The 480976-nt window shown below is 39.3% G+C and overlaps 1 protein-coding gene and 1 pseudogene across 1 annotated transcript; both read left to right on the top strand.

The window, feature by feature from the left end:
• The first annotated feature begins 20365 nt into the window (after positions 1 to 20365).
• LOC116873627 lies at positions 20366 to 20488 on the top strand (annotated as a pseudogene).
• Positions 20489 to 102577: 82089 nt separating this feature from the next.
• Positions 102578 to 376392, top strand: SUCLG2 (succinate-CoA ligase GDP-forming subunit beta). The gene is made up of 11 exons (XM_032867349.1): positions 102578 to 102769; positions 152951 to 153092; positions 236611 to 236710; positions 237619 to 237709; positions 242286 to 242438; positions 244007 to 244096; positions 253375 to 253471; positions 266658 to 266819; positions 269043 to 269185; positions 355610 to 355730; positions 375312 to 376392. The coding sequence occupies exons 1-11, from the start codon at positions 102686 to 102688 to the stop codon at positions 375425 to 375427; spliced, it is 1299 nt and encodes a 432-aa protein (XP_032723240.1). The 5' UTR covers positions 102578 to 102685; the 3' UTR covers positions 375428 to 376392.
• Positions 376393 to 480976: the final 104584 nt, after the last annotated feature.

The following is a 480976-nucleotide window of genomic DNA, read 5'->3' as shown; positions in this document are numbered from 1 at the left end:
TATGTCTTCATTGGAGAAGTGTCTGTTCATATCTTCTGCCCATTTTTTTGATATGATTATCTGTTTTGTGTGTGTTGAGTTTGAGGAGTTCTTTATAGATCCTGGATATTAATCTTTTGTCTGTACTGTCATTTGCAAATATCTTCTCCCATTCCATGGGTTGCCTCTTTGTTTTCTTGACTCTTTCCTTTGCTGTGCAGAAGCTTTTGATTTTGATGAAGTCCCAAAAGTTCATCTTTGCTTTTGTTTCCTTTGCCTTTGGAGACATATCTTGAAAGAAGTTGCTGTGGCTGATATCGAAGAGGTGACTGCCTATGTTCTCCTCTAGGATTCTGATGGATTCCTGTCTCACGTTGAGGTCTTTTATCCATTTTGAGTTTATCTTTGTGTGCGGTGTAAGAGAATGGCCGAGTTTCATTCTTCAGTTTTCCCAGCACCTTTTATTGAAGAGACTGTCTTTTTTCCACTGTATATTTTTTCCTGTTTTGTCGAAGATTAACTGACCATAGAGTTGAGGATCCATATCTGGGCTCTCTATTCTGTTCCACTGGTCTATGTGTCTGTTTTTATGCCAGTACCATGCTGTCTTGGCTTTTAAATAATAAGTACTTCCTAAAATCCAATTGACTATTTATTTAGTCTGTCACTAAAGAAAATAGCTAAAATGATAAAAGATCATGGTGTAAGTGTCCATGCTGGATCTGTAGGCAGTGTTTAGATGGAACGCCAGAAAAAAGTTATGGAAAATAATGTGAATTAAGCTAGTAATGTGTCTTTGAAAAGGGAGTATGTTGATTTGGAGCCTCTCATTTGTATGTACCCCATTACTCTACTGACAGTAAACATGCTCTTTTTAAGGCACCTAAAAGTCTGAATTCTTGAGAAGCTGTCCTCCAGAATCAATGTTGGTTTTGTCTCCCACCCCTTCATAGACAGTCTTTCTTTGAAATCAATTCCTCTTTGGGGCTAATTGTTTCAAAGCCATGACTTCATTTCCAGGTTAAGTACATGTCTGTACCTCTCTAAGAATGGAAAGAAGAATACTAAACAGAAAGAAAAGAAAATCATCTTGTGAGAACTCTTCTCAATTTATTGAAAAATGTCTAGAATACTAAGGTATTTCCAAAGGCAAATCTTTAGTGAGACAGATGCATAACAATATCCACAGGCTGAAGGGTCTTTCTTAGAAAAGCATCCTGTAGCTACTTTAACAAGAGTACTGGGTATGATCTATAATTCATGCAAGCATATTGAAGCTTTCTGCTGCCATCCAAGAAAGATGGTTTTCAAAGCTACAGAGTGCAATAATCAATATTCCTTGTAGAGAGTTCCATACATCTCATACAGATTTTACACTGGAGATCATTTCAATCCTGAAGTCCTCAAGAACACAATGTGATATTTTCAAAAAACACAGATTTATGCTACATGGTTTTTCTGCAGGCTTGGAGAACAGCCATTAGATATCACGCTGAGGATGTATTTCTAGTTTCCCTCATCAACATTACCGTGGTCACTACCAAATAAATGGGTGTCTAAATGCTTCAAGAACTTCATTTTTGTGTTCAATGTGTTTTTCAGTGGTAAAATGAGTTTGATGATCAGAGTATACTCTTGGTGGAAAGCAAAAGGACCATGAGAATAATTCAAACATTTCTTTTAAAGTATGGGACTTAGGAAATGAGATCAACTTCTGCTGAATTATTTTGCAGGCCAAAACAGGTGAGCTTCCTAAAGGGGTTAAACTATTTGCCACTATCAGAAAGTGATAATGGCATAGTCAACCAGTAGTAGGTAGTCATTGTAAGTTCTGAGTAATATTACAGTGCATTTGAATGTCGTCAAAAAATAATAGTAATAATTAAAGCCATTTTTCAATGGAGCAGTCTATGTAATTTAATCTTTAATCAAATTCAGTTATAGGAAATTCTCCAACAATAGTAATCTTCAAGTAGCCACCTACCTCCAATACTTCTCTCCTTTCTTTTATGAATTCTGCCAAATGGCATCAGTCTCCTGCACAGCTACCACTTAACATGGCATAAAATTCATTCCCAAAATAGTGCCAGTAACTGGAGAGAGAAGATGCCCACTGTAAAACTGAGGAAAACTTTATAACCTAGGGCTACACTGCCACAAAGTACACATGAAAGAATGTTTGTTGAATAATGAAAAATATCAATAAATGAACAAACCAATCAACAGATGAATTAACTAATGAGTAAGTGAATTTTCCTCTGACTGTTTTGTTTTTCTCTTTTTTTTTAAATTCCAAGACTACAGGTTTTTTGAAATAAGCTTTTTATTATAGAATAGATTTAGATATAAAGAAAAGCTACAAAGATGGTATAGCCATTTCCATGTATTTCATATCCTTCCTCTATTGCTAATATCTTACATAAGGATGGTACATTTGTCACAATTAATGAACCAATACTGATGTGTTATTATTGACTAAATACCATACTTCATTCAGATTTCCTTAGTTTTTACTTAGTATCCTTTTTCCGTTCTAGGATTTCATCTCAGATGTCACATTCCATGAAATTATTGTATCTCTTTAGGCTCCTTTTGGTTGGGATAATTTCTCTTGAAATACTCCTTGAGTATTTCAAGGAGCACTGGTTAGGTATTTTGTAGACTGTTCCTCCAAAGGGTTTTGTCTGAAGATTTTCTCATGATTAGACTGGGGCTATCAGTTTTTGGAATACCACAAAGGTAAAAAACTATTCCCCTCACATTATACCAAAAGTACATGCCAGCGACAAGTCTTATTATTGGTGACGTCAAGCTTGATCACTTGGCTAAGGTAGTGCTTTTCTACTGTAGAATTACTTTCCTTTTTTCCACACTGCCCTCTTTGGAATGAAATCATTGTGCATGGCCCACACTTAAGAAGTGATGAGTTATGATCTACTTCCCCGAGTACAAATTATCTATATAAAATATTTAGAGTCTTCTGCAGAGAAGATTTATCTATTCCCTCCAATTTATTTATTTATTCAATCATTAACTTATATCAGTATAGACCCATGATATTTGTTTTGTACTTTGGGTTATAATCTGGTATTACTTTATTTTGTTGTGGAAATTGTTCGTTGTTGGCCATTGGGAACTCTTAATTGATTTCCGATCCCTTTGACATACCTTTATCATTGTGCGTTTCTTCTTTCTTTCTTTCTTTCTTTTTTTTTTTTTTTTTTAAGGCACGCACTTCCTTCCTGATTCTACAAAATACTCCAAGCTTATCTCATTTATTTCCAATCCCTGCCCTTGAATCAGCCATTTTCCAAAAAATCCTTGTTCTTTTGTTTGGAGAATGATATTAGAAACCAAAATCTTGGCACTAGGTTCTAAAGGAGTTTTTATTGTTACTAATTTATGCGTTTGTTCATAGGATATTGATAATATTTCCTCTGGTGGTCACCATATGTAACTTTTGGCAAATTATCCGAAAAGTGGGAATAATTCCTACTTCATAAAGAGTCACTAGCCAGCACATGGTATAAAAACAAAGCAAACAATAACTCTGTATTACTATCAATTGTCTAGAAATGAAGCAAATAATGTTTGTTTCCCAGTTTATTTTAATTTTCTAGAGGACTTGTTTTTGTTTTGTTGTACTTTCATTACCTATTCAGGCCAACCTGGATAGCTCAGTTGGTTAAGCATTGGCCTTCAGTTCAGGTCATGATCCCAGAGACCTGGGAGAGAGGCCCGCGTTTGGTTCCTCGCTCAGCAAGGAGCCCACTTCTCCCTCTGCCTGCTGCTCCCTGTGCTTGTGCTCTCCCTCTCTCTGACAAATAAATAAAATCTTTGATGTATTTTAATTACCTACTCAAATAGACAAGCTAGAGGTTTCAATTCTAGGCCTAGCTCTGTTATTAAAAAGAATCTAATCAAATCATCTAATGTCCCCTTTTCTATAATGGGAATAACACTGTTTGCTTAATCTAATGCCATAGGATTAGTCTGTAGGTAAACTAATGTTTATACAAATGTATAGGTGACAGCATTACTATCCTTTTGGTCAGTATTATTAACCTCTGACTCTTTTGTTGCTCTTTGTCACTTCATTTTCTTCTCATTCCTTCAACAAGTATTAATGATGCCATCTTGAATCCTTCCCTTAATATAAATTCGAATGATACCAGGTTTAGGACCTAAATTTAGATGTGACAATTGCATTCAAATTTTATTACAATGAATCCAAATTAGGCAACTGTTTTAGATGCTTAAAATGTAATTAACATTTTTCTAATTTGCCCACAGATAGTATTTTAAGCTGATGAGCCCTCTTGGTTCCTTCTTGAGAAACTTTAATTAAACCAAGTATAACTAAGCCTACTGAGTTACCAGGTGATAATGAATATGGAAGGATAGATGTTTGACACAGCAAGGGATGACAGGACAGTGTAGCACCTCAAATATTCCCTTGTATCAAATTATTGATATAAAGCACTTGACTATGATCCTAAGAGGCAAGACCATCCACTGTCTAGACATGATCAGATATCAAAATCAACAGGTTTTGCAATCTGATCATCTTGTTTCCCTTTACCAAGGTAAAGGCAAGGCAAGGCACCTCACCATGCCTGATAAACTACAGATAGTAGCAGTATAAACACAGGAGTGAAGTTGATCACCTTAGAATGCATCAACCCTAAAAGACTGATATAATTTTTTACTGGCCTGTGTTGGAGAATATGGGTAAGGAAGAGTGAGTATTTATCTCTAAATCCTTTGTGCCTCACTTCTTCTAGGATACCAGTCATATCCCATATGAAAACCCACTCCAACTGATCTTAAGACTTAATGGCAACATGTTGAAAAGAGAACTTAACTAGGTTCCTATGCTTGATGTGTTAAAAGTCACTGTTATCTCACTATTTACTTTTATAAACAGAAAATTCAAGTTTAAGTATCTGTCGGCACTCACTAATTTTTTTTTATGATTGGTATAAAATCTACTGGCAAGTCAGCAAAGTGGTTAATAAAATATTTCCTGTGTATAATCTAATCTCTTAGACCTTCAGTATATCTAAATTCTAAAAAGCCAAATATATTAATAATCCTGTGATGGATGTAGTCTTATTTATCAATGAATGTTTATTTTAGATTTGCCATTTTAACTGATTTGTCAGTTTCTATTTCTTCCCATTCTCTAGCTACCTTTTTTTTTTTTTTTAGTTGCCAATGGACTCCTCTATCAGCATGAACTTGAAGGATGAATTAATAACAAGGCTGTGCAGATAGAGAAAACCTTCAAAATCTACACATACATGTGTTACCTGGAGATGAAGGTAGATTTTAGAAGAGAGTGGAAAAGATATTTTTTCCCACTATTTATAAGTGTTTTGCTTGATTTACATCTTGCTGCTAATAGCATGAAAGAAAGGAAGAATTTGAGAGTATCTGACAAGATCAGGCAACTCCCTGAAAAATCTTAAGGCTAGAAGTTCCATTGCCTGCTCCATTAGAAATGCATTGCTTTCTTCATGTGAGCTTCTGAAGGATCATTAAGAACCAACCTGAGGGTCATCAGAGACACTGGTAGACAAGGGAACAAGGAGCAACAAAGCAGTGCATTCTAATGCAAATTACTTTAAAAGGCAAATAGAGAATATAGAAAATGCAGGGAAATCATTCTTGCAGTCCATCTTAAATTAAATATCCCTTCCTCTCTGACTTTCCCATTTTAGCAGAAAAAGGGACCTGGGCTGGCACTCTATGCTTGTGCCTGATGAAGCTGTAGTTAATAATAAAAATCTACCTAGGAAAGTCAGAAGAATTCTTAGCGATCATTCAACCAAATCATCATGTCTGGTCCTTTACATTCATTGAATAGCAAAGGGACTATTGCTCTGGTGTCAAAACAATGTTTCAGCCAAGACACATTCTATTATAAGCCAGTTTTAAATGATGATGTCTCAATTCAAACACACATTTCCAAAATGTACTGGCATATCTATATTTCCTCAAAAAGAATATACATTTGGAATATATAAAAAGCTCTTATAAATCAATAAGAAAAAAGATAACACATTAGAGAAATGGGCAAAAGATTTGAATACTTCATCGGGGAAGATATTGAAATGGTCAATAAACATTAATTAAAGGTGCCCAACTTCATGAGGCATCTGGGAAATGTAAGTTAAAACCACAATGCAATATTACACCACCCCGAGAGAATAATAAAAATGAGTAGGATGGAAAACACTCGTGCTGACAAGAAAGCGGAGTAATCAGGATTCTCACACAGGGCTAGAAGAACATCCATTTAGGACAACCATTTGGCAGTTTCTAATAAAGCCTAACATAGGCATTTTCTATAAGCCAGTGGTTTCATTGCAACGTACATTTGCAGTAGAAATGTGTGCAAATGTTCACTGAAAGTCATGTTCAAAGATATTCATGGCATCACTATTCATGATAGACAAAAAACTGGAAATGTCCACCCACCACAGACTGGATAAATAAGTTGTGCTAATATTCACACAATTTAAAATTATACAGCAATGCAAATGAATAATCTAAATCTATACACAACAGCAGCTTGGAGAAATCTCATAAGCAGAATGTTGGATAAAAGAAATCAGATGAGAAAGAGTACATAGTATCTGATTACATTTCTACAAAGCACTAAAAAAGGAAAAACTATGTATGTTGTTAAAATTCCAGACAGTGATTACCTCTGGGGACTAACTGAAAGTAGGCAACAGAGAGAGGGTTGGGAGAGCTGTGAACTTTGGTTTCCTGACCTTGCTCCTGGTTACATGGTTGTGTCCATTTCTTTAAAAATATCAACAAGGACAGGCCTGGAGGATGCTATGCTGAGTGAAATAAGTCAAGCAGAGAAAGTCAGTTATCATATAGTTTCACTTACTTGTGGAGCATAAGGAATAACACGGAGGACATTAGGAGAAGAAAAGGAAAAGTGAATTGGGGGAAATCAGAGGGGGAGATGAACCATGAGAGACTGTGGAGTGAGAAAAAAAACTGAGGGTTTTGGGTGGGGGTGGTTTGGGAGATCCTGGTGGTGGATATTAAGGAGGGCACAAATTGCATGGAGCACTGGGTGTGGCGAATAAACAATGAATCTTGGAACACTGAAAAAATAAAATTTAAAAAAAATTCATCAATCCGTGCACTTATGATTTATGAATATATATAATACAACAACTGGCTCTTTTTATTAAGGTATAAATGACATGTATCATGTACCATTATGTTATTTTCAGGTGTACAACTTAATGATTTGATACGTGTATATACTGTGAAATGATCACCATATCCATTACTCTACAGATTACAGAATTTTTTTCTTGTGACAAGAGCTTTTGAGATCTACTATTTTAGCAACTTTTAAATACACAATATAATGTTGTTAACTACAGTTGACATGTTGTATATTGCATTCCCACAAATTATTTATTCTATAATTGGAAGTTTGTAGCTTTTGGCCCCTTTCACCCATTTCACTCATCTCTGACAACCACCAGCAACAATTGGCTCTTAGAACTGAAATACCCAGGGTTAACCCTCAAGAATCGTTCCATACAGGTACCCAAATTATGCCATTAGTGATTTTCTCTCTCTCCCCTGCTGTCTTTTTCACTGGTTATTTTCTTCGACAGGCTCTTCCTATATGGTATCAGAATGTGCACTAACAGCCCAGGCTTACACGCTCTCCAGTTAGATAAGAAGCAAAAAGAGAGCTCCTCTGCTCTTTCCCACTGTGAAGATCAAGAAATTGAGTCTTACTGGATCAAAGTGAGATGTGCATGCATTCCTGCACAAAGCAATATGAGCAGGGTGTTGAAACATAGTGGAAGACTAGAACTGGGTCATATGCCCATCTCATCATCTCTCAATTCTTGACTGCACTCACTTACATAGTTCTCACTGTGGGTGTTATAATCTTGTTACAATCAGATAGATTTTGGCTAGGCTGGATTTATCTTGAAGATCTCCTCCTTATATATCTGTGAGGAAAGACTTGGATAATTAGGTCCCCGTGAGCATCTCCTTCTACTTCTATATAGACTTTCTTCATGACATTTCCTGGATGGTGGCTTCAGGGTGTCTAGAAATGGTGGCTTGAAGTGTGAGATGCCAAAAAAAGATATACAGGTAGCAAATAAGTATATGAAAATTAAATGATACATATATGTGTTCCATGTCATATGTCATGAAGAAAATACAAATTAAAACAATAATGAAATATACTACCCATGTATTAGAATGGGCAAAATCCAGAACACTGACAATTACACATGCTGGCAAAGATTTGGAGCAATAGGAACTTTCATTTTTGCTGGTGAGAATGTAAAATGGCACAGCCACTTTGAAAGACAGTTTAGTAGTTTCTCTCAAAACTAGACATGGTATGATCCAACAATCATGGTCCATATACACTATGGAGTATTATGCCTCCATCAGAAAGGATGAATACCCAATCATGGTCATTGGTATTTACTTAAATAGCCTGAAAGCTATGTCTACATAAATACTTGCACACAAATGTTTATAACAGCTTTGTTCATAATTGCCCAAACTTATGCTTAGTAAGTGAATGTATAAACTTTGGTATGTCTAGAAGTAGAATATTATATAGCACTAAAAAGAAATGAGCCATTAAGCCATAAAAAGACATTAAATAACCTTAAATAGGTATTACTAATGAAAGAAACCAATATGAAAAGTTACATAATGTTTAACTCCAACTATATGACATTCTGGGAGGAGAAAAAAAAACTAGAGATGGTAAAAAGATCAGTGTTTGCCAGAATTTGGGAGGAGGAAGGGAGGAAAAGGTGAAGCATAGAGGATTTTCTGGACAGTGAAAATATTTTGTATGATACACAATGGTGGATACATGTTACCACACATTTATCCAAATCCACAGAATGTACAACAACAAAAGGGAACTCCAATGTAAACTATGGATTTTGAGTGATAAAGACATGTCAATATAGGTTCATCAGTTATAATAGATGTCCCACTCTGGTGGAGGATTTTGACAATGAGGAAGGATCTAGTTGTGTGGGGATTGAGGATATATGGGAAATCTCTGTATCTTCTGTTCAATTTTGCTCTGAACTTAAAACTTCTTTTTTGAAATATTTACTTGATAAGAGAGAAAGTTAAGCAGAAGCCATATCATCTTTTATAGCCTAACCCACAAATTGGCAAATTACAGCCTGTGGATCAAATCTGACCCTCCACCTAATTTTATAACATTTCATCACAACACAGCCAAGCCCATTTGTGCTCCATGTTCCAGAGACAAAGCTGTTTAGCTGACAGAGACAATATGGGTATGACCTGAAAAGCCAAGAATATTTACTATCTGGCTCTTTATAGATTAAGTTGGCTGACCTCTGATCTGGTCTCAAATGTAACACAGTGTCATTTCTGTTGCATTCTATTCACTAGAGGTCAACCTCTAAGGCCTGCCCATGCTTGGGCAGGTTATCTTTGTGGGTATCTTCTAAAGCACCCAGGGGTGGAGCCACTCAATACATATGCATTGAGAACACAATGAGGGTGCTGTTGGCTCAAGAAAGGTACAAGGATGCTGAGCTGACCCAAGCAGAGAACCCACTCTAGGTGAGAGAGTATGTTCCTAAGTCTCTGGACAGGTTAACTGAGTTGAGAAGATTCTGATGGTGCATTCTTTTTCCAACTTAGTTAACACCAGTGCCCACACCAGGGTGGTAAGAAGAGAACTTGTTCCTCTCCAAAATTATACCTATTGCTCAGAGGCACTTATGTTGAAGTCATTCTGACAACCTTTACAATGCTCTAATTGAACTGCCTGGGAACAGAAGAATTGCTTCTTGCTACCGGAAAATAGTGGGGGGAATTACAAAAATGGCATATCAGAAAAAATGCAACATATTCTCAGGCTTTTGAAATGTCAGACTTCTGGGCACCAATTTATCTGACTTACATTACAGGGCTACAAATAGTCAACAACTCTTATTTGGCCATTTTTCACAATAAAAATACATTTCTACGTGCTATTTTAGCTCAATAATGATTGTATAGATCTATTTATTTTGCATTAAGTGTGTATATGTTGTGGGGAGGGGCTGCTTCCCTAAGTAATACCTTGCCTTTGGCAATGTTGGGCAACGTAGGAGAATGTATCATACTAATCTGATTGGATCACTTGCTTAGTGAGAAGAATGTAATCTGAATTTTAGCAAAATACAGAGCATTCAAAATTCACATGAAAAAATAAGTAGTCTCTGAGTTCCTTCTGGAACAGAAATATCTCACCATCATCTCTTCAGCTCTAGGGTAATGGAGAAAGCTGAGAGCCGTTACCATAATCTTGAAGAGATTTCTTTTGATTATATTATGCCCAGAGAGGCAGCTTACAAGGTGTGTTGGAAATGGTGGAGAGTCTTCTACTGCAGGAGAACAGTTGACTGACCATATTTCCTACGTTAGAAGATGCATATGTAGGATCCTCTGAGAGAAATACTGGACAGCAGAACTTTATGAAACAAAGAGAGATGTTGATAGAAATGGTATTTTTATCACCTATATTTCAAGTGTTGGTGTGAAGAGAAGATCTTTTTTAACTACTTTCTTAAAACAAGCTCTTTATCTAATGAGAGATTCAGATACATGTACCACTCAGAAAGGAAGCACAGTGTGATAAGAACCTATCAGAGAGTAGATGCTCAACAAATACAAGCCCCTAACATTTATTTAGGGCTTATACATAGCAAGCAACATGTTGGATACACTACCCACATTCAGTCCTCACAATACTTTTATCAATTATATAAGCTATTCTACTTATTTTAGAGGCAAGGAAATTAAGGCTTCATAAAGCCAGGTAAATTGTTCAAGGTTACATGAATTTGATTTCAAAACCTGGTTCTGAACTAAGGAAGTCTGATTCCAGAGCTTGTTTATCTTAACTACTGTGTGTTACAACCAATGAATGGTTGGATGAATCTTCAACAGTCTCTTTCTAAATGATGGATAACATTTATTGAGGACTTTCCTAGTGTCAGCCATGAAATGTTGATATCCTCACAAGGAACCTATCAAACTTAGGAGTAGTTATTATTCCCTTATTTTACAGGTAATGGAATTGAAATTCAGAGAGGTTAAATCATTTTTCTGAAGTCATACAATCTAGAACTGTTTGAATCTATAGGTGGACATGGACAGTCCTCTAAAGCTACAGAGCTAAACAGAGCAAGATCTGGCATGATCTTATCTGCATTTAAAGAGATAACCAGGGCAGCAGTGTGGATGAGAATGAAACTTAAAACAGAGAAAAAAATTAGGAGGCTGTTTACATTTAGATAAGAGAGGTTGTAGAAATGATCTAAGGCAGGGCTTCTCAACCTTGGTACTATTAACATCTTGGGCTGGATAATTCTTTGTTGTGGGAGCCTGGGTGTTTTAGGATATTTAACAACACCCCTGGTCTCTACTCAATAGATGTCAGTAGTATCCCCCTTCAAGCTATTACCACAACCAAAGTCCCCACACATTGCCAAATGTCTCCCTGGAGGACAAACTGTCCCTCATTGAAAACCAGTGAGTTAAGACACTGATGGGTAAACAGAAAATGGGATATTTCAGAAATATGATCAACAAGACTAAGTGATCAAAAGGTAGAAGTGCTCAAACATGTGTCCAGATGTGTAATATCATCATGGTAATAGTCAAATCAGTACTAAGCTCAAGGGTTCAGAGCTCAGGGTCTGGATTTCATAGTCTTGGGTTTGAAACCCAGCTGTGCCACCTACTGCTGGGTGAACTTGGGCAAATTACTTACACTCTCTAGGTTTTAAACAGAAGAATCTAAGCAAATTTCATAACTGAAAAGCAGTTAATACTCAAAATATATAAAGAATTCATATAACAACCCAATTAAAAAATGGGCAGAGGATCTGAACAGATATGTTCCCGAAGAACACTTACCAATGGCCAACAGACACATGAAAAGATGTTCAACATCGCTAATATTTAGGAAAATGCAAACCAAAACCACAATGAGATAACATCTCATACTGGCTAGATTAGTTATCATCAAAAAGACAAGAAATAAGTTTTGGCAAAGATGTGGAGAAAAGAGAACTTATGTATACTGCTGGTAAATTGGTGCAGACACAATGGAAAACAATACAGAGATTCATCAAAAAGTTAAAATAGAACTATCATACTATCCAGCTATTCTATACTTGGGTATTTATCTCGAGAACAAGAAAACACTAATTTGGAAAGATATATGCACCCCTATATTCATAGCAGCATTATTTACATTAGCCAAGCTATGTAAATTATCTAAATGCCTATCTATGGATGAACAGATAAAGCAGAAATGGTATAGGAACACAATGGAATAGTATGCAGCCATAAAAAGAACAAACCTTGTCATTTGTGACTATGGATAGGCACTGAGGCTACTATGTTAAGTGAAATAAATCAGAAGGAGAAAAACACAAGCAGTATGACTTCATTTGTATGTGGAATCTGAACAAAACAAGTGAACAAGCAAAACAATGGCAAATTTATAGACATAAAGAACAGATTGGTGGATAGCAGAAGGGAAGGGGATGGGAGACGGTGAAATGTGTGCTAGATGGTAACTCAATTTTTCAGGCGGTCATTTTGTAATGAATAAAGATGTTGGATTATAATGTTGTATATCTGAAACTTATATAATGTTATATGCCAATTTTATCTCAAAAAATAAATATTAGTCATAGATAACTGATATATGATTGAGGATAGATAGATAGAATGAATATCCAAGTAATATTTACTTCAAAAAGTTGTTGGGAAGATTGAAACAGGATACCATGAATGAAGGGCTTAGCAGACTTTCTGGATCTTAGTAAGTGCTCAATAAATGTTATTACTAGCCAGTAATAGAAATATAGGGAAGCTTCTTTAACCCCAGTTTGTGAAATTCATTGTTTGAGAGTTTAGTGAGTGGGCCCTATGAACTCTATAAACAATTTTACAATATATGATGTATTTACCAACTCATTAAAGTTAAATTGAAAAGAGAATATGGAACTGAATATTTGGTTTGATGCTAATTTGAATGTCTGGTATATATGTATGTATTCATGTGTGTGATTCTGTGTTCCTAGGTGTATTTGTATGTGTACATGTATACATATACTAACTAGGTAATCAGAATCACACCAAAATATTAATACCAGTTAATCCAAATTAGATGGTAAGATTATGGGTTAATTTAATTTTTTCTATTTTTCTTTTATCTTTTACTTTTTCTATAATGAATAACTACAACTTTTGTAAATAGGGCACAAAAGTAAGTTGTCTAAAATGTCTTCCCTTAAGATATATTGATTAAGAGGTTACAGGTACCCTGTACCAGGCACTGTGCTAGAAACTGAGAATATAATAATTAGAACTTCCCACATACACAGACATACACATACATATACACAGGAATAACAAAAACCTCAGTAAACCAAATGTGCCTACCAGAAAGCTAGAATTTGAAAAAAACAAGTTCAAATATAACAGTGATACTCCAAAAGCAATGAAGATGGTGGCTTTTGTCAAACATCCTAATTATGTTCTTAAGTCTGATAGAAGATCCAAAGGAATTTTCTAATTTTCCTATTTTGCAAGTGGTTCAGTAGAAAACGCCATCGTCCTTTTGTGTTTAAAATTTTGCTTCCCTTATTCAGTAATTCCTATCCTCAGGGAATATAATGCAATTTTGCAATGTCCAAACCAGCCTTGAGTCTGATTAGTAGGGATAGCTCCCATGAAAACTATAATTTTCCACAGAGAGACTGATTTCAGTAACAATGGCTTTCTTTAGACAGTGTGTAAGGGGTTTTCTATTTAGAAATAAAAATCCTTGCCTCCCTGCACATTTAGGGAAATTCAAAACAGTATGCTTTTTTCTGAGTTGCCAAGGATTAATGAAAACAACAATTTGGGCCTCAGGAAAATTCTTCAACATTCTATTTAAGATCGGAGTGCCTGTGTTCCATTCGTGTCACAAGATTCTGGCTTAAAGTTGCCACTCTCAGTTTCAGCTGGTGTCTGGGTGGAAAGTAATGGAGATGATCAATTAAGGGTATGCACTCTACCTTCTGTATCCTTTTTAATTAAGTATGTACTGAAATGATGGACGTTATAGAGTTGACAGCATAGCCACTCTATGTCTGCCCCTCGTCATTCTTCCTCACTGCCGTTTTTCTAGAATTAGGCTTCGTGTTCTGTCATCTCAAATATCTTAATACTTTACTGATCTTGAACGTGTTTAGCCATAGGTGGAAAGCAGTAAGATAAAACTTTATAGCCAATAAAGTCCTTTATATCTAAATTTTACTGCACATTTTATATTTTGTTTAACAACACATGGCTCCTTGAGACTCTGAAGCTTCCTCAGTTCCAGTTTGTTTGTTTTCTTTTATTCCTGGAGAGTTGTTTCCATTATCAGGATAGAAAGAATTTCTGATAATTGGCCGGACTGGCTGAACTTTTATGGGGCAGGTGCTTCTTTCTCCAAAAGTGTTAAGACAACCTCAATGCTGAGAAAAATGGCCTACTTTCATCTTTGCTCCCAAAATATGTACATTTTCCATTATTCAGAGTGACCATGGACTCTCAATCTTTCTCAATATGGTGAAGATTTTATTCCATTTCAACCAAGTCAGGAAAACAGTCAACTGATAAAACTGAAGGACGCCCACTGACTCTTGGAGTAGTTGATATGTATTTCCAGCAACAGATTTTCTTGTTAGCTATAGTCTGTGAAAGTGTTACTTTATAACAGTGACCAAACTATTTTCTGTAGTGAAAAATCTTTTAAGTAACACAGTCTTCATTACTTCATTTGCCAAGTTGGCATGGGTGGCCCCAGAAATAATGGAAGAATTTTTAATATGAGGTAAAATGTTAAAGTAGTTTTTATTTTTCCCCGATTGAATGAAATGACTGGCTTAGGGTCTTGGCTGCTGTTGTTGTGTGTGGGAATGAAAAACAAAAAACAAAACAAAACAAAACAAAACAAAAAAAAAAGCTCTAGATTTTCCAGATAGGTTGCAGAAAGAATTGACATCCCAAAAGAGTATAATGTAATGGAAACACCTTTGTACTGGCTTTACTTCTCACTTCTGATACTCTTATTCAGAAGGCCACAAAAGCCAAGCTATTCAGTTACCCCATTACCTTTATAGAATGGATAGAATTTCATTTCTGAGGACTTTCCTTACTCTGATTTTCTATATAAAATTTTCTCAATAAAATACATTAACCTGATTTGACCCCAACCATACCATTATCAAAATGTCATTTACCGTTCTCTCATTCATATCTCCTACTCAGATTTATTAAACAAGCAATACTCATTTAGACCTTGATGTCCTGACTTTGTCTTCACCACGAATATTTCCTCACAGGGTATATTTCAGGATATTCTTGGGAGAAAGGGTTAAGGAGAATGTCTACTGGCATACAGAAATAAACCACTGATCTCCTTGGTCTTACTGAGCTCTTGACCTATTTTCTTGCCTGAATAGCGAGGAAAGAAATTCAAAAGCCTTTAACCCTCTTCATACTTAGAAACAGAATCTAAAAATATCACATCTGATAGAAGATCCTTACCACCTCTTCTTATCTCCAAGGATGAGCTCACTGAGTCTTAGAATGAGAGCAGTGTTAGAGGGGTCACCATTTCTAGATGCTAACTTCAGATTTGCAGAACTCTTGGGCAATTGCTGACAGATGCTGCATCTTCTATGGGGCTATCTTAAGAACTGAAATGGATCAGAAAGAAGGGACTTTAGTTCTTGGATTTTTTAAATGACTGGTTTCTCCAGAAAACCTTGTGGTCAGGAAGAACATTCCATTGTCTGCCTTTCTTGGATTCGATTTAAATGTATTTTTTTTCCAGTCTGTCTTCTACGGAGATGAAAATGTCTCATGTACCCCTATGAACAGCCTTTTTTCCCCTTGAATATGGTTGTTAGGGTGCCCTTCAACTATCATTACTGTAAGCCATGTATCCTCTGTGATAAACATAATTAAAAACTGCTCCAGGGTCTTCTTAAAGTAATGTGAGATTTTTACATTTTTATGCCTGGTGTGGGTGATGTTAAAGTAAGTGGTACTGGGATGGGAAGGCAGGAGGGATGTCAAAAGAGACCCTCCATCCTTAGCCCTCCCTTGATGGAAATGACAGCCTTATTTGTTTTGTTAACCAGTGCATAATTAAAAGTCAATATTCAAGATCATAATAAAAATCTGTATAACTACTCATGTTATGAGACTGAGGCTTAGAAGGAAAATCCATTAAAACACAGCCATGTGTAATTTACAAGAAATCAGTAATAAAATGTTTGCTCTCGACATTATCTGCAAAATGGTCTGTATATTACCAGAATAAATCCATATTACTTGGAGGCTGCAGATAAACATCCATAGGCAAAGTTCACATTGAGGTTATCTGCCTCATGCTCTGAAATGGGGAGTGCTATTTAGAGGAGATAAATTGTGGTTTACTTCTCCAAGTCTCAAGTACATCGTGCAGAAATGAGTTTAGTTCCTGGGAGGGTATCTGTCATATCCAAATAGGATAGAATGCCATTGCAGGGTTGTGCCCATTGCAAAAAGGCTATAGCTTTTTGTTCTCAGTGGGAAACAAAAGGAAGACTGCTAACAATTAAAAGCCCTGATACATCTTCTGTTTATGGAAAAAAAGAAAAAAGAAAAGGTAGTGGGAAGATACTTGGTGTTTTGAAAAACACTGACTCAATAAACAGTAGAATGATATCTTATTTAAAGTCTCCAGTGAATTCACTGCCCATGTATGCAGAACCTTTCATGAGGTTGTACCTTGATTTCTGAAGTTAGACTATTTTTTTTTTTAAGATTTTCTTTATTTATTTGAGAGAGATCACAAGTAGGCAGAGAGGCAGGCAGCGAGAGCGGGGAGGAAGCAGTCTCCTCACTGAGCAGAAAGCCAGACGTGGGGCTCGATCCCAGGACCCTGGGATCATGACCTGAGCCGAAGGCAGAGGCTTTAACCCACTGAGCCACCCAGGTGCCCCATGAAGTTAGACTATTTTTATGCATAGGAAAAATCTAATAGTGATAGGATGGAACCCTCAAACACCATAGCAGAGTTTTTATGAGCAGTCTGACTATCTCTCAAGGCAAGAAATTGGGCACCGTCTTTGGATAATGCTCAATTTCCCCACATTAAGTAATGATTGTTATTTCATGCCATTTAAATCAGACTCTATAAAGTGGTGGTAGGGAAAGGGGTGAGAACATTCTGTCTCCTTATTGTCGTTTTGTCTCCTTTCCCAATCCTTTGTTACTTTTCTGCATCAGCAGAAGGGGCTTCTCATCTTGTCTGGTGATTCCTACTAACATCTGTGATAAAACTCCTGGTTTAGAACTCTGGGCTTTGCTTTCGATATAGAAATGAAAGCTCTGAAATTTACAAATCCCCTATCTTTCTCAGTACATTTGACTTTCAGGAACTATTGTCACTCTAGGGCAGTGGTTTTCAAAGAGTGGTCTGAAAATCAGCAGCATCAACATCTCCTGGGAGGTTATTAGAAATGCAGATTCTGGGGGCCTACCCAACATTATTGAGCCAAAAACTCTGAATGTGTTTCTCTAATAAGGCCCAGTACTCTCTCTCTTAGCAATCCTTCAATTGCTTCTGATGCTTACTAAAGTTGGATAACCATTGCTGTGTGGAATCCAGAATATTCTCTCTGAAGTTAAGAGCCCAGCAATGATGTCTTTGTTCTGTATGTACCTGTCCCTTCCCCTAAGGCAACAAATGCTATGGATTACATGGGTGGGGAACCACAGGGCAAGATTTACTTAAATCAGTAAAGGAACATCAATCCTTTTACATTCATCCTGTCCTGAAACACACACACAACAAAAAGATTGTGGCAAATCTATTGGGTCTCCATTTTCATAAAGATTTCTTGTTCCCACAAACCTACATCTCATTCTTTTTCAATGACACCAGAAACATAGTTATTCCAAAGTCATCTGCTGCTCTAGACCAATTTGACATTATTGGAATTAGAGAAATAATATATTGCATAGCACAGCTAATATAAAACTGGCATTCTGATAACATAAATCTATAAACTGGAGCCCAATGAACTCACTAGAACCATGTTAATGAATAATCATGGTGAGGACCTCAAGACTTGGAAGTGCTTCTGAATCGTGAAAAACAAATATATCAAGCTACACTGACTCTAAATTTAAGTAATAAGTGTATTCTTTTATCCTCTCTATTTGATAGTTCATCTCCATGAGTGTTGTTCAGGCCAACATAACTGATGTTTACTGGCAACTCTCTGAGTCCATATTTTTGATTCAGCAGAAAGCTCCCTGTCCAAACATGGATATAAGTCTTGGGGACTGGAGGGCAGGGATATCACTAGGAGAAAGAGAGAACAGAGAGCTAAGGTCTGAGCTCTCAGACTGTGCCTGGGACACTAGAGCAAACACAAGAGCACCACAAGGTGTTTCATATTTGTAAAAGAAACACAGAGACCCTCGAGATCTGTATTTGTAGCTGTGGTAGTTCATGGCTTCAGCATTAACTTCAGCTCCTTCTGATGACACCCTGCCTTTGCAAAGTTGAGTTTCAGCAGCTGCTCTGGTACAAAGCCAGTGCCAGGCAAAACTCACCATGGAACAGGAAATAAGGGTGGCGGTGTTCTATTAGGCACTAAGGTTTCAGAAGTGGCGTAGTACTGAACGGCACACCCATCTATCAGTAAATAACCGTGGTTATTTAAAAATGAAGTAAATAATTTTTTTTTCAGTGTCCATGTATTTTTTCAAACAGCTATTAGTTGTTTCAAACAGCTACATAAATATGTTATACATTCGAAATTGTTTGGACCTAACTACTTAATTAAATTCTTGGGCATTTTTTTTTTACCTAGAGTTTCCATTAACCACTTTGTGAGTCTCTGGGTTAAGGGGGCTCTCCTTGTTTAGAACCCTACAGAATAAGATACTCACCACAGAGGTGGTAGGAGCCAAAGTCTGTCCAGCTTACAGACAAGGTCAAGAATGCAGGGCACAGCACTCATGAATCCTTCCTTGGCCCAAAGCTTGTACTCTCAGAATAGCAACTGTTTTTCTCTGATATCAAACGAATTTTTCTACATCAATCTCCCCATCAGACTATAGATTCCTGAGACTCATCTTTATTTATTTCCATATTTTCCCACCAAAACATCTATGCCACGTCCTGAGATCTTCCCTTGGAATCAAGCAACATATAGATTCAGATTGAGGACACACTTTCAACTGCTTACTTAGCAATTTCAGAATCCCTCAGATTTCAGCAGGGCTCGTCATTGTGATGAAGATTCATGCTACTTCCCATGAGCATGTTTAGCTGATCAGATGTCAAAAGTCAAGTTTCCTTTAAACATAAGTGTTGGGGACCCATGGCCTGGCTGGTCCCATCTTTCAGAATCCTGTATCTGTGTATACTTATTGAATGAATGGATCAATGGATCAATGAAGTCTCTCTAAAAAGTTGAAATGTAGTTTAACATTCCAGCTATCAGTCTTATAAGTCTGGAAACCAAAGGTAGCACACAAGGGTGACCAATACACTGTTTTTCTGAACCCCTAGGAAGTTCTCTTCCAAGAATTACATTCTTTAAAGGGCTTCTCCAAAACCATCAGCTCGAAGATTGTGCCTATTTTAAGAGTCATTAAAATCTTATTATCTGTTTGGAAACAAGATTTTCTGATAAATTCACTGAACATGAGACTACCCTCCTAATCTCCCCCTATGCTCACCAGGAAGGGAAGTGAGTTCTCTTTAAGGCATGTTTATACCTAGGTCATCTATCCAAATAAATACAATTGCCCCAGTTCACATTAAATGATCATAGCTGCTCTAACTTTGCTCCAGGAAAATACCTGGTATTGGAACAGAGAAGGAAGACTAAGTTAATCAAATGATCCCATGCAATTAAAGTTCATTGATGCATCTGCTAGATTTCTTAGCAGTATGTGTTTGCAAATGAATTGTATTCCAATGGTTCCTTTGTAAATTATGGGTGGAACAAGAAATTCATTTTTCCATTAAAAAAATACTTATGACAAGTGGTTATGTTTCTAGCCTAGGCTCCCAAACTTACCTACCCAGTAACTTTGCTAGAACAGAGTATATTCACAATGGGTTAATATTGCTTCAATGTACATGGCTAAACAAAGTAGAAGAAATAAAACTGAATAATAATACCTTTTTTAAAAAATGTGTCTTGAAGGCTCATGCCCTGAAAAAAAGATAGTTTTTAAACAAAAGGGGTGTGTGTGCGTGTGTGTGTTCACTTCAGCAGCACATATACCAAAATTGGAATGGTACAGAGAACATTAACATGGCCCATGGGCAAGGATGACACACAATTTCCTAAAACAAAAGGGAGGTGACAGATGAAAATTTTATGAAGATTCTAAAGTAGATTTGGAGATAAATCTGAATCTTTAGGATCCTATCCACAACTTAGAAGAGTTACTTAAACCAGGGATCACAAGGAAAGTTTTGGTATTCATGGCATTAATTCTCCCTGACCTCATTCTCTACTCATATTATGACCTCCTTCATGGGCAACAGATATATTTGATCTACCCTCATGGCATATTTTCCTTCTTTTGTTGGTGATAGCATCTCAATATACTTTTCGGGCAAATATTCCTACCCTTCTCTCAATTTATGTAGTTTATATAGAACTGACTCCGTTTCTGGGGCTTAAGAAATGTAACCAGGAATTTAGCCAGGCTGAGAGTTCCAGTCCCTAACTGATCGTTTGGTCCAGAGATGAGCACACCACCTTAGGTGTTCCAGTCAGAAAATGTGTTTAACTCTTATCAGGACTATTGGGAGAAAAGACCTTAATTCCCCTAGAGTGTCTAAGCTTTTAAGATGCAAGCCTGGTGCTGTTTAGAAAAATAAATAAATTAATTAATTAGTTAATTAATTTTAAAAATGGATTTTAAAAGTCAAGCCTACTTGGAAATTAAGCCAACACAGGAAGGCAGAGCCAAGTGATATACAAAGATAAATTCCTGACCACAACTTTTAAACACATGTGCCTCTAACCTATTTCTTGAATACATCAGCCAGTGATTTTTCCTGTTTCAGATATTTTTCAGTTGGCTTTCTGTAACTTTCAAGAAAAGAGTTGGTTTATTTTATAACAAATGTCAACTACTAGTGTATGTTTTAGACTACTTCTGTGGCAATACTAAGGAAGACACATGCAACCTCTTTTCAGATTCTGACACCAGGTGAGTGTCTAGAATTATCTAGAAGATTCTAGATAATTCTAAGGGAATTTGAATTACAGGACACAAGTTATTTTATCATATTTTGTTCATCTATGTGTCACTTTCCTTTTCTTGATTTGGGTTAATTCTTACCATTGATCACCGATCATTAGTGACATTCTATTCCTCCCTTCTCTGTCCCCAGGGAGATTATAGAAATTTAACAAAAAGAGAAAGAGGGAATTTTAGAAATGTAATGAAGATAGAAATATTTTTTGTTAGATAATAGAAGTTCTTTTCCTCTGTTTCACTATTAATATCCATGTCTTAACAAAACCACTTAAGTTTCTTTAGGTTATTCTTCCCATATTTGTGAATAAGCAACTGTGATTCTGGGACTTCTGAAGTAATTGGAGGTGGAAGGTAAAAAGACGGTTGATCAAGGCTAAACAAAGGCATAGGGAGAGCTAAAAAAGGGATTTCCTGCGATGTGATAAACTGAGGTGAGAGCAGCAGAAGACTGAAAAAATGGGCATGCCTTGGACATAATCCCAGTCAAAGGAAAGAAGTGGTTGAGAATAGACAGTCAAACAATTCCCTGAGGGAGGCCTCTGGCAGCGGCCCCAGACAGGGGCTAATAGTTCAGGCTTTGCAGACCTATAAGGAGTTGCCTGATGACTGAAGGCTGTAAAGTTAACTTTTCCTGCATGCTCTCAAGAAGTCTATGCTTAATAAATCTGGTCATTTATGTGACTCCTATAGTAAAACCCGGATGAGGAAACACTTAACATTTTATAACAAGGAAGGGGGAGGGAAAGAGAGAGATTTTATGACACAGGATTTTTTTTTTTTCTCTGAAAATGAACATAACTCTGGTTAATACAAGCAAGAATTTTCAACTTACTAGAGTAATTAGTCGACATTTGGTTATAAAATAAACCAATTTTAAAGTGCCGATTTCTGCTTTTTCTATAGCTACTTAATGTCCACAGAAAGGTTTTAATTCCAAATGGAATGGACTGCTGTTAGTATGTTAACAAGCTATTTAAGATATAAAATCTGCATAATACGCACAGATTTAAATGCAACAGTATAAAGCCACCTTGAATTGTATGTATTATATATTTGTCAACATATTCCTTTTGGGAGACTGTGATGCTAACTTTATTGTCAAAGGTCACTTGATACATGTTCTAGGGGGCTTTCCTGACTAGGTGATGAACACATGAAAAGAAAATTTGTGTCTGTCTTGTGTCTACTCTAAAAAAACCAAAATGTGCATTATAATGAATTAGAAGTCATTAGCAATTAAAATGACAGAGTTCAAAAGACTTCCATGACAAGAAAAATGGAGTAAAAATCCTTTTTCTTATTCTTCCTACTAAGTATAACTAAAAACTCTGTGCATTACATACAGAGGAAACACAAGGAAATTCTGAAAGGGGGAGAGGAGACAGATGACCTGGGGGCCTTGGGACCCAAGGAACACACAGTGATAAGTTTCCTGGATTTGTTTGGTTTGGGTATTTTCAAGTATATATATATATATATATATATATATATATATATATATATATATATGTTGTTTTACTTCATATATTCTAGACAGAAGAAATCAGCAATCCAGAAATTCTAATAGGCACAGACAAAAGAAATTCCAACTAAATTCTAATCTCTCCAGCCAAAGGCCCAGAAAAAGGGCAGCCTAGCAAGACAGAGACCTTTCAGAAAATAACTGTTCTACTCCAGCCACACACCACAAAAACAAAATGGCCCCTTCCCAGGCTGTAACAGAAAAGGTTGATGGGGGAACCTAGATGTCACCTCTGCCACACTGAACAAAGCACCCCAAACACTCTGCTAAAGTAGTAACAATAGGCAGAGCAGGTAGCCAAGATTTCATCCCCACAAGAACAGTAACAAGCCTCCCCATTCTACACTAAAAGACTAGTGGGGAGCAGGAATTCCCATTTTGCCTGGTAGTGTCAGGGAAAGCCAACTAACACAGAAGGCTTAAATAAGATTCTGAAATACTCAAAAATTTATAAAACCCCAAATGTCCATGTTTTAATAAAAAAACATGCATCATACTAAGAACCAGAAATATTGTGAATTTAATAAAAAAGATCAATAAATGCCAGCACAAGTCTGACATAGAAGTAAGCATCACATGAAAAAATGTTTAAAGCAACCACCATAAAAATGCTTTGATGAGCAAGTAAGAATACACTTAAAACAAGTGTGGGGGGGGGACATACTGTTACAGCAAAGGAATAAAAAGTCTTTCTGAAGAAATAGAAGATATAAGAAAAACAAAATGGAAATTTTAAACCTGAATACAATAACAACAAATGGAATTTTAAACCTAAAATAAAATAACTAAAATTTAAAAGCTCTGTGAAGGGGCTGAAAATCAGAATGGAGAAACCAGATGAAAAAATATTGAACTTGAAAATAAAACAATATAAATTATCCAACCTTAACAGGAAGAAAGTAAACTTAAAATATAAATAAACAGAGCCTCAGGAATCCATGGGCTAGATCCAACAAAAGATCTAGCCATTGGATCATGTCATATGAGTCCCAGAAGGATAGGAAAAAGATGCAGGACTAAAAAAATTCTTGAGAAAATAATGGTTCAATTCTTCCTGATTTGGCAAAAGACACAAACATATAGACTCAAAAATCTAAGTGAATCCCAAACAGCATAAACTAAAAAATATCCACACTAAATGTATTAGTTGGCTGAGGCTGTCACAACAGAAGAAAACATAGCACACTGGGTGGCTTAAACAACAGAAATTAATTTTCTCATAGTTCTGGATGTTAGAAGTCTAAGATCAAAGTCTCACCAAATGAATATCTGGTGAGGACTTTCCTCCTGGCCTATAGATGACTATTTTCTCACCCCATCCTCATATGGCTTTTCCTCTGTACATGCACGGAGAGAGATGGAGAGAGAGAAAGAGAGAGAGATCTGGTATTTCTTTCTCATAAGAATACCAGTCCTATTCAATCAGGAATTCACCCTTATAACCCCATTTAACATTATTTACCTCCTTAAAGTCCCCGTCTCCAAATGCAGTTACACTGGACATTAGGGTTTCAACATATGAATTTGGGAGAGACACAATTCACTCCATAATACCAGAACAAATAGTGGTCAAACTTCGTAAAAGTAAACACAAAGAAAATATCTTGAATGCAGTGAGGGAAATGACAACTAGTAGAAAACAATTTGGATGATAATGAATTTCTCACCGACAACACTGGAAACCAGAAGGAATTTCCACATTCTTCAAGGACTTAAAAAAAAAGAAAAGAAAGAAATGCCAAGCCAGAACCTTCTATCCAGAGAAATCATCCTTCATAAATTAAGGAGAAATAGACATTTCTCTAATAAAGGAAAACTAAGAAAAGTTTTCCCTAGTAGTCCTACTCTAAAATAATGACTAAAGGAAGTTTTCTAAACAGAAAGGAAATAATAAAAGAAGAAATTTTGAAATATCAGGAAAGAACATGGTAAGCCAAAATACGGATAAATGTAACAGACTTTCCTTCTCCTCCTCAATTCTCTAATTTATATTTGATGGGATTGAAACCAAAATTATAATGCCTTTGGATGTGATTTTAAATGTATGAACAGGAAATAATTAAGCAATTATATTATACATGAGGGAAAATAAAAGAATAGAAAGTAAAACAAATTTTCTATACTTCACTCAAACTAGCAAAATGATGATTCAATAAACTGTGATATGTCATGTATATATAATGGAATAATTAGAGTAACTACTAAAAATGTTATACAAAGAGATAAACTCAAAAACCGTATAGATGAAAGAAAATTCAATTCTAGAAAATGTACAAATAGAAAGGCAGAAAAAAAAAAACAGAAACAAAAACAAAAAACCAGAGATAACAAGCAGCAAACGAAAATAAAATGACAGGTTTAAGCACTAACATAACAATAATTTCATTCAACATAAATGGTCTAGATATACCAATTAAAAGATAGAAATTACACTGTGTACAAGAAACTCACTTTAAATTTAACACTGCAGACAGACTGAAATTAATGTTATGGAAAAATATATACCCTGGAAATATTAATTAGAAGAATGATAATTACTTGCAGAAAAATGAAATTGAGCATGATTACTCACACCAGTCACAAGAAACTACTCAAATGGATTAAGATGTAAATGTAAGAGCTGAAACTATAGAAGTCTTAGAAAAAAAAAAAACCTAAGTGTATATCTTCATGACTTTAGATTGTATAGTGGTTTCTTAGATATGACACTTAAGGAACACACAATTAAACAAGAAAACATATTTGGAATTCACCAAAATTAAAAACTTCAGTGCTTCAAAAGTCAGTATCAAGAAAATGAAAAGGCCACCCACAGAATGGAAGAATTTAATCTGAAAATCACATATCTGATAATACCAACAAATAAGAGAGAAGGCACAAATTCCCAATAGCAGGAACAAAACAGGGGATAGCCTACAGACCCTGCAGACAACAAAAGCAAAATAAGAGAACATTATGAACAACTCTGCACACATAAATTTGACAATTTGTATGAAATGGACCAAGTCTTCAAAGAAAAAAAAAAAAACAAAAACCACACAATCTGCCACAGCACACTCAGCATGAAATAGACAATTTGAATAAATAGAATAGCCCTATAGCTGTTGAAGAAACTCAATTCATAATTTTTAAAAGCCCAGAAAAGAAATCTCCAGGCCCAGACTGTTTCACTGATGAATTCTATCAAATGTTTAAAGAAGAAGTAACACCGACTATATACAATGTCTTCCAGAAAATGGAAGAGAAGGGAACAATTCCCAATGCACCAGGATACCAAGCTATGCTGAGTGAAAAAGTCAATTCCAAAAGGGTTACATGCTATATAATGCCATCTGTGTAACATCCTAGAAATGACAAAATTATAGAAATAGAGAGCAGTTATTGTTTGCCAGGCATTAGGGAAGTAATACAGGCTGGAGGGAGGTTGGTATGTCTATAAAAGGGTGAGAGGAAGAAACTTGTGGTCATGCAAATGTTTTGTTTTTGATTGTATCAATATCAATATCCTGGCTGTGACATTGTACTATACCTTTGCAATATTTTGTGTTTGGGAGAAACTGGGTAAAAGATATGCGATATTTCTTACAACAGCTTGTGAATCTACCTACATTTTGAAATAGTCACAATTGTCTCAAATTAAAAGTTTAACTTAAAAAGACTCTTCATTGGTGTGAATGCAGCCATCTGCTGACAATGATAGGAGTGTCTACAAAATGCTTAGCTCTAGTTAAAAATGAAATACAGGATAACGTAAAACTAAATATACATATCTATCTGTGAATTAAATCCTGATGGTTCAGGGTATATTTTCAGCACAGATTTGAAATATTTGGAGCCATACCTTTTCAGTCGAACTAGCACTTACAATGATTTCATTATTCAATTAGACCACCCCCTCTCTTCCTTTGTTAAATTATTAGAAACTATGCCTGTCCTCTAAATCACCTGTCATAAAAATATATGCATAATATATATTATCTGATTTTCCTGTAATTAGAACAACGATAACAAGGCTGTTCCTTTGACATAAACCTCAAAATTACACACCCTGGTAATAAGTCAGATGGGTTGATTGATGAGCCCTTGCAAGCTGGATCACCTGGGGAATGACAGCAGCTTTCTCAAATATCCCCACTGCCTGATTCCTGGAAACAGGAATAGGGAGAAGCCAGGTTAGGAGGGAAGCCACATTTCCCTCCACCCCACGCTGTCTTGGTTTCCTAAGTATGCCTCACCTCTGACCACCAGCAAGCCTCCTTCTAACACTGAAACTCTGGTAGCAGCAATACTAGCTAGTATCTTCTGAGTACTTATTATGTGGTAGGCACTGTGCTAAACATATATTTAATGTTCATAAGAGCTTTATGTGTCAGGTGTTATTATTATCTCTAATTTACAAATGAAAGAGGAAGGAAGAAAAAGAGAAAGAAACCCAAAGCTAAGATAGGTTGAATAAATGTCCCAAAGTCATATAGTCTCAGAGTAAAATGGGATGTTAAACTAAGAACAGTCTGAATTTAAAGCTTAAGCCTTTAGCCATTACTCTGGTGGTTCTCAAATTTTGCTACACACTAGAATTGATGATGATTTTTTCTTTTTCAATCTTGATGCCAGGCTATACTCCACACAGTGGAGTCAAAATGTCTGGAGCAGAAGCCAGCTTCAGTCTTTTTAAAAAGATCTTTAGGTAATTTCAATGTGCAGCTGATTTTAGAACCAGGGCACTAAGATCTTGCCTTTTAATTACAACTCTGGCTGCCCAGGTACCTACCATGACCAACCTTCATTCAGAAAGCACTGTCTCTCTCTATTCCATGTCCAAATTTCTAAATACATCTTGTCCCAGTGTATTCATCCTCAATCTGGCCCCTAAAACCTGGTTAGAATTTCTGGATTATTCAGGAGTCCCTTAAACACTAGAATTTAAGTTAATGAAGGCCCAACACCTTTCCCCTTTCCACTTTTTCCCTTTCCTCACGCTGAGACTTTGATGCCTGAGCCCCAGAGCAATATGGGAATAGAGACATTTGGGGGCCTGAAGCTTTTCTGAAACCAATTTAATAAGAGATTAAGTAATAACACACCTGGGTAGATGTGAGACCCATTCATGGAAAAAAGAATATAACAAATTAGAAAACATGAACAAGGTCCCCAGCATACAAGCCATTGCCTTCCTTGTAAAGGCTCTCAGTGTCAGTTATGTATCAGTTCATATTGATACATATTCAGCTGCCTGTGTTGGCAGACGACTCTGCAGTTAAGGAAAACAAGGTCCAGAAAGTAGAAAAAGCAAGGCCACCCAGCTAGTAAGGAGTAATGACCAGCTCTTATGAGGACTAATGGGTTAGTACATGGCAAAGTTACTTACATAGTACCTGCTCTGTACATACGTATCCGTGGATAGTCAAACCAATGTCACTGGAGTTATTAGTTTCTTTTTCCTTGTTCAACATGTACATAGACATTGCAAAGTCATGGGGACAGATGGGTAATTGATGAGCATAAATGTTGGTAGACAGAGTAAACAGACGTAAAGATGAAAAGAGCTTATAAATTCCACAAACTCAAAAGCAAACAACCAAAGTGTGTATGGACCAAGTAAGTTGAATATTTGGAAGAGATGGAATTTAGCTACTATGCTGTCTAAATCCAAATTTAAGACCAAAGTCAGCCAAGAAACATGCAGAACCCAAACGCATTCTGACTGTTCTTACCTGCCTCTCACCCCAACCAGAAATAGTCAAATTCCTTAGTTTGTTCAAAGTGGTGAGGAGAAACTGATTGTCTTGAAATCTTTCAGCACAATATTGGCAACTGTCCCTTATACAAAGTATGCTACAAGGCATATACTGTCTGTGTTTGTACTCCAGTTTTCCTTGTCACAGCTTGTGACCACATGTCCCTTTGTAAGTTTCTCAAAAGAACACCCTCGACATGTTTTTTCTTTTATTTAAGCAATGATAAAGTTCTGAAAAAGTGTCCACCTCCCAAGACCTGCATTTCCGTGGGCAGAGGAGAAAGCTGTCCCCTGCAAGTATCCAGTCTGTGGATGGTGTACAGGGCAATCACAGACAGTGGGAGGGGTCAAGTCTCACTGCAATGCTGCTGTGAAGCCAAGCCTGGCAAACTCTGTGTCTGAAGCAGGGCCCAACCCGACACCTGCTTTTCTCAAGCAGACTTGAGACTTCACAGACAAATAAACTTCAGAGACTAGGCTGATGTAGAAATTTCAAGACTCTTCAAGGCACTAACCCAGTGTGCTCATCAAGGAAGCAGTCATCCCTTCAACTGTCCCTCATAGGGTAGTTACTATCTACTTCAAATATGGCCAGTTGCTACAGAGCAGAATGAAGAAAAGCTTGTCATGAACATAATAGATGATGCATCTCTCTCGAGTCTCATTATCACTCTAGAATATAATTAGTGAAGTTAACCAACAGTTGAGCCAATAAATCTGCTTCCTTTGAAATAAGTGGAAATTTCAGGTGAAAGTATACTCCTGCATCCTGAAAAGTGAAACCAATATGTATTAGTTATCCATTGCTGCATAACAACTTTCCCCTGAATATAGTAAACGAGACTGGCAAATATCCATTATCTCATGGCTTCTGAAGGTCAGGAATCTGGGCACAGACACCTCCATCTGAGGGTCTCTCACAGGCTAAAGTAAGCTCACACCTTAATTGGGGAAGGATCCATGGTCAAGTTCATGCACACTGCTGGCAGGACTCCTGTCCTTTATACCTATTGGCTGGAGTCATCACTTCCTAACCACACAGGCTTCTCCTTGGGGTTTTTTGTAACACATCAGGTTGTTTCCCCCAGAGCAAGGGCTGCAAGAGGGAGTGAGAGAATGAGTAGCAGTATGAACATCATGGGGTTTGGTAACCTAATCTCAGAGGTGACAACCTACCATTTTTCTTCTATTCTGTTCCTTGGAAGCCATTAAGTCCAGACAACACTCAAAGGGAGAGAATTATATATGGGCATGAATAGTAATAGGCAGAAATCATTGGGGTCATCTTAGAGGTCACCTTTCACACAACATATTCCTTCTTCCCAAGCTAAACAATACTGACCCTATGTTCTTTCCTGACCCCATGTTAAACAATTCTGGGATAGGCATACTTTTCCTACATTAAAAAAATACTAAAAACAACAACAAAAAAAAACTAAGAACAACTATTAGAGGCTTGCTCCAGGAAACACTTATTCCTGGAAGATAAGAGTGTAAAAACCAAGATAATTTACTTAGAGAGACTATCATCTTGCTCATTAAGGCTGTTCAAGACCCTCAATTCACTGTGCCCATTCATCCAAAGCATCATCCCTTCTGCCCTGTCACAATTGAGATTCACCTTAAAATCACCTGTCCCGTATACTAAAACTCTATACATGTCCTTCCTGCCACTTTATAGTTTCAGACAATACAAAGACTTTGCAAATGTGAAATTCTCTTCTACTGCAGTCGTTTTGATAATAGCTTTGCACAATCAACAGATTTTTCTGTGGATCTTTTCAGAGGTCAAGATTTGATGATCTCAAGTATAATTTTTCATTATCAATGAAATCTTGACCTGCTGTCACTATAGAATGACAAATTATTTTAGTCAAACACCCCCCTGAAATATAAGGAAAATAAAATTATAATTAACCTTCTCAAGAAAAGATACTGTACATTGCTACACATTCAACTAAATGCGTATACTATTTACTACTTATACTATCATCTTATTTAAAAGTATACATTGGGGACACCTGGGAGGCTCAGTGGGTTAAAGCCTCTGCTTTCGGCTCAGGTCATGATCCCAGGGTTCTGGGATCCAGCCCTACATAGGGCCCTCTGCTCAGTGGGGAGCCTGCTTCCCCCTCTCTCTCTGCCTGCTTCTCTGCCTACTTGTGATCTCTGTCTGTCAAAAAAAAAAAAAAAAAAAAAAAATCTTTAAAAAAAATAAAAGTAGGGGCAGCCTGGGTGGCTCAGTGGGTTAAAGCCTCTGCTTTCAGCTCAGGTCATGATCCCAGGGCCCTGGGATCAAGCCCCACATTAGGCTCTCTGCTCAGCAGGGAGCCTGCTTCCCCGCCTCCCCCCCCCCGCCCCCGCCCCACCTGCTTCTCTGCCTACTTGTGATCTCTGTCAAATAAATAAATAAATAATCTTAAAAAAAAAAAGTATACATTGAATTAAATTTATGGATTTCAAAAGATCCAAATTAATGTCCACACTTTCTTCACATCATTCTGGTTTTTGTTTGTTTGTTTGTTTTTTATAGTTGGATGTGACTTTATTTTTTTCATTTTATTTTTATTTTTTTTATCATTTTTTTAAATTTATTTTCAGCATAACAGTATTCATTGTTTTTGTACCACACCCAGTGCTCCATGCAATCCATGCCCTCTCTAATACCCACCACCTGGTTCCCCCAACCTCCCACCCCCCACCCCTTCAAAACCCTCAGATTGTTTTTCAGAGTCCATAGTCTCTCATTGTTCACCTCCCCTTCTAATTTCCCCCACCTCCCTTCTCCTAACTCCCCATGTCCTCCATGCTATTTGTTATGCTCCACAAATAAGTGAAACCATATGATAATTGACTCTCTCTGCTTGACTTATTTCACTCAGCATAATTTCTTCCAGTCCCGTCCATGTTGCTACAAAAGTTGGGTATTCATCCTTTCTGATGGAGGCATAATACTTCATAGTGTATATGGACCACATCTTCCTTATCCATTCGTCCGCTGAAGGGCATCTTGGTTCTTTCCACAGTTTGGTGACCGTGGCCATTGCTGCTATAAACATTGGGGTACAGATGGCTCTTCTTTTCACTCCATCTGTATTTTTGGGGTAAATACCCAGTAGTGCAATTGCAGGGTCATAGGGAAGTTCTATTTTTAATTTCTTGAGGAATCTCCACACTGTTCTCCAAAGAGGCTGCACCAACTTGCATTCCCACCAACAGTGTAAGAGGGTTCCCCTTTCTCCACATCCCCTCCAACACATGTTGTTTCCTGTCTTGCTAATTTTGGCCATTCTAACTGGTGTAAGGTGATATCTCAATGTGGTTTTAATGTGAATCTCCCTGATGGCTAGTGATGATGAACATTTTTTTCATGTGTCTGATAGCCATTTGTAGTCTTCATTGGAGAAGTGTCTGTTCATATCTTCTGCCCATTTTTTGATATGATTATCTGTTTTGTGTGTGTTGAGCTTGAGGAGTTCTTATTTATTCCAGAGAGAGAGAGAAAGAGGAGGACAGAGAGAAAGGGAGGGAGAATCCATTAGCAGACTCCCCAGTGGGGGCCTCAATCCCAGGACCCTGAGATCATGACTTGAGCTGAAGTGAAGAGTTGGCCCTTAACCCACTGAGCCCCCAGGTGCCCCCATTCTGTTATTTCTTATTCTTTATTGGTGGGTGAGGGCTTTTGCTGCCTTTCCCTACTATCCTTTCAATAGAGAAGGGGTAGAATTGCTAAATTCTCTTTTTTCTACATAGGGAAAAATTTCACTAAATCCATTACTTACAATATCAAATTCTCTCACATTGTAAAAAGTTAACTTAGTGTTTCAATGTTTTTAAGCTGTTATTTAATATATCTTGAATCTTATTTTTTTATGAAAATTAAAGGATCAAGCTCTCTTTTCTGTATCCATTATTGAAAGCAAATAACACTTTGATTCACAGCACTTATCACTATGGTGCTTAGTTAAAATAAAAGTGTTTTGTGAGGTGGGATGTTTTGTTAGCTCATGAAAATTAGTGATGTTACTTATGTGAAAATTATAGCTAATGCTTAGAATTTTAACATGATCATGGCATCCAAAACATAAAATACTCTGGCTTCCTTTGGATTGCATCTTATTTTTAAAATTTGTTTCAGAACATTTACCTTTACTTAGCAAGTTTTCCTCTACCTAATATCTATCCTCACTCTGAGCTGCAGTGTTCACTTGTAATGATGGAGAAAATATTTTTAATATGTAAGAAAGTCATTCTTACACACACTATTTGTCTTCTAATGATGATTAATGATGTTAATTTGATGCTCAATTGAATTTATCAATTTCAAAGTTTCGTTATTGCTTAAATAGCCAAATAAGCCACCATTGTAGAACAGCACCCGTACTATTAAAGTGAATGGGGAATGAAGAAACATTTATCTATAGATGATCAAGCATTCAATAGGTTAAAAAACATACACATTCCAAAGTTTTAACTTTTAAAATGTATATAAACAAACATGAACTTGTTATTTATATCAAATAACATTGAGATACATATGTCAAATAAACATACACAAGAGAAAGATTTCATTATGCTATTGTCAATTTAGACCTTCCTAAGATAATTTGTCTTTCATTTTAGATCAAAACCCTGTCCTTTCAGCACAGAACACAAGCCCATTGAGACTTTGAGACCTAGCCAACACTTTTAATGAAAATCGCTATATTTTTTCAAGTCCTAGGATATTTTAGTCCTAGCATTCTAATGAGTAATTAGTACCACTACCAACCCATTAATCACACATATGGCTGCTTTAATAAGTAATTTTTCTGTGAGTATGGCTTAAAGATTATGATTGAAATGAAAATGCCCCTGCTTTATCAGCTTATTGATATTCTTGCTGAATTGATTCAAGCCCCATGTTTTCATGTATTTGGAACTGGTTTCTCAAAATAAATTATGTCATTTTTCATAAATGCTCATACTCTTTCTAATGTTCAATATCCAATCTGACCAAGTATTACAATGTGAAATATTAAGATCCAGTAAAAAGTCTGGATGTCAACATGTAAGAAGATAAATCATTTTAAAAGTATTTACCTTTATCTTCACAAGGAATCACTTGTTGATTTACAACTGTGTCCCTAGATGCCATGTTATATAGATTTTAAATGCCCGCATGTGTGTAATTCCCTCAACTACAAAAAGCCTGACCCCCTAGCCTTTACTTATCCTGGGTTCCAGCTGAGGAATTTGACGGCCAAAAGATGAGACTTAAGTTTGAAGCCTTATTTATTTCCAAAACTGAGGATCTAGAAGACAAAAACTTCTTTTTTTCCCCTCTGTGTGCTAATATGTATCTATCTGCCTAACCACTACCCCCAGGAGGAGGAGGAACTGATTTGGAAATGAAGGACTTGGCAATTTCTTTCAGGTGCCAACTTCTCAAAAGAATTTTTCTGTGCAGGGGTGCCCGGGTGGCTCAGTTGGTTGAGCATCTGAACTTCAATTTCAGTTCAGGTCATGATCTCAGGGTGGTATCTAGCCCTGTGTTGTCTCTGTGCGGGGCATTGAGCCTGCTTAAGAATCTCTTTCTGGGGGGCGCCTGGGTTAAGCCTCTGCCTTCGGCTCAGGTCATGATCCCAGGGTCCTGGGCTCAAGCCCCGCATTGGGCTCTCTGCTCAGCAGGGAGCCTGCTTCCCTACCCCCACCGCCCCCGCCTACTTCTCTGCCTACTTGTGACCTCTCTCTCCCTGTCAAATAAATAAATAAAATCTTTAAGAAAAAAATAAAGAATCTCTCTCTGGGGGCACCTGGGTGGCTCATTTGGTCAGGCAGCTGCCTTTCCAGTCAAATGCTTTACCCCTGAGTTATACCCCCAAGCAGCTGTCTTTGGCTTAGGTCATGATCTCAGGGTCCTGGGATCCAGCCCCATGTTGGGCTCCCGGCACAGCAGGGAGCCTGCATCTCCCTCTGCTCCTCCCCCATCCTCACTAGTTTTTTCTCTCTCTCAAATAAACACAATCCTAAAAAAAAAAAAAAAAAGATTCTCTCTCTCGCTCGGAACTTCCCCTCCCCATCTTTCTCAACAAAATTTAAAAACTTTTGAAAAAATTTTTTAAAAAAGAATTTGTCTATCCAGATCATGATTCTGAGTCTAAATCACCATTTTTAATCCAATGATTTTAAAATTCATCTTAAAATCCAAAGTAGTAATACAGACTAAAGAAATGAGGCCATCGGAAAATTGCATGAAATGAACAGTAAAATCCTCCCTGGAACATTCCTTTCCCACTCCCTCTCCGTGGCAGGAGTCCTTATTTGTTTTAAAGCTTCCAGACATTTCAATCCATTTTGAAATTTTATACATAAATAAATATATAAAATATATGTGATATTATATGATATAGTATAATACTATTTTATTATATATTATTTCATATATTTTATACATTACATATTATATATATATAAATATATATGCACACACATACATACAGTAATAAAGGATTAGGGAAAAACTTAGTTTCTATTACCAGGAGACAAGATCTGGAATATGTATCAAAACATTAAATAACAATCTTTGTCAAAAATTGGAAGTATGGGTGAGCTTTATCCCTTTCCTAGTATTTAAAATTTTTCTGAAATTAGCATGTGTCACTTGTATTATGAAGTAACGCAAGGTGTGGCATTGGGATGGCACAATTAGTTGAGAGTCAGACTCTTGTTTTCAGCTCAGGGATTGTGGGATCTAGGGGTTGTGGGATCAAGCCCCATGTCCAGCTCTGTGCTCAGTGGGGAGTCTGCTTGAGATTATCTCTCTCCCTCTTCCTTTGCACTTCCCCACCCCTTCTCAAACAAATAAATCTTTTTTTAAAAAGAGAGATCGATAATTACTAAACTTTGTGGTTTTCTTAAATTTATTTTAGTTTTGTAAACTAAACTTAAAAAGAATGTGGACAATATTGAATGAAAACCTTATGTCCAGGCGTGCCTGGGTGGCTCCGTCAAGTGTCTGCCTTCAAGTTAGGTCATGACCCCAGGACCAAGCCCCGAATCAGGCTCCCTGCTCAGTGGGAAGCCTGCTTTCCCCTCTCCCACTCCCCCTGTTTCTGTTCCCATTCTCTCTCTGTGTCCTCTCTGTCAAACAAATACATAAACATCTTTAAAAAAAAAAGAAAAAGGAAGAAAACCCTATGTCTGAAGGTTGCCCCTAGGTAGGTGGAATTACATTCTATTTCTTTATTTATTTTTAAGATTTTATTTATTTATTTATTTATTTGAGAGAGAGAAAGCAAGAGATAGAGCACAAGCAGGGGGAGAGGCAGAGGGAGAGGGACAAGCAGGGACAAGCAGTCTCCCTGCTGAGCAGGGAGCCAGATGCCAGGCTCGATCCCAGGACCCTGAGATCATGACCCAAGCTGAGAGCAGATGCTTAACCAACTGAGCCATGTGATATGACATTTTAAAATATATTCTTTGCTGCTCTGTGAAGTCTTTATAGGAACTCCCTGAACCCAAACCTCACCCTAATAGCGCTCAGAACTGAATATTTATGACACCATGGTTTTTGCTGGTGACGCACACTTCTCTCCATGGAATGCATGTGAAGTTTGTAAAGAGATCACGTGACATGGTTTTGTGCCAGATATTTTCCAAGGGCTTTGGTTTTGCTACCTCATCATTTTGTGTTTATGGGAGGTTTGGGTAAGATGGATAAATCATGTTCCCCACTGGAATCTTCCTTTTCCAATATATTCTTCAGTGAAGAAAAGTAACTTGTAAGCAGTATAGAGCATGCAATCAGTACAATACCAATTTCTTTAGCCCATAGATAACCTGTCCAAATCTGTTCTTGGTCACTGGGAGTTCACAACAAATTCAGGTGTCAAGCGATCATGTTATCCAAAATCAGTTTGGAGGCTGTAGTTTAAATAGTGAAGGAATTGTCATAATATGTATCCAAATCTATTTCTCTCCTGAATTCAAAAAGGAAAGTTCAAAATGTAGTTACATGTTGGATATTATAGCTTAAACAGTCAAGATGAAACTTCAGAAGATTGGGTGATTTTGACTTTCTTCTCTATTCCTTCCTCTATTGTAGAAATTTTCTAAAGTAAACTTGAGTGTTTTGTTATGTTTTATTTCAAGAACTTGAGCAGTGGTTTACATTTCAACATTTCTTTCAAAAGATAAAGATCTAAGTCAATATCGATGTTAATTGCCTAGGCACTGGACTGTTGCTCAGTCAACATAAAAATCGTTACCTAATGTGATACACTTTCTTGATCAAAATAAGCTTTCCAATCCTCTGAATAAGAAAGAAATATTCTAAGAAATGTGTTTTTTAACTGTCCTCAAGCCATTCTGTACAATGCTAAATCAAATATTACCCCAAAAAAATCTTTGAAAGAAAAAAATAATCTGTAGTGAAATAGGAAGTAAAATTATTTTTCTTAACAACTATGTCTTTTAATCAGGTCACTATGAATTCAATAAAATTGATCCACTTTTGCTCTGTCTTGTTGAGATCAGTTCTTCAATTGTAAAATCAATTAAAAATATTTAATGTCTATACTGAAAAGAAATTTTAAAAAATAAATAAATAATTTAAAACATACTTAATGTCCAAATTAAAATCAATATAATTTATCCCACAATCCACACTCATGTTCTTGAAACGATGTACCTAAGATCTTTGGGGAATCCCTGCTCACCCACAGATGTGAGTGTCAAAGTGAAGCTTATCCTAAATACAGCAGTGACATCAAAAACAGTGAAGCATTGATGGAGGGTCTGTGGTTTGTGGGGTATCATAAGCAGCTGCGGAAATGCAAGTGTCTGAGATAAGAATGTACGACATGAATTCTATGTCCCCACAAATTATACTCCTATATAGGTCAAATGGAGTGTTTGCACAATAACATCCTTTGGGGTTGGGGGCAGCTCATTGTCATAATGATCCCATAATGAATGATGTTCCCCTTTCCCAGTCATGTTCCATCGTTACTCCAATCACAAGACCAAGCCTATCTCTCCACTCTCTTAAATTTTGGCTGGACTCAGAGCTTCCTTTCACCAAGAGAACCTGGCGAAATCATGTGTGTTCTGCACCCTTTGTGCGTGTTCTATAGCCTGGGCATCAAGAGACTTTGAAGCTCCTTGCTCTCATCCTTTTAAAACCTTGAGACCATCATGCCTGAAGAAATGAAAAAACAGGAGATAAAATAATAGGTGGAGAGAAGTCCCATCCCAGCCCCAACTACCCACAAACCAAGCAGCTGAATCCAAAACCTAGGGATCCCCTCGGAGGTCAGACAGCTGTGCTTTCTACTTTGGGTAGTTGGTTCTGTGGCAATAAGCAGGTATGGCTTTAACTATTTCTTCATCCAGGAACAATTTGCTGAGGGCACACTCTGAAAAACCAGAGATTGACAACAAACGATCCCCTTTCCCATGGAGTTTACGTTCTAGTGTTTGAAGGTGGAGAAGGGAGAGACTGAAAATTAAAAACAGTGAAGTAAATAATAATTTCCCATGCAGGGAGGTGAGGGGTCCCTGTGATAAAAGCCAAGCAGGAAAAAGGAACGAAGAGGGATTAAGATGGGCAGAGGTGGGAGGAGATGAGCAGAGAAGGTTCGTCTGGTTTGGCGATGTTTAATCAGAAAACTGAATGTTAAGAGAAAAGGAGCCAGGCGAACAACATAAGGGAACAACATACCATGAGTAAATGTAAATGGGGGATCAGGCTAACACGCTTGCAGGGCAGGCGGGCCATGAACGAGGGCTGGATGCCTGAAAAGGAGGTCCGCCAAGCAGGTGCCCGAAAGAGCTTGTAGGACCTGGTGCTCCACAGTAAGAAGGTCGGTTACATTTGAATTTGTGAGGATTTACTTCACTTATAACAGTGATCCAGAAACACATTGCTGTAAATAATTCAAGTGGTGTGGCAATAAACTCTTCCCTCTGCCTGCCTCACGTAAAGCCAGCCTGCTGTAACAGCCATTGTGTCCCTTGATTTAAAAATAAAATCTGGGGGCTCCCAGGTGGCTCAGTCGTTAAGTGTCTGCCTTCAGCTCAGGTCATGATCCCAAGGTCCTGGGATCCAGCCCCGCATCAGGCTCTCTGCTCAGTGGTAAGCCTGCTTCTCCCTCTCCCACTCTCCCTGCTTGCAGTGTCTCTCTTGCTGTCTCTCTCTCTCTCTGTGTCAAATAAATAAATAAAATATTTAAAAAATAAAATGAAATCTGCATCATTATGAGATTTGGAAGCTTTCCATTGCATGGATCCACACTTGAGGAACAAACATTCTCTGCTGTGAATAATATCTTCAAATAGGCTTGTTTATACCCCAGGTATCGCTGATACTGGAGGGAAGTGTAATTTGGATTTGGGTCTTAGAAAAGGAGCTTAGAAAGCAGGTATTAATGGGACAGCTTTGCCACTGAAGATGTTGTCGTGGTCACCTGAACTCAGAAGGAAACTCAGCCAGGCCACAGAGACGTTTTCACTGCTCCTAGTACCATGCAGTGGAAACAGTGGTTGATTTTACAGCTAATAACGCATTAAATTGAATCTCTTAAGCTTTTTATATTGAAAGTAATTGTAAATTGAATTTGCTAAAACAATAACTTAAAGAGACAAGACTTGAATGTTGTCAGAGCAAATCAAATGATGATGTGGAATGGAAAGAACCACGGAAACAAGTGTCTTCGAGGACCTGATCGATCACCCCGAAGCAGCTCCTGTGGACTGTGCTTTGCTTGGCAAGTGGAATCAGCACCCATTGATTATTCCTCATGGAGTCAGGCTCCGTGGCTCTGGCTCCAGGCAGCCTGTCATGTACACTTCAACACTCTGGGTCTTCAAGAAGATAGCTGACCACCGTAGATAGAGAAGACACAACGCATGTATCCTGCCTGGGTTCAGAGGCTGGTGCTGGCCCATTTTCAGGAGGGAAAAAGAAGGAAAGGCAACTGCAACATTTTAAGTTTAGTTTTGAAAAAAAACTTGCAGTTATCAAGATGATGATTGTGTGTGTTTGTGAGGGCTGGCGTGGCAATATACTACAGATGGGGGGACTTAAACAACAGACATGTATTATCTCACAGCTCTGGAGGCTAAAAACCCAAGTCAAGCATCATCAGGGTTGGTTCCCTCTGAGGGTGTGAGGGAGAATCTGCCTCATATGTCTCCCCCAGCTTCTGGTGTGTTGCCTGCCATCCTCGGCATCCTATAGTCTTATAAAAGCATTACCCCCAATCTCTGCCTTCCTTTCACTTGGTGTTCCCCTATGTGGGTATCTGTCTGTAAATATCTTCTTTTTATAAGGACAGTGTCCTTCTCAAATGAGAGCCCACCCTAATGATCTCATTTTAACTTGATTATGTCTTTAAAGAATCTCTTTCTAAAGGAGATCACATTTTGGGGTATTAGGGATTAGGACTCCAACACATGAACTTGGGGGAGAGGGGAGACCATTTAACCTTTAACAGGGATAACCCAGAAGTGTTGGGAATCACTTAAGTATTCTCAATTTAGGCTGTGTGACACAATCTCCTGGGAAGCTTTGAAGGGCAGCTATGCCTGGATCTCACTCTCACTGATTTTGATTTAATTGGCCTGGGTTAGGGCCCAGGCATGCATATCTTAAAGAAGCATCTTGGGTTCTAAAGTGCAAGGAGGATTGAAAACTACTCCTTAAATGCCTCATTCACTACAATGTTTAAGAACAGGGACAACTATCATTTCGCCACATCTATAATAAAATAAATCAATTATTTTAAGCACCGTGAGGGCAAAGACTGTATGCACTGGTCACCAATATATTCTTAGGACTTAACAGTGTCTGCCCTTAGGTGACTGTGCCATAAATATTAATGAAGTGAATAAATTCACTTCAAGTGATATTCACCGAATATCTACTATACATTAATTATTGAAGAAATGTAAGTATGTTTTGGCTAAATGAATGAGTGAATGAAGGAATGAACTCATACCCAACATTCCCTTCTGGTCTACTTATAATAGATCATGATATATGACAATATAGGAATAAGCATTTTCAGTATGCTTAAACAAATCCACTCTAACGAAAATACTTATTTCAAATCAACTAAATACTACATAGCCTGCATTTTGCCTAGAACTTTTTTTTTTTTTTTTGTAGTGGCCCTTATGTAACTAGACCTAAGGGCCATCCTCTTTTACTGAGACTGTAGATACTTAGATAACATCCAATGGACTCATGGTTAACATATCTCAGCATCCTTGCAGAATGTCCAATTGCCACCAATCTATAAGATAGAGATGGGCAGTATACACAGAATCATCGTAAACAATGCCTGTGTTCAAAATAACATCATTCGGATGCCACTACCAGTGGACTAATACAGCCTAAGACATAGACATCAGGACCAATCCTTCACAGACTCAGTCAGAGATTGACTAGAATAAAATGATGAGCAGTCACCTGTTGAACCTGATTAGTGTTCATAAGCAGACCAGAGAGTTTTAGCCCAGTGAAAAATCTTCTTTTGGGACTTCTTCTGTTTCTAGTTTGTCTGCTTCTTCCTTTTAAATAGCTCTAGAGGATTATGGGAAATCTCATTTACTTATTTGTTTATCCATCTATCCACCTAGCATATATTATGCCTGTATGGAAGGTGCAAAAATGGGAACTCTTTGGTAAATAAATTGTAAAACAGACATCCCTCCTCAGGCCTGTTACAGGTGTCTGCCAGGGTACACACCATCTTGAGCTGAATTTTAGCTCACTGACTCTTGGCTAAACATCTCTGTGTAGGGTGCTAATCACCATAAAAAGAAGGCTTGCATCCAGCAAACATCAATGAGGTATCTACTATGTGCTGGGACTGTGCTGGGCTCTGGAGATACAAAAATGAATGAGCTATGGTCCTGTCCCTTGTGGAGTCCACAGTCCACGTGGGCAGACCCAAACTAGATGAATAACCATACGATAAATGCAAACAGGACAGGTAACTGTGGGATATAGCCAGGTCTCAGAGAGGAGGCAATATTAGAAATGGGTCTTAGCGGATGACTTTATCACATACCGAAACAAACAACAAACAACTAACAAAACCAGAAAGTGAATAAAGAATGCCAAATTATAATCACAGTATGATTAGGGGAAAGAAAGCAGTCCTAGAGAGCCAGAGGAAAAAAATGAGTACAATGGGGATAGCTGCAAAATTAGCGTGGAAGGTATGTTGGCACCAGACTACTCAGAATAGCTAGATAACAGATAAAGAAAGAACAATTCATTTAAAGCAGAGCGGGAGGAAGATTTGTGTAACCTGGATAATGTTAGGAAGGAAAGCGGCTTAACAAACCAGCACTCGGGAAAGATGCATTTATTGTTTATCCCTGAAAACAGGAGATTTCTAGCATCATATACCTTCTGCTCTTTTTTTTTGTTTTTTCTTTTTTTTTTTTTAAAGATTTTATTTATTTATTTGACAGAGAGAGAGATCACAAGTAGGCCAAGAGGCAGGCAGAGAGAGAGGGGGAAGCAGTTCCCTGCTGAGCAGAAAGCTCTATGCGGTGCTCGATTCCAGGACCCCGAGATCACGACCCGAGCCGAAAGCAGAGGCTTAACCCACTGAGTCACCCAGGCGCCCCTACCTTCTCCTCTTTAAGCCACATCTTTATGGAGTACTTCTATGAATTACTTGGCTTACCAGATGAATGGATTTCTAAATGTCTCATGCAGAATTTCATTTAAATTTATGTGTTCCCTGAAAGGAAACTGAGGCATCAATCCAGATTGGCCAAGCCATTTCGGTTTTGATGTTTAAATCCAAAGTAAAGAATAATTTTCCAATATTCTCTCTTATGCAAATAAACAAAAACCATGTGGCTTCTTCTACCAACATTGCTGATGAGGTAAGGATGTTATTAATCCTGGGGTATGCACTGCTTTGCCCGGAAGCCAGCAAATATTTTTTAGTAAAGTTGGCATGAACCCCTCTGAGTCTTTGGTTTATGACCATCTTTTTCTTCTCTGTTTGCTCTCCACACAGCAATAAGAGATTGTAGTAATTAAGAAACCCAGTTTATGGTCAGTGTCAATTTGAAATTATGTGGTATCATAACACTTTGTGACTGTCCAGTTTCTGTGAAATTTAACATTAGATCACTTTTTGGTAAAGCTGTCAGTCTACATTCTTTCTCTTTTTTCAGTTGCTTACATTTTCCTAGTGCCTTGGGGCTCTGTAAGCTCCTACTCAGCTAAAATAACATGAAATCTAATTTGAAAAATCCAGTGGAGTTCAACCATAAATTATTCTGTGTTATATTCAAAGGCTAGAGGTTTTGAAATTGATCACATCAGCAACAACTGGCTCTAATTGCATTAGGTTATTTGATAATGTTCTAACATACAATTTGCACAGTGTTGCTTGAAAGATAATCCTTCAGGATGAATGGAAGCATCAGAATCTGAATGTAAAAGGACACTGTCCGATCTGAAACCAGTTACAGTTATACAGAAGACCAAATTAAATGCCTTGTCAAACTACACAATTGACATGTATCAGTACAATTCTGTGGGTGGGGAATTTTGAGCAGTAACAATTTTTCCATAATTCTGCTTTGCCATCTAAAAATATTTTTATAGGGGCGCCTGGGTGGCTCAGTGGGTTGGGTCTTGGCCTTTGGCTCGGGTCACAGTCTCAGAGTCCTGGGATCAAGCCCCGCATCAGGCTCTCTGCTCGGCGGGGAACCTGCTTCCCCCTCTCTCTCTGCCTGCCTCTCTGCATAATTGTGATCTCTCTCTGTCAAATAAATAAATAAAATATTTAAAAAATAAAAATAAAAATAAATAAAAATATTTTTATAGTCTTTTGTGAACTCCTTGAGGGTAAATTAAACAAAGCTTGCCTTTGCGTCTCCACTGGGACTATATCAAGTACATACTAGGTTTTCAAAAAAATATTTAACAAATAAATGAATAATAACAACTTTTTCCTGTATAACAAACTCTGCACAAAATACTTTATGGGAATTTTCTCATTAATTCTTTACAGTCATACCATGAAGTCATTACCATTGTTAATTTTACAGATGATAAACACAGGCTTTGAAAGGTCAAACAACTAGTAAAAGATAAAGAATGGGTCTTGGTAGCTCTAAGCTCACCATTCTTAACTGCTGTGTAATATTAGATCAATGCATAAAAAGTATAAGCAAGTAGTGACTCGTGTGTATGAATCTTTATTTGAGCAGTGTGACCACAGTATGGACGTGGCCATGGGAGCCTATGCAGGAAAACAGTCTAGGAGCTTCTCTTCTACTCACAGTCACTATACTTCTGATACCAGATGTGTGGCAATTTTTCCCACACCAAGCAATCGCTTCTGACTCCAGCAGGGTGTGTCCTACAGTTCAGTTCAATTCAATTCAATACAATTCAATTCTGACACTAACCAGAGTGCAGTCCCTACAGGTTAAGGGCTCAGTCCCACAACACTGCCCTGCCCCCACCTCAGATACCAATCATAAATCCCAAGATGTCTCTTGTATTTCTGAACAACCAGCTATAAATCAGAGGTTCCCATGACCTCCTTCCTGGGTTTGGTTATTTGCTAGAAAAGTTCACAGAACTTGGAAATATTTACTTACTTTTATTGATATATTATGCAAGAAAGGATGTGAAAAACGATACGGATGAATAGCCAGATGCAGAGATACATAGGGTGAGGTCCAGAAGGGTCCTAAACAAGGAGCTTCTGGCCCCATGGAGTTGGCGTGTGCCCCCCCTCCAGCATGTGGTGATGTTTACCAACCCGGACATTCTTTGAACCCAGTACTATTGTGAGTTTTATGGAGAGATTTGTCGTGTAGGCCTGATCAATTCTGACACTAACAAGAGTGCAGACCCTACAGGTTAAGGGTTCAGTCCCACAACACTGCCCTGCCCCCACCTCAGATACCAATCATAAATCCCAGGATGCTTGAGATTCTCTCTTCCACTCCCTCAGCTAAATAAATATATAAATAAAATAAAAATAAATAAATCCTTTTAAAAAATGAACAACCAGGTCTAAACTTAAACCCTGGCTCTGCCATTTACTAGCTGCACGTTTTGGTTTTCTCAATAGCTTCATGATAAACACCATGGATATAGCAATCACATTGGTCATAGTCACCACTACATTTAAAGAGAGTAATAAGTAAGAGTGATAACAATAATAGAAAACAATTTTGATTACCTTCCATCTTCCAGAGGCTGAGCCCAGTAGACAAACATTTACCTCACTTGCTAAAATGCAGTTATTATGCCTATCTTTTGAATGAAGAAATTTAGGCTTAGAGCTCATGTAACTTACCCAAGGTCGTACAGACAGGACTTGACTGAAGTGGGATTTGAATTCAAGCTATCAAATTTGTAAGCTAACTTACCAAAAAAAAAAAAAAAATACAACTAAGAAAGGTGGGTGGGTGATAAAGAAGGGAAGAGGGAGAGGGGATTACTAAAGGGAAATCTCATTAAAATAAAATTGGGAGGCAAGCAAGGAGAGCTCTCATGCCCTACCACTCCCTGTCAATTGCATATCAAACCAGAAGAGATGGCCCTTTCTCAGGATACTACTTGAGGTACTACTTTACTACTCCAGCAAGAGGAAGAAAGGCTGTTCTCTGGCCCTGGCAACAGCCCAGCCAATGAAAGGCAGTCACAACTCAGCCAATGAGAAGCCACTAGACTTCTAACACCCAGTTTTCTTCAATGGACTTTTTCTTTGTAATAACCTCAGGTTCTTTCCTCTATTAAAAAAAATTTTTTTTTAAAGTGTTCTTTTCTTTTGTAAGGTGGCTTGCTTATGATTTTTGCTCTAGTGCCATTGTCCTGCTATTCCCAACTCTTTGTCCAACTCTCTGCTATTCCCAAATTAACCCATTTTTTTTTTGCTAATAAACTAACTAGCAGCTTTATTTCTAAAGTTAAAGGATGAAAGCAAAGAAAAGGGAGGAGAGGAAAGGGGCAACTAGGAAAAGGATGGGAGGAAGTGAATAATGAGAAAAAAAGTAAATGAAAAAAGAATGAAAGGAAAAAAAATCACAGGGTTGTGGTGAGGACTAATTGAGACATAAAAAGCAAGTTCAATGGGCAAGGTACTATGACATCATAGGTCTGATACATATCAGTACTCCTTGGGAATTAAGTGTCAGTATCAATGGATGAACCTACTGTAAATAAGGCAGTATAAAGCAAAGCAAATTAAAAAGAATGACTTGGCCTGTTATTTATTGAAATTACAGGCAAAATGCATTCTCCTAACTCAGAGACACAGCACTGAAATCCTCCTTTGTATGTTGAGCAAAGAGGATGGATGTGCTCTAACAGGGGAAATGTTTCACCCCGCAGCTTCATTCACAAGCACAACATGACAGCAGAGAGGACCTGGCTTGATTCGTGGGCATCAAATAGATCTAAGTGTTTCAATGACAAAAATAGCCAAGGAAGGCAGTTGTTCACTTAGCTTTACCAGGCACTCCATTCCACATCAGACCACTCTGAAATAGCCCTCCCATTTGCTCTCCACCATTCGCCACAAAGAAAAGAAACAATCATGTCTCAAAGAGTCACTTACAGATGCAGTGGGTGGCCCCCGGTGAATAAATATATTTCACATGCAATGATTTGCCACCTACAGCAGAGATTCAACACAGCGGAAATGGGCCATTTGGAAGCACTAAGTGCTAAAAAGGAAGGTAGCCCTACAAGGACATGGGTGGCAGGCTTTATAACCAATGTGCTAAGTAAGATTCCAGAAGCCATCCTGGGACTGTGGGAAGGTACACCCAGGTACCCTAAGTGCCTTGAGACAAAGGGTCTGAAAAATCCATTTTGTTCCTTTAAGCCACAGCTTAAAAGCCACTTCATCAGAAAAGTCTTTCTGATCCTCTGCCTAGGTCAAGTTTTCTGCATAGGCTCTCAGAAGATTCCATTTTTCTGCCTCACACCCCTTGCAAAAATGTTCATTTTTTAACTTTTTGTTCTAATATTTAAAAATACACAAGAATATTCTCCTATAGACATAACCATCACTTTCAGCAATCTAGTAATTACACCATATTTGCTTCACTAACCCCTTTCCTTCTCTTTCTACTTTTATGTTGTTGAAATAAAACCTGGTCATTGTGGTATTTCACTTCTAAATGATTCAATATGTACTTCTTTTAAATGATCAATTTCTGTCATAATCATAGTCTCAGCCTAGGGTCCCCCCAAAAGAAAGCCTAAAACAAAGGCTTGCATGTAACTTGTTATTTTGGGAAGTGAGCCAAAGGAACAATGTGGAACTGAGAAGAGTGGAACCAAGGAAGAGGCAAAGCCAACCCAAGGATGTACCTGTGGGCACCTGGGCTTGACTCTGTCGAGTCCCTCTGAAGAACTGTAGAATCTCATTCCAATGGTGTATTAAGTAACTGAAATGGTGAGTGTTTATCTCCTGACTCCCATGGCTTGGTCAGCGATGCCCACATGAGGTGGATGTTAACACTCTTACACTCCCAGGTTTGTAATGGAATGTTTAAGAATAAGACAGAATGGATGCAGATTAGAGGAGGAAGATGGTAGAGGAGTTGGGGACCCTAGTTTTGTCTGGTCCCTCAAATTCAGCTAGATGGCTGTCAAATCATTTTGAACACCTAAAAACTCAACCAGAGACCTAAGAAAAGAATTGTTGTAATTCTAAAATGGAAAAGTGACCCCTTTTTGCAAGGTAGAAGGTACAGAGAAGTGAATCTGAGGTAGCATATTAGAAGATAAATAGTGGTGGAGGAAGCCTCTGGAAGCTAGCTACTGGAAAGTGATAGAGCAGCAGAGCACAAAATTGGAAGTTCTAGAAATTTGCTCCAGTGGGAGACTGTCCCAGCCTGAAAGACATTTAGGTGGCAAAGTGGGGCAAAATCCTAGGTGTGGTCTTAGGATCCCCAGGGTCACAGAAAAAATGGAGGTGCCTGAGGGCAAAAGAGCTCCCAGGCATCGGACAGGTAAGCTGGCTGTGATCAGCGAGCCCAGGAGTGGGCTTTCAACATGGTGGTGCCATAAACTGTGAACTCCAGCACAATAGTGCAACCACTCTCTGAGCAGTGCCCAATGAGTGATAGAACCCTGGCGAGAACCCCTCCTGCCCCAGGAAAATGACACAGGTGCGTGCTGCAGGAGTCCACAAAGTTCAGAGACTTGAAACAGGGTTGCATGCCTGAATAAAAATGCTTGGCCACAGGCTAGGTGAACACAGAGTGCTGATGGAAACCAGGGAGACAAGAAAAATTGATTGCTCTCTTGTGTTGGATAACTGAACAATGGGGGTGCAAATTTTCAGCTCCGGAGCTGGAGATTGGGGCACAACCATTTTCATTCTCATCCTCCAAAGTGGTAGGGAAAGCCCTAAGGAAACAAAGCCACATAGAGCAATCCTGAGCTGCTTATTTAGCCTGGCCCTGGCAACAGTGGGTGGTGCAGTTCCACCAGGGGGCAGATACACCTGAGAATCAGCACAACTGGCCCATTCCCCAGAAGATCAGCAAGAACTTTGGCTAAAACCAAGTTTACTGATGACACAGAATAGTAAAACTTTAGTGTTAGGAGAAAATACTAGATAAAATTTGGGGTTTTGTTCTCAAGATTCTTTAGTCTATCAGTTTGCAATTTTTTTTTTCATTTTACTTTTTTTCTTTTTCAACTAGTTTCTTATTTTAGCAACTCTTTTTTTAAGTTTTTTAATTTTTATTTTTACATTTATATTTTACATATTTTTCCTTCATTTTAGTTTCCTTCCATTTGATTCCATTTTATTTGTGTGTGTACAAATATATATATATAATACATTATATATATATATATATATATATATATATATAATACATATACATGTTTTTATTTCTTCATAATTTTAGGATCTAATTTCTTCTAACAAACAACCAAAATATACTCAGGTCTTATGTGTTATGTTAACCTCTGTGATAATATTCCCTCTTCTCTCCTCCCCATTTTTTTTTCTTTTTTAGTTTCTGATCTCTTCTGATTTGTTTAATGTATAGTTTGCTGGGGTCATGGTGGTTGCTATTTTTGTATTTTGTTCTCTTGTTCCTCTGTTCTTCTCTGGAGAGAATAACAAGACAGAAAAACTCACCTCAGAAAAGGTAACAAGAGGCACTAACTGCTGGGGAATTAATCAATATGGATATAAGTAACATGTCAGAGATAGAATTTAGAATAATGCTTATAAATATACTAGCTGGGTTTGAAAAAACATAGAAGGCACTAGAGCATCCCTTTCTGGAGAAATTAAAGAACTAAAATCTAAACAGGTCAAAATCAAAAAGGGGATTACTGAGATGCAATAAAGATTGGAGTTTCTAACTGCAAGGATAAATGAGGCAGAAGAGAAATAGTAATATCAATGATAAAAGGATGAAGAATAAAGAACTGAGAAAACTCCTGGATTGTAAGGGGAGAATTCAAAAGATAAGTGACACCCAAAAGTGAAACAATATTAGAATAATTGGGATTGTAGCAGAAGAGGAAAGAGAGAAAGGAGGAAAGAAAATATATTGGAGCAAATTATAGTAGGGTACTTCCCTAATTTGGGGAAGGAAAGAGGCATTCAAGTGCAGGAGGCACAGAGAACCCTCTCAAAATCAATAAAAATAGGTCAACATCTCGACATATAATAGTGAACCTTGCAAATTTCACAGACAAAGAGAAAATTCTGAAAGCAGCTTAGGAAAAGAGGTCCTTAACTTACAGAGGTAGAAACTTAAGTCTGGCAGCAGACCTATTCACAGAGACTTGGCAAGGCAGAAAGAACTGGCATGATATATTCAGGGTGCTAAATGAGAAAGTACACAGCCAATATTTTTTCTAGCAAGGCTGTCATTCAGAATAAAAGGAGAGATAAAGAGCTTCCAGGAGAAACAGAAACTAAGAGAATTTGTGATCACTAAACCAACCCTGTAAGAAATAATAAAGAGGATTTTTTAAGTGGACAGAGAGCCCAAAATTAATACATACTAGAAAGGAACAGAGACAATATACAGAAACAGTGACTTAACAGGTAACACAATGGCACTAAATTCATATCTTTCAATAATTAAATTGAATGTAAATGAGCTAAATACCCCAATAGGGGGTATCAGATTGGATAAAAAAGCAAGACACATTGATATTCTGTCTAAAAGTGACTCATTTTAGACCCAAAGACACCTCTAGATTGAAAGTGAGAGGATGGAAAAATATTTATCGTGATAAAGGTAGTTATCCTTATAACAGACAAATTAGATTTTAAACCAAAGACTTTAATGAGAGATGAAGAAGGTTACTATATCATAATTAAAAGGTCTATCTAACAAGAAGATCTAACAATTGTAGATATTTAGGCCCCTAACACAGAAGTAGCCAATTATATAAAACAATAAGAAAATTAAAGAAACACATTGCTAATAATACAACAATTGTAGGTGACTTTAATATCCCACTCACAACAATGGATAGATCATCTAAGGAGATCAACAAGGAAACAAGTGTTTTGAATGACACACTGAACCAGATCAACTTCACAGATATATTAAGAGCATTCCATCCTAAAGCAACAAAATACACGTTCTTCTATAGTGCACATGGAACATTCTCCAGAATAGATCACAAACAGGATCACAAATCAGGTCTCAACTGGTACCAAAAGATTGAAATTATTCCCTGCACATTTTCAGACCACAATGCTGTAAAACTTGAACTCAATCACAATTAGAAATTTGGAAAGAACACAAATACATGAAGGCTAAAGAGCATCCTATTAAAGAATGAATGGGTCAACCAAGAATTTTAAAAGAATTTTAAAACTGAAGAATTTTAAAAACTCATGGAAGCAAATGAAAATGAAAACACAACTGTTCAAATCCTTTGGGATGCAGCAGAGTCAGTCCTAAGAGAAAGTATATAGCAATACAAGTCTTTCTCAACAAATAAGAAAGGTCTCAAATACACAACCTGGCACCTAAAGGAGCTGGAGAAAGAAGAGAAAATAAAACCTAAACCCAAAAGGAGAAGAGAATTAGTCAAATTAGAGCAGAAATCAATGAAATAGAAACCAAAAGGACAGAACATATCAATGAAACAAAGAGCTGGTTCTTCAAAAGAATTAATGAAATCAATAAACTGCTAGCCAGACTTATCAAAAAGGAAAGAAAAAGAAACCAAAATTAATGAAATCATGAATGGAAGAGGAGAGATCACAACCAACACTGAAGAAATAAAAACAAGTATAAGGGGGCGCCTGAGTGGCTCAGTGGGTTAAAGCCTCTGCCTTCAGCTCAGGTCATGATCTCAGGGTCCTGGGATCGAGCACTGCATCAGGCTCTGCTCAGTGGGGAGCCTGCTTCCTCCTCTCTCTCTGCCTGCCTGTCTACTTGTGATCTCTGTCAAACAAATAAATAAATAAATAAATAAAATCTTTTTTAAAAAAAGTATAAGAATATATATGAGCAGCTATATGCCAACATATTAGGCAATCTAGAAGAAATGGATACATTCCTAGAGACATATAAGTTAACCAAAACTGAAAGAGGAAGAAATAGAAAACCTGAGTAGAACCATAACCAACAAGGAAATTGAATCAGTAATAAAAAATCTCCCAATAAACAAGAGACCACAACCAGATGGCTTCCCAGGGTAATTCTACCAAACATTTAAAGAATTAATACCTATTCTTCTGAAGGTATTTCAAAAAATACAAATGGGAAACAAACAAACAAACAGACTTCCAAACTCTTTCTAGGAGGCAAGCATAATCTTGCTCCCAAAGCCAGACAAAGATCCCACCAAAAAGAAGAATTACAGACCAGTATCCCTAATGAACATAGATGCAAAAATTCTCACCAAAATACTAGCCTATAGGATCCAACAGTACATTAAAAGGATTATTGGGACACCTGGGTGGCTCAGTCAGTTAAGCATCGGCCTTTGGCTCCAGTCAGTCCCAGGGTCCTAGGGATGAGTCTCACATTGGGCTCCTTGCTTAGCAGGGAGCTGACATCCCCCTCAGCCTGCTGCTCCCCCTGCTTGTGTGTGCTCTCTCTCTCTGATAGATAGATAAATAAATAAATAATAGAATAGAATAAGATAAAATAAAATAAAAGGATTATTCACCATGACCAAGCCCACAGCAAATAGCATTCTCAATGTTGAAAAACTGAGAGCTTTTCTCATGGTCAGGAGCACAAGAGAGATGTCCCCTCTCATCACTGTTGTTCCACATAGTACTAGAAGTCCTAGCCTTAGCAATTGGACAACAAGAAGAAATAAAAGTCATCTGAATCAGCAAAGAAGAAGTCAAACTCTCACCATTCACAAATGCCATGGAAAACCCATGCTGTGGAAAACCCAAAGGACTCCACCCCCAAACTGTTAGAACTCATATAGCAATTCAGCAAAATGGCAGGATATAAAATTAATGCACAGAAATCAATTTCATATCTATATACCAACAATGAGACAGAAGAAAGAGAAATTAAAGAATCAACTCCATTTATAATTGCACCAAAAGGGGCGCCTGGGTGGCTCAGTGGGTTAAGCCGCTGCCTTCGGCTCAGGTCATGATCTCAGGGTCCTGGGATCGAGTCCCGCATTGGGCTCTCTGCTCGGCAGGGAGCCTGCTTCCCTCTCTCTCTCTCTCTGCCTGCCTCTCCATCTACTTGTGATCTCTCTCTGTCAAATAAATAAATAAAATTAAAAAAATAATAATAATAATTGCACCAAAAACCATAAGATAATTAAGAATAAACCTAACCAAAGAAGTAAAGGATCTGTACTCTGAAAAATATAGAACACTTATAAAAGAAATTGAGGAAGACACAAAGAAATGGAAAAACTGTCCATGCTCATGGACCGGGAGAACAAATTCTGTTAAAAGTTCTGTGTTTCTCAGAGCAATCTATACATTCAAAGCAACCCGTATCAAAATACCATCAAAACTTTTCATAGAGCTAGAAAAAATAATCCTAAAATTTGTATGGAACCAGAAAAAGCCCTGAGCAGTCAAAAGAAAGTTGAAAAAGAAAACAAAAGCTGGTGGCATCACAATTCCAGACTTCAAGCTATTTTACAAAGCTGTAATCATCAAGACAGTATGGTACGCACCCAAAAACAGACACACACAGAACAATGAAATGATATAGAGAGGCCAGAAATGGACTTTCAACTCTATGGTCAACTAATCTTCAACAAAGCAGGAAAGAATGTCCAAAGGAAAAAAAAACAGTAGTTTCAACAAATGGTATTAGGAAAATTGGGCAGCCACATGCAGAAGAATGAAACTAGACAATTTTTCTTATACCATACACAAAAATAAACACAAAATGGATGAAAAATCTAAATGTGAGAGAGGAATCCTGCCAAATCCTACAGGAGAACACAGGCAGCAAGCTCTTTGACCTTGGCCACAGAAAGTTCTGGTTAGAAACATCTCTCAAGGCAAGGGAAATAAAGGCAAGAATGAACTAGTAGGACTTCATCAAGATAAAAATCTTCTGCACAGTAAAGGAAAAAGTCAACAAAACCAAAAGACAACTGACAGAATAAAAGAAGATATTTGCAAATGTTTTATCAGATAATGGGTTTGTATCCAAAATCTGTAAAGAACTTATCAAACTCAACATCCAGTCAAGAAATAGGCAGGGGGCGCCTGGGGGGCTCAGTGGGTTAAGCCTCTGCCTTTGGCTTAGGTCATGGTCTCAGGGTCCTGAAATTGAGCCCCACATCCAGCTCTCTGCTCAGCGGGGAGCCTGCTTCCCTTCCTCTCTCTCTCTGCCTGCCTCTCTGCCTACTTGTGATCTCTGTCAAATAAATAATAAAATCTTAAAAAAAAAAAAAGAAATAGGCAGAAGACATGAACAGATATTTCTCAAAGAAGACATCCAAATGTCCAACAGACACATGAAAAAATGCTCAGCACCACTAGGCATCAGGGAAATACAAATCAAAACCACAATGAGATACCACATCAAAACAGTCTGGATGGCTAAAATTAACACATCAGGAAACAACAGATATTGGCGAGGATGTGCAGAAAGGGGAACCTTTTTACACTGCTGTGTGGGAATGCAAGCTGGTACAGCCACTCTGGAAAACAGTATGGCGTTTCCTCAGAAACTTAAAAATAGAGCTATCCTACCACTTAGCAATGACACTATGAGGGTTTACCCCAAAGATACAAATATAGTGATCTGAAGGGGCCCCTGCACCCCAATATTTGTAGCAGCAATGTGCACAATTGCCAAACTATGGAAAGAGCTCAGATGTCCATTGACAGATGAATGGATAAAGAAGATACAGTGTATACATATATATATACACACACACAATGGAGTATTACTCAACCATCAAAAAAATGAAATCTGCCATTTGCAGTGAGATGGATGGAACTAGAGGGTATTACACTAAGCAAAAAAAAAAAAGTGAATCAGAGAAAGACAATTATATGATTTCACTCATACGTGGAATTTAAGGAAAAAAAACAGGAGCACAGACAAAGCGAGGGAAAAATAAAATAAGATGTTATCAGAGAGGGAGAAACACCATAAATGACACTTTTTGTTGTTGTTTTTTTTTAAGATTTTATTTATTTATTTGACAGAGACACAGTGAGAGAGGGAACACAAGCAAGGGGAGTGGGATAGGGAGAAACAGGCTCCCCATGGAGCAGGGAGCCTGATGCGGGGCTCGATCCCAGAATCCTGGGACCATGACCTAAGCTCAAGGCAGATGCTTAAGGACTGAGCCACCCAAGCGTTCCCATACATGACTCTTAACCATAGGAAACAAACTGAGGGTTGCTGGAGGGGAGGGAGGTGGGGGGCATGGGGTAACTAAGTGATGGGCATTAAGAAGGGCACGTGATGTGATGAGCACTGGGTGCTCTTTGCAACCGATGAATCACTGAACTCTACCTCTGAGACTAATAATACGCTATTTTAAGACAAGCCTGACACAACTAGAAACGCCATTGCTGCAGCTAATCACATTCATTCTAATGCCATAAGATCGTCGAAAGCCAGTCCAAAATCAGATTCTCCCAAATGACCCAAAGAGGTCTTTTTACAGTTGCTTTGATCTGATAAAGATCCAAACAAGCATCACAAATTATGTCCTTAATTAATTAAGCTTATATTCTTAAATCTCTCTCACTCTAGAACAGTCCTCCTTCACCTTTTCAAATACCATTGATTTACATATGCAAAAACCATATCTGTTGTCCTAAGACAAGATGTTCCACATTTTGGGGTTGCCTCATTAGACAGTCCTTCTATATTATTTCTCTATCCCCAGTATTCTTGTAAATGACCATAAACTTGACAGTCTTCATTAAATTCAAATACCTCTAATGGCAAGAAAACATTCTAAGTGATGCCATGTGCTTCAAAGTGCATCCCAGGTGAAGACACATGCAGTGGAATGAATGGTGGCCCCCCAAAAAGTTATGTCCACCTTTAAATTCCAGAGCCTGTGAATATCACTTTATATGGCCAAAGATGTGATTAATTGAAGAATCTGAAGAAGAACGTACCCTAGGTCACCTGGGTGGACTCTACATGCAAGAGTCTATATATACTTAGGCAGAGGATGTTTGGGGACAGCCCCACAGATTCTAGTGAAGATGGAGCAGAGATTGGAATGCTGTGGCCACTAGCCCAGGAACCCCAGGGCAGCCTCCAGAAGCTGGAAGAGGCCTGGAATGAATTCTTCCCTCGGGTCCCTGGAGGGAGAAGAGCAGTGCTGGATTTCAGACTTCTAGCCTTGAGAATTCCGAGATGGTACATTTTAGGGATGTAGGGATGGAACAGCCTGATGCTCTCATTGCCAAGTTCACCACAAAGATTCCTTTGAATAGTTCCACTCACAGTGTGGCCTGCATTACTTACTATTCAAGGGTAATAGAATGGCGATTTCTAGACTTTCTCATCTTCCTGCTTTATAAAGAGTTCTTTGCAGAGATGGACCTTTCATTAGCATCTTGGGTTCTTTGTGTATTCTAAACTGCCACTCATGCAGGATACACTGAGGATAAATATTTCATTCCTCCCTTTTAATTGCTATACTCCCAAGCATGGAATTGGCCATAATAGTAATTTTTTTTAAGTTTAAAAAAATTTTTTAAGAACATCTTTAGGTTCACAGCCAAATTGAGCAGAAGGTACAGAGATTTCCCTTATTACCATTCCTCCCCTTATTTGCATCATTCTTTAATATCTATCCCCTCCATTAGACTCCAACTCTGTGAACACAGAAAATCTGTCAATCTTCTTCATGGTCAAATCTATAGTGGCTGCCACAGGGAAGGAGCACCCCTAAGGTGTTTTAATAAATTCTTATTATTCCTAAGAGATCCCAGAGCCCCAAGAGGAATGTAGTCTTCCCATCCACCCACTTCTGTCGACCTTTGTCATTGATCACAAAGCAGTGGGATAACTTCAGGTTTTTTGCTTTTTGTTTTGTTTATTTGTTTTATGTGTGTGTGTGTGTGTGTGTGTGTGTGTGTGTGTGTGTGTGTTTTGCCAGCCTTAAAGCAAGGAAACAAAACCCTGTTAGGCAGTATCAGCAAGAACCTGAGAAAAACACCAGACTTTGATGAGAATGGATCTCAGGGCTGCTCAACTGGAATTGTGGCATGATTTTTTTCTCAAAAGAACCAACTTCTAGGATGTGGAGGACAGGGAGCAAGGGACTAATAATCATCTCTTCAAGTGCTTTTATTTATTTTTTTTTTTTTAAGAGAGGGAGAGTGGGGGGAGGGGCAAAGGATGAGGGAGAGAAAGAGGAACTTAAGGGGCTCCATGCCCAGCACAGAGCCCAACACCAGGTTAGATCTCAGGACCCTGTGATCACGACCTGAGCAGAATCAAGAATGGGATGTTTAACAACTGAACCACCCAGGCACCCCTAGCCAAGTGCTTATAAACAATACAATTGAAAACAGCCACCACTATAATGATAACAGTAACAATAATAATCATAATGGCAATAAAACTAAATACACCATACAAATCCCTAGGCTAACTAAATCCACATATTCAGGATCAAGCTCAGGAAGGCACAGAGTTTCAGGGATAGGGGCCTCTCTGAAGCACCCTTTAGTCCAGCATTTGCATACCAAAGCCATGTTACCTAAAGAGTCCTTTCAAATTACTGAATCCTAGAGTTTTGCTCCTGTGTATTCTTATTCAGTGGGTTGGGAGTAAAGTCTGGGATTAAGTATTTTTATGAATCTCTTTTGTTGTAAGTGAACAAAACCAACTCTACCTTACTTAAGGAAAAATAAATATTTTGGACGATTATGATGTGGCTTAAAGAATCAAAGGAAAAGTTGAAAATAGGCCTTTCAGTCCAAAAGAATTGGAACAATTCCAAAGGCCTTGATAGCAACAACTCAAGGGTGATTTCTCCACAAGACTTAGTCAAAACAAATTGGGCCCTACTGTCATCCATGCATGTGTCACTCTGTTGGAGATTAAATTCCAATAGGAAAGCGTGTGACTCCCCTACCTTAGTCACATTCATACTTCTTGGTCAGGGAAGGACAGACCAATTGTCAATTGTCAGTTCCATCAAAATTACGAATAGTAGAGTGGTAATTTATCAAAGACAAGAAACAGGGTACTGGACACCTGGGTGGCTCAGTCAGTTAAACATCTGCCTCCAGCCCAGGTTAAGATCCTGGGGTTCTGATATCCAGCCCCATGTCAGGCTCCCTGAGCCTGCTTCTCCCTTTGCATCTGCCATCCCTCCCCTGCTCATGCTCTCACACTCTCTCTCTGTGTTGAATAAATAAAATCTTAAAAAGACAGAAAGGAAGGAAGGAAGGAAGGAAGGAAGGAAGGAAGGAAGGAAGGAAGGAAGGAAGGAAGGAAGGAAGGAAGGGTGAACTAAGAGCAGAGAAGAAGGCAAGGATACAGGCAGGGAGTAGATGTCCACTTTTAGCTCCCCAAGGTTCAACAGCCAAGTTCAAAAACCAATACCCAGTCAGGTATTTGAACTCTCCCTGTAAAAGACATACCAACATATTTGAACATAACCTCCCCAAGTTGACCCAAAGATCTTTCTTCTTGGAATATACTATCCGTGGCTTTTCCAAAGGACTCTGCCGTCCCTCATGTTCCTGTTGCAAATAGTCTATCTCAACTCACCTGATAGCATCAGCTCTTCTCCCCCCAGCTCAGTCTCCAGGGTCATCCTGGTGTCTTCTTGTTCCTTAAGCTTTCCTGGCACACACTTCTCTAAGTTATTTTGCACTTGCTGATCCCCTGAGTGGAACACACTTCCCCCAGAAACCACACAGTTTGCTCTCCCTTTCCCATCATTTAGCTGTTTCCTTTAACATCACCTGTTGAAAACCAGCTTCATCTCCTTCCCGGGCATGCTCTTCCTGCTTTTTATTTTCTCTACATCACTACCCGACATACTACATGTTTTCTTAACGTACTTATTCAGAGTCTACCTTTCCTCTCTAGAATATAAGCCCCTTGAGGACAGGAAGCTGGTCTGTTTCACTCACTGCTGTATCCCCATACTTATTACAGTGCCTGGTATATTGTGGACAGTCAATGAGTCACTGATGAATAAATGTATAAATAAATATATGAATAAATTGCTTGAAACTCATGTATCAGAATCAGCTGTGCAGTTTGCTTAAAATTCAACTTCTTGTCCATCCCTCCCACCTACTAAACTGGAGTCTCCTGTGGCTGGAGCCTACAGAGATACACTGAGAAGCTTTCCAAGTGCTGCTAATGAAAGCTAGAGTTTAAGGATTGCTGTTTCAGCATTCTCCAAAACCAGTATAAGCTTTCCTCCATGGTACACTCCATCAGATGTTTCAAGACAGCTTTTCTATCTCCTTCCCCTAAAAGCTGAGAATGACTCCTGGCTGAAAGCCAGCAAGGAAACAAAATCCTCCATCCTATAACCACATGGAACTGAATTCTCCCAACGATGTGAATGAGCCTAGAAGGAGATTTCCCACCCCACACCACTCCGTCCCCTCAGAGACTTCAGCTGTGAGGCCAAGCCAACCAACGCCTTGATTCCAACCTTGTGACTCCCTAAGCAGAGTAACCAGCTCAACCCATGGAACTTCTGACTGGGAGCACTTTTGAAAGAGCTATGAGATACTAAATAGATGGTGTCTCAAACCATGAAGTTTGTGGCAATTTGTTACAACAGCAATAGAAAACTAACACAGCAGACGGTCTGGTTTTGGAGGGGCACATCATGGAAGCAGTGTCAGTGAACAGACTTTAAGAAACAATGCTGTAAAGAAATGTACTCATATATTTGCAGTGCTAATCTATCAGAGAGCTTTCAAGAAGGTTAACTGTTTTCCTTCTTTGTACTTTCCCATATTTTCTAAATTATCTGTAATGTACATTTACTACTTCCATAATCATGAAGTCTTATTTTAAGTGAAGATTTATTGTGGGAAACTCTGTAGGACAGAGGTTTACCAAGTTTATTCAATGGATAAATTTTAAGCAAAAAAAATGGAAGAAAACCTCCAGGTTAGAAGAGATTTAAGAGGTATCAGTTGACTACAATTTATAGACCTTACTTAAACCCTGTGTCCAACAAATTACAAAGTAATTAATTCTGTACAGTTTATGTAGTTATATGATATGTTACATATAGTTATATGTATAAATATGTCCTTATCACTTGAAGATAGATATATAAATATTTTATATTTCTATATATAAACATTTATCTTATTTTTATGGAAAAAATACATTGGAAAAATATTTAATGGAGACTGTATGTGCCTCCCAGACATAAAACTCAAGTATTCATTCCCTCTGCTGCTGAGAAGATTGGCTACTTACAGCTCACCCCTCAAACTCCTCTAGAAATTATTCTCTTACCAATCCTATTTCTTTCATTACCCAACAGGTATTGATCCCAAGGGCAGCACCCAGTAAACTTCCCACATACTAATCCCTGTCTCAGAGTCTGCTTACCCAGGAAACCAACCAGCAATGATGTCAATAATAACATGGTATCAGAGGATACCATAAGGGGTTCCAAACAGGACTTTGTGTTTTTCGATAATCTTTGCAGAAATTGATGTAACCAAAACTAGAGACTTGGAACCAAGTTTTTCACCTATTAGACATGATTCACAATGAGCCATTTGTGTTTTTGCTGTACTCTACAATGTTCTTCCAGGACACTGAAGGGGAGTGGGTTGGAGAAGGGCTAATATGGATGTGTGAATAGTATGAGCATATATGCCCAGGCATAGGCAGGCTGCAAGGTGGGCTGATGCACCAGGCAGGAAGGCTTCAGGGGGCACCAGGCAGCTTTCTCAGTGATGGCAGCCTATATTTGTGATATTTGTGATAATGAAGTAGAAAGTGCATTTTCTTCATACATACGTTGAAACAGAGCTGTTTGCTGTATTAGATTACTTAAACTTGTTACTGAGATAATGAGCTCAACTGAGTTAAACTAGAAAGTCATTACATAACGTTATGTTTATCACAGCACTGAACAATGAGATGCCTGTGCCTATGGCAGGTCTGAGGGGAAGGATAAAATGGGTTTCTATTTAGGTTTTGCCCTTCTGACTTCTTTTTCCTACCCTTCAGACAGTTTCTCCATTCCAATCTCCCTCCCATCTTCTTTTATGTCTAACTCAAGAACTGACAAGGTATAGCCCTTGGGACCAGATCCAGCCAGCTCCCCATCTTTCAACGGTCCTCAAACTAAGAATAGTTCTAAAGGATTGCACTTTAAATGCTTGTATAAGTACCTATATAATGGTCTCAATTTTGCCTCTTTGCCTGCAAAGCCTGAAATACTTATGATCTGGTCCTTCAATAAAAAGTTTGTTGGCCCCCTGCTCTAGCTCACAAAGCAGCATTCATGGAGAGGAAAATTGCAAGTGAGTAGTTACTTATATTTGCAATAGATTTTTTCATACATTTGTGAAGGACTTGGGGATACATACTAAATGAGTGTCCAGATGTAATCCAGGTGAAATTTCGTCTTGTGCTGACATCTCAACAAGGCTCTTCCTTCTGAGCAGGTTTGTGTTGGATGTCCTTTTTCAAGATTCATGAGATCCTAATGGTTGTAGAGCAAATTCATCCATTTGACAAATACGTATTGAGTGCTGAGTAAAGATGAGCCAGGCCCTGTGACAGAGGATGGATATGCTTCAATGAATAATATGCATATATCCAGGACCTTGTAGAGATTGTAATACAATCGACCTGTGCACAGTCCATGTGTGTGTAGTCCTCAAATTGAGGTTTGCAAACCAGCAACATGGACATCACCTGGAGACTTGGCAGAAATGCAAATTCTCAGACCCCACACTAGATCCATTGAATCAGAAGTCTGGAGGTGGTGGGGGAAGGACCGAGATGGCAGAGGAGTAGGAACCTAATATCATCTTGTTCCAGGAGTTCAGCTAGATAGTTATCACAGCATTCTGAATACCAACAAACTCAACAGGAGATCAAAGAGAAGAAGAGCAGCAATTCTAGGAACAGAAAATCAACCACTTTCTGGAAGGTAGGATGTACATAGAAGTGAATCAGAAGTGACGGGAAGATAGACCGTGGGGGAGCGGACAGCTCCCAGCAAGGGGTGGAGCAGCAAAGCACAAAATCAGAACTTTTAGAAATCTGTTCCACTGAGGGACGTCTCTCCCGAGGCTAAGCAGGAGGTGGGACCCTCATGGGGTGAGTGTGGTCTCGGGTCCCGCAGGGTCACAGAAAGATTGGGGGTGTCTGTATATGGCAGAGCACCCAGGTATCAGAGCAGAAAAGCCAGCTGCAGAGACAGAGCCAAGGAGTGAGCTCTCAACTCAGGGTTACTTTACACTGATCCGAGGCACTGTCAGACCACTACTCTTCAAGAAGGGACCCCACATGTGGTAGATCCAGGGAGAATCATCTTCTTCTCTGGGAGAAGTGGCGTGGGAGGGCATTGCAGGAATCTGCTGGGTTTGGAGACTCCAAATAAGGCCACCCGCCAAGATAGAAACACCCAGTCACAAGCCGGGTGATCATGGAGTGAGGCCAGAGACCAGGGAGACGGGAGTGATTGAGCACTTTTCTCCAAGGGCACATTGAGGAGTGGGGCCCCGAGCTCTGGCTCCTCCAGCCAGAGATTGGGAGGCAGCCATCTTCATTCCCGTCCTCCAAAGCTCTACAGAAAGCATTCAGGGAACAAAAGCTGCTGAGAGTGAACCCAAGCAGATTATTTAGCCTGGCTCCTGGCAAGGGTAAAGACATTTGAGAATCACAGCAACAGCTCCCCCATCCCAAAGACTAGCAAGAACATCCAGCCAAGACCAGGTTCACCCATCAAGCTAGGGGAAAGTAACACATAGAATTCATGCCTATTTTCCCATTATCCTTTAGTCTTTCAAAGTTAAATTTTTTTAATTATATATTTTTCTTAAGCTATTTTTTACATTTTTCCTCATTCCTACTTTAACCTTTTTAAACTATTTTATCTTATGAATACCTTTATACCTTTTTAAAAATCTTTTAATTTTCATTGTTATAATCAAATTTTTCCCTTCACTGTATTTAACCTTATGTTTTATATACATATAGTTTTTTCTTTATAATTTTTCTTTAAAATTTTCTTTTTCTTTAACATTTTTCTTTAAAATTTTCTTTTTCTTTAAATTTTTTTTTTTTTAATTTTGGGATATAATTTCTTCTAATAGATCAAAATATACCCTAAATCTAGTGCATGGCTTTGTTCTAATCTCCAGCCTGGTCACATTCTTTCCTCTTTTTTTTTCTTTTTTTCAGCCAACTTCTTATCAATTCCTTTTTTAGAATCAATTTTAATTTTCATCTTTACAGTCACATCGCATCCCTTCATGTTTCCCCTTATTTTTGAACATATATGTTTTTCTTTCATTAAAATTTTGGGTGGGAAATTCTTCTAACAGACCACAATACACCAAAAACCAAGTGTATGGCTCTGTTCTATTCACCAATCTAGTCTGTATATATAGTTTTTTTTTTCTTTTTTTTTTTTTTTTTCATCTTTCTTCTCCCCCTGGTTTCAGGTCTCTTCTGATTTAGTTGGTGTATATTTTAAACATTTTTCTGGGATCATTGCTACCCCTTTAGTATTTTCTTCTCTCATTCTCCAGAATAGATCACATCCTGGGTCAAAAATCAGGTCTCTACTGGGACCAAAAGATTGGGATCATTCCCTGCTTATTTTCAGATCACAATGCTCTGAAACTAGAAATCAGTCACAAGAGGAAAGTTGGAATGAACTCAAATACATGAAGCCTAAAGATCATCCTACTGAAGAATGAATGGGTCAACCAGAAAATTAAAGAACAATTTAAAAAGTTCATGGAGGGGCACCTGGGTGGCTCAGTGGGTTAAGCCTCTGCCTTCAGCTCAGGTCATGATCTCACCATCCTGGGATTGAGCCCCACATTGGACTCTCTGCTCAGTGGAGAGCCTGCTTCCCCCTCTCTCTCTGCTTGCCTCTCTGCCTACTTGTGATCTCTCTGTCAATTAAATAAAAATTTTTTTAAATAAATAAATAAATAAAAAGTTCGTGGAAACAAATGAAAATGAAAACACAATTATTCAAAATCTTTGGGATGCAGCAAAACCAGTCCTGAAAGGAAAGTATATAGCAATACAAGCCTTTCTCAAGAAACAAGAAAGTTCTCAAGTACACAACCTAACCCTACACCTAAAGTAGATGGAGAGAGAACAACAAAGAAACCCTCAACCCAGCAGGAGAAGATAAATAATAAAGATCAGAGCAGAAATCAATAAAATAGAAAGCAAAAGACCAGTAGAACATATCAACAAAACTAGTAGCTCGTTCTTCGAAAGAATTAATAAGATTGATAAACTCATGGCCAGACTTATCAAAATAAAAACATAAAGGACCCAAATAAAATCATGAATGAAAGAAGGGAGATCACAACCATCACCAAAGAAACACAAACAATTACAAGAACATATTATGAGCAACTATACACCAACAAATTTGACAAGCTGGAAGAAATGGATGCATTCCTAGAGACATTGAAACTACCCAAACAGAACCAGGAAGAAAGAGAAAACCTGAACAGACCCATAACCAGTAAGGATTGAAGCAGTCATCAAAAATCTCCCAACAAGTAAGAGCCCAGGGCCAGATGGCTTTCCAGGGGAATTCTACCAAACATTTAAAGAAGAAGTAACACCTAATTTCCTGAAACTGTTCCAAAAAAATAGAAATGGAAGGAAAGCATCCAAACTCATTTTATGAGGCCAGCATTACCTTGATCCCAAAACCAGACAAAGACTCCATCAAAAAGGAGAATTATAGACCAATATCCTCGATGAACACAGATGCAAAAATTCTCACCAAAATACTAGCCAGTAGAATCCAACAGTACCTTAAAAGGATTATTCACCACAATGAAGTGGTATTTATGCCTGGGCTGCAAGGTTGGTTCCACAACTACAGATCAATTAATTGATACAATACCTTAATAAATGAAAGAACAAGAACCATATGATACTCTCAGTAGGTGCAGAAAAAGCATTTGACAAAGTACAGCATCCTTTCTTTTTTTTTTAAGATTTTATTTATTTATTTGAGAGAGAGAGAGAATAAGAGAGAGAGAGCATGATATGAGAGAGGTCAGGGAGAAGCAGACTCCCTGCTGAGCAGGTAGCCTGATGTGGGACTTGATCCCGGGATTCCAGGATCATGAGCTGAGCCGAAGGCAGTTGCTCAAACAACTGAGCCACCCAGGCACCCAGTACGTCATTCTTTCTTGATCAAAACTCTTCACAGTGTAGGGATAGAGGGTACATACCTCAATATCATCAAAATCATCTATGAATATCATTCTCAATTGGGAAAAACTGGAAGCTTTTCTCCTAAGGTCAGGAACACGGCAGGGATGTCCACTATCACCTCTGCTATTCAACATAGTACTAGAAGTCTTGGCCTCTGCAATCAGACAACAAAAAGAAATAAAATGCACGTGAATTGGAAAAGAAAAAGTCAATTCTTTGCAAATGGTATGATTCTTTATGTGGAAAACCCAAAAGACTCCACTCCAAAACTGCCAGAACTCATACAGGAATTCAGAAAAGTGTCAGGATAGAAAATCAATGCACAGAAATCAGTTGCATTTCTATAAAGAGTAAGACAGAAGAAAGAGAAATTAAGGAGTCAGTCCCATTTATAATTGCATCAAAAACCATAAGACACCTACATAGGAATAAACCTAACCAAAGAGGCAAAGAATCTGTAATCAGAAAACTATAAGATATTCATGAAAGAAATCGAGGAAGACACAAAGAAATGGAAAAGCTTTCCATGCTCATGGATTGAAAGAACAAATACTGTGAAAATGTCTAAGCTACCTAAAGCAATCTACACATTTAACACAATCCCTATCAAAATACCATCATTTTTTTTTTCAAAGAAATAGAACAAATAATCTTAAAATTTATATGGAACAGAAAAGACCCTGAATAGCCAGAGGAATATTGAGAAAGAAAGCCAATGTTGGTGGCATCACAATTTCAGACTTCAAGTTCTATCACAAGACTGTAATCATCAAGACAGTATGGTACTGGCACAAAAACAGACACAGAGATCAATGGAACAGAGTAGAGAGCCCAAAAATGGACCCTCAACTCTATGGTCAACTAACTTTGACAAAGCAGGAAAGAATATCCAATGGAAAAAAGACAGTCTCTTCAACAAATGGTGCTGGGAAAATTGGATAGCCACATGCAAAAGAATGAAACTGAACCATTTCCTTACACCACACAGGAAAATAGACTCAAAACGGATGAAAGACCTCAATGTGAGACAAGAATTCATCAGAATCCTTGAGGAGAACACAGGCAGCAACCTCTTTGACCTCAGCCACAGCAAGGGAAGCAAGGGCAAAAATGAACTATTGGGACTTCATCAAGATCCAAATCTTTTGCCCAGCAAAGGAAACAGTCAACAAAACCAAAAGACAGCTGACAGAATGGGAGAAGATATTCGCAAATGACCTATCAGATAGAGGGGTAGTATCCAAAATCTATAAAGAACTTATCAAACTCAACACCCAAAGAACAAATAATCCAATCAAGAAATGGGCAGGTGACATGAACAGACATTTCTGCAAAGAAGACATCCAGATGGCCAACAGACACATGAAAAAGTGTTCCACATCACTCGGCATCAGGGAAATACAAATCAAAACCACATTGAGATATCACCTTGCACCAGTCAGAATGGCTAAAATTAACAAGTCAGGAAACAACAGATGTTGGAGAGGATGCAGAGAAAGGGCAACCCTTCTACACTGTTAGTGGAAATGCAAGTTGGTACAACCACTCTGGAAAACAGTATGGAGGTTCCTCAAAGAGTTGAAAATAGAGCTACCCTACAACCCAGCTATCACACCACTGGGACTTACCTAAAGATATAAATATAGTGATCTGAAAGGGCACATGCACCCAAATATTTATAGCAGCAATGTCCACAATAGCCAAGCTATGGAAAAACCTAGATGTCTATCAACAGATGAATGGATACAGAAGATGTGGTGTACACATGCACACACACACACACACACACACACACTCACAAACAATGGAATACTATTCAGCCGTCAAAAGAAATTAATCTTGCCATTTGCAATGAGGTGGTTGGAACTAGAGGCTATTATGCTAAGTGAAATAAGTCAAACAGAGAAAGACAATTATCATATGATCTCTCTGAAATGAGGAATTTGAGAGGCAGGGCAGGGGGTTATGGGGTATAGGGAGAGAAAAACTGAAACAAGATGGGATCGGGAGGGAGACAAACCATAAGAGACTCTTAATCTCACAAAACAAAGTGAGGGTTACTGGTGGCTGGGGGGCTAGGGTAGGGTGGTTGGGTTATGGACACTGGGGAGGGTATGTGTGCTATGAAATGCTTAAGCCTGATGATTCACAGACCTGTACCCCTGGGGCAAATAATACACTATATGTTAATTAAAAAAATAAGAAGTCTGGAGGTGGTAGGTTCCTGCCATCTCAAGTTTGAGAACCACTGAGATAAGCCAGTAAGGTTTGTGCTGGGAAAGAAGTTTCACAAATCAGATTTTAGGAATGCAATAAGTTCTTTACAAAACCCATGTTAGAGGGTACCTTGGGCACCTTATCATTCTCTGTATTTGTACTGAAGTTAAAGGAAATTGATAGTATAAACACACTATACAATGGATAGCTTGTTTAGTATGTGCAGAACACTGAGCTGGGCACTGCACCGAATGTTAAGGAAATAAAGGCTGCTTGTTGCCTTGCTGCCTTCCCAGTAAATAAGAAAGTGAACCTGTGCCATCAACATCATTATATACCAGGGATTGGCAAACATTTTCTGTAAAAGTCCAAATAGTAAATGTTTCAGGTTTTGCAGGTCATGTTGTCTTTGTCATGAGTATTCAACTCTGCCTTTGTAGCACAAAAGCAGTGTAACTATAGATGATATATAAAGAAGTGGACATAGCTATGTTCCAATAAAACTTTATTTACAAAGGGGAGCTTGGGTAGCCAGCCGGGTAAGCATCTGACGCTTGATTTTGCTCAGATTGAGTCCTGTGTCAGACTCCATTTTCAGCAGGGGTCTGTTTGAGATTATCTCTCTCCTTCTCTCTCTGCCCCCCACCCATTTCTCTCTCTCTCTTTCTCAAATAAATAAGTAAATCTAAATAAAAACCTTTATTTATAAAAACAGGCAGCAGAGTTTGCCACACCCTGTTATATATCATCATATACCATATACCATTACATATGATCCCATAAACCATCCTGTATGGTTCCACTATATAGCCCAGCCTGTTCACACTTTTTACACAATTTCTCCCTATAATTTTTTCATATCTGATCAATTAATTTTGATTTTACAAAGCTCTGTTAGTATCCTGTTTGTGCAAAAATTTCTCAAAACAGTAGCCTTCTAGATACAACCTTACTCCAATTCAAATTCTACTTTTTTATTATGACAATAATAATTGTAGTGACACCTTGAAGTTAATATTATTATTTCAGAGATAGGAAATTTAGGCTTAAAGAGATTAAACATATTGCAGAAATTCATACAAATGGTAAGCTTTGGAGCCAAGGCTCAAACTGTTTTTTCTAGCACCAAAGTTCAGACCTTTAATCATTACCAGATACTCCCCCTCACCCCGACCCCTTGCACTGAACAGCCAGTACATGCTTAATGTTTAACCAGAAACTGGGTTCAGGGTGCAAATGAAATATTTTTGTTTGATGGACCAGTTCTCTTCTTGAATCTGTTCTGTGACTCTGATCCCAGTTTTATGTCAATCCTTAAGTTTCAGGATAATCACACTTATATTGTAGATGGACCATAATTCAAAACTGTAAGTACAATGCTAGTTAAATAATTCTATAATAGTAAGCATTCTTTAATGGCCCAATCATTAACATAATATCCTTTGCAACATGGTTCTGAGTCTTTTTTCCAAGGTCTGACTCTCTATGTGACCAATAGTAGGTCTTTCCTCTCTTTGGATATTAATTTTCCTACCTGATACCAAGGGTCTTAGTCTATATATTATCAAGAAGGCTGGCTTTTAATACAGAATTCTAATTCTATAACAATATGACAGTCTTCCTCCAATTATTCCACTATTAAGGAGATAATCCCATGTGTTTTTCCATGGTTACAGAATGCACACTTCCTCTGTCCATACATATGTTAAACCAATTGTGAAACTTTGTAGCATTTATCACCTAACAATAAAGCAAAGAATCATTGCAAAACATGGAGCAGAAATTAATACAGCTGGCCATCATCATTTCTAAAAAAAAAAATCTTAAAGCCAAAAATTATAATATTTTCAGGGAGTTCACATGCAATATTCTGAAAATGGGAAGAGAAAATAAAGATTGATAAATAAAGTGTGTTGCATCTGAGAATGCAAGCAGATCTGTACAGATGGGAACATCAGTGAACAAGCAACCATATGTGTGTTTTCAGGTCAGATGGAGAGCCACTGAAAATAGATCAGAAAGCACCAAAGCGCCGACAGGCTCGCTTTGAGAGGGGAATTTAAACTCAACCTCCACAGAGGTAGAAAAAGCCTCCCCATCATCTTATTTCCCTAATAAGAGTGACAGATTGATCATTCAGAAAACAAGAGCAGCCCAGTCACAGAGGAGAAACACGGCTTATGACAATGAACCCAGAAAGGGGGTCGAGGCTTCTCTGAAGATTCATCAGGTCAAGCAATACCTGCTTCAGATGAATTTGTTTACCATTCAAAGTGAAATGAAAAGTGAGCACTTTTTTCATGCAGCTGCATTCATTTAATTTAAAGGATAGTGTTGTTTCTTAGATTCTGCCCTGCCTTATAGTTGCAAAATTTCCTTCTTCTAAAAGAAATGATGAAAGTTACTGATGGTTGGCTTGGCATTCTTCTTCTTTGCCTTCACTTAACAATATAAAAATTTGCCAGCTTTCTTTTGGCTCCATCAAAACAAAATTTGCAATTTCTTTAGTTCATGAAATCTGAAGACCATGGGACCTGGCTTGTGGGGCACTAGGATACTGTCGTTTTGTAGATCCTCACAATAGGTTCATTGATGAGAGACTATTTGGTTGATATGCTTTACATTTGTTATTTATGGTTGTTCCCCAAATCCAGCAAGACATATACTGTCATTTCTTAAACATTTTATTTATTTATTCATTTATTTATTATTTCAAGAGTACAGTTTAGTAATTCATCATTTACATATAACACCCAGTGCTCATCATAACAAGCACCCTCCTTAATACCCTTCCCCCATTTAGCCCATCCCCCACCCACCTCCTTTCATCAACCCTCAATTTGTTCTCTATTGTTGAGTCTCTTACAGTTGCTTCCCTCTTTTTTTCCCCCTTCCCTTATGTTTATCGGTTTTGTTTCTGAAATTCCACATTTGAATGAAATCATTTGGGTATTTGTCTTTCTCTGACTTATTTCACTTAGCATAATACTCTCTGGCTCCATCCGTGTCCTTGAAAATGGCAAGAATTCATTCTTTTTATGGCTTAGTAATATTCCATTATACACACACACACACACACACATACCACTTCTTCTTTGTCTGTTCATCAGTTGATGGACATTTGGGCTCTTTTCCATAGTTTGGCTATTGTTGACAATGCTGCTATAAACATCAGAGTGCATGTACCCCTTCAGATCTTTGGTTTTGTATCCTTTGGTTAAATACATGTTAGTGCAATTGCTGGGTCGTAGGGTATTTTTAACTTTTTGAGAAATCTCTATACTGTTTTCCAGAGTGGCTACAAGTTTACATTCCCACCAACAGTGTAGAAGGGTTCCCCTTTCTCCACATCTTCACCAACATCTGTTGTTTCCTGTGTAGTTCATTTTAGCCATTCTAACAGGTGTGAGGTGGTATTTTATTTTGGTTTTGATTTGTATTTCCTTGATGATGAGTGATGTTGAGCATCTTTTCATGTGTCTGTTAGCCATCTGGATGTCTTCTTTGGAAAAATGTCTATTCATGTCTTCTGTCCATTTCTTAACTGGGTCATTTGTTTTCTGGGTATTGAATTTGATAAGTTCTTTATAGATTTTGGATACTAACCCTTCATCAGGTATCATTTGCAAATATCTTCTCCCATTCTGCAGGCTTTCAGTTTTGTTGATTGTTTCCTTTGCCGTGCAGAAGCTTTTTATTGTGATGAATTACCAATAGCTTTTGTTTCCCTGGCCTCCAGAGACATGCCTAATAAGTTATTATAGCCAAGGTTGAAGAGGTTACTGCCTGTGTTCTCCTCTAGGATTTTTATGGTTTCCTGTCTCACGTTTAGATTTTTCACCATTTTGAATTTATTTTTGCATATGGTATAAGAAAATGGTTCACTTTCATTCTTCTGCACATGTATTGTCATTTGTAATTTAAAAACAAGGATGCTGAAGTTCAAAAAAGCACAAGATTGAATGACTATTAAAATGACTTTCTCACTTCATATGTCATCAGGGAAATGCAATTTAAAACAACAATGTGATACTACTCTACACCCTGAAAACACCAAATGCTGATGAGGATGTGGAGCCCCAGGAACTCTTTTACATTGTTAATGGAAATGCAAAATGATACCAGCTCTTTGGGCAACTGTTTGGTGGTTCATTCTCTAACCGAACATACTCTCGCCATACAATCTAGCAGTCACCCTTCTTGATATTTATCCAAAGGAGTTGAAAATTAATGTCTGTACAAAAACACACAGTGATGTTTATAGCATCTTTTTTTATATAATTGCCAAAACTGGAAGTAACCAAGATATCCTTCACTACCTGAAATGGATAATAAACTGTGACACATCCAGACAATGGAATATTATACTGTGTGATAAAAGCAAAACAAAATGAAAACAAAAACAAAACCTTGATCTATCAAGCCATGAACAACAACAACAAAAATTACAATAAAGAACATGGAGGGCGCCTGAGTGGCTCAGTAGGTTAAAGCCTCTGCCTTCAGCTCAGGTCATGATCTCAGGGTCCTGGGATGGAGCCCCGCATCAGGCTCTCTGCTCAGCAGGAAGCCTGCTTCCTCCGCTCTCCCTGCCTGCCTCTCTGCCTATTTGTAATCTCTGTCTATCAAATAAATAAATAAAATCTTTAAAAAAAAAAGAAAAAGAACATGGAGGAACTTTAAATGCATAGCACTAAGTAAAAGAAGCCAAGGCTTTGTCCGAAAAGGCTACACACTGTAGGATTCTAACTACGTTCTGGAAAAAGCAAAACTATGGAAACAGTAAAAAAGAGCCGTGGTTATCAGCATCTGGAAGGGAGAGGTTGGTAGGAGGATGAATAGGGAAAGCACAGAGGATATTCAGGGCAGTAAAACTACCTTGTATAATACCGTAAGGATGCATATATATCATTATACCTTTGTCCAAACCCACATAGTGTCCAACACCAAGAATGATCCCTGATATAAACTATGGACTCTGGATGATTCTGATGTGCCAATGTAGGCTCACCAAATGTAACAAATCTATCATTCTGGTGGGGGATATTGATCATGGGAGAGGCTGTACACATGTGGGGACAGGAGTATATGGGAAATCTCAGTGTTTTCTCCTCAATTTTGCTCTGAATTAAACTGCTCTAAGAAAATAAACCACTAATATGTTTAAATGGTCAACCCTAACACCTCTGTCCTCTCTCACAGGAAATGCAGCATCTGATACCTAACCACAAATAACAGAAATCTCAGTGGTGTACTACTGAAAATTGGCAAAACCCATCCTTGCCTTCAAAGAAATACAAACAGCAATCAACAGATAGATGCTCGTCCTCACCCACCACCTCCATGACTCAATGTGAAAGTTTCCCCCCCAACAGCAAAGAAGATGTAAGTGATTTGAAATGTTTATGTCTCTTAGCGTGGTGTAATCTATCAGAATGCTCCATAGCATTTTGAATATATTCCATTTTGGAAGAGTTGGAAAAACAGTTGGTAGCATTTTATGAATTTCGTTTTAATTTTAGGGGGGGGACATTTGAGTTCTGCAATCAAGAAGAGGTTTGGCTGTGATGAACTGATGTAATTCACAATTTAAACTCATTTGAGGAAAATAACAGCAGTCACATTTGCCAGAGAGGCAAGTGGAATAAACAACAATGGAGAGTGGGGGTGGGGGTACAGCTTGTTGACAGTATTATGCATTAGGAATTAAAAGAGCAAGGCAAGCATCCAGGGGCAATCATTTGACATTTTATGAAATATAATAAAGATTTTTTAAGCAGTATTTTCAAAAGGATTCATTCAAGAAACTTTAATAATGGCAGCCTGTGTACAGTACAACCTCTTGATGATGGAGTATTGAAGGAAGGAAATACTTCATTTTGAATGTGTTTTGTTTGTTTGTTTTTCTTTTTTAAAACATTTAAAAATGTATCTTCACCCTCTTTATGCATTTCTCCCACCATCCACCCCTTTCCTCTGGCAACTACCAATCTGTTCTCTGCTTTCTAGGAGTTTGGTTTCTGTTTTTGTTTTGTTTTGTTTGTTTTGTTTTATTTCCAGATTCCACTTAGAAGAGAGATGATATAGTTCTCTTTGACTGGCTTATTTCCTTTAGCAAAATATCTTCAAATTCCATGTTGTTGCCTATGGCAAGATTTCATTCTTTTTTATGGCTGAACAATATTCCATTGTTTATATATACAGTATTTTCTTTATACACTCATCCATTGATGGATGCTTTGGTTGTTTCCATATCTTGGCTATTATAAATAATTCTGCAATGAACAGAGGGGTGCATTTATCTTTTAGAGTTATATTTTCATTTTATTTGGATAAATACCCAGAAGTTGGAAGAGCCGGATCACATGGTATTTCCATTTTTAATTTTTTGAGGAACCTCCATACTGCAGCTATGGCGGCTGCACCAGCTGACATTCCCACCAATGGTGCACCAGGGTTTCCTTTTCCCCACATCCAGGCTGACACTTGTTACTTCTTATTTTTTTGATACTAGCCATTATGAGTAGTGATACCTCATTGTGGTTGTGATTTGCTTTTCCCTGATGATTAATGGTGTTGAGCATCTTTTCATGTGTCTGTTAGTCACCTGTATGTCTTCTTTGGGAAAATATCTGTTCAGAGCTGCCCATTTTTTGTCAGATTTTTTGTTTTTTGCTATTGTGTTATGTAAGTTCTTTATTGTTTTTGGATATTAGCCCCTCATAAGATATATGATTTGCAAATATCATCTTCCATTCAGCAGATTGCCTTTTCATTTTGTTGATGGTTTCCTTTGCTCTACAGAAGCTTTTCAGTAGTATTCAGTTTCGCTTATTTATTTTTCCCTTTGTTGCTTCTGCTTTTGGTGTCCAATTCAAAAAAAAATTTACCAAGACCTAAGTCAGGGAGATTACTACTGCTTTCTTCTGGGAGTTTTATAATTTCAGGTCTTGCATTTAAATCCTCAATCTATTTTGAGTTAATATTTGTGTATAATTTAAGATAGTGGTCCACATTTTTTCTTTTGCTATTTTCCTTCATTGTTCTCTTGCTCTCTTATACTTTGTGGTTTAATGACTTTCTTTAGTAGTATACTTATACTCCTTACTCTTTTTTCTTGTTTGTGCATTTGCTATAGGTTTTTGTTTTGTGGTTACCATGAAGCTTACTTATACCAATTTATATCTCTAATAGCTTATTTTCATTTGTAACTTACATTTGACCCAATCGGAAAGCTCAACATTTTTACTTCCCATCCCATGCTTTGTGCTTTGTATTTTTGATGTCACATTTTGCTTGGATGCCCATTGTTTTCGTAATTATTTGTGCCACTTTGGCCTTTTAATTTTCATTCAATTTTATAAGAGATTAATTTACTGCCTTTACTATATATTTACCTTTCCAAGAACATTTATTCTTTCATGTATTTTCTTGTTACCAATTATCAGGCTTTCTTTTCTGCTTAAGGAAGACCCTTTAACATTTCTTGTAAGAATTATTTAGGGGTGATGAATTTCTTCACCTTTTGCTTCTCTGGAAAATTATCTCTCCTCTGATTTTGAATGATAACGTTGCCAGGTATTCTTGGTTTGGAGTTTTCCTTTAAGCACTTTGAATATATCATGCCACTTTTTCCTGGCTTATAAAGTTTCTTCCAGAAAATCTGCTGATAGTCTAATGGAGGGTTCCCTTGTACATAACAAGCAATTTGTCTCTGAATTAAGAGTTTTCGTTTTCTCTCCTTGCCTTTAACTTTTGACATTTTAATAATTATGTGTCCTATTTATATATACAGTGAAATGAGCACAAGTTTTTTTCTTTTTTTGTGATAAGAATTTTTAACATCTACTCTTTTAGCAATTTTCAAATATGCAATACAGTGCTATTAATTATAGGTACTCTGTTTTTCATTACAGCCCCAAGACTTATTTTATAAATCAAAGTTTACACCTTTTGACCACTCCATTTCAATACTGGTATAGAATAGAATGGAAGGCAATTCTTTTTATTTGTTTTGTTGTAATGTAGTATAATGTGATATATATATATATATATATATTCTTTCCTTACTTTTTATTCTTCAACTCTTTCTCATGATTTAAATTTTTAGAGTCAGCATTAAATAACAATTGGCAGATATCTTCTCAAAAAAATTATAATGTCTCTTTGTGTGGGTCTCTTTAATTTCATTTTATTTGGAACTCTCTGGGATTCATGGATGTGAATGTCTGTTTCCTTTCCCAGATCAAGAAGTTTTCTTCCATTATATCTACAAACAAGATTTCTGACCTCCCCCCTTCTCCTTCTGGGATCCCTATAATGTGAACATTAAACTGTTTGAGCTTGTTCCATAAGCCCCTTAAGCTATTACCTTTTCAAAAAAATTTTTTTTCCTTTTGCTACTCTGATTGGCTGAGATCCAGTGTTTTGTTTTCAAGTCAACAGATTCCTTCTTCTGCTTCATCTAGTCTGATGTTGAACCATTCCAATATATTTTTAAGTTGGTTTATTGTATTCTTTAACTCTGTGACTTCTACTTGGTATTTTCTTTTAAAAAAAAATTATTTATTTATTTGAGAGAGAGATAACAAGAAAGAGAAGGAATGGGGAGGAGAGAGAGAAGCAGGCTTCCCAAGAACACGGAGCTTGACACCGGCTTGAACCCAGAACGCTGGGAACAGGACCTGAACTGAAGGCAAACACTTAACCAACTGAGCCACCCAGGGGCTCCTACTTGGTACTTTCTTATATTTTCCATCTCTTTGTTGAAGTTATTACTATGTTCAACCATTCTTCTTCCCAGTTCAGTGAGCACCTTTATGACTATTATTTTGAAATCTTTATCAGATAAATTACTTATCTACATTCCATTAAGATTTTTTTTTCCAAAATTTTTTTCTTTTTCTTTCATTTGGAACATCATACTCCATTTCTTCATTTTGCTTGACTTTCTATAGGTCTCAATACAATAGATAAAACAACCACCTCTCCCAGTTTCGAAGGAGTGGCTTTGCATACAAGATGACCCTTGTCATTTAACCCTGCCCCACACATGGTCATCTCTCAAATCTTTGTGCTTGTCCAAATGGCCTATTATATTCTTAATAGCTTCCAGTAATTGAGGAAGGGCCAAGATCTGTTAGTGTCCCTCAGAGAAGGATCTTACCCCTTAGATTCAGACTTTTTGGAAGCCAGACCCTGAGGTAGCAACTTGAAGAAGTATGCAAATATATCCACTCCTGTAGGGCCACAGATATAAGTTCCATTGGTCAGGTGATCTGGCAGTGTCCCTTGGGCAGTGGTTACAAAAACTGGGACACCAGACAGGTATATACTCTCCTTTTGGGGAGAAACTGGAGAGCTGGAGAAAAGCAAAGGATGAGTGCCAAGATGGACAATGCCAGTCTACATCCCTGGAGAGTGTTGAGTAAGGCTCTTAGATATGTGTGTTAAATTGGATGCCTGACCTTCTGCTGGGACTTTAGTATAAGTAGGTAAGCTTCCTTCACTTTAAGTCTCGGTGCAATCTGCTACCTCCGAGCTGGGTCCTTGGGAGGGCAAGTCCAAGAGTGTGGACCCTTTGTGAGTTCTCTCCCAGACTGCTATAGTCCTGTAAGTCTTAAGACACAAACTCTGTTTGTTTCCAAAGTTAGATGTTTGGGGGATCATCTCCCAAGCACAGGTCCTAAAAGCTGAGGTTCCCCATGTGGAATTCAAATCCTTTGCTCCTTGGAGAGGAGCTCCCAGTTTTGAGTTTTCTCTGTACTATGGGTTGCTGTACTCAGATCTATAACAGTGAACTTGTGTCCCAGCTTCTCCTACCTACTGCAGTGTGGTTTTCTACTCACTGGCCCAATGAATATTCATCACTCAGCCAGGTTTAGGTTTTCTTAAAAGGACATTGTCCCATTTGTAGCTGTAGACTCAGTGTATCTGTGCAAGGAGGTGAATTCAGGATCTTCCTATGTCATTATGTTGAGTTGGAACCCTTTGAGAGGCATGAAATGTGAGTAACAAGTAATCCTACAGGAGATCCCTTCATTCCATCCTTTTGCAGGAGAAAAGTCAGAATTCTCATGGCTTAAGATTTTAAATCCTGGGAAAATTATGAATGGCTGGGCTTATTGGTTGAGTCACTCTGGGTCCTCAGAACTAATATTTATCTACTGAGTAAACTTGTATGGACAATTCTATTTCCTTATTTTTCAAGAAAGCCTGTCTCCCTGTGGGGCTTACTGCAACATTCTGTCTCTGAAAAATCCTGTAGCATTGAAAGAGAAGGAGACAGTAACAAAACATGATTTCCTTCCATGTCTTTGGGCCATGAGAAGGAAGACACAATCAAGTTTCATGTCCCATGATATGGACTCTAATATGGCTCAGGGCTTGAAGATTTTCATTTAATCAATAAATAAATGTGGAGGAATTACTTGATTCAAATATTAAACTGTATTTCCCTTCCTGTGAGGAAGCTGGTTTCCCCCATCTGCAGCTCTTCTGCCATTAAGGTTAGTTGAAGAACCTGAGGAGGACTATCCCAGGGAAAGAGACAGATATCATATAAGACCAGATACTTCCAAGAAGAGAACTGGGAAACCCTTGCAGAGCTAAAAGGAGGAGTCTTCAGGAAAACAAAGGCAAGAATCCAGACCCTTGTGTTTTGCCAGATATAGATAGTATGACAGTTTAGGACACCAAGTCACTGGGTAAAACTCCAGATATAAAAAAATGTCAGCATGAAGGACTTTCACCCCAAATACCAGGAGGAGATGGGAGTTCCCCAAATAAATCATTTCAGGTAAGAACACTGGGAGGGCAAGAATCTAAAACAGCATGTCCAGTAGAAATGTACAGCAATTGAAGTATATTGCCAGCCACATATGGAATTAGCAGTTTTCCAATAGCCACATTAAAAAAAACAAAACACAGAATTAAAATCTTTCGGTCAAGATGGCGAAGAAGTAGCAGGCTGAGACGACATCAGGTAGCAAAGGGATCAGCTAGATAGCTTATCAAAACATTCCGAACACCTACAAATCCAACAGGAGCTCGAAGAGAAGAAGAGCAGCAATTCTAGAAACAGAAAATCGACCACTTTCTGAAAGGTAGGATCTGCGGAGAAGTGAAAACCAAAGCGACGGGAAGATAGACCGCGGGGGGAGGGGCTGGCTCCGGGCAAGCGGCAGAGCAATGGAGCACAAAATTGGACTTTAAGAAGTCTGCTCCACTGAGGGACATCACTCCAGAGGCTAGGCTGGGGTGAAGCCCACGCGGGGACAGCATGTCCTCAGATCCTGCGGGATCACAGAAGGATCGGGGCTGAGTGTCACAGAGCTCACAGGTACTAGAACGGGGAAACCGGCTATAGAGACGGAGCCGAGGAGTGAGCTCTCAACTCGGGGTTACCTTATCGTGATCCATGGCACAGGCCACCGCTCTGTGAGGAGAGAGCCCACAAGATTCGGGGAGACACCCCCCCCCCCGGAAGAGCTCAGGGATCTGCAGGGTTTGCAGACTCCAGGAGGGGCTGTGTGCCAGAGACAGAGATGCTTGGTTACAGGCTGGGTGAGCTCCGAGCGCAGCCGGAGTTCAGGGAGACGGGAGTGATTGAGCGAGCACTTTTCTCCAAGGGCGCACTGAGTGGGGCTTTGAGCTCTGGGCTCCTCCAGGCCGGAGATTGGAGGCCGTCATTTTCATTCCTGTCCTTCGGCACCCTACGGAAAGCGTTCAGGGAACAAAAGCTCCCGAAAGTGAAACCGAGCAGATTACTTAGCCTGGCCCCTGGTAAGGGCGGTGCAATTCTGCCTCAGGCAAAGACACTTGAGAATCACTACAACAGGCTCCTCCCCCAGAAGATCAACAAGAAATCCAACCAAGACCAAGTTCACTTACCAAGGAGAACAGCAGAATTCCAGAGGAGGAGAAAGCAAAGCATGGAATTCATGGCTTTCTCTCCATGATTCTTTGTCTTGCAAAGTTAATTATTTTTTTTAATTTTATTTTTTTTCTTCTGCTAAATTTTTAAACCTTTACCCTTGCCTCTTTTAACATTTTTTAACTAGTTTATCTAAACAATACCTTTCATTAAAAAAAAATCTTTTTTGAAACTTCATTATTATAGTCCTATTTTATCCTTCATTATATCTATCTTTATTTTTTGTATACACATATGGTTTTTTCTTCTAAAAAAATTTGGGGTACAACTTCTTCTAATAGATCAAAATACAACCTAAATCTAGCACTGGGCTTTGTTCTAGTCTCCAGCCTGAGCAAATTCTCTCCACTTTCTTTTTCTTTATTCTCCTTACCAACTTATCAACTCCTTTTTTTAGAAATTAAAAAAAATTTCTTTTCATCTTTATAGTCATATTCCATCCCTTCACTGTGTTTACCCTTATATATATTTTTCATTCTTTAAAATTTTGGGAGGTAGTTTCTTCTAAGAGACCAAAATACTCCCAAAATTAAGTGGGTGACCCTGTTCTAATTACCAGTCTAATATATATTTTCTTTTTTATATTTTTTCTTTATTTGTTTTTTTTTTTTAACTTCTTTTTACCCCCTTTCTTCCCCCCATGATTTGGGGTCTCTTCTGATTTGGTTAAAGCACATTTTCCTGGGGTATTTGCCACCCTTTTAGTATTTTATTCTTTTGTTCATATATTCTTATCTGGATAAAATGAAAAGGTGGAAAAAATCACCACCAAAAAACAAACAAACAAACAAGAGGCAGTACCGAAGGCTAGGGACCTAATCAATATGGACATTGGTAATATGTCAGATCTAGAGTTCAGAATGATGATTCTCAAGGTGCTAGCTGGGCTCAAAAAGGCATGGAGGATATTAGAGAAACCCTGTCTGGAGAAATAAAAGCCCTTTCTGGAGAAATAAGAGAACTAAAATCTAACCAAGGTGAAATCAAAAAAGCTATTAATGAGGTGCAGTAAAAAAAATGGAAGCTCTTACTGCTAGGATAAATAAGGCAGAAGAGAGAATAAGTGATATAGAACACAAAATGATGGAGAATAAAGAAGCTGAGCAAAAGAGAGACAACTACTGGACCACAAGGGAAGAATTTGAGAGATAAGTGATACCATAAGATGAAACAACATTAGAATAATTGGGATTCCAGAAGAAGAAGAAAGGGGAGGCAGAAGGTGTATTGGAGTGAATTATAGTACAGAATTTCCCTAATATGGCAAAGGGAACAAGCATCAAAACCCAGGAGGCACAGAGAATCCCCCTCAAAATTAACAAAAATAGGTCCACACCCTGTCATCTACTAATAAAACTTACAAGTCTTAGTGACAAAGAGAAAATCCTGAAAGCAGCTTGGGACGAGAAGTCTGTAAACTATAATGGTAGAAATATTAGATTAGCAACAGACTTATCCACAGAGACCTGGCAGGCCAGAAAGAACTGGCATGATATATTCAGAGCCCTAAATGAGGAAAATATGCAGCCAGGAATGCTATATCCTTCTAGGCTCTCATTGAAAATAGGAGAGATAAAAAGCTTTCAGATAAAAAGAATTTGCAAACACCAAACCAGCCCTACAGGAAATATTGAAAGGGGTCCTCTAAGCAAAAGAGAGCCTAAAAGTAGTAGACCAGAAAGGAACAGAGACAATATAGAGTAACAGTCATCTTACAGGTAGCACAATGGCACTAAATTCATATCTCTCAATAGTTACCCTGAATGTAAATGGGCTAAATGCCCCAATCAAAAGACACAGGGTATCAGAATGCATAAAAAAATAAAACCTATCAATATACTGTCTGCAAGAAATTCATTTTAGACCTGAAGTCACCTCTAGATTTAAACTGAGGAGGTAGAAAACAATTTGGTATGCTAATGGACATCAAAAGAAAGCGGGGGTGGCAATCCTTATATCAAATAAATTCAATTTTAAGCTAAAAACTATAATAAAAGATGAGGAAGGACACTATATCATACTGAAAAGGTGTCCAACAAGAAGAGCTAACAATTTTAAATACCTATGACCCTACCATGGGAACAGCCAACTATATAAACCAATTAATAACAAAATCAAAGAAGCACATCAGAAATAATACAATAATAGTAGGGGACTTTAATATCCTTCTCACTGAAATGGACAGATCATCCAAGCAAAAGATCAGCAAGGAAATAAAGGCCTTAAATGGCACAGTGGACCAAATGGACTTCACAGATATTCAGAACATTCCATCCCAAAATAACAGAACACACATTCTTCTCTAGTGCACGTGGAACATTCTTCAGAATAGATCACATCCTGGGTCACAAATCAGGTCTCTACTGGTACCAAAAGATTGGGATCATTCCCTGCATATTTTCAGACCACAATGCTCTGAAGCTAGAACTCAATCACAGGAGGAAAGTTGGAAAGAACTAAAATACATGGAGGCTAAAGAGCATCCTATTAAAGAATGAATGGGTCAACCAGGAAATTAAAGAAGAATTCAAAAAATTCATGGACTCAAATGATAATGAAAACACAATGGTTCAAAATCTGTGGGATACAGCAAAGGCAGTCTTGAGAGGAAAGTATATAGCAATGCAAGCCTTTCTCAAGAAACAAAAAAGGTCTTAAATACACAACTAACCTTACAACTAAAGGAGCTGGACAAAAAATAGCAGATAGCCTAAACCCAGCAGGAGAAGAGAAATAATAAAGATCAGAGCAGAAATCAATGAAATAGAAAAAAAAAAAAAGCCAATAGAACAGATCAACAAAACTAGGAGCTGTTTCTTTGAAAGAATTAATAAGATTGATAAACCCCTTTATAAAAAGAAAAGAGAAAGGACTAAAAAAATAAAATCATGAATGAAAGAGGAGAAATCACAACCAATACCAAAGAAATACAAACAATTATAAGAACATATTATGAGCAACTATATGCCAGCGAATTGACAATCTGGAAGAAATGGATGCATTTGTAGAGATGTATAAACTACCACAACTGAACCAGGAAGAAACAGAAAACCTGAACAGACCCATAACCAGTAAGGAGGTTGAAGCAGTCATCAAGAATCTCCCAACAAACAAGAGCCCAGGGCCAGACGGCTTCCCAGGGGAATTCTACCCAACATTTAAAGAAGAATTAACACCTATTCTACTGAAACTGTTCCAAAAAATAGAAATGGAAGGAAAATTCCGAAATCTTTTTGTGAGGCCAGCATTACCTTGATCCCCAAATCAGACAAAGACCCCATTAGAAAAAAGAATTACAGACTAATACCTTTGATGAACACAGATGTGAAAATTCTCACCAAAATACTAGCCAATAGGATCCAACAGTGCATTAAAAGGATCATTAACCACGACCAAGTGGGATTTATGCCTTGGCTGCAAGGTTGGTTCAACATCGGCAAATCAATCAATGTGATACAATACATTAATAAAAGAAAGAACAAGAGCCATACAATACTCTCAATAGATGCTGAAAAATCATTTGACAAAGTACAATATCCTTTCTTGATCAAAACTTTTCAAAGTGTAGGGATAAAGGGTACATTCCTCAATTTCATCAAAGCCATCTATGAAAAACCCACAGAGAATATTATTCTCAATGGAGAAAAACTGAGCGCTTTTCCACTAAGGTCAGGAACATGGCAGGGATGTCCATTATCACCACTGCTATTCAACATAGTACTAGAAGTCCTTGCCTTAGCAATTAGACAACAAAAAGAAATTAAAGACATCCAAATCAGCAAAGAAGAAATCAAACTCTCACTCTTTGAAGAGGATATGATACTTTATGTGGAAGACCCAAAAGGATCCACTCCAAAACTGCTAGAACTTGTACAGGAATTCAGTAAAGTGTCAGGATATAAAATCAATGCACAGAAGTCAGTTGCATTTCTATACACCAACAACAAGGCAGAAGAAAGAGAAATTAAGGAGTTGATCCCATTTACAATTGCACCCAAAACAATAAGGTTTATAGGTTTATACCTAGGAATACCTAACCAAAGAGGTAAAGAATCTGTACTCAGAAAACTACAAAGTACTCATGAAAGAAATTGAGGAAGACACAAAGAAATGGAAAAACATTCCATGCTCATGAATTAGAAGAAAAAATATTGTGAATATGTCTATGCTGCCTAAAGCAATCTACACATTTAATGCAAACTCTATCAAAATCCCATCCATTTTTTTCAAAGAAATGGAATAATCCTAAAATATATGAAACCAGAAAGACCCTGAATAGCCAGAGGAATGTCGAGAAAGAAAGCCAAATTTGGTGCCATCACAATTCAAGACTTCAAGTTCTATTACAAGACTGTAATCATCAAGACAGTATGGTTCTGGCACAAAAACAGACACATAGATCAATGGAACAGAATAGAGAGCCCAGAAATAGCCCCTCAACTCTATGGTCAACTAATCTTCAACAAATAGGAAAGAATGTCCAATGGAAAAAAAACAGTCTCTTCAACAAATGGTGTTGGGAAAATTGGACAGCCACATGCAGAAAAATGAAACTGGACCATTTCCTTACACCACACAGGAAAATAGACTGAAAATGAATGAGGGACCTCAATGTGAGACAGGAATCCATCAAAATCCTTGAGGAGAACACAGGCAGCAATCTCTTCTACCTCAGCCACAGCAACTTCTTCCTAGGAACATCGCCAAAGGCAAGGGAAGCAAGGGCAAAAATGAACTATTAGGACTTCATCAAGATCAAAAGTTTTTGCACAACAAAAGAAATAGTTAACAAAACCAAAAAACAGCTGACAGAATGGGAGAAGATATTTGCAAACAACATATCAGATAAAGGGCTATTATCCAAAATCTATAAAGAACTTATCAAACTCAGCACCCAAAGAACAAATAATCCAATCAAGAAATGGGTAGAGGACATGAACAGACATTTCTGCAAAGAAGACATCCAGATGGCCAACAGACACATGAAAAAGTGATCCACATCATTTGGCATCAGGGAAATACAAATCAAAACCACAGTGAGATACTACCTTACACCAGTCAGAATGGCTAAAATTAACAAGTCAGAAAAGGACAGATCCTGGCAAGGATGCGAGGAAGGGGAACGCTCCTACACTGTTGTTAGGAATGCATGCTGGTGCACCCACTCTAGAAAACAGCATGGAGGTTCCTCAAAAAGTTGAAAATAGAGCTACTGTATGACCCAGCAATCGCACTACTAGGTTTTTACCCTAAAGATACATATATAGTGATCGGAAGGGGCATGTGTACCCAAATGTTTATAGCAGCAATGTCCACAATAGCTAAACTATAGAAAGTACCTAGATGCCCATTAACAGATGAATGGATACAGAAATGTGGTATATATATACAATGGAATACTATGCAGTCATCAAAAGAAATGAAATTTTGCCATTTGCAACGACGTGGATGGAACTAGAGGGTATTACGCTTAGTGAAATAAGTCAATCAGAGAGAGACAAATGTCATATTATCTCTTTGATATGAAGAATTTGAGAGGCAGAGTGGGGTGTTGGGAGGTAGGGAAGGAACAAAATGAAATGACATGGGATCAGAAGGGAGACAAACCTTAAGAGACTCTTAATCTCACAAAACAAACTGAGGGTTGCTGGGGGGAGGGGGCTATGGAGAGGGTGCATGGGTTATGGGCATTGGGGGAGGGTATATGATATGGTGAGTGCTGTGAAGTGTGTAAGCCCGACAATTCACAGACCTGTACCCCTGGGGAAAATAATACATTACATGTTAATAAAGTAATTTTAAAAAAAGAACATGAGGGAAAGGGTAACTTGGGGGACATGATTAATCAAATAAATCAATAAAACATGTTACATCTAAATAAAAAAAGATGAATAAGTTGTTAAATTGCCCATGATGCTTAGGGGTGTACCCATAATTTAAAATAAAGACAATAGAATACAACTAGAGACAGAAAAGACAACACTGTGGGAATCCAAGAAACACAGTAATTAATTTTTCCTGGATTCACCTAAGCTGTAAGCTCCATGAGGGCTGGAACCATCTCTGTGTTATTTGCTACTTTTTCAATAGTACCTGATACAGAGCTCAGGAAAACTTGGTTGAGTGAGTGAATGAATGAATGAATGAATGAAAGCTGGTCAGATAGGATCAGCTGTGGAGAAGCCTCATATTTGACACGAGGTTAGAGTTTGGTTTTGAAGAACTAATTGGTCTTTACCTAGGAAGGAAGAATACTCGAGACTAACGGATCTGAACGTCCTAGCAGGTGACTATTTAGGGCATATTCGGTCAATAATATTTGGTATTATGAGGTAGGAGTGTAGATGGGGACAAAAGATGAAATGGTAGATTGGGACCAGGTGATGGTAAATGTGGGAGGGTTTGTTGTTGTTGTTGTTTTAATGAATTGTTTATAGGATTAGTCTATCTTAGCCACCAGCTGATAGCACCAGAGTGTGGTAAAAGTTCCCGCAATGCTAAAACAGACTTCTGCAGCATATTGATCTCCTGTTCTTAAAGCTTTCAGAAAGCAATCAACCATCAGACAGCCAAATGGTGGAAAGTGACAGTATACATTCTTCAGAGTCTACTGTACATTGCTATTGAATTTTCCCCATCTCAGTTAACTTTTTTTTTTCCTGAAAAAAAGTTACCGAGAGAACAATATAAGCAGGGAGTGAAATGAAAATGTGCTGGTTTACATCTCATCCCCAAATAATAGAATGAATTATTTTTAAATGGGGAGAGGAGTAGCAATCTTTGCTTACTGTTATCATTAAGCCTCCCTTTAAGGATTTCTTATCTACTGAAATAATATGAAACACACCATCCAACTGGTGATATTAATGCATAAATCCCAAGAATGCATCTAGAAATGTTTGTGCTATAAAAAAATGGAATGTTCCTGATAATATGGTACTTTATAAATTCAATGTGCATATAGCAGTAGCAAACTTAGAGAGTGGCAATAAACAAAACAAAAAAAAAGTGGGGGAGGGTAGTTTATGAAGCTTATAAAGGCATTTATTCCAGCATTTGGGTAATTGGAAATTTGATTATGACCAGCACAGTTTGGGTCCGTGTTAAAAAGGATATGGTGCCATGTGATGGAAAATAAAACAAAAATTAGAGTCAGATTTTTAAGGCTCCCAGTACTGGCTCTTTTTCTTTCTAAAAAGTGACTTTCCCCTCCAATCTTCTTACTTACACCTGTAAAATGAAGTGATAAAATAGTATGTAATATTGAGTTATTATGACGTCAGATATTAAAGTAGTGCCTAACACATGGTAAGAGCTCAGTAAATATTAGCTATCATTTCATCTTTCATTCATTGAGTGATTATTGAGTATCTATGATGTGCTGAGTTCTAGAAATTCAGAGGTAAAAAACAGTTGACTTGAAAAAGTTCACTGTCCAATCTAACAAACATTTTATAGAAAAGTATGCATCATTACACAGACTTAAGATATATGTTCCATATAGTGTTGGGAATGTTTTTCTCAGTCTCTTCCACAAAGCCCAGGGTTTCTCAACCTCAAGACAGCGGACATTTAGGCTGGATAATTCTTTGTGATGGAGGGCTATCTGAGCACGTAGAATGTTCAGGCACATCTTTGGCCTCTGCACAAGATGCCAGTAGCATCCCCCAGCTGTGATAATAGCTGTGATAATAGATAAATAGCTGTGATAATAGATAAGACATTGCCAAATGTCCCCTGGGAGACAAAATCATCCCTGGTTGAAACCACTGGTGTAGTGGGATGGCAAATGTTCCCCAGTCTTCATAAATTGGCATGGGTAAACTGACAGGACTGAAAATAGGTATTATTTTATCATCTAAGTTAGGGTTTTAAATTCTTATTGGTTAAGGCACTGTTGCCTAAGTCAGCCAGCAGAGTGAAGGTTTTATTTAATTATCAGACCTAACCCTGTATCCTCCAGTTTGGTGGTTTGCCACAGTGTCATCTTAGACATGCACCTCCTCTATGTTTCAAAGGCTTCTTTCCTAGTTCAAGCCCCTTTCATCTCTCATCAGAGTCACTGTATACCTGGAATGACCTCAGAGCCCCTTTTCTCTTTCCACCCAACCTATAGAGGTAAATAGATTCATCTTCCCCAAACACAGCTCTGATTATATATTCTCCTCTTCAAAAGTCTACTCTGGTTCTGGGTGGTAATTTGTTACTATTTGATTGGCAGTGCTAGAGTGGTCACTTCAGTCTGCTTTGCTCAGGATTTCCCCAGTTTTAGTATTTTAGCTCTGAAAGAATGAGAAAACCATCTGCCCTGGCCAGACTAGCAGAACCGGTTATGGGCAACAGGGAGCCTAGACAATGCTTCTGTGAAACTCTGGGATGTACAAAACAGATATGAATCTTGGGCTTAGACTCAGGTGGGTGAAATTTGTCATAACTGTTCTTATAATTTAAAAATAATTTAGCTCAATTTCTGACTGTTCTTTACTTTTTTTTTTTTTAAGATTTTATTTATTGATTTGAGAAAGAGAGAGCAGGAGCAGGGGGAGGGACAAAGGGAAAGGGAGAAGCACACTCCTTGCTCAGCAGGGAGCCTGACTCGAGGCTTGATCCCAGGACCCTGAGCCAAAGGCAGACACTTAGATGATTGAGCCACCCAGGCACCCCAGTCCCTCATTTTTCTAGAAGCAAGAAAACCACTTCAGCCTAAATCATGATGCTCATATTTCCAGGGTGGAGCACAGAGCCAACAGGTTGAGGATAGAAGGGGTTCTCTGGTTTATAGTCATGTGTGGGTACCAAGGAGCTCCTGCTGAGTGCTCCACTGTCCCTGTCCGCCTGACCCCTTTCAGTCCAAAGGCTCTCTCTGCTGCTTCCACATCATGCCTGCCCATGCAGAGCCATTGCCTTGAGGACTTATTACCTCCTTGGCAGCCCAGACAGGAGGAATTCAGGAACCTTCTAAAGCCTCCTTTTGGTGCCTACCCCCAGTCTGGAGGAATCCCACCGATCTTAGGGTGTGGAAAGTGACAGCTGTTAACTCTCCTTTTGCTTCTTTAGCACATTCTAGAATACCTGCACATTTTGTACCTTTTAAATTTTTGCCGCCTTCTTTACCTATTTTTTCCAAGGTTTAGTTAGGTCATAAACAGATAATACTTGGGCTAACTATAGTCCCAGACACGCTTTGTATGGCTTTCACAGTATTTCCATTTGTTTTGGCATCGACCTGAATCCTTTAAAGGAGACATATACCTCATCGTTCCTTGATTTTCCTGCACCCAATCCATTCACCTGTTTGCATCACCTGCCTGGTGCTTCTAGGCAATTTATTCCTCCAACCCCTCACCTCTATGAATGGAAAAGCAAAACAGGCAGTTGAGCACAGAGCAAATCTCTATTTGAATGCAGTGAAATACAGAGGAGAGATAACACAGATTTAGATCTCAAAATACTGCCTTAGCCACATCTCAAAAGAAAAAGCAAAGGCACTACAGTTGGGCTATAGACAGGATATCCAGAGCCCTGACACTCAGCCTCCCAAGTTCAAAAACCACGTGTCTGCTAAATGAATGCCAACCTTAACAATGACATTGGAGACTGCTCATCATACGGCAGCCGTCTCCTTTGTCATTCTGTCTCCCTATCAGGCTCAACAATCAAACTGTGTAACTTGCTCTTCCATACATCTGCTCCACTCACATTGTACTGAGTGATTCAGCTCGTTTGGTCTCCTCCACCCCTGAAATGTTTGTCCTACTATTTCTAGTAGACGCTTAATTATTCTTTGAGTAGGTGCTCAAACATCATTGTCTTATGCTTTCCCAAAAGGTTCTCGTCACCTTTTCAGGTTTATCCTCCTCTCTCAGCCCATTAGCTATAGGAATTCCTCGGGAACTAGGGCTTTTTTTTTATCCCCCTCCCTGGACAAGCTCCTCCATGGTCACAGCTTCGGGGATGACTTTTTTGCAGATGGCCCACGTATGTATCCTTCCTAGCCTAGTAAGGACCACATATTTCACCACCTTTTGGACATCTCCTTTTTGGATATCTCAAAGGCATCTCAAGATCAACATGACTTAACCAGTGACCTTTGTCTACTAAACCTGTGTCCCCTTTTCAGTGATGGCCAACACAAACTAGTCAATTGGTTTGTAATCAGAAACCTAGGAATCATCTAGGATATGCCCCTTTCTCCTTAATTTCATATACAGACCATCACAAGTGGGACTTTTTTACAAGAGAGGGATGTCCTGATCAGGCCCACTCAAAATGGCCTGACTCTTGTACTTCTCATTGTACATTATTGGCATTTTGGATTCCTTCAGTGTATTTGGAAGGTATCACCCTGGGGCAATGATGGTTTAAATTTCTGAAGTAGTCAAGCTGAGAAGGGGAGTGCCTCAAGCTATAATGATTTCCCAGGATAAATGTCACTATATAATGAACTGTCCAAGTAAGCCCACTCATTGCTCTAGGTCCTTCCACCCTCTGTCACTATGAACCCAGCCAGCCACATCAGTCTAGGCTCCCTGGAGAAACAGAACCAACACGATGGTTATATTTATACATTATATTTATAAATATAAATATATATGTATGTATATATATGTATTATGAGGAATTGGTTCACATGATTATGGAGGCTAAGAAGTCCAAGATCTGCAGTTAACCAGTTGGCCATCCAGGAGAACTGGTGGTATAATTCAAGAGCCTGAGAACCAGGAGAACCAATGGTATAAGACCCAGTGTGAGTTCAAATTCAAAGACAGAAGACTAATGTCCCAGCTTGAAGACCATCAAGTAGAGACAGACAATTATTTCTTACTCAGCCCTTTGTTTTATTTAGCCCTTCAGTGGACTGCTTGAAGCCCACCCACGTTGGGGAGGACAATCGGCTCTACTCAGTCTACCAATTCAACTGTTAATCTCATCTAAAACATCTCTGCAGACACACCCAGAAATAATGTTTAACCAAATTCAAATCCCTGTGGCCCAGACAACGTGATGTATAAAATTAACTCTCGCAGAAGATAAACTTTGCCATTTTCCTTTGTACCTGTTGTTATTTCATCAGCTTCAACATTCATCCCATACTAAGTCTCATTCCCTAAAGCGGCACATGTGCCTTCTCTTAATTGGAAAAAAAGTCTGCCGAACATGTTCCTGGCAGCAAATGTTCTATGCTGACACTACTCTTACTCCAAGGGAGAGACAAATGTCATTTAAAATGAAGCATTTTCCTAAAAGTTAATTTTACAAAACACCAGTCTTTTAAATTTATTTTTATTTTCTTTAGAGAGGGAGGAGATGGGGGGTAGGGGAGGGGCAGAGGGAAAGGGAGACAGAGAATCTCAAAGAGACTCCCTCTCTCAGGGTGAAAGCCAGTGCAGGGCTTGATCTCGTGACCCTGAGATTACAACCTGAGCCAAAATCCTGAGTCAGATGCTCAACAGACTGAGGCGCCTAGGCACCCCAACAAAACACCGGTCCAATGAGATACACTGGGAAAAAAGGAAAGAAAAGTGTTTTGACAATTAAGTATTGTTTCTCCGCGTTAGTTTTCAATGCTTCATGACACGTTATCACAAACTTAGCAGCATAAAACAACATCCACAGCTTCTGTGGCTCAGAAATCCAGGCTTCACCTAGTTGGGTTTTCTGCACAGATTCTCACAGGAGCAAAATCACAGTATTGGTTGAGCTGTGTTCTTTTCGGGAACTCAGGCCCTCTTCCAAGGTCACATGGTAATTGCCAGAATTCAGTTCCTTGTGGAGTTTAGATTCAGGCCCTCAGCAACCAGGGAGAGCCCTTTCTATAGGCAATCATACATGTCTGCTTGTTTTTCACGGTCAGCAGGATGACCCCAAACTCTCTTTTAAGGGCTTTCAACTGATTAAGTCAGGCCCACCCAGGAAAATCCCCTCTTTGATTAACACCGAGTCAACTGATTTGGGAATCTTCCTATTTATCATATACTATAGCCTAATTACAGGAGCAGTGGCCCATCAATTTCACAAATCCCACCCTTGCTTAAGGGGAGGAGTTTATATAGGACCCAGGGGTTGTAATCTTGGAGGCAGTCTTAGAATTTTGCCTGCCGTTATCCAGATTGAGTTTGTGAATTAACATGGTGCGGGCTCTGAAAAAATCCTGGAGTGAAGAACTCTGCTAACTGCTGTTCTCCAAATTAATTTGGCCTATATGAAAACCTTATTTTCACATAATACCTGCCATCATTTTTGAAATTTGTTTTCTGGGCCAGCCATGTTTTGGGTTGGCTGGAATGGAAAATCCCTGAGCCATGAAGTTGGATGGTTCAGGATTCCAGTCCCTACCTTGACTCTTCCCAATGGCTCCAGCTTGGGCAACTTCCCTGACCTTGCAAAGCCTTGATGAAATGTCTGGGGTACATTAGAACCTGTTCCTCATGGCTGTTACAATGAAAGTAAGTAACACCTCAGAACATGCCTGGCACATGTTAGAGATCCAGCAAGGTAAAAAAGCACGATTGGGGGCGCCTGGGTGGCTCAGTGGGTTAAAGCCTCTGCCTTCGGCTCAGGTTGTGGTCCCAGGGTCCTGGGATTGAGCCCCGCATCAGGCTCTCTACTCAGCGGGGGGGCCTGCTTGCTCCTCTCTCTCTGCCTGCCTCTCTGCCTACTTGTGATCTCTGTCCGTCAGATAAATAAATAAAATCTTAAAAAAAAAAAAAAGCATGATGGCTTTCTCCCTCTCCTTTTTCATATGAAATTTTAGAAACAATTACAAAAAGGATACTCTATCAATGTTAGAGTTGTATGAAATTTCCAGTTATCAGACATGAAGCTTCAAACATCCTTAGGCTAAAAAAAAAAAAATCTAAAATTAAAATTTTAGAAGAAAAACAGTTCTTTAGTCTATACATGATTATTCATTTGTGTTTTAAACAGTCTTCCATGAATACTGTCAGACCACAGTAAAGCCAGAAATGGATCATGAGCATATGAAGGTAGATTCTGTGTTCTTGTTAACCACCTAAACAACAAAAACATGGAAAATTTGATGTTATTATTTGTCTAATGGGTTAAAATTAATTGAGATGTCTCAAAAATGTTAGTAACACTCATTATATCCAGGAAAGTCGTTTGAAAAGCCTTCAGTCACATAATGTAAAGAATAAACTATTTAGGGGCGCCTGGGTGGCTCAGTGGGTTAAGCCACTGCCTTCGGCTCAGGTCATGGTCTCAGGGTCCTGGGATCAAGCCCCGCATCGGGCTCTCTGCTCAGCAGGGAGCCTGCTTCCTCCTCTCTCTCTGCCTGCCTCTCTGCCTACTTGTGATCTCTCTCTTTCTGTAAAATAAATAAGTAAAATCTTAAAAAAAAAAAAGAATAAAGTATTTAATACCTTTGGAACAAGTGCCAAGTTTTAGAGACAAAATATTTGATGTTTAAACCAACCTGCAGGGCAGTGACTATATGATAAGTCTAAGTAGAATGGATTATAAAGGTACAAAATGACAAAACTTGTGGGTAACATTAAAACATTGTGATAATTGTGTGACCTTTAATAAAGTATTTACCCTAAGCCTCAGTTATAGCCTAAGAAGTGGATAAAGTACTTGAGTCATAGACATATCATAAAGGTACAACAGATAAAAACTTAATGTAATGGTGTTACTTCTCAAGTATAAAGTTAATTGTTGAACAAGTTTAAGCTCTCGTTTGGTCTCAATGTTGTATTGTGCTTTTAAATCCTTGAATGAAAAGTTTGTGTTAAATTCTGAAAAATTCAGACAACTTGGAAGGAAAGTTCATGCTGGACCTCTTATTAAAAGGAAAAGAAAAACAGTATGATTGTATTATTCAGTGTCGTTAGCCATTAACAGAGGGGAGACAAGTGCAGAGAATATATTGCTCATAAAATTCTTTCTAAATGGAATCCTTTGCAGTATATCCCATGAGGCATCTCTAGGTCTTTAGGGACACAGAACAATTTATTGAAACTTCTGTGCAAATTGAAACTCATATTTGGAGCAATGCATTAAGAATCTATAGATCATTTATTCCTGCTCGTCGCTGAAGGAATTGCAGAGATCACTTTTATAATACAAATGTTCCTTCAGTGATTAGAATTCCTTCTCTCTGGCATATGCATGAAAAATAAGAATAAGAATGAGTAAGAAATAGAAGCTGCTCTGATAGATAAATTGCATATATTCAAGAACAAGGAAAACAGTGTGTATGTGTTATCATATTTTAAAAAAATAAAATATATTGGGAACTCCTTGAGTTTTCTTCCTCAATAATGAGAAGCACAGAATGAGAATGTTCACTTATAGTAATTTCATCAGCACACCAGTGAGGCCAGAATGAATGGTAGACAGAACCCAATATGCACTGAACCCAATATGCTGTGTACTTGCTACAGTGGTTGCTGTTACTATACTCTCGTTAATGTCTGCCTTTGTTTGGCTTTCTCTAGTAGCAGCCGTTTAGACAAGGAGTTTAGTGCAGGAAGTTTATTTGGGAAGTGATTCCAGGAAGCACAGATGGAAGTGTTGGAAGTGAGACAGAGAAGAGAAGGAAGACAATAATAGGTGGTTTACTGAGCAGGAGACTGTTACATTAAATGGGGCTCAATCCCACTGAGAAACTGAGAGACTAAGTAGAACACTGTCAGAATTATCCCACCCAAGAGGCGAGGGGGCTGGAGTTTTTAATCCACCAATAATCTGTTAACGGTTGAGGATTGCTTCTAAAGGAATTAACCTTTCTGTACTTTTAGCTTGTCCTGCATACTGGCCAAGCCTGTTCCCAAAGGCAGACAAATGACCTCAGCCAGAGAGAATTGAAGGGATTTCAGCAAGTAGCCTTCTGAGTACAGAGGTGAGTACATTAGGGATAGAGGTGAGGACATAGGGGTTATGGGCAGAACTCCAACAAAATGTGCAGCATTCTTAATAACCTAGACTTTGTTCATCTTCCCTCTGGCTTCTTGTCTGATGAGTTCTTCAGTTCCCACTGCTATATGAGGTTATTATAAGATAGCTAAATCTCTCAAACTGTATTCTTAGGCATCTCCTTGTCTAAAGACTTTGGGTTGGCAAGTTAGAACATATACATTCTGGGTTGAGTGAATTTAAAACTTTGAGCTTGGACATCCAGATTTTGTACAGAGTTGGTTTGGTGGATGCTTTCAAAGAGTTTAAAACTGAACTGGGGAGACTGGACATATACAAGTCCAAGACGTAAATTTATAAATTTAAGGTGCCAGTATGGGCACAGTGTGGACACACTCATCTAGGAAATGAGATGTGAGGGTTTTTTTATGGAGAAACCTGTTGAAATTCCCATTGCGTTTTATCTAGTATCATTTCCCATTTTACTCTGAAATCTCAAGGCATCTGAATAGGGTACATACTTAGGGCTGCCTTGGTTTACATCAGCTGTTCAGCTCAGTAGTGAAATGGACAAATGACTTGGTAGAGTGCAGTAAAATGACCAATCATTGGGCAATCTCTAGGAAGCATCCTACTGAATTACTTTATCTTACTAATTTCAAGAGGAACGAAAGAAGAGAATTAATTATTTCCCAGTTATGGCATAAGGAAAGCATCAAAGCTCAAGGTAAGACTTTTAAGCAAGAGCATAAAATTGGAAAACTTCTCAGTATATACCTTTTACCAATTAAAGTGGATAACAATCAGCTGGTGTCTATTTATGTTCTTAGAAGGGTGGGGAGAGTAGAAAAAACATAGGCTTTGCTGAGAGGAAAAACCTGAGATCTAAGCTCTATTCCTCAGGAACTGATTTATCAGGTAACTTAGTTCATCTCTCTGAGCACAAATGCCTCTTTTGTAAAATGGGCATTAAACCTAACTTATAGAACCAATGAAAGAATATGACATATAAATGTAATATATATGAAATATGAAAGGGCTAGATTTCATCAATAGGTGAATAGATTAACAAATTATATCTTTACAATGGAATGCTTCTCAGCAATAAACGGAATAAACTATTGATGCACAAAACAACATGATTCATCTCAAAATAATTATGCTGGACTAAGAACAAACAGTGCACACTGTAGGGTTCTATTTATGTAAAATTCTAGAAAATACAAAATAATCTATTGTGACAGAAAGCCCATGCGGGATTGCTTGAGGATGGGGAAATCAGGAGAGGCAGCATTGATGGACAAAAAAGGGAAGCTTCTGGGGAGATGGAGATACACATTATCTTGATGGCTGAGATGGTTACATGAGTGTACACATATGTCAAATCTTATCACACTTAAACTTTAAATATGTGCCACTTATTTTATCTACTTATACCTTGATAATTCTGTTAACAAAAATAGTGTTAATGACACAGTAGATTCTCAGTATGTGTAATAATTCCTCTCTACATGTGTGTTTATATGAACTTGACTCAACTTGGTTGGGTTTACTGGGTGATAGACATGAGGGAGGGTGTGTGCTATGGTGAGTGCTGTGAATTGTGTAAGACTGACCTGTACCCCTGAAACAAATAACACATTATCTGTTAATTAAAAAAAAAAAAAAAGAAAAGAAAAACTTGCTTGGGGTTAAGTTTGTTGAGTCCAAATGAGTTGAGACTATACAGAATTGATGGTTATTATTCTGTCTGCTCATCACCACTTTCTTCTTCATGTAACAGGATCTTCCCTTTTTCAGTAAACAGCTTTTACTTGGCTCAAAAACATGGTTCTCCTTGGAGTTGCCAATCACAGAGAAGGAACATTTTGGCCTCTCAGGGATGCATATACTGCTGACATCACCAGTCAAAGCTGTATGCCCAATCTCCAACTTCCCTGGGCTAGGCTGCAAATAGCTGGTTCTTCAGAGGTTTGCAACCTTCTTCAGAGGTGTGCTCTTGGGCTACTAGAGCTGCCTCACCTCTAGGGAGGCAGAGCTTAAAATATCTAGATTATATTCCCTCAGGGCAACCTGTGGTCAATGACTAGTGTGCAGCTCTAAAAACCCTGCTCCCCTCCTTCAAGATGGGAACAAACTCTGGTCCGCGAATATGCTCTAGAGCTCCGTGTGAGATTAGAGGTAGGCCAACACTTCATCTGAAATTAGTTTTGATTGACTGTTTTCCTCTTCTTTCCTCCACTCCCTTAATATTTCCCACTGGGAGAACGTCATTAATAAAACCACTTGTACTTGAACCCAACCTAAAGCAGCATGGCAAGTCTCTTTGTCCCCAGAGATTTGTTCAGGAATGAAGCTAGGATCCCAATGGCCTGTCTCATCAGAATCTTAGATATTTTTAGAATTTGAGCTGAGAGATGAGGACTCTCTTTCAACTAATCAAGAGAGGTTAAGATGTGATACTAGAGCTCCAAGTACCTAAATGCCTCATCTTATTTCAAAAAAAAAAAAAAAAAAAAAAGAAGTGTTTTGAAGGAAGTCAAGCAGAGAGAAATTCAGACCAGTGATGAAGAAAGAGACAGACTCCTCATGATGTTTGGGTCCACGATGCCAGTTATCTTAAAGAATGGGTACTCTTTCCTTTTGGGGTGTTTTATCTTAGCCAATAAATACCATGGGCTTGGCTTCAGTTTCTATCTCTTACAACAAAAGGAATCCTGACTAAGACCCCTGGTACACAGTCAAACCAGGCCTTTCTGCTCTTACTATGTGAAATTAGTCAGATGGACAAGTTAGGATGAATTGGATCAAACAAGTGAATTGCTTTTATCTAATTAGGCAACAGAAAGGACCCCATGTTGAACTTTCAAAATTTTACCTTTCAGAACTGGGGCTCAAATAGGTTTCACGTTTTTTTTTTTTTTCTGTTTTAGAAATACAACTTGTATTTTAACTTATAATCAAATAATTTATAATAAATCCATACTTTCATGTCAGTAGTTTTTAGTAATTTGATCTCATTTCCTTTAGAATACCAAACTCTCCCTTTGAGCTGACTGAGGTTTTCCCCACATCAGGCAATTCTTTCTGACACCAGCTGGGTGTGTCCCACCAATTCAATTCAATCCAATTCAGTTCAATCAATTCAATTCAATTCTGACACTAACCAAAGTGCAGTCCCTACATGTTAAGGGCTCAGTCCCACAACACTGCTCTGCCCCCCACCTCAGATGCCATTTATAAATCCCAGGATGTCACCTCTACTTCTGAACAACCAGCTATAAATCAGAGGGTCCCATGACCTCCTTTCTGAGTTTGGTTATTTGCTAGAACAGCTCACAGAACTCAGGGAAATATTTACTTATATCTTCAATATATTATACAATAAAGGATGTGAAGAAGGATATAGATGAATAGGAAAATACAGAGATACACAGGGTGAGGTGAAGAAGTGACCTGAACATAGGAGCTTCTGGCCCCATGGAGTTGGGGTGTGCCCCTCTCCAGCATGTGGTGATGTTTACCAACCCGGACATTCTTTGAACCCAGGACCACTGGGATTTTTATGAGAAGATTTATCAGGTAGACCTGGTCAATCGTTCACTCAATCTCCAGCACTTCCCCCTCCCCAGAAGATGGGAGGTGGGCTGAAAGTTCCAAGCTTCCAATCATGGCTTAGTCTTTCTGGTGACCTGCCCCCATCTTGAGGCTATCCGGAGCCCACCGAGAGTGGCTTCACTGGAACAAGAGATGCTCCTATAATCCAGGAAATTCCAAGGGTTCTGGAGCTCTGTGCCTGGAATTGGGACAGAGACCAGTATATTTTTTCCATTGTTTTATAGACCCACACATCAAACACCCCCATAACCCACTGATCAGGAAAAGATGCCGCAGGTGGAAATACATGTTATTGAGCCAGAAGAGATTTGGGGCCAGAATCATGCAAAACAGTTGCCATTACTCATGAAATCATCAGGACATTCTGCAACTCTTAATTGTTTCATTCTCTTCTCCTGTCAAAGGCATGAGGAACTCACCTATCCACTCAGGCAAGTAGAAATCATGTGAAATTATGGACCTTTCCCCAGCACATCTCTGTATTATATAATCAAGGTCTTGGAAAAACATTTTTGCTGGGTCAAACTTTCCAGAAAAGAGGCATGTCCTAAGAGCAGTATTAAATTATATTCTATTTTCAAAGTAAAACTGATAGAAATCAAATTCTTGGAGGGCAAAAATATGACCTATGTCATTAATTGGGACACTTTTTAGAATGATTACAGATATAGATATGACAACATACAATTAATTATTGGGAATTCTGAGTCTGCTTTCAAAAAAAATCCTGATTGATAGTTTGGTCTAAAACATTAAAGTAATGAAGAATGCCGTTACCTTGTGATCAAGTGAATTTGTATATTCGGACCCACAAAACAGAGATTTACTTCAGCAGTACTGCCCACATCACAAATCTAAACCAAAGTCAGCCTGCTCTTAGGAGAAATATGTCCCTGTCAGGGAACCTAACACATACCAAACACAGCCCTCCAACTCAACTTTAGCTAGCTTATGTTACCCAAGAAAGTGGGACCTGCTAGCCTTAGAAGAGAATCCCAACCTCCTAGCCAACCAAGGCCAATTCCATGTTGCCTCTGCTAATGCTGTGTAAAACTCACTCTTGTCCTAAACCCTTCCAGAAAAATGTGCTACTGCTTGTGAGGTGCTATATTCCCCTAATTCATGGATTGTTTCCCTTTGAGTAAAGGAAATAAAACTCATTACTAAATTCAGTTTTGTCATTTGGCTTAAAAACAGTCAGATCTAGGGGTGTCTGCATGGCTTAGTCAGTTAGGCATCTGACTCTTAATATTGGCCTGGGTCATGATCTCAGGGTTGTGAGGCTGAGCCCGTTGCTGGGCTCTGCACTAAACCTGGAGACTGCCTGAGATTCTCTCTCCCCCTCTCCCTCTTCCTCCCAGCCCCAAATGAAAATAAATAAATCTTTAAAGAAATTAAACAACCAGGTCTACATTTAAACCCTGGCTCTGCCATTTACTAGCTGCACATTAAGGTTTTCTCAATAGCTTCACGATAAACACCATGGATGTGGCAATCACATTGGTCATAGTCACCACTACATTTAAAGAGAGTAATAAGTAACAGTGATAACCATAAGAGACAACAGTTACCATCACTTTCTATCTGTCAGAGGCAGAGCCCAGTAAGCAAACAAACACTTAACCTTAACCTCACTGTTAAAGTGCAGTTATTATGCCTATCTTATGAATGGACAACTTTAGGCTTACACCTCAAGTAACTTAACTGAGTCACACAGATGGGGCGTGATTGAAGTGGAAAAAAGAAAAGAATGTTGCAATTAAGAGCAGCGTGTGGGAGAGAAAGAAGGGAAGAGGGAGAGAGGATTAATAAAGGGAAATCTCACTAAAATAAAATTGGAAGGCTGGCATGGAGAGCTCTCCTGCCCTACCACTCCCTGTCAATTGCAGGTTAAACCAGAAGTCCTTTCTCAGGATGCCACTTGAGGTACTACTTTACTACTCCAGCAGGAGAAAGAAAGGCTGTTCTCTGGCCCTGGCAACAGCCCAGCCAATGAAAGGCAGTCACAACTCAGCCAATGAGAAGCCACTAGACTTCTTACACCCAGTTCACTTCAATGGATTTTTTGTTTATAATAGCCTCCCAGGTCCTTTCCTCCATGAGTGTTCCTCCCTTTTGTTTGGTGGATTTGCTTATGATTTTTTCTCTAGCTCCATTGTACTGGATTGCAACTCTCAGCTATTCATGAATACCCCCCACCCTGCCTTTTTTTTTGTTGGTAAACTAACTAGCAGTTTTATTTTTAAAGTTAAGGATAAGAACAAAGAAAAGGGAGGGGAAGAGAGGGGCAACCAGGAAGAAGGATGAGAGGGAGGGAATAATGAGGAAAAAATAAATAAATAAAAAAGGAAAGGAAGAGAGAAAACATCACAGGGCTGTGGTGAGTTCTACTTGAGACAGGTAAAACAAGTTCAATGTGCAAGTTATTATCACATGTGTATTAATACACATCAGTACTCCTTGGGAATTGTCAATATCAGTGGCATAACCTACTGTAAATAAGGTAATATAAAACAAAGCAAATTAAAAATAATCACGTGGTCTGTTATTTATTGAAATATTAGGCAAATGCATTCTCCTAACTCAGTCAGGGACACAGCACTGAAATCCTCCTTTGTCTGTTGAGCAAAGAGGATGGATGTGCTCTAACAGGGGAAATGTCACAAGCATATTCTCCTATAGACATGACACTCACTTTCAACGATCCAGTAATTTCACCACATTTGCTTCACTGACCCCTTTCCTTCTCTTTCTGCTTTTCTGTTGTTGAAATAAAACCTGGTCATTGTGGTATTTCACCTTTAAATACCTCAATATGCATGTCTTTTAACTGATCAATTTCTGTCATAATCATAGTCTCAGCTTAGTGTCCCCCCAAAAGGAAAGCCTAAAACAGTGACTTGGGTGTAAGTTGTTATTTTGGAAAATGATCCCAAGAAAAACTGTAGAACTGAGAAGAGTGGAACCAAGGAGGAGGCAAAGCCAATCCAAGGGTGTACCTGTGGGCACCTGGGCTTAATTCTGTCGAGAACTCTCTGAGGAACTATAGAATCTCATTCCAATTGTGTATCAAGTGACTGAAATGGTGAGTGTTTATCCCCTGACTCCCATGCCTTGCTCAGGGATGCCCCATGGGGTGGGTGTTAACACTCTTACATTCCCAGGTGTATGATGGAATTCTTCAGACCCAGCTAGAATGGGTGGAACGTTTCTCACAGGTGTCCTTCAAGAGGCAACAGAGTAGACCAGAAAGTCAGAGATCTGTGGTGCAGTTTAGGGGAGATGCCACAGGGGAGTTGCAGAGTTTCACCTGCACAACTCTGCTCACAACAACAAGGGCTAGAGTGAACACGGAGCTGGGAAGGCCAGAGCCAGGACCTAGGGAAGACATGTCTGACACAACTAGAAACGCCATTGGCACAGCTAATCACATTCATTCTAATGCTGTGAGATCATCTAAAGCCAGGACAAAATCAGATTCTCCCAAATGACCCAAAGAGGTCTTTTTACAGTTGCTTTGATCTGATAAAGATCCAAACAAGCATCATAAATTATGTCCTTAATTAGTTAAGCTTATGTTCTTAAATCTCTCTCACTCTAGAACAGTCCTCCTTCACCTTTTCAAATGCCATTGATTTACACACACAAAAACCATATCTGTTGTCCTAAGACAAAATGTTCCACATTTTGGGGTTGCCTTATTAGAGAGGCCTTCTATATTACTTCTCTATCTCCAGTATTCCTATAAATGACCATAAACTCTACAGTCTTCATTCAATTCAAATACCTTTAGCGGCAAGAAAACATTGTAAGGGATGCCCCGTGCTTCAAAGTGCATGCCAGGTGAAGACACATGCAGTGAAACGAATGGTAGCGTCCCCAAAAAGTTATGCCAGAGCCTATGAATATCACTTTATATGGCCTAAGAAGTGATTAATTGAAGAATCTGAAGAAGAACGTACCCTAGGTTACCTGAGTGGACTCTACATGCAAGAGTTTGGGGAAGTTTGGGGATAGCCCCACAGATTCTAGTGAAGATGGAGCAGAGATTGGAGTGCTGTGGTTACTAGCCCAGGAACCCCAGGGCAGCCTCCAGAAGCTGGAAGAGGCCTGGAATGAATTCTTCCCTCGGGTCCCTGGAGGGAGAAGAGCAGTGCTGGATTTCAGACTTCTAGCCTTGAGAATTCCGAGATGGTAAATTTTAGGGATGTAGGGATGCAACAGCCTGATGCCTTCATTGCCAAGTTCACCACAGACTTTCCTATGAATAGGTGCATTCACTAATGAGTGTGACCCGCATTAATTACTATTTAAGGGTAATGGAGTGGTGATTTCTGGACTCTTTCTCTCCTTCCTGCTTTATAAAGAGTTCTTTGCAGAGATGGACTTTTCATTAGCATTTTGGGTTCTTTGCTTATTTTAAAATGCAACTCATGCAGGAAACACTAATGGTAGATACTTCATTCTCTCCTTTTATTTATTTATTTATTTATTTATTTATTTTTGGATAGATTTTATTTACTTCCTTGAGAGAGAGAGAATGGGCATAGTGGGTAGAGGGGCAGAGGGAGAAGCAGACTTTCTGTTGAACAGGCAGCAGGACCCTGGACTTGATCCCAGCACCCCGGGGAACATGACCTGAGTGGAAGGCATAGGCTTAACTGACTGAGCCACCCAGGGGCCTCACATTCCTCCCTTTTAATTGCTATACTCCCAAGTAAGGAACTGTCCATGATAGCATTTTTTTTTTTAATTTTAATTTTAAGTCTTTAATTTTAAAAGAATAGCTTTAGGTTCACAGCAGAATTCAGCGTAAGGTACAGATTTCCCTTAATACCACCACTCCCCTTCCCCAATACAGTCACACTCAAAGGCCTAGCCTCTCTCACTGGTCATTACCCTCCACTAGAGTGGTGTACTTGTTACAGTGGACACATCAACACATTGTCTATCATATTTGTACATTGACACATCATTATCATTGAAAGTCCTTAGTTTAAATTAAAATTCACTCTAGGTGTTGGATATTCTATAGGTTTGCATGAATATATACTGAGATGTATTCACCATTAGGGTATCATAAAGAGCAGTTTCACTGCCCTAAAAATCCTGTTTTGCTTATTCGTGAGAGTCATTTAAATCCTTATTTGCATCATCGTCAATACCTCTCTGCTTTTCCCACTACACTCTAAACTTTGCGAGCGCAGAAAATCTGTGAACCTTCTTCACCGCCTACTCTGCGGTGCCTGCCACAGGGAAGGAGCACCCCTAACGTGCTTTTAATCAAGTCTTTCGATCCCTAGGAAATCCCAAAGCCCCAAGAAAAATGCAGAGCCAGGGAAACCACTTCGCCTTTCTCTCTGCCCACAAAGAGGGGCGGGGCCGGGCGCAGGGGGACGGGCGCTGGGGCGCAGGGGGGGGGGGACCCCGGGGGGCCCGGTGGGGGCCGGTCGGGCCCGCCCCTCTCCTCCCTCGCGCCTCCTCCCTCTCCGACCTCCGCTGCCCGCGCGCACTGGGCTCCCCCGCGCCGGGTTTCCTGTTTAAGATGGCGTCCCCCGCAGCAGCGCAGGCCCGGAAACTTCTGCGAGACCTGATGCTTCGGACCCCGCTGCTGGCGGCCAGGTCTCAGGTGAGCGCGCCGGGTGGCAGGAGCCCCGCCGCCCTCCTCGCCGCCGCCTCTTCCCTCCTGGCGGCGAGGGCGCGGCGGTGCGGGCGCTGCACCCCTGGAAGCGACGCGCGGAGCGGCGCCCGGGCGCACGGGGGACTCCCTAGTCCCCCCTCGGGTGTGGCTCCGTGGTCCAGGGGGGCGACACTTAGTCCTCACCAGGGCTGTCGTCGGTTTCCCGGGCTCACGTGGAGAGCGCCGGCACGGCACCTGGCGCCCAGTGGCCAGTCAAGAAGTTCCTTGGGCCGGGTTTTGGAGTCCTGAGGTTTTATTATCTGCTTTGTCAGTTGAGCTTTGGGAACGTCTTGACCCTTGAGCGCGTTTGTTAGGCCACGTGATGAATATTCCTAGAAACTAACCCAGCCTGGTTGGTATTAGTTACTCACCTCCCTGAGAACTTTGTACAGGGCGACTGCTTTGGCAGACTTCAGGACGCTTGAGTTGGTGAAATGCGGGGGTCAAGGAGAAAAGTGGGAAATGCGCTCCCTCCTTTCAAGGAGCAGTCCGCCCCGTCACAAGCATGACATGGTATTGGCCCTGTCCACTTTCTTCTCCTTTATGGAGAATGGAAACCTAGGGGAGCCCGGCTGGATGCTGAATAGCTAGCTGTTCGAGCTTGCCTTCCAGTGGATTTTACCTTCTCCAGAACGGTGAGAGTCGAAGTATTCAGAAGCCCTTTGGGGAGTTTTGAGTTGGTGATGACTCTTGGAGAAATCACTCAACTGCTCAATTTTTGATTCTCCGTAAATAACCTCTTTCCCCTTTGAACGAAAGGGCAGTGTGGGGCCCAGCCACAGAGAGCAATGTCCTTGTTCATTTTTCCATTTTTAATGTATGAGAGGCAAATTATCACTCATGCAAATTTAACCAGGATATGCATAGTATAGTTTTTAGAAAAAAATGAAAAGATAGCTACTAATGATTTTTTGAGTTACTCTAAGCTTTGGCTAATTATAACACATGCAAGGTTTTTTTTTTTTCCCCAGCCTTCTCTTTTCATTTCCTGACTTCTCATTTCTCTGTTTTTGTTAATGTAAATTTAAAAGGTGCTAATACGTATTACTGTAATATCCTTAATAGGCACTTGACAGTATGGTGGGATAGCAAAAGGAATGGCAGGTTTGTCTAATTAAAATCACTAATAACTATTGTAATAGAGTAAGGAGAATACCTCCAGGTGATCAAGTCCTATTCATTATTTAAGTGTTACAAAAAAACAAGAACTGTGGCGCTAACTATGAGTGTAGGCTTGAATTGATGAGAAACATGGGGCCCAGGGCAGTGAAAACTCGAGCAAAGCAAGTAATTGTGCAGAGAAACTGAAGTGTTCAGCTGACATGTGATTGGGCTTCCTTGCCTAACCAAGAAATGAAAGCCTGAATACAGCACTCTAGGGAATCTGGTTGGGGATGGATAGCTTTGGTTCACTAAGAAGAATAGGTGAAAGGATCCATTACCTCACCCCATCCAGTAGCCTTGATTTACATTCCTTGTGGCCTACGTGTTATCCCGTAAATACAAGGTTTCAAAGATGAGGATTTTTTTTAAGTTGGGAACAGTAGATAGTGTCCAAGACACTATCTTGCAAGCTGGACATTAGCAAGCATATAGTCCGAACAGCTCATTTCACTGGTGGAAAAAATCGAGGCCTAAAGAAGTTTAATGACTTGTTCAAGGTTTTAGTTTGTGGCAGAGTAGTTTAAGTTCCTATAACACCAGGCTGTTGCTTGGTGAGTATAGGCTTCCTCATGAAAGTGCATTATGTCAGTATTTAGGTTAGTCTGCATGCCAAATAGGAACTATATCACATCCAAGTCCTAGGACTACTGACACACATTCATTATTTCTATTTAAACATCTTAGAATTGACAATAATAGCTGAGCATTGCTCATGACTTGTAAGGAACTCTTCAAATTCTTGGATAGTTCTTAGTATCTACTCCATCTGAGTCTCCTTTGATGTTGTGCCTACCTATTCCCTTGACTGTGCAAACATTATAATGCACATGACCCCCATTCTTTTCCCCACAAAACCTAAAAATCCTAAGTGTCTAGAAATCTGTTGCCATTCTTGACTCAGACCTACTTTGTACTGGACCTTGGGCCAAGCTGTTGTGTGTACAGAGGTAAAAGGTCCTGTTTCTGCTTTAGAGAAGTAACTTTAACCACTCAGAAAGGTACCCCTAGAATGATACTTTACCTACCACCTCCCATAGTTAAGTTTAACATTTGACACTTATTCCCAAGGCTTAATGTCATTGACATATTTTGTTTCCTCTGCTCTTGGCTTCAGTGTTTTGACTTATGACTGATGTTATATTTTTAGAGGGTCCCTTTAGCCACTTATTTTACATATATTTTTTATTCAGTCTATACGGTGAACAGGATTCTTCTAGGTGCTGATATTTAGGGTTAGTGAATAAAGCAGGCAGAGTACATGACCACATCATACTTGATTTTCATAGGGGTGGGGAAGGGTTTGACTTTTCATACACAAACAGTAAGATGATTTCTAGCCAGGGACAAAAGCAAAGAAGAGAATTAAACAGGATCATAGGATGGAGAATGACAAGCTTAGCCAAGAAGATGAGTGTTGATTAGATGGTCAGGGGAAACTCAGTTTGACAAAGTGGGGTTTTTAGTTTTGTTTTGGCCTAATTTTTTTTATTGCAGTATAATGCATGTATTAAAAATGTACATATTATAAGTGAACAGCTTGATGGGTTCTCACAAATTGAACATGCCCAGGTCACCTGAACCAGATAAAAAAAAAAGCTCTTCATTTAGTAGTAACCCAGAGGGCCCCCTCATGCTCCTACTTGTTGCTACCTCCACCCTGGAAAGGGTAACCAGTGTCCAGACTTACACCACCATTCCACTGTCTTGTTCCTTTTTGTATGTTCTGTAAATGGAATTGCACAATTTGGACTCACATTCTTAACATTATGTTTATGAGATCCTGGAGGTGACTTTTGACATTTGAGCTGAGAATTTAGTAATGAAAATTAGCCAGCCAGGTGAAACTCAGGGGAAGAGTGTATAGGGCAGAGAAGACAGCAAGTGCAAAGACCTTGAGGTGGGTGTGAGCTCAGCATGTTCAAGTAGTTAAAGAGGGGAACATGGTGGTCCTAATAGGCATCTGAGGTAGCTAGGGGACAGATCAGGTGGGGAATTGCAGTGTCTGATAAGGAACTTGAAAGAGCCTAGAGTGGTTAAGTGACTTGCCCAAATTATTTGGCTTGTAAAAAATAGTTGGTCTGGATGCTGAAAACAAGGCATTTAATCACTGTACTGTGTACTTCATATTATAGACCTAGGCTGGCTTTGAAACTTTTAGAGAGAATGTTCTGTGAACTCAGCACCCCAGTCAAGATCTAACCCCTGTTAGGGCTCTTTTCACAGATAAAGGACATGTTGCCATGTCCAAACCAGCCAGCTAGGAGAACAGGGTTTTGAGTTACATGGCAGTGTGATACAGCAAGGCACAGCCACAGTGGACACAGGGACTGACACAGATCCCATTGCGTCGGTCATGTCTTAGGGGAAATCTTGGTCGAGGGCACAGAGTTTAAATAGCTAATTATAATTCTAAACCTGGTATTGTTGCCTCTTTTGTACATTTTCCCTCTCATAATGGCAGGGTGAAGTTCACAGAGCTGCTCTGTTATGAGAGGAGCACAGACACTGTGGGAAACACTGCTATCAGGTCCGCACGTGTAGAATCATCGTGTGGTTCTCCGTGAAGCCCAGAGCTGCTGTCCGGGAACTGAGAGAGGAGCGCATAATGTTGGTCGCGTCTGCTTGGACGTGCGCTCCTGCTCTTTTATACTTCAAAATGGATGGCTCCAGTTCAATTTTCTCCTCTTTCAGGAAGTAGGAGGAGAAGATGGATGTGTGGCTTTTAGAAGTGAAGGCCTAAAGGTTCTGGCAAGTCCTTATCAGCCAAATGAGGCTGTGGAGGCTGCGTTGGAAGTTGTGACTCACCTATATGTGCCTTCTTGCCTCAAAGAATTTTTTTTTTAAAGATGAAGTACAGCTGCAATTTCTGCTGTTAGAAAAGGAAATCTATCTTAGATAATTTAGAAGCTAAACTATTGACCTTCTGTGTGGGGAAGACCTTTGAGTGTCCCAAATTGGTTTTGTTTACTGTAAATGAAACTTACCTTTTACTGGCCAGTGATGGAGTGCACACACCCTGAGTAGTGAGAATTTTGCTGCCCCCGTATCCTAGCCCAGTTCTGTAGGCACAATGCCCAGAAAGTCCCTGAGATAATATCTCAGATCTTGGGGAGGAAGAGAGATTATGTAAGTAGCCTCAGATCATTTAGGCTTCAATTCTCTTTACTACTCAGTGTGGAATTGTCACTTGATTTATCGCTTTCTGTTACTTGACGGAAAGGTTTTGCCTGGAGAACTTGGGACACTTGTACACATTTGAGCAAATGGTAAAATCAATATACTAATGAAATTTTGGGAAATAATACTCAAGTTAGTCTGGTGAAGAAGATGGAGGTGGGGAGGGCATTCCCGGTGGAGGGGGCTGCATGCAAAGACAGAGGGCAGAGAGAAGGTGGGGAGATCAGAGGACTCATTGCCCCCAGTCGGGTACCGAGAAGGGAGAGGCAGGTGAGAAACGGAAGGGGAGGGCTGATGGTCATCTTTTAGGCAAATGAGGAAAGAGGATAGGCTGTAGAAAGCCTAGAACTCAGCGTGCATAGAACTCCATAACCAAAAAACTTGCCATTTAGTTCATTTTCTGAGTACTTAGTCTGTGCCCAGTGCTCTTTAGTGTAAGCTCCCTGAGGTTGGAAACTATATTGATTTAGTTCTTCCCTGTAAATTCAGTGCTTAAGAGACTGCTGGACATATAGGTGCACCTCATTGATGAACACTGTGTGACTGAGTGAATGCAGAAAGGAGATGCAGGGGCCTGCCCTCAGGGGCTTAGAGTTTGGTGGCAAAATTGGCATGTAAGCCAGTAATTATACCAGGCGGTGTAGCTGCAATAAAGCTGTGTTGCTGGTCTTCTAAGGCACTACTTCTTCCTGCATCGGGGCACCTGCTGTGCCCTCATTCTGACACGCCATTCACTCTGATCTCAGGTGGTGTTCCCTTCTTCCACTCGCCTTTCCAACTCAGTGTTTAATCTTCAGACCAGGCTTTCTCTCATTATTTTATCTGATTCTCCCTCATGCTGGGGATTATTCTCTGCCCCTTTCTTGCTTTACTTAGTAGTTTATAACACTTTACCTGGCAGTTTACTCTGTGTGTGTGTGTGTGTGTGTGTGTGTGTATTTATTTATGGTCAGTCTTCCTCGCTCTCCTCCAAGTAAAGCTTGTAAGCTCTGTGAGGCCAGAGATTTTCTTACACACCACAGTTTCCCTGGCTGGCTTGACTAAGTATTCAATAAGATTTTATGGTCGCAGTGAGTGGGTGGGGTACTCAGAGAATAGCCAGAGGCAAGTAACAGAAGTGGAGCGATGATGCTGGTAATTGAGTCACGAGAGGAAGGAAGGGGATGTAGAAAGTCTGCTTATGAGAGGGCTTTCATAATAGGACTGTTCATTCCATATGTGCCTGAGACCCGTGCGGAGTGATGGCGCCGCATTATTTCTTTAAGCCTTGCAACATTACTGCAGAGAAGGTTGTACTGTCTTCATGATACATGTAAGGGAACGGGCGTCCACGGGTCACAGAGTCATCTGCTTAAAATCACAGTGCCCGGGAGTCACCTGCCTCATGCTGACAAGCCACTTAGGCTGTTGAAACAGTAAGCTGTACTAAAGGGTCCTCTTGGGGCTGAACCGGCTGGTTGCACTGATGGCTTACGTTTCCTCATCTCTTTGCCCTGAGCGGCAGGCACCTTTGGTTCTTTGGACTCATGCTGACTCAGGTGTACTAATCAGTGCTGCACGGTTGTCCTCTCCAGGCTCTTACCTGACTCTGTCCTCCCCTGCTTTAGAGTCTGGGAAACAGACTAACAGAGGAGGAAAGGGTATGAATTCGGCATTCAGATAGAACTAAGTTGAAATCCTGGGTCTGCCAGGTTCTTGCTTTGCAAGTTATTGAACCTGGCTGAACCTCTATTTATTGTTCTCTGAAAAGGAATAATTTGTATAGATGGTTACAAAGAGTACATTTGACATTATAATGATATAGTTGGCTCACAATGATTAATTTTCTTACAATGAATTTGAAGTTAAATTTACTTTCATTTTTCTTAGGCTTTATTAAGCTAGAAACATTTTCCTTTCTCAGATCTGATAAACATGTATTGTTTGCTGCCATCTCAGGGTTAGGCACCAACTTGGTGTTTCCATATGTTTTATTTCATTTAATCCTTGCAACAACCATATGAGACAGAGGTGATTTTTTTTCCCTTTGCATCTGGGGAACTTGAGGCTCAGAGAATCCAAGGCCAGCCTCCTGGGCTCCAGCTGTTTATTATTGCACAGATGGCATGAAGTGAAGTTCTGTAGAGGCCCAAGGTAGCAATGGGGAAGGTCACATGGGGAGCTCAGTTGCACCCCCTGGATGTGGCTCGTTCTAGAAGTGTTTGCACATGTTGGTGTTGACTTAGTAGTAATGGCTTCTAGACCTCATATGCATCAAAAATTTGGGGTGGGAGGCCACTTAAAGAATAGAACATAGTCAAAACATGTACCAAAGGGCAGACAGATGCATGCTTCACTGTCTGCCCAACAAAGCACTGCCCGGAGGGTTTCAGGAATGCTGGAGAAGCTGTGAAATGGCATTGCCTTTGTAGGTGGGCTTTGGGGAATGCTAATGGAGGATGAACTGGTGTTCTGAGTTCAGACTTTGATCAGGGTGCTGATATCATGGCCAGCTTTTACCTCTTTCTAGAAATGGTTAAAACAACTACAGCACCAGTCATGAAGGCCTACATTCCTCATGTTTAACTCTGAAATTTGTTTTTATTTTAAAATTGGAGTGATTTGATGTAATATATCAATTGTTCCTGGAGACCTGGCAAAGCGTTAGGAGTGGGTCTCTGTAAGTGCGGGACCTGAGTGGGGGTGGGATGTGGGTCTGGAATGTCTTTTCCCATCACTCTGCACTTCTTGTGCTTGATCCGTTTCCATTTGGGACTGTCTGAGTCCCAGAGTTTTGACTCGTGGGCACTGAGGAATTTCAGGAGGGATTTTGAGCTGTCTTGTGGATTTTGAGGTGGGGGAGCAGTTGGAGATGAGGCTGGGGACATCAGGAGGGGCAGGCACCATTCTGCTGGTCCTGGTGGATCTGGTAGTGGAGTTGAGGTTTATTCTTGAGGGCAGTTGGGAGTCACCGAAGAGTTAGATAGTGAGGTGACGGGGCAGTTTTATGCATTAGCACACCCTTTCTGCATAGAGGACGAAGAGGGTTAGAGGAATCCAAGCAAGGTGATTATTTGGGTGACTGTTGAACTGATTCAGTGGCAGTAATGATTATGTCAGGAGATTGGCTAAATCAGGACTGGGATCAGACTGCCTCGGTCTAAGTCTTGCCTTTAACACTGATAATTTTTGTGATCTGTAGCAATAATAATTTTTTTAAAAGATTTTATTTATTTATTTTAGAGAGAAAGAGAGTGTGTGTGCGTGTGCAAACGGGGAGGGGCAGAGGGAGGGGGAGAGAGAGAGAATCTCAGGCAGGTTCTGAACTGAGTGTGGGACCTGACATGTCTCTTGATCCCACAACCCTGAGATCATGACCTGAGCCCAAAGCAGGAGCTGGATGCTTAACTTACTGCACCATCCAAGTGCCCCCGTGATTACATATTTTATTATAAGATTAGCTTTTTCTCATTTCAGTATCTCTGAAAACTAGATTTTTTTTTTGCACACTTGTGATTGACAGGTTTCTTTCTTTCTTTTTTTTTTTTTTTCCTCCTGTGATACATAAAATGGGAGAAGACAGGGGCTTGAACCAAAATTAGGGTGACTACATAATTTATAGTTTATTGCCAAATTGGGATACCTTGAGAGTGAATGTGAGCACTGTGAGTAACTATACTAGGGCAGCAGGTATAACAGAAACCAAGACTGTCTCTGGAAAACTCTAACTGAATTGGACTGAATGTTGATAATGGGGTTAGAAGAGAAAGATGGACATTATTAAGGCAGTAGACTGGACAGGGGCCACCGTTTCTATGCTGGGTCCCCATTGCTGGCTTTTCTTTATCCTGTGCTGAAAGCACAATGGTGATAAAGGCTGTTTACCATCCCTGAGTGGAGAGGGTGTGCGGAACCAGTCTAGTTAAAAAATATCTTGCTTATCTTTGCTCCTAGAACCATGTACTTTGTCCCTGTGCCCAAGTGTTCTCTGAACTCTGTTATGGCCCTGGGAAAGGAACATGTAAATAAAAGAAGAGAACTCAAAAGTCCCTAAATCTGCCTCCCTTACCAAGCACATGTTTCTAAGACTGAGTGTAGTGAGAGTGACACACTTTCCCCAGTCCCAAGCCCCAGGCCTTTTCTGATGTTAATGACATCATGGTCTTGTTGAAATGGTGCAGCGTGGCTTAGTTATTTCCTTCTAAGCTCTCTGGCTTGTGTGGGCGGTTCTGTTGCATCTTGAGTCTGCTTTAGTTAAAGAGACTGGCTTGGACGTATCTCCGGGAAAATAAAAGGTTTATTGAAAGGGAAATGGACTAGAACTCAAGACCAGTCTTCCTTGGTGTTGGCTCTTCTGTGCCTTTTCCACTCATCGTGGTTACATCTCTTTATAACTTCTACCTGCACGTGTTTCTTTAGAATTTTATTTAAATTCAGTTAATTAATATATATTATTAGTTTCAGAGGTAGACTTCAGTGATTCATCACTTGCAAGTAACAGCCAGTGTTCATTACATCATGTGTCCTCCTTAATGCTCATCACCCAGTTACCGCATCCCCACACTCACACCCATCTCCCCTCCAGTAAACCTCCATTTGTTTCCTATAGTTAAGAGCCTCTTATGGTTTGTCTCCCTCTCTGAATTTGTGTAATTTTATTTTTCCCTCCCTACCCCTATGATCCTCTGTTTTGTTTCTTAAATTCCCCATGAGAGAGATCATGTGATAATTGCCTTTCTCTGGTTGACTTATTTTGCCTAGCATAATAACCTTAAGTTCCATCCATGTTGTTGCAAATGGTAAGATTTCATTTTTTGTGGCTGAATAATATTCCATTACACACACACACATACACACACACACACACACCCCACATCTTTATCCATTCATCTGTCTATGGACATCTGGGCTCTTTCCATATTTGGGCTATTGTGAACACTGCTGCTATAAACATTGGGGTACCTGTACATGATTTTGATTGTTCATTCCCATGCCTACTATAGCCCCGTATCTCCCAAACATCACCCAGCTTCTGTCTCCCAGGATGTTATATATCTAATAAGAAAATCTCATTTGTCTAGCTCATCCTTTTCTATTCAGGTTTAGATCACTGGCCAGCTGAAAGAATGACTATTTTGTATACGGTGTCTTCCTCCATCCTACAGCACGTGGCTGAGGTGGGAAGGTCTTAGGAACAGCACCCTGGCTGCCCCAAGTAGCAGAGCTCAGGGTGCAGTGCCGATGAGGAGGCCTGATCTCTATTTAGAGCATCACGATATTTTCCATCCTTCATGAATTGCTGCTAACCCGTCTTGTTTTCTCTAAGATCACATGTTCATGGTTGCTTTTTTCCCTTTTTCACATTTCCAACTTTCTGAAGATTTTCTTACTATTCACCTTTTTGATCTGTGTTGGACTACTTTACCATACTTGAAGGTGATGGCAGTGGGACTTGTTTTAGACTGTTTTCTTATGATTAAAATGAAAAGTATTTTTCAGGAAGAAACTATTAAATGGGAAAGTGGGGTATCATGAGAAGTCAACTCATATATCCAAATAGCCAAACAGAATAGCCAAACAATTTCTAAGATATATATAGACAGCGGGCTTCATACAGGCCCAGAACACTTCCTTAGCTGTGCTTGAAACAATATTCTGAGTTGAAGTACTCAACTTATCTTGGTTTACCTCTACTTTATGCTTCCCAAAGAACGAGCTTCTTACTGGGCAGGGCTTCCTTTAAGCCACCTGCACAGGCTACTTGTTCCCATATCAGTCCCTGGTGCAGTCAGCTGGGACTCAGGGGGCAGGGTTCATTTCATTCAGACCCATGGTCTTGTGAAAATTATTTACATATTTTATTTGTAAGACACACGTTTCTTCACTCACATTTCAACATCTCTGAATTCCAAATATATTTTATACTTGTGTCATAGATTGATTTGCACGTTTTTCCCAGTGGTACATAAAAGTGGTACAAAAATTGTTAGTTGTTAAATTTGATGAAATTACCCTGTGCCTGAGTTTCCTCAACTGCAAAATGGGGAGAGTTACTGTACTCACCTCCTACAGTTGCACTGAGCATTAACTGAACTCATGCACACCATCTTGGCACTGTGCCTTAAATTATCAATAAATATTAGTGATTGGTTTTGGGATTATTATTGCAAACTAGAATCAGAAAGGCTTTATTTTCATAGATCTTTACCTACCATTCCTCTAAATCCCGTAGTGCCTCAAGTTTGCAAGGAAGATGAGCAGTGGAAGCCCAGAGTAGAGAATCAGAAGAGTCAAGGTAGGCAATGATACGAAAGGAGAGAGAGGCTCCTTGTGGTGCCTTGTGTGTGCTCAGGAATAGAGGAATAAAATGAAACCTCTTGGGAAAAGGACTTTCTTGACCTCACCACCGATTGCGAGATTTTTAGCTTTATCAGAAAATACTACTTTTTGCCAGATCAATGGGGATCTCTTCACATTTGTATAATGAAACTCTGGTATCTTTTGCTTATTGCCGTCATCTTCTGATTCTGCTCTCCTAATTGCTATCAAGATGCTGTAGTTAAAACTGCCTGGACTTTGAAGGACTTATTTGGGTTATCTTACCTTTGAAAAGGGGAGGAAAACCACATTCAATATGCACTCTCGTTCCAGCCTTAGGGCTTACGTAGGCCTTAAATAAGTAATATAAAGAAAGCTGAAAGTTATTAATTATTTTTGATTAAGGAGATAAACTATTAATGAGGAGTGTTTCTTTGTTATGATTCACAACTCTTTTTTTTTTTTTTAAAGATTTTATTTATTTATTTGACAGAGAGAGATCACAAGCCGGCAGAGAGAGAGGAGGAAGCAGACTCCCTGCTGAGCAGAGAGCCCGATGCGGGGCTTGATCCCAGGACTCTGAGATCATGACCTGAGCCTAAGGCAGCGGCCTAACCCACTGAGCCATCCAGGCGCCCCAATTCACAGCTCTTTTTTAAAGCGATGTATCATTAAACCTGAAAACTAACAATACTGGGAAAAGAAGAATGAATTTTTCAGTTGTTAACATTTTAATAATTAGCATGAAAAAATAAATGTGCTATTTGGCTAATTAGGAGAGCTAGATAAATTTGAGATAGTGAAGTTATAAACTGGTTACCCTCACTAATTGAAAAATGATGAAGAAAGGGTGAATGACTAAGTGTTGAGTAGTCTCCTTTGAAATGGAAGCAGAAGTCTTATGATTGGTCATTTGGGGTGGCCGAGCCTTAGGATATAGATTCTGACACCAATTCAGATGGGTTTTCTAACACCACCAAGTGATTGTCTAACACCAGTTGAGTGTCCTATAATTCATCTCCATTCTGACACTGTTTACCGGAGATAACCTCAGATACCACATGTTAAGGACTTAGTCCTAAAACTGCTGGCTCCTGGCTCCCTCTGCCAATCTCAAGTCCAGATTGTCTCCTGTGCTTCTGACGAACCATAGATTGGAGGTTCCTTTGGTCCCCCCCACCTCAGGTTCCATCAGTTTCCTAGAGCAGTTACAGAATTTAGAGAAACATTTTACTTCCTAGATTACTACTGGTGTATTACAGGCTGTATCTCAAGAACAGCCGGGTGGGAGAGATGACTAGCGCAAGGTATGTGAGTAGAGGTGAACAGCTTCAATGCACTGAATGCGCCACTGTCCCCCAAACTCCATGTGTTCACCAGATGCAAAGCTCTCAGAAGCCCATAGGTCGGGCATTTTTCTGGAGACCTTATACATAAGCATGATTGATTAAATCTCTGACCGCTGGTGATTGAACTCGGTCTCCAGACCCTCCCACCTCCCCTAAGAGGGATGGGACTGATCACTTGCTTGGTTCCCCTAGCAGCCAGCGCCCATCCTCAGGTGGGGTCCAAGAGTCACTTTGTGCGCATAACAAGAAGACACCTTTATCACTCTCATCACTTAGGATCAGGATTTTTAGGAGCTCCACACCAGGACCATGGATGAAGTCCAAATACGCATTTCTTACTACGAATCACGCTATCACAGGTACTTCTAGGATTGGAGTACCCGATCCAAAACTAGCAGGGCATATTGTGAATGTAATGGATGCTTTCTTTTTTGTCTGGTAAAGGTTGATGGTGAGGCTTTTATGAGTGGTATAAAATTGATTTTATAACTATATTTTATATAAAATATAATTTTAATGTGAGGGAAAACACACAGAGTTAAAGCTTCAGATAGAGATGAGAGAAAATTATTAAGTTTCCTTTTCCATTAAAGGGCCATGTGTGAGTATGACATTTCATTTATCTTAATATTGACAGTATATCAATAATGTTATGTTTACTGCAATCCACAAGTTCCAGTATTTCTTTCTTGAAGATATTTTCTTCTCTGCTACAGGGTGAATCTATTTCCCCACACATACTGCAAAGGCTTTTTTAATAGGTCAGAAAAGAATCCCTTTACTGGAACTTTGAAGTTCTAAATAAGCAATATTGTTGTAATTTAAGTAAAATTAATTATGAATGGAAAGCAGTGTTTTTGTGATTGAATTTAGGATGTTAAGGGAAGTAGCAAAGGAACTGCATTTTTGATTCAAAATTTGACCCTGCAAATGCCTTTTATGTCTCTGAAACCTTGCTTTTTGCTTACCAAGTTTCTAAAGGTCCTAAAAATACAAATGTGTATATATTTTTAAAAATTTTTATTATTTACTTTTTTATTGTGGTAGAATATGCATAACATAAAATTGCCATTTTACCCATTTTGAAGTGTGTGTCTTTGTGGCGTTAAGTGCATTCACCTCAAGTAAGTGCTGTGCAGCCATTGCCACGATCCAACTCCAAGAACTTTTCCATCTTCCCTAACTGGAATTTGGTACCCATTACACACTAGCTCCCCCTTTCCCTCCTCACCAGCCCCCTGCAAACTACCATTCTTTCTGTGTCTGTGAATTTCACCACTCTAGGGTCCTCACGTAAGAGAAATCACACCACGTTTGTCCTTTGTGACTGGCTTAGTCCATTTAGCCTAATGCCCTTAAATCTCATTCATGCAATAGCAAGTGCCAGAATTTCCTTCCTTTTTAAGGCTGGATTATATTCAATTGTATGTATAAACATATGTAACATTTTGTTGCTCCATTCATTCATCCGTGGACACTTAGGTTGCTTTCACCTTCTGGCTATTGTGAATAATGCTGCTATGAGCATGAGCGTACAATGAATATATATTTTATGTTAATGTTCTCCAAAGTAAAAATGTTGTCTGGTGTATATTTCCTGTTTCCCGTGTCTGGTTAAAATGTTTAAGAAATACCTTTACTGTTAATATTCTACTAAATATTCATATTCTTTTATTCTTCCAGTGAGTATTTGTTAAATGCGTAATAGGCACACTTATTAGGCCCCGGAGATGGTGGGTTGGTAGGAAGCTTGGGCCTATGAGGTTGCTGCTGCCTTTAAGGAACGTATATAGGCCAGTGCGGTGGAGACCACTGAGAAATGGGCAGTTTAGGGAGAGGCGCGTGGTGCTCTTGAGAGCTCCACAGGGCTCTCTGGAATGTAGCTGTAGCATTCCCCTGGAACTCACCTACACAGGGGATGTTGATGGTGTCTGTTCCAATAACCTGAAGTTGAGTACATGCCGGAATAGACTCCAGACATTTCCCAAGCACATCTCTTGCGCAAGTCGGGTGTCGTGCCCTTTAGCAGGATTGTCTCATTGAGTTCTTACAGTGACCCTGGGAGGTAGGCGTTCTTACTGCCCTCACCAAGCCTATTTTAAAAAGCAGACTGTTTCAGAGACTTTATACACAGAGCTCTTGTCACAGCTATTGCCCCACACAACTCCTTGGGTTGCCACTCAACATTGTTCTGTTCAGTTGTGCCTGTCACGGGTTGGATGGTGTCCCTCCCAAAAACAAATTTCTCCCTTCATGGCTTAAGCCTCTGTACCTCAGAATGGGATCTTATTTCAAGATAGAATCTTTACAGAGATTATCAAGTTAACTGAAGTTGCTGTGGTGGGCCCCAATCCAGTAAGACTGGTGTCCTTATAAAAAAGGGGAAATTGAGATTCAGAAATGCTGATAGGGAGAACGCTTATCTGAACATGAAGAGATCATGGTGATGCGTCTATGAGCCATGGAATGCCAAAGGAGGCCAAAAAAGCACCAGAAGCGAGGGGAGAGGTATGGAACAGGTTCTCCCTCACAGTCTCAGAGGGAGCCAGCCCTGATGATGCCTTGTTCTCAGAACTTTGAGACAAAACATTTCTTTTAAGCTCCACTGTCTGTGGTGCTTTGTTCTGACAGCCAGAGGTAGTAAATATAATGCCTTTTGGTGTTGTGTGGTATGCAAGTTTCGTGACTCACCTTGAGTTTTTCCACCTGGACCTTTTTGGCATCCCTGAGCTTTCCTAGAGATGCACATCTTTTATAGCTCCTTGGAAAGCCAGCTCATGGACCATGAATACAAGTTGTCTTTCTTTATGCTTCATATGTTTGTTTTTGAACCAAACCTTGTTTCCCACTACATTATTCACCAGTTGCTCGTTTGAGAAGCTCTGACCATTTCTGAAAGTGAGATCAATTTAAAGCAAGAAGAGTTGCAATTGAGAGAAGGATATTCCCGGGAATAGAGTGTAAGCTCTGATACCACCTCCTAAATAGGAATTCTAGAAGCATTTTGAACTGCAGCAAGAAATTGAAATAAACACAGAGCTTTACTTAGATGTGTCAATTCTGGTATTTTTCATGCAGCTTAAGTGGAAAACAAACCTCATTATTTTTTGGTCTCACCCTGCTCTTAACCATTCTCTATTCAGACAGCTCATCCAAGGTTAAACAAAAAAATTGCATTTTAAAACTTAGGTACAGGCCTTTTAAAAACAGTTACATAACTTAATCCAGCTGATTTTGTAATCAGAAGCATAACACCAAGCACTGTTTTTCTTCAGTTCTATAAAGTTGAAATTTAAGAATAATCAGCATGCAATCAAAAGCTGATTATAAGTGAACAATAATGAACATAAAACTGAAATCAATTCTGAGGGTTATAGTGAAAGAAAAAAAGGAGTAATAGCAGTAGTTGAAAAAGGAAAGTAATAAAAAGAGGTTATGCTAATAGGCAAATAGTGGATGAAAATCAGTCAGCAGCAATGCTCCATGGAATTCTCAGAGACTTTGAGGGAGAATAGGAGAAACAGAGATGATAAGAGAGTAAAAATGTATTTACTTGTATAGACTTACTGCCACAGAAGAAATCATCTAGGAAAAGTCCTCGTGAGTTCTAGGAATGAATCACATCTGGTTCTAGATGCTGGCAGGTGGCGTGGAAAGAAAGGGTTCAGTTGTATCCGATCCTAGCCCACTGATCAACGTGTGGCTTCAGGTAAGATACTCAGCTTCTCTGAGATTCAGCTTAAACAGCTCCTTAAACAGTTTTAACACTTACCGTACTTTGGCTACGTACCAGGAATTATGCCACGTGCCGGGTGCATACACAACTTGGGTACTAAAGCAGTGTGTCCCAGGGTGCAGAGAACATCCCATTGGCACTGGCAAGGCTATAGGTGATACAGGGAGGCAGCGTCAGATATCAGCGAATCACTGAGGGAGGAAGTGACTCTTAAATATCTTCAAATTGTTCGGATTTCATCAAGGAGAATTTTCCGTCCGGTGCCAGTGTGCTTTTAAGATCTTCAGCTCAGGAATTTTTGCCTGCACTAGCCAGAGCTGAATCCCTTTTATTTTTAGACTGTATTGGTATTACCTTCTACCCAGGCAAACAACATAGGTAGTTGTTTAAAATAAAGATCCTTAATAAGCTATGTGGTTGGTTAACCACATAAAGCAATTGTATTTTGTAGATATAGCAGGAATTTTGTGTAAGCAGTTGTCATTTGGAAATCTTTGAACTAGAGTCGCCTTTAAATTTCTCTCAGTTTGTGTTTCCTGGTAGGAGATAGTGAGAGAAGGATTCATGTGAAAGTGATTTTTGGGGGGAGGTATTTCCAGGAAAATCTGGAAGGGGATCAGGGAAGTTGAACCACTAGGAGAAGCAGGATAAGGAGGGTGTGCTATTCAGCTGAGACTCAAGGAGGGCAAGTTTGCTTTTATTCAATAGGGCAGACTGGACATGGTGTATGTATGTGGCACCCTGGAGTTTCCCCAGTAGGGGCAAGGGAGTTGGGGTATTTTTACATCCTTATCCCTTCCATCGGGTTATAAATTCCCAGGCACTTGTGGTTCTTCATCCTCAAGAGGAAGTTGGCATCAGAACCCCAAGACAAAGGGCCACGTGAGCTGGCTGCTGGGGGTGGGAGACACAGGAACCATGTGGAGGGATCTGAGGTCCTGTGGGTGGAGTCCTAACCTGCTGCAGGTCTGTTGCAAGTGACAGGTAAGCCACTTGTGAGCCTTGTGCATTGGAGATTTAGTTTAATCCTTCCTGTCTTCGTTCCCTCATCTAGGTTTTAGAATAGCAGTAGGAGGGACACCTGGGTGGCTCAGTGGGTTAAGCCTCTGCCTTCAGCTCGGGTCATGATCTCAGGGTCCTGGAATCGAGTCCCACATCGGGCTCTCTGCTCAGCGGGGAGCCTGCTTCCCTCTCTCTCTGCCTGCCTCTCTGCCTACTTGTGATCTCTGTCTGTCAAATAAATAAATAAAATCTTAAGAAAAGAACGTAGATTTAGAATAGCAGTAGGAAAACTTCAAATTCTTCTATGAAATTCTAGAATGTGAGAATGGTTAGGCCTCTTTGACGTCATCTCTTACATGATAAAGCAACTGAATTGCAGAGAATTTAAACGTGGAAAACCATTTGTGCCGCCTGGGTCATAGCAGGAACTTGAACCCCGATCTTCTGACTCCCATTCCAGGACATTTACAGTTTCGAATTCAGGTGATGTAAATGTGTTTGGGTCTTCAGATATATTTTGTTTTTAATGTAAACTCAGTGGTTTGTCTCTACATGGCCTCGCTTGGCTTTTAAGCTTTTCTGAGTTAGGGACCATTTGAGATTCTGCAAAGAGATATTGAACATTTGGTTTAATATTCCCATGGACTTTGGCCTAATAAATCCTAGCTGAGCTTTTCTATCTATCTGCATTAGAAAGATATTTCTCTCAAAACTTGGTATTTTGGTGAAATGAGTTTAGGTTTTTTTTGTTGTTGTTGTTCAGAGGCTTTCTTCTTACCGGTCTGAAGTGTAATGGACTATGGGAACCTGAAGAGTGTACGATTCAGTGATAGTCTCCCTAACATTTATAGCATGTGTTGATCAAATAAAAGTTGCTGAAATGGGTTCAGGTGGTTGATGATAATAGGTATGTTTCTGTCAGCTTCCTTTCTGTGGTTCTTTTAGGAAAAAAGAATTGATGTTCACGTTTCCTTGGACTGTTTAAAGAATCCCACATAGAGATTGTACTTCTGCTTTAACAGTGATTTATAGAATCTTAGGAGGAATTTTGAAAAGAATTCAGTCCTAACACAGAAGGCAGGACCATTTTGTATGGGCAGTGAAAACTTGTTTATGGTCACTGGGACAGAAATCTGTGGGTTTTCTTTTACACTACGTTATGGCTGTTACATGGACTCAAATTGGTGTTTTAAAGACTATTTGCATTCGCCTCCAGTAACAAATACCATAACGAAGACTACAAAGCAGTAAGTATGGTTTGGTGGGCATAGAACACAGGCTGTGGGTTGTGGGATGGGGGAGATAAGGCGAGGTTGATAAAATGGTATAAACTTTAAGATTTAAACATGAAAAAGGTCTGAGGGTCTAATTATAATATGGTGATTATAGTTGATAACCCATGTATTATATATTTGAAATTTGCTAGGAGATAGAATTTAAATTTTATCACCCCACACCTCAAAAAAAAAAAAAAATGTATGTACGAGAAGAGGTGGAGAGTGATGTGGTAACTCCTTTGATGGGGGGAATCCTTCCACAGTGTTTCCATATAACCCATCATTACATTGTATACTATAAATATCTTAATGGTTTTGTCAGATCTCAGTAAAGCTAGGGAAAACATAAAAATTAAGCAATAAAAGGGTGAACCATACAACAAAGAAAATACAGGCACAAGCACCTGGGTTCTAATCTTGACCCTGACCTTACTAGTTCTTGTGTTCTTAGGCAGGGAACTTAAACTCTCAAAGCTTCATTTTCCACCGGTGTCAGTAGAGGAATCGCAACCGGGCAGGGGCGGGGAGCTGTGTGAAGACCTACGGAGGTAAAGACTGCTGGGCCTACAGGAAGCACTCAAGAAATGGTGGTGATGGTGATGGCGCTTGGAGGACTCGTTTTGCTAGGAATGATAACAATACATTTTGTCTTTTTGTTTAACTGAACATATTCATAATAGATTGTTTTACATATGGGCATGCTGTGAGGGTGGAGTAAATGATATGCTTTCCTCAAATAGCAAGTTGACTAACTTAGGATAAATACCACATACATACAATTTGGCAAGGAAGAATCATTCTGGTGGTATTGTCTCGGGATCATCAAAAGCGTGTCTTAGAGAGTGAACTAGGTACCATAATGCATATGAACAACCTTCAGGTTTCCTCTTCCCTCCACCCTGGGCCTCATTCGCTTTTTTCCTCCTGTGCGTGGACTCAGCATGCAAACACAGGCTCCCGTGTTCGTACTGCTTGACCTAGGAGGTCCCCCTCAAACATTGGACTTACACGTTCATGTATTTTTTCACGTTATGTTTCCTCTGCTGGAAATGGGCTTTTCCCAACATCTCTCCTTACTATCGTCAAGATGTAGCCCAAATGGTACTTCTTATAATGCTTTCTGTGTTTTCTGCTATTATCACTCTCCGACACCCTCCAGCAGCAAGTCTCTTTCGTCTTTTTGCATCTCTAGCATCTAACACATGAAAATTCTATAGGGTGAGTATGTCCAGTTGCTGTTTAGCAAAGGGTTACAGTTAACTGAAGGTGAGGAGTTTGCTGCTTTTGATGGATAATTATTAACTTTAAATATCTCGTGTTGGAGGGGACGCCTGGGTGGCACAGTTGGTTATGCCTCCTACTCTTGGGTTCAGCTTGGGTCGTGATCTCAGAGTCAGGGTCGTGGGATCAAACCTGGCACCAGGTTCTGTGCTCAGCAGGGAGTCTGATTGAGACTCTCTCTCCCTCTCCCTTTGCCCCTCCCACTCATTCTCTTTTTCTCTCTCAAATAAGTAAAAAAATGAATGACATCATCAGAACTTGAAAAGTTGAGGGGCATCTGGATAGCTCAGTCAGTTAAGCCTCTGCCTTCGGCTCAGGTCATGATCTCAGGGTGCTAGGTTTAAGCCCCACATCGGGCTCCCTGCTTGATGGGGAGCCTGCTTCTCTCTCTCCCACTCCCCCTGCTCTCTCTCTCTCTGTCAACTAAATAAAATCTTAAAAAGAAAAAAAAAAGAACTTGAGAAGTTGAAAGAATAATTCTCTTTCTCATTTAATAAAAAAATGCCCATGAATAACATTAAAAATTTGATAGAGAAAAAAAATCAGATACTGCTTGCAAACATTTTCCTCCAGCCTCCCCCAACCCCCACTATGTGAAAAACCAATTACTTCATCTGTTTACCCAAGAAACCCTTTGATAAGTGTGAGTTGGAATAAATTGTAATGGAGAAGTTAAGTGTTGATGGTTTAATATGTGTTCTTGATTTTCAGGCCTGGGAACTTTGTGCCATACCTCTAGCTGGCGCATCTTTACTGTTTACAGCCTGTAGAATGCTTTTCAGTTAGAATTTAGTATACTAAATGGCAGCCTTGCCAATAAAAATGGCCGTAGTTGGAAAGGGTTTTGGTTCTAATGCGAGATCCGCTTCATAGAAGACAGACTATTTGAATCCTTTTTTGGTTCATGTTGTTGTCCTGATCCTAATGTCGTGTTTAGTTTTCGGAGTTTACTTGGTGGCTCCTGATGTTTCCATTTATTTTGTGGTATGAAATGAAAGAACTAATGACTCAGTGAGATAAACTGTCTGAGGGGGTGGCAGAGCCAAAACCTAGTCTTTTTTAAAATATTTCATTTGTTTGGGTGTGAAAACTATTTTAGGGAGAAACCCTTTTGATTTAAAAAAATGTTTCTTATTTTGTCATTATCTGGAAATTTTATGCCTCTTTGCCCACCAAGTCCCGCTTTTCCTGTCACTAATCTAAGTTTTTATTAACTCTCTCAAAATAGGATGTCTTCTAGCTTGACAGGTAGCAATTGGCTTTATACCGAAACTTCAGTTCTGGTGAGAGTTTGAGAACATTTTTTAAAAACTATATTTTGAAGGCATGAAATTGCTGACTTACAATGACTGATAGAAAAGAATAATCTTGGATAAAGCCTATGCATATTAAATATTTTGGATGCCTGGTCTAAACAGGTAATATTATGTCATTTCTAATTTTATATCTGAGCAAGAAAACTTATCTTGTACTTATTATATAAAACTTTGAAACTACAGAAATATATTAGAAGACCTTAAAGATTTCCTGCAATCCCCTGTGCCCTAGAGAACACCATTGTAAATAACAGTGTAAACCATTTCATTATTTGGCATGAGTGCGTTAGGTGTATGTATGCATTTTCTTTTAAACAAAATTAGAATCACGCTAATTAGAAAATTCTGTTTGTTTTTACCCTCCCCCTTGACATCAAATCAAGAATACTAACCTATGCATTAAAATTTTTCGCAGGTATTATTTGTGATGCCAAATACTTTGGAGGAAAAGGAGGCTGCACTCACGTAGATGTCTTAATTTATTTTGTCAATTGCTTATTAGAGGGCATTTATGTTATTTCTGATATTGTACTGTCTTAATGTGCTGAACATTCTTGAGCATAAGGTTTTGTTTACTAATCAAATAAATTTTTGAGATGTTTTTTTGGATTGCCCTCCAGAAAGGCTGAACAAATTTATACTCCCTGTGGTGATTAACAGTAACAAGAATATTAGCAGCGCCTATTTATTGACAATTTTTTGTATATTATATGCCACATCCTACTTTAAGCACTTTGTGTGAATTAACTCTTTTATTCCTCAAAAAACCTAGCCTCCTTTCAGAGATAAAAGAAATCAAGATGCAGTGCGTGAAAATGTGTCATACAGTACCCTGACCTGCATCAAATATGATATAAAAAAAGTTTTCCTGTTTATTAGATGGGAAATAGCTTCTCATTATTTCATATTGAATTTCTCTGATATTACAAAGATTGTACTTTTTTTTTCATCTTCCATAAAGCAAATATTATCTTTCTCTGTCTTAGGAAGAAATTTGATCCTGAAGATGTCCTAAGACAAATTCTGATTCTCACGAGTCAAAAATACAGTTACGGTTAGGGGAGGTGGGTGGTGGGATGGGTTAAATAGGTGATGGGTATTAAGGAGGGCACTTGCTGGGGCACCTGGGTGGCTCAGTCACTTGAGCATCTAACTCTTGATTTTGGCTCAGATCATAATCTCAGGGTTGTGAGACTGAGCCCCAGCTTGGGCTCTATACTCGGTGTAGAGTCTACTTGAGATTCTCTCTCTCTCTCTCCCTCTGCTCCCCACCCCTACCCCTGCTTGCAGCCTCTCTCTCTAAATAAATAAGTAAATAAATAAATAAAAATCTTTAAGGAGGGCACTGTGATGACCACTAGGTGTTGTATGTAAGTGATGAATCACTAAATTCTGTACTTAATATTACAGTGTCTGTTAAATAACTGGAATTTAAATATAAATTTGGAGAAAGAAAAACATATATAGTTAGTGTTAATTTCAGTAGGAAGTTTTTGAGTGCATCACTGACTTCCAAAATTAACACCAGTTTATGCTAAACAGCACTAAATCCTGTTAAAATGGACAATTTCTACACGAGTTGAAATCAACCATCATAACATGGCATACATAACAAGACAGTGTCCTTTTATTATTTACTCTGTAACATGTTTATTATCTATTTTTTTTAGCTTTTTTTAACTTTACATATAGTGCACTTGATATTGGGATTATCAAATATTCATTGTTAGTCAGTGTTTATGTAATGGAAACTTTAATACAAGTCCTGCTCAAGAATACCATAAAGCATACAGAAAAAAAAAATCAATGCAAATGACATATGAGATGACCAGTGTTAGGAACTGTCTACCCACGAGCGCACACAGAACAAATGTACCCATGTAAGTCTGCATGCACGGTGTGTCTTGTTTCTCAGTTTCCAGCAGCACACAAGGCATGAGGTATCCAAAGCATGTCTTGTAAATGCAAATAATGCCATGTATGTCCAACTAGATTTATTAAATGCAACTCCTCATTAAGTTGAATTCTTGTGACATGATGGATGTATCTCATGGTCTTAGTGTCTTATAAATAATTGGGACTAGGGAGGGGGACCGAAGCTCATTATTGCATGCTGTGTTGTTCAGTTAAGCCATTTAATTGAGGTTCACCAATGGAAAGGTTTAGAGCAAAGAGGCCGTGTGATTAGATTTCAGTTTCCAGAAGACCACTTTGGTTACTGGACAGAGTAGAACATGACCAAAAAGTGGAGACAGTGAGGCCAGAGTTAGGACGCTGTTTGGAGTTTCTCTCGAAAGATTCAAGGTGATTCTTAGACTACGTCCATCAGGATCACCTGGGAGGCTTGTTACATGCAGGTTCCTGGGGCCCTTTTGTTATAATCTGTGCCCAAAACCCAGAAATCTGCGTTTTAACAAAATTTTCCATATTAGTGTTTGAGAATCACGGATCTACTGATCTTTAGGATCCATTTTAACTCTGGCATAGGAAAAAGGAACACTTGGGTCTATGAATTTTTGAATGAAGGAAAAGAAATATTTTAATGCCTTCTCATGAGAACTCATTTGAGGGTGTGTTTTTAAAAAACCAGGGAACATTTATCGGATGCTTAATAGGTACCAGGGATTGTCCTAATTGTTTTTGATAATTTTTATTAGTTTCAGAGATAGAATTCAGTGATTAATCAGTTGCATATGACACGCAGTGCTCATTGCATCAAGTTCCCTCCTTAATGCCCATCCCCCAGTTACTCCATACCCCAACCAACTCCCCTCCAGCAACCCCGTTTTTCCCTAGAGCTCAGCATCTCTTATGGTTTGCCTCTCTTTCCATTTTCATCTTATTTTATTTTTCCTTCATTTCCCTTTTGTTCATTTGTTTGTTAAGATAATTTTTTTTCTTAAGCCTTCTACAACTGGACAAGCTCAGTATTAATAACCTAATTCTAGATGAGGCAACTGAAATCCATAGCATCTGAAGTTATTTTAATTTAGGATGCTTTTGGCTATGAATTAAATACTGTGACTCAAACTGGCCTACGTAATGAACTCTTCATCATGGCATATATCGGGGACTCCAGAAGTAGGGTGTGCCCCAGCTTAGGTGATTCAGTGGCTCATGTATGTGATTGAGATTCCAGGATTTTTGCTTCTCTCTGCTATAAAGGCTTTGGTGTTGGTTCCACCTTCACTCTGAGAAGCAAGATGACTAGTATTTCCGAAGAGAGACAACATCTAGAGGAAGAACAGAGATGATCTCTTTTTTGTTATTCTCCTGGGGGAGGAAGTTCTCTCCATAAGCCTTGTCAGGCTTCCTGTCACTTGGCACTTAGGGAAGATTAGGTCATATGCTCACTGCTACAACAGTCCTGGTCAAAGAGGTAGGATTCTCATCTTTGGCTGAGAATGCATAATGGTTTAGAATAGATACCGGGCAGTCACCTAGTGTCTACTACAGCACTGCTCGTGAGTGGTAGAGCTAGGAGTTGAACCTCTCTGTCAGACCCCAAAGTCTTCATGATTTCTCCTATGCCATATGCGATGTCTGTCTTAAATGTCTGTCTGTCTGCTATAAAGGCTTCCACTTTTACCTCTCCTTAATGGTTTCTTGATGGCCAGGAACCCCAAATTGGGTTCAGGTGTCTCCTTGCTGGCTTTCTTTACAGACCTAGCCAGAGCTCCTAGCCATGGTGAAAGGACTACATTTGCATTCAGCGATGTGCTGCTTCACGGCCGTTTGAACAGTGGCACCCTGTCAGCTAGGAGGGGCAGTGTCAAGTGCAACTATATGCTGGAAATGTGGTGATGTGTGTCAGCTTGTAAAGGATGCAGGGGCCAGTTTCTGAACATTTGCAGGGTCAGCTCAGCCAAACAGAGCCCACTCAGTGTCGCGTTTTCTTCTTGATACCCATCACAGCCCTCTGAGGTCTTTATCATCATTATTATTAACCTTGGATCTCATCTTACCAAAGAAGAAACTGAAGCTTAGAGAGATTCAGTAGTTTGCCTAAATTCAACCAATTTGTAAGTGAGAGTCTAGATTTAAACTCAGGACCACGAGTCTTCAAAACAAACATTTTCATCTCAAACTTTTAAAAATTGTGAAATAGCCCAAAATACTGAAAAAAATCCCTACAACGTATGTGTAGTTTCTTATGGACTCATAAAAGGAATATTACTCCTCAGAACCCAAAGAACACGTTGCCAGTACCCCCAGAAAACCCCAGCATCACTTTGTCTGCTGGTAGGTTAATTCTCTGGTACTCATTCAGTGGTGAAACATAGCCTCTTAACTGCCCTGTTTAATTATCCTCCTTAGCACATCATGATGTGGTGCAGGAGAGAGCCGTATGAACCAGAAATCAGAGGTATAGATGCTCCCCTTCTGTAACTGTATCGGGGGCAAGTCACATTTCTTCAGAAAAGACGGGCATAATACCAAATGACTTTTAAAAATCTCTACTACCATTATCTAGGTAAAGAGTTGGTTAACTGGAAAATGAAAATCAGATTGGAGGGCAGGTTTTGCTTGCTTTTCTGTTAATTTGGTAGTATGGTTATAGAAACTTTTAACATTTCCAGTGACAGGCTTCACTCATTTTGAACACCAAGTGTTTTGTTCATTTATGTAAGTCAGTAAATTGCCCTTACACCTTATTGATTAAAATGTCCTAGCTCTTGAAGGACTCACAAGTATAATTTCTCTGAGACAGACTGTACTTTCGTTTTTTAAAATCCACTGTTGAGGTCTGTGCATGATAAAGTGGAACCAAGTGGTTATTAATTTTTCATTGAAATCTTCTGAATAAGTGTTTTCTCCTGCTTGGTTTGAAAAGGAGTCATATTCCTGAATCTAATTAGAGGCAGTTTATGTACTGTGGGCTTTTTAAGATTCAAGGCACTTTTTTATTTTAGTCTGTCTGATATCCCTTTTTAATTTCACTTAAATTTGAATTACTCTAAACATCATCTGGGCCCACTGAAGATACTCAATGTTATTAATAATGATGCTGTTGACAAATCTGTCCCATCTTATTCTTCTCAAATTCCATAACCTTATTCTTGATTCTGGATTATACGTGGGATCATGCTGCCCCTCCCCTCTCTCTTCCTATGGCAGAGATCAATAATCAATCATGACACTCATCCAGTGAGCCCAAACAAGGCCTCTGGGACTTTCTTCATGTAGCCACCAAGCAGCCATTCCCGGTTGGTCTGACTTAGTAGGCTCTTGGCCATCTCTGATCTTGATGTTGGCTGTCTTAGGTCTAGATTTGCATATTTCTCCTTTTGACCTCTTGAATAAGTTACATTATCAGCTGGTTGCTTTTTCTAAATCTCTGCCTCAGACTCCCATTTTCCTACCTATTTGAATGCAAATATTTCCCTTTTTGGGGACCCTCTATAGTACCTCACTTCCAACGGGGTACTCAGACCTCTCCAGCTGTGTACATAGTGTGTGGATCTCACAAAGAATGACTAGACTTCTTCCTTGACCAGTCTTTGTTCATTCCTCTGGAGTTTGTTCTTGGAAGTGACTTTCTGTCTTAAGGTAAGAACTCTTTTACTCATTTAACGATATACTGTCTCTGGAATGAGTGTTTCCTGGCCGTTTGGAATAGAAAAGACATCTCTGCTTGAATCCCTCCTGAATTTGTATCAGGCTGTATTTTCAGCATGACTGTGTGAGCTCGTAACAGACTTAACTTTCCATAGCTAGTGATCATATACTCAAGGCAAAACCATGGAACTCGACTATTTGAAGGCTTTGGAGAGTGAAGGAAAGCATGGAAATCCTGGAAGGCAGTTAAAAGTAGAAGGGACAAATGTACTGAGTTTCCAGTTTTGTTTTGTTTGAGAGCAGGCCATAGTGGGATCTAAAATTCCAACAGAAAAACCTAGTCTTTCTGCTCTGAAGCACCAGAGGACAGGGTTCTGGGTACCCATGGCAGCTGGAAGGTGAGGGGGGTACTCCACAAAGGAGAGAGACAGAGCGATCCTGGACTCGGTGTGTCAAATCAGCCCAAATCAGAAGATATCCTTGGAAGGCTATGTGTAAGAGGCTGACTGCAGGCGGCCTAGCCAAAGTAAAAAAGAACAGAGCTGAGATCGGAGGTGCTGCCCGAGAGACTGAGTCTGAATATATGTCACCCATGAATCATGCTTCACTGAGAACTCAGCTCTTTTCACTTATGTCTGCTCTGTGCAATGTAAATACACGCCTTCCCACTGTTCACTTCCCTGTCTGGATTTCGTATGCTTTGTTCACAGTTGTTGGGTTTAGAAGGCAGGCAAGAGATGTAAAATATTTAGAACCAATGCAAAGCCTCATCCAAGACAAGAGTTTGATAGGAGATTTTAAGGAGAATGGTTCTGCCATAGTTCCTATTTGAACAGAACAATCACCAGTGGGTTGGGAAGGTTCTCCTTATGCGTTCTGACATCATGCTTTCCTCCTGTGCTTGCTGTGCTTGCTTTTCAGAACGGGGTGTTGCGAGCAGCGTTGAATGTTATAATAATCACAGTATTAATAAACATGATAGCTAATATTTTCTGAGCTCTCATATGACAGGCACTGTTCTAAGCATCTTACATGTAACTCATTTTATTCTCATTACTACATGAACTCGTGTTACTACATGAGTTCATGTAGTAACTCATTTCTTATTCTCTTTTATGCTTCCTGGCTTATGGTTGAAGAAATCAAGGCTCAAAGAGATTGAATGCACAGCTCTAAAGTGGTAAAGCCAGGAGCCAAGAGGAGGAGTAAGCCAAGAGTATATAGCATGGTACCTACACCTATGCCCGTTCTCAATAGCTATTGTCTGCATGGAGTTTCAGAAGATTCCTGAGCAAGACAGATGTAAAGAATACCATTTCAGGCTACTAAGTCTTATCAAGTTTACTGGCGTAAACGTGGTAGGGAAAAGGTTAAGAAATACTAATGTAGGCCCAAAGATCGAATCCTAATTTAGTTAAAGGGATAAAATATGAGTGAGTAGTTAGCCTATCCCAGGTGAATAAGATTCTGCTTAGGCCATTGTTTATGGACTCTTGGGGCCAAAATACCGCTGAAATTTTTGTTCATGTTGAGGAGAAAATTATTGAGTTTACTTAATTAGAAAGTGGCAATAAACTTTACTTACAAGAGAATGGTTTATTTTGTTGGGACTAGAATTCTTAAATCTGCTCAGAGTCTTACTGGCGCTTGGCTAGAAGCTTGATGAAGGTCGTGGTCCTAGTCAAGAACTCAAAAGGAAAGAGAAATCACTTCCTGCTCTTGCTTCACAGAACTTTTAATGATACTCTGAGCACTGCAGGGTACTGCTTATACACCACAGGATCTATGTGGTACAAAAGGAAGCCCTTACAGAATTTGGCTTGGGTAATAGAGGGTGTCCAGGCTGGAGATGTGATCTTTCTGCTCTGTTCCATATTGTTCAGACCACATGTGGGAATTTGTCCTCTCCTGAACAGCTTAGTATAAAATGGACGCCTTATTCCAGCAATGGAGTAACTTGAATTGGATTAACAGATAATACAAAGCAGGCAGATAACCTCTGGACAAAATATGCAATATATGACAAAACTTCTAAAATGTTAACATATTTGAGGGTGTTAGAGAGTAACCATAATTAGGTAGAAACTAGAGACAAGTCTGTCCTTGAAGGAAAAGAACTGCACTGAATGAGATCTACATTTATGCAGCTTTTCCTCTGGGAGCCCTTCCCAACCTGCGCCATGCATCAAACAGCTCTCCATTGAAATGCTATTTTTCCTCATTTGCCTAATGAAGTTTGAGCCTTAAAATTGCCAGGAACACTTATTGACACTGATAGGAAGCATTGTTCTTTCATTGATATTTACTAAAGCTAGATATTTTCTTGACATTTCATTATGGGATATTTATTTAATTTCAAGTAGACTTGGGGTCTTACAGTATTTGATAGGTTATAGGACATGAGGAAATCAAATAACAATGAAAGAAACAGGGTATATTAACCGTTAGGGTTTTGATTTAGAACCTGGTTTTTGAAAACGTGCAAAATTCATTTGCTTTTTCTGTGTTTTAAAGGTTTGACCTCTGTGTAAATGACTTTTACTACTGAAACTGATTGCAGTGTATTATAATGTTTTTGAATATTGATATAATAAATATTTAATAGATACATTTTGCTAGTAAGTACTTCATCTAGCATGGAATTAAAGAAGTTTTACCTGAATCAGCCTCTGAAATAGCCAGAAAAACATCATCGTGTCCTTTTGAATAACCTTAGAAACATCTTCTTTTCATTATTAATTTGTTCTTGCTTTTGGTTTCTGGCTTAAGCACATTAATTAAAAACTGCAGTACATGTTCATTCTACCTTCTACACTTGTGGATTCTAGCAAGGAGGGCGATTGAAAAGCAAAATCTTATAAGCACAGATTTGTATTTCAATATGAAGGATCATGAAATATTTTTGTACACATCCGTTAAGTCTGGGAAAAACCAGTAGGGTTCTTTGCTTGGCTGTCTAGGTGACTATGGCGATCTAACAGTTATAATGAAGAAAGCGTTTAGTGAATAACTGTTTTGTGTTAGCTACTGTGATACATGTTTCAAGGGAAAGGCTCTCACTGGTCACAGATGATGACCTGACAGTACAGTGATTAAGACCACAGGGCCTACAAAGTGGGTTTGAGTGCTGGAAGTCTTGGAAAAATGTTTTCATCTCCTCATACTTAAGTTTGCCGCCTATAATCAGGGATAATCCTTTTCCTATCTTGATATTAATGAAATGAAATGAAATGAAATGAAATGAAATGAAATGAAAGCACTGGGATGGAGCTGTCTTCCCTGGTCATCTCTTATGTATGGTTATGGTCACTCTCATACTGGGGCCAGGGCTCAAAAGCAGGTCTCTGTCTCCAGAGTCCTTACAGTATGCTGCCTGGCACATAGTAGGTGCTCAATGTGTATGCTCTGAAGTGCATCTCTGGAGAGTCTTTTCTCTACTTCCTCATTGGGCCATTTGTGGATAATATGCAGCAGAATGCAGAGAGAGAGACTTCTCAGCTTTGGAGTCTTAGAGATAAATGATGGGCAAGTGGGCCGATATCTGTATAATTCTGGAAACACAACTAGTGAACTGTTAGTCCAGGGACGTGCCTGGCCTTGTCTAATATATTTTACTGTCATGAATACCACTGTTATTTATCTGCCATAAAGGCAAGTCAGTGACCCCAGTTTTAGATCGAGGGTCATTTTATCAGTGGTCCTTATATATCTAATCAATGAACTATCATTTAGCAAATACTTATAAAACACCTCTTCCATGCCAGGACTATACAGGCATGGGGATGCATTTGTGAGTGTATCAGGCATGGTTTTCGCCTTGGAGACCATTATAATCTCATGCGAAATGCTAGATATTAACGAATTTTACAAATACATGATTGTGCTTTGGGAGATGCCCTGAGGGCATATGATGGACTATAAGTGAGCACAGTTAGCTTGGGAGGGGAGTGCCAATATGGGTTTTGGTGGGGGTCAGCAAACTTTCTGTACAGAACCATAGTGTAAATATTTTAGGCTTCTGGGCCATACATTTTCTGTTGTAACCACTCCGACATTACAGTGTGAAAGCTGTGCCAGACAAAATGTAGATGGATAATAGGTGTGCCTGTGTTCCAGTAAAACTTTCCTTATAAAAATAGGCAAGTGGGCAAATGTGCCCAGTTACTATAGTTTGCTGACCTCTGATTTAGGGAATCCAGAAAGGTTTTCCAGAGAAAACTATTTATTTGCAAAGGTAATGTATGCCCTTGGTACAAAATTCTAAAAGATACATAAGATATTACAGTAAAAATGACATCTCTCCCACTGTATGCCCTTCCCATGAAGAAAACACCTCTCCCAGTTTTGGGTGAGATGTGTGTACATATGGTTTATTTTATAAAAGTCACACCTATAAATGTGAACAGACTTTTTAAAGACTCTTTATTTGGTAACCTGAGATAGGCAGGTGTTATATGGGAAAAAGCTGGTGCTGCTGCTTCTGGGACTAGGGCTGGTCATTCATTGATGGGAGGGGGCTAGGGAAGTGTACTCATAGTCCTCTTTCTCCATCAGTAAATGGGACACAGTCTTTTCAGCACTTAAAATAGATGAGGATTTGTGAAAATTAGTGTCTACTCCTGAGATAGTCTGATAATAAAAATGATATTAGTGTGAGGAGAAGGAGCACTTCTGGAATTGCCATGGAATGGTTTAGAAAAATGAAATTCACAATCTGGAGCTTCTCATGCTGCTTTAACTTTCGTAATTCAGAGAAGGAACTGTTCTCACGTAAGCCATGTGTGTGTGGCAGTGTGCTGAACATGTGCTGAAAACTTGGATTTGATAGTCCCTGGATGAAATTTCCCATCTTTATTTCCTTTCATGGAATCACAGTCTGACTTAATCCGTGGGCTGTTTTGCATCTTTTCAGTTGGGAAATAAAATAGCATAACCAGCATCTTCCCCTCCCTTCCCTTGTGCCTCTTGAAGTAGACCAGGTCTTCATCCTCTTCTCCCGTGATCTGGACTGATGAGAAGAGGCATTGCTGGCAGGCTGATGACAGTCAGAGAGGCTCATCAAAATCCACAGGTTCTTCTGACTTAAAGCAATGTCTTATTTTATCTACACTGGGAAGCTGCTAAGCTACTGAGGAAGAAATCTCACCTGTGGGACTCTCAAGTGCTGATGTGGGAAGGCATAAGGATGCAGGTTCCTTCTCTGGACTCTCAAGGACTTTTTCCCCATCTCTCAAATATAGGACAGGGATCAGCAAACATTTTCTTATAAGAGCAGATAGTAGATGTTTTATGTTTTGCAGCCATCTGGTCTCTGTTGTGACAGCTCTGTGGTTGTAGTCCCAAACCAGCTACAGACAATGCATACATGGTGAGACAGAATACTAAAGCATTAGCACTGTATAAGTTGATTAAGACTTAGTGTTCTAGGTGCTACGGACTGAGTGTTTATGTTTCCCCCAAAGTCTTATGTTAAAGGCCTAATACCCAGTGTGATGGTATTTGGAGTTGGGCCCCTGGGGGGAAACTAAGTCATGAAGATAAAGCCCTCATGAATGGGATTAGTGGCCTTATAAGTAGAGAGAGGCTCCTTTTCTCAGCAAGAAGGCAGTTGTCTAGAAGCTGGGAAGAGAGTTCTTGCCAGAACCCAACCATGCTGGCAGTCAGGCTCCAGAACTATGAGAAATAAATGTCTTGTTTAAGCCTCCCAATCTGTGGTGGTTTGTTATAACAGCAGGAGTGGATGGAGACACTAGGCAAGTAGGTTTTACCTGGCATTTCAGCTTGTATTGATGGGATCCAGCGAAGCTCCGTGTGATGAGGATTTTGAGGTGAAGGCTATTCTTTGGGTCAGTGAGGGCAGTGGATTAGTGATGTCTGTCATAAGTTCACCTTCAGAGAAGACTGGCACAAGTATTGTACATCTTTCATCCTTGCCCCCAGGAATGCCTCAAGAACAGAGACTGCCATTTATCTTAATATGTCAGATACTTAGAGTAAAATATGTAAAAATTCAAGAAAGGCTTATCAAATGAATGGACATTTAGCTTGACACCTTGCTACAAAACCACATTTAGGCTGTTTATCCCACACAGTCATTGTCATTAAACGCTTGTAACGTTCATGTCGATATCTTTTCATTCTAAGGGTTTTCCAAAGACAGGGAATTGATGGTATTCTGTGTTTCATATTTTTGGCTATCAGTATTTTATCTTTTTAGGTAACAGAGATCACCAATGTCTACATTTTACATTGTTAAAAAAACTCAAGTCAGTCAAGTAAATTTGAAGATCTAATTGGCTTTATTAATTGATCCATGAATTGGGCAGCCTCTCTTCTAGAAAATAGCTGTGTCCTCCTAAGAGATGTCCAAAATGGAATTTATTATGGGAGCGGGGGCAAGACAGTTATAAGCTAAAGAAAAGAAAGGATTGTTTCAGGCAAGATCTCCATCCCTTAGTGGCAAAGGATAGGAGGTCTTTTTTATGCAAAATACCTACCTCATCTTCCTTTGGAGGATGGAGATGGTCCATGTGACAGATTTTATAATTGGTGCTTTTCAGAAAATAATTGATTGACAGGTTAAGACTTACTCTGGAGTAGGTTGAAACTGTAGTTAGGTGTTAGGTATTAAGCCCTGGTTTGGTGACTTGGTCTGGCCCAAGTAATGTCATTTTGGACCTGTGGTTTTCTTTTTGACAACATGATTTTCTCTAGCTCTGTTCTTAATACATTTGTAACTAAGGCCTTTATGTTTCTTACAAATAATATAAGCAATACAGTGCAATTAGAATTCATATTAACACTTTTTTGAAATATGTAGAACAGATAATTAGGAGTGATTTTTCATGTGGCTTCATAAAATTGGTTTCACTTCTTTATAATAAATGGGGCTTTGTGCCTTATATAGTTACAGTACTCTAAATCCTTTCTTAACAAGCACAAGACGCATTTCATGTCTGTATCATAACACTTACCTTTTGTGTCTTTAGGATTGCAGGATATTTTTCTATCACATGACACATGGCACAATAACAAAATATGTATCTGGTCTTTGACACAAAGCCCCCAAACCTTTGGAATTTCCTGAGTGGTAGGAATATCTTTTGTTATTTGAACAAGCCCCTTTACCCACACCTGAGTGTATGCTCTCTAAACACCTTAGGTGGTTTCTGGGGATTGGCTGGGGGAGCTTAGAAGGTTGGAGATTTCAGTCCCCTCCCTCACCCCATCTTTGGGTATGGACGGGGGCCTGGAGATGATGGCATTCAATCAGCAGTGGGCAGTCACGTAGTCAGTCATTCCTGTGTAATGAAACCTCAAATAAAACTCTGAAACAAGGAGATTAGGGGAGCTTCAAGTTTGGTGAACTCATCTCAGTTCTGCCTGGAAGGTGGTGTGTCCAGAGAGGGTAGAGCAGCTATACTTTGCCTTCTCTATCTCTCACATTGGGCTGTTGCTGAATTGTATCTTTGTTAGTAGTAAGTGAAATGCTTTCCTGAGTTCTAGGAGTTATCTTAATGAACTACCAAACTTGAGGAGGGGTTCATGGGCATCTCTGCATTTGTAGTTGGCTGGGAAGAAGTGTGGGTAGGCAAAGAACCTCATTTGCAGCTGTTGTCTGAAGTGGGGGTCATCTTGCGTGGCCAAGCTCTTAAACTGTGAGGTCTGCGCTGATTCTGGGAGTTAGCGACAGAGTTGAGTTGCTGGACATCTAGAGTTGGTGAAGAACGACATATGTTTGGTATTGGGAAACATCATCATGTGCAGCGCATAACTTACTGTAGAGCTCAGTATTTCTTTATACTTGACAGGAAGAATGTTCTTATGCCAAAGCGTCAGTGAACCAGATTATGCTGAGGGGAAATGTTGAGGCTTGGCAAACCCGTGACAGCCTACCTCAGACTTTCTTGTGAAGTGTATCTCTTGTTCCTTCTTTTCTCTTTCCCTCTCAGCCTTTCCCCTGAAGCTGTGTTGTGGGCAACAGTTCACTCTGTCCCCAGACTTGTATTTCTGCTCATCAGAAAGCCCTGTAGTCAACTACCTTCTCTTCTGGGTGAGTTTAGGGACCCTCTGTGGCTGATTGACCACGCCCTTCTGGGTGTCTCATCCATTTGCCCCAAATATCTTATCAAAATATCCCTTCCAGCTGTCATCCTGAGAGACTCTGGGGGTAGGTCTACCTTCGTCCGTGTTGTACGTTCATACATGCATTCATTCAGTAAAAAACTGAAGTGAATACCTACTGCGTGTCTTGCAGTGCTTTAGGTATTGGGCATTCGTCCTTGAAAAAACAAGTGTTTGCTGGATGGAGGTGGTGTCCTAATTCTGTAAGTATATAATATTAGTTACAGGTTAGAATGTATGAAATAGGGAGAAGCATTGACCAAATTGCTCTGTATTCATACATTCCTTTCAACTCCTGTTTTGATCATTTGGATCTAGTCAGAAATAAGGAAACTACACTAGTTATTTTAACAGGGATGATTTAACCTAGAGAGTTGATTAAGGAAGTACTACAAGGGCAAAAAGACTCTTGACTCAAGCGGAGCTTGTAACCACAGGAGTAGCTACCATGCCTGGAAAAAATGGAAACAGTTGGGACTCTGGTAGAGCTTGGAAACATGGAAGGGGGCATCCTGCAGAGTGGGAACCCAGAGCATTAAGGAAGGCAGAGGCACTGCCTGGCTGGTTCCCATGGCTCTGAGGCTGGTTGGGGAATGCTGGAAGAACCTATTAACAGCACCTAACTGCTCTTGGAAGCAACTGCTACTCGTTAGGTCAAAGAGCTGGGGCTGGGACTCTGATGCTAGAACACCAGGCAAACTAGAAGGAGCAGATACTTTCTCTGTCCTCCAGCCTGTTAGACTCTCAGTGGTGCCCCACATTAGTGCAACCTAGTAGGAAGCCAGCTGGCAAGTAATTTGTAGAGTTTCAGCCCACCAAGTGGTGAGCACCTAGAAGAGAGGTTTTGGAGCTGATAAAATAATAATAATAATAATAATAATAATAATAATAGCTTAATAACCAGCACATCGTTAATAGGGCCCAAGTGTGGGAAAACTGTATAAAATATAGTTACATTGATTTTTTTTTTTAATGGTTGGACTTCTCAGGACCTTTAATAAGACGTATATTGAGAAATCTCTAACTAAGGAAAGCAAAGTTATGTATTTTCCAAATATGTGACCATGAACCTTCCTTCTTTAATATCTAGCTCACAAATTTGCTTTCTGATTATATTCCTCCTATTTTTAACACTGCCTCTCCCTTTTTTTCAATGGTCAATTTTAAAGTTTTGAGATTTGTAGTTAATATTTTGGTGGTTATAATGTCTTCTCATATCTCTCTGATTTATTGTACTTCTCAGAGTGGCTTTGTGTTGTATCCTCTGTGAACTTTTTTCTTCAGGTGTTAGTTCTTCTGTTTGCTTCTCTTTGATGATGTCGGTGGGCTCCATTGTTTAAAAATTCTTGATACTGAGCTTAGAGCAGCCCAACATCAGTAACTGTGGGAGAGGTACAAAGGGTGTGGCCACGTGGTAGGTGCCATTTAACTGTGTTTCCCCCAATGTGTCAGAAGTCACCTGGGGCACAGTGTCATCTCTTGGGCCCCCATGCCCCACAGTTACTGTTTATGTCTAGGAGCATACCCTGTGCTACACTGGTCTTCCTAATATTGTGTCAGTGCCTCTTCTGTCCTCTGTGTCTCTAGCTTTCAGGTTTAAAATATAACCAGAGCTATTTCCACCTTTGGTAAAGTCCTATCCTGCGCTCTTTTAGCTGTGGGATTCTACTTCAATCTATTTCTTATTTGCCTGCAGTTCTTCAGGGATTCCTCTCAATTTCTGGTTTGCCAGGCACCCACTGCCTTCTTTATTATTTTCCCCAGTGCTTCCATGAATAATTTGTTTAGATGTATTGTTCCAAACTCGAGTTCTTCCTTTCTGTACCCCTCTCTGCTTGGCACTATGTCTGGCCCTGTGGAGTATGTGATTCTTTGTGTCCAAGTGGATTATTCTTGGGGGTTGATCACAAGGTGTCAGGTTACTTCTTCAGCCTTCAATGTGGCAGCACTTCCTTGGGGGTATTTCCTCTGTCTTGGGAGGGTCTAGTGCCTCAACAGTAGCAGAATCTATAGAGTTGAATTTTTAGATGACTGTCTGCCTTCATTGAAACAAAGAAGAAAGTCCTCAAGAGAGGAGATATTTATCCTTCGGTAGCTATTGGATACTGGCTGGATCTGGCTAGCTGGAAAGTAACGGAACACCATATTTCCACAGTGGTAGCATTTCTTGCCTTGGGGTTGCTTCTTGCTCTCAGACCCCATTGAAAAAGGAAATCTTTTATTTCACTTTCCAACAACTTTGTAAGGTTGTGATGGCTGATACTCTCGTTCAACATGAAGTAAACAAGGTTGAAAGGTCACTTGGCAGAAGTGGCCTAGGCAAAGACAGCCCGAGTCTTCACCTCTCCCTCTTAAGCCCATTTCTCACTATCAGCTCCTGAACCTGTCATCAGGACATTACAGAGCAAATGTCATATTTTGCTCTTTTGTGTCTCATTGTTTTCTGTTAGCTTCTGGTTTGGACCAGTTGTTAATTTGTAGTGTAGGTTCCTAAAAGAAAAACGATGAGGATTAAACATTCTTCAGATTGCTTTGCTTTTATTGAATCTCCCAATTTTGAGAGGATATGCTACGGTTAGAATATTATTTTCTTTGCTGCTTGGATATAAAGTGTCAGATTGTCTGTTTTGCAAGGGTCAGATTGTCCTCTTGTCTGTGTGTGCTTTTTGGATTTTTCTGTCATTACAGTGGACTTTTCAAATGAATGACAGTAATTTCAAAAGTTTTCTGGAGGATAGTGAATGCCATGTACTGTACACTATATATAAATTATCTTTTCAGGGATTATTTTGAAGTTTCATTTTCATGTTACCAAGTTTCCTGAAAGCTTGCCTGAATTTTACTTCTGTGGTTTACTTGCACAGATATAAGTAAGATTTTGTGATTCTCCCCCCCGCCCCCACTCAGGCTAAAGAAAGTCAAATTATTGCCCGAGAAGAGATGACTAATGTGAATTGAAAGATTTGGCGTTCACTTTTCTTTCATAACTAGGCCATTAAATGTAGAGTATTGGGGAGGGCGATTGGATTTAATACTTGAGATTGTAATTTCTTCTGTAAATGGGGATTCTGACAATGGAAATGTGAAAAAAGGGGTACTTTCTATAATGTTGTCACCTTTCTTAATAGAAAATTCTAAGACTAGTTTTTCATAGTGGCAATATTTTATTCATCAACAAGAATGGAATCAATTTCTAAACACAAATAGTGGACTTGGAACCTTGCAGACACCAATTACCATTCTGTACAGCAAACCTTCAAAATGTCAAAGAGACAGTCTCAGGAATTTCTCCAGCAAAGGTCGCTCGTTTACTACTCTCTGAGTCATTTCTTCAGCACGCCAAGGTGACAGGCGAACCCGTGAGACTGAGTTAGCTAGGTCGCTCAAAACTGCCACTATAAAGAAGCGATGAGAAGTCTATTTCTATCAGGTAAATCCCATTAAACTCAAATGTATCCTGAACTATTAAGCGCTATTAGATTGTTAGAAGGAACATGAGTGGGTTGATTGAAATAAAGTCTGCCCCTTGCAAGCTTTCCCTGAATTTATTGGATGGGACTTTTGGGAGTAATTTGAGGAGGCCTAACAAATTGGGAACTGAAGGGGGTGGAGGAAGGAAGGGGGCAGGGCTTTATGAAGGAGCTAGATCTGATGCACTCAGATGTCATATTTGACTCATTGTCATGGCTATGCTGAACACATGTATGACAAAGCCCCATCACATACTTTACATGTATGTTTCCTCCCAGCAATCCTGGAAGGTTAGGTATTCTGTTTTACTAATAGCCATGCTTCACAAGCTCATTCCAGGTTGAGAACTTGAAAAACACCCCTCTAGGTCTTTTCATAACTGATGATGTTTTTACTGAATGTGGTTGAGGAAAAATATGTAGTATTTTCCCTTCTGATCTTCAAAAGTAGTGAGAGTAATATTCTGCTCTGATGCCCATGTAAATGTGTAAAAAAAAATGGCTGGGGTTAGCTGAGCAATTAATGGCTTCAGATTGATCAAGGTTGAGCTCATGGCTGTTCTATTATTATATCTTTTGAATTTGATTTCAGGTTAGCACTATACTTGAGACTATTTTTAGAATCTTAAACCCCCCTTTTGCTACCAGAGAGACACTGATAGCAAGATTCACTTGAGTGAGTTGAAGAAATCATGCGTACACACACACACACACACACACACACACACACACACTTTTGTGGGATGAAACAGTGACCTAATTTTTGGGACATAACTTCCAGAGTTATTCACTTTTGCCATAAGCCAGATTTTTGTGAACATAAAATGGTCATAAAACCAAGGCACTTGGCTGAAGCCTTAGGCAGTCCATAGATGAGAGCCAGTGTCTACCGCTCCTTCCCTGAGCTCATGTGTTCTACAAAGATGCAGTATCAGAGTGCAGGAAGGGCAGTGCCTAAGCACGTGGATGGCAGTGCCTAAGCTTCACACTGGCTTGTTGAAGCAGTGCCAGCTTGGTAGCAGGTGGAGTAACACCTCAAGGCCTCAGGTACTCATCATGAGCTGCTGGTCCGCCATGATCTCAGGGTTCTTCTGGATCTAATTTTCTTACTTTTTCCTAATTAAAATTATGTTTCATACCTTACTTTTTTCATTTTATTGATTAATAAATCCTTCTTTATGGAATTGTATAGTTATCAAATTTATTATACTAAATGTATAATTATTTTTATTTAGAGAAAATGCAGAACGTTGAGATTAATGTCATAGTCATCTGTGTGTCCAGTATGAAGAAGTTTTAAATATTGCCATTTTCTTGTCTTTGCTTAGATCATTTTTAGTAAAACATGTAAAGTCTAATTGATGAAGTTGAAATCTCTTGGTGCCCCTTCCCCAAACCCAGGGCCTTCTCTGACTCTCTCATAGCATTACTATACTAAACTTGACATGTCACCTTCTAAACTTTGGATATGACAACTTGTATATGTAGATGAGGAAAACACTTTTCCCTTTACTTGTCTTAGATTCACTGACTGAGGTCCTGCAGATTAGTCTACTAAGGGACGGAGTAGCTAGAGAAAAACAAACAAGTTTATTAACAGGTACATGTATCCCTGGGAACACTCACCCATCTGTGACTCAAAGGAGTGGACAGAACTTTGGTTGATGTTGCATCTTAATAGAAGAACAGTAAATTTGCAGAGAAGTGCTAAGACAAAGGAAAAGGACTTTGAACTTCTAGGGGCAGCAAATTGTAGGAAGGTAAATCTATGGGGATGCTAATGGAAGATAAGGGTTAGTAAAGTTTGTTATGGTGACTCCTGTGATTAAGTCACTATGGCTTAATAGACTTAAGAGACTATGACTTAGTCTCTGGATTAAGAGTGTAGATTTGTCTCATGATTAAGAATCATCCTGCTTTTTTGGGTGGAGGGAAAAAGGGAGCAGAGACTTTTTCTTGTGTCTGCTTTTCAGTTACCCTCAGCTCAAAATAATTCTGATGCCTGACTGCTTTCCCTCCTCCTTCCATCCCTCTCTCCCTCCCTCCCTCCTGTTCTCCCTCTTACATGATGTTTCTTTAATCCAGGGAGGCCTCGTATTTTCTCCTTGGAAAGAAGCAGCAGATGGGCCAGTGTAGCAAGATGGGGCCAAAGCAGGGCAGTTTGCATGTTGCCCACTGGGATTAATAGTAAATAATGGAAGATGGTTGTAAGATCAAAGACCAAGAAGCTCTTATATAGTGGAATGATGGATGGGACTCTCAAAAATTAAGTGTGATGCAAAGGCCAGTTTGGGCAAAAAATCCAAGGTAAGATTGTTGCTAAAGAAATGTTTCCTTTATAGTTAGCAGGTACATAAAATTCACTGGGTTTATATAACTGTGTCAAGTGTGTGTCAGTGTGTGTGTTTATATCTAATACTAGATTCCCCTTTACCTTAAAGCCCACATCTAATTCATGAGTAGGTTTTGCTTCATCACCAAACTATACCCTGAATCCCTTCATTTCCCTGTTCTACTTCCTCCGCTCTTCTCTGTTATTTAGTTGAGGGTCTGCAAACTAGTCTCAGCCAAAACTGTTTCTGCAAATAAAGCGTTGCTGGAACACAGCCATGCCTATTCTTTTATATATTATTTCTGCCTGCTTTTGCGACAAAGGTGGAGTTGCAGCAGAGACTCTCTGGCCTCAAAGCCAGATTTCCTATTTGACTCTTTCCTCTTTACTCTTTCTGTTCTGCTGTTTATAGAAAAAGCTGGCTGACTCTGGGCTGGTTTAACTGGGCTCTCATAATGAGTTCCCTTCTCTAAACAGAAAACAGTGACTTTTCCAAAATGTGAATTTGATCTTACTCCCCCACTTAAAACTGAGTGAATAACATCTAAACTTTGGGCTGCAGCTTCCACGCCCCTTCACGGTCTGGTCCCTGCTCCCTTTTCTCCGCTCCTCTCTGACCTATTCCCTACTAGCTCCTGCCCCTGCTAACCCTTTCCTGCCTCAGGGCCTTGGACCACACCTGCTAGGTTTCTCCTCGGCTTCTGCACATGCCTCTCTCCATTCTATCTTGAGGTCTTTGCACAGGTGGCCTTTCCTCCCAGGTCATCACACAGTGTGCCCTTTGCCTCAATAATTCCTCGTGTATACGTTATTTCCTCCAGAGCACTTCTCACTCTGTCAGTACATTCTCCACTTCTGTGTTCACGTCTTCCTCTCTGCCTCCCCTCCTAGGACCTGAACTCTGTGACAGCAAAGACCTTGTCTGTGCTGTTGACCAGTAGACCTCATTATATTATGACTACGTTATAAATGCCCAGTAGCAAACTGTTCAAGGGAATGAACAAAGTACAGATTCTGCCGGTTTCCTTAGAAGGAGTTAAATGCATGTATATATTTACTCTAAATTTGTTTTCTTTCTTCATGTAAATTAATCTCGCCCACTTCTGTTCACCGTATAAAATTAAGGTGATTTTCTTCTGCAACATAGTTGAGGTGGCACACACTCCCCTAGGGGATGGGCAGGCATTTTTGAAATGATGCTGTTTAGTATTTTTAGTGCCTTATACATTTGTTTCTGCTGTTGTGTTAATATGCTAATGTTTATCAAGGTTGTATTTTTTTCCCGTCCCCTTCTTTCTTGCTGCTGGCAGAGCAGCAGCACAGAGTTATGGAATGAACTCTCCTTTGGGCATTTGTCCTTACTACAAAGAGTTTTACCTTTCCTTGTTCCTTAAAAAAAACATGCTGCTTTCCTGCTGAACCTAGGATAAAAAGAAGAAGGTGGTATCTTTGAGAATCTTAATTCTTTTGCCTTAGTGAAACCCATCCAGGAAGCTTTCTCTCATTCAGAACTTCCCATTTTCCCCTCCAGCCTCATATTCGGGACAGCTCCGTACCTTTCTGCAGTGAAATCTATACACTGCCACCGGTTTCTTCTCCTGCCCCTGTCATTGCTTAGGGCCCACTTTTGTGGACTGGCAGGAGGGGGCGTTCACTGTTAGTGTTTCACTGAGGAGCAGACTGTGGAGTCAGGCACACCTGCATTTGAAAAATGGCCCTGCCTCTAAGTGTCTCTGTTAGTCTTAGCAGCACTTAGCTTCTCTGAGCCTCACTCTGCCCATCTGTAAAATGGACTTCTGTCAGTTTCTTCCTTGTAGGGTTGTTGTGAGAATTAAATGGGGTAATGCTCGTCAAGTGTATAGTAGAGTTTCTGTAACTTCACGGCACTCCTGCATGTTAGCTAGAATTCAGTTTGGTTTAAAAATAGAAGATTTTGTCAAGAAGCATTAATCCTAATCATGAATGCTATGATCCAGTTTCTGGATGGTCTGAAAGTTGAACTTTCATTTCTTTCCTGGTAGGACAGGAGATATAAATATGTAAATATATATTATTTATATATATTTTAAGGATTTTATTTATTCATTTGACAGACAGAGATCACAAGTAGGCAGAGAAGCAGGCAGAGAGAGAGGAGGAAGGAGGCAGAGAGAGAAGAGGAAGCAGGCTCCCTACTGAGCAGAGAGCCCGATGTGGGGCTCGATCCCAGGACCCTGGGATCATGACCTGAGCTGAAGGCAGAGGCTTTAACCCACTGAGCCACCCAGGTGCCCCTATATATATTTTAACAGATTCTGCCCCCTCATTACTGTGGGGTCCTTAGACAGGCAGGTGTGGTACTATCAGAGACACAGAGCTAGAGAAGCAGAAGTGGCCCAGGCTTCCCATCTAATCCTAGTCTGATCTCTTATAAAGAGAAGTGTAGGGGCACCTGAGTGGCTCAGTGGGTTAGGCCTCTGCCTTCGGCTCAGGTCATGATCTCAAGGTTCTGAGATCGAGCCCCACGTGGGGCTCTCTGCTCGGCGGGGAGCCTGCTTCCCCCTCTCTCTCTCTCTGCCTGCCTCTCTGCCTACTTGTGATCTCTCTCTCTCTCTCTCTCTCTGTGTCAAATAAATAAAATCTTAAAAAAAAAAAAAAAGAGAAGCCTAATTCTTATTTCTCTTCATCAGGAAATGTGACTTTGCTTCTCCAGCCTCCTGTTCTTGTGAAATTGCACATTCCTTCTGTACCAATGTTTCGGGACGGCCCTCCTGCCCCCCATTAGTGCTCTCACTTTGTCAGCTGCCTTGTCTTCCCTCCTTTTAAATGGAACACTGTATTTTTAGGTCGGGAGTATGGTTTTTGTCTGTGGTCCTTCCAAGTCCTTTTTACTGATATGGATTCACAGACTGACCCCTGCCCCTTCGCACCAAAAAAAATAAAGAATAAAAATAAAAAAGAATCGTTTGGAATAATAGAAAGCTCATGGGTTTTTTAGACTGGGATTCAAATCCTGACTCCACTCACCTGGCTGAGTAGCCATAGACGATGCATTTGTTCATCTGTGAGGTGGGAGTGCCCTGGCTCAAATGAGACAGAAAGTCAAGGCACTTAGCACAAATGGCACATTTTAATTAGCTTTGTCTAGGCCTTCCTTTTATAAATTACTGTCCTTTCCCTTTCTGTGGCTGTTGAGTGATTTAAGTATAGAGATTCCACCATTAGAGTTTTAAAAATATTTTTCCAGATGTGTTTAAAGCGAACAGCAGGACACTGTAGGCACTTCTTTATCACTGATGGGATCACCTACTGTTTTTATTTTAGGGATTTTTTAGTGTCTCCATGTTATACTTTCTCTCCCCCTTTGTATTTCTACATTAAATAATGATAGCAGAGGGACGCCTGGTTGGCTCAGTGCTTAAGTGTCTACCTTGGCTCAGCTCATGATCCTGGGGTCCTGGGATCGAACCCTAAATCGGGCTCCCTGCTCCGTGGGAAGCCTGCTTCTCCCTCTCCCACTCCCCTGCTTGTGTTCCCTTTCTTGCTGTCTCTCTCTCTGTCAAATACATATTTGACAGACAGAGATCACATGTAGGCAGACAGGCAGGCAGAGAGAGAGGGGGAAACAGGTTCCCCACTGGGCAGAGCCCGGGGCTGGATCCCAGGACCCTGAGACCATGACCTGAGCCGAAGGCAGAGGCTTTAACCCACTGAGCCACCCAAGCACTCCCTTAAATAAATTCTTAAAAAATAATAACAACAACAGAGAATTCTTTTGAGTACTTATGATCTGTTGAGCACTATTCCAGTAGTTCTGTACGTATTAACTCATTTAATCCTCAGAGCAGCCTGTGAGGAGGGGCCTGTTAGTCTCCTCCTCTTTGTAAATGACCACGGTCTCTGTGCACCTGCTAGAGCATATGAACTCAGCCGCAGGGCACTGAGTAATTGGTGAGTTCATTTCCTTTCTCTGTGCAAAGTGGGGGTAACCTCAAACGGCGAAGGGTCAGGAACATGCCAGTTCTAGATAAAAGGGATGTTGTATTTCCAAGGGTGACTCCAAATTAAGGCCCCCTACTTTAGCCTGAACATACAGTAAACTGTAGCAGAGTGTTGGTACCGAGGTTCCTTCACTTTCTTCCACATCTGACCGCGTTTTTTCCTTTTCCATAGGTTTAGGCTTGTAGCACGGTGTTGCTTTTTTGTGTGTCTTCAGCATGTTGTCTTTCCGAAGGAGGAGTTGATAGAATCACGTTCAGGGTTAAACAGAAAAGCACTATCATTTTTATTATTATTATTAGTGCTGCTATTATTATCATTTTCCTCTTATAAACAGGATTCCTCTGATTCTCTTACATAGGGTGATAGGGAAGTGGCATCTTCATCAAAGACTGTTTTAAGCAAGCAGATCTTTTATTTTGTGGTACCCATATTGAGACACATTGAGTTATATCTGTCTTTGCATGTGCACCAACACGTTTATTTGAAGCCTACTATTTCCTAGGTAACGTGACTAAGGTAGATTTATGGGTGCTAATTTACATACAGAATAACATTGGCAAAAACTAAAATATAACAAACACATACCAACTTTTGGCCTGCCACAGCCCACTGAGCATCTGCCTTCCTTGTCATGCTTGCAAGGAGAAGGGAATATATTTCCCTCTGCGTTTACAGCTAATTCCTTGTTTGTATTCCACGGTTGTCCCTGCAGTTGAGAGTTTGAAATGAGGTTTAAGAGCCTCTTCCTATCTCCCAGCAGGAGTTGGTATTAGGGGTGGTCGTTCTGTGTAACGGAGAATGCAAGCCTTTGCCCTCCCCTGCCTGATTTCACACCACGTTTGGAGAATTCTGCTGCTGAATTCTGAATTCTGAATTCTGAATACTGAAGCGCGGGTTCAAGCCCTTCATTTCCCAGACAAGTTAATAGATGCTCCAGGCTGTGCGCTTGGGTTAAAGCCTGAGTTTGATTACTTCCTCTCAGCGTTGTTTTTGAGTAGATTGATTTTCATTGCACAAATAATAAATTAATGTTTTTCTATGAGAATTGTCTTAAAAATTATAGATTAGGGTAAATCTCCCTTTGACTGCCATCTTTCTGGTCTGCCCTCCTCAAGTTTACTGGCATGAGGTGAACTTCATCTGGACCTTTCCCTGTGCATGCACTTATATCTCTCCCTGTTCTTAAAAGATAGAGAACATTGCTTTGTGTGTGGACACGTGTGTTGGAAATATAAATGTTATTCTATTTTAGATATTGAAAGAAGCTGGCTGTTTTCTTTCAGTAATGTGCCTTGGAGAACAATCAATGTTACGATGTTCATACTTATCAGTCTAGGCTAGTCAATGAGGTGATTACAAGTTCTTCCCAAGATCTCAGAGGTAAACACATGAAAGGTTTATTTCTCATTCGTGCCAGTGTGCGGCTGATGACTCCAAGGCCAAGGCAGCAGTCTGTACAGTAAGTCAATGATGCAGGCTGCTTCATCCCTGGGACTCCACCCTCTCCACACGTGGCTCCCAGGACCTCGCAGCCAGGGAAAAGTGGCCTGGAGGACTGTACATGGTTGCTTGAAAGTTTCGGCACGCTACCTACAAAGGAACTGAGGATGTGGGGGGCCGCGTACTGGGTGCTGTTGTGTTGCCACAGATGTTTTGAATGCTTCCTGTTGTTAGAATACACTGTGGTTTATTCAGCCCATTTCCTATTTGGTAGACCTCTAGGTTACCTTCCGACTTTATCCTGTATTATACACAACACTATGTATGAGATCCCGGTGCATGTCTCTGGTACACAAGTTTCGCTAGGTTAAGCACCCAAAAGGAGATGTTCCAGTTCAGAGCATGTGGTTGTTTTAGTTTTCATCAGTGCTGTCCGTCAGATTGGTTTTGAAGGTGGTCGCCCCGGTGTCCTCTTTGGGGAGCGTGTGGGGAGGTGCGTTCCACCATACCTTCATCAGTGACGTCAGAAACCTTCATTGTTGTTTTAATTTCTATTTTCCCGATCCCTAGTGGGTTTTCAGCTCTTCCTGAGCCTCGACTCTGCTGCCTTCCTGAGTGAAGAAGCACTGCTGTGAGCATCAGGCTGAAGGCAGAAACACCGAGGGGGCGCCGAGAGCCAGTGGGCAGATGTGGCTCACCGAGTCTCCCTTTGGGGGGCGCCCAGCTCAATGACATTTTCTCGACTCCCTCTATTGATTTTTCTCCTCCTGTGCTGCTATTTCAGTAGTCTCTACACCTCTAATTTTAAAACCATGGGGCGAAGGATGATTTCTCGGTCGTGTCATTTTTTCCTATGTAGTTGTCTAATTTTGTGCTTTGAGTTTTCTCATGAATTTTTGCCTGCTTAGTCATTGTCTTTTTATCTCCTGTTTTTCTTTGTCTTGCCCCTCATTTTTCATTCTTTTTCTTCTGCCTGTGCTTCCTTGTTCCCACAGGCCCTTAAATCTTTATGTCATACTTTTAAGTTGTATTTCCCACTTCCCTTCCAAGCTTGGAAGTGCTTGCTCTGGTGAAGAAACATGGGAGGGAAGGGAGCTGTGGAAAGGTCAGCATGAACATCTAGATGGAACTCACCCCAGGTGCCCACCCTCCCCAACTGTTTTGAGAACACGATGCTCTTCCTGATACAGATGCTTTGCCAAAATCTGTATGAAAGGAGGGCAATAGTCTAGTTGTCTTCCTCCCTCTGGCTCACTAGAGGATCCCTAGATAGATTACTTCCCACCTTTAGACCTCAAGTTTTGAAGAGAAGAATACAGTCTCACTTATCCCAGTCTCATTCTTTATCATCAGGGGGCCCCTGGGAGTGTGGGACCAGAATATAAGCACAGGGAACCAACAGTATGACTCAGTAGATCAGTAGTGTGGATTAGAGAAGTTTTGCTGCTTGACAGCTGCCTATGATCTTTGGCCAGTGACTTAACCCTCAGCCTGGGTTTCCGGATTTGTAAGATGGTTTTATTCATCAGGATGCTACAGATAGGCTAGGTTCCGCCACAGTCACAAGTATTCTCCAGAATCTCAGCGGCTGGAAATCCACGAGGGATTATTTTTCATTATATATTCATCGTGAGGGACGTGGGAATGTGTCTGTCTTCACCGTGACCCCTGACTGATAGATCAGCTGCCAACGTAAATGTTCCCATGCCCCATGTCAAGAGAGAGGGAGAACTTAGTGGGGAGGTGTTGGTAATCAAATGTTGGTCCAGATGAGTTGCACACCATGTATATTCATGATTCATTGACCAGAACTAGTTACGCAGCTGTGCCTAACTTCATCTAAGGCAAGGAAGTATCTGGAAGGAGGAAGATTAACTATGGTATTTGTTGGTTTGCCTTAATCATAGCTGCAGAAGAAGTAGTAATATTTCACTTTTCACAGTGATTTTGATTATTAGATAACGTGTGTGCTTAGCAAAATGCCTAGCACATGGCCCGTGCTCCATAACAAGGAGAGGAAACTGTTCTTATTGTTGCCTTTATGATTCAGCGTTGGATACATTTCCAGTGTACTTTACACCATCCACTTACTTAGTAAATTTCTCTTCTCTTTTTCTTCCCCCTGAAAATGCAGAGTAGAATTAACCTTTTCCTCTCTGGATATGCCACAGAGTTTTAGTAAATGCAGTTGAAGTGATGAAGTTTTAGACCTAGCCACAGACCCTGCTCTTCTGAGCTTAGGTTTGACAAAGGTAGATGATTATTCTGTAAAATGATCACTTTGTGGAGTGATAGCTTGGGTGTCTGCAGTGGCTTGGAACTATGTTCACTGTGTTGGTTTTCAATTTAACAGCAACAGACTTTAAGCAGGCTTTCATCTGAGTCAATGCAGAAACGGTCAATATGTATTATATGTCTATAAAGCTGGTCTCTGGATCAATTGCAATTAGTTTGCAGCAGATTGCATTAACATATCCAGAATTAATACAGCGAGTGTTCTAATGAAAAGGAATTGACCAGACCACACTGTTTTTAGTGGCTGTTTTTTGTCTCTCACATGCTCTTTTCAACTGTAGTTTTTTCCTTCTCCTTGTTAATGGCTCTAAGTTGATGAGTCAACATAGACTTAATCTATTGATCCTTTCCCGTCTGCCTTTTAAAAATGGTCCCAGAATATAGTACATATCTAATGTTTAATCTTTTCTTTCTTTAGGAAGCTTTTAGTAAATGCCTTAAACTTTAATTTTTCTTATATGATGTTTTATTAAGACTCTTAAGTCAATGAGTATGTTCATGTGTGAAATTTTGTGTTTTTCAAATTACTAATGTTTATCAAGACCTTAAAAATTCAGAAGTAAGATCAACAAATCATGAAGTTAATAACTCGTACAGTATCTGATGTGAGCATCCCTTGTCTGATAATTTATTTTGACTCAAATGTTATTTATTTCTGAAGAAGAAGTGTAGATAACTTCAACATTTAAAACAGTATTACCAGTATTCAGAATGCTGGAGTAGAGAGATTTCTTTAGGCTCAATTATGTTGAAATTTGAGTTTTTTACGAGTGTGTAGTTTTTTGTTTTTGTTTTTTTTAAGGTCTGAAGAACTTTTACTTTTCTGTTTTTAGAGAAAGTCACTTTCTGGAAATGAAAGATTACCTGTAGCTGGAAACAAAAGGACAAAAGGCAGGGTTTATTCATTTGGCCATCTAACTAGTATTTCTTGAGTATTTTCCATATGCCAAACATCCATCACATTCTTCTTAAAAATACAAAGAAATTGAAGATACACTCTGCCCTTGAGTAAAACCTGGTTTAGTTGTAAGTGTTCTGGAACCTTCTTGGAATGTCCCTGGTCCAGAAGAGATCCATGAGTGCATTGTAGCTTGGAGATTCCAGAAGAAAGTGCCATTTTAAGGACAAATTTGAGGTCCTGAAACCTAATGGTTCCATGTTGTAAAGCCCTGTGGACCTGTTAATGGTCTGTGCGATATTGTCTTGGCCATACACCAAGGCCATTAACAGAAGCCACTAGGAAGTATGTCAAGTGATTTTCCTCCACCAATCTTGTGATTCAGTTTGTGACTGATTTTTTTGGTTTATGCATTAATAGCATTGTTATCTTATCCTCTGTGAGCAGTGTTTGTGTTTTCATCATGACTCATGGTTGAAAATGAGATTAAACTAGATATATTCTTTTTTTTTTTCATCTTTTTCCTTTTAAAAATGGGGTGTATAAGTTTGGGAATACTTTTGATTTTACTGAATAAAATGAGAAGAATTTACTTGTTCACGTTATTATGCTCTTTGATTACTTTCTTTCAGCACAGATTAGAAACTGATAGTTCGTATTGGAAAATCACCTCTACATGATGCTTAAACAGTTACTTTAATACACAAGTTGCAGTTTTTAAGACGTGGTTTAAGTAATGATGATTGTTTTCAGGTTACGATCCTCATATTTGGTGTGTGAGAGAGAGAATATTATTAGAGACATAGTGATTGTGCCTTGAGGAATTAAAAACTAAGAAGTGGATTAATCTGTGGCCCATTGAACCTCAAAGTGTTTAAAAAAAATTCCCAAGATACCTTACAATGATTAATGATGTGCACACAGTTATTAAAATAATGCTCTGACCTTTATTTGGGTGGGAATGGCGGGAGGCATATCCTATATAATAGAGTTCTTAATATTTTTTAAAAATAAACTTTTATTCTTAAATACTTATTGACTCATCTGAAACACCAAAAGAAGTGCAACAGTCCTGTGTGCCCTTCCCCCTCCTGCCCTCATGTTGACATCTTACTTAGTTTTAGTCAATGTCAAATCTAGGATATTAACATAGGCACATTCTTGTTAGCTAGGTAATAGACCCAATTCAGTTCTCATCATTTCTTTAAACCTGTATCCATTTGTTGTGTATGTAGTTTTCCTTAACATTTTTGATTAGGAAAACAATCAAGCATAAATAATTTATTTATTTATTTATTTATTCCCCTTTTAAACAAAACCCGTGTTGCTGATTGTCATTTGAGGGCACCTGTAAGACTGGCTATATGCGTTGACTATTATTTTTCTTATTATTTTTAAGTATTCTTATCTCTCTCTCTCTCAATTTCTCTAGGCAGTTCAATTAACCCCCCGAAGACAGCTGAACCTGCAGGAATACCAGAGCAAGAAGCTCATGTCTGATCATGGAGTTCGAGTTCAAAGATTCATTGTAGCAGACACTGCAAAGGAAGCTCTGGAGGCTGCTAAGAAACTAAGTAAGTTAATTCACAACAGGTAAAATCACACTTGCCCACGTTAGTGACCTCACAGGTAGCAGTGAACCAGTAGGTGCATTTTCTTTGTCATGGGTTATTACTAACGAAGACAGATATGATGGTGGGCTTTTGAGTTGCAAAGGCTAAAAAAAGCCCAATTAGGAAAACTTGATTCTTTTTTACGAGATAGCAGTGTATGAGCTGTCACTCTGGTAATTTTCCTGAATTTTTCTGCCACCCTTTCATCTAGTTTTCTTTATCTGTGGGTTAGTGGCTGGGAGAAATAATGGTGAATGGTGTCAAGTGTCAAAGAGAAGGCCACAGCAGGGGAAAGCAGGAAAGATATTTGGCATCCTTATTGAAGCCTCTAGAACATGGAGAAAGTTCTCTCAGTGACTGGAGGAGAAGGAGGAGAAGCACATGCATTTGGAAGCCAGGCTGGCTTTGTGTCAGGGTTTTGCCCTCCTATTTACCAGCTCTGTAACTTTGTATTAGTGCCTTTTCCTTCTTGTGCCTCAGTTTCCTTATCTAGAAATCAAGGCTAATGTGTTAATCCTCAAGTACTGTCGTGAGCCTTTAAGGGGGACTGTCCATTGGTATGTGGTAGAAAATCCAATTAATTTCCCAACTAGAGATTGAGAAATTAGGAATCTGATTCTGCTATTTTTTCATGAATATTCCTTCTGGTGGTATACAGACTCTCTTTACTGCCAGTCTGGTTTAGCACTGTCCAGTAGAAATAGAACATGAGCCACATAAGTATTTAACAGTTTTCTAGGTCACTTTAAGAGAACTAAAATTAAATGGGTGAAATTAATTTTAGTAATATATTTTGTTTACCCACTCTATCCAAACTGTTACTTCAACATGTAATTAATGTAAAACAGTTATCAGTCAGATAGTGTACATCCGGTTTCTGTCCTACTCTTCAGGACTCTGGTTTGTATTTTACATTTCCGGCCCATCTCATGTCACATTAGACACATTTCAGGAGCTCGATGGATACGTGGGGCTAGTGGCTACCATACTGGACAGCATAGATCTGGACACTAGAAGGATGTACATGTGTATTCTTTGCCTGGAGCCTTGGAGAGCGGTTGCTTCCCACTAGAAATAAAGAATGCAGCATCTGCTAACTGCCCTTGCCAGGCAGCTGTAGCAAAAGTTTGAGAGTGCAAGATAGAGACAGGCTCCATATTTCAATCTCCCAATTTTCTAAACTCTTAAGAGTAAGCAGTTAGGTACTTTAGCTAGTAATTGTTCTTTATCTCCTTTACAGAGTTCCCCCAGATGCTTATATGCCAGATCCTTTCTGTGTTGTGTTGGTTGAAATGCATGTTTATTCTTCCTTTCAACAAATATTTATCTATTGTTAGCCACATGTATTAGGCACCATGGCTATAGCTGTGGAAGATAAGCAAGCCCTCTTTCTTTTTAGAACTTACATTCTAGAAGGAAATTAATTTGTAATTTTCAGATGCTAAATGTAGAAATTGAGAGTGACTTATAGTTTAAGAAATGGAAATTGGTTTCATTTTCAAAGACTATCAAAATTGGTTTTCATGGTGGGAAAAAAAAACAAACAGTAAAATTCAACCTACACCTGGATGAGAGCTCCTCTGTGCAGTGTGGGAATAGACTTAGTAAAGGTTAGTATTCCAGCATTTTTACATGAAAGGATCATTTTTGTTTTATACTCCTGTGGTTTAGGGAATGGGTAATGAGAACAAAGAAATGTAAAGTTCAAGTCAGTCTTTGGTCTTCATTTTCCCCATTATTTCCACAAATGTGCTGACATACTAGTATTCCAGGTCCAAGGGTCCCTAAGGGAATTCTGGAAGCCAACTGATTACTGGCCCCTCCCCACTTAGGCATAGCACAGCACGGAGGGCTTATCTTTCAGATTTTCAAGGGAGATTTGAATTTACTGAGCTAATTGGCTTCTTAGTCACTGGTTTGTTTTATAAGCATTTATTTAGCCACTGCCTTGTGTGGTTGGGCATTGTGTACTGTGTTTGTAAGATGGAATTTTTGCTCTGCAGGATTTAACAAGGTGGCATTTATATGCTGGGGCCCAAGTGAGGGCAGGGAAAGACACAGACAATAAAGCAAGTATTAAATAGAAGTAAAGCTAAAGCTAAAAACGTTAAACTTCTCAAAAAGCCATTTTGGTTCTGCAGCAAGGGTTTTAAGAAAATCAGAGTGGATAAAAGGATTGAGATTAACCCAGTTGTGTCTCTACCTTGGCCCGTGCACACCTGTGATACTCACTGAGGAGGTATGGCCGTGGGAGTGCCTCTCTGATCGTGTTGAGAGCAGAAAGGGAATTTAAAGAACTAACCCAAGTCCCTCATTTCCTGAATGAATGAGTAATCCTCTTACTCAGGAGTTTTGGAGGAAGGAAGGTCTCCTCTGGCTTTTGTTGTATAATAGATTTGATCAGAGGGAATATTTAAAGTATCGGAAGAAGAGATGGTGCCAAGTCTAGTTGGTTAAAAATGAAACGAGTAGATTGTAAATATAAAGGTCACTGATATTGGCTAGAGAGAACAAAACAAGAAGAATCTGGCAAAACTTCGCAGTGTTGACCTGCTTATTGCTACAAGACAGACAAGAACCAATAGTACAAGTTTTACTAAACAGATTTGAGGTTAAGGTTAAAGCTGGATCACATGTTGCCTTGAAAATGGGACATCTGCCCATCATTGATGGTGGTTTTGGAGGGCATTGATGATGATGCCCATCATCATCATTATCAGCATGTGATTCCAAGGGATTCATGGCTATCATGATCCAAATTCATAGACAAATCAGAGACATGTGAGAATCAGTACTTTTTGGACCATGTGTTAAAGAGAGTTTTTTTTTTTTTTTAATGTAAGAAGCTTGTAAATAATTGAAATGCATTTGTTTACCTTTCTACTTTATTCATATTTGGATGTGTTTGAAATATTGAAATACAATGATATATTTAAAATATTTTGAAAGCAATTGTTAGTATTAGTCATGCCTATGATTTCCAGGATTCTCTGTTTATTTGTGTCTGAACCCACATTCCTGATTGCCTGTGGCCACCTGTTGACAGCTGTCTCCACTTCTCCTGGCCCGAATAGAATTTGTCATCTCCCAGTTGCTCCAGACTTTCTCTCCTTATCTCCCCCCTACTTACCCATCTGAGATTCCTCCAGTGATCTTTTTTCCCCCTCTAATTTTCTGTTTGTTTGTTTGTTTTTTAAAGATTTTATTTATTTATTTGACAGACAGAGATCACAAGCAGACATAGAGGCAGGCAGAGAGAGGGGAAGGGAAGCAGGCTCCCCGCTGAGCAGAGAGTCCGATGTGGGGCTTGATTCCAGGACCTTGGGATCATGACCTGAGCCGAAGGCAGAGGCTTTAACCCACTGAACCACACAGATGCCCCTAATTTTCTGTTTTAATTCCAGTTAGTTAATATACAGTGTTATATTACCTTCGGGTGTATGTACAGTGACTCAGCACTTCCGTACATCAGCTGCTGCCCATCACAAGTTCACCCCTTAATCCCACCACCCATTTAGCCCATTCCCCTCTGGTAACCATTAATTTATTCTCTGTCATCAAGAGTCCATTTCTTGACTTGTCTATCTCTTTTTTTCCTCTTTTGCTCACTTGTTTTGTTTCTTAAATTCCACATATGAGTGAGATCATACAGTATTTGTCTTTCTCTAACTTAGTTCGCTTAGCATGATGACACTCTAGCTCCATTCATGTCCTTGCAAATCACAAGATTTCATTCTTTTTTATGGGTGAATAATATTCCATTATATATCTATTATCTATACATCTATATCTACGCACATGCACACACACCCACATCTTTTTTATCCATTCGTCAGTGGATGGGCACTTGGGCTGCTTCCATATCTTAGGTATTGTAAGTAATGCTGCAGTAAACTTAGGAGTGCACGTATCCCTTTGAATTAGTATTTTTGTATTCTTTGGGTAAATACCCAGTACTGCAATTTCTGGACCAACTGGTAGTTCTATTTTTAACTTTTTGAGAAACCTCCATACTGTTTTCCACAGTAGCTGCACCGGTTTGTATTCCCACCCACAGCGCGCAAGGATTCCTTTTTCTCCACATCCTCACCAACACCTGTTGTTTCTTGTATTGTTGGTTTTAGCTACTCTGACAAGTGTGAGGTGATAGCTTGCTGTGGTTTTGATTTGCATTTCCTTGATACTAAGTGATGAAGAGCATCTGGTCTGTATGTCTTCTTTGGAAAAATATGTATTCATGTCTGCCCATTTTTCATTTGGATTATTAGTGTTCTAGTACTGAGTTAAGTTCTTTATATATTTTGGATACTAACCCTTTATTGGATATGTCATTTGCAAGTATCTTCTCCCATTTCATAGGTTGCCTTTTAGTTTTGTTGATTGTTTTCTTCACTGTGTAGAAGCTTTTTATTTTGATGTAGTTCCAAAGGTTTATTTTTGCCTTTGTGTTTCCCTGTCCTCAGAAGTTATATCTAGACGTAGCTATGGCCAGCATCAGAGAAGTTGCTGCCTATGTTCTCTTCTAAGATTTTTATGGTTTTAGGTCTCACATTTAGGTTTTTAATCCATTTTGGATTTATTTTTGTGTATGGTGTAAAATAGTAGTCTAGTTTCATTCTTTTGCATGTTGCTGTCCAGTTTTCCCGACACCATTTGTTGAAGAAGCGATCTTTTTTTCACTGGCTATTCTTTCCTGTTTTGTTATAGATTAACTGACCATCTAGCCGTGGGTTCATTTCTGAGTTTTCTACTCTGTTCTGTTAATCTATGTGTCTGTTTTTGTGCCAGTAGTATACTATTTTGATCACTACAGTTTTGTAATATATCTTGAAGTCTGGAATTGTGATGCCTCCAACTTCGCTATTCTTTTTAAAGATTATTTTGACTATAAGGTGTCTTTTGTGATTTCATACAGATTTTAGAATTGTCAGTTCTGTGAAAAATGTTGTTGGTATTTTGATGGGGATTTCATTAAATGTGTAGATTGCTTTGAATAGTGTAGACTTTTTTTTAAGTATAGACATTTTAACAATATTTATTCTAATCTATGAATGTGGAATATCTTTCCATTTCTTGGTGTTTTCTCCAGTTTCTTTCATCGGTGTTTTATATTTTTCGAGTGTAACTCTTTGACCTCTTTGATTAGGTTTATTCCTAGGTATCTTATTATTGGTGCAACTGTAAATGGGAATGTTTTCTTAACTTCTCTTTCTGCTGCTTCTTTATTGGTGTGTAGAAATGCAACAGATTTCTGTACATCGATATTGTATCCTACAACTTCACTGAATTCGTCTGTCAGTTCTAGTAGTTTTTTGGTGGAGTCTTTTAGGTTTTCTGTATATAGTATCATGTCATCAGCAAATAGTGGAAGTTTTACTTCTTCCTTACTGATTTGGATGCCTTTTATTTCTTTTTGTTGTCTGATTGCTGTGGCTAGGACTTCCAGTGCTATGATGAATAGACGTGGTGACTGTGGAGATCCTTTTCTTATTTCTGACCTTAGGAGAAAAGCTCTCAGTTTTCCCCTATTGATGATAATGATAGATGTGAGTTTTTCATATATGGCCTTTTTTATGTTGAAGTATGGTCCCTCTAAAGCTACTTTGTTGAGGGTTTTTATCATGAATAGATGTTGTAGTTGGTCAGATGCTCTTTCTGCATCTATTTAAATGATTGTATGGTACTTACCCTTTCTCTTGTTGATGTGATATATCATGTTGATTGATTTATGAATATTGGACCGCCCTTGCAGCTCAGGAATAAATCCCACTTGATTGTGGTGACTGACTTTTTAAAATGTATTGTTGAAGTTTGTTTGCTAGTGTATTATTAAGTATTTTTGCAACTGTGTTCATCAAGGATATTAGCCTATGGTTCTCTTTTGTGATGATGTCTATATCTGATTTTGGTATCAGGATAATGCTGGCTTCATAGCATGCATTCTGAAATTTTCTTTCCTTTCCTGTTTTTTAGAATAGTTTGAGAAGAATAAGTATTAACTTTCCTTTAACTCTTTTTGGTAGAATTTGCCTTAAAGCCATCTGGTTCTAGACTTTTGTTCGTTGTTTTTTGTTGTTGTTGTTTTGTTTTGTTTTTTTTTTCGTTACTGATTCAGTTACTTTGCTGGTTATCCATCTGTTCAAATTTTCTGTTTCTTCCCTTTTTTTTCCCCCCCGTAGGTTATATGTTTCTTGGAATTTATCCATTTCTTCTACATTGTCCAGTTTGTTGGCATGTAATTTCCCATAATTTTTTTCTTATAATCCTTAGTATTTCTGTGGTGTTGGTTGCTATTTCTTCTCTTTCATTTGTGGTTTTGTTTGAGTTCTCTCTTTTTTGGGGTTTTTGATGAATCTGACTAAAGGTTTATTAATTTTGTTGATCTTTTCAAAGAACTAGCTGTTTCATCAATCTATTATATTTTTTAGTTTCTATATAATTTATTTCCACTCTTACCATTATCATTTCCTTCCTTCTGCTGATTTGGGGTTTTGTTTGTTGTTCTTTTTCTAGCTCATTTAAGGTATATTGAGATTTTCTTTGCTTCTTGAGGTAGGCCTGTGTTGCTATAAACTTCTTTCTTAGAACTGCTTTTGCTGCATCCTAAAGGTTTTGCACCATTGTGTTTTCATTTTCATTTGTTTCCATGCACTTTTTAATTTTTTTCTTTATTTCCTGGTTGATCCAGTCATTGTTTAGTAGAATGTTATTTAACCTCCATGTATTTGTGGTCTTTCCATATTTTTTCTTGTTGTTGACTTCTAGTTTCACACCATTGTAGTCAGAAAAGATGCATGGTATGACTTCATTCTTGGATTAGTTGAGGCTTGTTTTATGGACTAATGTGTGATCTCGTCTGGGGAATGTCCCATGTGCACTTGACAAGAATGTGTATTCTGCTGTTTTACGATGGAATGTTCTGAATATATCTGTTAAATCCATCCATTCCAGTGTTTCATTCAAAGCCATTGTTTCCTTATTGATTTTCTCTTTGGATGATCTGTCCATTAATGTATGTGAAATGTTAAAATCCCCTACTATTATTACATTATTATCAATTTGATTTTTATGTTTTTATTAACTTAACTATTTGGGTGCTTCTGTGTTGGGTGCATAAATATGCACAGTTGTTATATCTTCTTGTTGGATTTCCCCCTTATTTTTATCTAGTGTCCATCTTTGTCTCTTATTACAGTCTTTATTTTAATGTCTATTTTGTCTGATAAAAGCATTGCTACTCTGGCTTTCTATTGACACCCATTTGCATGATAGATGTTTCTCCATCTGCTCACTTTCAATTTTCAAGTATCTTTAGGTCTAAAATGAGTCTCTTTTAGACAAAATATAAACAAGTCTTGCTTTTTTATCCATTCTGTTACCTACTGTCTTTTCATCAGTGTTCAGTCTATTTACATTCAAAGTAATCAGTGGAAAGGTTTTTTTATGTTATTTTATTATTTGGTGGTTGTTTCTGAAGAATTTCTCTGATCCTTTTTTTTTTTCTCTTTCATCTCTTGCTGATTTTCTTTTGTGATATATTTGGATTTCTTTCTCTTTATTCTTTGCATATTTATTGGTGTTTTTTTGATATATGTTTACTGTTAGGTCTGTATGTAACCCCTTCTGTATATAGCAGTCTAGATTAAGTTGATGGTTGTTTAAGTGTGAACCCATGCGTTATTCCTCTCTTCCCCACATGTTAGGTATATAGTGTCATATTTTTTATCCCTTTATTTTGTGAGTTCCTTGACTGATTCTTTACAGAAGTATTCATTTTTACTGTTTTTGTGTTTCCAGTCTTTATACTGTCACTCTGGTCTCTCCTTTTCACTCAAATAATCCCTTTAGTATTTCTTGTCGGGCTGGCTTTGGTAGTCATAAATTCCTTTAATTTTTGATTGTCTGGGAAACTCTTTATCTCTCCTCGTATTCTGACTGATAGCCTTACTGGATATTCTTGGTTGCATTTTTTTTTTTCCCCTTTTAGCGCTTTGAATGTATCATGACACTTCCTTCTAGCTTAGAAAGTTTTTGGTTGAAAAATCTCCTTGGGTTTCCCTTGTAAGTTAATGTCTTCTTTTTTTATCTTGCTGCTTTTAAAATTTTTTCTATATCAGTGTATTTTGCCAGCTTAATTACAATACGTCCTAGTGTGGGTCTGTTTTGGTTGATTTTGATGGGAGTTCTCTGTGCCTCTTAAGTCTGTGTAACTGTTTCCTTCCCCAGATTAGGGAATTTTTCAGCTATTATTTCTTCAGATCCACTTCTCCATTTTCTCTCTCTTCTTTGGGACTCCTATAATACAAATGTTATTATCTTAAGTGGTATCCCTGAGTTCCCTAAGTCTCTTCTTGTTTTGCATAATTATTTTTTCTCTCTTTTGTTCAGCTTGATTACTTTCCATTACTCTTTGAGGTCACTAATTTTTCCTCTGCTTCCATCCTACTGTTCATTCCATCAAATGTGTTTCTCATTTCACCTTATTTCTGCTGTTATTCCTTATCTCTGTGTTAAGGTCTTATTTATGTCTTCCACTCTTTTCTCAAGTCCAGGGAGCATACTTGTGATCACTACTTTAAATTCTTCATCAGGCCTGTTACAGATCTCTGGCTATGGTCTTGTCCTGTTCTTCTTTTGGGATGGATTTCTCTGTCTTCTTATATCCTCTAAGTCTCTGTGCCTATTTCACTGTATTAAGAAAGTCAGTTACTTCACCTCTTCCTGAGGGTAATGGTCTTGTGAGGATGATATCCATAGTGCCTTGTCATGTAGTGTCCCCTGTTTCTGAGGGTCTAGAGCTTCTGGAAGTTTCTCCAACATGTGCTGTGTGTTCTCTGCTGTTTTGTTCTCGCTGCTTTATTCTCTAGTCCAGTTGTCTGCAGAAACTCTTTTTGCCTGTTGTGGGCAGTGTTTGGTCCTTGGCCTGAATGTGGTAAGTTTTAACTAGGTGTGCTGTGGTCTGCATGTGAAGTGAGACCTGTTGTTGCTGCCACCAGAACCAAGGTTCTTCAAACCTCCTGGGTTGGGAGATTCATTGTGGGCAGGGGTTTGGGACAGTCTTCTTAGGAGGGGGCCTGCTGCACTGGGGAGGGCAGACCAGGAAGGGCGGTTCTGCTAGGATGCAGGGCTATGGGCAGGGGAGCATGGCCAGGACTTGGCGCAAGCAAGGTTAGTAGCAAGTGTTCGCACTGTGCAGTTCCCACAGGTGGCCCTGTGCTTATGCTGAGGAATGGGGGAGGAAGATGGCACCCACCGGCTCCCCTGTTTTCGGAGAGGTCTCTCCACAAATGCTGCCCCTCTGGGACATGCTCCAAGATGAAGAATTAACCTCCCCAATGTGTGCCCCAGGTGCCCTTCAGATCGCTGGTCCCATGCTGTGTGTCTGTGGTCTCTTTGCCTGGCCCCTTCTCCAGGAGCAGCCCCAATGTCCTATGAGCTGTCTCAGAGCCAAGCATGCTGACCTTCAAAATTCTAGGCTTCAAGCCCCACTGGTTGAAAGCACCCATGAAATTTGGGCCCTCTCCCCCTTCAAGCTAATTTCCCAAGGGATCCGCCTTCCCTGTGTGTTCTGCTGTGTGCTAGTCTATTTCTTGCCCCGTCTGCAGCTAAGGCTCCCCTCCACCACAGTGGTCACAGTCTATTTCTCTCCCAGGCAGTGTCTCTGCACGTCCTACCCTCCTCGGTGTGGCCTCTTTTCTGCCTTCAGTTGTGGAGTTTGTTCTGCCGGCCCTCAGATAGATTCTTGTGGTATTTAGGATGATGTAATAATTATCTAGTTGTATTTGTGGATCAACACAAGCCTAGGAACCTCTTCCTTTGACACCATCTTCCGTTCCTTCCCTAAATATTGCCACTGTTAGTATAGTGTTGTTATTTTGCTAAGCAAGGAGATAGGTAGGGGTAAGGTTAAAAACTTGCCGAAGTTGTACAGCTAATAAATGACAAAGATAGGATTTCTACCCAGCCAGATTAGATTTAATCTCCTCCCCAAGCAGTTTCCTCTTTGCTAACTTAATGATGATATTCTTGGGAGATTTTTATGTGTGAGTCAGCATGTTGAAGATGGAAAATGCATATTAATAAAATTAGAAGATTGAATTAAAACTAGATGTGGCAGGTTCTAAGGCACAATTTATAGAAACTGTGTAATCTGCAGATATTTTCTTAATGATTCATTTTGTTGGATCTCTTTGGGCAGTAGAATGTTTTGCCATATAGTTATGGAAAGCTTGTTCATTTGAGCATTTGTTTGAAATGGGTAATTCAAACCTTTTTGTGAAACACAATTCATAATGATAAGATATTGAGTGAGAGTCTCATTTTCTTGCATAGAAAATAGACTTATGTCTGATTGAGAGAGTATATCTGGTTTGGTGAATTAAGTTTTTAATATGTGGATAGTATTCATTTCTGCAGCAGTTTGTATGAACTACCTTTTGTAATCATGTTTTAAGGAAGGCATCGTGCCCCTTGCATAGAATTTTCTCAGAAGTTTTATTAATTACACTTTCACCCCCTATGGATTAGATTTAATGTATATAATCAATAGATAATTAGGAATACCTACTGTATGCATAACCAATCTTTACATTGCCTTTCACTTCTTTTTAGAGATGAATGAAAGAATGTGTCTGTCGTGTAACTTGAAAGCTTGTCTTAATGGAGTAATTGCATATAAGTATAGATGAAACATCTAGGACTACTACCTTTTAGTTTTAGGAATCTGCATAATTAATTATTCCAATCATGTTGTTGTGAGACTCTCAACATTTGATTAAGCAAGAAGATTGTAATGCAAAAACTCATAGTTTTATTTTTTGCCAGGAAAGAAGTTGAAATATGAAGGGGAAAATTAATCTTCTCTGAGCTAATGACATGCATCCTAAAGTGGAGATAAGGAGCTTTTATTGAACTTGGTTAACTTTGGATTGCTTTCAGCTACAGCATGTTTCCATTTGTCAATATGATAACTTATTCTTTGAGTTTTATATAATTACATCCTAAAGCCTGGTGAATTACTTACAGCATTAAGGAATTGTATTTTATATAAAAAGAAAACTGCTGCCCACTGACTACTGATTGACATGTACTATTAATCCTATAGGCAATTAAATACATGGCAAACCTTGATTTTGTGGCTTTGTCATATCACATTATATGGTGAAGATTTTGCAAAAGATCTCATGTCCTTTGTGCTGAGATGATGGTCATGATTGTCTTATAAGGACAGGTGAAGATAACATTGATTTCTGTGTAGTAAATCTTCATTTTACCTTCATATCTGCTGTCCGTTTTTTTTTTAATCTGAAATCAGGACTGCAAAGAAACAAGAGTCATGGCATGTGTGGCCCATCAGAGTTTGAATCAGTGTCTGCTTTCTAGGAGTCATGGTGGTGTCCTCATGAGATAGGTGGTTCCCATGGTGAGATTTGACTGCTAGACCCCTTTGATGCCTTCCTATTTTCTGAGACTAATTCTCCCATCTCCTAGGTGCACCTCCCCAATATATTTTCTGCAGTTTATATCCTACTTATTTCAGTTAATTTTTGTTGCCTTCTGCTAGGAACTCTAACTCATCCAGACAAAAAGTGCTTAGCAGATCCTGAGACATAATAAATGCTCAATAAATATTATTGTCACTCAGAAAATATTCACTTGCTCATGGTCATGTTTACTTATAAATGATCAGTAAAGAAACACTTTAATTGACATTAAAGGCTTTCCTTTACCGTCTTTATGAAGAGAGGAACCCATTCAACAATTTGTAGCTTTTAGTATTATTTTCTATTGTACATATTTTTCCAAAAAGATCCCCTGTTTTATAAAATGTTCCTTTCTTTTCTTCTTGAGTCTGCAAATATACATGGACTTCTCTGGTCATCTCCTTAGAATTTCTCTGTGCTAGAGCATCTTTTCCCTAATTGTCTTGTGATGTTCACTGAGTAGAAGCAGCAGGAGACCTCTAGAGTGCATAAGACAGGTTGTGAGCAGGCAGGCTTTGTGGAAGTGCATATGGTTTCTTCTCAGTTTCCCGAGAAACTAATGAGAATGGCACTTTGAAAGTCAATGCCTCCACTTGAATTTTGTCGGTATAGTCAAGCAAGGATTAATTATTCTCCTCACATATTAACCAGTACACATAATAGTGATGTCATTTAACCTCTGGCCTCTTGCCATATGCCTGGCATCATGCTGAGCCTTCAGTAAGTATGATCTCATGTAATCTTCATTTAAACCAGAGGAAAAGGTTTTCTTTTAGGGACTGTTTCTGAATAGCATCAGATCTCCACACGCCCCTGATTGTGTATCCACGGTAACTGACATAATTTCACTTTCTGTTTTCTCAGTGTGTCGTTAATGGAGTTATTTATTAACTTGTTTCTTAGAGCTACCTCATTGTAAATGAACAAAGAAGTTATGTTGCCACATGTTCTCATTTTCCAGGATTTTCCTGTGAATTATTGTTCCCTGGGGTCTCTCACTCACCCAGTATACAGCTTGGTAGCTCTGAATGTCCAGAGGGTGGTTTATAGTGTCATAAGTGTGGAACAGCTTTGCCTGGGCTAAGTGGGCATAGGAACTAGCTCCGTATAATCTGTCTGTCTAGATATAGTGGCCTTTTTAATGAAATCTTACATGTAAACAGACAAATCTCTTCTGATTATAAAAATAATGTGCTGAATTATTTTGATTTTAAAAAATACAGGCAAGTACAAAGATATAAAAACCTCCTCACACCCTATTATCCAGAGGGAACCTGCCTTAATATTAATATATTTCCCTCCATTTTTCTTATGCACTCATTCATTCATTTAGCCAGCAACATTAATTCCTGTGTACATACACACATAATTGAGAGACAGTGTTTGTTTTAAAGTTTGGAAACATACAGTGCATACAGTTTTGTAATTCTACTTTAAAAATTATACATTATACCATGAACATTACCCAAGTGTTAAGTTTTTGTTTTTCTTTTAAACAAACAAACACTGTTTTAATGGTTGTATGGTAATTCCCAGATTGGCTATGTTATTTCTTATTGTGACTTAGTTGGATTAATTTTTTCTGTTTCGGCATCTTAGGTGATGCTAGCTCCTGTAACCCATAAATTGTCAAATTCCCATTAGTTTTATACAATAAAGGGATTATTTCTTAATCAGGTAGAAGTCCGTCATGGTCTTCTTCGGTTTGCCTCTAAGTGCCGACTCACAGATCGAGCCTCCTGTCATCTGCCCTGCTCTCTTCACCACATGGTTCCCAGACATGACCTGGCGATTGTGTTCGTTCCAGCCACTTAACAGACGAGAAGAGCATGACCAGTTCCATGCCGGGATTTTGCATGGGCCACGTTGCTTCAGCTCCCATTCTTTTGGCTAAATCTCCTCAAGCCATCACAGTGAAGAATGGCAAGAGAGACTGGGAGGTGGAGTCTCAAGGCACACTTAGGAAGAGAGGGGAATGGATTTGGTGATCACATAGGATTCTCTGCAGCATTTAGAATTTGGAGGAAAATTGTCCCTCTGCTTCCTGGCTTAGACTGAGCCTGGCCTGTGCAGTCAGAACAGACCTCTCCCCTCCGGCTCTGTTTTGATTACTTCAGCCATATGGACTTGACTGTAAATTTGAGGATAAGAACACATACTTCAAGGAATGATTCAGATAAAAAAAACATGGAAATGTAGCACATGCCTTCTACAAATGAGGCACTCCCCACTTTCCTTTCTTCTTTTCTTCCTTCATTTTTGGTCCGAATGAGCACATGTTCTGAGGTATAGTAAAAAGAATATAATAACTGTTATTAAAAACATCAACAGTGGATCAAAAATAAAAATGCTCAGTGATTTTGCAATAGTACCCAAGTGTTAAACTATATTTAGTGTACAGCGTGCCAGCTGATTTGAAAATGAATATATTACTCTTGTGCTGTTGGTTGATGGGAGATGGTGGTATATATGAAATCAAAAGTTGTATAATTTTGATAGAAAATGAAAACCATTCTTTTTTTACAGTACAAGAGAATAAATATTACCTAAGGAATTATGCTTTTAAGATGCTACGCTATTCCCTAAGGTGGTTGTTACAGGAGCTGGCAATGTTTAACAGATGTTCATAAATAGTACTAAGGCTCCACTTGAGTTCTCTAGGTTACTTACAAAAAAGTCAGGAAATGAATTGAGAAAGTTTAAAATCTGTATTGCTTGATCTACCTTAGAATGAAAACCAGATGAGCAACAAGCCACCTCAATTATTTTTATTTATTTATTTTTTTTTACTTTTATTCGACATTGAACAAGCTAAGGGATTTGTTGACTCTGCTGTTCTTTCAAATTAAATGTGGGCCAAGTATTAGGATATTTTTTGTCTTCAGGCTTTTATTTGAGGGAATATACCAGTCACTTCATTATGGGGAGAAAGAAGCAGATGGGATGTGGATAACAGGGGAAAAATAACAGTGCTGAAAGTATTTGATATGCAAAACTCAAACTATTCCCAGTCTTCAGGTGCTAGATGTAGCACTGAAAAACAGCTTCACATAAATATATATTTTCTTTATAAATAACCTACACATAAGCATCATAAACATGAGAAAATCCAGATCCCTTCAGGGCTTTCCTCTTGCCCAGAATTCCTTCCTGTGCTTCCCTGTTCAGTGGATTCAGGTGAAACTCATATGGCCACTTGTGTTTGACATGGTCTGTCTTTCCCCCACTGTCCCCTTCTTTGTGCTTGTTTTCTGCTGTGTGGCCATATCACTTTTCCCCTACCTTTGTCTGTGTTCTTTTCTCCACAGAGTTCCTTCTAATTCAGTGATTCCTCTGGAGTTGGTGTTAAGTTCACATCCTAAGCTTGCCCCTTCCTAACTGTGTCCCGGAGGCAGGTGACTTAACCTCTAGAATCCTCTGTTTCCCCATCTGTAAAATGAGTTTATTCATAATACTTGCTTCGTAGGGTAGCTATAAAAGTGAAATAAAGGGGTGCCTGGGTGGCTCAGTTGAATGTCCAACTTTTGATTTCAGCTCGGTCATGATCTCAGTGTTGTGAGATTGATCCCTAAGTTGGGCTCCACGCTTAGGGCTCCTTCTCCCTCTGCCTCTCTCCCTGCTCGTGTTGCCTTCTCAGTCTCACTCAAGTAAATAAATAAATAAAATTGTTTAAAAAAAGAGAGAAAGCAGTGAAATGAAGTCATATATGTATAAAGCTTAGCAGAGTCTCACTAATGGGTAGCTGGGATCATTATCATTATAATTATCACCTGTCCATCTTGGTCCAGTTTAACTGTCGCCTCTCAGTGATATCTTCTGGGAGGCATGTGGTGGTATTTAAGAAGGTGGGCTTGGGAGGAGACAGTGTTGGTTTCAAGCCTTGCTCTACCCCTTACTAGCTACATTTTAAATTTTGTAGGGCTCCATTTCCTCATCTGTGAAATACGGGATGTCAGTGTTATCTTCCCATGGGTTTGATGGGGGGAGTGACCTAGGTCTTACTGTAGTGTCTGGCTCATAAGAAACATGAATAGGTGTTGTCTTCATATACATTTATATATTTGAATTGAGATATACTGGACATAGGACATTTTATTGGTTTCACATAATGGTTCACTATGTGTATATATTGGGATATGATCACCAAATTAAATCTGGTTAGCATCTATCACCAACACATAATTAAGATTTTGTTTTGTTTCGTTTTCTTATGAGGAGAATTTCTAAGATTTACTTCCTACCAACTTTCAAAGATACAGTATAATAACATTAGCTACAGTCAACATGCTCTGCATTATATCTGCAGGATTTATTTATTTGATAACTGGAAATTTGTCCTTTTGACCACCTTTACCCATTTTACCTACCTTGCATCCCTTGCCTCTGACAATCACTGCTCTCTTTTCTGTTTCTATGAGTTCTTTGTTTTGTTTTGTTGTTATTTAGATTCCTCATGTAAGTGAGAACATACAGTATTTGTCTTTCTCTGTCTTGACTTATTTCACTTAGCATAATACCTTTAAAGTCCATCCATTTTATTGCAAATGGCAGCATTTCCTTCTATTTTATGGCTGAATAGTGTTCCTCTGCGTGTGTGTGTGTGTGTGTGTGTGTGTGTGTGTGTGTCTTCTTTATCCATTCATCCATTCAAAGACACTTAAGTTCTTTTTGTATCTTGCCTGTTGTAAGTAGTGCTGCGGCAAATGTGGGGGCGCAGATACCTTTTCAAGTTAGTGTTTTCATTTCCTTCATATAATTACCCAGAAGTGGAATTGATGGACCATATAATAGTTCTACTTTTAGTTTCGTGTGGAACCTCCATACTGTTTTCCTTCATGGCTGCACCAAATTTACATCCCGCCAACAGTTCAGATGTTGTCATATTGCCATGGTTTCTGCTGCTATGGTAAGTGATATGCTCCACACGTCAGTGTGCACAGGGTGGGGGTAGTAGCTATAATTTGACATGTGGGGTCTGTATCCCAGAAGAAACATATTCTTTAAAGGATAGTTGTGGTCCTACCTCTCATAGAATACTTTTCATGTAGGAAATAGATAACATGTATTCCCATAAACCGGGATAGATTCATCTTTTTAAAATTTTCATACATGTCTCTAAGCACAGATGACTATCCCTATTGGTCTGCTTAGGACAGACATAGAGATGTCTGCTATTCCAGAACTGTTATTAATAGTAATACTATATAGAAATCCTAATAGCAGTGCCACTCTCATAACTGTGTCTTTTTAAATAATAAAGTATGTGGTCATGTTACAAAAAGAGTAACTCTAAAGATGACAAATTTGTTTTTTCTGTCCTTTTTTTTTGAGAGAGAGAGTGCACGTATAAGCAGCATGGGGGGCAGAGGGCAGAAGGAGAGGAGAGGAGAATCTTTTTTTTTTTTAAGATTTTATTTATTTATTTGACAGATCACAAGTAGACAGAGAGGCAGGTAGAGAGAGAGAGAGAGAGAGAGAGAGAGAGAGAGAAGCAGGCTCCCTGCTGAGCGGAGAGCCCGATGCGGGACTCGATCCCAGGACCCTGAGATCATGACCTGAGCCGAAGGCAGCTGCTTAACACACTGAGCCACCCAGGCGCCCCGAGGAGAGGAGAATCTTAAGTAGGCTCCACTGTCAGTGTAGAGCCTGATGCAGGGCTTGATCTTACTACCCTGAGATCATGGCCTGAGCCAAAATCAAGAGTGGATGGTTAATGGATTGAGCTACCAAGGCATCCCTAAGGATGACATTTTGAGAACAACTGTCTTTCATATGAAGCCTGTTTAGTAGGACAGAATATGATAGCTATAAGTATTATCCCATTAATTCATGCAGCTATTAAGTGAAGGATGAACAGGTGATGAACGGGCCTTCCTGACACTATTAGAAATGACCACAGGAGTGGGGAGTAAAATGCTTGCATGGGACAAAGTTTGCATCTCTGTTCCAGACCCAGGGCTGTTTCCCATTCATCTTTGCAGTCCTGGTACCCCAAACATATTATGCGTCCCATAAATGGCTACAAATTGGAAAAATCAGTAAGAGAATAGACAGCGCAAGGAACCTTCCATCTAGGGTAACAGTGGCCAAGAGGGACTTCTCTGTTGCCCATACCCTGTAGGGTTGTTTTTGTTTTGTTCTGTTTTTTGTTTTTTTTTTGTTTTAGGTTTTCACCTTAGCCATACATTTATTCATTGTGCCCTTTGTTTTGCTTTTTATTGTATTTATTTGTATTGTTATTTATTGCATGTATTTTATTTTTATTTTTTTTCCACTGCCATTGGGTCATGTCCTTAAGCTCCATCTAGGGAGAGGGCAAAACTTAAGGGAGTAGCAGCCCCATGGGCCATGGCAGAAAGGTGGGAAGTCATGAACAGAGGCATCAGCCAGGTAGTTACTGGTGGGAAAGAGAAGCATGCTGCCTGAGGGGAGTGTAAATGGCTACCTTCCATGATAGCATTCTGTGGACAACCCCTCAAACCGATACTACTTTGAGTAAACCCCAAATTGCTTTTTGCCTTTGCAGGTTATGAAGCTTTTGGGTATTTAATCAGAATTCATCAGACTAAAGAGTTTAGATACTTAGCAACAAAACTCATGAGAATGATGTATAAACCAGAATACCAGTGGGTCCATTTACAAAATGAAATGGTGGGTTGTTGTTGTTGTTTTGTCACTGGAATGTTCATATCTATCATCCTAATTGATGTCTTAGAAGACACATTTGTTTACCGGTACATTCCCTGCCCCCCTTTTCAAGCAGAGGAGCACACTTAAGCAGAGGCTGAGATTTTCCTTTACTCATGCAGTCAGCAGATAGTTACTGGATACATGTATAAGGTGGTGGGAAATACATCAGCTAACATTGTCTTGAGAACATGATGTGTGTTTAATAAATGCTGTTAAGTGCTTTGTCTGTTTTGTCTTGTAGAATCCTCCTAAGACATTTCAGAGGAAAGTCAACATGTAGTTTATAGAAGAATCCTCTAAGAGGTTCAGAGGCAAGCTGGACTCTGAGTCGCACCTTTAGTAGCTCTATCAGTGTGCTTTACAAATTCCAGGAAAAAAAATATAGACTTTCTGAATGATAGAAAATCAGTCAAAGACCTTTACTACTGAGCCCAAAGCCAAGGAATCAGGGCCTCTAGCATCTGTAGCCCTACTCAAGAAGCTGCTTGCCCTCACACAGGGACTCTGATTCATGTCTGCCCATCCTCTTGATTCCTAAAGCTTAGTCCTGACTAAGGCAGGCTCCCTTCCTGCTTGAGACCTGTCTGACATCCTGTCTCTTGGATCTCTTGATTTTGTTAGTCCAGATCTCAAGAGTTCTGGTGTCTTCCCTGCCCCTACCACGAATACCATAAGCAGCACCCATTTGCTAGGTCTTTTGTGTTTCCCATTACAGATATGTTCTCAATATAGAAGCATCCACTTTCATGATTCAGTGCCTTTGAACTTCACAGTGGTTAGAGTTTAAAAGGGGTCTTTTGTAAACTCTGAAGTCCCTGAAGAAGGTGGATTGCTGAAATTTTCCACTTGACCAATACTATGGATTTCTAATGATAGAGACTGATACTTTCATTGTTTCTGTTTTAACTTCTGTGGCTAAAAGGCTTGTAATTTCATAAGACCAAGCAACTTTTTATTTGTTCAGCTTCCTTTGATTTAAGCACAGTAATTTTGGTGCTGGTAATGCAGGACTCTGTTACAGGAGTTTGATATTAAGTACTATTCATTTAGAAAGAGTGGTACATCTAAAAGTCTGGTATAATTCTTTCTGGTTTTGATAAATTTAACATTCGGCTAATGTTTTTTCCCTGTTAAATCCCTTTTCAACTTTTAATTTAAAATGATATCAATGACTGATAAACATCATCTATAGTTCTACTGTCTTATCGGTTTTCACTTTCTGTTTTCAGTAATAAAAATCTTTTACACTTAAAACCAGGAGAGTATCAGATTAACAGATTTTCTGGATCATTGAACACCATTCAATTGATATTCAGCAACTTACTGAGAACATATTTTCCATACGTGAAATTGGCGGGGATACAGAGAAAAAACAAATTAGCAAACAATTTACGGATTGTGAGTTTTGTGACAGAAACAAATGAGTGGTAGTCATGGAAGTCTAAGGGTGGTCCAGAAGTCTTCTTTGAGGGGTGATTTTAAGTTGATATGTAAGAACGGAAGAAACTAGTCATGAGGAGAATGGGGAGTAAGGTGTTCCCAGCAGAGGTGACGGATGGGGGCCAAGATCCTGAGCTGGACAGCTTTGTCAGTTTGGAAAACAGAAAACAGACCAGTGATATTGATGTTTGGAGAAGGACAGTAGGGTAAGATCTGAGATAGCAGATTTTTGTAAGCCTAGGTAAGCAGTTTGGATTTTATTCTAACTGTAATGGAGAACGGCTGAAAGAATTTTATAAAATCCTATCAGTTAAGCATCTAAACAACAGTAGATGTCAAAGCCACTACAAAACGCAGTGAGTTATTTGTTCTTCCTTGAATGTTTGCATTTTGGCTCATTCAGGGCCCCACTGGGTGTGGCTGCAGGCTGCTGGTTGGGTCCAAGTCCACTTCAGGTGTCTCATATCTTCCTTGGACCAGTGGACTAAGTGGGGCATAGCTCCGTAGGGAAATGGCCAACGTGCACAAGAGCAAGCCTAACCGCAGGCAGGTTTCAAGTCTCTGTACATCGTATCTGCTAACCTCAGGCTCGTTGGGACTAAGGGCCTCTAGTGGAAGGAATTGTAAGGGCACATGGCAATGGGTATGCTTCAGGGAAAGGTGAAGAATGGGGAGCATGATTCATTCAACCACCACAATGACCTGCTTTTACCTATTTTATAAAACGTTCACCATAGACTGGAGTGACCAGCCATCTTGGATTGCCTGGGAATGAGAGGGTTCCTGTGATATGGGACTTTCATTGCTATATCAAGAAAACCCAAGGCAAACTGGATTTTCCAAGGACATGGAGTTGTTTCCTATTATAGATTGTCCCGTGGTAAATGGATTAATATAACAGGGCTGCAGAAAGAGGTATGCTGTTCTCATGATCATGCATGTGAGAGAAGATGGCCATTTGCATCATGAGGGTGACAGAGGAGGTAGATAGAAGAGGATGACTTTGAGATAGATTTTGGAGGTAAGAGCTCAAGGGACTTGCTGTTGTTGTGTGGGATGTGGTAGATGAAGAAAGGAGTTGAGGATGTGTTAGACCAATTGGATATGCTGTTTACTGGAGTGTGATTATCTGAATATCCTAGAGAGGAGAATAACAAATTTTAATAATTATTGCAAGAATACTACAATAAACCAGTACTTGCAAATACATTCTGTCTTGTAATCACCCAATATGGTATTTCTCTTTGAAACGCTGCCATAGGAGTCAGCGGAATCAATGTGGAGTTTGCTGTATACAGACCTAATCCTATAATAATGTAAACAGGTTGTATCAGAAAAAACGATTGCCACTAACACAGCCCCCTTCCTAATAGCCAGCATTGGCCACCTCAGCTCACCATAGCACTTTGTTTCTATAGGGAAAACCACTGATACTGGGAAATGCATCCAGTTCTCTTGGTTTTGATTTGTCAAGAGCTGCACCCATCACAGTTTACATTTTACATTTATATAGTAAGTTTCCTAGGTAGTGTCGGGTGACTGTACGTGGTGTGGTGGACACAATATCTGAATAAGATTCAGAAAGTCTGAATTTGAGCAGTGGCTTTCACATTCAGTCATTCCCCCTCCCATTTTAAGGGAGAGAGCATGATGTACACGTGATTATTATATATTGCCAACTCCTTTTCCCCAGCTGTTTCATTTAATATCTTGAATGACAAGGAGGACCTGTTCTCCCCAACTCTTTGGAGATAATGGGTGAATTAACATTGAATTAATACCGGTTTACATGTGGGGAATGCCACTGAATACTTGTGTGACTCTGAGTAACTTGCTTGGCATATTTGAGCTCAGTCCCTTCCTCTGTGAATGGGGAATAATGGGTGTGTTGTGAGAATCTCATAAGAGAATGTCCATGATGGTGTTCTGTGAGGTCCTACCAATGAAGCCCTTTTCCTCCTTCACCAGGACATTCAATTTCCAGGCCTGGATTCCACTGGCTTCATTTTTTTCATCCACAATGCCTTGTATTCTTGTATGTGGTGGTGATAAATGCACATTTGTGGGAGGCATGGCAGATAAAGTGTCAGTTTTCTAATATTGTTCTTGATCCTACCACTTAGCTCTCTCGAGTGTTGGCTGCATTTTTCTTCTAATTTGCTGGTAGGAGATGTTGGACAAGTTACTTAAGCCCTGTCTGCCACAGTTTTCCCTTCTAAAAAGGTACTAATGCTATTTCTTGCATCAGAGATTTGCTGTGAGTGTCCTCATTATGTTAGTTGTGATACTCATTGTGTTAACACAATTAGATAAGTGTGTGGAAATTATAACCACTCAGTGAATTTGAGCTTTCTTAATTATTACTGCTATTAATATTTACATGTAAGTTTTCTGCTGAATTTACATTATTTTTAGTCCTGACTGATGAGCTAAAAATAACTGGTTATTTAGCAAATCGAAAAGTTTATGTTGCGATAAACTTCTAAAGGGCACTTTGATACAGATTTTCATTATTTACTTTTGGCAATTTGTGACTTTTCTAATAGTGGTTAGTGTCCTCCGTTTGATGAGTTTAATGCATTTTGTAAAATGGTTTTGATCCTCTAAAATGCAGCCTTTTTGAACCTTAATGCACTGAAATCTTTTTCTATTTCTCCTTGTCCTGTGTTGCCTAGCTTACTGGCATTCTAGCCAGTTTATTTTTGTGCTTTCTTTAAGTTTTTGAGTCTTTATTTATCCTAGCTTCTTTCTATGTTCTGTTTGTGCTCTTGATTTATTAAATCTATGAGATCATCCTTTCTTTGGGATGGGAGGAAAGGCTTCTGGACAGATAGCCTGGGAGATCTAAAACAGCCCCAGGGGTGTTCTTCATGTTCAGTTCATTCTAGCACCTGATCAGAGATCAATAAGTGCACAACACTCACGTATATAATGTGCTGGAAACAGAGCTGTATTCAGAGGGCTAAATAGTAGAAGAGGCATTTTTCAGCTAGCCTGTCTCTATAGCTATAAATAACTGAATAATTCTAGAAGTTTTGTTTTTTTTTTTTGTTTTTTTTTTTACAGAAAGTTCTCTCTCTCTTTTAATGTCTAAACTCTTAGGCAGGTTGATATCTTTTTCTTTCTGGAAGGATGTGAAATTTTGCAGGTTAGAGAAATAATTTTATGAATATCTAATACGGTGAAAAAAAATGAAATGAAAAGCAAAACTCTGTCTAGCTCCGAAGTTTTTCAAAAACCACAGTAGCTCTGAGATTGACAGTGAAAATTATTATTGTCCTCACTTGCTAGAGTATATAGGGAGGCATGTGGGAAGGAACACAGTACAAATATTTCAAAATTATGATTTCTATAGATTGTTATAGAAGATCTCTTTTGTCCTTTACCTAACATGAGGTGTGGGTAAGATAGGAATTCTCTTTTTCTAGGGAGGAAACAGACTCAGAGAACTCAGTGGACAGGATCAAGAACCCACAAGCCCACCCCCAACATTTGTAGGACAGGGGACGAGAGTACAAATAGAGGCATGCATCCCATGCATGCCAAATACAAAGTTGTTAAATCAAGCTTACAGTCTACCAAATGGACTAAAATGTGTCCACAATAGAATAAAGTGTCTTACCTTGGCAAGGTGATGACCTGGAAGGCCTGATCTAATTTCCTCTTACTGGCATATCACTGCAAGAATGTGCAGCATAGATTACCAACCCCTGGCCTTTGCTGGTGCTGCTGGTGCTACTGCTTCTTTTTTTTTCTTCTTCCTCTTCCTCCTCCTCATCTTCCTCTTCTTTTTCTTCTTCTTCTGTTGTTGTTGTTGTTGTTATTGTTCTTCTTTTAAGATTTTATTTATTTGAGAGAGAACATATGAGGAGGGTGAGGGGCAGGGGGATAAGCAGACTTCCCACTGAGCAGGAAAGCCTGATGCAGGCCTCAATCCCAGGACCCAGAGATCATGAGCTGAAGTCAGACACTTAACTGTCTGAGCCACCCAGGTGCCCTGGCCTGTGCTTCTTCTTGTCACCCCAGCGCCATTCAGTATTGTGAGGTGCCTCATATGCACTCATGTGCAGATCTGTCCATTTCTCCTGCAGATAGCCATCCCTTGGCCAGACCTTCAGCCTGTGAGTGTTCGCAGCACCATATTCTTTCCCTACAAGACTAGATCTCAAGAAGAAGACCACAGTGGGGGACCGTTTAGACAGAAACTTCAACAGAATAGGCTCTGGGCATGTCCTTTTGGCTTCATGACTCCTCACCCCATCCTAAAATTAAGTCTGATTATGAGGCCAGTGGAGGGGTATCCAAGACACAAATTGGGTTCAAATGGATTGTTTGGCCACTTTGATCACATTATTAGTTTGGTGAAAAACGACATTAATTCCTTCATTCAGCGTATATTTGTTATGTGTAGGTACTTGGTGCCAGAGATATAACTAAGAATAAGACATCTCCTGGGAAGAGCTTTAAGTTCTGGTGGGAGGAGAAAGTAAATAAATAAATGTGCAAATATAAAATAATGTCTGAAGGTTATCAGTGCTGTAAAGAAAATAAAGGAGGAGGTAGCTGGCCAGAGATTGAAGGGTGAGATTAAGGTTAGTGGTCAAGGAAGGCTTCCTTCTCTGTGGAAGTGACTTTTGTGATATGAATGCTATACAGCTACAAAGATCTTAGGGGGGAATGTCCCAAGGTCTTTGGGACACATAGGTACCAGCCTTGAGCTTGGTGGCTTCAAAGGACAGAAAAATGACCATGGAGTCTTGTGTAAGTTAGTTGAGGTTGGAGAAAAAGAAGGGTCTAGGAGGCCACTGGGACATTATTGGCTCTCTAAAGGGTTTGCATTTTTTCTGGTAGAATCCTTTGGAAGATATTAAACAGGGGAATGATAGTAAAACTTCCTGATGCAGTTCACTGCCTAACAGTTAACTCAAAGTGGCCTGTCACCATTTTAATTATTTTGCCAATCTTAAATGAATCCCCCTGCCATACAGATCCCCCCCCTCTAATAATAGTTGAATGTCATAGATATATTTTGTGGACATTTTGAAGAATTAAGCATTGGTGCTCCTGGCAAGTATTGTGAAAAAAGTAGCCATATATTTAGCTATCAAATTTCATGTCTTTTGCTAAAAATATAGAACCAAGAGAGCTCGGAGCATAAATACAGGCATGCTCATGGTGTTGGTTATTTCATAACTATTCTTAGGTGCCACATGTCTTCATCTTCATGCGATTTATAGTAATGTAAGTAATGTGTTGGAGACTAACAAATCAAAATCTCATTTCAGATGTGTGACATTAATGTTGTGTTGACTTATTGTTTCATGCGTTAGATTTCTGATAAAATTTCTAAAACACCTTCTTGAAAGGAGTAACAGGAAGAAACAGTTGTGGTATCAGATACTCCTGTGTGTGCACTTGATAAGAGATGGCTAATAGATACTTAATTGCATTATATAGCATATTCGAATGTCCCGATGTAGGAATACCCAGCAATTTTGCTGAATCTTTTGATAGCAAAACTTTGAGAAATAGCTTGATGTTTATTAAGAGAAAACAAACAGACCAATTTTAGTTTTTATTTATTATAATGATATTATTTTACTATAAGAGATGTTTCCTCAGCAATAACCAGATGTGTAACATAGAAGCAGCTGCATGAAATTTTCATTTTTATGCATAATATTGGAAATCTTGGGCAGGGTTTCTTCTATGTTATAGAAAATGAAATGATCTTTTCCTAGCCTGAACAGCTGTGTAAAACAGAATCTCGTGTCTCCAAGTGACCATCTGTTTTTATGGGAGTTGACAGGTAATTTATTAATTTTAAGAGGTTTGTTTTAGTGAAATATTGGCAAATATGCTTGTAGCAGACTTTTAGGTAAGTACTATAAAGCTCTGGAACTTTTAAGGGCCTTCCTAAGTAAAAGTCTGGTGGAATCTTTAAGAATCTTGTTTTCTTGCATGTTTTGAATAGTTAGATAAACATATTTGCCAAAGAACAATAGAATGGGGACTGCCAGCATCACTGGCACATTTCACTGTCATTCATTTTGGTTATGGCCAGATTTAGACATGTTAACTGTTCAGTTAGGAAGGGCTTTGGGGCACTTGGATGTATCTAACTCTTAATTTCAGTTCTGGTCATGATATCGGGGTTGTGAGATTGAGCCCTGCGTTGGGCTTGGCACTGGGTGTAGAGCCTGCTTAAGATTCTCTCTTTCCCTTTCCCTTTGCCCCTTCCCCTCACTCTCTCAAAAAAAAAAAAAAAAAAGGAAGAAGAAAAGGAAACAATGAAGAAAAAAGAAAAGAAAAATAAAGGGCTTTTTTATTTTTTTTTCCCTTCTATTACCATCTCATGTTGTTTCTGTTGTGTTTTTCATGCAAAAATTAAACCTAAAAAAAGTAAGTGGTTAGCTGCTTTTTAAGCTCTGTCGTCCTCCCTTGCATCTGTCACTACTTTGCTAGGGTCCTTTTGGCATCTCCTCAAATCTTGCAAGAGATGTCAGCTCTTTTTCATGTTCATCTGTCACTTTTAAGGTGTCACTGAATTACCCAGGCTGAATGCAAAACGATAAGAAACGCCAAAGTTATTATGCTGACTGCAGACACAATGTGGGAATTCTTTATGATAGGCCCTTATTCATGTCTTCATATTTTATTTATTCCAATGTGCTTAGCAAGCCAGCCTGGCCTTGTTTTTCTCCAGGTAGATCAGACGGCTGGAAACAGTCCTCCCTATTTTCATTTGGGAAGCTTAAATATTTTTAAGATGAGTGATAATACTAGGTGAATAGAGTCGAGCTTCATTAGTCTCCCTCTGCCTCTCAGTCATCAGCTGATGCTAGAAGCCTTAATCATTTTTAGCTCAGTTCCCCAGTCGGCAAGATGAGGTTTATGACATTTTCTTCTCTCCTTCACTGGAATGGCATTAGAAAAATGAAAGCATGTGGTGACTCTTTATTGGATGGCATTTGCTGAATGTGGCTTTTCAGAGTTTGACTTGATTAATTTAAAAACGGTATTAATTACTATCTATACTGCAGCTCTCTGATAGTGATGATGAAGATGATGTTGGTTGTGCTGGTAGAAGAGTTGTAGTAGTAGTAGTTAATGAGAGGCAGCCTAGACTAGTGACTCAGCCTATAGACCCTAGAGCCAAATTGCGTTGGTTCACACCCCTCTCCTGTCATTTACTAGGTGTGTAACTATAAATCTCAGAGTGTTGTAATGTCAAATTTGGGATCTAAACCTGTGCCTATCTCAGCATGTATTCCTAGATTTTATTTATTTATTTGACAGACAGAGATCACAAGTAGGCAGAGAAGCAGGCAGAGAGAGAGGGGGAAGCAGGCTCCCTGCTGAGCAGAGAGCCCGATGCGGGGCTCCATCCCAGGACTCTGAGATCATGACCTGAGCTGAAGGCAGAGGCTTAACCCTCTGAGCCACCCAGGTGCCCCTCAGCATATATTCCTAATCTTCATATTGCATTGCCATCATACAAAAACAAAAAAAAACCCTGAAAATGTTCTAGAGCATTTGAAAAGGTCATCTAAGAGAGCAAATGTAAAAAAAAAAAAAAAAAGAGAGAGAGAGAGAGAGAAATAGGAGAAGAGACACTCTTATCTTCTTTAAAATACTCATTAGAAGTATTTTAAAAAATAGCCCGTTGGGGTCATGGAAATCAGATCAATTGAGGAAGATAGATTAATTGACTGCCTAGGGATTGAGATTGGCATATTGGACTCTGATACAAAGGTTGCTTGTTTCTGATCTCTCAAAATCAATAAATTTCATTAGTAATAGCTCACTTTTCTTTTTAAATAAAGCACTTCATTTGCAAAAAGAGAATTTTATCTCATGCAACTTGTTGAGAAATTGTACAACAGCTTTCTGAGGTTAACCAGTACTGTTTTCTAAATTCTGAAGTTTCAGTTCTGTGACTCTGGTGAAGGATTTGGCCATAGTAAGAAGGAAAGAGCCTGTCCTGATGGTCAGTAGTTACAGCCTCTGAGGACATATTGAGCATTACAAGTAGTATTCTCTATCCTTGTTACAGAAAGAGAGAGAGAGAAGGAAGCCAGATTTTAAAAAGTGGAAATAATGGTTTCTTTTAGAATTACTTTGCAATTTATTTTATTGCACAAGTGGTTCTGATAAAGTGAGGGTGACCTTTTATTAGTTTAGGGTATAGGTTGGTTGATGTTGGCATTATTTTGCAGATGTTGAGGATAATCTATCCTGGAAGTAATTGAAATACGCCAGGACACATACTGTACAGGGGAGCAAGAGTGGCAGCAGAGAGAAAGCATTTCAGCGTGGCATTGATTTGGGCATTCTTGATGTAGTCAGCTATTATATTCCAGCAGCTTATTGGCATCCAGGGGCAGCTGGAGACAGATGATGGAGTAGCTCTGTTCTGAAGAATGTCCTTTGCCCGCTCTCTAAGTATCACAATGCTCAACTTGCACTGATTTTCGGTGTGATCATTTTTCATTATACATTCCTTTGCCCTGTAGGAGAGCAAAGAGAAGTAGAGGGAAGCCGTGAGTGTCCTCATGTTTCTTCCATGGTCAAGACCATGTTGATTCAGAACTGATTTAAGAGAGAGCTGGATCCAAAGTCTCCTTGACAGGCTAACTCCGAGGTTTGGGTTGATAGGATAAATTGAAAGGCCCTGAGGCAGGAATGTGTATAGAGGAATTAGTAAGGTCAGTATGGGAGGAATGGACAAACTGGAAAGAGAGTGCAGTAGGAAATGAAGTCACGTTGAGGTACTGGAATATAGGTCATGTGCGACCTTGTAAGCCATTGGAAGGTCGCTAACTTTCAATTTGCATGAACAGAAGAACTGCTTTACAATGGTTTTGTTCATTTATTTTTAATTTTTTAAACAAGTTTATGAAGTGCTATTTTACATATCATAAAATTCATCCATTTCAAGGGTATAATTCAATGAGTTTTAGTAATAAATGTATCAGGTTATGCAGCCTTCACCCTGGTCTGATTTTAGAATGTCTTCAGCCTCCAATCATATCCTTCATGTCTATTTACTGTTAATCCTGTTCCCATTCCCAGCCATAAAGACCCATTAATTTCCTTTTGTCTGTACAGATTTGCCTTTTCTCTAAATTAAATCATACAATACATGAAGTCTCTTGTTTCTTGCTTCTTTTACTTAGTTTAATGTTTTTGAGATTCATTCATGTCATTGAACATATTAGTGGTTTGTTCTTTGTGTTGCTGAATAGTGTTCCATTATCTGGATATATCACATTTTGTGTATTGACTCACCAGCTAGTGGACATACAGGTTGTTCTGAATTTTTATCTGTTGTGATTAGTGCTACTAGGAACATATATGTGCAAATCTTTGTGTGGAATATATCTTTAATTCTCTTGGATAGTATGGTAGCAGAATTTTGGCCCCATGACCTTCACTCCTAATGTTGCACCTGTGGTTATGTGACATTCCATGGCAAAAGAGACTTTGCAGATATAATTAAGGTTACTAATCAGTTGACCGTAAGATATGGAGAGATGGAGAGTATTCTGGATTAACTTGGTAGATCCAGTGTGATCGCATGAGTCCTTATGAGCAGAAAGGGAAGGTAGAAGAGGAATTCAGAGTGGTATAGCAGAAGTCAGAGAGATTTGAAGCGTGAGAAGGATTTGTCGGACTCTTTTGACTTGAAGATGAAGAGCCATTTGTCGAGGAAATGGAAACCAATCCAGTGGGGTAAGGAACTGAGTTCTGCCAGTAACCAATGAGCTTGGAAGATGACCCTGAACCTCAACAATGTATCTCAGAACTGGCTAATACCTTGATTTTAGCCCAGTGAGCTTCTGAGCAGAGAATCTAGCCACACTGTGCCAGACATCAGCCCTGCAACACTGTGAGATTATTAATGAGTATTGTCTAAACCACTAAATTTGCCAGAATTTGTTACAACAGCAAAAGAAAACTGATAGAGTGGATCACTGGGGTAGAGTTACTAGGTTACATGGTTATTTGAAGAAACTTTGCTGTGGTTTGGAGCAGGGCGATGCCATGATATTTTGAAAGGATCCCCTGGGTGTGCTGAAGGAAGCCTGTTGAAGAGCCAAGGGCAGAAGTCGGGAGAGTTTTCAGGAGACAAGACCAGCAATGACGGCAACTCTGACCAGAGTCACTGTGCCCGAGTTGGAGTCAGGACAAAGATATGGGTGACAGATATGGAGTCAGTTTGGCCTTCTAGGGGTGGCATGGCAGGAAGTAATGGTAGTCACCAGCCCTTGGTGACTGAACATCCCGGGACTACTAGTCAGTCTCAGATAGAGTCTCAGTCTTCAGAGGAGGAGGGAGGGGTACAGGGGACTCAGAGGTAGAGGTAAAAGAAGGGCGCTGTAAGATATTTTCCCTTTCATCATTGCATATAAATAAACACCCCCAATTCACCACTCTGGCATGGTCTAGTTACTGGTGAAGGTAATGGAAGTTTGACAGAAGTTTGACAGACAAAGTGAGGGGATGCAGAAACTTGTCTTACAGGAGAAACATTATGTCTCATGTAAAAGGTGGTTTTGAGGGTGTGGAATGTCATTCACACAAATGTATGTGTGCTGTCTTGATACGCCATGCATGTTGCAAAATATCTGCATTACTTACTGTCAAGTGTTGTGTGCACAGCTTTAAAAGGACATCCTTAGCTTGATTGACCTTGAGAGGCAAGCAGACTCCGTAAGCTGTTTTCCTAATTTGGGTGCTGTAAGTTAATGTTTAATTCTCCAGGTTTTTTTTTTTTTTACATAGACTAAGAGCAATATTTATTTTGCTCTTTTACTATATTTATATATTTATATATATTATATATTTTATTTATTTATTTATTTATTTATTTTCAGTGTAACAGTATTCATTGTTTTTGCACCACACCCAGTGCTCCATGCAATACGTGCCCTCTCATGGTTCACCTCCCCTTCCAGTTTCCCTCAACTCCCTTCTCCTCTCCATCTCCCCATGTCCTCCATGTTATTTGTTATGCTCCACAAATAAGTGAAACCATATGATAATTGACTCTCTCTGCTTGACTTATTTCACTCAGCATAATCTCTTCCAGTCCCATCCATGTTGGTACAAAAGTTGGGTATTCATCCTTTCTGATGGAGGCATAATACTCCATAGTGTATATGGACCACATCTTCCTTATCCATTCGTCTGTTGAAGGGCAACTTGGTTCTTTCCACAGTTTGGCAACCGTGGCCATTGCTGCTATGAACATTGGGGTACAGATGTCCCTTCTTTTCACTACATCTGTATCTTTGAACTGATTACTCACTGTTTCATCATTTCGAGGTCTTAAATGCACGTGTGATGGTTAGCCATATTGGTACAAGCCGTCTTTACCTGACTGAATCCATATGCTTCTTAAATACCTTCGGGTCTTTGCATACACGTTATTCTTCTCTTCCTTTGGTATATTAGTGCTCACCTCGTTCTTAGACTGTACTGCGAGAAACTTCTCTGACCTTCTACATTCAAGTTAGAAGATACTCAAGTTGAGATGCTGCCATTCCAGACATTTTCCTCATTGTATGCTGTTTTATCTTTGTCTTTTTCTCATCTGTCTATTTAACTTGATTTTGAGCTGCAAAAGTTAGGGCTCAGTATTCTCCATTGTATCCCTGGTGCAAAGAACTTGACACAGGGGAGTGCTCAGTAAATATTGGTTATGTTAAAACAAAGAATCACTTTATTGCATGCCCTTCTCTTTTCAAAAAAGTATGGAACATCTAATCTCTTAGAAAATTAAGAGTCCTGGGAAAGTAAGTTTGTGATTGACAGATTTCCTAGTCCTTCTGACAAACAAATGTGGCAGAAGAGAGTACATTGTGTTGACTACAAACATGTGCGTGCCACATCTGATTGTCAAGATCCTTTTCAGCTTAAAGAAAACAGCCATGTACTCAGCACTTTTGGTCCTCTGCCTTATTAATTTGGCTCCATCTTTGGAGTCTGCTTTTGAGAAAAGACTGCCATAGGAAAGTCTTAAGAATGTGTTAAGCAGCATTGGTCGCATGCCTTAGTAAATTCCCTGGATCACTGCGCAGAGATACGTGTGTGAGAAATGTGTGTATCCATAGAGTGACTGGACAGCCAAGTATTTAAAGGATAAAGTTCTCTTCAGAGGAAGGTAACATGGTTGACTATGCAGGGTATCATGAAGGGAGAAAAAACCCTGGATATCAGGAGCACAAACTCAGCCAAATTCATGGGATCTTATTTTCAGAGGGTCTTGCCCGGGCTTCCCGTTTACACACCCATAAGTTCCTGCAAACAATTCAATTTCATTTGACATTTATTGGGTTACACTTGACATTTCCAAGTGCAGTAAATATTTTTTTTTCTTTCTGACAACTCAGTTGTGAAATTATGATTGACACGCTATAATGTTCAACTGGATTGTGTTCGAAACTGACCAAGGATAGGTTTTAGAAGATGAACCAGTTCCAAATTTGGTGACCCACAGATGACATTCTGACCCTGGAAGTCGAGATAATATCAGTAGTTAATCAAGGGATGTCTCTCCACTGGTGGTTTCAGGATTCACTTCAGACTCAGAGCTTTGGCTTTGTCTATGTCTCCTACAGTGCTCTGAGGAGGCATTCAGCAAATACTGGCCAAAAGAATAGCTAAAGCCAATTTGCATGTATTTGTATCTCTCATTATGTTTGCTTTGTTTTGCTTTTAAGATTTTATTTATTTGAGAGAGAGAGAGAGAGAGAGCACAAGCAGGGGGAGGGGCAAAGGGAGAGAGAGAAGCAGACTCCCCACTGAGCAAGGAGCCTGATGCAGGACTTGATCCCAGAACCCTGGGATCATGACCTGAGCAGAAGGCAGACACGCAACCAACCGAGCCACCCAGGCTCCCTATATCTCTCATTATATTTTAATTAATTTATTTAGCCACTTTTGTCCTCAACTTAAAAAAAAAGAGCAGTTAGAATTATCTCATTCACAGATTTCCACTATTGTCAGTCTAGTTTCTGGTCTTCAGATGTGTAAGGGCAAACACATGGCCACAAACTGTGGCTTTGCAATGGACTTACCTATCCATTTTACTTAAGGTGTCGTGATCATCTTTTCTTCCCAGGGACTGGAGAGCTCTTTACCATAAATATATACGAAGTCATTATTAGCTGCACTCTATCTTATTTAACCAGTCCTGTTTTCTTAAACATTAAAGGTGACTGGATTTTTCTAGTATAAACAACCCCGCCATGAACATCCTTAGTCCATGTGTCCTCTTCACTGTGGTGACTAGTCTTGTAAGAGAAGAATTGCTGGTTGCTGAGGGTAGAACTTTTGACCATCTTTTGTGACTTTTGTGACTCTGAGAGGCTGGGTCAGTGTACACTTTTTTTTTAAAGATTTATTTATTTATTGGAGCAAGAAAGAGAACAAGGGGAAGGACAGAGGGAGAAAATCTCAAGCCGACTCCACACTGAGCACTGAGCCTGACACAGGGCTCAACGTGGGGCTCGACCTCATGGCCACGAGATCGTGACCTGAACTGAAACCAAGAGTCGCACACTCGGCTGACTGAGCCGCTCAGGTGCCCCGTATCAGTGTACAGTCTGAATCAAAGTGAAAATCAAATCACTCTTCGTCAGAGCCAACGTGAACTTGTGCCTGTTTACCCACATCTTCTCAGAAGATGTGTATTGTCATTCATGTTGTTTTTATCAGCATGTCTGCTGTTTTTTGGAATGAGTACTCATTCTGATAGAGACGTAGCAAGAAGTTTGTATCATATTATTTGAGACCTAGCTGGATGCTGCCTATTGTAGCTCTTTGTACAGATGAGCTTAGATTATAGGCTCCTTGAAGATACGAATAGCCTCCTTTATATTGTGGGCCAACACACAAATAATGTGCAAAGTTGTACACAGATAGATCTCCAGTGGCTTCTTCTTTGTGAAAGAAATTTCACAATTTGTCTCCTTGAGAATGCCCTCAACCCTCATCTGTGGACATTTTTCCAATGTCTGTATTAAAAAATCAGGAGTTATCACTCCTCTGAGTGATTCTGTTTGCTTCCTCATGCTATTCTGCTATTTTACCCAAATTCCTTGTATATATCAGAGTCCACTATTCTGCTAGATATTTTACCCAAACTCCTTTTATATATCAGAGTCTGCTATTCTGCCAAATATTTTATCCAAATTCCTTTTATATATCAGAGTCTGCTATTCTGCTAGATATTTTATCCAAACTCCTTTTATCAAAGTCTACTCTGTCTTGTAGCCATCTCTTGTCTTTATCCAGTGTATTTTATGCTGTTCTGGAGAATTGATTTTTTTTAATTGTGTTATGTTAGTCACCATACAGTACATCATTAGTTTTTGATGTGGTGTTCCAAGATTCATTGTTTATGAATAACACTCAGTGCTCCATGCAATACGTGCCCTCCTTGATTCTGTATAAAATGTTATTTTCATCTTTAAGGGTCCACGTGTAATTTATTTGCATCGGACATTTATTGACTCTTATTTAAGCAAATGGTACATCTGTCAACATAGTTGAAAACAAAATAAAACATGGATTTAGAAGTGACAATCACAATTTTTGTTCCATTCCTGCTAATTCTGGCATCCTTGTGACTTGGGAAGTCACATTACTGCTTAAAGCTCTTGAATCATACACAATAATAGTTAAATAATCTGTCTACTTCATAAGGTCTGGTGAAGATTGAATGAAATTTCATGAATATAAAAACTCTGAAAAGAACTATAAGGTAAAGAAAAACTTAAAGGCTTTTTTGCCTTCCATGGGGGCCAAATCCAGTAGTGCAGACAACCAAGGGACTGAAGATACAGAGGCAAAGTCAGGTGGGGGACTGAGTTCCAGGCAGAGGTTCATGAAGAAGCACTGTAGGCAATAAGGGACTAAAAGTCAGCAGAAAAAAAATATGGCACAGTGACATTTTGGTCAGGGAAAGAGCTGGGGTCTGTATTGCCTGGCCAGGGGTAGTCTACATAGTTCTCTCTTGGGAAATGGTTGTTTTTTTTTCTGCGGTAGATGGTTTGGGAGCCTTGAGTTGAAGTTGAAGTACATGGCTAGGTTGAGAGCACGAGGCAGTAGAAGGAAAGCTCACTTCTGTCTTTTCCATGCTACTTTATTAGCTTGTGGTGTCTGCCAGCCATCCATGGTAATACTGGGTTTGTAGATACATCGCCTCAGTCTCTGTCTCTTTCTTCACAATGCTCTTGCCTCTCAAATCTCTCTCTGCCTTTCTCTTGTGAAGACAATTGTCACTGGATTTAGGGCTCACTTGCCTAATCCAGGATTATCTCATTTGGAGATACTCAACTTAGTGCCAAGATGCTTTTTCCAAATAACCTGATGTTCCCCAGCTCCTTTTGGGGAGCCATCATTCAACCCTCTATAGACAGTGACTGCAAGTAAAAGAAAATTGTCTGATTATGTACAGATTTGACATTTAAATCTTGGTCTTTAGATTATAAAAATAGTGCTCTTTTCTTATATACCCTGGGGGGCAATCTTCTGCTTTAGATTAGGCCACATCCTAGTGAAAGGAGCCATGGTACTTTCCACTTATCAGATACTGTGTGCTTTTATATTCTTTATTTAATTTAACCCTTAATGGAGCCCTGTAAGGTGGGATTTTCTGCAGATTTCTATAGCACCCATTTTACAGATGAGGAAATAAAGACCTTGGCCCTACACCAAATATCAAATAATTGAAAATAAAATTCGTACATCTGAAACTATTGTAGCTCTATGTGTCAACTATACTCAAATAAACAAAAATAAATAAATTAAAAAAAAAACCCACAAAGTTCTGTTTGGCTGTCTTAGCCAATGAGCTCTACAGAACAAGAGCACAGTGATCCTACTAGAAAAGTCTGGCATATAGTTCAGATTTATGTTTGCAGTGTCTACCTGTGATATGAATGAATTATCATGAACAGGGGGCAAGATGCTCTCTCTGGGCTTCTGCTCAACCACAGTATGCTTTATTATAGGAAGTTTGGTGTTTTTAAAGTCTTGTAATACAGTTGACCCCTGAACTGCCTAGGTTTGAAATGAGTGGGTCTGCTTATACGTGGCTTTTTCCAATAAACATGTACAGTCCTGTAAGTGTATTTTTTCCTCTCTTATGATTTTCTTAAGAATATTTTCTCTCTCTAGCTTATTTTATTATAAGAATACAGTACCTAATACATACAAAATATGTATTAATCAATTGTGTATGTTATCAGAAGGCTTCCAGTCAACAGTATGCTTTTAGAAATTCAGTTTAGGGAGGAGTCAAAGTTTTAGGCACATTTTTGACTATGGAGAGGTTTGGTGCTCCTAATGTTGCTCGAAGGTCTGCTGTGTAGTCATAAGGCATTTGTGGAATTAAATAAGGACTAAATAAAGCAAGGTTGTACAAAATTATAAAATTTCCAATATATTGAGATTTGCCAGAGAATATTCTAGTTTGATGGTTTTCCTTCCCTCCCTTCTTCCTTTCTTTTGCTTTTCTTCCCTTTTTCATTTTTCTGTGTGTGTCTCTCTCTCCCTTCCTTCCTTCCTCCCTTCCCCCCCACCCTTCCTTCCTCCTTCCCTCCCTCCCTTCCTTCCTTCCTCTCTCTCTCTCTCTCTTTCTCTATTATGCTTTCTCTCTTACTGCCCTAGCTTTTCAGTCTTGTGTTATACTGACTGACACCTATGACTTAAATATCTGTAATACATCTACTTTTCTCAGAATGCTAGGCACAATTTTACCTGCTACTCAATGTCATGTGTTCTACTTTTCTTTCTTTCTTTCTTTCTTTCTTTTTTTTTTTTTTTAGTACTAGCATGGTTCTTAAAGATGCATTGCGATCTGGTTGACAGTTGGCATGGTCTCCATTTCCCATACTGTGTTCATATTTTATTTTTCTGCAACAAGATTCTGATTTGTTTGAAAGCCTTGAAGTGCTAGATTAAGGGAATGGCAGCACGGAATAGCACTGTGCTCCCAGAATAGTCTTTCCTCTCAGGGGGGAATGAGCTAGGTCAGAGCCCCTTTTGGAGGTTTCTTGGTTTGTGATTTGACTTCAGTAAGCTTATTTAAATCTGTTTGGAACCCCCCACCCCTGTATTTTGTATTACACACAATGTAAGTGATAAGGGTTTTTTTAATGGTGAGAAATAATACCTGTAGTTCAGTATTAGACTATGATTACTATGTTAGTCTCATCCAATTTCAAGTTTCACTGCAGAAAAACAAAGTTCTATGAGCACTTGGCATTAATTAAATTAGGTGTAGAGAACTTATCCCCACTTAAATTAATGCCACTTGACATTCTAAATTCTTCTACTCTTAATCTCATAATTGCCTCATTTTGCCATGATTTATAAATTGTGAACTTGGACCCTTTATCCTCCTGAAAACTGAATTATAAAAAGATTGGCTAATGAGGAAGTGAAACTATTTTATTTTCAGCTTTATTTTAATATAAATTCTGATATACATATACTAAAATTTATAATTACTCTCTTTTTTTTTTAGAAAATTTTAGGATTTCATGATATAAATTTCAGCCTTTGGAATGAACCACAGTCTAACCAGGGGCTTCTGGACCTTTTTTAGAACCGTAGCCTCCCCTGTGGCTTCCCCATCTTGCAGGAATGGGTGGGCCCCCTCTGTCTTCTCTGAGGCCCAAGCTGAACCACACCAGACCTTCTGAGGGTCAGGCTCCTCTCATCAATTTCTGTTAAGTTCTGACCTGTGAGAAAAAGGAGACAGAAGACAGAGAAAGCCTGCAGCTAAATTCCTGGTGTGCCGTTCCTTCTGTCTTCTCTCTGTCTCCTACCTCATGGACTGTTCCTAGACACAGTGGTCCCTGTGGCCTTTCTGGTGACATCCCTTCTTCCAGGGAAAGTGAACCAGCTGTGCTCTCTCCTGAAGCCCTGGCCACCTTGGCAACACATACTGCTTTGTATTCCTTTCCTTCCTGCAGACATCTCTGCCCCCTCCCTCTCACCCTGGCTTGCCAGAGATTCCACCCTAAAATACAGAATATACTTGGCATATACTTTTACAAAAAATATGCTCTCATTTTTCAGATAAGCCAGTATAAGGCATTTTGAAAACATACATTTTTATCACTATTTTGTCTAAATATTGATTAGATAACTAGATAAAGTCAGCAGACACAAGCTTTTATTCTTAATGAATAAATTTCATCAATTTCTTTACCTACTTTATATGTATATGTACATATATATATATTTAAGTTAAGCTTAAATTATTTATATACATATATAAATTTATATACATATGCGATATATGAAATCTGTATTCCTGTGTGTTGATTATATTATCCAATTTATGCTCTTCATTATGCAATGTATAATCATCTTTTTTTATTTAGAGATTTTATTCATTAGAGAGGGAGAGAGCAGGGGGAGAGGGAGAAGCAGACTCCCCGCTGAGCAGGGACCCCAGCATGGCTCTCAATCCCAGGACCCTGGGATCATGACCTGAGCTGAAAGCAGACACTTATCTGACTGAGCCACCCAGGCACCCTATAATTAATCATCTTAATGAAAAGTAAGCATGTGATTTATTTTTAAGCGGGAGAACTTTAATATGTTATTTTATGACCAGATCAGAGAAATAATCGCACAGAAAAACGAAGATACCAAATAACCCCCTAGCCTTCCTCTACCCCATCCACTCTCACCAAGCTCTCTTCACTTGGTTGTAAGGGTATGCTACTTCTTCAGCTTCCTCCTAAAGTTCTTAAGATTAAGAACTAAAGTGAGTCCCCTTCCCTTTTCTTGGCCTTTAGTTCTTTGGACACATGGAGATTTGATTGTATTACCCAGTAAAATAAAATGGAAAGAGTAAGTGCATGTAAAATATCTAAGATAATGACTGGCTAGACTATACTGTGGCTGGCCCTCTGGCCCGGAGCTGTACCAGAGTCCTGCCATTACTGAAAAGGCAAGATCCAGTTTAGATGGAGGCTCTGATAGAGCTTCTGTGGCTATCAGATTTTTGTCCAGAGCATTAAAGAAAAAACATTCTGTAGGGTTTCCACTGGTCAAACTGCCACTAAGCTTTAAGTGTCTGCATCATAATAACCAGACATCTTTTATTTAGCATTTAGAAGCTATGAAAAGGTAATATTTAAAGCAAATTTTCTTTTCACACGTTATTGCTTTTCTGTCTTCTTTCACTTTATCTGATTCTCCCACAGATGGTGATTCTACTTAAGACTTAACAGAGGTGCTCTCTGAATCCTAACTTTTTTAAGAGCATAGCTTTGTAGTCTTAAAAGTCCTTTTATTTATGATGCTGGCATGATCTTAGATATCTGGAAGTACTACTTATTTATTTTTATGCTCAGCATGGGGTTTTTATGACTCTTCTTTAATTTTCTCATAGAGTTTGTGATTCTCTTCTCAACACCTTATTTTTTATCGCAAGGTGAACTTTATTCTTAACTGCTGTAGGTGCACTTAATTCTTTACCTATGTTATCCACTTGGGTAAGGTCAACCTGCAGAGTTGTTTACATTTGGGTGATCAGTCCAGTTTGAGGTTTGTTTTTTTTTTTTTTTTAAATCACTGTTCTGGTATTGATAGTAGAAGTTCATTTGAACAATTTTGTTACCAATTCTCCATGAGAATTGAAGTGCTCAAGCTATGAATCAAGTGAACGATAGTATTTTCTGTCTTCTCAACTGACTTGCTTTCTCCCCCTAACCCATTTGGCCACAGATGTTTATATTTAGCTGGCAGAGTAGAAATAACTCTCAAGTGAAATTCTCTAAAATCAACAGTTGGGGAAAATGTGATACTCAATAAGGTTCTTTGAGAAGGTTTCTATTTTCCTTGAGATAATCTCCATCTTGCAGAGCAGAGCAGTTTTCTCAAGCAGAGGGTGTTCTTGACATTTTCCCAAACCGTTGCAGCTCCTCAAGATTGCTCTGGGAATTTAAATATGTTTATCTAAATTCATCTATCTATTTGCTATTTAAAGAGAAGAATGTTTCAACACATTTGTGAATGGGAAGTATTTCTTAAAACTGTTCGGTTCTGAATTGGGAAACTTTCCTAAGTCTACCTTTTTTCTGTAAAAATTGTGCAGATTGTTTACTGGCCCATGTGACATGTTACTGTATTTTTGCTTTATGCAAATCATATCATAGCGTAATTTGTCTTTCCCTTCAAAGAGGGTCTCTGGGTTATGAATGAATGACTTTTCTGAAAACTCAATGAAACTGTCCCACAGAGGAGACTTGATCTGTGATTTCTTGGGGAGACCTATGCTGAGGAGTTCTGTCCTCTGTTCACCTCTCTGTTGATTAGGGAGTAATTATGTTTACATAGTTATAGCACATCCACACAAACTTGTGTACAAATAGCAAAGAAACCTGTCTTTTCCATTATATCCAGCCATCTGTGGTTATCTAGAAAGCCAGGATAAAAATGGCTCAGATGTCCATGGAACTGGATATCCAGTTCAGCCGTCTTCATGGATGTGTATTTTATGTGTAGAGAGTGGCATGATGGGAAATGCCCCCTTTTTCTAGTTGAGTTCATTATAGACTAGAGAACAGCTTCCCAGATTCTATCAGATGCTGACTTTGTCATTCATTTTCTTCAGATTTGTCTGGATGAAATTTAGTTTTTATCCTTAAATTCATTATTCATGGCATAATTTTGATAATTTTCTAAGATCTTATACTTCATACTGGGATGCTTCTCATGGATTTCATGGCTGTTTTTCATTTTTATAAATTGTTTTTTAAGCAACTCTATGGAAGAATGTTTTTCACAGCATAGTTTTCTCATTTCAGGTATACAGTTTGATTACTTATAGCAACTTTGTTGAGTTGTGCAACCATCATCATAAGTTTCAGAACATTTTTATCCCTCCACCCCCAGTAAGATCCCCACTGCCATTTATGGTTAATCCTTATTCCCACTCCCATCTGCAGGCAACACCTAATCTACTTTTTGCCTCTAAATTTGCCTCTTCTGGATATTCCATTTACATGAAGTCATATGATATGTGGCCTTTTGTATCTGGCTACTTTTGCTTAGCTTAATGTTTTTGAGGTTCATCCTTGATAGCCTGTGTCAGTAGTTGTTTCTCTATCACTGGATATTGTTCCATTGAATGGGTAATACTACATTTTGTCTGTTCATTCACCAGTTGGCAGACATATAGATTGTTTCCAGTTTGGGGCCATTGTTAATAATGCTGCTGTGTATATTCATGTTTGGGTCTTTGTGTGGATGTATTTTTTCATTTCTCTTGGTTAGTTACCTAGTATGGGAACTTATGAGTCATATGGTAACTGTGTTTAACTTTTTGAGAAACTACCAGACTGTTTCCCAGAGTAATGTACTATTTTACATTTCTATCAGCAGTATAGGAGGTTTCCAATTTCTTTATATCTGCACCAATATTATTTTCTGTCTCTTACAGTATAGTTATTCTAGAAAGTATGGAATGGTAGTTCATTGTGGTTTTCATTTGCATTTTACTACCAACATGATGTTGTGCATCTTTTCATGTACTTACTTATTAGCCATTCATCTAAATTCTTTGGCAAAGTGGTCATATCTTTGACCCATTTTTTGATTGAATTTTGTCTCCTTATTATTGAGTTGTGAGTGTTATTTATAAATTATGGAGCCAAGTCCTTTGCTGGATATGTGTTTTGCAATTTTTTTCTCCCAGACTATTGCTGGTCATTTCATTTTTCTAATGTTGATGTTTGAAGTGCAGAGGTTTAGAATTTTAATGAGGTTCAACTTAACAGCTTTTTTCTTTCTTGAACTGTGTGTTTTGGATGTCATATCTAGGAAGTTTTTACCATACCCAGGTCTCAAAGATTTTCTCCTAAAGACTTTATTATTTTTAGCATTTACATTTAAGTCCATGATCCCCCTTGAGTCTGTTTTAATATACAGTATAAGTTGAAGATCTATGTCCCATCATCTTGTGATTGTTCCTGAGTCATTTTTTTAAAGCAAACTATGCTTCCCCCAGTCAGTTGGCTTGTCAGTTTTTTAAGTATAAGGATTTATTTCTAGATTCTCAATTCTGTCCCATTCATCTGTATGCCTTTATATCAGGAGGTAGGCAGAAAAATAACCCCCCAAATTTGTCCATGCTCTTAAGCCTCAGAACCTGTGACTATCTTGGTTTATATGGCAAAGGGAATTTTGCAGATATGATTATGTGTGAATGCTGAGATGGAGCGCATCCCCGGCCCCTGGGTGGGGTCAGCCTAATCATACAAGTACTTGAAAGTGGAGAATCTTTCCATGGTAAGTCAGAGATACAAGATAAAAAAGGAGGAAATATGCACTTGAATATGATAAGGACTTGACCCACTGTTACTGGCTTTGAAGATGGAGGAAGGCAGTCACCAGCCAAGAAATGTATATGATCTCTGGATGATCTCTAGAACCTGGAAACAACTTTGAGCTGACAGTCAGCAGGAAAACAAGGGTCTCAGTACTACAACTCCAGGAACTGAATTCTGTTAATAATCTAAATGGGAAAGGACACAAATTCAGCCCTACATCCTCCGAAAAGTCACACAGCCCTGCTAGCACCTTGATTTTAGCTCAGCGAAACTGATTAAGTATGAATATTCCTCTATTCCTGGATGTTTTAACCTGGAGTATGTACTCCTGTGCTGCAGAATGAGAAGTAGCTTATTCCTAAGCAGTCGTCAAGCCCACTTTACTGCTCTGGGTTGTATCATTCATTGAAAGTGGGAGAGAACTTTTATTCCTTGTTCAGACTATGGCTGTAAACCACGTTCTATTGTCAAACAATTATGCCCTGCATATATATTGCAAGAACACTCATGTTTTAATTTTGTGCCAGTTCAAGCAAACTGCTTGGTAACACTGCTGTTTATAAGCTGAAGAAAGAACCATTTTAATTATTCATTTATTCATTTATTTGTTCCTCCAGTTGCTGTTACACTTTTCATCCATTTGGCCATCTGTCCATCTGTTCTTCCATCCATCCAAAAGATACAAATTAACACATACAGCATGCCATATGATAGATTTGGGGGCCTAAGAGGGAAAAGTTATGTCCTTTGCATGAAGAATTCATATGGGTGGAAAGTGGTGGAAGACAGATAAAAAAGGAAAAAATTGAACTTTTCTGTTCTCAGATGTAACGTGCATAGACGGTTCTATGACCTGAATGATTTCAGTCATTCATTATGGGCGATTTGTAATCTTTGGGAGATGGGTCATACAGGAGGAATTTGTTTTCCCATGGACTGCTTGGTACTGCCAGCTCTGGATTGTTTGGTTTATTGTCCCTGTCATTGCTTCTATCATAACTCTCATGTGTGATATAAACGTTGTTTCTTGTAGAAAATGGACATGCACAAAAGCTACCATGTGTGGTGATGATAAGGAAAAAGAAAAAAATGCTCAGGGTACAGAAGACAAATGATGCATTGAAAGAAATATTTAATTCGTTGGCAGCTCCAGATTCATGACCTCAAGGAGTCATCTATCTGTTCTGTAACAAATCAAGAAAACTTGATTTGTGAACTTTTTTTACCAGTGTTTCAGCCAGTTCAAAAAAAAAATTTTTTTTTAATGGATTTCATGATGTAAGGAAAATCAAGTGGCAAGTAGTGAATATTCAGCTAGTGCTCATTCAGTCAAGAATTTTTGCTAACTGATTTTAATGTGTGATTTTATTTTTCCCATAAACAATCCTTTGGAATAAATCCTATTATTAGTTTCATTTTAAAAATGAGAAAATTGAGAGCAAAATTTTGAATGGTTTGTCTACCCAGTGTCAAACGAAAGTGGTTTTTGTGGATGTGGCATTTAAACATTGTCCCCTTGGAGTTCAGGGTCCTCTCTCCTCACTGTTGTAGAGATGTCATCTCACATCTGGGTGATCGCTCAGCGATGTTCAAGTATATAATGCTGGGTTTTTTAAACTTCACATTATGTATAATTGGGTCAGATAATTCTTTTTAAAAAATATTTTATTTATTTATTTGACAGAGAGATCACAAGTAGGCAGAGCAGCAGGCAGAGAGAGAAGAGAGGGGGAAGCCGGCTCCCCGCTGAGCAGAGAGCCTGATGTGGGGCAAGATCCCAGGACCCTGAGACCATGACCAGAGCTGAAGGCAGAGGCTTAACCCACTGCGACACCCAGGCGCCCTAGGGTCAGATAATTCTTTGTTGTGGGGCTGTCTGTGCATCATGCCACAGTGAGCAGCCTCCTTGGCCTCTACTCAGTAGATGCTGAGAACAACACTTCATTGAGACAACTAAAAATGTCCAGGCATTGCCAGATATTCTGGGAGGGACAGTATTGCCCTGACTTTAGAACCACTGCGATTACCAGGCAAATTAGGACTGTGTGCTGTGGTGCACTGAGAAGAAAATCATGGTTAAAATGTTTCAGGTAGGTAGAAGAAATATTAGAGATAGTGGTATCTGAGATTGTTTCCCTTCCAGAGTTAGTGTTAGAGGGCTTAGTCTCCAAGACCTTCTTCACTTCTGACATCAGATTGAGTTTTGGGCTTCCCCAAAACCACATATTTTCATGGTTTGCTAAACGGCCTTGCAGAGCTCACTGAAAGCTGTTATCCTCATGGTTATAGTTTATTACAAAGAAAGGATACAGATTAAAATTAGCATAAGGCAGGGCATGGGAGAGTTCCATACATGCAGTTCCTTTGCCCCTTCCCTGTAGAGTCAGGACGTGGGACCTTCCCCACACTGATGTGTGACATTACACACAATATTACCAACAAGAGGGCTCTGTTACATAGGCATGGTTGGTTGGTCGATTGATTGCCCATGTCTTGATCTCAGCTTCTGTGTGTTCCAGAGTCCCCACCCTAAAACACATGGTTGGTCTTTCTGGCATGGCCAGCTCTTTGGGTATGGCTGGGCTCATCCTAACAGCCCTTGCCCTAAACAAAGATGCTCTCTATCAGGAATGATATGATTACTTTTCAGAAGGTGAGGGAAAAGTCCAGACTGTTCTTTGGGCATGACCAAGTTCTTTATTACACGATCCCTGAGAAGAGAGCAGGTGTTCACCTGTAGTTGAAGGAACATGGCATGTATCCTCAGCTAGTAGCAATTCAGGGATAATGTAAATGGCAGGCACATCAAGCTTACTATATGTAATTTTAAATATATATGTGTATATTACATGGCATTGCATATATATCACATATATGTAATATATTACATGATATACACATGTATATATGATACATATACTACATATACATACATATACATGATGCACGTATATGGCATTACATACATATATCATGATATATATAATATATATAAATATAATACAGAAATATTATTCTCACAGTTTTGAGGCTAGAATTCCAAGATCAAGGTGTCAGCAACGTTGATTTCAAACTGAGGCCTCTCTCCTTGGCTTACAGATGGGGACCTTCTCTCTGTGTCCTCACATTCTCTTTTCTCTGTGTCCACCCATCCCTCATGTCTCCCTCTTCTTATCAGGACACCAATTATAATGGATAGGGCTCCACCCTAATTACCTCATTTACTTCATTGGGACTTCAACATATGAATTTGGGGTGGGGGGGGACAAAATTTCAGCAATGACATTCTGTCCTCTAGTCTCCCCCTGTTTCAGTTCATGTCCTTTCTGCGTGCAAACTATACTCATCCCATTCCCAGCAGCCCCACATGTATTGAACCATTCCAGCATCAACTCTGAAATCTTATCTAAATATCTAAATCAGCCACAGGTGAGACTCTAAGTGTGATTCATCTTGAAGCAGTATCCTTTCCACCTGTGAACCTGTGAAACCAGACAAGTTTTCTGTTTCCAAAGTGTAAGGTGGAGACAGGCATAAGACAGAAATTCCCATTCCAAAAGGGAGAAATCAGAATGAGTAAAGAGAGCACATGTTTCAAGGAATTCTAAAACAGATTCTGTTAGGTTTTAAGGCTGAAGAATAATGTTTTTTGTTTTTTTGTTTCAATGGTGCTCTATCCTTTGAGACCACTGGGGTTACGGCCCTTCCTTTTAGGCCCATTGGGGGCAGCATTGTTGCTCTTTCAGTAAATATGATTAGATCTGTATATCCAGAAAGAGAAATATTAAGTCCCTCTTGATCCTCATATTCTTAGCGATTACAGTCAAGTTGGGAAAACAGGGTTCTGTTATTGCAAATAATTTTAACAAACTAGTCTAATAATCAAGGAGTTGTAATAAACAGTAATTCTATGATTGCTAGAGAGATTATGTTCTAAGATTTTAGAAATTTTGATCCAGAATATACTGAGGGACTTTTTGTAATTTTTCTTGGCCTCATATCTTGTGAGAAATTGTTGAATTAATGAATTATAAAAGGAGAGAATTAATGCATTTGCTTTGGTAAGGTTGAGAATTTCAGGATTCCAGATAGGATTGGGGGTCATAAAAGAAAAGCTCAACAGTCCCGTCATCATCCCCAAATAGGTTTCTAATGTAGTTTTAACCTAGGTTTAAGAATGTTTTTCCCAAATAGCTCCCAATTTGTTTGGAAAGCTTTTAATATTTATTTTTAAAAGCTTCCTACTTTTGGAAGAATGAAGCAAGATAACTTGAAAGATTCATAGTTTGTGTTCAGAAAATATTTGTGACTTTTCTTTAAAAAATGAGTCGCTTGTCCACACAAAAACTTGCACACAGATATTTACATAACAAATTCACTCATAATTGCCAAAGCTTGGAAGCAACTGAAACATCCTTTGGTAGGTGAATGGATAAATAAACTGTGGAACATCCAGACAATGGAATATTTTTTAACTAAAAAGAAAGGAGCTGCCAACCCATGAAAAGACATTGAAGAAACAAAAATCCCTATTAGTAAGTGAAAGAAACCAATCTGAAAAGGCTACATACTGTATAATTCCAACCATATGACATTATGGAAAAGGCAAAATTGTGGAGACAGTAGAAAGATCATTGGTTGCCAGGGGCTTGGGGGAGGAGAGGATGAGTAGGCAGAGGACAGAGGATTTTTAGGGGAGCGAAACTATTCTGTGATACCATAATAATGGATACATATCATTATACATTTGTCCAAACCTATAGGATGTACCACACCAAGAGTGATTCGTAATGTAAAGTGTGGAGTTTGGGTGATTATGATGCCACTGTAGGTTCCTCAATTATACCAACGGCACCCTCTGGTGGGGGATGTAAACAATGGTGTAGGCTGTGCGTGGGGATATGGGGTGTATGAGAAATTTTCATACTTACTGCTAAATTTTGCTATGCACTTTAAACTGGTCTCAAAAAATAAAATCTATTTAAAAAAAAAAACAAAAAAAACCAAAAAACAACTCTCTTAAGTTTTCATTAAGACCAGGATGTTGAAAGCCTTTGCTCTCTCACATTTTCGCTCTCATTTGTCTCTTTCTGTGTTGCTATGGAACCTCAGGCTTATGTAGGATCAAAGAATCATATTGCTTTTTAGTCTTTTACTTATTTTTCATCCTTTCCTTACTTTCTACATTAAAATTTATTGATGCTTTTCCTTCAGAGTTAAGAGCCAGCTGGGTCTCACCATTTGGTTGAAACCATACCCCTCAATCTTTCCTCATTTGTGGGATCATTTCAGATTTTCCTTATTCTGTTGACTTTTGTGTAACACAAGTCCCCTTTTCTTTGGCACATTTAAGCCCAACAGTGAATTTTTCTTAAATTGAAAAATGTTCAGTGACTCTAACACCACGGTTCTTTTGCCATTGTTGCCTCCTGCTCTTGAGCAACAAAAGTCACGTAAGACTGGTCTCCATAGTGCCCATGTTTTCTATTTTGGTGGAGTTTTATTTCTACCAGTGCTTCTTGAGAGAGCTTATTAACTCCCATCTTTATTCTTAGCTGAGGTGGCTAATAGGGTGGTCATCACCATCTTTTCTTTTCTCTCTATCTCTTTTTGGGGTTACATGCAATTGAATTAACTTTCCAGAGTGATAGTTCCTGAAAACATTTTCTGAAGAACAAAGAGACAGACTTTCTTTGTATATAAATAAAGAAGATGGTTTATGCTGAATGAATGAAGAACCTTTTAATAAAACATTGCCCCTCCTCTACTTTGGTTCATCTGGGGAAAAAAATCAATTTTATGTTCTTCAGGTGCAAAGAAAGATCAAAAGGAAAAGCTGACAGTCTCAACAGAGACTTTCAACAGAGGGCAAGGTGGGACGTCTGACTTAGGCTCTGTTTCTCTGGTAGACTTTAAGCAGCCTCTATCCAAATGGAATAAACTGGAGAGAGACTCGAGTTTTCTTCTGTGACATTGGAAAGAAGAGTGAACAGAACAAAAAGATTGCCAAAATGTTTCAAATTCACGTTTGTTTTGTTGTCTTGAAATTTTTCACATAAGTATAGTTCTACCCTATTAAAATACAGAATATCTTACCTTTAAAAATATTATATTATTCTCGCGGTGCCTCGGTAGCTCAGTTGTTAAGCGTCTGCCTTTGGCTCTGGTCATGATCCCAGGGTTTCTGGGATCAAGCCTCGCATGGAGCTCCCTGCTCAGTGGGAAGCCTGCTTCTCCCTCTCCCACTCCCCCTACTTCTGTTCCCTCTCTCGCTGTGTCTCTCTTTATCAGAAAAATAAATTTTAAAAAATACTGTGTTATTCTCAATGGGGAAAAACCGAGAGCTTTTCCCCTAAGGTCAGGAACATGGCAGGAATGTCCACTATCACCACTGCTATTCAACATAGTACTAGAAGTCCTAGCCTCAGCCATCAGACGACAAAAATAAATTAAAGGCATCCGAATCAGCAAAGAAGTAGCCAAACTCTCACTCTTTGTAGATGGTATGATTCTTTATGTGGAAAACCCAAAAGATTCCACCCTAAAACTGCTAGAATTCATATAGGAATTCAGTAAACTGTCAGGGTATAAAATCAGTGCACAGAAATTGGTTGTATTTCTATACACCAACAAGACAGAAGAAAGAGAATTTAGTCTATCCCATTTACAATTGCACCCCAAACCATAAGATACCTAGAAATAAATCTAACCAAAGAGGCTAAGAATCTGTTCTCAGAAAACTATAGAATACTCATGAAATAAATTGAGGAAGACACAAAGAAATGGAAGAGCGTTCCTTGCTCATGGATTGGAAGAACAAATATTGTGAAAATGTCTATGGTACCTAGAGCGATCTACACATATAATGCAATCCCTATCAAAATACCATCAATTTTTTCAAAGAAATGGAACAAATAATCTTGAAATTTATATGGAACCAGAAAAAAACCTGAATAACCAGAAGAATGTTGTAAAAGAAAAGCAAAGCTGTTGGCATCACAGTTCTGAACTTCAAGCTCTATTATAAAGCCGTCATCATCAAGACAGTATGGTATTACAAAGATAAACTCAAAATGGACAAAAGACCTCAATGTGAGACAGGAATCCATCAGAATCCTAGAGGAGAATATAGGCAGTAACCTCTTCGATATCAGCCACAGCAACTTCTTTCAAGATATGTCTCCAAAGGCAAAGGAAAGCGAAATGAACTTTTGGGACTTCATCAGAATCAAAAGCTTCTGCACAGCAAAGGAAACAGTCAACAAAACAAAGAGGCAACCCACGGAATGGGAGAAGATATTTGCAAATGACAGTACAGACAAAAGGTTGATATCCAGGATCTATAAAGAACTCCTCAAACTCAACACACACAAAACAGACAATCATACCAAAAAATGGGCAGAAGATATGAACAGACACTTTTCCAACGAAGACATACAAATGGCTATCAGACACATGAAAAAACGTTCATCATCACTAGCCATCAGGGAGATTCAAATTAAAACCACATTGAGATACCACCTTATACCAGCTAGAATGGCCAAAATTAGCAAGACAGGAAACAACATGTGTTGGAGGGGATGTGGAGAAAGGGGAACCCTCTTACACTGTTGGTGGAATGCAAGTTGGTGCAGCCACTTTGGAAAACAGTGTGGAGATTCCTCAAGAAATTAAAAATAGACCTTCCTTATGACCCTGCAATTGCACTACTGGGTATTTACCCCAAAGATACAAATGTAGTGAAAAGAAGGGCCATCTGTACCCCAATGTTTATAGCAGCAATGGCCACAATCGCCAAACTGTGGAAAGAACCAAGATGCCCTTCAATGGACGAATGGATAAGGAAGATGTGGTCCATATACACTATGGAGTATTATGCCTCCATCAGAAAGGATGAATATGCAACTTTTTTAGCAACATGGACGGGACTGGAAGAGATTATGCTGAGTAAAATAAGTCAAGCAGAGAGAATCAATTATCATATGCTTTCACTTATTTGTGGAGCATAACAAATAGCATGAGGTAATGGGGAGATGGAGAGGAGAAGGGAGTTGAGGGAAATTGGAAGGGGAGGTGAACCATGAGAGACTATGGACTCTGAAAAACAATCTGAGGGTTTTGAAGGGACGGGGGGTGGGAGGTTGGGGGAATCAGGTGGTGGGTGTTAGGGAGGGCACAGATTGCATGGAGCACTGGATGTGGTGCAAAAACAATGAATACTGTTACACTGAAAATAAATTTAAAAAATTATATATATATATGTATATATATAAAGACTGTATGGTACTGGCACAAAAACAGACACGTAGATCAATGGAACAGAATAGAAAGCCCAGAATAGACCCTCAACTCTATGGTCAACTAATCTTTGACAAATCAGGACAAAATGTACAATGGAAAAAAGACAGTCTCTTCAACAAATAGTCCTGGGAAAATTGGACAGTCACATGTAGAAGAATGAAACTGGGCCATTTCCTTACACCGCGCACAAAAGTAGACTGAAAATGGATGAAAGACCTCCATGTGAGACAGAAATCCCATCAAAATCCTTGAGGAAAACACAGGCAGCAACCTCTTCCACCTCAGCTGCAGCAACTTCTTTCTAGAAACATCGCCAAAGGCAAGAGAAGCAAGGGCACAAATGAACTATTGGGACTTCATCAAGATCAAAAGCTTTTGCACAGCAAGAGAAACAGTTAACAGAACAAAAACACAACCGACAGAATGGGAGAAGATATTTGCAAACGACATATCAGATAAAGGGCTAGTATCCAAAATCTCTAAAGAACTTATCAAGCTCAACACCCAAAGAACAAATAATCCAATCAAGATTGGGCAGAGGACATGAACAGACATTTCTGCAAAGAAGACATCCAGATGGCCAACAGACACATGAAAAATTGCTCCACATCACTCGGCATCAGAAAATACAAATCAAGAGCACAGTGAGATACCACCTCACACCAGTCAGAATGGCAAAAATTAACAGGTCAGGAAATGACAGATGTTGGAGAGGATGCGGAGAAAGGGGAACACTACTACACTGTTGGTGGGAATGCTAGCTGGTGCAGCCACTCTGGAAAACAGTATGGAGGTTCCTTAAAAGGTTGAAAATAGAGCTACTCTACGACCCAGCAATTGCACTACTGGGTATTTACCCCAAAAATACAAATGTAGTGATCTGAAGGGGCATATGCACCACAGTGCTTATAGTAGCAATGTACACAATAGCCAAACTATGGAAAAAGCCTCGATGTCCATGAACAGATGAATGAATACACACACGCGCACACACTATGGAATATTATGCAGCCATCAAAACCCCTGAAATCTTGCCATTTGCAATGACATGGATGGAACTAGAGGGTATTATGCTAAGCAAAATAAGTCCATCAGAGAAAGACGACTATCATATAATCTCAGTAATAGAAAGAATTTGAGAAACAAGACAGATGATCATAGGGGAAGGAGGGAAAAATGAAGCAAGGTAAAACCAGAAAGGGAGACAAACCATAAGAGACTTAATTTCAGGAAACAAAGTGAGGGTTGCTGGAGGAGAGGGGGTGGGAGGGATAGGGTCTTTAGGTGATGGACATCGGGGAGGGTGTGTGCTATGGTGAGCATTATGAATTGTTTTAGACTGATGAATCACAGACCTGTACCCCTGAAACAAATAATACATTATATGTTAAGACAGGAAAAAAGGAAAGGAAGGAAAAAAAAAAAAGAGAAAAGAAAAAAGAAAAAAAAAAAAAAAAAAAAAAAAAAAAAGAAATAAGAAAACAAAAAAAAAAAAAAGGAAGGAAAGAAAGAGCTTCAGGGGCACCTGGGTGGCTCAGTGGGCTAAGTGTCTGCCTTCAGATCAGGTCATGTCCCAGGGTCCTGGAATCGAGTGCCGCCTGGACTTCAAGCTCCATGGTGGTGGTGGGGGTTTGCTTTTCCATCTCCCTTCTGCCTCTCCCCATGCTTGTGCTCTCTTGCTCTCAAATGAATAAATAAAATCTTAAAGAAAAAAATATTGTGTTAATTTCCAATGGCTTTTTCCCCTCCCTTCAAAAGGAGATTAAACATACTTCATTTATGAAGTGTTAAAAATGTAGTATGGAACACATCCATAATTATAAATGTAACCAGTACTCTATAAAATCCTAGCTTATTAGATATTTTAAATTTCTTAGAAGTTAATTTTATTTGCTATGGAGGAAAACACAATGGCTCCTTTTTACTTCTGGTATTTTTTTTAATGAACGTAATTCAGTCAAAAAATAGAAACTGGAAAGTAGTGGAGGAATTGTTGCTTTGCAAAATTCACTATTAAATCTGTGAAGAAATGTGCTTTTAATTTTTAGAAAAAAGGTGCATTATTTTCAAAATTTCTCTAAGTAATGCATGGTCATAGTAGAAAAAGCTGAAATGAGAAGGAATTATAAGGAAGAAAGTAAAACTCATCTATTTGTTTTGTCCCCAGAGAGATAATAATTTCTTTATAATTTTTAATTTTTTTATTAACATATAATGTATTACTAGCCCCAAGGGTACAGGTCTGTGAATTGCCAGGTTTACACACTTCACAGCACTCACCATACCACATACCCTCCCCAATGTCTATAACCCAACCACCCTCTCCCTCCCCCCCTCCCCCCAGCAACCCTCAGTTTGTTTTGTGAGATTAAGAGTCAGAGAGATAATAATTTATTGATTACCTTTATTTCTCTATGTGCAAGTATTTTCGTGTAGTTTTATTTCACACAATTGAGATCACACTTTATATAATTGTAGTCTGCTGTTTTACATTAACGTGGTATATGAAAATTTTCTCATGTAGTTTAGTATTCCCTCCCAAGTGTAATTGTAATGATTGTATTAAAACCCACCATTTGGACGCCTGGGTGGCTCACTCAGATAAGTCTATGGCTTCAATTCAGGTTATGATTGCCAGGGTCTTAGGATCGAGCCCCATTTTGGACTTCTGGCTCAGTACCCTGCTTCTCTCTCTGCCTTTATTCTTTCCCCCTGCTCATTCTTTCTCTCTCTCTCTCTCTCTCAAATCTTTAAAAAAGAAACAGAAACCATCATTTGATGTATGAGAATTATAACCATTTTTGTCTTGTACGATTTTCTGGTTGACTTTTCTGTACTTATTCTAAGTTTACAACCTGAGAAGTTAAAGGCCAGAGGTTTATGTTTACAAGTCCAAAGATACACTGGAGTTTTCACCAATATCAGAGAAACAGGGTTCACAGAAAAGGCTCCATCAGCTGCCTGATGCCTAAGCATCCCCCTGTAATTGCTTGTCTTTGAATATAAAGTCTTGTCTTCTGTGGACAGGTGTGTGGTTCCTTCCACTGTCCTGCACTCTTGTCTGATTGGGCTGGGTTTGCCACCACGGTGACTGGAATAGAGTGCACCACAGTAAATCAAATAAGTGGAAGGAACGATTTTCAGAGATTGCAGCCTCCTGGGATGGACAAGAGGTTCCAGGCATTTCTAATTTAAGCTGTGAATATGCTCTGTGACGTTGACTGACAGCTGCCTTGTAGCGTTGAGTTCACCCCATGCCACAGATCCATTCAGCTCTATGGAGCAGCTGCAGAGTGCCAGGCATTGGGAAGGGTGTGTGTTGCATCATGAATGAGACATCGTTCGTGCACGCAGGGTGTGAAGGTGACCAGCAACTCTAGTACAATGTGATAAACACGGTAGTAGAAGTATAGGTAAGTTATTGTGGGGACAGACGGGTTACAAACCTACCTGGGGAGTTGGGAAGGCTTCTCAGGGACAGTGGTGTTTCTCACACTGATGGATTATGGAAGCAATTTGTTTGTAGCCAGTGTTAGGTGGTTTGGATTCAGACCAGTGACTAGTGAAAGGTATTACATTTTTAAACACATGGCACATTGGTATTTGAATAACTAATACTGGATTATAGATTTGGGGTAAGACTGAAATCATAAAGTAATTAGTTTTTACACAGAAACCTCCAGGCCATCCTGTAATGCTCCTACACATTTGTTGAAAAAAAAACTTCACTATATTCAGTAGAGTTTTTATTATTCTTCTTCATAAATCAGGAAGGTTTTATCTAGAGTATGTATAGACTACATCAAATAGTTTATGAAATTATTTGTGGAATGACTTTTTCCCTTACTAGACAAAAGTCCAGTGAAAGCGAGGACCCTGTCTGTTTACTTCCATATACCCAGTGTCTAGTGCAGTGCCTGGCACATAGCATATATACATTTAATAATGCATTCATGTCGAAATTCAACTTAAGGTTTAATTGATTTTGTTAGGTGACCAAGAATTGCCCATTACTTTGATTTTCAAATGCCACAGATTGGAAATCTAGTGTCTGTTTCATTATTTTAAAAAATCCAGCAGGAAGAATAAAAGTGCTGTCAGAATACAAGGTACATTTTATTTTCACTGAAAAGGAGAGGTGCTATTCTAAGATTACAAATAACAGTATATGTTTATGTCATCGGCTTTTTATAAAATTACGAGACTTTTCTCATGTTGGAGTACATGGGCTTCAAGCTCCAAGTGTTTTGTGTGGATTCTAAACCAGATAATAATATAGGCAAGCAAAGCTCCCACAAAAGAGTTTTTCCTTTAGGAACCCTTGTCCATTATGGTGAATTTAGAGATTAGATTATGACATTTGGTTTCTGTCCAGTTCCACCATGGTAATGTGTCACCCTGGCTTATTGCCTCCTTTATTTCGATATACTGCTTTGTAAGGTGCTGAAAATCTAAATCAAATTCAAATATGAAATAAAGATTAGAGTGAACACTAGCAGGAAAAAACAAAAACAACGAAATACCCAATATCCAGTGAGCCCTGTAAATCAGCTCAAAGCAGTGTGTATGCTAGGATCTAACACTTGAGATAACAGTGTTCCAGGAGGAAGATAGTTGTCCAACAAAATGAAGACTCCTTACTTCCCACGTGGACAGCCCGCGCCGTTTACAAAAAGAGCGTGTTAGCTTGCTCAGATGATGTTGCAGTCGCAGATGTGCTTAACTTTTCTAGAACAAAAAATGAAAATAATTTTGAAGTTTTTTTTTTTATTCCTCCCCCTGGATTCCTTCTCACATGTAGTAATTAATTGGCAGAAGAAGTCTTCAGAGATATCTAGTACCTTTCTGCTTCAAATGAAGGTCCCTTAAAAACTTCAGTGAGGCTTGGTCAGCTTAACACATATCTTGCCATTTTTCACTGTACAGTATCTTAGTGGTCATTATATAGGGAAATTTATTCATTCATCCCAGTGTGTGGACATACCATATTTACTTAAGCATCTCTGCTGGCCCCACTGTCCTTGTTAAAGGTGCAAAAATATTGCTCTAAGATACCTGAAAATTCAGGGAATGAGGAACAATAGATCATTTTACAGATGACCCAACTGCCTCAAAGTAGAAGAGGAGGCTTGGTTCTCCCTGTGACACAACAATCTGCACTCTTCACAGCAGAATTCCAAAGACTATTCCCTCAGACAGTGATTTCTGACCCAGGCTATAATAAACTATAATAAAAACACATTTAAAATAATGAAGTACAAATTATAAGCATTATAAATTACAAATTTTATTGAATGTGGAGTCTTTTGAATGTAATTAATAAATAATTATTAGTGATCATTAATATCATACTACTTTATTGTGTGTTTATAAAATTGGGAGACTGTTTTGCTAAAGAGGATATAAATTGGGGAAGTTGGGCTCTCAGGGTGTATTTTCCAGGGCAAGCATGCAGGGAAACCACAGGGAGGGCAGATCACACAGAAAGAGTTCACAGTGAAAAAGCGTTCCACTCCTCTGCCTGAGGGAGGGATTTTGCGAAGGCAGTTGGTGGCTTTCAGTGACAGTGGCTCTTCATCCTCTGATTGATCTGTTCCCATTTCTCCCATAAAAAAATTTAAAAAAAAAATTAAAAAGGAATAGAAGCAGGGGTGTAGAAAGAGGGGCCAAAAGTTAGACAGAAACCGGATGTTGGTCTGGCTCGGTCTTTGGGTCTAACTTTGTGATCTGATAGCCTCATTGTTGACTGATAACCTCAAAAGTGGTGGATTGGGTTTTGGAAACTCCTAATGTAGGTATGGTAGCAGACCACCATTAGATTTATTTACACAGTATGTATCATACGTGTATTTATCTGCATTTTTAAACTGATAACATTAGGAGCCCAGAAATCTGGGATGCACGTCCTACTTAGAACTGTTTCATCTGATCCCGGTTCTGAGTATGCCCCACTGAAAAGTGAAACTCAAAGAATTTCTTTTTAGTCAGTTGCATGGAGGGCATGGGAATAATGTGGGGGGAAAAAGAAACTAAGAGGGAATGATTGGACGATGAGTGAATGTTGAGAGGAGAAGAATGTGATCAAATGTTTGTTTTTCCAAGTATTTATTTTCACTGAAATTTTGAAGATGCGTAGAAACATCCAGCTCACTTTTGTTTATATGGTTAGTTAGCAAAACAGGTAGCTTGTTGCAGCTGCTAAGTGTTATGTTTTTCTTTTCTCAGATAAGAAGGAAATATTTTTGTTGTTAAAGATTTTATTTATTTGTTTGAGAGAGAGAGCATGCATGAGTGAGGGGGAAGGCAGAAGGAGAGGGCAAAACAAACACTCTGCTGATCAGGGAGCTCGAAGTGGGGCTTCATTCCAGGACCCCGAGATCATGACCAGAGCCAAAGGCAGATGATCAACTGACTGAGCCACCCAGGCACCCCAAGAGGGGATTTTTTTTTTTTTTTGGTAGTTATTGAGAGCATTAATATTTGCTCAGCATGGAATGCCACATGTAATATTGTCTCAGTATTGATGTTATTTAATCAAAAATTAATGCAACAGAGCAAAAGATATCTAAGAACCCACTTTATTTTCTTGGTGTTCATCGGGGTCCACAAATAGGGGTAAATAACTGCTATGTTTAGTCGTCATTAACTTTTTACCACAGAAAGATAACAGACAAAATGCTTATTACAGTACTTTTGCTAAGTTTGTAGGAGTCGTTAAAACAAGATGCAAATAGCCTCTGGGAATAAGACAGAATGAATATAATGCTAGATGTCTGGGAGGTTGTGGTGCTCCCTCTAGAAAATGAAGTTAGCGATCAAAGGGGATTTTTTTTTTTTTTTTTAATGTTCTCCAAGCATCTGGCAGGGTTAGAAGCTTGACATTCTAGATGAGTTGTGTTAATATTAAGTTGCTGATTTAATGTTTGTTGTGTTTTTTAAATTTTTTAAAATTCATTTTGTAAGTGGGGCTGAGGACGAAGGAAATAAATAGAGCCAGGTTAGGGGTCAGGGGAACTTGTCTGCTTAGTATTATTAATAGGGGTCACTGCCAACTTCAACGTCTCTTGGCTGGGCAAAACAAACAAACAGAGAAATACAGAGGTTTTACTGTCTAGTAACTTGAAAGAAGAGAGGAGTTCGTCATTCTACAGGTATGAAAAAGGAGACCCTGTGTGATGATGCACATGCTGGAGGGATTGGAAGCGTGTGCTAGAAAAATGACTTGAGCTCTCTGCACACTCGGAGAGGCCAAGCTTTCTCTGGGGCGGGGGTTTGTGGTGTGGGGGTACAGGACACTGGTCAATAGGCTGAGCACTGTGCATTGCCCTCGCCACATCGCTGTGAGGAGGGTATTATCATTAGGCTGTTGTCTGGGAGAGTAAATCCAGTTTAGAGAAATCTCTTGCCCAAGGTCACAGAGCTGAGTGGTGGTGGAGTCAGGGCCTGAACTCAGTTCTCTTGTCTTTCACCTTCCTGACATAGAGTGTGTTAGTTTCCTAGGTCTGCTATAACAAAGTAACACCCACTGGGTGGCTTAAAAACAGAAATTGATTGTGTCCCAGTCCTGGAGGCTAGAAATCTGGCATGGGCAAGGTTGGTTCCCTCTTCAGGTGTGTGGGAGACCCTGTGCCCTGCCTCTTTCCTATCTGCTGGTGGTTTGCTGCTCTTCCTTGGCCTGTGCAGCCATCACCCCAGTCCAGTCTTGACATGGGGTTCCTCTGTGTGTGTATCTGAACGTCGCCCTTTTATAAGGACACCATTCATGTTGGATCAGGGCTCACCCTGATCAGAGCTCATCTTAATGATTTACATCTGCCATGATTACTTTCTGAGTTACTGGGGGGTGAGAACTTCAATATATGAGTTTTGGGGGGACACAATTCAACCCATAGTTTTTCTTTTTTGCAACCATAATAGTCTTTTTTCATTTAATTTTTAAAATTTAAATTGAATAATTAACATACAGTGTATTATTAGTTTCAGAGGTAGAGGTTAGTGATTCATCAGTCTAATATAACATCCAGTGCTCATTACATCCTGCGCCCTCCTTAATGCCCATCACCCAGTTACCCCATCCCCCCATCCACCTGCCCTCCAGCAATCTTTAGTTCTTTTCCTATGGTTAAGAGTCTCTTATGGTTTGTCTCCCTCTCTAATACCATTTTGTTTTATTTTCCCTCCCTTCTCCTATGCTCCTGTTTTGTTTTTAAAATTCCACATGTGAGTGAAATCATATGATAAATTTCTTTTTCTGATTGACTTATTTCACTCAACATAGTACCCTCTAGTTCTAACCATGTCGTTGCAAATGGCAAGATTTCATCTTTTTGATGGCTGAGTAATATTCTGGTGTGTGTGTGTGTGTGTGTGTGTGTGTGTGTGTGTATGCACGCACTACATCTTCTTTATCCATTCGTCTGTTGCCATTGGTATTACAGTTTTTATTGATGAAATTTTTGATACTGATTTCACCAAGTTTTACCTCTGACACTTTTTTTTTTTTTTTTTTTACCAAAAAACCCCATGTAGATGACTTGTTCACTCATCCACATGAAAACTTGAAGAGACTTCTGACCTCTTGCTTACCCCTTCATGTTTTTGTCTGCGACTCCTGCCTGGGTATATTAACCGTGGAGGAAACTCACCATGAAATACAACATAATGAGATTAGTCATGTTCTCAGCAAAACAGTCAAGGTGTTCTTTAGAGTAGATCTAGACTGTGATATTATTTGCTCTCACATAAAAACTTGACAAGTTTACCGTTGGAAATTGTGAAAGTCTAATAAAATGGAACATTTTTATTTTCTATCACACTGTTTATCCTGAATTGAGTTTCGGATATGTTTTGCTTTTTTTTTTTTTTTTAACCTTCCAAGTGATGAATCTGCCAAAATTGAACCCTTGGAAATTGACAAACTCAGACCCTATGATGAGTATAAAAGGACTCTCCATTGAGTTAGCACACTAGTCAAACTATCCAGAGGGAGTGGTTCTCCCCCCAGCCCTCCCCAGCCTAAAAGAATCATGTTCAGTCCTTGAAAAACAACTTGATTTCAGTGGGACTGCTTAGTTTTCCTCTTTGCTTGGGCAGATTGTGGTGTTGTTTTAAACACTGCCTTTTGGAAATGGGTCAGTAGAAAAGTTCTAGTACCAGAAATCATCTGTTTCGAAAGGAAGCTACTCTTTTAACCCAGCTCACCGCTATGAACAAGAAAGCCCAGCACTTTCTCGTAGCTGCTCTCAGACATTTCACCAGTTTAACAGCTGTGAGGAAACATGCATGCTAAAAGCCAGGTGGGATCCCAGTCCTCACCGAACCACTGCCAAGCTAGAAGCTGGAGTATCAGGACCAAAATGTGAAAAGTGGGGCATCTTCTTTCTAGAGAGCATCAGATGCTGTTGAATGCTGTTGAAGTTTCAATTTTCTCTGTGGCATTTAAACCGTGTGATTTTTTTTTTTTTCGTAGTGTCAAAGAATAGAAAATTAGTTTTAATTGTTACTTATGAGGCACCATATGGCTACTCTATAATTCTGGCTTCCCATGGAGCTGTATGTTCATATGGAAAATGAAATTAATTGGAAATCACACCCTGAAATCTATTATTAAGTTAATATAGCTAACAGCTTGTGGGGTGTCCTCATACTCAGCATGATGTAATTGCACATAACAAGTAACTATAAACTCATATAGGAGACCAGGAGGAATAAAGAGAGGTCAAAGGGACAGGCTTGGGAAAGGAGTAGCATTAATAATGAATATGGTGGCAAACATTTCAGTCACTCACTGTCCACAAACCCAGGCTGGAGGGAAGCAATTTAATCACATTCAGATGAATTAATCAGAAGTCTTATGAATTTCACAGCCAAGAGACTGATTTTTATTTTGCCAACTAGTGTTGTGGTGTGCGAAGGTCCCTCATGGTAGAATTAGTGACAGTTAATTTAAATCAGAAGTTCTCAACCTTGGATACATCATCAAAACTTGCTGAGGAACTCTTAAAAACTGAATTCTGAATCTGATTCCTGAGGTTTTGATTCATCAGTTGTGGATTTCTAAATTATGAAGAGGCACTACAGGTGATCCTGATAAAGTTCTGCCAGGGACTATGGAAGCCACTGATTTAAGTGACCTATCACACGTGGCTCAATAGCTTTAAATGACGCATTCCACAGTATGTACAGTTTCCCTAATTTGGTTCCCAGTTTTAAAACAGAATAAATTGGGCGCCTGGGTGGCTCAGTTGGTTAAGCAACTGCCTTCGGCTCAGGTCATGATCCCGGACTTCCAGGATCGAGTCCTGCATCGGGCTCCCAGCTCCTTGGGGAGTCTGCTTCTCCCTCTGACCTTCTCCTCTCTCATGCTCTCTCTCACACATTCTCTCTCAAATAAATAAAATAAAATAAAATAGAATAAGTTGGGGCACCTGGGTGGTGCAGTTCCTTAAGCATCCAAGTCTTGGTTTTGGCTCAGGTCAGGATCTCAGGGTCACAATCTCAGGATCATGAGATCAAGCCCCATGTCAGGCTCCAGGCTCAGCATGTGTCTGCTTGAGATTCTCTTCCTCTCCCCCTACTTCTTGTGTTCTCTCTCTCTCAAATAAATAAACCTTTTAGAAAAATACAATAAGTTATAGTAGAAATCTAACCTAAGGTCTGATACTTCATTTGGTAAACCTAGGAATGGTGAACAATTTGATGATATATATGCTTTTTATGAAATTTGTTAGTTTACATGTGTGTCTGCTTTTTCAGTGAGGACACAGGCTGTTTTATTCATCTTGGTGTTCAAAGCACAGAGTGGTAGGATTTAAATAAATGTTCATGGACTCTAAGTTTAATGCAAAAAGAGACAAAAGTGTTCATTTTTGAAACTAATAACCATGTTCTCTTCATTTTAGGCATCAGCCGCAATCTCTGTTCCTCAGGACATGATGTTAGTGACTTCATAATTTGTGATGTTAGTACTTCTTAAAGTGTCCATCCTTCTATTAGGTTATTCAGGACAGAATCCATTGGATTTGGAATTAGGAAGATTTTTTCCCTAGTCTTTATTCATTTTCCCAAAAGTGATAGGTCTGCAAACCTAACTGATACTTGTAAAGGCCATGTCTAGAATTGTAGTTGAGAGACTCATTCATCAGACATTTGGGATAAATACCAGTTCAGGCAGGTCTTTGAGGTAATAGTGGATGGTCTTTGTGCATGCTAGAAAGGTGCCTAAGGCTGTATTTCAGAAACCTGCTCTCACTTCTCTTTCATCTGCTACAGTTTGTGCTTCTCATTCTCCCCACATTTCCTGGGTATTAATGTTTGTTCTCCAGATTTCTTGGGTGTGTTACTTCCATTCTTCTCTTCCTGCTCAATTTCTGCCTCAGGGTAGGATTGTGTGGAGAAACCCTTAAATGCTGTGCCAGTACTATGATGTTGAAAATGCTTTGTTATCTAGCCTAAAATGTGTTAATGTGTGGTGACTCAGACTGGTTTGGACACAAGGCAGGTTGGAAGTCTCATGGATGGACCAGAGGGAAGGAAATGATCTTGTTAAGGTGAACAGCTGGGGCAGAGACAGTGAGAAAGAAGGGTTATGACTGTAGAGTTGAACGAAGCCAAGAAGCACAGGCAGAGGCAGTAGTATGATTTGGGGCCTGATAAGCAGAGACCAGGAGCTCTCTCTTTCTCAGTCATCAGGGCTCCCCTTCTTCCTATTGATCCCTGAGGTGTTTTGTTTTTTTTTTTTTTTTTGATCTAATGCTTTATTTTGAAATAATTTCAAATTATGGAGAATTTAAATTACCATGAGAACAATTCCCAGATCACTTTCACCCAGATTCTCCAGCTGTTAACTGTAGCAAGCCTACAGACCTGGTGCCTCACCATCCTCAACACTGTGGTGTGTATTTACCCCCCAAACAAGGAAACTCTCTCACATTGTCACCATTCAACCCCCTGAGTCAGGAAGCAACTGGTTTGCTTTACAATCTAGTCTACAAAGCCCATTCAGATAACACCAGCTGTCCAGATGAGTGTCTGTTTTTCTGTCCTGAAGCAGGATCCAAGTCAGGGATATATGTTGTGTGCAGTTGTCATTTTCTATCCAATTTCCTCTAGTCCAGAACATTTCTTTCGTCTTTCCCTGTTTTTCAAATCCTGTTTAAAAGCATCTAGGTCTTTCCTTCTATAGATTTTTCTCTGAGCCTGTGCCTATCCAGGATCTTCTCATGGCCAGATTCAGTTCCTGTGTTCTTGGTCAAAATGCCATAACACTAATAGTCAGCTTTCACAGTTGGTCACATTGGGGAGTGCATGATCTGTCCCACCACTGGTCAGGATGGTGTTTGACAGGTTTCTCCACCTTAGATTTGACGTTTTTCCCTAGTAATTGATTAGAATTTTATGGGGAGGTATTCTGCAATTACACCAATATTATGTTCCTCATCTAATTTTTACCCATCAACGTTGACCTTCATTGATGTTGCATGAATCAGGTGTTTCTATGAGCATTTTCTCACCTTCTGTCACAAATATCCTTGTTTCAATTTAATCCTCCCTTGTTCTAGCCCTTGTACCAGCCATTTTTCTAACAATCCATAGTTCTTTCTAGTAGAGATGGTATCTGTTATCCAAGATTTGGTCATGTAATGGTGCTTATTATTGTGAAGGTGTTACTATTTTTAGGCCATCTCAGGAGACAGTTGGGTGTCTATACACACACATATGTATAATACAGGTACACACACATATAGATATACATATAAACATATAAAATAAATGTCCATGCAGTCTTACATATACACATTTACTTATATATAAATATATCAATAACCATTTCTTTGTCTTCAGATCTTACAAAAGCCATTGTGTTTATATCAATACTTCTGATTTCAATCCTAAATCTTAAGAGTTCTTTCTAGCCTCCCACATTTCCATCTGTGGAAATACTTTCTCCTCTGTTGAGAAAACTGACTCTCATTATCCTCTTATATATACACACTTATATTTTATTATATACTTACTTCCTGAATCAGTGTACTATAACCTGTCAATGTGACCGATTTCCCAGTTATGCTGTCTGCGTACCCACCCATATCCCAACATCTTCAGTTTTGGGGTACTGTCAGATTGACATTGATGTGCCTCTGAGAGGCACTTCCCTACTTCCCTCAGCAACCATGTATTGGACTCCAGCAGGCATGCTATGAGTACCCTTTGTTCTCATGTGCTGGGCCTTCTCAGTTTTTCACTAAGTTCATTGCTGCATGGAGGAAACACTGCGTTTCCCAGTTTCCCTCGCAGCTAGTTACAGACTTGTGATTTAGTTATGGCTGATTGTAGCCAGCTTGACCATCAAGTGAAAGTGGTACGTTGAGGGACTTGAAGGTTCTGGAATTAGTAAACAGCGGGTGAAATTTCTAGGACCCATGTGGTGAATCCTAATCAATTGGTAATATTCTGCATACATTTTATAGTTGACATGTCTGTAATGTTTAAGGGAATTTGACACATAAAGGAACACAGTAGACATTGATTCCACTTTATATATTTAATTGTGAGATTGGCATGACTATTGTATGTTTCATGTGGAAAGATAAGTTTTTTGACAAAGATTATCAACAGTGTTGTAATGCCTTCAAAGTTTATTGTATCTTTTATTTTAAATCGCAGGGAACTACCAATGCAGTTTAATACTGGGGGACGTTTTGCATGTTAGGTCAAACCATGGATGTGCTAAAGAAAAGAAAATGGATATATTTGATTTGTAAATTCAGCTGAAAATGTTCAAGAAACATTAAATTTGTAAATGACGCCGATGGCTGAGGGGGATTTTAGTGTGCCCAACGTGAGTTGTTTGGACCTTAATCTAATGCCCCTTCTTGAAAGTGGACGTTAAAATTTTAAACTTCTAAGTAGAATGATATGAATTTCAAGTTGAACTTGAAGGCTTATGGAAAAAAATGGATTTTTATAAATGTGTCACTTAACTAAACTAAGTATGTAACGTAAAACCCTCTGTGGGCTCCTCTTTGCAGCAAAGGGCTGCAGAGGGCTGCCCCTACCTCTCCCAAACACATCGACATGGTGAACATTCCTGTGCTGCGGTGTCCATAGCCAAGGGTCTGCTGTGGACAAGATTGCAGGGCTGGCAGAGCATGAAGGCCAGGCTGATCGCCAGAGCTAATATCTGGGGACACCTTCAGCAGATGAACTGCTGCCCTGGGCAGCAAGATAACATTCACATCCCTCCTCTTGGTTGGGCTGGAAGCTGTAATGGAAAAAGCACTGGCTGGATGTCACACATCCCAACAAGTCACTTGTTGCCTTTTGAACTCCAATGTTTTCAACTGTGAACTGGAGACAATCATTTCTAAATTATGGGCTTATTGGGAGGATTAGAGATACAGACATCAAGTACCCAGTACATTCTTTGTCCCTTAGTTGGGGCTCAAACAGTAGTGGCATTTATTAGAGGAAGATGTGAAGGCTGATGGCTTGTTGAGGAACTGTTTCGGGCCAGGTGAAGGGATGTAAGGCAGAAAGCCCATCGTAGTTCACATTCCTTAGTCATCTCCTGTGTTGCCAGACATTGTGCCAAGTCTCTATGTAGATTGCATCCTTGGATTCTCCCAGTAACTTGTGAGGTATTTACTGTTATCCTCTTGATACTGCAGTGAAAAAATGGAGGTTTAGAGAGGCTGACTTTTAAATTTTTGCACAGCTAGGTAGATAGTTGAGCCTGAGTTTAAATGCAGGAACCCTGATGCTGTTCACTGGACTCCAGACACTCCTGAGTTTTTGTCATATAGACATTCCTGTCTGCAGTAATGGGGCCACAGAGAAGGCAGAGCTGGTATCACCTGTGACTTCACAGAATTCCTCCCTGACTTTGGCAGTCCGTCAGTTTAGATTGCTGTCTTTTTTTTTTTTTTAAACATGTATAGTAAAATTATTGAGGGAATACACTGATGGAGGGGGCTTGATTTTATTTATTTATTTTAAAGATTTTATTTATTTATTTGACAGACAAAGATCACAAGTAGACAGAGAGGCAGGCAGAGAGAGAGGAGGAAGCAGGCTTCCTACTGAGCACAGAGCCCGATGTGGGACTTGATCCCAGGATCTTGAGATCATGACCTGAGCCGAAGGCAGAGGCTTTAACCCACTGAGCCACACAGGCGCCCTGGGGGCTTGGTTTTATTACAAGGTGATCAGGTGTGTTAAGTCACAAAAACATGTGGTTGCTTAGACAGTAAAAGGAGTTGTCCTTAAAGCTAATCCTTGTGAACTACAAGATGGGTGTAGCCTGTCATAGCTTAAAACAGGAGATTGTTGTTAATGCTGCTGTTGGGCCATTATCCTTTCACCATTTTAATTGGCAGCCAGTTCCCCTAGAAGCTGTCATCAGGAATTCTGGTCCAACCTGAAAGTGGATAGTTTGCCTTCTCTCTGACCACTGTTACCTCTCTCTACTCCCAAACTCGTTGACTCTCCCTGCCTCGAATGGCTAAGGGTAACGGACAGTTGTGCTTAGGTGGAACGGGTAGAGCTTCAGCTGTGGCTGGATCCTGTGCTCTGCAGTTTACATTTTCTCATCTGAGACAAGGGACTGACTTCCAGTGTCAGTGTCCTGTTCTCTGGGAGTAGTGTCTCCTGCAGAGGGCTAATGGAAACATTCAGTGAGTTGTGGTATATAAAGTCCTTTAACCGTTCTGGGGACAAAGTCAGTGCTGAATATATGGTATTTTTATTTTTAAATTTTTATTTATTTTTTTATTTTTTTGTTTATTTTCAGCATAACAGTATTTGTTTTTGCACCACACCCAGTGCTCCATGCAATCCGTGCCCTCTCTAATACCCACCACCTGGTTCCCCCAACCTCCCACTCCCTGCCCCTTCAAAACCCTCAGATTGTTTTTCAGAGTCCATAGTCTCTCATGGTTCATCTCCCCTTCCAATTTCCCTCAACTCCCTTCTCCTCTCCATCTCCCCTTGTCCTCCATGCTATTTGTTATGCTCCCCAAATAAGTGAAACCATATGATAATTGACTCTCTCTGCTTGACTTATTTCACTCAGCATAATCTCTTCCAGTCCCGTCCATGTTGCTACAAAAGTTGGTATTCATCCTTTCTGATGGAGGCATAATACTTCATAGTGAATATGGACCACATCTTCCTTATCCATTCGTCTGTTGAGGGCATCGTGGTTCTTTCCACAGTTTGGTGACCGTGGCCATTGCTGCTATAAACATTGGGGTACAGATGGCCCTTCTTTTCACTCCATCTGTATCTTTGGGGTAAATACCCAGTAGTGCAATTGCAGGGTCATAAGGAAGGTCTATTTTTAATTTCTTGAGGAATCTCCACACTGTTTTCCAAAGTGGCTGCACCAACTTGCATTCCCACCAACAGTGTAAGAGGGTTCCCCTTTCTCCACATCCTCTCCAACACATGTTGTTTCCTGTCTTGCTAATTTTGGCCATTCTAACTGGTGTAAGGTGGTATCTCAAAGTGGTTTTAATTTGAATCTCCCTGATGGCTAGTGATGATGAACATTTTTTCATATGTCTGATAGCCATTTGTATGTCTTCATTGGAGAAGTGTCTGTTCATATCTATTTTTTATTTTTTTAAAGATTTTATTTATTTATTTGACAGAGATCACAAGTAAGCAGAGAGAGAGGGAGGAAACAGGCTCCCCTCTGAGCAGGGAGCCTGATGCAGGGCTCGATCCTAGGACCCTGAGATCATGAACTGAGTGGAAGGCAGAGGCTTTAACCCACTGAGCCACCCAGGCACCTCAGTATTTTTAAAACACGTAAAGCAGCCCCAGCCACCATAGTGACAGTCTTAACAGCTGTAAGGGCACTAGAGGACAGATAGCCACATAGCCCAATGTCCATGTCCCAAATGCCAGCCATGCTCAGCATCTAGCTTTCTCTCCAGCTCGCTTTCCCTGTCCTGCAGGCTGCTGCGGGGCTGGAGCAGGCCCAGCATGTGTGTTGGGGGAGGGAGGCATGTGCTGGTACAAGCCTCAGCCTGCCAGTGAGGCCTGAAGCTGAGCAGCTCCAGATGGAGTCAAGGGAAGCTTTCTCTGCCAGGAAACGTGGTGGGTAGTCAGAGCCATTCATGCCAGCCAGCAGACATGGATATATCAAAGGGGAGACAGGCAAAAAGTAAGGAAGCAAGGAGACCTAGGAACTAAACAAAATGCAAACATAACTAAAAATGTGGTATGTGTCTGTGGCAGGCGAATGCTCTCTGGGATCCAGAGATAGTCATTTTACTTACAAAAGTGATTGTGCATCTGGGAGGGGGCAGGGCAGTGCTAAATGTCTCTTGAGTTTGGGCTTCTCTTGAAGGCATCTGACCCTTTTTAATTAATATGAGCTTATCTCTCCTTATCAACCATGAGCACCAGCACGTTTTATTTATCGTGTCTGAATGATTGTGATTGGAACAAATACAAGACGTAGGTATCTTAATGTGTTCTTAACTCTTGCAAAACTCAGTAAGAGTAGATTTATTATTTATTATGAAAATTATTTTGCCCAGTGGATAGCGTATTCATCATTATGATCATCACATGCTGTGAACTTGATATATGAGAAGTAAGTGTTATTATAAGCCAGTGTAAGTAAGGATACTATGAGTAAATTTAAGCCAGGCATTGTGTTAAGTACTTCACATAACTTAACAGTTGTTTTTCTTCATTTAATACTCATACAGCAACTGTGTGAGGCAAGTGCTACTTTTACTTGCTTTATCTCATAGATAAGAAAATTGAGGCTCTCTTCTCTGGCCAGGGACACTCAGCTGGCTAGTAAGGGGCAGAGCCCCAGTCCTTACCCAAAGCTTTCTGACCCATGGCTCATGAACTTATCTGCACTGTAATCATCTCCAACGTGTTGTCTTCTTTAGGCAGGACTTATGAGGGATGGTGTACTTATGTACACGGAAGGAGATGATTTGACACTTCTGCATGTACCTCTTGGAATGTAGGTGCTGGAGGGCACCTCCAGAGGGCGCCGCACCCCCCCTTATGTCACCTTTTGGAAACTTGAGGCACAGTGAGAGGATGAATGTGGCTTGCCTGGACCAGATGCAGCTAATTCTGGCAGGCAGTGATACATGTGACCTCCAGCCTCAAGGAACGGTGAGACTGGCTTTGACCAGAGCGTTAGCTGCAAAATGAAAAGTGGCTGTGTTTTGCCCCACCCTTCACCCTCAGTCACTCTTCCATGCAATGAAGTGGTGGCAAGGCCAGTATAGCTGAATGGCAGTGTCTGTGTACATCTCAGGCACCCTTACAATCTAGTGCATAGTAAGTGCATTTTCAAAATAGCTGTTATTTTCTCCTATTTGTGGAAATAATGCATGTTCCCTGTAGCAGATTTGTAGTCAAAAAGAAGAAGTTAACCATAATCCTCCCCCTTCAATATCGGTAGAATTCATACTTGGTATATTTTGTCCCTCACTTATCCTCAGTATATATATTTTGGGTGTACACATGAACATATATTTATTTGTTTGTTTGTTTGTTTGTTTTAAAGACTCTTTATTTGAGAGAGTGTGTGAAGGAGAGAGAAAGACACCGTGCACAAGCAGGAGGAAAGGTAGAGAGAGAAGCAGACTCCTGGCTGATCAGGGAGCCCAAAATGGGACTTGATCCGAGGATTCTGGAATCATGACCTGAGCTGAAGGCAGACGCTTAACCGACAAAGCCAACTAGGCACCCCACACGAACATATATTTAATGTTACATATTTTGGATTAGAGTGAGCTTCCTCCCCTACCCTGGCCTGACCTAGCAATAATATTGTAATTGTTTTTATCAAGTCAAGTAAACATATATTTTTTTAAAAATCTGGTAATAGTTTTTCTTTGATTATTAAGTGGCATAAGCAGTCATTGTAAGAGGTGCAGGTTTACAGAAGGTGGTAAAAGTCATTTGAGCCTTTACCCCATATAGATAACCACTGTTGATGGGGGCCTTATATTGTTTTAGACTTTCAAGCATTTATATCTGCATTTTCTAAAGTTTGCAAAAGGGTAAGGTACTGTGGTTTGTGACACAGATATGTTTTGTCTTTTATCCTCCAAATACTTACTTACTGGCGGTTTTCTTTCAAAAACCCCACAGGCTTATCAAAAGTCTAGAGTCCCACAACGTTAAGCTTCAGGCAAGTGGCAGCACAGAAAAGCTTTGGGTTAGAGAGGGTTGTTTTCATCATTCCTTCGCTTCACCACAGACCAAGGCTCCCGGCATCATCCTGGCTTTTCAGGAGTGTGCAAGTATCCCCAGGAGAATTAATTTCCCTTTCAAAATGGGATAGCCACACCAAGATCCCGGCAAGGGTGCAAGGGAAACAGCTTTGGTGCGGCTATCACGGATAGTTTTCTCTGAGCTTACAAAGCATCACTGCTGTAAAAATTCATGTAGTAAATTAGCTAGTTGTTTTTAAAAAAAGTTTACATAGGCTCATCGTTTCAAAAAAAAAGTCCGTTTTGAAATCAGTACTTTGCATATAACTAACTGGGACTTAGGAATGCTTTGGGCGAGGTTCTGATTCAGAGATGTTGGTAGGGGAAGGTGATTCCTTTTTCCCACACTGGTGGAATTTGACTAGTCACAGATCTGTGGGGTGCCTGTGATAGGTCAAGCACTGACATTTGTGCTGAGGTGTCTGAATTCAATATGTTTCTGTGTTGAGTTTCAGCAAGAGACTTAGGATCTCCATTGTCCGTGTTCGTCTACTTAGATATTTCATGGCAAAGACACTCGAGGGATATGTTCTCACAAACAGTTATGTATTTCTTTTTTTTTTTTTTAAGATTTTATTTATTTATTTTACAGAGAGAGAGAGATCACAAGTAGGCAGAGAGGCAGGCAGACAGATGGGGGGGAAGCAGGCTCCCTGCTGAGCAGAGAGCCCGATGCGGGGCTCGATCCCAGGACCCTGAGATCACGATCCGAGCCGAAGGCAGCGGCTTAACCCACTGAGCCACCCAGGCGCCCCAGTCATGTATTTCTTGATTGGAATTTGAGTCATACAGATAAATGCATTTGTCAAAAACTTAATGATATACTTCAGATTTGGATATTTCATGCATATAAATTTTCTCTCTCCCCAAAAAGGAACTATAAACAAATATCAAACTTTAGTTACTGATATGTATGCTGAAGAGTTTAAGGGTAACAGTACTGACGTCTGCTACTTTGTAATGCAGCAGAAAAATAGGGTGGGCTTTGATGATAGGGAGGTAGGTGAGAAGGCAAATGCAGTGAGATGTGAACAGTGGTGGAATCCCAAGTGGTGAGGATGTGGGTGTTTACTTGATGGTGTTACGCTTCTTTATGTGATTGGAAATTGTCATATTAAAATGCTAGGAGTTTGTGTGTAACGAGGCTCTGTGTGAAGGGGTTAAGGCACAGTCTCTGGAATTATCTTTTTGGCTTAAAAATTCTGACTCTTCCTCTTGCTAGCTGTGTGAATAACACACAACTGAACCTCAGCTGGGTTGTTTGTTAAATGTAGATAATGAATACACTTAGTGCAAATCTCCTTCCATAATGAATGCCTCACAGACACTGTAAATGTGATTTCACAGAGCTAAGTTAAGTTTATAATTTATGATTATAAATGACCTTACGCTGAGGGCCCACTATGTGCTTGGCACGCTCATTTGGTCATTTTCAGGGGAGTGAGGCGCTCCCATTCTGCATCGTGCTGTGTGTGCTCTTCAGTGGAAACTTCCACACCAGAGTAGGTGTGAGTAGTGTGATTAGCACAACTGAGAGTGGCTTCATTAAAAGTGACAGAACTCCTCCCTGGTACTGTTGATCGTCCTTGGCCCGGCATCTCCTTTGATCTAGAAGGCCCTTCAGAAAACTGGCATCTGCTTTGTTAGACTGTGTAATCCTGAATGATAATTTTCCTCATTTTAAAAGGTATTCCCTTTGTGTAAGGCTAAGCTATCCCCTATTTGGGGCTTATCCCGTTTTTGCTCTATGGACCTGTGTCCTGGGAAATTCTTCTAAGGTAGTAGGCTCTCCCTCCCTCCCCACAGTCAAAATCATGTTTATGCATTATGACAGCCTGTTCCAGCCTCGTGCTGGGAGGCCAAGGGAAAGGGTCAGGAACCTGGGAGAGGCTGCCGCTGGGTCCAAGGACACCAGCAGTGGAGGATGGAAGGACAATATTTCAGTTAATTCGGTGAGTGTGCTGTTTACTTCTGGATGTCTGATATCACGCTGCAGGAAACTAAGGTGGAAAACAGTTAACAACTATGGTGTTGAGTGGGGTATAGAACAAATATTGGCTACATTTTGAAAGGAGAATGAGCTCTCAGTGGGTAGGAGGAATAGACTTAGATACTAGTTTTCCAGCTGCAATAATGAAATGTGCATGAATCTTCACAGTAAATGATTGGTATTTTCAAAGGGTATCCTCCTATTGGATGGCTTGATAGGTCAAGTGTGAAATAGGACTCAATCTCTCTGCCACACCGATACCACTGGAGAACTTAAAAGCTGCCAGAATTTTCTTTGAGTTTTACCAGATGTGGATACTAGCTCTTGGGTATTTTTCTGTGTTGTTCTGGGTGTTGCAATTCCAAAGTCAACTTAAAAAATATTATTATTTTTCCCCAGGAAGTAAATGCATAGCAGTTTATGATTTCCTTAATTTCCTATTTGTAACACTTGGCCTGGCTCCCTCTAGTATGATTTCTTGCTTGAATGAGGCATTTTTTTTTAAGATGCTGAAAGTCCTCGCAAAAGAAAAGAAAAGACTATTCTAGCTTGAATGTTTCAGAGATAATCAGAAAAAATATTGTGAAGACAGTCCCAAGAATATAGGTGTAGGTTTTGTGGTGTGTGAGGTTAGGTTTAGAACAGGTTGATATATCAAGCACTCCAATTCTTGGAGATATAAACATGTAAATCTTATTTGAGTGTAAATCTGAGGAGGAGGTGATGGGAGGTAAAGTTTGAAGTCAGTACTTATCTCTATGATTATTGAATGGACTTGTTGAAAATGAAGACAGTGATCTTAGATATAGTTGAACATGCACTTGAGTATCTTGGATGTATTTACAAAACTAGAAGGACAAGAGGAGGAAGGAAGTGAAGGAAGGAAGGGAAGGAGGGAAGGAGGAAACCAAAGAAAGCTGTCATAGAAAAGGAAAAAGTAAGTATTTTTCCAACCTTCACAACCCTTGAAAGTCAACCAAATATAAACTCTTCCCAGTTCATGGAAATTCCACAGGTTCACCCTCCAGGATGCAATCCAAAGTCTTCTTTGTGTTTAACATTCAAGGAATAGACTTAGACTTTAGACACTATGAATGGATCTGGACAGGCAATAAAAGAACAAGACACTGCAATTTAAAACTCAATGTAATTTGAAAGTGACATAACAAATGAGGCTGGACCTCAGTAGATGTGTGCATCATGGGCAAGGGGTCTGGGATCTCCCATCTCTCTTGGCATAGGTCATTCCTGGTCTCTGTTGAATTCCAGTGGGTCATACACCACTTTACCAATGTAACATGGAAAATAGAAAGTATCTGGGTTCTTTTTTATGGCAACATCACCAAGCCATTGTTTGGAATTCTGTATCTCTGGCATTTGGAATTGTAGCAGATTTTAAGTCTGGAATCTGTGTTTATTTGCAGGTTGGGAGTCAGTGGACATGTCCTTTATTATTGCTGCCGTTAAACAGTGGCATGGTTTGAATCTCATTGACCCCTTGGGAGCTGTTACAGGAGCCGTGTTTCAGAGTTAGCTTACCTGCTTTTGGTGGTTTTTTCTTGTTTGTTTGTTTGTTTGTTTGAAGACCATTATGATTAAATTATGGGCTATCTTAAAAGCACTTAGGGAAAAAAACTAAATTTAACAAAGGCCGTAAGTGTGTTTTTCTATTTATTTTCTGTTCTTGAATATAGGGAAATAAACTGAAGATCTGAAATAACAAATGTGAGTGATTTGCAGTACTGAATCTTGGTGTGCTTTACTGGTTTATTTGAGGTGGTGTTCTCATGATGTCTAATTTAAATAGATAACTAAGAAGCCTAGCAAATATAGATGGAAAAGCAAAGTAACCTTTCTCGGTTGTTGACCCCTTCATGTCTTCACTTCCCAGCCCCGTCTAACTGGAAAACCCATCTCTTCCTTGACCCGGCACCATGTTCCCTTCTCACTACACTGTGTTCTTAACATTTATCACAGTCTTAATATTTATTAGTAATTGTATCTCTTTTCTTCAGGAGGTTTTAAGTTTCTGAAAGGCAGGGACCCTGACTTTTTTTTTTTAATCTGAATTTCTACAGAGTAGATGCTCAGCAGATGTTTGAAAAGGGTAGCACGTTCTTTAGTCACTCTTGGTTTTCTTGCATGACACTTTAGGATGCCATGTTGGTAGATGTGGAGCCGTGTTTCCCAAAGATGTCTTCTGGAGGCTTCTGCATATATAGGCATCCCTGACTCATATGATAGAGTTAAAAAGGCTGATATAGCAGGGAACATTGAAACAATCAAGATATACTACTATGGATAACTGCCTATGTTTGTCTCATATTTTAAGTTCTTATTTTTTATTTGTTTTTAGGACAACATGTGATAATTGGGAAAAAATGTAAATCAGTACTGAAAGGATATAATGCACCACCTATAATACCAGTGCTTAGCCCCTTAAGATAACCTTAGTTAATATTTCAGTGTTCATTTAGATTTCATTGTGACTATATAACTAGTCGCAAATGTATTTGTTTTTTTAAATACTGATCATTAAGGTCTATTTGGAGCATATAGTGTGTGTGGACGTATTCCCTTGTTTACACAAAAGATACATTTAATCATTGTTAATGGACATATAGTATTATATTATTTCCTTATGTGGCTATAAACAGTTTTTTTTTCCAACTCCAGATGTCTACATGCTGATGTATATTTTGGCTCTTTTCAAGTGTTTCACTATTATAATTATGTTGCAGTGAAAGATCCTTATTTTTCTAGTTGATTTTCATAGAAATGGGAATGCTTTACCAATAGAGCATAAAAAACCAATAGGTTTTCTATGAGCACTGGGTAGGTGGACCTCCTAATTGTCTGAGAACATTCTAGGTGCTTTTTAACTGCGGTGACTTTTTCAGTAGTACAGAACAAGTACTCAGCCCTATTTCTTGATTTGCACTGGGCTCAGAGGCCTGCGAGAAAGATGTTGAGTGCACTCCCTGATTGGGAAATCAGACATAGGGGCCTGTGTGATAGATGGGTCTCTACGGAGCAGAGCTGGTTAGTGGAGGGGCTCTGTGAGATAATCTCTGTGAATGAGGAAAGGAGGTGACCCTACAGCTTTGAGGGCATAGAGGTCTTGGGGTTAGGGTGTGGCAGTGCATGACCGTGCCATTGTCCCCTAGAGAATGTGTGCATCTGGCACAGAGGCTGGCCTATAAAGGGAAAAGCTGTGTCACTTGGGGCTCAGCTACTTTTCTTGAACACTTGTGGGAAGCTGAAAGATCTTCCTTGATTGTGGCGAGGGAGAAGCCTAGAGGAAACCAGTGGTACTGTGACCATCGGTGGCAGAATGGTAGCAGATGGCAAACTCCAGACAGTAGCATATGGCACCTCTCACCAAATAGAGGGCCAAGTAGAGGAACTGACATACCAAGACAAATAGGGAAAAGACAAGATTTCTGATCAAGAATGTGGGAGATCTCAGAATACTAGTAATATTTCTATGAAAGAGAAAGAAACATCTTTAAATCTGGGTGTGGCCAATGGTCAGATGACCACTCTCTGAGCAGGGGCCCAGCAGGCGGCAGAACTTCAGCGAGACCCCAAGTTTGGAGACTTGAAGTAGGGTTGAGTGCCTGAGATAAAAATGCTCAGTCACAGGCTGGATGAACACAGAGTGCAGACAGAAACCAGGGAGACAAGAACGATTGACTCCTTTTTCCTGAGGGCACACTGAAGAGCCAAGTGTGTGAGCCTTCAGCTCTGGGGCCGGAGATGGGGTCGCTATCATTTTTTACCCCTATCAGCTCCAGAGCTGCTTTCACTGAACCTGGCCCACTGGCAAGGGGGAGGGGATGCAATTACATCTGGGCAAAGACACCCAAGAATCAGTGCAACAGGCACATTCCCCAGAAGACCAGCAGGAGCTTCCAGCTAAGACCAAGTTTATGGATCACACAGAACTGCAAAAATAGGGGAAGATAATATATAGAATTCATATTTTTTCTCAGGATTTTTAGTCTTTCAATTAAAAATATTTTTTTCCTTTTCAACTAATTTCTTATTTTTACAACTCTTTTTAAAAAATATTTTATTTATTTATTTGACGAAGAGAAAGACAGTGAGAGAGGGAATATAAGCAGGGAAAGTGGGAGAGGGAGAAGCATGCTTCCTGACAAGCTGGGAGCCTGATGTGGGGCCCAATCCCAGGACGCTGGGATCATGACCTGAGCCAAAGGCAGACACTTAACAACTGAGCCACCGAGGCGCCCTTAAAACTCTTTTTTAATTTTCATTTTTATATTTACATTTTATATACACATTTTTTTTTCATTTTTGGCTTCCTTTCATTGTATTTGATTTTATGTTTGTATAAATATAAGTTTTTTCTTTCTTTACAATTTTGGGATCTAGTTTCTTCTAATGAACAGAGCAAAATACACCCAGGATCTAGGGTATTGCTCTCTTCCATTCACTTGTTTGATTATATTCTCTCTTTTTTCTTTCTTTTTTTCCCCCCAGTTTCTGATCTTTTCTGATTTGTTTAGTGTAAACTTGGGGGGGGGGTTGTTGTTACTATTTTTGCACTTTGTTCTCTTGTTCATGTATTCTTCTCTGGACAGAAGACAAGACGAACAAACTCACCCCAAAAAAAGAGAATAAGAGGCAGGACTAACTGCCAGGGACCCAGTCACTATGAACATAAGTAATATGTCAGAACTAGAATTCCTAATAACGATTATAAAGATATTAGCTGAGCTTGAAAGAAGCATGAAGACACTAGAGAATCCCTTTCTGAAGAAAGAAAAGAGCTAAAATCTAATCAGATCAAAATAAAAAAGGCTATTGATGAGATGCAATAAAAAATGGAGGCTCTAAGAAAAACAAAAACAAAGGAGGGATAAAAACTTCCGTTAAAAAAAAAATGGAGGCTCTAACTGCTAGCATAAATGAGGCAGAAGAGAGAATCAATGACATAGAAGACAAGATGATGGAGAATAAATAAACGAAGAAACAGAGATAAACAACTACTGGATCAAGGGGAAATATTTGAGAGATAAGTGATATCATAAAGGGAAAAAATATTAGAATAATTGGGGTCCCAGAGGAAGAGGAAAGAGAGGGGCAGAAGGTATATTTGAGCAAATTATAGATGTAGACTTCCCTAATCTGGGGAGGGAAACAGGCATTCAAGTCTAGGAAACAGAAAACCCCTCTCCAAAACAATAAAAATATGTCAACACCTAGACATATAATAGTGAAGCTTGCAAATTTCAAAGACAAAGAGAAAATACTGAAATCAGGTCCTTAAGCTGCAGAGGTAGAAACATAAGGCTGGCAGCACACCTCTCCACAGAGACCTGGCAGGCCAGAAGGAACTGGCATGATATATTCAGGGTGCTAAATGAGAAAAATATGCAGCCAAGAATACTTAATCCAGCAAGGCTGTCGTTCAGAATAGGAGAGATAAAGAGCTTCCAGGACAAAGAGAAACTAAAAGAATTTGTGATCACTAAACCCGCCCTGCAAGAAATATTAAAAGGGATCCTTTAAACAAACAGAGAGCCCAAAAGTAACATAGACCAGAAAGGAACAGAGACAGTATACAGAAACAGTGACTTTACAGGTAATACGATGGCACTAAATTCATATCTTTCAATAGTTACTTTGAATGTAAATGGGCTAAATGCTCAAATCAAAAGACACAAGTTATCAGATTGGATTTAAAAAGTAATGTCCATTGATAGGATGTCTACAAGAGACTCATTTTATTATTCTTTTTTTTTTTTTTTCAAGATTTTTATTTACTTGAGAGAGATCACACAGAGGGAGAGGGAGAAGCAGACTTCACACTGAGCAGAGAGCCCAATGCTTAATCCTAGGACCCCGAGATCATGACCTGAGCCAAAGGCAGATACTTAACCAACTGAGCCACCCAGACACCCACTAAAATAAATAAATAAACTCTTTTTAAAAAGGAAATACATCTTTTTTTTTAAGATTTTATTTATTATTATTTTTTTTTATAGAGAAAGATAGAGTAAGAGAGGGAACACAGCAAGCAGAGTGGGATAAGGAGAAGCAGACGTCCCACCAAGCAGGGGTCCAGATGCGGGGCTCGATCCCAGGACTCTGGGACCGTGACCTGAGCTGAAGGTAGATGTTTAATCACTGAGCCACCCAGGCACCCAAGCAATACATCTTTTAATTTAATAGCCAACATGTAAGATTGTTTTATTAGTCTTAAACTATAGAAAGAATAAGATATTATAATTGAATTGAGCTTTTCTGAGGAAACTTCTGTCTAGCTTTAAAAATTTTATCATCAATGAAGTCTGTATTAATAGTTATGAAAGCAATTAATAACATCAATGATATGATCAGATGAGTAGGCTAGTTTATCATTACAGATTTTAATGAGAGCTGTAATATAATAATACATATGTAATATTTTTTAAGTATGGCAATATGAAAAGATGATTTGTCAAACTTTAATTTAGAAACTTTTATAGGAACTAAAATTAAAATTATTTCCTTGAAAGCAAAATGTGATGTCTTATGATCACATTATTACCTAAATTGTTCCAGGTGGTATTATCATGCCCCTACAGTCTCCAGATGAAGGAATTACTTTAGATAATATAGAATTAATTGACTATAGTATTTGATAGGAAATTTAAGATTTAAAACTTATATAAAAGCTTTATCGGTGAAGGATTTCTTAATGTAAAATAAGGTCTCCCTGGAGTGCCTGGATGGGTCACTTGGTTAAGCATCTGACTGTTGGCTTCAGCTCAGGTCATGATGGCAGGGTTGTGAGATGGAGCCCCACATGGGGCCCCTTGATGGGTGTGGGGCTCCTTTAAGATGCTCTCTCTCCTCCCTCTCTCTCTGCCCCTCCTCCACTCACTCGCTCTCTCTCTCTCTTTCTCTCTCTCTCAAACAAACAAAAAACTACTAAAATAATGTCTCCCTAAACAACTTCCTAGTTGTTCTTGTCACAAAACCCTTATCTGAGAGATGGCCCTAGTTCCATCTTTTACTTTAAAAATGACTGTTTCAGGTATATGCAATTTAAATCTTTGATGGGTAGCAGTGTGGTGGGGATCCAAGTATCTCTTGGGGATCCAGGTATCAATCAAGGGATGTGACCAATGGTGAAATAGTTTATTCTGACGTCTTGCATACTTGAAGTTCTTTGTTCCAGTGTGGGGCAAGCCCATGTCAGACATGTTGAAAATTGAAATAATTGTTTTAGTTTCAAGGATGCCACTGAGCATATGGAAAGAGTCATTGCAATATTATCTAATTCCCAGTGACCGCATTACAACTTGAGGAAATAGGACTCCATCCACAGGAGATATTACAATAATCAAAGATAGGTAATTCTCCAATTTTAAGTCTGGGTTTTAGGGTCATCATGAGATCACAGAAGTTAACTCATTTCTTTGGGAAATTGGCACTTAGGCCTCTACCTTATCACCCTGTAATTGTATGTCCTTTACAAAGTTTCCTCTTTCTGTAATATCTTCGACTCTTCTTTCTTCACCCTCCTCCTTCTCCTTGCCTTCCAGTAGTAGGTTAATCTGAAATACATTGTAACTTTCTCAATTAAGAATCCTGTCAAACCTCATGAAAGTTGATCACCATGCTGGAAATTATGCCATGCAATTGTGCTGAAAACTGGGTATTTAAATTTTGCTCCGGCGGTGAACCGTGGAATTTGTACTTCCCCCAACAACTCCAATGTTACCGGCTCAAAATAGATGATCACTTTCGTAGCCTCCATCCATACAGTGCTGCATTTACATTTAGGAAGCTGTTACGTTTTTGAAGAGAGCAATGTTGAATTCACTAAACTTGTTTTAAAAAGATAGTTGAAAATAACATTCTTATCGATACTCCTGGTGAACATTTTCAGACATTTTCTAGGTCCTTTTGCATTGTGGTTCTAAACTGTTTCTTATAAGCATTATTTTGTATAAGTATATTTTCTGAATGCCATCTCTAAAAAGCAGAGTGAACTAGTTTTATAAAACTTGTCTGATTAAAAACATTTCATATTTATTCTCTTTAGGTTATGCTTTCCTTAATGAATTTATTTTTTTTCTTTTAGATTTAATAATGCTTCCAAGGGTATTTATTATCCAGCCTGGGACTATTGGGGGACTATRAAAATTGGTATAAAACTGTTACTGTAATTAGAATGACACTTGTGGTAAGGAATGAGAAGAAAACATTTGAGAAAGCATTATTTTAATGTGGCTAATAGAATCAAACAAGAAGATCACAGCATGGGTTTTTTTAGGCTTCCTAAATGGCTACAAATATTGTTCTCCTAAGTGATATGGTAGTCGAGAATCTTACACACTTAGAAGCTTATCAAATATGTTGCTTACAATTCTTCTCCTAAAACGTATGTAAATTACAGTAACTGGTTCCCATCTAACCAAGCGGAATCCTAGTCGTTTGTGAGCACTCTTCATTATCACAAACTCACCAGAAAAGGAAGAAAATAAAGTGAATTCATTGCACATTCAGGCTGCTGCATGTAAGAGTAGTTATGGGCAAGGAATTCAGTGTTATACACACTCAGGTTTTACTAACTTGGACTTGGTAATATGGTTATCAGTATGTAAGTGCACTATCTTTCCATACAAAATCTTTCAGAGTAGCTATTTTTTCTCCCCTCTGTCTCTTTATTAGCTTGTTATCCTAAAGTACGGTTAAATCATCTTGTGTTAGACAAAAATTGGATTTCATGTCAAGGATTTTTTTTTTTTTTTGTAATTTTATTTGGGATTAGGAAGATAATGTGAAAAACAAACAAACAAAAAACAACCTAGAAATTTGTGTATTTGGAGAAATCAGATCTTTAAATAAAATGGGAACTGTGACATTGTGTGAAATCAACTTGATTAATACTGAATGAAAAGACCAGATACTGTTCAGGATTTGGCCACTTAATTTTCAGCCCTTTGAGTAAATAACTGAATTAAATTACTTCATGTGAGTTTCAGTCCAGATGAGAAAAACTTGCTTTTCTTTGGGCTATTGACGTGCTATACTGATTTAGCACTTGAGATCTAACAAGAAGAGATGATTTTAGTGAACTTATTTTTGGCCTGGGTTATAAGATGCAGGAGATGTACCTAGATTGTATATAGTCTTTTCCTTTGTCTTTTGACACTTGTCCCAGTATGGATGCCCAGTCTCCAAGTGGCTGTTCAGTCTACCAGCTTGGTGGCATGGAGTCCTTTGACGCATGGTCAAATGGTGACACATGTAATTGACAACACTTCACTGAGGTTACAACTGTTACTCTGTCTTGATGGTTTGTGCCTAAGGCTGATTTAATTAAGCCTATGTAGTGCCAATTAACAATGCCCAATTAGGTATTCTGTCTGGCTTTCAACTTTTGCCGCTGGAAGGCTCGTAAAGAAAAGCATCTCTTTCTTTTGGATGACAAGCATATGAAAATTGATAATGGCAGTGGAACGCTGGTTACCGTTTTTAAAGAATTTGAAGTGATCACAATTAAAAATTTGAGTAGACAGCAAAAAGTATTTTTTCTACTTGTTGTTTTCAAAAGAGAATTAAGAAATGTCTTCTAAAAAGACAAATTCCAAATGCCATTTTTGGTTTAATTGCTGAAAACAATTAGTGATGATAGCTATCATGTTTTGACTTCTTTTAAATGTGCCAGGCATTGGAGATAAGCACTTTACCTACTGTTTTTTGTTTATTACTCACATCATCCTCCACTGGCGATTACTTCATTATAACCATTTTACGGACAGGCAAAACACTTCTACCTCTCTGAGCCTCGTTCTCTTCTTGTCTATGAAGAAAGTAATGGGCAGAGGTTGGAAAGTTTAGGTCTGTTTAACTCCACAGTCCTTGCTCTTACTGCTGTCCTTACATGCCGTGGCCTAACTACAAAATAAATTAGTTCTACTTGGTTTCTTTCCTCGTGCGTTTTCTTATAATAAGTTGTCGTCATAGCTAGTTCATTACCCACTTAGACTGAGCCAGTTTGTAAGACGTGAGTTTGACGGATGTGGTAATGGTTCATATCTATGGCAGCGGCAAGTGTTGGAGGGCGGCAAGGGCATCAGTAAAGGTGCTCTGCTTGCTTCTGAGGGAAAGTGCACCCTAGTTTCCTGAGTGTAAGCAAATAGAGGAGAAAGGAAGACCAACCAATAAAGACAGTGAATCCTAATAATCTGACTACATCATCTGGAGTGGCTGTCATACCCAGTGCTATCATAATGCCAGATCTTTCTGTAGCTCCCTGTTGCCTTCATGATAAAACCCTCTGTGGCTCCTTCTCTGGGAACCTTTGCTTGCTTGCCTTGAGTAACAAGAACCATAACAGAGATAGCTAAAATGGCCAACACTCATGGAGGAGTCCTCACCTCACGTGAATGGTGGCAGACACAGAAAACTTATTATTATTAATATTACTTATCCATATCTGCCCAAGTGGCAACGATCCTTTTGATTCTTTATAATATAGTAAAGTAATAAAATGAGCTAACTGTGGCAGTAGTCTTTCATTAATCATAAGAGTTTTCAGGCTCTTGAGATAAAGTATTCGCATGTATGATTTAATTCTCAGAGAAGTCCTATAGCTTCTTCACAATGGAGTAAACTGAGTCTCAGAAACATTAAGTAACTTGCCAGTGGTCAACAGTGGGATAAGAGATGGAGGCCTGATGGGAGCCCAGTCTGCAGATTCTGAACCTGCTGTTAAACCAGAAAACTCATACAACCTTATAGAAGATTGACTTAGTTTTCTGCATTTAGATGAAGATGAATGACCGACAGAGAGTTCCAGCTGTGACCAGAAGAAATGTACTATTTGTTTTATGAAACCTGTTGGATTTGAAAGCTGCCTGTTTTTTCTCTTATTTTTCTTTCCATGGATGTGCGAGGGGTAGGCAGCTGTCCTATTTGCTGAAGACCTCATTTCTGTCACTGGACTGCTTCACACATGTAGCTTTTGAGCCAGGCCCATGAAGATATTTGAGCTTACGAGTTGGTTCTCAAAGGTCAAAAGCAGTCACATCCCCCATTCCTTGAGTGTGTCAAGAAGTGAAAATCCCTTGGGCACCTGGGTGGCTCAGTGGGTTAAAGCCTCTGCCTTCGGCTCAGGTCATGATCCCAGGGTCTTGGGAGTGAGTCTCGCATCGGGCTCTCTGCTTAGTGGGGAGCTTGCTTCCCTCTCTTTCTCTGCCTGCCTCTCTGCCTACTTGTGATCTCTGTCTGTCAAATAAATAAATAAAATCTTAAAAAAAAAAAAAAAGAAAGAAAGAAATGAAAATCCCACCTAGGATTTGGGAGTTTTGTTACCCTGCCAACCTTCAGAAATATTACTTGCTTTCAATTTTAATCCATTTCTTTCTCCCTCAACCAGTCCCATCAATATCTAGAACATCCACTCAGAAATCTGTTGGTTTCCAAGAATACAGTTATTAACTACTCCCTTTGCATCTTGTCTTAAACCTCTTCCCCCATGTACTCCAGCCTTCCCTTTGACATCTCAGCTGGCTGACAGGTAGTTAGCTTTTCTGACTGGCAGATTAGTGCCTTTGCCACATGGGAGTGTCACTACACAGTAAAATTAATACCTCTGGCCTGGATTTATTTAGCATCTTCTGACACTCAAAAGATCAAGGGAACATATGCCTTGTTTTCTCTTGGGATGGTTATTAGATTAAACTTGTAGGAAATATTTTAATGTCCTTGATAAAGACTTTGTATTTGGGTGCCCTGTTGTTTTTTTGAAGTTCCTTATGCCTTTATTTTCAAAGTTAGTTTAAGTGAGCTTTTACTGTTTTTGGAAGGTATATGCACTTCAACATTGCTTGTTGCTGAAAAATAAATAAATAAATAAGTAAGTAAGTAAGTAAGTACGTAAGTAAGTAAAATCCACTACCAACTCTGGGTTTTCTTTTTCAGATGCAAAAGAATTTGTTTTAAAAGCCCAGATCTTAGCTGGAGGAAGAGGAAAAGGTGTCTTCAGTAGCGGTTTAAAAGGAGGCGTTCATTTAACAAAAGAGTAAGTCTGGGCATTTTAATTCTGTGTCTTTGGGCTAAGCAGTTATGGGAGATTTTGCTCATGACTGAAGGAAGCACTGAGAAAGATGGTTGGAATGGGGTTGGGAGCAAAAGGTAGCGAAAAAGGAAATGAATTAAAGGTAAGAGGGCTCTGTGGTGCCCATGTGTTCTTTATCTCACAAAAGGATTTTTTCTCTACTAATTGGTGAAAACTCAACACTCCTTCTGTTGTACACAATCAGTGATTCATCATAAATGTTGAAAACAACAACATAAATGCGGCCTCCATAGTGTCACTTTCCTATTCTAGAACCCACAGTAGCTCCCCAGTACCAATGGCTTCAGTTGTCCCTCCTGTATGATATTCCAAGCCTTCGGGTATCAGGGCCCAGCACTGCCCACTTTTCCTTTCCTTTCTGTCACTTATCTTTTCATTATCTATTTTGAATCTCACCCTCTTCCTTTTGCCCCTCAGTGGCCAATACTTCTCACACTCCCCAAGTCAGGTCTTTGTTATTGACCTTATACCTAAATCGGTTATGCATTTCAGCAGTATCTTTCTACTATGAAAGTAACTTATTTTGGGGAGAGAGAATAGCAGAGGGAAGCAAGAATCTCCCTTCCCTCCCCTCCCCTTCCTTCCCCTTTCCCTGCCCCCTTTCCTTCTCTCCTTCTTTTCTCCCCTCCCCTTCCCTCCCCTCCCTTCCCTTCCTTTCTCTTTCCTCCCTCCCCCCCATATGTATTTTGTTCTCAGTGAGCCTCCGGTACAGGGCTAGGCACCTAGTACATGAGCAGAAATCCCTATGGACTTGATGAGTGTGGAGCTGGACATGAGGACATGGCATGCAGTCTGCTTTAAAATAATTTTCAGCATAGACATTGATTTTTTTTCCTTTCTCTCTCTCTCAGCCCTCAAGTTGTGGGACAGCTGGCTAAACAGATGATTGGGTATAATCTAGCAACGAAACAAACTCCAAAAGAAGGTGTGAAAGTTAACAAGGTAATACAAATGCTGTGGGTCACTTTCTATGTATGTGTTAGAAAGAAGAAGAGAAAATCCTATTTCAGTTTTGACAACCTGATGAAGTACTACACTTTGGTGATACACCATTTTATTTTTTAAACCTCCTATGATCTGTTTAGGTTGTGGTATGACTTTGAAGAGAAACGTAGGGGTTCTGTAATAGTACGAGTGTTTATTATCATTAGCATTTAGTAAAAGTAGGTGTGGGTGAGTGATGGAATCGATGGCTTTCCCTTCCAGAACACAGGCCCAGGTTGTTTAAAGCTGAACAGGCTTTGAGTGACAGCTCTTACTCCTCGGTGTGGACATTCTCTGCTCCTCCATAACCCCACCCTCGTCCTGGGAATCAGAGTTAGCTGCTGTGATTGGTTTTCTAAGTGTCGCTTTACCTTACTTTGAGATTAATACCACTGAAATCCACTATTATCACTGCATGTATCATGGGTGAGTGGTCAGCTGGGGTTCCCAAGTGTCTCTAGGGGGCACCTCATGCACATACGCACACACGCAGAACATAAAACCCGAAATCAAGTGGCCCGCCTCGGTCATAAAATCGTGGGTGCAGAGCCAAGGGCAGAACCTAACTCTGCTCCTGTCAGCCTGTCCACCTTATACACCCTCCTGGTACGCAGAGATACCACTGCTGGCTACTTGATTTGCAGGACTCAGTTCAAAAACATACAGGGGCCTTTGTTCAAATTTCAAGTCTGCTCCAGCAAAACATTACACCAAAAGACTAAGATGGGAACTCTTCTGAGCGTTGGCTCCTGTGTGATGACAAGATCCCACACCCCAGTCCTGGCAGGCACGGATGGTTAGAAGACGCTGTCATAACAGTGAATGGGGACCCAGGCTTTTGGGAAGTCTCTCTCTGCTTTATGGACACAGCATCACTGATGATGATCTCCACCATCAGTGTGCCTGCTTGGGGAACCTGAGGCAGTGTATTCTGTTTTCAATTTCTCAGAGTGAAAAGGGTACCAAATTTTCGAGATGACCAAAAAAACAAAAAATTGCCAGTTGGTTCTTAGTGTACCATGGCGGGGGCTCTCTTGGGTCTCTCTTGGTCTGAAAGAGGGAGATGGAAATGCTGGTGGTCATTAGCTCCTTCATTCCGAGAACTTAAAGCTTTTATAAACGTCAAGACAGCATACCAAGGAAATGGGTTGTGGTGATTTCCCTTTCCCACTCCTTCTCAGATGTAAGAACTGTTTTAAAACTCAGTGTTTTGTTTTGACTTTTGTTTGGCCCAACACAGTACTTTTATTTGCCTTTTAAATCTGGTTATGAGTTTTTACCTGTGTTAACTTCTTCAAAATTTGTCCACAGAGGACATGATTAGTGTTTTTGTTTGTAGGAATTCGTTGTTTTATATGGCTATATGAGTTTTTAGATTAGAGTTTGTGGTACTTTTTAAAAAACATATAAAAATACCTAAAGCAGATCACGCTGTATGGTAATGCATAAAATTAGTTTGGAGATAGGTTTCTGAAAGGCTGGTGAGAAGTATATGCTTGTACATTGAGTCATTGCCAGGAAACGGCTATAATGTGTTGTTTTTTTAAGTAGTGTATTGTTTTTTTCCTCTGATTGTAAAAGTAATTCAAACATGTAAAAAATTCCAATCTTACAGAAATATAAAAATTTGAAAACAGAAATTCTTTGGCTTCTCACCCCCTTGAAATAATGGCATATATCATGTCTGTCCTTTTTCTGTGTACAGTTTATGTTACCACATTCCTATAACAATAACTTTGTCTACAACTTTAAGGAACATGGATTTTTTTTTCACTTATGAAATCTTGGACAGTAGATAGAAGTCCCCCCATTATAGAAACTTTAGATTTCTAAGATTGTTTGAGAAGTTGTATAAACACATACCTACATCGTACACTTTGGATATTTTTTTCTGAGTCTGTGCCAATGCACTTCTCTTGTGTTCCCTTGGGTAATAATATGGGAGGTGAGACTGTTCTGCTCACCACGTTCTTCATGATGCAGTACCAGCAAAGGTTACTACTCTACAGCGAGAGAAGTGGAAGAACCGAGTATATTTTTAATCTTTTCTAATCACAGTTCTGTTACAAATAATTTTATGTACTAACACTCATCCACAGATCACAGTTTCAATAGCATGAGACGAAAAACAAAAACCAACCAACGCGGTTCAGTGGTCCAGTAGTTCCCCAAAGCTTCCCATCCTAGAGAACTCCACAAAAAGGTTGTGTTGATGATGTTTGTGTCAGTCACAGATGAAGTCACATTTCTGAAGTGTATCAGCTCAGGTCCTCATGGGATGAGTGTTCATAGAATCCATTTAGATTCTCTCTGCAACAATGCTTAATATATTCTGACTTCCTGGGCCATATGGAGGGCATGGTAATGTCAAAAAACTGATCTCAAGATAATGTATCTTGAATTATCCACTGATAATCATCATTTTCCCGGGACTGTTTTCCTAAAGAGTCATACATTATTTCTACCAAGAAGGAGACTTTGGAGACAGCAGCTGGTCTTTACAAATAGAAATTTGATGGAATGCAGAGCACATCTGTCAACATTTTAGAAGATTAAGAATAGGACTCTTGAATGACATCCTAAAAAGTTACAGTGTTGTGTGGCTTCTCAGAATAACTACTGAAAATCGTTAAATTTCCTTCTCTAGACTAACTCTTATTAGAAAGTGAACAGAAAACAGCATGCTTCTGTGAAAATCCCAACACCGTGTGCCAAGAAGTATTTCTTACATAGTCATGAGTTACCATTTATGACAAAAGAATCAATATGAAGCCTCCTATATTTTATTTTTAACTGGTGATGTGTTTGAAAAGAAGTTCTGTATTCATTACTTCATAACTTTTTAGACCATCATATATTTATCCCATTACATGTGTCTTAAAAATTAGTGGTTTGATGGCATCTGGGTAGTTAATATGTATGCTGTTTAATCTGTGACTTTTTTTGGTGAAATCTTTTACTGAACTACTTTCAGGAAAAGCAATGAAAGTGCTTTTATTATTTTCATTACTAGTAGTGATTAGTTATTAATATTCTTTTTTTTTTAATGATCAAAGACGTCTTTTACCCGGTTTTTTTTTTTTTTTTTTTTTGGAGTGTCAGCTCTCTCTCTCTAGGGCAGTTTGATAGTACTTATCAAAATTGCAAATATGAAGAGTCTTCTAGATACCTTATCTACAGGGATACTAGAACACATAAGCAAAGGTATATATATAAAAATAAACACTGAAGTAGGCTTTTAGAGATATGAAGTCCACATAAGTGACTGTCAGTTGGGACATAATTAAATAAATATTGACATATGAGTACCATCTAGTCACAAATAAGACAGAGGACCTTGGAGAGATCTCCAAGTTGTAGTACTAAGATTAAGAACAAGAGAGGGTCACCTGGGTGGCTCAGTGGGTTAAGCCTCTGCCTTCAGCTCAGGTCATGGTATCAGGGTCCTGGGATCAAGCCCTGCATCGGGCTTTCTGCTCATTGGGTAGCCTGCTTCCCCCTCTCTCTCTGCCTGCCTCTCTGCCTACTTGTGATCTTTCTCTATGTGTCAAATAAATAAAATCTTAAAAAAAAAAAAAGAATAAGAGAAGAGAAAAGAGGCATTCATGTATATATAATATGCTTCCATGTGTAGGATGTCTCCACTACTGTAATGCTTGTAAATGCATGGGAAAGAGATACAAAGTTAACAGTGGTTTTTCCTGGTAGGCCTGCCACACAGTTGCTGAGGCTGTGCTGAGCAAAAGGACAGTGGGCTGAGACAGTGAGCACAGAATGCAATCCTTCCATCCCCTTGCCTCTTGCCCAGGCACGGTCCTGGCATGCACAGGATCATGGCCTCCTAGAGAAAGTTGCTACTTTTTCTGATGATCACATAGGTTCCATATAGGCTCCTGATCACCCTCTCTCCTGATGCCCAAGGGCTGTGTATGTGCAGCATGGGGGTGCTGTCACTATCTTGTGTATATACTTTTGGTACCTTTTGCATTATTTTTGAACAAGCAAATAATATATTTGTAATTTTAAAGAAAGTAGAAATTGAATTAAAAATACAGTGATCCACGAGATAGAGGTATAGAAGCATACATAGGAATGCTTACATAGGAAGCATCAGACGTACTGTGGAAAGTTGGCAACATACTTGGTTTTCCACCAGTGCAATCTGAGAAAAATCAGTGTAGTAAAAATCATGTACGTACAGTTAATGTCTCAAATTAAAATAACAACTGCTTCCCCGGAGTTTTTCTTAAGTGTCAGGGTTTCTCAAGGAAGAAAAAGAGAAGATTAGAGTAGGAAGGTTCCTTGAGGCAAACCGAATACCTGTCACTTGAGCAAGTTAGCAGGATCAATTACGGAGGTGCAGATGGGCATTCTGTACTATGAGGGCAGAACTCTCAAATCTCTGGATGCTAGCTCACTGGGTTTAAAGAGCCTGAAAATGAAGCTCTTTGATTTGTATAGCAAGTTTATATAGATTTCCAGGTGGAACTCAGCTCAATGCTGAATTAATTTGACTTTCTCACTAATATGGCAGGTGATGGTTGCTGAAGCCTTGGACATTTCCAGAGAAACCTACCTGGCCATTCTGATGGACCGGTCCTGCAATGGCCCAGTAATGGTGGGCAGCCCTCAGGGGGGCGTTGATATTGAAGAGGTGGCAGCTTCTAATCCAGAACTTATTTTTAAGGTATGTTAAGATTCCTGGCTATGCTGTGTTCATTGATTATTGTTGCACAAGCTGTTAAAGATTTAATGTGCAGTCTGAGGCTGGTAATAGTACATTCGCTTCTGGGATTTACGGCACGAAGACTTGAATCCTTTTTCTTAACTGAGTGCTTAGTTGAAGTTGGGTAGAATGAAGGTATTCCCTATCCAAGGCCTTCTTCTTTGCTTTTTCCTTCTCTTCATTTATTCATCCTTTCTGCTTTTTCTTCCTTCCTCATTCCTTCTATCCACACAGCCCCAAGAATTAACCAATAGGGGAGGACTGTGAGTTTTCCATTTTTCTGGGTTAACTCTACCCCACTTCATAGTATGCAGGATCCAGAAATTCTCTCCTAGGAGACTGAATGTGAGCTAGAGACTGCTTCCATGTCTCCCAGTACTGCTGATATAAAACGGAGTCCTTCAAAAGTCCAGATTCTATCAGTTTGTTTCAATCCTTTAAATCTTGCCCTTCATTTCTAGCCACAGATCTGGCTGAGGTCAGATCCTAACCAGCCTGCAAGTGTCTCAGTGTCTCTGTGCCTCATTTTCTGAATCACTAAAGTGGAAGTGGGGGTAATTTCCACCCCATAGAATTGTGAGGAAGAATGAGGTTAATGTGTAAAAAGTGCTTCTCAACCTACCTCATTTGTAAGAAGAAGCATCTGTGGTCTTGAGAACTGTAATTCTGTTTTGTTTTTTTTTTAAATTCTGAGTTCTTAATATAAAAAAAATCATGTTAGAAATTTTTACCAGAAAAAAAAGAAAAACAAATTTTTAGCAGAAGGATTCATTATTTCTTTTAGAAAATGATTTTGTTTCCTTTCAAAAAGTGAGAATTTTATTTCCTGAACCTCTTTGTTTAGATCAGGTACTGATATTCTGGTGGCTGGTATTAGGATGTTTTTCACCAATATCACATCTTTAGCTTAACTGCCTTGGAAGTTAAATTGAGACTTTACATGTTGGCTTACCAATAATGCCTAGCCATTTTCAAAATTAATGTGATTTAAACAAGCCAATCCATTTGTGAAGAGAATACATGAGATAGTGTATATGAAGAGCACTTTGTATCTTGGAGAGAATGGCGCTTTGTAGAGCTAAGGTATTATTAATAATTATCCTCATCAATAGACTATTTAAATCATATGGTAATATTTAACCTACATATAACAGGCTCTAAACTTAACAGCAATGTTAGGCAGGAAAACCTTACTTTGGAATCTTTCCAAAAAATGTCATAAAAATTAACTGACTAAATATTCGTCAGTGCCATCTGTATAGTAATTAAAAGTGAAAACTGGCATCCGATTGTCTTGTCAGCATGCCACCCTGAAGAATTATATAGTTTTTGGAAAGGCTGTTTTTTAGATGGTCTGCTAATTAAAACATACCCTATAGGCAGCTGCGGTAGCCCTGCTCAGAGATCTTTGGAAAGGTGCCACACTTTAATTACTCATTTTGCAAATAAATACTAAGCATTTTCTTTCAAGGTTGTGAATCTTTTCATTTGCCTGTCTGAATTTTCGTTCTTTGATTCATTTTTACTAGGAGCAAGTTGACATTATGGAAGGGGTAAAGGACAGCCAAGCTCAGCGGATGGCAGAAAATCTAGGCTTCCTTGGGCCCTTGAAAAACCAGGTACCTGAGTCTGTGGAGGCCACTGTGAATGACTTGTTTCAGAAAACATTTACTACCTTGCTTCCTTTCCTCTGATATCTGTGACTCCCAGGACACAGGATGATTTATTGTTTGACAGCTGTGCCCCCGTTGTTTATGACAAAGAACACTATTTCCCTTGTATGCCAGAACAGGATGCTGCTGAGATGTGTTCCTGTGTATGTGGGTATGTGGGCACGGGTGAGTGTTGCACACAGATACGTGCATTTTGCTGTGTGTGTCAGTCTCACACGCTGTGGGGTTAGTGCAGCCCAGGAATTAGACCAGGCCATGGAGGCTTAGACACACGGGCTTTCGAGTCAGGCAGACCTGAGTTTGAATCGAGCACTGCCTCCCAGCATGCGTGACTCTGCCTATCTAAACATTAGTGTCATCATCTGTGAAACGGGGCATATTGTCAGGATTGAGCACGCTGATGTGGGGAAGTGCTTATTCAGTACTGCAGAAAGGTCAGCTGTTGTTGTTACTAATAATACACATTACTTAACTAATTGCTATTCTTTCATAGCTAATGGGATTTGAGATGAATATTAATGGTCTGAAAGTGATATTTCACTGAAAACAGCTTAAATTATGCCAATTTAATAATTATACCCCTTGGCTTCAAAGACAGAAAAATTGTCCTCAGAGCTGTTGAGTGAGAGAATTTTTCTTGAGGATCATAGTCCTGCATTGCCCTTGGTCCAGCCTACGGAGCCTGATTGTATGTTTACATAAACAAGCTTCTTTGTCTCACAATTAAATCAGAACTTACTGGCTGTTTTTATTTTTATTTATTTATTTTTTTAGTTTTTTACAAGTAAGACGTGCTTTTATTATCGTGCATATTTACAAACTTGCTGGTTTGAATAACTGACATTGGTCCTCCCATCATCATATGAATGACGTCATTTTTCTGAATAGATCTGAGTATTTTTCAAATCTGTTTATACTTATCTCTCACTCCTGCCCTTGACATTTTTTTTAAATTTCTTTTCAGTGTAACAGAGTTTATTGTTTATGCACCACACCCAGTGTTCCATGCAATACATGCCCTCCATAATACCCACCACCAGGCTCCCCCAACCTCCCACCCCCCACCCCTTCAAAACCCTCAGATGGTTTTTCAGAGTCCATAGTGTCTCGTGGTTCATCTCCCCCTCTAATTTCCCTCAACTCCCTTCTCCTCTCCATCTCCCCATGTCCTCCATGTTATTTGTTATGCTCCACAAATAAGTGAAACCATATGATAATTGACTCTCTCTGCTTGACTTATTTCACTCAGCATAATCTCTTCCAGTCCCGTCCATGTTGCTACAAAAGTTGGGTATTCATCCTTTCTGATGGGGGCATAAAATACTCCATTGTATATATGGACCATGTCTTCTTTATCCATTCGTCTATTGAAGGGTATCTTGGTTCTTTCCACAGTTTGGCGACCGTGTTCATTGCTGCTATAAACATTGGGGTACAGATGGCCCTTCTTTTCACTCCATCTGTATCTTTGGGGTAAATACCCAGTAGTGCAATTGCAGGGTCATAGGGAAGCTCTATTTTTAATTTCTTAAGGAATCTCCACACTGTTTTCCAAAGTGGCTACACCAACTTGCCTTCCCACCAACAGTGTAAGAGGGTTCCTCTTTCTCCACATCCTCTCCAACACACGTTGTTTCCTGTCTTGCTAATTTTGGCCATTCTAACTGGTATAAGGTGGTATCTCAAAGTGGTTTTAATTTGAATCTCCCTGATGGCTAGTGATGATGAACATTTTTTTATGTGTCTGATAGCCATTTGTATGTCTTCATTGGAGAAGTGTCTGTTCATGTCTTCTGCCCATTTTTTGACATGATTATCTCTTTTGTGTGTGTTGAGTTTGAGAAGTTCTTTATAGATCCTGGATATCAGCCTTTAGTCTGTACTGTCATTTGCAAATATCTTCTCCCATTCTGTGGGTTGCCTCTTTGTTTTGTTGACTGTTTCCTTTGCTCTGCAGAAGCTTTTGATCTTGATGAAGTCCCAAAAGTTCATTTTCACTTTTGTTTCCTTTGCCTTCGGAGACATATCTTGAAAGAAGTTGCTGTGGCTGATATCGAAGAGGCTACTGCCTATGTTCTCCTCTATGATTCTGATGGATTCCCATCTCACGTTGAGGTCTTTTATCCATTTTGAGTTTATCTTTGTGTATGGTTAAGAGAATGGTTGAGTTTCATTCTTCTACATATAGCTGTCCAATTTTCCCAGCACCATTTATTGAAGAGACTGTCTTTTTTCCACTGTATACGGGCTGTTTTTAACTCCTACATGACTAAGAGAAACCACCTTAGTAACCCTAGGTCCTGTGTGTATGTATATGTGAGAGAGAGCGTGTACGTGTCAGAGTGTGTATGTGTGAGTGTGTATATGTTTCCCTCGGGCTCCAGATGGTTACAGAGCATTTCTTTTAATTTATTTGGGCAACATTCCTCTAAAAGAACAGATTTCAGGGGCATTGGGTGGCTCAGTCATTAAGCATCTGCCTTCGGCTCAGGTCATGATCCCAGGGTCCTGGGATGGAACCCTGCATGGGATCCTGGCTCAGCCGAAAGCCTGCTTCTCCCTCTCCCACTCCCCTTGCTTGTGTTTCCTCTCTTACTATGTCTCTCTCTGTCAAATAAATAAATAAAATCTTAAAAAAATAAAAAGAACAGATTTCACACTCTTCTCTTTCTGTCTTTAGTTTTTCTTTTGATTATTATATCTCTCAAAACTTAAGGGTGGCAATAAGGTAAGTCATACAAGGGTAAAGCAGAGACTTTCACAAATATGTGTGTTTAAATTAGGATAGCACTTACTTGAACCTGGGAGGAAAGACTCCCTTGGAAAGCAAAAAGTTCAAGATGGTAGAAGGGTCGGGAACATCTGGAACCAAAACTTAGTAGGAGAGAGAGCCAAGACTCGGTGGACAGGTAGAGGAACGAACTGTCATTCCCAGACTATCAAGGAGATGCCAAGTTAGTGACCTGCTGAAAGGAGGTTATGGTAGATTCTTGAGGATGGGCTGCAGGGTTGGATTCACCCCCTGAGAATGAGGTCACTAACTAGCTCAGCTGCTCACTGGACATTTATTGTGGGGTGTCTTGTGTAGGGGTGGTGGTCCCCAAGACCACTCTGCCATATGGTCACCATGTTCTAGCCACGCCGCTCTGCAGTCAGCTCCAGAATGTGCCTCATTGCCCCACTCTGCTCCTCCATATGCCTCTGCACATCTCTGTTTCTCTACTTATTTGCATTCATCTTTGCAGATCCTTACCTACACCACAGAAGGGACTTTGTCAGCCTTGCTCGCTGCTGCGTTGGCAGCAAAGTGCTTGGCAGATGCATTAGGTGCCCTAGAAACATTTGTCGTATGCATGAATAAATGCAACAGCACAGCCTGGATGTCCGCTTTGCACAGTCTCCTAGGGAGCTGGTGATGGGCAGCTTTAAGGGCAGGACAAAAAGTCTGCAGTGGGCAAATCCCCCGACACCATGGCTTGACAGCCCCGGAGGTGAACACAACAGAGAATTCTAGAAAAGGCACTAATGGTATTAGGTATCCCTGAAGATACTTTCTTCCCTCTACTGTAGTAAGAGAACTTTAAGAGTTATAGCTCTTAAATGCTTGAATCATGTTTCCTCAGTAGCCCAAACACTCTAGGTTTTAAATGAATTACCTGTGGAAGGACAATGAACATGCAAGTTCTCAGGGCTCATTAGGAACTATAATGTCATTGTATTTTTAACTGAATGTATCGAGGAAAGACATTTTTTCATTCATTTCTTCCCACCCCCCCGGTTTGTCACCCACTACATGAAAGGCTTTAAATCTTCATTTGCTCAGCAAAGTTGGAGCGAGCGCTGCCTGGGTGCTGCTGACTCTGCTGGACCCTGGGAAACAGAGATGATGAGAAATAGCCATTGTTCTCCAGGAGCTCACAGATCAGCGGACAGCTGCTCGCAGCAATTACAGGGAGAGGGAGTGTGAAGGACAGCAAGGATGATCTGTTGTAGGTGTGTTGCAATTTGTTTACCTGGAAGCTGATTATATTTGCACAGTAGAAAGGAGAATATATGTGTGCTGGAGTGGTACATTGGGAACCTCTGCTTTGGGAAGTGTTCTCAAGCCACAGGGGTCAGCGACATGTTCCAGAAAGCCAGTGTCCTGGAAGCAAAGGAAGCTCCCCAGAAGAGAAGACATTTAAATGAACAACAATTACTGATCCTTTGATCAAGAAATGGTATCTTTGAGGCCCCTCAGATTCAGTGTGACCTTGAAAGTCATTTAATTCTCATCAAGGACATGGTTTAGGCATCTGGAGGCAGAGCTCTTATGGATGAACAACTTATAACATGATCATTTTGTAAAGTTATTAATATCTTTCCTGTAACTCATGCCTGTTGTCTGTGAACACAAGATATTCACATTAGACTTAATAAAAACAACAAAAAATACCACCTTGCACAAAAACTACCACGTATGTGTTCCTGACAAAATTCATTTCAGCAAGAATTGGTTGAAAAGACTAAAGCCACAGGGAAGTTGAAAATGACTAAAAATTCACAGATTTCTCAAGTGTGTCTTAGTTGTACTCTATATTATTAATTTCTGAAAACACAGACACCATGAATTGCCAATATGCATCTTTATTTAGTATTTAAGCTGATTAAAAGATTTGATGGGTGCTGTTAATAAATAATTCACTAGTGCGTCTGAGAACGGTTTGTCCCCCTGGTTGGCTTTAAAAACTCTGTGAGTGTTGATGATATTAGTTCCTGGAATAAAACGAAAATATTTCTAAAATTTTTAACCTGCTAAAATGTTTTTGAAGGTACTTGTAAATTTGTCAGGGTTTTGTGCATATGGCTCAAAGGATAGTTGATTTAGGCATCTTAATTTTTTTAAATGCTTAACAAACAACCTTAAAATAACATTAATTGGTGGCAAAAGAAAAGAAAACAAATTTTCTGTATAGTGCGGTTTTGAACTGAGGAAGTAGGTGGCAGTAGGAAGCTGGCTGACTATAAGGTAAACAGCAGAATGTTTTCTTTGACTTGTGTTTAATTTATTTTAAAAATTTGAACATGTTTAGAAAGCTGGGGAGCTAACCTCAGCTTGCCCCAGGGCCTGCCATTTTCTATTATTACACCTGCTCAGACTGACACATTTTCCCTGCATAGCCTTTATAGCCATTCACTGGATGGCCTCTGGAATAAGGCACGTTCAGTCTCCAAGCTGGGCTTGTTCTCCCTTTTAGATGGTACAACACAGGGGCGCCTGGGTGGCTCAGAGGGTTAGAGCCTCTCTGCCTTCGGCTCAGGTCATGATCCCAGAGTCCTGGGATCGAGCTCCGCCTTGGGCTCTCTGTTCAGCGGGGAGCCTGCTTCCTCCTCTCTCTCTGCCTGCCTCTCTGCCTACTTGTGATCTCTGTCAAATAAATAAATAAATAAATAAATAAATTTTAAAAGAAGATTTAAAAAAATAAAAAATAAAAATAAATAGATGGTACAACACCGATTTTATAACACATTTCCCTTAGAGATCTTACAACACAAATCTAATCATGCTTCAGTCCTGCTCAAAAAAGTGTTTGGAGTCTGTCTTTGTATGGTAATAAATAGTTATAACGGTGAATATAAGCCAAATGCTGTGTTAGTGCACAATTAAAATGGCATTCATGTTTAGAAAATTCAGGTCTCATGGTAAGCTTGGTTGATAGAGGCTTCAGTTTTGAAGTGACCCAGGTATCCACTGACAAATGAATAGATAAACCAAGTGTGGTATGTACAATCAGTGGAAGGTTGTTCAGCCTTGAAAAAAAGGGAGGTTCTGACAAGGTGTGGATGAGGCTTGAGGGCAATATGCTAAGTGAAATTAGCCAGTTACAAAAAGATAAGTAAATGCATGATTCCATTTCTATGAGGTCCCTAGACTCATCAGAGGCCTAGTGACAGAATGTAGAATGGTGGCTGTCAGATCAGGGGAGGGGAGCATGGAGAGTTGTTATTTGATGGGTATAGCGTTTCAGCTTTGCAGGATGAAAACATTCTGGAGTTTTTCTGGTGACGCTGTGAATAGATTGGAGACTGCCAAAGTGTACACTTAAAAAAAAGATTGAGATCCTGCATTTCATAGTACGTGTATTTTAAAAAAGAAGAAAATTTTAAAGTAGTTGGGATAATATCTTGTATATGCATGCACCCAGAATTTTTTTTCCCATTTTAGGGTTTCTCCTTACTATTAATCATTGATTGAGCCAATATTTATTGTTGACTCCGTGCAGAGGCTATAGAGGTCCAGTTGGTGCCCCCATGCCCAGGACAGACAGTGTGCCTCTTTCATGTGGCTTACGTTGCAAGCTCATATCGATGGCCTAGAAAATCCCTAAAAATACAAACCTATTTTGCAGTGAGTGACTTATCAGCTTTACACTAGCTCAGATAAAATACATTTGGATAAAAAAAAAAGTAAACATGTAATAAGAGAAATCTTAGAGCATTTGAAAAAATTGGAAAATTGTTTTTCCACTCAGGGTGGGACCAGCCTTCTTAAAGTCTGACCAAAAGCTAGAAGCCGTGAAAGAAAAGAGTGACATTATTATTACCAGATTCCATGTGGCAGAATTAACAGACACACGGATGAAAGGCAAATGGTAAAGGAGAAAAATATTTGCAATTTATATGAGATGAAGAGCTAACTTCGACATGTAAAAACGCTTCTTATAACTCAGTGAAAAAGAAGACTAAAATGGCAACAGAAATGGGCAAAATTCGGAGGAAAGGAAATACAAATGTCTCTTAATAAAGAATATTGAATAAAGCTCAAATTCATTAATAGTACGAGCAGTTCCAATCAAAGATCTATATGAGATACCCACTCTTACCTGGCGTACTGGCAGAGATTGAGATAGCTGATGGTTGTGCATAGAAAAACAATTTCTCTGATACTGAGTTGCGGGCTGGGAAACTAGGAAGAGCTTCTACCAAGAATAATAAAATGATTTTTTATTACTTAAAATTTCCACACTCCTTTTTTGCTCCACTCTGGGTAATTTATCCTACAGATTTTCAATCACATGTATAACGCACATACAGAGACAGAAAAGGCTGCATTTTAAGTAATGTCAAAGGATTGGAAACCAAATGGCTATTGTTTAAGAGACAGGCTGAATGAATTATGATATATTCACATAAGGTATTATGTGGTCACTTATAAGAATAAGATCACTCTATTTGTGTTGCCGATGAAGGCTTTATAAAATCATATAAGTAAAGAAATAGGGGCACCTGGGTGGCTCAGTGGGTTAAAGCCTCTGCCTTCGGCTTGGGTTATGATCTCAGGGTCCTGGGATCGAGCCCTGCATCGGGGGTGGGGGGGTGTCTCTGCTCAGCAGGGAGCCTGCTTCCCCCTCTCTCTGCCTGCCTCTCTGCCTACTTGTGATCTCTGTCAGATGAATAAATAAAATCTTTAAAAAAATCATTTAAGTAAAGAAATAAGGTATAGAACCAAGTTTGTTTTTTTTTTTAAAAGGCAAATGGAGACTATGCCTATACCTGTCATTGAATCAGTGAGTATGATGTGTGTGTGTGTGTGTGTGTGTATGAATGATGGCTGCTGCAGGATGAGCCGCGGGGAGCTGTGTGGCCTGGGAGCCCAGAGAAGGTTTAGAGGGAGACTCTTGCATACCTCTGGATATAATATATCATGGACATATATTATCTAGGCAGAAAAAATCAATATTAAAAAAATATTCAATCTTACCCATTTTTTATGTTTGTCTATCTGTAGAGACCTGGATTCAAACTAGGATTTAGGAAAGTGAAGACAAAAATAAGTGAAGACAACATGAATTTCATTTCCAGGAGTTCTTCAGTCAATACTGGAACAAAGAAAGCTCTCTCAGTGTTCACCACAGTGGGACTTTGTTCTAGGGAATTGGTTAGACGGTGCGAAATTTCAGGGTTGAGAAATTTTGGGGTGGACCGAGAGGCAAGGTAGAGCGAAAGCGTAACAAATTGTTGCTCCCTGCATGCTGGCAAAGCAAAGTGAGGCAGTGGTTACTGCACCATGGGATACAGAAGGTAGAACCCCTGGTGGGTCTCTGGTGGTTGCTAAAGCCAGAGGAGAGGATGCTTCTGCAAGGCAGAAAGAGAGGGGTGGAAGGACCCTAGCTTTTCCCTTTCTCCCACCTCTCATCTCCTACCACTGCTTCCAGTTGGCTGAACTGAGCTGGAAGCCATCCAGCCCAGAAGCCTTGGAAACTCAGTCTACAAGTGTCAGCTCCCCTGATACCCAGAGTAGGGATGGGGAAAAGCCGGATCTGAGGGCAAAGATGCAGGGCTGGAACAATGAGCGAAAATATTGCCAAGGGAGAATGATGGCTAGACCAGAAGGTGGAGCCGAGAATGAAACTCGTGCCCAGCACTGAGCCATGGATGCAGAGCAGTACTGAGTTGCAGCACAGGCTGAGTTCTGTCTAGGTGTGAGCCTTCCAGGGTCCTGTCAAGCCCGCATTCATGATGACTTCCCCTTGCCTCACTTCACACAATGCCAGCATGCTGTGACGGATGCCATTCATAAAAGTTGGTTGAAGAGAATGAGGGAGTGAATTTCAAGCAGCAGGAAAAATGAAGTCAGGGCATAACATCAGGGAGACTCTGGATATTGTTGTTCTTTATGGTTTATGCCTTCAGGACAAACTGTTTAGTTTGAACTGTGCCGTTCCCTAACTCTACCATGTAGGACTTTCATCTTCCTGGCTTGCCGCAGTTTCCATTAGATACTCCATAATTGTCGTTTCCAGATTATAGGTTTGGACTGATGAATGTAATAACTATTTTATTCTAGCATAATAAGGAAAACATGGTCATTATAATCTCTCACAATTGTGTTTACCTTTTACTTAAAGGGAGCTTGTTTGTATTAATGATTGTGGCTCATACTGCAGCGTAGCTCAGCTAATAGGGACATGATGATTTACAAAAAGATTAACATTTTTAGACCAGACTGAAAATATTTTTGTTTTCCTGATAATGGTCTTTCCTGGTGTCTGGAGGAAAGTTGAGCAGTTCCTTCTAATGAATAGCAGTGGAAATTAAAATAATTGTGCTTTTCTCTTTTTCCCTTCAGAAAACCTTCCTGAACGTAAAGACATGACTTGTTATTTTTAAAGTTTCATTAATCCAGCAAAATAAATGTTCCTTTACTGCTTTGGTGTAATTTTATTATACTTGATCCCATTTAGGCTGCAGATCAAATTAAGAAGCTGTACAATCTCTTCCTGAAAATTGATGCAACTCAAGTGGAAGTGAATCCCTTTGGTGAAACCCCAGAAGGACAAGGTAACCAAAAAAAAAAAAAAGGAAAAAACAAACCCACCAGCAATAACAATAATAACAAATGAATATGATTATTTATGCAAACTATTAATTAAATTGGACAAAAGACTGTAGCAGCAGCTTTGCATTCATTTCATTAATTTACTTTCAGCTGTGGTCTCAGACGCTCCCATCCTGCAGTTGAACACGTCAGCCCTGGAGTTGGTTTGCGTCACCATGCCAGGCCTCAGGGGAAGCGCCTTCTTATTTTATTTAGAAACATCCATCCACCGACACTCACTTGTTTTTCCAGGGCCTTTCTTGCTTATACTGAGGTAAAATCCTGGGTAGGAACAGAAGCCTCTGCATTGGAGTGTAATGAATGCACCTGCTTTTAGGGAGCTGAAAATGCTTGAAAGCTGGTATTCGATAAGTTCCTATTAATTTGATAGTAAAAGCTTGTGAATGTATGTGTGTTTGGTGGTAGAGGGTGGGGTATCAGGTGGTTAGGACTGGGATACATGGAATGGAAGTTCCACGGACCTTATCTTTTTTAGCACATTTCACCCCCAGTGTCTTGTATGCTGTCTAGCATGTTGTGGGCCATCAGTGAATACAAATTTACCATTGGGTAAATTGGGTGATCTGCTCTGTGCAAGTACAACCAAGTTGCAGGCCAAGGCGGGCACAGTATGGTGCTTTACAAAGGGGACTGGGTTCAAATTTTGGACCTGCCGTATCCTGGCCTCAGACTTGGGCTAAGCCTTAGAGTTTGGTTTTTGTTTTGTTTTTAATCCAAAAGACTGGTAAAAATGATAACTGTCTTGTAGAGTGAAGTGACTGGTGTTTGTGTATACATTCAGTGTCAGGCACAAAACAGACCAGTCCCTGACATTAATAAGATATAGGTCTTCTTCTCAGGTAATCCAGGAAGAACACCCAACAAAAAAATGTTTAGGACCAGAGGGCTTCCCAGGTGAATCCTATCAAACCTTTAAATAATAGTTAATACCTATTTGTCTCAAACTATTCCAAAAATTAGAAAGGGAAGGAAGGTTTCCAAATTTATTCTGTGAGGCCCAGCACTACCTTGACACAAAAAACAGATGAAGATACCACCAAAAAAAAAAAAAACAAATTACAGGCTAATATCGCTGATGAACATAGATGCAAAAATCCTCAATAAAATACCAGAAAACCGAATTCAATAATATATTAAAAAGATCATTCACCATGATCAGTTGGGATTTATTCCTGGGACAGAAGAGTAGTTCAATATTTGTAAATTAAATAGTATGATACATCACATTAATAAGAGAAAGGATAAAAACCTTAAGATCATTTCAATAGATGCAGAAAAAGTACTTTGTACTTTGACAAAGTACAACATCCATTTATGGTAAAAACCCTCAACAAACTAGGTTTAGAGGGAACATATCTCAACATAATAAGATCATCTCTGAAAAACCCATAGCTAATAGCATACTCAGTGGTGGAAGATTGAGAGCTTTACCTATAAGATCAGGAACAAGACAAGGATGTCCTCTCACCAGTTTTATTCAACAGAGTACTGGAAGTCCTAGCCACAGCAATGAGGCAAAAATAAAGGAAATCCAGATTGGAAGGGAAGAAGTAAAACTTTCACTATTTGCAGATGACATGATAGATACACATAGAAAACCCAAATACGACTCCACCAAAAAATTGCTAGAACTGATAAAGGAATTCAGTAAAGTAGCAGGACATTAAATCAATATAGAGAAATCCATTGCATTCCTTTACACTGATAATGAAATGGCAGAAAGAGAAATTAAGAAAATAATTTTATTTATAATTGCACCAAATAGTAAAATACCTAGGAATGAATTTAACCAACAAGGTGAAAGGTCCTGTACTCAAAAAAAAACTACAAAACATTGGGGCACCTGGGTGGCTCAGTGGATTAAGCCGCTGCCTTCGGCTTAGGTCATGATCTCAGTGTCCTGGGATCAAGCCCCGCATCGGGCTCTCTGCTCATCGGGGAGCCTGCTTCTCCTTCTCTCTCTGCCTGACTCTCTGCCTACTTGTGATCTCTCTCTCTGTCAAAGAAATGAATAAAATCTTAAAAAAAAAAAAAAACCTACAAAACATTGTTGAATGAAGTTGAAGATGATACAAATAAATGGAAAAAGATATTCATTCCATGTTCATGAATTGGGACAACAAATATTGTTAAAATGTCCATATACCCAAAGCAATCTACAGATATAATGCAATTCCTATTAAAATACCAACAGCAATTTCAGGGTCATAGGGAAGTTCTATTTTTAATTTCTTGAGGAATCTCCACACTGTTCTCCAAAGAGGCTGCACCAACTTGCATTCCCACCAACAGTATAAGAGGGTTCCTCTTTCTCCACATCCCCTCCAACACATGTTGTTTCCTGTCTTGCTAATTTTGGCCATTCTAACTGGTGTAAGGTGATATCTCAATGTGGTTTTAATTTGAATCTCCCTGATGGCTAGTGATGATGAACATTTTTTCATGTGTCTGCCCTATGACCCTGCAATTGCACTACTGGGTATTTACCCCAAAGATACAGATGGAGTGAAAAGAAGGGCCATCTGTACCCCAATGTTTATAGCAGCAATGGCCACGGTTGCCAAACTGTGGAAAGAACCAAGATGCCCTTCAACGGACGAATGGATAAGGAAGATGTGGTCCATATACACTATGGAGTATTATGCCTCCATCAGAAAGGATGAATACCCAACTTTTGTAGCAACATGGACAGGACTGGAAGAGATTATGCTGAGTGAAATAAGTCAAGCAGAGAGAGTCAATGTCAATTATCATATGGTTTCACTTATTTGTGGAGCATAACAAATAGCATGGAGGACATGGGGAGTTAGGAGAAGGCATTTGGGGGAAATTGGAAGGGGACGTGAACAATGAGAGACTATGGACTCTGAAAAACAATCTGAAGGGTTTGAAGAGGTGGGGGGGTGGGAGGTTGGGGGAACCAGGTGGTGGGTATTAGAGAGGGCACGGACTGCATGGAGCACTGGGTGTGGTACAAAAACAATGAATACTGTTATGCTGAAAATAAATTAAAAAAAATGATTAAAAAAATACCAACAGCATTTTTCACAGAACTATAACAAATATTCCTAAAATTTGTATGGAGAAACAAAAGTCCTTAAATAGTCAAAACAATCTTGAAAAAGAACAAAACTGGAAGTATCACAATCCCAGATTTCCAGATATAACCCAAAGCTATAATAAATAAAACAATATGGCACTTGCACAAAAATAAATACACAGATCGATGGAACAGAAACCCATGATTATACAGTCAATTTATGACAAAGGAGGTAAGAAAATGCAATGGGAAGACAGTTTCTTCAACAAATGATGTTGGGAAAACCAGATAACTTCTATGCAAAAGAATGAAACTGGACCACAGTCTTACACCTTACACCAAAATAAGCTTGAAATAGGTTAAAAATCTAAATGTGATACCTGAAATCATAAAAATCCTAAAAAAGAGCCCATGAAGTAATTTCTCTGACATTGGCTGTAGCAACATTTTTCTAGATATGTCTCTTGAAGCAAGGGAAACAAAAGCCAAAATAAACTTTGGGACTGCATCAAAATGAAAAGCTTTTATACAGCAAGGGAAACCATCAACAAAACAAAAAGATAACCAATGAATGGGAGAAGATATTTGTAAATGATATATCTGATGAGGGGTTAATATCCAAAATATATAAAGTACTTATACAGCTCAACACCAATTAATAATGGGCAGAAGACATGAATAGACATTTTTCCAAAGAAGACATACAGATGGCCAACAGGCACACGAAAAGATGTTAAACATATTCTTCATCAGGCAAACAAATCAAAACCCCAAGGAGATATCGCTTCATACTTGTTAGAATGGCTAAAATAAAAAACATGAGAAATGTTTGTAAGGATGTGGAAAAAACCCCTGTGCACTCTTGGTGGGAGTGTAAGCTGGTGCAGCCACCATGGAAAACAGCATAGAGGTTATTCAGAATATTAAAAATAGAATTATCATGTGACCCAGGAATTCTATTACTGGATATTTATTTACCCAAAGAAAATGAAAGCACTAATTCAAAAATATATATGCACTCTTACATTCATTGCTCTATTATTCATGATAATCAAGATATATGGAAGCAACCCAAGTACCCATCTATAAATGAGTAGATTAAGAAGTGGTCTGTACACACACACACACACACACACACACACACACTCACACACACACACACACTGTAAAATATGACTCAGTCATAAAAATGAATGAAATCTTACCATTTGCAGCAACATGAATGGATCTAGAGTGTATCATGCTACGTAAAATAAGTCAGACTAAGACAAATACCGTATGATATCACTCATGTGGAATTTAAGATAGAAAACAAATAACAATAAAAAGGGGACAAACAAAATAGACACTTAAATACAGAGGACAAACTAGTGGTTGCCAGAGGGGAGGTCAGTGTATGTGTGTGTATGGGTGGTGATACATGAAATAGGTGAAGGGGATTGAGAGTCTGCTCACTGTGATGAGCACTGAGTAATGTATAGAACTGTCGAGTCACTGTTGTACACCTGAAACTAATATAACACTGTAAGCTATACTGGAAGTACAAAATGGGGACAATAATAATAGTACCTACCTTAGAAGATTGTTCTGAGAATAATTAATGTTCCTACAACAAGGCTTGGCAGATGGTAAGAGGTACAAAAGCATTAGCTATGATTATATAATTACATCTTTTTCTTCTGAAAATCAAATAAGATAATGGACATTGAAAGTAAAAACAAAAAAAAAGGTAAAACTTCATACAAAAATTAAGGCTTTGCTTAAAATTATAATCGTCACCAATTGCACTTGAACTAATGAAAGACAGTCCTGATCTTCTTCCATGAGTCTTGTGGCATTTCTAGTGGAGGCCTCTGTATTTGACTAATAAATTCTCCATTTTCATTTAAAAACAGTTAAATTAGGGGCAACTAGGTGGCTCAGCCTGTTAAGCATCTGCCTTCAGCTCAGGTCATGATCTCAGGGGCCTGGGATCAAGCCCCATGTCAGGCTCCTTACTCACTGGGGAGTCTGCTTCCCCCTCTGCCTGCTGGTGCTCTTGCTCCCTCGCATGAGCGCTCTCAAATGAATAAATTAAAAAAATTAAAAATTTTTTAAAAAAATTCAAACTAGATGATAGCTCTAAAAAAAGGGAGTAATCCAGAAAAGGTATGGATTTCAATCTATTTGTCTATTTTTTGTTTTTTGTTATTTTTTTTAATTTCAGGTTAGGACCGACGAATAGTAATGTTTAGGAAGCCATTGAAAATAATATATTTCATGGTTTGTACAAGTGACCACCAGATAAATATCTGTGGTAGGTTATTTGTAAGCATACTACCTTTTATTCATAAATATTTTAAAAATTCTGTTTGACTATAAAATCATTAGTACTTTATATAGAGAAGAAGTGAAGTGGAAGAAAACTGTTTTGAACTCGTATGACACATACTGTGATAAGCTTTTATATATATTCTTTCCTATTACTTGTAGCAATCCCAAAAAGTGTGGAGTTATTGTCTCCATTTTATAGAGGATTAAAAATTAATGTGACTCTTCCATAGGCATCCCATTACTGGAGCTGGGATTTGAACCTGTGTCTCTCTCAGTGCAGTGTGTGTTGATTTTCATATGCCAAACTGCTATTTTACCTTTTTTCTCTTAAACTAGTAAATTTTTTTTTAACGATTTTATTTATTTATTTGACAGAGATCACAAGTAGGCAGAGAGGCAGGCAGAGAGAGAGGGGGGAAGGGAAGCTGACTCTCCCTGACAAACGGAGAGCCCGACGTGGGGCTCGATCCCAGGACCCTGAGATCATGACCTGAGCTGAAGGCAGAGGCTTTAACCCACTGAGCCACCCAGGCGCCCCGCTAGTAATTTATTTTTATCAGAGTGATCTATACGTAGTTTCCAGCTAAGTAGAAATTAGTCAGAATTCATGCTGCATCGAGTGGCTATTAATTAAATCCAAGAAACAAAAGGGAGGGAAGTTGAGTATAAGTTCTTCAAAGTCATGGTTTGCTTTTCAAACTAGTATTCACAAGTGACCTGATTATTTCATATTTAAAAAGGAAATTCAGCCAAAAAATTGGTTAAAAGTCAGGCTGTAATACTACTTTCATCCAAACCTTTGGTAAATTGTCAGTCACAGACTGCAGTCTGATGCAGACAATAAGGGTGCAAGAAACTTGTCCTAGAATGTATTTGTAAAACCTCATCAAATCAGAAGTTTTCTTTTTAATTATCAAGAGAAAGGAAAATTCTTGAGCTTTTTTGAAGGAATCATCATAAAATACATTCTGTGTGTTCGGTTCATTAAAGCATAAGTCTTATGTGATATTTTTAAGAGCAAAATTATCTTTAGCTATTAATTTGTTCATTGTACCATAAAAGTTCAGCTATTGAATTATAATCACAATTAAATGAGTGTGTTGGTTTATAACTCTAATGAGCAGTTGTCAAATTAAACCCAATTAGGAAATGGTGATTAATGACCAAATGTATAAATTGATCTTCATCATTGTCACAATCCCCTAAAGCAATCCTTTATTTAGAAGCTGTAAAAAAAGTCATTTGTATCCTAACAGTATTAATAATCTTAATATTTATAATGTGAATATTTAAATTTTTTCCATTTAGATCAGTAGGAGCAGAGCATATAACATTTCACATTAAAATTTGATTTAATAATGACTTAATTTAGAAGTTTAAGGAGCTTGGCATCACACTAACCATTTTTACTTTATGGGGGTGCCTGGGTGGCTCAAAGGGTTAAGCCTCTGCCTTCGTCTCAGGTCATGATCCCAGGGTCCTGGGATCGAGCCCCGCATCGGGCTCTCTGTTCAGTGGGAGCCTGCTTGCCTTCCTCTCTCTCTCTCTGCCTGCCTCTCTGCCTACCTGTGATCTCTGTCTGTCAAATAAATAAATAAAATCTTTAAAAAAAATAAACATTTTTACTTTAAACTTCTCTATTGCAAAGCTTCTTTTTAAGAGAGTTTCTTCTGTTTTCCATTGTTTAATGAGGAATATTTTTTTTTTTAAATCCACGTGACTGGTCATATAGTTGCACAACAGATAATACTCAGTTGGATGAAGAACAACGATCTTGATAACATCTATGCTACTTGGTCACCTATGAGAAATTTTTAATATGGCGAAACAAATGCAGCCCCAGAATTATTTTTAACAATGTGATTAATAATTTGATTCAAAGAATATAATTTGGTACTATTGACTGTATGTAATTTAGTAACTGTTAGAATTATAATGGTTGTTAGTGACAAAAACCTAACATCAGTCTAGTTTTTGTTAAGAAGCTTCCAGGTCAGGTAAGGATACTTACTTTCTTCATATAACAGGGAGTGGGCTGGTTTAGGGCATGAAGCCCTGATCTTCTAGCCCGGTTGCCTCTGAATTGTTTTTTTTTGCCGGCCAGGCTTTCTGGAGGGACAGCTAAGATGGCTCCCATTTTTCATCATTCTCCTCCGGCAACCACGCAGCAATCTTTTCAAATGATTCTGATTGGCCCTACTTGGATTCCCTATTTAGGCCAGCCACTGAGCTGGAATCACATGTATAAGAGAAGACAGTTTCTCAGTGGAAAAAGGGATAGAGTCACATGTCTACCAGAATGGTCTACATTTTATTGAAATGAAAATAAGCTGTTAATTAAATAGTCAAAGAGAAATTAACTCTTTTCCTTGCTTGTCCAGTTGTGTTGCCAGAATTAATTCATTAAACGTGTGGCCAAGTTCTCCTTGCTCAGCAGGGATCCTACTTCTCCCTCTCCCACTCCCCTTGCTTGTGCTCAATCTCTCTCTCTTTGTCAAATAAATAAACAAAATCTTAAAAACAAAGACATGTGACCAAGTTAGAAGCAAGGTTTTCTTGGGGTGCCTGGCTAGCTCAGTCGGAAGAGCATGCGACTCTTGATCTCAGTCAGGTTCATGAGTTTGAGTCCCACATGGGGTGCAGAGATTACTTAAATAAATTTTTTTTTAAAAACCTTTAATTAAAGCAGGGTTTTCTTTATCATTATTTATCTACCTATCCGTTCATTCATCTGTTTTATAAGCCGCTGTGAGATTTTATGCTCTATTCCATTTCTTCCCACTTTCAGCCAGACTTGGTGTCTCTAAAATAGTGTTTCTCAATGAGGAGGGTAGATATATCGTCCCCTCAGGGGATGTTTGGCAGTGTCTACTGACTTTTTTTTTTTTTTTTGTATTGAGGTATAACTGACATATGGCATTATATTAGTTTCAGGTACACCGCACAGTGATTGCATGTGATCACAACACTGAGTCTCATTAATATCCATTTTTGTTTATCACAACTGGGTGTGCAGGATGCTACTTGCCTCTTGTGGGTGGAGGCCAGCGATGTTGCTAAACATCCTACAGTACACAGCACACCCCTATCCCCAGTAGATAATGATCTCACCTAACCTACCAGTAGTCCCAAGATTAAGAACTCCTGCTCAGCCCAAATCCATTCACCAAGTTATTGGAATGAAACCCAATTTAAAACAGTGACTACCTGGCCAAGACTCCATGAGAACTAAGGCTGAGTGATCCAAAGTTAACTCGCACATCAGATCCCTCTTGCTTCAGATTAATTTCCCTAAATAGCCACCCTGTTGCTTCGTGTTAGCAAGTGCCCATGTTGTTGGTGGGTGTTTCTCTCTGTTTCTCTCTTTATACACAAGACTCTATTTTCAAGAACATTTTCAGTTCTCTACCTTCACCCGAATCCCCCTCCCGCCTCACATCTATTTTCTCTTTTGCAGCAACTCAAAAAAAGTTCTAAAAAGTATACAACTCTTGGAACATCAATATTTAATGGAAAGTGGGACTAATTTGAAAGTATCAGCATTTTAAGGCCAGCACAGCAAGGTGCATTTCAATAGCATATTATGGTTATTTATCACAAATCAAATGCAGTACATTGCTTGAAGACAGATTATTTTTCAAACTAATTATGACAATCTTATTTCCTGCTGTTTTTATGTTTCTTTTATGTGTGAGTCTCCCCTCTGAAATATATTTTTCTTTTGTTTAATTCTGTAGCACATTCTTCTGTTAAAGCTCTAGGGTCAGAGGCTGCTAACTGCCAGTCAGGTTCTTCATCTAGGTTGGTGAATTAGCAGCTCACAGAATCCCACACCACTAAACAAAAAAACAAAACTCCCTATGAATATAAGTACCGCAGCTGTCTTTGATATTTGTTCAGAAGGAAAATTCATTTGTATAATCTATCAAGCATGTAACAATGTGCTTTTGATGGTGAAAATTGTTTTATAAATATTAATAGGTATGTTTTTTCATCCACTTTGTACACAGAATGCCTTTGTTTAAGGTGAATTTTGTATAGAATTGAGGTTTCATTAATGTGACATTGAATATCTTATGTCTGAACCAAGTTCAGACTCTGAAAAATACATTTTCGTGTAGTTTGTTGTTTTAATAAATGAAAAAGCTAAGGTTTGAGCAAGCAAGTTTATTTTATTGCCCCACTGTTGACATAGCCATCAATCCATTTGTAACACCCTCATTCTAAAAGTGTACTTGGACAGGTCTTACAGGGGGCAATAAGCATATAAGAGTGAATCGATATTCAAGGATTAATCTACTCCTTTTGTGCAAGCTGCAACTTTTTGTTTATTTCGTCCCTTATGCTCTTTTTATTTCATGCCATTAGATGCACTTTCCTAAGTTTCTCTTTCACTGTGACTATTACAACATGAGAAGTGTGACTTAGTAGGAATTGGCTGTCTTTTTTCTGTAAAGGACCATAGAGTCTCAATTATGAGTCATCTCTGCTGTTGCCTTGGGACAGCAGCCATAGAAATATGTAAACGAATGGACGTGGTTGTATTCCAATCCAACCCTATTTAGGAAAATAGACAGCAAGCTGTCCCAAGGACTATACTTTGCCACATCCGGACTGAGATTTTCATTTGGGGCTGTTTTGTACCAATCTTTAGCCACCCGGGCCTTATGGAAAGGTGTGGTGTGATTTGAGGGTCATCAAAGACATATCTTCCACCCTCAACCTTTAGGCTAAAATCTCCTTCTCGACCAGTCACACTGCCTGAAATGCTAACCCTAAAAATCCTTCCCATGGGAAATTCTTACATATTGTGAACTTGGCATTTCACTGAAAATCACAGGTAATCTGTACATCTGTAAACTCCAGGAGGCATTAGTTTAGATTCACTGTAAACAGAAGTCTAGGATTATAAGGGAATGGGACCAAGGACAGGTCATTTGTAGTATAGGACAAGGCTATGGCCTGGGCTGCAGCATTGGGAAGCTGAGTATAATGGCCAGTGTCTGGGGTGGTTTAATGGCCAGTGTCTGGGCTGCCGAGGGCTTTGCACGCAGTCCCCGCTTTGCACACCAACACTACGCGGTAGAAAATACTCTGGCTTTCATTTTATAGACCAGGCCGCTGGGCTTAAGAGAGGTGATGACAGCTACCTGACTCTAAAGTGTCCGAATTGTCGTTCATACCCAGGTGTGTTTGATGCCAGAGTTCACTAAGTGATGAAGTTCAAGGGAAAACATCCGGGTGATACAGCGTTATACACTGAGATACTAAGGCAGGAAAGCACTTTGTATGTTTGGGACTCCTTTGAAAATATTGAGCAGGTGTAACAAATATGTGTCTGAAGGAGTCCCTGTACCTCCTTAAGGTGTTTTACTCTCCCTGGGTTCCACCCGCAGAAAAAGATTAAGGCTTTGAGGGTGACAGTTCAGTTTTGGGTCACCCTTCTTAATTCCTGAGTCCCCTTGCTTCCTACATACATAGTGTCCGTTACTTCCCAAAGCACTAGGATATAACGTACACTGGCCTCGTTATGCCATTTAGTTTTCTTTACAAAGAGGGAACAACGGGCAAGGGGCCATTACAGAGAGGTCATTTATCCCACAAGTCTAATACCTGTAAGTGCACCTTGATTTCCACCGGTAGGCACCCCTTTTATCCTATATTACCATCTCTAAGCTCTGATTTAATTCTCAGGTTTCCCCCAAATAGTGCACTCATTTCTGTCCTCGGCATATACATCATACTGCAGGAAAAAGCGTCTTTTGTAAATCTGGCTTTGCGGAGGGTAGGTGGGGCTGCCTTCTGATCTTCGCATGCATATCTGTTAATTATGTTCTCTCAAGTAGCTTGGAACTGTAGTCTGTGTAAGGGGCAGAGGTCAGCCTGGACCTATTTTGATTTACTAGTTTATTGATCTTGACCAAGAATTCTTTCATTTGAAACTCTTCAGTCAGGAAGTCAATTTTATAGCCTTTGCCCATTTTGAAGGTGTCGGTTACAAGTAGTCTTGCCTGTGAGTAACGGAGAAGCTATAATTACTAATAAATTAATTAAAATTTATTTATAAACCTAGTGAAAGCCAAGAATGAAGTTGCTTTCCTATTGATTATTATACCAGTCATTAACTGCTGACAAAATGCCACTGTAGCAAGCAGAGAACGTTGGCCAATTCCTTTGGTAATTGTAGGATTCCATCATTAAGGTTGCAGTATTCTGGACAGTAAAAAAAACTCATTTGCTCCTTGTGTTCACAGTGTGTGGGTAAAGCGGTTGGACATTTTGTGGCAAGACTAAGGACTTTGGCAGACATTAACTTCTATATAAGATCCTCTCTTGCCAGTCAGTGCTACTTTAAATAATTTGTGGTTTGGATTTTTATTTATGCTAAGTATTCTTAGATGTTAAAATGCCAGTTCTGTATAGATTTGTACCAAAGTGCTTCATTTTTGTGGTAGAGATGCCCTTGTATAAAATCTCTAGAAAGGGTGTGTAACTCTAGGATGTTGTAATGTGACAGTATTTTCTCGTCATTGTAAGCAAATGGGATTAACAGACCACGGTCATTGCTTTTGAATGAATTATTCCAAGTTGCTTCTCTTCGAAGAAGGTGGCTTTCAGCCATGCTGGAGGAGAATGGGTCATTTCTCTAAAGTCTAAGTCAAAGATCCCTGTCTATCAATATCTGAAGTAGAGTAAAAGAAGGTTAGAATGGAATGTCATCATAGACACCTAATCCCCAAAGGGATATAATAAATGGGGTCAGATCCCAGAAACCTGCATATCACCCCTCCTCACTGCAATCTCTCCCTGAGAGTTCATATAGGAGATATCTTGTAAACCAAAGAAAACGCTCTTCTCTCGGTGCATCCGTATCACTCGGTTATTTTCAACTGTGTCCAGTGCTCTTGGCCATTGAGAGAGTGGGAGATTTCTACCTGCACCAGAGATGAGAGACAGTAGTGCTGGTAATGCCTGGCCAACTTCTACCATGTCTCATCTGTCTCAGTCTCTTAGTGTTTTATAACTTAGATCAAAAGAGTCATATCGTGTACACATCAGGCTGATGGTCCTAGTTTGAACTGACCCCAAAGGAAGTATATCAGCCAGTTTAGGGATTGTTTTTTCCATTTTCTAAATAAGAAAGCTGAGACCCAAAGAGGAAGTAGGTTATTATTATTATTTTTTTTTATCAAGTTACAGAATTACTTAAGGATCAAATAAAAAACTATTTGATTCTAACCCGGTATTCTTGGCACTAAATCTTTCAGAAATATTGGTGAGGATACTGATTAAATAGAATTTCTCTTTGTAGCAGAGGACAGTGGGTTTAAGCATTATTATCTAGTTTCTCTTTGCACAAAAGGTAAAAGCGATGATTAGTGGCTATATACTAAAAATAAGAAATGTAATAAAAATGGCAAATCAAAGCTGTATGTAGATGTGGCAGTCTATAGCTTTTATTTATTTTTTTGACAGCTTGTAACTTTTCATGGGTGACCACAACTTATATTATTATTTTATTAAACAGAGACCAACAGGTATAGGTTACTGTGCTCTTTTTTAGAATGTAATGAGAACAGGGACTATGCCCCCATATTTGTCCTTGTAGCCCAAAGCTTAAAATCAAGAAAGCTGTAACAGCTTCTCCTGTCCCTCTCCTGAGAGAAAAACGACAGAATCTTATTTTTCTTTCTTCTGTGCCTGCCAGCCTAGGGAACTAATTTGTATACCCTTAAGAGATATTCATGTTTGTGCCTTTTTTCCCCCTTATTTAGTTGTCTGTTTTGATGCAAAGATAAACTTTGATGACAATGCAGAATTCCGACAAAAGGACATATTTGCCATGGATGACAAATCAGAGAATGAACCCATTGAAAACGAAGCTGCCAAATATGATCTAAAATATATAGGACTGGATGGGAACATTGCCTGCTTTGGTAAGAATGTAGTTCTATCAAAGGCATGATTTGTGGATTTTTGCAGAATTTTAAGTAGTCCCGATTTCTGAACCTTTCTGAAATGGTATTTTCCAGTAGCCAGTGGAAATAAGAGTTTCTGTAGCCCAAAAGTCTTGGGAAACAGTTTCTGAGTTTCTTCCCAATGTTCATTTTGCCCAGTGGTCACTGGTTTAAAGCAGGGTTTCTCAAGTCTGACACTATTGACAATTAGGGTGGGAAAATTCTTTACAATGGGAGGCTGTCCTATACTTTGTGAGGTATTTGGCAGTGTCCCTGATCTTTATGTGCCACTGGGACACCTCCACCCCCCTTTGTTACAACCAGAGATGTCATGAAACACTGGCAAATATCTTCTGGTAAGCAAAATCACCCCAGCTGAGAAATACTATTTTAAAACATCTCAGTCAAATTTTGCTTAATAAAAATAAAAATCCTTGCTGCTCCAATCAGTTTTAATATGCTAGGAACTCTTCTGAAATTTGGTTTTAAGATAAAATTTCTCAGAGGAAGTAGAAGAGAACATATACTTGAATCATTATACTGTAGTTTCAGCTTTTATAATAACCAAATGATAAAATGTTTAATCCATTATCCAGTTTATTAATAAAACAATTGATTTTATCATACTCATCTAAATTTGTGAAAATGGCTTATTCAGCTGAGATAAGAATGAGCCTATAGAGGCAATACAATTTCTGTTATTGTCCACAGCTTATAGAGCTAAGATTTATACACATCTGTGTTTCTGGTGGAACCAATTCATTGCACTGGAAACTGAGGTCTTAATCTTAATGGAATTAAAATAAAAAAGATTTGTAGCTCATTAAACCAACAGGATTATTATATTCAGAATTGAACAGACCTCATCCAGTAGTCTGCTGAGCCATACAATAGAAAATGACATCTAATTACAAGTGATAACCAAAAGCTCTTGCTTTGTATCAGAATAATAACTGTAATGTACCAGATCACTCACATTGTTCTGATCTTGATAAGCTAATGTGCTTTCAATATTTGTAGGCATTTAGAAAGGAGAATGATATAATGGTGTGTTTAGAACAAATTAAATACAGATTCTTTGTAGCGTCTGTGGGAGTATGCATGATTTGACCAAGTTAGCAGCCTCAAAAGCGACGATTAACACATTTCAAATTGTTTTAAGATCGTATATAAACCATTTTTATTGTAGTCACCTGAACTTAATTAAATTAGTCACAGTTCACAGGATTGTCTGGGGAATTCAAGGGTCAGAAAAAGTGAAGTATATTTTACCTTGAGAGTTTCTGCTATGTTCAGGAGGTCTGCTTTTTTTTTTTTTTCCCCTTTCTAACCTGAGGAAAATAATTTCATGTAATTAAGTATAAGAAGCCAAAGAAGTACAACTGGTCAATAAAACTCAGCTCTGGAAAATAAGAATTGCAGTGTTAAAACTCTTTATTTATTTTCTTTTTTTTTTTTCTTTATTTTCTTTAAAAAAAAAAAAAGCCCCTAAGAGTAAGCACATTTCAGTTCTAGTTTTAGTGATCAGGTTACTAGTGAACATTTCTTTTATTAATTTGGAGAAGGAACAGAGGGATAAGAATATTATTTTGATGCTATCCTTTATTCATTTGTTTTCTGAGTTAATCCACATTAACCTATAACACGCGTGGTTGCACTGAGTGTAGAAAAGTATGGAGCCCTATTGAAGTGGGGACCCCCGTGGCTCAACCCCAGAGGAATGCTACATTCAAAAGATCATATTCTCAGCAAGCAAAAAATTAAACAAATTCCATTTTTTACTCGGGTCTCTTGAAGGATATTAAAAGAAGGTAATTCACAGACCCAAGCAACTTCTTACAGTCTTCCTTGGTTCTCTTGAGTTCTGTTGTTTTTTTCCAGAACCCAAAACTCCCTCTTCTACTAGCCCAAATTAATGATGTAAACCCTTCTCCCTTTTATCTGTTTCCCAGATTGGTTTAGCTTCTCAACAAACATACAGTTTGTCTTCATATTCCCAGGTTTTTGTTTTGTTTTGTTTATGCTTCGTGTGCACACTTCCTGATTTGTCCTAAAAGTCCATGAATTTACCTGGTTCCAGGCAGGACAGATTGACCTGGGAGAGACAGGGCTCTCTTTGGTGTCATGGGGGAAGGAAATGGTTCATGCGCCCTTTTGTGTTGCCAAATTCATCCTGTCTTGTGTGCCATTTACATTTCCTAGTGAACGGTGCTGGACTAGCCATGGCTACTTGTGACATTATCTTCCTGAATGGTGGGAAGCCAGCCAACTTCTTGGATCTTGGTGGTGGCGTAAAGGAAGCTCAAGTGTATCAAGCTTTCAAACTGCTGACCGCCGATCCTAAGGTAACCTCTGTCTTTGTAGGGAGATTGCATAATGTTCTGATTTTTCCCAGTCAAGAACTGCCGTTTTCCTGCTCAGTGGTGATAAGCCAACACCTTTATGTCGCAGCTGCAGATGCAAATCCTGCTTTACATCTGCTTGGAGTATACAATGGTTTACCCATTTTAGGTGAAAGCCTTGTAAGTGCCTCCAGATTTTATTTCAGATGCTGTGCTTCCAAAGTGCTTCCAAAGTTCTGAGAGACAGGAGGGAATAAAAAAGGGGAGTGCACCAGACAGTGAAACATTGGTTGGCATGAAACATTATTTGAGTAATGTTTACTGAAGCAATTAGTCCTGCCCTTACGTGACTTAGAGGACCCAGTTTCTGACACCTTCCATAACATGCTGCAAGTGTTATCATACATTTGGAGACAGAAGAAAATTAAAGGATTACAGAACTGTATGTCACTAGAAAGTAATGACCTCACATTCTTCCGTGTGCTTTTTAATTTTCATCGTGTGTAATATGTGCTAGCTAGCATAGAATGTTGCTTTATGAGCCTATAATATAGCTATCACACCCATGCTAGCACATAGTAGGGCTTCAGTAAATTCTTTTCAAGTTCAATACCCATATGCTTTGTTTCAACTGCTGGTACTCACTTGTCTATGACAACAAGGCTTAGATGGACATTTATGACAAGGAGAAGGCTAACATGTTTTGAATGAATTATATATATCATTTACTTCCCTTTACTGTTCTGTGAGGTAGTGTCTGTGCCACCGCCATTTGACTTTAGACTTTGAGAATCATTATCTTGATACTGTTAGAGTATCTGAGACATTCTCTTGGTTTCTTAATATAGCTGAAGACCTGGGAAATGTGAACCATCACTAGGAAAATCATAAATGAAAATGAGACCAGATTTCTTTTTAAAGAAATGTGGTCCAAACTTAATATGGAAGCTTCTCATTAATAAGTGTACCAACAATAGTCTTTTGGTTCACATATATGAAATTTTGTTTTATATTAGTAGTATGCTTGTCTGTTTTCATTATGACTCAGATGGTTGCTCACCTTACATTTTTGCTCACTCTTGTCCTTCTGATTCACAAAATAAGTGGTAGGGTATTATCAGCTGCTAATCTTTAGTTCTCCAGTGCTTTCCAGGAGGAGCAGAGTCATCAAAATCTTAAGTCACCCAGCCATGAAGAAAGTGTTTGCTGTTGGTTTTCTGTTTATATAAGTACCTTGTTCTCATTGGTTAAGTAGGAATTTTATCAATGGCTTCCCAGTCATTAATTTATTTAACCCTTCTTCTTCTTATTTTCTTTTTTTAAAAGATTTTATTTATTTATTTGAAATACAGACAGAGAGAGCAGGAGTGAGAGAAAGGGGCTAGAGAGAGAGGGAAAAACAGACTCCCCACTGAACAGGGAGCCTGATAAGGGCTCCATCCTAGGACCCTGGGGCCATGACCTGGTCCAAAGGCAGATGCTAAACCGGCTAAGCCACCTAGGCGCCCCTTCTTATTTACTAAAGGAAAGAATCATTTTCCTCCCAAAGAGTGTCCTATAAACTGAAATCTCTAAATACCGTGGATATAAGTAACACACAGCTCTTCAGAGAACAGGGCAACTGTGATAAAATACTGAACTTTTAGTGTCTACGGAAATTCGGTGCTAAGAATAATAGAGAGCTATCGAGGGAGTAAATCTACCAGGACAATCATTGCATTTTCTTTGGAATATCTTTTCTTAGCCGCTGATCTGGAATTTTAATTTTGTAAAACTGCAGGAAGGGAAGGAAAAGTCACTTGCAGAGCCATTTTTTTTTTTTTTAAAACAGTCTCTGAAAAATTTTTGATTTTACCCTATGGAATATTTTCAAATGCTTAGAGTATTTAAACTTTTTTGAGATTGCCTGTCATCTTGGATAGAGAAAGATATGTGGGAGTTATTTTATTTTTCTCAAGCTATATCAGGAAAATGAATGCATAGCTCATCTCACTGTAAATTTTCCAAATCTTGAAATTTGGACAGAAAGAAAGCATAGAAATGTAATGGGTATTTTCAATCCTGGCATTGTTTAACAGATTTCAGAGAACAGAGACTTAAAAATACTATAGATGAATTGACTTGATTTTGCAAGAAAACTGGTAGTAGTTCTAGCAGGAATTATTTCAGGTAGAACCCCATTCAGCTGCCCAGAAGTAGAGAATCCCAAAAACCCAAAGCTAATTATTACAGAGGTATTGATTTTCTTGTTAGATGTGAGGATTAGTCAGTTGAATTAACTGAAACCCAAAATTGCAAAAGGCCTGTTGTTAAACTTGAATCAACTGATAGGAACAACTACTTGTTCATCATATGTGTGAACCAATTCTATTGATCAAGTAATAAATGTTATAAATGTTATCATTCAAGAACAATGTTATGGGTTGACCTATATTTATACACATAATATCAACCGTAGAGCTGAAACTTATATTTATTTTGCTTGACTCTTAGCCCAAATGCTGATACGCACTGAGACCTAACACAAATGCCTTTATCACTAATATGTTCCTTATTTGATTGTAATATATGCGAAACAGAGTTCCTCTGCCAAACTGTCTAAAACAAGAATCTTCAAGATAGCTCCCTTATAAAAACAGAATTCACATTAAGTCTTTTTTAATTTTCTTATTTTCAAGTTGGGCTAGAAATGAGAGAAAGGCAAGAGAGTGTGTTCTTCTGGTGATATAATAGATCTGATCTCCATTGTTTTTACCATACAGAATTCTAAGCACTAGCATCCTGTAAATCATAAGGAGTAAAAAACCACGTAAACTAAGAAGTAGAAGTAGGGTATTTGTGGTAATCTGTAAAGAATTTGAACACAGTTAATGGAAAAGCCCTCCGAAGAGTATTATCCTTAAGTTTTTGTCTTCCTGAAAAATGCTTTGGCTTTTATTTCTAATTCTAAACTTAGAATTCCAAAGGTGTAGAAAATGAGTACGAATGACATCTGGAGTATGTAAAACATCTTACACAAATGGATAAAAGGAGAAGATGGTTGACAGGAATCTCAATAGTCACCCCAACTCTTTTGGGCAAAGTAAAACAAATTTGTTGCCCTCTGAAGGCCTGATTTCAGAAACCAGTAGTGCATGATTGACAATCACGAAGTCACTGCTCCTGATGTGTCCATGCTTCTGGTTTAGATCTAACTCAAGAGTCATGTTTCAAAACTCTTTATTTTTTAACTTTTATTTCTTTAAATATTATTATTTTGGGTTGCGATATAATTAACGTATAGTGTTTTTTCAAAGCTCTTTAAATATCCAGGAAGAAATGTTCCACATAAACCCTAAGTACTAGTTCAAAAAGGAATGTGTTCTTAATGGGGCTCTGGTGCCAGACTGCCCAGGTTCCAGTCACATCTTTACCACTTACTGCTTGTGGGACCTTGAGCACGTGATTTTATTTCTATATATCTCAGTTTCCTCATTTATATAAAATGAAATAACAGTACTTATTACCTCAGAGGGCTGCTTCATTTCTTTTTTTATTTTTTTTTAGTATTTGGAGTTCTACATTATTTAAATTTTTAAATTGAGATATAATTGATTATATAACATCTTATAAGTTTGATATGAATAAAGTGTTGATTTGATACATCTTTATGTTGCAGTATGATCACAGTATAGCATTAGTTTCCATCCTGCTCTGTAATTATAGTTTCTTTTTTGTGGTGGGAACATTTAACCAGAGAGTGGCTTATTATATTAAGATACACATATACATTTCCCATTTAAAGGAGGAATAATTTTATATGATGGTATCATTTAAAATTCTTAATAAATTTTTCTTGAAGTATGACCCACATACAGAACAGTATGCAAATCAATAGTATATAGCTTGATGAGTAATAACGAAGTGAACATAGCCATGTAACCGGCAGCTGGGTCACAAAATAGCACATGACCAGTGTTAAGGACTAAATTTTTACATCCCACCAGAATTTGTATGTTGAAATCCTAACCCCCAAAGTGATGATATCAGGAAGTAGGGCCTTTGGCAGATAATTACATCATGAGGGTGGAGCCTCATGAGTGGAAGTAATACCCTTATAAAGGAGACCCCAGATAGCTCCTTCACCCCTTCCTCCATATGAGGTATATCTAGATTATGGCCATTTCTCTACCAGGAAGTGGGCTCTCAAGAGACACTGAATCTGCCAGTGCCTTCCTCTTGGACTTGCAGCCTCTAGAATTGTGAAAAATAACTGTTCGTTGTCATACCACTCTGCCTATGGTAGTTTGTTACAGCAGCCTGAGCAGACTTAGACAACCAGCATCTCGGAAGCAAATAATGCCCTTCAGCTCCATATTTCTCCTTCTTTGCTTTGTCCCCAGAGGTAACATAGCTGTCCCGATTTCTGTCATCAGTTTCTTTTGCCTTAATATACATTTCAGCTTAATATAAACAGGATTGTAGAGCTTTTGTGTTAGCCATCTGTCACTTAACTTTTTTTTTATTAATTATTTTTATTAACATATAATGTATTATTTGCCCAAGGGGTACAGGTCTGTAAATCGTCAGGCTTACACACTTCATAGCACTCACCATTTCACATACGCTACCTGATGTCCATAACCCAACCATCCTCTCCATACCCCCCACCCTCCCAGAAACCCTCAGTTTGTTTTGTGAGATTAAGAGTCTCTTATGCTTTGTCTCCCTCCCCATCCCATCTTGTTTCATTTTTTCCTTCCTTACCCCGCAAACCCCCCACTTTGCCTCTCAAATTCCTCATATCAGGGAGAGCATATGATAAATGTCTTTCTCTGACTGACTTCTTTCGCTCAGCGTAATACCCTCTAGTTCCATCCATGTTGTTGCAAATGGCAAGATTTCATTTCTTTTGATGGCTGCATGGTATTCCATTGTATGTATATACCACATCTTCTTTATCCATTCATCTGTTGATGGACATCTAGGTTATTTCCGTATTTGGCTATTGTGGACATTGCTGCTTTAAACATTCAGGTACATGTGCCCCTTTGGATCACTACATTTGTATCTTTAGTATAAATACCAAGTAGTGCAATTGCTGGGTAGGGTAGCTCTATTTTCAACTTTGTGAGGAACGTCCATGTTGTTTTCCAGAGTGGCTACACCAGCTTGCAGTCCCACCAGCAGTGTAGGAAGGTTCCCCTTTCTCCACATCCTCACCATATTCTGTCGTTTTGTGACTTCTTAATTTTAGCCATTCTGACTGGTATGAGATGGTATCTCACTGTGGTTTTGATTTGTATTTCCCTGATGCCGGTGATGTTGAGCATTTTTTCATGTGTCTGTTGGCCATCTGGATGTGTTCTTTCAAGAAATGTCTGTTCATGTCCTCTGCCCATTTCTTGATTGTATTATTTGTTCTTTGGGTGTTGAGTTTGATAAGTTCTATGTAGATTTTGGATACTAGCCCTTTATCTGATTTGTTATTTGCAAATATCTTCTCCCATTCTGTCAATTGTCTTTTGGTTTTGTTGACTGTTGCCTTTGCTGGGCAAAAGCTTTGGATCTTGATAAAGTCCCAACAGTTCATTTGTGCCCTTGCTTCCTTTGCCTTTGGCAATGTTTCTAGGAAAAAGTTGCTATGGCTGAGGTTGCTGCCTCTGTTCTCCACAAGGATTTGGATGGATTCCTGTCTTACATTGAGGTCTTTCATCCAATTTGAGTCTATTTTTGTGTGTGGTGTAAGGACATGGTCCTTTTTCTGCATGTGGCTGTCCTTTTTACCCAACACCATTTGTTGAAGAGACTGTCTTTTTTTCATTGGACATTCTTTCCTGCTTTGTCAAAGATTAGTTGACCATAGAGTTGAGGGTCTGTCTCTAGGCTTTCTATTCTGTTCCACTGATCTATGTGTCTGTTTTAGTGCCAGTACCATACTGTCTTGATGATGACAGCCTTGTAATAGAGCTTGAAGTCTAGAATTGTGATGCTGCCAACTTTGGCTTTCTTTTTCAACATTCCTCTGGCTATTTGGGGTCTTTTCTGGTTTCACATAAATTTTAGGATTATTTGTTCCATTTCTCTGAAAAAAATTAATGGTATTTTGATGGAGATTGCATTAAATGTGTAGATTGCTTTAGGTAGCATGGACATTTTCACAATATTTGTTCTTCCAATCCATAAGCATGGAAAGCTTTTCCATTTCTTTGTGTCTTCCTCAATTTCTTTCATGAATAATTTAGTTTTCTGAGTACAGATTCTTTGCCTCTGTGGTTAGGTTAATTCCTAGGTATCTTATAGTTTTGAGTGCAATTATAAATGGGATCGATTCCTTAACTTCTCTTTTTTCTGTCTTGTTTGTGTATAGAAATGCAACTGATTTCTGTGCATTGATTTTCTATTGTGTCACTTTACTGATTTCCTGTATGAGTTCTGGCAGTTTTGGAGTGGAGTCTTTTGGGTTTTCCACATAAAGAATCATACCATCTGCAAAGAGTTGACTTTTCTTTGCCAATTCAGATGCTTTTTATTCCTTTTTGTTTTCTGATTGCTGAGGCTAGGACTGCTAGTACTATGTTGAATAACAGTGGTGATAGTGGACATCCCTGCTGTGTTCCCGATCTTAGGAGAAAAGCTCTCTTTTTCTCCATTGAGAATGATATTCATAGATTGCTTTGATGATATTGAGGTATGCACCTTCTATCCCTACACTGTGAAAAGTTTTGATTAAGAAAGGATGCCGTTGGGGCACCTGGGTGGCTCAGTGGGTTAAAACCTCTGCCTTCGGCTCAGGTCATGATCCCAGGGTCCTGGGATCAAGCCCCGGCATCAGGCTCTCTGCTCAGCAGGGAATCTGCTTCCTCCTCTCTCTCTGTCTGCCTCTCTGCCTACTTGTGAACTCCGTCTGTCAAAGAAATAAATTAAAAAAAAAAAAGAAAGAAAGAAAAGAAAAGAAAAAAGAAAGGATGCCGTACTGGGCACCTGGGTGGCTCAGTTGTTTAAGCAACTGTCTTTGGCTCAGGTCATGATCCAGGAATCACGGGATCAAGTCCCACATCAGGCTACCTGCTCAGCAGGGAGTCTGCTTCTCCCTGTCCTCTCTCCTATTATGCTCTCTCTTTCTTTTATTCCCTCTCTCTCTCTCTCAAATAAATAAAATCTTAAAAAAAAAAAAAAAAGAAATGATGCTGTACTTTGTCAACTGCTTTTCCTGCACCTATTGAGAGTATCATATGTTTCTTGTTCTTTCTTTTATTAAGGTATTGTATCACATTGATTGATTTGTGGTTGTTGAACCAACCTTGCAGCCAAGGCATAAATCCCACTTCATCATGGTGAATAATCCTTTTAAGATACTGCTGGATCCTATTGGCTAGTATTTTGGTGAGAATTTTTGCATCCATGTTCATCAAGGATATTGGTCTATATTCTTTTTGATGGGGTCTTTGTCTGGTTTTGGGATCAAGGTAATGCTGGCCTCATAAAATGAGTTTGGATGCTTTCCTTCCATTTCTATTTTTTGGAACAGTTTCAGGAGAATAGGTGTTAATTCTTAAAATATTTGGTAGAATTCTCCTGGAAAGCCATCTGGCCCTGGGCTCTTGTTTGTTGGGAGATTTTTTTAAATATATTTATTTATTTATTTGACAGAGATCACAAGTAGGCAGAGAGGCAGGCTGTGAGAGAGGAGGAAGTAGGCTCCCTGTAGAGCAGAGAGCTGGATGCAGGGATCAATACCAGGACCCTGGGATCATGACCTGAGCTGAAGGCAGAAGCTTTAACCCACTGAGCTACGCAGGCACTCCTGTTGGAAGATTTTTGATGACTGCTTCAATCTCCTTACTGGTTATGGGTCTGTTCAGGTTCTCTATTTCTTCCTGGTTCAGTTTGTATAGTTTCTATGTCTCTAGGAATGCATCCATTTCTTCCAGCTTGTCAAATTTTCTGGTGTATAGTTGTTTATAATATGTTCTTGTAATTGTTTGTATTTCTTTGATGTTGGCTGTGAGCTCTCCTCTTTCATTCATGATTTTATTACTTTGGATCCTTTTTGTTTTTATTTTGATAAGTCTGGCCATGAGTTTATCAATCTTATTAATTCTTTCAAAGAACCAGCTCCAAGTTTCGTTGATGTGTTCTCCTGTTCTTTTGGTTTCTATTTTATTGATTTCTGCTCTCATCTTTATTATTTCTCTTCTCCTGCTGGGTTTAGACTTTATCTGCTGTTCTTTTTCCAGCTCCTTTAGGTATAGGGTTAAGTTGTATACTTGAGACCTTTCTTGTTTCTTGAGAAAAGCTTGTATGGCTATATACTTTCCTCTTAGGATTGCCTTTGCTGTGTCCCACAGATTTTGAACCGTTGTGTTTTCATTATCATTTGTTTCCATGAATTTTTTCAGTTCTTTAATTTCCTGGCTGACCCATTCATTCTTCAGTAGGATGCTCTTTAGCCTCCATGTATTTGAGATCTTTCCAACTTTCCTCTTGTGATTGAGTTCTAGCTTCAGAGCATTGTGGTCTGAAAATATGCAGGGAATGATCTGGATCTTTTGGTACCAGTTGAGACCTGATTTGTGACCCAGGATGTGATCTATTCTGGAGAATGTTCCATGCACACTAGAGAAGAATGTGCATTCTATTGGTTTGGGATGGAATGTTTTGAGTATATCTGTGATGTCCATCTGGTCCAGTGTGCCATTTAAGGCCTTTATTTCCTTCTTGATCTTTTGCTTGGATGATCTGCCCATTTCAGTGACAGGGGTGTTAAAGACCCCTACTATTATTGTATTATTGTTGATGTGTTTCTTTGATTTTATTATTAATTGGTTTATATAGTTGGCTGCTCCCATATTAGGGGCATAGATACTTAAAATCATTAGATCTTCTTGTTGGACAGACCCTTTGAATATGACATAGTGTCCTTCCTCATTTCTTATTATAGTCTTTGGCTTAAAATCTTATTTATCTAATATAATGATTGTTACCTCCAGCTTTCTTTTGATATCCATTAGCATAGTAAATTATTTTCCACCCCCTCACTTTAAATCCAGACGTGTCTTCGGGTCTAAAATGAGTTTTTGCTGACAGTATATTGATGGGTTTTTGTTTTTTATCCATTCTGATACCCTGTGTCTTTTGATTGGGGCATTTAGCCCATTTACATTAAGGGTAACTATTGAAAGAATGTGAATTCAGTGCCATTGTATTGCTTGTAAGGTGACTGTTAGTTTTGTTCTGGTCTCCTACTTTTGGGCTCTCTCTTTGCTTAGAGGACCTCTTTCAGTATTTCCTGTAGGGCTGATAGGATGTTTGCAAATTCTTTTAGTTTTTGTTTGTCCTGGAAGCTTTTTATCTCTCCTTCTATTTTCAGTGATAGCCTAGCTGGATATACTATTCTTGGCTGCATGTTTTTCTCATTTAGTGCTCTGAATATATCATGCCAGTTCTTCTGGCCTGCAGGTCTCTGTGGGTAAGTCTGCTGCCAATCTAACATTTCTACCATTATATGTTACAGACTTCTTGTCCCGAGCTGCTTTCAGGATTTTCTCTTTGTCACTAAGATTGTATGTTTTACTATTAGATGACGGGGTGTGGACCTATTTTTATTAATTTTGAGGGGGGTTCTGTGTGCCTCCTGGATTTTAATGCTTGTTCCCTTTCCCATATTAGGGAAATTCTCTATTATAATTTTCTCCAATATACCTTTTGCCCCCCTCTCTCTTTCTTCTTCTTCTGGAATCCCAATTATTCTAATATTGTTTCGTCTTATAGTATCACTTACCTCTCGAATTCTCCCCTCGTGGTCCAGTAGTTGTCTCTCTTTTGCTCAGCTTCTTTATTCTCCATCATTTGGTCTTTTATATCACTAATTCTCTCTTCTGGCTCATTTATCCTAGCAGGGAGAGCCTCCATTCTTGAATGCACCTCATTAAGTCCTTTTTTGATTTCAACTTGGTTAGATTTGGTTATTTCTCCAGAAAGGGCTTTTCTTCTCTAGACAGGGTTTCTCTAATATCCTCCATGCCTTTTTTGAGCTTAGCTAGCACCTTGAGAATTGTCATTCTGAACTCTAGATCTAACATATTACCAATGTCCATATTGATTAGGTCCCTAGCTGTTGGTATTGCCTCTTGTTCTTTTTTTTTGTGTGTGTGCTGATTTTTTCTGCCTTGTCATTTTATCCAGATAAGAATATATGAATGAGAGACTAAAATACTAAAAGGGCGGCAAATACCCCAGAAAAATGTATGCTAACCAAATCAGAGGAGACCCCAAACCAGGGGAGAAGAAAGTGGGTAGAAAGAATTTAAAAATATATATTAGACTGCTGAATAGAACAGAGCCACCGATTTGATTTTGGGTGTATTTTGGTCTCTAAGAAGAAACTACCTCCCAAAATTTTAAGGAAAGAAAAACATACATATATGTATATATATACACACACACACACAAAAATAAGGGTAAACACGGTGAAGGGATGGAATATGACTGTAAAGATGAAAATTAAAAATTCTAAAAAAGGAATTGATATGATAAGTTTGTTGGAAAAAGAAAGAAGAAATAAAAGGTGAGGGGGTGCAGAGAATGCTCAGACCGGAGATTAGAACAAAGCCTAGTGCTAGATTTAGGGCATATTTTGATCTATTAGAAGAAATTGTATCCAAATTTTTAGAAAAAAAAAAAAAAACAACAACCCTATATGTATACAAAAAATAAGGTTAAATACAATGAAGGATATAATATGACTATAATAATGAAGGTTTAAAAAGTTTTTTTTTTAGAAAAGTATTGTTAAGATGAACTAGTTAAAAAACATTAAAAGAGGAAAGAGGAAAATTTTTTAAAAATTAGAATAAGAAAAAAGAAAATTAAAAATTTATTTAACTTTGTAAGACTAAAGGATCATGAGGAGAAAGCCATGAATTCCATGCATAGCTTTCCCCTATCTCTGGAGTTCCACTGTTCTCCTTGATCGGTAAGCTTGGTCCTGGCTGGATTTTCTTGCTGATCTTCTGGGGGAGGGGCCTGTTATAGTGATTCTCAAATGTCTTTGCCCAAGGCAGAATTGTGCCGCCCTTGCCAGGGGCCTGGCTAAGTAAACTACTCGGGTTCCCTCTCGGGAATTTTTATTCCCTGAATGCTTTCTGTAGAGTTCTTGAGGACGGGAATGAACATGGCAGCCTCCCAAACTCCAGCCCGGAGGAGCCGAGAGCTCAGGGCCCCACTTCTCAGTGCACCTTCAGAGAAAAGGGATCAATCACTCCTGTCTCCTTGGTCTCTGGCCAGGCTCTGGGCTCACCCAGCCTGTGACAGAGCATTTCTATCTCTGACGCATGGCCCCATTTGGAGTCTCCAAACTGAGCAGATTCCTGCCTCCAGCGGAGGAAGGTGTCTCCATGGATCTGCCACTTGTAGGATCCCTGCTCAAAGAGCAGTGGCCCAGCTATGCTGTGGATCATGATTTAAGGTAATCCCGAGCTGAGACGCCCCACCTTGGCTCTGTCTTTGTAGCCATCTTCCCTGTTCTGATACCTAGGAGATCTGCCACACTCAGACACCCCCAATCTTTTGTGACCCCACGGGTCCTGAGACCACACTGTCCCTGCAAGGGTTCCACCCCCGCTTAGCCTCTGGAGCGATGTCCCTCAGTGGAGCAGACTTCTAAAAGTTCTGATTTTGTGCTCTGCTACTCCGTTGCTTGCCGGGAGCTGACCCCTACCCTCCGGTCTATCTTTCCATAATCTCGGATTCACTTCTCCACACGTCCTACCTTTCAGAAAGTTCTTGATTTTCTGTTCCTAGAATTGCTGCTCTTCTTCTCTTTGATCTGTTGAGTTTGTAGGTATTTGGAATGTTTTGATAACTATCTAGCTGAACTCCTGTGACCTGATGTCATTTCAGTCTGCTCCTCCTCCGCCATCTTGAGTATCTCCTCCTAGCCTTGCTTAACTTTGATTTTTAAGATTCATCCACATTTTATGTAGCAATTGTTCACTCATTCTTACTGCTGCATGGTATTCTATTGTGTGACTGCCACAACACTTTATCCTTTCTTGTGGATAGACATTTGTGTTACTCAGTTTTGACTATTACATTGCTATGAACATGTTCTCATACAAGTCCTTTGGAGCGCATTTCAGTGGGGTATATTCTTGGAACTAGGGTTTTTGGGTCATAACATACACACATAATTAGCCTGAATGGATCCTACCAAGAGGTCCTACAAATGTGCCTGTTTACACTCTTGTGAGTATGTATAGGAGTTCCAGTTTCTCCACATCCTTTCCAACACTGGTATAGTCAAGCCTTCCCAGTTTCAGTCATCCTGATCAATGTGTGGTGGTATTCAGTGTGGTCGAGTGCCTTTCTCTCATGACCAATGAAGTTGAATGCCTTTTCATATGTTTATTAGCTATTAGGATATGCTCTTTAAACTTCTGGTACCTTGTCTGTAAAGTAGGCATGAAAGTAACACCCGGAAGCATTGCTTTGAATATCAACAGAGATCATGTATGTGTAAGTACTTGGCAGATATTCCTAAAGCACAATGAAAACTTTTAAAGTACAATTCAAACTTTTATTAAACATTTTATTGTATGTTCCACTTCATTGTCATTTCTAAGGCTTGGATTTATAATTATTGAAAGGGGAGGGATTAGCAGTCATGGAGAGGAAGGGAGGTGTCTGAAAGAGGTTCACTGACATCCGTGTCACTGCGTGTGTTGTTTTGAAGTCGATGAAATGTGTAAGCAATTCAGTGGCTTGCAGTGATTCTATGTTCAGACAAGCAAGAAAACACAACTTAATCAAGGGAGGATTAAATTCATGTGTGCAAGAACCACAGGATATCATCTGGTATAAATTTGAGAAGAGTCCAGCTATTTTGGCTCTGTGGTGTGCTTCAAAAGTCTTTAGAATTTGAGGCTGGAGAAGTAAACCTGCATGCCACATTTTCAGCATGCCAATTCCTTTAATTTGAATAAATATATTTTGGGATTAATATGTACTAAATGCCTCCCACACATATTGTTGTTTATCATACATTTAGAATATATTCAAGCATAAAACACAGGAACCTCTGTTTCACTTATTTACATATTTATGTCAAAAGCTTTCAACAAGACTCATTTTATTACAGTCTACTTGTATTTGCTGAAATACCTTTATTAAATAAAATTTAATAAAATTAAATACGTTTATTAAAATAAAGGGAACCTTTATTTTGTGTGTGGGGCGGATAATAGAACTCTTATAGGGATTGATTTTCAAATATAATGACAAGTCCTTTAAACAACATGAGCATTATTTTTGAAATAACTCCCCTATCCCTGTTCTTACAGGCCTCTTAGAAAAGAAATCTTACTTTCTTATGGAGTTGGCAGGAGTACAAGTCCAGGCAGCCATTCTGTATGATGGTAGGGTACCTGATAGTATAGTCTGAGAGGAATATAAATGATTTAGTGCTTATGAATTGGTAACCTGTCATCTGGTTTCACTCCTGTGTAGGGTAACACTGTATGTGAACTAGAGAATGGAAAGCCAGCTGCCCCGTACTCACTGCTCTTCCTTTCCTTAAAGTACTTTCCCTCTTGTCTTGCATTTCTTTCTCTGATGTCCAGTTGATCCAAATTTCCAAATATGTCTGACTATCCTTGTCCAACATACACTCATTCCATGTTACCTGCCAGCACTTCCCAGTGAGAGCTGGGTCTTGGGAAGGCGTTTGGTTTTGTATCTTACAGAAGATCAGTGTGTCTGATAGCTACCTCATTTTTCATGCATCCCTGGAACACTCTAAATCTATTTTCATGTTCCTTGCTAACATACTCTCAGAAATAAATAAAAAATAAGATTTTTACTCTTTGTTCTGCTTCTCAAAATTCAAATTTAAATTTCTTTGTTTTGTTTCATGGTAAGTAATTTGAAGAATTTTAACAGACTTGGGGATATTTCGGTGAATTTTATCATTAGTCCCAACATGCACAGTAATTGATTATGAATTCCATATGGAGAAGAGTTTATAGACTATTAAAGAGAAATGAACTGCTATTAAAGTATAATATCATATAGATTGGAAATAATATATAATGATTAGAAGAGTTAGTTTTTGTTTTTTTTTCCCCCCTCTTAATGTTATTGCACAGAGAAATGGCATGGTTCTATTCAACAATGAGAAAATAGTGCATTTTCTAACAAGGTGACCAAATAATGATCAGGATTAATGTCAGGTATCTCTGAGTCTTAAGAATTACCGTATAATGGTAGAGTGATCAAACATCTCCAAGTTTTACTATTATTATTTTTGAGGTATTGCTTTTTAATCCAAATAATATCTGGTAGGGGAATCACTAGATGTGGGGAGCAAACTTAGGAAAATTATGCAAGAGAGCAAGGTGAAGAGCCTCTGAGCTGAGAGGGGTCCTGGTTCCTCTACTCTACAGGGCTGAGCTGTAGTCTGGTGGGATGAGCCCCACTGCATTCTGGGAATGGAAGACACTGTGAATTGTCTTTCTTCCTCCCTCTACACTCCCCTCCACCCACTGCCAGAGAATTAGGAACTAGGGATGCTTGTGTTGTTCCTAAATGAACAACATGTCCATGTGGGCTCGCTGAAGAAATCAACTTTTGACTCATAGTGGCTTGCAAAATAAAAAGCATTTTGTCTTTTTTTAGGGTGTTTTATTAAACAGCATCCCCTTTTTCCTAATGATTAAAATAAGGAAACATAAAATATAGAAAAGTACTGAGATAAGTCAAGTTACATTTACATATACTGTTTTAAATGACTATGTAGTGTAGTATTTTTGACAAAACTAGTGTCAAAATGATTGCCACTATTATATAGTCTGCTCTTTCCCACTTTTTACATACCTTTTCCCTGTCCTTGTATACTCCTCTACAACATCTTCAGGAGCCGAATAGTATTCAGTTGTATGAATATGTAAATTTACTTAGCCAGTCCTCTCTTATTTGATATTCAGGGTCTTTCTAAGTTAAAATAATCCTGTCCTGAACCTCTCTGTACTCTTCACATTACATACAGTTCCGATTATTCATATACGATGAATTCCTGTAAGATTGAGGGTGAATATATATGCAGAATTTAAGGTTTCAACGTTTCCTGCCAACTTATCACCACACTAGGTAGAGGTAGAAGAACATAGAAGGCTATCATCAATGGGAAGACTGGCTATTTTGCAGTTTAAAATGATCCATGTAGTGATACAGTGCTGTCTCGTTCACCTAAGTCACAATTCTTGTGATGCACCTCACAGAGAAAATATATATATATGAGATTAGCTTTGTTCAAGAGTGAGTTAGAGTGCAATTCGCCATAAATTCGATAGAAAGGAATTTTTAAAAATAAATTTAGATTTTATTTTTGTGTCAGAGAGAGAGACTGCACAATCAGGGGGAGCAGCAGAGGGAGAGGGAGCCCGAAGCAGGACTCAATCCTAGGACTCTGGAATCATGACCAGAGCCGAAGACAGATTCAGTAGCAATGAATTAACAATATATATTAAATAAGATGTCCTTAAGACGAAACACACAGGGCACCTGGGTGGCTCAGTGTGTTAAAGCCTCTGCCTTCGGCTCAGGTCATGATCCCAGGGTCCTGGGATTGAGCCCTACATCGGGCTCTCTGCTCAGTGGGGAGCCTGCTTCCTCCTCTCTCTCCCTGCCTGCCTCTCTGTCTACTTGTGATGTCTGTCTGTCAAATAAATAAATAAAATCTAAAAAAAAAAAGAGAGAGAAACACACGGAGAACAATATTATGTATTGCTCTTTTGAGGAAAATGTTGTCCCCAGAGGCTTGTAGGAACCTAACCCTGCATTTCCTTGGGAGCAGTGGTTTAGTATTTGCTGACTCAGTGTTCACTATTAAGATTATGGAACGTGACTACTATGGATGAGAATTACCTGAATAATGTTTTGGATAGTTACGGATAGCTCTTCAGAGATTACATGAAAGAGTTACTCCATTTTATCTTTATTAGAAAGGACAGTCAGGAATCCCTAGCCTGAATGTAAAGTGAAAAAAATTCTTTCTTTTCATAATTTCCTTTTATATACTTCCTAAAGGAAAGGATTTTGATTCTTACGAACCTTCAAAATGTGTTGGTAATCGTTTTTTAGACATATTGCCTTTATATTTAAGGATTAGATGAATAAACCTTGAGAAAATTTTAACTTAATTTTCCACTTTTCAGGTAAGAATGATTCCTTACACCTTTAAGTCCCTTTTTTTTGTGCATTTTGAAATTTTTATTTATTTTTTAAAAAAATTAATTTTTTCGACTTTTAGAAATTTACACTTCCTATTAAAAGTATGAGATTAAAAAAAAATCATCCTTAACTTTATTACCGTAACACAGCCACTATTATAATTTTGTTAAATTTCCTTGCAAAAATTATCTATACTTATTGTCTTTATAAGGTATTATTAGAATGCCCTTCCTTTTGATGGCCTTTAAAAAAAAATCTGGTGTTACATGATGCACATCTTCCAGTGTTGTTTTTACTAGCATGTTAATAAAAGGCAGTGTTTTAAAGGTATCTTGTTATTGAGAAAGTTATTTAAAGAAACTCAGCATTTAAAATTAGAAAATGTGTGAACTTTGTTAAGTCTGGTTTGCTGAAGCAGAGTACAGTATAGTAAACAAATAAATGTAATAGTAACAAGTATTAAAAACTTTGTGGTACAAACCAGATTTTTATAACAATAAAAAAAAAAATCACCATAGTCCAGTGCCAAGCCAGAACCACCCCCCCACCCTTTAGTGATTTACACATTTACTACCTCAATGGGCTGCTGATCTGACTTTGTTTTAATTATCTCAGGATTAATGAGTCATTCTTAAATATTTGATACTGTCATGCTGAATTACCCAGATTCCGAAATACCTAAGAATTCCAAATGTGAACTGATGTGCCTCCCTGACAGCTCAGTTCAAGGTCTTCCTGATATCCTCCTAATATATGCGGTTCAATGAGGTGACACTGAGTCCAGAAAGAGACTTAACAGAAGTAGAAGAGTAAACTCACCTTTATTTCCCCTTGTTCTTTCTGGCCAACATTCTTCCTAAGAATCCATAGATTTCTCTATGCATCTTCCTTTGTAAAGAGGAGGAAGCTCAAAACTTGTTAAGAAAGTCTCTTGTTAATCTCTAGCCCGTATCAGATGTCATCCCGGTGATAATTTGTCCCTATCTCCCTCTTCTTTTCTGGGGAATATTTGCAATTTATAGTCCTCACCAATTAATCATCTCTTTCGTTCATACATTTCTCTTTTTAAATCCTGTGAAATTGCCTAGAGATAGGATTTCTTCTTTGCCCTCCCACTTCTTGCTGCTCTTTCATTAAACTTTTCATTTACTCCATATTCTTTAAAAATAGCTTACAGTTTTTCCTTGAGTTTTTTTTCCAGCCCCTTGTTTTGTTCAACTATTATTATAACTTCATTTTTTTCTAGCCACTCTAATGGTTCTAGGAACATAGTGGATTCTCCAAAAATGTCTTTTCGAGCAAACTCATATTGACAGTCTCTTTATTTTCATGTAAATCATACAGTTGAATGTTCTCAGCCAGGAAGAAACACATAGTAAGTTAATGAGTTATCCTTGTGAAACAGTTTCCAGAGCTAGATGCCAGTACTGTGTGTCTGGCAAGCCTCTTATAGCACGGGGCAGCCAGGTAGGGACCATTGTCTAGAGCTGGACTTATTCCCCAGGGTCAGGGAAGCAATGAAGGGAAGGGCCTCTTTGCAGATGCTGGGGTGAGGTCCTGTCCAGCAGCCAGACACAGCAGTACCAGGTGACAGTTCTCTAGAGAGAACTGTGAGTGGGCAGGTCTTACCTGAAAGCAGCATGTGAGTAGAAGATAATGAGTACAAACACAGGGAGGCAATTCTTAAGTAGTATTTAGGGCAATCTGTTAACAGGTTGCCAGTACCACAGTCTCCAGGCTGTAGAGCTGAGGCCAAGCTGCACTCACACAAAGCATCCCACGAGCAAAAGCTTGGTTCTAGGGAGACTGGAGTACCAGGCAGGAAACTAAGGCAGGAACTCAGCCATAGGTACAAGTCAGTGTGTTAACCAGGAGGTTGACAAGTTTCATCCCACAGCAGGAATTGACTTTATGGAGGAGGTGGCTCCCCCCAGCTTGTTGGGGTCAACTCCTCAAAGTCCCCTTTATGAGGTCAGGACTAGTTCTCCAGACCACAGAATGACTCAGCAGGTCAGAATCCCACTCAGCTACATGAACCAGATGATAGTCTATTGTGTTATACATGCCTGTCCAATATCCATACCACTGAGTTGTAGAGCAGTGAGTGAAACAGTCTTGGAGCTTCTCTTTCAGAGGGAGAAGATAGAGAGTTGAATCAATGAGTAAATGAATACATAATATCAAAGAAATTACTCATATACTGGGTGGTGATACTTACAAGGTTGAAAAATAAAATTGAGAGGGAGACCTCAGAATGCCAGAAATTTGTTATTTTGGATAGGTTTGTCCAAGAAGACCTCTCAGAAATATTTGCCTTTGGGAAAGATGCTTTGTGACTGTTAGATGTGGAGTCTGGGTTTGTAGGCGATGACATGAATACTCCCAGTGAGGAGAATCTGTCCAATATCTCCACCCGCTGGACCTGCCCTTCTTTCCTTTCTGTTTACTACTTCTCTACCAAAGTTGTAAGCCGTGTCATTTGTTTTATTATAGACTTAAAAAAAATAGATTTTGTCCACTTGAATAGTTTATGCTGCAACTTTAATTTGGGTGGCAACTGCCTTGCAGTTAGAGGTCCTTTGTGAGTATCGATGGATATTTTATCTCCGTAGCCAGGACCCTCTCCTGGGGATGCTCTGTCTCCACCTTTGAGGTCTTACGAAATGGAGCACTTTGAACACACATATTAGTTAACATTCCCAAGGGGCAGTTGGCACAAGTCCAAGTTAATTATTTTTCTTCCAGCTTATCTGTGAGTTCTTTCATTAATCGTTATCTGTAAGCATTCTGGACACGTCCCTTTTTCTCAATTAGAACTCCAGTAGAATATTTTTGAGCAAACATTTAGGTATCTGCTCTACTACTCAGAGGCCTTAGGATCATAAGTAATGAACAGAAAATCCATTTGGAGCTTTAACCCTTGACCTTCTAGATTTCTCTGGCTTGTTAATCTCAAGTAGTACATTTCTCTGAGTTAGAGATATAAGTGATGTAGAATCTTCAGTTTGTCATTGTAATCCAAGAATGTGGACATTTGGGTAGCAGGTATGAGGGGAAATGCCTAAATTTAGACATTTCTGATATGTTTCTGTTTTATGACCTGTGATTAGTGATTATATTTTGTGAGTGGATCTTCATGTCCATTAAACTGAACAACCAAGTAGTTCATCTAGATATTGACCAAATTCCAACACAGAGGTGTTTGACAATCAAATGAGAAGAGTGAAAGCAGCAAAAGTTAAAAAAAAAAAACAAAAAACCCACGAAAGAAGTGTAAAAAGAAAACCGTTACTGAAAGAATACTGTGATTCTGTTTTTCTATACAGATACAGCCTTAAAAAGCACTACCTGTTGTAAGTTGCACCAATGTATTGAACAATGCAGAATGTCTTAGGTAAGACAACAGGATAGAAATGAGAGCCTCACCATCATCTTAGCTTTCTCCCTGTAGCGGACACAACTGGATATTCCTAGCATCAGTGAATAGTCATCTGATTGTTCCTTGATCACCTACTACATGTCATGTCATGAGCTGATTGAGAAAATAGGAAACCACCTAACATTTGATGTCATTGGTTCCAACAAGGCATCCTTATCAAGTTCTCCTGACTGTCATCATCCCTTTGAAGACTGATTGACACATACAGTCCTTTCTAAGCTTAAAGATGTCCCAGTGTAAAGCACATATTAATATTGACGTCACATCCTAGTCTCTGGGTTCACAGAGAAGAGTCTGTGCAGCCTTATTCCTCAAAATGTACTACCAATGTTGACATCAGCTTGAAGGCTGTTAGAAATGCAGGATCTCAGCCCTACCTCAGATCTGTTGGGTTAGAATTTGTGTTTTCACAGGACCCCCAGATGACTCTATGTGCATTAGAATTTGAGAAGCACTGGTCTGTAGCAGGGGTAGGCATACTGGATTTTACAGCCAAATCTTGTCTTATGCCTGTTTTTATAAATAAAATTTTATAGGAACACAGCTCTGCTCATTCATGTCCTTACTTAGCTGAGTAGTTATGGCAGAGACCTGGTGCCCTGTGATCTACAGTAGGAATGCTCTGTGTGGTATAGGACCAGGGCCAGTTTGTGTAGAAACACCAGCCTGTGGGCTGTTTCAGGTCTGTAGTAAGTACAGAAACAGAATCCGCATCTAAGAATTTGTATTGCAAATTGCCATTGCTATGACAGATAAGTGGAAGATCGATTTTCTAGCCATTCAGATTATTGCATTTTACAAAAACATCAGTCAGTGTCTGTCAGGTCATTTAAGAAAAAATTGTCCTTCACCACAGATAATGTGAGAACCACACTGCTCTGTGAGTTTAGATGAGTGATAATATGTGTAAAAAACAGTATCATAAGAGGATTTGATTGTACATGGTGCATCTGGACTTCATTATGGGCTGTGATAACCACACTGTCGTACTGTTCTTTGCTCATCATGCTTCCCCATGACTCTCTTATTTCTTTGGTGATACTTCTCCTTGTGATCCCCTGTGATCCTGGTGATACATTCTTTTGCTCTGTGTATCCCCAGTTGGATCCTCTCCTCCCTGCTCCTGCCCACAGAGAACCCTTATACCTGTCCCAGGTGTTACACCAGCAACCCAGATGTTGCTCACTGCACCCCTGGCATAAGGTTCCTTTCAGGCGTGGTGTCCTGACGGAGTCCCTCAGTCCAGGTCAGAGGCCTCCCTGCTGTTCTCCTGCTGCCACTCATGACAAAGACCACCTGCCTGTGGGATCATGAACTAAAACCAGGTGGCCCAAGATGCTCTAAGTATTCCTTCCCACCTGGTGACAGCCAGAGTAAGATCCAGGAGCAAAGCTGTGTGATAGAGCTTCCATTCTAGAGTCCAGCTGTCTCTAACTCAGAGCTCCTCCAAGTGCTTGGACAAGTAAGAGTGGTAACACCTGCAACTTTCCTAGAAATGCAGATTCTTCTGCCTGAAACTACTGAATCAAAAACTTTGGCATGGGGCCCAGCAAGCCCTTGGGGTGATTCTCATGTTTGAGAATGTCTGCTGGCCCTCCTCTTCTTCTCTAGCTTCTTCAGCTATCGTCCCAGTGAAGAGAAATTTCAGTTTTTGTTACCCTTTAAGTTAGAATTTGTTTTCTTTCTTTCTTTTTTTTTTTTTTTTAAATATTTTGTGTATTTATTTGACTGAGAGAGAGCACAAGCAGGGAGAGAGGCAGGCAGAGGGAGAGGAAGAAACAGGCTCTCCACCGAGCAAGGAGCCCAATGTAAGACTCGATCCCACAACCCTGGGATCATCACCTGAGCCGAAGGCAGACACTCAACTGCCTGAGCCACTAGAATTTGTTTTCTGTCACTGACAACCCAACAAGTCCTGTGTCACATGCCATGTATATTATTTTCACAGAACTAAGAATTTGCCCCAGCTTACCTTTGTTGAGCCATATAGTCACCTGGGGCTCAACTCTTTTAACTCAGATTTTAATTTCTTTCTCCGTGCACTTGCCATCCCCTTGTGTTTTAAGATTCCCCCACTCCTTATTTCTGGGTCAAAATCTCTCCCTGAAACTCAGAGGGACTTTCTCAGTTCTAAAGTGATTTTTCTACCCAAATGAGAATTAAGGGTAATCTTCTAGTTAATAGGTAACATTCATCAACCAGGTTTATAAATGTTTTTTTTCTGAAGATCAGTTCCCTCACGGAGAATTTTTATTTCCCTTCCCTCTAAAAGTAGAGAACAAAAACAAGTTGTATAATTTTCAAGTGACTTTCTATAAACTTTATGAAATTACCTCTTCTTGAGCTCAGTCACTGAAGTAGATCTAATTCATTTTTGTCTCGATTAAGTTACCATCAGCTGCTTCTTTTCACAAGAGATTTCCTTCCTATTATTGTTCTCTGTGCATTTAATCTCTCTTGGTACTTTTCTTCCCCTCTCTTGATTTGTAAGTGTTTTGCTGTGATCCAATCTCCTGTCTATTCTTGTTACAAAGTACAACCTTCATTTGTTATCTGGGTTCCTTGTGCTATTTGGGGAAAAGGGAAGTGGTCAGATCTTTCGGTATTTGACAAATGTCATGATAATAGAGTGTTTCAAGGTGGAGATGTTGAATCAACTTTTCTGTTTGGTCAAGAAAATTGATTCATAATGATATGTGACATAAGGTCTTCACTGAATTTCTCTTTGGTATACATGAGGAATGAAAAATCACTTCCTTTTTTAAAAAAATAAAATTTAATGTTTCTTTATCTTGATAGCTCTTTGTACAAGCTCTTTCCAGATTATTTTGTGGTCAGAGAATCAGCATATACCTTTCTCCAACTATTAGATCATCTTTATGTCAACCACTACTGAAAACTCGAGATCTGCATGCTTTTCTTTCATATTTTCTGTATCAAACTGAGTCCTCATTGCTGTCTCTTCCACTTTGGGGATTGTATCACGTTCTAGAGTGTTCATGGCTTCCTTAGAGGCTGGGCTAGACAAGACACAGGATGTGAGCTCATTTCCATCCTTCCTTGTAGGTCTTCAATGTATCTCGCTTACTGCAGCCCCTGCATGGTGGTAGCATATCCCAGATATGGGCAAACCTCTAAAAATGTAACTCAGAAGGCAAACAATGTTTATAATCATAATTAACTTTAGCAATCCTTTTGAGTCACCCATACATTTTTGTATCTTTAAGCACCAAAGTCCCAGGAATGCAGTGAGATGCTGATCCTTCTCCGTGGCAGGCCTCACCACCAGGGTCTATAGTCAGAAAATGGCTGAAACATTTTATTGAAGTCTGTCTGGCCCATGACACTGTAAGCTCCTGTAAGGAGGATGGTCTCTGCTGTGTTTGCTGTATCTTCTTACAGAGTGGCAGAAATACAGTGCACAGTGAATAATAAATTTTGTTGAAATTTAAAAAATGAGCTGTGCCAAAGTTAAAGAATAAAATAAATATTAATAACAGCAGCTAACCCTTAACCTAGGCATTAACCATATGCCCAGAACTGGTTTAAGGGCTTTCCAAATGTGAATTCATTTAACACTCAGGCCAAACCTAAGGTAGGTAAAATATCATGTCCATTTTACAGATGAGGAAACTGAGGCAGAAACAGATTAAGTTGCTGCAGGCCTCCCTTGAGTAGTAGAGCAAGGATTCATACCACGGCAGCCTGGCTCTCATCCCACTTCTTAGTAACTAGGTTATCCAGTGCCCTAGGTGCAGAAGGAACTCATTCCCTCTCATCTCCTTCAAGAACTCATGTTCTTTGAATGGACCACCCACCAGATTTTACTCATTAATTTTGATTCTTTCTTCCTCATTTGTTTGTTCTGTCCCTGTGCCCATTTGGCTGGATTTATATAAATTAAATGTGTGTATGATGTGACATCGGTGTATAAGATGAGACTAAATAAAACTCTAGTGGAGGTATGAGGAAAGCGAAGACCAGGGATTTAGAAATTGCTTGGGGTATTTTCATCACTCATGTGGGATCTTTTTTTTTTTTTTTAATTTAAATATACAACTTTCCAGCCAGAGTCGTCATTATACAGTGATTGAGAGAGAGACAGATACAAAGAATGCCTGTTCAAATTCTGTGATTCTCAGAGATTTTTCTGTAATATGCCCCAGGAAGTTAACCTTCCAGACCACGTTTCTAGGCTTATAATTGTATGGACCTTCAAAAGAAAAACAAAATTATTGGGGGACACATGGAGGAAATGCATGTGCGAAGTATGTCCTGGGTGTTGTGAGGACTTGAATGCTGCATGTTCAGGGGGTCACTTAATGTAAAGAGACCACCAGGCCTGTCCTTTCATTGAGGACACATCATAGGATAGACCGCAGAGATTGCAACTTCCCTAAGACCTCCTCCAAGTTGTTGAGCTCCTGCCGCTCCTGGAGGCCTTCCTCTGGGACTCCTCTTTGGGGCTCTACTTTCTGAATTATGTATCCACCTTTATTCCACTTCTGAACCACACAGCTTTTGTTACATGGAGAAGAAACTGGAAGTTTCTCTTGCCATTGTCACCATGATGAGAAAGAAGTCCATTTCTTTCACAAGTGAAAGAACGTGTTCATTGTGGAGGTCTTCATGTCTTGATGAAGTCAACTAGGGTGTATATCATGTTTCTATTTTGCTGATATGAAGTAGTCTTAACGAAATGCCCATGCCACATCAGGGGTAGCCGGGCGTGACTTGGGAGCTTTGGGTAATGTGCTCGGTGACATGCTGTCGATTATATTTCCATATTAGCACTAATGCAAGAGGCATGACTCTTAGGTCTTCCATACTTGTTTTGGGGGTCTGTGGTTGTTGTTGTTCTTGTTTCTTCATTCTCTGGGAGCATATTTTCTCCCTTTCCTCCTCTCATCATTTCAGACTAGGAAAGGAAATTGGCCCTTGCAGCTAGATGTTGTCATGAGCGAGCACTTCTGAGGATGGGGAAGGTGGAGGCTGGTTATGTGTGGGTCATGGGGACCACTCTGTCAGTAGCTAGAAAGAGAGGAAGTCTCACTTGACACCCCTGCATCCCTTCCTAGAATGAGGAGGAATGAGAAGTCTCACTTGACACCGCTGCATCCCACCCAAGCTCTTCCTAGGCCTGGAGGGGCTTTCCTGATGGAGACCCGATATAAGCCTGTAAGAACTGTGGGTGACCAACATGCTTGTATGGGGCATTAAAAAAAAAAAAAGAAAGAAAGAAAAGAAAACAAGAAAAAACAGTAAAAATAAATTAAAGAAGGGCTATATTAAGCCAGTGAAGTATGTGTTTAAATCTGATTTTAAGTGAGGCTTCTTTAAAAAACAGTTTTAAAACTTCATATGCAACAGTTTCTTAGAATTGGGTGAGACCTTCTAAATATGAAAGAAAGCTATATCATAAGACGAGTTAAGTCTGAGCAAATGTAGCAAGATTTGGCATGTTCTTCTGAAAGGGGGCCAAACCCTTTATAGTCACCAAGTAAATCAAGTCTTGTCTCCTCTTTGTCAGCTACTTGATATATCCATGGAAATCCATAGAATGAGACCAGCAAGAACACAGCAAATGAGCTTCCTTCACGGGTGTTATTTTGAAGCATTTGAACACAGCAGTATTCCTCTCTTCAGTGTGCACAACATATAAATTTTAGAAAATTTGAGTGTATTAGTACTTTCCCTGAGTTTGTCATCACTTCTGCTGGGCAGGGTATTCTGAAAACATAAAGGACACAGAAAGAGGCACTGACTTTCCACCTTTTCCCATCACTAAGGACACGCATGACCAGTATCCCCTTTAGAGAAGAGCAGAACAGCCTTCGTAAGTCTGTAGGTGTTTGTCAGTATGAACTCTTGTTCTGTTTACTTTAAGGAAATGTTTTAACTAAACAACTTTCATAGCTTTTTTGCTATATTTGGCAAGCCTTGAGGAGTACAGGGCTGGTAGTGCAGATACTCAGAATTATCTCAAGAAAACAGACTTGTGTCCTTCCCAAACAAAATAAAATGTCTTTTTATTATATCCTCCCTCCCTCCCTCCTTCCTGCCTCTCCCTCTTCCTTCCTTCCTTCCTTCCTTCCTTTCTTCCCTCCTGTCTTTCTTTCTATTTTTAAAGTAGTCTTCATGCCCAGCGTAGAGCCTAATATGGGACTTGAACTCGTGACCCTAAGGTCAAGACCTGAGCTGAGATCAAGAGTCAGACACTTAACTGACTGAGTTACCCAGTTGCTCCCCTCCAAACAAAATGTCTTTTTTAAGTGAAGTTGAGTCAAAACAAAACTCATCCCGAAATAAACTGCATAATGTCTATTCTTAAATGCTTTGCACTTTGTAGTCAAGAGTCTTAATGTTTACCTGGGAACTTGGTACAGAAACCCCCTTTTTTTTTTTTCCCAGTAGCATCTAAAACATATTCTTTTTAATGCTCATTCTTTTTGGAATTATAAATTATATATTACTGATTTTTTTTAAATTTTAGAATTAAGTATCTATGAGATCTATTTTGTTTCCTAAATACTTCAGTTCCATAATTTAATACATGGTTGTTATGGGGGATTTGGCATATAGAAAAAAAGCACACAGAATAAAATGAAGTCATCTATTACTTTTTAGCTCAGAGATAACTATTAAAATTCGGACTCTGTGCTTCCACTGTTTCCTTTTTCTTTCCCTATAAGTACACATACATTTAAAATTAAAATTGGGATCATACTATGTTTTTCCACTTAGCAATATCCTGAAATCATTGTACCACACGATTAAATATTTTTCTGCAACAAGATTTTCAGTGACCATGTCGTGTTTCGTTCTGTGAATACACTTTTGTATTGTTAGTTATTTTGTTATTGTTAAGATATTTAGCTGGCTTCCTTTTGTTGTTCTTGTTGCCACCACAATGTGATCATTTTTTATATTTTTGTTGTATACATTTATTTATAAGTGAAATTGGAACTTGGGTAGCTTTTTCCCCTTTAGAGACATGGGACTATATTAATTTTTTTAAAACTTATACCTATGCATGGAAGCATTTTATTTTTTGCTGTCCCCTAACATTGTCTCTGGTGACCGTTTAGTTAATTGAGCTTGGTTGGCTTCCATCATTCCCTGAACAAAGCATTTTGCTAAATGATCCCAAATGTTAAATAAAACCAATTAGCAAATAGATGCTCAGACATTAACAGATGTCTTCAGAGGGTCTGTATATAATTAAACTAAATAGATCTTACTGTTACAATGACAGTTGGGTAGAAACAAATGATTATCGTCAAGGATGTTTCATTCTAAGACAACCCAGTAAACAGAGTCTGTGATGAAGTATGAAGTCACATAACAATCCAGTATCTTTTGTAATAAATGTGTGGTTATTAGATTTTGGATCTGGTACTAAATATGTGACACTTTGTGGTTGTTATAAAGTTTGCATGCAGCGATTAAGGAAACATGGTCTTTCCCCCAAAATTCCTTTTTTTAATATATGTCTGTAATAAAGCATGAATATGTGAATTTTCTAGACTTACTTTTTCCACATATTGAAGATATAAATATGACTGTGTTAAAATTACCTCAGATTAGAGGCCAAGAAAGAACTTATTTGCTATGTTCTTGTTGGGGTCACTTTATGGATTTTCATGGACAAAGGGGGTTGAGATAAAACCAGATGAGTTTTTCAGTGATAGTATCGGTCTATAATATGACATTAAGTTATTTTCACTCATTATGTATGTCTTGAATGAAGACTGTCAGGCATTCTAAACACATAGAAATTTTTAAAAATATTTTCTTGGTAGTAATTAGGACAATTTTGTGTGTGTGTGTGTGTCTGTATATGTATATAATATGTTTTCAAAATCGTAGCCTCTGGGGAAAAAAGTTCTATGCATCTAATTTTTCTTCATAACTGCTATCAGGAGAAGAAATCACGGATCTGATTTGCTTCATTAAGACATATTTTGTTGCCCAGTGTCTTGGTGGGTTGAGTCCATTTAAAAGATCTGGAGCTCAGATGTGTTTGGTCCCTTCCAGAGGTCCTCCCTGAAGATGACACAGACCAAGGCCCTCCCCTAAAGCTGGCCACATCAGTTTCCTTCTCCTCTACCTCCTCCTCCTCCCTTCTCCTCCACTCCATCTTTTGTATCCTGTTCCAAAAAAGGGAGGACCAGTATATGCCAGACCAGTCAGAGCCATTTATGGAGTAAATACTATATGCTCTGCCTTTCAGTCTGGCTACTTTTGCTGTAACTCCAGAAGAGTGAGGTTTTCTGATTTTGGTGGAAAGGTACCTTAAGGAACTTAGATTGAAAGGGGACAGAGTTGAAGCCTAGGAGAAGGAGGAGCAATTATGATGTTCCAAAGTCTTGAACTTAACTTGGCTAAAGAATTCCTCAACCCTGTCATTCAGCCTGTAAAAGACCCCATTATAGAGGTCACATTGGCTTGTCTTGCTTTGATGGCACGTCTTTCCCTCACTGGCCTTGTGTGACCACCTTAGCGTCCAAGCTGCGGAATTTCAGACTGGGCCAAGTATCATTTTAATATCATTATAATAGCACACTATGTTTTTTTTAAAGATTTTATTTTATTTATTTGAGAGAAAGAGACTGAGGCAGAGAGAGCAAGAGAGAGTGAGCATGAGTGGTGGCAGGGGAGGGGCAGAGGGAGAGGGAGAAACAGGCTCCCCGCTGAGCAGGGAACAGGACACCTGCCTTGATCCCAGGACCCTGGGATCATGACCTGAGCTGAAGGCAAATGCTCAACTGACTGAGCCATCCAGGTGCCCCTGGTACTATGATTCTTAATCATCACTTCTCAAACAATTATTTTTCTTAGAAAATGCACAAAAGCAAGCAAACAAAGCAGGTGAAGACCAGTCATGTCCCAACACTGTAAGCAGCATGTACATTCTCCCAGTTTTTCTTCTCATAGCATTTTAAGTTCCTGTAGTTTCTAGACTCAGGTAGCGAAGTGCTGGTCTCCCTTTTAGTGCAGGCTGTCACCCGCCAGCAGGCCTCCTCATGGCACAGGAAGGGAGTCTCCCAGATGTGCAGCAGCTGTTCTGGGAAAGCAGCTCTCCTGTCTTAGGTGTTCGTTGTGTAGGACGATGATAGTGTGTGGTGCAGTGATGACAGTGCATGTCTGTCCGTCTAAAGGGTGGTCATTGAAAACATGGGCATTTTTGAGAAAAGCATATAAATGGAATAAGAAAATACAGTTACAGACCAGGCAAAAGCAGAAAGCTGGAGCAGAAGCTGAAGTATAAGAAGCTCATTACGTGCTCATTTTTGGCTGACTTGGACCTGAGGAAACCACATGAAATGTGAAAAAATTCATTTAAGTTTCATATTCAAACCATGCCATTTCTTCTCTCATATTTTCTTGAGTTTATTAAATTTAGCCACATTTCACTCCCTGAATTAGGTCAGATTTATGTGTGGACTATACGCTTAAACTCATTTTGCAAATTGTAAAGTTTGAATTGAGAAAGCAAATTCCCTAAATTTCCTGGACACCGTACTCATTTTTAAAAATTTATCATTTTATTTTATTTTATTTAGCTAAGGACCTTACAGCACCGTGACGCCTAAGGTAAAGGCTGAGTTTCCCCTTAGGACAGCCTGCTCTCGAAGGCCTCCTGTTCCCCTGACACCCCGCCATGCCAGCTGCAGCAACCACAAATCTTTGTCGCTCCTCCTTGGCTCCCACGGCGCCCAGAACACATTGGCCACCAGCCACCATGGCTTACCAGGCTCCATGTGAGCCAGTACCTGCCAGCTCTCCAGCCCACCTGGTGCCTTGCTTTATGCATGTGGTTCAGTTGATCACTGATACACTCTCACCTCCTGGAATGTATGAGTGCATTCCTATCCTTTCTCCCCCAAACTCTTTCCCTCCCTTTTTTTTCTTTCTTGTCCTCATTCTTCAGGACTCACCCTGACTGCAGTTATGTGTTCCAAAAACCCCTCAGAAGGTGAGGGTATGTCCATTGTTAGAAGAGCTCAAATTATACTCTCCTAGTTAAATTATGTAGTCCTACAGGTAATTTTGTATTCAGCCCGGTTCCTGTTATCCATTGCTTCCCAACAAACCACCTTCAAGCTTACACAGTGGCTTAAAAAGAGCAGTTCCATGGGGCGCCTGGGTGGCTCAGTGGGTTAAAGCCTCTGCCTTCGGCTCAGGTCATGATCGCAGGGTCCTGGGATCAAGCCCCATATCGGGCTCTCTGCTCAGCAGGGAGCCTGCTTCCGCCTCTCTCTCTCTCTGCCTACCTCCCTGCCTACTTGTGATCTCTGTCAAATAAATAAATTAAAAAAAAGCAGTTCCTTCTTCTCTCCCATGGTTCCGTGGGTTGCCTGGATTCTGCCTCATGGTTCTTGCATGGAGTCTCCCAAGCAGCTGCGGCCACTGGTCACTGGACTGTCTAAGGTAGCTTCCTTCCGTGTCTGGCACTTTATTCCTCCTGGGCCTGTCTCTGTCTCTTTCTCCCCATATCTCTTCTCATCTCTCCTCACAGCTTGGCCTTTCCACAACATGGTGGTCTAGAATGATCCTGTACCATGGCTGACTTCTAGAAGTCTGGGAGTGGAAGCTGCTAGGTCAGGACCAGCTCTGTGTCCACAGAGTTGTTCTCTCTAGAGCTTAACCAGATATGATATGTGCTTTGACCAAACCTTTGCACTTGGTGAGCTATCAGAGGCCCTACCCAGATTCAGTGGGGCTGAGAAACAGATGCCATCTCTTGACATGGGAGTGGCAGAATCACAGTGCAGAAAAGTGTGTGTGGTGGGAGATACTGTGTGACCGTCTTTGCAAACTACCTAACCTCCCCTGCTAGACTATGACCTTCATGAAGTCAGGATTCACATTGACCACTGTATCAGCACATGGTAGGTGCTGAAAACCTATTTTTATGCAAATAAACGAATAACTCCAGGGGAAAGCCTTGGGCAAATATCAGATCAGGCCAGAAATCAAATATAAGGGAGCTCGATCTCTTGCTTTTTCTTAGTTTAAACTCCCATTTCCTACCAGCTCTACCCTATATCTTCTAGAATTTGTTACCATCCGACACGCTTTTGTTTCACACATTTGCCCCTCACACAGCACTCTGCAGAGCAAATGGCATGTCGTGATTTCCCCTCCCATCTGTTTTCCCCAGTGAAGTTCCTCAAGAGAATGTATTCTGTTGTTCAGTATATTTAGCCCAATATTAGACAAGGGAGTATGGTGCTTAGCCCTGGGGCTGTCTACTAGTCAGCCTGAAATGGAATTCCAGCTCTCTCCCTCTTAGTTGTGTGACCTTGGCAAGTGACCTAACTCCTCCAAGTCTCATTTATTTTTTTTCCTGCCAGTGAAATGGGCATATTAATAGAAACAATTCCACACGGTTGTTAGGAGTATTAAATGGAAGCACGTGTTGTTAGTAATTTCACTTCCAAAAACTCTTGGCTTTTATGCTGTGCGGATAAAGTCATCACTCAGCAGATAGTCGTTGAGTGAATAAACATTTTACGATTTTCAAATGCTCCCTTTCAAAGACGTTCTACCCTATACTTGTTCAAGGTAAAATTACAGTGTAAGTTCCCAAAGACCTAATCCTTTTACTAAAACACTATTTGAAAAATCTGTCATCCTGGGCTTTTCCATTTCCTCTTTTTTTCTGTTTATAGGAAGGCAGTAGAACTATTTTTTTCTTCACTGTCACCTGTCAGAGTTGTTCTCTCTAGAGCTTAACCAGGTATGATATGTGCTTTGACCAAACCTTTGCACTTGGTGAGAAAAGTATGAGAAATTGAAAATCTTCATATTCCTGAGTTTTTGAGATTAGAAAAATACATCAGAGTTCTTATTTTGATTGGCAAAGTTTAGATTCTGGCTAGTGTAGCCAGACTTCGATTTCACAGGGTAATTATACAGTGAAGTGTATTTATACCATCTACCTCAGGAGGTAAGAGAAAAACAAAGTTGGGGAGAACATTTTGAAATTCTACAAATGGCCTTGTAGGCCAGGGGTCATTAATTAGAAAGGAAGCTCCTTGTCTCTGAGTTCATTTCGTTGTGAAAGTTCCCTTTCTCAGTTCTTAAAAACACATTAAGTAGTCCTCCTTTTCGGAATTCTGACTTGTGTCTAAAGTTGTAATGGACTTGATTTAATATACTTTTCCCCTAGGAAAAGATACTTACAGATTTATGTTGGAAAGGAGACATCCTGCTACCTCCCCTTCGTAAGCAGTAAAGCACGGTATATCCTTTTATCTTGGGTGTTCAGCCAAATAGTATTTCCTGCCTTACCGTCCATAAGTTTCCTGACTGTAATCAATCCATCCTCTCTCTATCATACTTGCTTGCTTGGTGCCTGAGCCATTGCCATCACCGAGCACCAAAACCTTAGCCTCTCTGCCTTGAGATCATAGCATTTGATCTAAAAGGAGAAAACAAATGAGACATGGGTTTTACCACATAGAAATCGATAGCGGCAAACTTCAAGACCATTTCGTCTTGCCAGATGCCATCTTGATAGTGCTGCCGCTTTCCCGCGTTAGTAATGGCAGAACATCAGATTAAGCTTCCCTCACAGGAGAGCAGTATAAATTGAGAAGTTTATTTTTACTGCCTAAAAGCCACAAAGCCAGTTAGAAACACGGAAGCATCCAGCCATGATCAGATCAGAGTTCTGGAAATTCCTTCAGCTTACCTAGTAAGTTAATGTCCATTTGTGAAGTCCATATGTTTAAAAACTAGATGCAAGAAGCTGGCAAGGATTTGAATTCATTTGTTAAACCAAGTCCTTATGGAAAACTGTAATCTAAGGAGTGTGTTATCAGGGCTACTGGTTGCTGGGAAACAAACTGGTAATTCATAAGGCCGAGTCCTGCTTCTTACTCAGACTATAGTTAGCTGTATAATAGTAGGTCATGTTTTCTCCAACTTGAGCATGTTCCAGAACCAGCTGGAGGGCTTGGAAAATACAGATTGCTGCATGTCCTTCCAGGGCCTTTTTTTTTAGCGGTCACTGCTAAGAAGAAAATAAAACAAGATGAGGTGATAGTAGATAGTAGGTTGGTCAGGGTCTTAGAGACCAACCAGGGCAGGATTAACGTGCTGAGCTTTTCTCTGGGGGAAGTGCCTTTGAAAGGAAATGGCAAAGGACAGGGAGAGGTTGGGGAGCCATTGGCCTGGATCCAGGTGTGACCCTGCATGAGCAAGAGAGGCTAGGAAGGTTGGGTGGGGACATGTCCTGTGCTGATGTGCAGAATAAGGAAGGTTTGTAAGGCTGTCCGGTAGTTCTGGAACCACAGCTGGTGATAGAGAAGACTCAGGTCTCCAGGGAATGGATCTGCCTTAGTGTCGCTCTACACCTAGTCACAGGCTGGGAGCAGACCCTGAGTGTTTTAGTCTTGGCTCTGGTGCAGCCAGTCAGGTGCCCTGTATTTGTAGGTCTCAGCAGCAAGAAAGAAGTTACTTTAGATGGAATGACCACGGATGGGGGGGGCCTCTTGGGGAAGGTGACCTTTAAGCTGAGACCGGAATGATTTAAAGAATTAACCTATGGCAATCTGGGGCTAAGTGGAAAGAGCCCAGAAAGTAAAGTGAGAAAGGTAAGGGCAGGAAATGACTGTTTGATGAGCAGAGCAGTGAGGAGAACTGAGTGAGAGGTGAAAGGTAGTCTGGGGCTGGCGGGGAAGGACTTAAAGGCCAAATTGGGATGTTTGAATATGATTCTGATGAAATGGGAAGCCTCTGAATGACTTTAAGCACCAGGATGATGAAATTGGAGATAAATCTGGGAGTAGGTATTATGGAAAAGGGAGGAAAGTGAACAGAGAGACGGGTTAGGACGCTAGTTAGTACTACTCTAGGCAACAAAAAACTGTCTGCTTTTGAATTACCTCCTTTTTCTCCAAGCCTTGGGGATCCTGAAAATATGTTGGGTAGTCAGCTTATATTTAGGGAATTAACTACAGGTGCCCTGCTTTCTCCACTCCCCGCTCCAATCCCATAATGTATATCAGGCTGTCATTTGGCAAAGTCATCTTCAGAGTTATCCTGGTGGCTCTCACTCTTCATACAACCTGTTTGCCTCCTCTGCATCCCCTTGGCTTTGAACACCGTGCTGTGTAGGCAGCCTCCTGTTCTGAGGCAGCTTTCACAGACCTCAACCGTCACATCCAAACCAGCTGACATATAATGATCCCCCAGTCTCATTTCTCGTTCTGCATCTTGGGTAAGAAGTTACACTCCCAAGGGCAGAACTGAGGCAGAACACTGGGTAATACGTGGAGGCAACTTTTAGAGAAAAATGGACGAGTGGAATTTGGCTAAATTTAATTAAATAAAATAAATTGAATTTAACTATTCTGTAGTGACAGTTGCTATGCCATCCTCCAGCCCAGAGGCCCAGTGTGTAAGAAAGGTGGAAATACATGCTTGGACCGGGAGCCGGAAGCGCGGGTGGTCCAGACTCGTGCTTCGCCCGGAGCATTCTGGTCTGCCCGGGGCTGGAGAGGTCTTTGATGCTGTTTGGATTGCTTGGTGGGTGGGTTTTCTTGAGCCTTTTGATTGTACTTGCAGCAGCCACAGTGAATGCAGAGTAAGTCCTAGCCCTGATGGTTGAGATTTGGAAATAAGCCCCTTGGAATTGGGGATGTCCCCATTTCAGAGAGATGCCAGCTAGAAAAGCGCTACTCCCACAGGTGTAAAATTTCACTCCCGTGACAACTTCTCCCCTTCATCCCGCTATGGATTTCTCTGTTCTTTTGGCAGGTAGGGAGCTCGTGCCGGCCGGGAGAAGTCAGTGTGCACACTTAAAGCTAAGGCCTGATTGCCCTGTCAGTCAGAGTGCTGAGGAACTGGGAACTTCTGAGATTGATGCTTGACAGAATAATTAGAAAAGTGTCACTTTCAGTAACCGTTCGAACAGACTCTAAAGGAATGGGCCTAGGCCGGGTCTCTGCTCTCCAAATTGGAGGTTAAATGTTCAAGAAGACAAAACATAGTGTGTCATTGGAGAAAATTGCCTCAAATGCACAGGAACGGATGGCCCTCTAACTCCTAAACAATGACACCCCATTGTTTGGGCATTTGCAGATGGGTTTTCCTGGCCGCCTGCCAACACTACTGGCTATTTTAATACCTCCCTGAGATTATTTCACAGTGTCAGGTGTTTGCCTCGGAGTGATGTATGCAGACAGCTGGCGAGGCAGCTTTCTCCTTGCCCTTTTCAGAGGGATGACACTTTCTCTCTCTCCATTTCAAGATGGCCCCCACTCCTTGCCTAACCTCAGGGTCCCAGAGCCGGGGTCTTTTCCAGACAGTCCCCATCAGCTTAATCAAGTCAGTATTTTCTGGACCAATAATATTTCAAGTGAAGTGGGATGCTGACATGAGCTTATCAAGAAATGACGGGAAAAAAGTGGCCTATAGGTAAATGAATTGCTTCAAGAAAAGATTAGGAAAAAATTCATGTATGTGTTCTCTTTATTTTATAGGAAAATACAAGTTAGGAAATTAAGCTTTTATAACAAAATATATGGGGATGAGAATTTCTCCTGGGCACTTGGGCGGCTCAGTTGGTTAAGCATCTTCCTTCGGCTCAGGTCATGGATCCCAGGGACCTGGGATCGAGTCCCATATCAGGCTCCCTGCTCAGTGGGGAGTCTGCTTCTTCCTCTGCCTCTGCTGCTCCCCCTGCTTGTGTTCTCACACTCTCTTTCTCTCTTTCTGGTAAATAAATAAATAAAATCTTTAAAAAAAAATAGAGTGAGAGAATTTCTCCTATTTTTACATCCTTTGTGTTACGTGGTTTTCTAAAAAAATAATAATAATACACAAGTTTTGGAGGGAAAGTAATTCTGTCTGTGTGCCCATCTGTATACATACACAGATATTTTTAATACTTCCGGATACCAGAGTTTCTTGGGACACATCTGAGAAATGCTGACTTTGGCCATCATGACCCTGTCTTCCTCTAATAAGCATAGCAGTAGTGGTGGCCGCAATGAGGAGTTAACACTGATGGAATGCATGTGTGTGAAGCAATGTACAGAATACTTTCTATGAGTTAAAGTATCTCTATTTTAAAAATCAGAAAGTTGGGATGCCTGGGTCTTTGTTGTTTGAGTGTCTGCCTTCAGCTCGTGTCAGGATCCCAGCATCCTGCTTATGCTCACACTCTCTCTGACAAATAAATAAATAAAATCTTTTAAAACAAAATCAAATTTTTCAGTGCCGCTCAGCCACTTTGTTAAGTAGACAGTTTTAGAGAGGGATTGTGATTTCATCATTCCCCACCTCTGTTTAATTAAAGCAATAAAAGGGCAGAGACCACAGCAGCACACCTTCGAGCTCACCTCTTAGGACTCGCCTTTTGTGCATCTTATCTCAGTTCTTGATCATGAACTTGAGCTGAGCCCCATTTGCTACAAACTACATTCAAAACTCCTGAGTCAGAGATTCAAAAGCATGTGTCATCTGGCCCCAGAAAACCTTATGTTCTCCTGCTGCTGGCACCGATGTTACCATCTGTACCGAGTACCCTTGTCCCAGAAGGTGCTCCCCCTCCTTCCTGACTTTGTGGACCTGCTTGGAAATCTTCCCAGATGGTGTGAACCGGGGGGTATCCATCAAATCAGTGCTTTCCAACTGGAGATCATGTTGGCTCCCATGGGATGTTTGGCAACATCTGGACACATCATTGTTGATTATCAAGTCGGTGTGCTGCTAGCATTTAGTGGGTAGGGGCCAGGGATGCTGCTGACCATCCTTCAGTGCACAGGACAGGCCCCCATAAGGGTTTTCTGGCCCCAAAATGATAACAGTGCCAAGACTGAGAAATGTTCTACTGGAAGGTCTTTTTTTTTTTTTTTTTAATCTGACTTCTGCATGCCTGAGACATAGTATATGATGAAAACCATATTGAAATGAATACACAAACCCCTTCCTCCTCAGAATGCCACCTTTCTTTGTGCTGCTTCTGTTATAGTTATATGGGAACGTAATTGCATTTCATGTTTTTACTGACCAGAATACCAGAGTCACTTCAATATATAATCTCTACTTCAGATTTCAAACAGATTTATGGAGTTGGCAAAAGGAAATGAGAAATGATCCTGCTTCCCGTGCCTTGTTGGTATTCAGAAACCCTGGGTCTTGGTTTGTGTCAGACTTATGTATAGGATGAGCAGTTTGTTAATGATTTCATTTAGTTGTCTTCCTCTTGGTACTTAGAAGAGAAACGTAAAAATGAGTTTTCATAAAAGCTCATTGAAACAGGGAGGTCCCTGCGTCATTGAATATTCAAGCATGCACATGTAAGGAACAGCTTTCAGCAGGGAAGGTAAGACTCATGACTGACCTGGGTTGGAGAACGTCCTGGGGACATGGGCAGGATGAATCGGAGTCCAGGTTCCTAGTTCAGAGACTTTGGGCAAATTACTGAGCTCTCCCCTCCCAGTCCCATCCATGAATCTGAATGAGGAAAAACCCCAGAGTGTGCTCACCGAAATGTTCACACTGGCTGTATTCGCTCAGATTGGTGGTACACTGGGGGTGATTTTTACTTTCTTCTTTCCTGTATTGTTCGCATTTTCCTTTCCTTTTTCAGACTCACTTAAGCTGGAGAGCCAGAATGAGAAGCTAGATTTTCTAACTCCTTCTCTGGGCCTCGTAAGAGCCAGTGGGTGAAATCAATCAATCAATCAATCAATCAATCATTTTTGCAAACAAAATCCTGTACCGCTGATTCAAATGTGGAGTACATTGTAATTATAATAAACTGAAGCACTCCAGTATTTCAACCTTCGTTTCCTCAACTGTAAAATGGGAGTATTAATGACCCCACCAGGGTGATGATCATTACCAATGTGATTAAGAGGGCTGTGGTGGTATCACACTTCTTTCTCTTTCCAGTGAATTAGAACCTTAGTCACTTCCCATCTCTGAAGTCAGTGGCTTCTCTGGGAAATGGAGTTCTTTAAACCCTAGCAAAGTTGATATAAAGATTGGTTAAAATAAACTATTAGAGCACATGATAAAGAGACTGGTATTCAATGCATGATAGATACTGCTACTAATTTCTGATACCATCATGAATTATTATTGTCGCTTCTGTTGTTACTCTCATCCAATTATTGTGTGAACCAGATAATACCTTTTAAATGGAAGTTCTTCAGATTTAAGATATTATGACCACTGTCATTGTTTTTAGCTATACTTATAACACTGGAAATTATAAGACCTCAATTAGGAATGATTTACACCCAAGATGTTAATTGATACATTAATTGATACTGGGATATCCAGTATAAAATCTGTATTTCTTCTCTAGTAACACAATCTCAACAGAATTCCAGTTCTGTGATATTTCTCAGCATCCCTTTCAGCTAGGTGGGGTCATGTGACTGCTTTCTGATCAGCAAGGGGTTGCCCCAAACTAAGTCGGGGACTTCTGGCTGGGCTGGTTTTAAAAACTTGAAGCAGCTGGGGAGATAGCCTTTTCCTCTTTCCCTGTTCTTTCCTGCTGCCTTTGTAATGGCAGGAGCATCACCACCTCTGGGACTGAGAGGTAACCTCAGTTTGTAGCCTTGCTTGGTGGAGGAAAAAGGGCAAATGGTCTGAGTCCTTAACTGGTACTGACATATAGTCCTGTCCTATGTCCCACTGATCTTCTTTTATGCAAGAGAATAAACACTTGCATGTTCTTGTCCCTCTATTTCTTAGCTCTTGACTAATCCAGTCTTACCACTTAGGGCTTTGGCATACTTCTTCTCATTTACCATGGAGTATTTCCAATACTTTTGACCTTTATGGTAAAATTCTCTTGTAGCATAACAGATAAATAAGTTGACTTGGGGCGCCTGGGTGGCTCAGTGGGTTAAAGCCTCTGCCTTCAGCTCAGGTCATGATCCCGGGGTCCTGGGATCAAGCCCCACATCAGGCTCTCTGCTCAGCAGGGAGCCTGCTTCCCCCTCTCTCTCTGCCTGCCTCTCTGCCTACTTGTGATCTCCATTTGTCAAATAAATAAATAAAATCTTTAAAAAAAAAAAAAAAAGAATAAGTTGACTCAAATTTAAACTGGGCCATTGAGCGAGTCAACAAACAAAAGCCTTCACAGTAAGGGCCAAGACAAGTGTATGTTGTTCCTCGACATGCATTTTAGGCCTATTTCGAAAATGAAATTGTTTTAAAGAAAGGAATGATTGGCATGTGAGGCCTGTCTGCTGCCTGCATTCCATCGGCATAGGGCTCCCAGTCCAGTTGCCTGTCTTGTGGTTGATGTTACCTTAGTGCCAATACAAGTATGTGGTGTGTGCTCTGCTGTTCATATGGGGCTTTTCTAAAGGTGACACCAGAATTACCTTAAAGCCATTGTGATGTTTTCATTCAAACAGATGGTTGTACAGTGAATCGGGTGGGTTTTTCATATGTATTGACTAAAGAGAGGCCATAGTGAGTATGTTTTCAAAGATTGCTTAGTGCTTTTCCCCTCTACTTAAATGGACTCTGTCAAGCAGACCATGTGAGCTTAAGTACAAGAAACAGAGAAAAAGGTAAAAATGTGCTAATATTAACATCCCCTCCTACCAAAACACACATGAAACAGCTGCCCTTTGAATGGTTCACTGGCCACCAAGATCAGGTGCAGGCTGTATTAAGGGTTTTGGGATAATTGACCTTCCATGTGAATAAATTAGAATAGATTTGATTTGATTGACCACATAACAATTCAAATCATAAAAAAAAGCACCTCTTTTTCTTTCTAGGCTATTTTGTATTGGGTCTCAAAGGTGATTAACCATGTGTTTTTCATGTTGGAAGGCTTTCTATACACAAATTAGCAGACTAGGAAGGAGAAGGTAATATTTACATATGCAATTTCTTTTTCAATTAAATGACTTGAAGGACTATATGACAGACTGAGTAGCTTAAAGACATTCTAGAAAGGCAGTGTGTTCTGAGTGTTTTAATATGCATTGACCTTTTCCTTCCAGCCCTCAGTAGGGTTGTTCCTATAATTCTGGTGCCTAGGCACCAGAATTGGTGGGATGTGACATTCTCAGGATGCTTTCTGCACTTCTGACCTTTGTTCAACCAAGGACACATGTGCATGCGTACAGTGTGCCGCTATGAAGACATGCTATGTAAGCAACAAACACAGAGCTACTACTTTAAGTAGAACCATGAAATTTCAAAACTGGAAGGGACCTTAGACGCCCAGTGAGTCTGCTCCCTTTACAGGTGAGGAGACACAGCCCATCAGAGTCTTATCGTAGTCTGTGCTCAGATCGGAAACTGTGCTGCTGGTGTTGCATAACACATAGACCTGTTCTTATGCATGGAGGTCCTAGCCCTGTCTCTGCACTTACTGATTAAATTTTTTATTAATGTTAGATAAACAGGAGAATGATAATTCCTAATATGTATGGTTGTTTTGATTGAAATGAAATGAATGTCTATAAACCACTGTTTCAGTTATTATTGCTGTATAAAAACCATCGTAATACTTCGTGGTTTAAAACAATAGCTATTTTGGACATCTGGGTGGTTCACTTGGTTAAGCGATAACCTTTGACTTAGTTCATAATCCCGGAGTCCTGGGATCGAGTCCCACATCCTGCTCCCTGCTCATTGGGTAGCCTGCTTCTCCCTCTCTTCCCTGCTCCTGCCCTCTCTTACTTTCTCTGTCTCTCTTGCCAACAAAACAAAACAAAACAAAAATTATTTTTATTCTCTCATATTTTTATTCTCTCTCATATTCTCGCCAGTTTGAGCTGCAGTCAGGTGACCCTTTCTTCTACTCTTCTTAGTGTTCACTCTGTGACTGCATTCAGCTGGTGGGTTGATTGGTGTCTCGGTTCAGCTGTGATTGCTGGGGCCACTGGGCTCTTGTTCATACCACGTTGTTTGAGGGCCTCCCCCTCTTCGTGTGGTCTCTCCATGTGGTCCCTTCTCATAGCCTTTCCAACACTCTCTTCTGCTACAGTCGTAGTTCTAAGAATTGCTTTCATTGTTTTGTTGTTACTATTTTAAGTAGGCATCAATAGAAAATATTTCACAAAGAAGTTATAAAAGATAAAATAATTTTATTTCTGAATATCTTAGTTTAAATCAAAACCATCACTATCGACAGCTTCTGGGATAACTGCTGTAAAACTACAGCTGGAAACATTTTTTTTTCAGTAGGGCCTAGAAGATATGCCCTAGTTCAGCAATTCCCCAGGAAATTCCCCATTCCTCTCATTCAGGCAGCCTGGGTTGGGGACAGAGATTGTACATTTCTAATCACCATGACATTGGGAATTACAAAATTGAAATTATTTAAATGAAAAGGTTATTTCTATATATTCTCGCCACTAAAAGTACTTTACAGTTCCCACATATATCACTTTAGAACATCACATTTTGGGAAATAGCAAGAAATTTCATATGTATAGAATTTTCTAGTAACACAATCTCAACAGAATTCCAGTTCTGTGATATTTCTCAACATCCCTTTCAGCTAGGTGGGGTCATGTGACTGCTTTCTGGCCAGCAAGGGGGTACCCCAGACTAAGACAGGGACTTTTGGTTGGGCTGGTTTAAAAAACTTGAAGCAGCTGGGGAGAGAACATTTTCCTCTTTCCCTGTTCTTTCCTGCTGCCTCTGTAATGGCAGGAGCGTCACCACCACTTTTCTCCCACTGTGAGTCCTCACCTGCATTGAGGTGATTTTCATGTTACTGATCTAGAGAGCTACCAGTAGAGCATCCAAAACTAGATGTCATTAGGAGGCACCATTCTATCAAGAGCGAGTCGCTGGATGGTTTTTTGGAGGTTATTCGGGGAATGTTTGGATGTAATGAGCCTTCCCTGTCCATGCAAAGGCTCTTTGTCTCTCTAATTCTAAAAGTTAGATATTCACAATTTTAAATTTTGAAACAATACATAAAGGTATAAAGAAGTAAGAAAAAATCACCTGTAGCCATTCATGTCAGCATTAATATTTGGGTATGTATCATCTCTGAATTTTCGTTTTAATATATTCTCCCCAAACACTTTCTCCTCTCCGGCAAATATGTGCCTTTGCTTTTAAATATTCACAACTGAAAGTCTTCAAGCAAGTTTTAGGCTTAGCTGTTTTGCTTGAGAGAGAAAGATACCATGATCTATTTTTGCTAATATGTTTTAAACGTTGCATTATTTATCGTCTCTCCTTAGAAGCTTGAAATTAAATTTTCTTTCCTTACTGATTTTGATTCTTTCCTGTCTGGCCTTCATTGATTTCACCTCCCTGTGCTTCTAATGAAGCCTGAAATTACCATACTCTTCTTTGAGTTGAGTATGTTTTTCCTGTGCCCTCACATACCATGGGCACTACAGCAACCCTGTTCCTATCATCAGTTACATCTCCTCCTACAATCCATATGCAATTCAGTGTTCCAGAAAAAAACCTTTGCATGAGGGTTTATGCTGGGACTGAGTAGGCAAACACCTTGTTCAGTAACATTTGAGGTGCATTGATTTCCTCTATTGGGGAGCCTATTTTCCTGTGGCTTCTCTGTTATCCCTTCTTTAAGATCTGTCTGTATTGGGGTGCCTGGGTGGCTCAGTGGGTTAAAGCCTCTGCCTTCGGCTCAGGTCATGATCCCAGAGTCATGGGATCGAGCCCCGCATTGGGCTTTCTGCTCGGTGGAGAGTCTGCTTCCCCCCTTCTCTCTCTGCCTGCCTCTCGGCCTAGTTGTGATCTCTGTCTGTCAAATAAATAAATGAAATCTTTAAAAAAAAAAAAAGATCTGTCTGTATTATGACACTTGCATATAATGGACCCTACATTTTTGACCCAGTGAGTTGTTGGTTGATTGGTAATAGGGCATGAGTTTTATGCTTAGATATCACAAAGAAGTGACACTGTGGCCAGATGGATACCAGAAATCCCCCATGTTTACCAGACTTTTGTTCACATCTCACTGGCCAGAAAGCAGTCACATGAATTCAAGTCGAAAAACATCATAAAATTGACATCCTGTTGAGATTCTGCCATTACAGAAGAAACAGGGTATTACTACTTGGTATTCTAGTAGCTCTGCCACATACCAGTGGGTGTCTTGGCAATAAATCATCCCCGATTGAAGACTTATTACTTTCAGTAATAGAAGCATAGCTAAAACTAATAACAGTGGTAATAGCCCCTTAAATTTGAAAAGCCCCAGACAAAACAGTGTTGAGTACCACATATATGCCCAGGGCAGAGGGAGAGATGTATGGTGAGGTCTAGAATGTTGTGATGTTCCAGTGGGATGGGAACACAAGGTAGTGAAATAAAAATGGACAGATCTACCCTTTCAGGTACCCATATTTGAAATCTTTAGTCCTCATCGTCTGCACTTTTTCTGCCACATTCCCTAACAAGACCTCTACCCCATCTGTGTTTTCCTTCACCCTGTACCAGGAACACATTCTAGTGTATTTTGATTACAGTCATTATCCTAACATTGAGAAGCATAACATTGAAATTGTTCAAGTTGGAAAATTAATTTCTTTATACTCTCCCCACCAAAGTATTTTACATTTTTAATATACATCACCTTAGAACAATCCATTTTTAGGAGCAGGAAGAAATGAAAAATGTTCACTTTTCCTCCAATCTGATTCTGGAAAGTAAGCTCCCTTTTTAGTCAGTGGATTTAAACTAGGTTGATTAGGCAGACATGCAAGATACGTATAATGATTTATGTCCCAAATCCTAAGTGTATATCAAGAACAAAATAGTGCTTGACCGGCAGGAGAATGGACCAAATGACTCCTGCTTACTCAAAACATGAGCCAGAGATTTCTGTAGTGTCCTTTTTCTCTTAAATCCACAAAACTCAGTTTCAAGTTATCTGCTCTATGTGCCAGGTACCATTCCAAGTGCTAAAGATATGTAAGTGAGTAAGATATTATCTCCTTACTTCACGAGCTCATAATTTGGTATGTTTCTTTTGCTATTTTTATTCAGTTCTAAGCCAAATTCTTTTAAAATCTTGCAAATGAAAATAAAAATTTGCATCTGCTTAAGCCTAAGTTTTTTGTTTAAGCAATATATTATCAATTCTAAGGCTATTGTCAGTCATCCCTGTAAGATCTGATTTTTTTTTAATAAGTTTTGTGTAAGAACAGTAGGCAGTAATAGACATGCTTACCATATTTGAACCTAAAAGTGTAACCATGACAACCTTGGGAGTTTGCCAAAGTACATTTCAGCATCCTGGGTGTGTCCAGATCTATTTCTACCATTTGCAGTTAGAATTGTGTTTGAACTGGATACTACCATTTGTAACTGATATACATGTAACCAGTGAACACATTTTGGAGAAGCACAGCCTTTTGATGAGGCTAGTGGTTGATAGGAATCCTTTATCAAAGAATATCAAGAGTTTGTCACTACTGAGGATAACAATGTTGAAAGGCTTTTCTTTTCCCCCTGCTTTCTAATTTTTAGCCAGGTGACCAGAAAGATGTGGAGGGAAGCATTGTCACACTCAACATTTTCTTCGCATCATTTCTTTGAAGAAGAAAATGCTCACATAATTCAAGCATTGTAACATTTGAAATCTGGTGTTGCAGTCCTTGCTGATAAGCTGAGAAGTATATCTAAAGAACACAGTGAGGATGAAGGGCAATGCAGAAGAAATATTTGATGGATTTCTAGGCTGTCATCAGTTTAAGGAACTTAAAGGAAAGGGAATAAGAAGGGCTACTGTAGACCTTGATCTCTGCTTCCCTTTGAAAAGGAAGTAATACCAGATGCTTCCTTTAAAACACGTAAGATTACACACTTGTAAGCTGCTACTGTTTTGGCTAGGAGACTCTTAAACATATCCATGAGATCTGCAAAATTAAAATGGTGTTCATGATGTGTAAACAAATCTACTAATTGAACTAGAATTCAAAAATGCAGACCAGAATAGAATTTCAGCTACTGAATGACAATTAGATGAATTTATTAGATGTTATGTCTAATACACAGGAGTCTTGGGTGGGCTGTAGTAGTCTGTACTTGATAGACACTCAATAAGTATTTGAATGCAGGACGGGAAGAGATGAAAAGAGGGAGGGGGGAATTTAGTAAACTTGGTAAGGGACTTGTGATAATTAATTTAGATGCCTAATTGAACATTACCTCTTTTCTACATTAAGAAAGGATTTCATGAACTAATAGAAGAAAAAGTATTTTTTAATCTGTTAAGAGAACTAATTCTTGGCAACCCATTAATCAACACAGAAGCACTTATTTACATAAAATCAATGCACTAATTACAGATCAGTCTCATCTTTGTGAAAGTAGGCCAAAAGATTTAGAAAATATTCAGACAGTTCTAATTCATGGTCATACTTGAAGTGTGTTTGAAGCTTACAACATTTTAAAATATTATGTTAAGAAATATAAAAAATAAAAATACTATAATTTGTGGTATTTATCAATGTATACTTTGTTCACTGCCTAAATTCACAGGAAGGAATGGAGATCTCCTACTAGGCAACATAAAGTAGGGAAATGAACTACAGAGGTTCTTGAACTTGTTTATATCAGAAGCACCTGGGGAAGTTTTTGGTTTTTATGGAGGACGGTGTCTCTAGAGATTCTTTTTTTTATTCTTGTGGAGTAAGATGGAGCAAAGTATCTTTCCAAAGTTCCAAGATAATTCTAATGAGTTGAGAATAACTGGGCTAGACTAAGAGTCCATTAATCTGGCTTCTAAACCAGACAACTGACTTTTTCCCCCCATGACCTTGAACAACTCATTTAGTTACCCTCCTCTTTATCCCTCGGATTCCTCACCCTTTTAGTAACAGAGCTGGAGTATAACAGTAATGTTAAGTATTCAGAAGTTTTATGAGCAGATTGTTAAACTGCTGTTAACCTGAAATTGTCCATGGAGATCTTATTTATACCATGGACATTGGCAAACACTGTAAGTCAGGGCTTACCACAGTCACCGTTCCAGTGAACCAATTTACCACCAGCACACCACAAACTACTCTAGCTTTAAAGTCTTTTGAGACTTTAAGGCTCTATGAATCTATGATCTGTTGCTTAAAAAGTAATCTTATATCATAGACATTCTGAGAGATTTAACCATCATTTACAGTAATTCCATGATGTAATTGTTTCCAGAAATGAAAAGTATAAGGAAAAGAAGGAAAATTTGTATCTATTAGAGTAGACATTCTAATAGAGTATCTTTGTGTTGATTATGTCAAGAACCTGCAGAATTCAAGGATGCCAGAAAGGGGATGCCCACTAGGGAAACATAATAGGAAGGTGCTGATACCTAGCTTAATGTTTTTGAAGTTACTCCCTTATAGATTATTTTGAATCTGCTGGATTTTTGTTTTATCATTCCTTTTTAAGACTGGATGTTAGAAATATTTTCATCTTGGCAACTTAAAGACTTGCTTACCAAAAGATTTAGTATTTCTCTTAGTTTATCAAATAGAAATTTTGACCTTGTAAGTATTGACTCATTTATTTAACTCAGTTATTAAAATATTTGAGTGCTTGTCACTGAGGAGGTGACATTTGAGTTGTGTTTCAACAAATGAGTAAGGCTTGGATAAAAGAGGTGTAGGGAATGTATTAAAGCAGCAGATACCACAGATTGCAAAGCATTCAATCATGAAAGGTGTTGGAAGAAACATACTTGAGCTCCATCAAGGCTGCTGGCACACTGAGACAGGGAGTAGAATTGTTCAGTAATAGAATGTGAGAAATTTCTCTCTGCTGCCATTTGCTTACCTATAAACTGAGAGTAAATTGAAGGCCTTCCTCGTAGAACTGTTCTGGGGAACTCGGAGATAAAGGAAGTTCCTAGGACAGCGCCTAGCATACAGTTAGCACTCAGTAAAAACCAGCTGCCGAAGCTACTGTGAGGCCAAATGGGTATATTAGGGCCAGTCTGCCCTTGGCCATGTATCATGCTGGTCGGCAGGCAAAGTCCTAAAAGTAATGGAGACTGCAAATAGTTTGTTCAGTTCAGTTGTGGACTTGTGTGATGGGGGCTAGTTAGAGATTGGGAGGAAGCTAAAGAAGGGGCTGGATACAGTAACGAGCCTTCCTGGGTGGGTGAAGGAGTTAGGGAATGACTGTCTTATTTTTCAGAACAGGATTTCCAAAATTGTGGGTAGGGACATGTGGTGATTCTTGAGAAAATCAAGGTGGTTAAATAACAGTGGTAAAGCACGATGAGTCCTGGGTAGAGAGATGGTTAGAAGACAGGTGATAAAGGAAATGGACCAAATGCCGCTGGTGGTCTCTGCGCAATCAGGATGTATGTGTTCTCTGTGCGACTTTTTTGACTTCTCTGAATGCTTAAATATGTTCACAGTACTATATTGGAACAAATGAAAATTTTATACACTCTTTATTTCCCTTTGAATTATTGGACATTTCAAGAAAGTCTCCTGACTAAACATGGCTCAGCACTTTGCTTTGGCTTGGAGCCAGTGGCAGGATGTCTCTAGCTAGAATTTAATAAAAATATTGTAATTTTTCTGTTTATTATTTTAAGTCATAGTAATTCATACAACTTTTTTAGTGTTGATAGTGATACCATTCCCCTTTCAAGCAATGTATTTAGGTGTTTTTTTTTTTAATTTTTTTTAATTTTATTTTTTATAAACATGTATTTTTATCCCCAGGGATACAGGTCTATGAATCGCCAGGTTTACACACTTCACAGCACTCACCATAGCATATACCCTCCCCAATGTCCATAACCCCACTCCCCCAACCCCCCTCCCACCATCGTCCTCAGTTTGTTTTGTGAGATTAAGATTCACTTATAGGTTGTCTCCCTTCCAATCCCATCTTGTTTCATTTACTCTTCTCCTACCCCCTTAACCCCCCATGTTGCATCTCCTCTCCCTCATATCAGGGAGATCATATGATAGTTGTCTTTCTCCTACTGACTTATTTCGCTAAGCATGATACCCTCTAGTTCCATCCATGTCGTCACAAATGGCAAGATTTCATTTCTTTTGATGGCTGCGTGGTATTCCATTGTATGTATATACCATATCTTCTTTATCCATTCATCTGTTGATGGACATCTAGATTCTTTCCATAGTTTGGCTATTATAGACATTGCTGCTATAAACATTCGTGTGCACGTGCCCCTTCGGATCACTACGTTTGTATCTTTAGGGTAAATACCCAGCAGTGCAATTGCTGGGTCATAGGGTAGTTCTATTTTCAACATTTTGAGGAACCTCTATGCTGTTTTCCAGAGTGGTTGCACAAGCTTGCAGTCCCACCAACAGTGTATGAGGGTTCCCCTTTCTCCGCATCCTCGCCAGCATCTGTCGTTTCCTGACTTGTTAATTTTAGCCAATCTGACTGGTGCGAGGTGATATCTCATTGTGGTTTTGATTTGTATTTCCCTGATGCCGAGTGATATGGAGCACTTTTTCATGTGTCTGTTGGCCATCTGGATGTCTTCTTTGCAGAAATGTCTGTTCATGTCTTCTGCCCATTTCTTGATTGGATTATTTGTTCTTTGGGTATTGAGTTTGCTAAATTCTTTATAGATATTGGACACTAGCCCTTTATCTGATATGTCATTTGCAAATATCTTCTACCATTCTGTCAGTTGTCTTTTGGTTTTGTGAACTGTTTCCTTTGCTGTGCAAAAGCTTTTGATCTTGATAAAATCCCAATAGTTCATTTTTTGCCCTTGCTTCCCTTGCCTTTGGCGATGTTCCTAGGAAGATGTTGCTGTGTCTGAGGTCGAAGAGGTTGCTGCCTGTGTTCTCCTCAAGGATTTTGATGGATTCCTTTCTCACATTGAGGTCCTTCATCCACTTTGAGTCTATTTTCGTGTGTGGTGTAAGGAGATGGTCCAATTTCATTTTTCTGCATGTGGCTGTCCAATTTTCCCAACACCATTTATTGAAGAGGCTGTCTTTTTTCCATTGGACATTCTTTCCTGCTTTGTCGAAGATTAGTTGACCATAGAGTTGAGGGTCTATTTCTGGACTCTCTATTCTGTTCCATTGATCTATGTGTCTGTTTTTGTGCCAGTACCATGCTGTCTTGATGATGACAGCTTTGTAATAGAGCTTGAAGTCCGGGATTGTGATGCCACCAACTTTGGCTTTCTTTTTCAATATCCCTTTGGCTATTCGAGGTCTTTTCTGGTTCCATATAAATTTTAGGATTATTTGTTCCATTTCTTTGAAAAAAATGGATGGTACTTTGATAAGAATTGCATTAAATGTGTAGATTGCTTTAGGTAGCATAGACATTTTCACAATATTTATTCTTCCAATCCAGGAGCATGGAACATTTTTCCATTTCTTTGTGTCTTCCTCAGTTTCTTTCATGAGTACTTTATAGTTTTCTGTGTATAGATTCTTAGCCTCTTTGGTTAGGTTTATTCCTAGGTATCTTATAGTTTTGGGTGCAATTGTAAATGGGATTGACTCCTTAATTTCTCTTTCTTCTGTCTTATTGTTGGTGTACAGAAATGCAACTGATTTCTGTGCATTGATTTTATATCTTGACACTTTACTGAATTCCTATACAAGTTCTAGCAGTTTTGGAGTGGAGTCTTTTGGGTTTTCCATATATAGTATCATATCATCTGCAAAGAGTGATAGTTTGACTTCTTCTTTGCCGATTTGGATGCCTTTAATTTCCTTTTGTTGTCTGACTGCTGAGGCTAGTACTTCTAGTACTATGTTGAATAGCAGTGGTGATAATGGACATCCCTGCCGTGTTCCTGACCTTAGCGGAAAAGCTTTCAGTTTTTCTCCATTGAGAATGATATTTGTGGTGGGTTTTTCATAGATGGCTTTGATAATATTGAGGTATGTGCCCTCTATCCCTACACTTTGAAGAGTTTTGATCAGGAAGGGATGCTGTACTTTGTCAAATGCTTTTTCAGCATCTATTGAGAGTATCATATGGTTCTTGCTCTTTCTTTTATTAATGTGTTGTATCACATTGATTGATTTGCAGATGTTGAACCAACCTTGCAGCCCTGGTATAAATCCCACTTGGTCGTGGTGAATAATCCTTTTAATGTACTGTTGAATCCTATTGGCTAGTATTTTGGTGAGAATTTTTGCATCTGTGTTCATCAAGGATATTGGTCTGTAGTTCTCTTTTTTGATGGGATCCTTGTCTGGTTTGGGGATCAAGGTGATGCTGGCCTCATAAAATGAGTTTGGAAGTTTTCCTTCCATTTCTATTTTTTGGAACAGTTTCAGGAGAATAGGAATTAGTTCTTCTTTATATGTTTGGTAGAATTCCCCCCGGGAAGCCATCTGGCCCTGGGCTTTTGTTTGTTTGGAGATTTTTTTTTTTTAATATTTTATTTATTTATTTGACAGAGAGAGAGATCACAAGTAAGCAGAGCAGCAGGCAGAGAGAGAGGGGGAAGCAGGCTCCCCGCCGAGAAGAGAGCCCGATGCGGGGCTCAATCCCAGGACCCTGAGATCATGACCTGAGCCGAAGGCAGAGGCCTAACCCACTGAGCCACCCAGTCGCCCCGTTTGGAGATTTTTGATGACTGTTTCAAACTCCTTACTGGTTATGGGTCTGTTCAGGCTTTCTATTTCTTCCTGGTTCAGTTGTGGTTGTTTATATGTCTCTAGGAATGCATCCATTTCTTCCAGATTGTCCAATTTGTTGGCGTAGAGTTGCTCATAGTATGTTCTTATAATTGTCTGTATTTCTTTGGTGTTAGTTGTGATCTCTCCTCTTTGATTCATGATTTTATTTATTTGGGTCCTTTCTCTTTTCTTTTTGATAAGTCTGGCCAGGGGTTTATCACCCTTATTAATTCTTTCAAAGAACCAGCTCCTAGTTTTGTTGATTTGTTCTATTGTTTTTTTGGTTTCTATTTCATTGATTTCTGCTCTGATCTTTATGATTTCTCTTCTCCTGCTTGGTTTAGGGTTTCTTTCTTGTTCTTTCTCCAGCTCCTTTAGGTGTAGGGTTAGGTTGTGTACCTGAGACCTTTCTTATTTCTTGAGAAAGGCTTGTACCGCTATATATTTTCCTCTCAGGACTGCCTTTGTCGTGTCCCACAGATTTTGAACCGTTGTGTTTTCATTATCATTTGTTTCCATGAATTTTTTCAATTCTTCTTTAATTTCCTGGTTGACCCATTCATTCTTTAGAAGGATGCTGTTTAGTCTCCATGTATTTGGGTTCTTTCCAACATTCCTCTTGTGATTGAGTTCTAGCTTCAGAGCATTGTGGTCTGAAAATATGCAGGGAATGATCCCAATCTTTTGATACCATTTGGGACCTGATTTAGGACTGAGGATGTGATCTATTCTGGAGAATGTTCCATGTGCACTAGAGAAGAATGGGTATTCTCTTGCTTTGGGATGAAATGTTCTGAATATATCTGTGATGTCCATCTGGTCCAGTATGTCATTTAAGGCCTTTATTTCCTTGTTGATCTTTTGCTTGGATGATGTGTCCATTTCAGTAAGGGGAGTGTTACCAGGGCCGGGCTGAGTAATCCACTCGGGTTTGCTTTCGGGAACTTTTGTTCCCTGAGCGCTTTCCGTAGAGTTCCGGAGGACGGGAATGAAGATGGCGGCCTCCCAGTCTCCGGCCTGGAGGATCCGAGAGCCCAGGGCCCCACTCCTCAGTGCGCCCTCAGAGAACAGCGCCCAATTACTCCCGTCACCCTGGCCTCTGGCCGCGCTCCGAGCTGACCCAGCCTGCGACCGGTTCAAGGTAACCCCGAGCTTAGAGCTCACTCCTCAGCTCTGTCTCTGTAGCCGGCTTCCCCGTTCTAATACCTGTAAGCTCTGCGACACTCAGACACCCCGATCCTTCTGTGACCCTGCGGGACCTGAGGCCACACTGGCCCCGTGTGGGCTTCACCCCAGTTAAGCCTCTGGAGCGATGTCCCTCAGCGGAACAGACTTTTAAATGTCCTGATTTTGTGCTCCGTTGCTCCGCCGCTTGCTGGGAGCCGGCCCCTCCCCCCGCGGTCTATCTTCCCGTCGCTTTGGATTCACCTCTCCGCCAGTCCTACCTTTCAGAAAGTGGTTGATTTTCTGTTTCTAGAATTGCTGTTCTTCTCTTCAGTCTCCCGTTGGATTTGTAGGTGTTTGCAATCTTTAGATAAGCTATCTAGCTGATCTCCGGCAACCTGAAGTAGTCTCAGCCTGCTACTTCTCTGCCATCTTGACTCAATTCCCCCCAATGTATTTAGGTTTTAAAGTATTCACCAAATAGTAGACAAATGGTGCATGTTGTTGGGAAAAACAAAAAATTGTAGGGGTAGTATGCACAGAGCTAATGTAGGAAAAGGCTGGTTACTGAAGAATTTTAAGTGTCCTAATTTTCCAGAAATTCTGTTACTCATCTTCTGCTCTTTGTATGACAGAATGAACATAGTTTGGGGCTCCTGTGGCCGCACGTGATGGCTGCCTCTCCCCAGTTTCAGATTTTCTTCAAAAGCCCATAAATCTAACTTAAAAGATAGAGTTTTTGCTTGTCTAGTGCTTAAGATAGGGCCCTCTTTACTTGCTTTTGGAAAACACTGACTTATTTCTTGGGGGAGAAAAGCATATGTATATATACCTGTATATGTATATGTTTATATTTACTTATGTATATTTTTTCCTAAAATAAGAAATAGCCACATAAATAGAGTGATTCACCAAGCTAGGTCTAGCTGTGGATTAGATTTTAATCTGTTTGTCACAGTCACTTTTTCTTCATTGAATTTTCTTAATAAAATTTGGAAAATATCGTAAAGTACATCACTTCTACAAAGTAAATATATAATAATGTGTTTCTGTAAAAACAAAAAACAGGAAATATTCACCAAGTTAGGCAGTGTTCTTATATTACTTCCATCTGTCTATTGGAGGATTTTATGTTCATTACTATCTCAATGGAATTTGAGATTTTCTTCACCATTAGAATCAACAGGAACAAATACAGGCAATCAGAAAGAGGAGCTTACCCACTGAATGAGGAAACTTTTTTTACGCATATGCAGGAAGGTGGTATTTTCATGTGCTATTTAAACAATTTAAAAGTAGATTGTTTCCCAGAACCAATTATAGGCAGAATTTAGGTGTATGTTTTTTCAGTACACGCACTGATGTGTTTACCCGCACATCCAGTGTGTGTCCCTCTTAATTTTTCTTTAAATGAATGGTCCATCCTCTGTGTATTCTTCTGTGACTTACATTTTCACCTAATAATAGATCTTAGAGATACTTTTATGTTAAAATACGTGAAATGACTTCATTCTTTTTCAAGACTACATTTTTTTATTTCATAAAGTGAATATTTGATCATTTATTACAAAGCCCTATCTTGATGGATTTTAGTTTTATATAGTTTCTTTAACCAGCGAATATCACTAACTTTATGTGTCTTTATGAAATTATATATTTCTGATAAGTTGTTAGAAATAAAATTGCTAAAAGAATGTATGAATATTTTAACTTCAGCTCCTTTTCTTATATATAATTATTTTTTGTTAACATATAATGCATTATTAGTGCCAGGGGTACAGGTCTGTGAATCACCAGGTTTACACACTTCACAGCACTCACCATAGCACATACCCTCCCCAATGTCCATAACCCAACCTCAGCTCCTTTTTAACACAAATTGTCTCAAGTTTTTTTGAACTTTATTCTGTATTGGCAAATATGTAGACTTGTGATATAGTTTATTAGTGGCCTAATAATAGCGGGAGTTCAGGTTTCCTCTTCAGTTGTCTTACCTATATTTGCTTTGTCTATACCTTGTGTTATAGTCTGTGTTCCTTCCCAGCCCACACACATTCCTTCCCACTACCCTCCCTACATTCAAACCAGAGGCTTTTTTAAAAAATCTTTTCAGTGTTCCAAGATTCATTATTTATGCACCACACCCAGTACTCCATATAATACCTCCTTAATACCTACCACCAGGCTCACCCAATCCCTCACCCCCCTCCCCTCCAGAACCCTCAGTTTGTTTCTCAGAGTCCACAGTCTCTCATTCTTTATCTCCCCCTCCGATTTCCCCCAACTCACTTCTCCTCTCCATCTCCCAGTGTCCTCCATGTTATTTCTTATGTTTATTGATTTTTATAGCTAACTCTATCTGTCCCAGTGCCTTCCATGTGATAATTGCTCAGTGAATATTGGAAAGACTGTGGGAAAAACCCCAATCATACACATTTATAAAATCATACTATTTTTTAAAGATTTATTTATTTGAGAGAGAAAGAGAGCACCTGCACGTGCCAGCATGAACATGAGGAGGGGCAGAAAAGGGAGACAGAAAATCCTCAAACAGACGCCCCACTGAGCACACAGCCAGATATAGGGTTCAATCCCAAAATCCTGAGACCATGACCTGAACAGAAATCAAGAGTCAGACATTAACCAACTGAGCCATGCCGGCACCCCAAAATCATACAATTTTTTAATATTCAAATAATTGTTTTTCTGGAATGACTTGATAACATTTTTCCTCATTGCTGGTATTCAACTTTCTGGTGAACCTTGTATTTAATTGCAGTATCTTATGTACTTTTAGTATTATTGTATTTGGGAAATGAAGTAGAAATCCTTAGAAGGGACTAAGTAAAACAATTTTTTAAAAATTAACTCGGTTTTATAGACCTTGAATTTTAGCATGCTATCCAGTTGAGAGTGATTCTTGTTAACATACACATCTTGAGAATACACATTAAATAAAACTAGTAAACCAAAGTACGATGTATTTTCAATAGCTAATTGCTAGTGATGGTTTTTAAAATTCGTTTGAAGAACTGCCATTAATCTTTAGATTTTAATCAAACATAGGTGATTATTTAAAATTTTGCCTCTTATTAAAAAACCACTAATGAAAATCTGTAATTAATAGATATTCTGGATTTTAAAACTTGCAACTGAAGGGGCACTTGGATGACTTGGTTGTTTAAGCCTCTGCCTTTGGCTCCGATTGGGTCATGATGCCAGGGTCTTGGGATCAAGCCCCCCACCAGGCTCCCTGCTCAGCAGGGAGTCTGCTTCTCCCTCTCCTGCTGCCCCTCCCCCTGCTATGCGCTGGGGTGCACATGTACTCTCTCTCTCTCAAATAAATCTTTAAATCTTAAAAAAAAAAAAAACCCTTACAATTGAAAATATTTAAAATGAGCAGTGATTTTCTTAGCTACATATATATTTCTAAGAAAAGTGAAATGTTCTTTTCATGACCAATATGCTTTCAGTATCTGGCATTGTTTTGCCTAAAAAGACTTGCACATATGTATATACCAGATAGATCTAATTATTATTTATGTATGTGACTCTTCTATTGAGAAGGGGATACACATTTCGGATTTGTATTTTTATTTAGTCTGAATTAAGACTGGGAAATGATTAATTACAGGGCAATATTTCTTGTCAAATTGTGAATAAATATGTTTAGCATTAGTTTAGCTGTTTACAAACAAGAAAACCCATACTGCTTGCCAAGCACTTGATTAAAAAATGTATTCAATTCATCACACAATATCCATTGGAAAGATCTTTACATTTGTATGGGTTGGCATTTAGTAATTAAATCTCTTTAAACATTCTAATTAGGCTGAAGGCCACCCAAAGCCTTTGCTTTCATTTTGAAAAAGCCATAATGGGCATAAAGCTGTTGGGCAGCCATTGCCATTTTCCCAGGTCTTAAATCCAGAGCAGTGCCTTTTAAGCTCCTGGATGTCTCAAACTCACCTGAAAAGCCTGTTTCCAGCTCAGATCATTGAGCCCACCTTCAGGAGAATCCAAGTCAACCGTCTGCTATGCGGCCTTTGGAAGGAGCTCCAGGCCTGTACTCAGGTTGCTGGTCCAAGGATCATGCTTTGGGAACTGCTGGAGTAGGAAATTCTGTTGTGATTTGAAAAAAGACAACCTGACTGATTTTCTCTATTTTTTTTAACCAAATCTTTAAAAAGACACTTCCATTTGACAAATATTCAGATATTTCAGACAAAGGTACAATTAAGTAATAAAATGGCAAAAAGGATTTTTGTATAAGCTTTGGGAGTGAAAACAGAAGCACACCAGAATGGCTTCCCCTTTCTTTCTCTTCTTTTCATTCAGAGCAGAGGAAACCTTCCAGAAGTTATTCTTAGTTCCTTTCATGCCCTGTGCGCCTTCCCTCACAGCAAGTGTATCAAAGTGATTGAAAAACTTGAACCCTGCTCAGCTGTGTCTCCTTGGGCAAATCCCTTTATATGTTGTCACCTCTTATTGCTTTGTGACAAAATACAAATTTACCAACCTAAAATAACACTTATTATGACTTAATTTTCCACGGACTGGAAGTAGGAGCAAATTTGGCTAGGTTGTTCAGACTCAAGGTCTCTTATGAGATTACATACTCTGAAGAATTTGGAACATATGCTTTCAAGCTCATCATGGGGCTATTTCTAGGAGGCTTCAACTCCTTGCCTTGGGGGCCTCTCCATAGGGTTGCTTGTAACAGGGCAAGAGAGCGCAAAAAGAGGCCACAAACAGACTTTTTTTTTTTTCCCCAAGATTTTATTCATTTATTTGCAGAGAGAGAGAGTGAGGGGGCAAGCACAGGCAGGGAGAGCACCGGCAGAGGGAGGAGCAGGCAGAGGGAGAAGCAGACTCTGAGCAAGGAGCCTGATGGGGGATTCAATCCAAAGACACTGGGATCACAACCTGAGCTGAAGGCAGACTCTTAACTGACTGAGCCACCAGGGAGCCCAAGACCACAGTCTTTTTATAACCTAATCTCAGAGGGACATTTATGTTCACTAGAAATGAGTTACAAAGTCCAGCCCACATTTATATAAGTTTCATCTCCTCAAGGGAATGTCAGAGAAGTTTGGGACATATCCTTAAAACCATCATACTACATTAGCATCATTTCCTCATCCATAAAATCGAAAAGTGAGATTTGATGGGAGCTCAATAATGGTTGCAATTAAATTATAATAATCATCATAATTTAATTTCATCATCATCATTTCTTAAGAACTTTATACCCAACCAAAGTGTCTACCATGTGAAACTCTTACCCAAATCTATATTTTATAAATGGTCACTTTTTGTAAAATCCCCCTCCTTTTCTTGAATGAAGGAACTACACCTGATAAAAAACCAGACTTCATACAATTAAAGAAGTTGTAGACTGATATCATTATGATTATGGATAAGAACATCTATAATTTTTATTAAATAGGATTATTTTGATTTCAGTAACAGTTAAAAGAATAAATTGGGTTACCAGGTGCAGTGTGTCTCTCTAACAGAGAAGGATGGTGACTCCATTAGGTACCTTAAAAATCTTCATACCATTTGGCCCTATAACCCATCTCTGCAATTTTGTCTTAAGAAAATAATGCCCTTGGGGCACCTGGGTAGCTCAGTTGGTTAAGCTTCTGCCTTCAGTTCCACTCGCATCATGATCCCAGGGTCCTGAGATCAAACCTCCACATCAGGCTCCCTGTTCAGCAGGGCGTCTGCTTCTTCCTCTGCCTTATACCCCCACCCGCACCCCTGGCTCCTGCTTTCTCTCTCTCTCTCACTTGCTTGCTCATTCTCTCTCTCTCATATAAATAAAATCTTTAAAAAAAATAAAAACATCAAAAAAATGCCCAAATTTTTGATGCAAAAAGATATTGGGGTACCTGGGTAGCTCAGTCAGTTGAGCATCAACTTTTGGTTTCCACTCAGGGTGTGATCTCATGGGTCATGAGATCTAGCCACATGTCTGGCTCCGTGCTCAGCGGGGAGTCTGCTTGAAGATTGTCTCCCTTCTCTCCCTCTGCCCTTCCTCCTATTCACACATGCTCACGTGCTCTCTCAAATTAATTAATTAATTAAATTTTTAAAAAGATGTTTAGTGCAGAATAGTGTTGCTTTTGATGGTCTCCAAGATGGCCTCTCATCATTGATCTTATCTTCTGATATTCATGCTGTTGCGTACTTCCCTCCCACTGCAGCGGGATGGAATCTGGTGATTCACTTCTACCAAAGAGAAATGAAAGATTAGGTTATAAAAAGGCTGTGGCTTCTGTCTTGGTGACTGCTTTTCTCTTTCTTTTAACACACTGTAGATATGATTTTAACTACACCTGACATCAGTCTTCTTTTCACCCCAGAAATATACCAAAAGGAAATATTCAGAGTAATGACACTCTTTGTCTTTGAGTGTTAGGAGTACATGTGATTCAGTCTATTTTTCTTTGTTTTTCTATTTTCTGTCGATATTATGTATTTCTTTACAAGGGAGAAACATGTAGAAAGAACAAGAGAAACGAAAGAAAAACCAAAGGAAAAGGACAAAGTACGTGTAGGTGTTTAATCCCATGTAGCATTTGAGAAGTGTTTGATTATTTAGGAAGAAACACTTGTGAATTTGTGTGCATGTAATTAAATACTTCCAAGGAAAATATTTAATTTAAGACTACATAATATTTAGAATTTATGTAGTGATCATATATCATTATAACAACAAAAGCTGCTAAGTTTTTAACTGGGTGCTTGCAGAGCCAAGGTACCTTGTAAATCTGTAGTAATGTTACTGATGACAATTTAGTAACAATTTAGTATGAGTCCTATAACTTAGTCTGCTAGTTCATTTTCCCCAGATCTGAACTTCAACCAGTGAAGACTTTTAGAGTTGGCCTTATTTGGTGATAGGATTTTTGTAAATGGCAGTCAGTGGTGCTTTGCTGTCTTGTCTTCTGTCTGTTTACCCTCTCTCTTCCAGTCATTTCTATAGTATGTTATGCCTTTCATGATAGTCCATACCATCTCTTGTGGGGCTCTCCTTTGGACTGTGCTCCTGGTCACTGCAGTGTGGATGTCTGGCAAGCGTGACATTAAATTACTTCAGGTTGGTTATGCCCAGACACCTTTTTTCCTGCAAGAACTAAAAACAAAGCAAGATTTTGAGTTTTGTTTTTGTTTTGTTTTGTTTTTTTCTTATTCGGTATTAGCAGCAGCATTGTGTTTGGAAAAATAGGGGTTTTACCCCCACTTTTGAGCCTTTTGTTCTTGAAATTGAGTATACAATTGAGCCGTTGTTCTTAAAATGAAGCACTTTGCTAAGATATGAGTTCACTACATGCATTACTGTGATGCTGGCAACTAACCTTCACTCTTCGCATTTTATTTTCTGAATTGGTCAGACCAAATGGAATAGTCTTCAGAATTCCAAGTTTTCAAAAATATATCTGTGCTAGAACATATGCATCTTTCTGACAGCAAATACAATTTCAGAGGCCACTTCTGGGGGATACCATTTTTCATACACTCATGTTTCAGACAATATTAGTAGAGCTTTGCTTCTAAAATTCAAGAGGAAGAGAACATTAAACTATATTAAATGGTCAGTGTAAATTCCGTTTGGCTGTGTGCATATTTGTTTCTAAGTGAGGTTATTTAATTAAAAAGAACGTATAATGTTCTCTTGTCTGTACTTAGTTTAAAAAAAAAAAACTGATTGATTGCTTTTAGAATCCATTTTCCTTTTTAAAAAAATCACACCATAGAAGAATGTTTCCTTTATTTTGACTAGCCTTTCTGTTCCTATAGCCTTAGAGCCCATATGTGTAGATGTTATAATGGGCTAAAATACTGTGTATTCCTTTAATCTATATGATGATGCATATACATTTTTCCCACTGAGTCTTAAGAGCTGCTTCAATCTGAGCTGTGTAGCAATTTTGCATTTTCATTTTCTCTGACTTAACTGATGTCTATAAATAAAGGCCGAAACTTACTTTAATAATAAAAAACCCATTATCACTGTGTGGTGGAGATAACGTATTATCATTACTACCATTAACAACTGCTGGTGTTAATAATACATATTTTCTGCTTCATCCCAGTGCAACCTGCATTTAAAGTAAAGGACTGAAGCGTGTATATATATATATATATATATATGTATATATTTTAAGCTTATTCTCTTAATGTTTTGTTCAAAAGGAAGATAACTGTTAGAAGATCCTGAAAGCACATTGTTTGGGTTCAAAGACAGTATTACAAGGTAGCAAACTGTGCTCATTCAGGTACACTTATGATTTGCGGAGAATTATAGAGAAGCTGGTCCTCCAGTCTGTTAGCTGTAGGTACACCACCCAGTGGAGGAGAGAGGTTACTGTAGCTCTTCACTCAAGCAAATTTATAGAAATGCAAGTAAGTGACAGAAAAACCATTATAGGGTTGACCTTGACTCTTTTGTATTTCATTTGGAAACACAAGTGAGTCAATCATAGTTTATGTAGTTAACTATTATCAATTAGTTACGATGCACCCACAGCAGATGTGACGCAGGAAGAATGCCTGTTTGAGAAAAGTATAATATATGACCTTGGACTTGACCCAGCCCTTTCTGGATATAGCTCTCTGGCCCATTTATTTGGAATGGAAGAGGAAAAAAGGAAACCTGTACATCTCATCTCGACACATGGCGTGTATGTGCCCATATATGTAAAAATCAATAAGCAAAGAAGGAAATGCACTTTTAAAATGGAGTATTTGCCTTGTATTCACATTTTACCACCATCACCTGCCTCCCCAACCAGTAAAAAATTTCACTGCTGGCTTTCTCCTCCCCACTCAAGTGTTCAAAAATAATTTGGATATCTCCTTATTCGGTACCCTGTACTCAGTTTTGAATTTACTTTAGTTTCATGATTCTGTAATTCAGCAGTTATGACCATCATCCTTTGTGTGTGTGTGTATTTTGTTGCCTTTCAAAGAGATTTTTAACTGATTATTTCATGTGATCAATTTGCATATGTAGCAGTTACTTATACCTTAATGATTTGAGGATTTGAAATCAGCACTCATGAGACCCGTGTCTTTCCATGTACTTTGCAACTTGTGAATATGTAGTGGCATTTGTGGATTTGTTCTTATTGCTCAAGTAGACAGACTTCCCATGGGTGTAGAAAGCTTTCTTCTCTCTTCTTCTTCTTCTCCTCCTCCTTCTCTTCCTCCTCCTCTTCCTCCTCCTCCTCCTTCTTCTTCTTCTTCAAGATTTATTTATTTATTTTAGAGAGAGACTGAGAGAGCACATGCACACAGAGAAGGAGAGGGAGAGTCTCAAGTAGGCTCCTCGCTAAGTGGGGAGCCCAGTGCAGGGCTCAATCCCACGACCCAGACATCATGATCTGAGCCAAAACCAAGAGCTGGATGCTTAACTGAGTGAGCCACCCAGGTTTCCCTAGAAGTCTCCCTTCATGACAGTTTTCTTTTATGAACAAAAGTCAAACTAATTATGAAACCAGCAAGTAGAGAATTAAAAGGTGTGTGTTACAGATTTTTTATATAGCTAGACCTCACTGAGCATCTCACTGCAAATTAGTTCCCTTTTCAATGCTGCACCTCACAATCCCTAACTGATATGAGACCCTAGTTTAGTCTTTAGACTTTAAATTTAATTTATCCAGTCTCTGCAATTATTATTAATTCCCTGAGGAACTATCTGTCCCTCTGGGTGTTCAAGCAGTTTGCTTAATCAACTTACATGTTAAGTTCACTTCACCTCACTCCTTAGTTTCTACCTCACTTCTCAGCTCTTCAGGGAGAAATAGACTTTCTTCCCTACACAGTGCCTAACACAGAAAGGTCATTCGATAACTTCATCTTAGGTCATTGTCTCCTCTCTTCTACACTTAGAAAATATTTTTGCCCTTGGCACCTGTCCTCTACCTCCTCAGCCTTTCACTATTGAACCTCACATCTCCCATCTGGAATTTCTTTTAACTGAATGAAATTTGTCATTTTCACCCAATTTCATCTGCAGATTATATCATAACTGGTCAGTGGAATAAAAGAATAAATTTCAAGTAACATTTCAGCTAAATATTTTTATGAGCTCATCAAGCAAGGGTTTAGGGAAGCTGTATGAATTGGTTTTTCTTGGAGGTCAACTTTAGGATTTTTAACAGTGTTTTATAAAGTGGTTGTCTTTTATAGAAATGCTGTTTTGAACTTTTACTTGAGGAAACGGCTAGAAGCAATTTTCCCCCGGAAGTACAGTGAAATGGACAGACCGTACCCAAACTGTGCTCTTCCTCAGAGTAGAACTGCAGTAGAACCCCAGTGTGACAAGGGACCACCTCAATTTTATTTCTTACCCATTTGAAGATTTAGGAAGCAAACTCAGGAGACATTAGACATCCCTTGTAATTTAATTCAACTCAATAAATGTGCATCAGACTACCGTTCCTTTTCAAACTCTGACTTCGATGTTATGGGAAGGGGCTTCATGGTGGAAGGGCTACAAAAATAACCAAGGTTCCATTTCTGCCCTCAGACAGATTTGAAATAAATAAATCATTTGTGTAGCTGAACATTCACAGCTGACCACCTAGTTCCCTGTTTGCCCATAGTTTTACCACTGTGTATAAGTCTGTGTCTAAAGGTAGGCTTTGGTGATCATAAAATGAGCATTATCACCTTAATGCTGACCTAAGCACTTGGGACTTAGCATTTATAAAAATTATTTGCTGTCCATAAGGAATTCTCAGCCTCCTCTACCATGGAGATAGTTACTTGCTGCTTGTTTATCAAAACAAGTTTAATAAATCAACAGAACAATGACTAGCCACCCAGTACCACCAGATGTAAAAGTAAAGATGCTATTGTCATCTGCAAAGGGTATAGTTGAATAGGTAGTTAGCCCCCCAGGTGGTCTCCCATTGTTAAGTCTGGTCCCTGCTAGAGTACTTTTTGACAGCTGAAAAATGCTATTGAGACAAAGGGAGTTTGAGCTGACCATCCATCATCCCTGCTATTCTTAAGGTCAGTTGCCCTCAACGTGCCACCCAGGGAGAGCAAACTTGGTCTCCAGTGCCCACCCAAGCCACCAATTGCTAACCCCTAAGTGATTATTACTTATTTTTAATTTCAGTTTGAAGGTCTGACTGCATTAGTGTCAGGGATATAATTTTCCCAAAAATATGGTTCTGTCCAATTGCTTCCTGGATAACAATGCACTTCTGAAACCAAGCATTTGTGTCCATGAACAATAAAGAAAGTCTAGGTCTTGAGTTGGTGACCTCGTTTCTATTGTTAACTCTCCTGTCAAGGGCCTCTCCTCCTTGAAGTTATTTTAAAACCCGATCTCACAGCAACGGATTCAGTTTCACATGTGAATTGGTGGGTTACTTCTAAAGGAAAATAATTTTTGCCAGAAAGAGAAGAGCACTGAAAACAAAATGCATATCTGTGATTTAGGTGACTACATCCATTACTAGTCACCAAAGTATTATTTAGAGAAAAATAATCTCATCTTCTCTAATAAAAGACAAAAACTTATTGTTCAGTCTTACTATATTAAGGCCAATAAGCAGGAAGAGATCCTGTTGTAAATTACATCCCTAATGTCATTCTATTTATTTTGATTAATTAAAGCAAGAAAATGATCCTTGTTCAAGTAGACATCTTTTACTACAGATTTTATTTTTATTTACATATTTTTACATAATCTCCCCCACTCGTTACCCAGTTCAAATATTACCTTCTTGCACCAGCACAGTCTAAACAACTTACCGCCCCCATGAACAATTTCAGTGCCCTGCCCTTTGTCTTAATAACACAGTTTTTGTGTTTACATATTTATTCTTTCAATGTTTGATCCCTACTGCTAGAATATAAGCTCCAAGAAGACAAGGATCCTAGTGTATAAACCAGTACCAGTCACATAGTATACATTCAATTTCTGTTGTTCTAGTGTGTGACTGCAGCAACCCAAGAGGCCTGGGTTTTGACTTACTATAGAGATTTTATTTTATTTATTTACATATATATTTTTACCCTTTGACTCACTTCACACATTTCTCCATTCCCCACCCAATTAACTCAAATGAATTGAAGACTTGAACATAAGACATGAAACCATAAACTTCCTAGAAGAAAACATAAGTGGTAAGCTCCTTAATTTAGGTCTTGGTGATGATTTTTTTAATCTGACACCAAAAGCAAAAATAAACGAGTGGGGCTACATCAAAATAAAAAGTTTCTGTATAACAAAGGAAACCATCAAAAAAAGAAAGAAAAGAAAAGTCAGCCTACTGAATGGGAGAAAATGTTTGCAAATCATATATCTGATGAGGGGTTAATATTAAGAATATATAAAGTATTCCTACAACTCAATAGCAAAAACAGCCCCAAACAATACAGTTAGAAAATTAGCAGAGGAACAGACTAGACATTTTTCCAAGGAAGATATACAGATGGCCAACAGGTACATGAAAATATGCTCAACATTGATAATCATATGGGGAATGCAGATGAAACCCATCATGAGATACCACCTCTCCCCTGTTAGAATAGCTATTATCAAAAAGACAAGAAATAGCAAGTGCTGGCCAGGATGTAGAGAAAAGGGAACCTTTGTGCACTGTTGGTGGCAATGTAAATTATGTAAATTGATGGAGCCACCAGGAAGAACAGTATGAAGATTCCCCCCAAAATTAAAAACAGAACTACCATAATATCCACAATTCCACTTCTGGATACTTATCCAAAGAAAACAAAAACAACAATTCAAAAAAATGCATGCACTATTGTGTTCTTTCAAGCATTTTTACAGTGACCAAAATAGGAAAACTATCTAAGTATCCGTTTACAGGTCCATCGCTAGATGAATGGGTAAAGAAACTGTGTGTGTGTGTGTGTGTGTATGTGTGTGTGTGTGTGTAATGGAATGTTACTCAGCCATAAAAATGAATGAAATCTTGCCATTCATGACAGCACGGGTAGAGCTTGAGAGCATTATACCGAGTCTCTGTCAGACAGAGAAAGACAAATGTCGTATGACCTTGCTTAAATGTAGGATCTAAAAACAAACAAACCCAAAATTCTAAACTCACAGATACAGAGAAAAGGTTGGTAATTGCCAGAGGTTGGGACTGTGTGGGTGGGGGTGGGTAACATTGGATGAGGGTGGTCACAAGGTACAGATGTCTAGTTATCAGCATGATGGGATAGGGCAGACAGCACGATGACTATAGTGATATACTGCCTTGCATATTCAAAAGTTGCTGAGAGAGTAGATCTTAAAAGTCTCATCACAAGAAAAAAATTGGAGGACTATGTATGGTGACAATGTTACCTAGACTTATTTTGGTGATTATTTTGTAATATATAAAAATACTGAATCATTATATGTACACCTGAAACTAATACAATGTTATATGTCAATTATACTTTAATCAAATAAGTTCTAATTATAAAGCATTTACTATGACAGTGTCTCTCAATAATGTCAGATTTAATAACCCTTTTTATTACAAATAATATTTAATGCTCCCTTTAAAATAGCCCATTTTATTTTTCTGTTACAGTGGAATAAATCATCCCAAACAGCAGTCAGCCAATCAATCAATCAGTCAATCAATAAAATTAACAGTAAGGAATGTCTTATTATTAAGGAGTCAAGGATTTATACATGAGATGTTTTAATGGTAGAGAAAAGTTTGTTTCCTTAACTATGTTGAATATTCTTTGTAATCTTACTTCAGTATTTTTTTCTCAGCAAATTCCTTTTCTTTGGTAATGCAAAAGTAAATTTCAGATAAGCCCCCATCTATGTTATGAACAAATGGTGTTTGACATGACTTTTAGCTGTTTGTGCACAGAGACTTCATTAGCATTGTGAATAATAATCAGAGCAGTCTTTCAGCCAAGTCCTTTCTTGTGTGTGTATTTGCTGTCAACATTTTTAAAGATTTTATTTTATTTATTTTAGAGAGAGTGTGTGTGGGCTGGTGGGGAGGGGCAGAGGGAGAGGGAGAGGGGAAGCTGACTCCCCGCTGATCTACTGATTGAGGAGGCTGGTTGCTCGGCTCTTCTCAGGATCCAGAGATTATGACCTGCGTGGAAACCATGAGTCAAGAGTCTAACACTTAACAGACTGAGCCACACAGGCGCCCACTCAACTTTTTTTTTTTTTTTAATTGTATAAACCAACCTTCATGATCTTTCACGTAGCACCTATGTGTTGCTTATTTTAATTGAGTCAGTTAGTAAATCTGTTGTGTTCTAGATTACAGGAAGGCAGGATCTTCCTGAACTAGAATTCCTCTCTGACTATACATCAGACTCCTTTTGAGCTTATTGGTAACATTTTGCAGGTTTCAATTTAAGACTAAATTTCTTTTCCTTTAGACTGTATGAAACCGTAGTAGCCTTAACGTTAAGCAGTACCCTGCTGTCTGGTGAGGATTTACTTCATTTTCAAGGTTCCTGATAGTAATTCTGGGGCTGACTAATACACTTAAAACACAAGTGTGAATCAATCCAGGGATCGTCCCTGTATCTTTTTCTGAGTTCCCAGAATGTTGCTCGGGGCAAGAAGGCAATACCAAATAAGAGCAGGAAACGCTTTGCCCAGTAATTAGAAAGACAAGTGAAATTCATGAGTCTATTAGGAAGTCATAGATCGTAGTAATCTTACATGGCATTGGATTTAAAACTAACAGAGCACTTAACCAGGTGTGAAGGGATTACCTGACGAAAAGTGAGGAGGAAAGAGAGGTGATTGGGTGGGCGCAACGAGCATATTCTTGGAGACAGGGGCAGTGTTGGAAGGGTGGAAGAGAAAGACGAAGGAAGGCATTTTAGATGAATGATCAAGGAGGAGATGGTAAAGAGCTTGTTCAAAGTGCTGTAGAGTGATAAGTAAGGTCATCTAGATAAGAAGAGGCAAAGGACGACCGCTGTCACCTTCGTATCTGCTGTTGCACTGAAATGGTGTTTATTTGGAATTTTTCTATCAAGCAATAAGAGCAGTGGCAGAGCTGAGGTGGTGGTGGTGGTGATACTAGCAATGACCAACAGTTACTGAGCTTTCATTATACACCAGCCTCTGGCATTTTTGTTGGGGTGTTTTACCTGCAGGCACTGTTGTTATCATCTACTTCACAACCAGGGAAAGGAGGCTCAGAAGAGGCTCCTAATTTACTCAAGACCAGAGCTAGTATGTTACCCGGAGAGAATTGGAACCCCGGGCAATTTTACACCACAGCCCACATTCTTTTTTTTTTTTTTTTTTTTTAATTTAATTTTTTTTTTTTAAAGATTTTATTTATTCATTTAACAGACAGAGATCACAAGTAGGCAGAGAGGCAGGCAGAGAGAGAGGAGGAAGCAGGCTCCCCAGCAAGCAGAGAGCCCGATGCAGGGCTCGATCCCAGGACCCCGGGATCATGACCTGAGCTGAAGGCAGAGGCTTTAACCCACTGAGCCACCGAGGCGCCCCCACAGCCCACATTCTTAAATACTTTCCTGCTATGTCCCTCTGGCCACTAAACATCGGCAGGGTGGCAGTTCAGAGGCACCATCCTACCTATTCAGTAAGGACATTGATAACTGGAGTCCATCCAAGGAAGGATAATTTGGATGATAAAGACTCCTCGAATCCCTGTGAAGAGAAAAGAGACATCGAGAAGAAGATAACCAAGTTTGTGAGAAAAAGTGATCAATGTAGCTGTCTATCCCACTTTGTTTGCTTCTTCTTTGGTCCCAGTGGGCTGAGTTCCCTCCCCATTATATATTATGAAGATTGGGGAATTACCAGATGAAGTTAGTGGATATGAAGAAGAGGGAATTCTAGTGTGAGGACTTGGGTATTCTCACCAATTCAGCCTAACCTTGAAATCCTTTCTCAGGGTTCACCTGTTAACCATCTTGAAATAAGACCCAGTCAGCCTTGGCAGCCCAGTCCAACAAAACCTAACCTTTTTCAGCCTAATCAGTCTGTCTTCATAGGCAGTAGGCACATCTCCCCCTCCCTCCCATTCTCAGTTCTAGAGACTTCCACCTGGTATCATGGGTGTCCTCATGATCATCATGAACTTCTGACTTTTAACCATCCCTCTTACTGTAGAGAAAGAAGCTTATTCAGTGTCAACACTGCAGATGCTTTATGTGTTAGCTCCCCTCCTTTTAATAAGATGCACAGACAATAAAAACTACATGGTCATCCTGTAGATACCATTCTAAATGAGGCAGTACCTGTTAAATGGGGGGGTTTAGCATTTATTCTTTTTTTTTTCTTAGATTTTATTTATTAATTTTACAGAGATCACAAGTAGGCAGAGAGGCAGGGGTGGAGGGGGGGCAGGCTCCCTGCTGAGCAGAGAGCCGGATGTGGGGCTCGATCCCAGGACCCTGGGATCATGACCTGAGCTGAAGGCAGAGGCTTAACCCACTGAGCCACCCAGGCACCCCTTAGCATTTATTCTTAAGAGATCAGATATTCTTATACCTTTGAAATCTTTTTCTCATTGTCTAGATCAAGGTCACCTCTGGATTACAAAATGAGTAAAGACTGACTATGACTTTCTGGCCACTAGTTTGCTCTATCGCCACATCTCAACACAGTGCTAAACACTTTGCAGGACCTTAGTAGATTTCTGTAGAATGTTCTTTCCTCACATATCCCTGGCATCCTTCATTGCTCTTAAGGCTATTTAAAATCTAAAAAAAAAAAAAAAAAATTTTAAAAAAAAAAAAAAGTTTTGAAGCTTAATTTCTGAGAGTCAGGTGGAGCTGACAGACACTCCTGTGTTGCATGTCCTTGCCTCATTTGAGTAAACTTCTCGCTACCTCGGAGAAATGCACGTACATTTAAGCTGATTAATGTGCAAATCTTCATGGCTTTAATTCTAAGAATTGGAAATGCTTCTTATAGAAATATTCAGCTCCTAAACATAACCCAGAAGAGGATTTTTTTTTTAAAGCCCATTTCAATTATTCTTCAGTCCTATTTGTGCCAAAAGATGCAATTCTGTTCTGACAGTGTCTCTGTACCCTAATTAAACTCTTTCACTTGGCAGTTCTTTTTCTCAATCTTTGTTTATCCATGAAAGCCAAATTTGACATAGATATGTGGTGGTATATGACCAAACATTGACTTTCTGATCCCCATTCTTTTCCATGTTGCTTTATCATCTGTCCTTGTTGTAGCACTAGAAAGTTTGCAGAAATGTGTCACAGTCGATGAGAACCTGGTGCTGGTGGTGGCCACCACGACTGGTGCATATTACCTGAGTATCGTTGAATGCGTTTGTGCAAGAATGCTCCCCTGGGGTTTCCAAATCAGAAGATGCAGTTGAGGCCATGACAGATGAAGAGACGTTTCCAAGGTCCCATACCTATATTGGGGTAGAGTAAAGACCCAAATCTGCCTCCTGACTACTAGTGAAATGTTTTATGTGCTGTTTCTTTGCTTCCTTTTTACTGAAGGAGGATTGTTTGGGGAAATATAAAAAGGCCTCCTTTTAGCATGAGCTTGGCATCACGTTGTACTATAGCAGTGAAGTCTGAGGAACCCTCAAGGTAGCAGAATAATGGGGCTCTGAATGTAGGCCGTGTACGGTGTTGGGTAAGAGTTGGGGCTTTATGATCAAGTAGAGCTCCGTGGAAACTCTAGCTCAGCTGTCAAGCAGCCATAGGACCTTGGGCAATGTAGTGACCTCCAGGCCCTCCAGGGTCAGCACCTGAACTGTGCCGAGGATGAAAGGACCTGATACCTATGATGCACTTAGTGTAACACCCGGCGTGGTGTCGTGCCTTTAACAGAAAGTTAACTTCCATGTTTATCTCAGTGGTGGTGACTGATAAACCCATAGGTGTCTGAAGATAAAACCAGGCTTACCGCAGTGGAACAAGAAGCAGTACGAAGGCTTGTGTCTTATTAATCTCCCGTTGGAACACACATCAGGCCTGCCTATGTATGTGTGGCTATTTCCGTGATGGTTTGGTTTGTACTCTGTCATCCTGCCTACCGGAGGGTTTTTCTGGAAATATAAAAAGAGCCTTTTAGGCATGTAGGTCATGTTGTAGCACGGGAACAGACTGGGTGAAACCTCTGTGACTTGCCCCATGGAATAGCTGAAGGCACAGGGATGCCCTGCCTCTACAGAGGTGGGAGTTAACCAGGAATGGGGACTCCAGCAGAAGAGGTCTGAGACCAAGAGAGATAATCCACTGGAAGCAGGGTTTGGGGGCTTCACATTTCAGCGTCTGCCACCGTCTCCCCCTTCAGGACCCCTTGCTGTACTGTGGGTAGGAACGAAGGGGTCTTGCTGTTAGCTGTTGGCACTAACCATATTTAGATCAGAGGAGGGGAACGCTGACTGTCACATGGAAAAGGAATGCACTTCACTTTTCATTGAAGCAGCTCAGTTTAAAACCTTTTGTAGCAGAATAAAGCTTTTTTAGTGGGACAGACCTGTGTTGAAACCCTAGTACGGCAGCTGATCCTTGCAAGTCGCTTCACAAATCAGTTCTCCTGTCTCTAAAAATAACGTAATAAATAATAAATCATAGGGGTTTGGTAAAGATCAATGAATTTCTTTATGAAATAAACAGTATCTAGCAATAATAGCTAACAATTACTGAGTACTTACCCGGTACAAGGCTTAGTGTTCTACTTGAATTATCATGTTTAACCCTGACACTAACCCTGTCAGATAGGTACTATTGTCCTCATTTTACAGATTAAGAAAGTGAGGCCCACTGAAGTTACCTGATAGTAACTGATAGGACCAGTACTTGGGGGTCAGGGGCCCAAATCAGATTCTCATGAGTGGAATTTTATATTTCCTCAAAGTCAGGATTATGTGTTCTGTATCTTTGTATCTTGCCTCCCCTTTTTGACCTCAGGAAGCATTTTGTTGTACATAGAATGACATCCCTAAATATGAGGATCAAAGAATAATTTTGAAACAATTTTAGCCTTGATAAAGTAATGGGCCACCATGCAAAGAAGGAAACGCCTTGTCTTTGAAAAGGTTCAGGCTATAGCTGGCTGACCTCTCAGGTCCCGTCCAGCTCTAATGGTTCATTTATGATTCATTCATCTCCTCAGTGTGTCCACATTACATAAGGCGCCTTCCTCTGCAGGAGGAGGGGAAAGAGAACATGTCTGTGGGTTATGTGTTAAATTGTTCAGTCTTAAAATTCGATCTCCTACATGAGATCCTACCAGCTATTATTGTCTAAGCTTTATTAAAGAAGCAAATTTTCATTTCTACTCCCATTTTTAGTTTTGAGAAGCTGGTTGAGTTCCTTGTTAAAAGGTATTAGAAGCATGATGTAGCACCATTATTAAGAAATGTATTCTATAGTATGAATGTAGCGCTAGATGAATTTATGTGAATTATTATTCCATGTTTGAGGAGGAACCATTTGGTACTTGTTCTGAATAAAATCGTTTAAGGGAAGGAAATGGCAAATGTACAGTTTTTCTACCCCTCTTCAAAACTCTTGGCATTGTCTGGGCAGCTAGCAAGGGTGATTGCCCTGAAAATAAGATGACGTGGCACTTTCTAGGTATTCTAGATCCTTAATTATTTCTAAAATCATAAAATCATTGCCAAATGAAACATTTATGGAAAAGCTTACAATTACACCAGGTATGTTGAAAATTTATGCTTACATTGTTGAAACATCAAAATTTTATGGTAGTACTATTTTTTTTTTTTTTCTGGAGACAAGAATTCTCTTTTCCCCACTTTCTCATGACTCATCCTTCCTCAACTCATCTTTCTTATCCTTTGAAACTTCTTCAGAGAATCAAAAAAAAAAAGCTTTCTTCATCATTTTTTCCCTCCAATTCACAAGAGCTCCACTTTTAAGTGGAAGAAATAATGTTAGTTTTTCCACAGGGATTGATTATAAATTCCTTCCCTGTGCTGAATTACACTGGCCTCTAGTGGATCCCTGTCACAATTATGTCTCATATTGATCTTGCCTTGATTCATTTACTGTAACACTATACCATATATTTTAATCATTTTTGAGAATCTATATTAAGCAGCACAATGAGAATTATCAAAGTTTTGGAGCAGATTTCATCATGTGACTGATTAAACTTATGTGGATAGTCCCATATTTGTCAGTATTCTTAACAAAACTAGATGATTTTCTAGAATTTTATAAGATGGAATTGTGATGTTAATGCCATAGTCCTCATCTAACACACGTTGTTCTTAAGACATTTATAACAGCTTTTTAGAAAACAACCCAGGGGCGCCTGGGTGGCTCAGTGGGTTAAGCCTCTGCCTTCGGCTCGGGTCATGATCCCAGGGTCCTGGGATCGAGCCCCGCATCGGGCTCTCTGCTCAGCGGCGAGCCTGCTTCCCTTCCTCTCTCTCTCTCTGCCTGCCTCTCTGCCTACTTCTGATCTCTGTCTATCAAATAAATAAATAAAATCTTTAAAAAATAAAAAAAAAAAATAAATAAATAAAAAAAAAAAAAGAAAACAACCCAAATACTCTTTACAGATAAATAAGATATTAATGGGGAAAAATATATTAATAATATAGCAAATTATCTTATATCCATAAAACAAAAAGTAGCTGATACATTCCAAAACAACATTATCACAGTGGAATTTTTTCCTCAGATAAAATTTGAGAAAAATCATCCTTTTAGTAAACATAAATCCATATCACTTCCTCCGACTTGCTTGCAGATCAGTATCTCAATATGACAAAGATGACAGTCTTCATTCTAAAATGCAGTCAGTAAATGGTAAAATTACATCCATATTTACTTGGTGATCTGCCATCAATTGAAGTGTTAAAGATTTTCTATTGAAACAACTCGATTCAGTCATATTTTTAAAACAGCTACTTAAATCATTACTGAAGTGTATTCCAGTGAGCCAACAATCAAACCTCTAATTATTTGATAAACAATGTTGGATATTATTTATAAGGTGGTTCTGCCTCAGGATCTCTCATGAGGCTGCAATAAAAAAGTAGGCTGAGTTTACTGTCATCTGAAGACTTGATTGATTTAGGCAGGGGGATCCCCTTCCAGCATGGCTTGAGTACATGGCCACTGGCAGGAGTCCTGAGTTCCCTGCTATGTAGAATCCTCCCATCGCACTGCTTTAATATCCTTTTGACATTGCCAGAAACCCAGTGCTTGTTGTAACCTGGTCTAAGAAGTTGCTTACTTCCACCATATTCTCTTATTTGAAGTGAAGCACTCGGTCTAGCCCTCACTCAAGAGGAGATAAAGCTCTATATGTTGAAGGAAGGACATTAAGGAATTTGTGGACAGATTTTAAAGCCACCACAGAAGACAATTTTCATGGGACGATTTGGCCTTTTGGGTTATATTGGTTTATGTAGAAAAGATGTTTCAGGCTGTACCCAAGGACTTGAGCCAAGATGTCACGTCACAGTGGGGTGACAGAGGTGCTGTGGGGAAGTAGTGTAGGACAAGGAGTGTGACGTAGTAGCTTTGGCGCCCTGGGGCCCGCCACTCTCCAGATGTGTGACCTCGGGGACACCTCCCAATATCCCTGTGCTGAGTACCAGCTTTAAAAGAGGAAAAACCATCACTTTCCTCATAAGATCATGGTGATGAGTAAGTGATCAGTAAGTCTTCTCTGGGAAATCGAAATCTCTGGTTTTAATCCAGGCCCTCCTGACTCATTGCTTCACCTTCATGGCTCTGCAGGGCATTGAGTTTGCAACCCCTCTCTCCAGTTAGGGGCTGGCACTCTGCAGTTTAGACTCGCAGTATAATCTTCCTTAGGAAGGACTGTCACCTTCATGATACCCCATGCATCTGTCAAGACGGCCCCTGAGAACCACAGCCTAAAACTGAGCAGGATTTTCTATTCACAGACCCAGATGGGCAGAGAGTCTTGTCTTACTGGCTAACTGATTTGAACTTGGGAGGGCAGCTGGATAACATGGTGTGAAAGGAAACTTGACAGGTCACATGTGTGGCGGGAGTGGACATTATGGGAGGTGTCACCTAGTTAAGGCAAACAGAAAATGGGAGTTGACCTGAGCTAGTCCTGAGCAGCTCAGAAGACTATTCCAAGGTTTCTAGAGTAAAAACTTGGACATGATGTTCAGGATGGTCTTAAGAAGAAGCAAAAAGCAGTCACTTCAAGGCATTTACAAAAAGGTATCTGTGACTCCCAGGAGCTTCTACTTTGGTAGAACATGAACAGGCTTTAAATAGATACAAGAGTATCTTAGATTTAGCACATAGGAAAATGCACACTCATGAAATAAACCCATACTGAGGGATATGGGGGGGGAGGGGTGGGCTTCTGCAAACAAAGGGGTTTTTATTTTTGTCCAAGCGTTTCAGGGCATAAAGAGCAAGTACATGTTTAGGGAAGAGAAGAGGAATCTCTAACATGCCAGGAAAGAAAATACTTGTCTGAATTATATGGATTCCAGTAGTCGATGTGTGTGTGGGGCCCTACCAGGGGAAACTCACAACCCAGCAAAGCTATAGAGATCTACATAGTTCAAGAGTTTCTCTTTCCTTGCCTACATTTTTCTTGGTTGTTAAGCCACTCTGTATGTATTCCCTTGGAGTACATTTTAGTGTTGACTATTAACAGCTCAATGACACAGTTTATTGATAAAGCAGAATAATAATAATTCTGAGATAAGTGTGAGGTCACTGCTTACAACCAGGTCAGTGTAGTTTTGTGGAAGTTCAACATCATCTTTTGCTAAGGGCTACAGACCCACATTTTTACTTATTAACCATCTTTTTAGGTTTGTCTTCATGTTACTTTTATTCTTCTTTTAGACAGAATGGGAGGCCACATGGGGATTCAGACTTACCGAGCCTTTCATCATGCTGAAAATAAGGTTTGCAAGTCACCTTCTAGATGGTCCTTCCTTAGTTTTCGTTTGCAGCTAATAAACCAAATGAAGCCATTTCAGTGCTGAGAAGCTCGCTTTCACCTAACAAGCTATCATTTGTCATTTATAATGGACAGGACCCAACATAATAAAGCATTTGGCTTATTTTCTTTTCTTTCTACCTTTACCTTGGGTGTAGATCCAGACAGTTAATGAGCAATAATTTCAGATTCTTAGGTGTTAGCCATCTCCCAAAAAGAACCAAAGAAAGAAATATTTGATAATACTCATTAAAATGGGTTGAGCTGAAAGTGTTCACATTTTTTTTTTTTTGCTTTTATTTCATTATTTAACTCAGGACCGCAGGTATGTTGTAAAGAAAGGAAAACTAAAACAATTAACCTTCCAGTTCTAGAAGGTTCAGATGAATGGACTTTCTCAAATTCATGCTGGGCTGGTGAAAATAGGATGTTGTTACCAATCTCACTAGGAGATGATGATTCATTCAACTCATGGTGTATGGATGAGAATTTATTTGCAAAGAGATGTATGGTGAAGATGTGGGTAGAAAGTACAGGAACCGTAAGAGAAAGTGCAAGAACTAGGAGCTAGCAGTCTGGGACCGCTTATTTCCCTAAACCAAAAGGAGGAGAGAAAGGGGTGGCCACTTCACTAGAATAAAAAAATCTGTAATGAAGACATTCTTTAGATGATCACAGACCTTTTGTGGAAGGACACATGCACTCAAGACGGCCTCATGGGGAGGGACATGGAGGAATGTGAACACCTTGACTTTGCAGTCTGTCTACCCCTGCAGAGGATTCCCAGATATCAGACGGAGAAGGAAGCCCCTTCCTGTGGTCTCTAGGGAAGGTAGAAGGGTAGAGAAGAGTGGGGTGGGTCAGGAGAGGCACAGGGATCTGTAACACAGGTCACAAAGACATCTTTTTGGTGGTTGAGCCTGTGCCTCAGGGGATAGAATATTCGGGAATCCTTTTTGTAAAGAAAGTCTAACAACTTGAGAACAGCACTGAAGTCCAAAAAAGGTTAGCCATGGGTGGGAGAGGATGTGGCCAGCCAGTGATTCAGACCACTTTGAGGAAAAAAGAGTTTTGTTACATTTCCTTCCTAGCAGGTTGGGGGGAGTAATCTGCTCCAGACATGGTATTCTGACATTTGCTGAACCACTAAATAAATGAATCAGACTTCCACACAACAGATGACAGCAAGGTCAGGCAGTGATATCAGTAATTTTAGAATATTGTCTATAGCTCAGGATGGTTTTTGTGACAGTGATATCAGATGCTGTTAGGAGTTGAAAAATGAATTCCATAGATTCCTCTCCTCCTGATCTTAAATACTACAAGGCATCAGTTCTGCCAGGCAATTTAGAGGAACCCTAAATCAAATGGGATGTTGATTTTTATAATTACAGATGTTTTAATGGGTAACTTTCTTGGAGGTTTTGTTGTTTCATTTTGTTTTGCTTGATTGAAACTTTTTGATGCTAAGAAATATTAAATTATATTATCATACTGTATTTGTATTATATTATCTTTAATGATGGTTTTGTGTTTAAGATTCTGGGTGTGAAGTTTGAGGTTGAGGTACTTTTACTGGGATGAACAAAGGGTGGGAATTTAGAAGATAAACTGGAAGCAAGTACTTACAGAAAAAATCTTTGGCAGTAACCTGATTTTCACAAATATATTGGAAAGATCTGTTATGAGAAGAAACATATGTATGTGTTTTTAAAATGTGTTTTATTTTACTCAAAAATGATAACATAATTTTTATGTGAAAATTTTACTTTAAATTTTAGTACATAATAAATAACTTGTAACTTACTAAGATCTTAGTTGGAAACTTATATTTTGACTTTTCCGAGTTATGTATTTATCTATTAGTGGTTTTGATATAAATTTTTGTAAATCCTTTGTTTCTCCAGAAAACTAAATAATCAGATAGTTTAATCTGAACAGATGTATGAAGCATCACAGAATCATTATAGGCCACCTTCATCTTACACTAGACTTACTATTTACAGAAACAGTGGGTTTTGCTATTAACTAAATTTATCTTCATTTCTCTATGGCGTGAAGTGTGAATCTGTGTGGTCCTAAGTTTTGGCTCTGTCTGCTTAGCTAATTTTTTTTAACTGATGTCAGTCATGAATACAGGCAAAGAAATCATCCATGAAAGCATTTTTCCCCCTTTCTTATTGGAACAGTTACCCTGTGAAGACTATTATGTTGCAACAATAGATAGATAGACATCCTGTTTATAGATTAATAAATGGGTCTTCTACCAAGTTGCCAATTTTATGGGTATTCTCTATATTAACTCTAACAAGTGACGATGGAGTATACATATTCATATTCATCAAGATGACATAAATCTGAAATGATTGGACAAAATGTTTCTCAGAAAGAATGTGCCAATAAATATTCTTAATCTTCACCAATGTTGCTCCCATTACAAGTAATATATAAATATTACATTATGAGCAATGAGTATCCTGCCTTGAAAGCAATTATCTGTTAAGGTGGGAAAGCAGTTTTGTAACCAAAATATTTGTTAGCAGTCAATTCTAATAGCTGATTTCTTGAGTGAGAATTATGTCTTTTTTTTTTTTTTAAAGCCTTTTGATGCTTCCTGGTGAACAGGTTAAAAACAAAATCTCCTTGCTCATTTTAATTTTTTTTCTTTTAGTTTCAGATAGCTCTGTGGCCAAATTACACACCATAAAAGTTTTTGCAAGAGCTATTTTGAACACAGGACACTCAAAAAGAACCTTACATTTGCCATTCTAGGTGTCCAAGTGCTTTTTGTAATTTTAACAATGGTTCTGATTCTCAGTTCAAGAGGATATGGGAAATGTCTCTGCAAAGGATAAAAAACACATCTGTGCTGTTCCCTCAAATATATGTATTCTCCAGTCCTTTTACATCCTTGTCTCCTGTGCCTGCTTATAATGCCAACCAATATTTCCATCTTTTAGAATTTTTTTTCCCTTTTCCAGTTTCCTGTTAATAGCTGACTTACCCCAGCCACAGGGCTTACTAGCACGTAGGGAACCATTCGTATTGATAAGGGTCCTTGGACTGGCCTTGGCGTTCATGGTTGGTGTTCTTGATTACAAAAGCCTTCGAGTTTTGCAGACACTTACGTATAAAAATGATCCAAATCGTGACATGATTGGTTTCTTTGGGGAGAAGGACCTTAGGTCCCTGTGCCATTCAGACACTCAATACACCACATCCTGAACTCACTGGAGATCAAATTGCCATCCCTTTGACTTGTAGAAAATGACTAAAATAGGATGTTGCAAGTTCGAACACAGATTGTTTGCTAAAACTCTCAGAAGCTAGAATCCATACTGTTTGATCAGAGAACTTTTTTCATAAAACATTACATAGGCCTAGAGCATCCCAGGACACACACTGGAAAGCTTTCACTTTCTAACAGGCATTCATCTGGGGAGAGAGTATGGCTTTATAATTTCTATGGTGAGGTTTCATTGTGGTTTTTTTTTTAACCTGTTAAAATAACCAGGACGCCTGGGTGGCTCAGGCAGTTAAGCATCTGACTTTTGATTTCGACTCAGGATATGATCTCAGGGTTGTGAGATGGAGCCCCACATCAGGCTCCGTGCTGGGTGTGGAGCCTGCTTGAGATTCTCTCTCCCTCTCCCTCTGCTCCCCCCCCCAAATAAATAAAAAATTAAATTAAACTACCAGTTTTCATTAGGGAAGGTGCCTTTGACCTATCTAGTGCTGAAAGTTGATAATCTTTTTTTTTTGTTTTTATACACTTAAACATACATAATTAATGAAATATAGTGATTATGCTGGATGTGAATTAGGTTTCCTTACTGTCTAATATTTTCTTTGTAAAGGAATGGCAATGTTAACACTAAACCTTTCAGTTCTGATTATCAGAATTTGTGTTATATGACCCCAAGATAAGGAGACAAACATGTAACGTAACACACCCTATTTAACTCTTTCCTCCACTGCCATGGCAGGCATTGTTTATAGCTGGTAAATCCCTCCCACTGAACTAGGTCATGGCCCTAACCTTGTTCTCAACACAGTACCCCAAATAGCCCCACAGAGTTACTGTACCTTCCAATGACCATTCCATCACCTAATACTTAAAATCTGTATCAACAATTGTTTCAAATGATGTAATTTTCCATTAGAATTTTACTGATCCTTATTCGAAATATTTAATATTTCTGTATTCTAACAATAATAACAGGGGCAAAGGGATAAATTTCAGCATGACAGAAACGAGCAAGAAGGCTTATCAGTCTGCAGGGAAGGGTTTGCGGAGACATCTATTTCAGGACAGACTGAGGTTTTGAGGGCCAGGATCCACTCTTACACCATCACCATTACTTTATAATCCCATCTAAGTAGGGACTACAAACCACAGGCTCTGGACTCTTTTACCAGTAAACAGGAAACATTGGGTGGTGCAGAACCAAAACCCTATTGGTCCACAAAACTCTAAAACATATCTTACCTCTGATCCATTTTAATAGGACACTGAGATTTGAAAGCAAGAAATACGTGGGCACCAGAATATAGGACTCAGAAATGTGCCCTTGAAATTTAGAATAGAAGCAAAGTAAAGCTAGGGCTTTTGACTAATCATGGAAGTCATTGGTTATAGAGAGACAGCTAGAGGGAGGAGAAAGATCATGGGCTTTCAAGTCAAGCTGGCTTGGTCCAATTCATGGCTCCATTGCTTCTCAGCTCCGTGCCCTTGAACAAGTTATTTGAAGCTCTGTGAGCCTCAGCTCACTTCCTAGGGGAAGTTTAGTACATAATTGCTAGCACCTAGGAAAACTAACATGCAATGCAAGTTATTCCTCTGTACCATTTTGCTTATTTTAATGAGGAGAAGATTGCAGGATATAACTAGAGAGGGAATTCAGGAAGAAGAGAGTAGATCAAGAACAAATTAGACGCATTTCTCTCTGTTCATTCTGGCTGTCTTAGAGGTCACACCTAATGGAAACGTGGCTCTCCATCCAAATATTGTTCACCCACACGTGCTATTTCCGTGTTACCAGTTTTGGAATAACTAATTACAGAGTTGGAATAAAATGGGTTTATCCGATTGAGTAATTAACAATACCAAAATGTTTGATATGAAGGGTGATGTTTAAGATACTGCCTTTTGATTCTGAGATGATTCAGGCTGGATTGTGTGAATTCATTAAGAAATGAAAGAAATTAAGAGGGCAGAGTAAGAGAGAGAGTTCTTCAAGAAATACTTTTTTTCTCATATCATTCCTAGCAATTTGGAGGGTCATTGCTTAAACCCAGTGAACCTAGTGCTTGAAGTCATACGAAAGAAAATAATTTCAAATTTTAAGAACAAACCAAAAGTAGAAAAGCAAGGCAGTGCAGCTCATCCCCATTGAACTGCTTATTTGTAAGTTTACGACAAAACCCAAGATTGAATTCCTCACCTGAGTCACTTCCTTATTGACTGAATCCATTTAGACTCCCCTCTCATTTAGCTGAGTATTTTTATTAAAGCCAGGTATACAAACATCAATTATCCAAGCTGCATCTAATTTCCTTCACCATTTATTTTCCTTCGTTGGCTGCCAATGGATTAGAAGACATGATTAGAATTCAGCAGGAAAAGAAAAACAACAAAAAAGAGAAAAGCAGTTTAACAAAAACAGATGCTTAACCAAGAACAACAACATTCAGAATTAAAATAACGTGATTAAAAAATGTTCTTATCTCGCCTAATCTAAACATGCTTGCTTGATTTTTCTCAGCATTGCCTACCATAATGGGACCAAGTTAGCATGCTGAATTAGAACAAGCAGAGGCCAAACCCAGTAGTTGCACTGACTGTGCTTAATGTATATACTACAATGTGTTTTAAAAGCAGCACTGTACTTAACCATTTACAATTACAGTTATAGAATGGCTTGCTTATTGGTGAAGTCTTTTTTATTTGCTTCCAGCCAACATTAGGGAGAGAAAAAGAATAAAGAAAAGGCATTCAAGACATCTTATGAACTTGAGCAAGGTACAGACTTTGTTTCAGAGAAATGATATTAAAGTTGGAGGACACATTCATGTAATCAGCCACTACTACAGTGGTGGCAAGAACATGATGCGGCAAAGGAAGAGAACTTAAAATATGAAAAGTTCTATGGAGCGATTTCAAATGATGCAAAGGTGATAGAGTGGTGGTTGCAGTGAACTTGAGGTTAACCATGAACCAAATCATGTCTTTGCCAGGACGTGGCAAACTATGGCTTATGGGCCAAATCTGGCCCACCTGTTCTTGTAAATAAAGTTTTATTGCAACACAGTCACCCTCATTCATTTACATAGTGTCTGTAACAGCTTTCATGCCACAATGGGAGAGTTAGGTAGTTGGGACACAGCCTGGTCCACAAAGCCTAGAATATTTACCAACAATGCCTTAGGAGAATGTGTGCCAGGTCCTGTACGTATAGTATTTATCAGTAGCACCCCTAAAATTGCCTACCTGTTGTGGTGTGGTGAAATGGACGTTGGTTTGAACTGTAACTTCTTAACAGGTAGGAGACCCTAAACTCTGTGAGCCTCCATTAGTTCATAAAATGGAGGTCATTAAACCCATCTTATAAACTAAATGTAATATACTGTGGGTGCTGAATGAATGATAATTCCCTTCCCATCATCCCTGAAGGCTGTGCCTTTTTGAAACCAGAGGCTTCTCAAACTCCTTCTCATGGTGTCTATTCTGTGATGACTCTGTGTCATTTGGCCCCAGCCAGGGTGGTCCATCTCATTTCCCACCACTCCACTTCTCAAGCTCCAGGTACGTGAGACTCTGGGTTTATTCAGTTTCTTTAATCCACCATGTTATTTTCTGTCCCTCTACCTTTGCTTTTGATATCCTCTTTTCCGGAGGTACTTATTCTTCATCCCTCTCTTAATTTCCATAGTCTATTCCTAACTGTCCTTCAGATTTAAGGTTAAAGTCTGCCTATAAGAGGCCCTCCCTGACCACTCCGTGTAACATGGGTGCTGTCCTGTGATCTCAGAGTACCCTCCATTTCCCTCCCCCTGATAACTGTTATTATAGCTTGCAATTTTAGATATAAATATAGAACATTTTTATCTCTTTTTTTCTTCAAATATGTTTTGTCATATTAGCTACTGGCTATACTCAATAGTTAGAAGAGTTCCCAGCAAAGAACAGGCCCTCAAAAGTTTATTTTGAATAAATGACTCACTTTTCATTGAGCAATCTGGAAATATTTGCATCTCATTAAAAGTTCAGGATAGGACGCCGGGGGTGGCTCAGTCGGCTAAGCTAGTCTGCCTTCGGCTCAGGTCATGATCCCAGGGTCCTGGAATCAAGTTCCGAATCACTATCTCTGCTTGGCAGGGAGTCTGCTTCTCCCTCTGCCTGCCGCTCCCCCGCTTGTGCACGCACTCTTTCTCTCAAATAGATAAAATCTTAAAAAAAAAAAAAAAAAGGTAGAAGAAAACTGAATTTTTGATCCTGATGATATGCTGGCTGCATCATTGGTACACGGTTGTCTGTGTCTCTCTGAACTTGCCTTTCTGCATCTTTGAATGGGGTAGGCAGTCCCCACCTCCCATGCTGGCAGCAGAGTCAGCTGAGACGATGAATGGGGAAAACAGCACGGCGCATATTGTAGGTCGTCAGTCGGTTTGCTGGCTCTGAAAGACATCTGACCATAGATGAGGCAGTAGCCCCAGTGATTCTCCAGGTCTTCAGTACCTTCAGGGTCCTTACCTGTAAAGTGGGAAAAATAATCATGCCTACCCCATACACTACTCATTTGTTAAACATGGTAATACATGCAGATAATTAGAACCCTGTCTACCATCTGCTAAATGCCTGGCAAGCATTAGCTGTTGTTGCTTTTAACTGTTACTACTCTTGATTTCTTATGGACACTTTGCCCTCAAAGTACACATTCAAACAGCATTTTATAAATAGGTGCCGAGAACTCCCAATTCCGTACACACATACGCAATGTGCTATCCTTTACCATTATCTGCCTTTGAGGCCAAATCCTAAAGGAGAGTTTGGTCATAGGACTTATCTAAAATTATCCAAAAATATTAGTGTCTGTGTGACTGTAATCTGTCTGGGGTTCCTAATGTACATCAAATACTCCAGAAGATGATGTTGCCAAAAAGGGTTTTAGTAGTGATTCCGTTGGCTGGTTTGTTTATTCAGGGTCAAAAAGAGCTTAATAAATACCGAAGGCGATAGCTTTTCTTCTTTTGAAGTTCATTCTTTACTTTTAATTGTGGACTAAAATCTGAAACCAGAGTATATTTTGCAAAGCCAAACACAGAGAGAGAGACATTTGAAAAACCTGCATTTGGCTTGTCCGATCACTTGCACAGCCTCCCGCGGCCACCGCAGACCTCGCCGTGGGAGTCGCCGTCTGGGGGCTGGGGATCTGGGCAGTGTTTCTGGCCCCGGATCTGCCTTACTGGATGATCTTTAACTTTTCTGGAACTGTAAATAGCAACCCTTGTAATTCTCACCTGAGAATTCGGAAAAGCCTGTTCGGAGAAGCACTTAGGAATCTTCCGGGAAAGTCTCTTGGTACCTAAATAGACCTAACCACTGACTTTTTTTGTTTGTTTGTTTTCCCCAGTGTTCTCGTTGCCAGGAAAACAAAACAAAACAAAAAGACTACTTGAAGTTGCCGTTGGTATTGTCATGGAACAGCAGTTAGTGATTATAATAATGAATGGACACGTGAGGCACACATCGAAAATTGGACATGGTTTATAAATGCTAAATAATAATAATGATGTCACGAGGCTTTCATTTTCAAACCGTCTTAATTTCATTCTCAGTTTGAGATTGTAGATTACAGTCGTTAATTATAGAAATTGGCCCAGAGTGAAACCTTAAATCAGATTTCCACTAAAGTGCATGACTGCAGCAAATTACTTTATAGTGGAAGAGAATGGCGTCGTCTCGGGTGGAGTGGGGTCTTCCCTCCACCCCGGGTGGCGATTTTCCTCTCCGTGCTCTGTGGCGCAGCAGGTGTTCTAAACAATCCCCTTTTCCTGAGCTAAGCAGCCTGTGAGTACTGCTGTCTTGGTATTCTCAGAGAAGTCCTAACTGCATTGTTAGTATTGGTTAAACTCTCTCCTTTCTTCCACACTGCGTTCCCTCTCTCTCCCTTTTGCATTCTCAGCTTCTCCCTCTCTCTCTATTTCTCTCTCTTCCCCTCCCTCTCTCCCTTCCTCCCTCCCTCTCTTACACTCTCACATGGACTGTATCCCTTAGCTCATATTTGCTCCAGTGCTCCTTCTTCTTTCCCTCTGTCCTTCCCTGCCTCTCCTATGACCGCCTCTCCTATGACGGCCTCTCCAGCCCCCTCCAAAGGCAGTTACTTTCAACATCTGCCTTCACCCAGTTCTGAAAAGGGAAGGACTAAGCAAAAAGAGCCAAATTCTCATCCCTGGCCTCTAGCAGCTGCAAGTCTGTAACCCGTACAATCTTGGGCTACTTCCCTATTTAGCCTATAGTCCCAAGCAAACTAAGTTGGGTAACCGCTCTCGGCCTTCATCCTGGCTGCTCTTGGCTACCTGACTTCCTGTTCTTTCCCTTTCTTTGTTGACAAGAACATCACCTCTCTGATGGTAGCAGTCTGGATCGCTGACCCCACCCTGGTCTTCGTTGTATGAGGCATCTGCAGATCTTGGATTGTAATCACCAGTTTACTGGTCTGGCTCTCAAACTAGTCTTTGAATTCTTTGAGGACAATGGTGGTATCTTATTCATCTCCATATCCTAAGCCCTTCACTCTGTACCCAGTACAAGGAGGATGGTCATTAAGCATCTGCTGAAAATAATTTAATCCATTCACTCTTGAAGCCAGTATTTAGTAGATGAGTGTGCTGTGTCGTGGATTGTGCTAACTGTCCCTGGACAAATCATAAGGTCCTGCCATGGAGGAGCACAAAGGTGACCTCCACAAGGGAGTTGCACACTGGGGATGAGGATGCAGGTTGACCTCTGAATTCATCCTTAAAGAATGTACAGGTTGAAATGCGGCAGACCTGTCCAGGTGGCCGTGTGCACCTCACTGGAAAAGCCTGGTCCTCATGCACAAACCTGAGTGAGCCTCAGCAGTTCCTGAGTTTCTCTCTGGGACCCCGTGGAGTCATTATTGCCTTTGAGTGTTTTTTATTCCATTGTTTTGGCAAGTGCCTCTCCATCCCACAGCTATTTGGAAACTACTGCTGCACCAAGCCTCACTGCTAACAGCATTTAATAGCTGTCATTAGAAAGCAAGCTTCTGCTTACCAGTCAGCCTGCTGTGAATGGTAATGGGAGGTTTCTGTTTGGGGAGTGGCCCCCATCTCTAATTGGTTTGAAAAATATCGCTCATTTACTTTATTCTTAAGACGTTGCCTTTTATTGAGCTTCACTAAGCGTGTGCCTCTGTTCTGTTATAATTCAACATAGCTGTAGAGTACTGAGAGGGGTTTTCTTATTTCTTACCTGTTGTCTAGGTAACTTGTCCACTCTTTTTGTTGCTCGTTGAAATAAACGTATGTATAAATGTCCGTTAATTTCTTTACAGGTATGTACTAAACATTTCATGTGTATTATCTCATTTAAGCCTTTCAACAACCTTGTAGACTAGGTACTGTTACTCACGCCTTTTAGATAAGGAAGCCATGTTCAGGAGAGGGGGTGTGAAACTTGCCCAGGATTCCAGTGCTCGTATCTGGCATGAATGGCTGACTTTGAGCCTCACCACTGCAACAAGTTCCCTGTGTGACCTTGGAGCTTTACCAGGTACAGAGGGCTCACCTCCACTGGACTTACTGAACAGGGTTCAGGCAAGAATCAATATTTAAAATAAGTGTTCACGTTGGGTATTTCTGAAACACTTAAATGCAGAACACATGGAAGGCATTCTTTTATTGCATTTTTTTTTAAGATTTATTTAATTGTGAAAGAGAGTGGGGGAAGGAACAGAGGGAGAGAATCTCCAAACAGAGTCCCCATGGAGCGTGGAGCCCTATGCAGGGCTCAGTCTCACGACCCTGAGGTCATAACCTGAGCTGAGACAACCAAAAATTGGATGCTGAACCAGCTGAACCTCCGAGGTGTCCCTCCTCGTATCTCTCCTGTTTGTGTAGTTAATTTAGCATATTGAAGTAACAGTGGCATGCTGCACCACATACATGCTTTTGTGTACCCTAATTTAATTGTGATGCCATCGTTGGAATTTTGATGCCTCCAGCTTGATGAATAGCTATTTTCTGTGGGTGTTATCAATTAATCTAGGTAATGAATTCTCTTCATTATCTTGTTCTTCATGTTAATTATACAGGATTTTCTTATACCTATTTATCAAGTCAGGACGAGTCTTTTTTTTTTTTTTGGTCCACATGACTTTGAATATGAAATACGTACAAACAGGTTAACATGATGGGTTTAAATTTACATTTCTGAAAAATTCCAGTCACTGGCTTAACTTTCTTCAGATCCTTACTTGTGGTATGAGCTTGTATCTCGTTCTTTTGGGGCTCATTTTTTTTTTAATCAAAATGTTGTTATCTAAGATAATTAAACTATTTCTGGTTTTTGAGAATAAACCTCTTGCATATCAAAGAGGTATTAAGGAAGCATGGAAAAGCTTGAATCTTTACCTACTAAAACAAAAGAGCAAATAATCACTAACTTCCTACTTTTGAAATATTCCCTAAGGCACGATGACAGATAAAAATTTAATAAAGCATGGGGGAGGGAAATAAGTTCATAAAATTTTAAATGACACTACTAATAAAGGAACAGTTTTAGACAACAATATAAGAAAAAGCAGAACAGACTATGTAATAAATGAGTTGTTGATTGATTCCATGTTGAGTTCAGAGAATTGAGTGATGGGAGAATATGAGTTAATATGGTCATGATATATATTGCTATTTACTCATTCAGTACTAAGTTTTAACCTTTTTAACCTTTTGGGGGCCTTTTGTCCTACATTTTATATTCTGTGGTTAAAAACAACGACAACAAGTCTTATTCTAATTGTCTCTATTGCTCAGGCAGTTAATTTTGAGAATGTCATCCAACAGCGTTTTGATGGGCACCTTCCTATTTTTGACTTCAGGTGGAAGCCATCCTTGTCAATATTTTTGGTGGAATTGTCAACTGTGCCATCATTGCCAATGGGATCACCAAAGCCTGCCGGGAGCTGGAACTCAAGGTGCCCCTCGTGGTCCGGCTGGAAGGTGAGTCATGGTAGACTTCCCCAGCGCCCAAGATCAGGTGCCAGTGGGTTTTGCAGGTACAGACTTCCTAAGACAACATAAAGAATCACTGGGTTAAATAAGGTGAAACAGATGCTCTACAGAAATACTTCTCTGAGTCTCTAACAAGCTAGTAAAGACGGCCTCTCTCCAAGAATGGCATAGGTTATGATTCTCCATATTTTCCACACTTGTTCCAGGGTGGAGTCCCTTTATTATGAATCACTTCCTAAAATTAGTGCTTTGAAACACTCTGAGAAATGCTATCCCAAGATTTATTCATCATGGGAGAGCAATGGTTGTCGAACGTTTTGGTCTTAGGGCTCCTTTACTTGTTAAAATTGAGGACCCTAAAGGGCTAAGGTTAATTTTGGGTTACAACTGTTGGTATTAATTGATTACATAATTAATTAAATTGTAGAAGTAATAAATTAATGTGGTAACGAGTATAACTACTTGGAATTTTTTAAAAAGTTTTTCAACAATAATTTTATATTGTATACTTTATGTACAAATATACTATGCTGTATATTTTATGAAAAATAACAAAAATTTTAGCGAGAATAGCAGCACTGTTTTACATTTTTACAAATCCCTTTATTTACTATCTAGCTTAATATTTGCTTCTGCATTATATCTGTTGCAATATGTTGTTTTGGCTGAAGTATGTGAGGAAAATATGGCCTTACAGAGGTCATTTGAAAAAGGGAGGGGTTTTTAATAACCATTTCATGTAATTGTGAGTTTTCTTTCTTCATTGGTACTAGACCAAAGTTAGTAAGTAGTAGTTTCTTTTTAAAGATTAGTATTATATGAAATTTGAACCTATTTCAGAGGATTTTTCATACTCTTATATTAAAACCCATTGATCTGGGGCGCCTGGGTGGCTCAGTCGTTTAGGAGTCAGCCTTTGACTCAGGTCAGGATCCTAGTGTTCTGGGATCGAGCCCTGAGTCAGGGTTCCCTGCTCAGCAGGGAACCTGCTTGTGTTCTCACTTTCTCTCTGACAGATAAATAAATAAATAAAATCTATTGATCTGTCCTAAACATTAAGCTGATCTTCTACATGTATGGTTTGCCGTACCATGCAAATGGAAAATAACGGAATTATGTGGATCATCCAAAGGTTGGCACATTTCAACATACAATATCAAAAAGTTCACATTTGTTCATATCACACCATTCTCATCAGCAAAACGTCTAAATATTGGGATGCTGTCAAGGTGGTAGATGCAACTTTTCCAGAAATCTGATTTTCACTTTAAATAAAGTATAAATTTTATCATCAGCCACACATTGGTCAGCTGTTTTCCTTGAAGTGACAGCCTGGCTTCACTCATTTTGGAGGAAATGGGTACCACATTCCTAAGTCAGGATAACCACAGTGTGTCTGTCATTCTTCCAAGAAAATATAATGTTCCATAGAGAAGTGGGTAGTGTAACTTGCTACTCAGACAGTTGCACAAATGCATTTTTTAGAACAACCATCATAGTTCAGGATACAGCAGGCTTGTTTTATGTGTACGTGCCCCACGATCACTCAGAGTATTCAAAAGACCTGTGCTCAGGTGAGATTTAATAACATTAATATTCCTTTACTGTCCCATCAAGGACATTCTTACCTGCAAGTGGCAACTTCTTACTGCAAGTGCGTGGTGGTGAAAGTACAGTGGCCATGCCTAGAGCTCGGTACCACGCCTTTGAGTCCATGTAACATGCCAGTCATTTTACCTGCCCTTGTTTTTGCTTCATCAGTGCAGGTGCCAACAGAGTGTTGTTGTTGTTATCATAAAAATAGTTTTTGCGTCAGGGACTTCCCCCAGGGTTCCATGGACCACGCTTTGAAAATCGCTGTAGCAGAGAAGCAAAAACAGGCCCTCCAGTGCGAGAACCTGTGCAAAAGGCCGTCCACCTGCTCAGCAAGTTCAGATTACAGTGACTAAGCAGCCCCAGGAGAATTCTGCGGTGCTGTTCTTGGGACAATACAGAGGCTCTTCCCCAGTCTCTTTATTGATGCCATAATTCCCTAGAGACCTTCTTCCCCTCAAGATCAAGTCCAGGGACATTTTGACCCTGCTCTTTGTATCCCTGTCCTTTGAGGTCAAGGTTCCAGAGCAGCTACAGCCTGTTTGTTTTGTTTTGTTTTCTGTTTGCCTCTTTCTGTTTCTTTTTTCTCTCACTCTCTGCCATTCTCCTTTTCTCCCTGAGACTCGCCGCCCCACAGATGTAGGTATGCACCATATGGACTTGAAAGAAATATGGTCACAAAGGAAATGGAAGTAGCTGGAGCACCTGTTGGCAAAGTTTAATATGGACATTAAAACATATGAATGAATGAAGGCTCCTTAAAAATGTAAATGTGACATAATTGATCCCTATAAAAATAATTTCAGTAAAAGGAAAGTTACTGGCAAAGCTGCATTGAAAAAACTGATCCAGAAGTTAGTGGCTTCATCAGAGTATGTATAATTCTGATTAAAATGTGGCTGTCACAGTGTTTTCAGGGTCCAAGTGACCAGTAACTCTCAGGTTCTAAAAGTAAGCGCCGATTGTGTTCTTCAAGGGGAGCAAGTCTCTTTAAGCAGATTAGACTTGTGTCTGTTGCTTAGAAAATGAGTGTATACTTTGGTGGGCTCCTTCTTTCTTGTGATCCCCTGTATGCTTGAATGGTTCAGCAGAGGCCTATAATCATGTGTTGTGAGTGCATTCATAGAAAAGAAAGTTACCCCACTTCACTTTTCTACTTCACTATTTTTTTCTTAACAAGGAGCATTTCTCTTATTGTCACACTGCACTTAGTGTTCCAAAAGTATTAAATGACCCCTCTCCTATATCCGTATTTTGTGTTTCTGGATAATACACATGCTGAACTAAGCAAAATACAACATCTGATATTTTTTCCTCTAATAATCTCTGTTGCCTGCCTCAGAGGTCTATCTGAGCTACTAGGAAGAAGCTTTACAATTTCTCAGTTTGTTAGACAATCAGATTTGTATCTTTTAAGTTAGTACACTTCCAAAATAGATGCTTGTGTTTTTTTTTAAATCATTAATTAGCATAATAAATACTATGTTTGGGTCACTGAGCTTTAGATATTAAGTAGGATGTGTAGATATAGAAACAGCCATGTTATTAGATAAATGGGGAGACACAACAAAAAGAAAAAAAATGAACAATACAAGATAATAAATACAAAATGTTAATGGGTGTTGGCCCTAATAGACTGCTTCTGTCTTAGTTGCGGTAGCCATTGGGGCATCCCAGAGAGCCACCAGCATGGCCTGTGGAGTCTGCAAATATCAATACCTTGCAGTGTCCACCATGCAGTGTACCATGGAGAATTGAATGTGATGATTTGAGATGAACTCAAAAAGAATACTGTCCCCCCAAATTTATGTAGACCAAAAATATCCTTGGTGACCTTGTTGCCCCTCCTTTCCTTCCTTGGAATGACCCCTATCCCGTAAGAAACATTGAGGGCCTTTTATCAAGATACCAAAAACAGGAGAGCTTTCAACTTTTCTGGAGTCCTACTGGTGTTCATTTCTTCCTCTTGTGTGAAAATGTGTCTCACACTCAACATGGTTTATATCAAGGTCACTAATCTCCATATGTGATTTCTGGGAAACAACCAGCCCACACCAAATCAGACCTGTCCCCATGTTGTGTTGGTACAAGAGGAAAGCAAAGAATTCTGCTTTAATTCTGCTCTTGACACTAATCAGAAATAACAAAATGAAGAAAATCCATGACGGTATTACCCCTGAAGGCCCTGTAAAAGGAACTAAATAAAAACCAAGCCAGTGCTCTTTATGTTAAGGGAGTGGAGACTTCTGTAAAATGTGTCCCTTAAGCTGAGTGCCTGTGTAGCTCAGCCCACTTTCTTTGGCATAGTCTCCTTTTTAAGCTTATTCAACATTGACAACTATAATTATAGTACATTTAGAGAGGAGAGTTAGCAGAGAGATATTATAAAAGGAGAGTTTCCAAGATGAGCATGGAAATAAGTAAGATTTGAAAGGAAAGGGGAGGGAATTTGGTAAAGAATCAGAAGCAAGGCATGTGATCTATTCCATACTTGACGGTACTGGGACCATACATAATAGTGGTATAACCTGAAACCGAGGACCTGGGTAGATCAGAAGGCTGTGCGGAGAGAGTAATGGCTTTGCAACAACATAGTATGGCTAAAACAAACTGAGGGTTTTGGAGAGGTTGGTGAGCCTGGTGGTGGGTATTATGGAGGGCACATATTGCATGGAGCACTGGGTGTGGTGCATAAACAATGAATTTGGGGACACTGAAAAAAAATAAAATTAAAAAAAAAAAAAAACAGGGGCGCCTGGGTGGCTCAGAGGGTTAAAGCCTCTGCCTTTGCTCAGGTCATGATCCCAGGGTCCTGGGATCGAGCCCTGCATCGGGCTCTCTGATTAGCAGGGACCCTGCTTCCTCCTCTCTCTCTCTCTCTCTGCCTGCCTCTCTGCCTACTTGGGATCTCTGTCAAATTAAAAAAAAAAAAAAAAAAGATCTTTAAAAACAAAAACAAAGTTGAAATCATGTCCATAGTCAGAGTCTACAACATTAGCTGGAAACTAAAAACCCAGACAGGTTTGCCATGTAGAAGTAAAAGTCTAGTAGACAACAGCAGAGATAGGAAAGGAAATGAGAGAAAAAAAGAGGGACATTGGGTTTTAAATCTAATGACCAGGAGAATGAAGGATGGCATGGCTGATGGACTGCAAGTCAGAAGTGGGAACTCGCTAGAGACAATGGGAAAGTATTACGTTGTGGTATAGTCATCCTTGTTGAGATAAGCCTGTAACGTCAGATGGGACACATATGGAGGTACAGAGGGAGGACTTTGGGGAGTGATCCAAGGAGAAACGTGATAGAAAAATGGGTAGGTCAACCCATTTTGAAGTCCCTCCGTAAACCACACTTCGATCTTGCTGTCTTAGAAATTGTTCTCCTGCAGTACAGCTTAGTTAAAGGAGAAACCAACCCAAACCAAAAATGTCCCGTCACAGGAAGTCTTGTTCTCAGCGCTTCCAATGGGGAACAGTTGCTAACTACCGGGACCTTTGGAGGAATTTCTCTGTACTCCATATAGATTTTTCATTAGCTTTCTCTGGGTTAGAACACAAATTCTCCTCCCACAAATGTCTGTGCATTCAGCTACACTTTACCCAACCTTAGTGCATGACATGGATCCTTTTTTCTGAACAAACAACTCGTCTGTGAAGAGTCAGGAACATTCTAACAATTCTAGTGGTAGTTGCTATTTAACCTGATTTAACACTGATATTTTCTGTTTTAACTGATGAATTTTTCAATTATATTTATTCATATTCATATTAAAATTGGTTCACAGCCCCAGAATGTGCACCATCATCCAGCTAGCAAAAGGGAGATGGGAAAAGGTGCCCATCATCCCAGCCTCTGTGATAAAGCTCAGTGACACATGAAAGAAAACTAAGTGTGGCAGACAAATTCTACATGGGGTCTGAATTACAATAATAAATAAGTGTTATTGCTAACATTTGTTAACTTGCTCAGTTTCAGACACTCTGACACATGGCTATATAGTCTAAACAAATGACAGATTTTTAATGACCAAGATAACAGGCATTTCAGAAACCAATAACAGGTTTTGTTAGTAGCATCTACTTCCTATAAATAAAGGAGCTAGTTTTTCTTGCTTTGCGAAATGGCCATTTGGAAGACCCAGGATCCTTGCCATAATTCTCATTAATCTGTGACCCGTATTTTCGAGACTCTGTTGCTACACAGAGAGTATTAGAAATGTTTTGATGAAAGAGGTTTTAATTAATCAAATGAGACTTGATTTAGTGGGATTTTGCGGACAAATCTTTGTTCTCAGCTGTATAAGTACAACTTGTTTTACCAGTGGATAAGGAAAGGCTTACTCTCCTCTTTGAAAATGGTAATTTTATAATTACATGTATTTACTTGCCTTATCACAACAGAACTCACCAGCTGAGATACAGGATTATTTGTATATAAAAGACTCCTAGGTAAATCGAGCAGTTGCATTTTGGGGGGGAGCGGGTTAGTTTTAGTACACAGTTGTTTCTAGAATGAATAAAGAACAAATAATCTGAGACATTTTTTGACCCCTCTTTAACTTGTATATATACTTGGCACAAAAGTTACCTGGATGGTTAATGTAGCCCAACCCATGACAAGTTTGATAAATGTACAGACATTTATTAACACCTTCGTGTACTCAGCGTGCAAAGGTGTTTTAGCCAAAGCTTTGGGTTTTGTATGGGCAGTTTTACTGTTCTAGATCAGGGCCTGCCAATACCTTTAGAGAATTTTTCCAAAAAAAAATTCATTTTTCCTTATTGTCCCATTTAAATCTGCAGCAAACTTCTTTTTTTTTTTTTTAAGATTCTGTTCATTTATTTGACACAGAGAGAGAGCACAAGCAGGCAGAGTTGCAGGCAATGGGAGAGAGAGAAGCAGACTCCCCACTGAACAGGGAGCCTGATGTGGGACTCGATCCCAGGATCCTGGGATCATGACGTGAGCCGAAGGTGGATGCTTTACCGACCGAGCCACCCCGGCACCCCTGCAGCAAACTTCTATATCTCAAATAAGTCTGAAGAGAAATTTGCTTTTCTCTCAGGTGTTCCTTATGATTCCAAGTTAAGCCATAAATAATAATGAGCCTAGATGATTGGTAGATTGGATTCTTTTTTTCTTAGCCAAGTCTTTCCAGTTTGGTTCTTCCATACAGTACCAAATGGTTTGTTTCAGCAACATAAACCTTTTGCTTCTCTTTTGACAAATAATCTTTCAAAACAAGAGTCCCTTGTGGGTCCCTTCCTTATCCTTGTCAGTCTCTCTAAATGTGCCCTTAACTCTCTTTACAGTTGTTGAGAACATAAACATCTCTCAGTCAGAAAACTTTGTATCCTGTTTCTTTTACTTTCTGGACCAAGGCACTAGCACCTTGTGGGCAGGTGTGGACAGGTCCTTATTGTTGATCTCTGCCATACTGACGAGTTGGAGACCCAGTCAGAGCAAAGCACATCAAGTTTCTTTCTTAGCACAGACACAGTAAAGTCTCTACATGATTCTTTGGTCTGCCCAAGGGGAAAACAAACCTCAAAGATTAAAGCGTTCAGAGAGTGTTCAGTTGTGTCTCCACACACTTGGTGGCATCCATTCTGCGAGTCTTCGGTGATTATGAGGGTGTGAGACCAAGAGGAGGGCGGCCATTATTCCTCTAACTCCTGTCAGACTCCTGTGGCTGACTAGCTGGAGAAAGTTTTTGTTCAGGGTTTGCTGCTTCCCCTCAGAGTCAGCGGAGAAGAAGGTACTGCTGGCTGAGTGGGGGCATGATCCCAGGTGGAGTGAGTGTGGATGCCCAGCAGCGCCCAGGGGTTGGCTCTCTGTCCCTGGCCTCTTTGCACATTTCCCAACAGTTGCTCAGCACCGAGTTTTTTATCTTCTCTTCCTTGCTCTATCCCTCTTCTCTTTTAAGGCAAGGTAGGCCTGTTTTCCCCCCTCGGCTCCCAGCCTCCCCGAACGCACCTTTCCCTGCTCTCCACTCCTCCATTCATTCTGTGGTTGGTCCATGGAATGTGGCTCCAGGAGGGACCATATCTTCTTGGCCATTGTGCGTCTCTTTTCCTCTTTCTGTTTGATCCTCATTCTCCTTTCTGTCCCCAATTTCTGCACACTTTTTTCCTCCCCTTGCTTTCTCTTCATCTCCTTCCTCCTTCACTGTGCCCCATGGATACACCTTTTCTGAGACTGATTTCACTTCCTGTGGATGTCTGTCACCTCTCCTCCTTCCAGTCACTGGCATCTTCTCCCTGAGTACCCTCCTTAGTGTTAAATTCATCAGCAGCAGTATTAAACCAGAGGACACACTGGAGAAAACCCTGCTCTGTCGTTGAGCCTTAAATCTTCTCATTGTCTAAATCGATAAACACTTCTGAATGTTTAAATTTTGCTGCACTTAAACATTACACCAAGTCTCACAGGACCTAACCTAAGGTATTAGGGCAGTGAAAGATTTTTAGATAGAATATTTAAGTTTCCAGACAATCCACTAGATATGGCACTTCGAATCTTCGTTTTACTTCTAGATGGTTCACGTGAGTAGCTGAAATGTTTGCCATGTTGGACATCTGCTGCCTTACACAAGAAAAAGTTACTCAGCACCCCTTAGCAAGGTAGGCATCCAACTGGTCCATGTTGTTGGGGTCTTTCAGGAGACCCAATGGCTCCTTCCCCATCTGGGGAATCTGGTGAGAAATATGACAGGTCTAAGAGACCAAAATATCACTTTCATTACTGATGAAGAAGGCAAAGGTGCACCTTGTATACCGAGCATGATCTTTCTTAATCTGAACCCCAGACACACCCAGTCACCGGCACCACGGACCCAGAAGGGAAGTCTGGGCCCCCTGGGAGAGAGCAGTCCAAAGGAAAGGCTGTGGAAGTGGCTGGGCTACACATGCTTCTTTCTCCTTTCAGACATTCCAGTCAGAGAAATGTCTCCACTGCTAGCGCGGAGCCAGCGGTAGTCAGAGGTAAGACCCACAGTGTTATGCTCTGCTTGGAAGGAGACGCCCCTCTGATGCACACCCAGTGATCAGTCTTCCCTGGGCGTGAGCTGCGTTTTGGTCAGGTGGCCGCCTCAGTCTAGCCAGTGGTCCTTCCCTCAGGAACAGGAGCCTGACATTGTTTCTGCGGGGCACTCGTAATGACGAGGAGTTTCCAGAGCACCGCCGGCCTGGGGACCAGCACAGCCTAAGTCCTGCACATCACGACACCACCATCCGCTTTGTGGGTGTTTTCTGAGTGATCAGTCAGTTCATTTCTTCATGCCTCAGTTTCCCTATATAACACTTGAAAGTCGTATTTGATCGGCCACCAAAGAGAAAGAGAACACACTGCGATGAGGAGAGGGACACCCTGGTAGATTCTGTCTGACCTATGTTAGAGGTAGCAGGTGGTCCTCTTAATAAGACTGTCCCGGAGAGTACCGCGTTGAGGCTGGCCAAATACAGAGCTATCTAGGAGGAAAGACTCCGCTAGAATGTTCGAGAACAGGCAGGACAAGTAGCTTTCATCTGCAGCCCCCTTCTCTTTATTGGCAGCGACCACCTGCAGTGCTGTACCAAGAGAGATGTTGAGACTATACCCCAGCTCAGTGGCAAAGAGCTCTGTGGTCATTGTCTTCCACGGAGGGGAGAACGAAGAGTGGGAGCACTCGAGCCGGGCGCCAGCCACTGCGAGTCCGGCTGCCGGCTGCGTCAGAAGCAGGAAGCGGGGGCTGCCGGCTGCAAAGGCGTGAGATGAGCCTGGGTTCGCGAATGCCACAGCCACAAGGCCAAAAATGGGGACTGTAGACAGCAGAGGTCTGCAGACTTTTTCTGTAAGTAGCCAAATTTTAGGCTTTGTAGGCCACGTATTCCCCATTGCAGTCCCTCACCTCTGCCATGTAGCACAGAAGCAGTGTAGACAATATAGAAAGGAACGGGCGTAGCTCTGCCACAGTAAATCATCGTTCAGAGATAGACAGTGGGGCCTACGTTGCAGCCTGGTGTGGGTAAAGAAGAGGCCAGCAGCAAGACCTAGAATTCTGGAAACGCCTCATGGTCTCTAAGTCGAAAGCCCTCTCCATCCTCAGCTCTGAATGGTTTTGTAAAAGTTGAGAAAGATTTGGGCTCTAAGAGTAATTTCTCAAGGACCAGATTAGCAGTGAGATCTCTCAGTCGTTCCCCCCATGCGGGTACAGAATCATGGGCAGCGATGCACTGATGTCCCTTCTCAGGCAGCCGTGGAGTTCCAGAAATCAGGATTCCAGACAGAAGTCTCACACCACCAAAATTACCTTCGAAATTTCCTGAAATCACCCATGTGTTAGAATATACATGAGTTGAAAGCCATGAGGTAGACTGAAGAAAGGTACGAAAGGGAGCTCCATGCAGATGCTTAGGTATATAGAACACCCCTTCTTTACAAGAATGGCCCTATTCCTAGTAGGTACAGAATTTTACAGCATTCTTGCTTGCCAGAGGATTCATTCGGTTCCAGTTTAATAGTAAGCCTCCCAGGGGTGCCTGGGTGGCTCAGTGGCTTAAGCCTCTGCCTTGGGCTCAGGTCATGATCTCAGGATCCTGGAATCGAGTTCCACTTCAGGCTCTCTGCTCAGCAGGGAGACTGTTTCCCCCTCTCTCTCTGCCTGCTCTCTGCCTCCTTGTGATCTCTCTTTCTCTCTCTGTCAAATAAATAAATAAAATTTAAAAAATAAATAAAAACAGTAAGCCTCCCATACCAACATATTTTAGATGTTGCCTTTTTGGACAGCTAACATAGTTGAAAGCAAAAGCATCAGCAGCTCACATGAGCCCTTGATGGATATATATTAGAGTTGGTCCATACCCTTGCTAGCTCAATCCTGAGTCCGTGCATACCAGCCTCACAACCCGGCGATCAGCTTCCTGTCACTACAAGCAGTGGCTCCATCTGGCATCTTGAGAACACTTGTCACACTCACACCCTCAGCAGTGGTTTCTTCTTATCGCAGCAGAAGAAATTATCGAGGAATATCGGGGTATACAAGATAGAGTCCTATAGGGTATCTTAGACATTCTTGATTCTTCCAAAATGTGAAGGATACAAGGCATTTCTATAAGATACTCATCCAACCACAGTAACTTCCCAAGGTCACTCAACTTCTCGTGACCAAACCAGGTATAAAGTCTCAGTTTTCTCATCTGGACATGGGAATAAACATACAGCAGTCTCATGCGGTTGTTGTAAGAGGCAGATGCATTTTCAAATAACCTATACAGGTCCTGGCTCAGTAAACGTTAGCTGCCATCATTACCCGAGCTCTGATTCCGAACTCGACCGAGGGGGTTACTCTGGGGGCCTTGGCGACAGTGTGCCAAGCAAGGTGTGAGACGTGGGGAGCATGTCGGCTCAAACAGGGGAGGACTGCTGATGCAGCGGGACTCTACCCCGGACTCTCGATGAAGTATTCCATTTTTAACAGTACAGTAACAGGACAAAAGAGATGTGATAAGTTATCTAAATTTACATGTCACCAAGAAAATGGACCTCTTCTATCTGCTTGTCACTTGAAAGGAGAATAATGAAAGAGGATCAAGGGCAAAAGGACAGAGAACATTTTAGGAGGAATCTGCTGCTTTGTAGAATTGGGTTCGTTTCCACTGACCTCCTTTCTCCCCAGGACAGAGGGGGTAAGATTCCATTGCTTAGAGCCAGGGTCAAAGTATTGGAGGATTTATGGGCCGTGCTGACTCTGTCCCAGCAGCTCTGCCATTGACAATCTGCAAATGAATCACTTTGGCTGTAGGCCAGTGAAACTGTATTTATGGACACGGAAATTTGAATTTCATGTAATTTTCATGCATCAGAAAATATTATTCTTCTGATTTTTTTTCCCTAACTATTTAAAAATGTAAAAACTATTCTTAGCTGATTTAGAACTGCCCTGACTTAGAACACCAGGCCGAGAGGCAGACCTATCGTGGCTCACTGGTAATTTGACCTGAGCAAATCATTTAATGTTTCTGCGCCTCAGTTTCCTCTCGTGAAAACAAGAGATTTATCCTAAGGGATAATTAGGATTCTTTCTAGCACTAGAAGGTCAGGCTGTGTGGTTGTCCTGTGGCTTTGTAGTCAGATAAACCTAGATTCTTAATCCTGGCTTAGCCTTTAACTTGCTAGGGGCATGGGGCAAGTTCCTAAGCTTCCCAGTTCCTCAATTATCTCATCTGTAAAATGGGGATTAAAAACAAGGTCTTCTTGGCGCCTGGGTAGCTCAGTCAGTTAAGTGGCTGCCTTCAGCTCAGGTCATGATCCCAGGGTCCTGGCATCAAGCCCCACATAGGGCTCCCTGCTCAGCAGGGAGTCTGCTTCTCCCTCTCACTCTGCCTGCTTATGCTCTGTATCTCTCTGTCAAATAAATAAATAAAATCTAAAATACAAAACAACAAGGTCTTCTTTAAGGTTGCTAATGGTTGAAGTGATATGATAATTGTGAACCCTTTAACTCATGTACCCAACAGACATTAATTACACCTAGTGTATATTCAGTAAGTGCCAACTATTGCTTTCTTAAAAAAAAAAAAAAAAAAGCCCAGCTCCCATATGCATCCAGACTGGAGAGTAGTTTTCTTCACAGCTCTGTGATAAGCCTGACTGGGGGCGGGGTGGGGGGGCGTACCTTTTGAACAAAACCCAGTAATTTCTGTCCAGTGTTACCTTCTCTTGCAAGTATTGGAAGCAAAGAACAGATTTTGATGAATTAACCTTGCGTCTCTGTTTACAGCTCTCTCACTCCACCTGCTGGCAGGAAGTCAGCGGTAAAACATGCACCAGTGGAAACTTAAAAATTTAATAATTATTCTTTTTATAATATCCTCTGCCAGTAGACCGAGATTTCATTATCAAACCATTCCCGTTTGATTCTCTGTGCATTGCCATTTTTAAGGCATCGGGTAGATTTGAAAAGCTTAGCAGCTTTTCAGCAAGCAGATGTTAAGAAGTGCTTGAAGTTGAACAAGTGTGAGTCAATCAGTTATCTCTTTAGGTGGTTATTAAAACTGTTGTCCTGCAGCCTCATTGAAAAGCAATGCAGCATTTAATAAATATTAGAGGATGTCAGCAGCACTATTTAAATGTGGGGAAGAGAACAATTCCCTTTGTAATTGGGTACACAGGCATAAACACTATCTTTGGAACTCTAAATTCTGTGTTGGAGTTTAAAGCAGCTATGGTGGTTTCTATTTAGAAATAAAGACAAGGAAGGGGATGGGGAGCAGGTGTCAGCCACCTGCTGAATCAAGAAGAAACCAAACTTGAATATTCAAAAGAGCAGCATCAATGAAAGGAACCCACACATCAGCAAACATCTGACCAAGGCTCCCCCTGTTTTTCTTTTCCAATGATCTCCTTTCGACGCTGCTAGTGTTCTTTTTGACCCTCTTCTCTGTGTGTTCCCACTTTCCCCTTGGAGCTGCTCTCTCGCAGTAATGAGGGAAGCAGGGTATGTGGGCAAAAAGACAGAAGGGTCCAGGGAGAGACCAGCCTGGGTGCTGGGACAGAGTGCTGGCAGGATCAGGATAGAGGCTGCTGCACTGGGGACTTGATGGGCTCAGTTTTTGCCCTTGCTCTCTGTATCTGACTCTTGTCTATACCTCTTTATTTTCATGTGTCTGTCTCTCTGGGTTATTCCTCATGACTCTCTCTTTCCCCTCCCTCCCACCAACTCCTTTCTGTCCCCCCCCCCCCCCCCCCCCCCCTTTCTCCCCCCCCCCCCCCACTTCCCTCTCCTTTCTCCTTTTTCTCCTTCTCTTCTTCCTTCCTTTCCCTGTCCCTCCCTTGCACATGCTGGGGTTCTGAGTATGCGTAGCCTGTACTTAATAATTAAGGCTATAATTAAAGTGTAACTGCAAGCATAATTAAAATTCACTTTAATGGAGCCTGGAATTGTGAAGCAATTAGGCATTTTGATATGGCCCTGTAGGAACAGCTGGAAGGAGAGAACGGCCCATTTTCCCGAGGACCGTTCCACCCCTCTCTTCTGGCCCCGCCCCCTAGTTGTTAACCTTGAGCAAGAGGGTGGCGGGAGGCCAGGCTGAAGGGAAGCAGAGCTGCTGGGCCAAAGGAGGGGCAGCAGCTTGAAGTCCTCCAGGCACTCAGGCAGCTTGCTGCTCCTCGGGGCTTTTTTGAGAAGGAGGCCACTACAGAAGCCTTGAAACTCGGGAACAGTCGCGCCTTATTTTCAGGTGGTTTGGGGCTTCTCTTTCAATGCTAGTAGTTATTTGGGGGCTATCAGGCCAGCAAAGTGATCCGAAAAGCACCTTCCCACACCTCACCTCCTGAAGCACGCTTGCCATGTATGAGTCTGTCCGTCATCATTTGGTCCATCAACAAGCAGGTGCTTTGTAACCGCTGCTGCGCCGAGTTCGGAGAGATCCTGGTGGGCCAGCCTGACACCATGTCTGCCCCCATGAAGTTTGTGTTTGGTAGGCAAGAGAGAAATGTTAGTGAGCAATCCCAGTAGTGCTATGATTCTGGATGTACAAAGTACTGTAGAAGCTCTTTGACAAGCCCCTGCTCTAGTTTGAGCATTGGGGGAGTGGTGACAAGGAAGGCGTCCCCAACAAAATGCCATTTAAACAGGTATCTCATGCTTAGCGAAATAAGTCAATCGGAGAAAGACAACTATCATATGATCTCCCTGATATGAGGGAGAGGAGATGCAACATGGGGGGTTAAGGGGGTAGGAGAAGAGTAAATGAAACAAGATGGGATTGGGAGGGAGACAAACCATAAGTGACTCTTAATCTCACAAAACAAACTGAGGGTTGATGGGGGGAGGGGGGTGGGGTTATGGACATTGGGGAGGGTATGTGCTATGGTGAGTGCTGTGAAGTGTGTAAACCTGGCGATTCACAGACCTGTACCCCTGGGGATAAAAATATATTATATGTTTATAAAAAATAAAATTAAAAAAAAAAAAAAAAACAGGTATCTCACAAACGTTTGGGTGTCAGCCGAGCAGAGAGAAGGCAAGAGTTCTAGGTGGAGGACTCAAGGCCAACGGCCCGGCATTTCTGCAGTTCACAAATTTCTAAATCAGTCACGTTTCCCCTTTCGGAATACCTGGTGCTAAGTTGTGTCCTGAACAAGGCGTTAGTTAAGGAACTGACTTAGTCAGGTTTCTTGGTTGCAAGGAAGAGAGACTAGTTCAAGTAGTATCAAAAACCTAAAATGGTCAAGAGCTGGTTTCATCCATAGCCATGGAAAGGAATACAGTTCTCAGAGTGGACAGGAGCCAGGATGCAGCTGGCCCCCAGGAGGAGGAAGCTGGGGCATGGAGGCCGTCCTCCGGAGCGTCCCTCCAGCAACCTATGCCCCTGACAGCACTCCTTTCTGCATGTTTGCACTGCCTTCCTCTCACATGCTTATTACTTAGAGCCGTGTATGTCCTCTCGGGGCTGCCCCGTTCTATTTCATGTATACTACCCATTCAGATTCTCAGCAAAGCAAATCTAACTGGACAAGCTAATGACCATCATCTGTATTTGGATCACCCCTGGATCAGGTGCAGTCGTGCTGTGGGGACAGTCCACATCTGCCTCCAGGCAAAGAACACCACGTGGTCCCTCCTCTAACAGGAGACTTGGGTAGGGTAGGTACAGCCAGACAGGGAGGTCGGAAAAAACGGACACTTGAGTTGTACCTGATCCCTGCTCTTAAGTATCATTGAAGTTTAGATGATCTCATGCGTGGGAAAGTGCTACAGATTTTAAATGTCAAACAGGAGTCACCAGGAAATCAAAAACTGAGTGGGAAGAACAAAGGATTTTGAGACTGAATCCTGCCAATCACTAAGCCTCAGTGCCCTTGGCCAAAAAAGTAAACAAATGAGTAAAAAGACCTCATTTATAAACACCTGATTCACAAGGTCTTTTAGAAACACGAAACTCACAAGTTCAAAGTCTCAAATAAAGCATTGTGGGAAGACTGAAAAACAAAGATTCTTTTTTTATTATCATCACTGTGATTACGATGATGATGATGTCATGTATTTATAAAAATTGTAAGAAGGGGTCATCCAAGGTTCAGCATCGATGTTTTAAGCATTAGGTCCAGAAGTCATTCAGACCAGTGCGAGATCAAGTTCAGTGTTTATTCCACTATTTCCTAGCTATTACTAGCCATGCTAGCTAGACTTTGACCTTTAACTTAATTGTGCCTCAGTCCTCCCCTCTGTAAAAGGAAAATAGGAACAGTAGCTATCTCAGAGTTGCCATTGAGGAACAAATGAACTAATATACTTGGGACCCTAGAACAATGCATGATACCTGCTAAGTGAGAGCTGCTATTATGGCTTTTGTTAATGTTACCACTCCTACTGGCACTGCTGATTCTTGTACCAGTCCAGTTACACAGAGAGAGCTTGACAGGCTTGGGCAAGATCTGTGTGCACAGAACTCTCACCAAAGGAAGGTAGAGTCAGCGATGAGGAACGTCCAGGCAGGTGAACCTGCATCTTGCTGCATGTGGTTCTTGGGGGCTGTCTGTTGAGATTGGAGACGCTCTGAAGAGAAAGGAAAGAGGGAGGAGAGCTTTTTTTTTTAATCCTAATTTAGATTTCTCCCCTGGCAGAGAACTCTAGCCCATGTCTCTGCTGAAGGAGATAGAAATGTATATATTTAACTTTCATTGACCTTGTGGTCCAAAGACCAATTCCATTCTGTGTCAGTCAGGACTTTGCTTCACATCGTGTCATGATTCCATGAAAGTCCTATGCACAGATTAATGTCAGAATCCCTTAGCCTTGCATTGAACACCTGCCACAGTCTGATCCTCTGTCCTACTTTTCAACCTCCGGGACCTTGCCTGAAACTTTACCAAATGAATCAGAATGAACACTGAGGTTGTATTAATGAAACAGTAAATCTTAATATCTGCATTAGTTAAGTAACAAATATGTAACAAATCGCCCTGAAATTTAACAGCTTAACACCAGGAAGGTTGTTGATAGTTTCTCTGGTAGCGAATCTGGGTGTGGCTTAGCTGGGTCCTTTGGCTCAAGGTCTCAAAGTGGCAGTCTAAGTGTCCGCCAGGGCTAGGGTCATGTCAGGACTCCTCTAGGGAAGGGTTGCTTCCAAACACACTCCTGTCGCTCTTGGCAGGATGCGGTACCTCGTGGGCTCTCAGACTGTAGGCCTCAGTTACTCCTTGGAGTTCAACTGGAAAGCAGTTCTGGGTCCCGTCCTTGCTGACTTTTGCATAGGACAGTCCGCAGTACGGCAGTTGGGTTCATCAGAATGAACAAAGAGTCAGAGGGAGCAAGAAAGAAGACATGGGCTTTTGTGACTTAGTCCTAGAGGTGACCTTTCGTCACTTTTGCTCTATTCTTATTCATTAGAAGCAAGTTGCTGGCTCCACCCACAGCCAAAGGGATTATACAGGGGCATGAGCACGCGGAGGTGGGGACTGATCATAGCAGAGCCACTTTTGGAAGCTGCCTACCACACTTAAAAAGTAACATGTCAGTTAAAGTAATGCTGGCTCCTGTAACAACAGAGAAACGCTGAAATGTGAGTCTTAACGTAATAGAATGTTCTTCCTCATTCATATAAAGGCTAAGAGGGTGAGTGAGTGGGGTGCTCTGCTCTACAGAATTATGATAGTATCCATGCTGAAGGAGTTGTTGCCATCTTCAAAAAGGTGTCTTGGCTGACAATGTTCCAGAGTGCAGACAGGGAAAACTGGGTAACTACAGAGGCTCATATTGGCAACTTTCATAGGTGTGTGTTTCATGTCCACTCACATGCCCTTGGCCAGAACTCAGTCATGTGATACCATGTAGATGCAAGAAGCCCTGGGAAATGTAGTTCCTGGTTGGGCAGCTTCCTCCTGGCACCAGCTGTCCCATATAGAAGAGAAGCATGAAACTTTGGTGGACAGCCAGGCAAGTCTGCCACAGACGCGCAGACAGACATTTATGAAATCCTTTCACATGTATTATTCCATTTGCTTCTCATCACAATCTGTGCTATCAGCATTATTATTCTCATTTTAAAGAGGAGGAGAGGTGGGGCATGGGGGGCAAAGGGAGAGGTAGAGAGAGAATTTTAAGCTGGCTGCATTCCCAGCACGACATAGGGCTGGATCTCACCACCCTGAGATCATGACCTGAGCCGAAATCAAGAGTTGGAACACTGAACCAACTGAGCCACCAAGGCTCCCCATTATTGTCATTTTATAGACAGGGAGACAGATTGGTCTATCTTTAGAACATGTAGGCTTGTATAATTAGGGCAAGCAGAGTTCAAGTTCTCATCTCTGTTGTGTCATCTGTGAAATAGGGACAGTAAGATCTAGGCACCATCATCGTAAAGATTTCATGTGCCGCTCACAAGTCATTTAGCATCATATCTGGAGTATGAAAGTGCTTAATGAGTATTAGTTATGGGGCAGATGATCCTAATGTTATGTCTGGAGATAAAGAATTTGAGACTCAAAGGAGTTACACAACTAATGCACAACAGAGCCAGAATGAGAAGCTGGAGATCTTAGATAACAACTTTCCTACCTTTTGAGTCATTGCTATCCACAGAGGCCATTCAGCAGATTGCTGTGGAAAACAGCAGTGAGTAAGCCTTGAACTAAAGACGCAGTGCCAAGTGTCCCCTTCCCCACCGCTGTGGGGACCCCAGGCTCCCAGGAGAATCAACACTATGTCACCTTGCTAGCACAGCTCTTCCTCTTTAACTCTGCCTTTGCCTCTTTGGATGAAACATTCTGACCGAGTGCCTCCTTTTTATTTGTACGCGTAGGTCCTCCAAGGCCTATATTTCAAGGTCTTTGTTTATAAATAGGCTCTGTCTTGCTAACTAGATAGAAGCATAGGAAATGATGTAAGATGAGGTATTTCATTAGACTCTTAAATTTTATCACATTTCTCCTACGGGCTCATTTGCTCTGAAAGAACAGAGAAGCAGTTTGCATGCTAAACAGTCAGCTGCAGAAGCATACCTTTGGGCAAGGGGGTTGAGGGTAGCTTGGCCTGCAGAAGCTACAAATCCAGCAGGAGTGGGACACCGAGACACCCCCTCAGAGGCTGCAGTGCTCTTTTTGGGTCCTCTGCCCTTTCTGTCAGACAGAGTGGGGAGGAAGCAAGAACAGAGGTGTGGAATACTGTCCTTCCCAAAGCAGTAGACCAGTGCCATCAGTGGGTGGATTCTCAGAACGTTAGCTGAGTGCCAACTCAGACCCTTCATTTCAAGAGGTCTTTAAGACAAATGACTTCTGGCATGGGCCAAACCTGCATGAAAGCCACTTGACTATAGATTATCAGCAAAAATTTCAGCTTTTATCAGTTAAAAAAAAAAATCCATTGGTCTCACGCAATTCCTATCTTTCATCTTGTTTTCTAGCCAGACCACCACTTGTTAGAGATCTTGCCACATCCTCTTCCCTGTCAACGACCTTGATTAAAACCTATAATTAATTCATTTCCTAGTGAAAAAGCTAGGGATTGGTCAGTCCTTGCATCTTCTTGTGTTACTTTCAATATTCTGTACCGTCCCATTCTTTTCCTTTAGATTCCGTATTCAGATTATTCAAGCAAGGGATGGATCCATTTCAGAGGATTTTCCTCTTTCAAACTAGTTGACTAAGTAGTCACTAGTTTTTCTTTGTTCACAGTCTTGTAAGAATCTTGCAAATCATTATTTGCATTTTTTTAAATGCCAGAAAAAATATAGGTAGCATCTTTTTATGCCAGGTATTTGAGGTAAAAAGAGCAAACAAAACAAAAACCATAAAACAAAAAAAGTATACTTGTCATCTGAATATATGTAAATAGCTAAATCTGGATCCTAAGAAGCTGAAACTGAATTTAATTAAATTGTGTTCATGAGACCTGGGCATTGCACAATTTCTGCTCGTAGGAAACTTCCCGGGGCACCACCTCCAGTTTCATTTCAGTGACTCTTCGTACCCCCCCCAACCCCCACCTTCTAGGAACCAATGTCCACGAGGCCCAGAACATTCTCAACAACAGTGGACTCCCCATTACTTCGGCCGTCGACTTGGAGGACGCAGCCAAGAAGTCTGTGGCCAGCGTGGCCAAGAAGTGACAGCTCTGTCCTGACCCCTTGGAGGAAGAAGTCCATTTTGCCAGAAAAAGTAATGTTTTTGTCATCACTGTGAAGGAAATGATTATCCCGTTGGGGGAAAAAGGAGAAAGGATGAGGCAGGGGATGAATCACTGTACCTAAGTTCTTAAATCTGCATATCTGCATTTTCTTGAATAAGACCGCTTGACAGCCAAACAATCTGATTTCACTTAGAACCTTTATCCATGTCCTGTTCTCATACTTTTCCATCATGGTAAGCCTGCTCAGTAGGCATGTTTCGCCAACTTTGGGGGAGCAGTCTATTTGGCCAAACAGTGTGTGTATATACACAGAATTTGAGAACAGACCTTGGTTCATTTACAACAATTTTACAACAATTTTTAATTAAAAAAAAATTGCATGCTGTAAAAAACTCAAGATTCCATTTGACAGACAATCAAAAAGGCACAACTAAGACATTCAGAAGTGTTGTGCACACTGCCACAGCTTCTACGAGTTTCTAATTCCAATGCTTAGAAAATCCCTGAATGTTCCAAAACATACTATCGTACAGTAGATGATCCACATTAATATCCCACATGTGTATTCGACTGTTTGCCTTAATATTGAATATACTGTTTACCTCACACTGAAAATACAGCCAGAAGCCTTATTTGTGATTTTGGCATAGAAGGGTCTATTTCAATGTCAAAACTGAAGAATGCTGATTCTTATGGAAATCTCCATAATTAAGTCATTTCAAGACAAGACCGCGCTGAAGATCAAATTCTGTTGTGTTGGTATCTTTTCTCCCTCTCTTGTCCGTCCAGAATCGACCAGCTGGGAAAATGTAATTGAGAGAATGTGGCTTTTTCTCATAATGTCCATTTCTGTGGTGGGAAGGAATTTGAATTGAGTCTTTGTTTAAATTTTGGTAAATTTTTATCTGTATGCAAATTTAAATAAAATTATGTTTTTTAAGCTCTGAGGGCTGTGTATTTCTCATTTTAGTCTATTTCATTCCTCAAACAGTTTTTCTTTTACATCTTAGGTATGACTTCAAAATTAGAGAATTTGGGTTGTTCTGGGATTATTTCAGTTCCGTTCAGCTTTGTCAACCACCATTTCTGTTAACAGATTTTGCAATGAAAGAATAAAAATTTTATATAAACCAGAAGCCCAGGTAAGTGTCACAGATGTCTAATGGGTTAAATTATGACTACAGTCTGCACCATGCTGAAGGAAATGTATACATGTAAACTTGTTCCATTTAGTGAGGCTCAGGTGCCAACATTAAAGTTTTTTCTTTTAGTGTAGAAATGTTTAGCAGGCCAAATTTTTCTGGTTTTTTGTTTTTTGTTTTTTTTTTTATCAGTTCACACTGTTCTCATAAATTTCACAGATGGACAACAGTTAAAAAGTCATCTTTTTCTAGCTCCATATTTTCCATGGAGAGAAAAACCATTCGATAAATCAGTCTTATGTCCTTTTTTAATCATTATGCAATGAATGCAAAATATTAATAATGTCTTTTTAGGTGTGTTTTGGTTCTTGATTGTGGATAACCAGTTAGTATGATGAAAGAAATAACATGTACATTGTCAGACAAAAATCAGCATATTTCTATTTTTTTGCCCTTTGTAAAAGCCCATGTTCCTATAACTGTGTATACTGTTGTTTCTAATGAATCCAATTTGGAGAAGGAGATAAAGGAATTAAGTCATTTATGTGATTATTGTCTAAAAGGATTAATAACAATCAAATAGTTCTTTATTTTCAAATAAGTGGTTATTTGTCAGAATTAAGGATTTTTTTCTCTCTTGGAAGGCCCAGGTGTCTGAGTTTATGTTGCTCACATGGTATCTTGCTGCCAAGCACAGCATAGTTTCTGTAAGTATTTGTAGAATGAATCACTGGTATGTGTGTGTCGACCCAGCCATTGTGACTGACGACACAGGGTAGAATCAGGGGTAGTTGGTGGTGTTGGTAGATCTGAAGTCCTCCAGATGTTACCTATGCCCGCATTCCCTACATTTCTGACCTTCCAGCTTCCCCTTCTAGTATGTCCACTGCACCATGTGTAAGAATCAACAGCAATTTCCTTTAAGTCAGATCAGTATTTTGGAAAGTTAGCCCTGTTCAAAGCAAGAATATCCATGAAAGGAGGTGACAGTCTCAACCCAGTCCTCAGTATGGAAGAAGCCTATGGAGCAGTATACACTTCTTACTTGAGCTGCTTTGCACATGGGATTTTAACTGATTTGCTGGTCTACCCATCATCCTCCATGTATCAACATTCACCTCTTTTCAGTTGATTAACGTATGGTATTTGTCCAGACTCTTGTCTGGCAAAAACCTAACTCAAGTTTAAGAAAAATGGGGGAGAACTGTTTTGCTCTTGTGATTACAAAAGTCAGAGGTTTTTGGTTACACTTAAGCTGGATCCAGACACTCAAAATCTCAGAACCCGGACTCTGCATCGCAGAACAGTTTGTCTCTCGTTGGCTTCATTCTCGTCCCATTTCCACAGGCTGGCAAAATGACCGCAGTTCGTGCCAGGTGTATATTCTCAAGTTGAACATAACTGAGAGAAAGAGAGGGAGCAGATGAGAAAGAGAGACTGAAAGGAAAGGAGGGAAGGAAAGAGGGGGAAGGAGGGGGAAAGAAAGGGAAGAAGAAAGAAAAGACTAAGGGAAAAGGAAGGAAGGAGGGAAGCTACTCTCTTCTGGGGATTAAAGAAACATCTCAGAATTAGGATAACTGACTCTTTTTGTCCAGGAAACAATAACTGAAACTGTCCTTCCAGCCAGGAGTTTACAGGGCTGTCATGAGTCCGCGTTAAATACCTACCTTGATGGCCTGAGGCTGAGACCAGCCTGACCCAACCTATCAGAGCTGAGAACGAGGGAAAGGGAGGTAGTTCCATCAGGAAAGCTGGAGATCTACTAAGAACAAACAGTGTATGCAGGGAAGGGAAAATAAGAGATGACAACCACAGTCATCAACCACAAAGCAATGAGGTGGAACAAATTACTCCATAAGGATGCTTCCAACTCTAGAATTTCATGGTTCTATTCTATTAATTTCTTATCATTTCTTTGAAGTACATTTTTACCCAGGCACACAAGGTAGTAGGTTTTTTTGTATAGATGTTACTTGAGTCATCTAAATATTTGACCTCAATTGGTTAGTCTTGAACAGTAATGTCCGTCTAAGAAATAACGATATTATGGCACTTAGCTCAATTTTGGTTTTGTATTTATGTTTCAATTCAATTCATAAATTAGCCAAATAGCCAGGAAACTTTAAAGGATCTGACTAGATCTGTGAATCATTTTTAATTAGTTCTTTTATGACTTATATGCTGTATACATCCCTCTCAATTTGCTGAGGGGGAAAATCATCCTAAAAAATTATACTGTTTTTTATTCAAGGTCTTAATAAAACTGGGAAGAAAAATTATGTTTTGACATTTCTAAATTAAACATTTAAAAGCCTGTGATCACTTGCAGGATATAATCTATGTTTAAAAAATTAAACTAAATGAAAAACATATAGCTGTGGTTTAAAAAAAAAAAAAGCAGTGTGGGGAAAAACAAGGAAGAATATGTTCTTACACATCCTTTTGGATCTGGAGTTGGCAAATTAAGATGTAAGGGGCTATTTTAGTAAATAAAGTTGTATTGGCACACAGCCATGCCTATTTATGTTCACATCGTTGATGGCTGTTTACATGCTATAATAGCAGAAGTTCACTGGTTGTGATAGAGAAGTTATGACCCTAAAATATGTATTACTTGGTTTTTTAACAGAAAAATTAACAGGTATATTCTAGTCATCTAGATAAAATATGCAGTATTACTCCAGAGTGACAGCAACAGATTATTTTTTCCGAACCAGGAAAAGGCAGACTTAGATATTAAAGTGAAATCAATGAGTAAGTAGGAAATGGGATCTCTGATCTTTCCTAAACCTTGGGAGAATTTAGTAGTCTACAAAAGGCCATTTGCCAATGAAAACTTATTCCATTATGTTAATTTTTTTCTTTTCATCACCACCAAAATTGCCTGCAGGTAGCTTGGTATGCTATTGAACATATGCTATTCTTTTTTTTTTTTTAAAGATTTTTATTTATTTATTTGACAGAGAGAGATCACAAGCAGGCAGAGAGAGAGGAGGAAGCAGGCTCCCTGCTGAGCAGAGAGCCCGATGCGGGGCTCGATCCCAGGACCCTGAGACCATGACCCAAGCCGAAGGCAGCGGCTTAACCCACTGAGCCACCCGGGCGCCCCTGAACATATGCTATTCTTAACTACTTACAGGTGTGTTGGAATAATATCAAATCATGGCTATGAATATCGAACTCCCAAAGAACTGAACCTATTGAGTCACCTCAGAGTGGTCCTCACTAGAGACTGTTGTGCGTAATTTAATCTTGGGGTCCTAGAATGATGAGAAAGCCAGAAAAAAAGTGATTTCAGTGCCCCTGATTCCCACAACTGCTGCAGAGGCATTAATTCCATTTTACCGTGGAAGAAACAGTCACATAATGAGATAAAAGTTGTTCTGCTAAAGTTGCACGATTAGTGGCAAAACATTTAGTGTTCTAGATTTCTGGTAAACCTATCACTTCCATGGCATCAGTGCCCAATAGAACTTTCTTCACTGACGGCAATGATAAGTATGGTGTTGTCCAGTATGTAGCTATAGCCACATATGACTTTTGAGCATTGAATTTTGAAGCCTATTTAACTTCAGTTAATACATGGCCACGTGTTGCCAGTAGCTACCATACTGGACAGCAGAGCTTTACAGTCTAAATCTAATGGGTTTTAGAATGCATCACTTTCACATCAGAGGACCTCATATTGATTGAGTGCTTACTATCTGCCAAGAACTTTACATATGTTGTCTTCATTAATCCCCTTAGCAACTCTATGTATCCATCATTCTTATTTTACATATGAGAACATTGTATCCCAGGGAAGGTAAGAATGACCACGAACACACAACTGCTATGTGGGTGGTCAAGATTAAGATTCTGATCTTCTGACTCCAAAGCCACTGCTCTTGGTTTCAAACTTGTCAGGACCCAAGTTTGTCATAGTTGTGCTGCTTATTGTCATAGATAATTTGAAAGAATGTTTGAGACAAAGATATTTAGCAAGTTGAGTTCTTGAATCAGTTTCCTTTTTGGTGTACCCCATACCTTGAAAAACAAAATTTAAAAGCTCAAAGGTCAACTTACACAACTGGACAAGTTGAATGGACTACAATGGTAAGGGCACCTTCCTGGTTTTGCACAGTTTATAAGGCAAGAGCCCTTTCCCAGGGACTTAATTCTAAGGGCCTTCTCACAATTCATTGCCTTCCCCAATATACAAAACCATGATTACCCAATAAGTCAAAAGGCAGGAGAAGTAAAAGCTGGAGACACCTATTATCACAACAATAGGAGGAAATTTTGTTAGCGACCATCGCCCTTCCTTTGGAGAACATTAGGTCCAGAAGTCTTGTCTTATATTTTGATATTTGAAATAGGCCAGTTGCAATTCTTTGGCACCTTATTTATGCCAAACTTAACAAATCCAAAATTAATTAGATTTCGTAGGCCAACTATGACAAAATACCCTTTTTTTCTTATTCCTCCCTTGTGTATGCAGTGGCAGTTAAAAAATGGGAGCTTGTTTATTTAATCCTTTTCCTACCTAGGGGAGAAAGAAATAAAGTCAAGTCATTAATGTAGTAATGTAGTAATCAATGTAGTAATCAATGTAGTAATGTAGTAATCAAGAGATCTGTTCTGCGGTCAGAGCTGGAGACAAACTGGAAGTTTTGAAAATTCTTATTTGGAGTTTGTTTTCAATTTTCTTTTAATGTTGAATATTTGTGTGCTCTGAGTCTTTATAATTATTTGCCCTGCACAGGAAAAAAAAAAGGAGAGGGGTGGAGGATTAGTTTTTAAAAGACCCTATATTAAAAGCATATGTTACAAACAATGCCTAAACTATACTTCATTAAAATTTTTTTAAAAATTGCAGAAAATTTTTGCAGAAAATTTTTCCAGAAAGTGGGAATGATTCAGATGTTTACAACTCATAAGTAGATAAATAAAATAGGGTCTATCTATGCAAAGGAATATTATTCATCCATTAAAAGGAATGAAGCACAGAAATGGTATAGTATGGGTGAACCTTGAAAGCACTACTAAATGAAAGAATCCATATTATATGATTTAATTTATAGGAAATGTCTAGAATGAATAAATCTGTAGAGGCATCATGTAGATTGTAGCTCCCAGGACTGGTGGGGAGAGGGGAATGAGGAGTGACTGTTAGGGGTACAGGGTTCTCTTCTGGGTTAAAATTATTAGACAGGGATGATGGTTGCAAAACTCTTTGAATATACTAAAAATCACTGAATTTTATAGTGTATAACTATGTCTCAAATCATTTTAGGTAGATGATGGATGGATCAATAGATGGGTAGATGGAAGACCTTGCATTAGGATTTCATGTGTTAATAAAAGCATAGGCTCAGTTTTATTTGCAGCTCTTGTCTCATTGTCTCATGGATGTAGTCATGTGACCCTACCAGTTGGTGCTCCTCTGTGTGTGTTCGTGGAAAGAATAATAGTATCCTTGCTTTCTGAATTTCAGTGAAAAATCTGTTACCCTTTGAAATATTTCTGAACCTCTGTCTATAAAAAATAAAGTCATTGTTTCCCCCCCAAAATACTGTCTTAGAACATTTAAGATTATTGTTCTATTTTCAATAACCACTCGTTTTATATGTTTTCCTTAGAGATTGCTTTTGAAAGTTGACTTTCATAAGGACTTTTTACATATTAATTAAGGTCCCTCTAACTTTCTGTTGTTTAGAATGTTACACAGTTTGTGTGAACACATTGATATTTGTAAGCTCTCAGAATATTGCATGTGGATTTCAGATATTTTTAAAATATTTGAATGCATTGAAATACATTACATTTTTCCATAGTTTTATTTTTAATTTTTTACAAAAGCCCAGTAACAATAAGAATTCGAATTAGTAAGATTGGCAAGAATATAGATAAATAGATATCCTCTTTAGTTTGGTAATTGCTATGTAGTCAATTAAACCTTTTAGGAGGGCAATTTTGGGGTACAGATTGACAGGCTTAAAAACGTTCATCACTGCACATCTGCTGGATGGTATCAGGTAAAACCAGAAGAGAGAACACCTGGGCTAATCTATTGGACTGCAGCAAAAGCTAGAAGCTCTGTGCTGAAGGCAGAAATGATCCCACCAGAGGGCATCTTTCCTCACCACCATTGTGAATGGTGACAGCATGTACTCCCAACTAGCTCGAGGTAACCCTTTCCTGGGATGCATAACAAAGTTGCAGAGGAGAGAGCATGCCATAATTCTTCTAACCAAGACTGCAGATGGGCCCAGTTTATGTGCACTTATCACCCCCACCCCCAGCATTCCCACTGCTAGCACACAGGCTCAGTAAAGGAGTCGGAATATCAATTTCAGCCCGCAGAGTGGTGGACAACTGCTCTCTGATAAGGTGGGCAGAGAACCAAATGGAATTTGCACAATACAACTTCAGAACAAAGAACAGAAAGACAGAGTGAGTTGTATTAATCTTGAGCAAGAAAAAAAGAAAGACATAGTAATGGAGAGAGGGAGGGAGAAAGAGAGAGGGGGCTCCACACATACAAATAATCTTTTTTGGAAAAGCATATATTCAAGAAATAGAAAAATAATTCCTTGAAAGACCTTCATGGTATAGAAGAACTTGAGAAGAGTATTAATTCAGTTAGTAAACAAAAACATTCTCAGACTGACTTAGAAACAAAGAAAGAAAAGACAGCTGAGAAAACCAATTAAGGACCAGAACAATATTCAAGAACTAATAAATAACTCACAAGGGTCAATAAATTTTAAATATCTTGCAATGCACAGGAGAACCGTACTCCTTCAGTGAAGAAATTTCCAGCCCCCATGTCAATAGTGTCAAGGCTGAGAAACCTGACTTAACTGCATTCGTTAACTTACCATAGTAAGTGTGGGTTTTGGTATAATTAAAATTAAAATACTAAAAAAAAAATGTTACCAAATTGAAAAACAAACAAACTGAAACACTAACATAAAATGAAAGATTTTTTATTCACAATGAATGCAGGGGGGAAATGAAGAAGTAAAAGCTATTAGGAGAAACCAGTCAGGATAATCCAACATGGGGTAATCCATGTCTTCGACACAGGGAAACCTACAACTGAGAATGTGTTAAGAATACAACAGGAAAAAATTTTATTGAAAAGATTGTGGAATTATGCCTAAATACTGAAAAAGAGCACTGTATTCCAGCAAGGATCAGTAACAAAAATTGATATTTTAAAGACAGAAATTCTCAACTTCAAGATAAAAGGAGAATCCTTCCCATTTCCTGACTGCACATGCAACTGAGAAAATATGAAAAGAAAGCATACTGGACTTTTATTTCTCTCCAGCCTCTCTTAATATCAGAACACAATGAAACACAAAAATCTTTAAAATTCATAGGGAAAGAAAGTGTTGCCCAAGAATATCTTAACCAACCAAATGAGCACTTTCATCATATTACTGTCTGTGAGAGAGAAAGACTGGGAATAACTTCAATATCTGAAAATAGTAAATTGAACAAATAAACTATATTCTATCTAAGCAATGGAATGCTATGTAGCCATTAAGAATGATGAAGTAGACAGGTTCATTTGTAGAAGAGTGCTCATATTATATGCTACAGAGTAGCCATAACAGAATAATATATATGATTATTTTTTAAAAATTTATCCATTATCCATTGTTTATATATGTATATATAGAAAATTGATCATAAGGATATAAACTAACTTTGCTAGGAAAATAGGTGTCTTGTTTTCATTTAACTTAATGGTTCTCAGCTGGGGACAGTTGTGCATGCCCCTCCTCTTCCCCCACCACCCCCCAGGGACATCTGGCAATATCTGAAGGCATTTTTGTCTATTACAGCTGGGAAAATGCCAGTCACTTCTAATAGCACCAAAGATGAAGCAGAACAGCCTCACATACAGAACAGCCCTCCACAACAAAAAAGTAGTCAGCTCAAAATCAATGATGCTGAGATTGAAAAATGCTGGTTTAATTGTATTTATGAATTTACTGCATAAATGTGGGTTACCAGTATAATAAAAATGAAGTTGCCAAGAGAAAATTACTACATAAAGTGAAACTGGAGAAGAGTTTGCTTAGTAGATGAATGTATTCAATTAATTGTATTTATTTATTAATTTATTAATTATAATTAATAAATTAATTTATTCTCTTGTTAGTGATCTTGGATTAATTTGCAATGCAAATCTCATATGAGTGCAAACTTATGTAAGTTATACTGTTATTTTAAATAACTTTCTCTTCGAGGAGAATATATATTACATTATGAAAGAAAAGAAAATATGATCAATACAGACCTTAAGTAAAAGTTGGTTTCTAAAATGGTCTATTTGAATAACATTTAAAAACCTCTTCATTCATTTTATGTTGTAGTGTCTCAGAATAAATGCTGGTTTTAGTCATAGACTTGGGATTGAAATAGTGATTCTCAAGGAGTATATATTTCATGGATATGCCCCCCAATTTTGTTCAATACGTAGAAATTATTTTTTGCTACACTATGAGTCATGATGTATTAATGGTGTGTTTCATGTTGTTTGAAATCCCTTAAATCTTTGAACTGTGGTGTCTAAAATTGTAATATTAGAAATCATGGCACATCAGGTTCCAGCGATGAATGCCAAACAGTGTGTGGTTCTATGTTGAGGCAGTTAGTGGGGGTAAAACTTGCTCCTTAGGAAGAAGCATAATATAAGGACCAGCCAGAACCTCAGACATACGACTGGATAGCGGAACATGGCAGAGCTTTGCCTCCTGCAGATACAAAATAGCATGTTCTAGGCAGTCAACAGTTCTTCCCAAACTGCAAAAGAGTGCTGGATGGGACCAAACTGCTGCTTGACGTTATTATCATCACTGATGCTCATGTTGTAAATATGGCTGATGAGTTTCTGGTTCTTCTGCATCTTTTCATCCCGAATCTAAAATTCTAGTACTTGAAAGTGCACCCTGAACACAAAATCTCTTCAGGATCACGGTCTCATCCCAGCATACGCCATTTTAAAATAGAGCTTGAGAAATGTAGCTAATTAAGCTTAATTCAAACAAATGTTTATCTAACATCTGCTCTTCCCTGGCAAGATGGCAGCTGCGGAGAGAAGACAGATTTAATAAAGACGGACCCTCTACTGAAGGAGTGGATAATCCAGATGTCCTTAGAACTACTCCCTGGAACTTGACAGGATTTTTAGATGTGATGGAAAGCGAAACACTGGAGAAACGTGGCAAGAGTTTCCCATCAATGATAATCATACCACGTGTTCTTGTAATGTTTATGTCAGTGTGAGGGATTCTGCATCTGTAGGGGCAGATTTCGTGCATTCAAAAGGTTTCTTAAAGATTTAAATTGGTATGAAAGTTAATAATTGAGTTATAAATTTTAAAGCCTACTTCCTAAAGTTATAGATCGTCTTATTCTATTTATAAATCCATCAAGTTTAACAGATCACTTTTAATAGGCCTTTGATTCATGCTTCTTTCTGTTTTTAAACTTAGTGAGATTCTTTTAAACATTCAAACTGTACAGATTTAGTAAATTCCATTTTATTTTTGAGCGTTCTCAATTTTATGACAGGCCATCCCAAACGCTTAATTATCATAAATCTAAAGTTAACAATGGTCATTCTTAAATTATATTAAATATGCTGAATTGTTTGTATACTTAGTTAAGATTTCAATTTAAAGTCTTGTCTTTATCAAGTGTTCACAGATGGTAGATTGGACACATGATCCTGACCTGTTCATCTCAACGTTACTTACATGTGATAAGTGCACAAAACGCCATATTTCACACAGAAGTATTAAACATGAGAGTGCCTTAAAGTTTTCTCTGCTTAACTCTGAGTCTTCCTGGGCTAGCTGCAGTTGTAATAGTTAGCTTTGGTCTGGACACAGGATGGGAAGACACTTCCTTACAGCCTGGGGAAGGTGGAATTGATGGTAGGTTCCCCGCTCATCATTTGCTGGCGTGGCTAGGGGTGGGTCACAGGTTTTTTTTGTGGTGTTTGGCCGAGGTAGAGAAGTGACAGTCTGAGTGTTACCTGTCTTGGTAGGCTGCTCTTCCTCTTGTCCTTTGTCTAGGGAGAACAGGCTTTTGTTGTGGCTTTTCTTGTCTCTACCCATCAGCATTTCAAGGTTGCCAGCTTTGCCAGCCCGAGGTCTGGAATATGCGGGGCAAAAAAACCCCAAGGAAACTCATTACTTTTTGCTCTTTGTTTCCTGAGAGCTCTAGGAGATCTCTTTTTCTTCACCTGTAAGACTCATCTTACTTAAGACATAATGTACCAGATTTATAGTTGTAGTTATTGGGAGAAAAGTGCCATCTATTCCATTTTCGCACAAACGCAAGACCCCCCCCCCTTAGACATTTCAACGGAGTTCGTTTAGGGGAAGGAAAAAAAATGCCATTGTTTTCTATAACATTTTTGCTAAGTTACTTATTTTTTAACCATTAAAATAATCATGCTTTGTGTTAAAAATTAGAAATGTAAAAAAATTTATTAAAAAGTTAGAAGCTTTCAGGGGCACCTGGGTGGCTCAGTTGGTGAAGCATTTGACTCTTGGTTTCGGCTCAGGTCATGATCTCCCGGTCATGAGATTGATCTCGGCTCTGGGGCTCTGAGTTCAGTGGGGAGTCTGCCTGAAGATTCTCTCCCTCAGGTCCCTTCCCACCTCTAAATTAAATAAATAAATTTTTAAAAAATTTAAAATCTTTCGTAACTCTACTGCCAATACTCAAATCCTGGTATGCTTTTTTCCCTTCATTTTTCAATGCCTAGAGAGAGAGACAGATTTGTTGTATGTTAAGGATTTTACTATGCATAGTTTTGTATCATCTTTCTTTTAACATTATATTACGGGCATTTTTGTAGCCACTATCACCTCTCCTTTAATTATTTTCTGAAAACAGAAACTCACATAAAAAAAAAGTGAGACAAAAAATTCTGTTAGTCATATATTCAGCATGCTCTCTACGTGGAGAGCATTCTCTGTTGAGAAATGTATTCTTATATAGTGGTACAGTAATGGGAATACACATTTCCAGGAAGAAGTAAAGCTTTATATATGCTCCTACATTTAATTACTCAATAAAATCTCATATTTGGAGGAGTTAGTATAAATGACCATGGAGACTCTAATGAACCCAGACATTAATTAGACATCTGTGAATTTCTGGGCCCTTTGAGAAAAATGAGCCTTTACTTGGCTCTATCCAAAGATTTATCCCAGTGGATAATATTTCAGAGTTCTAACTTAGTTTTCATTCTTGAATGAGCAAGAAATGTTCAATTTGAACTTGTGTCTTTGGTTGGGTTTCATTGGAAACAGAACCCAACCCAAAGATTCTTTTGCAAGTGATTTGCTGAGGTCAGTTCTCCAGAGGAGCATAAGGGACTAAGAGGAATGGCATAGTGTAAAGGAAAGGAGTAGACAAAGATGTGATTCCAGGGGAAGTCTAGCTCAGCATGGTCCCATGGGAGTTGTAGAACAGAAATGGCACCACAGAGGTTGTCTCACCCAGACAGGAACAGGCTGGGCTAGTCAATCCCTACATTGGTCAGCCATTGGTTGCAGGCTTCCCCTGGGGCAGAGCGTTGGTTTGGGTAATCTCTAAGTATCTCTGAATGAACCAACCATCACATAAGACCACGCCTCTAGAGAAGGATATAGATGTAAGTTGTTAACTATCAGCACCCACAGAAGGTGAGGATAGATACATCTGCTACAACTTCTTTCTTAATTCAGTAAAAATTAGTGCAAGTCATTATATTTGGTATTGTCCACTGCTTTAGTGCACACTGGAGAGCCAGGTAACAGCTGTGTCCTCTAAACTACTGGACTTTGCAATCTAGTCTAGGGGACAGACTTACCAATATTACAAAAATTAGAATGGAAGGCACTCTGATGTAAGGTAGCATAAATCTATTGTAAAGAAACTTTACTTAGTCCAGGATGGAAGGAAAAGCTTTTGAGCTGAGCACTGATGAATAAACATACACAACTAAGCAACTGACTAAGGTAAAGGAGTAGGGAGATAGAGAAGGAGCTGTGTATGCAGGAATCCCATGCTGGCACATTCCTTAAATAGACATATCTAATGTTGCTGAAGTATGGAGAGAAGGGGGAATGTCACTGACTGTTCTCAGTTGCCATGAGAATGCTGTATAACAAATCATCTCAAACTCAGTGGCTTAAAATAATAGGCATTTCTTTTGCTCCTGAGCTGAATCGGTGATTTACATTGTACTCTTGTTGGTTTGGCTCAAACGAACATGAGCTGGCTGATGGCTGATTCTAGGTTGACTTTGGCTGGGACACCTGGACATGTTGGCTCCATCCCACATATCTCATCCTTCAGCATCCTCGCTGGAGCATGTCCTCCGCACAATCTCAGAAGAGCAAGAACAAAACCAAAAACCAGCAAGCACTTTTTTGGCATCTGTTTTTGTCACAACTGCTAATATTCCATTAGCCAAAGCAGGTGACATGACCCCATTCAGACTCTAGATACTATAACTAAACTCCACTTCTTGATGAGAGTTGCTTAAAACACCATGAGCAAAAGACATAGATAGAAGAAAGCATGAAGAATTGGGTTATTAATAGAACAATCTAGTAACGTAAGTGGGCAGCAGCTGGACAATTTTGGACCTTACAGTCTGTATCAGAGTTGTTGGGGTGCACACAACTGTCCTTTTGCAAATCTGAGGCAGAAATCTGACATCTCTATCTCTTCAGTTCGGCCTGAGAAATTAACCCATGCCATCAGTTGCCTCATTTTCCTTTTCCAACTATAGGCCACAGTTGTATTTGTTCCACATAACCCCTCTCCTAAAGCATCTGTTCATGCCTTGTTCATGATCCACGGTTTCTTTTTCCCTTCCTGTACCACTTGATTTGGAATTTAATGTACATTTTGCATTCCTGTCAGAAGCTCAAAGTGATTTATACTCCATGCATTAACTAAGCTGTCAACTACTCCTTTGAGATAGTTCCGTATCACAATAGATGTTCAAGAGCTCTATAATAGAAAAGCATAATTACCATTTATAGGTGCAGCCCAGAGAGGTGCCAAGAGGTTCTTGAGTGATGTTTTCCCCCAGTATCTCAGAAGTCTATGACGGAACAATTGGACTCGAGAGTCCTGACTTCTAGTCTGGGCTCTATTATAGTCACTCTGTTCTGTTTTTTAAAGAAAATCTTGTATGTAGTTTCTATTTCTGTCTGGAGATAAGAAAATTCATCTGTTTCATGCTGCCTTATCCAAATGTCAGCAATCTGAGGGGACCATGGGGTTGTTTTCCTAGCAAATGAGGGAAAGACATTAAAAAAAAAAAAAAAAGTGTGGTCTTCGTAGCTTGCATGCTCCTCCAGTAAGAGAAGAACCAGCAATACCAATGTTCTATCAATGAGTGGGAGTAACAGGGCATTACCGAGTCCATAACCTACAAGAAAAAAATCGTAAGAATCTATGACTCCAATTTCAAGTACTGTTATGAAAAACAAGGAAGTTGTGTGTACTTAAAGTAAGAAACAGAAAACCCCAATGAGAATATAACTACTTTCCAAGAGCATGTCGCTCACCAAAATCTGAATAAGCAGGCTACTGGCATTTTTTTATGTTAAAAGTTTATTTTGCAAGGAAACCTTTGTAGAAGTACTTTCATAAAGGTAATGGCTATTGTCAATTTTTTTTAATATTTAAATTCAGTTATCTGATAAAGTAATTGAAAAATTGAAGAGCATGGATTGTACTTCTTCAATCTCCCAACAATATTTGAGGATGTGTCTAGGTAGGAAATTTATGGAAGAAATGTACTTCTTTGATTTAGGCATTTGAAGAACCATGGGAAAGAAGGGAATGTGTAATCAAGGACTGCGATTGGGTTTTCCAAGAGTCTTGGATTCTTAATAAGATGGAGAATGGGCCATTGGTCCTTTCTCTTTAGACATGTTGTGTGACATCCCTTGGAAATCCTGCTCATTGTTCAGCACTTGGATGAGAAGGAGGTGGAGAGTTAAAGTTCTACAGCTGTCACCTTGTAGCAACTTCTCTTCATCCCTGGCTCCTAGAGCACATTTGCTATTGAAGGAAGAACCCCCTTCAGGTTAGTCCATTCAGTTTGGGAAGAAAAGTGGTAGATTTGCATTGAATTCCCATTTTGAAAATAAAATGAAGAAACTGCTTTCAGAATGATGCGTCTATCAGGAGGTGTTTGGCTCCAACTCCTAAAATACTCTTAGAAGAGCTAATTAAATGGTAAGGAATGCATTTATCTCAAGTAAAAAGAATCTGAAGAGAGTTCTGGGGTTGGTTACCTTGGGGCTCCTGTTAACTTTTGTTAACTCTTGTTAACTCCTCTGAATCCTTTGACTTTGTCCTCATGCCATTAAGGCTGCCACAGCACCAAGCACCACTTTTTTTAGACTGCAGCATCCAAAGGCAGGATGAGGAAGTTTCTTGTCTTGTGACAGGGCCTAGTGGGTGATGGAGGGGAGGTTGGGGAGAACTTTCCTAGAAGAATTATAGCAAAATTTCCCCTTTTCTCAACCTTTTCACAAGGAACTATCATATGTCTATGCCAACCTCAGTCACTAGCAAAGGGAATCCTTTGCTAATCTTAATCCTCAGATTAGTAATTTTTAATATGTGTACTGTGTCTCCTTTTCGTTATTCTTTATTTATGCATACTTTTATTTTTTGTTAGCCTTTATAGAGATTTTTTGCCTTTTCAGAGAACCAGTATTTGGGTTTTTTAATCCTTCCCATTGTATTTTTGTTTTTTATTTTATTCATTTCTTAATATTATTATTCTTTTTCTTCTGATTTTGTGGAGCTTTTTCCTAAAATATTTTTCTAGGGTGCCTGGGTGGCTCAGTCAGTTAAGCATCTGGTCATGATCCCAGGGTCCTGGGATTGAGCCCTGTGTCCGGCTCCCTGCTCAGCAGGGAGTCTGTTTCTCCCTCTCCCTCTGCCTACTTGTGTTCTCTCCCTCTCTCTCTGCCTCTCCCCCCAGTTTATGCTCTCTCTCTCACTCACACTGTCTCTCTCTAATAAATAAATAAAATCTCTAAAAATAAAAATAAAATATTTTTCTAGATTTTCAGTGTAAATACTTAAGTCATTTATGTTTATCCTCTTTTGAGTATATCAAGCATATGCATTTAAACTTTATTTTTATTTTTTAATTTTTATTTAAATTCCAATTAGTTAACATACAGTATAATGTTAGTTTCAGGTGTACAATTTAGTGATTCAACACTTCCATACAACACCCAGTGCTCTTGACAAGTGCACTCCTTAGTTCCCATTCCCTGTTTCACCCATCCACCCACTCACCTCCTCTTGGCTAACCATCAGTTTGTTCTCTATAGTTAAGTATTTCTAAAATCTATATTCCATTAGTTTATGTTACCTTTTCATTGGTGTTATGTCCCAAATACTTTATAATTCTCTCACTGTAATTTTCCTTTTTGCTCATGATTTACCTAAGAGTCAATTTTTTAATGTTCTAAATATGTGGACTTTTTAGCTGTATCTTACTTCTTTTCTTTATTTTTCTTTTTTTTTTAAATTAACATATAATGTATTATTTGCCCCAGGGGTACAGGTCTGTGAATCATCAGTCTTACACAATTCATAGAACTCACCATAGTACATAACTTACCCAGTGTCCATAACCCAGCCACCCTATCTCTCCCCCACAACCCCCAACAACCCTCCGTTTGTTTCCGGAGATTAAGAGTCTCTCATGGTTTTTCTCCCTCCCCAGTCCCATCTGGTTTCATGTTTTTCCTCCCATCCCCCAATAACCCCCCATCCTGCCTCTGAAATTCTTCATATCAGAGAGATCATATGATCATTGTTTTTCTCTGACTTACTTTGCTTAGCATAATACCCACTAATTCCATCCACATTGCTGCAAATTACAAGATTTCATTTTTATGCCTGCATAGTATTCCACAGTGTGTGTGTGTGTGTGTGTGTGTGTGTGTGTGTATACCACATCGATATATACCACATCTTCTTTATCCATTCATCTGTTATGGACATCTAAGTTCTTTCCATAGTTGGGCTATTGTGGACATTGCTGGTATAAACATTCGGGTACACATGCCCCTTCAGATCACTACATTTGTATCTTAAGGGTAAATACTCAGGAATGTGATTCCTGGATCATAGGGTAGCTCTATTTTCAACTTTTTGAGGAACCGCCATACCGTTTTCCAGAGTGACTGCACCAGCTTGTATTCCCACCAACAATGTAGGAGGGTTCCCCTTTCTCCATATCCTTGCCAACATCTGACAAAACAGGTCACGAAACACTTGACCTGTTAATTTTACCCATTCTGACTGGTGTGAGGTGGTATCTCACTGTGGTTTTGATTTGTATTTCCCTGGTGCTGAATGATGCTGGCCACTTTTTAATGTGTCTGTTAGCTATTTGAATATCTTTGCAGAAATGTTTCTTCATGTCTTCTGTCCATTTTTTGATTGGATTATTTGTTCTTTGGGTGTTGAGTTTGATAAGTTCTTTATAGATTTTAGAACCAGCCCATTATCTGATATGTCATATGCAAATATGTTCTCCCATCCTGTCAATTGTCTTTTGGTTTTGTTGACTGATTCCTTTGCTGTGCAAAAGCTTTGGCTCTTGATGAAGTCCCAATAGTTCATTTTTGCCCTTGCTTCCCTTGCCTTTGGCGATGTGTCTAGGAAGTAGTTGCTGCAGCTGAGGTTGAAGAGGTTGCTGCCTGTGTTCTCCTCAAGGATTTGGATGGATTCCTGTTTCAGATTGAGGTCTTTCATCCATTTTGAGTCCATTGTTGTGTGTGGTGTAAGGAAATGGTCCAATTTCATTCTTCTGCATGTGGCTATCCAATTTTCCCAAGACCATTTGTTGAAGAAACTGTCTTTTTTCCAGTGGACATTCTTTCCTGCTTGGTTGAAGATTAGTTGACCATAGAATTGAGGGTCCATTTCTGGGCTCTCTATTCATGTGTCTGTTGGTCTATGTGTCTGTTTTTGTGCCAGTAGCATACTGTCTTGATGATGACAGCTTTGTAATAGAGCTTGAAGTCTGGAATTGTGATGCTGTCAACTTTGGATTTCTTTCTCAACATTCCTCTGGCTATTCAGGGTCTTTTCTGGTTCCATATACATTTTAGGATTATTTGTTCCATTTCTTTGAAAAAAAAAAAGATGATATTTTGATAGGGATTGCATTAAATAAGTAGATTGCTTTAGGTAGCATAGACATTTTCACAATATTTGTTTTTCCAATCCATGAGCCTGGAACGTTTTTTCCATTTCTTTGTGTCTTCCTCAATTTTTTTTTATGACTACTTTATAGTTTTCTGAGTACAGACTCTTTGCCTTTTTGGTTAAGTTTATTCCTAGGTATCTTATGGTTTTGGGTGCAATTGTAAATGGGATCGACTCCTTAATTTCTTTTTTCTCTCTTTTACTGTGTATAGAAATGCAACTGATTTCTGTGCATTGATATTATATCATGACACTTTATTGAATTAATATGTGAGTTCTAACAGTTTTGGAGTGGAGTCTTTGGGGTTTTCTACATAAAGTATCATATCATCTGCAAAGAGTGAGAGTTTGACATCTCCTTTGCTGATTTGGATGCCTTTTATTTCTTTTTGTTGTCTGATTGCTGAGGCTAGGGCTTCTAGTACTATGGTGAATAGCAGTGGTGATAATGGACATCCCTGCTGTGGTCCTGATCTTAACAGAAAAGCCCTCAGTTTTTCTCCATTGAGAATAATATTCGCTGTGGGTTTTTCGTAGATGGCTTTGATGATATTAAGGTATGTGCCGTCTATCCCTACACTGTGAAGAGTTTTGATCAAGAAAGGATGCTATACTTTCTTAAATGCTTTTTCTGCATCTATTGAGAGTATCATGTGGTTCTTGTTCTTTTATTAATGTGTTGTATCGTATTGATTGATTTGTGAATATTGAACCAACCTTGCATTCCAGGAATAAATCCCACTTGGTCATAGTGAATAATCCTTTTAATGTACTGTTGGATCCTATTGGGTAGTATTTTGGTGAGAATTTTTGCATCTGTGTTCATCAAGGATATTGGTCTGTAATTCTCTTTTTTGTTGGGGGTCTTTGTCTGGTTTGGTGATCAAGGTAATGCTGGCCTCATAAAATGAGTTTGGATGCTTTCCTTCCATTTCTATTTTTTTGGAACAGTTTCCAGAGAATAGGTATTAATTCTTCTTTAAATGTTTGGTAGAATTCCTCTGGGAAGCCGTCTGGCCCTGGGCTCTTGTTTGTTGGGAGATTTTTGATGACTGCTTCAATCTCCTTACTGCTTATGGGTCTGTTCAGGTTTTCTATTTCTTCCTGGTTCAGTTGTGGTAGTTTATACATCTGTAGGAATGCATGCATTTCTTCCAGATTGTCAAATTTGCTGGCGTATAGTTGCTCATAACATGTTCTTATAATTGTTTGTATTTCTTTGGTGGTGGTTTTGATTTCTCCTCTTTCATTCATGCTTGTATTACTTTGGGTCATTTCTCTTTACTTTTTTATAAGTCTGGCCAGGGATTTATCAATCTTATTAATTCTTTCAAAGAACCAGCTCCTACTTTCATTGGTTTGTTCTACTGATTTTTGCTTGTTTGTTTGTTTCTATTTCATTGATTTCTGCTCTGATCTTTATTATTTCTCTTCTCCTGCTGGGTTTAGACTTTATCTACTGTTCTTTCTCCAGCTCCTTTATATATAGGGTTAGGTTGTGTACTTGAGACCTGTCTTTTTTCTTGAGAAAGGCTTGTATGGCTGTATACTTTCATCTCAGGACTGTGTCCCACAGATTTTGAATGGTTGTATTTTCATTATCAATGTTCCCATGAATTTTTCAATTCTTCTTTAATTTCCTGGTTGTCCCATTCATTCTTCAGTAGGATGCTCTTTAGCCTCCATGTATTTGAGTTCTTTCCAACTTTCCTCTTCTGATCGAGTTCTAGCTTCAGAGCATCGTGGTCTGAAAATATGCAGGGAATGATCCCAATCTTTTGGTACCGGTTGAGACCTGATTTGTGACCCAGGATGTGATCTGTTCTGAAGAATGTTCCATGTGCACTAGAGAAGAATGTATATTCTGTTGCTTTGGGATGGAATGTTCTGAATATACCTGTGATGTCCATCTGGTCCAGTGTGTCATTTAAGGGCCTTTATTTCCTTGTTGATCTTTTGCTTGGATGATCTGCCCATTTCAGTGAGGGGAAGTGTTAAAGTCCCCTACTATTATTGTGTTATTGTTGATGTGTTACTTTGATTTTTGTTATTAATTGGTTTACATAGTTGGCTGCTCCCATGTTAGGAATATAGATATTTAAAATTGTTAGAACTTCTTGTTGGATAGAAACTTTAAGTATGATATGGTGACTTTCCTCAGCTCTTATTATAGTCTTTGGCTTAAAAATCTAACTTTTCTGATAGATTGCCACCCCAGATTTCTTTCGATGTCCATTAGCATGGTAAATTGTTTTCCACCCCCTCATTTTAAATATGTTGGTGTCTTTGGGTCTAAAATGAGTTTCTTGCAGCCAGCTTACTGATGGGTCTTATTTTTTTAAATCTATTCTGATACACTGTGTCTTTTGATTGGGGCATTTAGCCCATTTACATTCAGGGTAACTACTGAAGATATGAATTTAGTGTCATTATATTGCCTATTATCTCTGTTCCTTTCCGGTCTGTTACTTTAAGACTCTCTCTTTGCTTAGAGGACCCCTTTCAATATTTCCTATAGGGCCGGCCGGTTTGGTGTTTGCAAATTCTTTTAGTTTTTGTTTGTCCTGGAAGCTTTATATATATTTTTCTATTTTCAATGACTGCCTAGCTGGATATAGTATTCTTGGCTGTATATTTTTCTCATTTAGTTCTCTGAATATAGCATGTCAATCCTTTCTGGCCTGCCAGGTCTCTGTGGATAGGTCTTCTAATAATCTAATATTTCTACCATTGTAGGTTATAGACCTCTTGTCCTGAGTTGCTTTCTGGATTTTCTCTTTGTCACTGAGACTTGTAAGTTTTACCATTAGCTGACAGAGTGTGGACCTATTTTTATTGATCTTGAGGGGAGTTTTTCTATGCCTCCTGGATTTGGATGTTTGTTCCCTTCGCCAAATTAGGGAAATTCTCTGCTATAATTTGGTCCAATATATCTTCTGCCCCCCCCCTTCTTCTTCTTCTGGGATCCCAATTATTCTAATATTGTTTCATCTTATGTATCCATTTATCTCTCGAATTCTCCCAGCATGGTCCAGTATTTTTTTGTCTCTCTGTTTCCCAGCTTCTTTATTCTCCATCATTTTTTCTTCGATATCACTAAGTCTCTCTTCTGCCTAATTTATCCTAGCAGTAAGAGCCTCCACTTTTTATTGCACCTCATTAATAGCTTTTTTGGTTTCAACTTGGTTAGATTTTAGTTCTTTTATTTCTCCAGAAAAGAATTTTATTTCTCCAGAAAGAGATTCTCTTGTATTGTCCATGCTTTTCGAGCTGAACTAGCACCTTGATAATCATCATTCTAAACTTTAGTTCTTACATCTTACTAATGTCTATATTAATTAGATCACTGCCCATCAGTACTGCCTCTTGTTCCTTTTTTTTGAGGTGAGTTTTTCCACCTTGTCATTTTATCCAGATAAGAATAGAAAAATGAGAGAACAAAATACTAAAAGGGTAGCAATGACCCCAGAAAAGTATACACTAACCGAATCTGGAAGAGAGCTGAAACTGGGAGGAGAAGGAGGAGAAAAAAAATTTGTTATACACACACACACACACAATTTACACACACACATATATATTAGACTGGTGAATAGACCAGAGCCACACACTTGACTTAGTTTTATTTCGGTCTGTTAGAAGAAACTGTCTCCCAAAATTTTAAAGAAAGAGAAACTTTTATATATATATATATACACACACACACATAAGAAAAACTTATATATATATATATATATATATATATATATATATACACACACACACATATACACACACACACAAAATGAAGATAAACACGATTAGGGGATGCAATATGACTGTAAAGATGAAAATTTAAAAAGATTCTTAAAAAGGAATTCATAATGTAGGCAGTTGGTTAAAGAAAAAAAAAAAAAAACAAGAGGAAAGAATGTGATTAGGCTGGAGACTAGAACAAAGCCATGCACTAGATTTAGGGTATATTTTGATCTGCTAGAAGAAACTGGATCTCAAAATTTTAAAGAAAGAAAAACCTATATGTATGCAGAAAATAAGGTTAAATACAGTGAAGGAACAGAATATGAATATAACAACAAAAATTTTAAAAAATTTAAGGTATTAATAAGATAAAATAGTTTAAAAAGGTTAAAACAGGAAGGAGGAAAAATTCTAAAAAAAATAGAATAAGAAAAAAATAAAATTAAAGAAATTTAACTTTGAAAGACTAAAGAATCATGGGAAAAAAGCCATGAATTCTATGTGTTACCTTCCTTTAGCTCTGGAATTCCGCAGTTCTCATTGATTGGTGATCTTGGTCTTGGCTAGATGTTCTTGCTAATCTTCTGGGGGAAGGGCATGTTGAAGTGATTCTCAAATGTCTTTGCCCGAAGCGGAATTGCACCGCCCTTGCCAGGGACCAGGCTAAGTAATCTGCTCAGGTTCCCTTTCATAGCTTTTGTTCCCTGAACACTTTCGGTAGAGCTCAGGAGCCGGAGAATGAAGATGGTGGCCTCCCAATCCCTGCCCGGAGAAGCCAACACCTCAGCGCCCCACTCCTCCGTACGCCCTCAGACAAAAGTGGTCAATTCCTCCTGTCTCCTTGGTCCCTCCGCCGCACCCCAAGCTCACCCGGCCTGTGACAGAGCATTTCTATCTCTGGCGCACAGCCCCGTTTGGAGTCTCCAAACTCAGCAGATTCCTGCAGCACGTTCCTGGGCTGTTCTTCCCACAGGAAGGTGAGTCTCCCAGGATCTGCCATTTGTGGGGTCCATGCTCAAAGAACAGTGGCCTGACTGTGCTGCAAATCACAGTTTAAGGTAACCCCGAGCTGAGAGCCCCCACCTCTGCTCTGTCTTTCTAGCCGGCTTCCCTGCTCTGATACCTGGGAGCTCTGCCACAGTCAGACACCCCTGGTCTTTCTGTGATCCCACAGGTCCTGAGACCACACTGTCCTCGCAAGAGCTCCACCCCCTGCTTAACCTCTGGAGTGATGTCCCTCAGTGGAGCAAACTTCTAAAAGTTCCAATTTCGTGCTCTGCTGCTCTACTGCTTGCTGGGAGCCAGCCCCTCCCCCGTGGTCTGTCTTCTCATATATCACCTCAGATTCCTTCGCACGTCCTACCTTCTGGAAAGTGGTCACTTTTCTGTTCACAGAATTTTTGCTCTTCCTCTCTTCGATCTGTTGAGTTTGTAGGTATTTAGAATGCTTTGAAAACTATCTTGCTGAAGCATATTTTATTGCTTTTTTCTCTCTGTATTCTGCCTGTTGTTGTTAATTTCTTGAAGCTGGGAGAGTGTACTAGTGCTTAAATGTAAGGCACCCTCATGCCCAGAGGGCCCTTGAATATTTTCTAGGCATTATCTCATTTAATCCTCACGGCTATGCTTTATGGGAAGTATTACAATAACCATTTTACCTGAAGAAACTGAGACTCGATGTGAAGAAGTTTACCCAAGATCACACTAGTAGTACATTGGAAAGCCAAAAAATGAATCTGAGTTTTTGGTTCTGGAGCATGAAATCTGAACTTCTGAATCTTAACAAGATAGTGCTATTGACTGCGTAAATAAGATTGAAGTGAATAATGGATGGAAGAACCACAGAGTCTATGAGATGTGCTGCCCCTGGGAGGTTTGGGTCATGTCTAAAGGAAGGATGCCTTTTCCTTGGAAACAGAAGATTCAGAAAAAAAGGAAAGGTGATAGTCCAGAGAGATCCTGAAGAAGCTAAGATGTAGGCGGAGATAGGTTGATATGTAAAGTGTTATTAAATCTACTTAGAGAAACCAGGGCCCACAATGCATGCAAGAAGAGCAAATGCATGAAAACAGTCAATGTGAGAGACGTGATAGAGAATCTGGGGAGATAGTTTTTGATCTAATTAAAGGAACTCAAGACAACAAACATGAAAATTTCGATCCAGGAAGTTCTTTTACAACTGTTTCTTCTCTCTAATGCCTCAGGCAAGTGGATAGAGACACTTCTTGCCAAATTAGACAATTGGATAGCCTTATTTATATACATTGCAAATGTTTTCAAAGAAGACCTATCATTACATATTCTCCCCTACTCTTGATCCCCTATACTGCCTAATAACAGCAAGAGGTAAAGTGTCTACCTACCTTGCTTTGGCTTGGAAAGTTTTAGTTTGCACATTTTGTCCCTACGTAATTATTAATCACACTCTTTTTACTCTCAGAAGCATCCAGAGGAGTATGATGAATTCTATGTTTACCCTAATTAGAAGAAATGATTAATGTTTATATTCTAGATCTGTTGTCAGCATTTGCATGCTGGATCCTATGTCACTCTCACATCTATCCCATGAGATAAAGTACATAACTATCCCCATTATGAAATTTATTATTTCAGTCATTGAATATTTAATAAGTGCTTACCATGTACCAGGTAATGTATTAAATGTGGAAGATGAATTTATGAGGTTAGCAGATAAGATTCTTACCTTTATGCAGCTTGAATTGAGATTTAGAAAGTTGAGTTACTTGATTAAGATTTGCAAAATCCCAGGATTTTAATCCAGTTCAATCCCACACCAAATCCTAAATTTTACCACTACATATTGTATTTTTAGTAATGATAAGTATTTTTATTTTTATTTTTTGAGACACAGAGAGACAGCTGGGGTTGGGGGGAGTTGTTATACAGCACAGAGCCTAATGTGGGGCTCAGTCTCATGACCTGGAAATCATGGCCTGAACAGAAATCAAGAGTTAGTTGCTTAACCAACTGAGCCACCCAGGCACTCCAGTAACGCTAAGTATTTTAAATGACACATTTTGAATGAACCAGGTAGCTATATAAATACTAAAATCATCTGCATGTGTCAAATTTCAGTCATCAATGAAAATAATCTCACAAAACAGTATTTTAGGGTGAAATATCTGATGGTCAATTTTTATTTTACTATATATTGCTGCTTGACCTAAACATCATTCTATTAAACATTGCAAAGAATTAAATCACAATGGTCTCCATTAGAAAGAATACAGCAGGTATGATCACCACCTGTCACAGGCATAGGAGATCTTTGTGAGGATTCTTGTCAACACTCTTTTTTTTTTCTTTCCTCTAAAAACAGTTGCTCTGGTACATCTGGTTTTCTATAGCATAGAATATGCAAAGGTAGTGCTTTATGTGTCTTTAATTTTGCAAAATTGCCTCTATAAATGAGGAAAATGGCAGCATTCAATATATCCACCAATAACTTTTTAAAAATATTGACTGTAAGACACCGGACAGTTAAATCATTACCAAAAGTAAAATGTGACACTTGTGATAGGGAAAAATTGATCTTTAGTATTTGTCAGTTTTTCAAACAAGAAGAATGACAACAACAAAGTGTTGATATTAGCATCAGGCTGTGTAGAAAGTGCCTTTCGTGACTTTCTAAGGGAAAGCTCTGAAGTGGGAAAATCGGAAAGTGGTTGAGAACACTAGTCAACAGCCCCACTATTCAGGGATCAACCAGCGGTGATTTTTCATTTAATGCCCTCATGAAAGCATTTTTAGAAATGCTTTTCCAAGTGCATAACAGAGTTCATTTCATTTCAGCTAAAGTAATTTTATGACTTGGGTGCTATTGTGTGTGATTACGAAGTGTGCATTTTTCCTGTTATTTTATTGCATTATTCCAGCAATTGGCTAAAATGAGTAAATGACTAGAAGTAGTTCAAGCTTAAAAATAGTGATAGGAAAAGTCAAATTATTTGCTTTTACATTATTTAACGCAGCTTAAGATGAGGTTGGGAGCTTAAGGCCTGAACACAGAATCCGAATCTATGTTTGCTGGCACAAGGGAACTTAACAGGTGTGAGATTGCTCAGACAGCCAAAACATCAAATATGTCTGTGAAGTACAATGGCAATCATCTGAAAGTTGGACATTATTGGAGCAATAGACAGCCCCAAACTCACTGTGTTACCAATTTCTTATCATGAAACTGCAATATACTTTAGGCTTTTTATCTGTTCAAATACTATGCTGGTAAGCCATTAGTATTTTTCTCAGAAAAAGAAATGCAAAGTGAAGTTACCATTATGGAAATTGATCAGTTGTGTGGATAAGGACCGAGAAGGGAATAAAACTACAGAGGCATCATGCAAAGTTGCATCCTCAAGGCAAAAAGCAACTGAGTTAGTGACCTATATATATGGAGGGTGGAGAGAACTTCCAGCACAATTCCTTCACCAGGAGATCCTGACGGCCATTATATGATGCAAGAGGCGTACATTGGGGAAGATAAAGCACCATCTGTGTGAGCTGGCAAGTGCTTCGATCACAACTGAATAACAGGCTAAGGTTTCTCAGTATATGCATAGTATATCTAAGAGAGAAGTAATGAAAATAATGATTTTCTGTTCTGTTTACCAGTGAGCATTCATTCTAGAGAAGAGATGTTTTATTTGGTTTGAAAGCCATGAGGTAAAATAGAAAACGTATGTTCTAATCAGTACCATGAGAGCACCAACCACACTGGAAACAGTAAAGGTCTTTGAATTAAAAGGGTTGTGCCTGATTAGCAATCCAACATCGCTTTATTTACAGAAAATACCTGGTAGTCAGTCATATGTCTCCACATCTTGATTCAGAAATTGAAGAAGTGAAGTATAAAAAAGAAAAAAAAGGAATACTATTAAATCATAGCAATTGATTTTAACTCTTATTTTTACAGAGTTCTATACATTATGTGACAATTTCAAAATGTTATTTTTCTGTGTGCTGTTGAGGAGTAAGATGCTTAAATGAACCTTAAAATGAAAGGTGAGATTTTTCAAATGTATTTTTTATTACACTGATGGTTCCAGACAAGACTATTTCTGTTATTTTAGATGGTTGCCCAAGTGACAGATTTTAGTGACTTATTCAGAACCTTGAATCCATGCATCCATTACTTCAGGGAAACATTATCATTATTTTCTATTGTTAAAGATATGATATCAGAATTTCTTAAGAACAACAAATTTTGGGGCAAACATCTCAGTCTTGGCAAATTTAATTATCTTCAAATGCTTGGTGTGTCCCGGTCCCCCTTATCAGTGAAGGTAATTAATGACCTATTATTTGACATGCTTAAAAACCCATCCAAAAACTAAAACAAGAAAGGACAGATAACTTTCTAGAGTGGATTGGGATTCCATTTGCTATGATCCTTCAAGTTAAACATTGAGCATTTGAGTGGGCTGTGTGATATGGTTATTATCTCCAGTACCAGACTGAGGAGTCACAGTCTCCAATGAGAAATTTCTCTGTGTTGGGTCTATAGTTGGCCCACATATCATTTCTAGAAATGATCACATATCAATTTCTAGAAATAAAAGATGTAAAAATAGATGGAGTGGGTAAGGCACCTCTCCTACAGGTAATGTTACTTATTATAGAAGAGGATATATAGACCTTATGATACTAGTTTAGATTATTATTATTGTAAAAACATCTCTCTCATGGATGTTTAACTTTGAATTATCATTAAATAGTGAATTCTATTGCAGTCTTAGATATTTTAGGTTACTAAATGTGGTAATGTTCTTGTCTCAATGCCCATTCATCTCTCAATACCATAGTTTGAGGAACACTGGTCTAAGTCTTAAGGGATAGATGTTGGATCCTGTGTGTCCAGTGAAAAGCAGATGAAAATAAAAGTGAAGCATAAATCTATGGGAAACCCAGGGAAACACCTAATGTATCAAGTAAGCTAAGCGAATACTTGAAAGAATCCTGTTCCCAAGTGGTCATTCCGTGGAGTGATTTTTCAGTTTTTTTGACCACCTACTTCAGTGAGAAATACATTTTATCTCATCAATCCCATAAATGTTTGCTTCTTTATTGGTCATCTTTGGTCAAATTATGCTACGGTAAGAAACAGCTCAAAATCTCTGTGGCTTCAAAACAAAGGTTTTTTTCCTTCGTCATCGTGTTACATGAAGGCTGTTGTAGCCTCATTGGCTCTGCTCAGGATCATGGCTCTCTCTTCCAGGCTACAGGGGGGCTGCGACTCTGCTCCAAGTAGCTTGTTCTTCCAGTGTTCAGGTGACAGGAACAGCCTCATCGTGCTACATGCTAATGGTAGAGGGAAAATAGTAAAACCTTGAGCCAAACTGCGTAATTGCTCTGAAAGCTATTGCTGGGGGTTGGCATACACCACATGCTTATATTCCATTGTCGAGCAGGTCTCATACTCCCACATGTCAATGCAGTGTGCACGCATTCCTCTGTCCAGGGAGCCCTGCATGCCAACAGGTAAGGGGCAAGGATGAATATTCCTTCAAAAGGGAGGTGGAGAGGGAAATAATACCACCCACTACACGTGTACAAGTACATGTGTGAGTGAAACAAAACTTCACACGTCAATAATTATCCTTGCTATGTTTGGTGCATTCTTATATTTTTCTATTCTGTTGCGTCTTTTTAAATTTTGTTTGAAACTCACCAAATGGGGTGCCTGGGTGGCTCAGTCAGTTAAGAATCTGCTTTAGGCTCAGTCCTGGGATCGAGTCCCGCAATAGGACTCCCTGCTCAGTGGGGAGTCTGCCTCTCTCTCTGCCTCTGCCCCCGTTCAGCTTGCTTGATCTTTTTCTCTCTCTCTAGAGCCCTTTCTCAAATAAATAAATAAAATCTTGAAAAAAGAAAAGAAAAGAAAGAGAGAAACTCACCAAATGAAGCATTGGTCTACTCACAGTTTATTACTAACATTTTGTAAAGCGTTGTTCTAACAAATAGCCTAAACAATTTGTTGCAGTTTGTAGAATGCCATAGAAAGTGAACAGGTCTTTGGTAATTGCTTTCCTTACCTGAATGAGTCATTTTTCTTCATTCTAAATTTAAGGATGTATTATAGAAAGGGTAGAAAATTAGAAGAAGGAGTTGGAGAGTTTAGCTCTAGTTCATCCCCTGACTGGCTGTGTGACCCATTCACTCTTTCTAAACCACATTTTCCCCATCTGGGCACTGGGGATAAGGACCCCTGCCTAGCCTACCTGAAGTAAATGACACTTCATATAGTGCCTGGTGCTGTTCTAACCGCTTGACATTTACTAACACAACAACCCTCTAGATAGATATACTAATACTCTCATTTTACAGAAGAAGAAACTGAGGCACGGAGAAGTTGATGGTTTCTAGGTGGTAGATCCAGACTGCAAACCCCCATGATGTGGCTTCACAATAGTTATGCTAGTTGGCCTCTATCATGGAGAATAACCTTCTCCCGGTGTGAAAATACCACCTTTAAAATTGTGCTGTATTAATCGTGTGGTTCGTTCTCTGGGAAACTAATGGTCTGTTTTTGACTTTTCAACGTCCATGGCGAAAACTGCACATCCGCTCCCAGTGAAACTTGGCAACCATTCTGATGAGCAGATGTCTTGGTCCCAAGTCAGAGACATGAAGCCAGATACACAGCTTCCTATTTAGTTCTGGCATATCCGTTGGTCTGCTGAATGTCTCGTGAGGCAGGGCAAGAATCAGTCAGTTAGGTTTAGAGAGCATGACTGTACACTTGCCTGTAACGGTAACGGCCATGGTTGCACATGGACCCCAAATGTGAGAGTATTAAAATTCCACCCCATTGAGCTTTGGTATGTTAATTTTGCTAGAGCATACCAGTCAGTGAGGGTCCTCACTTGTCCTGTGGATTTATGTTCTGATCTCTGCAATGTTAATCCCTTTCTGGGTTGTTTTATAAGAGGCTTGTTTACAGTGACATCTCATCTTGTTACAGTGAGGTCCTGTGTCCAGGAAAAACGAAAAAAAAACATGAAATCTGTGTGAAATTTCTTTTTCTTCTTTTTTTTAAAGAACCAATTTTGTCAGGTTCAAATGAGAGCCTTTGATAAAGCACCCTGTAATGAGAGAACATACAAAATCCTGAAGAAAGGAAACTCCTTATTTCTGAGGAACTAGTCTAGGGAATGAACCCCTTTGTATCCAGATATAATTTCCACCATATAGATTCCGTCAGCTAACTAAGGGTCTTTATCCAAAAAAAATAAATATATACACATATATTCAAATATATGTAATATATGTATTTTAGGGTATATTTATGACCCAAAGTGTCAATGTTTTTTTGCCCGCCTAATGGAGGAATACTTTGCAGTGATATGTAAAATCTGCTTTCTTAAATTTCATTTTAATTCCAGTATAGTTAAGATACAGTGTTTTATTAGTTTCAGGTGTACAATATAGTGATTCAACAATTCTACACATTACTCAGTGCTCATCAAAATAAGTATCCCCATCACCTGTATCCCCCATCCCCTCACCTACCTCCCCTCTGGTAACCATCAGTTTGTGCTCTATAGTTAAGAGTATGTTTTTTGGTTTGTCTCTTCTTTCTTTGTTCATTTGTTTTGTTTGTTAAATCCCACATATGAATAAGATCATATTTGTCTTTCTCTGACTTACTTCACTTAGCATTATGCCCTCCAGATTCATCCATCTTGTTGCAAATAGCAAGATTTTGTTCTTTTATAAAATCTGCTTTTTAAAAGAAACAGATATTTAGTGTTTAGCAAGGCTATCAAAATGTTTGTGCCATCACTTTGCATTGATATTTTATGTAGGAGAATTAGGGCTGAGAAAAAAAAATGCTTCATATTTCTCTTTTTAACATATCTTTTGAAAGTCAGCTTTGAAGTATAATTTACATACGTTAAAAGTCTTCCATTTTTAAAAATACAAATGATGAGTTTTAACAAATGCATGCAATAATGTAGCCATCACACAACCATGGTATCGAACATCTCCATCACCTCAAACAGTCCCCTTGGGCCACTCTGGAACCCCTTTCCCCACTCCTGGTCCCCAATGGTAACTGATTTATTGTCATTACAATTTTAACCTTCTCCAGAATTTCATATAAATGGAAATACATACTTTAAAAGATTTTAATAGCTTCATTGAGCTATAATTTACATATCATAGAATTCACTCATATAAAGTATGCAGTGTTGTTATATGTGGTGTCTTTTTTTAGTATGCTTAATACGTGCAACCATCGCCATAGTCAAATTTAGCAACTCTTCATCACCTCAGAAAGCCTGTACCCTTTAGATATCACTCTTCTACCTCTCTGTTTCCTGAGTGCCAACCAACTGCTAATCTACTTTCTGCCTACATAGATTTCCCTGTTCTGGACATGTCACGGGAATGGAATCATGTAAGGGATGATCTTTGGTGACTGACTTCTTTCACTTAGGCACGTTTTCAAGGATTATATGTGCTGTAGAAGGTATCAGTACTCCCTCCCACAGCAGTCTATGCCTCAATAATGTCCCATTGTATTGATATACCACGTTTTGTCTATCTGTTCGCCAGTTGGTTGATGGACATTTAGGTTATGTCCTCCTTTTGGCTATTATGAGTATGCTCCTATAAACATTCATTTACAAGTTTTTTGTGTGAATACGTGTTTTCATTTCTCCTGGGTGGAGTGGAATTGCTGGGTCGTATGGTAACCATGCTTAACCATTTAAGAAAAAACAGACTGGTTTCCAGTGCATCTGCGCCATTTTACACCCAGCCTGCAGTATATGAGGATTCTAATTTCTTCGCATTCTTTCCAACACCTGTTACTATCTGACTTTTTTATTTCAGCTACTCGAATAGAGGTTTGATTTGCATTTCTCTGATAATTAATGATATTAAGCACCTGTTCACATGCTCATCGGTTATTTGTGGATTTTCCTTGGAGAATTCTTTAGATCCTTCACCCATCTTTAAACTGGGTTGTCTTTTTATTATTGAGAAGTAAGTGTTCTGTATGTATACTGGGTTGGGTTGTGTATTCTTTTAGATGTTGCTGGTTTTGTTAGTATTTTATTAACAAAATAAAAGTTAGTGTTTTTGTTAGTATTTTATTAGTATTTATTGTTAGTATTTTGTTAAATATTTTTACATTCATATGCATAAAAGACATTGGACTGTAGTTTTCCCGTGATGTCTTTGTCTGGTTTTGGTATCAGGACAACAGTAGCCTCATTCAATGAGTTGAGATGTGCTCCCTCCTCTTCAGTTTCTTTGAAGAGTTTGTGAAGAATTGATCTTCGTTAAATGTTTGGTAGACTTCACCAGTGAAATCATGCAGGCCTATTTCTTTGTCCCTAGCCTTTGGTTACTAATTCAGTCTTCTCACTTGTTGTATATCGGTTCATCAAAATGGTTATTTCACCTTGAGTCAGGTTCAGTAATTTGTACCTTTCTGGGAGTGTATCCACTTCACCTAAATCATCTAATTTGTTGACATGTAATTATTTGTAGCTTTCCTTAATATTCATTTTCATTTCTTTTTTTTTTAAAGATTTTAATTTAATTTTATTTTATTTGACAGAGAGACAGATCACAAGTAGGCAGAGAGGCAGGCAGAGAGAGAGAGGGGGAAGCAGGCTCCCTGCTGAGCAGAGAGCCCGATGCGGGGCTCGATCCCAGGACCCTGAGATCATGACCTGAGCTGAAGGCAGAGGCTTAACCCACTGAGCCACCCAGGCGCCCCTCATTTCTTTTTTTTTTTTTTAAAGATTTTTATTTATTTATTTGACAGACAGAGATCACAAGTAGGCAGAGAGGCAGGCAGAGAGAGAGGAGGAAGCAGGCTCCCTGCTGAGCAGAGAGCCCGATGTGGGGCTCGATTCCAGGACTCTGAGATCATGACCTGAGCTGAAGGCAGAGGCTTTAACCCACTGAGCCACCCAGGCGCCCCTCATTTTCATTTCTATAAGGTCAGGGGTAATATCTCCTTCTTATTTTCTGACTCTAGTAATTTGGGACTTTTTCCTTTTTCCTCTTGGTTAATCTAACTAAAGGTTTATAAATTTTGTTCATCTTTTCATAGAATGGGGTTTCAGTTTTACTGGTTTTCTCTATTATTTTACTATTCCCCATTTTATCAACTTCTGCTCTATTCTTCATTGTTTCTTTCCTTCTGCCTGCTTTAGATGTAGTTTTCTCTTTTTCAAGTGTTTTAAGGTAATAGGTTATTGATATCATTTTTCTTTCTTAATCTAGGAATTTGAAGCTAATAATTTTTTCTCTAAGCACTGCTTTAGCAGCATCATATAAGTTTTGATAAGTTGTGTCTTTATTTTCACTTGTCTCAAAATATTTTTTGTTTCTCTTGATTTCTCCTTTGATCCACTGGTTATTTGGGAGTCTGTGGTTTAATTTCCACATCTTTAGAAGATTTCTGATTTCATTACATTATGGTCAAAGAACATACTGTATATTATTTCTGTCCTTTTGAGTTTGTTGAGGTTTGTTATAGGACCTGGCATATGGTCTATATTGGAAGTAAGCACTGTTTGTTTCTGGCTTTTTTAGCACGGTCTTTTGGGATTCTGTTTTGGATGTTTTGCATTGATCAGTAAATCAATTTTTAATACTAAATAATGCTCCATTGTGTAAGTATGCCACAATTTGTTTACCTGTTGATGGAGATTAGGTTTATATCTAGTTACTGAATATTATGAATCAATGTGATATGAGCATTTGCATATAAGACTTTGTGTGGAAATATATTCTCATTTCTCTTGGGAAAATACCCAAAAGAGGTTCTCCTGGATCATAGGATAAGTGTATATTTAACTTTATGAGATACTGTCAAACTTTTTCTGAAGTGTCTGTATCATTTGCATTCCTACTAGTAAATCAATGGGATTCCATCTGCTCAACATCCTTGCCAACACTTGGTGTTGTTAATCATTTTAATTTAACTTTCTAGTGGATGTAATGGTATCTAATTGTGGTTTTAATTTGCATTTCTCAAATGAATAATGGTGTTAATTATTATTTCATGTACTTATTTGCCTTAGTGTTTCTTCTTTGGTTAAGTGTTAAAATATTTTCCAATTTTTAAATCATATTTTTCATAATGTTATTAATGTTATTAATTTTTTTGTGCATCCTAGATAAAATTATTTTTTACCAGACATACTTCTTGCAATTTTTTTTTCTAGTCTGTGGTTTTCTTCTCATCTTTATAAACTGTCCTTTAATACTTTAACTTTGATGCTATCTAGTTTTCAAAATTCTCTTTTATTACTTATGGTTTTTGTGTCCTGGGAAATCTTAGCCTAACCCACATTTCAAAGATTTTTCTCTTATTTTTTTTCTGGAAGTTTCTCATTTATTTGTTCTTGTAACATTTTTGTAGAACCTTTAGGATTTTCTATGAAGATAGTCATGTCATCTGCAAATAAAGAGAGCTTACTTTTCCCTTTCAAATCTGTATGCATTTATGATCTGTTTTCCCTTGTAGTATTATGTACAGTAAAATATGATATAATGTTAGACAAAAATGTTGAGGGGACATCCCTGAATTGTTCTCAGTTTCAGGGGAAACAAATATATATGAATATTAGCCAAATACTATTTTGTAGATGCCCTTTATCAAGTTGAGGAAGATCCTTTTTTACTCTTCCTGATTTATAAAGTGTTTTTATCCCGATTGGATGGTGAATTTTGTTAAATGCTTTCTTTGCCTCTATCTAGATGACCATGTGACTTTTTTTTTAGTCTGTAAATATGATAAATTACGTTGATTTTTTTTTTAAAGTTAAACCATTCTTTCCTAACTAAGATGAATCTCACTAGGCCGCAATGTATTACTATTTTTATAAATAGCTAGATTCAATTCACTGATGTTAAGGATTTTTTTATCTGTGCTCATAGCGATGTTCGTCTGGATTTATCTTTTCTTGTCATGTCTTTGCTTTTAATATCAGAAGTATGATGGGCTTGTGAAATGAATTCAAATGTGTTTCCTTCTTTTTTATTTCCTGCCTGAGCTTATCTGAATTAATATTATTATTTCCTTTATATGTTTGGTAAAATTCACTAGTGAAGACTGTAGTTTTCTTTGTGGGAAGGTGTTTAACTACAAATTAAAATAGTCAATTTTTTTGTTTTGAAATTGAAAATAAAATTACCACTTTTATAATACTGAATAATAAATGTATATATGTTTCTCAAAAAAATGCTTGCTTTGTTTCTAAATTAAGGTTTAAAAGCTGCATTTGAATATCAGTAGGTTATAGGATGTTGCTTTTTTCTCTATACCTTTCATTCTCTACAAATATAAAGATTCACGTTTTCTTCTAGGAATGCTATTTTAAATCACTCTTTAAATATGAGTAATTATTCCTATAACTGTGTGAATTGCCTATTACTGAAATGTGAGTTCTAGTTTCCATTTACTTGTAATATAGTTTAATTTTCTATTCAGCTAATTTAGGAAATGTGTTTAGTTTAATTGGAACAGAGTATATGGTTGAAGGCCTCTATCAATTTGTGTATTGAGTCCTGCTAAATACCTGATGTGTTATCTTGAGGATTGTTTTATCAATCACATTTATTTTTTTCTCTCTGGAATAAGTTCTGGGCTCATCATTATGCCTTTTCTACTCTATAAGATGTCTTTTAGTATTGCTGTTTCTAAAGAACAACCTGATAATGGAATGATGTCTTCAGCATATGTGAACAGACACACACACACACACACACACACACACACACACACATTTATGTTTATATTCCTATTTATATATCTCAGGCAAAAATTGTTTCTTGGAAGCTAGTATCCTGATCATTGTGGCTTAGAGACCTTGGCCAGAGCAGCCTCTCAGAGAACTGAGAACCTGAAGTCATTGCAGGTCCTTCCATAGGATGCTTACTCATAAGCACATTGATGTTGGGAAGACTAGTCTAGATTTTTCTTAGGTTTCTTTCCCCCCAGCTTTATGGAGGTACAATTTATATAACACTGTGCATGTTTAAGGTGTCCAGTGTATTGATTTGACACACTTCGGTGTGCAATATGTCAACTTACACCTGTTAGAATGACTGTCACCAAAAAGACAACACATACCTGTTGGTAAGGATATGGAAAAAAGTGAACTTTTGTGCACTGCTGGGAAGAATGAAAACTGGAGCAATTACTGGCAAAAAAAAAAAAAAAAGGCATGGAGGTGGTTCTTTGGCTTTAGAAGCTACAGCTAGAAAAGGAGAGATACATGGCATACAATGGTTTTGTTTGTCTAACCAGATAATCAGAAGAAGTGGAATTGCAAGTGTTTCTAGCTTGTATGTATTTGTTTCTGCCTGTAACTGTTGCTAATAATTCTAGGTTCTTCATGCTATACCCTCTTTTAGACCTCTCTTCATTCTAACTAATGCCATTTTCCCCTTTTTTCATCACTTCTGTATATTGTTCCCATTTTTTAGTTGACTTCTTCTCCTAACAATACATAGTCAGCAAGAAAATCAAGGAAATTTGCTATTCATTTTCTCAACTTTGTGTATTCATACTTCATATTCACTTCTTTTTTTGTTCCCATTCAATGAGAATGGTATTTATTGCTCTCCACTGGGTACGCTCATGGCTGTAACTGTGAACTCTAAATGAATAATCCTGGAAGAAAGTAAATTTCTGAGCTATGTTTGCCTATAAAGAACTAATGATATCTTTGGAGCTCAGATAAAAGTGAAAATAGAAGAAACTCTCAAGAATGTTTTTGGTGCTTGCCACCTAACCTCTTTTTTTAAGTCTGGTTTATTGAAGTATAATTTATATAGAATGAAATGGAATCATTTTTATTGTAAATTTCAGTGGGTTTTGACCAATATAGTGCTATTGCCCCCATTTGTAATCAAGACAGAACAGTTATAGCATTCCCCAATTCCTCCTTCCCCTTTGTCATCAATGCTTCCCCCACCCCCAGCCACAGAAAATCACTAATCTGTTTTCTGTCTCTACTGTTTGCCTTTGTAATAATGTCATATAAGTGGAATCATATGTCCATAGCATTTTGAGTCTGGCTTATTTTGCTTGGCATAATTCATCTGATAGTCATCTATGTTGTATGTATCAGCAGTTCACTTTCTTTTACTGCTCAGTGATATTTAATTGTATGGATGTGCCACAACTTTTTAATTCTTTCATCAACTGAAAGATATTTGGGTCAAATGGATTGCTGGGTTATATGGTAAATGTATGTTACAGTTTACAAGAAACTACCAGGCAGCTTTCCAAAGCAGCTGTACATTCTTGCATTCCCAAGCAGTCACATTGCAATTCCTGAGCATCCTCAGTAACCCGTGGTAGTCTCAGAATTCTTTTTATTATGATTTTAGCCATTCTATTAGATCTAGTGAAATTCAATAGATCTGAACTTCCCTAGTGACTTATGATTTTGAACATGTTTTTATCTCCCTATTTGCCAACTCAGGAGTGGTACACAGGACGATGCTGAGTAATAAATAAAAAAAAAAATTACAACTACTTTCTGAGGAGGCTGGAGCTGGTCTCACAGATCTAGGTTTTTGTGGCCATGGCACCTGTTACATCTTTATGTGTTTAATTTTAGCCAAGGATGAGTGGATATGGACCCAGTCTCAGCTAACTTTTTTCTAAATGATACTTAAGTTAGATTCCCCCTCCCAAAAAAAAAACAGTGTTTGAGAAAGACTTGCATATAGCCGTTAATTTCTGGAAATTATCACAAGGGGGGGTATTTTAGATAGACGAAGGTGAAACAAAGATCCAACAGTGTTACTGAGTTCATTACTTCTGGAATAGCTGTAGTCAAGATTTTGCTTCACTTAAGCAGCTGTGATGAGGTTGGTTTACTTTTCTTTCTCTTCTTCCTTCCTCCCTCCATCTTTCCTAAATTCTTTCCATTCTCCCGCTGTAACTGTCATGAGAAAGGCACAATCAGGTGTCAAGAAATATCTAATGTCCAGAAAAGAGAAAGAGGACCCACTTCTCTTAACATCATGATTCTCAAGTCTGTGAACACTTTGAGGGTAAAAAAGTATGGCTTATCCTTTTGATTAATCTTAATTAATTTTAATTAATTTAGTATTGAGCCTATGAACAGAACCCAGAATATAGTAGATGCTTGGAGATTGTATTTTCAATAAATTAATGAATGATCGAGGATATGGGCCATTCCCAGATCAAAAAGTTCTGGTTTTTTGTTTTTTGGGGGGGTTTTGGTAAGGGAGGTTTTGTTCTAGATGTAAACAAAACTATGGAGTTAACATATGCTTAAAAATCTTAAACTCTCCCCAGGGTTCTGGAAACATCATCTTTGAGATTTTCTCATTCATGGTATCAGATGACGGGCAGGCCTTACAACTTCATGCACTGCCTTCTGTAAGGCTCTCTAAGACATCTCTTTTTATATCAGAACAGAATCTGTGGAGATTTCTGTGTTGCATCTGCATTTGAAGCTTACTTAGAAACCAGTGCTCCTCTCCCTATAATTCAGGATCTAAGACACTGGTTTTTCTCACCCAGGCCTTTGAACAATGATCTATCCACCCAAGTTAGTAACATTAACTTAAATTTATGCGGGCAGGATTTCAGCATATTTCCCCCTTTGGAGCTGCCTCCTTCTTCCATAGCCTGCATATGAACACCAGCTCTAGTTATAAATGTTTCCCAGTGAACCAGTACTCCAGAGGACAGAAATGAAACATATTGAATTTCTTACAAAACTGATATGAATCCCACCAATCAACATAGCACACAGCTGAGAAATAGACTTGGCTTTGCAACTAGCATTTTATCACCCTACAGTGAACTAGCAGGGCTTGGAAGTCCTCTGATCAGGTAAATTTTCCCAAGACAATGGGTGGAATATTGTCAAGTGAACATATTATTGACTGAGAGGGAACATGGGGACTGGTTTACTAAGTAGAATGTGGAAATAATGACGCTCTACCTTGAGTGACAAAGCATTTCTAAAAAGCATTTCAACTCTGTCTTCTTTCTGATGCCCCCAGTTGTTTTCTTCTTTTTTTTTTAATCATTTTTTAATTTATTTTCAGCATAACAGTATTCATTGTTTTTGTACCACACCCAGTGCTCCATGCAGTCCGTGCCCTCTCCAATACCCACCACCTGGTTCCCCCAACCTCCCACCCCCCGACCTCTTCAAACCCTTCAGACAGTTTTTTTCTTCTTAATGGCATATGATCATCTTGTTCATGCCAAATAATTATTTGAAATAGAAAATGTGATTCCTCTGTCCCTGTTGCTCATGGATGAAATGAAGGTGCCTGTAGGCTAATCTGCTGAATACCAATTCTCTCTCTCTTTCTCCAATATACACACACTCCCTCACCCATTCACCCCCACATAAACTACACCGATTATCATTTGTCCTGTTGGCATGACAACTTACCTTGGAAAGCATTTCTCTAAGCCTGTCGTATCTCCTGTGGTCCCCAACACACACCTGTAGGCAGCTGTCATGCTCATTTTCAGCTGTGGAAGCCACTGCCCAGGGTGGGTCAGTGACTGGAACACACAGTGACATACTTTTGGCTCGATGCTCCTCTACTGCACTTGTAGGGAGAATAAAATCATCTACAAATGGTTATTTTAAGAATTACATATGACAATGCACATGGGGCATTTAGCATGATGCTTGGTATAGAGCAAGAGCTGATTAAACAGTGGCGAAACTGACAAGTATCCTGGGGAAATACATACCATACCGGACACGTTGGTCTGCCCCTTCCTACAGCTGACTGAGCACATTTCTCAAGAAGTCGTTTATCTTAATCAGCCTTAAAATCATACTACTTTCTGAAACCATACGCATGTTGTTCTTCTAACATAGGATTTGTGTGTCAGTAACCTCCATAAAAAGACAAGTGGCTGCCTCTAGTTCCTAGCACAGAGATCCATATTCAAACTATCAACACTGTGGGAATGCTTATACAACTCACCTTATTTTTTGGTTATCCTACCTCAACTTACAATTCTGACATTTGAAGTTTTTACATCTGCGTAAGAAAATGGTTTATAATACCTGTCCAAAATCAGATCGCTCCACAAGCAGTCTGTGAAATAGAGGTGGGCGTGTAGAAAATTTACTGGGGAGTGCCCCTGGGTCCACACCTGTGATGGGCCGGAAAGTAGGGTTAGGCAGAAGAGGGTATGGTGAAGCCGGGCTGCCCATTCACAGTTGACATCCTTGGACCTTTCTAGGCCATCAGTCTGTCATTGTATGCAGGCTTTCTTTGAGGAAAAATGTGGCCTGGAGTGCCCTGGACACTCCCAGCAACTGAGGAAGAGGGAGGCTCAGGCCTGAAGAGGGTGTCTGTGCAACACACCACAGCATCCACTACGAAACAATGTTTACCACAAAACGGTGTCTACTGCAATTCCCTTTCCACATGGCTCCTGTGTGCTTCTGTGTTCTTGAGACATTCTTGACCTCTTTATAGGAGAGAGGACAAGCAGAATGATGCATCTTAAATGCTTTTCTTTAGGATTTGTCATTGTGATTTTATTATCATTTCTTCTGTCTCTTTACCTTTAAAGATACTAGGATTAGGAGGACTGGTTTTGTTTGTTTTGTTTTAATTTTATTTATTCACTTGACAGAGAACAAACAGGGTCACTGCAGGGAGAGAGGGAGAACAGGCTCCCCACTGATCAGGGAGCCTAATTCGGGGCTTGATCCCAGGACCCTGGGTTCACTACCTGAGAGGAAGGCAGCTGCTTAACCCACTGAGCCACACAGGTGTGCCATAGGATTAGGAGATTTAAAAAACACCTAGCTGGACCAGTTTCCAACTAATGCTCATAATTTGGGTTAAGGTCAAGGAAATAAATGGCACATTCAAATGGGGGTATCCAAGAAGAGTTTAAATGAAGGGACAGATGGGGTGTCAGGGTAGCTCAATTGGTTAAGTGGTTGAGTTTCTGACTCTGGATTTCTGCTCGGGTCATGGTCTCAGGGTCCTGGGATCAAGCCCCATGTTGAGTTACATGCTCAGCAGGGAGTCTGCTTGGAATTTCTCTCCCTCTTCACTTCCCCTGCACTCATGTGCCCCCGTTCCCTAAAATAGATAAAATAAATCTTTAAATGAAGGGGCTAGAGATGTGTGGGCAGAAGTTAAGGGAAATTAACAATGACTTATGGAATCCTTGTTTGGGTAACAACAGTGGAAAGTCATCACTGCCCCTTAGCTAGAAGGGCAAGGGGAGAGATTAAGGAAAACAGGAAGAGTGCACAGTCTCAACAAGAGCCAGGCCGTTTGGAAGAAGAACGTAACCACTAACAATCCAGCAGGGAAGGAGCTGGGTGGATAAACGGCCTGACCTCTCTCATGCTACCCTCTGATCTCCTGCTGGGGATGCTTGTCTTCAGAATATAATCAGAACCTAGCAGGTGAGGGAGGCTGCGGATGAAGTCCATGTGGGTCAGCCTCCTGGGGGCTCAGCAGGGAAAGTCGATCTAGAGCAGCACATCAAAGGTCTCTCTTTATGGTCCTGTGCCATTTCCAGTGTCATTCGGGTTTGTAACATCCAGGTCAATTTGCAAAGTCTTTTCTATAAGGTCAACTCTAGTGCATATCATCCTCCGTTGCTTCTGTACTTGCCCCCTACTAGCCCTTTTCCAGATCAGAATAATCAGAATGTTATTAATAAATAATAAATAAATAATCAGAATGGTATTTTTAAAACAGTGCTCCTACTACATACCTGTGGAAAAAGCTCTCAGTGTCCACCCACTGCTCTTAAGGACAAAGGCCAGTGATGTTAACATGACCCCCAAGATTCTTGGTGTGATCCTGTGTACGCCTGAGTCAGCCTGCCTTCTTTCAAACAATTCCCTCTTATGTCCTTGAAGAGTCTGCTCTCTCTTCACCTTCCCTCCTCCTGTTCCCTCTCCCTAGAATACTCTGGTCCTAGTTAACCCCTCCTGGTCTTCCACATCTCAGCTTGGAGATCCACTTTTTCAAGAAACCTCTAATCCTTTCTCCTCTACCCCCCAGAACCATTCAGGACCCTCTGGCAAGTGGTCATAACACCCTCTACATTTTAACTCATAGCATTCTTGTAAATTTCTAATTTTATGGACCTGTTTACTATCCATTTCCCCTTAGACTGTATATTCTTGGAGCACAATATCTGGCAAAGTGTCTTCTGGCACATGGTGGATCCTCAGGAAATATGTATTGAGTATTCAGTATTTAAATATTGAGTGAATATTTAAATGAGTGAATTAGGCTGCGTAGGAAACTTTATAAACTGGATAGCTCATACCTGCTTAAAGGCAGTTATGACAGATCACAGGCTCAGTGTTGCCAAGAGGTGACATGAGAATAATGTTGCAGGAACCTTCCAGGTTTTACCATAAATCAGTGATGGCCTTGATCTAATGTAAAACCTCTTGCTTCGCAAATTTTAGTTGCTAATTTCAGTTTGTTTAAAAATGCTATACAAGGGGGCGCCTTGGTGGCTCAGTGGGTTAAAGCCTCTGCCTTTAGCTCAGGTCATGATCCCAAAGTCCTGGGATCGAGCCTCGAATCGGGCTCTCTGCTTGGTAGGGAGCCCACTTCCTTGTCTCTCTCTGCCTGCCTCTCTGCCTACTTGTGATCTCTGTCTGTCAAATAAATAAAAATACAAATCTTTAAAAAAATAAAAATAAAAATAAAAATGCTATACAATCCAAAGAAAATACTTAGATAGGCAGAATTCAACCCAGAAGCTACCTCATTTAATTCCTGGTGTACTTGGCTTCAAAGAAAGTAAAACTTCCTATCAGAGATTCTCTGTTTAGCATGTAGACCCACGACTTTTTTTTCTACTGTTGTTATTAATATCTGGGTTTACTCAATTTGTTTGTAATCAATTAATAGTCTATCCTAGCTTTCACTTAATCATGATAAATCAAAATATTGTAAAGGACCAATTAGGCAGCGAATGAGATCTATGGAGTAGTCAAACACCCTTACTAAAAATATGAATTCATAAACACTGGATCATCTGGTCTTTTTAATGATTACTTAGAGAAAATGCGTCAATTAAAATGAGTAGGGCTGTTTTCTTAATGGCATTTTTTTTTCATAGACATAAAGCTTTGCTTGAGGACAAATCACACCAGGAGAAAACATGTCTCTATTTCCGTGGAATCCATCAGTCATTTCAGCTCTTCCTGTTAGGACTGGGCCACATGCAGTTACTGAAGAGTCAGGTAGGACAAGTGCTGAAGGCGAGGATTGGCCGGGACGTGGGGGGTGATCGTGTCCTGGGACAAATAAGGCTACCATGGAACTCTCTGAACAGTGGGTAGCATACTTTCAGAAACATTGCATAGACTTTGTTTTCATTTGTTTGCTTTAAAGATTTTATTCATTTATTTTTGTGAAGGGGGAGGGGCAGAGGGAGAAGCAGACTCCCCGCTGAGCAGGGAGTCCGACATGGGACTTGATCCCAGGACCCTGAGATCATGACCTGAGCTGACGCCAAGCAGCACTTAACCAACTGAGCCACCCAGGTGCCCTGCATAGATTTTTTAATTCCCTCATGAAAAGGGATAGAACTGATCTCTTTGCCTTTAGTCCAGTGAGTGTTTTCTTTAGAAGGAAAATACCTTTACCATTCCATACCAGTTTTCCAAAGAAAGGTGTAGATCAGGCCTCTTTTGGCTTTATATTTTCAAAAGGTATATATTCTATCCCCCTCTCCCTATTCTGCCTTTGCTTAGAATGAAAAAATATGTCTATCTATACTACTGATGTCACGTACCATCAACATCAAGTGTCTTTCAGCCAGGGTTGGATTTCCTGGTGGCTTTCAAGTTCCTTCCCTTGGAAAGCCTGTGGAGCTTGTCACAAGTGATATTTTCCAGGTGAAGAAGTATGCAGCATATCAAGATCCTCTATCAGGAGGCATATTTTTCATTCATCTTTGTGAGGATTGAAACATCTTCGCCAGGCCCCAGACGTGAATTAGGAATGAGACAGTCACAAAATTAACACAATCCTGACTATGTTGGTCACATAAAGAACCATTTCCAGACCCTCACTGCATTCCCCCAGATAGGCAGTTTCACCCCAAAGCTGAAAGTGGACTCTGTTTTTTTCAATCTTGGATGCAGATTTTGAGGGAAAAATATATTTTTTTTCCTTCAAATGGAATCTGTGATTGCTAAGAACACTTTTACAAACAAACTTTATTTATTTTTTTTAAAGATTTTATTATTTACTTATTTGACAGACAGAGATCACAAGTAGGCAGAGAGGCAGGCAGAGAGAGAGGAGGAGGAGGAAGCAGGATCCCTGCTGAGCAGAGAGCCCGACGCGGGGCTCGATCCCAGGACACTGGGATCATGACCTAAGCTGAAGGCAGAGGCTTTAACCCACTGAGCCACCCAGGTGCCCCACAAACAAACTTTATTTCATAGGGTCCTGGCTAAGCTTCATATATGTCACTGTTTGGGTATTTTTTTTTTTTTTATGTAATAGTCTATAGTGGGGACCAGAGCTTTCTAAGTATTTTCATGTCATGACATACACAGACTATGTACAAGCTTCCAGAAGCTGTTCATGGTTGGGGGCCTCCCAATCTGCAGTCCTGAAGTTTGTATGGATTCACATCCCTGCATACTTTCAGTGCACCCATGGCACCCCGGTTGGGAAGCTCTCAATAGAACCACCCACCTCGACCAACACTGTATTTATACATAAATTTCACATAGCAGAGTGCGGTGATGAAAATATTTTAATATTTTTAGTTTATTTCCAGTAAGCATCTTTACTGTTAGCTCACCAAACATAACCTGTGATATTAAAAGATTATTCTCATTATCATCCCTGACACCAATGTTTACTGTGTGGGTAGAAATTTTTTCAAGTAAATATTTATTCTTCACATTGAGCATAGCAGTCTTAGAGACCCTTTCAGAATGCAGAGTGCAGTCCCAAACCATTTGGTGTTTGTCACTTCATGTAGATTCCCATTTGGGTAAGGTTTTCTTTTTTTAGATAAGTAGGTCTGTGACATTTTGGGTAAAGTAAATAACAGATGCTTGTGAGTCACTATTTTTTAATTTTATTTTAATAATCCATAGAGTATCCACCAATGATGCGTGAGGGCAGTGAAAAGAAAAAGAAGACCCTCATAAAACTCTCATATTGACTCTATTATTCATGTTTCAGTGGTAAAGAAAGCCCCTAATTGGTTTGTGTGATACTTTACCTGAATCTTCTACAGCCACTTGTTAGAGGAACTGCAAACTCATGGGAAACCATAAAACCTTCAAGAATGTCTTCTACTGTATCTCATTAAAAATATGTATTTTTCACTACTAAAAACACGTAGTAGTGTATTTTATCTACCAATAGAGACAAATTAGACCTATACCAGAAATTAGAATAATTGAACCTAGTGAGGTACCATCTATCTTTTCTTATTTGAGACCATTTTTCTAATGAGAAGAATCTAACCTTAGAAATGAAATCATTTCACCAGAGTTAATTAATTACTGACAAAGTTGATTTGGGATGCTACAGTATGGTCCCATATCTACTAAAAATGTCGGTAGTTTCTTTATCCTCCTCAGTAAAGTAAAAATTGTCTCACAATCAGGACTTTTTGGTAGCTAACTACATTTTCTCAGTAGGTGGCTTAATCCTCTTCCTAAAGATGGCTCTGTTTCTCTGTTTCCTCTCCATTGTCACTGTGCCGACAGCTGGTACTGAATGGCATCCTCCTGACACTCTGTTCTCTGGAAGTTCTGTTTCCTTTAATGTCAATGCCCTGGGCTGTTTTTTCCCCCCATTGCCCTCCTGCCTTTCCCCCCTGGAACATATTATCTCATGAAGTATGTTGACTTTGGTGCCTCCTCTTAGAAGATAGAGGTTCTCTCTAGTCTATTGCCTTTCTTTGTAATCACCAATCCATCTTTGTTTCCCATTTCCTATTTTCCCAGTGTCCTTCTATTCCATGGGAAGATACTGTCATTAATATCAGTCATGGACCCTGGGGTTTGAGATGCTTCCTATATCTTATAGCTTGTAATAATTGTGTTAGTATCTGAAAAATTATATTGAATACTAAAGATTCAGTCATGCTGCTTTTATTTATTTTTATTTTTATTTTGAGAGAGAAAGAGCATGTAAGTATGGGGGGGTGCGCAGAGAGAGAGGGAGAGAGAGAATCTTAAGCAGGCTCCGCACCCAGCACAGAGCCACCGTGGGGCTTGATCTCACAACCCTGAGGTCATGACCTGAATCAAAATCATGAGTCAGATGTTTTAACCATTTGAGTCACCCAGATGTCACTAGTCATTCTGCTTTTAAAGGCGACTCCATACTTCTAGAAGCTCAAGAAAGCTGAAAATAAAAAGAGTTTCCCAATTGTGCACTATATTAGAGGATTAAAAATATTATAGTGTCAAGGCTGGAGAATGCATATACTCAGTTACTCAGCTGAAATTGGTAAGAAAGTAGGAATACAAAAGCAGTCACGTGTTACCATCTTCACCATTTTCCCCCAGCCTCTTCTGTATTATGAGTGAATATGAGATAGGCCTTAGGTGCCAGAAAGCATGGCAAAAGCTGGGAATGAGAAACTGGAAGATAGTAAAAGCTATTCAGTAGTTTCTGTCTGACAATTATCATCACCTTCTCAGGTAAATTTATCCGAGAGTAACCTGAAAACATGAGCCTCGGTTATGTCATATACTTTGATTATAGGGACACTAGATAAAAGCTATCATCAGTATTTCTTATGCATTAATTTTTGTACAAATTAGGATTTTTGAAGTGTTTAAGTTGGTAATACTGGTCTGAATATTTTATAGGATCCAAGAATTGATTCTTCAATATTCTCTCAGCATCCTGAGATGCTCTTACTTCTGCCCGGATACTAATAAACAAACCACCTAGGCTGAATACCTTCTTTTGCCCTTCCAGATCCCTTGTGTATGTTTTTTTTTACCTGGCTTTCTGTCCCAGCAGACAGACGTCAGCTTCCTGATCCTCTGGCTTCCTTTTGAGTTCAACCATTGGGAACCCTGAGAAGAGCTTGGAAGGAAAAGAGAGAGCTGGATAATTATTCCTCCATCATCTGAGGTCGCCTTGGCCTGCATTTTCTTTAAATTGCTCTCAAAGCAGACTTCTCTGCATGACTTTCCCCTCCAGGTCGTGGTAACTATTCTCTCTGTCCTTGCAGACCTAGGTATGGTAACAGTTGTGTTCCCATTAACACTTTATTCTTGCAATATCATTTTTGTAAGTAGTTTTCTGCAAATAGTTCCTTTTTGTATATAGTTTCTATAGTTATCCTCTAATTATCTTGATTTGAGTATGCTTTCTCTTTCCTGTGGCAACCTATTGATATACCAACTCAACAATCATAGACTTGTACTTATTATGGGGTGTTGTATATGGCTTATATTTAATACTATTAAATAAGGTTATTTTAGCAACGTAAATTTTATTCGAGACTAGCATAGTTTTGCTACTCTGAAAATCTTAAATAACAGACCAACTATAAAATACTCAAGACTAAACTTAACTGAGAGAGAAGCAGAAGCTTGAAGGAATTTGAGAATAAAAAACGAGACTTTCAAAAAGTTTGTAATTGGCTCCTTATTTTGGTAAGAATCACTAAGCAAAGGTTGGTTGGATCGCCACAAAGGAGAAGAACATTTCTTACTATGAGACATTACAGTAAAATGACTGTAACCATGGCAGAAGAGGAATTTAGGGAGAGAGAAGTAGGCTTTCTAATGAGATCATAGAAAAGTCATAAGCCCCACTCAAATCGGGGTTGATTTGAATAACAGGGCTTTAAAAACTTTTCTGCATGTGGAGAAAGGGGAAACCTCTTACAGTGTTGGTGGGAATGCAAGGTGGTGTAGCCACTTTGGAAAACAGTGTAGAGATTCCTTAAAATTTTAAAAATAGAGATACCCTATGACCCTGCAATTGCACTACTGGGTATTTACCCCAAAGATACAGATGTAGTGAAAAGAAGGGCCATCCATACACCAATGTTCATAGCAGCAATGGCCACAATCGCCAAACTGTGGAAAGAGCCAAGATGCCCTTCAACAGACGAATAGATAAAGAAGATATGGTCCGTATATACAGTGGAGTATTACATCTCCATCAGAAAGGATGAATACCCAACTTTTGTATCAACATGGATGGGACTGGAGGAGATTATGCTGAGTGAAAAAAGTCAAGCAGAGAGAGTCAATTATCATATGGTTTCACTTACTTGTGGAGCATAAGGAATAACATGGAGGAAATCAGGAGAAGGAAAGGAAAAGTGAATTGGGGGAAACTGAAGGAGGAGATGAAGCATGAGAGACTGTGGACTTTGAGAAACAGAGGGTTTGGGGGAGCAGGGGGAATGGGTGAGCCTGGTGGTGGGTATTATGGAGGGCATGTATTGCATGGAGAACTGGGTGAGGTGCATAAACAATGAATCTTGGAACACTGAAAAAAATTAAATTAAAAAAAGACTTTTCTGCATGAGAACTCCTGCTTCCAGATATATATATCTATAATTTATTTTTCCCTATTCTCACCAGTAACTACAGCTAAAAACTCTGGACATTATAGGTTAAACAAATATAAGAAAACCCTGGAAGCTGGGGAAAAGAAGGACAACCAGCTTGGAATTTTGGAACTCAGGAATGACATGGTGATGATGTCCCAGAGCTTTCTTTTGGCCTCATTTTGAAGACAAATCCAGCAACCAAGATATGCGATCAGGTAAAACAAAACAAGCCCCAACAAAAGCCTGCTTTCTTAGCTGAAGGCCAGGAAAAGGGAAGCCATATGAGACAAAAAATCTTTTAGAAAATAAATGCTCTACTTTAGCCATACACTATAAAAAAACTGCATCCTCACACTCATTCTATAATAAGGAAACGACTCTCCATTTCCCCACTGAGTTGGTGAGGAACCCACCAGAAAGCTATTCAAGAGCCTGAATTTCTACCTTTACATGGTAATAATGAGTTGATATCTCATTCCTTTGCCAGAGCAGTTTAATAGGAGGCCTACCAAAACAGAACAGTTAAATAAGTTGCAGATCTTACAATGTAAAATTAAAAAATGTCAAGGTTTTGGGACGCCTGGGTGGCTCAGTTCGTTAAGCAGCTGCCTTCGGCTCAGGTCATGATCCCAGCATCCTGGGATCAAGTCCCGCATCGGGCTCCTTGCTCAGCGGGGAGCCTGCTTCTCTCTCTGCCTCTGCCTACCACTCTGTCTGCCTGTGCTCATGCTCTCTCTCTCTCTCTCACTCTCTAACAAGTAAATAAATAAAATCCTTAAAAAAAAAAGTCAAGGTTTCAGTTAGAAATCACATCATACCAAGAACCAGGAAGATTATAACTTCAACAAGGAAAGATAATAGAAACTGACACCAATGACAAAGATTTTCAAGCAGTCATCATAAATATGCCTCACTGAGCACATATAAATTCACTTGAAATACATTAAAAAAATAAAAAGACTTATCAAAGAAAAAAAACAAAATAGAGATTCTAGAACAGAAATTTAAAAAAAAAAACAAAGTAAAGATTTGTAGAACAAAATAGAGATTCTAGAACAGAAATGAAAAATGAAATGAATGGGCTCAACAAAAGAATGGAGAAGACAGTGGAAGGAATCAGTGAACTTGAAAATAGAATAATAGAAACACCCAGTTTAAACAACACAGATATATAGATTTAGATGTAGGTAGATACAGATACAGATATGAAAGCGACCTGAGGAACTATGAAGAAAGATCTAACACCCATGTCCTTGGAGTCCAGTTGAGAGATGAAAGAGGATGATGGCGGGGGTTGAAGAGGCAGGTATTCAGAGAAAAAAATACCTGAAATTTTCCAAAATTTGGCAAAAGATACATACCTACAGATTCGAGAAGCTGAACATATCTCAAACACGATATACCCAAAGATATCCAAGCCAATACATCATCACTGAACCTCTGAAAAATAAAAACAAATAAAAAATCTTGAAAGCAGTGACATAAAAATGATGTATTAACTAAAGAAAAAAAAATTCAAATAACAGCAGATTTTTCATCAGAAACCATGAAAGCCAAAAGAAAGTGGCACACACTTTGAAGGTGCTGAAATATCAATCCAGAATCCTATATCCAATGAAAATATCTTTCCACTATGAAGGAAAACAGCCATTCTCAAAGAGAAACTAAGGGAATTTGTTGCCGGTACCAGAATGGCTAAAGGAAATTTTTATAAAGATATAGAGGATAAAAGAAGTAATGAAACACCAGAAGGAAAGAGAGAGCAATAGAAAGGGCAAAACGTAGTAGATTTTCCTTCCCATCTTCCCTTCCCTTTTTAAAACTATGCTTGACAATTGAAGCAAAAATTATAACATCACATATGAATCTCAGTGTATGTAGAACTCAGACTTATTTAAGACAGTTATATTCTAAATGGGAGAGAGTGATGCAATGTAAAGGGAGTTAAGATTTCCTCCCTTCAATCACATTGATAAAATGATGACAGCAGTAAACTGTGATAAGTTATGTAAAAACTTGCATATAATGTAATTCCCAGAACAACCACTAAAAGAGCTGTACATATAAAGAGGTACACTAAATAACAGGGTAGATAAATCAGAATGGAATTCTAAAAAATGTAGAAGTAACCCATAGGAACACAGGGACCAAAAAAAAAAAAAAAAAAAAAAAAAGTAAAAGAAAAGAAATTTAAAAAAAGAAAGAAAGAAAGAAAATACCCAGGAAACAAAACAAGAAATGGCATTAAATACAGATGGCCTAAGTGCACCAATTACAAGAGAGATTGGCAAAGTGGATTACAAAAATATGACCTAGTTATATTCTTTCTATGAGAAACTCACTTCAATTAGTATGATACAGGTAGGTTGGAAATAAGAGGATGAATAGATATTTACCATGCAAACAGTAGTCATACCATATAAAAATGGCCTCAAAATGGATCTTAGCTCTAAATGGAAACAGGAGTGCCTGGGTGGCTAAGTCCATTAAGCATCTGCCATTAGCTCAGGTCATGATCCCAGGTTCTTGGGATTGAGTCCCGCATTATGCTCCCTGCTTACAGGGAGCCTGTTTCTCCCTCTCCTCCCAGCTTGTGCTATTTCTTGGTATCTCTCCCTCCCTCAAATAAATAAATAAAATCTTTAATAAAAAAATAAAGAGACAAAACTACAAAACTGTTAGAAAACAACATAGGAGTTAATTTCTGTGACCTAGGTAATGGTATCTTAAGTATGACCCCAAAAGCAAAAGCGGCAAAAGAAAAAAATAGATAAATTGGGTTTAATCAAAATTAAAAACTTTTCTGTCTCAATAATACCATCAAGAAAGTGAAAAGACAGTTCACAAAATGGGAGAAATATTTGCAAATCATGTGTATAAGAAGCTTTTATCCAGAAGACATACAACTCAACAAATAACCCAATTAAAAAATGGGTAAAGGATTTGAGTAAACATTTGTCCAAACAAGATATGCCATTACCCAATAAACACATGAAAAAATACCAAACATCATTAATCCTCAGAAAACTGCCAGTCATGTTCACAATGAGATAGCATTTCACACTCACTAGGATAACTGAATCAAAAAGACAGACAACTGGTGTTAGTGAGAATGTGAAAAATGACAATCCTCACCCATAACTGATGGGATTGTAAAATGGTAAGTTCCCTTTAGCAAATAGTTGAGCAGTTTTTCAAAATGTTAAACATAGAGTCACCATATGACCCACCAGTTACAAAGCTAGGTATATTCCTAAGAGATAAGAAAACATATGCCAACACAAAACTTATACATTAATGGTCACAGTAGTATTATTCATAATAATAATACTAGTAGTATTATTCATAATAACCAAAGGGGCAAACAATCCAAGTGTCCAACAACTGATGAACGGAAAATAAAATGCAGTATATCCATATAACAGCATTATTCAGCCATGGAAAGGAATGAAATACTGACGCATGCTACAACATGAAGGAACTTGAACACATCATGCTAAGTGAAAAAACGTCAGTCACAAGACTATATATTATATGATTCCATTTATATGAAATGTCCAGAAGATTCAAATCCATAGATACAGAAAGTAAGTATTGCCAGGGCTGGATGGAGGAAGGAATGTTTGTTTCTGGTGGTAAAAAATGTACTAAAATTAGATAGTGGTGATGATTTTTCAACTCTGTGATTGTGCTGCAAGCCACCGCATTGTACACTTTATTTATTTTTATTTATTTATTTATTTTACTTTTTTTATTAATGAATTTTATCATTTTTTTAAACATATAATATATTTTTATCCCCAGGGGTACAGGTCTGTGAATCACCATTTATTTTTATTTTTATTTATTTATCAGAGAGAGAGAGAATGAGCACAAGCAGGGGGAGGGGCAGGCAGAGGGAGAAGCAGGCTCCCCGCTAGGCAAGCAGCCCGATGTGGGACTCAATTCCAGGACTCTGGGATCATGACCTGAGCTGAAGACAGACACTTAACTGACAGAGACACCCAGGCATCCCTGAATTGTACACTTTAAAAGCATGAATTTTAAGATATCTGAATTACATACCAATAAAGCAATTATTTATAAAATTAAGAAGAAAAAAGAAAACAAAATACAGCAAGAGTGCTTATATTAATAACAGATAGAGTAGAGTTTGGATCAAATAAAATGACCAGGGACAACGAAAGAAAGTATATATGATAAAAGTCAACCCACCAAGAATACATAGTTATCCTAAATATTTATGCACCAAACAATACAGTTGTAAGATGTGTAAAGCCAAAACTGATGGAACTGAAAGGAATTCACAATTGTAGCTGGAGACTTCAGCATCTGCTTCTCAACAACTAATAAAACAGATGAACAACGACAACAACAACAACAAAAACAGCAAGGATATATCATCAACACCATCCACCAACAGGATCTAGTCAATACACATAAAACACTCACATTCTATTCTAGCATTCACAGTACTACACTAATGTAGACTATAATTGAACCATAAAACAAACCTCAACAAATTTAAAAGAATTAAAACCATTCCGAGTGTGTTCCTCATGCTAGAAATGAAAAACAGAAAGGTAACAGGGAAATCTCTAAACACTTGGAAACTCAACAACATACTTTAAATAACCCATGGGATTAGAAAAGATGTAAAACCTCAAATCAATAGTTTACACCATAGGAAATTAGAAAAAGAAGAGCGAATTAAACTGAAAGTGGGCACAAGGAAATAAATGACAAATATAAGGATAGAAATGAATAAAATTGAAAACAAAACAATAGATAAAATTAATGAAACAACTAAAATATCCTTTCGTAGGTGAATGGTTAAACAAAATTTTGTATGCCCACATCATGGAATACCACTCAGGAATAAATCGGAATGAACTAGTGATAAATATATCATCCTGGACAGAACTCAAGGACAGTATGCTAGGTGATAAAAGCCCATCTCATTAGGTCGCATAGTGTATGATTTCATTTATGTAAGATTCTCAAAATGACAAAATTATAGAGACAGAAAAAAAAAGATCTGTATTTGCTAGATGTTCAGGTTGGTGGAAAGTGTTTCTTGATTATGGCAGTGGTTACCTTAATCTACAGATGTGATAAGATGAGATGGAACTCTAACATACATGTTTTACCCATTTCCTTATTTTGCTATTATACTATAATTATGTAAAATGTAACCATTGGGAAAGCAAGACAGAGGAGACATCTCTGTACTATCATTACAACTTCCTATGAACCATTGTTATTTCCAAATTTATAATTTTAAATAAAATTTTCTTCTTTATGTTACTAGGACCATGTATGTTTATTATTTATAAATGCCCCCTTAGGAACACTGTGGTTTGAATACCTATTCAAATATATAGGAAGCATCAGAAAACTTGTTTTTAAGTGCTGACTTACCCACATTTCAACTTTGTGACTTTGGGAAAGCAAATTTACCTCTGGGAAGGCTTTAGATAATATTTAATGGACTGTTTGGTAGACTTTGTGTTCTCTAATGTGTTTGCATGCAGCTGAGGAGCCCTAGCCTTATGCCACGGAGCGCTTAGGAAGAAGCGCTTGTTTTTTATATAAGTATACCCCAATTATTGCATGGGACATACTTACATTTTTAAAAAAGATTCTGTATTCCTGAAATTCAAATTTAACTAGATGGCGTGTGTTTTCTTTCCTGCACCTTGCAAACCTCTATGGTGTGGGACTGGGTTGAATAGAACCCCAGCCTGTGGTCCCTTAGAGAAGCAGCAGCCACAGGGTTTGAAATTTTCTTAGAAATGCAGAATATCAGCCCCCCGCCTTGGACCTTCTGCATCAGGATGTGTACTCTCACAAGATTCTCTCGGTGATGTACACGTACACTAACATTTGAAAACAGCAGACTAAAGGAGGTGGACAGTCTGTTCACCTTGAGAGCACAGGTGCAGACTGAAGGGGCCACCAGGCCAGCTTGGGCCAGTTGTCCTTGCAGGACTGTGGGCCCGATGCTGCCAAACCTCTTCCTTTTTCCAAAGAATAAGAGGGTCTGGATTTGTATATAAAACTTCTCGATTTACAGATGTTGGCAACCAACTCAATGTGTCCAAATGACTTTGTGAACCAAATAAAACAAGTCTGCGGAGTGAACTCAGTTGGTGGACCGTCTGTTTGGTTACCCCTGGTCTACAACAATTCCTACAGAGGTTATGAATGTAAGATTTTATAAAGGCAACAAGACGAATGCAAATGCCTGAACCCTCACCGCAATAATGAGCAGTATTAGTAAAGAGTCAATATGGTATCTGAATTATATATTAATAAAACAATTATTTATTAAATTAAGAAAAGAGAAAACAAAATAAAGGAGTACTTACATTAGTAACAGACAAAGTAGAGTTTGGCTTAAATAAAATAAGTGTGAATGAGCAGCATAGGCTGCGTGTGTACTGGGGTGCATACATGCAGGTACGTGTGGGTATGTGCCTCGTGAGCATGTGAAGAATCCGTGTGTGTGTATGCATGCCTCTATGTCTGGGTGTGTGCATATTTGTGTGTGTGCAGGGGTGTGGACATGTATTTATGCATGTGTTTTGTGCATGTAGGTGTGCATACGTGGTTTCAGTGAGGCTCTAGTATTTTATTTTTCCTCTTTTTTTCTTTGCAGCTGCTGAAGATCTTTTGTCAGTAGTTCTAATCTTCTCCTTTAAATGTCTGTCATTCTTGTCCCCCCCTGGAACGTGCAAGAGTAGCCAGTTCCTCACAGCAGTAATCGTGTTAACTGGGTGGCTCAGTTGGTTAAGCATCTGACTCTTGATTTCCACTCAGGTTAGGATCTCAGAGTCTTGGGATTGAGCCCTGGATTGGGCTCCCTGCTCAGCGGGGAGTTTGCTTGAGATTCTCCCTCTGCCCCTTCCCCTGCTCGCCCATGTGTGCGCTCTCTCTCTCTCTCTCTGAAATAAATAAATAAATCTTTTTAAAAAGGGGGAAAAAAAAAAGGAGCTCTAGCTCCAGATGCAGATTAGCTTTTAAGTAGGGGGATGTTTTTTCCCCTAACATTTGAAGGAAGATGCCTTTGTGACTCTGCAAAAGGACATCTCTTTGTGACTGCACAGCCCTATAGATTTCTGTCTCTCTCCCACAGATCTTTTCATTCTTCTGTCTCTCTCCGACAGATCTTTTCATTTGTTCTCTCTCCCACAGATCTTTTTTTCATTTGTTCTGCAGTCACAGAATGACTTTCAAACCCCTTTCCTTGGTTGGAGACAAGCTGGTTAAGTCCAATCAGTAAGGATCTTTTTGATTCTAGAACGAGACTTGGTTCTACTCTACCCCTATGTGCTATTAAAGCCCAGACTTTTGCAATATCACTCTTTTCCTCCCTCTGGACGCCGTGGTTACAGTGAAATGTGTGCACATGCATGGACCCAAAAATTCCCAGGTTCATGTGTGTGCCTAAATAACCATGTCAAAGCCAAGGAAGTGCCAGTGGATGAACCTGGAGGTCCTATCAATGTCTCTGTGTCCACCTGTGCTCTGCTGCATCTGGTGGGTCAGAATCCTTTCATGTGGGGTGAGCCATGTTTTGGGGAGGGATTCTCTTCTACCTGATGAATTTGGACTCTCCCTAGTGCCTTAATCTTGACTGAATAGACTATTATATTTGACTGGATAAAATTATATTTGACAATATCTGCCTCTGGTTTATAGAAAAGAACATTCCGCTCACTGTTATTTGAGCCATGCTTACAAAAATAGCTATTAAATTATCCTTAATTGCAGAAAAAGAATGTACTTGTAACAATTGGCATTAAACCTATTTCTTCAAAATCAACAATTTTGTATTTAAAATTTCCATGAAGTTTCCATTATGTTCCTTAATATGTCCATGTTTGCAAAGTTTAAAAGTTTTGAATTACATCAAATAAAATGTATACCTCTGGCAGTTCTGCCAGGTTAAAATTATAGCGGTAGTTTGTTCATTAACTATTTGTTACTTGTTTTCCAATTTTCCTTTGAGCAATGAATAATAGTGAGAAAATAGTACTCAAGTTAAAATAGAAGGACAATGTAAAAATTTTGTCCCCTTCAAATGTTTGTCCACAAAATCCTTTTTCCTTATTCATTGTTATACTATGCTGTCTTCCACTCTCTTATCATAGCTTGACATGTAAGAGATTTCAGTAATGTCAGGCAAGAACTCTTTCACAAGCCCATTATTGTTGTTTTGTACAGTGAATACACACAAGTGGGTATAATCAGCTTACATATTCTTTGGCAATAAATGTGGCACTCTGGGACCATTAACAACTCTAATATCTTCCCGTTACTTAAGTGGCCCAAAAGAGATGGAAAACTTCCAAAATGGGGTTAGCTCACTTCCAGAGAAAAATCTGGCTCACCCACTCGTGAATAAAAAATATATAGACACTTTGAGTTAGCTTTATGATTGTGATATGTGAGAATATCTACTCCTTTTACATCCCCCCTTGTGAAAATTAGGTAGAATTGAACATTTATGTTACAGTAGGGAAATAGGAAAACCTGTGCTCCCTGAACATGAACCAAATGAAAGACAGTTTTTTCCCCTGGAATTTATCTGCTTCTCTGCATTTTTGCAACCTCTATGAAAACAGATTTGTAATAAGTTCATATATTCATTCAACAAATGCTAAGGGAGAGCTTAGTATGTAAATACAAGAGTAATCAAGAGAGACATTGTCCCTGCCTTCACAACACTGACATTTTGTGGGAAGAGGGACAAAAAAAAAAAAAAAATCAACAAACAAAATCATTGCAAATTTCAAAAAATACAATGAAAGAAATTGCTGAATGGGACAAGATTTACTTCAGATAGAGCAATGAAGAAAGGTCTCCAAAGAGAGGTTCTTTTAGCTGAGGTATGAGAAAATGAGAAGGACAAAGTGTAATCCAAGTAGAGAGAATGGCAGGCCTTGAAATAGGAAAGAATTTGAAGATATGACTGAGAGGGACGGGTACTCTGCTGTTGACTCCATGAGAAGCACCATTAGACAGAGAAGCAGAGGCTCTGAATTTAGTACATTTGGGTTTGTTCTAAATGTAAGGGAAAGACATTAAAGATTTTAAGCCAGGTCAACTTAATCTGATTCTTCTTTCTACTTTGTGGAAGATGGATTAAAGGGGGCCAGGGATAGAGAGATAACTTTGACACAGAACAAAATAAAACAACAGAACAAAGACTTTTTTTTTTTTTTTTTTAAGAGACCAAGTAACCAGGGATGATGGTCTGGGCCAGGATGGAGCTAGAAGGATTGACCACCTCATCATACAGGTTGGACTGGAGAATTGACAGAACTTGTTGATGGCTTGGATGTGGAAGAAGAGGTAAAAGGAGGAGCAAAGATGACTCCTCTGTTTCTGGCTTGAGCGTTTGAGAGGAACTTGGTGTCTCTTGCTAATGGAGGGAGGCCAGACTACATTCATATTTCATATCTGCAGGAGGACTATAACAGTTATTCTTACTATACTAGTGTTTCAGATGATGTTCACTACACAACATGATGCGGTTTCTTTTTTTATCATGCTTAGCTATTTTTTACTTCATCCTAAGTGTAGATTTCTGCAGTTACCTAATATATTACATGGATAATGTTGATATCGGCGATTTTTTAAAAACAAGGAAAAGACTTCTGCCCATAGAAGCAATTTCTTGCATATGTACAATGTATGTGACCTTAACCCTTATCATGGAAAAATAAGCACAAGACTTGATGTAAAGCTTTCTTTCAAGCACCCATTGTGTGGTCTATGATTCACCTTGAAAAGCTGGTGGTACGCTAACAGGAGACCTCACAAATATTCATAACAATATACCACCGCAGATTTCTGTTTTATACAGGTCAGTGGAGAACCATCCCTGCTGAATCAATGTCTCCAACTTCTTGAATGTCTAAATTTAAAAATAATACATTCCTGCTAAGATTCCTATCAACTCTTGCTGATTATGTTTCATAAAAGCAAATTCTCCTACAGTGGGCTTTTAAAAGGACCAATTTTCTGCTTCTCTTGACTCTCTGAGACATTCAGGAATTAATGAAAAAAGCAATGCCTGTCTGGCTTGTAAGCATCACGGTCTTATTTCTGCATAAATTCTCACAGGTCAACTCAAAAAACAGTTCAGGGTCAAAATCTCATCTGGTCACCTAGATTAAAAACTAATTTCTCTAAAGTAGATCCTATATTGAAGCTTTTTCATGCAAATAAATAGCAAGGGCCTTATCCTCCCTTCCTTTATTAGTTGGGCATGTCATGAATTTCAACAGAACATTTTGTTCTGTCCTCTAATTACATGCGTTATCAGGAAAAATCTATCCCTTGCATACATATCATTAGAAACAGCTCTAAGAGTGTGGTTCTATCAAAGGGCTCGTCACGGCAGTTCACCGTAATATTGATAGTTTAATCTTTTTGTTTCATACAAGATTAAAAGTGGCTTGATGTCCGTCTCTTCATAGCTCGGACCGTGAATCCAATCGGACTCAGTCCGTATCTAAGTGCCGCCTCTCTCATGAAGATGGACTCCCATTTTCCCAAGATATCAGGTAATTATCTGCCTTTATGGGGAAAACACATCACTGATGAGAAAACCCCAGAAAACTGATTTTCCCAAAAAATAACGTTTACTCACAATTACGTGGCTGAACAATGGAATCAACATTCTCCTTTCCCTTTAGACAAAGTGACAAACCAGAACTGTCACTCACTCACGGGCTCTTTCCTCTTATGCAGTTTAAAGACATCATTCCATCTGGTCATTTGTTTTATTGGCTGTTGAAACATGATGGTTACCATTGAAATGAAATGACTTTTCAAAGCCCTTTATTGGATCCCAGGATGTGTCAGTAAAAAGAAAGAAAGAAAGAAACAGATGGAATTTGAACACAAAGAAAAACGACCTTCACTCAAACTATTTATTAAAATGATAGTACAATGCACTTCGTCTGTGAGGTGGCAAGTCACAAATAAGAAATATGGGAACCCATAGAGCTGTTGAAATTTAAATGACGTGGCAGCTTTCCATCAGAAATGCAACAGAAATTTAGAGTTAGGCTTTCCTGGCAGATTTATGTTTCAGTAAACAAACAAAAGGACTTTCTTGACTACAGTGCCAGGGGCAGGGAAAGAGCCATGAGAATTGGAGAGAATGTGGGGGAATTGATGTGCTTTTCCCCTCTCATTCCGTATACTTATATATTTCACCCATATTTATATTCATATTGAGGACCAAGCTTCCTGAATGAGATTCAGCACATCTTGTTAGAATGCGCTGAAACATTACACCTTCGAATAGCTGCAAAGTGGGGCCTCGGGGAGAAGACGCCCTTTTCCGTTCTTTATAGTCCGCGAAATTTCAAGTTTAATCTCTGAACAATGTCACGGGTGTTATTTCATGACTGAAATGATTTTGCAACAAACGCCTACTCTTGTGCAAATGAGGACATGTTTTGTATCTCAATAAAAATGAGCAGAGTGGGTTTAAATAGAAATGAGAGATCGGGGGGCACCTGCGTGGCTCAGTTGTTAAACATCTGCCTTCGGCTCAGGTCACGATCCCCGGGTCATGAGATCGAGACTTGCATTGGGCCGGCTGCTCAGCAGAAGGTCTGCGTATCCCTCTCCCACTCCCCCTACTTGTGTTCCCTCTCTTGCTGTGTCTCTCTGTGTCAAATCAATAAAATCTTAAGAAAAAAGAAATGAAAGATTTGAAGAGTACCTCTGAATATTTGGAAAATTGTCCGGTGTACTTTGAAAGGAGCAGTAGATAGCTTCTTTGTCTGATAGGGGGGCTTCCCTCTCCCTTGTCTCCTCTGAGATGAGTGTGGACATTGTTGCTTCCATGTTTTTATCAATACCACAGCAATCACATTGGAAAGCATGAGGTGGTGGAAAGCTTTTCTGGGCTTCCCAGACAAACCTTTTTACCCAAAATCCTTAAAGGCAGACAATGAGATTATAGTATCAGGCTATGGAAAGATTGGTCATCCTGGGGGTGCCTGGGTGGCTCAGTGGGTTAAGTCTCTGCCTTCGGCTCAGGTCATGATCTCAGGGTCCTGGAATCAAGTCCCATGTCGGGCTTTCTGCTCAGCGGGGAGCCCGCTTCCTCCTCTCTCTCTCTGCCTGCCTCTCTGACTACTTGTGCTATTTGTCAAATAAATAAATAAAATCTTTTTTTTAAATGTTAAAAAAAATTAAAAAATTAAGATTGGTCATCCTGTTCTCCTTGGCTGGGTCATCCTGAAGAATGGGTGGTAGTAGGCAATGAGGCCTAGCCTGTAGCTAATCTAACAGACGTGATCTAACCGAGCTGCTGTCTGTCATTGCATGTGTAAGGAGTGATATTTTTTAGGTCTCTCTTGTTTCTCTTTTGTTTCTGCTTTTGTTACCTTAAACCTGCCCATGATTCTAGGGCGTATGGCCACGCAGTGAGAAACCCAGAGATTTTCTAAGAGGTTCTTAAGGCTGCTGTCTCATCAGGTTTTCTTTACTCTACCAGTGGTAAGGCCAGTCTGTTCTAAGAGAGACACTTTGGAAAAGCGTCCTTAGGTTTTGTTGCGCTATGACTGCTTTATGTAGTAAACTCAAAGCCCAACTTGTTGGAAGCGTTTGTTTGAATTCCAAAGACTTGCTCTGGGAAGAAATGTGTTAATCAGTGACAACTTTCATTTCTTCTCTCCTGTGTGATGTCAGGCAGAAGCTGCCACAGGACCATTATGAGCACAGAAATGCTCTATCCTCTGTAGTCTTCAAATTTGAAAGCATAAAGCAAATGAGTTGTGATGGAATCATTATCGGATGGTAGGCATACTTTTCAGGAAAGAGTACTTCTTGACCTTTTCTAAAGAGCAAGCTCCCGTTCAAACTCAAAGTGAGAGGTATGGTTTGCTTTATAAAGTGTGAAAGTATCTGAGGACATTATGAAGAACTCAGACACTGTAGAGGGAATATGAAAACAGATTAAGATTCCAATTCAAATTGTCCCTTAAAGGATGAAGACTTTCTTTCCTTATGAGTTATAAAAAAATCCGTTCAATCTAAGTGTGGCAACTACCTTCAAGATAACAAAGAGGAATATTTGTAGTGTAGTGACTGTGTAATTTATGAAAAATGATGTCTAGTTATACATGAACAGTTGCTGTGTTGGGCTTTTTGCACTTAATCAGGCAAATTGTTTTTGTATGTTTTATAGCTATGTTTTTATATAAATATAAATGCATTTATTAATTTTGGATAAATATATACATCTATAGTTAAATATAAATGTTATATCATTTGTTTATGAATATACACTTATATTTACATATACACATACTTAATGAGAGCATACTATTGGTTTTTTTCTTGCCTTTTGTGGGCGCTATTCTTTTGGCAAATATTGTTAAATGGCAGTTTCTAGACCGTGAATAATATATGTGGCCAATTGCCTCTTTCCATAAATGTAATTAAGCAGAAGAGTGAGTCAGAGATAAGCTCCAGCTTCTAGTTCATTTTTATAGACATTTGGTAATGATGAACTGAGCAATCAAGTGTCTGTGTAAACTGATGTAACTTTTCATACCATGAGCCTAATTATAGCTCTGCTTAAACACAAGCTAAATTGATAGCGAATATACTTCTAACCTGAAACCTAGTCTCAATAGTGCTTATAATTGTAGGGTTTTTGTTTTGTTTTGTTTTTTGTTTGTTTGTTTGTTTGTTTTTTAGAGTGAGGGGACTTCGGAGTGCCATGTGAATTATTACTGCAAATGTTCTTCTCTTCAGTAACATCATAGAGAGAAGCCTTGTCTTTGTAATTTATGCCACTCAAGCCCAGGGAAGCGTATTTCCATCATTCGATTCCCTGGGAGGTCTGGGAGTAATAGCCCAAGCAGAAGACAAGGAAATATTTTGCAAATTCAGTGCAAACTAGATAACCAAACAACTTCTCATGGAACTTATTTTCAAGCAGAAAATACAAGCAAATGAGCGAAATAGTTAATTTTTTACAATTTACATTTTTTAAAATTACATGCTAAGTACTGGGAAGGAAACCAATAGATGAAAGATAACTGGGCACCTATGTTAGGCATCCGGTTAGGCTCCTCAGAGGAACTGATCTTCCAACAGAGACTCCAAGGGAGGCAAGTGCAATGTTCCTGAGGCAGAACACAGCGTGACTGCTATAGGTATTCTTAGAAAGCTTGTGCGTTTGCAGCTTAGTGAGAGAGGAGAGCAGGAAGAATTTGGATTTGGGGTGAAGTGGGGGAGGGGGAAGAAATAGAGAGGCATCTCCTTCTATTTTTTTTTAAAGATTTTATTTATTTATATGACAGAGATCACAAGTAGGCAGAGCAGCAGGCAGAGGGAGAGGGAGAAGCAGGCTCACCGATAAGCAGGGAGACTCATATAGGGCTCTATCCCAGGACCCTGGGACCATGACCTGAGCTGAAGGCAGAGGCCTTAACCCACTGAGCCACTCAGGTGCCCTGAGAGGGGTCTCCTTCTTATACAATTCATGCTGTTAATCTGATTGTTCTCTAACCTAACACTTAACTTCCGTCGCATCCAAGTTAAAAAATTAAAAATATAGATGATAGCTAGATATATAGATAGATAAAAAAGTAAATGGAAGTTTATAATGTTTCATACTCAGAGACTCAGAGACTATCAACCCTAATATATAAATCATCCCACCACCATTGACATAGACTCCATCAAAGAATAAAGGTCTCATCATAAAAAAAATAGTCTAAATTGTCTAAGCACTGTGCTTATACAAAAGCTGGTGGCAGTGTCTTATATAAAGGGCAAATAATCTAAGACACATGCTGGCAGGGTGCCTGGGTGGCTCAGTGGGTTAAAGCCTCTGCCTTCAGCTCAGGTCATGATCCCAGGGTCCTGGGATTGAGCCCCACATTTGGGCTCTCTGCTCAGCAGGGAGCCTGCTTCCCATCTCTCTCTGCCTGCCTCTCTGCCAACTTGTGATCTCTATCTGTCAAGTAAATAAAAATAAATCTTAAAAAAAAAAAATACACATGCTGGCACCTTCAGTAACCTTGGATCACATAGAACTGATAAATTACAAACCGGTTCACAACTATTTGGCACCATGAAAATAACCCTTCACTGAGATGTGCTTAATATTAATTCCTTGTCTCTTACAAGGAAATTATAAAACATACCTAATCCCAGTGCAAATGGCGAATAAGCATATGATAAATCACCCACCTAACATGAATGAAAGAATACAAATCACAGGAATTAATAAACAACATAAAAAGATGTTCAACCAGTACATAATTAAAACCTAATTTATAACATTACTTTTTTTTTCTTCTAACTATCAGATTAATAGGAATTTAAGATTTGTTATTATCCAAAGCTGGTAAAGAAGTGAAGAGTATTTGCCTTCAAATACTGTTGGAAGAAATATATGTTGGTATATTTTAAAAATTGAGATGTAATTGATATATAACATTATATTAATTTCAGATGTGCAACATTTTGATGCTGTTGATGCATGTAGATATTGCAAAATGATCTCCACAGTGACCCTGGTTAACATCCATCAGCACACACAGTTATAAATTTTTTTCTTGTCAAGAGAACATTCAAGATCTACTCTCTTAACAACTTTCAAGTTACATTAAAGTATTATTAACTACAGTCACCAGTCCCCAGGATTTATGCATAACTTGAAATTTGTACTTTTTGACCTTTACACATTTCCTCTCACCCCCACCTCTGGAAACCACCAGTCTTTTCTCTGTATCCAGAAGTTTTTGTTTTTTTTTTTTAATTCCCTATATAAGTGATATCATATGATACTTGTCTTCTCTGCCTGACTTATTTCACTTAGCACAGTGCCCTCAAGTTCCGCCCATGTTGTCACAAATGGCAGGATTTTATTCTTTTTATGGCTGAATGATATTTAATTGCATAGAGTACACTGCATTTTCTTTATCTATTTATCTATTCATGGATAAAGTTGCTTGCATGTTTTGACTATTGTAAATAATGCTGCAGTAAACACGAAGGTGCAGATATCTTTTCCAGTTAATGGTTTTATTTCCTTCTGATAAATACCTAGAAATGGAATTGCTGGATCACATGGTAATTCTATTTAATTTTGGGGGGACCCTCCATACTATTTTCCATCACGGCTCCACTAATTTATGTTCCCACCAATGATGTACAAGTATTCTCTCTTCTCCACATTCTCACCAACACCTGTTATTTCTTGCCTCTAGCTAATACCCAGTCTAACAGATGTGGGGTGATATCTCATTGTGGTTTTGGCTTGCATTTCCTAATGATTGAGCACTTTTTCAAGCATCTTTGGGCCATTTTTATGTCTTCTTTGGAAATATGTTTGTCTATTCAGATCTTCTGCTCATTTTTTAGTTGGACTATTTGATTATTTTGCTATGAGTTGTATGAGGTTTTTTTTAATGTATTTTGCATATTAACCCCTCATCAGATAAATGATTTACAAATACTTTCTCCCCTTTCATAACATGGATTGCCTTTTCATTTGTTGATGGTTTCCCATCCGGCGCATAAGCTTTTGGGTTTGGCGTAGTCCTACTTGTTTACTTTCATTTTTATCGTCTTTGCTTTTGGTGTCAAATTAAAAAAAAAATAAAATCTCTAAGACCAATGTCTAGGATCTTATCACCTGTGTTCTTTTAGGAGTAATAGTCTTATGTTCAAGTCCTTAACCCATTTTGAGTTGATAGTGGTCCAGCTTCATTCTTTTGCATGTGGCTCTCCAGTTTTATCAACACTATTTACTACCCTTTCCTCATTGCATGTTCTTGGCTTCTGTGTTGTAAATTAATTGAGCATATATGCCTGGGTTTATTTCTGGGCTCTTTATTCTGCTCCATTTATGTATGCATCTGTTTTTGTGCCAATACTGTACTGTTTTGATTACGTTAGCTTTGTAATCTAGTTTGAAATCAGAAAGTGTGATGCTTTGTTCTTTCTCAAAATTGTTTTGGCTATTTGACGTCTTCTGTGTTTCCAATACAAATCTTAGGTTTATTTTATTTTTGTGAAAAATGCCATTGAAATTTTCATAAGGATTGCATCTATAGATTGCTTTGAGTAGTATGGTAATTTTAATAATATTAATTCTTTCAATCCGTGGGCATGGAATGTCTTCCCATTTATTAGTATTTTCAGTTCCTTTCAACAATGCCTTATAGTTTTTCAGGTACAAGTCTTTTACCTCCTGGGTTAAATTTATTGCTAGGTATCTTGTTCTTTTTGATGTAGTTGTACATGGGATTGTTTTCTTGACTTCTCTTTCTGATAGTTTACTATTGGTGTATAAAAATGCCACTGGTTATTGTATATTGAGTTCGTATCCTGCAACTTTACTGAATTTTTTAGTTCTAACAGTTTTTTGGTGGAGTCTTGAGGATTTTCTATATATAAACTATCATGTCATCTGCAAATAGAGAGACTTTCACTTTTTCCTTTCTATTCTGAATAACTTTTATTTATTTTTCTTGCCTGTTCCTCTAGCCTGGACTCCCAGTTCTCTGTTGAATAGAAGTGAGGAGCATAGGCATCCTTGGGTTATTCCTGATGTTAGAGGAAAAGCTTTTAGCTTTGTCAGCTCTGGGCTTATCATATATGGCTTTTTTAATGTTCAGGTACATTCCCTCTACACTTACTTTGTTGAGAATCTTTATCATAAACGGGTGTTGAATTTTGTCAAATGCTTTTTCTACATCTATTGAGAGGATCATATGGTTCTTGTCCTTCATTGTGTTAATGTCACATGTCACACTGATTGATTCATGGATGCTGAACCATCTTTACATCCTTGGACTAAATCCTACTTGATCGTGGTGTATGATGCTTTTGATGTATTGTTACACTCAGTTTGCTTAGATTTTGTTGAAGATTTTCACATATATTTTCTTCAGGGATATTGGCCTATAATGTTCATTTCTTATAGTGTCCTTGTCTGGTCTTGGTTTCAGGGTGATGCTGACCTTGTAAAATTTGTTTGCAGATGATCCATCTTCTACTATTTTTTGGGAGAGTTTGAGAAGGTTATTAAATCTTTAAATTTCAGTAAATTTCTCCAATAAAGCCATCTGATCCTGGCATTTTCTCTTTTGGGAGATTTTTTTTTTTTTAAGATTTTTTAAAAAATTAATTGACAGACAGAGATCACAAGTTGGCAGAGAGGCAGGCAGAGAGAGAGGAGGAAGCAAGCTCCTCGCTGAGTGGAGAGCCCGATCTGGGGCTCGATCCCAGGACTCTGGTACCATGACCTGAGCTGAAGGCAGAGGCTTTAACCCACTGAGCCACGCAGGCATCCCTTGGGAGATTTTTGATTATGGAATCAATCCCCTTAGTAGTAATTGGTCTCTGGATTTTCTGTCCCTTTGTGATTCACCTTGTTTGGTTGAATTTTTAGGAATTTATCCATTTCTTCTAGTTTATCTATTTCTTCTAATTTGTTGGCATAAAATTGTCTGTAGTAGTTTCTTATGATCCATATCTTTCTGCATCATCGGTTATAAAGTCTCTTCTTTCATTTCTTATTTTATTTGTTTGAGTCTTCTCTCTTTTCTTCTTGATCTAGCTAAAGATTTGTCAGTTTTATTTATCTCCCCACCCCCCAAAAAATCAGCTCTTAGTTCCACTAATATTTTTTATTGTGTTTCCAGTCTCTATGGCATTAATTTCTGCTCTGATCCTTTTTTTGTTTTCTTTCTACTGGCTTGGGATTGGTATTTTTCTTACTTCTGGTTCTTTGAATTGTAAAATTAGGCTGTTTAATTGAAATCTTTCTTTTCAAAATGTAGGCAGTTATCACTACAAACTTTCTTTAGAACTGCTTTTGCTGCTACTCTTAGTTTTGGTGTGGTGTGTTTCCATTTTTATTTGTCTGAAGATACTTTTTGGTTTACCTTTTGACTTTTTTGTTTGGCCTCTTGGTTGCTCAGGAGCATGTTATTTTACCTCCACAAAACTTGAGTTTTCCCATTTTCTTCTTGTAGTTAACTTCTGGTTTCATATCACTGTGGTTAGAAAAGATGCTTTATGTGATTTCAGTACTCTTATTAAAGTTATTAAGACTTGTGTTGTGGTCTAACATATGATCTGTCCTAGGGGATATGTATGCTGCTGCTGTTGGGTAGAATGTTCTATTTATGTCTTTTAGGTCCATCTGGTCTAATGTGTAGTTTAAGTCCATTGTTTCCTTATTGATTTTCTGTCTGGGTGATCTATCCCTTGTTGAAGTGGGGTACTGAGGTCCAGTTTTATATTGCTCTCTATGTCTCCCTTCAGATTTCAAATAAGCAAATGTTTCAAGTAAGTTCAGGTTTGTTTTATATATTTAGGTGCTCCAATATCGGTTGCATAAATATTTATAGTTGCTATATCCTCTTGACGAATTTCCCCCTTTATATAACATAATGAACTTTGTGTCTTATTATTGGCTTTTGTCTTAAAAATCTATTTTGTCTGATATAGGTACCCTTGCTCTCTTTTGGTTTCCATTTGCATGGAATATCTATTTCCATTCCTTCCCTTTGAGCCTCTGTATACCTTGAAAGCTGAAATGAGTTTCTTGTAGTCAGCATATTCTGTTCTTTTTTTTTTTTTTTTTTAACCCTTTTGGCCACTCTGTGTCTTTTGATTTGGAGATTTTAATCCATTTATATTTAAAGTAATTATTGATAAGTATTGACTTACAGTTGCCATTTTGCTAATTGTTTTCTGACTGTTTGTAGTTTCTTTGTTCCTTATGTCTTCTATTGCCCTCTTCCTTGTGATTTGATGATTTTCTGTAATGGTATGCTTTGATTTTCTTTATCTTTTGTGTATCTACTATAGATTTTTGCTTTGTGACTACCATGAAACTTACATAAAACATCTTATAACATCTATTTTCAGCTAATAACAGCTGAACTTCAAATACATATAAAAGTTCTACATTTTATACCCCTCCCACATTTTGTTTTTGATATCATAATTCACATCTTTTTACTTTGTCTATTTAAAAATTACTCAGTTATAGTTATTTTTAATGCTTTTTCCTTTTAACATTTACACTAGAATTATGAATGACTTACCACCCCCATTACAATAGTAGAGTATTCTGAATTTGAGTGAGTTTTGGGCGGGGACTCCACCCAACATCACCTGCATATACCTTATGTCTCCGGGTTACTTGGCTATCTCTAGTTGTATAGGAGTCAGAGGATATAAGTAATTTTAGCTTAGAACATAACATTATTGCCTGCGCAAAATCAAAACATGGTTAGTAGGATAAAATAGAGAGTGGGCATTGGATAGGTAATGAGCAATGTCTGCCATACTATAAAAATGCAACTCTTATCATTTAAGTGATTTGGAAGAAAACCAGGTTGATGCTCGTGGACACATCTTTGTGGTTCTTTACTTTCCCTTCTCTATTATATTATATTTTATTACAGATTTTATTTATTTACTTGACAGACAGCAAGAGAAGGAGAATACAAACAGGAAGAAGGGTAGAGGGAGAGGGAGAAGTAGGGAGACTGAGCAGGGAGCCTGATGCAGGATGCGATTCCAGGACCCTGGAATCATGACCTGAGCCGAAGGCAGTTGCTTAACCAACTGAGCCACCCAGGTGCCCTCCTTCTCTATTTTAAGCAAAGCTGAAAAGAGAATGGATACTTCATAGTTTTCCATGGCTGCCTTCATCTGTTTTCTGCCCTGTTTCCCTTATAAAACTGATGCAATTGTTTAGCGTGGAAAGGCTTTCCAGCACATCTTACTGGAAGATAGCATTGCCAGTCTACCACCTGGTAGAGTTGTATTGCAATTTCTGTCTTCCAGAGACAGAAGTGCATTCCTTTCCCTCTGATAAGATAAAACTCTAACTCCTTAGCATGACATTTAATGGTCTTTGTAGTTTGACCTCTTTCTACTTTACCAACTAGTCCTAAGCCTTGACTTTCATTCTCAAGTAGCATAAAATTGCTTGCCCTTCCTTGTACCTATCATGCTTCTTTTCCCTACTCTGCCTTTGTTCTTGCTGCGACCTCTTTCAAGAGTGCACTCCCCCAGTTTCTCACGTAGGTACCTCTTATTCTTTAAGTCACTGGTTCTCGCCTCAGATCATCTCCTTCATCCCCAGCCAGGGGACATCTGGGAATGTCTGGAGACATTTATAGTTATCCCAACTGAAGAGAGGATGCTATTGCATCTAGTGGGTAGAGGTCATGGATGTTGCTAATCATCCTGTAATTCACAGAACAGCTCCCCTGTCCCCGCCAACATCAAAGAATTATCTAGTCCAAAATGAGATTTCTTAAGATCCTTCTATTTGGTGATTCAGAGCTTGAAGTTTAGAGTCAGAATTTCTGATTTTAAATTCAGTTCCATGACTGTATGTCCTTTGGTAAGTTACAGAGCCTCACTTCCCTCATCTGCAAAATCAATACCTAATTCATAGGATTATGGTGAGTATTAAATGAGACAATGCACTTAAAGTGCTTAGCACAGGGCTAGGTACTGAGTATACAATAGTTGCTACTGTTGCTGCTATTGTTGTTGCTGTGTTTGTCATTATTTATTACTCTACTTACAGGATCAGAGTTGGATTTGCCAAGAAACTAGTGAAGCTTAAATTTCAGGGCTCTTATGTTTGCTTGAGGTTCTTCCAATGCCCTGCACTGTATTCTGTATGAAAGATTTTACATTATCATGTTAAATACTCCCCCAACCCTGCTTCATGTTCCCATTTTATAAGCTCCAGACACAACAGAACATAGACACACTCCTGATCAGGTTCTAATATAAAGCCTTGCTATTCACCAGTGGCAATAAGCTACCCAAGACTCTAGCCTCTTCAGCACGTCACCAGCCAGCCTGAAGATAAATGTACTTTTCCATTATTGTCTGGTTTTTTAAAAACCCTTCATCCTTAAACTGCTTCCTCTCTTCCTTGTTGGTGGGGTCCTCTAGAAGGCATTTCACCTATCATTCAAGAATCAATAGCTTCTCTCTCCTTTTGTTCTCTCTTTCCAGTTGACGATTCAACATTGTTACAAGGACAATGAGGAAAAGAAAATAAATGTTATCGCTGATTATTTACTGAAGAGAATTTTGATATAACTGCAACAGCAGAGCCCTGTTTCCATGGGGACTGTCTGGGTCTCAGAAATTTGTTAGTACAACTTCCAGTTATGGTATTTGCTATGTAGTTATCTGACTTGTGGAGCTCCTCCTTTCTCAACCTCAGCTGACTCCAACATCCCTCCCTGTGTTTCCAGTAACAAATACTTGTGTGTGTATCTGTGCCTGGCTTCCAGCCTTCCAGTGTCAAGGCTGACATGACAGCACCAAAAGAGCTGGACAAGTCAATAAGAAAAACAAAAACAAAACCAAAAAACCCTTTGTAGTGGAGTAATTCCAAAATCCAAGCTGGCATTGCAAATTATATGAGGCATTGAAATTCCCACCACAGAGAAGCCCAGTGACAGGCACCTAGTAAAAATGGAAAGATAATAATAGAAAAAGGATTGCAAGAAAATTAAACTCAGGCTAGCAAGACTCAAATAAAAATGAGAAATAATAATATAAATATCAACATTTTCTTGCCTATAGCTGATTGTGCAAGGGGGATGACTTGTAGCTTTTCTTCCTTTAATTTTGATCTCTCATCAGTATCTGATAGCTCCCCTCCTCCAAAATGGAAATCACCCAGGTCTTCATTGAGAAATCATAGGCAAAATCTCCTCCTTGATTTTCAGCCATGACTGCTATTTTATCCATGCTTCTCCTGATCAGAATGTATGCTGGGGAGAGAATAGACACGTTTAATCATTTTGACTTAAGACAAAGCAGAGGATTAAGGAAAAAAAGGAATGTTTCACCAAGAGAGAAGCTTTTGGCTGCTTGTCTTTGAATCTCAGTTTCCTTATCGGTAAATCAGGTTAATAATATTCATACATGGGATTTGGGCAGGGTATAAATGACTTGAGACGTGAGAGAGGTCTCTTTCATGGTATTTTTCTCCACAGATACTCTTTTCCATGGATGCTCTGTTTTGATTAATTAGGGACATGCCAGTGGTTTCCACCTTGATGTCTCTTTACAGATCTTTTTAGTAAGCTTTCAACTCATATATTCTGTATTTCTAGAATATCTCCATTTCGTCTTCTCCAGGACATCTTATATGCACACAAACGTGCTGACTTCATCATCTTTCTCTTTCTCTGAAAATCTGGTCCTTTTCTAATATTCTCCAGCTCAGAATATTCAGAAATATGGCATCACCATTTTTCTGAAAACAAACAAACGAAAAACAAAAACAAAACAAAACCCCCAGAAACCTAAATGTCACTTTTCCAATTTTTTCGTGACTTCATTCTTCTTAGTGTAGAATTAAACCATTCTGAATGTAGTCCCAGGTTTCCTTAGGTCTGTGATGACAGGAATGTAGAAGAAAAGCAGAGATTGTCTTTATGGAATACAGATTCTCTAATAAAGTGCTTTGTGTCTGAACCTGTGAAACCCATGAAGTTAACAAGTAAATACACTCTTCCCTGAACTGCTAACTGGCCAGGACAGATCTAGTACATTGGCAAGGCGTCCCATGATAAGGAGATGTTGTGTGTGGGTTCTACATCATTTTGCTCAGTTTAACTTCTCTAAAAAGGCAAAGGAAACTTAATAGGCCTTAGAAGAAAAAAGGAAGAAAGACAGCAGTTGAAATGCCATTTTCTTGCCTCCAAACACAAATTACATTTATCAAAGGAAATAATATAACCTATAAGAATGTTTGTTACTGCCTTTTAATTTCTATTCAATAGCCTCACTCAAATAATACCATGTAGGCTGTTGGAGAATTTGAAACTAGTCAATATTGGGAGAATAGTCAATATTGTTTGCACCTTGATTTTAGTTCTCATATAAATATATTTCAATCTTCACAATTTCTGCTGGTACCTGATTTAGAATTTCTGTTGAAATTCTAATGCATTAAGTTTTTTTTTTTTTTTTTAAGTCATGTACTGAATCACACAATTGCAGGCTCAAAGAGATATTTGGAACTATCTAGTTCGTCGCCTTTATTTGCAGAAGAAATTGGGATAGAGCAAGGTTAAGACCTGTCCAGAGCTGTGTAGATTGTTCAGACCGGAGTCTGGAAACCGGACTTCATGAATCTCTATGTAGTTACTTTCGTCTGGTACTGACATTCTCCCCCTAGTCTCTTTTAAACATTTTTGTTTTAACAAAAAGTTCTCTCACTAAAATCCCCTAAGAACTTTGTTTTGTTAAATTCTTTGCACATGCTTCGTGACAGTCTAATCATAATAAAGATAGAATAAAACTTGGATAAAAAACCAAAGGAAATAAGTGTTGCATCTTGACCATTTCCTTCCCACATTACTCTCTTCCCATTCTCCTTCAGCACTCCTGGCATCTACCATTCTGAATCTTCTCCCTTGACCTTGACTATTTTACCAGTTGCTGCAAATTTATTATTAACAATCTTTTGAATTCATTACCAAAATAATCAAAACATATTATTAAAACATTTATATCCTCACTTGTCTACATTTAAACATTAAACTTTCACTTAAAGTTGAATCCAATAAAGTAACTGTTTCTTAAACCTCTTGGTAACTGGCTTCTTACCCATCATTTTTAAGGAGTTGAATTAATTATTAAAATAACAGATTATTTGCCTTGAGATTAACTGCTTGGTTTCTAAAGACAATTCGTATGGGTAGACAGCCTGCTGTTCCCAGCATATTAAAATTCAGAATACACAAAGTAGATTACAGCTTTGTTTAGCTTCTTTGCAGATCCCACATGATACTGCAGCACCCTCAGATATAGTGTACTCGTGTGAAAAATCCTTAGTGCTCACTGTGAGATATACTCCTCTACATGTGACACAGAGCAACACAAGATCTCACAAATTAGAGATGCTCTCTCCATCAGGAAACATCCCTGATCAAACAGTGATAAATATAGAAAGGACAAAGACACTTTTTTTTTTTTTCAAATTAAGCAGCATTTTAACCTCTTCCTTCCTCCCAAATAAAAGCATTAACCAAAAAATAGGGGGGAAAATGGGCATGTAGGCAAGCATATCTCAGAGCAAGTCAGGGAATGCCAGTATAAGGTCACACTGATATTGTTTCTGACTAGACTGAAGTTTCTACAACTGGCCAGGAGTGTAAAGGTCTCTACTTGCAAAGGGGAACTTAGCCCCTGACCACTATGTCTGGTTCAGAAGTAGACGTTTATCCCAAGCAGAGGTTCTGAGGATCGGTACTCTTGTCAGTACTGTTGGGAAAGGAGGTGTTTTCTCGGTGTCCTAAGAATATAATTTTTCTTTAGTATGCAAGCATACAATTTACATCCTTCTTCATTTATAAATTATACAATTCTTACAAAGAACTTTAAATGCAATATCTCATTCTGTGATTGATCAGACATGGAACTGATAAAATACTATGTTGGTTAAGATGTTTTAGGCCTAACAATAGTAAGTTCTAAGTCTCTCTCCTTATTTTGTTTCCTTAGAGACATCAAGTCTGTAATTGCTTTGGCCTTTATACTGCAAAATATAGAGTAGAGAGACTTAACATACAAACCACCATCAGCTGCTCATTGGCTAATGCAATCATTTCCTGGAACCTCTCTGCTGTTGTCTGTTTTGAAAGAACAATAGGCTGATGTTTACCTCTGTGATTTATTTCCTGACCCCTTGTGCCCGAATTTCTTTATTGCAGGGTCTCTCAATCTATATAGTAAAACCCTAAGACAGAAAGAAATTACGTCAAGTGAAGGGTTAGATAAAATTATGACACCTGTCAATGGCATTTTAGAGATTCAGATAGCCGTGTGTTCCAAGTGAGTTCACACTCGTGGCTGCATGGCAATGATAAGGCTGTATTTGTATTTCAGTATTTATAACATCACTGCATCCCCTTTTCTTGGATGTATTTGTTCTGCCTTGTATCCATTCGTCCCTACGTGTGATATACCACTACCTGAGTTTCTGAGAGGAATCACTCTTCCCTACGTTCCTTATTTCTATTTTTTATTAGACTGGTGTCACATAGCCCAAGCTCGACCAACTACAACATGGCTCTTGAAACTACCAGAGGTACAAATGTTTTGTTTCAGGACTTATGTTAGAATTATTAAATTTATTAAAAAGGGAGGGTCTTCCTTCATCCCTTAGACTTGAAAGTAGGCTGATGTCAGCCCGGAGCAGCTGGTTCCTGAAGCAGATGTTGTTGACCTACCCATGGGCTCTAAGCTTTCAACATTTCCATGGTAGCAGACCCAGCAGCTCCCAACTATAAGCTACTATGTCTGTGCCTAAGAGCTTTCTCTGGCCATGGCAGCCAGCCCGTTCAGCTGGTGTATTCATAGGACAGGCTGTAAGTCTCAGAGATTTCAAGCTCCCAGAGCAGCTTTCCATAAGCCACTGGTGGGAGTTGGTGGATCAAATCTCCAGTCCCCTCTCCTCTAGATGACAAATCTCTGAAGTGTGGACTTGAATTTTCAATGTCAAGCTATTATTTTTTATTTACCTTTGTATGGATATATATGTGTGTATACACGTACGAATACATATATGTATAGGTGTTTTTATGAACATACATTTGTGTGAATATATACATAAACATACAGATGTAGAATTCATATTATCTATATATTTATTATTCATAATGCTTTTACATGTTTTTATATTGTTATATATCTCTGACTTAGGTCGGGATGTATCTTTTAAGTACCTTTCTTCCTCAATCATAGAGCACTGTTCTAATTAATTCATTAAAATCACTCAATATTTATTCAGTTTCAGAGCTGATACTCACCATATTTACCAGTAGACATATCATTTCTGTGGCCAGCCCTTACTTTATGGGTGTCCAAGCTGGTTGGTCAACGTTCATGCCATAACCTATTAAAGCTGGAAACAATATCACGGCTCTCAGTTTATACTCACCATCAAAACCACATCCTCATCTCCCCATGGCTCAGAATTTAGATCTACAAGCTCATAGAACATTCTTGAACCCCCCAGGAGGCCAGCACCCAAGATAACCAAAATTGAGAAGACACCCAGGAAAGGGAAGGTGAAGAATGGGTTTCTCACCGCCTTCCATCTATAACAGGCTGAAGACAGGATAAGTTTTTGGAGATATTTGCATGTTTGGGTTCTCTTGTCTTTTCCTCTGTTCCAGAGAACCAGACCCTTGGATTTTTGTAGTACTCAAAATAAAATCTTCTTGGGATCTTGGCTCCTATTACCTTGAGTAGATACCTGAATTTATTGAATCTATTTCTGCTCAGAAGGGTCACGGAACAAGGAAATAGATCTCAGAAGGGAATGGGTGCACAGCAGCATGTCTCTTGGCAGAGAAGTAGAAGGATGCTTAAATTCACAAACCTATGATGGAATAGGACAGTTGAGGTCACCAAGCCCTGGCCCTATTTTCTATCAGATAAAGTACCCAGATTCCACATTACACACTAGTTTCTTTCAGCAGGAGGAATGAAAGTTTGGGTATATTAACCTGATTTAGGGAAATGTGTATTTTTCTTTAAAATGCATTTTTATCAAATAAGGAGATATCCTTAGTTGGGATACCAATAAATAGGGAAAAGTAGGAAATGGATATTTCTTACACACGTAAATTTTGTGATCAAAGAACTATACCCTTAATAGCCATTAGAAGAGGCATATGAGAAACAGAAACTGTTGTCTTGTAGTGAGAACACGGGCCCTTGACCAAGGGCTTGTCATCTTATGAGGAATCCTATAACAACCATATGTGGCAAGTGTTACCTTGTATTTCCCCTATGAACAGGGTAGGGAAACTGTTCAGGGCTCTGTAGAATGCTCAGGTCAAGGTCTCCTGGCTCAAGGTGGTATAGTGTTTTTCCTAAGTGTTTGATATGAGAGGGAACCAGGCATAGCTTTCTACGCCCTGGGATTGAGCACTTTGTGTTGTGTTTGCAAATGCCTCGACCAGGATTCTAATCTTTTTGAGAATTTTTGCACCATATGAATAACGCCCTAAAGGCTTTAAAAGAGAAAAAATATGCACACTCTGACGCACAGATTTATGGGTTTCAGTGCAAAACATTTCAGTAGGGAGACTTAAAAATTAATTTGTATTCGAGGCAGCACAACATGGAGTATTTGAGGCATTTAAGAATTTTAAATATGAAGGAGTGTACAGAATAGGGAAGCAATTCATTTGAAATAGTGTATCAGAGTTTAGAACAGGTGGAGAAACTCAACATTTTTTTTTTAAATTTTAATGGAAGAAAATGTTGCAAAACTGAGTTTTGCTTTGCCCACACAGGAGTACTCAGAAACCAAAGCACCAGCCTTCATCTCTGCTAAAGAGCTCTGAATATGGAATACTGTCGTTACTTCTGTAGCTTCAGTGCAAGCTACCATGTGTGTTTGTAAACAACTAAAAGATCCAGCTAATCTTGAGCAATACACAAATGAGCCATCTTTGAGAATACCAGTCGCCTGCTAATAACTTTCTAAAATTGCTCTCCAGCACTAATTGAAACCATAAATCCTCATCACATTCAAAGCTATCCACTGTAGAGCATGAGCTCACTTCAGTTCTTAATCTTCTGGGTACTTTCTTGCTGTATCCTTCTTCTCCTAGGAGCTGCCACATTTATTATTACAGTTCAAATACCCTGAGATATCCCTGTTGGAGAGCTATGTACCATCTCGCTAAGCCTGTCAGTACTAGGGTGTGCTTAATAGGAACACCTCCTTACCCCATTCCCACTAGAACAAGGTCAGAAAATGTCGGGGACACACACTTTCACTAATTTTTTTTTTCCTAGATGCCTGTAGATAACACAGTTCGAAAGAATATTTAAATTCTATTTTGCTAAGACAGGCTACTCCTGTTATATAGTGGAGCAGGTAGGACATTATGGTTGCCTCTAGACAATTTGCCAGAGAAGAAAAATGGCTTCACGGACCATCTGACAGCTTTATTCTCGTGGCTCCGGCAGAAAAATAGGCAAAAAAGATTGCAGAGGCAGCTGAGTGGAATATAACACAAAAGTTGAGAAAAATATTAACTGGTTGTAAAATGAGTGGGAGGATGTAGTAAAGGAACTGGCATTTCAGTTATATAAAATCACTTATTACAACATTTTTATAGCCAAATTATGCTCCCTTTCTGTGCTGTATCTTTGGGTCTGTTGCCCAGAATAGGTGGTAAAGAATCCTTCCACGAGGCCCGGAATGTTTATATGGAAGAGGAGAGAAGCGGCGGCCATGAATCACTTTATGGCTGAATCATGCTCCCGATCCCAACAAAGACGATCCCCCCCCACCACCACCACCACACCCCTGCCCCGGCAGTTTGGGTCTGATTTATCTTAGGCGCTGTGCTTTTACAGAGCTGTCCTGGCCCCGTTTATTTACAGACACAACTACTCCTGGCTGGGCTTTCTGATGGACCCTTGTAATTAATGTGGAATGCTCTGATACTTGTATCGAGGCAAGTCCATTTGGGGCACTCAAATAGCTGAGACAACAGTGAATACTGCAAATTTTCTCTTCCTCGAAGCAGAAAAGACTGACCAATAAAGTATTTTTCTTCGGTGACGGCCCACACAGTAGAGACATCCTGGATTTCATCCGTTTTAGACAAACTGGCTCATGAAACATAGGAGAGAAATGGCCCTCTCAACCCTTCCATAAGGGCTTCTAAGGATGTGGATATTCCCTTAAGAAAGCTCTTCTTTAGCATAAAAATGGAAGAATATAGGGGCGCCTGGGTGGCTCAGTGGGTTAAAGCCTCTGCCTTCGACTCAGGTCATGATCCCAGCATCCTGGGATTGAGCCCCGCATCGGGCTCTCTGCTCTGCGGAGAGCCTGCTTCCTCCTCTCTCTGCCTGCCTCCCTGCCTGCTTGTGATCTCTCTCTCTGTCAAATGAATAAATAAAATCTTAAAAAAAAAAAAAATGGAAGCATATAGACCATGCATCCCTTGCAGGGGATACACTGGGTATATTAATATGTATTTGTTCAAAGAAAAAAAATCAGTAATGAGATACTTGGGAAAACACTGGGTGAAACAGTTAAATAGGTTTTCCTACTGCAAGACATCTCCCTGCCTCTCCTAACCTTGCAGGCACTTCAGATCTCCAGGAGAGGAATATATGCCTTTCTGATACATGTTTCACCACAGGAACCTTTTTTTTTTTTTTTTATGGAAACTTGCATGTGCTCAGTATTCTTTAGACTAAGCTAAACAATGCCCTTCTTTATCTAGGACTCTGTTGTATAAGGAGAAATGATGCTTCTTTAAACGTCTGGCAAATTTAAATACTTGGTTTTTCAAAAAAAATTAGAATTCCTCATTCTATAGAATAATGATCAAGTATTTTTATTTTATTTTATTTTTGCCATTCAAATTCCCAGTTGATCTGGCCGCAGCTTATCTTCCTCCATTATGACCTGTTACTTTGCTTGCTCTGCCCTTCACATTCTAGTCTAATTTATTTCTTGCTGCTTTGTATATTATACTCTTTGTGTCTCTCATCTCTATATCTTTGAACATAATGCTTCCTCTTTCTGACACAACTTTTCTCCCTACTTCTATTATTTGGGACTTGGCCATTTTTCTAGAATCATTGTCCCCGCTTTAGTGTTCCTATTGCATTCATTGGGGACCTCTGTTCAAGTTTACATCAACCTTCCCATGTTCTGGTTGTTTGCTGATTTCCGTGAGTTCTTCTTGCTCGAATATGAGTTCCTTAAAGGCAGTCTCCTGTGTCTTATTCAACTTTGCACACATAGCCTGTTACATTACCAGAACAAACAGAATCTAGGTCAAGGTCAATGGAGATATGTGGTTCCTAGACCCAGTTACCTCACTCTCTCCACCTTCAGGATTCTTCAATGCTTCTGAAATGGCCAGGCCATAGGATGCTGGCAGGTTCTCCCCGAGAGCAAGTCCAAGTGCACTGTGCTGTGCTCCAGTGTTACACTGTTTTTAACACCACGACTGACAGAGTGCTCCTGGCTGAGAGACAGGTTTCCACAGATGCATGTACTTTACCTGCAGACTTGCTCCAGACTTGCCCCTACAAGGCATCCAGAGTCTTCAGGATGACACCTTGTTCAGACTCAATGGCTTCTTCACTGAGTACTGTCTTAGCTCTGTGCTCTGCAAGTTGAGAGACCCATCTCCCCCTCGTGTTTGTCTCTTGGCCCACCTTCAGCTCTGGGAGCCCCAGATCATGTCAGATGCCTGAGCCTTTCTCTTTCAACAGTACACACCTGCAGTTACTTTGCGTCATTCCAGGAAGCAATATAATGCACATCTAAGAGTGGGTATGGGGTTGAGGTGTCTGGGCTCATCTCTTGGTTCAACACTAAGTGGCTCTAAGTTTGGGCAAATTAAACTTTATGACCTCAGTTCACTTAGCTATGAAGTAATAGTAGTACCTGTTGCACATGTTGTTTTGGTTTGGTTTGGTGTTTGGGTTTTTGGTTTTTTGTTTTGTGGGTTTTTTGGGTTTCTTTTTTTTTTTTAGAATTAAAGAGAATGATACACATGAAATACCTGGCACAATGCCTGGCCTGCTCTAAGTACTCAAAAATAGGTTTGTTTTAGAATAGAAAAGAGGGCCAGTTTAAAACCCCAGGAGCCCCTGTGCAGCGTGTTTAACATCCCCCACTGTCCTCACCTGTCAAACAGATGTGTTCATCATCTCTTATTGCATAACAGAATATCACAAATTTAACAGCTTCAAACAACACACATTTATGACCTCACCGTTTCCAGGGGTCTGGAGTCTGGGCGCTGCTTACCTGGGTCCCCTACAAAGATACAATGAGGAAGTCAGTCATGCTGGGTTCTCATCCAGAGGCTTGACCGGGGAGGATTCATGCCCAAGCTTCATCAGGTTGTTGGTGGAGTTCTCTTCCTATGACTGTGGGACTCGGGGCAGCTGAGTTCTTCATGGCCAACAGTGAAGAAACTCCAGCAAGATGACCCTATGGTGTGGTCAACACATCCCATCCTTCCACCGTGTAACATTGGCTAGTAGCAAGTCAGTGATCCCACTCACATTCCAGGAGAAGGGATCACACAAAGGCATGACTATGGGGCCATCTTAGTGCCTGTCCTCCACAAGGGGGATGATTCTAATAGTAATGATCTCATGGGTTATTGACCAGATTCAATGAATTAATGTATATAAAGCTTTTGGAATAGTGCCCGGCACACAGTTAGTGCTCAGTTTATAATCAGGCCTGTGAGTGGAGCAGGAGGCTGGGTTGGAATAAATGAATGAGTCTATGTTCGGGATTCATAACTGGGTAGATCCTTCCCAGCCAGGCTCTATTCGGGGCTGATTTCCCCAGTGGTTTTTAGATTAGTGGCTGCGAGCTCTGCTGTGGGTGGTATTGAATGTCAACTGTAGGTGGGTATTACTTGCCTTAGTCATGTGTAACTAATTTAGAGTACACTGTGTATTCAGGCAAATGCCTGTGATTGCCATTTTTGCTAATAGTGAGAATGACTTGTTTGCCGTCTTCCCTTACAACAATAAGAACGTGAGTTAGGAACTGAATAGTGGGCCTGAATTATTGGCTTCCTCCTCTGTGTGGTACCTAAGTGTTAGTTTGGTGCAACAGGGTGGCCTGTAGGTAAAGTTCAGATAATCATAGAACCAGGAATCAACTCAGAAAAACTGTGACCAAGACCAGCTTCCTGGCACACAAGGAGTGGAAAGAATGACATTTCCTCATCCAATCCCATGACTCTTCTGTGCCAGGATTTGTGCTATGTGTCCAGGGGACAATGAAACGAAACTCAGACAAAAATCATGCTTATGGAACTTTTAATGTGTGCCCCCAAATTCTTTGCTCTTCCCATGGGGGGGGTGGGGATTTCTATCTCCTCTCCTTGAATCTGAGTTCCGTGATTATTCGCTAGTAGAATATAGCAGAAAGGATGCTGTGCCATCTTCTAGTCTCAAACCTTAAGAAATTTGCAACCTGCACTCCCTGTCTCTTGGGGGGTTAACTTGTGAAACACAGTCGCCACACCACCATGAAGGGGCCTGGTACAGGTGGAAAGATAGCCAGCATCAGCTGCCAGCCATGCAAGTGAGCCATCCCAGAAATGTACCCTTTGGTGTCAGCAGAGCTGACGGCATGTGGAACAGAGAGATGAGCTGCCCTCATCAAGTCCCGTCCAATTTGCAGACTCATACACAAAACCATGGCAGTTGTTGCTTTAAGCTACTAAATTCTGTTATGTTGTCATAGGTGTCTGGAACAGGAGACAGACATTCAAAGACTAACACGGGCAACAGTGTATCTGTATGCTCTGTTCACTGCCCTGCGCAGAAGAACATGGTTCTATAAGGTCATCAAACAAGGAGCCTCCCTCTTAGGTTATGCAACCAGGGAGGGCTTCGCTGAAGAAAAGAAGCTTGAGCTGAGATTGAAAGAAGTTAGCGTAGGTAAGAAACAGCTGTGCAAAGGCACCTGGGGTGTGAGAACAGGAGTTATTTGAAGACGTGGCAGCAGGAGAAAATTGTAATGATGTAATGAGCACTCAGGTAGGCAGTGTACAGGTTTAGAGTGGGACTGTCCCTGTGCAGGACACTGTCCTGAGCTCTTAGTTCTCCTGAAAGAATCTTATGAGACTGTGGGGCACACACATGTGTGTCCAATGCATGGGAGTGGAAGGGTTAAAGCTTGACAGGAGATTTGGTGCAACCCACCCATCTTACTTGTAAATATAACCTATGGCAAGGGACTGTGCTGCTGGCACAGGGTGAGGGTCTCGATTCAGTAAGGAATTAATTGCTTCCTGGCAGAAGAAAGGTTGGAAGACTTTTTCTTAACAGTTTTCGCTCCCTTCTCCAAACTGCAGTTCTCAGCTGACCTAATTCAGTAGTGATGTCTCTAGGAGTTTTTAATAGATTCACAGGGGCTAGTGTTTCACAGACTGCTCTCTATTTTTACATCTTTACAGTGAAGAAACTATTCCTTATAGTGAAGGGTACTTGCTGGAACGTTGGCCTGCTTTCTCTCACCTTCCCTCTGTGTAGATGGGAAAGCAGGGAGCAGAAGCCTTTACCTGCATTGCATTCGTGTGTGTGACACTAGCTGCTTCCGCCCTCTCCATACCCCCCAACTTTTCCGATTGTCCCTTATTTTCCAGGCAGTGTCTTCTGCTCTACACCCTCAGATTCACTCCGTTCTTTCCACACCCGCATCATGTCTGCATCACTTCAAACCTCAGTGCTGGCCTCTTGTAAGCAGCAAGTATTTTTTTCGGTTTTTTGAATACCTATTGTGTACTAGGTTTTAGGCCCGGGGGATTTAGGGTGAAGATGGCTGTCATCTGACCAGAGCAGTTGTTCCCACCCCTAGCAGCAGCATGTTAGATCACTGGAGGGCTGCAGGCAGTGGATGTGGGAGCTTTACAATATGTCAGTGCCTTGGATCACTTCCCGGAGTTTCTGATTTTATTGTTTTTCACTATTGGAGTGAGAGGTTACAAATAAACCAGAGGAGGAAGCTAGAATGATCCATGTGATAATTGATCAGACTCTGAAACATCACTATGAACTCATGTTCTGCTTAGTAGAGATACAAATGGTTACATGTAGAAATATTTATAGAAATACATAGGCATGCATATAAATATGGAATTACATGTTCAGATATATCTTCTTGCTCAGTCAGCTAAGAGGAGTTAGAAACAATGATATGCCAGGAGCAAGGAGCACACCAGAGCCCAGATTTTGGTTTCTAATATTATTCTCCAATAAAAGAAACCATAAATCCTTAGAGAAACATCTGATTTTAGGACTGGGGCAGGAAGTATGCCAGATGAGCCTGGAGCATCTTGTAGTGCCAGAAAGTATGGAAGTACACAAAAAATGAAACACAAAACCTTCCACAGGAATGAAGATATGGCTAAGTGGCACTTGTAGCTCCCAGGGACCAAAGCTACAAAAATGTGAGCAAGAGGAAAAATAAAGCAGTACTGTATGATAACCCAAAATATAAAATAAACATCCATGAGCCCATACTGGCATACAGAAATGGTTGACTCAACAAATTCATGGGGCAAAGAGAGAAATGAGAGAGTTGTCCCATGCAGAAAAATTCCAAATAATTCATGTATGTACTTGGCTCTCAAGGAGGTGGAGTATAACTCCCCACTCCTTAAATGTGGGCTGTACATAGGGATTTCTTTCCAAAAAGGGTTTAAGACATGGACAGGAAGGAGAAGAGTAACTTTGCTATAGAGAAACCTGGCAAACAGTACCTCACCCAGCCGGGTGATCAAAGATAACGTTAACATTCAGTCTGGTTAACAGCATATATGCTGCCAGGATGTAATGCAAATAGCACGTAACCCCTGTCATCCCCCTCTTTAAAAAAACCTGCAGCTCCAGAAGAATCATGAGAAAAATGTTAGACAAATCCCAGTTGAGGGCCATTGTATGAAATACCTCAACAGTACTCCTTGACACTGTCAAGGTCATCGAAAACAAGGCAAGTCTGAGCAACTTCACAGTTCAGAGGAGCCTGAGAAGACATGACAGTTGAATGTAATGTGGTCTCCTGGGTGGGATCCTGGGAGAGAAAAATGATGATGGTTTAAAAATAAGGAAATCTGAGGGCACCTGGGTGGCTCAGTCGGTTAAACGTCTGACCTTGATTTTGGCTCAGGTCATGATCTCAGCTTTGTGGGATGGAGCCTTGTATCGGGCTCTGTGCTCAGCTTGGGGTCTGCCTGAGACTCTCCCGCCCTCCCTCTGCCCCTCCTCACACTTGCACACTCGCATTCTCTCTCTCCCTTTCTCTCTCTCTCTCAATAAATAAAATCTTTTAAAAAATAAAAATTAAAAAAATAGAAGTTAGGAGAGCTGAATAAAATGAGATTCAGTTAATACTAATGTATTGATATCCGTTCACCTGGGTAGAGCAGTTGGTTGAGTGTCCAATTCTTGATTTCAGCTCTGGTCACGATCTCAGGGTTCTGGGAACAAGCCCCTCATCAGGCTCCATGCTCAGCAGAGAGCATGCTTGTCCCTCTCTCTCTTCTCCTCCCCACCCATGCTCACTGTCTGTCTCCCTCTCTCTCTAAAATAAGTAAAATAAATTTTAAAAAATAAAAGTTATTTTCATATTATTTTGGTCACCTCCCTACTGTTTGTCTTCGAGCCAACTGACTGTACTATCAATTCTCTGCAGATGAGGAAACTTCTTTCCTTTTGTAGTGTTTTGTTATGTACGAGAAGGTCCTACCCAGTATAAGTAGGTAACTATGTCTGTTAAATTTATTGCAATGGCCTGATACTGTCTAACTTTTAAGTAACGTATATTTCTTTTCTATAACTGAGAAGGATTTAATTAAGACAAAAAAGAAGTGAATTAAAAGCACTTGTGGTTGCATGATGTCTCAGAATATTACTGTTAATGTTTTGGTATTTTTCTAGATTTTTTTTTAATTTTCCACTATAAAACTGGGATCACGCACTACTTTCTATTTTGAAAATGATTTTCACTTATTTTCTACTATGAACTGTTTCACATCCCATAAATAATCTTAGTCAAGCATAAAATGAGCATTTTAATAGCTGGATAATGTTGAACTGCTAAGTTTTCTCAAGAACATGGGGAAGGAAGGAAAGAGGTGGATAAAGGATAGAGAAAAATAGGAACAGTTGTAGGAGATGACAAGCAGTTCTGTCATGGAGTGTCAGGAGGAGCAGGTTGACCTGCTAGTATGGTGGGAATTTGGCAGACAGAGGGAAAAGTAGTTCTCCTTGCTCCTCTGAAACCCACTTTTCTGTAGACAAAAGAGCCTAGAGAGATAATTTCAATGTTTTTCATTTGCCACTGCAAAGGAAGAGTAAGGACATTCATCAGCAAGTTAAGCAGCATTTTAGTGTCATAGTATTTCTTCCTCTCATTGGATGGATCTTCCAAGACTTGGAAGTTATTTAACAGACATTAAATAACTCTGTGGTGTCTTTGTAGCTCAAAGCCACTCTCTGGCCCATTTGTACAATGGTGGTGTGTTTCTGGGAAAGAACCAATTAAAGGGATACTGGTTTCCCCTCTTGTCATCAGTGTGTAGAAAAACACAGAAGACCCACTAGGATCTGGGAATTGGTCCTATGTTGGCAGTCCTCCGTCAATTTCCTAACTACCCCACCACCACCACTAAGATCTAGTTCCGTGGTGCCCAAGCAGATTCTTTCTCTATAGAACAAACTGTACTTGATATATACTGAGTCATCTTGCCCACATTTTTAGTAGGGCAATGCTTCTGTCTCTTCCTTAACCAATTATCTGGAAGCAGAAAAAGAAATCAGGTAGGCTTTATAAAAACTGTTTGCTGGGTACCAAAGTCTGTGGTATCCATTCCTCTTTTGGACATTTGAAAGCAAAGTTGAAGGAAAACTTTATCTGAGTGGGCTGCTGTGAGTGGAGACTTATTTTTGGCTGACATAACGAAGACATTTAGAAGACAATGAGTGTTTACTGAGGAGTGATGGAGGCAGTCACGAAAGTGTGGGACCAGTGTGGATTTGGGGTTTTGAACAGCATGTGGGTGACTGCTGACATTTGAGAACTTTTATCTGGGGTGGATTACAGATGCAGGAATTCAACATGTAAGCATTTAATTGCCCATTTAGTAATGCTAAATCAACATCTGACTCAATTTGGAGGGACAAAAAAATCCATACATTGATCAATCCTTTTAAGAAAGATCCTGGAGGGTCATGTTGGTAAGTATTTCTGGGTATTAAGGAGTGTATATGGCCAATAAAAACAAACGTTTCTGAAAGAATAGGACTTCAAAATTGTGTTTTTGTTTTTGTTTTTTGTGGGGTTTTTTTTTTTTTGTTTTTTTTGTTTTGTTTTGTTTTTTTGCTACAAAGGAAGTTTCAGATCACGAGTTCATCTTAAATGCCATCCCAAGAAGGTTATTTAGAGAAATAATTTAAGGCCCTTCTTAAAAGTTATTTTAACTATGAGAGATTGGATGTCATTAGGACATACACTGGGAAAGAGGAATCAGAGGTTTGGGTTCAAATCCCTGCTTTGTTACTACCTTCCTATGAAATTACAGCAAAATACAGAATTGTGGACAATTGTATGTCACTGTTGGTAAATTCTGGTGATGTGGGGTCAGAAAGTTTGGGTCCAGATCCTTGTTAATCACTTTTTTAAAAAAACATATTTTTATTTATTTATTTGACAGAGAGAGATCACAAGTAGGTAAAGAGGCAGGCAGAGGGAGAGGAGGAAGCAGGCTCCCTGCTGAGCAGAGAGCCCGATGCGGGGCCTGAGATCATGACCTGAGCCAAAAGCAGAAGCTTAACCCACTGAGCCACCCAGGCACCCCATGCTTATCACTTCTTATCTGTGTTATCCACCAGCAAGTCAGAGAACCTTTCTGAACTTCAGTCTCCTCTTCTACAAAATGAGGATACCGATAGTAAGTACAAGCCTTACAACCTCTACCATACTGTCATAAGAATGAAATGAAGAAGACATAAGTGCCTCATGTAGATGATGTAACCACAATATTAAGTGTTGGCACAGACTCCCAAGTTGGTGTTATGTGGTTCTAGTTCCGTTTGAGGAAGTGTTCAGACCTTGAAATATATCGGTCTCTTTTTATTGTTGCTCACACCATACCAGACTAACTCTGTCTCTAGAGCAAAAGGAAAAGGTTTGCCTCTTGCCATTTGCCCACAATGGCAATGATAAGCCAGAGGACATGACTGCCACTTGACCCATGAGCCAGATCTGTGCAAAGTCTCCTTAGCCCCTCCTCTGTCCTTGGAATGTACGTTCTGCCGATGTTCCCACCGGGACATAGCCTTGGAAAGTAAAGTGTTGTTGAGACCATCAGGACCAAATATGTGACTGAACGCAGCTAAAGCCTCTTTATAAATTTCTAAGATTTGGCAGGTGAATGTGGAGATCAACTTGTCTCTCAGGCACCCGAGACAAGCCTTGTAAGTTCCCTTGCTTCCTAAAACTGCCACCCACCAGTCTGGAGTGATCTGCTCTTCTGTCTAGTTTCTCCTTACCCTCCATGTAATGGGGCCAGTTTGAGAACCAGTTCCTCACCAGAGTGCCATGAAATTGTTCAAAAGAGGAAGAGTTTTCAGTGAAGGAGACTTGACTGATCTAAGCAAGCACTATGTGCCAGTAGAAGTTGTTTGTGTTCACACCAGCCAGCTCTTGAATTCCAAAGTAGTGCAGTGAGTAATAGCAGAACCAGTCTTCCAGTTGGCCTAAGGGCTAGGTCCAGAGATAACCATGAGGTCCTTACCATGGAGACCCAGTATGCCAGACCCCACAGCCAGGACGTGAAGAGGAAACCAAGAGTTCCCACAACCAACGCTCCCAGGACACTGGTTCCAGGAATCCCCTCGTGTTGCCTGGTCACTTTAACCTTTTTAATGCATACACTCTTGCCTTATATCTCTCTCTGCTAAAATGTAAACTCCTTAGGGACAGGCACATGACTTACTCTTTAGCAAGAAAGCATGTGGCAAATGAGGATAAAATCCTTGGTTTGGGGCTAGAAAAACCAAGTTCAAATCTCGTCTCCAAAATCCATTAATTCCCAAGTCAGGAAGCTCTTAAACCCCCTCTGAGATTTATTCCCTGCTTTTGTATAGTGGGAGTCTCCGGTGGCATGGTTTTGTTTAAATCTACTTAGTATTGGTACTATGTGCTGGGATATGTATGCTTCTTGCTTCGTATTTATTCATAGTCTCACAACTCAGTGAGCTATAATAGTATTATGTCCATTTTGCAGAGATAATCATTTTCCGTTTAACAGAAACATTAAGATGCCTTGGAGAATCTGTTGTTAGTTGTTCTCTACTCTTTTCTATTTTGACTAATTCTGTGGGTAACGTCATCTCTCCTCATGGCTTTACATACCAAATAGATGCCAAGGACGTCGCACTTAATATATCAAGCCAAGGGCTGCCTGGGTGGCTGTCAGTTAAGACTCTTGTGTTTGGCACAGGTCATGACCTCAGAGTTGTGGGACTGAGCCCCAAGCTGAGCTCTGTGCTCAGCACAGAGTCCGCTTGTCCCTCTCCCCTCTGTTCCTCCCTCACTCACATGCTCACTCTCTCTAAAATGAATAAGTCTTTGAAATATATACATATATATGGCATAATATATATGATATATATCTTATGCATATTATATATATATACTCTATGCCCCTGAACTTCAGACTTATATACCCAATCACCCACTCAATATCTAATAGGCATCTGAACATGACCGAAACCAAGCTCCTGACAGTCCCCTTAAATGTGCTCCTTTTCCAGTGAGTTACTCCTTGGTAATTGTTAATACTATCCTTTCGATTGCCAAGGACAGAAAACCTTCAAGATGTCCATGAATGACCTCTTAGTCTGACCTCCCACATTCAATCCACAAAAAAATAATTTCAGCTTTTCCTATGGGCCATCTCTTCTGGGCTTCTCCTGCTACCTGCTAGTTTAAGACATCACCTCTCACCTGGATTATTGCAAAAGCCTCCTGATTGGTCTCCCTACTTATGACCTTGCCCCATGACAGTCCTTTTTTCAACACAGCAGCCAGAGAAATGCCGTTGGAAGTTTAGGATAGATGACATGTCCCTCTGCTCTACACCTGTTGATGGCTGTCCATCTTTTCAGAGGGAAATGCAAGTCCTCGCGTGGTCTATAAGGACTGGTATAATCGGCTGCCTCCTTATGACCCCCCTGACCTCATCTCCTACCAGCCTTGCCCTCCTTGATCTTCTCCAGCCTCCTTACAGCCTGGCTGCTTCTCCAATACACCAGTGCATTTGCTTCTCAGAACCTCTGGGCTAGCTGCTCTCTCTGGCTGGAATTTTTTACTCTCACATATCCACACAACCCCTTCCTTTGCTTCCTTCAGGCTTGTCTCAAACATTCTCAGTGAGGCCTCTCCTGTACCCTCTTTCTTTCTTTTTTTTTTTTTCTTTAAAGATTTTATTTATCACAAGTAGGAAGAAAGGCAGGCAGGCAGAGAGAAAGGGGAAGCAGGGAGCCCGACACGGGACTCAGTCCCAGGAGCCTGAGATCATGACCCAAGCCAAAGGCAGAGGTTTAACCCACTGAGCCACCCAGGCCCCCCCTGTGTCCTCTTTCTAGAGAACCAACACTAAAACACCCTCCTCTGTCACTTCCAACCCCTTCCCTGTTTTGTCCTCCTCCATAGCACACAGCATTGCCTATAACGTTACATGTTTCCTTTGTCTACAGTCTGTCTTTCCCGCTGGAAGGAGAGAATATTATAAGGACAAACATGTTCTTTGGGTCCATGGCTGTGCCCCCAGGGTCCAGAGCAGTGCCTGACACTTAGTAGATGCTCAGTACGTATTTCTGGAATCAATGAATAAAGGAAAACAAACCTCCTAGAGAGAAAAAAATTGCTTGTGCTCCGAGAGGTTGAAACAGGCAGTAGTATTTGCAGTCTGAGACTTAAGGTCTCTCTGCGATGGGGACAGGCGGGATTCAGGCCCTTCTGGCTTGGGTCCATGTTTTTCGGAAAGCCACTGAAGTGCTGTTCTTGCCAAAAAGTGTTTTTTAGAACTCTCTGCAAGGGTGCCCCAGTGAGTAAGACCCGCCGGGGTGCCTGGCACATAATAAGCTGACATTGCTAACTCCTGGGGTTCTGTGTATAGCCCAGATTCATAGCCCTTGACATGGCCTGTCAGCTTCCACTGCCTCCGGTTCTAAATTTGTATGATCTTAGCATAATTAGCCCAGTTTTTGTCATTCCACGACTGCTAAGTATGCAGTGACTGTGGCGTGTTATGGCTCCTCTTGGAAGCAGATGACATATCATGAAATATTTATTAAAAAAACAAGTGCAGGCTTTCTTAATTATTACCACTGACTGCTTTCCTCTCAAAGTCCAGGAGAGTGGAGTCTGTAAGGCAGAACTGCTTGAATATGATAATTTCCTTTTGATCTTTAATTTTCTTCCTATGCATTTGGGTACATTTTACGGTTTCTTTTAAAAAGCTCCACTCAGCCTCCCTGGCTGCTTGTTGATTGTCCCCAGTCTGCAATGTCTTTTGTTTCATCATTTACATTTCTTAGGTTCATTCAGATGAATAAATATTGCCACAACTGCTCTAGCTTAATAAAACTATTATTGCTCATTAACTCTCTGTGCTAGAATTAGCTGGAAAATATGCACTGGGTTTGTTTCCCGCTTTTGTGTGTTAATATTTTTTTGAAAAATCATTCTATTCTCTGGGATCTCTGAAGTTTATTCTTGGCAGTGGGGAGACAGATCTCTGGACATGAGTTAGTGACTCCAAGTCATTGCTACAGAGGACCTGCTTGTTACTTAAAGGAATCACCAGCTCCAGGCTGGACAAGTAGAATTAGAAGGCAAATGAGTGTTTCAGCTTCTCACAGACATCCTGGAGCCCGCAGGAGGAAAACGGAGTCATTAAAGCCATTTGGTCTTGCTTTTTTTCTCTTCCTGGTGCTGAATTGCTCTTCGATCTTCTCCCCATTTTTTTTTTAAGATTTTATTTATTTATTTGACAGGCAGAGATCACAAGTAGCAGAGAGGCAGGCAAAGAGAGAGAGGGAAGCAGGCTTCCCGCTGAGCAGAGAGCCCAATACGGGACTCGATCCCAGGACCCTGAGATCATGACCTGAGCCGAAGGCAGTGGCTTAACCCACTGAGCCACCCAGTCACCCATCCCCATTTCTTTCCTACTTTTTCTCTTACCCCACAACTCCCTTCTTCTGTGAACATAGAAAGTTCTTTAATGAATGTTCACCTGTGAGTAAGCCCAGTGGCTGCCCCCTGGTTCACAACATGGAACCAGAGGGTGGAAATGCTATTCTGTGTGAGGAGCATGAGATCATTAAGCATGCAACTACAGTAAAACAGGAACACACCATCTCTAATTTCTTTTGACCCTTTTCAACTGTCCTACTCCTTTGGGAAGAGAAAAGGAAATTGGAATAGAGAGAAACTTTTGCACTAAGTCCTCAAAATATTCATTTATTCTTATCCTCTCCAGTGAAGGAGGTCGAAGCTAGGTTTCTAATTCCCATTTCATAAATGGGAAAGCTGAGGAATGAGATGTTAAGATCTAAAAAATTCAAATGGAAACTGAAGGTAATTAGAGGGAATATTTATTACATACTACATAATATACATGTAATACAGTAAGACATAAAATAACAAAATGATACTGAGAAAGCACTATCCAATTCAAGAACCAAAATAGTACTAACACCACGAAATTCACATGTGGATGGCCCCAGAGCTAACTACTATCTTAAATTTTGTGATTCTTATTTCTCTGCTTTTTATAAATAGTAATATTACATTTGTTTACATTTCTAAACAATTTTCCATTTCATTTTGTTTATCTTGAAACCCTGTAAAATGCTAACATACTACAAGTACTTTTGTGATGTACTGTTCCCGCTGATACAGCACAACCCCATCATTACCAATATATGTGATCCAAAAAATTCGAGCACATGAAATATGGGCTCACATTGCTTCCAGATTAATGAAATGATGAGAGCAAGCCCAACAAGCTAGTTGGCTAGAGTTCTGAAGGTCCAGAAGCACAGTTCACATCCATCCCAGCCCTGACTGTATTTGCCTGCTCCTACTGATTATAAGTGAGGTCAGTTATGCAATCTTTGTCACCATTTGGAGGGGAGCCACCAAGGAGAGCAAACTGACCCGCACTGGACTCTAACTAGAATGTTTTTAGGTCACTGAGATTTATTTTTTTAGAGTTTAAGCCCCCTTCATTTTAGCCCCTTTCCATTCCAAATGACTTTTTTTTTTTTTTTTTTCAGATTTGTACCTTCTCTGTCTCTCAATCAGCCTGAGTCATGATTTCTTGACTTCCCTAGTGTTTTCAAATAACTGACTTGGCTTGTTGGATTATCTCTAGTTGAGCACTGTGTTTTTATTTCACTCAAAGAATTCTTTCCCTTCCACTTTCCTTGAGTCTGTGTGGTCATCCTTTTTCTTATCCTTTAATATGTTGCTTAGCCCATGAGTTTTTAGCCTTTCTTCTTTTCCTTTGTGAGCATCTAGAGACACACATTTTCTTTAAGTCCTGGTTTTGATCCATGCCACAAGTCTTGATTTATAGTTTTATAAGTCAGGATAACCTAGATATGCTTCAGTAATAAAAAGCTCCAAATTCTCATTTCATTAAAACAACAAAGGTTGTTTCTAACAAGTTCCCAGTTGATGCTGATGATGTTGGTTCATGGACGACTCTTTGAGTAGTACTGGTTTAAATCCCACTTTCCTCCTTACTCAGCGGTACTTAAGCCAGTAAGGCTATGAAATAAGCTCTGTACCTTAAGCTATGAAATAGGTAAGTGTGCTCTAACCCTGAAGTCACCTACTCCTTTTTATTATCTCTTCAGACATCCTCTGGGGACTTATCTTGATGGTATTAATTTTCCTTTCCAGGTAGACAAATTAAGGGAGGTATTTAGTGGTAGGTGCTGACCTCACGTGATCTTATTCAACTGTCTAGACCACACATGAAGTCAATTCAGAGACCTTATGTAGTATATCATTCTAACGTACCCCATCACTTTCCCCTGAATTCCCCACCTTGAAAGACACCCAACAGATTGAGATTTTTTTGTATAGGCTAAATCTCATAATACCTACCATGCCTACATCCCAATTGAATGAGGTTTCTTCCACATAAATCAATGTTGGGGCATCTTATAACCCTACCCCACCACTGACTGGGCCAGAGGTGGCCCCCTAGTGGGAAAGCTCCAGGCAACAAGAATAAGAAGGATTTAACTTGATTACTCAGATTCTTACTCCCATGGGCCTAGGTATACTGTAGTTCTTGTTCTTCCCATATACCAGGTTATAAGGTTCATTGTGTTTGAAAGGTTGAAATGTCTGTTGTGGTAGGAGACAAGTAAGAGGGTTTTTTTGTTTTTGTTTATTTGTTTGTTTTGTTTGTTTTTTTGTTGTTTTTTTTTTACCAAATCTAGGCTGACTGGGACATAACACCTGCTTGTTCAAAAAACAGTGGCATTCTAAGGATGAGAAGTAGGGTGGTCTGCCTCTTGGCAGAGATCTTAGTGTTTTTAAATTGCCCAGTGTGAGACAATAAAAAAGCAAACTTGTGTGTTTTATTATTGTTTTCACATTTTTTTATAGACAGGCAACTTGTTACCTGTCCTGGGACTGAGTATACTCATCGGCTACATTGGGTACGCTACTGTCAAATTCAGGGTTTGACAAAATGACAGGCTTCACTGCTGAAGTCAGTGAACAAGAGTTGTGCTCCTCTTCTTTGGGTTGATAGGGGAGGGAGCATACCCTTCCACATAGACTCTAGGAGAATCAGCCCTGTGATAATGGTGGCAGTTGCATGTCTGGGGAGGAGGCACTATATGCTGTGAACTTGAGAGCTAAAATATTAAAGGGAGTGGATACAGGAGCAACACTGAGTGAATCATAAGAACTTTGTCAATGAAAATCCTGCTACCCGCAATGGACTATGAATATTAGAGGCACTTTGCCAAGATTACTGGACTTCCATAGATTCCAGAGTTCTTATTCATCATTTCTCCAAAAAGATTGAGATTATCCACCCACATAATGGTGGGGCATGGAAAAGGTGGTTCTAGATTTGTGCTGATTTTGAAAAATTAAGGAATGTGATGTTTCATGTATCTTGTGTCAAGAAGCAAAATCTTATATATTAAGCTGTCTTGCTTATTTCCATATTTATTCTTATAATAACCTGCATGTCTTGAGGAAAGCTAAATGACCCTTTATTCCTTGCAGATAAAAAGGGCCAACCTGACTTAGAAACCTGTTTCAAAATGAATCTTTCCCAAATAGCTGTTTGTTGTTTCAGGTCAAAAGAGGGAAATAAATGGCTTATTTGGAAAATCATGCATTTTTCCTAGCCTGTCTGAGCCTTCTGGACAGCACATTATATGCTTGCTTCAGTGATACGTCTCTCAATGGTTGTCAACGCAGGCTGTGTTCCCCCAGACATCAATGCCAATGACCTTGAAGTCACCACCAGGTTATCGTGAGGCTCCCAGAATTAAGCCCCTTTTCGCCCATACCTAATAGAAGGATTTTTTTTTCCCCCAGCATGGAAAGAAGTCACAGACCATGCATATTATGATAAACAGGGTTTATTTAAAGCTCCAGTGAGAAAGATTTCAATTCTCACCCCCATCATCAAATGCTCTTCCTTATCCTCAGAATTAGGATTTGGCCACAGCAATTATTTCAATTCACAATTCAGCTTAGACAAGGCTGAAAAATAGTCTGTTTTCTAAATGCACTCATCTTTTTGCGGCACTTTTCTCTGATCCCAGTACACCCTGTTTCCTTGGGGCAATAACAGAACCACCCCCCCCCAATTCTGGCCTTAATTTTTAAAAAATTCTTCCTTCCCTGAAAGCTACGTTAAAGTTAGCCTGCATCAACTTACTCGGTGCTGGGATAAATTTAAAAGAGGCATTAATGGTTGTATAACTTATTTATTCTTACATAAAATTAATTCAAAATCTAGTGACTTAATCAGCAATATTGATGTATTATCTCTCCCAATTTCTGTTGGGGAGAGATTTGGAAAGGGATCAAAGGGACAGTTCTCCATTGAGACTCTCATGTAGTTGTAGTCTCACATTGGCTGGGTGCACAGTCATCTGAAGGCTTGACTGGGGCTGAAGGACTCATCCATAAGCATGGCAATTTGGTGCTGGGTGTGGGCCAGGGGCTCCAGTTTCTCTCTGCAGGGCTGCTTCAATATTCTTAATCCACAGCAACTAGCTTTCCCAGTGTGAGTGATCCAAGAGAAACGTGGAAATTGCGATGCCTTTGGTATTCTAACCTTGGAGGTCACTGCCACTTTTACCATATTCTGTTGGTTGAGGCACTTTAAAAAAATCTGCAAGTTCTAGGGGAGAGAACATCATCCCTACCTCCTGATGGAAGAATGTCAAAGTTACCTTGTAAGACAAGCACATGGCATGGGATAGATATTATCGCAGCCAGATTTAGAAAATATTATATGCCATAACGGCTGATCAAAAATTTAATGCATGTCCTAGAGTTGTGATTGTTGGAAACACGAGTTTCCTAAATTTCTATGGGTACAAAGTCTTACCACAAAAGTCTGAATCCATAATGTTAGAAGTGAGATTGTCCTTTTTGTAATCTAGGATAGCAGCCAGAAACTGCCTGAGAGATATAGAAATGAGTGGGATATAGGAGCTGACTTTGGAGGGCTCACGAGTGTGAAGAAAGGCAAAATATTAGCATTTACAGTTTGAGAATGTTCCACTCTTTTCTCCTCCCCACGTTTGCTTAAATTACAGGATTCTAAGGTAGGTTTTGCTTAGGGAAGCTCTGACGTCACAGACAGGCTCCTTGAGCTTCAAGGATACAGAGTTGGGAGAACAGGGCTGGGTGGGTAGGGCTGGAGTAGAGAGGGAAATGGGAAGAAGGAAGAAAAAGAAAGGTTTAAGCTTGCAGGGGTGAATTGATCTACTTAACCAAATTGACCAAGAGGAAGAAAAGGAAGCACTTTGGCTTGGGATGAAGGAGCAGTTGAGAGTATAGTTTGATAGGACCCTGAAGTACAATTGTTAGCTTTGAGTATAGGAGAGGAAAGCGGATTTGGGACTATGTGATAGATTTAAGCAAAGAATGGGATTCTCTTTAAATGAATTCAGCCCACTGAATTGTGCTTTTGGAATGGGATTCATCCCAAAGACTGAACCACTGGGTGTTGGGGTTCAGGAAGCCAGAAATTAAAACATGTGGTGTGATCTCTGAGGTCACAAAGACCTGGGTCTAAATCTTGGCTTATCAAGTACTAACTGTGGTGCTTGGAGTGAACTATGCACCAACTCTGAGCCTTCTCTATTAAAATGCTAAATCTTCTCTGGCATTTTAAACACTGGACCTGATGCAGCCCCAAATCATATGACTTCCTGCAGTTTGGCATCCAGGCAAAATCAGGGCTTTGAAAAAGAGTCCCTGAAACAGAATAATAAGAGAAGTCGCTTAAAATAGAGGTTCTCCAGCAAATCCAGGGCACAGGACTCTTCATTTAAGACAATTAAAGCTTTCAGCCCTTGCTGTGGAAACTGGGGCATTCCACCAGCTCCCTGGCTCCTATTTGGCATATCATTGGGATCAGGGAGGAAAGTAAGTTGTAGAAGAATCAAGTAGAATTCTTAAAAAAAAAAAAAAAAAAAGTAAACTATGATATGTCCTCATTAGATTTTAACTCTTCTTTGGGGACTGAGAGTGAATGTAAAGGTGGAAACTGAGGCAAATACCAACTTTCCCTTAAAACTTAATTCATTTGGGAAACTACTCAGAGGTTTTCCTTTTTACTTAAGGCTTGGTTAAGTGGATTTTTCCCTCTCTGCTATATAAGGGAGGAATTTCAATATGATTCATACACAATTTGGAATTATTTTAAAAGATGTTACATTCTGCCTATCACTTTCCTCACCCGTAAGGTTATACTTGAATTGGGAGTCTTATTAGATTGCTGATGGTGGTTAATGATCGTTACTGACTATGAAAAACCTGCAATATTCCAAAGCCCTCTTTTACCCTCAAGTCAGTTATTTCTTCCTTCTCTTCTTCCTATCCTTCTCTCTCTAGGCATCATCTTCATGACCATCATCTCTGCCACTTTTTAAGGAAGTCACAGTGTTTCAAACTTTTCATATATTCTCTCCTCTGATTTTCATGGCAACACTCTGAGTCTCCTGTTACTAACTCCAATTTAGAGTCAGGAGATATAAACCAAGCATGATTAATTAACCTGTCCAAGGTCCCACAGCCAGCAAGATGGCAGAGCTAGGATTTCCTGATGCCAACATAGTTCTCTCATAACATGCAAAATACTTCATTTATTTTTCGACTCCACCACTAGCCCTGTTTGCTGACTTTTTTACCTCCCAAAACACACCAAGTAATGTCTTTCAAGAACTCCTGTATAAAATAATGATAAGTTGATCATCATTGCCTTGTCGTTTTTAAAAAATAATTAAACTTTATTCTTTAAGGAAGTTTTAAGTTTACAGAAAATTGGTCAGAGTGTACGGAGAATTCTCACATAACGGAGAATTCTCACATAACTTTCCTGCCCAGTTTCCATATTGTTAATATCCTGCATCAGTGTGCTACATTTGTTACAACTGATGAACCAAATTTGAGATATTATTATTAATTAGAAACCACAGTTTCCATTAGAGTTCTGTGTTGTATAGTTCTATACATTCTGACAAATGCATTGCGTGTATCCTCCATTACAGTATCAGGCAGAATAGTTTCACTGACCTAAAGACTCCTTACTCCACTTATTTATTCCTGTGCCCCAATCCCTGGGCCCCTGGTAACTACGGGTATTTTTACTGTCTCTACAGTTTTGCTTTTTCATGGGGTCATATAAGCAGAATCAAATAGTATGTTGCCTTTTCAGACTAGTGTCTTTCCACCGAGTAAATCACATTAGGAAGTTTCTAAGTTTTGTGAGAAGGAAGAGAGGCATCCTATTTAGTACCTGGTTGTATCCCAAACCATCAGATTGACTGATTCTGCTTCTGTTGCTGCCCTCAATATGGGAGAAAGGGCATGACTGGAGAACACATTTAAAGAGTTTGTAGAGCTGTCTGTAAGATGGAGCTGATCTATGCCCACAGGACTGAGGTGTAGAGAAAGGATGAGAATGGGGTGTTCAGATTTACTGGAGACTACCTAGATAGAGGGCAAACCAGCTGTATCAAAGGGATGTACCTTGAGGGCACCAGCAAGGAAATAATGGGCAAATCCAGTGAGAAATGATCAATAGTAGGGAAAGGGGTCTTGGGATTGAATGTCTACCAAGCTGGCCTTTTGGAGTTTGCACAGCATACAATGACTCTTCTTCAGACCATGCACTATCACCTTTCATGAGATGGAGAAAGGAAAAAGGAATCTGGTCAACGTGGGAAAGGGACACTCACATTCAGAAGCGGTCATTACTGCCTGTAAAGAGAACAGCCAAGTTCATCATGGTGCTGCTATAGGAGGACATACACAAATTTTGTTTTTCTCCTACCCTGCTCCAGAGGAGATGACCAAAGGCAGGGTTTGGGATGGCATGTGAAGTGTGGGAGCACATACCCACTTCCGTCCAAGTTTCTGCTTCCCAAGTCCAAGCCTGTGCTGGAGGAGAGGAAAACCCTTTGAGCTGAATAGAATATTGGATTGAAGATAGGAAAGACTGAATCTCAACTTATGTGAGACTGGTTGAATAATTAAAAATGACTGAAGGGTCATGGAATTGAAATGAGAGATATTAAAAAAGTTTCTCAATAGCGAGAAAGGTGAGATTTGACAAAGCACAGTTAGTAACAAATAAAGAAAAACGAACCTCTTTCATGTTTATAACTTAGGAGATTTAGACTGTCACCAAACTGGATCCATATAATACCTCACATTGGTATAATGCCTTCTAGTTTAAAAAAATGTTCTCATATCTTTTCCCCCATTGCTCCTTTTAGCAGCCCTGAGAGTTAAATAGGATGAGTACTATCTCCGATTTCTAAGATAAGTTTCAACTGAGGAAGTGACTTGACCAAAGCTACATGGTTCGTTAAACAGTTTAACTGTTATTAATGGCCAGGCCTTCTGACTTCCCTTCTGTTTTCCTGACTACCAGGATATATTAAGAAAACAACTTTAGAATTCAGATGAATCACTAATGGAAAGAAAATGGTGGATTCAAAGGAAATGTCACAAATGGGCAGAGAAGGAAGGAAAAATGAGAGTGTTTCCCATAGTGAGATCTGTGCTCCACAGGCATTCAAATCTCCTGGGTATGAATCTACTAAAACAGCATATTTTTAGGGTTCATCTTCAGACCGTTTGAAGCAAAATTTTGGGGGTCAGGGCCCAACATTCCACCTGTTTAACAAACTCTCTCAGTGATTCTTACTCATTCCAAGGGTTAACAATCATTGACACTAAGACTCCCTGTTTCTCCAGCTCTTCTTCCTTAGATCCTGCTGAGAACCAGACATGGTATTTTGACAATACTTTAGGGCATTTATCTCATTTAGTCTACACAAAAGTTCAGCACAGTGGGTTCTATAATCCCCATTTCAGTTAAGAAAACGAAGTCGCAGTCATTCAAGTAACTTGCCCAAGGTCATACCATTGGTAGGTAAAAGAGCTAAGATCCAAACCCAGGCTCATCCAAACTCATGAGCCTGTAAGTTTAACTTTTAGACTTCACTGTCTTTTTGTTCATGTTCTGCTTTCACATTGCCTAGATGTTATAAGCCCTCTGATTCTAGCAAAACATATTGCTCTCTCCTGTCTGGGGGAAAAAAAAAAAAAGTCAAACATATCCAGAGTCCGGCAACTTAACTAAGGTTAGATAAGCTCATTTTTTTAGTCCTACAAAAGTCATCAGAAGATTGCTTTTAAGGGATGCTGTTTACACACTGATTTAGCTCTCAATAATTTATTAATCTATTAATATCTCTCCTTTTCTTCAATTTTGTCCTCAGAGGAAACAGCCAAGTTTTCTCTTAGGTTATGTTTTAGTGTGAGGATGTGGAGTACAGGATTGTTAATGGGTTTTCCATTATTGCTCGAGATTTTGCACCCTGAGAATATCAAAAGCTGGAGGAGGTGCTGGTGCAGGAAGTGGGAAAAGAGCCCATCCAGGGCCCTTTCTCCTCCTTCTTCTGAAGTATCCATTCACTAAGAGATCCTCTGAAGTTCAGTCTCTCCTTCCCAGCACAACCTGACTTAGAATTGTGTCCCTTTATGCCTGCGTCTGTGACTTACCCTCCTAACTCTAGATGTCCCCTGGAAGCTGTGGTTAATGAACTCTGTTGTGGGAATCTTTCCACTTCGTCACACTACACACTTTAAATATATAACATATATCTAATATATTTACATATATGATAATCTGAATATGTGACAATTTCATTTGTCAGTTATATGTCAATATAGCTGATCTAGTTATGGAGGTATTGAAAGAAACAAGAGTGAACAGGGAAAGGTGGGCCAGCCCAGAATGTAACAATTTCAGGAAAGTGCTGCAAAAGCTAGACCAGGAGGGAGTAGGAGAGGGGATGGGTCAAGCTGGCCCAGGGGACAATGTGGCGGGGACTGTCAGGTGAAACGTGGAGTCTGGAGAAGGTGCTACTCTCTGTGAGCTGGAGCTAACCCAGAGTTTTCCCAAAGGGAGTGAGGAGCACAGAGGGAATGTGTATCTAGCAGGAATTTGGAACATGGCAGACATACAGCCACTAATAAGATGCTGCCTGAAGCAGAGAGCAAGAGGGGGCAGTATCCTGGCTGATCCTTTCTTCCTGCCCTTCCAGTCTGTCAACATTGCTTCCCATTGGGTGAACCAGTTAGCAAAGGAGCCTGAGAATTGTAGTTTTTAGCCACCCACTTCCTGTGGTACAAAGCAGAACAGAGAAAGTGTAGGAATGGATCTAAGAGCAACCAGGCAAATGATCAGCACAGGAACCAAAGGGAAATGACATGTAAGTGACAACACCAATGTGGCTTACGAAGAGAGGGCCACGAAGTCTGGAAACACTAAAGAATATATGTAATACTTGGTTTACTGATATTACATTAGAATACATAGGTTCAGTGACATTAAACAACATGTTCAATGTTTTGACCCACTTTAGTAGTACATAGTTCAGCAAACTTTGGAAATTGCACAGTAATGGTACATTAATGCATTTCCTTCAACTTCTATAGAGGCATCTGAGATCAGTTGCTTGCCACAAATTGTGCCTCTGATTTCCATTGCATAAGCCTGCATCGTTAGCATATCCCAAAAGAACTGTGTTTAATCTGTTTTTTTTAAATCATCTATATTTCCATCTGCCTCCTATACTTTAACTTGTTTAATTAGCTACAGTTAAACATTAAACTTCATCTCCAGTTTATTCCAGAGAGAAATAGGAGCTAAGCTGCAACAAAGTAAACTTTTTCTATTCTCACATGCCCAATTTCCTGACAAGCAACTGAGGCCCTAGTGGTCAAGATGCACTGAAGAAATAAATCAGCAGGTTTGTGGCTGTGTGCCACAGTTTATTTCAATATGGTGAATTGCTGTATAGAAATATAGAAATGCTATCGGCCCACACGTAAGAAATCAAGAAACACGAGAAGGACCCCTGGAGGAACACAGTTTGAGCAGTAAGAAAGGAGCTGAAGTTTATTCCTTACTTACCTAGAAACGAAAGTTCAAGGAAAGAGGAATGTAGTCAGCTTATTAGGTCAGAAGTTATTCAGATGAATCTTCAGAGACCAAGCGTGATGAGCAGGGCCTGTGAACTATTTTCTCTTCCACCTTCCTATCTAAGCTATTAATCTTAACACTCACTTATTTGTCCAAGGTTTCCCCACTCTTTAGTCCTTCCCATTTTTCTTGGCAACAAGTCTTATAAAGCCTCCTTATGCCTTTTTTTCGGTCTAAGTGTCTTTCTCATTCGCCTGCGTGTGACTTTATTTCACATCCACATTTACTCCTGTCTTGTTCACTGCAGTAGCTTCCAATTGGACCCTCATTTTGACTCATGTATTTACTTAATAGATCTTCCAATTTTGATTTCCATGTGGTAGCTAATGTGATAGTTCTAAAATCGTGGTGTGAACTTCTAACTCCTTTGTTAAAACCAAGAGTTGTCTGTTTTCCTATTAGCTGAAACCCATTAAGACTTGCCATTGAATGTTTGCTCATGCTCTCTCTTTCTTTCTCTCTGACAAATAAATAAATAAAATCTTTATGATGGAACCAGAGGGTATTATGTTAAGTGAAATAAGTCAATCAGAAAAAGACAAGTATCATATGATCGCTCTGATATGAGGAATTTGAGAGGCAGAGTAGGGGGCTTGGGGGTAAGGAAGGAAAAAATGAAACAAGATGGGACTGGGAGGGAGACAAACCATAAGAGACTCTTAATCTCAGGAAACAAACTGAGGGTTGCTGGGAGGTGGGGGGATGTAGGGATAGGGTGGCTGGGTTATGGACACTGGGGAGGGTATGTGCTATGTTGAGTGCTGTGAAGTGTGTAAGCCTGATGATTCACAGACCTGTACCCCTGGGGCAAATATTACATTATATGATAATTTAAAAAAAAAAAAGATTTGCCATTGAACATAGAAAAAACAACTAACTTTTTGGCATGGGGTACAAGACCCTTCCTGTCTGACTCCTACCTGATTTTATAGCTCCTTTCCTGTGTTTTCTCTGTCTTCAAGGATATTGTCATTCTAAGAAACAGAACCTGACTGATAGTAGTTCAGGTATGGATATAACTTTCAACATCTCTTAGTCTTCAGCATTGTTTATTAAATATTTCCAGTCCTCTACCTTCATAGTACATGGTGACATTGTATTTCTCCTGATGTCTAAGTGGGTCTGTGTGACTAGTTCTGGCCAATGTATGGGTTTAAAAAAAAAAAAATTATTAACATATAATGTATTATTTGCCCCGGGGGGGGGGTCTGTGAATCATCAGGCTTACACACTTCACAGCACTCACCATAGCACATAAGCTCCCCAATGTCCATCACCCAACCACCCTCTCCATACCCCCTTCCCCCCCCCGGCAAACCAATAGTTCATTTTTGCCCTTGCTTCCCTTGCCTTTGGTGATATTTCTGGGAAGAAGTTGCTGAGGCTGAAGTCGAAGAGGTTGCTACTTGTGTTCTCCTCAAGGATTTTGATGGATTCCTGTCTCACACTGAGGTCTTTCATCCATTCTGAGTCTATTTTTGTGTGTGGTATAAAGAAATGGTCCAGTTTCATTTTTCTGCATGTGGCTGTTCAATTTTCCAAACACCATTTGTTTGTTTGTTTCCATTGGACATTCTTTCCGCTTTGTCGAAGACTAGTTGACCATAGAGTTGAGGGTCTATTTCTGTGCTTTCTATTCTGTTCTATTGATCTATGTGTCTGTATTTGTGCCAGTAGCATACTGTCTTGATGATTACAGCTTTGGAATAGAGCTTGAAGTCTGGAATTATGATGCCACCAACTTTGGCTTTCTTTCTCAATATTTCTCTGGCTATTTGAGTTCTTTTCTGGTTCCATATAAATTTTAGGATTATTTGTTCCATTTCTTTGAAAATAATGGATGGTATTTTGATAGGGATTGCAATTAACATGTAGATTTACTTTAGGTAGCATAGACATTTTCACAATATTTGTTCTTCCAATTCATGAGCATGGCATGTGTTTCTATTTCTTTGTGTCTTCCTCAATTTCTTTCATGAGTACTTTATAGTTTTCTGAGTACAGATTCTTTGCCTCTTTCATTAAGCTTATTCCTAGGTATCTTATGGTTTTGGGTGCAATTGTAAATGGGACTGACTCCTTAATTTCTCTTTCTTCTGTCTTGCTGTTGATGTATAGAAAAGCAACTGATTACTGAGCATTGATTTTATATCCTGACACTTTACTGATCCCTGTACAAGTTCTAGCAGATTTGGAGTGGAATCTTTTAGGTTTTCCACATAAAGTATCATGTAATCTGCAAAGAGTGATAGTTTGAATTCCTCTTTGCCGATTTGGATGCCTTTCCTTTTGTTGTCTGATTGCTGAGGCTAGGACTTCTAGTACTATGTTGAATAGCAGTGGTGATAATGGACATCCCTGCCATGCTCCTGACCTTAGCAGAAAAGCTCTCAGTTTTTCTCCATTGAGAATGATATTCACTGTGGATTTTTCATAGATGGTTTTGATGATATGGAGATATGTACCCTCTATCCCTATACTTTGAAGAGTTTTGGTCAAGAAAGTATGCTGTACTTTGTCAAATGCTTTTTTAGCATCTATTGAGAGCATAATATGGTTCTTGTTCTTTCTTTCATTAATTTATTGTATCACATTGATTGGTTTGTGATGTTGAACCAACCTTGCAGCCCAGGAGTAAATCCCACTTGGTCGTGGTGAATAACCTTTTTAATGTACTGTTGGATCCTATTGGCTAGTATTTTGGTGAGAATTTTCACTTCTGTGTTCATCAAGGATATTGGTCTATAATTCTCTTTTTTGATGGGATCCTTCTCTGGTTTTGGGATCAAGGTAATGCTAGCCTCATAAAATGAGTTTGGAAGTTTTCCTTCCATTCGTATTTTTTGGAACACTTTCAGGAGAATAAGAATTAATTCTTTTTTAAATGTTTGGTAGAATTCCCCTGGAAAGCCATCTGGCCCTGGGCTCTTGTTTGTTGGGGGATTTTTGATGACTGCTTCAATCTCCTTACGGGTTATGAGTCTGTTCAGGTTTTCCATTTCTTCCTGGTTCACTTTTGGTAGTTTATATGTCTCTAGGAATGCATCTATCTCTTCCAGATTTCCAAATTTGCTGGTGTATAATTGCTCATAATATGTTCTTATAATTATTTGTATTTCTTTGGTGTTGGTTGTGATCTCTCCTCTTTCATTCGTGATTTTACTTATTTGGGTTCTTTCTCTTTTCTTTTTGATAAGTCTGGACAGGGGTTTGTCAATCTTATTGATTGACAAGAACCAGCTCCTAGTTTCATTGATTTGTTCTATTGTTTTTTGTTTCTATTTCATTGATTTCTGCTCTGATCTTAAATATTTCTCGTCTCTTGCTGGGTTTAGGCTTTATCTGCTCTTCTTTTACAACTCCCT

Source organism: Lontra canadensis, unplaced genomic scaffold (assembly GCF_010015895.1).
Source record: "Lontra canadensis isolate GAN:19392208 unplaced genomic scaffold, GSC_riverotter_1.0 scaffold34, whole genome shotgun sequence".
NCBI lineage: Eukaryota > Metazoa > Chordata > Mammalia > Carnivora > Mustelidae > Lontra > Lontra canadensis.
This window is presented reverse-complemented; position numbering and strand designations above follow the sequence as displayed.

Coding starts and splice junctions, on each gene's coding strand:
- SUCLG2 (XM_032867349.1), top strand. CDS start 102,686: ATGGCGTCCCCCGCAGCAGCGCAGGCCCGGAAACTTCTGCGAGACCTG. Junction 237,710..242,285: donor AAGGTGTGAAAGTTAACAAG/GTAATACAAATG, acceptor CTAATATGGCAG/GTGATGGTTGCTGAAGCCTT. Junction 242,439..244,006: donor ATCCAGAACTTATTTTTAAG/GTATGTTAAGAT, acceptor CATTTTTACTAG/GAGCAAGTTGACATTATGGA.